General features: G+C 44.5%; 6 protein-coding genes across 9 annotated transcripts; 1 reads left to right on the top strand and 5 right to left on the bottom strand.

Moving 5' to 3' along the window:
• Window positions 1–4,951: 4,951 nt before the first annotated feature.
• Window positions 4,952–73,392, bottom strand: MSN (moesin). The gene is made up of 13 exons (XM_063141669.1): window positions 73,297–73,392; window positions 36,126–36,209; window positions 24,388–24,483; window positions 23,603–23,877; window positions 21,464–21,547; window positions 17,916–18,062; window positions 16,517–16,613; window positions 14,568–14,731; window positions 12,272–12,402; window positions 11,942–12,102; window positions 9,443–9,535; window positions 6,334–6,567; window positions 4,952–5,260 (listed from the first exon to the last, which is right to left on the bottom strand). Exons 1-13 carry the CDS (start codon window positions 73,306–73,308, stop codon window positions 5,096–5,098), a joined length of 1,743 nt encoding a protein of 580 aa, XP_062997739.1. The 5' UTR covers window positions 73,309–73,392; the 3' UTR covers window positions 4,952–5,095.
• A 39,663-nt stretch (window positions 73,393–113,055) lies between these two features.
• LOC134409078 (potassium voltage-gated channel subfamily C member 1-like) lies at window positions 113,056–124,384 on the bottom strand. Of its 2 annotated transcripts, none has more exons than XM_063141648.1 (3): window positions 124,317–124,384; window positions 118,899–119,423; window positions 113,056–115,249 (listed from the first exon to the last, which is right to left on the bottom strand). In XM_063141648.1, the coding sequence occupies exons 2-3, from the start codon at window positions 119,379–119,381 to the stop codon at window positions 114,455–114,457; spliced, it is 1,278 nt and encodes a 425-aa protein (XP_062997718.1). In that variant the 5' UTR covers window positions 119,382–119,423; window positions 124,317–124,384; the 3' UTR covers window positions 113,056–114,454. The 2 variants fall into 2 exon arrangements, with proteins under 2 accessions (XP_062997718.1, XP_062997717.1); XM_063141647.1 differs by lacking the exon at window positions 124,317–124,384 and adding an exon at window positions 123,732–123,773.
• A 6,226-nt stretch (window positions 124,385–130,610) lies between these two features.
• On the bottom strand, window positions 130,611–143,081 carry LOC134409224 (potassium voltage-gated channel subfamily C member 1-like). 2 transcript variants are annotated; one of them, XM_063141855.1, is made up of 4 exons: window positions 142,690–143,081; window positions 142,345–142,392; window positions 132,528–133,041; window positions 130,611–131,464 (listed from the first exon to the last, which is right to left on the bottom strand). In XM_063141855.1, the coding sequence occupies exons 3-4, from the start codon at window positions 133,017–133,019 to the stop codon at window positions 130,667–130,669; spliced, it is 1,290 nt and encodes a 429-aa protein (XP_062997925.1). In that variant the 5' UTR covers window positions 133,020–133,041; window positions 142,345–142,392; window positions 142,690–143,081; the 3' UTR covers window positions 130,611–130,666. The 2 variants fall into 2 exon arrangements, with proteins under 2 accessions (XP_062997925.1, XP_062997924.1); XM_063141854.1 differs by having other exon boundaries at window positions 132,528–133,056; window positions 142,359–142,392.
• A 6,532-nt stretch (window positions 143,082–149,613) lies between these two features.
• On the top strand, window positions 149,614–249,411 carry OPHN1 (oligophrenin 1). 2 transcript variants are annotated; one of them, XM_063141853.1, is made up of 24 exons: window positions 149,614–149,768; window positions 182,460–182,555; window positions 189,458–189,519; window positions 192,248–192,319; window positions 203,912–204,013; window positions 205,143–205,253; window positions 206,275–206,379; window positions 206,966–207,095; window positions 209,783–209,883; window positions 210,304–210,395; window positions 213,777–213,855; window positions 218,528–218,561; window positions 221,398–221,460; window positions 222,269–222,343; window positions 227,253–227,337; window positions 228,799–228,857; window positions 230,855–230,960; window positions 234,199–234,358; window positions 241,860–242,007; window positions 242,878–243,189; window positions 243,966–244,134; window positions 245,745–245,795; window positions 246,688–246,740; window positions 246,954–249,411. In XM_063141853.1, the coding sequence occupies exons 1-23, from the start codon at window positions 149,615–149,617 to the stop codon at window positions 246,728–246,730; spliced, it is 2,409 nt and encodes an 802-aa protein (XP_062997923.1). In that variant the 5' UTR covers window position 149,614; the 3' UTR covers window positions 246,731–246,740; window positions 246,954–249,411. The 2 variants fall into 2 exon arrangements, with proteins under 2 accessions (XP_062997923.1, XP_062997922.1); XM_063141852.1 differs by having other exon boundaries at window positions 242,875–243,189.
• A 13,921-nt stretch (window positions 249,412–263,332) lies between these two features.
• On the bottom strand, window positions 263,333–477,589 carry AR (androgen receptor). Its single transcript, XM_063142096.1, has 8 exons — window positions 476,192–477,589; window positions 385,229–385,380; window positions 330,123–330,239; window positions 302,161–302,448; window positions 282,532–282,676; window positions 275,544–275,674; window positions 275,142–275,299; window positions 263,333–269,341 (listed from the first exon to the last, which is right to left on the bottom strand). The coding sequence occupies exons 1-8, from the start codon at window positions 477,475–477,477 to the stop codon at window positions 269,186–269,188; spliced, it is 2,433 nt and encodes an 810-aa protein (XP_062998166.1). The 5' UTR covers window positions 477,478–477,589; the 3' UTR covers window positions 263,333–269,185.
• A 320-nt stretch (window positions 477,590–477,909) lies between these two features.
• On the bottom strand, window positions 477,910–550,852 carry LOC134409383 (putative uncharacterized protein ENSP00000383309). The gene is made up of 2 exons (XM_063142095.1): window positions 550,412–550,852; window positions 477,910–478,827 (listed from the first exon to the last, which is right to left on the bottom strand). Exons 1-2 carry the CDS (start codon window positions 550,850–550,852, stop codon window positions 477,910–477,912), a joined length of 1,359 nt encoding a protein of 452 aa, XP_062998165.1.
• Window positions 550,853–576,716: the final 25,864 nt, after the last annotated feature.

Genomic DNA, 576,716 nt, shown 5'->3' with positions numbered 1-576,716 from the left:
TGTACAACCTCTCCTGATTCAGATGTCACAGGGAGATAGAGCTGCGTGTCATCAGCATACTGGTGGCATTTGGCTCCAAATTCCCCAATGACTGTCCCAAAGGCTTCATATAGATATTAAATAACATTGGGGACAAGATGGTGCCCTGTGGTACCCCATAGGGACTGAGAAATGCCCAAGGGACTGAGAAATGGTCACCCAATGTTACTCTCTGAAATCGACCCTGCACATAGGACTGAAATCACCATAACACAGTGCCTCCTACACCCATCTCATAGTCTATCAAAGAGGATACCATGGTTGATGGTATCAAAAGCCGATGAGAGATTGAGCAGAATTATCAGGGTTGCACTCCCTATTCCTCTCTCTTGATAAAGGTCATCATCAGGATGACCAAGGCTGATTCAGTCCCATAACCAGGTCAAAAACCAGATTGAAATGGGTCTAGATAATCAGTGTCTTCCAAGAGTGCCTGCAGTTATTCCGCCACAACCCTCTCCAATATCTTCCCTAAGAAAGGGGCATTTGCAACTGGGCAATAGTTGTCTAACACCATTGGGTCCAGGGTGGGCTTCTTCAGGAGTGGTCATACTACCGCCTCTTTAAGGATGGCAGGGACCACCCCTTCTCATAGAGAAGCATTCACCACACCCTGGACTCACCCAGTCAAACCCTCTCGGCTAGCTTTTATTAGCCAGGACGGACAAGGATCCAGAGGGCACGTGGTCGGTCGCATTGCTGCAAGTACCTTGTCCACATTATCAGGCCGCAGCAGCTGAAACTGATCCCACAAAATTGGGCAGATGGTGGCATCAAACACTAATAATCTGGCTTCCTGTATCTTGAGGTCCTGGCCTTCCTCTGTGTGACAACTTTTCAAGTATTTGAAGAGTGCTATCATGTCTCCCCTCAGTCTTCTTCTCAAGGCTGAAGATGGCCAGTTCTTTCAGTCGCTCCTCATAGGGATTTCCAGTCCTCTGATCATCCTTGTTGCCCTCCTCTGAACCCCCTCCAGCTTAGCTGCATCCTTCTTGAAGTGTGGTGCCCAGAACTGGATGCAGAAAGCCGTGCAATATACAATTATCTTATAGGATTCACTGCCACATGATGCAACCATGGCCAACTGGCTCAGATGGCTGTTTTAAAAGGATCCGTTAGTGGAGGGAACGTCTATCATGAGTAGTAGGAATGGAAGACATTCATTCCAGAGCAGCAGGGTGGCTGAATGCACCCCTGAGGGGATCATATTGGCTAGCCCCACCCTCCTCACATGCACTCCAGCCATGTCTGGTCAGCCACATATTGGGCAGCCGTGTGGAGGTGCCCTATGTGTATACTGATATACAGATGTAGGGTTCCTCTATGCGGGGTGGGGTGGAGATCCCAAGGATCTGCTTCCTGAGAAGCCTTATGCACATACAGGGCTGGGGGCTTGCAAATTTTTGCAAGGGGGCACAACCCTCTCATGCTCCCTTTCAATGTGTGTGTTTTACGTCCTGTCCAACAGCATCTGACTGATGGGGCCAATGCCAAGGGATGGATTCCTTCATTGGTGCCCTAATCTATGGTAAAGTAAGTACATGTCTATGTTGGTGGTGTAACGCGCTTCATGGACAATCCCAATCTATGAAGACGAACACATTTCTATATGCTAATTACAGCTCTTGTCCAATGACCTAATCCCTTCTTGTAGTAGCAAATAGGTATTTTGCTGTTGCTCAGATTGTTATTCTGATCTAGTACAATTTCCTAAACTATAATACCATTCTGGCCAAGTATTTAGCAACAGGGTGTAATTTTTCAGTTCTAGGTTTGTTTGGAATTCTTCCCCCACCCCCCAGAGAAGTCTGGTGATTATTGTATACGAAGAGCTTCCAATCAATTTTGAAAGGTCAATGACTAAGAATAGTGTGTGCTTGTAGGAGGCTAGTTTGGAAAGGAAGATGCAGTAAATAATCGCTAGAGTAATGTAGAAACACATCACGGATTCAATTGGTCGAAACTTTATTGGCACTGAATGAAGAGAACAGGGCGTGGACTTAACAAAACACCTATGAACACAAGGTGTCTGAAGGGCAAGGATCTTGGTGGCAAAGCCACAAAGATACACATGTTACCTTGCAGCCCCCCTGGGAGGACTGGTGTTTTAATGTAACATGTACAAAGATTGGTCAAAAAAATGTAGACATAATTTACAGCAAAAATTCCAAAACACAAATATAAAGCTGGACAAAAATGCTTACTAGGATAACCCCCCTCCCCTAGAAGGATAGTATATATCCAAGTAAATAGCAGTAAACAAATGGGGGTGGGGTGAGGGGTGGAGAGGAGGAAAAACCTCCATGGATCCTAACAAATAATTAAAAACGTGTCTAGAAATCTCACTGTAATACTGAATGCTTCTTACATTAATTTCCTGCAAAATATCATCTCTTTACAATACAGTATACATTTTCCATGGAGAAGCAGGTAATTCCCCCTCTCCCGTAGCGCTTCCAAGATTAATATGTTCTAATTGTGCATAGCTAGAAAAGAGAATGAAATCATTATCATTAGATACCACTGAAATACATAATACTGGTAAGATCAGGGAAGAGCTGAACCAACTACATGAGGAGTCAGACACAATGGCACAGGTTGGTTTGTTCCTATTCTGGGAGGGACAGAAGAAGAGGAGGAGGAGGAGGAGGAGGAGGAGTGCCAGCTGGAAAGGGCAGCGGAGTTCTGTGTCCCAAGGACGACACGAGGGTGGCCCAACACTGATCTTTGTAGGCACTGTGCAGCCTCTCACAAGGGAAAAGTTATCACAAGGGAAAAGTTATTAAATAAAAGGAGGCCAGCAATGAGTACAGCCTGGGGGAGAACTGTCAAGAACAAGTTTAAGAACCAGGAGTTTTAATGGTGATTCAGTAACAAGGGAGGGAGAGAGGGCATTGCAAACTCATCAGTTAAGAGTCTGTAGATCAGTTCAGACAAGCTTTTTAAAGAAAAAGTCAAAGCAATGGGGTTGCATATTTTCAGGGGGCAGTAGGGCTGACAGTTCTCGTCCCCACACACCCCTCATTTTCCTAAAGGCACATTATATCTAAAGGAGTGTGGAAAAAGAAGCATGTAAAAATGCACATGCTCGACATTTAGACAGAGATCTTAGGAGATGTTGAGACAGCGGCCTTCTAACACATCTCTATGCAACCAGGACGGCTTATAGGTGCCAATATCAAGCTACTCAAAACAGAAAAGACTGTTTGGAGCAATGAGGGTTGGGTGTCCTAAAGAAACACTGCAGACTTTTCACTGCCCTTAGCCGAATTACCTCTTACAAGCTCCTTTCTACATTCTTCTCATAGCTGCAATACTTCTCTGCTTCATTTTATTCCTATTTACAGTAACACTTTTTGTATTAATACACTCTGCAAGTGTGCGTGTGCAGCTGAGAATCAGAAAAGGCCCCAGTGGAGCTGGAAAGACTGTCCAGATCCTGAAGTGGAGGAGCTTAAACATGCCAAGTACAGGGTCCCCGGAGGCTGATCTGCAGCCACTTCCCCCCAAGGAGGTTCTCACTTGTGCTCAGGTCACCGCATGGGCAGGAGGGAGTGGCAAACTCCATTGGAAAAGGTTGGCAGCAAAACAGCACCGAGGAGCTGCATCGGAAGGGGAATTGGTGGACCAGCCTTGCTGGTGGGTGGTGCCATGCTGGGTGGTGCCATGCTGGGAGGAGTTCTCGCTGGATATATCTGGGGAGCACCAGGCTGGGAAAGAGGCTGCGGCAGGTAGGCAGCTCCTAAAGCAAGGCTACATGTTCAGTGGGGGCTGGGGGGTCGGATATCAGTGGGGCAGTGAATCTGCTCTGGGTTTCAGTCAGAACTCCCATTGAGCTACCTTGGATAGCTCCTCTAGAGTTCTCACTGAAACCTGAGCGGATTCACCGCCTCCTGACGTTGGTTCCACCAGCCTGCACTGCAAAGATTATTTTCAAATGTAAAGAGCAAAAGGCATTCCAAGGCGACAGATCTGGAACAAGGACAGACAGACTGCCACCTTCCAACAACTAAGGCAACAGAAGATGCCCTCCCTTTTTAAAAAAAATAACCCAAAACTAAAAGGCCGGTGATGTGCAGAAATCCGTAGCCATAGCTAGGGTGTTTTTTGTTTGATGTCACAAGTAAAGAAGAGAACTCTGTGTAAAAACCTTACACCATTAGAAGAGGGAATGAAAGGGTCATAAGGCACCAGAAGGTATGAGGTGTCTGCTGAAGATCTACCCTGAAAGGCCTGGCTGCATATTTTTGTATCTTTCCCTCTGGGTTTCATAACTAAAACAAACCTATTTTAAACACTTGGTCTAACTATACTGGCAAGATGGGAGGCAACAGATACGTGGTCCAATGTTCCTCCGACTGGATATGGCAAAAGCTACTCTGTAGCAAGTTTTCTTAAGAGGAATAACCCAACCTTTTCAAAATGTCACGATTAAGGAATCCACTCCAGAATTTTGCAGCCTCTTAGCTAGTGGCACATGCAAAACACTAAAAAGATCAGAGAGGATGTGATTGGTCTGCTGAGCTCAGGGAATCACAAAAAACTTTGGTCTTTGGGAGAGGGCGGGGGAGAAGGCACATCTCGTATTCTACTTTCCACCCATTCTCCTCCATTACATTTCTACCCTGCCCTGAAAAGCAGAGATCCAAATAGTTCAGCAATGTTAGCCATCAGCACGACTCAAGGCTGAATCTCTTCAAACGGTGGCTAACAAGGCGAGGGATGGGCAGAGATGCTGTCAGTTGCTGGGGCAACAGCACAGCACCAAGGGACCAGAAGCAACCTGAAGCTGCGTGGAACGGGGAGCGCTCTTGAACCCGGGTTCAGGAAGAAGAGGTATCACCACCACGCCAGAAGTTTGCAATAAGGCACAGCTGACTTCCCCACCCCACCCCCTCCCTCCCTCCCTGATTGGTCCTACACTGAAGGGCAGCTTCTGTACAGCACTCTAAGACAAACCACGGTCGCTCGTCTGCAGTGGCTCCAGCATCACGCAGAGAAAAGGGGGGGACGGCGGGCAGAAGGGAGAGCGCGGGGACGGCAGGCACAGGCATGGCTACATGGACTCAAATTCATCGATACGCTGCTTGGTGTTGCCCTGCCGGATCTGGCGGAGGGTCTTGTACTTGTCGCGGCCCTGCCTCATGTTCTCGGCATGGATCATGTCATTAGCTGTCTTCTTGGTCTCATCTCGAGCGTTGGCCAGTTCCGACGTAAGAGCCTGCGGACAGAGAGGGGAACAAGCGTTGGCTATCAGTACAAAGAGGGGAATCTAAGATAATGATGGCAGAGGCTGCTGTGTGCGTGCACTGGACAAGAGACCCAAGACTGAGCTTGGATGGGCATCTCTGCCATTTCAATCACACATGCGAGGCCACAGACAGAACCTTCACCCTTCAAATGCAATGCTTCTCTGTACAGCCCATTCACTCATTCAGCTGCAGAGGATTCAGGCCCTGAAAACCACTGTTCCAAGGACCACTTGGAGATCTCTTCCTGGACAGATGCTCTCTCTCTCTCTCTCTCTCTGTGTGTGTCCCCCAGTTCACACAATCGAGAATCCATGGTGACTTATTTACATGCATGCTGGGGAGGGGGGATTTGCATAATGAACCTCAGCAGCATGACTTGTCATGTTGCACCTGGCCAGAGTGGCTTTTTGCTGTGGGTAACAAGCTACCCAGATTCCATGAGCTGTTGCACAGTTCTGAGTAACTCGTTGCCCAAGGCAAAACGTCACCCTGGCTAGGTTCACAAGACACGACAAGTCATAATTATGCAAATCCCCCCACATGTGACCAGCACACATCGGGGAGAGAGGGGAGGAGCCACAGTTGTCTACAGAATCGGACTCAAAGAGTGCTTATCAATGGTACCTTCCCAAACTGGGGGAAGTTTGGGAAGGTCTGAAAACAATAGAATGAAATTTAATAGAGAGAAATGTTTAAGTTCTACACCTAGGAAAAAGAAACCAGTTACAAGATGGGGGATACTTGGCTCAATCTTGGAATTGTTGTAGATCACAAGCTGAATATGAGCCAATAGTTTGATGTGGCTGCAAAAAAAGCAAATGCTATTTTGGGCTTCCAAATCACATGAGATCCTGGCATTGGCTGCTGCTCACAGGAGTGGGGAAACCAGTGCATGAGGAACATTTCCTACTTCCTACTTATAATGCGGAGCTGCCATCTTTGATAGTAGCAGCCATGCAACCCTTGAACTGTCTATGGCTGAATCTGGACTTGACTGCTCCCTCTTCCCCTGCCCATCAGATTCCTCAAAGCCCCTCATTACCTTCAAGTGTTTCTGGACCCGCTCGTTCTTCTCTGCCTCTGTGGTACGCTGTTCTTCACTGCGGTCTTTGGTGGAGGCGTGTGCCCTCAGCTCAGCACTGGCCTCTGCAGCATTCTCATCCTGCTCATCGTCATGTTCGTTCTCAGACTGCATGGGCTCAGGGACGTGTGGAGTGCTTGTGGCTGACTTCAGTTCCTCTTTAGTCTTTTCTAGGTCTTCTTGAACCATTTGGGCCTGGAGGAGAAATTGTCCCACTGGCAGGTTAGTGAGGAAGGAAGAACCCACCAAAAAAGCCAGCTTGCCAAATTCATCAGCCTAAAGTTTGATCATGCAGAACACACTTTTTCACACACATACACACAAAATGAGGCTCCAAAACTCCTCTACATGGTTTCTTACCAAAATCCAGGCTTCTAAATACCTAAGGGGCTACTTCCTTGCAGCAACTAAGAATTGCCCACAGGTAACGATGCAAGGAAACTTCCAAATAGGATGGAAGTTAGTTCTGGTTTTGTTGTTGTTGTTGTTGTTGTTGTTATTATTATTTACATCTATATCACATCTTTTTTCCTCCAAGAAACCCAAGGTGGCATACATAATCCTCCATGTTATCCTCACAACAACAACCCTGTGAGGTAGGTTGGGCTGAGAGTCTGTGACTGGCCCAAAGTCACCCAGTGGGTTTCCATGGCCAAGTGGGGACTAGAACCCAGATCTCCCGATTCCCAGTCCAACACCTTAGTCACTACACCACACTGGCTTTAGGTTGTAGATTCTGCTTCCTGACTCCAAGCAGAGCAGAAGCAGAGAAGAGCAGCCGGCCCAGCTGAACTAGAAGCTACAAAAGGAAGCCAGCTCCCAGAGAGTGAGAGAACTGGGGGAGCAAACAGGAGTTTGACAGGGGGGGGGGGGTAGGGGAAGAGGAGACCAAGGCAAGGGGGAGAGAGGCCTCAAGTTAATCCAGGAGGCTGCCAATTCAAAGAGACCGTGTGCTTGCCATGTGCTCCTGAGTGCTGAGACAAGGGGTGTGTGGTGAGAGTTGCTGCAGGGCCTGAAGGGCTGTGGCCTGATTGCTGATTGTTGTCAGCCGCCCAGTGAGCTCATTCTGCTTCCTGACTCCAAGCAGAGCAGAACCAGAGAAGAGCAGCTGGCCCAGCTGAACTAGAAGCTACAAAAGGAAGCCAGCTCCCAGAGAGAGAGCGAACAGGGGGAAAAAACAGGAGTTTGACAGGGGAGGTCTGAAGCATTAAAAAAAATATATATTTTTCTTCCTGTAAGACATACTCATATAGTTGTGCACCTTCAGAGATGACAGGACAAAGCACAGGCAATTTCAATATAATCAGAAAGGAAAAAACAAAACAGAAATAGACAATATGGACGGAAAGGAGTCTCTAGAGGTGGTGACCTGCAAAGTGTGTTTAATGTTCGTGTTCCTGCCTGAGATCGACCTGATGTACACCTGGAACAAGTGAAAGCTGGTGGCACTATTGGAGAGGACTTGAGCAGCGAGTGTCCACCCTCCAAGAAATAAGAGAAAGTGAGGAGTTCTTAGACAGAACAGTGGAACTGCAACAGCAGCAAGAAGGAAGGAAACTGAAGAATTTTGGGGGCCAGGTAGTCTTCTCTTCCATCCTCCCAGTTTTTGGAAGAAGATTAGAAAGGGAAAGAAAAATACTCCGGGTGAACGACTGGCTATGAAGGTGGTGCAGACGTGAGAGTTTTGGATCCTGGGACCATGGGCTATGCTACTTGCAAGATGGACTGCTGGCAAGGGATGGGTTGCACCTCACAAGGGCTGGAAAGAATGTGTTTGGCCACAGCATGAAGAACTTGATTAAGAGGGCTTTAAACTGAATCTTACAGAGGCGGGAGATGTAAACTTCAAGGCAACAATGGATGAAGGCCCATGCACCACAGTACAGAGAACAGCTCCAAGAGTGCCCCAAAATAGTGTCCACAACAATGTAGGGACAAAGCCAGACTATAAAACACATGGTCTTCGATGACTATATACTAATGCCCAAGGTATGGGAAACAAACAGAACGAACTTGAACTCTTATTACATGAAGGCAAATACAACTTGGTGGGATGACTCCCATGACTGAAATATAGCAATTGAAGGATATAACTTGTTCAAAAAGAACAGAAGAAATAGAAAGGGAGGCGGACTTCCACTATATGTTAAAAATACCTATCCCTGCACAGAAATACAGGCGGATCAGACTGGGAGCCCCGTTGAGAGCATCTGGATTAAAATAAATGGGGCAAGGAATAAAAAGAACATGATAATTGGAGTCTACTACCGACCACCCAATCAAGAAGACGAGGACGAAACTTTTGAGAAACAAATTGCCAGTGTTTCAAGGAAGTGTGATGTAGTAGTGATGGGGGACTTCAATTACCCTGATATCTATTGGGAGACCAATACTGCCAAAAGCGGCCCTTCCAAGAAATTCCTGACATGTGTTAATTCCTACTTTGCCTCAGTCTTCTCCCAAAAGTGGGTCCATGATCCCCCCACCGAAAGAGTGAAACAGAAGTTGAGGAGGCAGGATTGCAGTTTGAGATTGATAAACAAATGGTCAAAGAACACCTAATTTCCTTGAATGAGTTCAAATCTCCAGGGCCCGATGAACTGCATCCTACAGTAATGAAGGAGCTAGCGGAAGAACTCTCAGAACCTTTGTCTATTATCTTTGCAAAATCATGGAAGATGGGTGAGGTGCCGGATGACTGGAGGAGGGCTAACGTTGTCCTATCTTCAAAAAGGGCAAAAAGGGTTATCTGAAGCAATATACCACTGAAGAGCAGTCCGTGCCTGCATGATGGAGAAGACCACAGAAAATGCACATGCAACAGAGTTAAAAGCCAGCACTTGTGCAAATGGGCTGAACACCATTTGTACGCAGACCACGGCTACCCAATTCTCTGTTACTAAAGGATGTGTTCATTTTTATTTTAATGTAATACCACCATTTCACAGCTTTGGGCATTTCCAAGTGTGCCCCCGCCCCCTCCCCCAAGACGACCAGACATTTGGGCAACGTGTGCACCACAGAACAGAGCAAAGATCTGTTTCAGATCAGAACAAGGCACTCCACTCACTTTGTGCTGCCACTGCATGGCCTCACTCTCCTTCTTCTGCCGAGCCATTTCCAGCTGCGAGATCCTGGTCGTGAGTTCCATCATTTCGGCAGCCTGCACGAGTTGACAGAGCATGGTCAGCGCAGAAAGGACAAGCTTGAAATGTTAGATCACTTGCAATTTTAACCAGTTTGGATTTTGTTCAAACTGTTTGCATTCCTGTTGTAATCTTAGAGTACAGATACACTAGGATTTATTCTAAGCATTTTTTCAATTGCACAAGAACCCAATGCAGCCTCTATCTGCAAAGTGTGAGCACCTCCCCCAAATTTCCTAATTGGGAAAAAGAAAAAATCAAAACATGAAAGAGAGAAGAGTAAGTGAAGTTGATTAGTGAAATCAAGAGAGACAGGAAATATGGCAAAATTAAGTAGTCTTCTTCTTTGCCTTTGTACTGCTATGTGCATACCACACACACACACACACGCACACAAATTAATAAATGCTTTTAACTAGTCAGGCAGCTGGTCCCAATAATATATGATTACTATAAGGCTATGCAGATTGAAAGGAAATAGTGATCATCTTAATGTTCTTTATCTCATTTTTATATATATTTCTTTTAAGAAACAACCTTGTTCCTTATTAAAATCCATATCTCCAACCTACAGCCTATGCGGTTTGTAATAGTTTAATCATCATGGCTTGGCCCAAATTGGGAATTTTATCAGTGAGGGGCCTGCAAGAGGCCTCTAGCACTGACACCCCTTAAAAGACCCACAAGATTCCACAGAAAGCAAGAATCAGTATTAAAGAAGTGAATGACTGTATTGCAACAGTGGGGAAGGTGTGGTTGGACTATAACTCCCATCAGCCCTAGCCAGCATGGCCAATGGTTATTTATTTATTTATTTATTTATTACATTTTTATACTGCCCAATAGCCGAAGCTCTCTGGTTAGGCATGATGGGAGTACAACAACATCTGGAAAGCCATCCAACATCTGGAAAGTCATCCTGCTGAAGGGACTTGCAGAGTTTGAAGACTCACAAATGCCGGGGTTTGAGGTCTGCACTGCAGGATAACAGAGACAACACATTTACCAGACAATCCTTTGATGGTGTACAGCAGCCATTCCCAAGGGCAGAACCAAGTGGAGAGATCTGCTCCCATACAGGCATTTTGACACCTACTAGCAATGCCCGTATTCAATGGACACATCGATAACGTAACATGACAGTGTAGAGACGCATTCGTTCACTTACAGTTCTTACTCAATACCCAAACCATGGAGAGACTTTGTGTGCGATTCATTGTAATCCAAAAAGCAAAGCAAAGCCTCCACAACTTGCCAAGGGCCTTGACATAGACTACCTCGATATAGACTACCTCAATTTCTTATAAGAAGTCAGCTCAATGGGTGCATATCTCCACATTCGCGTCATGTCACGTGAGGAAGCCTGCGCCATAGATAAAGGCGGCGCCCAGGCTCAGTGATGGAGCACACACCTTGCTTCTGTTTAATCCGCAGTTCATCAACAGCTCAAGTGGGGGCGGGCAACATGTGCCCCCCCACCACCACCACCGCAAACCCTGCCACCCCACAAAAAAAATTAAAACAATTTTGTTTTTTTGAAAAAAATGTGTCTACAGTGATGATGAAGCACCCAAAGGGTCAAATTTAGCTTGTTTGTCAGCTCGGTTTAGCCCTTTTGGTGGCCCATAACACCTCTAGAGTGCTAAAAGAGTTAAAACGATCATGGAAGTAAGTTGCTTTTAAGCTGTGTGGCGGTTTTCTCTCTTTTTATTTATTTGATTGCACCCTGCCTTTCTACCAAAAAGAGCACTAAAGGTGGCTAAAAGGTGTGTACTGGGGGGGGGGGAGGGGGCACTTGGCAGGTTGCAGCCCCCCATGGAGGTGCGGGGGGGGGGGGTAATCCAGAGGCAAAGATGCCCCCCCCAGACCTCCCACACTTTAAGGTTCTCAAGCAGCAGGGCTGAGGAAGACCCCTTCTTGCAAGGATGGAGAGTCAGAGGCTTGGCCTTTCTCAGCTTGGCCACTCCCAGGTGGTCTAGACTTCAGCTCCCACCAGCCACATACAGAAGAGTTAATGGTGAGGAATGCAAAATGTAGGGCACCAGGTTGGGGAAGGCTAGTCTAGCTCAAAATAGAAAGGCAGCTGCCTATCATTTGGTAGTGGGGTCCGCCTTCCCATTTGAGCTTATACATGTACTACATGAGCCCATCTTCCCCATTCCTGAAGCCTTTGGCTTAGGCCCGAAGTCCTCACTGCCAAACGAAGGGTACCGAAGAAAGGCCTTTAGAGACCTCCCTCCCTGTGACGCAGGATCTCCCCATTTCCCTCCTCTCCCCCTCCACCAACCTTTAGATGGTTAGGCTCCTTGGGGCAGAGTCCTGCACCTTGCTTCTCTGACTCTAGAGTGTGACCCGATATGCTGCTGATGCTGCAAAAACAGCTGCCAAAAGATACAGGTTAACGAGGCAGAGCTCTGACTCACCAGTTGTTCCTGGGTCTTCTTCTGATCGTGTGATGCCTTCAGCAAGGCCTCTTTGGCCTCCTCTGCTTCCTGCCGCTCCTTCGCCAGCTTCTCCGCTTCTTCCTGAGATCGTTTCCTTTCCTGCTCCAACTCGAGCGCCCTGCGGGTCTGCTCTTCCAGTTCTAAAGCGAGAAGATTAACAGAGCAGGGGTAATAGCTTTCCTGACACTCCAAATCAGCAACCAGTACAAACCTCCCCACCCCCTCTAACACCAGTCTTGGGGTGTTTACATTCCACAAGGTCTCTGGAAGGTGCTCCAGCCAGAGTCACATGAATGATGCTTCGCCCACCTAGCTGAGCTTTCTTGGTTTGTTCTTCAATTTGCCTGAGCCGTTCCATGAGTTCCTCTTTCTCACGCTCAATCTTTTCTTTCTCCTTCTCTGCCAGCTCCCTCTTTTTCTTCTCATTCTCCAACAAAGCTCTGAAAGAGGAGGAAACAGGAAGGATAATATAAAGTTAAACCCAGGGCCGGTGCTACCACAGAGGCCACTCAGGCAGCCGCCTAGAGCGCCAAGCTAAGAGGGGCAACGGGCACAGCGCAACACTCACGCGCGTTGGCGCCAGCCCGGCCTGAGGATTCAGCTGGGCCTGGGCGGGCGAGATGGCGCCCCACGCCTGCCCAGCCAAAGCGAAGCCAGGGACGCTGGCGTGGGGGTGGGGCGGCTCCACTTTCGGACTTCCGGAACACACCCGGAAGAGAGAGGGAGAATGTATGGGTGCATGGGGTCTTTGAGTGAATGCATGTGTTCATGCGTGTGTTTGTTTGGAGTGACTGATGCTGAGTGTGTGTGTCCGCGCGTGTGTGAGTTGGGGGGGATGATTTGGAGGTGATATTCCTATTAAATAATGCATTTTAGACCCATAGACGTTCCTTTCCAATTTGTTTGCTATAATTGGCATGACATATTTCTTGCACTTTAAAATAAATTTAGCAGTTTCAAGTTTTGTGCTTCTTATTTTTTCCAGGAAACATATGTTCTTAAAAATCAAAGCTGGCATTTTTGGGGGTGGGTGGGGGTGAAAGTAGCTCACCTTGCCTAGGGTGCAAAATAGTCTGGCCCTGGCCCTGATTAAACCAGCTGGTTGACCAATTTCAGCGTCTCCTTTAAAACGAACCTTGGGTTGGGGTGGCGTTAGTAATTAGTAACTGTACTTTCCTTTTACACATTTTACACTTTCCTTTTACACATTGAATGTGCTGGAAGTAGAGATGGCAGAGAATTTCACTGGATCTACATTTTAAGTGATCAACCCAATGCATTTATTTATCTGAAACATTTATAGACCGTGCCTTTATGCAAAAAAGAATTTCAGGGTGGTGAACATAAAATGACCCCAAAGCAACACATTACAATTTGAAATCTAAAGATCAAAAACCTGAACGGCATAAAACTATTTCAACCAACTAGAAAGATAGAAACTTAAATCTAACGATATAACAAACCGAAAGATTGGTTTAAAATGCCACGGCAAACAAAAAGGGTTTCACCCAGTGCCAAAGAACATAGCGTTGAGGCAAATTTCCCATGGCAGAGAGCCTTCCAAAGCCAGAATGTCCCCACCGAAGAAGCCCTCTCTTTTGTGGACGTTAAATGTACTTCTCTTATAAAAGGACTCCTGCCTGGGGATCGGAATGCACAGGCAGGTTAATATGGGACAATCTGCACTTCCCACACAAATATGTGGATCATTGTTAGAATAGTGCACTTTCCCGAATTCTCTGGTGCAATTCTTGCCTCAAAAAGTGTGTATATTAGGGGAAATTGTATATGAAAATAAATGTGTGTTTTCATGATTGTTTTTTTTTAATGTGCAGGCTGACGTGGAAATTGGATAGAATGGACTTGGGACTGGATATATACAAAATTGATTGACTGGTAAAAGATTTATTCCACCATTCCTAATTGTAAAAGAAGGTGTTTCCCAAACTTTTAAGTAGTTATCTCTCTCTCCCAAATTTAGCTCTTCCTGCCAGTGATTAACCCTTAGGAGAGGCATTTCAACGTTTAAAATGAAGGAAAGACTGTGCAAAAGCAAGTTGGTAGAAAGGGTGAGTAGAACAGGGGCATGGCTGGGGGGCTGGATCGGGACTCCGGGCAGACCACATTTGGGCCATCATGAAAAAGCTGGTGTCACCTACAAATCCCTTCCTATACTCCATCCCAAACTTGACTTCATTGCCACAAGCTCCCACCCCAGGATGTATTCTAACAGTTAGTAACTAGATTCCTTGCAGGGACACTTTGAGAAGGAAGTGAGGGGTGGTGGGCCAATATCTCATTCCCCAGCTCTGAAAGCAAGTTTGCCAGCAAGGGACACCACTACTTTTCATGTTCATCCAGGCTGGCCACAGAGAGGCCAGATAAAGGCTCTAATTGCTAACCTCCGAATGCATCCCAGTAGCAGACTCTGCAGGGGGAAATAACACAATGCCCCAACCCATACACTGAATGGCAACCACGCCAGGAGATTTTCTAGAGCAGATGACTGTGGTTAAGCCAGTAGAAGCTACCAGCATTTGGCAACACTTCACCGCATTCTGCAGTCTGCTCCCTTTGAGGAAAGTTCACCTTCAGCAGTACACACCTCTCCATCTGTTTCTGATGTTTCTCCTCCCGAGCTTGGGCCTTCATCTGCTGCACCTCAATCGTGTCTGGCTTACGCCGACGCATGTAGAGCTCATGGTTCCCCATGCAGAGAGCTAGGATACGCTTGTTAATCCTTAGCCGAGGGGCATAGAATACAAAATCCTTTGCAAAAAAGGAAGGGACAGTACAGGATCAACCAAGAATGCAGGCACACCACGTCCCCTTCTTCTCCAGGTGTAGCCCCTGGCCTACAAAACCCCCTATTTCAGTAATCATGTTCCCCTGCTAAGTGTCCCTCTTGGAAATAGGAACCTAAAAAGGCTCTCCAACAATCCTTAGCTTAGATGAGCCAGGAAGACTGGAAAAATTGCAAGTTTGCCAGAAATTAAGCTCTCCCAAAAAACCTTCTCAGGTATTATTTAAGCATGTCTGAAAGACGGCATAGAAATATTAACACACATGATGATGATGATGATGATGATGATGATAATTTATTGCATTTACATCCCGCCTTTTTCCTCCAAGGAACCCAAGGCGTCGTACATAATCCTCCTCCTCTCCATTTTATCCTCACAACAACAAACCTGTGAGGTAGGTTGGGCTGAGAATCTGTGACTGGCCCAAAGTCACCCAGTGGGTTTCCATGGCCGAGTGGATCTCCTGACTCGCAATCCAACACTTTAGCCACTACACCACACTGGCTCACACATTATGAAAGTCCCTCACACATTAAAAAAGAAAAGATAGAGCAGCCAGATGAAATACCCAGGTCTAAAGAGCCGCCGCCAAGCATCTAATTAACCAGCAAGAACAGCTCTTAGAAGGCCAGGTTTTCACACCATCCCCCAAACCTACAATATAGGGACCAGTCAAGATTCCCTAGGCATGCCGTTCTGTAGTTTTGGTGCCACTATGGAGAAAGCCTAGCTCAGGACCTCACAGTCCTTCCCCATGAAAAAGAGGGGAACAGAGCGGGGCTTCCCCCACAGGAAGAAGCCATTGGGAATGTACCAGGAAGAATTGTTGAAGGACATCACCAGCAACTTAAAGCTGGGCTTGGAAGCAATCATCCACGGCGGCAGAGGTAGAACGGCTATGCGCTATGCTCCCAGGGACTTGCTTTGTCAGTAGGTGGGCTGTAACTTTCTCGAGCTCCAGAGCTACCTTCAAAATGTGGCCCCAAAGACTGTGTATTGCAGCAGCCCAAGATGAAGGTTTACGAACGCCTAGGGGATGGTGCCAAAAGCCTGGGGAAAGTGGTACAGCAAGCACAGACAGCCCCGCTATGGGACAGGGAGAGCCAAGACTCCCATCACAGGCTTCAGTCCCAAGGCCTTAACTGTCTGGACTCACAAGAGTTTCCAAAAACCTGACACCATACACCCATGTCGCTACTGACACATAGAGGCAGGGAAACTGTTTTGCAAGGGAGAGGACTTCCATTTTGCAGAACAACAAAGCAAATGCCTCGAAGCCAAGAGGGTGGCGCTCCTAGAAGCCATGTAAGCCCTGAAGCATTTCTGGTACCGACCAGAGCAGTCAGACGTGTGCTCTGCAAGTGAGGCAGGGCGGAACAGCACTGAAGTGGCAAGGTTCAGCTGTTCACTCACCCCCACAGTAATTTCTGGTTCACATCCGGAGTCTTTAACTTATCTTAGGGGGAGAAAACTCCACTTTACTACCACAATGGCCTTGTGTGGAAGCATCTAACAGATCCCAGTTGGGGACCCCGACACATGGCTGACTCTTTAAAATGCTCTTCAGATATTGGTCTCATCATCAACAAAATAAGTCTACACTTAATATGTAATGTTCTAATGTTTGGTTTCATTTGAGATCAACCAATCCCATTAAGGCTTCTTGAACTACTCTGAATTGCTGCTTTTCGATCACATATTTGGATCAATTAATATAATAAAGTATTTAATGCCATAAAAGGTGTCTTACTGGTGCTTTCTTGTCAATTGGCTTGATAACAAACTTCTTATCATTGAATGAAATATTTCTGATCTCACTCCACGGAAATCCAATTTTTGGTGTTAACCTGCAAAAAGTGAACAAGAAAGGGATTTACCATTTCAAAAGGTGAGCCAAAAGGTGCAGTCCAACATGTCTACATTTACAGGGTATTAGTTTCCAATTGATCATAGAATCATAGAATAGCAGAGTTGGAAGGGGCCTATAAGGCCATCGAGTCCAACCCCCTGCTCAATGCAGGAATCTACCCTAAAGCATCTTTGACAGATGGTTGTCCAGCTGCCTCTTGAAGGCCTCTAGTGTGGGAGAGGCCACAACCTCACCAGGCAACTGATTCCATTGTCGTGCTGCTCTAATTTGGTGTCATCTGCAAATTTGATAAGCGTTCCCTGCACCTCCTCGTCCAAATCATTAATAAAAATGTTGAAGAGCACTGGGCCCAGGACTGAGCCCTGCGGTACCCCACTCGTTGCCTCTCCCCAGTTTGAAAAGTTTCCATTGATAAGTACTCTTTGAGTCCGATTCTGTAGCCAACTGTGAATCCACCTAATAGTTGTTCCATCTAGCCCACTTTTAGCTAGTTTGTTAATCAGAATATCATGGGGCACTTTGTCAAAAGCTTTGCTGAAGTCAAGATATTTGACATCCACAGCATTCCCACAGTCCACAAGGGAGGTTACCCGATCAAAAAATGAGATCAAATTAGTCTGACAGGACTTGTTCCTGACAAATCCATGTTAGCTTCTAATCTCCAATGTGAATCTAAAAGGGGGGGAAATACTGCTGCTCAGAATTTACAAAAATCAGATAGACTGATAAATTTGCACTGAATTTAATACATGCAAAGTGGGTGTCTATGTTGAGAGAGGCAACCCATTCAAACTCTAGTCGCAGCCAGGCATAGATCTTGACTCAGGAGCAAAATGTCCCACTTGAAATGCAACACATGCCATGCAACACAGCACTAGTCAACATGACACCCATTTTGTTACCCTGGGATAGCCATTAGCCATGATAGCTAAATAGAACCTCCATGATCTTCTGAGGAAGAATATATATGAATGATGGAGGCTGGGGAGAAAAGTGAGAAAGCTGCCACTATTGTGCTCCACTGGAGCTTGCTACCTCTTCTCAGGCTCCTCTGATGCTGCAAGTGGCCCAGTTGCAGTGGGCACAGATGGTGATGGCTTAATTGGATAAATTGGAGGACCACCGCTCTTCTGTGGTCCATTCTGACATCTGTGTATAAGGTTCCTGGAATCATCTAGCTGGCCAGAATTGATAGACGGTCCCACAGACCTCCTATTTCTCTCCTGCCCTCCTTCTCCCTCCCACAACTCCACAGGAAGATCAGGGATAGTCTTGTTACCGGTCATTCTGCTCATAAATGTTGAGTCCAAGGGCATCCACTCCCAACCAGAGTTCTGAACCCTTCTTATTCTTAATACTGAAGTAGTTCACACCGTACATCTCCAGATCTTGTGCAATTTTCAAATATTCCAAGACAGCATCTTCTCTAAAAGTACATAAAAGAACAGAACAGACATTAAATTTCATACCTGAAATGAGCACTGGACAGAACTTAACCAGTGTGGCAAGGATATACAATTCTGATGTTCTCCACATCTAACTTGCAGGAGCAGGAGAACATTTAGTTGGTTCTCTCTGAGCCAACCTACTAGGAATACCATCTTCAGAAAACTTAGTTTGAACCACTTTGAACCATTATATTTTGACACACTTCACAAATAAAACAATGGGCTTATCCAACCAAGATTCCAAGCACATTTTTAACCACAATAAATTAAGAGTTCATCTGCATTTACCATATTGTGGGATTGAGGAAGGCAGATACACACAATTTGACTGCTGGAAAGACTTTGTAACACGTCTTTCCACTAAGGTATTTCAGATGATGTGTATGGGATTATCTCCTTTTGTTTTCACAGCCACTTTGAAAATGAGATCAATGAAACAAATAGGGATGTGCTCCGCTTCTCCTCGGAAGTGGATCGGGGGAGTGGATCGGGGGGAGTGGATCGGGGGGCTTCGCCTCCCCTTAAGGTGGAGGCGAAGAGGATTGGGGGAGCCGCGGAGCGTTGCGGAGCGGATTGAGGTGAAGGCGGATCCTTCGCCTCGATCCGGAGCTCCGCAAAAAAGGTAAGTGAAAATTGTTGGAGAGGTTGTGGGGTTAAAGGAACATATTTGCATATGTGGTGGGAATGTAACTATGTTCAGAAATTGTGGAAGATGGTGTTTTTGGAGATTGAAGAAATTGTGGAAATGAAGACAGAACGAACACCAAAAGTTGCATTGCTGTCACTATTTGAAGAAGATTTTAAATGTAAAAAGGAAATTAAGGAACTGATAACGAATTTGTTGACTGCAGCAAGATTGATTGTAGCTAGGAACTGGAAGATTCAAGGGGAATATTCTATTGAAGAATGGTATAAAGAAGTATGGGATATAGCTATTAATGATAAATTGACAAGTAATATTAAATGGAGAAGAGGTATAGCTAAATCAAATGATTTTGAAGGAATTTGGAAACAGTTCCTAATATTTGTGTTTTCTAAAGGAAGTGGGAAACCACCAGCAGAAGGAAGTATGAGATTCTGGAATCAGGAATGAGATCCCGAGGTGGGGGGTGCACTTGTATGTTAATCTTGATTATGTTATTAAGATATGTATTCAACATTTCAACATTATGTAGTATGTTGTTGTTGTTGTTTTTATGTGAAAATGTAAATGTGTATGTTTAAGTATTGTAGAAAAATAAAATATTTTTTTTTTAAAAAAAAAGGTAAGTGAGGTTTACTTGGCCCTGCCGCTGCCGCTGCCGACCATGCGGCGACGGCGGTAGGGCCAGGTAACCCTTGCCTGCGTCCGTCCGCGGTCCCACGGCTGCTTCAATTTGGGCACTATGTCCGCCATTGTTGCCATCAACTTTTGAGTGTCGAGCACTTGAAGAGCCTTTTGCCAGAGAATGGATTTTAGTCTATCGGTGCTATTCTTTCTTGCCTGTTTGGAGAAGGACATGCAGTGTTTGCAGGTCTCAACGATGTGCGACACCTCCAGGCACAGCAAGCATAAGGTGTGGCCGTCCGAAGGCGACAACTTACTGCCACATTGAATGTACTTGGTGAAAGGGGTCTTAAGGGCCATGCGCTCAAAGAGCGAAATAAAAGTTAAACTGGAGAAGAAATGAAGATTTTTATTTTTTTTTGAAAGAGAGGAAGAAAGGATATAATGAACAAACTTTGTCTCTATCTCAGCGGGCCTAACTGTAGACCGAGGAAGTCCCTGACAAAGCAACCTAGATGGCGGTTGAAGAGGAACTAAGGGATTAGGCAGGAACACGGTACATATATGTAAGATGGTGGGGGAGGAATTCCTGCCTAAAACGCTTCTCAGCTATTGGAAGTCCCGATCAAGACTCCACGCAGGCGCAAAGCCCCATTAAATGTGATGCACAGAGACCATGAAGAAGTACTAGAGGTTACCAGGAGGAGAAAGAAACTGGCAGTTATGTGGTGCTCAGATGATGCACTTCCATTGAATAGTGGAACTTTCCCTTTCCCATTCCACCCTGGGCTCTGCAAATAAACGGGACAACTTCTACAAACATGAATGCAAGCGGCAAAGAGTCTAACCCAACATACTATTTGAAAGCCACTAAGTTCCACATAGGAACATAGGAACCTGCCTTTTACCGAGTCAGACCCTGTGTCCATCTAGCCCAGTATTGTCAACATTGACCAGTAGCAGCAGTTCTCCAAGGTTTCAGGCAGAGTTTTTTTCAGCCCTACCTGGAGATGCTGCCAGGGGTGGAATCTGGGCCTTTCTGCATTGCAAAGCAGCTGCTCTACCACTGAGCTACGAACTTTCCCTGAGAACTGGGGCGCTACAGCGATTACAAATGTGGTAACCAGGAATACCTGGGTTTTCATAGAATCATAGAATAGTAGAGTTGGAAGGGGCCTATAAGGCCATATAGTCCAACCCCCTGCTCAATGCAGGAATCCACCCTAAAGCATCCCTGACAGATGCTTGTCCAGCTGCCTCTTGAAGGCCTCTAGTGTGGGAGAGCCCACAACCTCCCTAGGTAACTGATTCCATTGTCATACTGCTCTGTCAGGAAGTTTTTCCTGATGTCCAGCCAGAATCTGGCTTCCTGTGACTTGAGCCCGTTATTCCGTGTCCTGTACTCTGGGAGGATCGAGAAGAGATCCTGGCCCTCCTTTTCATGACTACCTTTTAGGTATTTGAAGAGTGTTATCATGTCTCCCCTCAATCTTCTCTTCTCCAGGACAAATATACCCAGTTCTTTCATTCTCTCCCCATAGGGCTTTGTTTCCAGACCCCTGATCATCCTTGTTGCTCTCTTCTGAAACCCCTCCAGCTTGTCTGCATCCTTCTTGAAGTGTGGTGCCCAGAACTGAACAAAATACTCTAAATGAGGCCTAACCAGGGCCGAATAGAGAGGAACCAGTAATGGAAGCTTTACTTCTATTAATGCAGCCCAAAATAGCATTTGCTTTTCTTGTGGCCATGTCACACTGTTGGCTCGTATTCAGCTTGTGATCTACAACAGTTCTGTGATCCTTCTCATTTGTAGTATTGCTGAGCCAAGTATCCCCATCTTGTAACTGTGCATTTTATTCTTGTCTCAGTCCAGGAGACTCATTAGGGGGCTTTAAATGAGCCACTGCCCATTTCTTCAGCCATAACCCTTCCTATCTGTAGTGTGGGAAGAATGCCAGGATGTTGGAATTGCTGAGGGGACTTACAGTATGTGAAGTTCTTGAAATATTTAAAAGACAGCTACATTGTTATAAACTTTAATTTCACCAACACAGAGCCACAGAAGACACTCTACACAACACAGGGCAAGTACTACCCCAGTAACAACTTTACCTGAGCATTCCCCGATGTTCTTCATGCCACACCTGGATCCTTTCTTCCCACTGATCCTTATTGAGTTTGTGTTGTTCCAAAACTCTAAGAAGCAAAGAGCAGCAGAATAAATCAGGAGACAAGCGGCATCTATACTAGCTGTAGCAAAATAAGTACTTGAGCCATCTTTTGTTCCAACATGGACACTTTTTTAACATCCCAACAGAGGATGTCTCCATGTGGCAAGAGTGTCATGCACAAGTGACCCTAAATTATGCTGCAATTGCTTCTAGTGCCCCAGGTTGTTGTAAGTGCTGCACAGTTTAAGATCTCAGCCCAACCTGGTAAAAAAGATTGCTGCATGATTGTGTAATGCCATGACACAACAGGCATCCTTAAGAAAAAGAATGCTTCCCCTTCATACATTTACACTTCATTACTTTTCCAATCACTTGTAGTTTTTACCTTCCATCTCTTAAGGCTATACCTTAAAGATGACTGCAGATTCTCGTGTAACACCTTATACTGAAGGAGTTTACCTTGAGTGTCAATTTTTGGTAGAAAGGTGGGATACAAATCAAGAAAGGAAGAAAAGAAGCACAAACTTAGTTGGCAACCTTTATTAGCACTGCTACTACACTGCTGCTACGTAGCAGGGGCTGTATTATGAACTGAGCAAGGAGCAAGAATATAAAAAGCAGCCCTGCATGGAACTCTCACAGCTAATAAACCTGTTGATAGACCAATACATTCCACATGGTGTGTCTAATCTCATGGCCACCACATCATATGGTGGTGAATTCCATAGAACAGCTATGCACTGTATAATGTTCTTCCTTCTGTTTGTCCTAAAACCATGCTGCCAACCAATTTCAGTGTGTGTGTGTGTGTGTGTGTGTGTGTGTGTGTGTGTGTGATAAGTTCAGCTGCTTTTTTAAAAAATATATTTTCCAGCTCTATGATACCTTTTTTGAGATGGACCAATCACAAGTGTATGCAGTATTCCAAAAAGAGCTGCCGCATAGATTTGTTCATAGGAGGGGGAGGGAAAGATGAATGGCAAGCAAAGCACATTCAAGCCGAGGGAGTCTTTAACTTCCTCTGCTCCGGCATGAACAACAACAGAGGCTTTGGGGGAACACTGCTCTACCATCCACCTCAGAAGTTCTGGACTGGACTGGATGCCTATCCCTGGATCCATCATAAACACACACCTGTAGTGGTGAAGGACATGTTAGCGCCCCCCAACTCCCTGAAGCACCTGGCCTGCCTCCAACAGCCCCACATGGAGCATACCTTTCAAATAGGTTCTGCACCAGTAGGCCCAGATCACGCTTGTCCCCAATTCTACCCATTACATGTGCCAATGTGTGCTGGACCTATTATTATTTCTGCCAAGGCACATTGGGCTTATTTGAATGTTATGCCCCACATGGGGGCACTGGAGGCAGGATAGGCACCCCGGTTGGTTAGGAGGAAAGGTGTGTTCCTCACCACACATATGGAACAGATCTGGAAGAGCTATCATCTGGTGCGGTCAACTTACAGAGCCTCACTTGCTTATCCCAGTGTAGGCTTAAAGAGCTGCCTGCCCATTTCTCAGCTTGCAGAAGAGAGGGCATTTGAGGTACATCACAAGTGTGGGGGGGGAGGGGGGAGACATTCTGAAAGTAGGAAGGCGTGAAGAATTCAGGCTTGATGAATTCCTATACAAAATGCCCTGATTTGCTCTGCTCAGACTAACATCCACAGCAGACTTTGTACTTCTCCAACTTTTTTAGTAGTTCTTGGCACTTAACATGTAGTCAAATCATAATTCTATTTTGAGAGGATTTTTTTTTTTAAAAAAAATCAGATTGAGGAAATTAAACACAATGGAACTATGAGTGAACAACTGTGAAACTGATACTGCCTGGAAACGGACAGATTGGCCTCCAGCTAAGGATGGCCCATGCAAGAAAACTCGGGGCGGGGGGCAGACTGGGCCAGCAGTGGCCTAGGCCAACGCGAAGATCAGTGGAAAGTCACTGATGCTCATCTAAACCTTTACCGATGCTTGGATTCCACAAAAGCATGAAGTGGCAAAAGACACAGTGAAGTAACACAGCGCAGGCACAGAACACTCTTTCAAAGCCAAGAGAGTTGTCGAGTTGGACATACCTTTGAGGAAGGAGTTTGTCACCAGCAAGGTAGCCCGGTTTATGCACCTCTTTATTGAAGTCGCCATATTTGGATTGGACAGCGTAAGAAGCCAGGAGGACGGCAGTCTCTGGGGGGCAGTAGATATCATCGTTCAAGATGCCCTCCTTCACTTGGAGGAAGAACAGGCGCTGCGTGATATCCTGAATCAGCTCCTCCGCCACATCCTCAGGGTAGAATTTGGCACGGAATTTGAAAAGCAGAGGGCTCTCCTTGCGCACATCCTGAGCTGTCACCTGCAGGGAATTGGCCGCAAGATCTAGCTCAGAGGGTTGCATCCACAGCCATTTGAAATTAGAACTTTTGTCACTTACTGGGAGAACAGAAATTGCAACTGGGCTGAATGACTGCACTATGGAGCACCTGAAATGAGAGGTTGGAGCAGGTGAAGGGCAGTGAGGAGGAAAGGGGGAGGGAAAGAACCCAGGGCATTTTTAAATGCAACTGGGGTTCAAAGGTATTTATCCTGAGACTGTAATCCCTATCAGTTTAAGACAGCATGGGGACAGGGAGCAGTTTCTCTAGGTGATACAAAAGGGTTTTCTCACAGGGGATCGCAGGGCGTTCAGAGAAATCCGAAGAGAAAACAAACACGCAGCATGTATTGCTCCGTCACTGCTTAAGAAAGAAAGGGACCATGTTTGGGGGGAAGGCAGCAGAGAACTCTCTCTCTCTCTCTCTCTCTCTCTCTCTCTCTCTCTCTCTCACACACACACACACACACACACACACACACACACTAATACCTTTTTGTTTAGTTTCAGCCATGTTGAGAAGCCCTTGGTATCCTGGTATTGAAGTCCAAAGAACCAAACTTCTCTCAGGCCTATTGTTTTTACAACCTATCCAGGAAAAACACAGAGAAAACAAGCTTGTTAGCAATAGTTCCAAGCGGCTGGTTACGGGCTCACAGTGACCTAGGAAGGGGGTTACCTCCCTTCAGGCATATCTGAAGACATAAAACAGGAATAGGCACGTTCAGCAGGACAGGAAGCAAAACAGTTTCCCAGCAAAACAATTCCTTGGATTGAGTAGGGAAGAGCTTACAAGCAACCCAAAATAGCAGCTTCAGGGGCATGATTTTCATCTGGAGCACCGTGCGGGAGGAAAGCGTTAACCCTCCCGCCCTGCATGCGATGGCCCCAATCCTGAAAGTGGCCTATAGCACTGATTTGTTTACAGATATGTGACGCCATCCCATGTAGTAGGACCCTTGGAACTAATTGTCAACTTCCCAAACAGCAGCTAAATTTATTATAGCTTGCAACTGGAAAAATCCCAAAGACTACACAATTTGATCTTTATTTTATTAAGCCACATTTCTAAGAGTACAGGAAGACTATTAGGAAACAAGCTGGTGAATCATATTAATTATTCTTTTCATTATTGTAAAGATCTATCTCAATCCTTATCTAAAACTTTTTTTTAAAAAAGACAAAACTTCTTCCTTCAGATGCTGGATGTCATTTTGGGTTTTGTTTTATATTCCTGACTGAAAGGTCAATTTGAAGAAAACATGGAAACAAAATGAACGCCTGTCATGACGTCAGCTTCTGGATGGGGCCATAAAGCCCGCAAGCAGCTCACCCTTCAAGTGCAATTATGTGGGGGGTGGCAAGAGGTTGGATCAAAGGGGCAAAACTGACACACTATTATTCTCAAGGCAGCATTACCATCTGAGGGGGAAGAGCCATGCCGCCAACCCTCCCAGCTGCTGGCTTCAGTTTCTTTTCCCAGTTTAAAGGCGAACGGCAGTTCAGGAAGGAGGCTGCTCTCTCCAGAACAAACCAGCCAGCAGCCCGGGAGGCTGCAGCACAAAAGGACTCTTATTCCACATGGCCAAGTCGGCACACTGAAGCTAGATACAGGCTTGCCTTGGAGGTAAGGTGAAGAGGAGGACAGATCTGCTGAGCCCTTAAGAGAAGCAAAGATAGTAGTCTGGACATAGTTATCCATGCTCTGGCAGCATCCAGGATTGACTATTCTAATGTATCGTATGTGGGCCTACCTTCAAAAATTGCAAGGAAATTTCAGTTTGTTGGCAATACAGCTTCCAGGTTACTAACTCAAACTGGGCATAGGGGTTAAGCCCTAGGCAGCATGGCCAATTACTGGGGATAATGGGAGTTGCAGTCCAAAACATGTGAAGGGCATCAGGTTTCCTATCCTAAGAACTACACTGGTTACAAATTCAAATTCTGTTTATTAAATTACAAGTGTGTGTTGTTGTTTGTGTGCATGCCCACACACGAGCACACAATCCCTAAATATAGCTGATCATAGAATCATAAAATAGTAGAGTTGGAAGGGGCTTCTAAGGCCATTGAGTCCAACCCCCTGCTCAGTGCAGGAATCCACCTTAAAGCATCTCTGAGAGATGGCTGTCCAGCTGCCTCTTGAAGGCCTCTAGTGTGGGAGAGCCCACAACCTCCCTAGGTCATTGGTTCCATTGTCATACTGCTCTAACAGTCAGGAAATTCTTCCAGATGTCCAGTCGGAATCTGGCTTCCTGTAACTTGTGGCTACTAGGAGGAGGGCTTTCTCCATTGTGGCAACACGGCTGTGGAATGAGTTTCTCAGAGAGATATGCCTGGGGCCTACACTGTACTCCTTTCGTCGCCAGCTGAAGACCTTTTTACTCTCTCAGTATTTTAACAACTAATTTTAACTTACACTTAAATACTGTTTTAATTCTGTATTTTAATTTTATATCAACTTCTGCTGTGTGGTTTTATCCTGGTTGAGCTTTTTATACTGTATTTTGTATTTGTGTTTTTAGTTTGTGGGTTGTTTTATTATGCTCTTCATGGTTTTAATTTTTGTGAACCGCCCAGAGAGCTTCGGCTATTGGGTGGTATAAAAATGTAATAAATAAATAAATAAAATAGTCCTTGTCCTGCACTCTGGGATTACCAAGAAGAGATCCTGTCCCTCCTGTGTGTGACAACCTTTCAAATATTTGAAGAGTGCTATCATTCCTCCCCTCAGCCTTCTCTTGGGGCAAGGAATAAAAAGAACATGATAATTGGAGTCTACTACCGACCACCCAATCAAGGAGAAGACGAGGACGAAACTTTTGAGAAACAAATTGCCAGTGTTTCAAGGAAGTGTGATGTAGTAGTGATGGGGGACTTCAATTACCCTGATATCTGTTGGGAGACCAATACTGCCAAAAGCATCCCTTCCAAGAAATTCCTGACATGTGTGGGTGATAACTTTCTCCTACAGAAAGTGGAGGAAGGAACTAGAGGATCGGCAATCCTTGACTTGATATTGACAAACAAGGATGACTTAGTTGATAAAGTGGCACTTACGGGAACTCTGGGGGAAAGTGACCACGTCATACTTGAATTCTTGATTATGAAGGAGACAAAAGTTGAGTGTAGCCATACACGTACTCTGGATTTTAATAAGTAAGGTCCCGTGGCAAGTAAGCCTAATGAGAAAAGGAGTGCAGGATGGGTGGGAGTATTTAAAAAAGGAAATTTGAAAGGCACAGTTACAAACAATTCCAACAAGGAGAAAAGATAGAAGACAACAGAGGAAACCAGTGTGGCTCCACAAAAAGCTTAGAGATGAACTGAAGACAAAAAAGGATACATATAGGAAGTGGAAGGAAGGCCAGGCTACAAAAGAAAAGAAAAGTACAGACAGGTGGCACGGAAGTGCCGAAATGGCGTCAGGAAGGCTAAAGCAGAGAATGAGCTGAGGTTAGCGAGGGATGCTAAAAGAAATAAAAAGGCTTTCTTCAGGTAGGTAGTAAATGACAGAGGAAAGAAATGGTGGTTCAACTGTTTAATGAGGATGGCAAATTGATAACAGATGACAAAGAAAAGGCTGAAGTGCTCAATTCCTACTTTGCCTCAGTCTTCTCCCAAAAGCGGGTCTATGACCCCCCTGGAGAAAGTGAAGCAGAAGTTGAGGGGGCAGGATTGCAATTTGAGATTGATAAACAAATGGTCAAAGAACACCTAATTTCCTTGAATGAGTTCAAATTATTATTATTTATTATTTATTATTATTATTTATTTATATAGCACCATCAATGAACTGCATCCTAGAGTAATGAAGGAGCTAGCGGAAGAACTCTCAGAACCTTTGTCTATTATCTTTGCAAAATCATGGAAGACGGGTGAGGTGCCGGACGACTGGAGGAGGGCTAACATTGTCCCTATCTTCAAAAAGGGTAAAAAGGAGGAACCTGGGAACTACAGACCAGTCAGTCTGACATCCATCCCTGGGAAAATTCTGGAGCAGATTATAAAGAAGTCAATCTGTAAAGACGTTGAAATTAATGCGGTGATCACTAGAAGCTAACATGGATTTGTCAGGAACAAGTCCTGTCAGACTAATTTGATCTCATTTTTTGGTAACCTCCCTTGTGGACTGTGGGAATGGTGTAGATGTTACATATCTTGACTTCAGCAAAGCTTTTGACAAAGTGCCCCATGATATTCTGATTAACAAACTAGCTAAAAGTGGGCTAGATGGAACAACTATTAGGTGGATTCACAGTTGGCTACAGAATCGGACTCAAAGAGTACTTATCAATGGAACCTTCTCAAACTGGAGAGAGGCAACGAGTGGGGTATCGCAGGGATCAGTCCTGGGCCCAGTGCTCTTCAACTTTTTTATTAATAATTTGGACGAGGAGGTGCAGGGAACACATCAAATTTGCAGATGACACCAAATTGGGTGGGATAACTAATACTCTGGAAAACAGAAACAAACTTCAAATTGATCTTGATAGGCTGGAGTGCTGGGCTGAAAACAACAGAATGAAATTTAATAGGGATAAATGCCAAGTTCTACATTTAGGAAATAAAAACAAAGGCACAGTTACAAGATGGGGGATACTTGGCTCAGCAATACTACAAACGAGAAGGATCTTGGAATTGTTGTAGATTGCAAGCTGAATATGAGCCAACAGTGCGATATGGCTGCAAGAAAGGCAAATGCTATTTTGGGCTGCATTAATAGAAGTATAGCTTCCAAATCACGTCAGGTACTGGTTCCTCTCTATTCGGCCCTGGTTAGGCCTCATCTAGAGTATTGCGTCCAGTTCTGGGCTCCACAGTTCAAAAAGGATGCAGACAAGCTGGAGCGTGTTCAGAGGAGGGCAACCAGGATGATCTGGGGTCTGGAAACAAAGCCCTATGAAGAGAGACTGAAACAACTGGGCATGTTTAGCCTGGAGAAGAGAAGATTGAGGGGAGACATGATAGCACTCTTCAAATACTTCAAAGGTTGTCCCACAGAGGAGGGCCAGGATCTCTTCTCGATCACCCCAGAGTGCAGGACACGGAATAACGGGCTCAAGTTAAAGGAAGCCAGATTCCAACTGGACATCAGGAAAAACTTCCTGACTATTAGAGCAGTATGACAATGGAATCAGTTGCCTGGTGAGGTTGTGGCCTCTCCCACACTAGAGGCCTTCAAGAGGCAGCTGGACAAGCATCTGTCAGGGATGCTTTAGGGTGGATTCCTGCATTGAGCAGGGGGTTGGACTCGATGGCCTTGTAGGCCCCTTCCAACTCTGCTATTATGGTTTATTATTCCTGTTTTCGCGAGAGCTTCGTCAGAACAAACACCGTGGTGACTCGGCTGTAAACCATTAGGTTATTGTGTGGTAGATATCTCCAAACACTTATAATGGGGTAAACACCTCCAGAATGAAAAGCAGCCGGACTGCCTGAAGCCTGGAAAAAATGCGAAAGGCAGCGGAGACCTGTCGTGTAAAGTTTTATAACGCATATAAAAACAAGAAAATAACAAATATAACCTTCTATTATAAAAATATATATTTAAAAAAGGTATTCATCTGATGTCATTATTAGCACCGTGTCATGTTAAATAATTGTGACTGTGATTTTGTATATTATATATGGAAATAATATTTATTGTAAAGTGACTACTATTTAGGAGCACCTTTCTTGCACAGTTTTGTTGGACAAATGGTAGTTGGCCATTAATGACCACGCAGCTGATATGTAAATATTGTAAATAAATAAGGTTATTTGTTACTATTCGTCACTGTATGTATATTGTGTAGTGTGTGCTTTGGGCACTTCGTATATATTGAATCATACACACTACTGCCTTCTTCTTCTTCTTGAATAGTCAAATTCAACCACTTGATGTGCAGAGTTGCAGAATTAAAAACAGGGCTAACAATGCTGTTAGCAGAGAAAAAGAGAGAGAGAGAGAGAGAGGGAGAAATGAGCCAAGTTAGCCAAGCTGTTTTTATTTTTCTTCAACTACAGGCCAGGCTGGGCAAGCTAGAATGTTCAGTCAGGCAGCGAAAATAAAGTATGGAACAATCGGTTTTATTTCCCATTGTGGCCAGAGCTGAATGGGCTGTTTCCTTTGCAAATCAACTTCCTTCTCTTGCAATTGTACAGAGACAGTTACCGAATTCCAGGACAGCATTAGAAAAAGAGCAGATTAGATTCTTTATTGAAACACTGGTACAGCAGCAGGCTTCCAGAATTCCTGACCCCTCCCACAGAAAGGCCGACTCACTCACTCATAGCAGCAGCCGTAAGTGAGACTTCAAACCCCAACAGCCTTCGCCCTGGAGAACCTATTCTAAACTGCCTTCCGCCCATGACCTCTCTTTTCACAATCACCCGTCCAGTCAAGTGTCAAGTCAAATCCTTTTCTGGAAACTGGAGAAGGCAACTCAGTGCTTTAAAGACATAGGCTTTGAAGTCTGAACAAAGAGGTCTTGGCTCAGATCTCCCGGTTACTACAAACAGACTCAAGGAACCTTGACCAGGGCCACCAAGAAATTTTAGGAATGGAGATTGAAGAGACACCTATAGTGGCATTGTTATCATTATATGGAGAACTGAATTGTACTAAAGAGACAAAAGAATTGATAACGAACTTGTTAACAGCAGCAAGATTAATGATATCTAGAAACTGGGAGGTTCAAGGGGATTATCATATAGAAGATTGGTATAAAGAAATATGGGATATTGCTATTAATGATAAATTAACATGTAATATAAAAGTTAGAAGAGGGATGATAAAAACGAATGATTTTGAGGGAATATGGAAACAGTTTCAAGAATTTGTTTTATCAAAGGGGAGAGGGAAAACACCTCCAGAGGAAGCAATGAGATTCTGGAAACAGGAATAAGATCCCGTGGGTGGGGGGAGCACTTTTATGTTAAGTATGATTATGTTAATAGAATTAAGCTAGAATATATCTTATCAAATGTTTATTTTATATTATTGTGTATTATGTAGTATTGTTTTATTGTATTGATGTATTGATTTGTATTGATGTTTAATAAAAAGTTAATAATAATAATAATAAAGATAGGGCCCAACCACCTGCACCCAAATTAACATACTGTAGTAGATTGTAACAGACACTAATGAATGATTGGTTAACCAATCATTGGACAACCCTCTATGCTATGAATGCTGCTGAGCCTCTGTTAGGGAGGAGGCAATATTGCTACAGCTATCTGTAAATAGACATTAAAGGATGGAAAAATTGAAACCTACATTTTGTGCACGAAGGCCCCATATACATTTTCACATGCAGATTTTATTCAGACAGTGGAGTCAAAATCTGGACAGACCCTGCCCATTGAGAGCAGCATAGAAGCAAGGTTGAGCTATGTATCCATCCGTTCAAATGCTCAGACCAGCTTCCCCTAACCTGGTGACCTCCAGGTGTGTTGGAATCCAGCTCCCATCAGATCTGAAGGGCATCAAGTTGAGGAAGGCTAGCTTAGTCTGTTTTTGTTTTTATTCCTGATCCAAACAGGAATTATTTATATTCCAATCAAGTCCCACAGGAAGCATCCTGCTCCTTGACGTTGTATTCAGGAGGAAGCCAGAGAAAGGAAGGGCCTTCTTTGTGGTGGCATCTTAACTGTGGCACTCCCTTGCCAGGGACACTCCAGTATGTTGCCTAGTCAAAACAATTATGTTTTCTCAGGCTTCTAGTAGTTAAAACCGCTAAAACAGCAGATAGGACTAAAAGGTTAATTATTATTTTTTAATTGTATCTATTGCTTTTGTTGTTATATTTTTTAAATTCTTCTGCCCCTCCCAACCCAGGTGGATTTGTTTTGAATTTTTAAATTGCATTTTAATTCGGCTGTTTTATCATTTGTTAGCCTCCTTGGAAGTCTTATTAAATATTTATATCCTGCCATGTAATAAGGTAGTGCTGTGTCAAAAATAGCTTTGTCAAAAATAGGTCATATGAAACAAATCTTGTCTCCTTGTTTGACAGGGTAACTACTCTAGAAGTGCCCTGATGCTGGATCAGACCAAGGGTCCATCTAGTCCAGCACTCTGTTCACACAGGGGCCAACCAGCTGTCGACCAAGGACCAACAAAGCAGGATATAGTGCAACAGCACCCTCCCACCCATGTTCCCCAGCAACTGGTGCACACAGGCTTACTGCCTTGGATACTGGAGGTAGCACATAACCATTAGGACTTTATTCAACCCCCTTTTAAAGCCATCCAAATAGGTGGCAATCACTACATCTTGTGGTAGTGAGTTCCATAATTTAACTATGCATTATATGAAGAAATACTTCCTTTTATTTGTCTTGAAGCTCCTACCAATCAGTATACATTAATGGATACCACAGGGAAGATGGTCAAGAACTATTTTCCGTTGTCACAGAAATTAGGATCTGAATGAGACATATACACGAACACCCACACGCCTAGTTTGGCCCACACAGAGATTTTAAAACATAACCTCACAACTATTTTTGTTTTCTGTTAGTTCACACATTTAGCCACCTGACTAAAACACAAGCTCCAGCTCTATGGTATAATACTGGCTGGCTTTGGCTACAACAATTAAAAACGTGACTAGAACTGAATGAGTATATGAATAGGTTAACCACAGTGAATTTATTCCCTTACAAACCAAACCAAAGTGTCTGTAATGAAATGAAAAGACCAGCTCTGAGGAGCCTTTTACCGCTTCTCTGTGAATCACACCCATTTTTATATCATGCAGGTAGAAGCCACCATGCCAGATATTTAATCAAGCAGGGGGAGTCACCATCACGCTAGGAACTACACGGCCTTCTGAGTTGTCCCCAGTGGTTTTAAGTCTGTCTTCCCCAAACTGGCGCCCTCCAGATGGACTAGAACTCCCACATCCCTGGCCATCAGCGCCATGCTGATATGAGAGATAGTCCAAAACATCTGGAGCACACCAGGATGGGCAAGTCTGGTTTAACCAATAATAAAGCCTTTCCGAGCACGGTGCCCTCCAAATGTTTTGACTACAACTGGGAACTGTAGTACAAAACAACTGGCAGACACCAAGGTTGGGGAAGGTCGCTTAAATATATCCTTCCTTCTCCTTTTCGAGTTCAATAGTTTTCCTCCCCTTTTCTTCTCATCTTCCAGGAGCTACAGTATCAGAAGCCAAATTTCCTCACTTTGTTGTCTGATCAAAGTTCTGCATAGCTGGATGGTGGCCTGAGCAGGCCTGTTGGGTTGCAGCAGAGATGGAAAAGTCTAGAGTGTTTCCACATCACTTTCAGCTCCACATTTGGGTTGCCCAACCGTCCATGCAGCGACAGGGAGGGAAAGAAGGAATCCCAATGCAGTGTCTGTAAAAGTACACACACAACATGCAACAGCCTAAATTCTACAAAAGCTTCTGAACTTTGTAGGAGAAATGGGTCAGAGAGGTGAAGAAGATACTATTCCCCACAATGTAAACGTTAATTTATGTCCTAGAAAGAGCAGGATTTTGACACTGGTCAGTTGGGCACCAGTTATTTGGTTATGATCAAATATTTGAGGAATCCCCTCGTACAAGTGGCAGCATCACTCCGCCCACTCCCACCCCCCGGCACTCTTTCAGTGCAAAAGAAAAACATCAGGTAGCAGTACTAGGAGCAAGGACCTGCTGCTCCCTTACTTACCCTGCAAGGAGGGAGAATGTTACACAGCCTTCACTCAGGTGCAGGCACCTCAAGCTCTACAACTGTGACCTCCCCCCCTCCCCCACCGGGCCCAGCTTCTGTCCTAGACTCATGTGTAAATATATGCATGCCTGGAACAGAAGGGTTCAGGAGGAAGCTTAAACCAGTGCAACACTCCTACCTCTAACAGCAGGATGGGTCACGAGTGCCCATGAATCAAGAGCATTGCCACATTCACTGCACTTGTTAAACAGAAGAAGACCCTTCCCATGACAAACACGATGCACTAAAACCTCTGCAAAAGATTCATGTCTTCTGCAGTAACTTGAATAATTCTCTGTTCCTGGTTACTGTTGTAATAAAGGTGTTCAACCAGTACTTCGACTTGGCAAGTTACTTAAAACGGGAGTTGGGGATTTCCCAGGTGAGCCATGCCCTCCCCCCTGCCCTCCCCCCCTTTCCTCAAAACCGCTTTGTGGCTTCGTAGCTTTTTCTGCAGTTTTCTCCCCATTCTGAATGGGGGAAAGGCCTCTCCAAAGCCTTCGTTACTTGGCAGTAAAGTGCAACATCTTGGCAGAATTTGTATTTTTGACCACCTTTGCCTTTGGCTCCATCCATCAGCCCAAGATTGAATCCAGCCCTTAAACTGAACTCAAGCTACCCCACCCATGGACAAAAGGTTGCTTCTTTTTGTTTTCTGGACTGGTCAAATGTCAACCTGAGGAGACTTGCTGGAGTACTGTTTAGCCTAGGAAGCAAAAGACATTGAGCACCTTCCCAGGGGGCACTGCAGCATTGAGGCAGCGGCACCTCAGAGGGGAGAAGGGAGCCCCTCTGCTGGAAACAAGCATGGTGTGCTTGGACTGGCCGCAAGCAAATGCCAACCAGCAAAAGTCACAACTGGGATGGCTCACATTTGTCCTGCCTGTAGAACAATTTGGACAAGGAGGTGGCTTCCCAACCCAGGCAAGCAGATGGCTTTGGTGGGAGGGCTGCTTGGAAGTGGATGGGCATTAGCCCATCATCCCCAAAGATGCCTGCTGGCCACAGATGCTGCTCCTTCTGTCTTTGCCTCTGTTTTGGCCTTTGAGGTGCTGAGGGGCACATCCTTTTGCGATGGACATTTGGCCCCAAGTGGTGCTGAAGTGCCATAACGCCGTGGTGGTTAGCGGGTCAGGCAGACCTGGACTCAAATCCCTCACCAGCCATGAAGTCTACTGGATGGGTCAGTCACCCTCTCTCAGCCTAACCAATCTACCTTGCAGGGTTATTTTGAGGATAAAATGAGCGGTGACAAGGAGACTTGTGTAAGGCCCCCTGCACATTTCGCGCCCCACTTTAGCCCAGACCAGCACTGCGGGATCCACTTTTAATTGCATCATCCTATGCATAGGGAGACAGAAAGCTCCTTCATGCTAGACCAAACTACGTGCCTGTCTACACCAGGATTGCCTGTTCTGACTGGCAGCCACTCCCCAGGGCCTCAGGCAGAGAAGGCTGTTCTTCCCTATCACCTGCCCCCTGATCCTTGTAGCTGGAGGCTGAACCCAGGGCCTTCTGCCTGCAACGCAGCTGCACCACCAGCGGGCCACAGTTCTTCCCCCTCTCTCACGGGAGGCCGGGCAAAGGGCACTGGTGCCTTCGAGGGTTGCCTGGGGGGCCGAGGGAGGTCATCACGAAGGAGTGCAGCTGGCGGTGCAGAACATCGTCCCATCCGAGGGCCAAATTCCCTTTTGGAGAAGCTTTCTGGGGGTTGGGCCGAAAGTAAAAGGGAAAGGGCTACGAATCAAAAGGAAATAGCAGCATGCTTTAGCTTCAAGCGCTTTTGCTGCTGGTGACTGAGCCTTAAGGGAGTCATTTCCACCTTTCGGAATGGGGGGAAATTGCACAAGAATTGGGAATCCACCAGACGATTGGTGTTTGGGGGAAGGGCGGGTGGCCTTCTGGGAATCCCTGGAGGGCTGGATCGGGACCCTGGAATTGAGGTTCTACACCAGCCCAAAGGCATTTCACGTTCGGTCACTCACTCCTGTCTTTTCCCCTTAAGGGGCTGGTGCCCAGTGCTCTGAAGTTGCAGCCCAACTAAGGTCAGGGCTACAATCCTTCAGTAGAAGGCTTAAAACGTATTCCATTTTAAGCCCCGAAATAAAGAATGGTCTAAGCCAAAATATATGAAAACACAGCTTTCACTTGTTCCTCAGAGTATCAAAATCATATTTCACCATCCTCCATTATTAAGAACATCAGAAGAGCCCTGAGGTTGGATCAGACCCAGGATCCCTCCAGTCCAGCATTCTGTTCACATAGTGGCCAACCAGCTCTCCACCAAGGACCCTTCCATTCATGTTCCTCAGCAACTTATTCAATGGTACCTTGCATCTCACTGTATAGCTGGCTGTCAAGTCTAACCACACAGTCGTAGCCATTGCTGAAGGATGAAATTTCGACATGAAAGGTGAGTCCACACATTCATTTTCCTCACTTAATGAAATTCTGACATCCAAGACCAATTCAACACACAATGTTTCAGTGGATACGTATATGGCCAGTCATCTCACCTGGTCAAACAGTTGCTTCCCTGTTGTGTTGGGCTGGATGGCAAATTCCAGCTCCGCATCCATGGTGGTAACTCGCACATTGATCTGGAATAAGGAAGAGGATGGAAATTAGTATTCCAGGACACTACACAAAATTCATAGCAGTACTAGCCAAGAGAGATCTGCTTGATTGAAAATGTGAACACCATCCTCTCAAGGGTCAATCAGATGATGTACAAGATGCAGTCTCCTCCGCATTCTCTGAACAACAGAGTAAGAGGCGGTGTCTACAATATGAAGATAAATACGCTCCTATCGAATACAGATCATGTTTAATGGGTTTTTAAGTTGCAACTCGTTGCTACATGACCAAGCAATAAGTTATTATTATTATTATTATTATTTATATATTTATTTATATAGCACCATCAATGTACATGGTGCTGTACAGAGTAAAACAATAAAATAGCAAAACCCTGCCACATAGGCTTACATTCTAATAAAATCATAATAAAACAATAAGAAGGGGAAGAGAATTTCTCCATGTTGCCCCTGTGCTTTTAATATATAGTAAAAAGGCAGAATATGCAAATATAGAAAGTGTTCTGAAGTTCCAGAACTATACCCATTTCCCTTCAAGTTCAGTTATCAACCCCCCACCAAGAACATCTTGATAAGTTATTCTTGCAAGTGGCAATGCTGTCCAATCCATTTCCCCACCACCACCTACATAACATTGGCTTTCTGCTAGCCAATTTATCTACATATTCCATAACATGATGGATTGGCAGATGCATTAAGAGGTCAACAGTGGGACTGTTCCCATTAAAATGTCAGACTACACCAACGGTTCATACTATTTAGAATCTACGTTTGTAGGGCATATATGTGCACATACACACATCTACACACCTGAGAGCCATTTTTGTGTTTCTGCACCTCCAAATTTGCCACAGCCATGGCATAAATTGCAGCAATTTTGCAGGGAAGCAGAGTGTGCGAGGCGCATGCACCTTGTTTGCAAGCACAATTGTGCTCCTAATTTGGCAATGGGGTACAGCCCCCCAGTGGACTCCAGAAACGTAACGCAACCTCGACTGCCAAAGATCACCCATGCCTGCCCTAAATATCCATGAAATCTAACCGGGGGTCATATGGCCCAGGTCTTTGTTGCCATTAGGAAGGGAAGTACTTGCACTCACTGACACAACCCTTGTGTTCCAGATCAACATAGAGCGGAGGCTGCCAGCGGAGCGCCCCCTGGGCAGAAGCCAGTGCATAAGCTCACAAATACTTTGAAGGCATTAGTGCAGGGAAGGGGGCCTCCGCCCCGGCAAACCACACAACAGGTTATCATTCAGTTCTTGGCTCAGCCTTGACAGTGTGTCTGGGGGAAGCTTTGGCCTCCTTGGGCAGCTGCCCAGGCCGCTCTCGGCAGACACGCCTTACACTTGACCCAGCAACTCCTTTGCAAGAAGCCAGCCCTGACACTTCCCGCATGATCCAACAGACCTCAGAAGTAGAGTAGACCCTGATGCCCAGAAGCCACAAGGAGCTTGTAGGTAAAATGTCAAATGGTCTCTGTTGGCTGGGAATGATTGCATTTGCAGCCCACTATGTCCGGAGGGCCCTGGGTTGGGGTAGGCATACAGGGTAAGCGGGCTGCTATGCCAGAGCAAAAAATGAAAAGCTCAAAAAGCTTGGGATCCAGGGTCAAAGCCGCTTTCTCCCTAAACACTGCAGCCACCTAAATGGCAATGGTGAGAGGAGATGCAGAGGTGTCAGTGGGCATTATCTGCACACTTTCAGTTGATCTAAGTTTGCAGGGGCCTGATGTAAGTTTGGCAGCTATTTCAACAAGAGGTGTCATGGCAGAAACATCCTGCCATTGAAAGCATCAAGAAATTGGTTCACACATAGCAAATGTTTTGGTGAGGATCCTGAGGCAAACGTGCGAAGTAATTCCTGCACCTCTTAAAGAGCACTGGTATAGCGCAATGGCCAAGACACTGAGCTACAAAAGGGGGAGTCCTCTGGTTTGGCTCTGGCTGAAGCAAAACTACTCCCAAAGCCCCCTTGCCTACCTCACATGGTTATAATAGAGCCTGAACACTATTATTATTATTATTATTGCCTGCCTGTGTTTAATCTAGATCAGTGGTCTTCAACTGGACCAGGTCCGAGACCCATCTTAGGCAACCAACCTGCAACATGGTACTCACTTTCACCATTTCAAAATTGCCCCGCAGGGCAGCAACAGCTTTGCCGCGACACATCTGGACTAATCTTGCGAGCCATTTGTGGGGCGAGACCCACTAGTTCAAGACTACTGATCTAGATCATTCTTTCCCAAACTGAATCATAGAATAGTACAGTTGGAAAGTGCCTACGAGGCCATCAAGTCCAACCCCCTGCTCAGTGCAGGAACTGGTGCCCTCCAGGCATTTTGGACTAGCCAGAATGACAAGTGGTCTATTGGGAGTGTTGTCATCAAAAACATCTGGAATGCAGCAGGTTAGGGAGGGCTGAACTAGTCCATGCTTAGAAACCACATTCACTTGCAAATGCAGCGCGGGTGGGGTGGGTGGGGCGCTCCAGTCCAGCTCCTTCCTCAAGCCCTGGCCCTTTTCCCTGTTCCAGCACTGAGAGAAGGGGGAGATTTATTTCTCATCTGCAACAGATCAAAGACAAGCCCTTCCCCTTCTCTCAGAGCTGGGGCACGGAAAATTCCACCCCCCACAGCTGATGGACTCCGGTAAGGGCCTGTGTGTGCAAGAGAATGGGGTGAGTGTGAAAATGTGTGTGCAAGCACAGGCCAACACATTGGGCAGTGGCTCTGCCCGCATCAGGCCTGCGGTCCCCAACTTCCCAGGTCCAGTTCAACTCTCAAGCTGGAAATGGCTCCACAGTCCTGCTCAGATGTATTTAATGATCATCATGTTAGAGGCTGCTGCCCACAGGTAGATCTGTGCTACCAGTACAGAGATCTTCTGAAATGCCCCGCTGCTTGCCATCTCCATGGAGTTGCCAGGTTGCTCCACGCTGGACTGCCACCTCTGCCGCATCAGCGCTTGCTGCTGCCCCACTCAGTGCCTCTGTCCTTTTGAAAATGTCAAGAGGTGCACCTTAGGTCTGCTAAAGCATTATCGTGTGCAACGAGAGAGCCCACCCCATGCATCAAGGGGATACAAGCATTCATCCGCTTGTTTACTGCTCTCATGAAGAACTTGCATAGCTCAGCACAGAAGCCTCTGAAGCACACGGTTTTATCCTTTGGCTTTTTAAGGCAAGCGTTTATCTCCAATGTTCTGCCCTACAAAGAGCTCCCCAAACAGTAGCAAACAGATACATTGTTAAAGAAACCACATTAAGATACATCCAAGTAAGGAGCAGGTATTTTATTCTGACAGCTTAACACATTTATAAATCACTTTACTGCAGAAAGATGTTTCTGCAATATTTTGACAACTGTATCTGCTGCCAGTTAATGAGACACACTTGAAATGAGACTCTACAGTGGAAAGAGCTCCCAAATGAGGGGGACCTCGGGCTCACAGGTAAGTCTGCCTGGGGCCGAATCCAGCTCCCTGAGGTTCCTCAGGTGGCCTCCATCCCTCACCAGCCAGCGATTGTTTGATGGCTTCCTGGCTTTGGTGAATTCCACACCCTGTTCTGAGATGAACTTTGGAAGGTGCTACTCCTCAAAGGGTAGAGACTAGATTGCTTAAGAGGCATTGCTTGGCCTCCCTCCCATGGTGTACGCGGAGCCTCTTTTGGTCTCCACCTTAAACAGGTTTATAACACCGACTGTTGGACAGAGGCAAAAATGGGTTAAGCAGAAATCCCTTTTTCAAGCCACCGTCAACTCCCAGGGTCAGGCGCGCAACATGCCACCAATTGCAGCCCCATTGGCTCCAGAGACACACCCAAAGGAAGGGAAACGAGAAATACTGTCCATCTAGTTTCATGACATCAGTTACAGGAAAGAGCAAGAGCCCAGATTCTTCCTATAGTCTGTCGGTGAGCAACTGCTGCTGTGTTCCTCTTGGCATGTGTGCAATTGCAAAAGCATTTGTGCCATTGCATATCCAGAACTTCCTGCTGCTGCCAAGGACAGCACTTTATTCAGAGGAGGAACTTCTGGAGAAAAGGCGGGATATAAATAAATATTATAATAATTCACAGCCTCTGAAGGCAGAACAGTTCCTGCCCCATGAGATGTATAATGGGATAGAAATGTTGTCCTGAGAGACTCCCATAATGGACAGCACAACAAACAATGGGCTAAGCCCTGCATGCCACTGCCTCCACAGATATATAATCTTATCCTTGCAGGAATATAATGGCCCATGCCTTCCAAATAAGCAGTTGCCATCCACTGGAATCTTAAAAGTTCTTTGAGGACTATTTTTAACTGTGGCAAAGTGATATTCCATAAATACTTTGAAATTTGGTTGTTGCTGTTATAGTGACAAACCACTGAGAGGAATTATTATTAATCAGCTCCCTATTCGTAAGTGTGTGGAAGTTAATAATCTGTTCTCCATCCAGATTGGAGCCAATGTAAAGCTACATACTTTATAACCCACCCACCCCAGCTTGATTGGAACACAACTCCCATATTTATTTATTTATTACATTTTATACCGCCCAATAGCTGAAGCTCTCTGGGTGGTTCACAAAAATTAAAACCATAATAAAACAACAAACAGGTTAAAAACACAAATACAAAATACAGTATAAAAAGCACAACCAGGATAAAACCACACAGCAAAATTGATATAAGATTAAAATACAGAGTTAGAACAGTAAAATTTAAATTTAAGTTAAAATTAACTGTTAAAATACGGAGAGAATAAAAGGGTCTTCAGCTGGTGACGAAAGCAGTACAGTGTAGGCGCCAGGTGGACCTCTCTGGGGAGCTCGTTCCACAACCGGGGTGCCACAGCGGAGAAAGCCCTCCTCCTAGTAGCCACCTGCCTCACTTCCTTTGGCAGGGGCTCACGGAGAAGGGCCCCTGTAGATGATCTTAAGGTCTGGGCAGGTACATATGGGAGGAGGCGTTCCTTCAAATAACCTTGCCCCAAGCTGTTTAGGGCTTTGTATGTTAGTACCAGCACTTTGAATCGGGCCCAGACCTGGACTGGCAACCAGTGAAGTTGTAGAAGGACTGGCGTAATGTGATCTCGCCAGCCAGTCCCTGTTAGTAAACGCGCTGCCCTGTTTTGTACAGCTGAAGCTTCAGGACCGTTTCAAAGGCAGCCCCACATAAAACGCATTGCAGTAATCCAAACGAGAGGTTATCAGAGCATGGATCACTGTAGCTAGGCTATCTCTGTCCAGATAAGGGCGTAGTTGGTATATCAGCCTAAGCTGATAAAAGGTGCTCTTTGCAACTGAGTTCACCTGTGCCTCAAACGACAGTTCTGGATCGAAGAGCACCCCCAAACTACGGACCCGATCCTTTAGGGAGAGTGCAACTCTGTCCAGGACAGGGCAAACATCACCTCGCTGAATAGATGAATCACCTGCTAAGAGTAGCTCCATCTTGTCTGGATTGAGTCTCAGTTTGTTAGCCCTCATCCAGTCCATTACTGTGCCCAGGCACTGGTTCAGAACAGCCACTGCCTCACCTGGGTTTCTGACAACTGCCTGTCCTGGCTGGGGATGATGGGCATTGCAGTTCAAACCATCTGGAGGCTGCCGGGTTGAGGAAGGGTCTCCACAGGGTCCCCAAGGACAATGCCAAGATTTTTCTTTCAAAAAACCATTCTGGAGCACTTCCAATCAGACTACTTTGCCTTCAGCCAAATTCTCACATTTTGACACATGCAAATATCCCTGCAAATATTGTCTCCCTTTTGGGATGAAAAAAGAACTGCAAAAACAGCTGGATAGTTCTTGATTCTATTAAGTTCAAAATGGGTTTTCCAATTGAGTCCCTCATTAAAATTTATGTTACATTCACTGCTCAGTGGAATATGAGAGACAGTTGCAAGGAGGAGGAAAAAGTGCTCCTTAAAATATAGCTTTGCAAAAATTTGTGTAAGGGATCATCCCCTGCCCCACATGCCCCTCCCTCACAGCTGCTCTAGCATTATCTAACTAGGGAGCGTGTGCTGTAGGGAGCCTGGTACCACTATCTGCTAAGCCTATTTGCAGCAGGGCCTTAAAAAAGATTTCTGTTCCCTGTATACTTTCCAAACTCACCTTCTGCACGTGCACACGCACAGCCCCCAGCTTCCAAGCAAACTCCAGGCCACAAACGGCCAAGACAAAATGATACATACATTCCCCACCCCCCACCCCCTTTATTGCTCTGCGGTTAACACAGCACAGACCCAGCCAAATCATGCGCTTCGATCACCCCTCCCAGGGCCCTCCGCAGGGCTGTGGAAGATATTGTTCCCTGCAAGTTCTGGCAGAAAGCAACTTGCCAAAGTGGGGAGGAAGAAGGGCAGTGGCAGGGCAGGGCCCACTAGCCTCTTGCCCAGAACGCCAGCGAATGATCCGTAGCTTAGCCTTGCAGGCACTCCGGGCAGGAGGTGAGTGGGACCTGGCCGGCCCACAACGCCCTCACCCACAGGGAACATTAATTTATTTATATTTATTTATTGCATTTCTATACTGCCCAATAGCCGAAGCTCTCTGGGCAGTTTACAAAGGTTTGAGTGTTTGTTTGCTCTGCACTGCATCTAAAGCTTAGAGGTTTAAAGAGATCCAGCCAGCCAGCCGAGCAGGGCACGTGACGCTGCAACCACTTGCCACCTGGTGACTTCGCATTACACAGGCATTTCCATGCCAGTGCCACACGTTCTCGGCAACTGACAAGACAAAAACAAACAACAACAACAACAACAACAACAACAACCTCAATGCTGAACAGCAACAGTTGCAACTAAAGGGATGCAGCATCTCTACCAGAAAAGGCTGGAGGGTTTTCAGGTTTTAAGTTAAACAAAATGGGTGGACATTGAAAGACAGCTTCTGAAATTGTGAACGGTTTGGAAAGATCAGCGCTGTTTCTTCTCTGATCTTAGGACTCAGTTCATCCCAAGAAATTGATGGGTAGGAAGTTTAGGACAGACTAAAGAGTGTCAGATGATGCAAAATTTATGGGATTTCCTGCCATATCAAGCTTAGGTTTTGTGTGGTTTAAAAGCCACAGAGGCTACAGGTCAATGGAGAACCGTTCGCGGTCATAAAAATTCCCATGTTCAGGGGCAACAGGCCCCTGAACATCACATACTTGAAAGAAGGGGTCAAATGTTGTTGCCTTCCTGCCTCTTGTGTGCTCCACCCAGAAGCATCTGGAAGGCCACTGCGGGGAGACTGGGCGCTGGGACAGATGGGCACCGTCCCCACCCTTTGATCCGTGGAGAGGGGGAGAGAGAGAGAGAGAGAGAGAGCGCCACATGGAGAGGGATGCTACTCACCACAGGAACTTAGCGCAGAGAGCCCATTTCAAATAGCCACACAAGTGTGAGGCCACTTGCTCTGTGGCTTAAAGTCCCAACCTTTACTAAACTGCATATCTAGGACTCATTTTTCAGCCACATCACATATTTGCACAAACTCTACGTACAGAATAATTCTGCTAGGTAGGAGTAGGGGCATTGGAGAAATCCGAACAGAATCCTGTGAGTTCAGATTTCTAGGAACGTGGTCTGTGGATTCTGCAGCTGACTGGCTTTTCCAGGGTTGCACCGATTCCGCAGACTTGCATTTGTTTGTGTGCTTTTAAGCTTTCTGGAATTTTATGCAAATAGCTATAAAATATGTAATTTATTCTTTTTTAAAGCATGAAAATGTGCATGGGAGTTGTGCATTTTGGCAAGTGCAACTTTGCACAAGTATGAATTTGCACAAATTCAGGAAAAGGTGGTGGAATGAAAGGCACCTGACAATCAGCGAAACACGGGCGCTGCCCTATACACGGGGGAAGCCCCAGGGTGGCTGTGGGACTGTGCTGCATCAGTTAGGTGACACAGGCTCAGCTTCACAGCCACTGCAGGGCTTTTGCATGAAGCCATGGTTTGGAAACGTTGGGGATTTACCCCAAGGTTTTTAAATGAAGCGATGGCGCTTCCACTGTCTGATGTCACTCCAGGGCCCATCTGGGGCGGTGCTTGGTGGAAGTGGCTGACGATTGGTTGCCTTCCACCAGGGAGAGGGTGCAGGCGGTCCCATGGATGGTTGCCCAGAAACCCTGAGCTGAACTACTCAACACCACCCCAGGAGAGGGACTGTGTGGAATTTCAGAGGGAGGTGGCACCAATCTGGCAGTCCCACAAATCTCTACCTCCCTGGGTAGGAGTCCCCCACCACAAAGGAAAAGGCTTGTTCATTACCAGGGCAACACAGCTTTGAAGAGCCCGTTAATGAACTCTGAGCTCAGAATTATTTTCTCGCATCCTTCTGACGGAGATCCAGGACACCTGCCAGAAGGCACTGAAGCTTCCACCAGGCAAAGGGTTGGCAACCTGGCGCCCTCCTGACGGCCTAGAGCTCCCGTAAGTCCCAGCCAGCATAGCCAATGGTCACGGATTGGGGGAGTCTTAGACCAAAACGTTGGAGGACACTAGATTGCCTTCTCCCCCCACCACTGCAAGCTCCCACAGGTATCCAAGGGGTGGAACTCCAGGAACCCTTACAAACATCTGTCCCCTTTCCCCATGAGAGCCCTTCTCCTTCTCCACAACCTTCCTTGTCATCTTGTGTGTCAAATGAGAAATCCCGGCCCTAGGTCATATGAGAGCACTTGCAATTCCTGAAGGATTACCATTTAATTAAACCAGACCTCCTCTGAAGGGGGGGGGGGCTTTTCATATTCTCAAGCTAATCATGAAACCAAACACCAACCCAAACGCATTCCCAAGGTACCCAAGCGCGACCCTGCTGCATCTGGCAGGAAATCTGCTGATTGCTGCACCTGGGAAGGGTCTCGAGGAGTCCCACTTAGACAGCCACCGTTTTCTCCAGCTCTGCTCCTCGGTGTGCCGAAGTGACAGCGAGCTCATGTGGGAAGGGTGCTGGACTTACTCCCTGCAACAGTTTGTCCACCTGTGATGCTTCTGTGTTCCTCTTCCCTCCTCTACACAATGAAGGAGCTTTGGAAGGAGGTAGCCTTTCCCCCTTCTGGTGCCTTTCCCACATCGGGCAATGGTCTGGGAGCTGTAGTCTAAACTTGGAGGGCACCCAGTTGGGGAAGGTGTGGAAGTCAAGCCCTTTCTTTTCGAAGAGGCACATTCCTGCAATTCTTTCGCCTCCTTCCCTTGAAAACAGGAAGAATTGCATCATGGGATAGGATTCAATAGCAGAACTGGAGAGAGAAGGGAACATTTCAGGAACCAGAGGACCTTTCAGAGCCTTCATGCCTGAGCTTTTTTCAAGCTTTGCTTTGGGACCTGAGAACCTCTTGGGAAAGGTTCCAGTATGATCCACTCACATCCAACAAGGCTGCAGTGTATCTGTTTGATTCCTCTGCTGCATGGAATCCAGACCCACTTTGTGTTCTAGAGAGGAAAACTCTGCACCATAGGGGCTGGTTGACTTCACTGTGAATCTGGAGGTTGCTGTTCAGATCTCACCTGAGCCTCAGGTTCACCCTGTTCCTTGCAAAGGCAGCACATGATTTAAGGACCTCAAGATGGGACTAATATTAAACCGCCTATATAGGGCTGCCTGTGAAAAATACCGAAACCTCAGTTACTGGAGAATGCCACAGCAAGTGGGCTAAGCAGGGCCAGGATTTGGGGATGAAGAACACTTGATTATAAAAGATGCTATTATCATTTAACCTTTCAAGGGCTTGGGACCAGAAACCTATAGGAATGCCTCCTCTTGCAGGAGTCTGCTCTGCCTCTGAAGCCATCCAGAGTGGCCCTCCAGCACGTCCTACCTTTATCTGAAATAGGCCTGGCGGAACAAGGGAGAGGACCTTCATTGTGGTGTCACCCAGGTCATGGACCTTGAATGATAGTAAGAGAGAGGTCCAAGTTGTCTTGATGCTGTTTTGAAGCTTCCTTTTGTTTAGGGGAGCATTTAAACTTGATTAGATGACTATTTTTGCTGAGGTTTTATCATTTCTCTGCTAATTTTTATTTTAAATGGCTTGTTTTGATTGAATGCACAATTTGTTTGACTTAAGTTGGTTTTAAGATCTTCTACAAACCACCTTGGAAGCTACATAGTGAATAGGTAGGATACAAGTTCCTCCATTAATAAAACTGAAAGTGTTAATCCACAAAGATGACATATTTTAATTAATTAATTAGTTTGTTTGTTGCATTAGCAGGGCCGGCCTGCTGAGGAAGAGGCCTATGAAAAGCTATTAGGAAGGCCTGGCCTGGTTTGGACAGCTGTAGCACTCCAGAGGGACCAGTGGAAGCAGGGGTGTCCCCTTTCATTAAAAAGGTGAAACACCCACCTTGTTCACTGCTGAAGTTTTAATGGGCGCTGCTTAGTGGATGCAAAGGGCACAAACGAAAGCACTTTTTTAAAAAAGTTGCTGTTGTTGCTTTTTCTTTTACAACAACCCAATTCTCCATATTTGTTCTGCATAAGACTGCCCAGTTGCTCTCTGCATTCTTGTAGAGCAATGTGGTTAAGGGGCAGACAAAGCCAGCCCAGTGAACAGGAAGCTAGGCACATCCTGTTCAGAGGTGGCCCCGGTAGAAGCACACACTTGCTACAAGAGTGAAACACTACATAGGTCTGATGCAGTAGCTGCATTTTCAGCATTTAATTCATGAGAACACCAGGAGCGTTCCATCCCAAAACAATAAAACATAGACGGTTCTGGTAGTGCCTCCTAAGAGGCAGTTTCATTGATTTGTTCAGGACCACCTTTCCCTCCCATTCAAGACCTCTTTTCCTTCTACCCCTTATGGCACATTGTCCCAAAACTCTCAGCCTCCAGGAGCCACCCATCCAAATGGTACTGGGCACAAAATCTGGTGAGTGGACCTTGTTCAATCACAAGCATAAATTTACGGTAGCCTCACATCCATATATGGATGTGAGAGAAGAGAAGAACAAAATTCTTCAGGTGTGGAGGAGAGGAATAAAGAACACCAATCAACCACGAGCAAAAGTCTGGGAAGAGAGCACTGGGCGGTGTGAGGACTGGAAAGAAAATTGTTGCCTGTATTTCATGCATTCCACAATGAATACCACACAATATACAATTTAATATCTGGTGCAGAGTTGATCAACTTGTAGTTGTGACGGAAGCTTCCAAAGCAATGCTGAACGGATGCACAGGATCAGGCACCTGGCAATGCCACTGGAGCAGATGACAGTCTCTCTCTCTCCAGTATTGCCTGCTCCCTGGTTGAGAAGACTAAGAGCCAAACCTACTACAAATGGTGTGGCAGGGCCAGCCGTGTGGGCTGCAAGGTGGGCTGGGGTGGGGTGGGGTAGGCACTCATGCAAAAAAAGATTGGCCACCAGTAAACGCCCACCTTTACAGGTCCCGTGCTTGAGAATCCCTCAACCCTCAGATTCACCAAGCATCACACATCCTGGGTGAGTTTACTTTTGTGCTGGTTCCATGGTGCCCAGAAGCGACACACATAGCCAGAGGCCACCGCATGGCCATCCCAGCAGGATACGAAATCTGTAAATTCGTAAAGTCGAGCGTCATGACTCTGTGGCACCTTAGTTCATATGTTTATGGCACTCTGTATTGCAACACTTCCTCATGAGTTTGTGAGGATCCAATTCCTCTATTTTTGCCATTTTGTTTCTCACGAATAGGCGCTTCAAGCAGCCTCCCGTTTGCTTTCTTGTAGCTGTATCAAAAGTTAACATTGCTGCTTGCAGACATTTTGGGCTTGGAGATACAATTAGAAGAATGGTTTGAAAAAGTCAACTTGAGTCATGTCAGCATTTCGGTAACATTCAGGGGTGGGAGGGAAAGAACAGAACAGCAGCTCTTGAGATTTACAAGGATCCTCTGACCTTTCTCCAAAGCATGCACTGGTAGCAAAATAAGAGGGGGCTCAAGAACTAATCATTTTTAGAACAGAGGGATCCGTTTAGAAGTAACTCCACCATGTTCAGTAGAGATGTATAAACAAGGTAGTCCAGAAACCACAACTGGTCCAAATTATTTGACAAGAACCATGTCATTTGAACACATTATGCCAGTCCTGTCTCATCTGCAATTTAAAATGCTTGCTTTCACAGCTTGGTACCTAATACAACCCCTTCTTCCATATGTGCCCTACGGTCATCTACAGAAGTCCTCTTCTGTGGGCGTCCTCTTTCTGAAATTTATCAGGTGGCCAATGGAGAGGCCTTCTTAGTGGTGGCCCATTTTTGCAACACTCTTCCCAGGAAAAATCACCAACATTATGTTCCTTTCACTGCCGGGTTAAGACCTTTAAAACCTGTTATTTTGCGTTGCCCTCTGTATAAAGAAATCAGGGAGCGTTTTCTAAAGGAACTATTGTTAGCAAGAGCGGGTTGGCACACTAGAGACATTATCTGCGATCTGCTGGCGGACCATAGCAAAGTAATCACAATCAAGGTAGCAAAGTTTGCGGCTGCAGCCCAAAAAATCAGAAATAACTTTCTAATCGAAGTCTGCGTAGATTGCAAGGGGGACCATTTGCTTTAATAGTTTTGTATAAACTATCATCAGAGATCCCACCTATCTGATAGTGTCAGATATTGAGTATTTTAGGTTATAATGTAATCACTGAAATTAACCTTTGGCATGTATGTCACCATCGTGATAGCAAAGGGTGGGTGCTACAGATAAATGGAGCACCCCTAGAGTGACCCACTGACTGACTCCTTGGTTGAGTAAGGATTGTACCTCAAATATTTTGAATATTTCAAATAATGTATGTTGCTATATGTGAGCAATTCTGTATTTTGGAATGGTCTTTGTGCTACAAACAAATAAACTATTCATTCATTCATTCATTCATTCATTCATAAACCTGTTATTTTTATCCTTACAACTTTTTGATAGATTTAGCTCCTATAAGAGGGTTTAGGTTTTCATTGGTATTGTTTACTGTCACGTTGGGTTTTGCTCTGCTTTTTATTGTGCTGGCTTTGCATTGTTTTTCTGCAGGTGTTATATTGATGTTAGCTGACTTTACCTCATCCTTCCCCAACCTGGTGCCCTTAAGATGTTATGAACTATAACTCCCATAATCCTTGATCACTGGTCATGCTGGTTGGGGCTGATGGCAGTTGAAGACACAGAATTCTAGAGTTGGAAGGAGCTATTTAGGCCATTGGATCCAACCCCTGCTCAGTATAGGAATCATCTGAAATCTAAGACATATTAGCAAGATTGCTTTAGATTGTTAGGTTTTTCTTTTTTCTTTTAAAGCTTGTGTAATGCCTGGAGAATGTATCTGACAGGAGTCTTTATTGGGGGCTTTGTAACAGCTGCATGTGGTATTAAAGGCAGCTGTAGGCAGTTGCTTCCCCAAGTGATGGGATGCCAGAATAGGCACACCCAACATGCACGGAGTTCAATTGTGCCAAGCAGCAGTTCGCGCCTCACCCAACCTGGTGCCCTCCAGATCTGTTGGTCTGCAACTCTCAGCATACGCCAGCCAGCATAGCCAATGGCACCAGGCTGGCTGGTATACAGACTAGGCAGCCAAACCTCAGTGACAGAAGATGCCTCCTCCATGCAGTGCTTCCTTTTCTACTGCTTCTGGCACTGTGTTACTGAAGAGGAAAAGCTGCCAATCCCAAGAGACCAGTAAGGCAAAACATGAGAAGCCATTTTTTTTATTATTATTATTATTCCTGATATGGGATAAGCATATCAACATTAAGCTAACCTGAAGTGCCAAGTAATCTTTGTTCTATTCCCAATACCCCAATTGCATCGTAGAGCATTAGGGAATTCTTTCAATCTGATGTCAGTATCATTGATAGCCTGCTGCCACACCAGATGTTACAGATGATAGAAAATTCTTAATGTGAAAGAAGGGGATGGGGAGGTTCTCATGGGTTTTCCTGCAGAGTAAACCATAAATAATTATCGCCACTAACCGAAAGATCAACCACCCCTCCTGAATCATTAAGGTGAGGTGTCAAACTGTCTTCCACCAGAGACATGTGCCTTCACCCGCAGACAAAAGACTTGCAATCTCTGAATATATCACCCAGTTCTATATGCAAAGGCCACAAGACCTGCCAGGACTCTGCGCATTTCTGATTCATTTTGGCAAAAACGCACTAAGTACATAGTCATATACAAGGTCAGACAGAGAAAGCCCTACAACTCCCAGCATTCCCTTTGGCTCTCCATGTCCCAGAGAAAGTTCTGCCTGTATATTGCAGGTGAAAGTGGTGTTAACATGGTTTGCAAATCAACTAGGAGACTCTCATACAGCCCACAGGTTCAGATCAGTGGGACTTAGGGCCTTCCTAGACGAGGGTTTAGCCCAGATGACGCACAGGGGATCCCGGGGTCAGGCTGGGCTAAACCCCCCCTTGACCCAGGATAACCGGATACACTTGTGGCCCGGTTTTTCCGCAGCCCCAGGCTGAGCCCGGGGCTGCGGAAAGTCTAGCTGGTTCCGTGGCTTTTCACGGCTGCTTGCTTACTCACGGGTAGCCAGGAGAAGCCACGCACTGGGCACAGCACTCCATAGGAGCACTGTGCCCATCAGGCTGGGAGCGAGGGAATAGCGGGGGGGGGAGAGAGATGGGGGCCAGGGGGGAAGAGCGGACCCAGCAGGAGAGATGGGGGGGAAAGAGTGGAGCCAGGGTGAGGAGATCATGGCCGGGGTGGTGGTGGAGGGGGCATCGGACATGGCGAGAGGGGGGCAAGCAAGCGGGCAAGGGAGGGGGCGAGCGGGGGGCATCAGACATTGTGGGGGGGAAATCGGGGGCAGGTGGGAGCAGGGAACCCTTTATTTTTTAAAAAACCAACTTACCTTTTTGTTGGTGCGGTCCTGCGCACATGGCCCCTTTAACTTTTAAAAAAAACTGGAGGACACCACAGGGCTTTCCTTTCCCCATCGCGTCTGACATGTGGAAAGGAGTGACAGCCTTCTAGCGCGGGCTGGCTGCTCCTCCCACACGGATTCTGAGGTAGGTCTAGCAAGGCCCTTAGTCATGAGATGCAATGGCCTAGAAAAAACCTGGAAAAATTGGGAATGGGGAATATTTTTTCTATTCCCCCCACTTTTGGTGTTATTTTGTTTGAAAAACTGGAAAAATTGAACAGCTTTAGATTAGAACTCAAGCCAAGACTTTTATAGAAAAACTAGAGATATAAAATGTCTGGAAATAATGAAGCCGGAGGAGGGGTTTAATCCTCTCTGTGAGATTGTCTGCATAGTTATTTCTTTCATTTCCTGTTAAAATTATTGATCTAATGTATCTTTTAGTGATAAGACATTTTGGGATGCTCCAAGTCATGCCCAGTTTCCAGCATGTGAATAGAGTCACCATATTATATAGTATGGAAGAAACCGTATACCCTTGACAGTTTCGGTTTTGTTCTACAGTGTCCTGTGTTTCTAGACTTGTCTTCATTTGCATCTAGTTCTTTCTGCTTCTTCTGGCTTCTAGGATGATTCAGATGTTTGCAGAAGCTCACTCTGTTCACATATAAACCAAGAATCCAAAATGTGTTATTTATAACTTGGTTTGCTCATAAACCCAATTATGTTTGGTATATTAAATTTTAAATGTTTTATTTATTAATTACATTTATATACTGCCTCATAGCCGAAGCTCTCTGGGCAGTTTACAAAAGTTAAAAACAGTAAACAGTAAAAAAGTATACAAAATTTAAAACCATCAAAAACATAAAAACAACAGTATAAAAACAACAGTATCCATTTAAAAAACAACAGTTCTGGGGTCCGTTAAAAAACAAACTTAACATTGTTAAATGCTGTTAAATGCCTGGGAAAAGAGAAAAGTCTTGACCTGGCACCTGAAAGATAACATTGTTGGTGTCAGGCGAGCCTCATTGGGGAGATCATTTCACAGTCGGGGGGCCACCACCAAAAAGGCCCTCTCCCTTGTTGCCATTCTCTGAGCTTCCCTCAGAGTAGGCACTCAGAGGAGGACCTTAGATGCTGAGCGCAGTGTACGGGTAGGTTCATGTCAGGAGAGGCGTTCCATCAGGTATTGTGGTCCCAAGCCATGTAGGGCTTTATAGGTTAAAACCAGCACCTTTAATTGGGCTCGGAAACATATAGGCAGCCAATGCAAGCGGGCCAGAAACAGTGTTATATGTTTGAACCTCCTTGTTCCAGTTATAAATCTGGCCACTGCATTTTGCACAAGCTGCAGCTTCCGAACCGTCTTCAAAGGCTGCCCCATGTAGAGGGCATTGCAGTAATCTAATTTGGAGGTTACCAGAGTATGGACAACTGAAGCTAGGTTATTCAGGCAATAATGGCAAATTTACTGAGTTCAGATTTAAGTTTTCAAATATAATGAACATTTTATGAGCAAACCATGTTATATGTAATATAATTTTAGGAATATAAAAGCTGCTTTACATTCCTAAACAGCCTTCCCCAACCTGGTCCCTCCAGATGTTTTGGACTACAATGGCTGGCATTCCTGACTGTTGGCTATCCCTGCCTAAGGCTGATAGGAGCTTAAGTCCCAAAGATCTGGAGGGCACCATGGTGGGGAAGGCCGTCCTAAAGCAACAAAGTGACTTTACATCAGTAAAGTGTATTTAAGCAATAAGTATTGCTTCTTTGTCATTTCCCCCCAAAATTGCTATCTTTTTTCTAGAAAAACAGGAAAAATGGGGGGGTTCATGCTTCAAAATTTCTAGAAATTCTACATCTATAAGTCATGAGTAGTTTTGCATAGTTGCATCTTTATAGTAAGGGCCTGTCAAACGTGGGATATTTAGACTCATTTGTTAAAAGAACATCTTTTGCTGCACTGAGCAGAGCATGCCCCTCACCAATGGCATTCATTTCAAATGTTCCCTTCTAGCTGTAAGCACAACTTTCTGGCCAACGTTACTGCATGAAGATCAAGATGGATGCAAAAACGCATGGGCCAGACCAACCATGGAGGCACAGACCAGTTTTTCCTCTTCCCTTCTCCCTCATCACAGAAATTGGATTTGGAGACATCCATAGAACTAGTCTGGAAAAACAACATCTCACATTTATCTTCACAAAGACCTGGTGTGCAGTTGGGCAAGAGGTTGTGCATACAGTTGAAGGTGGTGTAATGCTACACACACTGCCTATGGAAATAATGCCAGCTGTGCAAAAGTAATATATGTACATACATATACATACACTGGCTTTGGGTCTTAACAAGATGCCCACCCACAAAACAGAAATAATTGTTTGATAATGTGCCATACTTGATGGCATCTTATGATAAAATGTAAATTCACTTGTGAGTCGTCCCATGCACCTTAGTGAGTCTCAGTTGCACCATCTGGGCTTTGTGGAAATGCTTTCTGCGTAATTTTCAATCCCTCATATACATACAATATCTATCTACAACATATTCCAAAGGAGTGGCAGCCAGAAAGGAAACTGCTATAAATGGTTACAGTTACAGAGTTTTCTTAAATCTTCAAGAGGAGATTCCCCTTTCTCAGTAAACAGAGCTGTAACATAAGTCAGCAGTTGTTAATTTCCATTCTTTTAAATTGAAGATAAGTTAGCTTTTAAAGTAATTTGGTCAAACAGAGTTTTGAGCATGCAGATGCAGAAGTGAAAGAGTTCTCAGGACAGGGCTTAAAAATATCCCATATAAAAGACCGAGTCTGGGTGGGGCGCACCAAGTACTTGGACTACTCATTGCTTCTTCTGAGTAACTGCCCAGCAGCCAGATTGCTCGGAAATAACTCACCAGGCCTGCCCAGACTATGAGGTCTATCTCCAAATATATCCTTAGACAGAAATGGTTATAACAGGGAAGCCCATTTCCCAGACCATTTAACATGTTCATGTCCAAGTTTTTATTTTTAAAAAGGCAAAGGAGATTCACGTACAAACACCTAGCACAAAATTTGCTCTCAGCAACAGCCCTTGTATCTGGGAGTGGCAGCTGTCCAGAAAGAAGAAGTGTTCCACTAGGCTGCTTCTGCAATGAGGATCATTTAAGAGCAGCCATCACAGAAGAAATGTATCACGGAAGAGAGTGGCATGAGGTGGCAGAGGATGAAGTCCTGCCCTGAAGTCACTCCCCACCCCCTGTGTTGGCTGTTTAAGACATGTCGATGCCAGTACCACCCGCATCTGCCATGCAAGGGGCAATCAGAGCTGATCACCATGTACAAGCCTGGAGCTTACAAGCTCTGTGGGGGCAGTGAAGCAGCAGAACTCTCTCGGGCCTGAGTTTACTTTTATAGAACAGTTTTCTTTTCCTGATTTGTGAGGGTTTAATACAGTTGTCCACACAACAACTTAGGTGCAACATATTCTCAGTTCCTTATGAAACCCTGTATTTCAGGAGGTTAACAAAGTAATCTTTTACCCACAGTTTCTCAGGGGGGTGTCACACCCTCGGACACATCCCATGTGTGTGTGTTATAGAAACAACCTTGGAAAGGGACAGAGTGGACAAAAAATAAAAATAAATAAATTCATTTTTATTTTTAATAGCATTAAGTGGGCCCAAACTCCACTTAATGGAAAGCAACATATTATTTTTAACTCCACTTTAAAACAGGAGTTCAAGCACTTAAGTGTCAGTCTTTCAGAACTTGACCTAATATAGCTTTTCCCAACCTAGTGCTCTTCAGATATTCCAGACTGCAATTCTCAGCATTCTTGACCATGCTGGTTGGGTCTGATGGGAACTGAAGTTCAAAACCTGGCACATTGATCCAGCGCTGCTTTAGGACTGGAGTGGAGGAACACGTTTTCTATGAGGGGCTGCTGACCCACAGGAAAAGTGGATCGGTGGTGGACAAAGTCAGCGACATGGCAGAGCTCCCTGTGTGCCGCTCCACATGGAATTTGGCTCAAGGGCCACAATCTCCTCCCACCAGCTTTAGGGCCTTAAAAGTACACCCCAGCAAACTTTTAACAGACCCAGGCAGGATCAGGGAGATTCCACATTCGAGTAGACATGGATCTCCCACACAGGGGAATCTCTTCTCCCCTGCACACCATCCAAAAGGCCACACTACATATTCATATGGTGACTGGATCCATCTGCCATGGTTTTTGGTTCTTTAAAGCTGTGCATCTTTTACTTTAAAGCTGGGTGAAGAGCAAGCCCAGGGCACTCTGTCTTGCTCTCGTCAGTCCTGGGAAGGGCAGTAACAGAATCCACACATCAATCACTACATTTGCCTACATCACTACATTTGCCTACAAGTGGTTCTAGCAGAGAAAACAGTCTCAGGGTGCTTCCAAACAAAGGGCTCCTAGCACTACCACTCAGAAGGCACTGTGCAGCAATTCAATCCTTCTCCTTAGCAGATTTTCTGTGTAGGGAAAAGAGAGAAGGAACAGTGGGAAAACATCCAGAAAACCGCAGCACAGAGGGAGGACAAACAGTAGTGCAGGCCCTCCTTCCCCAGTCCTACAGTGCCATGGATCTTTTCTTCTTGTGCCACAAGATGGCTCACTCATACTTTAGCCATTACTACAGCACAGTAACTCCTTAGCACATGTTGCAAATGCACCAGATAAGAATATATCTACGTAAGCTCCTGGCATAGTTCAGGAACTTATTGCTTCTTAGAGGATGCTCCATGGGAATGCTTATTAGGGTCTCCTCCATAAAAAGATCCACAGTGCAAGCCCAGCGTCCCCAAAGAGCTTGCTCATCTGTAGCGATGACTCAGACTTCTCCTGCAACGTGGGAGGAAGCAGCATTCTGTGGGGGCAGAGAGTCCTAAAGCTACAGCTATAGTTGAATGACAAGTTTGGGACACAGTACCCAAATGAAAAGATCTCCATGCACAGTTATTCCTCCTCTGTGCACTCCTAGGAAGATTCAAGTCTCTATGCAGCTTGCAATCCTCTCTCTCTCTCTCTCTCTCTCTCTCTCTCTCTCTCTCTCTCTCTCACACACACACACACACACACACACACACACACACACACGACTCAAACCAAACCTTTTGTCCCCAATGTCTTGTGTGATTGCATTTAATGCCTGCGCACACCTAGTTTTTATTATTTTCCCCAATTAAGAGTGACCTGGAAGGGTTATGGATTGTTTGCATGCTTAACAAGTTAATGCCCTTCTGCAGTTTTTGAAGCTCCTGAATTCATTGCACAATGAGGTAGTTTAGGGAAACTGCAAGGCAAGGATATTAATAGCTATTGCAGGCCCCATACAGATTAGCCACCATGAGCAGTTTGACAGACAGTCAGATTATTCATTCCCTAACTAGCATTAGGGAATGAAGAATTTATTTGAAGAATAATGATGCCTATGTTTGCAAGACTTACACAGTCCTTTACCACCATTGAGGCAGGTTTTTCCATCACTGCTGTAATGCCTGGCTCTTTATTGAGGGATAATAGGATGAACTACATCATTTTTGAAAGCAGCCTTAAGGAAACCAAAACCAGCATGCCTTTGCCCTCTAAAACAGCACTTTACAGCAAAACAGAGAAATTCTTATCTCATCAGCATTAAGCATCCCATTGTAATCTTCAGAATCAGTTGCTCCATAACAACATGAAAAGGGAGTAGAGCCACCCAACTCCTTTTGCTACATTTCTGAAGAAAGTTAGAGGCAAGATAGCAAGTTGTTTTTGACAGATCACCAAATGCAGCCTAGTATTGTGATAGTGCCGGACGTCTCAACTGGGACACAGCAAAATTCCAAAGAGCTACAGATGCCAGCTCAGACACTCTATGACTCCAAAAAGTCAGTGAGGTGCCATCTTTGTTCAAACAACAGAGTTTAGCATGCTGCTCTTTTCCATGTTGCAATTATTACAGTCTAGCAGAAAAGCACAGCGAGGTTTCCCTCAGAGACCAGACAAAATGAAGCAGAGCTTACTTAACACACCCTTAGACACAAAGTAGCCCTGCCTCTCACCTGAGGCAAATGAGATTCCAGGTAACCAGGCAGGCAAGTGCAATAAGAAGTTGGTTTGCTTTTTCCTTTTCACTCACAAAAGTTCCAAAGAAAGGCACAGACAAGCAAAAAAGCATTGCCTACTAATAACGTATACTTGAGCTTTTCAAATTCTTCATTGAAACAGCACTTTGATTTTCATCTCATTAAGCCACAGGAAAGGAGAGGAGTTTGTTTTACTAAGAAGCAAGCACAAAATGACAAGTCAGTAAATTCAGGGGTGAGGATTTCCTGGCATTTGATACTTTCTACCAAGAATCTGATACTATCATTTTTTATTCTAAGTTATAATTTGTTTTGTTTTTTATAAGTCTTTTAATTCTGTATCTTACTTTTGTTGTTCTTTTTTATTATTCTGTGAGCTAGACAGAAAACATTGTTACAAGACAGAATACAAATAGCTGATAAATAAAGTTATTCTTGTAAACTCATCTTACCAAGACATCAAGACCAAATAGTTCAGGTTGGAAATTTGTAGAGTATATTAGTCATAGCCCTGTTCTCAACAAAGGATGCACCACTAAACAGCAACATCATAAGGAAGTGGTAGGATTGTACATTTCCCTTCTCCATGTCACACTGCAAAGCTGGGGCAGGAGGTGGGGTGGGTGGGCAGGCAGGCAGTGAACTTGCATTCCCGGACTTTGTAGAAGAATGCAAAGGAACAGCAAGTGCAGAGATGAGAGTTTATTTGATCCTACTTATGTATAGCATTGAGTTTGTACATTTAAATTTTAAAAGAGTACATTCATGGATAGCAAACCAAGCCTCATCTCTGCCAGAGAGCTGCTATAAAAAATATTTTTATCCTATCTTTCTGCTTGATAAAAGCCTCCAAAGTTAAAATACATAAACATAAAATTATTTTAAAAGGCAGTAGTGGCCTATGAAGCCTCTGGCAGGAAAGTTCTGAAAGATGTTCCTTTCCCAGACCACAGGCATCTGGTTGGCCATGGGATGAAACAGGATCCTGGCATAGATCAGCCCTTGGCCTGATCCGGAAGGGATCTTCTCATGTACTGAGTTCTGCTGCTCTTGGTAGCAGGGAGAATGGAGCCCAAACTGGAATAAATTTGTGGGAATCACAGAGCACTTCTTCAAGCAGGCCTTGCTGCTCTCGCCTTCAGGGTTATGATTCAGCTCTGATAACAGCAGCTTTATTGTGCAAATCCAGGGAGGGCCCTAACAGCTGAATGGGTAGAGCGCAAATCAGCCAAATAAGGCCTTTTTTGAGTTGTACCAAGCCAGGGAAGGATCCAGGAGCTGACGTCATTCAGAGGAAGCATTTAGTCACCAGTTTCCTCCATATTCTGGAGGAGGACCAGAGGGAGTCTCCAAGCTGCCCATCACCTTGCAGCAGGCAGGAGAGAGGCTCAGACCACAGGAGGGCTGGGATTAAAAAGGGAAGAGAAACCCTGAGGCCACAAACAGCCTGAATAAGCACTTCCAGCACTTCGAAATGAGCCATTTGGCTAAAAGAAATGCCACTTCCTAGTTGGCAGGCAAGCAGGCGAGGCAAGCTGCTGCAAGCTGTACAGCAGTGCAGCTCCACGCAACCCAGCCTAAGCAAAGAGTTTCCTCTTGAAGCAGCTGCCTCATTTCCTGCCAAGGGGTGGGGGAGAGGGGGGCAAGCTTGGCCATTGAGTGTAATGCATAGCTTGCTCCGTTAGCCTAGTTAACATTCATGTGTGTGCAAGAACGAGTTTTCAGAGAGATGGACAAGAATCTTATGGAAGAGAAATCAGCATGACTGGGCAGGAGAGGGCTACAGAGGAGGCACTGACAAACTTTAAAAACTCGGATAAAATAATACAATCCCAATTAGACGAATCCTAGCAGAGCTGCCTTGGGACATCGTTCGACCCAGCCAAAACTCAGCCGCCTTTCTGTGAAAAGAGCGTATTTAAAGGTATCCATTTGGGCAAACTCAGTTTTCCGGTAACATCATATTGTTCAGTGAAAAGTGAATTCTTAATACCCAGAAGTCAGCAAATGCCACACTTTAAAGCAGATGGCACCAAGCTGTTTGGTAAAGCCTTTCTAGATCTTGCAAAGCAGTGACCCTGGCTCCAGCCTGGCACCAGTAGCGCATCACCCTGCTCCCATGTAAGGGATGGGAAGGACAACCTCACTTACAGGTGTAGGGCTGTCTCTTATGGGGGTACTCACCCAATGAAGCTCAAATTGCTTCAGTCCTTAGTGGGATTTTTTGGAGTACATATGCATAAGAACAGACTCCAAAGCTTCACACAGTGCAACATACCTGTTGCTGCCCTAGCAGCAACCATCCAGAAGAACCACCACATGAACAATGGCTGCATTCAGTTCAATCTACTTGCACATAAGAGCACACAGTCAGTCTTTCCAGCCAACAAGACAGCCAACCTCAGTGAGGTCATGCAGGAGTATCCCTGTGTATGTTACTTGGCTATATTCCCCCACAATTCCTTGTAGTCTTAAGGTGCGCCAGAACATAGTTGCCTTTGCAGTTTTCCAAGGTGCCTCCTCTTTCTCCGTCACCAACAATTCTCTGGAAGCCTCAGAAGCAACTAACTATAGAATTGCTTCTTGGAGAAGAGACACCCAGCCAGGGGCACTCCAGAAAAATGAGACAAGAGGACTCCAGCCCAATATTTATTAACAAGCAGTTTAGATAGTTGCACAAGCTGCTACAAATGGTAAAAGATTATGGGAGTTGGAGTCCAAAACTTCCAGGTGGGGGCCACAATCTGTCCACCACTGCTCTAGGGTTCAAAGCATTTCGTTTGCTTGGAATGCTCTTTCAGAGCAACTACGTACCATGAGTTCCATTGTAGATTTTAAAACGCATTTGAAAACTCATTTGTTTTCAATAGCTTTTGGTATTTTAGCTTGATTTACTGTTCTTATTACTATGATTTTTCTCTTATTTCTGCTTTGTGAACCCCTTTCCCCCCTTCATATGTTTTAATGTGATTTTAGGTTGTAAGCCTCTAGGCAGGGTATCGCTGTTTTATTTGTATATTTTGTACAGCACCAAGTACATCATTGGTGCTATATATATAAATAAATAAATAAATAATAGTAAAGCAGAGTCTTTCACCTCATCTAGTAACTCAATGTGTAGCCAAAGGTGGGGGGAGTCTCCTTCTTGTCTTCTCCCCTCATGAGATTTCCCTCTCCCCCGTGAACACTCCTGGGACTATAATTTATTCATTTATTTATTTAGAATATTTATATGCCGCTCCCCAATGAAAAATTTTGGAGCAGTATACAAGATAAAATGAAAATAAAAACAGAATAAAACACTTAAAACAAATTTTAAAAGAAGCAAATACAGAGATTCAAGGCTGCATATTAAGGGAAGGCTTCCTGGAATAGAGATGTTTTCAGGAGGCGCCGAAGGAAGTACAAGGTTGGCACCTGCCTGATCTCCAGAGGCAGGGAATTCCACAGGAGAGAGGCCACCACACTGAAGGCTCTTCCCCTGGTGGATTCCAATCGGAGGATGGATCTATGTGGAACCACCAGGAGCAGGCCCTCGGATGACCTCAGTGACCAGGCAGATTGGTAGGGGAGAAGGCGCTCTCTCAGATATCCTGGTCCCAAGTTGTTTAGGGCTTTGTACACAAGTACAAGAACCTTAAACCTGGCTCGGTAGCAAATAGGCAGCCAGTGCAGTTCCCTCGTTACATGCTGGAAAGAGGCAGCTCCAGACAACAGCTGAGCTGCAGTATTCTGCACTAGCTCCAGCTTCTGGAGCAGCTTCAAGGGCAGCCTCACATAGCGCACATTGCAGTAATCCAATCTTGAGGTTACCAATGCCTGTACCACCGTGGCCGAGCCATCCCTGTCCAGGAAAGGCTGTAGTTGGTGAACCAACCGAAGCTGGTAAAAGGCACTCCGAGCCGTGGTGGCTACTTGAGCCTCCAATAACAGAAATGGGTCTAAGAGTACCCCCAAACTATGAACCTGATCTTTCAGAGGCAGTGCAACCCCATCCAGAACAGGCAATGAGCCTGTCTCCCGGACTCGGGAACCACTCACCCACAGGGCTTCCGTCTTGCCAGGATTCAGTCTCAGTTTACTGGCCCTCATCTAGCCCATTACTGAGTCTAGGCACTGGTCCAGGACCTGCACAGCCTCACCTGATTCAGTTGTCACAGGGAGAAAGAGCTGCGTGTCATCAGTGTATTGATGGCATTTAGCTCCAAATCCCCTAATGACCGCTCCCAATGGCTTCATATAGATGTTAAATAACATTGGGGACAAGATGGTGCCCTGCGGCACTCCATAGCTCAATTGCCAAGGGGCCGAGGACCGGTCACCCAATGCTGCTTTCTGAAAACAACCCCGTAGATAGGACCAGAGCCACTGTAACACAGTGCCACCGATGCCCATCCCACGGAGTCAATCCAGGCGGATACCATGGTCGATGGTATCAAAAGCTGGTATCAAAAGATGGTATCGTGCTCTTCGCTCCTCTGATGCCATGTTTCTCGCCTGCCCAAGGGCCTCTACTTCCCTTGCTCGGCTTCGTCCATTTTCGTCTGCTGCCCCTTACGCCTGGAACGCTCTTCCAGAACATTTGAGAACTACAAGTTCAACCACAGCTTTTAAAGCACAACTAAAAACTTTTCTTTTTCCTAAAGCTTTTAAAACTTGATGTTGTGCAGACTTCTACTGTTACTTTCTACTGTTAGTTTTTCCCTACCCAGTGCCAGCTTACCCTACCCTGTACCTGTTTGCATTCTCTTCCCCTCCTTATTGTTTTACTATGATTTTATTAGATTGTAAGCCTATGCGGCAGGGTCTTGCTATTTACTGTTTTACTCTGTACAGCACCATGTACATTGATGGTGCTATATAAATAAATAATAATAATAATAATAATAATAATAATAATAATAATAATAATAAAAGCTGATGAGAGATCGAGCAGGATTAACAGGGTTGCATTCCTCCTGTCCCTCTCTCGATAAAGGTCATCCATCAGGGTAACCAAGGCTGATTCAGTCCTGTAACCAGATCGGAACCCAGACTGGAATGGGTCTAGATAATCAGTATCCTCCAAGAGTGCCTGCAGTTGCTCCGCCACAACCCTCTCAAGTACCTTTCCTAAAAAAGCGGTGTTTGCGACTGGGCAGTAGTTGTCTAATACCATCGGGTCCAGGGTGGGCTTCTTCAGGAGTGGTCGCACGACTGCCTCCTTAAGGACAGCAGGGGCCACCCCTTCCCGGAGTGAGGCATTTATCACCCCCTGGACCCACCCAGTCAGACCCCCTCGGCTTGCTTTTATAAGCCAGGAGGGACAGGGATCGAGAGGGCAAGTGGTTGGTCGCATTGCTGCAAGCACCTTGCCCACATCATCAGGCCGCAATAACTGGAACTGATCCCACAAAATTGGGCAGATGGTGGCATAATGCCATTTTTTGTTGCGGCTCCCCCTTGTCATTCTCTGACAGTCTCATGTCTATCAGTAAAAGGAGAGTCACCAAAAAAGCTCAGTAACTTCCAGGACCTACGGAATGCCAAGAATTTCAGATTAGAGGGAGGGGCAGAGAAGATAAATTGTCCTGCTTGAGAGGTGGGAATAAGAATAAGGGTTGGGTGGATGCATGTCCTGAGGTCAGAGAATTCCTCTTCCCATGACTTTATGATCATTGTCAAGAGGCTGTAGCTCAGTTGTGCAGCATCTGCTTTGCATGCGGAAGGCCCCAAATTTGATCGGTCACAGCACTGGAAAAACTCCTGCCTGAAAACCTGGGGAAGCCGTTGCTGCCAGTCAGTGTCAACAATACTGGGTGGGATCGACCAAGGGTCTGACTCCATAGAAGGCAACTTCATATGTTCCTAAATTGCTTCTAAGTCACAAAGTCAAGTCACTCAATATAGGCAACCCAAGGTTGCAGGATCCACACCTTTAGCATTGCAAGTCTGACCCGCTCCATTCCTTCAATAGAGTGGGAGGGAGGAAGCTCCCTCCTTGCCTGAACAGGGAGAAAAGAGGCTGTGCTTGCATTTGAGGGGGAAGAAGCCTTCAACCCACACATTGCTGCCTATGGAAATAAAGCCATCGACAAAGGGTTCTCTCTCCCAGTGCAGCAGAGATTTTTTGGGAAAAGATGCTTGACCATATCCCTTGTTTCGAAGCATCCATTTGGTTAAAGATTCAACTATGCAAATGTGCACACAATTAGTCCTATTGACCTTAGTGAGTCTTACCTGCTCCATCTGGGCTGTGTCTCCTCTAATGATTTGAAAGCGTCCACAGAGAAGCATCTTACACCTGAAAGCAGCAGCTGGTTGCTGAAATGGCAGTAGAAATACACTGCACCACTTCAGCTAGCCAAAGGGTCAACTTGGAGGTGATCTTTTAGACTGTTGTTTTTATGTTTTTAAATTTTGTATACTTTTAACATTTACTGTTTTTAACTTTTGTAAACCACCCAGAGAGCTTCAGCTATGGGGCGGTATATAAATGTAACAAACAAACAAACAAATCTTTGCCACATCTTTGAACCCGTGACTGGAATTATCCTCTCATTGCTTTTTTTAAAAAATAGCAGCCATGGGAGGACAAAGAATCGAAATCAGGACTATGACGTTGGAGGGGAGGGTTGCTTGTTAACCCCTTCCCTGCTATCACACATGTAACTGGACACCATGATAGCTTCCAAATAGATCCTTAGTCATGCCAATTTTGAAGCAAATCAGATCATCCCCTGATTTTTAGGAAATTTGTAAAGTTTCCCCCATTTACAAAACTGCATTTGTCTCCGTCATTTTTCAAGATACACATATGTAACTGGACACCATGATAGCTTCCACATAGGACTTTATGTATTCCAACTTTGAACCAAATTGGATCATGCCCTGATTTTTAGAGATTTTTTAATAAAAGAGCATCTGAGGACAATATTAGCACTTGAAGTACTAATATTGACTTGAGATGCACTTTCATTATCTCCTTCCAATACACATTTTATTTCTGATGGATATTGTGGTTGAGGTTTAACTTTAGAAAATCGCTAAAAATCAGGGCTTGATCCAATTTGCTTCAAAGTCGGCATGCATAAGGTCCTATGGGGAAGCTATCATGGTGCCCAGTCACATGCCTTTAACTGTAAAAATGATGGAGATTAATGCAGTTTTGTAAATGGGGGAAATGCTGAAATCTTTAAAAATCCCCTAAAAATCAGGGGATGATCCAATTTGCTTCAATGTCAGGTTACATAAGGTCCTATGTGGAAGCTATCATGGTACCCAGTTACATGTGTGTATCTTGAAAAATGATGGAGATGAATGCATTTTTGTAAATCGGGGGATCATTGAGAGTTAAAGATTTCAAAATTCCCTAAACATCAGGGCTTGATCCAATTTGGTTCAAAGTTGGCATGCATAAGGTCCTATATAGAAGCTATCATGGTGCCCAGTTACATGTGTTTATCTTAAAAAATGACAGAGATAAACACAGTTTTGTAAATGGGGGGACTTTTAAAAATTCCTAAAAATCAGGGGATGATCTGATTTGCTTCAAAATTGGCAAGATGAAGGATCTATTTAGAATCTATCATGGTGCCTATTTTCATGTGTATATGTGCTTGGGAAAGGGTCCAAATCGATCCAAATCAGTCCAAAGCTATTCGGACCTCCCCTAACTGCTTCAGATCGATTCAGACCTCCCCCGACCTGCTTCAGATTCGGAGGTCTGAATCACCCCGATCTGCTTTGGATTTGGAATTCAGATCCGAAGCAGTGCACAGCCCTATTAGGAAGTTAGTTAAGTAGCTATCATACACAATTTGAAGACTTTTAATGCCAAAAAGCCCTTTGTGTTAAGTCAGAAGAAGAAACAAACACACAAGTTATGCTTTTGGCAACATCCTCTGAGGAGAGATCATGAGGAACAGCTAGTACTTAAGATCCATCAGAGTTATAGGGCCAGAGTGGAGGGGCCATTCAAATAATGCTCTTAATTGCTAGTGATCATTTATAAACAAAAATTTAAAGTGTTTTCTTTTCTTAGTAGGACAAAACACTAGGTTTTTCTTCATAAAAAGATCATTAGTTCTATTTGCAGATGAGTTTTCATATTGCATATGCAAGGAAATTCATAAATAAAATCTATTAAGGGGAAGATGGATGAAGAGAGCTATTTCGGTTCTCAAAGCTTTCATGGTTCTTAGCATTTCATGCTTTCAAATTGCTTCACATGCATTCTCAATAATCCCTATAACAACCCTGCAAATTAGGCTAGTATCCCCTCCCTAATTTATACCCAGCTTAATGATCTATATATTCCTGCAGTATCTAACATTAAAACTCAACTAAACAAGAGATGACTTAAAAGCTTATTACTTCTTTCTAAAAAGTTTAATGGACTGGCCTTGGCAGGTCTGCATACAGTACAGGGGGACGTGTTGCAAAAGATTGAGAGAAAAGTGGCTCGCTTTTCAATAGTTCATGGTTGAGGCCAAATTTAGAGCCCCAAGTTCACAGCTCACATGCTTAACTTTTACAAGCTCACCACACCAGCTCAATTTTGTAGTGTGCTGAACAGCATCTGTGTCCCCTAGGACTTATACTGAAGTGTCAGTGAGATTTTCGTTACCATTGTGTACATGGCACATTTCACTGAGATCTGTGTGCAGGCCACAATCAACCACAGATAGACATGTTTACATTTCAATGGACAGTCATGCTGAATTATGGCCCTAATACACACACTCACAGACCTATATTAAAGTTCCCAACATACATAGACACAGGATACATGTTGGCTCAGAATGGGGATGACCAGGGGTCTGGAAACAAAGCCCTATGAGTAGAGACTGAAAGAGGTCAGCATGTTTAGCTTTGAGAAGAGAAGGCTGAGGGGAGACATGACAGCCCTCTTCAAGTCCTTGAAAGGTTGCTACACAGAGGAGGGCCAGGATCTCTTCTCTATCATCCCAGAGTGCAGGACGTGGACTAATGGGCTCATGTTACAGGAAGCCAGATTCCAGCTGGACATCAGGAAAACTTCCTGACTGTTAGAGCAGTATGACAATGGAACCAATGACCTAGAGAGGTGGTGGGCTCTCCCACACTAGAGGCTTTCAAGAGGCAACTGGACAGCCATCTGTCAAAGATGCTTTAAGGTGGATTCCTGCAGTGAGCAAAGGGTTGAACTCGATAGCCTTAGAAGCCCCTTCTAACTCTTCTATTCTATGCTTCTATGCAGTTGGCCATACAGCCTGGGAACTATGGGTTTTGCAGCCCAACGCATCCTGAGGGCACCAGGTTGGGGAGGGCTGATATAATCAGTATGCACAAACAGCTTATCTCCAGGAGGCAGCCCATCTCTGGATATCAAATGCTGAAGCAAGGGCGAGTGTTTTCTTTACGCACTGCTTGCAAGCTTCACAGAAGGTCCTGACTTGTCACTATCGGAAGCAAAATGCTGAACTAAAGAGACCGTTTTTCTGATCCATCAGGACTGCACTTATTGGTTGTGGTTTTAATAGAAGATTCACATTTTATTTTTATTTTATTTATTGCATTTGTATACTGTCCAACAGCTGAAGCTCATGAGCATCTTCAACTCTGTGAACAGGACTCAAGCTCTGGATAAAATAAGGGCACAGAAGGACTTTCCATTTTATTGGCGATTTTAAATTTGATGCATTACAAGAGCCTTCTTCCCCCATAAAACTGGGCTTTAGTGAGCAATAAAGAACATTTTTCTGCCATGAGCAATATCAAAGTTGATTTAATGCAAAAGAAGATTGCTAGTTGTCAAACGTAATCCAAAGGACTAACCATGGCTTTTGGTGACAGGTCAGCCAATCAGGTTTTCAATTTCTTTTGACATTAGTGACTAAGAAGTTAGGTTTCCCCCATTCCAGCAAACTGAAAACCTCATGCCAGCAACTGTTTCCTGTACAATATCCCTGCCCTCATAACATTCCCTACTCTTTCTGCTAGTAACTGCCCATCCAAACACACACATTTGCTTTCTAAACCATGAAGAGGCCTCTTGAGTACACAAGCAACTTCATAAGCACCTGCATTTCTATGCTTGCAAATTCCAATGGGAATGGTCCATCACAGAAGAAAAATGCCCCACGAGCATCCAAAGAAGGCTAAAGTGTAGAGACATCAAGCAATGCACACACATGTGTAAGCCAACTCAAACAGCATGCACATTAACCATAAGCCAACAGTGTACTATGCAATTCCCATAATTCCTGACCATTGGCCATGCTGGTTTGGGATTATGATTTGGGGGAGGGTTCAACCCTTACAGGTGACCTAGAAATGATTTTAGATACATAGGAGTTCAACATCTGGAGGGCCACGGGTTTCTCACCCCTGGTGTAAACCATAGCCAGGGTACAGCACAGTCCACCTGGTTCCTGCTGCTTGCCAGAAGTCTTGATGATAACATTGTACTAGGTGAACCACCAATGCTGTTCTTGCATTCTTTAGCAAGAGTATACTCAGGATTCTCCTAAAACATAATAATCTCTCCTTAATTGTAAAGACACACAGAGTAGGCATTCTTATTTTGTAACTTTAACTGCAAATTGGTGGATCACAGGAAATATCGTAAAAACAAAAGCTGACTGATATCAGCCCAGCCTCCCCAGATGTAAACAATATCCATAGTCATTACATGTAATAGCAAGTTTGGGAAATAATGTCTATGTCCCAGCTGCCAGCATCAATTTCAAGTTCTCTGCACTCTGAGGACTTTGTCAAACCTTATCAAGCAACCCACTTTACTACAGCTACATGTTTGCTATATATATGGTTGGTCACCATGCCACATTATTATTATCTGAACACAAACTGAAGTGCAATGTCTTTAGGCAATCCCCACCTCCAGAAGGGGAAATCTAGGTAGCAAGTGACTATTTTTATTTATTTATTTATTTATTTATTTATTACATTTCTATACCGCCCAATAGCCGGAGCTCTCTGGGCGGTTCACAAAACTCAGCCCCAAAGATTGAATATATAAGGGTGCAAACTTATTTATTAAAAACATTTATATCTTATGCACATTTAGACAGAAAAAAAACCTGGGGAATGCTGGGAGTTGTAGGACTTTTCTTCTGTCTAAGTGTGCAATTTTATGTATCTATGAGGATCTGAATCCACCTCCAACTGATATTTACTTGATTTATGATCCATCTTTCTACTAAAAAAAGGCACTCAAGGTGGCTTACAAAAACAACTTAAAATAAATTTAAACAATAAAACACAATAAAATACAATAAAAATGTAACCTGGACAGAATAAAAACAGCAGCTACACCAAAAGATCCACTTACAGTCCAGAGGCCTTCTTGAATAAAGCCGTCTCTGCTTGCCAGCAGAAGGACAGGGGGGAGGGAGGTGAGCCTACCTTGGGAGGGAATTTCACAGCCTGGGAGTGGCCTCCAAAAAGGCAGATACTACAAAACTGCAAATAGCAATGGGCATATCTTTCAAGTCCATTTCCAGGGTGTTCCTCCTTTTCCCACCTCCAATCCATTCTGTGCCAGTTCCAAGTGGATGTGGGGTTTTTATTGTGGCAAAATACATATGCATATTTATGAAATGTGTGCATTTTGTGCATAATTTTCAATTTGTGCACAATTTTTGTAAGCACCCATTAATGTGTTCTTTACATACTTTTTAAATGTGTGTATTTTCCTGGTCTGCAGAACCTAATTCTGGGATGGGGGAGAAACAGATTTCTAGACACAAATTGTGTCCAGCCTGTGTCTGTTTCTCCAATCCATTTCCAGGTGTTGTGTATCGGAGAAATACACACACACAGAGAGAGAGAGAGAGAGAGAGAGAGAGAGAACAGAAATTCAACAGAACAGATTTCTCACACATCCCTGTATGCACATATACAAAATTATTTGCTAAGCTGCCACTACAATTGGTGGTCAAAGCAGATGACTGCAAGTACCAGGCTGGACAAAGGAGAGTTACAGTAAGATGTTCCTTTGAAGTGACCGGGAAAGACACCTCATTACAACACTGCTCTTCTTAGCTGCTGGATATCAAGAGAGTAGCCAAAGCACCAATAACTCCTGCAGTATGTTCCTAGCTACAAGTCATAACATTATTGAGCGCTAAGAAAGCATGTTGGAAAAATGACCCACTGTTGCAGAATGAAGTAGCCTTTTTCTTGCAAAAATGGCAAGAGTTTTACTTAAGGTGAGGGAAGGAATAGTTGTATGTCCACCTCATTTAAAAGGTTATCCCATTCAAGTATCAAATAGCAGCCCCTTTAAAGAACCCATTGTACAATCAAGGCAACAACAAATGAAAGAATCAAACAGATCTTTGCCAGCAGTCAGGTGGGACTAACAATAAACTCATTATTTTAAAGGGATTTGCATTGCAACCCCCCACCTCCACACTACTACTACTAAAAGAAAAGAATGTAGCATTCTGTAGCATTTTGCTATAAATGTAGCAAAACTAACTATATTATGATCTCGAACTCTAGTTTTCTAATTGGAAACTAAGGAGCAAAACTTCAAAGCCAAAGTGGTTTCTTTTTGCCTCCCTCCACCCTCTTTTTATAAAGAGGCCCTTCTCTCAGAAAAACTTCCTTTCTTTTTCAGAAGTCAGTCAAGTATAGACTTGACAAACTCAACCTTTTTAGCACATAAGCCTTCCTTAGCCAAGAAATACTTTTCGGCCAAGCTGAGACAAGGCTCTGTAGCAACTCAGAGCTGAACTATGAATTACAAGAAAATAAGCTCTGAGGGCACAACACAAGACTTTATCCGCAAAGCCTATTTTACTGCTTGTTACCAAGATACATCTTATGGCTCTCATTCAAGCTAATTTCATTTGTCGTCCCTGGAGAATTTCTGAAATTCCATTCAGAAGGACACACACATTATGCATGCAAGATACATCCTTTAAGGCCAGGCTTCTCCTATAATAGTGAAGTTGGTGCCTCGTGGGTGGAACTCCAGCAGCATGACCTCAGGCACCCAGCCCTCAGCCTCCTGGGCGTGGAGAAGGGCCGTTAAGCAGCAGGCTGCTTTCATCCCCTCAGCCTGAGGGCCTCATGGCTGCAGCCCCAAACAGGCGCAGTGGGGTAGTTGGCACTGCTGCAAGCCTGACACTGCTCCCGTTGTAGGACTCCAGCTACACCACATTAATGTCTGGGGATGGCAGGAAATCTAAACAGAAGTGTTTAAGTTCTAGCGCTCCTGTTTGGGGCTCAATGAAGTCTTGAAATAGAAAATACTTTGTTACAGGTCCCCAAAAAGCAATGCCTGTTACTTATGACAGCTGATTTTGGGGTGCAGCATGCCTCTGGGAAAAGGCCACCCGGTTTGTGTCCTCCTTTGAAGTTCCCTACTATTGGAAACAAGGTGCTGCGCTGCACGGGGCATGGTCTGGTCCAGCAAGGCAATTCTTTGTGTTTCAGGACAGAAGACGGCTCAGTGGCAGGAGGGTGGTCCCAAGCTCAATTCCAGACTTCTCTATTTTAACAAATAATCAGGTAGTAGGTGATGTTTAAGACCTCTGTCCATATGATACTGGACTCTGCACAAGGCAGATTCCCGTGTCTTTTATGTTTAATGAAGTCACGAAGAGCCAGAAACGACTGAACGAATAAACAACAACAAGAGAACTCAAGCAAGCCATTGCCAGGCACCATCAAGGGCCCCAGCAGAACCAGGCGCTTGCTGGCAGTTAAGAGAGGGAAGTTGCACAACTGCATCAGGCAGCCACCTCCACCATGAGCAGCCGGTTTCATTGGTTCACATCGACCAGTAAGCCAGAATTCCCCTTTCCTTTAGAGTAGCTGCCACCAGGGGAGGGGGATGGACCTGGATTCGGGTTACTCATGGGGGAAGTGGGATTAGCTATCCCCGGTGCTATTCTTCTGCTGAAAATCCCACACAAAGCTGGCATACCAGGGGGAATAGCAGAAAAACAGGAAAATGACATAGGAAAGGGTTAAAAAAAAACACCTCCCCACCATCACCATGCCATGGTCTTGATCTGGTGTGCGCAGCCCACTCACTCCTTCTTGGCTCCTCTCACTAGGTACTAAATTAGCCGGAAATAGAAAGTCTGTCGCAGGACTGGGGGATATGTGGCCCTCCAGATGTTGGTGGACTGCAACTTCCATCAGCCCGACATAGCATAACCAATAGTAAAGAATTATGGGAGCTGCAGTACAACAACATTTGGAGGACTACACATTTCCCATCCCTGGCTTATTGTGACATCTGAATCCAGGATCCTGTTTTCTTGTGCCTGTTAAATTGTCAACATTGGCTCATGAATCCTGGCTTATTTGGGAGCAACAGACCAGGATCCTGGGTTTGAGTGTCAAAGAAAGCTTTCTGTTTTGTTTCTATCCTAGGTCTATTGTGTTGTGCAAATGTGTCCATTATTTCCTCACCAGCAGCCCCCAGGAGGTTACAAGAGGAACCTACTACGAAGTGAGACCATCTACACCCAAGGAACGGTGGCTCCCTGGGGCTTCAGACTTCCTTATTCTACCTCAGCTGGAGATGCTGGTGTTGAGACTGGGGCCTTTGCCCTGTAAACCAGGTGGTCTACGACCGAGGTGCCACGTACTAACTGCAGTTCCCCGCATATGCCATTAATGTGAACGAATGCGCTCGGGTGCGTTTCCTGGATGCACACAAAGTGAGATGCACCCATCCTTTCAGTTTAACCTTGTCTCAAATTAAGGATTCCAACCTGGCTCCGGACTAACTGAGTGTTGCTCAATAACCAAAGGTATCTAGGCAGTTCACAAAACAAAGCTTAAAAGAGCCCAAAACAAAAACCTGGTAATTCATCATTTTAAAAAAAAAAGTTTTTAAAAGCAGGTGAATAGAGGCTAAGTAGTGCAAAGATCTCAAAAGCCCTAATACATGCTTTCAAAAATAATATTAACGAATGAATGAATCGTCCTGGAGCCCAATGCTGGGCCACAACGCCCTCCGCTTCCCTCCCCGCCCCAGCGGCACACTGCTTAGCCATTGCTAAGGCCGACGCGGGCGAAGGTTTGCCTAAGGCGGGGCGGCCCCGTCTCACGGCGACGCGGCGGCGGGAGCCTCTCCACGTGCGCGCAGGCAGAAGCGGAGTCCGAGGGCAAAACCCAACATTCAGCCTACGAACAGACGGAACTTAGGCCCCATTCATTTCAATGAGTCCATGCTAAATAGGCGTTACCCCTGGCATTTGGACACACTGCGGCCTGACCAACGGACGGACGGACGGGCCGGCCTCCGGGGACTCCCTCCCACCGGCCAAGTCAACGGCAGCCACTTATCCCTACGGGCGAGTCCGAGGGCCGCAGTTCGCGCGCCGTCCAGCCCCCGCCCGATGGCCACCGCTTGGCCCGCCTCCCCACAGCTGAGGGCCCCGCCGAGCCCTGGGGCAATGATAACAACCCCACTGCCTGCAGCAGCAGTCGCAGCCGGCGGGCGGGCGGGAGAACAGAAGCCATCCCAAGGCCCGACGAGGGGCGTGGGCGGAAGCTTCGGGCGCGTTGCCGGGGTTGGGGGAAGCTGTCTGGGGCGGAGGCCGCTCGCGGGCGTCGCTTTTCCGGACGGGGGTACGGCGGCTCCCTCCCTCCGTGCCTTGAAGCGCCGCTTGCTTCGCCCGCCTATCCGCCGACAGCCAAAGCGCTCAGCTGGACCCGGTCGCCTCTCGCCTCGCAGAGCCGCCTCGACCTCCCCGCTATGAATGTCGCCCATTCACGGGGAAGGAGGTGGACGCGGCGGCGGCGACGGCAGCAGGAGCTCCGGGCGCCTCTGGCAAGGCGAGCCGGCTGGCGAGGGCGTCTCCGAGACTCGCCAAGGCCAGAGAGACGAGCGAAGGGCCCGGGCTGCAGCCCGCCCCTGGCGCAGAAAGGCAGCCCCCGGCGGCGGCGGCGCCAGCCCGTCCTGCCCGCCTCCCACCATCGGCGCCCGGCAAGCTGGACCCTGGCAGGGAACGACCGGGTGGCGGCTCCAGCCTACGGAAACGCAGGGAGCGGGGGAATAAGCCCCCCCTCGCCGGCAAGAGAGCACCGGGGGGCGGGGGTTCCTCCGCAAGCGGCGGGAGCGTCCCCGACACCGGGCGACCGCAGCGCACAGGCAGGCAGCCGGGCGGGATGCGGCGTGGCCTGGGCAAAGGGCTCCGGCCTCCCGGCCCCACGTACCGTTTTCGGCATCTTGCAATCGGGCGGGCTTCCTCTGCGGCTCTCGTGGGGCAGCTGCTGTTCCTCCTGGGCGCCGCAAGTAACTAGTCCGCCTCCCCTGGTACGCAAAGCGCGCCGCCTTTATTCGGGGCAGGCGCTGCTGAGCCCCCGCCCTCCGTCCCCCCTCTCCACCTTCCTCGGTCCTCGGGTTGGGCCTTGTGGGCGGCCGCTCCCTGAACCCCCTCAGGGGCTTCCCCGACTCGGCCTCCGAAGAGGGGCCCTGCCCCCTAATCCCCCACCCCCACCGCTGCTCCCCGCGGTGGCTTATCTCGCCCCTCGCCCGCTCTGGCCTCCTCTCTTCTCGCCTCACTTCGCCCTCTATCGCCTCCGCCCCGCTCCCCCAGGAGAGACTAACGGGGCGCGGGGGGAGGCGAGAGGCGTTTCACTGCGCTCGCTGGAGTTTGGGGCCTTGGAGTGGGACCGATGGATAGGAAAGCAAAGGATCAATCTGCGGAACGCGCCGCCACAAGGGGCATTGGACCAATTCCTGGAAGTCAAGTGGCTGAATAGGTCAAATCGCTTGGTCAATGGATCCTCCTCCATGTTCAGAAACAATTTTATCAGTTTTTGCTGAGTAGGTGTGTCGTCGGCCCCCAGTAGATCTCCAGATGTTTTGGACTTCCAACTCCTAGCATTCCTGATGGTGGGCCATGTTAGCAGGGGCTCCTGGGATTTGAAGCCCAAAGCATCTGGCACTCTAGTCTGCTCATCTTTTCTGAAGGCAACCGGTGCTGGACCAAATGAACCCTCTGTCTGGCCAGGGGTACTTCTACCTTTGCCAATTACTGTGGAAACGCCTCCTTTTGTCCATGTTTTATGGGGTATCTACGTCAGCCTGGGTTGGACTACAACTCCCATAATTCCCCCAGGTTGGGGAAGGCTGTTCTACATGGTCTTGTCATCAAATCCTCTTCCTGAACTTTCCCTGTGATTTTTCAATCATTTTTCAAGCCACAAAAGATCCAACCTTTTGGTAAAAGATAGAACAGTATGTAGACATTACATTTATATCCCACTTGTCTTCCAGGGAATTTAAGGAGGCAGCTTTATATTCAACATAGGTGAGGCTGAGAGAGTAAATCTGGCCCATGATCACCCAGGGCTGAGTGGCGATTTGAACCTGGATCTTCCCAGTCTCAAGTCCAATATCCGGTTTACTGCTAGATATTGAGTGATATGGTTTTGACATGTGCTGTGGACACATCAGGCAAGTGTGCCCTATCACAGCCTCCCTCAGCTAGTGGCGCTCCACGTTATGGCCACACTGCTATGTTTCAGCTCACTTTTACCATTGCCATTCTGGATTGTGCCATTTTATCAGCATGTTCATTTTTGTTTCCATCAGTTCTTTCACTTGAATGACTTTTTTTTTTGCTTTATAAATGTAGCATTTTTTCTGCAATAGCCATTAAATGAAAAAAGAAAAGATTTTTTTTAGCATACATTTTTAAATGATTTTTTTAAATGTGCCATTCCAGTCAGCACTATTTCAGAAGTGTGGTTTTTTTAGGTCTTTTAGTTCTTTTCTTTTCTTTCTTTTTAACTGTAGCCTGTTTTTGGTTTAATTTTTTTAAATATTTGCACAATAGCACCTATATTGGAAAAGCACAAACTTAAAAAATATTTAATTGCAAGGGGCCTTTATGTTGTTCCTTTAGTTTCTGAATAATGGTGATTGGAGAGGAGACAAATCCTACAGCTCAAACAACAGAGATGTCCCTTTATTTACTGCAGTGTTGATGATTTTTGTTTTAAATTCAGTTCTCCCTCTCCATATGATCCCAGGTAGCAAAATCCAAGTCATGTACGGTACCTTAGGTTACAGCAGGATAGATTTGTAATTATTGTTTGAATAAAAGTAAGGGGGGCTATTTACATGGGAGAAGGTCCCATTGAACTCAATAGGACTTATGTTTGAGAAGACAAACGGTACAGTTTTATGTGCCAAGTTATATATAATGCATTGTACATTCTTAAAGTAGTAAAGCAAGATTAGAACCACTAAGAAAATAAAGTACGGCATATATTTAAATTTCCCCAATATTTCCATTTATTTCTGTGGGAGGTAGTACTAATTTTCCAGGGCTTCAGTAATTCCAGAAATTGTACTTCTTTAGTTGAGGCACTGAAACTTCAGGAGAGTGCCGGACAGGGGTGTGTGGTTGCTCCCCACAGCTTTCTGGCAATTCACCCAACCAAGCTCTTGAGTTTATCCTCTTTATTAAGATCAGGGCAGTATTCTTCTGTAGTATTCACTGATCCTTCAGCAATGATGCCATGAAGTCCTTTGCATATAATGGCATTATGTAATAATGTGAAACTGCAACAATTTTCATAACAGATCTGTAACATTTAGTAAAGCAAACTATATAAATTGGGGCCATCAGAGACTGAGGGCTTCTCCACATTTAGCAAAAAAACCACAGCTTCGCCTTTCAGAGGCTTCGCCGGTTTAATGATCGGCACATACACATGCTCCCCACCCTATTTTTGCCAGTTCCTTCCTATATGTTTCAATTATACCACCAGCAGATGGCTATTTATTTAATTTATTTATTTCATTTTTATACTGCCCAATAGCCGAAGCTCTCTGGGCGGTTCACATGTTTTGACAACATCATGTAAAGGACCTGCAAACTTCCATGAATCATGAGCATGCATAAATCATTCGTGTGGAGAAGCTCTGAGATTGATGCTCCCAGACAAGGATTTTATTGTGCCTCATTCCTGGAATGGTGTAACAGGTCCAGACAACGATGTCTTCAATTTTTAATCCTCCTGTATGCTTTCTCTCCTTAATGGTTTTTTTTTTGTTTGTTTGTTTTTGTGGTAAGAAAGACAAAAGAGTTGCACAATGTATTTTGATTGGTAGTGCTAGGAGCCATCCATTTGGAAGCATTCCTGAGTTTCCCCACCCTACCTGTGAATGTCATCACTGGGGATCACATATAAAATTGACCTGGTTCAGATGACATGACAGCCCACCATGGGTTAATTAACTGCTGAGGCATGTGCTGTCTGCCATTATGAATATGTAAAACCTGTCTGGGAGCTGATGTGGTTTGTTATGTCATCCAAACTGGGTGGTGGTAGTGGTGTTATTTGAGAGTTTGTTTATTTATTTATTTATTACATTTCTATACCGCCCAATAGCCAGAGCTCTCTGGGCGGTTCACAAAAAATAAAAACATTCAAAGTATAAAACAACAGTATAAAACCATAATATAAAATACAATATAAAAGCTCAACCAGATAAAAACAGCAGCAATGCAAAATTACAAATTTAAAACACAGAGTTAAAATTTATTTATAGACTGTTAAAATGCTGGGAAAATAAAAAGATCTTCACCTGGTGTCTGAAGGCATATAATGTAGGTGCCAAGCGAACCTCCTTAGGGAGCTCATTCCACAGCCGGGGTGCCACAGCAGAGAAGGCCCTCCTCCTGGTAGCCACCTGCCTCACTTCCTTTGGCAGGGGTTCGAGGAGAAGGACCCCTGAGGATGACCTTAGGGTACGGGCAGGTACATATGAGAGGAGGTGTTCCTTCAGATAGCCTGGCCCCAAGCTGTTTAGGGCTTTAAATGTTAATACCAGCACTTTGAATCGGGCCCGGACCTAGACTGGTAGCCAATGAAGCTGGAAAAGGACTGACATGATGTGGTCTCGTTGGCCAGTCCCTGTTAGTAAACGAGCTGCCCTGTTTTGTACCAGTTGAAGTTTTGGACTGTTTTCAAAGCAGCCCCACGTATAACGCATTGCAGTAATCCAAACGAGAGGTTATCAGAGCATGGATAACTGTAGCTAGGCTATCTCCGTCCAGATAAGGGTGCAGTTGGTATATCAGCCTAAGCTGATAAAAGATGGTCTTTGCCACTGAGTTCACCTGTGCCTCAAGTAACAGTTCTGGATCCAAGAGCACCCCCAGACTATGGACCCAATCTTTAGGGAGAATGCAACCCCATCCAGGACAGGGCAAACATCACCTCGCCGGACAGATGAACCACCCGCTAACAATACCTCCGTCTTGTCTGGATTGAGTCTCAGTTTGTTAGTTAAACAACCCTTGCATAACCCATGGTCTTTTTGGCAGCCTGGCCCACACAACAGCTTCTTGCATGTAAGTTAACCCATGATGGGCTGTCATGTTGTGTCAACTGTCCCATACTCTCTGCACTATGCAGCTTATGCAATGAGTTCTGATACAGCCTGGGGAATTATATGCCTGATGTGTGTGTGGGGAGGACAAATGTAATTTAGTTAGATATTAAATACTTCTATCCCCACCTTTCCATCCATAATGGAACCCTCAAAGCAACTAACCTCACCAGAAAACAGGCTTACTGCCTGAGATACTGGAAGTAGCACATAACCATAAGGGCTAGTAGCCACTAATAGCCTTTTCAGGAGTTTATCCACCTTCTTTTAAAGCCATCCATATTGGTGCCATCGCCAGTGGTAGTGAATTCCATAATTTAACTATGCACCCTGTGAAGACGTACTTCCTCTTATTTGTCCTGAATCTCCCACCAATCAGCTTCATGGTATCACTTCATGAGAAAGCGAGAAAAGAAAAAACACCTGAAGAAATTGTTAGCAGTAATTCTGAGGTATTGCTAACAAAATGAAAGCTGATTTGGATAAATGGTCAAGGGGAAATTTATCATGGTCGGATCATATTCTCACAGTAAAAAATAATGTTTTGGCTAATATCTAACCCCCCACCAAAAAAACAACAACAACCCTGTGTATTCTTTTAAGTATCCCAGCAAATACTATTAAAATTATTACCTCTGTCAAAAATTTCAAGAATTATATTTAAGGTTATCTAGAAAAAAAGTCTTAAGGATGAAAATGTGGCAGTTCCCAATATGAATATTGCCAAGCAGCTGCCCGAATTCCTTCATTGACCATGCTGGCGACCTCTTGAACTTGGTGCTACCTTTCCTAACCTGTGGAATACATTCTTGCTGAGCTTCTACTATTGTGGTTTTTAGTGACCTCCAAGCATTTTGGAGAGATGTAACCCACTTGACTTCCCTGTTAAACTCCCTTTTCACCAGTTCCCTCATTTTAGAGAAGTTTCCTCTTTTGAAGTCAAATGTGACTGTGTTGGACTTCCTGGGCAGTTTCCCACTTGCTTCAAACTGGTTTAATAACGTCTTGCACTAGGTCCTGGGTGGTACCATTTAGGATAAAATCCAGGGTCCCCTCCCCTCTGGGAAGTTCCATGACCAACTGTTCTAAGGCATAGACATTTAGAGAGTATCAAGAAATTTAACCTCTTTGTTGTGACTGGAACATGCATTTATCTAGTCAATGTGAGGGTATTTGAACCCACCCCTAATTACAACACTTCCTCATTTGGAGGCCTCCCATATTTCATTCTTTGTCTCAAGATCACCCTTAGCATTCTAGCCAGGCAAACGATAGCATGTCCCAAGTACCGAACTATTTTTTGGAGCCTGGTATTGTCACAGTGATTCTGTGAAACAGCCTATCCCTTTTAAGGTTTCTAGTTGCTTGACACTATGCCCTCCTTCATGTGCACACCCTTCCCTGTCCTTCGTATAGAGTTTACATCCAGAGATAGCTGCATCCAGCTGGTTCTCTCCATTCCATCAGGTTTCCATTATGCCCAGTATATATCTACATTCTCCCTTAAAACCAAACACTCAAATTCTCCTCTCTTGGTTTGGAGGCATCTTACCATAGAAACACCTGTACATGGCGTCCCTCTCTAGATGTCTCTGGCATGTGCATTTTCCACTATGGCCCTTAGGCTTCTATGACTGGTAATCATATTTCATTATATTCTCATGCCCTATGACCTCCCCTCCCCCATTGGAACAATTTGAAAACATTTTCACCTTCAAACGTTAGGGATGATTCAACCTGAACTGGATGCACTCCAGCTCCTGTCAGCTTCACTCCAGATTCAGTTTCAAAGCTGCCCAGCCACTTTTTAATTTATTTTTATTTTATTTAAAACATTTCTTGGACGCCTTTCAGGGCAAATGCTCTCACAAGGTGGCTTGCAACAATAAAATACATAAATGTATTTTGATGTTAAGTGCCAGTAATCTGGTGCCATTCTGGTTCAAGTGGATCTCATCCTTCTTATACAAGACCAGCTTGTCCCAAAATGTTCCCCAGTGCTGAACAAATCCAGATTTACTGTGTTATCTGTACAGCACCATGTACATTGATGGTGCTATATAAATAATAATAATAATAATAATAATAATAATAATAATAATAATAATAGATCCCTCCTCCCTACACCATCCATCTCATCCATGCATGTCTACAGTTCCCCATGTCACTGGTGCCAAGATCTCCTATGTCCACTGATTCTGGCCCAGTGCTATCTGCGAAGCTATCTAGATGGTGTATGACATCTGAAAACTTCACAGTGGGCAGGGAGGGTGTGTAAATCATGTGATCTATATGGCCAGCCATCACAACCCCAGCTGTTTACATCTGTAATGGAAATATCCACAGAATTAGGGTTCCATCCACCTGCACATATGCCATGCTCTGTCACCAATGCCCTTCTGCATTCTGCATAGGGGGAAAAGCCCATCTGTAGAGGAAATAATAAATGAACACAAATCAGACATCAGAAATGGCAACATTAAAAAAAAAACACAGCAGGGGTGGGGACCACATTTCAGCCTCCCACGTGCTCTATCACCAATGTTAAAGTGGCCATTGTGGAGTAAAAACAAAACTTAAAAGGGAGAGTAGAAGAAGATGCCACTGAATTGACATTCATCAAAAAGTTTGATTCTATCTCCTGTGGCTTGAATCAAAATAACATCGTTTTTAAAAAATCATGGTGCATGTGTTAATTAGTTTACCCAGTGCTCAGATTTTTGTGTTAACAGCAACAACAGTTTTCTGGATGGCCATTATTAGTAATCACTGTCTGTACTTACTGCATTTCATTTCCCTCTGACCTCACTGTCCCCAAACCACGTGGACATATACTTGCAGATCAGGTTAACACTCAGTGCCTCTGACGAAGTGGACTTTAATCTACAGAAGCTTTCCGCATAATACATGAATTAGCCTTTAAAATGCCACAAATCTCTGGGTTCTTCTAGATGAGGGGCTTTTATTGTACAATCACCATGCCTCAGACAGAGTATTTTACTAGGGGAGAGGGAGAGGGACCAGATTGCAAAATCTTCCACTTCTGCCTCCCCCCACCCCGTGTTTTCCAATCACTGCTTCCATCCTTTTTGTTACTCCTCAAAAAGAAAAGCCATCAGGAGGAAAAGGCAGGAGCTGTCTGCCAAGAAGCCCCCTTTGTTTCTGTCATCTGGAAGCAGAGGGATGATCATAATTGCCCACTGCTGGGAGCCTCCGACCCATGGAGGTATATCCTTGGCCCAGGCCACCAGCTTGCCTGCAAAGGAATAGGCCCCATTGTGATTCCCCTCCCTCCAGACTCTCATTGTCCCTGCCAGCAGAAAACCTGTTACTGGTCTGGGGGGACACCACTGTCAGGTCCCTGAAGCCCAGAGGGCACCCTCTCTGCCTATCTCAGCTTCTCTGGGTCAGCTCCCTTGGCCTCAAGGGACCAAATTTGCTCCTTGAGATCTAGTGGCTCATTGCACAGAGCATGCACATGCACACATATACATGCACACACAGAACAGGTGGGTGTACAAGTGACACTCTGTGCAATACACTGACTGCTGTCTTCCTGGCTTCATAACAGTTTTTGTTGTTGTTCTTGTTTATTTACTCAGAAAACTGGAATTTGTAAGATCAAAAACTGGGTAGATTGCCCTGGCCTCCTCAGCCCGTTGCTAAGCTCCTGTGGGTGCTTAACTTTCAGGAGCTGCTGCAGCCAGTTAGATTAGGAAGTTGTCCTTTAAAAATGAGGGTGTGTGAATCAATTGTGGGGCTGCACCAGATTCCAGTGAGTGGAAATTTAAAGGGGGATTTTGGTCAATTTATCCCCCCCCCCCCCGAAAAGTGATTTTCATCAAACGAGTGGACAATTAATGGTGATTAAAGGAAGGATGTGGGCAGTTCGAGCTCAAGTGGGGATGACAGCATTTGACTCACTAGACGCTGGTCTCAGCACTTTTCTAAACTTACAAGGTTTTAAAACCTGAAACAAAAATGGCACTTTTAAGATGAACTCTTACACTTTAGCTGATGAGCTGCTCTCCATGTATTTCATATTCATTTAACATTGGATACTGTAAAGGACAAGGGGTCTGACCTGGGTTTTGCTTTAATTCCATGTTGCTTTTTGTGTCTGCCAGAATGTGCACATTATTATGACCTGAGCTTTGCTGTCCCAGGCTCGGGTAGGAGGGAAGGAGCTGGGTGTACCTGCCAAGGTCATTTTTGCCTGGCATTTCCAACTCCCCCTGTATCACCTGGGGATTATCAGAAATGCTTAGAAGTCAACTCGCTTCAGCTGTGGGAAAGAATGTGGGCCTCGCTCCTGTTGGGAGGGATCGCCAGGAGCCCAGGAAGGGCATCGGTTGGTTGGTGTGGATCATGGGGCCAGGTGGCTGAAATAGGATAAAAGTGTTTAGTGACAGAAGGCCTCTATCTTCTTTGCTGGAGGACATGTGTGTCAAGAGAAGATCAGGTCCAAGCAGTCGGGGGGGACTGCATTAGACTTTTCTTATGTTTTAAGTGTTGGGGTATTGTGGACAAGGTCAGCTGCGGCTGGGTGGTGGAATGACTGATGGTTTTGTTGGGGTAATTGCTAGCTTTCTTCCCTCAGCTTCATTTCTCGCTCCTTTTTCCTCACTCCCTTCCCCAACCTTCCCTCTTCCCTTTTGCTTAGCTTTTACTGACCAAGGCCCTACATGTTAGTCTTAGTGGTGTTAGTAAATTTGCTTTGGTCCCTAATGTGTGTTTGTGCTTTATTCTTGGAACATCTGGCTCATCCTGGTTGTGGACAGGACTAGGGAGGTGGGTTGCCTGGGAGTCTAGGACGTTTGGTCCAGGAGCCTACCTTGGAGGGATGTCAGGTGGACCCTGACTTCCATTACAGATATAGGTTTAAAGTAATTGTCATTAGCATTTTGTTTGCTTTGATTTCCCTCCAGACTCACAGTTTATTACTTTTTTCTGCACACTCAAGTGTGTGTGCGTGTGTTTATGCAAACTGAGAATAACACTTTGTGCATCTAATCAAGTAGATTCTAATCCATAAAAGCTTCTCCCATAATAAATTTGTGCCACAAGATTGTTGTTTGAACCAGGGACTCCCAGTACAGGGGTGACTATCTTAGCAACTCTTCATTGTTTCTGCTATACTAGTGCCTGCCTATGTTCCTTTCGGTAATAGCCAAAAAGAGGGCAGTAGGCAATGAAATCCCACTACCTCCTGCTGCTGGATGCACAAGGAAGGAATTCCTCCAGGCCAGCTCTGTTTGCTGTGTTCCTTCTGTACATGTGAGATCAAGCACGTTGTAGGGTGGATTCCACAGGAGCTTGCAGACTGTGTGCTGCAGTTATCTGTAAACTGCAAAGCGAACCCTGAGCTTGCTTTTGGCTGGCTTGCTAAGGCCTCCTTTGAAAGACATGCCTGAGTACCCAAACAATTGACTTTAAAGTCTTTGAAAACAGATGCATTTATATTTTGTTAAGGATCTTCCAGAACTGATGGGAAATTGCAGCTCACCCTTAGCCATTAAATATAAAAAAGTTAAGCAGCTTAATTGTAGCTACCTTTGAAGGAGAGAAAAAATAGGTGAAAGGTTTGCAATGCGTTTCAATGCTGAAGTTAAAGAAGTTAGCCCAAGCCCTGCTGGGGAGAGGGGGGAATGGGGCAGAAGGAGTTCCAGGAAAAAAGGGGGGTAAATTAAATGGGCAATATTATAGCTAATAGTCACCTGTATTGTTCTTCCAGGTTTTCTTTTCTTGGTAATTAATTGCATGTGTGACAATACTCACCTTTCTGTCCCTTAGGTATGCCTGGCTTTATATGTCTAGCGAGTGCAGAATATTTGACTGAGTGGGCGTGGCTAGTGATGCTGTGAGAAAGGGGGAGGGAGGAGTATAAATAGGTTGGCTGAGGGGATTGTGAGGCCAGTCTAGTCTTATCTGAGTCTGATTATTATTCTTCTTATGGAGTGTCTGAGGCTTGTGCTTCTTGGGATTGTTGTTTTAAATGTAAAAATAAGCAGGTTTGAGCTGAATTAATCTGTTCAATTTCAATAAACTTTGCTTTGTGTTCTGTTACCACAAACCACGTGTCAGCTCAGATTTATTACCTGCTATTTTTACACAGTGTAAAAACATCTACCAATACACCTGCAGTTCAGTACCTCAACAGTAGAACCTATTTTTCAAAACCCATTACCTTGTTCCCTCACATAAAGGGGAAAGGTTGTGTTGTTTTTACCCTTTCCTCAGGCTTTTCAAGAGGCAGCGCTTGGCTTGAGAAGGGTGTGCCAGGCAAGGCCTTCTGTGTGAGGTCAGTGTCGTCACGTATTTGGTGGCAGCATGTGTGGGATTCGAAGTAGATTTCTGATCATTTGTTGTGACAGAAAAATCACTATTTTGAAAAGGGTTCTGTGGGAAGCATTTACTGTTAGGTGCTGTATTCTAGCTGTTGAAGCTACATTATATCTATGTCAGAAATTGATTTGATACAACTGTCTGACAAGTTTTTTTGTTCCTGTGGTGAAATAGAAATTGTTGCAATCTCAAACTTGAAACTCCTGAATACACTATAATAAATCCTGGTCTCAGTTCCCGTCCCCTCACATATATATATATATAGAACAATGGAGATTTTGGTGTTGAAAAAAGATGCCCTTACAGATAGATGCAAAACTTTGGGTTTGCCAGTTGAGGGCAAGTCTGTTGACGAATTGAAATGGTCTCTTATAGAGTTTTATCGGGTTAGTGGGGCTAGTGAATCTGAGGTAATTCCTGTAAGACCCTTACCTATGGAAATGTCTCCTCAGTATATTGAACTGGAGAGGGAAAGATTAAAAAACAGAGAGAACTTGAATTATAGAGATTAAAACAACAAGAGAAAATGAGAGAAGCTGATAGGGAGTGGAGGAGAGCTGAAATCCAGCAAAAAGAGAAAGACCGTGAGGTAGAATTACAACAGCTTGCTTTAGAAAAGAAGAAAATGGAGAGAGAAGACCAAGGGAGGACTGAGGAAAGAGCCAAAACCCTTAAGTTATCCCCTAGGGATTTTGCCCCTTATATGGAGGGAGAAGATCCTCAAATTTTCTTCAGTACTTTTGAAAAAGCCATAATGTGGGAAATAAATCCCCAAGACTATATGAAGTGTATCCCAAACTTGATAAAGGGAGACTTAGCAGACATTTATAATAGTTTTCCTGTGGAGGAAGCTCTTGATTTTGGAAAATTTAAAGCGGCAGTGTACCAAAGATTTTGTTATGGGCCTGAATATTTTAGGAAGAAATTCAGGAGTACTAATGCTGCCTCATCAAAATCTTTTGTGGAATTGAGACACAAGTTGGCTGGCTATTTTGGTAAATGGGTTAAGTGTGCTGAGGTAAAAACCCAACAGGATTTGGTTGATCTTATGATAAAAGATCAACTGATTTTCCAAATCCCTCAGGACATAAGATTGTCGGTTAGGGACTGAAACCCAAAAATTTATCAGGATGCAGCTTCGCTGGCTGATCAGTTTTCCTTAAACCAGGGCTATAATATGACAGGCAAGTCTATCAAAGAGACTAACATGAAGACTGTGTATAAGCCTGGAGGGTTCAAAAGAGAAGCTGAGGGAAACCAAAAGTCAGTTGCCAACGGAAAAGGTGGGAAACACTACCAAGCCTTTGTTTGGAAAAAACAGATCTTACTTGCCATCATTGTGGGCTTGTAGGGCATATACATCCTCAATGTCCTAGGCTTATGGACAAAACAGAGAAAAGTATCTCAGTCAGGAGGGTGTATATAAAGAAAGATACTGAAAATGCCAAGAGAACCCAGTGTTATCAGTTAAAGTGGGGTGACATGCAAGATTCAGACCAGTCCTTGTGGGAGGAGGTGACACTAAATGGAAGAAGACATATGGCTGTTCTTGATACAGGGTCAAATTTTACCTTACTCCGTGAAGATCTAGTAAACCCTGAGGAAATTATTCCTCACAGGAAAGTCATTATCAGACCTGTGAGAGGACCTACATTTGAAATTCCTGTTGCTGAAGTGGATGTTACATGGAGGGGTTTCAAAGGGAAATTTATTGTAGGCGTAAGTTCCTGTCAGGAAGAGCCTTTGATATTGGGGAAAGATCTCATGGAAGCAAATGGCAGGAAGGTATATATTGTAACTCGATCTCAGGCAGCTGCAGCAAATTGTGTCGAAGCAGAGGGAGCAGAGAGCTCACCTCCAGAGTTGCCTAGTGACCCAGCTAAGGAAGACTTTGTTACTCTGGAGTCTCCTCAGGCTGATGAAGAGTTTAAATTGGCTCCTGTAGAGGATCCAAGCCTGGCTGTTGTAAAATCACACGCAGAGGCTAGAGAGCTAACTAATTATGAACAGCCAAGGTAACACTTTTTCTGGGGAAACGGACTCCTGTACAGAAAGCGGTTGCCCTTGGGAAAACCAGGGAGTTTGGGGGTTGAAAAACAGTTGGTAGTACCCATACAATATCAGGATCAACTGTTGAAATTAGCCCATGATTACTTTTTGGCAGGCCACCTGAGTATAGGAAAGACCAGAAAACATTTAATAGCACAGTATTACTGGCCAAATATGGCCAGGGAAGTCACAGCTTTTTAAAAATCGTGTGAGAGATGTCAAAGGGTGGGGAAAAGTGGGGACAAAGTGAAAGCTTCCCTGAATCCCCTACCACTAATAAACAAACCCTTTCACCAGATTGGGTTGGATTTAGTGGGGGCCTTTCCTAGGCCTACACAGTCAGGAAAACAATTCCTGATAACAATTATAGACCTTGCCACCCGATATCCAGATGCTGAAGCCTTGAGGAATGTGGATACCCTGTCTGTAGCAGAGGCCTTAGTGAATACCTTTTGTAGGCTGGGATTTCTCTATGGAATCATCAGTGACAGGGGCACTGCATTCCTATCAGATGTCATGAGGTGTTTGTGGAGGTGCTGCGGAGTGAAGCATACAACTTCCACCGCTTTTCACCCCAAACAAATGGGCTGGTGGAAAAGTTCAATGGTACCCTCAAACAAATGATTAGAACGTATGTTGCCCTATTTCCTTTTTGTCTTTTATAAGGTGCCCCAGGATTCAATGGGGTTCTCACCTTTTGAGTTAATGCTGGGGAGGAATGTGAGGGGTCCCCTTAGCATATTGAGGAAAAGCTGGGAAGGGGAAGTAGTAGAAGAAAAGGAGTCAGTTATCAAATATGTACTCAACTTAAAAAATGATATGCATGAGTTTATGGAGCTGGCTCACACTAAACTAGCCAAAGCCCAACAAAAACAGAAGAGTTGATATGACTGCGTTGTTATGCAGGTTTGTATTAATGTTTGCATGCCCAAAACCCTGTGTCAACCACCCCAGTGCTGTACTCGGGTTTTAAAAGAAGGGGAAAATGTGTGGCGATACCCACCTTTCTGTCACTTAGGTATGTCTGCCTTTATATGTCTAGCAAGCATGGAATATTTGACTGAGTGGGTGTGGCTAGTGATGCTGTGAGAAAGGGAGAGGGAGGAGTATAAATAGTTTGGCTGAGGGGATTGTGAGGCTAGTCTAGTTTTGTCTTGTCTTATCTGAGTCTGATTATTATTCTTGTGGAGTGTCTGAGGCTTGTGCTTCTTGAGGGTGTTTGATGTGTGAGGAGTGAGAAGAGATAGGACTTGAAGGAACTTGAGATTGTTGTTTTAAATATAAAAATAAGCAGGTTTGATCTAAATTGAAATACCAAAGATCTGTTCACTTTCAATAAACATTACTTTGTGTTCTGTTACCACAAAGTGATCTTGATAGGCTGGAGTGCTGGGCTGAAAACAACAGCATGGAATTTAATAGGGATAAATGCCAAGTTCTACATCTAGGAAATAGAAACCAAATGCACAGTTACAAGTTGGGGGATACTTGGCTCAGCAATACTACAAATGAGAAGGATCTTGGAATTGTTGTAGATAACAAGCTGAATATGAGCCAACAGTGTGATGTGGCTGCAAGAAAGGCCAGTGCTATTTTGGGCTGCATTAATAGAAGTATAGCTTCCAAATCACGTGAGGTACTGGTTCCTCTCTATTCGGCCCTGGTTAGGCCTCATCTAGAGTATTGTGTCCAGTTTTGGGCTCCACAATTCAATAAGGACGCAGACAAGCTGGAGCGTGTTCAGAGGAGGGCAACCAGGATGATCAGGGGTCTGGAAACAAAGCCCTATGAAGAGAGATTGAAAGAACTGGGCATGTTTAGCCTGGAGAAGATAAGATTGAGAGGAGACATGATAGCACTCTTCAAATACTTAAAAGGTTGTCACACAGAGGAGGGCCAGGATCTCTTCTCGATCCTCCCAGAGTGCAGGACACGGAATAATGGGCTCAAGTTAAAGGAAGCCAGATTCCGGCTGGACATCAGGAAAAACTTCTTGACTGTTAGAGTAGTACGACAATGGAACCAGTTACCTAGGGAGGTTGTGGGCTCTCCCACACTAGAGGCCTTCAAGAGGCAGCTGGACAACCATCTGTCAAGTATGCTTTAGGGTGGATTCCTGCATTGAGCAGGGGGTTGGACTTGATGGCCTTATAGGCCCCTTCCAACTCTGCTATTCTATGAAACCACGTGTCAGCTCTGATATATTACCTCCTATTTTACACAGTATAAAAACATCTACCAATAAACCTGCAGTTCAGTACCTCAACAATAGAACCTATTTTTCAAAACCCTTTACCTTGTTCCCTCACATAAAGGGGAAAGGTTGTGTTGTTTTTACCCTTTCCTCAGGCTTTTCAAGAGGTGGTGCTTGGCTTAAGAAGGGTGTGCCAGGCAAGGCCTTCTGTGTGAGGTCAGTGTCGTCGCAACATGCTTACATCATTATTTTCTCCAAGAAATGTAGGACTGCATACATGATTCTCCTTTCCTAGCCACAAACCACAATCCAAGTCAAACATTCTAACCACAACATCACACTGCTTAAGGCTTTATTTTTAAAATATGTTTTCTGTTTCATATTTAGGTGAATCATTAGGAAAATCTTAATAATTATAAGAAGAGGCCAGCCATAGCTGAAGTTCCAAAGGAGCTTCAGCATGGTAGTGATCAGATGTGGGGTAATTTGACATTGCTGTAATTAATGACAACGTACAAATCTGCATCATCCTTCCTGCTTCTTTCCATTCAAACTTTGGCTCCGTTAATTTTGAGTCTATTTTTAGAAAGTTAAAAATAACTTGGGAGTTGCCGGTTAGTTTCAGTCAGAGGCAGAAAGAGACTTTTCGAGAACATGACGAAGCCACACTCAACAAACCAAACCCCATGTTGTGCAAATTTCAACAGGTTTCCAGTTGTCCAGAAAGTCACTCATTTAGCCAAGCTTAAGTGCATCTGCAGATGAAGGTCTGTATGAGGGAAACACAGCTCCAAGTGCTTTCCTATCTCATAACAGACCAGCTGGTGTTCCTTCCATCATTTGTCTATACCCAAGAGAGCAATTAATGGCACTTGCATTAGGTTATACATGTTGATCTCAGTCATTATCATCATTGTAAAGTAGATTCTAAATGAAAGGTTGCAGCCACCAATTCATTACTGTCAAGAAAGGGGATTGGGAATAACTCATTAATTCAGAGGATCCCAAACGGCACATTTGTTTTATGATGTACAATTTATAATAAAACTTTAATGGTGCACAGTGCTTTTATCATCTTTAATTCATTCATCTTCACAATACTTGAGAACACATTGTTGTTCTCATTTTACAAGTGGGAAATTGGGGCAATTTGTCCAATACTTGAGGTAGTTCATTGTTGTTCTCATTTTACAAGTGGGAAATTGGGAGGTGTCATTTGTATTATGGAGAACCTGGTGAAATTCCCTCTTCATCACAACAGTTAAAGCTGCAGGTGCCCTGCCCTCTTTTAAATCTGGTCACTCTAGTATAGCTCCTGCAGCTTTAACTGTTGGGATGAAGAGGGAATTTCACCAGGTTCTCTATATATACAAATGACACCTGCTGAAATTCCCTTTTCTATGCAACTGTTAAAGATACAGGAGCCCTGTCCTCCTTTTCTTATGGTCACCCTACATCAATTAAAGGGAGGCTCATGCCTGGGAACATCCTGTAGTTTGGAGATTTTCTTCTCCCCCCCCCCCCGCCCCCATCTGTTTGGCTGCAGTTGGGGAAAATCAACAGAGCAGGGAGCAGAAATCGCAGCCCATTATCCTTTGTTTGTTGACTCTCATTCAGTTCCAGCACCATACTTATTTGCTCTAGATTATGCCATAATCAGAGTGGATGATAATGTGGTAAGGACAATGCCCTTCCCTACAGCACTCTAAAATGAGATAAGAAACCTCCCTGATATCTGCCAAAAACCTGAAAAGAGACCACATACAGTGTTTGGCATTGATGAGAATGAGAAGTGAAGCCATTTGTTGTTGGGTATTTAATTTATTTGTTTTTTGTTATGTTTTAATTAAGGTTTTGTTTTTAATCTGTATTTTATTGTGAGCTGCCCAGAGCGCTATTTTTTTGGCAGAAAGGTGGGACAGAAAGAAAGAAAGAAAGAAAGAAAGAAAGAAAGAAAGAAAGAAAGAAAGAAAGAACAATATAGGGCAGCATGAGATGACATAAATGACCAGCCTTCCAGACAGGGCTTGATTCTGCGAAGCCCAGCCACCTTCCTCCAGTTGAGAGGCCTGTTCAATGTACAATGACCCTCTTGCATTAATTCTGCTTGCAGCAGAGAATGTGAGGATGTCTTGCACCACAGAAAAGGGATAACACCAGGCCACCAAGATGGCATTTTTTGCCTGAGAAACATAGCATCCAAACTGCTCTTCTGTGGGTGTGACCCGTCTGCACTAGAAAAGGTTGTGGGCGGCATTTCAATGAGTGCAAAATGCTCATACCCAAATAAGTAGTGTCAGTTTCTGTGCACAGAGCAGACAGGAAGTACTAAAAAAAAAACCAAAAAGCAGCAGCAGCATTGGGGCCCTGCTTCAAAAGTAACAGCGAAGACGTGTTCCTGCATGTCACCCATAGGCAAACTGCATCTTTTTTATAACATTGGAAGATCCCAAATAGATATTTACATCTTGCTTTCTGACATGCAAATGTTACAGAGAAAGATGTGGTCAATCTGTAACAGAAATATGAAAAAGTGCTATCTTAAACCAAAACCAAACCTGAAAACAAAGTAAGTTTAAGAAAACTGATACAAACAATATATCAACAATATATCAAATTTAGGTATAACTATGCTTATTACAATAAAATCATATTAGTAGAAAATATTTTTAATCTTAAAGTAAATAGACACATTTAAAATTTAAACAAAATAGTTCACATACATCAAACATTAAACAAAAGTCCTCAAACATGTTTCAACCATACAGGTCTTCATCAGTGGGAAAAGGATATGTGGATTTAAAAAAATAAATAAATTATACAAATATTAAAAAACAACTTTTTATGCCCCAGATATAGGGAGTTCCTATCGGACCCAAAGTTGGCTCTTGTAAATCTTCAAGACTGTAGCAAGCAAGCGGGGGGACTAGATACTCCCTCCTGTCTTCAAGAGGCTTGGCTCCCATGAGTGATGTCTTGAATGAACAGATATATGCAAAATATGCAAGATAAACTTGGGAAAACTGTGGGCAAGTTGCACAAACAGAATCCATTACACACCTGTGCCGACTTACACACCCATGCCCAGTCACCCTCACATAATTTCCTGGAGCTGCTGGAACAATTCCACACAGCCATGCTAAATCACAGGCTTTTAATGGGGGCTCAATGGCATGTCCTTTTATCTCTAGGCCATTGTTTTCCTTCGGGGTAATTTATCCTTTTGGATTCCAAGAACGACCTGCAAAGCTGGATTCTCTGGCTCCTGCTGTCAACAAAGCAGGAAAATAAAGGCCTGGAGGGTCGCTTTGAACAAATTATGGTGCAGCGTGGCCTAGTAAACTTTTGCACCAAGCGAGGCATGGCCCAGTGTGGCAAGCAGAGCTGTGGAAGCTTGCTCTTTGTGTGACTCAGAGAAAGCCAACTTCAGCCATTCAACAGCAGGCCACTATGCTGGAGGAAGAGGATTTTATACCACTTGAAGCGGCAACTTTATTCTCTGAGGGTGCATCCCCTCCAACTACTAGATAAAGCTACCCAATTTGGCTTCTATTGACTTTCTTTTCTTTTCTTTACAGCATCTAAAATTATCCACAGCTTTATAAAGATTGTCTAGTTTCTCTTTAGGTTTGTTTTTCATGGATCAAGAAACCTGTCTGGTTTGCCAAAGATGGGGACAGATCTGAGTAACATCAGAATTTTATCCCTTCAGAAATCAACCATTGGGAAGGGACTTGGTTGGAAACTGAAACACAAGAATTAGAAATGGAATTAGATAATATTTATTTTAATAAGATTACTAAGAAACTTCTACGAAGAATAGGGAATCCTTTACTAAAGAATATTATGGAAATTTGGGCTAAAAATAAAACAAAATTTAATACCTGCCATTTCCCCATTAACTCCAGTGGTAATGATGGAGAATTTTCCAGTAAATTTTAAAAAGGTGGTAGGGAAGGTATTAAAGGAACGGAATATAAACAGGTTGGAAAGGGTGGTTAAAATAGAGGAGTTAGATCAAACAAAAGAAATATTGATGGGGGAAAAGTTGTCATGGTTTAACTATATGCAGTTAGAACAATGGGTAAAGAAATGGATAAAAGAAAATAAACAACCTAGAGAGTATACGAGTTTTGAAAAAATGATAGTACAAAGACAAGAGAAAGAAGGGAATTTGATTACAAAGGGAATAATGAGTGAAATATATAGAATATTGATGGCAAGAGAGGATCAGGAAGATGGTTATAAATTGGTATGGGAAAATGATATTAAATTTCAAATAGGTAATCAGAGTTAGGATAAGATATGGAAAGCACGGAATTTGAAAACCTTATCAGTAAGGATAAAAGAATTTTTTTATAAATTGGTATGGCGGTGGTACCTAACACCAGTTAAACTAAATCAAATCGAGAAGAAATATTCAATGTTATGTTGGAGAGGATGTCAGGAGGTGGGCACTTATGTTCATATGTGGTGGGCATGTACATGTGTACAAAAATTCTGGCAATCGGTGTATAAAGAGATAAAAGAGATAACTGGAATAAGTTTAGAGTTATCCCCGAGCGTAGCACTGTTGTCAATATATGATGGGGTGAACTGCACACAACCTATTAAGGATTTGATTACGAACTTATTAACAGCAGCAAGATTAATAATAGCTAGGAAATGGAAGATACAAAGTGAATATCAGATTGAGGAATGGTATAAGGAAGTATGGGATATAGCTATCAATGATAAATTAACATGTAATTTAAAATAGAAAAAGGAAGGTGCAATTATAATGAATTTGAGATTATGTGGAAACCGTTTTTGGAATTTGTTTTGTTAAGAGGGAAAGGATGTACACCTGTACAAGAAATATTACAATTTTGGGGAAAGGGATGAAGGCGTAGTTGGTCCTGGTGATGGGAGCACTGTTGTTTTATTTAATGTAATGTAACCAATAAAATAATAATGTTTAAAATAAATAAATAATAATAAAAAAGAAATCAACCATTGCTTCATCCTTGTTCCCAGAGGTCTGATGGACTGTTCCAGGTGAATCCAACACTTGATGGAGCCCAATTTGAACGTCTGGAAACGCCCCCCCCCCCCAGTTCATCATCACTTCAACATCACGTCAGCCTTTCCCCGCTCCCATCCCCCAGTCCTGGCTCTGTGCCCGTTATTCTGTGTCCTGCACTCTGGGAGGATCGAGAAGAGATCCTGGCCCTCCTCTGTGTGACAAACTTTTAAGTATTTGAAGAGTGCTATCATGTCTCCCCTCCATCTTCTCTTCTCCAGGCGAAACATGCCCAGTTCTTTCAGTCTCTCTTCCTAGGGCTTTGTTTCCAGACCCCTGATCATCCTGGTTGCCCTCCTCTGAACACGCTCCAGCTTGTCTGCGTCCTTCTTGAATTGTGGAGCCCAGAACTGGATGCAATACTCTAGATGAGGCCTAATCAGGGCCGAATAGAGAGGAACCAGTACCTCACGTGATTGGGAAGCTATACTTCTATTAATGCAGCCCAAAATAGCATTGGCCTTTCTTGCAGCCATATCGCCCTGTTGGCTCATATTCAGCTTGCAATCTACAACAATTCCAAGATCCTTCTCGTTTGTAGTATTGCTGAGCCAAGTATCCCCCATCTTGTAACTGTGCCTTTGGTTTCTATTTCCTAAATGCAGAACTTGGCATTTATCCCTATTAAATTTCATACAGGCAGCCAGTGCAAGCGGACCAGAGCAGGTGTTATATGGTCGAACCTTCTGCTTCCTGAAATCAATCTGGCCACTGCATTTTGCACGAGCTGCAGCTTCCATGAATAGGGAATGATGAGTGCATAATAAATCTCTTGTGTAGAAAAGCCCTAAATGAAAATGGTGGTGGTGTTTACTCAACCCTAAATTCTAAGTTTAACTCAAAATGTTCTTGCAACAAGCCCAGAAGAGCAAAGAGAAGTGGAAATGTTTGGGGCGGGGAAGCCTTTATAAATATGAATACATCTTTAAGTCAGAAAGTTCTGAATAAACTCATCTACTTCATACATTAAAAAGCAGGAAGTAGTGAGAAACATTGAAGCAATGGATGGAGCAGGAGGCAGAAGGAATGTTTGATAACATCAGAAGAGTCAGTAACTACAGGTGGCGCACCAGCAATTTAGAGTCAGACCCATTGCTGTGCTTTGGCACACATTTAAGAAAGGGGCACATTTTCCCACCTTAATTTACCATTTACCATCACCTTTTCCATTTCTGCCTTTTGGACAGCTGCCTCAGCTTTGGGACTGCCACTATTGCTGGGAAGGTACCTACCACCATCAGAGCCTGAATGTGCAAAGAAGGCCAGGAAATGAAGTGCCTGAGCAGGCTTCTGAGTGCTGCCACTTCCCTTCTTTTCATGAATGTCTCACAACAAAGGGCTGTGGACACTGTGAGCCCCCTTTCCCATGTCATGTGGTTAGTGTGTGTGTGTGCGCGCACGTGAGAGAGAGAGAAAGAGAGAGAGAATAAATGCCAGGGGTTTAATTCCATTGGTTTGCCATGTGCATCTGTGTCCCCTGACCCCCTTTCCTCTTTCCTCCTCCAGCGTTGCCACCATGTAGTATTTTAATCAGAGGAAACAGATATACCAAGGAAGTGGAGCGGGAGGGTAGGGCCACATCACAGCCCCCGTCTGTCAGTGTAAACACTTGATGATTTCCTGTTATTGTAGCCCCAAATGTGCCATGACATCATTTCAGGGCCTCCTAGGAGGAGGGGGAAAAGGCAGCCTTCCCAGACCAGCCCTGGTGTTAAATGGGGGGAATTTTCGACCCTATAAGGCAGTGGAGCTCAGCAAATCCCAGCCACTGAGAAAAAGGCAGGATTTCTGGGGCTTTCTTTTTCTTGGCAGGGCTGACATTCCACAAACAGGAAGATCTGCTTTTACTTTTCCTAAAGGGAGACAGGGGTTAGCCGCATGAAATGTTGGCTGCTGGAACTGAACAGCTGGAACTGGAGCAGAAAGGAACCTTGGAAGGAGGATGAGCTGGAGGGAGGGGACCGAAAGGCTCGCCCCACCCACCTTCAGCTGTGCAGCCAAGCTCGGCTTCTCAGATTTCGGAGGTGTGGCAGAGGAAAGAAAACAAATCCAATCTACCATTGCAGCTCCTAGAATACAGCATGGAATCCAGGCCTTGCGATTTTTTTGATGCCCTGCACAGTGGCCTTCTGGATTAAATAACGGAGGCCACTGCCCTTTTACCCTCAAAAAAAGTGCACATCAATTTTCTCCATCTGCTTCCTCCTTGCAAGTGTGGAATCCAGGGTGCCGCTAGCATTGTCATCTTGCCCAGCCAGTTTGGGAATGTTCTCTGTGGGCAATAGTTTTACTGCTGGGATTTTTCCCAATCTCATTTGTTAGCTGTCAGCAGGGGCCCAGGAAGTCTGGGCCCCAAACGTATTTCTATTGCCCAGAGCATCCACTGGTGCCGGTGCAAGTCCCTCCCACTGTCCCCTTCCCGCCAGCTTAATTACCACGCAGGGGGCTGTTTTCAAAGGGCTTTGTAGCTGGGAAGGCTCAACTCTCCCCTCAGGCAGAAACATTTTCTCTCTCCCAGTCTCTCCCTGCAAGGCAACTGAGCTTTTCCCATTGGTTGGGATGATCAGAGGCAAGGTGCAAATTAATTGAAAAACGTATTTGGTTGCAAAATGAATTGCCTGGCTTTGCCTCTGGTGAAACTTAAATAAATCCTAGTAATTATTTCTTTATTTACATACATAGACATAAATCAACATAGTCACGTGGGGCGTGGGAGAGGGTGATCCAGTGATCCTCCACCTGACTGGACCCATGAAACTGTGCAATGCAGACAAGTTGTTGTTGTTGTTGTTGTTTAAAAAAAGTTAAGCAGGGTGCAGGCAGAGGAGAGGGGGGTGATCCAGCGAGCCTCTGTCCCGCTGCACCCGTGAGCCTGTGAAATACAAGAAAAATAGTTTTTTAAAAACACCCTAAAGTGAGGAGTGGGGGAGCCTGAGCTGAGCTGCAGTCCACGTTCACTCTTTCTCCAGTGTAAACCCCTGCTAATTCCTTTGCATGAGGGAAAGGAATACGCTATATCTAGCAGAAGTTTTAAAATGGTAGATTTTAAATAGACCTGGAACAAAGAGTAGTTTCATCCATTTTTTGCAAATTAAACTCACATATTTGCATAACATGAATTCATGAAATTAACTGAATTCCAGTTTTGCCCTGGGCCTTTGTCTGTCAGCCCTTACGTTAAATGAAAACTTGCATTTGCATCATGATCTGTGAACTAGAACTTGCCCGGACCTCTGCCTCTCCTGCAGCAGTCTGAATGTTTCCACTTTAGCAGCTGCAGTACAACCGGTGCTTGATGTGAGGATTCCTCCAGTCCATGCTTCCAAGAGTTCTGCAACACCTTGGGAGCATGAAACATTGCCAGATCAGATGTGCTGGTTCCAAGAACCTGCCTGGCTGTGCAAGCAGAACTGGGACTCCCCGCCTGACAGGCATCCTTGCACCCTCCACATAGAATCCCTCTCTGCCAGAGTTGAACTGCGCAACCAGCAGAACTGAATTATGCCGCTCCTGCTGAACTGTACCATTTCATGCTAACTGCTCTCCTGCACATATGTACTTAAATGGGATATATAAACCTCTCTGCACAAGAAGAGTGCTGCTGCTGCTCTGCCGCTGCCTGCTGCTGTGCCCACCTGTTGCTAGCTCCAAGGCTGGGCCTTTTTATGTTTAAAAACATAAAAAGAAAAAACACATAAAAACCCACCAAAAAATCATCTATTCATCTATTAAAAGGTTGTCACACAGAGGAGGGCCAGGATCTCTTTTCGATCCTCCCAGAGTGCAGGACACGGAATAAGGGGCTCAAGTTAAAGGAAGCCAGATTCCAGCTGGACATTAGGAAAAACTTCCTGACTGTTAGAGCAGTACGACAATGGAATCAGTTGCCTGGTGAGGTTGTGGGCTCTCCCACACTAGAGGCCTTCAAGAGGCAGCAGGACAACCATCTGTCAGGGATGCTTTAGGGTGGATTCCTGCATTGAGCAAGGGGTAGGACTCGATGGCCTTGTAGGCCCCTTCCAACTCTGCTATTCTATGATTCTATGATTCAGTCTCAGTTTATTGGCCCTCATCCAGGCCATTACTGAGTCTAGGCACTGGTCCAGGACCTGCACAGCCTCACCTGATTCAGTTGTCACAGGGAGATAGAGCTGTGTGTCATCAGTGTATTGATGGCATTTAGCTCCAAATCCCCTAGTGACCACTCCCAATGGCTTCATATAGATGTTAAAGAACATTGGCGACAAGATGGTGCCCTGCGGCACTCCATAGCTCAATTGCCCAGAGGCCGAGGACTGGTCACCCAATGCTAATCTCTGAAAATGACCCCGTAGGTAGGACCAGAACCACTGTAACACAGCACCTCCGATGCCCATCCCACAGAGTCGATCCAGGAGGATACCATGGTCGATGGTATCAAAAGCCGACGAGAGATCAAGCAGGATTAACAGGGTTGCATTCCCCCTGTCCCACTCTCGATAAAGGTCATCCATCAGGGCGACCAAGGCTGATTCAGTCCCATAACCAGATCTGAACCCAGACTGGAATGGGTCTAGATAATCAGCATCTTCCAAGAGTGCCTGCAGTTGCTCCGCCACAACCCTCTCAAGTACCTTTCCTAAAAAACTTATGTAGCAACCATGGTTAGGAAGTGTCTGCAACTTCCAGCGCTGCTGGATTCTATGGTTCCTGTCTCATAGCAATGGAGGGAGAAGCTGGCATGATGTGATTCACACATGTGTACACACACACACACTCACTCACTCACACACTCACACACAAATTTTTGAACCCAATCAGAAATTCAGGAATTTACAAACTTTCCCTAGAAAAAAAATGTGCTCTTGTTCATGTTCCGGATTGCAAGTGGGGCAAGTTTGAATGATTTGTGAACAGAAGAAAAATTCTTCTTCCTTGGGATCTCTTTTTTGCTGCCAGAATGCGCCCTCTGCAGGGAAAAGTGGTCATGATAAAGAAAGAAAGAAAGAAAGAAAGAAAGAAAGAAAGAAAGAAATCTTAGAATAGGAAAATTAAAAAACTCAGGCCTTAGCTAGACCTACGGATTATCCCAGGCAAATGGAGGCGTTGTCCCAGCCTGCTTCTGGGATTCCGTGTGTGTCATTTGAATACACAGGGATGATCCCGGGATATGGGCCTGATCTAGCCATGGCCTCAAACAAGCTGCTTTCAGAGGGGTGGCTCCTAGAGCTGATAAGGGTGCAATCTTATCAAGTACTACAACTCCCAGCATGCCCCAGTGGCTGAGGCATGCTGGGAGTTGTAGGGCTTTTTTTCTTTCTAAACATGCATGATTTTACATATGAGCATAGGCCCTTGTGGCAATGTGCTTAATTAACCTAATAACAAAAACATTTTAATATTATGTTTTATCTTTAATGAGGCTTTAGATCCTTTGCTGGATAGGAGTACACCTCCTCCTAAGACTCAAACAGCGGTGAGACTGGCACTTCAGGCTTACATGATGGAACATGGTTTAACTGATGCTTGGAGAATTTTACATCCTGTTGATAGACCGTACACTTTTATTTCATCAGTTCATCATAACTGCTTTATATTAGATCATTTTGGGGGGTTTCTACATCTTTGATAGATCAAATAAAATATTGTAAAACTGACACATTAGCAGTGTCAGACCATGCTCCAGTATGTCTGGAATTGGAATTATCTGATACTCCTAGGGCCCCTGGCCAGTGGTGCCTTAATGTTTCTCTTCTTAATGATGAGAAGTTCAAAACTCAGGTGCTAGCTGAATTGACAGAGTATTTCAAAATTAATGAGTGTACAGCTAGTTCATGTGCCATTGAGTGGGAGGCTAGCAAAGCTTTTATCCAGGATCAAATCATTGCCTATGCTGCTTATCAAAATAAAATTAAAAGAACTCAACAGATGTATCTAGGTAAGAAGCTGAAATCCCTTATAACACACTCTTCATTGCAGAACCTTACCAAGAACTACAGAGCGCTATGCATGAATTAAATATTATTCTTTCACAACAGGTGGAATTCACTTTGACTTGCTTAAGACAAGTATACTGGGAAAACGGTGATCGTCCTAGTAAAATCCTTGCAGCAATAACATCAAAGTATTATCTCATTGATTAAAGATGAGAACAATAAATGATATACTTCTCCTATCGAGATAAACTCACACTTTTTAAAATTCTAGACTGATCTTTACGGTAAGGGTACTGAGATATCAGAGCAAGACATGGACCACACACACACACCTCAAATATTAATCTTCCACACTTGGATTCATCACAACAACAGCTTCGTTTAGCTCTTTTGCATTTGGATGAAATTATGAATGCAATAATGAATATGAACACTAGGAAATCCCCTGGTCTGGATGGATTTCCAATTGAGTGGTATAAAACATACTCTTGTTTTCTAGCACCAAAGCTCTGTTGCCTTTATAATCATATTTTTGACTCAGGCTCTCTTTCTTCATTGTTAAATGATGCTTATTTTACTGTGATTCCTAAGCCTGATAAGGACTATACCTATTGTGCCAACTATCGACCTATAGCACTAACTAATGTGTGGATATCAAAATATTGACTGCAATATTGGCTGATAGATTGCAACAAGTTTTTGCAGCATTAGTTCAAGCAGACCAGGTGGGATTTATTAAAAATACACAGGGGGAATTCTCAGGTTAGTTGTCAATCTGGTCTCTTTAAATTCTGAAAGAACTGATCAGTCAGCCATTATCTCTTTAGACTCAGAAAAGGCCTTTGACAAAATTCTTTGGAAATTTAGTTATATTACTTTGATTTATTTTGGTTTCCCAAGTGAATTTTTGAAATGGGGCTGAGCAAGAGTAAGGACTAATGGATTATTTTCTGCCTTTTTTCTACTTGGTCGGGTTGCCAGACAGGGATGTCCACTTTTCCCATTGATATCTGATTTATGCTTGAAACCCCTGGCATGTGCCATTTGGCAAAGCAGCAGTATTCACAATTTTGTACTTAGAATTCAAAATTATTCTGTATGTGGATGATCTTCTATTGTTTATTTCAAAACTCCAGTCATCAGTTTCAGCCTTGATGAGACTGATTAATACTTTCAGTGATTTATCTGGTTATTCAATTAACTGGTCAAAGCTGGAAATAATGCTGATTGGAGATAAGATACATTCTAGTGTATTAGCTAACTGGCAATTTTGTCAGTGCCCTGATTCCATCACTTATTTGGGAATAATCATTCCCAGAGACATAGCTCAAATGATAGTTAAATCTAAATAATTCCCCCCCTTTTTATTATGGATATTAACAAAATAGAACAGAAAATACATTGTGAAAATGGGAAAAAAAACATACATTGTGTATATAGAATTATCACCAATTTCTTTCATGTGTACTATTCATTAAAAAGGGGGGAGTTATACAAAGGTTTCAAGAAAAGCAGACCAGATATCCATGTATTTATCCACTTGCAAGTTGCATCTATATGGGAGGTGTGGATTTGTCCTTCCAATGTCTTTTGGCATTCATAAGGGCTCTGAATATCCATCTGTACTCACCATGTGTTGACTTCCAAGAAGCCAGTAGGTAGTTTAGGAGTACATGAATATTGTTCTACTTTATAGATTGTTTCAGTACATCCTTATTTCATCCCCAAAAGGGACAACTATGGGGCTTGGCCAAAACATGAGTTAAAGAAGCATTAGATGCATTACATCTCCAACAATTGTGCAAGTTAGAAAAACCCTTATTAAAAAGGCATTGTGGAGTACAATAAAACTGAAACAATTAATTTTGGCTGAATAAGATGTAGCCTAAGATCCATGAGTATCAAATGTATTTATTTATAAATCTAAATAAGTTAATAAATGATATTTCATGAGATATTGATAGATGGGCATCCTTAAAGTTAAGTTTATAAGGCAAAGTTAATACACTTAAGATGAATACTATATCTCAAATTGTTTGTTATACGTGAAATTCTTCTACTTATAATTGGCAAATATTTTCAAAAAATTGATATTTTGTTTTGAAAATTCTTTTGGCGCTCCTCTCCACCAATTCTTTTGGGGTTCCTCTCCACAAACAGGGTAAAAGTGGGCTAGATGGAACAACTATCAGGTGGATACACAGTTGGCTACAGAATCAGACTCAAAGAGTGCTTATCAACAGTATCTTCTCAAACTGGGGGAGGTAACAAGTGGGGTACCACAGGGCTCATTCCTGGGCCCAGCGCTCTTCAACATTTGTATTAATGTTGGAATTGTTGTAGATCACAAGCTGAATATGAGCCAACAGTGTGATGTGGCTGCAAAAAAAGCAAATGCTATTTTGGGCTGCATTAATAGAAGTATAGCTTCCAAATCACGTGAGGTACTGGTTCCCCTCTATTCAGCACTGGTTAGGCTTCATCTTGAGTATTGCATCCAGTTCTGGGCACCACATTTCAAGAAGGATGCAGACAAGCTGGAGCGTGTTCAGAGGAGGGCAACCAGGATGATCAGGGGTCTGGAAACAAAGCCCTATGAAGAGAGACCAAAAGAACTGGGCATGTTTAGCTTAGAGAAGAGAAGATTGAGGGAAGACATGAGAGCACTCTTCAAATACTTAAAAGTTTGTCACACAGAGGAGGGCCAAGAACTCTTCTCAATCCTCCCAGAGTGCAGGACACAGACTAATGGGCTCAAGTTACAGGAAGCCAGATTCTGGCTGGACATCAGGAAAAACTTCCTGACTGTTAGAGCAGTATGACAATGGGACCAGTTACCTAGGGAGGTTGTGGGCTCTCCCACACTAGAGGCCTTCAAGAGGCAGCTGGACAACCACCTGCCAGGGATGCTTTAGGGTGGATTCCTGCATTGAGCAGGGGGTTGGACTCGATGGCCTTGTAGGCCCCTTGCAACTCTGCTATTCTACGATTCTATGATTCTATATACCATCATGCTTATTTGCTCACCTGCACCAAGTTTTGGTCCTTTCCACTTAGATTCGATTTTCCACCTTGGTCAGTTTTGGAATCATCCTGTCTGGAGCCTCTTTCCAAATATATGACATTAGGTTCTAGGCATATTAAGGTAGGAAGGACTCCTCCCATAATCTTAGCAGTTAAAGATGTGTGGCATATAATGTCATGCCAATTACAGTTTGATCCATTTTCTTATGCTAAACTTACTATATGGGGAAATCCAGATTTAAAAATGGGAAAGAAAATATTTTTGTGGCAGACTTGGACAGACAGTATGACTTTTACACTGAATCAATTATTGGATGATCAGTTTTGCATGATAAATTTAAATTACCTGCCACAGCTGAATGGTAGTATTTGCAACTGCAACACTTGTTAGAATCCAGATTTGGCCCTGCGGCTTTTACTGCTTCAGAATCTCCTCTGCTATTGGAAGCACTTATTGAGGCTGACCGGGTAAATCAGCCCATTTCATGTTTATAAATTCTTATTATCAGTGAATAAATACAGTATAAGAGGGCTTCAGCAGGAATGGACCTTTGTTTTGGCATTGGTATCAGAAAGCTCTGGCATGGGCTGGTCCATGAAGTCACGAAGAGTCGGAAACGACTGAACGAATAAACAACAAATCTGATATATCAGTGGATCTCCGGTTACATCTGATTCATCAAAAATTATTGTTTCAGGTATATTGGATGCGACAGCATCTCTTTAAGAAAGGTTTGTCCAAATTGAGTAATTGTCGGACGTGTCTCATAGCTAGTGCTTCTTTTGTTCATATGTTCTGTAAATGTCCAGTAGTTGCTGACTTTTAGGAGGAAATTATCACAGGCATAAATTTTGTATTAGAAAGCTCTTTAATATTTTTAGACATACATGTCATCTTAAATTTTCTTAGAAAATAACACGCAGTCAAGGTAATGGAGTTTTCGTGACTGCCAAAAGAATAATCCTACAGCATTGGAAAGATGAAACCACACTCCCTATAATGCAATGGATTGAAGAGATAACAACGTTAGCAACATTTTAAAGAGTGGCATGTAGGCATCACATATGAATGGACATACTCAGACATTTGGTCTGCCTTTATGGACATTTATGTGTTATAATGCTACTTTTCCTTCTTTTTCTCACTCTCTTCTTTATATAGAAATTGTGATATTTGAAACTGAGCCTTTTGAAGTATGTAGTTGTATATGTCTAATTTTTATTTTTACTTTTTATTTTCCTTTAGGATTTTTATTTTGTTTTAAAAATCACAATAAAATTGATTTTAAAAAAGCATTTTGAGCTAAACATTATGGCTTAGCATGACACGTAAACCAAGGCTTAGAGTGTCATGTGAACCATTCCTAACTATGATGGCTACATAACAATAGTTTAAATATAGTCACTAACCATTTGCTACAAAAGGGTTATCAGCCTAACCATGGCTTAGCATGTTCTGAACAGACCTATTGTCTTAATTATCTCACCATTATTAAAAAAATCATTTAAAATTAGAACACACAAATATTTTCAGGTTAGATACAATCAATTTTAAATTATACCTCTGAATTATACCTTATTTTTAAATGAGTTAATTTTAAAATTGCTATTTAAGCCTAAGGGCTCATTTACACCAAGCAGGATATTCTACTACGAAAGCAGTATGAAAGTGGTATATAAAAGGCAGGAACTGCACTACTGCTTTATAGCGGTATTGAAGTGTGCTGACAACTGGTGGGGCCCATGACACAACTACACCAAGCAGGATATAACACTATGAAAGTGGTATGACAGCAGTATATGGCATATGTCAATGGGCCCCAAGACTTCAATTGGCCTGGTTTTGGAACGGAAACTGCCTTGGTCGCCCTGTGGATGACCTCTGTTGGGAGAGAGACAGGGGGAGTGCGACCCTGTTGGTTCTCCTGGACCTCTCAGTGGCTTTCAATACCATCGACCATGGTATCCTTCTGGATAGGTTGTCTGAGCTGGGAGTTGGAGGTACTGTGTTGCAGTGGTTCTGCTCCTACTTGGATGGCCGATTCCAGAAGGTGGTGCTGGGGGATTATTGCTCTGTGCCATGGCTCCTAAGCCATGGGGTTCCACAGGGCTATTTCTTATCCCCTATGCTGTTTAACATATACATGAAGCCACTGGGGGAGGTTATCCGGAGATGTGGACTGAGGTGTCATCAATATGTGGATGATACCTTTCCTTTTCATCAAACCCAGGTGAGGCAGTGGCTGTTCTGAACCAATGCCTGGCACGGTAATGGACTGGATGAGGGCTAATAAACTGAGACTCAATCCAGACAAGACGGAGGTACTGTTAGCGAGTAGTTCATCTGTCCGGCGAGGTGATGTTTGCCCTGTCCTGGACAGAGTTGCACTCTCCCTAAAGGATTGGGTTCGTAGTTTGAGGGTGCTCTTGGATCCAGAACTGTCACTTGAGGCACAGGTGAACTCAGTGGCAAAGACCACCTTTTATCAGCTTAGGCTGATATACCAACTGCACCCTTATCTGGACAGAGATAGCCTAGCTACAGTTATCCATGCTCTGATAACCTCTCGTTTGGATTACTGCAATGCGTTATACGTGGGGCTGCGTTTGAAAACAGTCCAGAAACTTCAACTGGTACAAAACAGGGCAGCTCGTTTACTAACAGGGACTGGCCGACGAGACCACATCATGCCAGTCCTTTTCCAGCTTCATTGGCTGCCGGTCCAGGTCCGGCCCGATTCAAAGTGCTGGTATTAACATTTAAAGCCCTAAATGGCTTGGGGCCAGGCTATCTGAAGGAATGCCTCCTCCCGTATGTACCTGCCCGGACCCTAAGGTCATCCTCAGGGGTCCTTCTCCGCGAGCCCCTACCAAAGGAAGTGAGGCAGGTGGCTACCAGGAGGAGGGCCTTCTCTGCTGTGGCACCCCGGCTGTGGAATGAGCTCCCTGAGGAGGTTCGCTTGGCACCTACATTATATGCTTTAGATGCCAGGTGAAGATCTTTTTATTCTCCCAGCATTTTAATAGTCTATAAATAAATTTTAACTTGGTGTTTTAAATTTGTAATTTTGCATTGCTGCTGTTTTTATCTGGTTGAGCTTTATGTTGTATTTTATATTATGGTTTTATACTGTTGTTTTATAGTTTGAATGTTTTTCATTTTTGTGAACCACCCAGAGAGCTCCGGCTATTGGGCGGTATAGAAATAAAGCAGTAGTGTGGCTCCTGCCTTTTATATACCATTTTCATAGTGGCATATCTGCTTGGTGTAGATGAGCCCAGTGTCTATATATGTTTTCTAGACACCGACACATCAAGCTGTTTGCTGTGTATACCTTAGATACTTTTTTCACCTCAATAATTGTGCAAAACTGGGAACCCACAAGCGGGATATGGGTGCAACAATACCCTCTTGCACATGTTCCCTAGCAACTGATGTACATAGGGATATTGTAGTTGAACACCATGGCTGCCTGGGCGGTTTGGTCCCTGGGAAGACTTTTAGGGTACTGCTGTAAGTTTCATAGTGGACTCCTCCCACATTCAGAATTATCTTTCTTGTGGACGCCTCCATCTTTCAGTTGGACCAGTGATCCAGCTGGGTTCTCTTATGGACCTGAGAAAACCAGAGAGAGCAAACTGTCAAGCATAGGTGTGCGCAGCACATTTCATTAGGTGGTTCAGCCAGGGATTTTTTCTTTAAGGTAAACATTGATCGAATATACAGTAATAAAGACTTTTTTCATTCATCAAAGAAACAAAATAAATGAAAACTGAAGTAAACTGTATTTTTTTAATTAACAAATAATCTGTACTGCACTGTTGTAATTATTTGATTGGGACTGAAGTAGAGGAGCACTAATTTTACTGTACTTACTGTCTTTAAATATGGTTAAATATCCCACAGTTACCTTGCTATTCTATTTCTTCCATTCTTTTTCTCCTGTCTTTTCTTCATCCTCTCTTCATTTTCAGGCTGCATCCTATGCACATTTACCTCAGAGTAAGTTTGATTGATCTCAGTGGGGCTTACTTCTGAGTAGACATACACAGGATTGTGCTGCAGCTCTGTTTTAAAGTGACACAAGATACACACACACCATGTTTACCAAAAGAACGGCTTGTAAAAAGGGGGTTGGACACCCTAAAATAAGCAAGGGCAGATAGGAATTGTTTTAGCAAACATTCTGGAAAAGGTGCTGCTGAATGAACCCTCCTTAGCCAGGAGATCCTGGAGGGCATTGCAGTTCTCCCCCCTTCCCCCTTTCTTTTCTCTTGCTGGAGTCCAGACTGGGGTGGGCGGTGGGGCAGCAATGAGGAGAGAAGGCACGTAAACATACAGTTTCTCTCTCTCTCTTTCTCCCAAACATTACAGTACCTGCAGGGCTGATGACGAGAGGAGGGCAGCAGCTCCGAAGGAGGGAGGGCCCCAATCCGCAGCTCTGGGCAATCTTACTACTTACAGAAACAGTCCCCTCCTCGGCTCCACCACATGCTGCTTCCTAGCCCCAGCGTGGCTGCTGCTCCCACCTTGTTCAGCAACTGTCCCGAGAGGTCAGGCAGAGCAGCTGGGAGCAGGGAGCGGCTGAGTGAGTGAGTGAGTGAAAGAGCGAGCGAGCTGGGGGGGCAGCAGCTGCACCAGTGAAAAAAGCTTTTCGGAAAAGGAGCGGGCTGGGGAGCAGCTGAATTTGTCACTCTTTCCTACAGCTAGCACCGGCCCTGCTACTGCAACATGGCGGTGGTGGCGGATTAGGGTGTTCAACGGAACCCTTTGAACCTGTTATCCACACGCCAGTGCTGTCAAGGCAGTTCAGGGTCAAGGTTCAGCCATCCTCCTTACCATTTTGAATGCAACAATGGATCAGAGAACTTCCCATAGAGACACGCAGAAAACTTGCTGCTGGTCCTGAAATTTTCCTGTCTTGGTTAGATAATACCTGCATCTTTTCTGCTCATGTGGTGTGGTGGCACATCATGGTGAGAAACCATGTAAACAATGTGCCTTTGAAGACCTGTCTGGCTGAGAATCATTCATTCCATTAATACTTTCTTACATTTATATTGCAGTTTTTCTCCTCTTGCAAGGAATCCAAGACAACTCACATAGTCCTCCTCCAACTCCTCTCCGTTTTATCCCTACAACAACACTGTGAGGTAGGTTAGGCTGAATGTCTGTGACTGGCCCAAAGTCACCCAGTGAGCTTCCATCGCTGAGTGGGGACTAGAACCCAGGTCTCCCAAGTCCCAGTCCAACAGTCTAACCACTACAATAGTATGGCTGTTATGATATAGCTGCAACCTGCCAGGGCAGAAGTCTTTTGACACTCTCTTGCTGGCAACTACAGCAGCCACACCGTTAAGTGCACCAGTTCTATTCACATTTACTGAAAAGTAAGTCATAAGTTGGAGGCACACCTTTTGCAGGCCCTGCCTCTTGAATTTCACAGCCTTTAGACAATTTATTTCCCTGTCCCCAATCCTAATCCATCCCCCAACCCCGCCAGTGCACCCAATCCGATTCATGTTTACTGTAATGGAAGTGCTGAGAAAGTTCAGGGGATGATGTGCTTGTCTCTTTAAAGAAATCCTGGTCACATGGCCCAAAGGCTCAGTCTGTCACATGTCCCCTCCACTCCCGCAGTTCTTGCCTACCCAGAGTAGATAGGAAATCTCCCCCATCCCTCTTCACCTTCATCTGACTCCTTCAGTAACCACTCCTGAATTCCTGAATTCCATCAAATTAGACCTGCGACACTCAAAAGCTTTCACATGCTGAGCACGGAAGATGCGCTATCATGCTTCTTTTGCTTTGCAAAGCTCGAAAGGCTGCATAGATGCAAGGAATATATTTTTTTCTAATTGAAAAGTGTTTCCTATGCATAATTGCATTATTTCCTGTGCACACACTTCTCTGTGGGAAGAAGCAGGGAAATACGTGTGTGCTATGTTCCTATTTGAAAGCAACTTTTTCACACTTCCAAAGCAGTCCTAAGCATTTAGCAGTCTGCAAATGTTGCCTGTCATTTCAGTCAGGGTCTCTCATCCTTACTCCCACCCTGACTTAGTATCCTCTCATTGCACACTCCTTTTCTCATCTGCCTGCTAAAAGCCTCTTTGCTACACAACGCACAGCCCATGTGAAGAATCCAACAAAAAAGCACCAGTGCCAACGCTCCTTACCTTCACACTTCAGAGGCAGCTGTGGGTGGCCAGAGAGGGAGAAAGAGAAGAGGACGAAGACAACGAGGGGCAGAGCAAGTTAGTTGCATGAAAACAGGATGTTGGTGGCCCAGTTCCAAGTGTGGAGCTGCCTGATGCCAGGAAACAAAGCCAGCCAATCCAACAGAGAAGCCTATTGAGGACCGCCATTCCCGGTCACTTCTCTACCGACCTCCCTATCAGCAGTGACTTGCTGTTCTTCAGGGAAACATGTTTCAATGAGCCAGTAGGGCCCCTGTCAGTGGTGCGCCTCTCCCACCCACGGCTCCTCAAAGAGCACTGGTCTCTTGGAAATCCTCAGAGTTCAAAATGCCTTGGCTCAGTTCGAAACAGAATTGTTGTGCAACAAGGAAAAAAGAAACCAGAGCCAGAACAAATTGTTTCTTCCTCACTTTTTCTACTCAGCTTCTCCCTGGTATTTTTCTTCTATAAGCACAGCTGGGCAAATGAAGCCATTTCTGTACGGTTGTTGTTGTTTTCATTTTCCTCTCTTTTGAGCAACCCAAGTGGCTTACATAGAGCTCCATCACACCGGTGATTTATTGCACACTCACCATGCCTGGTATGCGGTTTCGCAGTCCGGTACTCAAATGACGTCATCCACATCCTGCACTCATTTCACCTCTTCCACTCCATGTTTTGTTTCTTTCTGGAGCAGGGAAAGTCTGCGTTATTTTCTTTCCCTGCAAAATAAATGCACTCCTCTCTCCCGTGTATTGCTGTCATTGCATTCTATCCAACCATCCTGTTCTTTGTTAGGGATGTGTGTATCTAAGGGCGGACTTGCTAACAAAAGAGGAGGGCAGGGTGGTTCTCCACTCATCTGTGAAGGGGGAGGGAGAGAGGTCCCATTTAACTCTATGTTCTTACTCCCGAGTAGGCATTTTTACCTTAAAAGAAATGCGGAAAAATGCACCCTCCTTGCCCGCAGCTCCCTCATTTTTAAAGAAAGAGATCAAAATTGGCACAGTGATATCTCATGATGTCATCCCTGTCTTGCATTCATTTTGCCTCTTCCCTTCCATTTTTCATTTCTTTTTGGAGTGAGAAAAGTCTGATTTTTTCCACTCCATGCAAAATAAATGCACTCCTCCCTCCCGTATATTGCTGTCTCTTGCATTCTATCAGACCATCCCATAAATGCTGATGCTTCCAGGAACTTTGAGTCTTTCTAGATTTACAAGCTATTACAGGTGTCAGAGCTTGGGGCAATGGTGAAAAGCAGATTTATTCTTTTGCGCAACAAAAGTAGCCAGCCGTCTGTTCTTTTGCTGCCAGCACAGGATGCAAAAACAACTGGTTGCTGAGCACTTGGTGAGTCATAAACTGTGCCGCCTTCCCTTGTGGGTTACCCTGAAGGGGCAAATATTGAAGGGACTTGAAGAGCTTACAGCAGGAAGAGGGAGAACTATTGTCTCGCTAAGGGCTTCTTCACACTAGCAAAATAAAGCATGGTCATGACTGGCCACTCCCGGAAATTCATGGGTCCTTTTGACAACATTGCCAGGATATCTCCCATGGCTCCTCCCCCCTTGTTCCATAATAAAATAGATCAAACAAAAGCTGGAATAAACCCTAATGGTGCAAAACCAGCAGTGTCTAGAGCTGGGGTTGTGTTATGAACTTGCGGAGGAAGGACTTTCCCGTGGGTCTCTTCAGATGGGGGGAAATCACATTTCCTTACCACTGCTCTGCTTCCTGATTCTCTTCTGTGTTTGAAATGAGCAGACTTACACAGAGAAGAGGACAGCAGCAACCACGTGGCCTGTATATTTCAATGGGACAGCACATCCTAGTGGGCATTTTATAGCATAACCCCAGAAGAGACAGGTTTTCTGAAGTTCATTTTGTGATGGTAAAACTGAAAAAAGGAGCAGGAGACACTCAGGAGGTTGACTGTATCATCAAAAGGACCTGCGAAAATCCGTGACAAGAGTGCTATAAATCACTCATTTAAAGAAGCTCCGTGTCTGCAATCAAGGGAAAAGAGGGTAATAAACCTCCCTACAACAAAGGGGGGCAGATCTGATTCTCAAGTTCAATGAAGCTTACTCCCTAGTAAATATGCCGAGGGTCTTATGTCTACTCAGAAGTAAGTCACATTGTGTTCAATGGCGCTTACTCCCAAGTAAGTGTGCTGAGAGTCTTATGCCTACTCAGAAGTAAGTCCTGGCTTTCTTGGGGGCTCTGGGGGCTGAAAGAAATAGTACAGCAGAATTCATAGAATCATAGAATAGTAGAGTTGGAAGGTGCCTATAAGGGAGTCCAACCCCTGCTCAATGCAGGAATCCACCTTAAAGCATGCCTGAAAGATGGCTGTCCAGCCGCCTCTTGAATACCTCTAGTGTGAGAGAGCCCACAACCTCCCTTGGTCGTTGGTTCCATTGTTGTACAGTTCTTACCACCAGGAAGATATCCAGCCGGAATCTGGCTTCCTGTAACTTGAGCCACTCATCTGTGTCCTGCACTCTGGGATGTTTGAGAAGAGATCCTGAACCTCCTCTGTGTAACAACCTTTCAAGTATTTGAAGAGTGCTATCATGTCTCCCCTCAGCCTACTCTTCTCCAGGATAAACATACTCAGTTCTTTCATTCTCTCCCCATAGGGCTTTGTTTCCAGACCCCTGAACATCCTTGTTGCTCTCTTCTGAACCCCCTCCAGCTTGTCTGCATCCTTCTTGAAGTGTGGTGCCCAGAATTGGGCACAATACTCAAGATGAGCCCTAACCAGTGCCAAATAGAGGGAAACAAGTACGTTGTGTGATTTGGAAGCTATACTTCTTTTCATGCATCCCAAAATAGCATTTACTTTTTTTGCAGCCACATCACACCGTTGGCTCCTGTTCAGCTTGTGCTCTACAAGAATTCCAAGATCCTTCTTGCTTGTGGTATTTCTGAGCCAAGTATTCCCCATTTTGTAACTGTGCATTTGGTTTTTATTTCCTAGGTGTAGAACTTGGCATTTATCCCTATTAAATTTCATTCTGTTGTTTTCAGCCCAGCACTCCAGCCCATCAAATTTGATAAGCATTCCCTGCACCTGCTCATCCAAGTCATTAATAAAAATGTTGAAGAGCACTGGGCCCAGGACTGAGCCCTGCAGTACCCCACTCATTACCTCCCCCCCAGTTTGAGAAGGTAACATTGATAAGCACTCTTTGAGTCTGATTCTGTAGCCAACTGTGAATCCATCTAATAGTTGTTCCATCTAGCCCACTTTTAGCTAGTTTGTTAATCAGAATATCATGGGGCACTTTGTCAAACGCTTTGCTGAAGTCAAGATATATTAAGTTCACAGCATTCCCACAGTCCATGAGAGAGGTTACCCGATCAAAATATGAGATCAGATTAGTCTGACAGGATTTGTTCCTGACAAATCCATGCTGGCTTCTAGTAATCACTGCATTGATTTCAAGGTGCTTACAGATTGCCTTCTTTATAGTCTGCTCCAAATTTTCCCTAAGTATGGATATCAGACTGTCTGTAGTTCCCAGGTTCCCCCTTTTGCCCTTTTTGAAGATACGGACAACATTAGCCCTCCTCCAGTCATCCAGCACTTCACCCGTCTTCCATGATTTCGCAAAGATAATAGACAGTGGTTCATAAAATTGTTCTGCTAGCTCCTTTATCACTCTAGGATGTAGTTCATCGGGCCCTGGAGATTTGAAATTGTTCAAAGAAATTAGGTGTTCCTTGACCATTTGTTTATCAATCTCAAATTGCAATCCTGCCCCTTCAGCTTGTACTTAACTTTTTCCAGGGGGGTTGTAGACCTGCTTTTGGGAGAAGACTGAGCCAAAGTAGGAATTGAGCACTTTGGCCTTTACTTTGTCATCTGTTATTAATTTGCCATCCCCATTAAGCAGTTGAACCACCATTTCTTTCCTCTGTCTTTTATTATTCACGTTTCTGAAGGAAGCATTTTTATTGCTTTTAGCGTCCCTCGCTAGTCTCATTTCATTCTCAGAACTAGCCTTCCTGACACCTCTTTTCCCTATATATCTCACTTCTTCCTATATCATGCCAGCCTAGCAGCTTCTGCAGACAACTGCATGAATGTTATAAAGCCCTGAGGAAGAACGCAACCGCGTTCGAAACACATAGGCACCTGGTACTTTATTAAAACTTTTATTTATTTATTTATTACATTTTTATACCGCCCAATACCCGAAGCTCTCTGGGCGGTTCACAAAAATTAATACCACAATAAAACAACCAACAGGTTAAAAGCACAATTACAAAATACAGTATAAAAAGCACAACCAGGATAAAACCATGCAGCAAAATTGATATAAGATTAAAATACAGAGTTAAAACAGTAAGATTTAAATTTAAGTTAAAAATAAGTGTTAAAATACTGAGAGAATAAAAAGGTCTTCAGCTGGCGACGAAAGCAGTACAGTGTAGGCGCCAGGTGGACCTCTCTGGGGAGCTCATTCCAGAACCGGGGTGCCACTGCGGAGAAAGCCCTCCTCCTAGTAGCCACCTGCCTCACTTCCTTTGGCAGGGGCTCACGGAGAAAGGCCCCTGTAGATGATCTTAAGGTCCAGGCAGGTACATATGGGAGGAGGCGTTCCTTCAAATAACCTGGCCCCAAACCGTTTAGGGCTTTAAATGTCAATACCAGCACTTTGAATCGGGCCCGGACCTGGACTGGCAGCCAATGAAGCTGGAAAAGGACTGGCGTAATGTGATTTCGCCGCCCAGTCCCTGTTAGTAAACGGGCTGCCCTGTTTTGTACCAGCTGAAGCTTCCGGACCATTTTCAAAGGCAGCCCCACGTATAACGCATTGCAGTAATCCAAGCGAGAGGTTATCAGAGCATGGATAACTGTAGCTAGGCGATCTCTGTCCAGATAAGGGTGTAGTTGGTATATCAACCTAAGCTGATAAAAGGTGCTCTTTGCCACTGAGTTCACCTGTGCCTCAAGTGACAGTTCTGGATCCAAGAGCACCCCCAAACCACAGACCCGATCCTTTAGGGAGAGTGCAACCCCGTCCAGGACAGGGCAAACATCACCTCGCCGGACAGATGAACCACCCACTAAGGGGGAATCCGCACGTCGTTCTGAGATCGCTTCTAAGCGACCCCAGTGCGGCATGAAAGCGAGCGTGTAACTTGCCTTTTGAAGAGCCGACGAAGAGACGTCCTTCCCGCCGCCCCCGCCACCCGCAGACCTCCTCGCCGACCAGCGAGGAGAGCTCGGCTGAAGAAGGCGGGGTTGAGAGCGGAAGATAAGAAAGAAATGGACTGGGGAAACTGCTGCACTATCCCCAAGCACCCCATGTGGCAAGTTGAAGGGATATATAGCACAATAGCCCATGTTGATCAAGGGAACCACAAGTCACCGAGCAGTTTGTGAAAGCTTAGACTGTGGAGTTGGATGTCTGGAGTGAGATTGTGCAGCAGCCCACAATGTCTGCAGAAAAAGTGGGCCCTGGAACAAAAGGTTCTGAAGGCAAGGAACGTTGTGAGCGCAAAGACCCCTGCCAGGATTGACTTCTGTGGATCTGCTTGCATGCAGACGAAGGGTCACCCAAGCATCCTCAGCGTAAAAATGCTGATATCTACAGGCATTCCCAACAGTGTCCATGCCTGAACCACCACTTTCTCCACTTCTTGGAATACAAGGTTGTGATCTCCACTATGGTGAAAGGGGCAGAAAGATCATGGGTGTGGGAAGCAGCTCCAATGGAAGCGCTCAACTCCAAATGGACACCCACATTTTGGAGAGATGTATGGGATCAGCAAATTCAAACCTGTGCAGCCAATGCCTGAAACAAAACATTTTCCAACCAAATCTTACCAGAATCCAGCAAGCAATTGACTTTCTGCTGTTAGTCAGCACCCTAAAATTGGGGTACAAAAGCAATAATGGAAGCAGACCATGGACATAGATGCTTGGACTGAGATTGTGTACCCTCCATAAGGCACTGGAGAAAAAGCATTGAAGGCAAGAAACATAATGATAATGAAGGGCCTTTTTGGGACTGGACTCTATGAATACTTCTGTGTGCAGATGAAGTTTTGCTCAATAAAAGCAGAGGCATTAGCTGCTCAAATGGGAAGGCACATCAAGCATGTTCAATGTTGGGTGAGCTATTTGGAAGTATGTTTTGTTTTCCCACAGTTGGAAATATGGCACTCTGCAGTTCTCAGGAGGGCAGTATTGCCATTTGTTTCTTCATCCTTTTCATCTTCTCCTTGATTACAGCAGCATCATAATAGCCCTTGAACTTGATGAAGAAGATTGGGATTGGGATGATAATGGTTAGCACGCCACACACTGCAGTGCAGGCTGCTATAATTCGGCTAAATGTAGCAAAGGGTATTATGTCACCATAACCTACAGTGGTCAAAGTGATCACCGCCCACCAAAAAGCAGAGGCAATGTCTTGAATGTATATATCCTGGTCACCTTGGATGAGCTCTGCATAATAACAGAGGGCACCAAAGAAAAGGATTTCAATGGCAAAAATCATCATGAAGATGAAGATCTCTTTCAGGATTGACCTGAATGTGTAGGGCAGGACTCTCAACATCACAGGAGTCTCCACCAGCTTGAGTATCTTAAGGAGTTTGACAATATATACTGCACGGAAGAAGCCCAGCCAACATATGAAGACCTGAATTTTGTGGGTATGTCCAGTTGAGAAGAGCTCAATGAAAACTGGGAACAGGGAGAGGAAATCAACAACATTCAGAGGGTTTCTAAGGAATTTCTTTTTGTCTGGGCAGAAGGTGAGTCGTACGAAAAATTCAACTGTGAGGCACAGGATGAAGAAAAGCTCCAAATGGAGGAGATAAGGGGCCATATAGCATGAAGGTGCCTCTAAAACGTGGTGCAGAAGGTAGTGTGTATCCATGTTGAATCTTGATTCTGGTTTTGTCCTCACACAAAGGATGATGATGTTTGCCACATTGAGCAGCAGGGAAATGATCATCAAACACTATAAAGAGAGAAGAGGGTCCACCATCAGTTGCTGTGAGCATCAAACAGTACCAAACTCCATAATCTACTCTACATTTCCTGAAGTCCACACAGCTGATTCTCCTCTATACTTATTTCACATCCCATCATTATCTCTGCTGAAGTTCTTTCTGATGAGAACCTCAAGCAAGCCTGTTCCAAAACTAGTTGGATGAAAAATGGGGGATACTCTAATTTCCTTAGGATGGGGCCCTAGTGTCAACTGCTCATTTCAGTGAAAATGTTGAGCAGGGAAGCATTAGAACTACATCCCACATATTCTACAATGATACTGGCAACCCCTAAATATTCCAACTGGGGAACATGAGAAATCTAATTCCCTGTGTCTTTCTGTTCAGTCCTGGGAGGGACTGAAAACAGCATTTCCTATGCTCCCCAAGTTTAATGAACATTCCATGTGGCTCTCTACCAGAGCTTAAAGAAGGGGGCTTTAAGACCATGGGGATTACTCCCCCACCCCCTTCACAACATAAAGATTTAAGAAAGGTGAGGCTGGCAATCAGGAGAGCCAGCCCTTTTCCTTCTAATGTAGCCACTACCTACAGCCCTTCACTCCAGGAGAACTTCTCATTGGAAAGAGCAGGAAGGGACAGAATCTGTACTCTTTCAAGCTGCTTTCGGTTTCCTGAAATGATCCTTATGGAGGTGGGTGAGCTTTAACATTCATAATGACTAGTTTGGGCATATATGAATGCTGGGTCAAACTAAATGGGAGGTTCAGTTGCATTATTCTTTCATTGGATGGGTTTTTCCTTAATCTGAATAAGCCTCAAAGATTAGTTTCGCATGACACCACAAGCCTCAGTGGTTTGTCAGCTTGGTTGTTTCAGGGTGGCTTGTCATGACATCTGAACCTGGCCTGGCTTCCTCAGTGTGGTTTCTTAACTGTGTAGGGTGACCATATGGAAAGGAGGACAGGGCTCCCATATTTTTTAACAGTTGTATAGAAAAGAGAATTTCAGCAGGTGTAATTTAAATGCTGGCAGCACCTAGTGAGATTCCCTCTTCATCACAACAGTTAAAGCAGCAAGAAGCCTGACCTCTTGACCTGATACAAAAGAGGGCAGACCTCCTACAGCTTTAACTGTTGTGCTGAAGAGGGCATTTCATCAGGTGCTGCATGCATACAAATGACACCTGCGGAAATTCTCTTTTCTATACAACTGTTAAAGATACAGGAGCCCTGTCCTGCTTTTCATAGGATCATCCTATTACTGTGCACAAGCCACACTGAGCACCCATGGCTCGTTGCTGGGTTGTTCAAGGTGGCTTATTTTCAGAGTGGCTTGTCATGATGTGCAGACTTGACAGAGTGGCTCACCGGAAAGGTCTACGCAGCCACGTGTGGCAGAAAACCCAGTGGCAACTTGTCATTTCACTAGTACCCCCTCCCCCCTCCCCATCCACACCTTCTCCGATACATCATTACTTCCCTATAGAGCAATACTGTTTTTCCCCATCTTTGGGAAGATTTGCACATATTTAACATCCCCCCCCCCCCCCGCTTTCAGAGAGATTTGCACAAATTGAATGTTTTTTTTTACCTTTAGCATTTTTTTAAAAAACAAATGTTTTTGAGAGATTTGCAACTATTGTGCTTATCTGCAGTAACTGTTTTACTTTACCAAAATTGCACAAATCTCACCAGAAATTAAAAAATGTTTAAAGATGTGCAAATGTACTTGAACGTGGAAAAAATCTACAAAATAAACTCTACTCTGCTAATGAGTGCATTTGTGCCTGTTAACAGAGTAGGCTGCTGCGATTGTGCTGCAAAGGCCTGTGGGATACAGGCTGGAAGCTCATGGGAGGACAAAGGGGGAAATAAGCCATAGCAAGCCGCAGAGTGCCTGATCATCTCTCAGGAACAGCATGGCTTAGCAAGTGAACAACTCACCCACCATGGGTTGGTTTCAGGATGGTTTATTGTGACGTGCAAACCAGCCCAGTGGTTAGAAACAAGAATGGGAAGAAGTGAGGACTTCCTACAGCTTGACCATTCAAAATCACATCCATGTTGGTCAATTGGTGGCTACAACTTCAAGCAATGACTTGTATGCCTGAATGGTCCATGAGAAATACAGCATCACAGACAGAACTTGCTTCTTACCTCAGACACAAAACTTTCCAATCGAGCCCGTCCAAGCATTGAGCTGCCTCCCTTTTGGCATGCATGTTCACCCTTGATTAACCTTCCTCAAAGACATGTCTATACCAAGCATGTGTGAATGGACCAGCATAGATAGCATAACACCTTCACACAGATAGAAGTTTCATATCACCCTATGAGACTACATCACTGATGGCTGTTCATGTACTCATGCGCCAGTCCCAAAACTTGCATAGAACAAACATGTGGAGCAAGAACAGAACCATACTTCTGGCCTACCCCTGATGCTGCCAAACACAGAGCACTGTTCCTCACATGGCTTGCCCAGAGCCTCCTTAGCTACTCTGCATCCCTCAGGTGCATGGGAAAATGCTTGCCCCATCACCAGTGCTGCTGCTGCTGCTGTCCAGCTGGCTTCTGTTTGTAGAAGGTGGGGGTAGGACATCATCTTGTCCTTCACCTCAGGCAGCAGAATGTCTTGGGCTGGCTGGTGCTCAGAGTACCTAGGCATGGACACCTGTATGAATATAAATGCCCATGTTCGGACCTTCATCTCTCTCTGCAATGATCTGGGGCCCCGGAGAAACCCAGAGCACAGAAGTAACCCCAGCAGCGTAATCACTCCACCTCTTTAAGGGTGGAGGCGGATGTCTGAAAAGACCCCCAAGTGTAGAGCAATCAAGAGTAGAGGAGCTATGAGATGCACATGCACGTTTGAAGTACCCAAGGTAAATTCACCATGCCAGGGAAGTGAGACCCTCCTGTCCTCTCCAGGCACTGCTGGAGACCCCTTCCCCCCCTTGAGGGGGAATCTTTTGCCAGAGAGCTTTGGCTATTGGGCAGTATAAAAATGAAATAAATAAAATAATAAAATAAAATCTAGGAGCTCTTCCGGTGCTCTTCTGACTAATCCTAAGGGATGCCCCATCTCAATTAGCCTGCCTCTTGAGCGGCTGGGGCTGCCATTATCCAAAAGCCTGCCTCCTAGCTGCTGGGTGTGTGTGTGTTCCCCTCCCCTCTGCCCTTTTCAACCTATAATGAAAAAGCCACGGTTTGGCTTCCAGGGCTGCCTTCTCCAAATCCAAAAGTGAGCGGGCAGCTGTGTCTGGAGGGAAGGCGGGCAGCGGCCAACTGCTGTCTAACTATTCTGCCTCCTGCCCAGTGCTCTCCTGCATTATGACGTCAACCAGCAAATGGGTGACCCCAGGTGTGCAGCATGAGAGCTTGGGGGCATTTCTGTCATATGGCAGAACCAGTGTGGTTCTGTGATAGTCCTCACTGGCTTGGCCTTGCCTGTCTCAGAGGGTTGTTGTGTGGATAAAATGTGAAGGGGAGAATGATGCAGCCATGCATGCTGCTGTTGGAGGAAGAAATCAGATGCACACCTGAAAGTGATGACAATGTTTGACTGGACTTCTAGATCCCTCTGACCCTGGCAGCCCTTCCCCACCTCCCAGAGCCCATCTCAGATGTGCAGAAGAGATGGCTTCATCATTACCATGGCCCATAGAGAAGAATAGGGCTCTTCAAAGAGAGTCCATATTTGGGGCTGCCAGCGAGCCCACCAATGGCTGCTCCTCCTTTCAGCCTCGCTCAGGAGTCCACCCTGGGGATTGTCTTGCTGAGCGTCATAATCCTCCTGTTGGCCATCTGCCTGGCTAAGCTTTGTCCAGCAACAGGGTGCCAGTGGGGTATCTGTAATTCCCCAGAAGGCCAGCTCCTCCTCAAAGACTGACCGACAGATGCCCGCAGGGCAATGGAGGTGCCTGGTCCTGTAATAGTTCAGCACCTGCCCAAACAGCCGGGTGCTTCGGTCAAAGAAGAACTCTTGGGTGCTCGGATTGTAGTCAAACGCTGTGGCAGCCTGGGCGTCTGTGAGGCTGCACAGCTTGGTCCCTGGGAAGACTCTCAGGGTGCTGCTGTAAGTTTCATAGCGGACCCCTCCCACATTCAGAATGATCTTTCCTGTGGATGCCTCCATCTTCCAGTTGGACCGATGATCCAGCGGGGTTCCCTTATGGACCTGGGAAAACCAGAGAGAACAAACTGTCAATGCAGTTCAGGGTCAAGGTTCAGCCATCCTCCTTACCATTTTGAATGCAACAGTGGATCAGAAAACTCTCTCCCACACACCGTTCTGCCAGGGTTGCAGCTGCTTCAGGGATTGCTTCTGCATTAGTTAAAGAACACTAAGTGTGCTGGCATTTCATGATGAGCAACCAGATAAGGATGCCCCTCGGTTTGGCTGCCACTGATGATCGAACAACAACGTGCCTAGCAAGAAGACTTTTGACATTCTCTTGCTGGCAACAACAGCCGCCGCACCATTTTATACCACCCAGAGAGCTTCGGCTATTGGGCGGTATAAAAATGTAATAAAATAAATAAATAAATAAATAAATAAATAAGTGCACCCAGTCCTATTCATGTTTACTGAAAAACAAGTCCTACATTGGAGCCATAGGTAGGATCTGATGTTGCCTGCAAGCTAGTGGGACCCAGCACAAGCCCACTGGGAAGCTAGAACTCTGTAAAGTAACCAGAAAGAGCTGAAGCACCTACTTCCATAATGGGGCAGGTGGCTGGAGCTTGCAGAAGGAGCTCTGCTGAACTTGTCCCGTGCTGGGAATGAGCATTTCCGCTCTTCTCCAGGGTTTTCACAGACCTGCCTCTTGCATTTCACAGCTTGTTGTTTTCTTCTGCCACCCCTCCCCCTGAACACCTGTGTGTATATAACATATTTCCTTTCGGTGGACAAAGATAATTCAAAAACCTAACCAGATGGGCTCTATGCCATGAAAGCTTATCCCACGACACATCATTGTGTAGAGCTAACAGGAAGAGCAAACAGGAGTTTGACAGGGGAAGAGTAGGGGAAGAGGAGACCAAGGCCAGGGGGAGAAGAGAAGCCTCAAGGAAATCCAGGAGGCTGCCAATTCAAAGAGGCCGTGTGCTTGCCATGTGCTCCTGAGTGCTGAGTGAAGAAGAGAAGGGGTGGGTGTGCAGAGTTGCTGCACGGCCTGAAGGGAGTGTGGCCTGATTGCTGTTGATTGTTGTTGGCCTCCCAGCAACCTCATTCTGATTCCTGACTTGGAGCTGAGCAGCAGCAGGGAAGATTTTTTGTAAATGGCCCAGAGAGTTTCGGCTATTGGGTGGTATAAAAATGTAATAAATAAATAAATAAATAAATAAATAAATAAGAGCAGCTGGCCCAGCTGAAGTAGAAGCTAGAAAAGTAAGCCAGCTCTCAGAGAGCAAGCTAACAGGAGTTTGACAGGGGGAGTTTGACAGGGGAGGTCAAGGGGGAGGCATCAAAGAAAAAAAAAGGGGGGACACACAAAGAAAAACATAAAAAGAAAAAACACACAAAACCCCACCAAAAAACCATCTTTTCTCTTAATTAATTAATTAAATTACATTTATATACCGCCCCACAGCCGAAGCTCTCTGGGCGGTTTACAACAATTACAAATAGTAAACAAAAATTTAAAAACATAAAAACAGTATAAAAACAACAGTATCCATTTAAAAACTTTCTCCTACAGAAAGTGGAGGAAGGAACTAGAGGATCAGCAATCATTGACTTGATATTGACCGATAGGGATGACTTAGTGGATAAAGTGGGAGTTACTGGAACTCTGGGGGAAAGTGACCACGTCATACTTGAATTCTTGATTATGAAGGAGACAAAAGTTGAGTGTAACCATACATGTACTCCGGATTTTAGGAAAGCTGATTTTAATAAGCTGATTTTAATAAACTCAGAACTATGATAAGTAAGGTCCCATGGCAAATGAGCCTAATGAGAAAAGGAGTGCAGCATAGGTGGGAGTATTTAAAAAAGGAAATTTTAAAGGCACAGTTACAAACAATTCCAACAAGGAGAAAAGATAGAAGACAACAGAGGAAACCAATGTGGCTCCACAAAAAGCTTAGGGATGACCTGAAAACAAAAAAGGATACATATAGGAAGTGGAAGGAAGGCCAGGCTACAAAAGAAGAGTACAGACAGGTGGCGCAGAAGTGCCGAAATGGCGTCAGGAAGGCTAAAGCTGAGAACGAGCTGAGATTAGTGAGGGATGCTAGAAGCAATAAAAAGGCTTTCTTCAGATACGTGAGTAGTAAAAGACAGAGAAAAAATGGTGGTTCAACTGCTTAATGAGGATGGCAAATTGATAACAGATGACAAAGAAAAGGCTGAAGTGCTCAATTCCTACTTTGCCTCAGTCTTCTCACAAAAGCGGGTCTATGACCCCCCTGGAGAAAGTGAAACAGAAGTTGAGGGGGCAGGATTGCAGTTTGAGATTGATAAACAAAGGGTCAAAGAACACCTAATTTCCTTGAATGAGTTCAAATCTCCAGGGCCCGATGAACTGCATCCTACAGTAATGAAGCAGCTAGCGGAAGAACTCTCAGAACCTTTGTCTATTATCTTTGCAAAATCATGGAAGACGGGTGAGGTGCCAGACGACTGGAGGAGGGCTAACGTTGTCCCTATCTTCAAAAAGGGCAAAAAGGAGGAACCTGGGAACTACAGACCAGTCAGTCTGACATCCATCCCTGGGAAAATTCTGGAACAGATTATAAAGAAGTCAATCTGTAAACACCTTGCAATCAATGCGGTGATCACTAGAAGCCAACATGGATTTGTCAAGAACAAGTCCTGTCAGACTAATTTGATCTTATTTTTTGATATGGTAACCTCCCTTGTGGACTGTGGGAATGCTGTGGATGTCATATATCTTGACTTCAGCAAAGCTTTTGACAAAGTACCACATGACATTCTGATTAACAAACTAGCTAAAAGTGGGCTAGATGGAACAACTATTAGGTGGATTCACGGTTGGCTACAAAATTGGACTCAAGGACTACTTATCAATGGAATCTTCTCAAACTGGGGAGAGGCAACGAGTGGGGTACCGCAGGGCTCAGTCCTGGGCCCAGTGCTCTTCAACATTTTTATTAATGATTTGGACGAGGAGGTGCAGGGAACGTTTATCAAATTTGCAGATGACACAAAATTGGGTGGGATAGGTAATACCCTGGAAGACAGAAACAAACTTCAAAGTGATCTTGATAGGCTGGAGTGCTGGACTGAAAACAACAGAATGAAATTTAATAGGGATAAATGCTAAGTTCTACATCTAGGAAATAGAAACCAAATGCACAGTTAAAAGATGGGGGATACTTGGCTAAGCGATACTACAAACGAGAAGGATCTTGGAATTATTGTAGATCGTAAGCTGAATATGAGCCAACAGTGCGATATAGCTGCAAGAAAGGCAAATGCTATTTTGGGCTGCATTAATAGAAGTATAGCTTCCAAATCACGTGAGGTACTGGTTCCTCTCTATTCAGCCCTGGTTAGGCCTCATCTAGAGTATTGCGTCCAGTTCTGGGCTCCACAATTCTAGAAAGACGCAGACAAGCTGGAGCGTGTTCAGAGGAGGGCAACCAGGATGATCAGGGGTCTGGAAACAAAGCCCTATGAGGAGGGACTGAAAGAACTGGGCACATTTAGCCTGGAGAAGAGAAGATTGAGGGGAGACATGATAGCACTCTTCAAATACTTAAAAGGTTGTCACACAGAGGAGGGCCAGGATCTCTTCTCGATCCTCCCAGAGTGCAGGGCATGAAATAACAGGCTCAAGTTAAAGGAAGCCAGATTCCAGCTGGACATCAGGAAAAACTTCCTGACTGTTAGAGCAGTACAACAATGGAATCAGTTGCCTGGTGAGGTTGTGGCCTCTCCCACACTAGAGGCCTTCAAGAGGCAGCTGGACAACCATCTGTCAGGGATGCTTTAGGATGGATTCCTGCATTGAGCAGGGGGTTGGACTCGATGGCCTTATAGGCCCCTTCCAACTCTGCTATTCTATGATTCTATGATTCTATGATTTAGATCCAACTTTCTTTTTCCTGCCTGAAGACTAGACCTGTAACATGTAAAAGCTTTCACATGCTCTGCAAGAAAGATGGTTTATCATGCTTCTTTTGCTTTTCAAACCTCTAAGGGCTGCATAGATGCAAGGATTTTTATTATTTTTATTTTTTGCTAATTGGACTATTTCCTATGTGGAGAATAATTTCAAAGCACACACATCTATGTGGGAAGAAGCAGGGACACTCAAGTTGCCTGAAGATTGTCATGGCGAACAATTGTACACATACCTTTTTCACTGTGAGTGCATGCACAGGGATGTCATACTATCAGCCTTGCTGCACATACATGTGGCAAAAGGGATGTGTGCACCTTCATCATATCTGATAAGCAACTTTTGATAGGGATGGGGGAGAAATGAGTTCAGTTTGCCTTTTCATGCGAGCTTACCTAATTTTGTGCCTTTGAATAAATACACAAACTGAAACTCAGTTAGCTTTTGAAATTCACACGTCTCCTAATTGTGCAATAGAGTCCTCCAATAAAAAAAATTTTTTTGCTGAAAGCTGCACACAAAACTGCACACAGTGGAAATAACATTAAAATGCTTCATATTAGGATAATTGCTTATAAAAATATATGTTTGGCAAATTGTATACAAATGGGCACATACTAGAAGTAGCACAGACAAAAATGCAGATGAATTTTCATGCAAACTTTTTAAAAAATCTCTGTGTTCAGAATGAATCAAACTGAAGATGGCAGAAACTGAGAAAGTGACAGAAATCAAAGCTGATTCACCCAGCGCTACTCTTTACATCCTTCCAAAGCACTCTTCAGTAGTCAGCAAATGCTGTCTCTGCAAATGTTGCCTGTCATTTCAGTCAGGGTCTCTCATCCTTACTCCCACCCTGACTTAGTATCCTCTCTTTGCACCCTCCTTTTCTCATCTGCCTGCTAACAGCCTCTTTGCTACACAACGCACAGCCCATGTGAAGAATCCAACAAAAAAGCACCAGTGCCAACGCTCCTTACCTTCACACTTCAGAGGCAGCTGTGGGTGGCCAGAGAGGGAGAATGAGAAGAGGACGAAGACAACGAGGGGCAGAGCAAGTTAGTTGCATGAAAACAGGATGTTGGTGGCCCAGTTCCAAGTGTGGAGCTGCCTGATGCCAGGAAACAAAGCCGGCCAATCCAACAGAGAAGCCTATTGAGGACCGCCATTCCCGGTCACTTCTCTACTGACCTCCCTATCAGCAGTGACTTGCTGTTCTTCAGGGAAACATGTTTCAATGAGCCAGTAGGGCCCCTGTCAGTGGTGCGCCTCTCCCACCCACGGCGCCTCGAAGAGCACTGGTCTCTTGGAAATCCTCAGAGTTCAAAATGCCTTGGCTCAGTTCGAAACAGAATTGTTGTGCAACAAGGAAAAAAGAAACCAGAGCCAGAACAAATTGTTTCTTCCTCACTTTTTTCTTCTCAGGCCTCTCCCTGGTATTTTTATTCTTTCATGTAAAGATTAGCAAATGTTGCTTTTCTACACATGCAGCTGTTAAACGTTTTCTGGAGTACCTCAAATTTCTAATGTGAATTGTAGCGCAAGAGACAGAAGAGCATTATTTACAACTTCCCTGATGAGGGCCATATGTAAGGGTCTAAAACATGTTGGATTGATATTAAAAAAAAAATGTGTTTAGCCCATTGTTTTTTCTCTTGGTGGCCTATTTTTGGGATCCCATTTTGTTAGATAACAAGAATGGAACCCTGCATTCACCAGGATGTTCATTTCCATTGCAAACGCCTCTCATTTTCACTTCCACATGAGCAGCATTCCAATATAAACAGAAATCATGACCCTGTTCAGATGACACGGTAAGTCAGGGTGGTTAATCATTCTGCTTCCTGACTTGGAGCTGAGCAGAAGCAGGGAAGAGCAGCTGGCCCAGCTGAAGTAGAAGCTAGAAAAGTAAGCCAGCTCCCAAAGAGCGAGCTAACAGGAGTTTGACAGGGGGAGTTTGACAGGGGAGATCAAGGGGGAGACCTTTAAGGGGAAAAAAGGGGGGGGACAAAGAAAAACATAAAAAGAAAAAACACATAAAAACCCACCAAAAAATCATCTATTCATCTATTAAAAGGTTGTCACACAGAGGAGGGCCAGGATCTCTTCTCGATCCTCTCAGAGTGCAGGACACGGAATAAGGGGCTCAAGTTAAAGGAAGCCAGATTCCAGCTGGACATCAGGAAAACCCTCCTGACTGTTAGAGCAGTACGACAATGGAATCAGTTACCTAGGGAGTTTGTGGCCTCTCCCACACTAGAGGCCTTTAAGAGGCAGCTGGACAACCATCTGTCAGGGATGCTTTAGGGTGGATTCCTGCATTGAGCAGAGGGTTGGACTCGATGGCCTTGTAGGCCCCTTCCAACTCTGCTATTCTATGATTCTAAGCTAAACAATGGGCCTGTTCAGAAGATACCTTAAACCCTGCTGGTTAAGCAGCAGGGTTTAAAGTGTCTTGTGCGATACATTTGCTAAACCCTGCTCATTCACATTAATACATTATTTCATACATCATCACAACTATCCAGTGTTTCTATTTCCAAATTATAGACATCATTAATTAAACAATTATAATTCATCCAAAGTCCATAGCTGAAATACAGCTTGACCTTCAGTTTCCTAGATTCAAATTCAATGCTCTTAGCCATTCAACCTCACAGGTTCTTGACAGAAAGTCATGCAGCTTTCTGATAACTAAGTTCTATACATTAATTTGCTGAAAACCACAAGGAAGGTGTGTTTTGTGTCCTTTTGTCAGTACAAATTATTATTATTATTATTATTATTATTATTATTATTATTTACATTTCTATACGACCCCATAGCCAAAGCTCTCTGGGTGGTTTACAAAGGTTGAAACATTAGAACATAAGAACGTAAGAAGTGCTATGCTGGATCCAAGGGTCCATCTAGTCCAGCATTCTGTTCACACAGTGGCCAACCAGCCATCAGCCAGGGATGAACAAGCAGGTGTACATTGATGGTGCTATATAAATAAATAAAATAATAATAATGATAAAGCAGGACATGTTGTAACAGCACCCCCCTGCCCATGTTCCCCAGCAACTGGGGCACACAGGCTTACTGCCTCAAATACTGGAGGTAGCACACAACCATCAGGGCTAGTAGCCATTGATAGCCTTTGCCTCCAGGAATTTATCCAACCCCCTTTTGAAGCCATCCAGATCGGTGGCCATCACTACATCTTGTGGTAGTGAGTTCCATAATTTAACTATGTGCTGTGTGAAGAAGTCCTTCCTTTTATTTGTCCTGGATCTCCCACCAATCAGTTTCTTGGGATGACCCCACTGGGTTCTAGTATTTTGAGAGAGGGAGAAAAATGTCTCCCTATCCACATTCTGCATACCATGCATAATTTTGTACACACACATTAAACATTAAAAATTAATATACAAAATTTAAAACCATAGAAACATTAAAAAAATATTTATTTATTAAAAGCATTTATATCAATAAGATCTCAGGGCGGAGTACAGATAAAAGCATACAGTATAAAACAGTAAATATACACAGCTAAAAACAAATTAAACCATAAACCAAGTTAAAACAATATATAATTTAAAAGCAGTAGAACTATTAAAACAGTTTAAACAATGTGTTTTAAACAGTTCAAACAAATAGTCAACATACAAAGATAATATACATTTGAAAACAACTTTAAACTCAACATATGCTGTTAAATGCCTGGGAGAAGAGAAAAGTCTTGACCTGGCACAGAAATGATAATAATGTTGGTGCTAGGTGAGCCTTGCCGGGGAGATCATTCCATAATTGGGGTGGGGCACCACTGAGAAGGCCCTCTCCCTTGTTGCCATCCTCTGAGATCCCCTCAGAGTAGGCACCCAGAGGAGGACCTTAAATGTTAAGCATAGTGTATGGATAGGTTCATATCAGGAGAGGTGTTCTGTCAGGTATTGTGGACCCAAGCCATGTAAAGACCATGAGGCTGAGCAATGTTCCCCAAGCACCACCTTCTGGAGTCAACCAGCGCCTTGAATCGGTCTCAGAAACATACAGGCAGCCAATGCAAGTAGGCCAGAATCGGTCTTATATGTTCAAACCTCCTGGTCCTCATTATTAATCTGGCTGCCACATTTTGCACAAGCTGCAGCTTCTGAACCATCTTCAAAGGCAGCCCCATGTAGAGTGCATTGCAGTAATCGAACTTGGGGGTTACTAGAGCATAGACAACTGAAACCAGGTTATTCCTGTCCAGACAGGGGCATAGCTGGGCCACCAACCAAAGTTGGTAGAAGGCACTCCGTGCCTCTGAGGCCACCTGAGCCTCAGGTGACAAGAGATGGTTCTAGGAGAACCCCTAAGCTATGAACCTGCTCCTTCAGGGGGAGTGCAACCCCACCCAGAACAGGTTGGACACCCATTAACCGGTCAGAGGAACCACCCACTAACTGCATCTCAATCTTGTCTGGATTGAGTTTCAGTTTATTAGCCCTCATCCAGTCCATTGTCGCAGCCAGGCACCTGTTCAGCACATCCAAAACTCCATTTTGGCTGTATTTCTGTTAAATAAATCATGACACGGTGTAATATGTCATGTATTGTTGTTCATCTGAGGTTGTATTTATCTAATTTTTAGACCTGCTAAGGAACAGATGATTGTTATTATGTCCTGATATGTAAAATTATACAATTCCAAGAGGGTGTACTTTCTTTTTCACACGACTGTAATATCCCCTGAACAACTCTGAAAAGCTCTGCTGGGCGGCAAATTGAAGATTTGATACTGGAAGCAAGGTATTGTTGTTTTGCTGCCCTCAATGCCTCTGAGTATACCTTACTATGGGCACTTACCAGTGTTTGATTGCATCCACTAGGAATTCTTCTCCATCTGCACTCAATCTGTCTCCTATTTTGTTTCATCGCTCTCAGCTCTGGGGTGTACCACCAAGCCATATGAGCTCTACACAGGAGAGGGCGCTCAGGGGGGTTAATTTAGGTTTAAACATCACACTAATAGCACAACCCTATACCTGTCAACTCAGAAGTAAGTCCATTGAAATGATTGGGACTTACTCCTAGGTAAGTGTGTATAAGATGTCAGATGTAAATATTTACAGTCCAATTCCACATAGTTTTACTCAAAAGTAAATCCTAATATGTTCTAGCAGAGATGCTTCCAAGCAACAACGAACAGACCTACAGCCTAACAATTCCTTTAAAGAGCTCCATTATTATTCCTTTAAGGAACTCGATGATGATGATGATGATGATGATGATGATACTGTTCAAACCTTTGAGACTCCAAACCTATGCAGATTTACTTTGGAGTAAATCCCATTCTTATGTATATACGCATGTACGCCATCTCTGTCTTCACAATAAACCCATAAGGTTGGTTAAAGTGAGAGTTTATTACTGTGGCCACTCAGTCTCTCACACTATCCTATCTAATAGGGTTGTTGTGAGGACAAAAGAGGTTGTTAATTGTAGGACAGACAACTGTGCTGGACAGGAAATGCTGTTCCTCGGTATTGTGATTTTACTTGCATTTATTGCATCTAGGATAATGTTCTTAAATTATTAGCTATTATTAGCCTTTATAATAACTGTTTTTCAATGCTTATATTGCTATACCAGCTGTGTTTTGTTTATATCATTAGGCACTACAAGAAAGAGATCTTGGGGTTGTGGTGGACAGCTCAGTGAAAATGTCAAGCCAGCATGCGGCTGCTTTTAAGAAGGAAAACTCCATGTTAGGCGTTTTTAGACAAGGAATTGAGCATCTCCCCTATGGGGAAGGTTACAACAGCTGGTATTGTTTAGCTTGGAAAAAAGGAGGTTAAGGGGAGACTTGATAGAGGTGTACAAAATTATGTGTGGTGTGGAGAATGTGGATAGGGAGATATTTTTCTCCCGCTCCCATAATACTAGAACCCAGTGGGGTCCTCCCATGAAGCTGACTGGTGGGAGATTCAAGACAGATAAAAGGAAGTACTTCTTCACATGGTACATAGTTAAACTATGGAATTCAGTACCACAAGATGTAGTGATGGCCACCAATTTGGATGGTTTTAGAGGCAGGTTAGATAAATTCCTGGAAGAGAAAGCTAACAATGGCTACTAGCCCCGAGGGCTATGTGCTACCTCCAGTATCAGAGGAAAAAAGCTGTGGAACATGGGTGGGATGGTGCTATTGCACCCATGTCCTGCTTGTGGGTTCTTGATCAACAGCTGCTTGGCCACTGTGTGAACAGCGTGCTGGATTAGATGTTCCCTTGGCCTGATCCAGGATTACTCTTCTTATGTTATCCTTGAACTCAGTAAGAACAATCATGCTTGGCACCTGGAATAATAATAGTAATGATTGCTACACATTGCTGCACAACGCAGTGTTGGTCCATTAGGAAAAACCCACAGTAAGACATTGGAACCACCTAAAATATTACACACACACACACACACACACACACACACACACACACACACACACACACACATACATCATATCCATGGCTCAGAGTTGTAAAGGAGACCGAAAGCACTCATTACAGCCTAGAAACCAGGGGCATCGAGTTTGGGAGTGAAGCTATCCACCAGCCTGGGAGGAGGCAAGAAAGTTTCAAAAGAATTCAAAAGGATTTGACAAGAAATGAGAAAAAAACTCCATGAATATCAAGGTCTCTTTCAGGCTGAGCCTGTCAGGGAGGAAAATTTATCTCCAGAAAGACAAGCCCTGGAAGAAAACTGGACTTGGCACAGAGTTTCACGCAGGTGTTGCTCATTAGTGATGGAACTGTAAAGGTCAAAGATAAGGGAAGACTTTCTCGCATCATCCGTTAATGGAATAATTGGATGATGAAACTGTGTCATCATACTGTGTATGGAATGTGTGTGTGTGTGTGTGTGTGTGTGTGTGTGTGTGTGTATGGAATGTTTTTCTTGCTGGTCGTTGATGGTTGTGGTGTGTTTGTCTCTTGTTGTCAAAGGAAGATTTTGTATGGGAACGTTAAGATTATATGCCTCAGTAAACTCTATTGCTGAAGAATCTACTTGTGTGAGTATTTCTTTCGAGGAAGGCACTCAGGAGCCGTGCAGGGAGCCGAACGCTGGAACGCTGCCACTTAAGCTCTGCTAAATACGCAACAGAGTCTCTGTTAATACATTTGCAGATGGGGAGTTGCTAAATAGAAAGACATGCCAAGGCATTTCCTGCTCAAATGGGAAAGGGCCATTAAGTAAGCTGAAGCCTTTGCAGCACGGGGTGAGCTATTTGGAAGTAGGCATCCTTTTCCCCAGAGAGAGTTGGAAGTGTGGTGCTCTGAAGCTCTCAAGATGGCAGTGTTGGCATTTATTTCTTCATCCTCTTCATCTCCTCCTTGATTACAGCAGCATCATAATAGCCCTTGAACTTGATGAAGAAGATTGGGATTGGGATGATAATGGTTAGCACGCCACACACTGCAGTGCAGGCTGCTATCACTTTGCTGAATGCAGAAATAGGGTACATGTCTCCATAGCCTACAGTGGTCAAGGTGACCACTGCCCACCAGAAGGAATAGGTAATATCATTGAAGTATGTCTCAGCATGCTCTCCAATGAACTCTGCATAATAACAGATGGTGCCAAAGAAAAGGATTTCAAAGGCAAAAACCATCAAGAGGATGACAATCTCCCTTAGGATGGACCTCAGTGTGTAGGACAGGACTCTGAACATTAGAGGGGTCTCCACCAATTTAAGTATCTTCAGGAGTTTGAGGAAATACAGCACCCGAAACAAACCCAGCCAGCATATGAGACTGTGATTTGCTTTGGGATGCCCAGTTGAGAAGAGCTCGATGTAAACTGGAAACAAGGAGATGAGATCGGCCACATTCAGAGGGTTTCTAAGGAATTTCTTTTTGTCTGGGCAGAACGTGAACCGTGAGGAAAACTCGAACATGAACCAGATGACGCAGAAAAGCTCCAGATGGAGGAGGTAAAGGAATCGTTTGTAAAATGAAAATTCAACTTCATGGTGGTAGGTAGTCTCATTGTAAAGTTCACTGGTGGAGTGGTGAACAGGAATGTAATGTATTTGTTCATGAGTCTTCGCTATAAAAAGGATGCTGATGCCGATATTGAAGAGCAGAGAAACAGCAGCCAGGCACTGTGGAGGGAGAGAGAGAAAGTTCTGCTGTATCACCACATTTATTCGTGAGTATTGTTTCTTCTTGGCCAGAATCCCACCTCTTTCCCCTTCCATGCCATAGGCTCCTGCCAAGGAGGAACTGCCCCATCTAATATCCTCACATAATAAGTCACTGAGCGAAATTATCTGAGTTAAGAAGTCTTCACAGGGCAACCACATGATTTGATTTCTAGCACAGAATTCAGCATGCTGAAATTCTGAGGGTGGTGTTCTTAGAACCCCCTGAAGCCAGATGGGGGCTGAATAAGACTTCTGGTAGTTGGTGTGTGAAAGAGTTTCAGTGTTGTGTCTTAAATAGTTTTCTTCCTTCTCCCACCTGGTAGCAGAATGAAAAGAAATTAAGTGAAAGAATGAACAACTGCCTGAAGTCCTCTAGACTGCCACCAGATCACCTGAATTTTCCATGTGTAATAATTTATATAGCACTTTTAATTGAGAAAACAAACAAACATCTCTTTGTATAGTTTATTTATCTTCACAACAACCCTGGAAGGTAGTTCATTATTGTGCCTGTTTTAGAAGCAGGGATCCTGAGAATAATGAGCTACCTTGTGCCAAAGTCTCCAGTGTGTGTGTGTGTGTGTGTGTGTGTGTGACTTATAGTGCCCCTCATTAAAGTTCCACTTTCTATAGCAGCTGAGAGGAGAGGATGAGTAAAGAGATTTGTTGCAAGCCTGCGTGACGCCTCTGCTCTTCCTGGCCTTACTAACCCTCCTGATCCCAGAATCTTTAAGTCCAGGAGTGCTGTTTCTGAAAGGCTTGCTAAATGGTCAGAAACGGCACAGCCTTCTTTTTCCTGGCAGAGCCCTTGTGCTTCTAACGATTGCATGACAGGCAGAAATTCAACAGGCAAATGTTTTTACCTATCACCACATCTCTTTTCCAGGAAAAGCAGAAGCTGTTGAACTTCTGCTTGTCCTGCAGGTTTTAAAACACATGCTGCTTGAGGTGCAGATTAATGGTTGCAGCCCCCAGCGTCCATCTCTTTCTGGCCTTGTTTTAAAGAAGCCCTCTTGGTTACCTTAGCATGCAAACTGGAACAAGGCTTTTCAAAGAGAGCCCAGATTTTGGGCTGCCACCGGGCCCTCCAGCTGTTACTGCTTGTTTCCCCTTGGGCCAGGAGGCCCTGATCTTCAGCGGATCTGTCCCCGTCCCAGATGTTGTACTCTTCGTGTTGACTCTCCAAATCATTCAGCTTCTGCCGACAACAGGGAGCCAAGGGTGCGTCAGAGATGTCCCAGAATGCCAGCTCCTCCTCAAGGACCGACTTACAGACTGCTTCGGGACAGTGGAGATGTTTGGTCCTGTAATAATTCAGCACCTCATCGAAGAGGCCGGCGTTTCTGTCAAAGAAGAATTCTTTGACATTGGGGTCATAGTCAAAGGTGGTGGAGGCCTGAGGCTCCGTCAAGTGGCACAGCTTGGTTCCGGGAAAGGCCCTGAGAGTACTGAGGTACGTCTCATATCGGATTCCCCCGATGTTCAAGGTGACCTTTTCTCTGGCAGAGTTCATCTTTCAGGTCTCTCGTTACAGCCTGGAAAAAAGGACAGTATCTGGCTCTCAGGACGGCGCATGTGACAAGGTACAGTCAGTTTTAAAAAGTATTTTTAGTGCTGTGCTGAAAATTTCTCCCACAAAATTTTTGACTTTTCTCATCCAATTTGATAAAAAAGAATTTGCTTTCAAAAAGAAATTCAAAGGAGAATAATTTTTGGAGAAATTCTCATGAGTTTGGCTCAGGGTTCTTTTGCTTAGCTTATTTATGAGATACCTGAGGAGTGTTCATAGTTGTTCTGTCTTTCATTGTACAGTCACCTCTCTGGCAGCCTGTAGCCTCCTTGGCTTCCTGCACTTCCCACCCAGAGAAAGACATTGTGAAATTTATTCCTCCCATAGGGCCCTTTCAGATCAGGAAGTGCAGGCAGCCTGGGAGACTGTAGAGCGATGGTGAGATGTGTAATAGAAAGTAAAATAGAGACAGTACCCTCAGCCACCTCGCAGTGATTAGATATGGTCAAAAACACCACCAACACACATTCAAACTAAATTATAAAATACCCTGAGAATGAGGCAGAAAAATGGAAGGAAACTTTCCAGATTTTGGCCCAGTTTTAGGAGCTGGATTCAACACTGCCCCCCCCCCCAACCACACATACACACACCTGCTACAGGAGCGGTGTTGCCAGAACTTGCATTAGAGACAAGATGTATCCACAATCACCCCTCGGAAATGGAAATGTAGGGAAGGTGCTGAACCCTGAAAATGACAACTACAGCTGAGCCAAAAATTCTCAAAATATAGATGTTTCTCAGAAAAGTCTTGAGTTTTTTTCTTTTCTTAACCCCTAGAAATAAAAGGACATTTTGCAGAATTTTCTCCAAATTTTCCTCACCAGTGTGTGTGTGTGTGTTGGCTGTGTTCCCTTCCCCATCCCCTGCCATGCCCTGGAGTGATGCGAGGTATATGGGGCATTGTGGAGGATGCACAATGGGGGCCAGGCTGTCAACACAGTTGACGCTGTTACCACTTGCAGTGGCAGAGCAAAAACAAACACACACCCACACCCCCCAAAAAAAACCTCAGGCAAAAAAGGAAGAAGCTGTTCTACAGGCCTTGCCAATGGTGATGCCGACCTATGAGAAATTGCTGGAGAATTTCTCTCCCACCCCTGGAGAGATTTGGTGAAGTTATGCCCCAAATTCCTCTGCTACAAATAGGGTGGAGAATTTCAAGAAGCCACTTGCGCGCGCAGCTCTAGTATGTTCATTATTGCTTATTCAGCCATTTGGATGAGGCAAGCTGTGTTACATTACTACAAGGACCTGGATGAGGCCAGGGAGAGGGGTGACCCAGAAGGGCTGGTTGGCCCAGGCAACAGAGCAAGGCTGTTGGTCCATGCATGCAGCCCCACACCCTGGGCAGGGAATGCCCTTTGCCTCCTGCCCCCACCCCCCACCCTGGCCATCACCTTAAAGCTTTTTTCCATTAGCCTTATGAGGAGAGACTGAACTGGGCATGTTTAGCCTTGGGAAAAGAAGGCTGAGGGGGAGACATGATAGCACTCTTCAAAGGCTGGACATCAAGAAAAACTTCCTGACTGTTAGAGCAGTACAACTATGGAACCAATGACCTAGGGAGGTGGTGGGCTCTCCAAAACTGGAGGCCTTCAAGAGGCAGCTGGACAGTGATCTGTCAGGGATGCTTTAAGGTGGATTCCTGCATTGAGCAGGGGGTTGGACCCGATGGCCTTATAGGCCTCTTTCCAACTCTACTATTTTATGATTATTATTTATAGTGCTTATAGCATTACAGTGCTTATAGGGCATGCTGACGTTGGTTCAAAGCAAACCTGTGTTCCCCTGATTTTTATTTGGAGCAAATGATATCACACTGGGAATTGAAAAAGGAGCATTCTGCAAAACTCATGGGTGGAGGAAGTTCCTGTTTAACTTCTCCCAAGGTTAAATACACTGACTGCTTCCCTTTGCCCTCATTCACCACAGTCCGTACACACGGCAGCAGCAAGCGCCCCTCAGCTGGGCCCCCAGGGTGATGGCTCCACTCGCCCATCCCTCAGGCCAGGCCATCCCGCAGTGCACTGCCCCCCGCCTTTCCTAAGTGTGCGGTTATTCCCTGGATTTGAACCTGGGGGCATGTCTTGCCATGCCTATATCCCGGGATCGTCCCTGTGCATCCAAATGACACACAGGGGATCCCAGGAGCAGGCAGGGACGATCCCTCCATTTGCCTGGGATAATCCTTAGGTGTAGAAAGGTCTCTCTGCATGCAAAAGATGAGCAACTCCTCTTCCTGCACTCCTGCACCTGGCTTTTGTGGCTGGGGGCTGGGGAAAGACAAAGGCCTGGTGATGTGTCTGGTTGAAGCAGGGTGGTCCAGTAGGACTTCAGGTGTTGGCAGTTTCCTCTTTTTTGGCCAGGCATGAAAAAGCTGAACAGGGACATGATCTGCCCTTCCACATGGTGGGGTTCAAACTCCCTCCAGTCCTGGCCTTTGGGGAGGGATGCTGAGCTGAGCCGAGGGGGTGCCAACTTCACACCTACCCTGGCCCCATAAGCGTTCTGGGTAGCCCTGCAAAAGTGACCGGGGGGGGGGGGTAGGAGGTGGGCAGGGGCACCAAAGGCACTCTGCACCCAGGTGCTGTGTCTCCTAAGGCTGGCCCTGACTCCCTCCTCCTTTTTCTGCACTTTTTCTCCCTTCCTGCCTCTGGGCTGCATGCCTAGAGCATCTTGCCTCCCTGGGTGGGCCTTGAACCCTTGTCCCAGGTCCCCCAGTGAGCGCTCGCTGCAGGCTTCCTGCCTCGGCAGCTGTGCAAGTGCTGTGGCATGTGGGCTCGCGCAATTTCCCTTCATTGGCTGTGCTCCAAAACGGTGCTTGTAGGCAGGATGACTGAGGAGATGCCTGTGGTTGGGAGTGCTGCTGCTGGCGAAGCCCTCAGGGCTCATGGGGTGGGGGAGTCCTGCTGTTGGCAGCCCTTTGCCTACCCCTCCCCTCCCGTCCAGTTTAACAGATTGGGAAACTGAGGGCAAGTGAGAACAGCCCAGAGAGCTTCGGCTATGGGGCGGTATTTAAATGTAATAAATAATATCTAGCTGTATCCAGCGTAACATACGCCGTTGTAGCATATCTTAAAGGTTATTAATTAAATATCATTGCATTTTATTTCTTTATTCATTCATCTATTTCATTGTAAACACAATTAACAATCTCGGTCTTCTCAGATACAACACTTAATGAGCTCAATGATCAAATTCTTGAGGGAGGAACAGAAGTAAAATTTCTTGAAATTTTGAAGCCATGGGGGAATTTTTTTGGGGTGGTGGTGGAAAAATATGCAATGTTTAGCTCTCTTTACAGATCTAAAGTCACTTTGTTGCTTTAGGACAGCTTTCCCCAACCCGATGTTTTCCACTTCAACTCCCATCAGCTCCATGCAGCTTGGCCAATGGTGAGGAATTCTGGGAGTTGTAATTTAAAGCAGTGGTTCCCAAACTTTTTCAGGTCACCGCCCCCTTGGTTCCACAAACTCACGCCCAGTGCCCCCTACCCTATAAAAAACATTATTCAGAATAGTGTTTTTCAACGACCCACTAAGGAAGATAATAACAATTTTGCATTGCTGCTCTTTTTATCTGGTTGAGCTTTCATATTGTATTTTATATTATGGTTTTATACTGTTGTTTTATACTTTGAATGTTTTTAATTTTTGTGAACTGCCCAGAGAGCTCCGGCTATTGGGCGGTATAGAAATGTAATAAATAAATAAATAAATAAATAAATTCAAAACAGTAACAGTTAATTGAATATTTATTCAAAATCCAATTACATTTTTTTAGTTTATTCAATTAAACTTGATCCAGTGGTATCATCTTTTCAAACTCTGATAGTCATTTAGCAAGAATATTAGATATCACATTTAGTAACTAGGGTAGAGTACCTCATTAAGAATGCCACATCCAGGGGAAGGGGTTAGAATCCAGATTTAATATTTTTTTTAAAAGTGTGTGTGTGTGGGGGGGTGGAATTCAGCCCCCTGAGGTACTTGTACTTCTTTATTGCGATCCATAGATCCATGAAAAAACAAGAATTAAACATGAAATCATACAGTTAGAGCTATTATCAACTTTAGTCTAATACACAGAGAGCTCTAATCCTGGCTGCCATTGTAAGAAATTTAGCAACAGCCAAAGTTATTCTTGAGGACTTATCTTCCAACAGAAACTTAACATAAAATTTGTCTGAACTTCTGGACAGTTTGCTCAACAATGGGGTGATCATAAGATGGCGGGCCTGATTATAAAAGCTACAGGACAGAAGGATATGCTCCACCGTCTCCACTTCCATATTCCTACAGGGGCACCATCGTTCCTGATAAGGGACACCAGCATATCTGCCCTGAAGTAATTCAATAGAATAAACATTGCATCTGGCCTTGGAGAAGGCAATACGATATTTAGCGACCGACAAGTTCTTTAGATAGCCAGCTGAAGAGGCCCAATGTAATGAACATGAAATGCACTGGGAGAGCAAGAAACATGAGAGCGAGTGCGTAAGTCGCAGAAGGCTATATCTCACAGTCTTTGTTTAAGAGGATTAAAAGCAAAATTCAAGCCCACATTAAGGAGGAGAGAAGAGGAGAGACCTATTGAAGCTGCCTTCCTGAGCCAGACATGGAAGCAGACCTGAGCCCCTCCCAAAAAGACTAACTTCCATCCAAAATTTTAAGGCAGACCACCAAGCCCTAAGCGAAAAAGAGCTTTCCCCGGTTTCCAACAAAAGTACAGAATTAGGGACACACTTTGGGAGTTGAAGAAGGGCCCTCAAAAACCTTGTCTGTAGCCTATCTATCTCAGATGTTAATCCCCCTATCCAGATATTGGAGGCATATAAAAGCTGGGCTGCAGACTTGGCATTAAACACTTTGATGGCAGACGGTATAAACATTCCTCCTTTAGTAAAGAAAAAGTGTGTTATTACGGCTGAACTGACTGAAGCTTTATTAAGGGTGGCTGATCTATGGGCACACCAGGACAGGGTATGATGGAATAACAGCCCCAGGTAAGAGAAAATTTCCACCTGTTCAAGGATATGCCCATCAAGGGACCACTGACGTTGAGAAAATCTATTTTCAAAGACCATGACTTTAGATTTCTCAAAATTAATTTTCAGATCATTGGTCAAACAAAAGTTGGAGAATTTCATTAAAAGATGTTTCAAACCAGGTCTAGAGCGGGAGAGAATAACAGCATCGTCTGCGTAAAGTAAAATAGGAATTTTCCTTGTGCCAAGTTTAGGCAAGTGTCCTTCGTGGTCAGACAGGGCCTCCTCAATATTGTTTATGTATAAGTTAAATAGCGTAGGTGCGAGGATACAGCTCTGTCTTACTCCTCTAGACATAAGAATTTCATCTGACAGCTGTCCCTGGCCGAGTCTACACAGAGTCTTCGGGGCGCCTGGAGTGCGCCTGCAGTGCGCCCCGAAATTGATGATGTAGACAGTACCTTAAGTGTTCCCATAAGAGGAGGAGGATGAGGAGGAAGCCCAGCATCGCCCCTCGTGGGGACGGGGTGAAGAGTTGCCAGGCCCGGCGGCTTCGCCGGGGAATCGGCTGCGTCCTTGGTGCCGCCCACCTGCCCGCCAGCCTCCTGTTGCTGGTGAAAGAGCCACCCGGGCCCACCCGGGTCGGAGAGCTCGGCGGAAGAAGCTGCCGCCGGCTTCTTCCGCCGAGCTTTATGATCCGGGTGGCTCTTTGGGTGGAGAACCAAAAGGTGTCACCGTATATCTTCGTCCCAACATCTGCCCCGGCTGTACATACTTTTGATCAACTGCTGACAAAGCCACCCCAGTGTCTCTCCACCCCTGGCAAGGTCGCTCATTAATGTAAATTGTCCGATGAAACTCTGCCGGGCTCCAATCCTCCTGTCCGGGCTGCACTAAGCCCATAGGCGGGGAACGAGCCACCCTTGAAGTCACCTGAGCCAATGCATCCGGCTGTTCAAACGAGCCGCCCAACTTCCTCTAATACGCTGGTTTCTTCCTAGCCCCCCCCCCAGGTCCTACTCCTCTCCCAGGGGCAGCTGGGTTCACTTGCCACGATGGCCATCGCTAGCCCCACTCTCGAGCGATCCCTCTCCCCACAACGCATCCTCATCTGCTCTGCCCAAACTGCTGCTTCATTCAACGTTTTCGGGCCCGAATTGGGCCTGAATTTTGAACCCGAATCACCAGCTCCGCCGGTAAGCCTTGGTAGAACTGTTCCAGATTGATCACCCCCACCAACTGGACATAAGTCTCGGCCACTGCCTCCTCCATCCACCGAGCTAGAGCTTTCTCCACTCGGGCCGCCATTCTCACCACGCTCTTGCCCAGCTCGACCTTAATGTCCTGATATCTCCGTCGGCACTCCTCCTCCGACAGAGCCGTTCACTGCTGCACCATCTGTTTAAACTTTCCATAGCCCTTCACATTAGGGCTCGCCACCCTTCCCAACAATTCTGCCAATTCTCCCTCTGACTGGACCCAGAGTCCCATCATCCACTGACTCACGGGCACGTCCTGATCCTCACAAACTCTCTCAAACAACTCCAGATAACTCCACACTTCCTGGTCCGCCTCGAAGGGGGGAAACTCTTGGCTCTTCCACATGAAGGAGCTCACCTCCATGGCCTGCAGCTGTAACTCCAAAGTTTTCAGCTGCTGTTGGTACAAGCATTCTTTTTGCTCTAGCCACCACCTTCTTTGCCAGCAGCACTTCTCTTCCGCCTTCACTTTCTCCAACCTTCGTCTTTCCTCTTGCTTCCAACTTTCCACATATCTTTCTAACTCTTGCAGCGTAGCGGGCTTTAGCACATCCACCTTGATGTCATACAAAATTGTGTCATCGGGATCAGGATTCTCATGCCCCAATTCCAACACTTGAAGGATGTGCACCACTTGACCCAGCTCCTCCTCCAGTAGTTGATTAATATCCAGGGCAAGCTGCAACTTACGCCTTTCTTCTTGTTTACAACTTTCCACATATCTTTCCAGCTCATGCAGTGTAGTGGACTTCAATGCATCAAAATCAATTTTGTAAAAAGCAACATCATCCAGGTCGGGGTCCTCATATCCCAGCTCCCACAGCTGAAGAATATGCACCACCTGGCCCAACTTTGCCTCCGGCAACTGACTAATGTCCAAAGTAAGCGGTTGCCTCTCCTCATAAGTCACTGGCTGACTTTCTTCCAACTCCTCTCCCTCCTGGGAGCTGCCCGACACTGTCACTATAATCTCTGCTACCCCCTCTGGTTCATTCCTCGAGGTAGCCACTTTGTTCCGTGTCATTTCTAGCACCTGCTTAGATGTCCTGGGAAAACCTATCCCCTTTTCCTGGGGCTCAGACTCAAATCCCAGTGCTTCCAACCATGTGAAAGAAGCCTGCCACCTGCTCCTCCTCCTGGTCTGAGTCTGGCACCCAGAAATAACAGTCACACCACATCAAAGGTCCGAATACTTTATTAATTACAACTAAAACTCTGGTGGAATTTCCACATCCCAGGGCTGGGACACACATAAGGGGAAAAGACACAGCACAAGAAACATTTAAGGCAGGAAGGACAACACAACATCCCCACAGTCACACACTCCCCCCTCCCCCCTGCTGAACAAGCAGCCATACTTTCCCCAAGACATCCAGCTCACACTAACTTTCCACGAACTCCACCTCTGCAGGCTAAAAGCCTCGCAGGCAAAGACAAGATTTCCCTCTCAGCCTAAGACGATCCAAACTGCTGCAAGGAACCAGATCACTGGTGCGGCCAAGATCCTTTATTGGCTTGGCTACACGTACAGCGTGACATCATCCCCCAGGTGCAGAGCTGAACGGTTTCGAGATAAACAGTGTCCAAGGTCTTTGGCTGACTGATCATATATCTTCCCAGAGACTACTTCTTAAGACCTTAACGCCCTCAGGCCCATCACACCACACACTTTGGAAACCACTGGGCTAGGGTGAGAGAGACAGTGACTGGTTTCCAGGCTCTCCCTGGTCCTAAAGCCACAACCAAAGTATGCACTGTGCTGTGTTGGATCATGGCCAGTGATTCCATGGGAGAGAGGAGATGTGACTCTAGATCTCCCAGAGTTCAGTGCTCTAGCCACAGGGCCACACTGCCTCCATGAATCCACTCTGTTTGATCTCCATTTGTTTTTGTTCTATTCATGACTGGGCTCAAAGAAAAATCTTAATTCCACAAAATTAATTCCAGCATTAGAAAGAAATGTTGACAATGGTAGGGAGGATGTTTAAATTTCAGTGTAATTTTGCAGGTTTGCCTGTTTCCCCTTAGAAGCCAGCCTTGGCAGATTTTAAATATTGAATTAAGCAACCAGTTGGACTTCTGTGCCACACACATGCATGTGCACACACACACACACACCCTACTGTGGAGCAAAGCGAACCTCTTCTCCTTTTTGAATCTTAGATATATATTTAGTTTTTAAACTCAATGGACCCTTGAGCCACAGCTGTCACAGGCTACGAGGCCGGGGGTGGGAAGCGAGGGGGTCCGTGGAGGAAGCCAAGTGGCTGCAGGGCGCTTAAGGTGTGGGCAAGGACCAGGCAATCCGATTTAGCTCTTCACTGTATTTGTTCCATTTCGATCCCCTCTTTCTCCCGTGTTGCACTCCTGGGCCATGTGCCTTTCCCTCCCCCTCCATTTTATCCTCACAGCAACCCAGTGGGATAAGTTAGGCTGACAAACAGTGCCCCAGCAAGAGTCATGGCTGAGGTGAGATTTGAACTCAGGCCTCCCCATCCTCACTTCAGTACCCTAGCAATTGTCCCATCTGGCTCTCCCAAACCCCAATTTTTCTACTCTCATTCAGAACTAGAAATATCCAAAAGAAAGGAGCTAACATAAAATTGAATATTGTACCAGGGTTTTCCTTCAAGCTGTCCATCCAGAAAACAACCAGTAATAATCTGGAAAATGACGCCATTTTAACTATTTTTAAAATTCTCCCTTAGTGCAGCCTCCCCCAACTTGGCACCCTTATGATAGAGGGACTGAGAAGCAGAATTATTATTAATTACTTTGTCCAAAGGCCACTGAAGTTGTTAAAGGAATATGCAAATAAATGACTAATGGAGTGATACAGAAAAAAGAAGCATTTGCACTAAAAATATAAAAACTGAGCAAAACAGATCCACAGTTCTCCATCACAAACTTAATTTTATAAGCAGCCAATGAAAAACTGCTGAGATTTGTGTAAGCTTTATCTCACACATACACGCACATGCACACTCCTATCTAATAGCCAAGATGAGACATTTCTTACCTGAGTATGAAAAGGTTATTGTTGAATGGGGAAGATACCCAGCTTGTTCTGCACAAACAAAAATGAGATTAATAATGGATCCTTTTATAACACCCCTCCAAAACGAGAGCAGCTTTGTTCTAGTTCATTGTCTACTAGAGCTGTTCTGCGCCTGTGTTCCTGAAACTCTTTGTGAACCCCCCACCATCCTCTGTGCCTGACACTGACGGCTTTTTATGGTCTTAAAATGTCACCTCTTTAAACTTTCATCTCCGCCTGCCCCTTTTAGAAACTGTCAGCTGTGTACAATACACACCGATCTAATACACTGTCATCTGCTTGGGAAGCAGCGGTTTTGATTCTTACCTTTAATTTTGTAAGGCAATTTTGTAGGACTCGTAGAAGAAATGGATGGCAAGAAGAGAGGCAAATAGAGGGGAAAAACAGGATGTTCTATGGCTTAAATCCAAGCTCATGGCTCATGGATGCCAGAAAACAAAGCTAGCCTATGAAACAGAAACACCACCGGAGCCCTCCCTTGGCCCGTCCCTCCTTGGCTGGTCCTATCAACAACCAATTTCCATTTTCTAGGGAAGAGCACTCTGGCATGGTGGTGAACAACAAACCAGATGGGCTTTGAACAGCATATTCTGTCCCTCTGCACGGCCACCCTTTGTTCCTGTTACATCCTCAAAGGCCAACGTGGCTTTGGGAATATGCAGGGTTCACATGTTCTTGGCAGAATTGAGAGCTAGAATGTTGTGCAACAGAAGGCAAAAGAAAAAAGTGGGGGAGAGTGGGGGTGGGGAGAGAAAGTTGAGTTTGTTTCCTCCTGACTATTTTCTTTCAGGCTAGTGTTAAAGAACACAAAGACCTCCCTGTGCTCTGCTCCTCTTCTTCTTTCCTGTCAGTTACAACCCAGCCCAGGAATAATCTGTTGCAATGGCAAGGTCTCATGTTTTGCTTCTGGTTATGGAAAGATGACTTCAGTCTGCATTTGGTAATCAAAGTAAAAGAAACATCATTACTGTATCCATGAAATGCTTTGAAAGATGGATAAACATGTAATAAAATGCTGGCTCTGTGGCCCATTCCAGATGGGCCAGTGTTTGCTATCGGTTGGTGCTGGCATCTCAGCGTTCCTGAGGTCAGTGGCTGGCCCTGCCTTTGGGCAGAGTGAGGCAGCCACCGCAGGCAGCAGATTATGGATGCCCTAAGGACCAACGAAAGGTTAGTTATTTGCTCTGTTATGACTGCACTTCTATTGCAAGGGATGGGGAGAGGCGCTTATGGGATCTTCTGCCTCATGTACCAAAATAACTTGGACTTGGGTAGGATGGTAGCAAATGTCTTGAGCTGACCCTGGCTGGTGCAATGACTAGAATATGTCTGCACAACTGGTGACCCAACAAGCCAAACGTAGCCCAGCAGCTCTGTCTGCTGGCCCATCAGAAGCTTCCCGCTTTTGCTTCCTGCCTGCCCTCAGACTGCTAGTCTGAGGGACCAGAGAGAGAGAAGGAGTATTTTATTTATTTATTTATTTATTTATTTATTTATTTAATTTATATACTGCCCCATAGCCAAAGCTCTCTGGGCGGTTTACAAAAGTTAAAAACAGTGAACATTAAAAAGTATACAAAATTTAAAATCATCAACCTGTATAAGTCTTCCTACATACATAGATGGGTCATCAGATGCTCAGGCTTGAGAAATGTCCTATTCAGGTGTTGAGAAAATATGGGTACAGAGAGAGAACGTAAGAAGTGCCATACTGGATCAGACCGAGGCTCCATCTGGTCCAGCACTCTGTTCACACAGTGGCCAACCAGCTGTCAACCAGGACATGATGCAACAGCACCCTCCCACCCATGTTCCCCAGCAACTGGTGCACACAGGCTTACTGCCTCGGATACTGGAAGTAGCACATAACCATCAGGGCTGGTAGCCATTGGTAGCCTTCACCTCCAGGAATTTATCCAACTCCCTTTAAAAGCCATCCAAATCGGTGGCCATCACTACATCTTGTGGTATGGAGTTCCATAATTTAACTATGCGTTGTGTGAAGAAGTCCTTCCTTTTATTTGTCCTGGATCTCCCACCAATCAGCTTTATGGGAGGACCCCATGTTCTAGTATTTTAAGAGAGGGAGAAAAATGTCTCCCTATCCGCACTCTCCATACCATGCACTATTTTGTACACCTCTATCATGTCTCCCCTTAGCCTCCTTTTTTCCAAGCTAAACAATCCCAGTTGATGTAACCTTCCCTCATAGGGGAGATGCTCCAGCCCCATCATCATTTTAGTTGCCCTTTTCTGCACTTTTTCCAGGTCTGTGATATCCCTTTTTAGGTGTGGTGACCAGAACTGTACACAGTATTCAAAGTGTGGTCACACCATAGATTTGTATAAGGGCAGTAGGATACTGGCTGTTTTATTCTCAGTTCCTTTTCTCATAATGCCTAACGTGGGGTTTGCCTTCTTTACAGCAGCCACACACTGGGTGGACATTTTCATCGAGCTGTCCACCACAATCCCAAGATCTCTTTCTTGTTCGGTCACCGCCATCTTTATGAGTTTGCAGTCTTTTTTTCACATCATATCTAATGACCTAGAAAGATTTGGATGAAGTTATAAAGAGCAAAATTAACCCTGCCCCCAATTTCTGAATATGCACACATACATGAGTTGTTTTGTCCACAATAATTTTCAGTTAATTGTTGCTTCTCCGCAGCAGTTGTTATGCAAACTATTATAGTGGAGGTATTATTGTTATTGCCCAGCAGAGAGTGCTCTACTACACAATGAGGACCAGCCTTGAAAATGAGACAGACGCTCCACGCTGCTAATTAGGAGTTGAGTTTGCAAAGCCTAAACAGCATGAGAAATGTGTGAACGGTAGCAATCATGAGGACAAATATGCCCCAGCAGAGGGGGAGTGGTAGGCGTGCAGTGGTTTGTCCAATAATCAGTAACCTGATCAATTAAAAGCTTTTGATTTGTAAAAAAAAAAAAAGCCTCAAATTCATCAGGCAGCAAAAAGTGTGTGTGTGTGTGTGTGTGTGTACTTATTAACGCCCCAAGTGATAGGCGTTGACTTAGAAGAAGCCCCCCCCCCTTTGGACTACCTTTTCTACAATGCCAATTTGGCCTAAAGGCCTAAAGAATCCATAACAGTATAATACTTTTATTAGGCCAAATATTATTATTATTATTATTATTATTATTATTATTATTTTATATAGCACCATCAATGTACATGGTGCTGTACAGAGTAAAACAGTAAATAGCAAGACCCTGCCGCATAGGCTTACATTCTAATAAAATCATAATAAAACAATAAGGAGGGGAAGAGAATGCACCAAACAGGCACAGGGTAGGGTAAAACTAGCAGTATAAAGTCTAAATATTAGGTCAAGCTACCCAATTTGCATTATTATTATTATTATTATTATTATTATTATTACATTCCTACAATTCCTAAACCCTTTCTGAGTTTGCACGAATGTGTTTCCCATCTTCCTCTTCATCCCCATCCAATCCATATGAGGTCTTGAACGTGGACATGTTTGTAAATCTAGCAGATACATAAATAAATAAATAAATAAATAAATAAATAAATAAGGACTACCCATCTAAGCTGTAAACTGCCCAGCGAGCTTCGGCTGTGGGGCAGTACTCCTCCACCACGCCATCTGAAAGTGCTGTCATTTTTCCAGGCTTCATAAAAGTTACAGAGATCCCCCCCCCCCACCTCCTGTATGGGGTGCTCCCAAAGGGGAGATATTTGTCCCAGCACTAGTGGAGGCCAGGGCCGTATAGGACCCGGCACATGGGGACTGGTCCTTAAAATTATAGGAAAAACAGTAACTGCCTTATTGATTGATTGATTGCATTTTTATACTGCCCAATAGCCAAAGCTCCCTTATAACAAGTCTGTCCTGTGGTTCTCCTCTATTTGACACTGGTTAGGCCTCATCTTAAGTATTGGAGTTAAAGGCTGGAGTTAAAATCGCAGGAAGAAACATTAACAATCTCAGATATGCAGATGACACCACATTGATGGCTGAAAGCAAGGAGGAGCTGAGGAGCCTTATGACGAAGGTGAAAGAAGAAAGTGCAAAAGCTGGGTTGCAGTTAAACCTCAAAAAAACCAAGATTATGGCAACCAGCTTGATTGATAACTGGCAAATAGAGGGAAAAAACGTGGAGGCAGTGACAGACTTTGTATTTCTGGGCGCAAAGATTACTGCAGATGCTGACTGCAGCCAGGAAATCAGAAGACGTTGACTTCTTGGGAGGAGAGCAGTGACAAATCTTGAAGAAATAGTTAAGAGCAGAGACACCACACTGACAACAAAGGTCCGTATAGTTAAAGCAATGGTATTCCCCGTAGTAACCTATGGCTGCGAGAGCTGGACCATAAGGAAGGCTGAGCGAAGGAAGATAGATGCTTTTGAACTGTGGTGTTGGAGGAAAGTTCTGAGAGTGCCTTGGACTGCAAGAAGATCAAACCAGTCCATACTCCAGGAAATAAAGCCAGACTGCTCATTTGAGGGAATGGTATGAAATGTACCTCTCAAAACTGTACTTTCAGCAAAACTGAAGTACTTTGGCCACATAATGAGAAGACAGGACACCCTGGAGAAGAAGCTGATGCTAGGGAAAGTGGAAGGCAAAAGGAAGAGAGGCCGACCAAGGGCAAGATGGATGGATGATATTCTGGAGGTGACAGACTTGACCTTGGGGGAGCTAGGGGTGGCGACGGCCGACAGAAAGCTCTGGCGTGGGCTGGTCCATGAAGTCACGAAGAGTCGGAAGTGACTGAACGAATAAACAACAAAAGAGTTGTAGGCAGCAGCCAAGTGCAGAAAGGGCTGTTGGGTGTGCCCGTGAGTATGAACACAAACACAGTCTCTAAAGATGGGGAGAGAAAAAGAGAAACCAAGGATGGATTTGAGTGAGCAGCCAGAACTAACCTACAGCAACACCCCCACTGTGTCGCCATCTTATCTCGAGTCAGTTGGTCAGAGGCAATTAGGGTCAGAGCAGATTTTAAAAAGACTCCTCCAGAGCACGGAATAAACCTCTGGGCAGTTGCTGCCTAGAAACAAGGCACGTGTTGGGGGACACACATGTTGGGGGAGTTTATGGGAAAGGGGGCAGCAGCTGTGTCACATGGCAGCTTTGTGACAGAGGAAGAGAGGTGCATTTCACACACTGAGAACGTCTGAATTTCCCTGCTGGGTCCGACTCAAGGCCTGCCTGGTCCTGCATTCTACTCCCACTGTGGCCAACCAGATCCCTGATGAGAAGGTCACGACTGGATCAGGGCTGCAACAGGATCCTCCCGTTCCTGGCGGGTGGGATTCGGGGGCATTACCCTCTGCGCCTCACAGCCAGCCTTCCTCACCTTGGTGCCCTCCAGATGTGCATGCTGCATTGCCCAACATTCCCAACCAGCACGGCCATGCTTGCTGAAATGTTGGTAGACGTTGGGACAGAGAAAAAGCAGGACTTCTTCACACAGCTCAGTTAAACTGTGGAACTCACTGCCACGCTCAAAAGCATGATGCTGGGAGGGGGGATATTATGCCCCTGTCCTCTGGTTGGCTGCTATGGGAGACAGGGTGCTGCATGACAGGGGCCTTTTGTCTGACCCAGTGCGGCTGTTCTCATGCTCTTATAAGAGATGGTGATGTCCGCCAGCTTAGATGGGTTTAAAGGAGGATCAGACAAATTCAAGGAGTGAGGGTGTTGCTATTATTATTATTTACATTTGTAAACCACCCCACAGCCAAGGCTCTCTGGATGGTTTACGTATGATAAAAACACTTAAAAATATACAAAAAATTTAAACCACAAAAACATACAATTTAAAACCAGAAAAACATACCCAGGCTAATTACATATTGCTAAATGCCTGGGAGAAGAATAAAGTCTTGACCTGGCACAGAAAAGATAACAATGTTGGCCCCAGGCTGGCCTTGTCACGGAGATTCTTCCACAATTTGGGGTGGGGGGCCGCCACAGAAAAGGCCCTCTCTCGGAGTAGGCACCCAGAGGAAGACCTTGGATGTTGAGCGCAGCGTACATGTGGGAAAAGGCATTCCATCGCGTATTGTGGTCCCAAGCCGTGTAAGGCTTTATGGGTTAAAACAGGCAGCCAATGTTCAACCCTCCTGGTCCCTGTCATCACTCTGATCATGATGCTACATGGAACCACCGTGTTTAAAGACAGTCTCCCTCCGAGTGTCAGTCGGCGCAGGGCCACATTATCACTATTGTTTCCCTCCAATTCAGTCTTTGACACCAGTCAAAAGAAAAAAGGAGAAAATTGTAGGTGCAATTATATGGAAAGGAGGGCAGGGCTCCTGTATCTTTAACAGTTGCATAGAAAAGGATATATGAAGAACCTGGTGAAATTCCCTCTTCATCACAACAGTTAAAGTGCAGGAGCTATACTAGAGTAACCAGATTTAAAAGAGGACAGGGCACCTGCAGCTTTAACTGTTGTGATGAAGAGGAAATTTTCACCAGGTTCTCCATATATACAAATGACACCTGCTGAAATTCCCTTTTCAATTCAGCTGTTAAAGATACAGGAGCCCGGTCCTCCTTTTCATATGGTCAGCCTAGCCACATAGGGAGAGGCGGTGCTGTGCTCGTGACTCCCGCGGCTGGAAACGGGGCTCCACCTGCTTCTAGCCTTCCGCAACCTGCTGGGCTGCAGCCCCGCTCGTTCGCCAGAGACCACCCGCAGCGCCCCGATCACGGGCTCCCCGGCCACGCAGCGGCCCAGCTTGCACGGCCAACTGCACCTCCCCTCCCGGCCAGCGTTGCGGGCCAAAGGCTTCCAGGCTTTGCTGGCTAGAGCCTCCCTCCACCCCCAGCCAGCGTGGCGGCGGGGCGGCGCGCACCTGGAGGGCGGGGAGGCGCGCACCTGGAGGGCCGCCCCCGCGGGCTTTCCCCCAATACGGGCTCCGCCAGCACCCTCTCCCGCCGCCGCCGCCGCCGCCGCCGCCCTCCTCCTCCTCCCCGCCCTTCCAAGGCAGCGGCCAGCAGGGCCTGGCGGGCGGCGCCTTTAAGGCCGCGGCGTCGGGAGCGGCTGCGAGGGAGGCGCCAGCCGCAGGAGGCGGAGGCCCGGCGGACAAAGCCCGGCCCGGGGGCGGGGACTGGAGCCGCGCGCCCTGACCGACGGGTGCCCTGCAGCCGATGCGCGGAGGCGGCGGCGGCCTCGCTCAGCCCGGCCTGGAGTCCTCGGGGGCCGCCGCGCCCCCCGCCCTGCGCAGCCATGGGGCACCCCCCGCTCGAGTTCAGCGACTGCTACCTGGACAGCCCGGACTTCCGCGAGAGGCTGAAATGCTACGAGCAAGAGCTGGAGAGGACCAACAAATTCATCAAGGATGTGATCAAGGATGGCAACGCCCTCATCAGCGCCCTCAAGAGTAAGTGCGGGGCGGAGCATGTCGATGGGTCTACCCGAAGTAGGGCTGGCATGGGGTACCACCCTAGGAGCGGTTTCTGTAGCACTGGGGCGTGGGCGTGCGGGTGGCGTGGCGGAGGATGTGGGGAAGCAGGGCCGGAGCCAGACTATTTTGCACTCTGGGCAAGGCAGCTACTTGCACCCCCCCCCCCCCATTACTATTTTTTGCCAACTTTGATTTTTAAGTACAGATGTTTTGTAGAAAAAATACAAAGCACAAAACTTGAAATTACTGTTTTTTCTTAAAACAGCTAATTTGTATAAAACTGTGGCCCTTAAAGGTCAGTACTGCGCCCCTCTGAGGTCCGCGCCCTCGTTGGCCTAATGGTAGCGCCGTCCCTGTGCGAAGCGCGTCCTCTGGGCTGCCTGGACGCCTCGCGCGCGCCGGCCTCCGCCGGGCTCCTCTGCGCAAGCCCTCGGGTGCCTTTGCATTTGTCTTCCTCCTGCAATGAATCATCGTCGTGTCGTGGCTGCACTGAATGGGCGCTGAGGGTCTGGTCTTCAGAGCTCCTGAAACAGGCCGCAGCTGGTGTCAAGGTAGCAGGGGGTGGCTTGCCTTGGGCTTGGGGCCGCCTGGCACCACAGTCCGAGCAAACCAGAACTGTGAACCAGAAGGGAGAGAATTTGTCCGGCCTGCTGTTGTGTGTGTTCTGCAGAAAACGGCTTTTTTAAAAAATAAAAGTTAAAAAATTAAACATGGCAACCTGTCACGGATTCATCAGATATGCTAAGTGTTAATGAACCCCAAGCTGTTTTGCGTGTGTGTGTGTGTGTGTGTGTGTGTGTGTTGTAAACAGTGCAGTGGGAGGGAACTGAAATGCAAAAAGTGCAGGCAGTGATCATTACCTTCAGGATTGCCAACATATTATAGGTGAGCTGATTAACACGTGCAGTGTGATCAGAACACACACCTTCGTCTGTGTTCGAACTTCAGTAAATAGAGTTGAATCTCTGGATGAATTGTTTTCCAACAATTCCACATTGCAATCTGAGGTTTCTTTGTTCGAGAGCAGCCATCATAAGGTCATTGACAGTGTGTCCTGGGTGGTTTAAGCTCCCCCCCACCCACTGGTTTTTAATATTGGTCTTCTGGTCAGATTTGTGTCCATTTATTCTTTTGCATAGAGACTGGCCTGTGTAGACAAATTACTAAAATAATAGATGTGAAGCATTTGGAACACTTGCAATGCATGCTCTAAATAGTAAGATTTGTTAGACACACAAGCAACTGGATTTATGCTGGCCCCTTTCCTGTAGCAGTCTAGTTGCATGCGCTGCTCTTTGGCTAAGTGCTGGTCGGAGGGCCAGCTGCAGAGGCGTTATGACTGTGCATGCATGGCCCATGAGAGCCGGCTCTCCGCTGGTAAGAAGCTCTCTCTCTTACAAAGAGATGCCTGCAGATCTTGTAGGTGTCTCATGGACACAACCTAAGTGGCTTCCAGTAATAAGACATGCCTTTCACTTAAGCAATTTTATGACATAAGCTGCTGACACAGGAAACTTTACCGAGTCAGACCCTTGGTCCATCTAGCCCAACATTACCAATACTCATTGGCAACAGCTCTCGCCCCTTGAAGTATTTTAGAAACCCTTTCTAGAGTGTGAATTCCACAAGGCAGAGCTGGTGACCAACCAAGGAGCCCCTGTTCCTTGTGGCTTCAGAAGGTGTCTGGTGGGGAGAGCTTTCTAGCCAGGGCTGCCTGTAGGATTGTAAAGTGCTGGTCCTTTCCCTGCATTAAAAGATAATTTGCACTCTGCCCATTGTACGTTAAGATGAGCTCTGTGCCAGGCTATGCATGCATATTTCGATGCAGTGAGAGGGGCATGAATGAAATGACCTTTGTGTAGAGGGAAATGTCTCGTCACAGGTTGTTTGGAATAGAGCTGTTCATGGTCTTGCCTGTGTTTCCTTTTTATCTGACGCAAGCAAAAGAGGAGCACAGGTGAACTTAATTCTGGTTGGACCTGACAAAATATGAGATGTGTCATAGAACACAGGTCATGCTGGTTCCCTATAAAGTGGGTGTGGGTGTGTAGGGTGGATTCCTGCATTGAGCAGGGGGTTGGACTCGATGGCCTTGTAGGCCCCTTCCAACTCTACTATTCTATAATTCTATGATAAGGCATAGTTGGGGGATGCCGGGGGTGGGGGGATGGAGACCTCCCTCCTGTTGCTTTTCTCTCCCTCCTGCTGCTCCTTTCCCCAGCAACTGCTTTGGGAGTGGGGATGGGTGGTTGTGCTGCTGTGTCTTGCTCAGCCCTCTTGAAACGATCTTTCAGTGACTCACAATGGTCAAGATGGCTGCTGTGCCGGTCCTTGTCAGGAATTCCCTGCTCAGAGGGAGTCCCCTGCCTTTATTGCGTTGCCTCAGGGAGACTCCAGGATTGGTTAGTGTGGTTTGGATGCTGATGTCTTCACTTCCTGAAGGTTTTTGACCCTGATCCATCTAGCCTGGCTGTCATTGAACGAAGACTGCAAATGAGACGCCAATGGGAAAATCCCTTTGCTCCTGTGCTTTCCAGGTGTGATTACTCAGCATTATGCTTTGCCCACACTCCTTCCCCCTCCCTGTCCCCCAGTTATATTAATTGTTTACAATTAAGCACAGTCCAAGTGGCCACATAAAGGAGCGAGTGGCGGCCGAGGGCAAGACCACCTTTATAGTGTTTCTTTGCTACTTTAAGCTAAGGCTGATGTCCTACACTGAGCTGTATGATGATGCTTCATCATGCCCTATTATTCAAGAACTTGGACTGGGGTCCTGTGCACAGTTGTTTAGGAATAAACCCCATTGATCATGGTAGGACTTGCTGTGTCGGTGCCACAACACTGACTCTGAACACCAGGCCTGGCCGCGGCTACTCCTTGCTCAAGCCAAGCACCACCGCTTGATATGCCTGAGGCAAACTATGTGGAGAAAGGGGTTAAATGGAGAAGAATTTCAATAATAAATTTATTTATTTATTTATTACATTTCTATACCACCCAATAGCCGGAGCTCTCTGGGAGGTTCACAAAAATTAAAACACTGAGTTATCTGTACTGAGGTGAATTATTGTCAGAGTGGGTGCTAAATGTATAAATTTCAGATGATAAATGCCAAACAGACACGTGGGATTTTTGTGGTACTTAAAACAAAATAATTAAAATTTATTTTAAAAGTTCACAAGCTTTGTTTCAAAATAAAACATCTAAAAACCTTTTTGAAACCTTTCATCCAATTCTTTCATTCACATACACACTTTCCTTTCTCTCACACAATCACTCTTGAACTTTATTACCCTATTTCTTCAATTCTAAGACACACTTTTTCCCCATATAAACATCTCTAAAAATGGGGTGCGTCTTAGAATCGTAGGTGTGTCTTAGAGTTTTTGTTGTTGTTGTTGTTGGTACTGAAATTAGTGTGCGTCTTACAATTGATGGCGTCTTACAATCGAAGAAATACGGGTATCAGTATTATTTATTATACACAAACTGTCTATCTCTACACCCCACTCTCAAAAGACACCACTCTCTACATTGAACCTCAAACTCTCCAGAACCCAAGTACTCTACACACAGAGAGCTCAAGCACTAAAGGCTAAAGACTCTAAGAGTACCTAAAAGTCTCCTCTCAATCCCTTCAGTCCTTCCCTTATATATCACTCCTCCCTATCCCCAGACATTCTAACTCCGCCCACTCAGGCCAACATTCTAAAAACCACAGACTTAACACCAGACATACATTTGGGAACTGACTTGTGGGGTGTAACACCACAGCTGGGTGTTCAGGCAGCTTCACAAACAGTGATTTTATACTTTAGTACAAGGTACATCCAAGCACACTTTCACAATTGAGGTGGCATATGGGTGGACCATCTGTTCCTTTTCAAATATACAAATGCTGTAGCTTAGTGATACAGCACATGCTTTGCGGCAAAACGTCCTGGTTCAATCTCTGGCATCTCCGGGAAAGATGAATTAGAAACGAGTCTTTCAACAGCCTGTTAAATCCAAGGAAAGGGATGTAGGGCTGCCTATGTGAATAAGGTCTGTGGTTTTGCTAGCATTTCGAAACCTGCCAGCGAGGTATGAATGGCAATGCAGAGTTGGAAGTGGGTGACTTCAGGCTCCCAGACTCTACTACTACTACTGTAATCCAAGCTGGAGGTAACTCCTCTGGATTTTTGGGTGAGAGTGCTGGATTTTAGATTGACACTGCAGCAATGGACACTCATCCCTCAGTGTATTTTGGGATGAGATAGGGCAACCCTCCCCAGCCTGGTGCCCTCCAGATGTTTTTGATGACAAGTCCCAGTGCTCCTCACTGTTGCCCGTGTTGTTTAGGACTTATGGAGTTGGTCATAGAATCATAGAACAGTAGAGTTGGAAGGGGCCTACAAGGCCATCGAGTCCAACCCCCTGCTCAATGCAGGAATCCACCCTAAAGCATCCCTGACAGATGGTTGTCCAACTGCCTCTTGAAGGCCTCTAGTGTGGGAGAGCTCACAACCTCCCTAGGTAACTGATTCCATTGTCGTACTGCTCTAACAGTCAAGAAGTTTTTCCTGATGTCCAGCTGGAATCTGGCTTCCTTTAACTTGAGCCTGTTATTCCGTGTCCTGCACTCTGGGAGGATTGAGAAGAGATCCTGGCCCTCTGTGTGAAAACCTTTTTAAGTATTTGAAGAGTGCTATCATGTCTCCCCTCCATCTTCTCTTCTCCAGGCTAAACATACCCAGTTCTTTTAGTCTCTCTTCATAGGGCTTTGTTTCTGGACCCCTGATAATCCTGGTTGCCCTCCTCTGAACACGCTCCAGCTTGTCTGCATCCTTCTTGAATTGTGGAGCCCAGAACTGGACACAATACTCTAGGTGAGGCCTAACCAGGTCCAAATAGAGAGGAACCAGTACCTCACGTGATTTGGAAGCTATACTTCTATTAATGCAGCCCAAAATAGCATTTGCCTTTCTTGCAGCCATATCGTACTGTTGGCTCATATTCAGCTTGTGATCTACAACAATTCCAAGATCCTTCTCGTTTGTAGTATCGCTGAGCCAAGTATCCCCCATCTTGTAACTGTGCATTTGGTTTCTATTTCCTAGATGTAGAACTTGGCATTTATCCCTATTAAATTTCATCCTGTTGTTTTCAGCTCAGCACTCCAGCCTATCAAGATCACTTTGAAGTTGTTTCTGTCTTCTAAGGTATTAGCTATCCCACCCAACTTTGTGTCATCTGCAAATTTGATAAGCGTTCAAATTTGCACCTCCTCGTCCAAATCATTAATAAAAATGTTGAAGAGCACTGGGCCCAGGACTGAGCCCTGCGGTACCCCACTCGTTGCCTCTCCCCAGTTTGAGAAGGTTCCATTGATAAGTACTCTTTGAGTCCGATTCTGTAGCCAACTGTGAATCCACCTAATAGTTGTTCCATCTAGCCCACTTTTAGCTAGTTTGTTAATCAGAATATCATGGGGCACTTTGTGAAAAGCTTTGCTGAAGTCAAGATATATGACATCCACAGCATTCCCACAGTCCACAAGAGAGGGTACCCAATCAAAAAACATCTAAACATCCTAAACATCTGGAGAGCACCAGGATTGGGAAAAGTGAGAGAAGTCAACGGACTTCACATCCGTTCCATCTGCTTAAGCCTCAAACTCATAGGTTTAATCGAAGCATCTCTGCACTTGCTGTGCACAGACATAGAAACATAGACAAAATTAGCGTGCATGTATGAGAAGGTACAGATTGCCACTTTTATTTGTTTGCGAATGGCCTAGTTGGCTAACAAGCAATAAAGATTCATTCATATGGGCAATATATTGCTACCTCTCTAGAATCAATATTCAGAGGTACAAATATACCTTTTCCTAATTGAGCAAAGCTGCCATACAGTATGAGAAGGTACAGATGACTCTTCGTCATCTGCAACTTGTCTTTAAAATTCAGTAGTTCTAAAACCATTTTGAGGGTCTGTTTGGTGGGGTGGGACAGTGGGGATCCATTCACAGATCTGCCATTGAAGAGTTCGTGTGTGCATATGTTTCTAGATTGCACAATTTGGGTGCAATTGTTGATTATCATTTATTTTTCAGTGACCTGAATGTTTCAGCCACAGATGCATTTCTGGTTAGTGGGGCCAAAATAAAGTATTAAGCATGCAATAAAATATAGGATGAGGCAATGTCAGTGGCACAGCCCACCCGTCCTCCTCCTCTGTTTGTTTATGCACAGAGAAGGTCTGATGAAAGCTTCATTACTAACGCCAACATAAACTGAACTGTACAGCTAGACTGCAAAATGGGGAAAACACTGCACATGTTTAGAATAGCTCCCACTCTTGATTTATGCTGCTTAAATGAAGTTTGCCTCCAGGCCATTCTTGATGGAAGATTAAATACTATGACTTTGTTTCATACAATTTTTTAAATTTTGTATACTTTTTAATGTTTACTGTTTAAACTTTTGTGAACCGCCCAGAGAGCTTAGGCAGTGGGGTGGTATATAAATGTAATAAATAAATAAATAAATAAATAAACACAATTGTCTTTAACAGGGAGTTCCTGAAAAGCCTTCAAGAGAGCTTATTGCTTTTTCAGGCTGCTCAAAATTGTGTGACTTCCATTTGCTAGGAATTCAGTTGGCAATATGCTGTCCAATTAGTAAGTGGACTCATCATGGCACTGGCAGTTGATTGACCTTCCAGGCATTTTTATTTCCTTCCTTCATTTACACAAAAGAATTTGAGACCGGTGTTGTATATAAAGATGGCTCTGGTGCTCATCCTCTAACTGTCCCAGGATACAGACAGATATTCCTGTGTGTGTGCGTGCTCATGCTTCTGAATGCTGACAAAAGGAATTTGAAGACAGACTCTTATTTCACACCATTACAAAACAAGAAAAAACAATTAACTGCAAAAGTTATGTCTTAATTATAGCTAGATGCCTTCAAGAATTAGAGTGTGCTTTTCTGCAAGGTATCTAGGATCTAGCAAACACTAGTCATTTACCATATACCTGTGGTTGTTTTACTCCATAATGAAAAGGAAAATGAATGCCTGTTTCTCCTGTTATTCCACACAGATATGCTGAGGTTGCGCACATTTAGGCTATGCACATGCATTTTTAAAAACACGCACACCACATATGCAATGCTCAAGTCAAAAGAGAGTTTGGACCCCAGACTAAGAGCCGAACAGGACATGGTGGGCAATTCTGCTATATACCAAAAGCAGCTAGGGGTGGGTGGGTGGCTTAAATTGGGAATGGAGACCTCCATAGGGTGGAGGGGCTACTTAAGGCCTGTGTGCTCTGAATGAAGGCAAAATCACAGGCTGGAGAGAGGCATTCAATGGGCCTGAGAGAACTATGTTTTTATTGATTTGGAGAAGGCTATCAATGGCTTCTAGTCTTGATGGCTATGTGCTACCTCCAATATCCAAGAGAGTAAGCCTATGTATACCAATTGCTGGGGAACATGGGCGGGAGGGTGCTGTTGCACTCATGTCCTGCTTGTAGGCGCTCCACAGGCAGCTGGTTGGCCAGAAAGCTGGACTAGAGGGACCTTGATCTGATCCATCATCAGAGCTCATCGTACGTTACAATGTCAAAAGAGAAATGGACTCTGAGGAAATAATTCATGACTTTGCAATGAAAACGGCTAAAAAAGTAACAACTTTAAAGTGAATCAGTCTATTTATAAAATGTTTTCAGTCACATTGATGCCCACTAACATAAAGTCAAAAATTAAAAGATCAACAAGATAATACCAACGCACTACAAAATACTCACCAAGCGTTGTTTACTTGAGGCTGGATGTTGTGTTAACCTAAAACAGTGCAACAATAAAAAGGGCTTTGTGTTTTGTGGCATGGTTGAAAAGCCCTCCTGTGGGCGAAGGTGTAATTTCAGAGCTGAAATAGACACTTTCCTTTCATGACTCATGAGATTATATGAATGGGATGGGATAGTGATATGAGAGGGGGGGTGTGTGTGTGTGGGTGGGTGTTGCATTTTGTACTGCCCCCCATCTCCCATAATGCCTGGGCTCACTGGAGAAGGCTGAAAATGCAAAGAAAAGCTTCTGAAGATGATTTTAGAATTTGGCCAGATTCATGTGTGACAAACGACTTGGGTCCCAAGGGTGGGGAGAGGGACAACCTGTGGCCCTCAGCCAGTGATCAGTCCCTTTCCTGGGAGCCCACTAGGTGGGAAGGAAGATGGTGAGAGAGTGAGCGAGCGAACCACATGCGGCTTCCCCCATTTTGGGCTTTATCACCGCCGAGCACCAAAAAGGTTCTGCACACCTCTCCTGAAGCTTTAATGGTTACAACCTTCACTTTGTGTTACACCCAGAAATGGAGCTAAGCTGGCGAGAGGTGTTCCGGTGAGCAGCCTTGCCACTGCATTCTGTACCTGTGTCTGTTTCTGGGAACTCTGCCCCTGCACCATAACAGGTGATTTGAACCATGTCTGCACCATTATTCTCCCTCCCCAATGCATAGACAGGCAAGGGAAAGATAGTAGATATCTCTTTAACTCTGCTCTCATCAGCAAAACTTTCTGTTGGTGTCTTTGGGAAATATATTGACCTGGTTTGTATGACTTGGCAGGATCATCGTAGGCTGTGGCATGTGTCCAGGTGATGATGGGCACCATTTAGAATATGCAATCCCTGATCAGGGTTTGTGGCATGTATGAACCCAGCCATTGTGGGTTATTTAACGGTTAACAACCCTCACATAACAACCAGGATGATCAGGGGTCTGGAAACAAAGCCCTGTGAAGAGAGACCGAAAGAACTGGGCATGTTTTGTAAACCGCCCAGAGAGCTTCGGCTATGGGGTGGTATACAAATGTAATAAATCAAATCAATCAAATCATGTCTAGCCTGGAGAAGAGAAGATTGAAGGGAGACATGATAGCACTCTTCAAATACTTAAAAGGTTGTCACACAGGATCTCTGGGCCAGGATCTCTTCTCGATCCTCCCAGAGTGCAGGACACGGAATAACGGGTTCAAGTTACAGGAAGCCACATTCTGGCTCGACATTAGGAAAAACTTCCTGACTGTTAGAGCAGTACGACAATGGAACCAGTTACCTAGGGAGGTTGTGGGCTCTCCCACACTGGAGGCCTTCAAGAGGCAGCTGGACAACCATCTGTCAGGGATGCTTTAGGGTGGATTCCTGCATTGAGCAGGGGGTTGGACTTGATGGCCTTGTGGACTCCTTCCAGCTCTACTGTTCTATGATTCTACTACCAGTTGTACCAACCCTACTACTACTAGTCATGCAAACTGGCCTAGTGAATCAAGGTGAAGAGGACAAGATTAGATCCTGGAAGAAGAGATTCTGTGCACCGCAACCATCTTCCTTCCTCCTTTTGTTGGTATTACACTCTTTAAAATGAGATTGGAAAACTGCCCTATGCATTTATTTTCAGTGCTCTTCTTCCTTTTTGTAATAAAAAGCAAGGTCCACTTTCTTCTCACTCTGCTTTTCCCATTTGCCTCTGGAAGAGAGACTCAGTCTGGAGCTTGCAGAGTCTGCTCTGTAAACGACTTCCCCCTGCTTTATAACCCAATTAAAGAAGCAGAGGTGATGAGTTTGAAATCCAGCCCTGAAGGTTGTGGGCTATCTTGGTAAATGTGGCAGGAGAGGCTGCTGTGTGCTTGGATATCCAGACTTTGTATCTCCTCCAGATGTTTTGGACTCCAATTCCCAACATTCCTGACCATTGGCATGTTTCTGGGGCTGATGGGAATTGAAGCCCAAACATCTGGGGGATTTGGGAAAGGCTGCTTTGCAGGTAAAACTTCAGGCCTGGAACCATATTTGACAGTGATCTTGCAACCCACCAACATAAGAGCTGTGAAGCAAACATTGGTTCTTGGAGACTAATATTTTGAATCTGCAGAGGACGCCCCAAATAAAGTCCAGAGTAAAGGTGAGCTCCATTCCCTCTCTCATCCCAGCCTATGCTTTGTGGGGGTTTGCCTCTAGCTGAATTAGGGTTGGCATGCCAGTCAATCGACAGGCCCAATATTTACATTCCAAGAATGCCATTGTGTTGATGCTCTCCCCCCCCCCCCCCCAATTTAAGTACAAATTGAATCTGGCACCTGTCACATGCTCAATGCTGTGCCTTTGAGCTATGGCTGCTCCCCCCAGTTCAAACAACATGGAGACCAATGTAGAGTAATGATTCATACTAAAGTAACAATGGCAGGTTGTTACTGGTGTTCTCTCTCTCTGAATGACATAGTGCCAGAGCTAAAGCAATGTGTAGTTTGACCTTTAGAGTTGGAAATAACTGAAAGGAGGTAAAGGCAGAGTGGGCAAGTGTGTTCTGGACCTCTCATCTTCATGTGAGGTTTGTGGGAGTGCGGCAGGTGTACCTTTTTGAAGAATTCATACAGGGGGAAAAACTTTTCCCCATAACCCTTATCTCTATTGGTCAGCTGCTAAGTCCATATCTAAATGGTTTTTCATGAAGGAAGAACAGCAGTGTGCTCCCACTAGACATGAAATGGGGGATGCGTATTTAAAGCAATGATGGCGGCAATCTCATGAGAGAACGGAACCACAGGCGTGTGGCTGACCTAAGATTAGGAGAACTGCAGATAATGTGTTGTTTTTGGAATACTTCCGGTGTGCTGTTGGCATGACTTCTGTTAGGGGCACACTGAAGCAACGTTTGTGGTCAGTTGTGGTGGGGGATACAAGTTCTTTGCACATCACTTTGGACAATTCCTGGATTGTTTAATCTAGGAATTGTGGGAGGACTGGAGTGTGTTGTGAGCCATTTATGATTTCAGTTAATATCCCAGGAGTGCTTCTAGGTTATTTTGTAATGTGTGAACCATTGTTAATGGTTAACCAACCCAGAGTCAACCCAACAATTACCCTTAGTTTATCGCTGGGTTAACTCTGTGTTGTTTAATCAATTAACTCTTAAACAACCCAGAATTTCTTGGTTCACTTGTCACAAAACAACCCAACAACAATCCTAGGCTGTTCGTTTTCCTCACAAAATCTGTACGATTTCGTCAAAACTTTATTTATACCACTACATAGTTCACTATTTTTAAAAATCCTAAGTGATTCATATTAAAATGTATGTATAGTATAGTGTAAAAACAATATAAAATACATAATTAAAAACTTTATAACATGGAGGACAATAAAACAGGTGCGTGACATAATCCATTACAGGTTAAGGAAAGCCTGCGTGAACAAATATGTTTTCAAGAGACATTTGAAACGTACCTGTTTCTGCCTCTCCAATCACAGGTGGGAGGGTGTTGCAGGGGGTGGATGCCACCACTGAGAAGTCTGGCTTCAGTGGCTGCTCACTCAGTGACTAGGTAGCCCATACAGGTGACCGGTCATGACAGCTTTTGAAACTCGAAGTATGAGGATATGAAAATAACGTGATGTATTTTTTATTTCACTCTACACTATGTAATTCTCCACAAACATTAGCCCGTTCTGCCCCAGTGATCTGATGGAATATGCCTTGCTCTTCAGAAGGAGACATAGTTCAGGGCCAGCCTACTGTGCACTAGTGAAGATGTTTGTTGAAATCCTCCTCCTGGGGGCTTCTGTCTTTTAGAAAGCCACTAGAATAAGTTCTCAGTATGTTCAAGTCATTTGGACTCCCAATAAATGCGCTCCACTGATTCCCCTGGCCAGGGAGTGTGAAGAGAGGGGGATTGTGCCCAATCACTTGGCAGCTCCTCCAAATGATCTGGCCCTTCTCTCTCTCCCTCCCTCCCTCCCTCCCTCCCCGAATAGCCCCTCTTGCTTGTGCGTATTTGAACAGCAACACATTTCTGATGGGGGCTGGTGACTGGCCTGCATTGTGGCTTGTAAGAGGAGACGGAAACCTTTATTATCTTCAGCTGACTTAATGGCAGGATGCATCTCTTAGTCCAAGAAGCAAAGCCTGCATAAACTGACTGATGAAGATATTGTGTGATCTCTCCCTGTTGATCTGGAAAGGCTTGTTTTCTTAGACTCTGCCCATTCCAGTCCAAGGGTGCCTGTGTGTGTGTGTGTGTGTGCGCGCACACACACACACATATGACTGCACTCGTTAAGAGTGCTTTGTGCATTTTGACCTGTGCTCAGCAGGGACGAGAGGCTGCTCAGCATAATCCAGCCTACGTCTTCGCTGTGAGCCGTTCCCTTTCTGGGTGGGGTAGGAAGTTCCGGGTTCTGTTTCTATGCAAAAAAAGTAGGAAAGGAATAACTTTTAGGGTGTCTTTTTAAAGGGATACTTATAACTGTACGTTTACTAATCAGGCAGAGCCACAGACAACAAAGGCTGGTGGCCCAACAATACAAATTGAATCAGGTTCTCCAGAAGCAGCAGTATGAACCCTTGCAAGGCAAAATCTCCCAATATCAGACTCTGTCCTGTAGGTTGAATGTCTGCTGGAGGAAACATCCTCAGTGATTAGATCCCACTAAGGAAATGTATCACCCAAAACTATAATCAAGTTGGACAAAATATGGTCATTCCGTGTTGGTTACATTATTAGCACTATTTCCAGAAGGGCAGGGAGTCCGTTGTAGGAAAAACAATGAGTCTTGTGGCACCTTAAAGGCGAACAAGTGTGTGATCACATGAGCTTTTGTGGACACATGTAAAGTGAACTCTGGCCCACAAAAGCTTATGTGACCACCCCCTAGTTAGCCTTTAAGGTGACACGGAACTCATTTATTTTTATTAGCACTAGTAATCTTAGGCGTTTTTCATGAAAGATGCTCTGTCAGTGATGGACAGAACTTCTTGGTTGCTTTGTCCTGCCACAGTGACTTCTAAACTGTGGGGTGTGGATCAAGAGTAATCCACAGGGTGTTTCCAGGTGCTCACCTTGAGACCATAGTGAAAATAATAAAGTTAAATGCTTAAAGGCCTTCTCCAAATCAAAGTGAGATGAATGCCTCAGTAAACCTTTATATATTTTCTCTCGTCTATTTTCATTGAACTTGTGGAACTAGGAAAGGGGAAGAACCATTGGAAGTATGTGGACATGCCAATGAAATATGTTGGCAATGTAGAACATGTGCAGGGCCTACTCTCATCCAGTACGCCACATTGACTGCAGCAATACTCATCTGATACAGCTGCACCAGAGTGTAGAAAGAATTGATTCAGACGTTTTCAGGTAGACATGTGCAATGACTTTCAGAGCTACTGACTATTGGGAATGCAGTAGAATTTGATTATCTGAAGCATTTTGACTCAAACAGAAATTGGACTTCATTTGCAAGGTGAGGAATGAGCTATGTGCTAAAAGGTCGCCTGTTCCGTGGCTGAAGTTTGCAAAAGGCTTATAGGCCCTTTGAGGTTGTGCCTTTCTGTAGATGACATGGTGGTTATCAGCTCTACAGCCGAAAGAGTGCTCGCTGGTCTTCAGTGCTGACAAGTCTTGGGGATGGTGTTTAAAAATAACAAACAACGCTTTCCAGTAAACATCCTGACTCTAGAATAAATGTGGTATTGCGGCATTAGTGTAATTGCTTGAGCCTATTTCTGTCCAAGCACAGTGTCCTGCTTTTTTGTATATATATATATAGAATCATAGAGTTGGAAGGGGCCTATAAGGCCCTCGAGTCCAACCCACTGCTCAATGCAGGAATCCACCTTGAAGCATCCCTGAGAGATGGCTGTCTAGCTGCCTCTTGAAGGCCTCTAGTGTGAGAGAGCCCATGACCTTCCTAAGTCAATGGTTCCATTGTTGTACTGCTCTAACAGTCAGGAAGTTTTTCCTGATGTCCAGCCGAAATGTGGCTTCCTGTAATGTGAGCCCGTTATTCTGTGTCCTGCACTCTGGGATTATCGAGAAGAGATCCTGGCCCTCCTCTGTGTGACAACATTTCAAGGACTTGAAGAGCACTATCATGTCTCCCCTCAGTCTTCTCTTTTTAGGCTAAACATGCCCAGTTCTTTCACTCTCTCCTCATAGGGTTTTGTTTCCAGACCCCTGATCATCCTCATGCCTGGGGTGCCTGAGCATTGACGTGAACATGGGGGTGTCTTAGATCTTGTGGTTGCTATGGGGCAGACAATTGCTGGCTGTTTATAAGGAATTGAACACTTTTCTGTGCAGTTGCTCATCACTTGATATTGGTGTTGATGGTGGCTCTTCACAATAATACAGAACATTCTTTTTGGATGTCTGTATTGGCCTGGAGACAGCTGCTGCCATGCAGCAGTCACCCATTGCATCCAATTGTCTGATCATGTTGAGGACATCAACCATAGGAAGTGACTTGGACCGGTTTCCTTGTGATCTCTTAGCATGCAGGCTATCCCTTCTTTCTCCCAATGTTAGATGCTCCTGAGCAGAAGCTTTAGGGTAGATTTAAGAGCTCGTGTCTTTCATGTTGGAATTTCTGCCATTTTGTATCACTGATTGTAATTTTATAAATCATATTTTTAAAGAATAATTCATGTTTTGCTCTCCCAGAAGACCTGATCGTCCTTTCAAATCTAAACCTGTTCAAGTCTGCTGAAATACCTTGGGTTCCAATCAAGAAATCCTGGGCATCTCCTAAAAAGAATTTACAGCACCCTCACAAAATTACAGTTCCTAGAATCCTTTGGGGGAAGCTGTGAGAGTGAACTGCTTTGAAACTGTCACAACACCTTTTGTAGCATTTTGATGTGCTTTAACATGTTAGACTGTGGATCTCTTTGTGGCTGTGAGAATGGTCTTTCCAATATGTGCTGGCAGTAGCCACCAGGAAGAGCTTGTCTGTGGGGGACTGGGTTGTCCTTTAGATCCAAATCCACTCCCATAACAAGGGTCACAAGACCCTTGACCACTCAAAAGTTCAGGGTCATTCGTATATAGCAAGATCTGCAAAGCCAAACTCACTGTCGGTAATTGGAATTTGCATCCTTTTCAGGGATATTCTTGGTAGAGAGGAAACCCCAAAGAATTTGCGAAACAAAGTAGTAGTAGTTGTTGTTGTTGTTGTTGTTATTATTATTATTTCTTATCCACCTCTCCATTTTGATCGAGGCGGGAAACAACAATAAACAATAAAATACATAAAAACTGAATTAAAACATAATATACATTGTTAAAAACATCCTAAAAAACATCCTAAAAACATCTTGCAATTCCACTGGATAGGCCTGCCAGAAGAGATCAGTCTTTATAGCTTTCTTGAATGCTAGTAGACTGTTAAGTTGACAAGTCTCCTCTGGCAGGCCTATCCAGTTTTTGAAAGTATTCGCATAAGTAAAGGGATTCCATGTATAACATCAACAATTCGAGGTATAGTAATCAGGTATAGAGCGTGTTCAGAGGAGGGCAACCAGGATGATCATGGGTCTGGAAACAAAGCCCTATGAAGACAGACTGAAACAACTCTTCAAATTCTTGAAAGGTTGTCACACAGAGGAGGGCCAGGATCTCTTCTCGATCATCCCAGAGTGCAGGACATGGAATAATGGGCTCAAGTTACAGGAAGCCAGATGAAGTTACAGGAAACTGGACATCAGGAAAAACTTCCTGACTGTTAGAGCAGTACAACAATGGAACCAGTTACCTAGGAAGGTCGTGGGCTCTCCCACACTAGAGGCATTCAAGAAGCAGCTGGGCAACCATCTGTCAGGTATGCTTTAGGGTGGATTCCTGCATTGAGTGGGGGGTTGGACTCGATGGCTCTATAGGCCCCTTCCAACTCTACTATTCTATGATCTTGAGTGTAGTAACCTTACCCCCTTGGCAATAGAGTCCTGGTTTTTTTAGATATGTATTTATTTATTTATCATATTTATACCCCGCTCCTCAGCCAAAAAAGGCTCTCGGAGCAGCTTACACTTAGCAAAAAAGACAGTCCCTGCCCTCAGGCTTACAGTCTAATAAAGACATGACACACAAGGAACAGGAGTCCAGGAGGGAGGGAGGGAGGGAGGGGAGAGAGAGAGAGAGAGAGAGTCCAAGAGGAGCAGGCCCCGATGTTACTTCTGCCTGCTCCTGTCCCCTCGGTCCTTCTTCTTCAATGTATGCATTGTTCAACTATGGAATTCTTTACCGCAAGATGTGACAGTGGTGACCATAAATTTGGATGGCTTTAAAAGGGCGGTTAGAAAAATTCCTCAAGGAGAAGGCTATCAAAGCCCGCAAGTCCCGAAAACTATGTGCTACTTCCAACATCAGAGGCAGCAAGCCTATGTACACTAGTTGCTGGGTGGGAGGGTGCTGTTGTACTCAAGTTCTGCTTGTGGGTTTCCCATGGACAGCTGGTTGGCCGCTGTGGGAACAGCATGCCAGACTAGATGGACCCTTGGTTTGCTCCAGCCCAGCTCTTCTTATGTCTAGTTTAGTTTTTTTGTCATACTTGCTAACCTTTTGGAGGGGTGTGGGATCTGGAATAAGTTTAAATACATGTAAACGTATTTGAAATAAGTTGCTGTAGCCTGTTCATCCCTGAGAAGTACTTGGATTCTGGCTAAACCTTTTCAGAACTCACTAGAGGAAGAAGCCAGCTGGCATAGCGCTGGCATATCCCTTGGGCAACCGGTCAGTGGGGAGGCGAGTTTGCTTTAGAAAGCTGTTAGGCATAGTTGCTCTGTGAGGCGGTCATAAAAAAATCTAAGCCGCCCAGGTTGTTGCTGATCTAAAACAGATGTTATGTTTGAAGCAATAATAACAGCAAGAGAATTGGCAGGGTTCAGATATAACAGAAAAGAGACAAGGAAGTGGTGACAACTGTAACCACTTGCTATTTATTGTTTTACTCTGTACAGCACCATGTACATTGATGGTGCTATATAAATAAATAAATAAATAATAATAATAACCTTCCAGATTCCCTTCTGAAATCTCGAAAGGACCCATCCGTCTGTCCTCCTGTCCAGCCAGCCTGCTTCTCACTTGCTCTGTAAAGCACGTGGAATTGGCGGCCCTCCCTCCGTCTGTGACCCATTGGGTAACGAACTAGGGCACTCTCTCCCAACCTGGTGTCCTCTAGATGGGTGGGACTGCAACTCCCCTTAGTGGAATGGTGGAGATTGCAGTCCAGCACATCCGGTGGGGCACCAGATTTGGAAAGGCTGAGTTAGGGGCCTGCATCCACAGGTACGCGTGTTGCTTGATCTCACAACATTGGATGTGTCACAGCTGTGTTTGTGGCTGGGTTCCATTTGGAAGTCCTGGGTTCAAGGCGATGTGAAACTTCTTAGCTGTGACAGATGGTTAACGTGCATCTTGTGAACTGAGTCTGAGGCTTGGATCAAGTCCTGATTCTGCCATAGACTCTCAGCACAGTTTTTGGTCTCAGCCAATCGTCTGTTCATATGCTGCTTTTCCGTGATAGACCATTCTCAAAGCATTTCACAATAACTGTTTTATCTATCTATCTATCTATCAATCAAAATGCAGTGTTCTATTTGAATATAATGACAAAGCATGTCAAATTCAAATAAAGCAAAAGCATCAATTGAATAAACATAGAATATAATTTTTTATAAACCGCCCAGAGAACTTCATCTATGGGGCGGTATATAAATGTAAATAATAATAATAATAATAATGATGTTACAATTTAAAATTACAATTCACTATTTATTTATTAACATTTATATACCACCATATCTGCTAAAAAGCCATCAAGGTGGTGTACAACAATTTAAGACAATAAAATCTCTCTGAAAGATCCAGTACAGAAGTAAGATAATAATGAAATGTGATCTGTTTTGTTCATAGAAGGTGCTTTCGTGACCCCGTGTCCAGCTCTTGGATGCTGTTCACACATCCTTCACTTGTTGTGGATGAATTCTCTGGGAACTAATGACTGATTAAGGCTTTACATATGCACCCAATCCATGCAGTGAAATAACATATTTTTGCAGTACAATTATAAATTTTGTCAACTTTAATATGACAGAGTTTTAAAAAAATGGGGCATTGTGTTTGGACATTATCAAAGGGCATTCTAACTTTTGTGATTCAATTTTGAGTTCATAGTGTCTCGCCCCTTATAACTAGGGCTGTTGGGGTTATGTTACATGCAGATGCATTCATCTGGTTATGTCCTTTAAGTAGGGAAGTTTCAAGGCAGGTCTTGGAGGTCATGGGTTCCTGCATAAATTGCATCCTACAGGAAGCCTGCTGACTTGGATATTGTTGAAAAGGATTTTCTCTATTATGTGCAAAAAGTTGGGAAATTGTCCGTTTACTGGGGGTTTCCAAATCAGTGGCTCTTGTGTAGAACTGCTGGAAATAGCTGGGTTGAAGCTTTATCCATTTACACCACTTCGTTGTTTATTCGTTCAGTCGCTTCCGACTCTTCGTGACTTCATGGATCAGCCCACGCCAGAGCTTTCTGTCGGCCGTCGCCACCCCTAGCTCCCCCAAGGTCCACTACTTCTGGCTAAAAACAACTCAAGGCCTCCCAGGACAATTTTGCAAACTTGTTTTGGTTTTCTTGCTGGAAAAGCATATTAACTCACTCTATAGGAAAATATGAGATTCTTGAACTTCCTTCTCTGAATATATTGGGGGCAGGGAATACATTCTTTCTTCCCCTCCCCCTTGAAAATGCAGATATGGGTGTGATAAAATTGATTGTCTTATGCTGCAACAATAACAAAAAGCGGTGACCAGTTTATCCCATGAAGAAGACTGGAAATTTTTGTGCCGCTGTGCTGGGGGGAAGCCCTGGGTGGGCAGAAACAGACCCCAGAGCTGAGTAACCAGAGTTTGCCTCAAATTATACATCTTTTCCTTTTTGCTTTACTGACTTTTCATCTATTTCCTTCTCAAAATCTATTTCCTCATCTGTTTCCTTTCTGTGTACTGCAAAACACATTTTCTATTTGTTTTTGTCTTTGCTTATTTTTGTCCACTTTTGTACTCAGTTTATGGACATGTAAAAATCAGTAATTCAGTGTATTTGGGATTTTGATCTAACATGAAAAAAGCTAAACCTTTTTGGAATCTGAAAGTTTATTTGATTTTGTTCTTGTTTTCCACAAGAATAAAATCTTGTGGAAACAAACAAAACCACCTTTGTTCAAAAATTATTTATGAAAAAGATGTTGGCTTTCTAGCTTCCTTTTTCCAACTAGGGATTTTATTTATTCATTTTTCTTAAAACAATATCAAGCTCCAAAGTGGCTTGCAAGTAGAATAAAACCACATGGAATTGCAACAAATAAAAGTCAGTACTTGATTAAAACCCTGACCTTCGGTATTTTCTGTACAAGTTAATGGTCACATAACTGAGCGCAGATTTGCTTCTGTGCATCCTGGTTTACAATTGTGATGTATCTCCAGCGCTTGTGCCCCATGCTTCTACTTTCGTGGCTTTTGGGGGCTAACATTCACACGCTCAGTTTCTGCATGTATCTACCTCGTTAACCCCCACATTCTATGTGCAGTCTACAACTGGGGAGGTGAATGAGTTAAGGAGCTCTGAAATGCATTCCCAAGTGGATCACTGCTGCAGAGAAGGACATCTAGGAGTCTCCCTGCGAGGAACCATAGTATGCAAATTGGCCTTTGGGTGCTGTTATAGAGAAACCGGAGCTGCCTGGAAGAGGAGAGGGTGCCTGCTTCATTATTCAAAACATTTCTCTGACTTCAGTGTTCTTTTTCAGGCTGAAAGTAGTGATTAGAGGAGCTGGTGAAATGATTCCAAAAGCAGCTCCTTTGCTCGTAAAACCGAGTAAAACAAACATGTGACGTAACGAAGCAACCAGGAGGGCAACCAGGATGATCAGGGGTCTGGAAACAAAGCCCTATGAACAGAGACTGAAAGAACTAGGCATTTTTAGCCTGGAGAAGAGAAGATGGAGGGGAGACATGATAGCGCTCTTTAAATACTTAAAAGGTTGTCACACAGAGGAGGGCCAGGATCTCTTCTTGATCCTTCCAGAGTGCAGGACATGGAATAACGGGCTCAAGTTAAAGGAAGCCAGATTCCAGCTGGACATCAGGAAAAACTTCCTCACTGTTAGAGCAGTATGACAATGGAACCAGTTACCTAGGGAGGTTGTGGGCATTCAAGAGGCAGCTGGACAACCATCTGTCAGGTATGCTTTAGGGTGGATTCCTGCACTGAGCAGGGAGTTGGACTTGATGGCCTTATAGGCCCCTTCCTACTCTACTATTCTATGATTCTATGAAGCGTTTTCTCCCTCCTGCGTGGGGCCAGGACATTTGGCATCATGACACCACCACGTCTTCTATGGCAAGACGTTACTAGGCGATGGGAGGGGGAAAGGGAAGTAAGAAAGCAGAGGGCGAGGAGGGCGTGTTGCTGTCCATGATTTCAGTAACGTCTAGTTCTTGTCTCAGTCACGTTCTCTGTTTTCGCCTTGACCTATCTTTAGGCAGGACCAAGGTACCCTAATTGTACATTTGTCTCTTCTTGCAGGATGTTATCAACCTGCCTCTGCAAATATTGCTAGAAGGGATTTGGTTTAATTCTGCCTACAAAGCGACACTAAGCTGAGTCTGGTTTTCCCCCCAGTGGCACACAGCTACTTCCAAGGAAAGGTGGGATAAAAGTGTAACCCAGGCATGGTGATTCCTGTGAATCTGGCTTGGCTCCAACATTCTCGTCTGTAAATGTGTAACCTAAAGAGGGATAAAACCACAATGTTCTGGTTCTTTGTCTTTTTTTTTGAAAGGCTCTTCATGGTCAAATACATGTGGAGTTCTCTGACGGCATCACAAAGTCCTGCAACTTTCTGTTTTTTACTGTGGGGTGTTCTGGGCAAGACAGGGACTGTACGGATTGTCCTCTGATGCCGCATTCTTGTTTTGATGAGCTCTGTCATGACCTTCTGTCCTTCGTAAGTTACATCTTGGCCTTCCAGAGCCGAGGCTGCTGCCCGCAGATTTTGAGCCTGGCTCCATGACTTCTAGCTGTTCCTGGCTGTGTGACAAGGCGTCACTATTGTCTATGGAGTGAACGGAGCAGTGGCTTGATAGACTAGCTGCCTTGGTGCTGCCTTTACAGCATTGTGTGGAACATGGGCGTGACAGAGCTGAGCCTTTGTCACACATGCCCTGCCCCCTCCTCGAAGGCACAGCTGGGTGTGCCTTTGAACACTTGCTCAACAGAGCTTTGCAAAGGGGCTGGCAGAGGTTGCGATTCTCCATTCAGGCCAGCAATTGTGCAAGTTCTGAAAATGTGGCTTCTGCTGAGACTACTTGGACAGCTTATGAGCTGCTTGTAAGAGTTCCCTGCTAGGCCTGTGTGACTCATCTGGCTTCCTGCCTGGGCTGTCCTGCCGAGCTCTCAAGGGGGGAAATTCTGAAATTAAGCAGCCTTCAGCAGTCTCTGAAGAGAAGCGGCTGCTAGTTGCATGGGTTGCAGAAGCGAAGAGGCAGGAATCCTGCAGGACCCCTTCTTAAAGTCCATGTTGCCCTTCTTTTCAGTGGTCGATCTTACTGGTCGACTGAAGTTTAGCTCGCCCGTTTGACATTCCGCCTGTTTGAAACTGGGTAGCATTAAGACATCTGAATGGAATTGTAATGTATTTGTTATGATTGATTGATTGATTGGCTGCGCCTACTATCAATTGCTCCTGTTCTGATGGTTTGGGGCTGCCAGCAAGCAGTTGCCAGGCAAGCCCCTTTCACCATTTTGTCAGTTGGGTTCCAAGCCTTTCCTAATAAAAGATGTATAGTTGAAGCTCCAAGCCTGACTCCTGGTCCTTATATAACAAATAAATAATAAGGACACAACAGGAATGTTGGTGTGCATATTCAGGGGCTCATTGTATGTTTCAGATCCAAACACTAGGCCCTGCGCCCATCTTTCAAAAGGAATCAACGTAATTTGCAGTGTGACATTTGAAGCAAGCCCTGTTTTGGAACTTGTTAAAGCCTAATAGAATTGCATGATGTTGGAGCTGTACAGATTTTCGTAATATGGGGATTTCGCTTCCCAAAGCAGTCCTTCAGTTGTTGGGCTGGGGGAGGGAGGGGGACTCCTAGTGAAATCCATTAGTCCCATCTCCTGATTCCCCCCAGCCCTCTTTAGCCAATCACACTCTCTTTGTAGCCTCCCAAAAACAGTATGTAAGGGGGCTATTGCAAATGGTAAGGGAGCTGTCCCCCCCTTCGGTCGTAAGCCCTGCAACAGGGTCTCCAGCCCAAAGAGAGAGATTGCAGACTTCTGCTGTGATGAAAGAATATTATGTGCTCCTGGATTCTCCCTGCCTCCCCCTCCCCACACCCCAGATTTTCCTCGGGTATTTAAAAGAGGAGCTAAAAACAGAAGATTTAGAACCAACACTTAATTTACTGGTAGCTAAAAGAATTTGCATAGCTCTCCATTGGAAAACGTCACAAACGCCACATCTTTCTGAATGGTTTAAAAATCTGGATTATTGCTTTGTTAACAACATTATTCTTTTTTCGTTTGTGGTTTTTATATATAATCTGTGGTCTTTACATAACACTGGGCTGGCTAAAGTGAAGTAATTGACAGCCTATATGTCTGACATGAATGGCATACGGCCTTATATGTTTTATATATGTGTTTTTATTAGATATAGTGTATTATATTGTTAGTTAAGTATGTGATGTTCTGTAATGTTTCTTTTTTCTTCTCTTTTTTTTGTTTGTAGAAAATAATAAAATTGTTAAAAACCAAAAATCTTTTTCCCCCCATAAAGTTTTTGTTTTGGGTCAAGTGGACAGTTTCATAGAGCCTTTGTTTCTGGAAAAATAAGTTCCAAGATAATATCCACCCCATTCATATTCCATATTTCCAAACCACATTCCCCATATTCCCCTTTTTGTCCCTCAGTGACCATTAACTGTTTCACTTGTACTCCTTCTCTTTCTTTTTTTGTCCTGTTGTTGCAAAAATATGCTGGTTTTCCTTTCAAATGCAACCTAATATCCAATTTTGGTACACTTGCAAAAGATCACAGACGAAGCGTTGGGCTAACAACTTTTATTCTCGAGAATAAGGTGACCTCCTGGCACTTACGCTGCTGAATCAGGGTCACCCCGAACCGGGGCAAGACAGTAGCTTATATACATCCAGATGTTACACGTCATTAGCCCCTCTCCTATTGGCCCGCATCACCCTTTACGTCACTCAAGCCTGGGCAGAGAAGTTAAAAGATTGGCTAGAAAAGATGAGAACTCGAGAAGAAATAAAGGAGAGATTAAAAGAGGGAAATTTAATGTGGTTAAATTATCTTTAATTAGAACAATGGACGAAGAAATGGCTAAAGGATAATGGAGAGTGTAGAGTGATTATGAAATTTGAGGAGCTGATCTTAAAAAAAGAAACAGAAAAGGGAAAACAAATTAATAAAAGGGTTAACGAGTGAAATATATAGAATATTAGTGGAAAAGGGGGAGATGGAAAGTGTAGGCAAGGAGGTTTGGAAAACTGATTTGAAGGAACAAATAGGGCAACAGAGTTGGGAAGGCATATGGAAACAAAGAGCGTTGAGAAATATGTCTGTGAGGATAAAAGAAAATTATTATAAGATTGTATGGAGGTGGTACCTAACCCCGGTAAGATTAAATAAAATAAATAAGATGAACTCAGCAAGCTGCTGGAGAGGTTGTCAAAAGAAAGCAACGTATTTACATATGTGGTGGGAATGAGAATTTGTACAAAAATTATGGAAAATGGTGTTTAATGAGATAAAAGAAATAAGGTTGTCACCCAGAGGAGGGCCAGGATCTCTTCTCGATCCTCCCAGAGTGCAGGACAAGGAATAATGGGCTCAAGTTAAAGGAAGCCAGATTCCAGCTGGACATCAGGAAAAACGTCCTGACTGTTAGAGCAGTACGACAATGGAATCAGTTACCTAGGGAGGTTGTGGGCTCTCTCCCACTAGAGGCCTTCAAGAGGCAGCTGGACAAGCATCTGTCGGGGATGCTTTAGGGTGGGTTCCTGCATTGAGCAAGGGGTTGGACTCGATGGCCTTGTAGGCCCCTTCCAGCTCTGCTATTCTATGATTCTATGATTCTGTGGTCATCTGTGCATTCACACAACCCACCCACCATCCCCTCTTAGTCTCGTTTGTTCAATACCGAGAGGTACACTGTGCTGTATATGTATTAATGACCGATACACTTCAGTTCCGAACCATCGTGGTCTCAAGGAACTGAAAGGTAAGGCAGGAACCCTGGACATGTGCAGTAGGATGGTGGGCGGGGTTCCCACCGAAAATAATTCCTCAGGTGCAGAAGCCCATGGTGTGAATGCACAGATGACCACTCGAAGAACTATGGTTACAGGTAAGCAACCTGCATATTTGGTGGCTGCTTGTTCTTGTTTTAGCAAGGGGGAGAGGGGACACTTTCTTAAAAAAAAAAAAGCTTGCCTGTTACTTGTACCTTCTGACCAGGAAACTCCTGTCCTTTCCCCCTACGTCTGTGGGACATGCTGCTTTGTTCCCACTTACCTACAAACTCTATTATTGCATTGCTGAGGCTTGCGAATGCTGAAAATATTTATGTTTGGGGGCTAATCCTGGCTCAAATTAAGCCATGCACATTTCTTTACAAAATAACTTTTACACCTGTAGTCAGTAAATGCCGCTGTACAAAGAAGTGAGATGAGGAATGTCCTTCAACTATTTTGGCATTCTTCTAGGGCAGAGGTAAAGGAACCCAAGGCATTCTAGAAGCAGAAATGCTCTGCGCTTTACCCTGCTGATTCTTTTCCAGTACTGTGAGACACTGCCAAATTCAGCCCTTTTGTCTTAACGCTGGGGATGGGGTGGGGGGCAACCAATAGAGGCCAGTTATGTTCATTGGCTTGTAGCCATCTTAGGAAGTCCCCATGAACTATGCCTGGAATTTAGGGAGCCTTTGTGCAATCCCTGATTTTCTTTTGCACAAAAAACTGTGTGCATGTACACTCTCATTCTCTCCACAGAACTCTCTGCAGTTCTGTAGCTACTTCTGAGATGTTCAGGTGGCTTTATATTTTAGCATTAGCATTTTACTGCATCTGTCAACAAATCTCCACTTCTCTAATCTTTGTATAGATTAATTCATGAATACAAATGCGACAGCTTGCCAGTCTTAAAAAGTGCTAAGCTGTTTCCTGGCTCCAAGTGCTTTCTAAAGAGTTAAGTCTAAAGGCAATGCAGCAGAACATAAGGCAATGTTGTTTTGCTAGATGGAACTGGATCAAATTCTGATCCTTGCGAGTAAAGGAGGGTGGAAGGGAAATAGATAATACTTGTTCTGTGCAATTATTTTGATGTCTTTTACATATTCATCTCTGGCAGTGGTTTTCAAATGTTCTGCCTTGAGGAAACCCTTCCGCTGTTGACTTGTCCATCAAGGAACCTTACATAGAATTCTGGTATGTGTGTATGAAAGGTGTATGGTCAAACAGACACATGGTTTATATGGGAAATGGCCAGTTGGGCTTCATGGTCATTCTGCGTGACTAAGCATGTTAATTAGAACCCAGCCAGGGCTCCCCTGAGGAAGTAGGTCACTGGGGAGATCAGGAGTGATGGGCCAGCTGTCTCTTTCAGGGATGTTTGCCTACTGTTCTTGACCTTCTTAGCAAGGAATTCATATCCAGCGTCTTGAAACTCCAAGGCTCCCTAGAACACAGCTTGGGAAACACTGACCGTAGACCATCCTTCCCTAATCCAGCACCCTCCGGATGTGTTAGGCTACTCTGTCTGGGGAGGATGATAGTTGTATTCCAACACATCTGAAGGGCACCAGATTGGGGAAGGATGTCTTAAGGTGTCCTAAGAATGCTTAAGGCCAAACCTGCTCCATGATAAGTTATTTCTTTTTAATGGTTTGGAATATGAGAATCTTTGTTTTTATGGTCTCAACGAAGATCACTACCCATGCTAGCATTTACTATTTGTGCCAATGGAGGTTTCCTTCCCAGTGCTGATAGCAGCATGAGAGGCGGGTGAGGACTTCGAATATCGAAGACGACTAATGTCACATGTAGTTTGGCAGCCTTGGCTTTTGTATTGGGGTGAAGTGAGAGTTGGGAAGGAAGGTTAGTTCAGGTGAACTGTTTCAGTTTTTCAATGTATCAGTGTTAAGATATGGTCTCCCTTGTCCCCTACAAAGCTTCTAAATATGAATTGACAAGAATATTTTCAGTTTTCCAAAAGAAGCAAAGATCATAGGATCATAGAATAGTAGAGTTGGAAGGGGTCTATAAGGCCATTGAGTCCAACCCCCTGCTCATAGCAGGAATCTACCCCACAGCATCCCTGACAGCTGTCCAGCTGCCTCTTGAAGGCCTCTAGTGCAGGAGAGCCCACGACCTCCCTGGGTCATTGGTTCCATTGTTGTACTGCTCTAACAGACAGTTTTTTTCTGATGTCCAGCCAGAATCTGGCTTCCTGTAACTTAAACCCATCAGTCTGTGTCCTGCACTCTGGGATGATGAAGAAGAGATCCTGGCCCTCCTCTGTGTGACAACCTTTCAAGTATTTGGAGAGTGCTATCATGTCTCCCCTCAATCTTCTCTTCTCCAGGCTAAAAATGCCCAGTTTTTTCAGTCTCTCCTCATAGGGCTTTGTTTCTAGGTATCCCTGATCATCCTTGTTGCCCTGACTCAAATGTTTAAAGAAATAATATTTATTCTGTGTCATGCTTTTTTATTCCCCTTCTATTTCATTCATGCCCTTAGGGAGGAAAGGAAAAGATGTTTGCCCTTTTAGAAGGCCAGCCACCTTCTAGGAGTGTTGTATTTGGATGCTGGGGATCTTCTGCCATCAGACTGATGGCTTCTGTATCTGGCTCAGTGTGAGAAAGCTGAAGCAGTGTGTTGGTCTTTTCGCTTTAGAGGAAAGGGCTCAGTATGCCTCCGTGACTTCAGCAGCCGAGGCCTTTTTTTGCCCAAAACGTTTTCTCTGAAATTTTTAAATGGCTTTGTGGTCTGAATGTTAAGACTGATTAAATACCTCTGAGGCCTTTCCCAAAAATATCTTGACTGTATGGCTGCTTCAATAGATAACCTTGAAAGAGAACCCTTTCTAAGGGCTTACAAACATTGAGACATAGGCACGGACAGGCAATGTCTGAAGTGTCCAGTGGCACATTTTGTGCCTGGAAAGAACTATAAAACTGGAGTTGACAGCATTGTCTAACTTTGTGTCTACTGGAGCTTGACCTCTTTTCTCATTGCTGTGTTGTAATCTGTTCCGAAAAAGTCATGCAGCGCAATAAGTGCAGCGTGGGGAATACAGTATCTATCCATATGAGGCTTAAAGAGAAGTAGAACGGGCCTTTTGTTGGCTCTTCCTACTCTAGAAACATTACAAGGAGCTTCTTTGTGAAAGAGACTGAATCACAGATGTTGCAGTCGATGGGAGACTGTCTTTCTTTCGTCCATCCCTATTGGCTTCTGTAGAAGTTGAGCACTTAAGTGGTTTAATGAGCAGCACTGGTTCCCCAGTGGATAGGGCCTTGCCTTGCAGTGCAAGTTGCCATAGCAGCAGCATCTTGGCTACCACTGACTGATTTCGGTAGCCGATCTATACTTGTGTACTAGTTTGATTGTGTGAAATGTTGGAGTGGACCAGATCTTTATGGGGAAGACATTCTTATTGCTCCAGTAGGGAGCCATCTTATCTAGTGCTGAGTCACAGCTCAAAGGCTATTGTCCTCAAATTGGCTGGAGATGAGTGAAAATCCAAAAATGTCTTGTCTGAGCAGAAAGTCCTAGTTTTACTGATATTAAATGTGCCAGAACCCTAGGGACATAGAAATCTCTCCTCCAGAAAAATTTGGCTAGTTATGAAACTCTCCCAGTGAGTAATCTAGGCAGAAGCCTCTATATACTGTACACCTTGCATTTTGCTTTAGGCAACTGTCAGAGAGGCTCTGATCAACACTCTATGGAATCCTTAACCATACATGGCTCCATGGCAAACAAATCTGTGGAAAGCTAGAAAACTTGAAAATCACTACCGTAGTTTATAACTGTGTAGGAAAATGGCCTGCTGGCCTTGTCACAGAACGCCTGATAACGTTCTATGGGCAGGTGACTTAAAACCTTCAGAATGTGTACAGGGTAGGCAAGACCAGTCCCCAGCTAGGGGACTTTAAAGTTGTTTGACCTTGTACAAGATCTCTCCTGGGGTTCTTCTTCCCTTATAAACGAAAGACCGTTGTGAGAGTGATCACAGCTCAGTCTCCTCAAAATGTAACACTGGAAGAAGAGATGCTATTAAGCCCCAGCAGCGGGTAACTTTCTCAATTGAGGCTAACTGGCATGTGATTTTGGCTGGTTGGCTGGAAAAACCCTTGTTAGATGGTGATTCCAATTCCTTTTCTTTATAACTCCCGAAATGCAGATGAATGACAGGCCTTCTGGCTAAAGACATGACATGGTTTGTTAACCTAAATCTGTTTACAAGCACTTCTAGGGTGCTGTGTTAAAGGTGCAACTTGTCTGGAGTCAAGGTGGAGTTCTTGAAGGTGGATCTGTGTGGGAAGGAAGGGGAAAGAGACTGGCTGGGTCTGGACTCTGCTTTCATCGGGGCAGGTTCCTCCATTCCTCACGTAATGAAATCACCGTGTTAAAATGTTCCAGGAAGGAATGGAGCACGTCTGTTGGAAGTCTCGGCTGTCTCCCTGCAGCCATGTTCTTAATCAGCTTAACAGCCTGCTCCTAAATCCCAAAAGACCAGACAGGTGGATGCTAGACTACACCTCTTTCCTGTTTTTCCACAGGTATTGCCAGCAACCCCATTCTGCCTTCTCCTTGCCCTCTGCAATCCCCACAACTCTGTGAGCCCAGATGGAAAGCAGGCAGGGTTTGTGCAAGAGACAATTGCCTAAACTGTGTATTGTGTGTGAGTGTGTGTGATTGGAGCATCCAGCTGTGCAGAAACAAAGGGATCAGCATGTGGGGTGATTATGCTTCTTCCCCACCTGGTGTGTGAAAAGCTTTTCCAAATCAATTACATCATTTTGGAGTAAAGCCTAAGTTTGTAAGTTGGTTTCTTTTCCTCTCTCTGATATAGGAAGACCAAATGCATGTTTCTGTCTAGGTTATTTGCTCTGGGTTTGAAAATTTGATAAACTCTATTGTTGTTAAAACAGTAACGCTAAACTAGTCTCTGATAGAATTATGATTGCAGTACAATTTCAAGGGAAAGGGACAAAATAGATTTTTGAACAAGCTGCTTTCATAAACGAATACTGCATACTCCAGGACTTGGTCAGTCATTTTTCCCCATTCTGAGTGCATAGGCTTGAATTTCAGTCCTCAGATATTCTTTCTGCCTTGGGTTGCATAACATGAATAGGAAATGCACTTTTAGCTCATACAGTATTTAGCATATTTAGCATTTATTTTTTTGTCTCTCCCAGCAGCAAAAACAGCAAGTGGGACCTTATATCTGTGATGCAGCCACAGCATTTTAAATATGCTGCATAGTTCTGGGCACTTCACCTTCTAAACAACAACAGATTCCCAGCAGTTGCCATGTTAATCTCTTGCAGCAGAAAGTATGAAAGATATTTCCCCCTCTTTCACATGACAGCTGGATTCAGATGTTGTGATAAACCATGGTTTATCATGACAGGAGTGAGCCCAGCACAGCCCCTCTCCCCTTTCCGCAAGGGCAGCGGAGATGAGGAGATGTGAACCATTTGCTTCCATTTTAGATTAATTACAATTCTTCTTCATGGTCTCTGTGCATCACACTTAATTGGGCTCCACGCCTGTGCGGAGTCTTGATCAGGACTTCCAATAGCTGAGAAGCGTTTTAGGTGGGAACTCCTTCCCCGCTGCTGTGTGTATATGTACCGTGTTCCCGTCTAATTCCTCAGTTCCTCTTTGACCGCCGTCTAGGTTGCCTCATCAGGGACTTCCTCAGTCTTCAGTTAGGCCTTCTGAGATAAAAGATAACGTTTGTTTGTTATTCTCTTCTTTCTTTCTCTAAAAAAAAAGTATTTAAAAATCTTCTTCCTTTCTCTAGTTAATCATTTCACACTACCCCCCCCCCCCCACTGTCCCCACTTAGGCGTCAATATTATATGTTGGTACCGATGTTTCGGCTAAGCCCTTAAGTTTGAGACCAAAACAGCAGTCTCGAGGAACTGAGGGATTAGGTGGGAACACAGCAGTGGGGAAGGAGTTCCCGCCTAAAACGCTTCTCAGCTATTGGAAGTCCCGATCGAGACTCCGCGCAGGCGCAGAGCCCCCCCATTAAGTGTGAATACACAGATGAGCACTCGAAGAACCACAGTTACAGGTAAGCAACTTGTTATTTTGCATGTTGTCTGAATCCTAAACTGTGGTTAATCTTAACCATGCTTATTTGAAACATGTCATCTTCGTAAACTATGATTTGAAGTTGGATTGTTTCAACTAATGATAGTTAAGGTTAAGCACAGTTTTCCAGTTTCAGTCAAGCTGTGATTACTCTAAAACAGAAGTAAAATCATCTGATCTTCTTGCAGAGCCACCATGGTGGAGTGCACAAGACCAAGTCTAAATGGAGCTTGTTCTCATACCTGCATTGCCTCTTTAGGCAATATATACATTCAATAAATAAATGAACTAACTAAATGAAGGCAGTGGCAGCAGTTGGAGGGGGAGGCCCTGGTTCCAATAATTGGGGTCATTGTTCCTCCCAACACTCAGGAGCTTTGAATAAAAGTGGGTCTTCACATGCTGTCTTTTGTCTTGTGTCACATGTTTGTCTTTGTGGGTTTGCCTTTCTTACATTTTAAGGGAAATGCATGGCCGTCTTCACAGCAATACATCTTGAGCCCTGCAAAAATTTCCATAATACCAGTTCCCAGATATTTTCAGACTGCAAAGCAGCTTCTGTTTAAGTTCAGCACAGCACTAAAACACAAAATCATTCTTCATCAATACCTTACTGTGGCTTTTGGGGGCCCCACATGATCCACCTTTAAAAAAACCCCAACAATTTTGCTATATATTTGCCATATGTGAGGAGGTGGTGTGGTGTAGTGGCTAGAGCAACCTTCACCAACCTGGTGCCCTACAAATAGTTTGGACTCCCAACAGGCCCAGTCAGCATGGCCAATGGTCAGAAATGCTGGGAGTTGTAGTCCCAAACTTCGGGAGAATGTCAAGTGGGGTTGGAGTGTCAGACTAGGGCAGGGAAGAAAAAGGTTCAGATACACTCAAAACTCACTCAGTGACATTGGGCCACTCATTGTCTGAGTCTTCACAGAGTTGGGGTGAAGATAAAGTGGTCGTAGTGGGAGGATGAAAAACATTTATGTATGATGCATTGAGCTCCCTGTAGGAATGGTGGGACAAAATTTAATAAACAATCTACTAGTATTCTTCCTGCTCCCAAGGGTGTGCTAAATCCCCTTTGTTCCTTAAGGGGACTCTACCTGCAACTATCTAATGTAGAGCTAGAGGTCCCTTGCCTTCTCCCCCCATTTGATCCCAAATGGTCAAAAGGATCTAAAGAGAGAGAAGTAAAATTCCACTAGACTGATTCTGATCCTGTGAGGTTCCATGTTCCTGTTTGTCTTTCAGGAAGGATCCTTCCTGCATGGAAATGTGTCTCTTAGGCCAAGCTCTTACTTTGTCTCAGTTGCTGGAGACTTTTGGACCCTGATCTGCTTCATTTATTTTTGAATCTCTCTTTGTTCTGAAGCCAAAGTAGAATACCTTATTCCTCCTCCAAGTCCGTAAGGAGGATCCAGATAAAATTTGGTATGTTCTGTGATACAGGGCCCAGTTTATCTGGAATGGCTCATTCCGATCGTCTCTTCCTTCATTTTGTGTTGAACTAATGGAAGATCAAAGAACATAAACTGCTTTTCTTAGATATTTATTTCATAAAACTGAGCTGACAAGCCAATCATGATGGAGAATTGGCTCCTCGGAGCAAAGTTGCGTAATGCTTCTGAGGCCCAGTGCGTGTGCTACCAGAGGAGGAAAGTGACTGTCAGTTCCACATAGCTGTATATCATCCGGTTCTCCCAATGTTGAATAAACCAACCTTGTGGGATGTTGACACATCACACAGCTGCTCCCAGGGGGCTGGTGATTTTGACAGTGGAGTATCCTGTGAGGTTTCATGGTTCTAGCAATGTCAGAATGGCATGGGAACAACTGCTTCCACTCTGCTAATTTATGGATCATCCTTTCCTCATGCCCTTTTGCAACACTGGTTAGTAATAAGACTGAATACGATATCTGCTACTAAAGGTGTGGCTTTGTGGAAGGCATTCTAGTGATTGATCAAGTAATTGAATGAAAACAAACACTTATTAGGACTAGATCACATGTGTAGAGTAAATATGTCCCCTGCAATGCATTTGGAGTGACTGGATTTGTTCTTTGCGGCTTCTGGCCTTGCATCTTGTAGGAATTTGTGTATGGTTGAATTCTATAGGGAAGGCAAAGCATATTTTGTTTGCACTTGCAGATTGCCAGTTCTATGTTCAGCAAAGCACCATTTTTCATCAGAAAACGTTCATAGCATCCGTATGAGCACAATGAGGCTCATATGGAGCCAGGACTTTTCCCAGCGTGTGCCTTAATACTGAAGCTTAGGAGTCCTCTCTTGTTATATGCATATTGTATCAGGGGAAAGCTTGACATAGAAAAATCATCATCTGTGTTCTCCTTTAAGGAGGATGGTACTATGAATTTAGGCGTCATTCCGGAGTCCTTATTTCTACATTCTTTATATCTTTTCTAGATTATTCCTTGGCGGTACAGAAATTCTCCCAGACCCTCCAGTCCTTTCAATTTGACTTTATTGGGGACACTCTGACAGATGATGAGATTAATATTGGTAAGTGTTTCTTTGTATGTGTTTTTCTTTCCACTGCTTGAAAATGTTGATCCCCCCACTAATTATGTAGTTTTCTGGGATGTCCCTCATTAATAACTATCTACGTTATTTATTTACTTATTATTTACAACACTTAGATACTGCTCTACATCTAAACAGATTCTAGAGTGATGAACAATAAAAAATAAGAAGATGAAAGAATGAAACTCCAAGTTAAAACTTGTTATTTTTTAAAATAGAATACCAATAAAGATCATGGCTGCTCAGTTAAGGAAGGTTTCCTGAAATAAGGATTTTTCTGGAGGCGCTGGAAACTACACAGTGTTGGTACCTGGCTAACCTCTAGAGGCAGGGAGTTCCATGGGAAGGAGGACACCACATTGAAGGCTGTTCCCCTTCAGTTGAGATATAGTTTTAGTGCACCTCAAGTTATCTTAGGGCAAAGTTTAATTATTATTATTATTATTATTATTATTATTATTATTATTATTCTTCAAACCCGCTTTGTAGAGAAGCAAATGTATAGGGCCACACTCCAGCTTACACGGGACTGCTTTTCTTTGAGAATAAGTGACTAGCTTAAGGATGCTTTTTAAAAAGTGTGTTTAATGTAACATGTAGCTTGGCCCTTTCTTAGCACCTGGCATGATGACTATCTTGTACATTAGTATTTGATGTAGCATCCTACACCTATAGAAATCCATATCAAATCTCTCATTGACTTCAGTATAAATAATTGCAAACAATTGTTTAATAAGAACTGTTACACCAGTTACTGGAGAACATGGGCGGGAGGGTGCTGTTGCACTCATGTCCTGCTTGCGGGTTTTCCCTCGACAGCTGGTCGGCCACTGGACCCTCGGTCTGATCCAACAGTGCTCTCCTTACATTCTTATGAATATTGCAAGCAATTTTTCTGTTTTTGCAGGAAGAGCCGCAGCCTTGTGTTCACCCACTATTGCAATGTTCATAGAAGCCATAGAAGCCATATGGCAGCACATCTTAATCACCCACATGTTTAGTTCTTTTAACGGTTTTTAATGCTTTATGTGTGTGTGTACTGTGTTTTAGAATTTTAAATTTTGTATACTCGTTTTTATCTCAATTTTAGAATTTCTGTAAACCGCCCAGAGAGCTCTGGCTATGGGGGCAGTATATAAGTGTAATAAACAAAATAGACCATTTGGGTGAGCATTTATTTCCAAGAGTGAGCTGACTCACAGAATCATAGAATAGTAGAGTTGGAAGGGGCCTATAAGGCCATTGAGTCCAATCCCCTGCTCATATGTTGTCTGAACATAAAAACCAAAGATAGCTGTGATGGTCCATGAGAAAAAATAAATTAAAATTTCATAGTTGGGCAATAGCGTAGCACCAACCAGAACACTATAAAAAAAATTGTGCAAGCTTTTAAGTTCTCCAGAACTTTACTTCTGGTGCGGACTTCAAAGAACTAGGATGGAGTAAGAATAGAAAAGTCCAAAAATTAAGCCAGAAAAGTTGGATTTCTTTTTCATGACTACAGCATCTGGCCTTTTTTTTTTTTTTTATGTTTCCAGCCTAATTTCTGGATTTTTCTGTTCTTCCTCCATCCTGCTTTTTTGTAAAGAGAAGCTGAAAGCTTGCACAATCTTTTGTGGTGTTTTGACTCTTGAATAACATATCCTGCTGCTTGGGGGACTCGTATTTTGAAAGCCATCCCATGAGTGCTGATAGATGTAGAAAAGGATCCTGTCCCAGGCGTTGCTTTGGTGAGGTGCCCGGCCCATTGATTCCATCCTACCTGTTCACAAAGCTTTCAGGTGAGTGGGAACATGGTCTACCTAGTCCAACATCCTGCTTCCCACAGCGATCAACCAGATGACTCTTGGGGAGCCGAGAAACAAGGAAACGAAGGCAGCCGCCTCTCCCATTGTTGCTCCCCAGCAACTGGTTTCCAGTGGCCCAGTTTGGGCAATGACTTCCATCTCCTTCATAAACGACAGTTTATGAAGCCAGGAGCAAGCATCTGTGCCTGGAGCTTGTCCTTGGCTTCCTCCTGTCGTGCACCAGTTTTTTGGATGTAGCAGGCAACGCTATGAAATGTTACACATGCTTCTACACAATTAATAACATTGAACATTGTAATTACCAAACATAACCCCACAGAACCCCCCCCCCAAAAAAAATCAAATTGCAACATACAATGTTATTGTGTAAAAGCATGTGTAACATTTCATAGGCCCGGGTGTTGTCTTTCATTGGTAATTATTGTGCATTTATCTTACTTGTAGTTCCTGAGGAAGGATTTTTATCCAAAATGTGTGGGACGTTTTGAAGAAAACATTTTTTTTACAAAAGATAAGATTTTTTACCCAATGCCGTTGCTTGTCTCACTTTTCATATCTGCATTGTGGGGTTTCGCCCCCTTCTTTCCTCTACTTGATATCATGACGAGTAGCCTTTGGTAGACAAAGTCTCCATAAATTTGTCCAACCCCATTTAGAAGCCATTTGAGCTTGTCCCCATCAATGTATCTTGTGGCAGCAAACTCCATAAATTCAGTGTCAGAGAGTCATTACCTTAGAACCCTCCCACTCCCCACCATGTTTTTATGGCTGAACCTTCAATTTGTAAGTGCCCTAAAATAAAAACCTCTGCGTAGTATCCAGGAGGGGCCATGCATCCACCTAGCCAGCCTTGATCTTGCGCCTCCAGTCCCACCAAAACACTGGCTGCCCTTCCAGAACCCAACGTTTTCCTTTGCCTTGGGGCTGGCCCCCAGCAGCGCTGTATCGCAGCCGTGTGGGGGAGGGGCCTCGTGCTGACCTGGGATGGCAGGGCAGGGCAGGGTGCACGTGGACCAGGACTGGCAGGGCTGACCGTGCGTGTGCGGCCCCTATTGGATGCTACCCTTAGCCTGCTGCATTTACACACGCTTGCCTTGGTTTCAGAAGTTTCCCGGTTTGCGCAGAGTGTCTGCATCTCTTACATTTTCCTAGCTCCAGGGCTTGTGGCTCTCTGGTTCAAACTGGCAGTAGTTCCAGCAGTAAAGAATTCATTGGACTGGCAAGGAAGTTGTACCAGTGGAAACTGAACCAGGAAACAAAACCCACCCTAGTTTGCTTCCTTAAAATGGCATTTGTGGAATTCATCTGCCTCTTGAATTAATGACCGTTGTTCAACCGATCACCACTTTGGGAGGCTGGAAACTGCTGTTGTGGTGACGTCAGAGGCTGAGGTTTTTGATTCAATGAGCTGGAAATTCTTGGCACTCCTGAAAACCTCCGGAAACAGGCAGTTAGTAATGGCCTCCTGACATGAGTCAGAGAGGGGATGAATAGGGTCACAGGCGTGATCCTGAAGAGTCACGATTATTCTGTGCTTTGTATCTTTGCTTCAGCCTTGTTACTTGCTGCAGACTGAAAGTGAGCGACAGAGCCTGAGGCTGCCTCCTGCTCCTCCTCCTTGGTCTTTTCCAATGGAGAGGCGGGGTGTGTGGGAGGAAGGGTCTTCCCGCCTGCCTTTCCCTGTCTCTGGCAGCAGAGTGGGGGGTGCGCAGTTTGGCCATGCTGTTCACCTTGGCCACCCAGTGGCTGACCATCTGCAGCCGTCCTCGTAACGCTGGAGCTGGGGAGGCAGAGTGGATGTATGGAAACCCACGTGAGGGGCTTGCAAGCCTCTTTGAATACAGCTGTTTACGTTGTCCGCAGGGATGGGCTTCTGCTCAAGAGCAAAGAAGCAGGCTCCCTTGCTCAGCACTGTGGGTCTCCTCAGGTTCTGGTTTGGAATAGGCAGTGCTCCTGGGGCAGAAGAGCTACCAACACCCTAGCGTGTGCAGTCTGGGCTACAGATGGTGGAAGCTGCTGGCTCCGATGTCATTGGGATGGTGAAAATGCCCCAACTTCAGTCAGAACCGGTCAGAGCTTTGAAGGAGCTCTCCAAGGTGTGAAGCTCCTCGGGTAGTTCCTTCTGACTGAAACCTGGAATGGTTTCACGGCCCCACCAGCCTCATGGGCCATAGATGTAGTTGGCATTACCTTGACATCTTGGCCCAAGAATCCATTCTGTCCCAGAACACAAAGCCTGGGAACGGCCAGGAACACTGCTGAAGTGAAGCCATAGACTCTGTGGCTTCCAGCTCAGTTCTCTAACCGCCATGTTGCAGATCACAAATGCTATGAGGTTCTGAGATTTCTTTGTGAAGCTCAAGTGTATGATTTAGCTTCTTCTGCTTGTGCCAGCATAATGCTTGTGCCAGGGAAATGGACAGTCTGAGGGTCAAACAACGTCTTCATTTGGGTTCACCTACCTCTGTACTTTTTTCTCACTCAGGTGCTTGTGTGTGTGTGTCTGTGTGTGTGTGTGTGTGTGGGGGTAATCCTTCCTTTCCCAGCCATGACCCTACTCCAAAACTTTCCCTCCCAGCATTGGAAATGAAAGATAGTGTTTGCTCTCCCTGACTGCTATGTGTGTGTGTAAGCGTTTGGGGGAGTCACAGCTGGGGAGCAAAGAACTGAGCACAGGCTAGTACACGGACATGCTACATATTAAAGGTGATATTGGGTTCACCCTAACTGGAGGCATTAATAAACTTAACACTTGCAAATGCTTCATGTCATTGACATGGTCCAGTGGGCAATTTATTGGATTTGGGAGTCTTGGGACTTAACCTTAATTTGACTAGAAACATTTTGATTGTCTTTGAAGAACCAAAACGTTCATGGCCGCAGCATAGTAATGATATACCTCACTGCTTAGCTATGATGACAAACAAAATTAAAGTGCACATTTTGAATATTAAAAGTGCTCTATAAAGTAGGAATGATGATGATAATTGAGGGATTGAATTCAGAACTCTCAGGGTGCTTTTATGACGCCACCACCCTACCTCAGAATGAGCTGAGATTAGCGAGGGATGCTAAAAGCAATAAAAAGGCTTTCTTTAGATATGTGAGTAGTAAAAGACAGAGGAAAGAAATGGTGGTTCAACTGCTTAATGAGGATGGCAAATTGATAACAGATGACAAAGAAAAGGCTGAAGTGCTCAATTCCTACTTTGCCTCAGTCTTCTCCCAAAAGCGGGTCTATGACCCCCCCTGGAAAAAGTGAAGCAGAAGTTGAGGGGGCAGGATTGCAGTTTGAGATTGATAAAGAAATGGTCAAAGAACACCTAATTTCCTTGAATGAGTTCAAATCTCCAGGGCCCGATGAACTGCATCCTAGAGTAATGAAGGAGCTAGCGGAAGAACTCTCAGAACCTTTGTCTATTATCTTTGCAAAATCATGGAAGACGGGTGAGGTGCCGGACGACTGGAGGAGGGCTAACATTGTCCCTATCTCCAAAAAGAGCAAAAAGGAGGAACCTGGGAACTACAGACCAGTCAGTCTGACATCCGTCCCTGGGAAAATTCTGGAGCAGATTATAAAGAAGTCAATCTGTAAACACCTTGAAATCAATGCAGTGATTACTAGAAGCCAACATGGATTTGTCAGGAACAAATCCTGTCAGACTAATTTGATCTTATTTTTGATAGGATAACCTCCCTTGTGGACTGTGGGAATGCTGTGGACATCATATATCTTGACTTCAGAAAAGCTTTTGACAAAGTACCACATGACATTCTGATTAGCTAAAAGTGGGCTAGCTAAATTAGCTAAAAGTGGGCTAGATGGAACAACTATTAGGTGGATTCACAGTTGGCTACAGAATCGGACTCAAAAAGTACTTATCAATGGAACCTTCTCAAACTGGCGAGAGGCAATGAGTCTCAGTCCTGGGCCCAGTGCTCATCAACATTTTTATTAATGATTTGGATGAGGAAGTGCAGGGAATGCTAATCAAATTTGCAGATGGCACAAAATTGGGTGGGATAGCTAATACCCTGGAAGACAGAAACAAACTTCAAAGTGATCTTGATAGGCTGGAGTGCTGGGCTGAAAACAACAGCATGAAGTTTAATAGGGATAAATGCCAAGTTCTACATCTAGGAAATAGAAACCAAATGCGCAGTTACAAGATGGGGGATACTTGGCTCAGCAATACTACAAACGAGAAGGATCTTGGAATTGTTGTAGATCACAAGTTGAATATGAGCCAACAGTGCGATATGGCTGCAAGAAAGGCCAATACTATTTTGGGCTGCATTAATAAAAGTATAGCTTCCAAATCCCGTGAGGTACTGGTTCCTGTCTATTCGGCCCTGGTTAGGCCCCATCTAGAGTATTGTGTCCAGTTCTGGGCTCCACAATTCAAGAAAGACGCAGACAAGCTGGAGCGTGTTCAGAGGAGGGCAACCAGGATGATCAGGAGTCTGGAAACAAAGCCCTGTGAAGAGAGACTGAAAGAACTGGGCATGTTTAGCCTGGAGAAGAGAAAATTGAGGGGAGACATGATAGCACTCTTCAAATACTTAAAAGATTGTCACACAGAGGAGGGCCAAGATCTCTTCTCGATCCTCCCAGAGTGCAGGACACGGAATAATGGGCTCAAGTTAAAGGAAGCCAGATTCCAGCTGGACATCAGGAAAAACTTCCTGACCGTTAGAGCAGTACGACAATGATCAGTTACCTTGGGAGGTTGTGGGCTCTCCCACACCAGAGGCATTCAAGAGGCAGCTGGACATGTTATGTATGCTTTAGGGTGGATTCCTGCATTGAGCAGGGGGTTGGACTCGATGTCCTTGTAGGCTCCTTCCAACTCTGCTATTCTATGATTCTATGTCATCTGCTGCTTTTGCCTCTCCTGTGTCTTCTTATTGTTTCTTCCATCTTTTCCCTTAATCCAGAAAATCCATTAAGGAGAAGGGGGGGGAGGCATAGTAGCTGCACGACACCTTCTTCTTGCTAGTGCTACGAGCCCTCCACCTGGAAGTATCCTTAGAGTGAACTCCAAGTAACTGTTCTCTCTTCTCTCCTTTTAGCTGAATCCTTTAAGGAGTTTGCCGAGCTGCTCCAGGAGGTGGAACTTGAAAGATCAATGATGGTAAGGCCACCTCCTTTCCTCACTTTTCATGGTGGTGTTGAGAACTGCAATTGAAGGATATTGGTTGCATTCTCACTTGATGCAAAACCATGGTGTAGTATTAAGGGTATGAGCCATGGGGCTGTGCTTTCCCCACCATCGCGGGATTCGCAGTACAACCCACAAAGTCTTTATTCAGTAAAAAACCCACCACATCTTCATACCTGAAGTGACTGTGAAGGCTAGGAGCTATCCTCTAAGCTTAATTAGATAAACAAAGGAAGGCAGTTGCTATCAACTACATGGACGGTTTCCTGCCTTGCTCGACAGGCTTTTACCAGATTCAACTTCTGATGTGCAGCTAGTCTGGCAGACCACCGCCCTCCTCCTCTCAACTCCACCTGCTTAACTGTGGCGGATTCTGGGATCTGTCAATTCCGATGCTCCCTCCCCCTCCAACAAAGACTGCGTTCCTGGGAGCAGAAAGGGGCAGACGATCCTGGGCCTCCTGTTCGACAAACTCCTAGGGCAATTCTTCCCTGACTCCTGGAGAGTCTTGGGAATTTCCTCCCCTGCTCCCTGCCTTAGCTGGGCGCCTTCTGGCTCAGCCTCCTGTCTTCTCAGCATCTGCAACCAAACCAGGAAGATTGGGCCCCACCACCACCAAGTTGAGCTTGTACAGAAGAGGGTTTCATGCCATTGGATAGCTAGTGGTCATAATGAGCAAACCCTCCTTAGGCTCATTTCCCATTCCTTTATTTGAATCTTGCAACAGTGTTCTTGCTGTGCCATCTGGAAGGTGGGGTGCTGGAGGCCACTCCAGCTAATATGCTGTCAGGACTTTGTGGCTGATTGGGCATGTGTGGCCCCCAAAAAAGTAGCCAAAAAAGGAGGGGAAGCAGGAGCAGATTGATGGGTGACAAGACAGGGACTTGGGTGAACATTGGGTGTTTCCGAACTTATCTGCGTGGGACTCTCATGCGGCTGACAGTGTGCTTGAACTGGAATGTGAGGACGTATGTATGAAGTAATTGCGCACCAACGAGATGGTGCCGGGAGCCATAGATCCCTGCAATGATGACGCTGCAAGCGACCTGTCAGCAATTTGCTTTCAGTGTGATACATCACCTCCAAAGCCAGACTCTGTTAGATAGCAGGTGGGATGCTGGAGGCCGGTTCACGTGTTTGATGACGGCAAGACTTGGCTTGTGATTTTCATGTGCAAGTGGGCTGTAGCACTCTTCAAATACTTAAAAGGTTGTCACTCAGAGGAGGGCCAGGATCTCTTCTCGATCCTCCCAGAGTGCAGGATACGGAATAATGGGCTCAAGTTAAAGGAAGCCAGATTCCAGCTGGACATCAGGAAAAACTTCCTGACTGTTAGAGCAGTACGACAATGGAATCAGTTTCCTGGTGAGGTTGTGGCCTCTCCAACACTAGAGGCCTTCAAGAGGCAGCTGGACAAGCATCTGTCAGGGATGCTTTAGGGTGGATTCCTGCATTGAGCAGGGGGTTGGACTTGATGGCCTTGTAGGTCCCTTCCAACTCTGCTATTCTATGATTCTATGATCAGTATACTAGTGACATTTTGCTCCAAATCCTCTAATGACCGCCCCAGAGGCTTCATATAGATGCTAAACAACATTGGGGATAAGAGGGTGCCCTGCAGTACCCCATAGCTCAATTGCCAAAGGGCTGAGAAATTGACCCTGCAGGTAGGACCGGAAGCACCATAACACTGTGCCTCCAACGCCCATCCCACAGAGTCGATCAAGGAGGATACCATGGTCGTGGGTATCAAAAGGTGATGAAAGATCGAGCAGAATTATCAGGGTTGCACTCCCTGTTCCTCTCTTTCAATAAAGGTCATCATCAGGGTGATTAAGGCTGATTCAGACCCATAACCAGGTCAAAACTGTTTTTCATTTTTGTGAACCGCCCAGAGAGCTCCAGCTATTGGGCAGTATAGAAATGTAATAAATAAATAAATAAATAAAAACCGAGATTGAGATGGGTCTAGATAATCAGTGTCCCCCAAGAGTGCCTGCAATTGTTCCACCACAAGCATCTCCAATAACTTCCCTAAGAGAGGGGCATTTGCAACTGGGCGATAGTTGTCTAACACCATTGGGTCCAGGGTGGGCTTCTTCAGGAGTGGTCGCGCTATCTTCTCTCTAAGGATGGCAGGGACCACCCCTTCCCATAGCGAAGCATTAACCACGCCCTGGACCCACCCAGTAAAACCCCCTCGGCTAGTTTTTATTAACCAGGACGGTCAAGGAGAGATACCATAGAGAGAGCTCCGGCTATTGGGCGGTATAGAAATGTAATAAATAAATAAATAAATAAATAAATAAATAAGGAATGAGAGGGCACTTGGTCGGTCGCGTTGCTGCCAGTCCTACATTTCAAAGTGTTCGAGGAAAAGTTTCCTGTGTTGTAGGGGTCTAGGGAGTTGAATTTTTGGACATCTCAGAAGTGCTTGACACGTATGAGGTTCCTAAAAGTACTTTTGCCACATCACACAGAACAGCCATGGTCTGTTCTCCCTTCAAGGGGTGAGGCCAGCTCGATTGGGGAAAAAGGCCTTCAGCACTGCCGTGGATCCCCAGTCTAAGATGAGTCAGTTCAGAAATACTCTGGAGCACCATAGTTCAAATTTGAAAAGATGCATGCAGGTTTTGCAATACATTCTCATTCTTTGCCTGAAATAATCTCTATTTTTTATTTTCTAAACTTTCCCCTTTAGGTGCAAAATGCTAGTGATTTGTTGATCAAGCCACTGGAAAAATTCCGTAAGGAGCAAATTGGATTCACCAAAGTAAGTGTTTTGTTTCCTCCTTGACTTGTAGTCAAAGCTTTATCTGTTCTATGTCAGTGAGGTGCTGGAATTTATTTTAAACACTTATATGCCAACCCTTAAAAAGGTTTCCCCAGAGTGGCTTCTCAGTTGCTGTCGTCGTCGTCATTGTCATCACCACCACCACCATTACCATTTCCTAGATACCTCTCTCAGAACTCAAAGGGTGAGTTCAGACAACACGCTAGTCAACGGAGGGTTAATAATCAACTCAACCATTGACTATCTAGGGCGTACTCCTCACACAACATGGGAATAATCAACCATGGTGTGGACTATGATCAGCATCGAGTTGGTTATTAGTCAGCACGCTGTGCTGACTCACTCATCCCCATCCCCCTCCTTCCTCTAGTATCCCATCAGCCATTGCTGCCGGAAATCAGTCCCGTCTGTCATTGCGCTGCCAAAGCATCATCACTATTCCACGATTGGTCCGTTTTCGGCCATGGGCATTCCTTTCTCGCTCTGCTCTCTGCCTGAATGTGCCTAGATGTACTGCATGGAATGGGATGTGTGTGTGTCTGGCACGGGTGCAGGGGGTGAGACCTTTGGCGTGGGAAATGTGTTGACGGGACGGGGTGAGCAAGGGGGTGAGGAGGAGGGGATGCTAGGGACTCAGGGGGAGAGCAGAAGTGGCCTTAATGGCTGCGGGAGGCTGACAGGATGCCAGCTCGGTCACTCACTGGGTGCCCTTTGGGGGTTATATCTCCACAAGGGAATTCTGGACCGTGCCCAAACTTTGTACGTAGCACCCCGCAGTCAGGGCTCACTTGTGCCCTGCTGGAAAGCAAATGGAGTAAATGGAAATCTGAGAACATAAAGGGGACATGAGAGGCTTCTGGGTTTGGGGTGGCGTGAGCATAGCCATCACTAAGGGGATCTGTTCCATGTGTTCTTACTTTTGTGGCAATCTTGTCAGAAGACGTCTGTTTTGCATATGGTGGACCAGCTGAGTCCCTTCTAATGTGATGCATGGCGACAGCAGTGGGCGAGCTGGTGCTGGCAAAGCCGCAGGGTGGTGAGGGTGTTTGGCAGTTGAGGAGCGATCCGTGGGCGGAGTTAGGGCGGACTCAGGCTAAGCCTACAGTCTGTTACTAGGCCGATCTGGGGATCGAATTCGGCCAGCTGGACTAGAGTGGCAGCTGCCGCTTTGGCCAATCTTGCCTTAGCGACTCTGTGGCCGTGAAACAACCAATGGTGCCCACCTCATGTCATGATAACCAACGGTGGTTCAAATAGCCAACTCTGCACAACGTTGGTTGTTTCGACCAAATAACCAACTGTTGGTTAAAAAACTCCTGCCAGATGACACAATAACCAACAGTGGTTTAAACATCCAACTATTGACTACTTAAACCACCATTGGTTATCATGTCATCCAAACCCAGTCAAGGAGTCTTGTAACAAAAGTTAAAAGATAAAAAATGTGAAACAATTTAAAACAACTGAAACATTTAACAATAAAAAACCCAGACTTTATTGTTAAAACCTGGTAAAAATAGCACCCTTCTTTTTCACCATGCTGTCATAATTCTGCCGTCCTTTTTCACAACACGAGTATGAAAGAGATGGGACTTGAGCTTCTCATTTCAGACTGCATTGAGAAATTTCCCTTCCTTCTTTCTTGTTTTTCATTCTCTCCATCTTTGCTGTCTTGAAACAAAAGGACCTGGAGGCTTAAATAAGTCTCAGAACTCTCTAACTTCATACGTCTAAGTTTTGAGTCTTATTTAAGAGAACTCCTCATGTGATGAAGCTCTTGCTGGGCGGTATCACTTGAAACTTCAAGCTGGGAATTGCAGCATTGAATACCTCCCCCTTCCCAACCCATGAAAAAGCAAAGCCCAGCATGTGGAAGATGAGCATTATCTGGGGTAAGATGCAGCTTGAATTCTTCTCTCTGAGATTTGGACCCAAACCATATAGTTTTTTGTCTTTTTTTTACCCCAGAGTAAGCACAGGGGCCCAAGTTGGATAGGGTCCCTAGTTTGCAGGGTAGGGTGTGTTAATTCTCTCTCCTGCTGCAGATCTGATCTAGATCATTAAAAAAAAAGCAGAAATGGGGGGAACTTTCTTTGTAAGCAGTACATGCTGCTTATAGATGGAAAAAATTATTCCTCCCTTGTTCAGTATCAAAAAGTCAAGGTTCCACATTAGTAAGCAGGCGTTTCTAAAGCCCCTGGCTCTGGACCAGCTTTGAAACGGAGACCTCTTGGCGAAAGCCTGTCTTTGGATCCAGCCCAGACCATCTGGATTGCTTGACGTTTAAGGAATACCACGTCGTAGACAATAACGCTCAACGTTCAGCCTCCCTCTCTGTTCCACACCCAGACATACACTTTTAAAACAAATGCCATCGTGCAAATGGTGTTAAGTCTATGCAGTGTTCTGGTCTAGTGTTCATGCTGGGATTTGAGGAGGCTTTCGTCCCCTTAAAAGATGGGAAATGTTCAGCAGTCTCCATCTGTGCACAAGCGTTGCCCTTTGTGTGTGTGTGTGTGTGTGAATCATTTGTGATAGTTTCGTTTTTCACAGTAGCAGTTTTTGCATCTCTCTTGTTCACTTTTTATGCTGCCTGTGTTCAGCCCTGTTAAAGAAATTCCCATAATATAATGGACCCTGGTGGGGGCCTCAGGCAAGCCCTCGGCTCTGTCACTTGGCTGTGCTGCAACATGATCAAGGACAAACTTGGAATGGGCTTTTATATGGGCTAGACTGTACACGTCATTGGTTAAAAAAAAGAGGAGCTCAAGGTGGTGCATATGGGCCATTGTCCCATTTGGCTATCATTAGCATGGGTGGGCAACCTCCAGCCTGCAGGCCAGGTGCTGCCCCAGACGTACCTTGACTGGCCGCAAGCTTCTTTTGCTGTTCTCTCTGATCAGTGATCACAGATAAGAGCATATTTAAGGGCAACTAACCTTTAAATAACTTGCAGTTCACTGAGTGAACTTGGTGGCTTAGCAAGAACCCAGACTCCGGTCTCCCTAATGAAACTCCCGTACCTCTAAGCAGCTCACACCATATGTGTTCTGCTTGGCGCTTGTTCTTTTTATTCATGGCAATTCTGTACCCCTTTTATAGGGGGCAGTCCTATAATTTTATCCCTTGGACTCCCCCTCCCACTGGCTTCAAACTGTATTGATGGCAAAACTATGTGCTGGCTAGGGACATCTGCCACCTGGTGACTGAAGAAGATACTGCAGGCTTCAAAAACATTTAAGGGTGTCATCCTGTGGGGATGGCCTTCTGCTCCTCATTTCAGCTAGACAGGCTTTTTGACCATCTAGTTGAGGTGTCAGGGAGGGGGAGGAGTCTGGGGAGTGTGTGTAGGATTTCCTGTAAGCCAGCCTACCCAGTCCCCTCCCCTCTCTGCCCATGGGAATGCCCCCGTGACCTTCCCTCCAGGGTCACTTTTGTGACCTCAGCACGTTCCTCTCTGTGCCAGCTGAGAGGGGCAGGAGGCGAGGAGCTCGGACCCCAATTTCGGATCCAAGAATCCGAACAACCCTATGGTCCGCCAGACACTGTCTAGGGGCCATAGGGTTGCTCTCTAAACTCATTCAAATTAACATGTTTTAAAAAACAGTCCTGAGATACACATCCTTAGAGTCCTGTTGGTGCTATGATGCTGACAGACATACCCTATTTTGTTACTATAAATTAACTTATTTTTCAAGAAGCTATTCTAGAAATCAAGTTAGTAGGGTTATTATCAGATTGTCTTTGTTCTTGCATTTTTGGAATAATTTTTGAATAAAGTATACTAATTTGTCTTCAGTCCTAAGTATTGATCCCATGTCCCATTTAATTCTGCCTTAGTACAATTTAAATCCAGTGAGGTTTGCATATTGTAATTGTGCTGACTCTCTTTCTGTTTTTTTTGTTATTTTTGGTGTTGTAAATGTGCTGGTTTAGATTTCATTTATTCTGGCCTTAAGTAGTTCACCTTCAGTACATTTTATGTGGAATACTTTTATCTGGATTTTTCTCCCTCCTGGATGGGGTTTCCAGAGCTCCCTAATTGATTTTGGAATGGTTAAATGAGTTCTTCGCTGCTCCCCCCTCCCCACTTGGCTCTTCAGTTCCCCACACCAAATCTTGGATCAGAGCCACTTTCGAGGGAGAGACCGTTTTCCGTTCCAAAATTTATCAGCAGCAGACGGTGCGCCAGGAACTGCCTGGAGAATGGTTTTATCTCAAGCTGCTGCAGCTGCCCAGACCACTCCTGTTGTGACCGCTAAGACTTGCTCCGGTGCTTCGATCTAAATAAGCTGGAATGAAGCTTAGGGTGGCTTTTCCCATGGCTTCCAGAGAGCATCCCTCTTGTATAGACTAGGGCTGTGCACTGCCTCGGATCCAAACCCCGAATCCGAAGCGGATTGGGGTGATTCGGACCCCTGAATCACGGATCCGAGGCGGTTTGGGCAAAGGCAGAGGCGGCAGAAGCCATAGCCAATTGGCTCTGAAGCTTTGTGCTCCAGGCATTAATAACGCTGGCATCTCCACTGGCTGTTTCCACATGGGAAAAATACGCAATTTGTGCTTTAGTAATGAGTGCAAGAAGGAAGCAATCAGCCCCTCCTGCAACAGGACGTCTTGGTTCTACTGATTTCCAGAGGGCCTCAGATGGCTTAAATCCAAGTATTTGCACTGCATTGGTTTGTGGATCAGGCTGAATAAAATCTATCTGACATGTTTCGAGCTGCCAATACATTATAACCACAGCTGTTCCAAGAGCCTTCTCAAGTCTAGAATGGGGGATGAATATACAGCTTGATTCTTTTTCTTAGCAAGCTGTTTTTATTTGTTAGAAAGAGGCCTGCTGCCTGAATATGCAGTGGAACAGATGTCTTCTTATGCTACTTATCTAGGGTGACCCTATGAAAAGGAGGACCGGGCTCCTGTATCTTTAACAGTTGCATAGAAAAGGGAATTTCAGCAGGTGTTATTTGTATATATGGAGAACCTGGTGAAATTCCCTCTTCATCACACCAGTTAAAGTTCAGGAGGTATACTAGAGTGACCAGATTTAAAAGAGGGCAGGGCACCTGCAGCTTTAATTGTTGGGATGAAGAGGAAATTTCACCAGGCTCTCCATATATACAAATGACACCTGCTGAAATTCCCTTTTCAACACAACTGTTAAAGATACAGGAGCCCTGTCCTCCTTTTCATATGGTCACCCTAAATCCTTATCCCTTTTCTTTGCAATTATATTTGATGAAAACCATTTGCCACAAAAGCAATTAGCTCTTGGATATGCCTAAATAATGCCTCATTCTTACAAGCAAAGCCTTTTTTTTTTTTTACAAAGTCCCCTGCAAAAGACTTCTGAGCAAAGACAGCAGTCATGGGATAAGAGGAGAGGTGATCTTGTGGATCAGTTACTGGTTAAAGACTGCATAAAATTATTGATGTTATAGTGCAAGTAGATAGGTCATACTAGAGCCAGGATCAACCCATTCAAGGCAGATAGAGGGAAGGACTTCTTCATACAGCACAGAGGTGAACTATGGAAGTCAGCACCACAAGATGTAGTGGTGGCCACTGACTTCAACGACTTTAAAATGGGACTAGACAATTAATGGAGGAGAATGGCTACTACTGTAGTAATGATGGCTGTATATTACTCCAGTATCAGAGGCAGTACACCTCTTAATACTAGTTGCTGTGGAACAGGAGAGAGATGCTGTTGCACTACCATCCTGGTTATGGGCTTCTCTGAGGCATCTGCCTGGCCACTGAGTGAGCAGATGAGCCTTTCGTCTGATCCAGCTTGGCTTTTCTTGTGTTCTTTCTTCTAAACAGCAGATGAGGAGTAAGGTGTTCCAGGACTGCACCATTTCAGAATATAGTTTTGTGAGAGGGTCATATAGTTAAATATTTCCCTAGTAGAAGATAACTGTGCACGTACGGAATGTAGCATGTCAGGCTGAAGGGGGGGGTGTTAACAGAACATGGGTAGCTTTCAGTTGTGCAGTTTCTAAGGGGTGCGCACTCCGCCCCGGGATTATATGGTAACCGCCAACATCTGCAGAACATTCGATCTTCCAGAATGGAGATTGGCCACTTCCAAACCCATCGATTAATATCAGAGCAGCTGGACAAGCATCTGTCAGGGATGCTTTAGGGTGGATTCCTGCATTGAGCAGGGGGTTGGACTCGATGGCCTTGTAGGCCCCTTCCAACTCTGCTATTCTATGAGAGCGGAGACACGCCCAAGCAGTGCTTCTCAAGTCTCCATAATTATTCGACTGTGTGTTTGTGTGTCTGAATTGAATATCTCCATATTTGGAAGACGCTGAATGGGGTGAGGGGTAGCTTTGATATTGACATCTGTGGCTAACCAGTCAGGAATTGCCACAGTTCTGTCCGTAACCGTGTTCTGTTCTCCTCCAATCGCAGTGTTTATTATTTATTTATTTAGCACCATCAGTGTACATGATTTATGTTTGCACAGACAGTGCAGAGTGAGATGGGGGCATTTGTTTGCAAATAGATTTAGAGGAGGAGAGAGATATCTACGAGATCTTGAGATGACTCTGTTTCTCTGCAGAGAGAGAAGGTGAGAGAGAGGGAACTGTTTCACCTGTTCCACCCCCAGTTTGTGTGCCTGTGCCTGCCTGTTCTGTTAAAGCTTTTTCCTTCAATGTGCCTGCCCATCCCGCCTTACAGGGCTGGGTTGCACGATGATGATGATGATGATAATGATGTCTTCCCAGAAGCACTTGGCTTCAAAGTTACAAGTGTCTTCTTCTGGTACTTATATGTTTGTGTGTTTTAGGGTTGTGCATTGCACACAAGTCGTACACAATTAATAAAGCACACTTTGATAGCATTCCATCATGAGGTGTGGAAAACATTGACTGCTGCTGTGCTGGTTCTGGCCACGGGGTGGGGGGGAGAGGGAGTACAGGGCTGGTTGATTGGTTGCACTTTTCTGCTTGGATTCATAGAAGTCAGGCACAGTGTGAAAGTGCTGTTGGACTGGCACCAGTGAGTATGCTTCTACGCCTGAGTCAGGCAGGGTCTCTAAACTATGACTCCTATTGGCTGGCTGGGCTTCCAGTGCAGCGATGCGGGGGGCTCCTCATCCTTGTCCTCCTCCTTAGAATCATAGAATAGTAGAGTTGGAAGGGGCCTACAAGGCCATCGAGTCCAACCCCCTGCTCAGTGCAGGAATCCACCCTAAAGCATCCCTGACAGATGGTTGTCTAGCTGCCTCTTGAATGCCTCTATTGTGGGAGAGCCCACAACCTCCCTAGGAAACTGATTCCATTGTTGTACTGCTCTTAACAGTCAGGAAGTTTTTCCTGATGTCCAGCTGGAATCTGGCTTCCTTTAACTTGAGCCCTTTATTCTGTGTCCTGCACTCTGGGATGATCGAGAAGAGATCCTGGCCCTCCTCTGTGTGACAACCTTTTAAGTATTTGAAGAGTGCTATCATGTCTCCCCTCAATCTTCTCTTCTCCAGGCTGTGTAGCCTAGTCTACAGGGAAGCTGTTGTTGTTACCTTGATTAGATTTTCTCCAATTTGCCCGACCCACAGTGGGGTAAGGGTGCCTCCTCGTTCTGCAAGCCTCCTGTCCTCTCTGAGGTTGGGGAGCTGTTTGCTGCTGCTGTGGCATTTATTAATATATTTACTTATTTATTATTGCACTAAGCACTTTCCCTCTCCCCCGCAAGATGTGCCTGAGAGAGGACATTTGAGTTCAGACTTTAAAAACTTCTCTATAAATCACTGAATACAGGGATTTGCTAAAGCCCTCTTTAAAAGGTGTCACAGTGCCAATTTCCATGTGTTTATCTTTAAAACAGAGGGGGCTGTAAGTATTTCTGTTAATACCGGTTACTCGAATACTGAACGGTTCATTGACGCGTAATTTGAGGAGACGGATAGAGGGACCCGGTCCGGAAATCAAGGCAAAGAAACACCTCTACGGAGCTCCAGATCAAATTACGAGGCAGAGAAGACCCACTTTGCACCACTTAGCAGTTTCTCCCACCTGTAAACCTTTTTCTGAAGGTTTCTTCAGATTTATACTAGTGATGTAGAGCGGAACCTACAGTGGACAGAGCCTTTGGGTGGGGAGGAAGGAAGGAGTCTGTGGGCTGGATACAAGGTCTTCATGGGCCAGAAGTTCCCCACTTCAGGTTTAGGGCATTTATGGAGGGACCTTCTGGAGAGGTGCAGCTCATTTTAAACATCTCTCTTTTTATTTGTGTGAACTAGGCCAAAGACATAACTGAGCATAATACAAACTGACCATGTGTTTCTAGCATATATGTATGGCTACCATTCTGGTTTGACCACGACTTTGTATGTTTTGCCTCTCCCCAGTTCAAATTCTGACACTAGGAAACCCAAGTTCAGCCATTAGGGTAAGACAGGCTTGTACAGCTCGTGGCCCACCAAGCCAAGCACAATCCGTGGCACTGGAGGGAGCCTCGCAGGCCAATTAGCTCAACCCCTTGCTCGACGTAGGAAAGCTGTTGCTAGAGCCCCTTCATGAGAGAGCTGCCCAGCCTCTGCTTGAAGGAATCCAGTTCTATCAGGGGTGGGCAACTTGTGGCCCTCCGGATGATTCCACCTCCAGCTCCCATGATCCCTCACTATTGGCTAGGTTTTTTTTATTATTGTGAATTTAACAAAACAGAACAGAAAACAAATGGTGTGTGCTGGGGGAACAATATACATTACATGCATAGGAATGTCATTTTTTTCATCAGATACACCATTCATAAAAAACGGAAGAGAGTTATGCATAGGTTTCAAGAAAAACAGACTAAATATCCATGTATTTAGCCACTCGCCAGTGGCATCAATATAGCGCTGGTTCAAATGTTGATTGCGTCGTTGTCCTCAGTTCATTGCATTATGGGAGGTGTACATTTATCCTTACAGTGTAATAATATAAGACTTTTAACAGTCATAAGGGCTTTTAAAATCCATTTGTGCTGACCAGGCATTAACTTCCAAGAAACTGATAGGCAATTTAGGAGGACATTCACTTCGTTCCATATTAAAGTCTGTTTCAATACAAAGTTTATCCTTGTTATGATCTCCTCCCAAAAGGCAGCAGCTATTGGGCATTGCCAAAACATATGAATAAAAGAAGCATTAGGTCTGTTATATCTCCAACTGTTATTCAGATTAGACAAACCCCTATTTAAGAGGCATTGTGGAGTCCAATAAACCCAAAACATTTTCCCCCCTGAATAAGGCCTAGCCTTATATCAGTGGAAACTTCAGATACAGACACTAAGATAACAATCCATAGATTGGGCAGAATTGGACACTCCAATTCGCCATTCCATTCCTGTCTTAGACCTTGGGAAACATATTTTTACTGTTACTAAGTACTTATATAGATGAATTGTAGGTCAACATGCCTGTTCAACTGCTTTAAGTGTTTGCAACAATAGTGGAGGCTCTGGAGCTGTAAAAGCAGCTGGACCAAACCTATTTTCCAGCAAGTGTTGGAAGTATTGCCATTCAGCCATACCGATTGTCCAGACCTATTAATTGATCCAATGTAAAAATGATCCTGTCTGTCCATGTCTTCCACAAGAACACTTTCTTTCCATTTCTTAGATCTGAATTTCCCCATAAAGTCAATTTTGCATGAGAGAATGGGTCAAACTGTAATTAACGTGATACTATATGCCATACCTCTCTAGCAGCAAAAATTGTAGGAGGGGGCTTGTTTATTCTGGTTTGTTGAGAACTGAGTGTCATCCATTTGGGAAGAGGGTCTAAACATAAGGATTCCAGAACTAACCATGGGAGAAAATCTAAACAAACTGGAAAAGACCAAAACAGAGCAAGCCAATAGGTAGGCCTGATGGTACAAAGCAAGATCTGGAAAACCAAACCTACCTTCTTTAATTGGAAGCTGCACCCACTTCTAAGGTGTTTGTGGTGGGGAAGAACCCCAGAAGAATTTACAAAACTGAGCATTAAGTTATTGAAAATATTTGCCAGGTATAAGTAAAGGAATCCCATGCATGACATACACAATTTGAGGTATAATATTAATCTTTAGTGTGTTGACTTTACCCCAAAGACTCAACTTTAACAATGTCCATTTTCAAACCTCTTTCAAAGTGTTATATCCTAAGCTCTGGCTTAGGGCTGATGGGGGTTGCAGGCCAAAACATCTGGAGGACCACAAGTTGCCCCCTCCCACTGCTGTAGAAAATAGGCTCCACTGTCAAACTGCTCTTACCATCAGTAGATTTCTCCAAACTTTGAACAAAAATCTACCTTCCTGTAACTTAAGGCTGTGAGATCTAGTCCTGCCTGGGACAGTAGCTGAAAACAATAGGTTCCCCTCTTCGGTCTTTGAAGAGTTGTAGCATGTCCCCGTCCCCCATTCAGCTTTCTCTTCTCTAGGCCAAACTTATCCAGTTCCATCAACCTTTCTTCACTGCCTTCCTCTGAACCTGTTTCAATTTATCTACCTTCTTAAAGTGGGGCACCCAGAACTTAGCACACTACTTTAGATGCATTGGTCTAGCGCAAAATAAAACGGGGCTATTACTTCCTATAACTTGGGAGAAACTATAATTAATGCACCTTTTTTTGCAGACACATTGCATGATTGACTCATGTTATAGATGTAGTGCTGCAGAGCACTGATGAATAGTAAGAGTGTATAATTCTTCTTTTAAAATATATATGGATATGTACTGTGTGCATTTGTATGTAATTTCTATAGATCTGTACACACACATGCACAGGTATTGCAGTGTAGCTTTTCCCACATGTGTGTTCTCCTTCCTTTGTGGTTTTGGGCTGCGGTTTGGCAACAGGCTCAATTTCCAAGGCTTTGTTTTGTTTGGGATTATTGTTCTGTGTCAGTTCTTCAGCTCAAAGTATGGCCATTTCCACTTCTCGCCCACTGAACTTCCTGTTTCTGGCTGATACTTGCTGACACAGGAAGTGTTGGGGTCCTGCATTTGCCGGGGGTGGGGGGAAGTTGTTTGCAGTGTGTACAGCTAATCTAAGCTCTCCAGGGCTTTACATGCACTTCTACCTAGAAAACCAGTGTTGCATATCCCAGTGTAATTCCCTAATTATTAAGGTATTCTGGGCCAAGTGCTGAAGAGGCACCAGCGTGGTGTACTGTGTAGAATGTTAAGCTGAGGCTTCTGACGTGGCTGTGAAGCTTGCTGGGCAAATCTTGGGGATGTTACTGTCCCCCAGTCCTCCCTGCAGGATGGTTGTGAAACCAAAACATTGTGGTTCTGAGCTTCTTGGGAGGATGGCTGAAGTCCAGACCTAACCAGGACTTGGCTCGGGGCTCGTTCTGGTAATCCAGGCTGAGGAGTTCTGGATAATGTGAAATGAAATCCATAATGACTCCTCTGAGTCAAGCCAGAGTACTTTTCCTTCACCACTAAGCATCCAAGGATTTGCAGGCCCAGTGCACTGCCAATTCGGCAGCCTTGAAGCCCAACAGCTCTTCTTAAAGAGCAAACAAACAAAAAACCAAAGTGTTATCTGCAGTTCACTACAAAATCCTGTTTCAATTTCTCCAACTCTAGGAACGGAAGAAGAAATTTGAGAAGGATGGTGAGAAGTTTTACTCCATGTTGGACCGCCATTTGAATTTGTCTTCAAAGAAGAAGGAATCTCAGTTGCAAGAGGTACATTCTGGGCCACCTGGTCAATTTGGCATGCTAACGCCTGTGAGCTGTGCGGACTGTTCATTGGAGGGATGTGGCCGGCTATGACCCAGTCTGTAAATTCACCCATTTAACTCAAAGTCATTTAACTCAGTGGTAGAGCAGCTGTTGACTTCCAATAGGTTCCAGGTAGGCAGTTTACTTCTCCTGCAGTATCACACTCACAACTCCAGATTCATTTCTCTGTAAATATACTGCAAACTTCCCCACAAAAGTAACTTCCCCTATGTACACTTTCCTGGGAGTAAGCACCATTGAACATAATTTGAGCTACTTCTAAGTAGAGATACGCAGGATTGCATAAGTGAGCAGTATTTATCTCCCCTCCACACACCCACACCCAAATTTAGCTTCTGTTTTTATTTAAGCTTTCTGTTCTTAGGAACAATGGAAGCTGCCTTATACTGACTCAGGCCTCTGGTCCACCTAGCCCAGTATTGTCCACATGGACTGGCAGCAGCGACTCTCCAGGGTTTGAGGCCAGATTTTTTCTTAGCTTTACCTGGAGATGCTGTATGCAGACCACACCCACCCTCCCCTCTTGAGAATTCCCCAAGATATGCTCTAGATAAAAGAAAAGAGAGAGAACGACTGAGGCAGAGGAGGAAAAGAAGAACAGTGGTTGGAAATGGAGGTGAGTCGAGAGAGAATCCCCCCAGGAGAGGTGGCTGCTTTCCAAAGGGTGTCAGTACTTCAGAGGAACTTAGAAAGGCGTGTGAGGGTTGCAAGTACTTAAGTTAACTTTATGAGGCGAAGCGGCTGAGGGCTTTTCCTCGCATTTTTAAAACATTAAAACTCATTTAAAGCTCCAGTACTTTCATACAGTATTGTTTCTTTTCAAGGAGCAGCGTTTCAGTTTGTATGTCATCATGGATACTCTGAGGTTAAAATAAGGTGCAAATAGGAAATCCGACTAATGTAGCTCATTCACTTAGATCTTTTGTGGGGGGTGGGGACGCAAAACGCAAGCTGAATTGTTTTTCCTCTTTTTAAAAACAACTATAAAAGCTCTCAACCGCTCCTGCATTTATGTCTTCCATAAATGTAATGTTAGTGTGCCACATAACATCCCTCTTCCTTTCTCATGCAGGCTGACTGGCAGGTGGATAAAGAGCGGCACATTTTCTTTGAATCTTCCCTGGAATATGTGTACCAGATCCAAGAAGTACAGGAGAGCAAGAAATTCAGTATTGTGGAGCCTGTAAGCATGTTGCTTTCTCCCATCCTCATCCTGAAACCACTCCCTCTCCCCACCCCAAGGTTGCACTTGGGTCCGGAAAGACCCTGCTTTTTCCTAAATCATACAATCATAGAATAGTAGAGTTGGAAGGGACCTATAAGACCATCAAGTCCAACCCCCAGCTCAGTGCAGGAATACACCCTAAAGCTTCTCTGACAGATGCTTTCCAAGGTTGATAGTACCCCAGAGTGCAAGACACAGAATTATGGGTTCAAGTTACAGGAAGTCAGACTCTGGCTGGGCATCAGGAAAAATTTCAAGTCAAGATATATTATGTCCACAGCATTCCCACAGTCCTCAATAGAGGATACCTGATCAAAAAATGAGATCAGATTAGTCTGACAGGATTTGTTCATACAAATTATCATAGAATCATAAAATAGTAGAGTTGGAAGGGGTCTATAGGGTGGACTCCATGCAGGAATCCACCCTAAAGCATCCCTGACAGATGGTTGACCAGCTGCCTCTTGAAGGCCTCTAGTGTGGGAGAGCCCACCACCTCCCTAGGTCACTGATTCCACTGTTGTACTGCTCTAACAGTCAGGAAGTTTTTCATAGACACAACCCCTGATTATGAACCACTGGGAGTGATGCGACATGGGCCCCCATCTTCCTTGCACTTCTTCATTTCGTCTGAAATCTGCAGACAGTCCACATTCTCCAGGTGCCAGAGGGAGATCTATGCATTTCAAAGCATTGGATAAGCCATGGAAGCCTGGCTAGGGGAGGTGTGAGGTGCTCATACTTCCACACCATGTCCAAAGCCACCTGGAATGTTTCCTGTGCTTTACACATGCCCAAAATGGAGGATCTGTTCAACGTAGTGATCAATCAATCCTATCTGACAAATGTCGAAATAAACTTTGATTTGTCATTGTGTGACTTGGCAGACCAGAAGTACCTGCCATGATTCTGGATGTCCAAATGGGCTTCTAATGCAGCAAATGTGACTTGATTCTCTCCCCTCCCTCGCCCTACACAGGTGCTGGCTTTCCTTCACAGCCTTTTCACCTGCAACAACTTGACGGTGGAATTGACACAGGATTTCCTTCCATATAAACAACAGCTTCAACTCAGCCTGCAGAACGTGAGTTTAGCTGCTAACGTTCCAGTCTTTCTTCTCTTCTGCAGAAATGTTTCTCGAGAAAGCAATCCCATAATTCTCACAGCCACTTTAATGGCTATTAATCTACATATTTACCCCAGGGTTTACATAAAGGGAATCTGCTGCCTCCCAGAAATGTATTTGCTTGGAATGGCTCTTCTGTGTTTTCTGCAGAACTATTGATTCCTGTCTTGGCAGTTCTTTACCTGACAGACCCATCCTCTTCCCCTTTCTTGGAGCAGTATTATCTGTCCATGCTTATTTCTGGCAATCAAGAGAATTGCAAATTTCTGCTGTTTGGTAACTGTTAGGATAAGTCAGGTGCTACTGAGAAACTGAATTAGCTCAGTGGAACCTCTCTCTTCAGAAGCAACCTACCTCCCGAATGCCTCTAGCGTTTCTTTCCTAGAGGCACCCAGTGAGCCTCGGTACAAAACAGAAAGCTGGATTAGGTGGATTTTTGGTTTGATCCAGCAAGGTGGTTCTTATGTGGTAGAGCGTAACTGAGGATGGGGTTTGCCTTCATGACTTCAAATCCAAATTCAGCCTTTTTGTCATTCCTCAACAGACCAGGAATCACTTCACCAGTACACGTGAAGAGTTGGAAGACCTCAAGAAAAGGATGAAAGAAGCTCCCCTGACTTGCAAGCTGCCTGGGAAGCCGACCATAGAGGGTTACCTATATTCACAAGAGAAATGTAAGTGACTTCCAAAATCCACCTCTTCCAGATTCAACCGTGAGTTCCACTCCACCAGAAATGTTTCCCAGGATGAAAACCGTTATCCTGGTGATATATTTCCCCTCCTTTCCAACCTGCAGCATTTCAGAAAGAGCCCCCCAAATCCCCATCCCACCCTCTTCCAATCAGCACAGGAGGACGCTCTTCCCAGGGTTCTGGCCAAGCTTGCAAACACGACTTGGCACCCAAAATTAAATTCATACATGTAGTTGGCTGAGAGCTCAGAAGCTGCCCTACTTAGTTATCTCTACTCTGTAACTTGCTTTCTTGTAGCCACGGGAGATAATATCAAAACCCACCTTATCTGTGAAGTGATTGGCTTAATCCTGCTGATACAAAGCCAAAAACTTCACAGATGTGTGTGGGTGAGTGGAAGGCTGTTCTCCTTGAGAACGAATCTGGACCCCTGACTGGCCCGAACAATCAGGAACACCCTTTGAATGATTGGGCAGCTCACAGTGGCTGATTTCCAAATATTGACCGTCCTGGAAACTCAGGTCACCCAGCTATATAAAGCAACTACTATTCAGGTATTGCATATGGGAGCTACTAACATTTCATCAGAGACCATTTTTATATAAGGTTCAGGTAAATCTTGTACTCCTCTGCATGAGTGCAATTCAAAAAAGGTTAAAGTTTTTCAACTACTCCTAATGAAAGAAGAACAAAACATCCTTGGAATATTTCAGTTGCTACTGTATTTATTTCTTCCACAAAAGGTGTGTGCGTGTTACCTGGAGAAAGTGGGTAAAGATGAAAACGCTTGTATGACATACTGTACACAACTGTAGTCTTGTCTTTTGTATTCTTCCAATGAAAAGGCAGCAAGTTAAATTGCAGTAGTGGTAGATCCCGGGTTTGAAAAACCCAACTATTTTCTAGAATTTATTCTCAACCAATGCGCAATTATTAGGAACTAAGAGTGCCATCCTATTCATGACTAATTAGAAATAAGTCCCATGGGTGTTTCTTCAGTGGGTAATCCAATGGGGTGGAGTAAGGGGAGGCGCTCCAAAATTGGGGCAGAGAGTTGCCTCAAAGGAGCTCTGGCTTGAATTTTGAGGCAGAGAAGACCCACTTTGCACACCCCTATTGTTTAATATGCATTTCTTGAATGAATGAAAAAACCTTTGAACTATTTTCTAGAATTTATTCTCAGTGCCATCCTATTCATGACTAATTAGAAATAAATCCCATTGAGTTCAATGGAACTTTCAGGTAAGTGTGTACAGGATTGCAGCTCAAGTTCCATTGAAATCGGTGTGACTTCCAGATAAACATGAATAAGATTAGACAGTGATACTTAGGTCAATAAATAGGTCAATAAATAGATACGTAATAGATAATAAGATGCCTGCTGGATTAGAACAAAGCTCCATGTAGTCCAGCATTCCCTCCCCCAGAGTAGCCACCTATATGCCCCTGGGAAGCTTGAAGGTAATAGGCCTGCCCTACTCTCAGCAGCTGGTGTTCAGTTGCATATTGGCTATAGCAAGCGTGGAGGTTCTATATTGGAGCCGAGTCTAATCGTCACTGATAGGACTTTCATTAAAAGTTCACACTTCCAAAGCCCACACTTATCCACAAGCCCATTGTCCCCCTGCCCCCCCACTCCCTTTCCATCTCTCCCCCCGCCCCAATCCTTGCCTGACACATCTGCTCTTTGCATGGCCTTTAATTTCCAGGACGATCCGTGCTTAATTGATTTCCTTCCTTAAAACCTGGTCTCAGCACTTTTCATTGCCTCTTTCCCATAATTTTTCTGGTATTTGACGTTTGTTTGTAAGACTTATCCTGCTAGCTCTAATTTGTAGCTTTTACATTAACTCTAACAGAAAGCCTGTTCCTAGCAAAGGCTATCTTTCTAAAGTGGATATTGTAAACCACTTTGGCATTGTAAAAAAGAAAAAAAGAGAAGCAGTATAAAAATAAATAAATATCTAGGAGGAACGGTGCTATCGGATAGCAACCTGTCAATCCAGATTCCCCTGGAAGGCCTGGGACCGCTTAATATTCTTGATCTCCTAACCAAGGGAGGGGGGAGATGAGGAGTAAGTCATGGCTCTCCCTCCCTCTCATCTTCCATGCCAGATCCCCCATTCCCGCTGCCATCAGTTCCTTTAATCACAGCAAAACATTACATCTGCCTGGTTAAATCTATTGCAAGTTGCCTTTGTAATCAGAACATGAAACCAAGGAACAGAACCTATCCTTCATGTACATTAGATCTTGCAGGCCTTCGAAATCCTGCAGCAACCAAGTGCAAGATCTCCTGAGCCAGATCAACACCAAGCAGGATATAACACTTTGAAAATACTTTGAAAACAGTATATGAAATGTGTCCTGGCCCTGAACAGTCAAAACGGTTATAAACTGTCATAAAGCAGTAGTGTAGATCCTGCCCTGGTTCCTGCATGATTTTCTTCCTACAGCTGGGGGTGGGGTGGGGATAGAGGATGGAGTGTGTGAACCTGAGGGGGGCTGCACTCCATCCCCTACCCCCCAGGTGGAATGTCCAGGCCCTGTCTGAATGGACCCTCCTCAAGGCTCTTTTATACCAGGTGTTGTACACAAATGTTGAGGGAAAAGCCCCATGCCTCTCAAGCAGTTTATATTAATTCTGTCCAACTTTTGACTTGATATAGGGGCACTGGGCATCTCGTGGGTCAAGTATTACTGCCAGTACGAGAAGGAGGCTAAGATGTTATGGATGACGCCCATGGAGCAGAAGCCGGGGGCAAAGCAAGTAAGTGGCTCCTGGTGAGGCTTTCGTCTGCGAGCATTCCCTCGTCACGGATGCGGCTGTGGGGCCCAGTGAAGCACACCATTTCTGAAGTACTTCACTGACTCTCTGCTTGTGGTTTCGGGCTTCCACTGCAGATTCTCTGTGCAACGTCCGGGATTTCTTGATCCTTTTTGTGTGTAATTTTCAATTATGTGGTTTGCTAATTTTAAGCTTCCCTGCAAGCAGGTACAAGAGACCTCCTATTGTTATCCTTGTTGCCATCTGGTTTAGCAAGACTGGCACTGAGAATAAATGAACACTCCTTTCCCCAATTGGCATTGATTGGTTGATTGGGTTTTATTCCTAGTCCAGGGCTTTGAAAATGCCACTATTCTTTTTTGTTTTGTTTTTAAGTTTGGTTTTGAAATCTCTTCTCTTCAGGGTACCTTACATTTCATGTTGAAGTCCTGTGTGAGGAGGAAGACAGACTCTATAGACAAAAGGTTTTGTTTTGACGTCGAGACAGTGGAAAGGTGAGCTGAAACATTTGGCAGCTTTAATTGGAAGAGGGGGATTGAAAATATCAAGGCAGCAGTTTTGCTTTTGGGTTGATTGCATTTTTTAAAAAAATTAACATTTGGTCCTAATCATCAGAAATTAGAATTGCAACCAAATTTCAGAGAGAGATTTCGTGATTTAAATGTTTTATTATTTTCTAATAAACAAACAAACATTACAGAACATAAAATCAAACATCAACATAGCAAACATAAAAAAGAAAAGAAAAAAACATACAAACATTAAGATGGACTTCCCTCCACAGCAAAAAATATGTAACAATATTTTCTCTTACTCTATAATTAAACAAAGAATTTTCTCTCTTTCTTTCATTTTAACATTTTCTTCTCATATATTGAATCCATAGATAAACATTATTATTTTTTCTAGACCCCACAAAAAAGTCTATGAAAGACCTCTCTCTGATTGTTGACGTGAGTTTTACCATCTCCACCATCACAATTTTAAACATTTTAGACAACTTGGAAAAAGAATTTTTCTTTAAGACAAGAACGTAAGAGTAAATTTTAAACCTCTTAACCACATATCTACCATTGGGCCATAAGTATATTATAACCAAAGTTTTGACCCCATTTTATCATATAATCCTTTAGTTGTTATTCTTCCATTTCAAACTTCAACAACAAATTATATATATTTACAATAACATACTCGTCACTTGTACATAATGCCCTTTCAAATTCAAATTTTATTTGTTCAAAACTCGTTTTTTAATCTAATTTAAATCTTTCTGAAATTTATAAATATAAAAAACCATTGACATATATGACCTTCATTTATCAACCTTTCTCTTGATTTTGTCTTTCTAATTCCAGTAGTCTTCTGTTTTTCACCAATACCCATTCTTTTATCCATATCAAGCCACAGGCAGAACATAATTTCAAATCCAATAAATCCAGGCCTCCTCTTTCTTTTGCCTCTTGCAATATTTTATATTTAATTCTGTTACTTACAAAATAAGTCTAAATATATCCTTCTGCCGCTACTTGAATGGTAAATCGAATATCACAAAAAGTATTGTCTAAAACAAAAACCAACATTCTTAGTAACACATTAATCCTAATCCACACATAAACAAAAAAAAATCCTCTTAGTCCCTGTAAAAAAGTCTGTGAAAGGTTTCCATTCAGTTGTAACCTAAAAGTTGAATTTCTCTAATTGTTAATGTAAATTTTGCCATCTCCAACATCTTCAACAGCCATTTGTCCGTAGTAGATAATATTAAGCCTTTCCATTTTTATGCATCCAGTAGTCTCACTGCCATGGTCATATGCAAAAACAGGGTCTGTTTAAACCTCTTAACCACATCCCACTTCCATTTTTGTGGAGTAAAGTTGGTGAACTTTCTGGTCTCTTGTTTTCTTCTTAACGAAGTACACCATCACATCACTCAACACAATTCTGTAAACCGTATCAATTTCAGCTTCTAATTTGTCCACCTCCGATTCCAGGAACATTGCCAAATTTTCAAACACTTCCCTTCTAGTATCCCCTCCAGTTTCTGGTATGGACATAACTCTAAAAAAAATATATCCATTTTTCTCACTCCCAAAATATGGATTGATTCCACTTCCAAGTTCCAAATTCATAACTGCTGTTTTTATCTCTGGGATTTCCACTTTCTGGGTCATATCTTTAGCCTCTGCAGCTGTTTGTTTTGTAGAATTAGCCAATTTTGTTTATTTCTTGTGCCATCTCTTGTTTTGTTCTGTCGGGCTTTTGATCCATTCTTTTTTGAAGAGATCCCATCTTATTTTCAAGATCATCCACCTTATTCCCTATCTGTTCCATTTCTCTATTTAGTTGATCCAAAATAGCCTGCAGGTCAGAGATCGCCCCCCTTGCTGGTTTCTTAGCATCTTTGTCAGCCATGGCTACAATCCAATCAGTTATTATAGTACATCCGCCGAAAACTTCCCAGACTGACTGCTATACTTGTCCCAAATGCAGTTTCGCCAAAAAGAGGGAAGGGGTTAAAAAGAAAGGGGGAAAAAAACTTTTCCACCAAATGCCACTAGAAAACCTTCTTTCTTTTAACAAATATATACTATTTTACCCCAAAATGCCAAATCTGTTATTCCTTCCAATCGCCTTCTTCTTTTTAACTATATTATCTATAATTCAAGAAAAGAGGTATCTCACCCAGTAAGAGGTATTTACTTTCACTTTTGCTATTATGGGAATTTCCTTCGGTTATAATTTATATAATCCAATAAGCTGTCGTCAGGAGTGAGGTTAGTCGAGCGTATATCTTGAAAAGTCTATCAAGTCTTCCAAAATTTTGTAACGGCTTTGAGCAAGTTGTAAATCCAAATGCTTAAGCTAAGCACCTACGCCGCCAAATTGACGGAGTTTGCACTTCAACAAATTAACTGCCCGATGCGGCTTCAAAGGAGTAAGGTTATCTCAAGATCTCCCCTTTAATTCTGGGTGAATTTTGCCTGGCAGGGAGGCCCGCCACCTGCTTAATTAGTTGTTCCATTTCTCCGCTGTTAGCAGAGCTATTAGCAGAGCATGAGCCCACCATTTCACCTCACCAGAAGTCCACATTTCAGAGAGATTTCCAGGCAAATTTTGAAATTCTTGCTCAGCATCAAAACATTTGAGGCATTTCAGCAGAAGCCAATTTAGTTTTGTTAAGTAGCAAAATTTCCCAGTTCAACACTTAGAAAATCTGAGTGTGGATTGCTGATCAAGCTGTGCTCTGGATAGCCTCTGCCTCTCCACCAGCACTGGATGGGAATTGAGAGTTGCTGGAGAAATTTGCCCCCATGGTGAGCAACATTGATGACCTGAAACTTGAGTTGCTACAGAATGAATTTTACACAAAAAAAGAAAAGAAATGGTGGGTTCATGCTCAGGAAAATTGTGTAAGGGATTTAGAGAGGTGTTTTTTAAAAAAAATATGATTGATGAAATTTCTCTTAGCACGTGTGCTTTGTACATCCCTAATTCCAAACTCACTTTCACTGTGTTTTGAGATGGCCTTGCTTGCAAAGCAAAATCCTTTAAGATGTTGTCTACACCTTATTTCCATCAGTCAGGATTTACACTGCATGTGTTCTTTTTATTGAGACTTACGTCTCCATTCAAGCTATTTCATCTAATAGAATGAGAAAAATCACATTGTGGCCTGAGCATCCGGCAGATGGAGCAACTTTACAAAAAGCCTACATAATATTCTTCGTGTCGGACGGCTTTCTTGGTGTCTTCCCTGTATTTGGAGGTTTTATTTTTGGTTTTGTAAGAATGATCAAAATGTATAATTCTAGGTTCAGTTTTGTCTCTTCAGGAAAAAGTTTCCTTTGTTTCTCCTCTTGTTGAATCTCATGCAGACCTGGGCCCATCACCTTGCAGGCTCCGTCGGAAGCAAATCGACGGCTCTGGATGGAGGCCATGGATGGGAAAGAGCCGGTACGTATTCATAGCCTGTATAAATAGATCTTTAAGTAGCAGGAACAGAGAAATTGTGTGATTATTGGTCATTCTTTGAAAGCTGATTTAGAATTCACAGAGTATCCGTGAGAAACATTTAAACTGTTTTTAAACAGGAAAATATGTTTGTTTACTAAGGGTGCGCACTCCGCCCCAGAATTATCTGGTAACCACGAACTTCTGCAGAGCATTTGATCTTCCAAAGCAGAGATTGGCTGCTTCCAAACCCATCGATTAATATCAGAGCAGAGATGTGCCCAATTGGAGCTTCTAAAGTCTCCAAAATTATCCTGCTCTGTGTGTGTGTGTGTGTGTGTGTGTGTGTGTGTGTGTGTGTGTATGTATGTATGTATGTATGTGTCTGAATTGAATATCTCCATATTTGGAAGATGCTGAGTGGGGTGAGGGGTAACTTTGATATTGACATCTGTGGTTAACCAATTAGGAATTACCACAGGGCTATCTGTGACCATGTTCTCCTCCAATCACAAGTGTTCGGGGAAGTGGGAAACACTAACTGGCTGCTGTTTCTGGCTGGGGTGGGAAGCATGTTTCCGCTTGGACTCATAGAACTCAATCATCCACATTTCCACAGTGTGAAAGTGCTGCTGGGCAGGCTGGCATGGTGAGTGAGAAAGCTTCTACACCTTAGTCTGGCACAGGCAGGCTCTTTATTTAAGTTAAACAATTACTCTTGTTGGCTTGCAGGGCTTCCAGTGCAGGGGGTAGTGTTCCCCCCAATCCAATAGATCTGGAGGGCACCAGGTTGGAGAAGGCCAGAGTAGAAATTTCCACCAGTAGCAGTGGAGCTCTGCATCAGCAAAGTAAAGGATAAAAGCTCCCTCCATAAGTGTACAGGGGTAGTTTAATGTGTGTATGTGTTTGTTTGTTTAAGGGGGATAATGGTTTGAGGGGGGAATTTTAGAATTCCTAAAAAAGCAAGGGATGAACTGATCTGACTCAAACTTGGCATGCCTAAAGCCCTCCTTAAGAGCTGTCACTGTGCCAATTTTGATATCTTTATCTTTAAAAATGAGTGAGTTGTAAGCATTCAATTTTAATTTCCATTGACGAGTGGTTATCCAAAAATGGGTGTTTCTTCAATGGGTAATCCAACGGGATGGAGTAAGGGGAGGCACTCCAAAATTGGGGCAGAGAGTTGCCTCAAAGGAGCTCTGGCTTGAATTTTGAGGCAGAGAAGACCCACTTTGCACACCCCTATTGTTTACTATGCATTTCCTGAATGAATGAAAAAACCTTTGAACTATTTTCTAGAATTTATTCTCAATCCCATGCGCAATTATTAGGAACTAACAGTGCCATCCTATTCATGACTAATTAGAAATAAATCCCATTGAGTTCAATGGAACTTTCAGGTAAGTGTGTACAGGATTGCAGCTCAAGTTCCGTTGAAATCGGTGTGACTTCCAGATAAACATGAATAAGATTAGACAGTGATACTTAGGTCAATAAACTAAATAGATACGTAATAGATAATAAGACGCCTGCTGGATTAGAACAAAGCTCCATGTAGTCCAGCATTCCCTCCCCCAGAGTAGCCACCTATATGCCCCTGGGAAGCTTGAAGGTAATAGGCCTGCCCTACTCTCAGCAGCTGGTGTTCAGTTGCATATTGGCTATAGCAAGCGTGGAGGTTCTATGTTGGAGCCGAGTCTAATCGTCACTGATAGGACTTTCATTAAAAGTTCACGCTTCCAAAGCCCACACTTATCCACAAGCCCATTGTCCCCCTGCCCCCCCCACTCCCTTTCCATCTCTCCCCCCGCCCCAATCCTTGCCTGATACATCTGCTCTTTGCATGGCCTTTAATTTCCAGGACGATCCGTGCTTAATTGATTTCCTTCCTTAAAATCTGGTCTCCGCACTTTTCATTGCCTCTTTCACAGAATTTATTGTTTATCAACAGCATGGAAGTATGGAAAATATTTATTAAGAGTCTCAACATCCAATTAAATTTCTATTAACTGCTATGTTTGGACTCGTGCCGGGAGCTTCAAATGCTGCAATAACATGGGGCAGGAAGGGCGTAAGCATCTGAAGACTCTGGGCATGAGACCAAACACAGCGCATGTCTAGATCTCTCAGCATTCCGGGAGGGAGGGGGGAGGATCTCACGATATTCTGCTTGCGAGATCCTCGTCCTCAGTCCACATGCAGCGCGCGACATCCAAGGAGGAAAAAGGATGTCGTGCCCGCCGTTCTTGTTTTTAAAGAACAGGAGATGGAGCGTACCTGCGCTCCAGTGAAAAAGTAAGTGAAAAACAAACAAACCCGACCTCGCTCCCCTCCCCAACTTCGATGGGCATGGAGCACTTGAAGAGCCCTGTGCCTGGTTCCTGGCTCCTCGTGTTTACTCACGAGGAGCCAGGACGAACCAGGATGGCTGCCCACACCTCCCACTGTCCCGGAACAATCCCGAGACCTCAGGAAAAGTCGGGATTGAAGCCATCCCGGTTATCCCAGGGAAATGGAGGGATCATCCCTCCCTGCCCCTGGGATCCTCTGTGCATCATGTGGCGATCCCGGGATAAGGTATGGTGTAGACATGCCCACAGACGCTGTAGGAATAACGGCCAACGCTTTGGGCATTGCTTCATTACACGGAAGGAAAAGATAACTTCCGCCTGGCCCTTGAGCCTGGAAAACAGGCTTTGCTCAACTTTTACACTTCCAATTCTGTGCCCATGAGGAAAGCTGTCCAGTCGAAATATGGCTGGCAATTTCATTTTTGCTCATTGTTTGTCCATAAAGGTGTGGTTCGTCACTCCTGCATTATCAGCAGAGCTGTTCTTGTCCTAGGGGCATGCAGTAATTTGTAATATGGTTTTCAATAGTATAGCGTACGGTTCTACATTTTAAAGGTTGTTTTTAATAGTACATTGTGTCTGTTGTACCAGTTCTGTGCAATTTTGTCCCCTAGTATAGAACATTTTGCAAGGATTTGTTTCCTGGAAACATTTCTTTTCCTTGTACGATGTGCAGAAAATAAATTCTTGAATTCCCCTGTGGAGATTATTCCTAGATTTGTTTAGTTTTTCTGAAACAGCCTGTCATGAGATCAGACATGAAATCCTGAACCCTGGTTAGCTGTAGGAAATTAAATTGGCTGGGAGAATTCGGTGTGTGACTGTATACAAGTGTCCGTGTCAGCAGCCAATGTGGGAACCCTGCAAATTATTATGTATTACGTATATCTTGCCTTTCAGGCAATTGGGTTCCTGAGGGCAAAACGGCACACTTTCATAAAACTAGGGCTGTGCAAATGCCTCAGCAAGGCTCAGTTCTTGAGGCAAGAATCCCTGTTTCAGAACTATTTGGGTCACTTCTGAATAGGAGGTGACTTGGTTCCAAAGCAGACCTGTCCCAAGGCCTTGGACCCCCTTGGAGGGGTGTATGTGGGTCCCAAATTGATATATTTTTGAACTTCTCAGGTCAGAAGGAAACATCCAAAAGAGAAGAGGGAAGGGATATAATTCTGGGACTGACAGCTCAAGCTTTGAATCAGGGACAATGGTGTGCCCCCAAACGACTGTGCAACCTCTGTAAAAAAAAATTTACACTCGGGTTGGGCATGTTGTGGAGCAGCGATCCAGAGAGGCGCACCCCCATTTTAATCATAGAATCATAGGTCATGTCTAAGTTTTTTGTGGAGCCACATTGGTTTCTTCTGCTGTCTTCTATCTTTTTTCCTTGTTGGAATTGTTTGTAATTGTGCCTTTAAAAATTCCTTTTTTAAATACTCCCACCCATCTTGCACTGGCATGCCCCCTGTCTGCAGACCTGTCTGCAGGACTGTCCACAGCATTCCCAGCCTTAACAGTAAACCGGTTTTGGGGTGGTGTTTTTATTTGTTCCTTTGCTTTTTTAAAAAAGGATCCATTGCCTGTCCCAGAGACCAGGACTCCTCTCCACTCCACTTCCCAGGCAGGGGAACAAAAATCTCAGTTGTAGCGAAAACAAACAAAAACACAACCCACCTCTGGCAGGCTTTATCACCTCAGAAAATGCTATTATATCTGCAGATGTCACCCAATTCAACCAAAAGATCTGTTAAAGCCAATGGGGAGGTCATTTGAGGCTTCAGAATTTGGATCTAGGGTGAGGCATGATGCCAGTTGAGCCAAAATAGCTCCCTATCAAAAACAAGGGGGCAGAATCCGAGGCAAATGCTTCCCCCCTATGTACAACCCCTAATAAACAAGCTTTTTAAAAAGTTTGTTTAAAATAGCCACGTTTATTTTGATGAAAAAGCAGCTGCACGCTTCCAATCCAGTGTAGCTGGGGACAGGGGGCATATGCCAGTTTCCAGCTGAAGAGCATCCCTGCAGCTGTTGGTTTGGTTTTAGCAAAAGCATTGGAGAGTGAGGGTTCCCAGCAATTCAGGGCACCAGTTTGGATTGGGGGCTCTTAGCTGCTTTTGCTTCAAAATAAAGCAGGCAATTCAAGCTCTTTGAAAAGTGCATTTATTGTAATGTATAGTCTGGCCCTAAAACAGTTTACAAAATTTAAACCAGTATAGTTTAAACTTTTCATTTGTTGTTCTTTCCTTGATTTTCCTGGTTTTTCATATCTGTTATTGTTTGTTATTTACCGTTTGGTTTTGCTTTGTCCCCTGCTTTTCTCCCTTTAGATCTACCACAGTCCCATCACAAAGCAGGAAGAAAGTGAGTAACTCTTATTTCTGTTCTGATATGTTTAACTACTTAATGTTATACTGTTGTTTCAAAGAGATGCCTGTTGCTGCTCTCTGCTGGTTATAATATATATTGCAACTGTGCAGACCTTACATTCAGTTACTTTAAAACAGGGGGAGGCAACCTGGTAGAATCAGAGTTCAAAGAGGCCTTTAAGGTCATTGCATCCAACCCTCTGCTCAATGCAGGAATCCACCCTAAAGGATCCCCAACAGATGGCTGTCCAGCTGCCTTTGAAAGCCTCTAGTGTGGGAGAGCCCACAACCTCCCTAGGTAACTGGTTCCATTGTTGTACTGCTCTAACATTCAGGAAGTTTTTCCTGATGTCCAGCCGGAATCTGACTTCCCGTAACTTGAGCCCATTATTCTGTGTCCTGCACTCTGGAAGGATCGAGAAAAGATCCTGGCCCTCCTCTGTGTGACAACCTTTCAAGGATTTGAAGAGTGCCATCATGTCTCCCCTCAATCTTCTCTTCTCCAAGCTAAATATACCCTCAAGATGTTTTGCCCTAAAACTCCCATCATCCCTTACTGTTGACTATGCTAGCTAGGCTGATGGGAGTTGCAGACCAAAACAATTATAACAAAACCAAAGTTATGGTGTTCTGTAGGTGATATGGGGCCCCAGATGGTATTTGGACAATTGAACAAGTCTGAGTTTTCCCATCATCAATGAGTGTGGTCAGCCCATCAGAAGCATTTGGTGGAAAAAGCAACTCAGTTTCTTTTACACAAAAGGTGGTAACCATACACCCTCAGGACTTGGTTTTTTAAGCTCAAGTTTAGGTGAATGCATGGTCTAACCCATTAAAGTTATTCAGCCTAAGTTTTTAAGACAAATTTTCTCTACTTCGCGCTGTGTCCCAAGGTCTGGGTCTGCTAGACCCAGACCTTGTGTTGAATCTAACACCTCCCAAGAAATTATGCTTGTCCAAGGGATCTCCTTGTTTTAAAGGAGCTTATTGGCAACTGTGCAGCAGAGAACCTCAGGATGTGTGTGTGCAGCAATGCCAATGTTGGCAGCTCCCTCCTAGCCTGAAGGTTTAAACCTGGGTTGGAACTCCTCCCTAACTCAGGAACTCTTTTGAGGCCAGCTTTCCCCCCTTTTTAATGTTCCTTATGCAGGACACTCCTCTGATTGCACATGCTTCTGTAGGCCACCCAACTGGGTCACACGAGGCTCACATATATGGCCTTTTTAAAGCATGATGTGAAACATTTTCTTTACATTGGAAGCAGTCTGTAGCCACTGCAGGCATCGTTTTGAAGGTCTAGCCGTGCATAGTGTTAGCTGTTTTAAGATCCAGAGCTTATCCTCCCCCTCCCTCCCTCCTGAACTCCTGTTCCTTGTGTGTCATGTCTTTATTAGACTGTAATGTACAAAAGAGAACCCTAAAGGCAGCCACCATAGAAACAAATTCAACACATTGAATTAAATAGTCATTCAAACAATTATTCTACTCCAAGTAATCTTTTACTAAAGTAACCACTTTACAGTACAATGCTACTACCACATGTGTAACATTTCATTACATATCCATGATATTCAACACCTGTGTAGCATTTCCTCATATAACATTTGCATTTAGTATCCAATCAGAAACAATTATTACAAAAAATCAGACCCATCAACGTTCAAACACATTTAACACTTGAATCTAAATAATTCATTATAACAAGACCAAAATTATTTGTTTCTTTAAAATATGATAAATAAATAAATAAATAAATAAATAAATATTAAGAGCACTTGGCACATCATAGGGCTTACCATCTACCTGTGTTTGAAAAGTTACTGAAGCAGCTTTCTCTTTACACTGTCTATGTTAACTTCTGAGCTAAAGCCCTTCCCTTATAGGGCAGTTTCTGCCTGTGTGGGATCACGTTGATATGAACCACAGGTGTGGTAAGACTTCAGGCTTGCAGGAGCCCTGTTTTTGTTTGTTTTCTAGAACACAGGAATCTACTAACTAGAGGACTGGAGCAAAATGGTGACTTGGGAGGATCTCTGCTGACTAAGAAGAAAGGAAGGGGCCTCCCCCTTCACTGGAGGTTTTTAATAGCAGCTCGATGGCTGCCTGCCAAACAGGCTGTAGCTGCCTTTTGCATGGCAGAGTCTACCTCAAGCAGATGATCTTCCAATTATGATTCTCTATGCTCAGCCTAGGAACTTGTGCTCAGCATGAGAACCAAGCTTACCATTTCTTTCACGAAAAAATCCACCCCTAGTTTTCCCAAGTGTTCTTTTCCAGCAACCTAATTTAGAATTAGGTCTCTTGAGTTGTTGCTGTCGTTAGTCAAGTAGGAGTCCAAAATCCTTGCTGATCTACTGCAGTTCACTCAGAGATCTACTAGTGGGTCCCAATTTACCTTCTGTTGACTCCTGATGTGCAAGGCTATTCCCACCTACCTAGGTGGGCAGTGTTTCCCTAGTACGCTCCCTAGGAATGTTGGCCCCCACTACATCATTGCTGCCAGCAATACAGGCTGTGCACATGTCGGGACCGGCAGTGCTGGTGGCCAGCAGTAGGATCCCATTGGATCCTACCCCCCCCCCCAGGAAACCTCAAAGAACCTGCATACATTTCCTTTTAAATATGTAGCCATACTTTGCTTTTGTCTAACTGCTCCAGTTTCAGCTAAGCCAACAGCTGTTTGCATGCAGGTGTGGGCATTTGCTGGTCCCATAAAAGAAGCATCACTCAGGCAAAGGGAAGAACCCAAGCTGCCCTCTTCTGCTCTCCCGACCTAAAGCTGCATGCAGATAATCTTTTCTTGCCCTTTTTATTATTTGTTTGTTTAATAGTGGAGCTGAACGAGATTGGCTTCAGATTTGTCAGGAAATGCATCAATGCGGTAGAAACGAAAGGTAAGTCTGTGCAGCATCTGGAAGCAGGTTCTATTGCGACATTCCGTTATGCTTCAGTTTCCACAGGCAGTAGCCATTTTTAAAAGCTGTTTAATAGCCTCAAAGCTTCTGCAGAAAGACAATAAGAAAGTGCAGTTTGTAGAATATTTTCAGGAGCAATGTACTACAGAAACTGAATTTTTTATGTGCAGTTTGAAGAGAAGCTGGAAACTTGTTAGAAAAGATGGCAATTTATGCAATTTTAGAAATATTCAGAATTAGGTACATTTCTGAATTGCTTCAGGAAAAATTCAAAGTGGCTGACGGTCTAAAATAACACTGTAAAAAAAGATAGGGTAGTGTGCGTGCATGCATGATCTCTGCAACACAACTGCTTGCTTGCAGGAAATTAAAAATGTAACATTTACAAAGTAAAATTATTCATAAAACCAACTTAAGGAATTGTGGTGTCATAGAATAGCAGAGTTGGAAGGGGCCTCTAAGGCCATCGAGTCCAACCCCCTGCTGAATGCAGGAATCTACCTTAAAGCATCCCTGACAGATGGCTGTCCAGCTGCCCCTTGAGGGCCTTGAGTAGTCCCTGGACTGTGTTCTTCCCTAAGTCATACTCCTGGGTTGTAGTATCGTCTCTCTTACTGTGTTGGCATTGCTGGGACCATTCAAAAAGTAACTTCTCGCTTTCCTTACCTTTTTTCTTTTATGGAAAGGCTGAAGGTGGCACTGTTGAGCTTTCTGAACGCCCAATAACAGTATTTGATCTGCTAGGAGTAATTGTTTGTTTGAGTTCTGTTTTTTCCTTCTTGTTCAGGAGTCACAACTGAAGGTGTGTATCGAACTGTTGGCAGCAACATCCAGGTTCAGAAGCTATTGAACGCCTTCTTTGGTAAGAAGCATTCATTGATAGCTGATTTTACTTCCTAAGGGAAATTGTACCAGGGAGGACTTGATAGGGAAGTAAGCCCTTCAAGGCAGCTCTGCAAATTAAAACATGTACAGTTAAAACAGATACAGTTATACAAAAAAATTAAAAATTATTAAACATACTACAATATTAAAACATTTAAACCCCAATAAAACCACTTGGAACTTCATATCCTCCATGACAACCATGGGGCTGTCTCAGTTTTCATCAGCCCAATACATAGAGCAGGGCATACTCTTGACTTGGTCTTTGCCTCAGGGTGTGAGGGGGCTGGGGTGGTGGTCTGGGTATTGGGGGGTGATGGAAATTACCCCATTGTCATTTTACCACTTCCTAGTAAAATTTGGTCTCACGGTGCCAGTCCCTCTGTGCAGAAGTGGGAGACCCATTATTATTATTATTATTATTATTATTATTACATCCCACATTTCCCCCCAATACTGGGACTCAAAGCGGCTTTACAAATTGAAACATGTACAGTTAAAACAGATAGAGATATACAAAAATTAAAAAATAAACATTCTACAATATTAAAACATTTAAAATACAAATAATTTAAATAAAAGTCTAATATATAAACAGCGCATAAACAGAGGTCCAGACTACTCACCAAAGGCCAGCTGAACAGAAAAGTTTTAGCCTGCCTGCGGAATATATCAGGGAGGGAGCCAATCTAGCTTCCTTGGGAAGGGAGTTCCAGAGCCCTGGGGCAGCCATAAGAAGGCCCTCTCCCGCGTTCATAGTGCCTGTGATGGTGGTGGGAACGAGAGGAGGGCCTCTCCTGAAGCTCTCAGAGGACAGGCAGGCTCGTAAGGGAGAACATGGCTAGAGTTCTGCGGTGGGAGTATGGTGCACCCCTAGCCCTGCCTTGTGAGTGGGGTGACAGGGTCAGCGGCAGGGATGAGATAAAAGCAGGTGGAGCGGTCAAGCGTGTGTTCCCCCTCACACCACTGGAATCATGTGAAGTGAGATGCATGAATAAGGCTGAAGGAAACCAAAATGCCAGATTAGACATCAGTCTGGCTGGGTAGAGGGCTCATGAGTGAAACATGGGGAGAACCGTGGCACGCTGATGGAAGGTCGCTGGGGCTGCCTACGTGGCCACCCTTGCCGTTAGAAGAAGGCTTTCAGGTGTTGGATGTTTTACTTGGAGAAATAAATTGATAAGCTCATGGGTTCTGAAGAAGAGCAAAGGAAACTCTGAAGCTGAAGTTGAAACATTTCACTTGCATGCCGTTTGGCTGAGCCCCAGAATCATAGTCTGTACAATTTAAACTGTTACCTGATAACATAACCAGAAAATTATATAAGGAAATTTGGAGTGTGCATTTTCAGTCTGAGTATGTGCAAAGGGATAATTTTAATTTTACAAGATTGGGAACAGAGAAGGAAAATATGAGTATATGGCCAGAAAGAAAGAGAGTTTGGTAAAGATTACTTTGTTGGAAAAGGGACAGTTGGTTTGACAACTGTATAAATTTGAAAAACTGCAGTTAACTGTTCACAACTGCTTTAAGCTTTGAGCAAAAGGACAGTTAAAGACTAAACAGAGTCAGATTTCTGAGACTGAAGCGCAGAGAGGGGGAGATTAAGAGAATGAAGTCAGGCCCCAGACCCTTGGTAAGAAAACTAAACCATAGAAACAGGAAAAATGCAAGTGCGCAAAAGGAAGAAAGATGAAAGCATTTTACCTCTGAGCAAAAAAAGAAGGGTAAAGAAAGGAACCAGTCATTAGAAAACCACAATAGAGGAGTGTCTGTTCAGTGAGTAGCAACTGCTTAAATTATAAAAATAATATGTTACGGATATTAAAACTTTTAAACATAAATGTCCTTGTAAGAGGAAAATATGTAGATAGAAGGGCTGGGTGAAAAATTAGTTTGATTCTCTTTTCAGAGCAAACAATAACACATTGACACTTCCTGAACGTAAACACAAACCACAATACAGTTTGCCATCAAAATCCATACATTTCTGATGTTTGCGTTGCGGTTTACCCAAAAACAAATATTTGAAAAAGTGGGCATGTAAACATGTTCACAAACGCTTTTACTCCGTGGAAAAATTGTTTGAAAAAAGCATGCATTTGAAAAAGTGTCCACAAAATTGAATACATTTGAAAAAAATGCATATAAAAATGTGTTTTTTAAAAAATGCACACAAAAATACATGGACTTTTTTGTGGACTAAAAATGTTGCAGTCTGCTAGAGAATTTGGAGAGAACAAACAGAGCATTGGAAAAATGAGAAACTGAGCAAAATTGAGCTTTGCCCATCCCTAGTAGACAATCAAGGTTTGCATTCCAGAACAGGATTGGCTTGCAATAAATTAGACGCTAATGCAATAAACTCATACTCACTCTCTCTCTCTCTCTCTTTCTCTCTCTCTCTCTCTCTCTCTCTCACACACACACACACCAGTTGGTAAATAACCACAAGCAATTAAAGCACACAAATTGTTCAGAGTTTGCACAGAAATCTTCCAATTCATGAGAACATATAGGGAAGTGTTTGCTTAGGGACATGGCTGCATTCAGTTCAAGTCGAGTCTTTAAAATATTAAGTAATCTAAAGTGGGAGGAGGGGAAAAATCTGGAGGGGGGATTTATAAATGTTTTGATATTAGATTAAAACTTCCCCAAACTATTTCGTCACAAAGAAAGTAAACATATGGACCATATATATTTAAAAGGTTTGGAAAATGTCTGTTCCACTGTCCAACAGCTCTTACTTGCTCACTGGTGCTTTAGAGCCTGCCTTTGGGCAGGAACTATTCCCGCCCTGCCAATGAACACACTTCATGGAAGCGAAGGGATGGGCCCCATTCAGAGTTGAGCGCATGGGCAGGTAAAAAGAAATATCCTGGCCCCAGTCTCTTCAGGAAGTGTTTAGGGATTTCTCAACAGGACTGGAGAGGCAAATTTGCAAGATCTCTTTACAGATGCATCATTGTGACAGGGCTAACACCAGGAAGTGTATAGTCATAGCCACACTTCCCAAGGAATGAACCGTGTGGCTTCCTGCCTCTCTCTGAGCAGACACCCTTTCTTGCTGAGCACTGCTAGAGAGGCTGCTTTTGCCCATAGTGGCACTGCTGATTTGCTGCTTTTTTGCTTTAAAACACTTGGCTACCACCCTCTTGTGCAGTTGTCATATTGGATTCCTGCTGTGTCTTGAGTTGTACAAGGTAGGGGTAGACTTCAATTATCTGGGACAAAGTGTGTTTGATGGCTGTTAATAGGTTTTCCCTCCCACTGTGTGTGTTCCATCTGAAGCCTGGCTGCTGTTCGTTAACTGCATGTTAGTTTGGTTGACCATTTTGCCCCTGTTCCTGGCACCATCCATCTCTCTTGGCAAGAAGAGAAAATTGAGCAGCAACTGTTAAGAAATTCTGGATGTGCCCAAAACATCTCTCCAGCAATGAGCAGCTCACACTTCTGAGTTCTCGCCTTGCCGGCTGCTCCAGTAGAAATCTGTGGATGCAGCTGGGAACCTCTGCCCCAAACCAGGGCAGGATCTACACTACTGCTTTATAATGGTTTATAATGGTACTGACAACTATTGGGGCCCAGGACACACCCCATATACCATTGTCAAACCGCTTTTAAAGTGTTATATACTGTTTGGTGTAGATCTGGCCCATCTCCTAGTCTTGTACTGGCACGAAAATGGTGTAGTCACCTGGGTCATTTAAACATGAAGGACACCCTTTGCTCTTCCCTTCGCTGGGGCTTAGCTTCCAAGCAAAGGAAGAAATCCTTCAGGGTGACATTTGAAATAATGTGACAAAAAGAAGAGGGATTTTTAAGTGGAACATCAGGAGATGACATCAGAGAAAACACTGAGGTTTTCTCAGAATGTTGAGTCCAAGATGGCTTCAGCAACAGGCTTTTCATTGCTTCCCTTTAGAGATTTGTTCCGAAAACCTCATAGAATCATAGAATAGTTGCGTTGGAAGGGGCCTAGAAGGCCATCGAGTCCAACCCCCTGCTCAATGCAGGAATTCACCTCTAAGCATACCAAACAGATGGCCTGCCTTTTGAATGCCTCTGGTGTGGGAGAGCCCATGATCTCCCTAGGTAACTGGTTCCTCAGCCAAGTACAATGTCTGGAACCATCTTTCATTGCTTGGAATAGACAGTGGTGCTTTTGCTGCTTTTGTGTGGCTTGGCTTCTCCTATTAGAAGCATCCAGAAGCATTGGCCATGGTTCCAGATTAGGACATTGACTGTAGTATTAAGTCCCATTGATTTCTTTGGGGCCTGCATGCAACTCACTTAGTGTGGGTCCAACTCTATGATTCTGCTGTAAGTTTACAATTTTCTATAAGCAAAATAAAGACAATTCCGTGCCCCGAGGAACTTCAAATCTAACATTGAGAAGCTGTTGTTGTCAATAGTTTATTGGGCTTTTCTGTTTTTTAATGCTATGCAATAAACCTCTTCCCCTCAATCCTTTTTTGCTCCACTCTGTGTTTTCCTGTCTCTCTCTTCATATAGTCTCATCCTTCGAAAGTAGTAATACTATGGATGTAAATAGGAGAGTTGAACAAAAGTTAAATATGTGAATAATTAACCATAAAGAAGGGGAAAGAAGAAAGAAAAAGGAACAAGGGAAGAGATAAGAAAATACTTTTTTCATCTCTTTCTCTTCCTCATTTCAGATGAGGACATTTGTTATACTCAGATTTATATAAAATGTAGAATGTTTTCTGCATAATGCGTAAAGAACTGTATTTTACCTATGCTGCTTTTGTTCATCACTTCAGGTGTTAACTACTTCAGAAATAAGCCTAATATTTTTTTTTACAAATAGTCATTTATTTATTTGTCTCTTCTCTTTCCTCCCCACCCCCCACTTCCTTCTCAAGACCCCAAGTGCCCAGGTGATGTCGATTTCCAAAACAGTGACTGGGACATCAAAACAATTACTAGCTCCTTGAAGTTCTACCTCAGGTAACTTTTCACTGCTTGCTCTGTTTGTAGTTTTCACTTTCTAAGGATGGTAAATCTAGCCTAAGCTTAATCTGAGGGGGAAATTCGGAACTGGTTAAAAATGAATGGACTATGTTTCTTCAGTAATACAGTCCTATCGCTGGTACGTCTGGCCCAATCCGGTCAGCTCCAAACGTGGAAATGTTTCTGAGCCCTGCTGTCTGATTCCTCTGGCTGGAGGTGCTGAGGAATGAGCCTTCAGCCTTCAAAATGGCCACTCTGGCCCTTTCTAGAAAACAAGGTTCCTCTAAGATGAGAACTCATATTGCCAGGTTTAAAGCCCAGAATAATAACCATTAAACCAACTGCACTTTCTACAGATGACTGGTCCATGATTTCTTTTTAGAGAAGCAATTAGAGCTACTGTTTTATGCCCATGGCTATGTGTACTCCAAAAACCCCACATCACTGTCAAGGTAATCCAAATTCCGATCAAGAAAAGATGGACACTGTTAAAAGCCCCACATTTCCTATAATTTATTCTTCTGCTTCTCACATTGAGGTTTCAGCTTCTGAGATTTTCATCAGTCATTGCCCAAACGCTTCCCAGCATATCTTCACAACAATATGGACTAGAGGCTCCCTTTAAGAAAAAATAAGTCTGGAATTCTGTGGAAACAACGCTGTGGGTACAGCAAATGTTTTTGACCAGGTTGCCAGCTCTAACCAGAAGGGGCTTCTGTTCATTTAGTAGTAATGTGGCCAGAGCAGGTATGTTGAAATCTGGTGGTAGTGCAGTGATGAGTGGCTTGCTATTACCAACAATACCGCCACGCACTCTCAAAAATCTCTACAGTTAGAAGATCATAGAATCATAGAATAGTAGAGTTGGAAGGGGCCTATAAAGCCATCGAGTCCAACCCCTTCTGTGAGCAGGCGCAAAGTGGAAATACTTTGTCTATAGATGTTCATGGCAAGATTGTCTGCAAAGCTACCAGGCTTCTGGAAAACCAGACTTGTAGCTTGTCAAAAGCTTGGTGGCACAGGAGTTCCGGACCATCAAACAGCCTAATTCCATCTGGGTCCGATTGCACAGTGACTGCAAAAGGAATGGAGGGCCTTGGAAACCCAGATCCACTTATGGCCTGCTAATAACTGTGCTGTCAGTGGGTGGAGAAGTGGTATGGATATGTAACAAGATCTGCTGATTCTCTCCAGCAACACTTTGTAGAAGGAGTGAGAGAAGCTTCTAACGCCTTTTTAAACAGGGTCTTGTTTAGAATAATGAAATGGAAACCTTTTCCAGACCTCATAGGAAACTTTGGCATCATCCACAGGGCTGGATATGGATGGATTACCAATCTTGGCAGAATTAATTGAGATTTTTTTACAAAGAAATGAACAAGCCCAGTTTTCCCAAACTAATTGAGAATAGGAACACAGTTGTGCTCACTTTAGCTAAGTTTTTGTCTCCCTTTGCAGGAACCTCTCTGAACCCGTCATGACGTATAAACTTCACAAAGAATTGGTCTTGGCTGCCAGTAAGTACCAGGCAGAAGCAGGGGGATGATGGGTGTTGGCAAGATTCCCTGAAGGACATGTTTCCTTGCCTGATGAGGGTGGCAAACGTGTCTCTGGAGTGGTAGATAGGTGTGGGAGGCCGTGGGCTGCTGCAAATGTAACACCAGCTGCCCTCCTAGATTTTGTGGAGAGGTGGAATCACATAGAAAACAGGCTTCTTCATTTTCTGTGACTCTTCCCCACAGCAGTCAATGGAGGTACAACTCCGGCTCCCCAGCTAACCCCCGTTACCAAATCAGGAGCAGTTCCTCCCTCTTTTGAGCGCTTCGTGGCGCCCCATGGAGGTGATGCCTGCTATTGCGGCTGACGTAAGCCATAGTGAAGACTGCAAAGGTTTTCCCTTATTCCAGGATCTGAAATGGTGATTCTCAGTGGGGTTCAGATCAACCTTTCACAATAGCAAGGCTTAACTGCTCAACCACAATTAAAAACAGCCATCTATAGCCAACGCCAGCATATTTACAAGTTAGCTTATGAACCAAAGGTGCATCAGAATAAGAGAGTCCCTTGAGACAGGGCGAATTACCATATTTCTTTGATTCTAAGACACCATTGATTGTAAGACGCACACTAATTTCAGTACCACCAACAGAAAAAAAGCTTTGGTTCTAAGAAATAATAAACACCCCCGCGATTCTAAGACGCACCCCGTTTTTAGAGATGTTTATATGGGGGGAAAAGCGCGTCTTAGAATTGAAGAAATACGGTAGTTGTAGAACCAGAAAGCGGCCACTGAGAAGGCCCTGAACCAAGAGGGGATTTCTCTGGGATGGTGATTACCAAACTATATGCCAGCTCTCATTCATGTTTCATGAGGGACTGAAGGGTTTCTGGACGAATGAATCCACCATGTTAGATGCATCTACCACGCTATGCCCCTTGCTGCATTGATCACCAAATAGATGATGAAATAGGTGTTCGTTTTAGGATGACCACAGTGAAGCTCCTTTGGAGATGCTGAGAGCTTTTCCTTTTTAATGGATTAATGGATTGTTTGGTGCATACTTGAAGCAGCACAGTTAATGCTGAAAATGCCATTGGTTTGACAGTTCTATTGCTTATTGTATTACTGGGTCGGAGCATCATCTAATGAAATTAGTGCGGTATCCAAGAACCTGGTCACTGTGGTTGAACTTCAGCCGGCTGTAATGAGCTCCCTGATACTTTCCGTTTCAGGAATTCTTTCAATTGCACCTACGCCATGCTTCGTTCCTTCAATACCTGTCTTCCACATCTGAGCTCCTTTTCCCATAGCGGGAAGTTTGGAAGTGTTCTGCCATGGAGGGGGCCTCTGTCTTGGGTTGTGAATGCTTGGGAGCCAGTTTGAAGCACACCTGTTCTTAAAGAGAGCAGCCCTTGTCGTCCATGTTTCCTGTCTCTGGACAGCAACATTGTATTGTGCTTCTTATTTTCAATACACCAAGACGTAAACTATTGGCATGACATTAATTGTGTACATCCAGTTTATGTGCATAGTCTTTAGCTGAATTCACATGACACATGCTAAATCACTCAGTGTGGGCTGTTGTTGAACCATGGCTTATTGTATTGTTTGAATGCAGTGCTTTTTCTGCAGTGTAGCTGCAGAAAAACAAGCCAGGAGTTCTCCAGGTGGCTTGTTCAAGAAAAATAAACCAAACTGCATGGTTAAGAAGTCACTGCAGAAAACGCACTCTGTTCAGACAACATGATAACCCATGGTGAGTTAGCATGCTGTGTGAATCCAGCCTTTTTTGTTATGTAAACAACAGACCTGTGGGGAACACCCAGCAGCACCTGGATCCTTAGGATGAGGAGGGAGATTTAACCATCGCCCCTTTCCCTGCTGTGGTCCAGACACAAATGCCTCCCTGCCTCCCTCAAGCTCTGCTATTTCCATTGGGAGGGATCCTCAGTGTGTCAAGTACATACTAAAACTTCTCTCTTTTTGGGTTCCCCCCCTCCCCTCCAACCTTAGAGTCTGAGAACCTGGATTATAGGTTGGGTGCCATTCATTCTCTGATCTATAAACTCCCTGACAAGAACCGAGAAATGTTGGAACTCCTCATCAGACACCTGGTCCAGTAAGTTGATGTTGATGTTATGTAAGATTGTGCCATGAACAGAATCCATATTGGGATTTATACTCATTGTGGGGGGTGGGGGAGGGAGGAAACACGCACTGTGTAGCAAAATGTGAGTTGGTGGGCGAATGTAGTCAACAGCAGTTCAGGGGATAAGTACAATTTATTTCGTTTAATGGGTTATCCTACCTTCCCCTGGAGAGAGAGGCTTTGGGTTGAAGAGAGGCTTTGGGTTGAAATGTTTTGGAATTCAGGCTGTGCTGAACAGTCTTCGGTTCTAATTTTTGGGCTCAAAATGGTGACGTCACTGAAACTAGTCATATGTTGAGAAAAAGGAGGTGACAGCCTGGTCCATTGTGCTTCTTTCCCATTGGTCCATCAGAATGGTGCATAGGGTGTGTGTCCGTGTGTGTGTCCCCCCCCCCCCCGTGTCCAGGCACAAATTTGCTTTGTTCCCCAGATGGAACAACCTCAGGTGTGTGGAAATCATTCCCTGGGCAGCCCACTGTGGTCGGCTGATGGCAGCCGTCCTGTGCTGCAATTAACTTTGTTTCAGAGATATAACTTTGTGGGTGTGAACTTCTTCCTTCCTTAATTTCACTTTCCTTTTGCAAATGTGGCCTGGGCAGGGCCCTTGAGATGGCTGAAGATAAAAACCTATTGAAATAAATAAATGAAAGCACTGGCATGACGGTTGTTATTATTATTATTTTTTGAAAAGCAAACCATCAAAACGCCCAACGTTCTCCCAATGTATCTAAAGTATGGAAGCTCTAGAGGCACCGAGATCCAGAAAAGAGACAACGTGGCCGGTCTGCCAGGCAGCTGCCTTGGCTGCCCTTCGGGAGGCCCCTGCCAGGCATCTGCCAGCTGTGGCGGCTCCTGCCCCTTTGTTCGATTCCTAAAACTCTCATGTGTCACCTTTTAGGGTATGTGACAGTAAAAAAGCCCACCCTGCCCAAGAGCCACCTGACGCTTTCCCAGCTCTGCTGCTCCCCCCGCCTTACAACATAAGAAGCTGCCTGAGACGGAGTCCGGCCATCTAGCTCACTACTGTCGACACTGACTGGCAGCAGCGGCTCTCCAGGGTTCCAGGCACGATTCCTTTCCTCAGCCTTACCTGGAGAAGCCGGGGATTGAACCCAGGACTTTCTGCATCACCCTGAGCTGTGCCCCCCTCCCACTACCGGTCCCATGCTCCACAAGCTTGTCTTGCAGAAGGGAGGCATGTGCAGAGGGAAGGAGAGGCCAAGGGGGGCACTCTGCATGTGCAAGTGTCAGACATTTCCTTCTGGGGAACATGGGATTTGAACCTGATGTGTGGCAGGAAATGATGGATAGTGTGCATCATTTGCAGTCTTGGAGAGGTCACCCTCCACATATCATGTCCTGTCAAGAATCATTGTGATGCCTCAGACACCCACTGGGAGTGTCATTTGCAGCTGAGGGGAGGCCTCATAGGGCCTCTCCCACTCCTCATTGTTCCATGCGCATGCACACATGCGCGCATGCACACAGGAAGGCATTTTTCCTTGGAAGGGGAACAGGAAGTGATGGAGTGGTGAGCGCCTCATTGCAAGCTGAGCCCTTCAAAGGAGTCTGGATTCAGTTCAAAATGGGGCAGGCCCATTTGAATGGGGGGAGTTTGCATTTCACCCTCCCCCCTGCCCCCTTTTGAATACTTGCTCTACCTCTGAACTCCCACAACTCAAATGTAACAGCTGGAATGTGCTACGATGTGATTGCCTCACTGCATTTGTAAATCAGATGATGGCTGGCAAACTGTAACACACATTTAGAATTTATGGGCAGCTCAAAAGGCAATGTCCCAGGCCTGGTCACCCACTGCTTAATTACCTTTTCAGAATTACTTAGGGTGCAATACTATGCATGTTTAGCCAGAAAAAAGTCCTACAGCTCCCAGCATGGTTGGCTGGGAGTTTTAGGATTGTGCCCTTAGAGAGCTTAAAATGATTTATTTGGTGTCACGTGTAGTTTGGCTCCTTGTGAAATAGATCAATTAAAAATAAAGTGTGCTTTTGTTGTTGTTTTTAAAGTACATGTAACACAAGAGTTCAGGACCCCAATTCTGCTGAAGAGGAGCTTGGAGTGCAAAGTCACTGGGGAGCAATAATGCAGCTCCCTTCTCCTGCCCAGGAGCAGCGTTTTCTGCAACGTGCGTGTGGCCGTCTGTCCTAAAAAGGACCGTTGGCCGTTGCAGAGAGAAACACATCCTGTTTCCACACAGGTGTATGGAAGAAATTAAACTGGCTCAGCTCATTACCTTCTGAGCGCCTTATTTGTTTATTTGTCTCTCTGTTTGAAGTCCTTTCCTGCAGCTCCTCCGGCAAAGTATCTCCCAGAGTGACTCATCTGTCATCCATTATGCAAGACAGCTCCTGCCCAGAGGCACACAAGGCACAGAAGGAAAAAGGAATGGGGGGCAGGGAGGGGGGACTAATCCTTTTCGTAGGGCTGGTGGAACTGCCCTCAGCAAAGCCTGCCGCCATGGCTTGTGCTGGTGACAGCTGAGTGGTCGTGAAGGACACGGAATGGCCTTAGGAGGCCCAGCGTCTGGTGTTGGCCGTTCTACTGAGAGCCATCCTTGGAGTGTCTGTTTTCCATCCCAGGGCCCTCTAGGTCAGCTGCAGGAGCTGGAGCCAGGGTGATCCTCAAGTGCAGCAGACAGAAGACACTGTCCAGTTCAGTGGTGCAACTAGGGCTGGAACTTGGGGCCCGTATCCAGGGGCCCCCAGACCAGCTCCCCCCGCCCACAATGACCTCCCTTGGAGTGGCAGTTGAATTATTTTATTTATTTGTTTAAAACATTTCTTAGCCTCCTTTCACAGCAGAAGCCAACTCCACTCTGTTCCTGCAGTGGTGATGGTGCTGTGGTTTAAGTGAGCTTAACATGCGAAACAACACCTGGTCAGAGTATTTTGCTTTCCTGGCAGCTGGATTGCTTCAAACAAAGTGCGGGGGTTGGGGGGGGGCTGTAGTTGCTTCCATCTTCTTTTCCTGTGAATGCTTCTGGGCTACATGTGGGGCTGAGAGACTTAGGCAATGAAGATGGCGGGTTCATCCGCAGCGTGCCCCTTTTGTGCCGTGCTCAGGGCCGTTTCTCACTGTTGCTGACCCCTGGACTAGGCCATGAGGTTGGAGGCCCTGGGAAGTTCCTCTTCTGCTCTCACCCTGGGTCTCATGCGCGTTTTCTCTCTTTTTCTCCTCTTCTTGGTAGTGTGTGTGAACACAGCCAGCAGAACCTGATGTCTCCATCTAACATGGGGGTGATCTTTGGCCCCACCCTCATGCGAGCTCAGGAGGACACGGTAGCAGCCATGATGAACATTAAGTTCCAGAACATTGTGGTGGAAATCCTCATCGAGCACTTTGACAAGGTACGGTAGCTCCAGAGAGACAATGGTGACCTTTTCCTCAGTCTCCTCTTCGGCAGAGTTTGCCAGGGTGAGCTAGAACGCAAATAAGATTAGGGGAAGGCCAATAAATCCTGGCTGGGTAAGCTCTCGTGAAATGGGTTCTGGAGCCAGAGGCAAGACCAGCTGCAGCCGGGCAGGGAAGAGGCCAGCAAACAGACAAAGGTGGAAAGGAATCCAGGTGAAGCAGTGGGTGCAAGGTGGGAGGGCAGAAGTGGTGCAGCACTGTTGAAAACCAAGACTCCGGAACTGGCAGGTTCTGGGAAACTGGGTATAGTGGGAGGCACTGGCTACTGATTTGGGGGAATTATTGGCCAGTTTTGCATGGGATTCTAGGGATGGTGTGTGAATACACACACACACGAAGCAGCTTCCTACTGAATTAGACTGTATCAGCCCCTTTAAACCAGCACTGTCTGCCCTGACAGGCAGCAACTGTCCAAGAACGCTGGCCTTTTCCTGCATTGCTTGAAGCAGAGGCCTCAGGTTCATTCCCAGCATGTGCAGGGCCACCAAGCTAGAAGCCCTAATTTGGCCAGCCAGATTAGTGCCATAATTTAACAGGGTTGGAGTCGTTTAAATCTAGTCAGTTTAAGGCTGCAATCCTCTCCTGTTTGCCTGGGAGTAACTCAGTGGGACGTACTGCTGAATAGATACAGGACTGCATATATCCAAGAAAAATAAAAGTTTGAAACATTGGTTTAAATCAACTTTTTTGTTTGTGGGTCATACAGCCCTCCTCTGCAACCCACAAACAAGTTATTTATTTATTTATTTATTTATTCATTACATTTCTATACCGGCCAATTGCCGAAGCACTGTCAGCAGTTTGCAAAAGAAGAGACATACGCTACGGTGGGATGTGGAAGAGGGCTTTCTCTGTGGTGGCTGTGGAATGCCTGCCCCGTGGAGGTCAGACTGGTGCTGGCGCTGACTTCATTTTGGCACCAAATTAAAACATGGCTCTTTATCAAAGCCATTGCAGACAAAATTCTTCATGGTTACACATAGTTTTTCTTGCTTTTCTTGCTTTTAAAAGTTTTCTACTGGTTTTAGTTTGGTAAAGATTTAATACGTTTTTAGCTGTGTAAATTATTTATCATAGAATCATAGAATAGCAGAGTTGGAAGGGGCCTACAAGGCCATCGAGTCCAACCCCCTGCTCAATGCAGGAATCCACCCTAAAGCATCCCTGACAGATGCTTGTCCAGCTGCCTCTTGAAGGCCTCGAGTGTGGGAGGCCTTATGTTTATATTGTTCTGATTTTATCTGTACACCACCCTGAGATCCCAATGATATGGGGCAGGACACAAATGTTTTAATAAAATAAATAAAGAAAGAAAATATTTCCTAAATAATGATACATATTAATTGGTTAACCTAACCACAAAAGGTTGTTAATTTACAATGAAATACAACATTTACTCTATCTACTTTGTGTGATTACTTTGTGTGATTTTTGCATGACTTTTTTAATATTAGAAAATATGTGATGATGTGCTTATCTGATGGATAATGTTGCTCCATATATATTATCTATAATATTTGTAGTTCTTAGTTCTCCCTAAATAATCAAACAAAGGGCCCTTAAACTTTCTGGCAGTGAAGGCAGGCATGGAGGGATTAATTTTTGTATGATGGAAAGAAAATGTCCTTGCTTGTTTATCGAGAGTAAAGTTTCATAATTTGAGAAGTGAGCAAATTGCAAAGATCAGGTAGTTAAATTCATACATTATTATATTAGATCTCCCAGGTGGGTACACAGACTGATTTGTCCCTGTGATATTCAGGGTGGCATTTCCTGGAGATGGGGTGAACCCAGGGGCTGCAATTGTTTGCCAGTTCCTGACTCCCAGGATCCAGGCAGCAAAACAATAAATCAAGCCAATTAAGTATCAAGCAAATGAAACAGTATGTGATATGTTGTGCCTTATTTATAATGCTTGATGGCAAAGCAATATTATTATTTTTTGCTAACATTCTGTATTGACATAGAAAAGAAGTCTTTAAATCAAAGGGTTGGATACAGACTTAATTATACTTTGAATAGGCCCATTGAAATCAATGGGATTTCAGTCAGTCCACCCCAAAGTGTTTGCTAGGAAGCCATTATTTTAAAGAGATTTTGGAGGTTGGATTAACATATTTCAGTGCAGATTTGACTTTAACAAGGCAGTTTTTAAATATTTTTTAAAACTAAAGATCTGGCTTAAAGGACTCCTAACTTTGATCCCAACTTTTAAAAAAGGCACTGGTTTTTATCCACCCTGAGAGTTGGCCTGTTAATATTTCCACCTCCTCCTCCTCACAGGGTGTGGCTCTGTCCCCTGCTTTTCTTGACAGGACACCATATCTGTCTCAGGGTGGGGCATTCAGCCATTCCTCTGAAAGCTGCTCAGCAACAGGACGTGAGACCAGAGGCCTAACCAGCCCCATCTGGTTCAGAGCAAGAGAGGTAACCCTTGCTCAGAAACGGGCAACCCCTTTAGCTCTGTGGGCAAAGCGGGAAGACAGGTGACCTTGGACTACCACGACTCGGACGACATCTGGGACTGGAATACCAGGGATAAGATGGGAACTTAGATTAGTTGATGTTGGGGGTACAAGTGCCATATGATTTGGGAAGAGATTATGGAGCCCTTTAAATAGGAGCTTTATAGTGCAATCCTGTGTGTTACTCACTCATAACTCCCATTGAGATCAATGCGACTTAGTCCTAGGTAAACACGCAAAGGATTGCAGGCTTATTTGGTTTTATGCTGCTCCTCATTCCAAAAGGCTCACATACAATCAATTGCAATCTAAAAAGACTCAACCCACAAAGAAACAGCCGTGGGGAAGGGAGCGGGGTGGGGTGAGGGGAGGGGAGGTCATGGAATGGCCCTGCTCTCCCTCTCATCTCAGCCGGCTGGAATGGCTGCCAGGGTTGACAGTGGAGGGAGGAGCAGCCTTCATGAGGGAGGCCGGCTGGTGGAGTGTCCCGAGGGCTCCGTCTCTCCTAAACACTGCTGGCAAGTGGCAGGCAGGGTAGAAGGAATGATTTTGCCTTCCAGTCCTCCTAAGCGCCACCCACCCACCCACCCAGCTAGACAGGCCTTTGCACCCCCTTAGCTGACTTGCTGGCGCGGAGGCCATGGGGTCCTGTGGGTGCCAGCCTCTCCCCTTTCCTCCCACCATCTCGACCCCTTTTCACCCTCTCCAAGCTCCTTGGAGGAACGGCCCCTGCGGTGCTTCCTGGACAGCTGCATGGGAGCAGAGGACTGGCCCAACATCAGTTCCCCACTTCCAAGACCCCAGGGGCAGGACTCTCGACCTGCCTTACAGTGCCTGAGACACTCTCCCAGGGACCATAGGATTGTTCTGTTGGAGACTGATTTAAAGTAACCAAGGTAGTGATATCCAGGTGCGTTGTGTTGAATTAAAATTTCTCCTAAGGAGCTTTAACAACTAGTCCCGTGAGTTGAAATGCGAGTGCCCCAAAGCATTGTCCTCACATACGGCTCCTCCATGCTCTCCATAAGTGTAGAGCTTGATGCAAGAGATTCTAGCCAGCAGGGGGAGGTGAAGATAACAGTATAACAAGCGATTTCTAATTTCCAGAATGAAGTATTTTAATTAAAAGTAAGACTATGTCTTCCTGGCCTTTAATTTCTGCAGTGATAAGGTTAAGCTAGTTACATTTTATTAGGTTTGGCACTTGTAAGTGTGGATTTGGAGTTGAAATTGTTTCAGCTCACACATAAGCAAACACTTCAAATGAGTTTCAAGCAGACATGATATATTATTTATGCCGTGAATTATGAAGACTCAAAGGACAGGGAAATTGTTCAATGACTTGGTGTGGCTAATTATTGCTTTGACAGCTTTAAACTTGAGCGCTACAGCTAAATTAAAAAGTTGATCCCCCTGGAAACAACTCTCAGCATTACACAAACTCTGCTCTGCAAAGTTGAGATTAGGTCAATATTGCTGCACTTACGAATAATTTAAATGTGACTTTTATTACACCATTACATGGTGCAAACCCCACGGAACCACGCCAGCATCTTGGAGAGGTCTGGATGGTGCTGTCTTTTTAATCTGGCTTTCAAAATAAAAATAAAACACCCTCTCCCAGTTATTTGAATTTATGACCTGTGCTGTCTTAATTCTCACTTGTATCTGTGGCTGCTTATTCTCTATATTAGACACATTATAATTCTTAACCTAGGCAATCCAAATTCTTCACTGAGTTTTCTGGTGTCCTAAATTATGTAAATCGAGCAAATTTGCTGTCTTTTGTCCTTGTTTTGCACAATTATTTCTGCAAGTTTTGCTATTTTGTGTAATATATTTTGGTTTGGCTCGATATTGTATGGAAACGTTTGAATTAGTTCCATGTATTTTATGGTGTTTTTATTTGTATTGTACCCCGCCTCGATCCAGAGGGAGAGGCGGGTAACAAATAAATATATTATTATTATTAAACAGAAACTGAAGCCCTGCCCAGTGTCTGAAAATCTTTTTAGCCCCATCTCTGGTTTTTCGGGTCTCAGCATGTATTGCTCATACGCTTCCCAGTGCTAACGGCTGAGCCGTTATGGCCAGACATTTAACGTTTTGAAAATGTAACCCTGAACGTTTTGAGGAAGCTGAACTCTTTGACCATGACTGAATTCTGCATTTCCTTTACTCCCGCAGAACCCCAGCAGACTAATGGACTTGATTTATATATAAGTGTTTGGGGGCTGACAAATGTTGACTGACTTGGTGGCCAACCAACCATCAGGTGGTGTTGCCAGTACTCCACACTCCTCCAAGCTGTAGGGTCGTTTCCTTGACCTCGCATTAAAACTCTGAAAAGCAGAGGAAGGAAATCCCCTGCTCCCCTTTTCAGCTCTAAGCTTGGAGCCGGAGAAGGGGATTTTTCCCAAGAAGTGGCGCAGTGGCTAAAGTGTCAGACTGGGAGTCGGGAGATCCAGGTTCTAGTCCCCACTTGGCTATGGAAGCTCACTGGGTGACTTTGGGCCAGTCACAGACTCTCAGCCCAACCCACCTCACAGGGTTGTTGTTGTGAGGATAAAATGGAGAGGAGGATTATGTGTGCCGCCTTGGGTTCCTTAGAGGAAAAAAGGCGAGATACAAATGCAATAATAAATAATAAAAAAGTGAACAGACCCCTGTCCTCCCTCTTGGCTCATTGCTGGAGGATGATTGGGTACTTGCTTTGGCTCTCAACTTGCCAGACGCAGCATGGCCCATCAGGCCCACCGATAAGCCCACGTGCTTCGATTCCCCCTCCTCTTCTCCCGCTCAGAGGAGGGTGGTGGTGTAGAGGGCGGAGGCCTTGTGCTTGTGGCTGGCAAGCTCAGAGCCAAAACAAATTCCAGGGTTCCAACAGGCATTGAGGCAGGGGAGGAGGTAGGGTTCATCTCCCTTCCTCTGCACTTCCAAGTTTGAGAGGTTTAGGTTAAATGGCTGCTTTATGCTGTGGGATTTGGATACAGAAAATCTAACAAACGAAAATTGGACACCTTTGTTATAAAGCTGTCCCTGCCCAGTTATTCTAAAAGCAAACTCCTGGGCATGTACGGCTGCCAGGCAGGGAGGATACTTTTATGTTGGCTGGAGAAACGGGTGGACACGGCAGACCCACCAGCTCTGCGCTGACAGCTTGTGCCTATCCATTGCAGTCTGGGAAGCAGTAAACGACAGTAAAAAAAGGGGAGACTCTGTTAGCACTCCATTAATCAGTGGCGCGAGGGCCACATTTCCTTTATGGTGCATATGGCGGTCTTCAGAATGAGTCCCCTGGGAGCAAGAGCCCAGCAATACTTGCAGTCTGCCATCATGTCTAAATATTCTGGCAGACCTTTGTGATCCTTTGAAAAAATGGATGGCATTATGGCAGGATGGCTGTGCTCCATGGTTTTTTCACTCACTCACACATGCACACACACCGCTGCCCTTAGTAATCACTCAAAAAATTAAGTGGGGAAATTTTATCTCTGATAAAAGCATCTCTGCGAACAGGACATTAACACAGCCTGCATAAAAGGAATAAATGCGAATTTGTGCTCAGTTTGCTTTGCATTCTGACTAAACATGGCATTTGCAATGCCTGCCTCTGGTAGAGTTGCCACCCTTCTTTCTGACCAGGGTACTTTGCCTTTAATGGCTGTTGCAGAAATTCAACACATGAAGCTCCTCTTTTCACTGCACCTCTGAATTGCAGGTGGATCCACACAAGCGGGTGGATCGTATACGCGATTGTATACACGATTGTATACATGCCTTGCTTGTGGACCTCTCATGGGCATCTGGTTGGCTTCTGTGGGGTCTAAATGCTGGAGTACCAGAGGCCCTTTGGGCTGATCCAGTGGGGCTCTGATTCTGTTCTTATGTACTACATTCCTGCCTTGTTTGCATGGGTCTCTAAAGCACAGGAGTTCAGCCAGGAAAAAAAGGGTTAGCTGTCCCTCTGCACACATTCCCAGGTCTAATGGTGTGGATTTTAATCATTCATAACACACAAATCCTAGTGTTGTGGCACAAAGTTGTGCCCTTTGCGCCTCCTCCAGTTCAACCCAGGGATGCTTTCAGGTGGATCCCTGCATTGAGCAGGGGTTTGGACTTGATGGCCTTATAGGCCCCTTCCAACTCTACCATTCTATGATTCTGTGAACCCAAGATTGGCACACGCGCCTAAACAAACAGGGCCTCCTGGATTCCCTATTAAGCATCAATTAGGCTTGTTGAATCCAGAGTAGAGCTTGTGCAGAAGCACATTTGCCCAGTGATGGCCAGTTTAATTCAGGGCAGTGGTTTTGGGTTGGGAGAAGCTGGCAGAGTGTGTCGGATTGGTGGGGCATTTCACTGCAACCCAATAAGGCCAGTGGGAGGGGGAGAGGCACGATAGGAATCTGCAAACGTGGGCCTCATGTGGAGCAAGTGGACAGAGGGGTTTCAGACCCTCTTGTGATTCTAGAACTTGGGGTCATCCATGAATCTAAACTGGCAGGAGATTTAGGGCAGGTCGGAGTGTTTCTTCACGCGCACAGAAATGCATGGAATTCTCCTGCCACAAGGTGTGGTGGTGGTGGCTCACTTAGGTGGCTTTAAAAGGAGATGGGACCCGTTCATGCGAGGGGAGAGGTCTGGTCACCACACACCCGTGAGCGCCACATGCTGGGGTACAACGGAGGGAGAAGGGGGGCTCCTGCCTCCCTGCCTTGCTTGTGGGCTCCCAGGGGGAATCACAGGCCCAGCAGGGCCCTTCTGAGGTCCTCATATCAGATCTCTTTGTGGCTTCTGAGCAGCTCTTCTCTTGGCTTCTAACCCCAATTGTGACCCGTTTGACGAATGAAACTTGTGGGAAACCCAGAAGCTACTGTTTCAACGTAATTAGTTGTTATTAGGGAACGTTATGACCTGCAGCGCCTGGGAAGAGGTTTACGTGAATTTCTTCACACTTTTCCTCCACCAGATATATTCCGGGGCCCCTGAGGACAGCGCTGCACCACCAATGCCCCCTCCGCGGGTGGCCGCTCGGAGGCACAAGCCCATCACCATCTCCAAGCGCCCGCTCAGGGAGAGGCCGGTCTTCTTTGGAGGCTCCGTGGAAGAAAGCGAAGGTTAGTTGAGCCGGTCCTGTGGGCGCCTCCTGGGTCTCGCCCATCTGGGCTGCGCCAGGGTTCTGTGAGATGTTGATGGAGGGGGGGAGCAGAAGGGTCGCCCAGACTGAAGCCTCTTCTTGGTGGCTGAGCAGTGCCGCCCCACTTTGACAGGAGCGTTGCTGGAAGGCCGAAGCCCCTGTCTGGCAAGTGGTCTGAAGAAGCCTACACCTCCTTTATTAAGCCGCTTCAAAGGCGAGGAGCCTTTGCTAGCGACGTCTGCTCTGCACTCCTGAAAAAACTCCCTGTTTGCTGCATAAGACACAGCCTACGATCCGTCGGTGCAGTGGTAGACCCTAAACTGGCGACCCACTGATGAGGCGTTTTGTGATGGTGCCCATGGCAGAGCCCCAAATTCCCAAATGTGCACATGATTCCAAAAGGGCCAGGGACCCGTGTGCTACAGCCTGCATCACAAACAGACGATGGCTTCATGCTTGCCGGACAGAGAATGAGCCTGTGCCCTGTGAGAGCCGTGGTGGGCAACCCAGAGAGCGAAGCGAGGAAAACATCCAGGGCAACGGAAGGAGCTGATGAACACCACGGAAAACCCCCACACTGAGGCTGGGGAACAACTTTGGATAAATAGGGGCTGAATTGGGAGTGTTGACCTCCCTTCCACCTGCATGGTCGAGATCAGGGCCATGCATGCTTTACCTGGAAGCAAAAGCAGGCATTTCACGTAGCATGTAGTTTAGGTCTCCCTTTCCAAGGTTAGTTGGGATCCGATCAGCTGTCTTTTGCAGAAAGGCAGCAGGCACAACTTGGAGCTGGCTTGTATGTATCCCAGAACTTTCAATGCATGGCTATTGTTTGGGTTCCCCTTAGCAGAGGACGGCCCCGGCCCCACTCCTAATGGCACAGTCATCCCCGTCTACACGGAAGCCCCCAAGCCGCTCCAGCGCAGCAGGCTGCCCCTGCAGAAGGTAGGAGAACTTGATCCCGGGAAGTCTGGCTCAGAAAACAAGCCGGAACAGCGTGCGGATGTGGATGTGGCGAGGCGGGTCTCCAGGCTCCAGGATGGTGGAATGAAACACTCCAGCAACGCTGCCAATGGCGTCGTGCCCGTTACGAGCTCTCTCAAGGCCTCCACTCTACAGTCCAAGAGACCTGCGCTGAGACCGGGAATTTCTTGCAAGGAGGGTGAGTCGGCCCTTACTTTGGGGTATGCATGTGTGTTTGTTGCAGACCCAGGTGTATTAAATTCGGAAGTCTTTGCTCCAGCAATGCAGTTGGCATTCAACTGAATTTTAGAAAGGTGTGAACCACACACAAAGTACGTTTCTCATTTCTGAATCCGTACAATTTCCGGGAGGAAAAGCAGGGGCCACCATGTTGGCTGCTAGCTGCTGAGCCTCAGACCGTCCATACTTACCTTTCCGTAAGGACAAGGTTCTTCTCTGGCCTGCCATTGCCTTGTTGCCTAAGATGGTTTCCAACTTCCCTTTGAACCAAACAATTGTCTTACCAGCGTTCTTCCCAACACCCACATCAGGACTGGAGACAACGCTGCAATACCCTCGGTCTGTGCAGGGCCCTTGCATTTTATAAGGGTTAAGGTCTGCTTCCTTTCAGAAGTCTCCCCGCTTGTTTCTGTGTTACTCTGGGCAATGCAAGGGGTGACCTGTGTCTCCCAACATCTAGCAACCTGGATCATAAAAACCATTGCGTTGACGCACATCAAGGATTGATTCATCTCAGTTCTGAGGCCATGATATCAGCCTCCAGGAACTGAAGAGAATGGGTGGGAACCCTGTTGGGCATGCGCGTTGCAGGGGGAGGGGTTCCTTCCCCAAATGCCTCCGCTCTAGAAGTTTCCCGGCGGTGCTCCGTGCAGGCACACAACCCATGTGTGAATGCACAGGTGACCACTCAAAGAACTCTAGTTACAGGCAAGCAACCTGTCTTTTCCAACTCAGGTGAATATGAAGGCTTCACTAAAGCGCGGTCACCTGGAGAGAAGCCAGTGATAACACGTCCCCCAGTGAGACCTCCGGATCCTCCGTGCAAGGCTCCCACACCCCAGAAGCCAGAGCCCAAGCCAGAGCTGATCATGGGAGGAGGAACGGGAGATGCTGCTGCCTCTGTGTGAGTACCAAAGCGGGAGACGTTGGCTCAGAGAGCTGTCCAATGGGATGCCATCTTGAGCCCCTGGAGGGGAGACCTGAGGAGGCTGCTCCAGGGGCTGAACTGGAATGTGTTTAGGAGAGCGTGAGAACACAGACCTTGGAATGCATCCTAAGAAATCGTTCGCCTATAAACGCCATTCGCCCTTTCCCCTGTGGGTTTTGTACCACAACACAGGCTCTTGACCACAGGCCTGTCCGCGGACACTCCCTGCTCAAGCCAAGTGCCACCACTTTATGAGCCTGAGGTGAGGGACAAACACCACCTTTCTACAAACTATGCGGAGAAAGGGATTAAACAGGAATAATTTCAGGAATAAAATAATGCACTGAGAATTATATGTGCTGATGGTGAATTAATGTCAGAACGGGTGTTATGTGTATATAACTGCAGATGATAAATGCCAAGGAGACACGTGGGATTTTTGTGGTAGTAAAACAAACTGAATAAAAAATTATTTCAATGTCCACAAACTTTGTTTCATAATAAAACTTTTCAGACCCTTGTTAAAACCTCTTATCCAATCCTTTCTCTCTTCTCATACAGGCTTTCCTTTCTCTCACACCTTCACTCTTGAACTTTCTTTGTTATCAGGATTGTTTAATATACACCAACTGACTATCTGCACACTACACTCAAATGACAACCCTTTTTACCCTGATCCTCTAATTCTCCCCTCGAACCAAAGTACTTTAAAAACACCCCCCCCCTTATCACCTGTCATTCCCTTATATATCCTCCTCCCCCCTCCTAAGATATTCAATTTCCACCCACTCAGGTCAACATTCTAAACACAATAGACTTACAAATTCTAGACATACATTAGGGAACTGACTTGTGGGGTGTAACGCCACAGGTTTGCCTTGAGTAAAATGAGTAGCACATGCAGTATGAATTGGGCTCCTGACCTGTATTCTTAGAATCACAGAATCATAGAATAGCAGAGTTGGAAGGGGCCTACAAGGCCATCGAGTCCAACCCCCTGCTCAATGCAGGAATCCACCCTAAAGCATACCTGACAGATGATTGTCCAGCTGCCTCTTGACTGCCTCTAGTGTGGGAGAATCCACAACCTCCCTAGGTAACTGGTTCCATTGTCGCACTGCTGTAACAGTCAGGAAGTTTTTCCTGATGTCCAGCCGGAATCTGGCTTCCTGTAACTTGAGCCCGTTATTCCGTGTCCTGCACTCTGGGAGGATCGAGAAGAGATCCTGGCCCTCCTCTGTGTGACAACCTTTCAAGTCTTTGAAGAGTGCTCTCATGTCTCTCCTCCATCTTCTCTTCTCCAGGCTAAACATGCCCAGTTCTTTCAGTCTCTCTTCATAGGGCTTTGTTTCCAGACCCCTGATCATCCTGGTTGCCCTCCTCTGAACACGCTCCAGCTTGTATGTATAGTGGAGGGGGGCATGTATGAAGAAGACACTGCCTTCTTTGGGGTAGCTTATAGGAGTGATGTTGGCCAACTAATTCTTCCCCCCACTCCAATCTGCTCCCCTGATTAGAGAGTTTCCCCAAAGAACCGCTTCATTGTCATATGAAATATGATTGACTTGTGCTGCTTCCTTTTTCAGAGTGGCCACCAGAACCAAGTTCTTTGAGACAGCTTCCTTCAGGAGAGGAAGGTAAGGAGGCGCCAAGGTGGAACTCCTCATTGCACCGTGCTTTTCTGGTGAGAAGACTGAGGCTTGGGAGAGGGTATTCCAAAATCATTCCTGTTCCCAAGGAGCTCAAGCCTTTTGCAGAGGCTCCCTGTGTGGATTAAGAGTTTGTTGATAACCATGAAGACTAGGAACTTGTTCTTAACACACAAGATGCATTTGTTCTTTATTGCAAATGTTTTTATCCTGCCTTTCCACTGAAAAGCAGCTTTCAGATCCTTGGCTGGTTTTGGGTTCTAAAGCAGCCAGATTCTGTATTATCGGGCACATCTGGGGAACTTTCAGACGAGGCTTTTATGCAAGGATGGCGTCATCCACAGAATTTTACATGTGTGGATGATCTCTTCTTCTACCTGTAACCCTCCCCCGATGTTTTCCCACTGCTTCTTCCACCTTTTTCCTTGCTGCAGAAAATCTGTGAAGGAGGGAAGAACAGAGTAGAGGCACACAGGGCCTTCTGAGTGATGGCACTAGGAGCCCCATGTCTCCCTAGACTTTGACTGCCTTGCAGACTCATAGATGGCCATGCTAAAAGTGGTAACAGACATCGTGGTTGTCCTGCCCCAGCTTTCTTTTAGCGTAAGGCACTGGCTTGCCTGCAGGGATGGGTGGATTGTCATTACTGCCCCAACTGCCTCCCTCTTCCTCCATTGCAGCTGTGGCGGTGTGGTGCTTACACTGTCTTGATGGCAGGACACTGTCTTTAGGCCATCATAACATCTCTGCGCCACCCTCATGTGGAGCTACACCACCACAAGGAATTTAGTTGCAACCCTGTCTTCATCTAGCTGGAATAATTCAAGGATAGGGTTCCATTGTGTGCTATTTATGATTATGCTCTCTCCATCTTTTGCAGCTCTTCGTCACCCCAAGGCAGACATCCAAGTGATGAGGGCTGAAGTGCGAAAGGTATGCTTTCATTTCATACAAAGCAGGCCATGGTTCCATGAGAACCTAACTGCTGCTGGCGTTTGTAGGGGGCAACACCCAATCCCCCCCCCCCCCGGGGATTTCTCCTCACCTGTATTCCAGAGCAGTACAGTGCCAGCAAGCCGGTATCACATGGCCTTTGGGGATCTGTTGGTAATGCTTCCAAAGATGTGTTTTCTCTTCTTTTTCCAGACTTCGATGTGGCTGATCCTGGCTGGTTCCAGGTCGATCTGCTACAGCTCCCCACATGGATTCTCCTGCTCCCTGGTATATGTGATGTGCTGAGCAGATCAGTTATTCTACAGGATATTGTCTTTTGAGCAAACCATTGTGAATAGCTTGCATTGCCACAAGAGAAGGGAATATTCCTGGGGGAAGAATATTTCCATCTTGTCACTGTCAAAAATCATCATCAGCCACCGCCTTTCGCTCCTTCTCTCTCCTCCTCTCTACAGCAAGGCTTCTACCATTGCCTGTGTCCAAAGGGCGCAACTGTTTTCCCTTGGAATGTTTGGTAGAGGCTGACTTCAAAGGGCTCAGCTGGCCAGGAAGGTATCAGGTGATGGCTCTTGGAGGTGTTGCACAGCAATTAATTAAAATCGAGCTGTTTCACATTCCTTTATTTGGCGAAGAGGTGTTGCCCAGAGATTTCCTGGGATTTAAGTACTGAGTCAACTTCAGCCTGTCCCACTCCATTCGCAAAGCTCTGCCTTTGGAGGTTTCTTGCTATTGATGTACTGGCTGTGTTAAGATGAATTGTTTTAAGTTGTGTGTATGTCCCTCCACTTTTTTAAAAAAAGAACTTAAGGGGGGAGTTGTGTGTGTTTGTGTTCAGTCTGCAGCAAGACTGCTGTCGATAAAATGCTCCTGCCCAGATGGATGGATTGGTCTCCAAGCTCTCTGTCCAGCCCAGATGGATGGATTGGTCTCCAAGCTCTCTGTCCATCCTCCCTGCTTCACCTGGTACACCCAGGTGGGAGGGGGTAATGTTGATTCGTTTTCAATTCTTCATAAGAATATGGAGCCTTTTAAAGCTGGGATTCTCCCTCATACCAAGAACGGTGCTAGAAGACATAGAAGATGCCCCTCTTTCCATTGGCATTTTCTCTAACGTCCAAAGCAGCTGTCAGTAACTGAGACAAGAGGAGCTGCAAATTGCTTTGCCTCGGTGCCCGGCGTTAGGCCTCATTCCACCCTTCCTTAGGCTGCTTTCTGCACAGGAGAGCTACGTTCAGCTGGCTCTGGAATGAGACGAGACTGTCTGTCATTTAGTGCTGCTTTTCTTCTGTTTGGATGCCAAGACCCTTTTACTGTACGTGTGTGTACATGCGTGACCCAATTCACAGATAGTAACCCAACCGCTGATGTGCCTCCCTACCAAAGGTGGACATGGCAGTGGAGCTTTTAAATGTCTCATCATAGCTGCTCACTTTCCTAGTGCCATTATGGGTCCTTGTGTAGCTTAGGGCAGCACCTTCTCTAGGAATCGTATCCCTAGGTGTCCCGCCCATGTTCTGCTTCCCAGGCCACAGCACTCCCTTGCATTCCACTGCATTGAAGAACCAGGTTGACATCGCAACACATACTGTTCCTGGGGACCAATGACAAAACATCAAAGTAGTTCATTCTCGCAGTACTTTGCGAGTTAACATGTTGCCTGCCTTTGTGCACAATCTTACTTTCTTTTTAGGGATAACGTTGGGTTTTGCAGCATGCTACGCTGGGAGACATAAAGCATTTTCTCCTTGCAATGTTGTCTTCATGTGTGCACATGCTTTGCTGTGGCAGAGAAAATAAAATGTGCACTGCATGGCTGTATTGATGATGTCTCTCTATGCTATGAATCTGACTACTCACTTGGACTCTCAAACATTGGTGTTCAAATAAGAGGGTGTCATCCGTTCCATGAGGTCCGGCTTTTTAACAGCAGGCATAAGTCAGAAAAAATGATGACAGATAGAATTAGAAAATAACTCACCTCCAATTCAGCGTTAAAAGGGTTGAGTGTTGTCAATGAAATCTAAAGGCTTAGATCAGCATTGCCAAACTTGGAGGCCTCCAGATGTGTTGAACTACATCCCCAGGCTGGCTGGGGATCCTGGAAGCTTAGTCCAACACACCTGGAGGCCTCTAGGTTGAGGGATGCTGCCTTAGATCAAAGCTCTCTTATTAGGTTGGGTTGGGTGTATCCTTGAGGTTGAAATGGCCAAACAAGGAAGTAAAGGAATCCAGCTAATTTCATAGTAGTCATTCCATTATTCCAAGTAATCAGTTAACGGATTATGCAAATACTGGCAGTCAATGCATGGAAAATGAGCAGGGGGCCAACCATTAAAATTCTGATCGACACCATATAACAGCAGTTGATATGTGAAAGGCCATTCTTCATTGCAGCCGTTGACGTCTAACTCTTGTGTCATTTTCTCCACAAAGATACATGATGGCTTTAATATGATACACTCATCAGATTGGTACACGTTCTCTCAGGCCTGCTTTTCATCATAAGCTAAAGATGTCCAACAATTCAGCTCTCTATTTTGTGAATTTCAAGGCACTTCAGATATTTTCCATCTGATGTATTTTGTTTGGTAAAATGATTACTTTAGTTGTAATAATGTTTATAAAGTTTCCATGGGTTAAGAAAAAAACACGCACCTCATAACCCTTGTCTGTGGTCTTTTTCAGTTGCGTGCATTATATTTTCAGAAATGTAAGGCCCTTGAGTAAGCTATGACATATGCTGTGGCAGGGTATTCTACAGAGAAGAGTAAACTCTCCCTGTGATGGTTGCAACAGTCACACTGCTGCCACGGTGGGAAAACATCTGGATCCCATCAGTTGCTGTTTCACTCTGATTCCCGAGAGGCTTCTCCCAGGGCCTGCGTCTCTTCATTCCGTTACATGAGTGCAGCTCAGCCCCTCCCTGACCTGGTGAAATCCAGATGTGTTGGACTGCAGCTGCCATCCTATCCAGCCAGCATGATCCTTGGCCATGCTGTCTACTGGTGATGGTAATTATAGTGCAACACTTCTGAAGGACGCCAGGGCAGGGAGGGCTGGTGTGGTCCATTGCTAGACAATCAGCTGTGCTTCACCACACCATTTACATGGGAGAAGCTAAAAGGGTGAGCACAGCAAGCGTGGGAGAGAGGGGCTGGGAATTAAGCCTGCACTTCATTCCACAGGTTTTATTTGATGCTGTGGAACTGATATCAGTCCATTACCTTTATTCCGTAGACCTTAGTGGGAGCCCTTGAGAACTCGGCTGAATCTATTTGCATAACCCATCATTTACATAGCTCCAAGTATGACAAAGGCAGGATCCAGAAGCTGGCTTTCAGATGCTGATCCCATTTCTTGTGGAGACCTGAGGGCTTCGTCCTTTAGCAACCCTTCTGAAGTAGACCTGTAGGAGCTTGGAACTAAGCATCATTAGCTTTGTTAACAGAATGGCACAACGGGAGTGGAAAAGCAAGAGACATTGGTGTATATGCCTCTCTTCAGACATTCCCTCCGCTGTTGTTAACTGTGTACATTGGACCTTAAAAGAGAACACACTGCAAAATGATCTTGAGATTGATCAGAAAACCATTTTAAATTACCGTGGGGGTTTTCCCCAGTGAAACATAAAATATACATGGAGTGCAAATATCACTTGAAGGATTTCTGAAGTTCTAGACCTTTGAGAATGAATATCTTTTAATCGTCTATTATGACAGTGTGGATTTCTTGTTCTAGATCCTTGGAATGGATCCAGTTCTAAGATGCGATACACATTTGGAAGCAAAGGGTGATTTTCCTGATAATTTAAATCTGCTTTTCACTTGGCACTCTCTCAGTTGTGAATATTTGGCATGTATTGCTTAGAGGTGTCACATGCTTAAAGACATTGTAGTTGATTGATTAAATCAGTTTTCATCAGATAATTGATTCAATTGGCATGCACATGAGTAAAACAATAGTTCTGAACAACTTTGTTGTTGTATGTGTATGCTGTAGCAACAAGTGCCATCTAACTAGAGTAGCCTTCGTATGTGGGGTGGGGTGGGGATGTTTTCACCAGGCAATCCCTAAGGTGCATTGCCTGATTCTTGCTTAATTTTCGGTGCTGGAATGCTATACAGGTGGATCATCCAGCAACGTTAATGCTCCAAGCCCCAGCGTGGTACCTTTCCTAACCTGTAATACATATTTTAGCTGAGATTCTGATATTGTGGTTTTATTTATTTATTTATTTATTTATTTATTGCATTTCTATACCACCCAATAGCCAAAGCTCTCTGGGCTGTTTACAAATTTAAGACAATTCAAAACAAAACAATAGTATAAAACCATAATATAAAATACAACATAAAAGCAAAAACAGCAGCAATGCAAAAATACAAATTTAAAATACAAATTTAAAATAGCAAAGTTAAAATTAATTTATAGCGTGTTAAAGTACTGGTAGACTAAAAAGGGAGTTTTGAGTAACTCCCATGCATTTTGAAGGGATTTAACCCACTTGACTCCCCGTTTTAACTTCCTTTTCACCAGTTCTGGCGCTGCAGTCATGCTGGCAGACACCGTCTGCTCAGGGGTATTATTATTATTATTATTATTTATTTATTTATTTATTTATTTATTTATATAGCACCATCAATGTACATGGTGCTGTACAGAGTAAAACAGTAAATAGCAAGACCCTGCCGCATAGGTTTACAATCTAATAAAATCATAGTAAAACAATAAGGAGGGGAAGAGAATGCAAACAGGTACAGGGTAGGATAAGCAGGCACAGGGTAGGGTAAAACTAACAGTAGAAAGTAACAGTAGAAGTCTGCACAACATCAAGTTTTAAAAGCTTTAGGAAAAAGAAAAGTTTTTAGTTGAGCTAGAGGGCAGCTCTGGGTGACCCCTTGCCTGCACTTATCCTCTAGGAAAGCTTATTTTTTTCTGTCTTACAGATCTTTTAGAACTCATTAAAGTTAGAAATCCATGAAATATTAAAATTGAATGATTTTCAGTGTGTCTTCACCAAAGGCTGGGAATGTGTTTGAAATTATCATGCTTTTGTTCCTATCCTGTTTAAACATATTGCACTTCTATTTTCTACTGTAAATCCAGAAAAGTTTTATTGTTTTCTGAAGCCTCCAAGCACTTGGGAAGGCATCCAAATATCCAAAAAGCCACAAACATGTTGGTGACACTCATGTCAACCAAAGCTGGGGCTCGACAGCCCCCAGCAGGGAACCATCCACAAGAGCCTTGAATGCACCGCTTGCTCCTCCCTGCCTCATTATGTTTCCTTCCTTCAAATGGCTTTTTAATAAGCTAAAGAGGCTGAGTTTCTGTATGCTTTAGTCTTCATGAAACGCACTCCATAGGCTACTGCTGTGTGGACATAGGCTGCAATAAGGCTGATAAATTGAAGCCTGTCACTCAGGAATCTCCATGGAAAGGTTACGTTGTACCTGAAAATGTGTACTTTTGATTAAGTCAGCAGCTTTGCAAATACATGCTGGCAGAGGCACAGTCGTGGCACTGGCGAGATCAAGGCTGCTGGTGGATTAAAGAGAGCAGAAATGGAAGGCAGTGAAATCAAAACGGGGTAGAGCAATGGCAGGCCATGTTCTCTTTGCAGTTCTGTAGCGTAGGTTTGGGTTCCCACAAAGAGCCAGTTCATGTGGGGCTGCTATGGGGTATTGATGGAGAGTGTGACTAGAGAGGTTCCCATTCAAATGTCTCCTTAGCTTAAGGGACCCACTAGGTGGCATTTGGCATGCTGCAGTCCTCTGCAATGTGGGGATAATAACATGGACCCACCTTGTGCTTACTGTCAAAGGCCCTAATCTGGGTTTGGAGGTGTGTCAACCGGTTCTGGATGGGGGCACCACCACCAAAAGACTGTGTTTGCAGCTTGAGGGTGTTTCTGGATCTGTCACTCCAAATGACAGCCCAGATAGATGCGATGGCCAGGAGTGCCTGATATCAGCTTCAGCTGATACGCCAGCTGCACCCCTTCCTAGAGTTGGAAGATGGTAGTGCATCTGCTGGTAACTTTGAGACTCAACTGCTGCAATGCACTGTACCTTTGTGCCTAGTCTGGAAACTTCAATCAGTTCAAAATATGGCAGCCAGATTGGTCATCAGTACACCTTGGGACCATATTACACCAACTCTAAAATCACTTCACTGACTGCCAAGTAGTTTCCAGGCAAAGTATAAAGCATTGGTCATTACCTTTAAAGCCCTACATGGTTTGGGTTCAGGTTACCTGCGGGATCGCCTTCTCCCATACAATCCACCTGGCACACTCAGGTCCTCTGGGAAGAATTTACTTCAGTGACTAACGGAATAATTCTGACCTTTTACTGTTGCCATAGTTCATTATCTTCCATGGCAAGTGGTGTATATTTTTCTCGCTTCTCCTCTTCCTTTTCTAAAACATTTTTGCCATTAGGTATTGCTATGTCAATGAGGTATGGGTCAATGAGGTATATTTCTACAACTACAGCTGTAGAAATCAAATGAAATTTACATCTGCTGCCCTGATGCTGAATATGTTTACCTCCAGATGAGCATTTTCTTGTATTACCATAAAATAGAGTTGTTTCCCTGTAATTCAATATTCCTTTCAGGTTTTCTATTGCTACAGGCCCTTTTCCTTTTGCTCTTCTTCGCTCCCCCACCCACCCTGTGCAAATCTAGCGAAGAAAGTCTAACCTAAATCTTTGACTCACACGGATCAGTTTGCTACAATCTTGCTTTATCGTAAAATGTGAGTCAGGTGATGAAAGAAATATGGGTTCCCAAAGAAAGCTGGATAGGATCCAGCCAAGTAAAGCACTTTTTAGAGGCCCACTGATTTCCCCAGCAGAGATGCCTCCATCTCCCATGGAAATCAGTGGGATATCAAATGTTTACATTTGGTTGGGCTATCCTATGTTTTGTATATATGCATATATGCTCTCTACCTATGTAGTGCATTTGGTAATGTAAGCTGTCCATATTTGCCCTTGATGATGATGATTTTAATGAGGCTTGTGCAAGACATTTTCCTGCCTTCATTGTGCCAAATGCTTTTCAAGGCCTTTCTGTTCCATCCTTAAGCTCTATGCCATAAATCCCCATCATACAGACAGTCAGAAGCTCTTATTTCTAGATGTTGTGTTCCAACTAGGAGCACTTGATTGGTGTCCTCCCAGAACATCCTTCGCAATGGCTGTAGTTTCAAATTCCAGGCTCTAATTACATTTTCCCTCTAAAGTTAAAGGCACCATTCTCTGCAAGTTTAGGCAGGAAACCACCCCCTACAATGCCAGGAATCCCCTAGCCAGCATGCTGAGAGTTGCATGACTTTTTTCTTTCCAAACATGCATAGGATTGCACCTTAAGAGAATTTAAAATGTGAACTTTGGCACATGAGTGGAATCTTTTTTTAAAAAACCCTCTCTAGCACCAGGAATGATTCAGTTGTGCAGTGTGGAAGGTATTCAGCCATTTGAAGTCAAGCAATGCATTTTAAGATCTAAAGGGGCTAAAGACTATTACATGTAGCATCTAAAATTGTTTAACAACACCATTGTAAGCTAGTGCCTAATTATACAGAGAGAGGAGCTCAGCCAATTTCTACACTTTGCCATTTTAGGCAAAGGGTAGGGTAGAAGCACTGGCTGTTTGCATGTTTAATGGCGTGCCAGAGCCCTTCTTTACCTGTTGTTTCTTTCAATCTCACCCAGGCCCCTTATCTGGGTCAGGGGGATGGAAGTGGTACTGGAACAAAAAGGGATGTGAGCAGCAGTGTTTGGGTTACAGGCAAGATAATATATGAGTGTGTAGTGTAGCTTGGCTTATTATTATTATTATTATTATTATTATCATATTATTATTATTATTATTATTATTATTTATTTATTTATTTATTTATTTATATAGCACCATCAATGTACATGGTGCTGTACAGAGGTTGCTAGCATGTGTCTGGATCTCCTAGACTCTGAAAGCACCTTTCTGGACTGCACCTGCTGGTTGCATGATCCACGAGGCCGGGCTGTGGTGTGTGCATAGGCCTCCTTGACAGCAGGGGTTTGCTCTTGCTAGAGAAAGGTGCACAGAGATGAAGAAGCAGAGGTACTCTTGTTCTTTTGTGTTTGAAATCTGTCTTGTGGTATCTGGGAGAATCACAAATTTATTGTAGCATAATAAGCTTTAGTCAACCAGCCTCTAGTGCTAAAATAACTTGACTGGCTTACACACCATGACATGAACTAGGGAAGGGGTGTGTGTGTGTGCATGCATCATTTGCTATTCTGCCTCAGGCAGCCAACACCTCATTATATTCATACTGTGTGACAGAGTGCCATCACACCAGCGTTTTATCGCACTCTTGACATGCCTGGTTTGCTAGTTTGCAGCACAGTACTCACATGACATCATGCCCCTTACTATACTACACCTAGTGGTACAGATGTAGTATATGGTCGCCCATGTCCTGCAGTCACCCCACCTCTTCCCCTCCATTTTTCGTGTTTTCCTACAGTAGGGTAAGTCTGGTTTATTTCCTCCATGTGGGATTAAAGCTCCCTTCCACCCCCGTGTATTGCCATCCTTGTGCTATGTCCTTTGTTGGGGAGGTGTGCTTTGAAGGGATGTCTTGCTGATGAAAAAGGAGGGCAGGGGAGTTCTCCTTCTCCAGCATGCTGTGTTGAATGAATGGGCTTGAGTCAGTTGAATGGATTTTCCCGGCTCCAAAATACTTACAGCTCCCTCATTTTTAAAGTTAAAGAGATGGAATTGGCATGATAGCTCTTAATTAGGGCTTTAGGCATGCCTAGTTTGAAGCAGATCCCTTCATCCATTGATTTTTTTAAAGGATTTTTTCAATTCCCCCCTTTAAACCATTTCGCCCCCATAAATACCCACCCACCTCTGATTCTGTGTTAATCTACCCTGTGCATTTATGGAGGGAACTTTTATCCTTTACTTTGCTGATGCATATCATGGGGGGAAAGTAGGTGTGATGGAGTTGATAATTGTTTCATTGAGACTTTGGCTGGGAAGAACAAACTGGCCTTGGATCAAGGGCAATTGGGAAGATGTGCCGAGATGCAGGAAAGAGAAAGAGATTCTTATTTATTTATTTATTTTATTACATTTATATACTGCCCCCCAGCCAAAGCTCTCTGGGCGGTTTACAACAATTCTTCTGCTGGGTCCAACAACTATGTTGTTAAGTGTTATTAATTGGGATTGGGAGAGAGGAGATAAAATGATTGAGGCGTGGAGCATAAAAACAGGCAATACGCTGAGATCATTAAACGCCGAAGAAGGGGATGGGGGCAGCCTTGGTGAAGCTTTTCCAACAAGGCATGGGGGAAAGTGTGTGAACGTTGGGAAACTAGCTTGACGTTAATCAAAGAGGTGGCAAAGAAAGTTACCCATGTGCTGTCAGGTGGACTCTGTGCTTGGCTTAAAGTCCTCCCTGCACCCCCACAAGCCTCCCAAACAGTTTGGCGACTTCTGCGACATATGGAAGTTCTGCTTGTGACTCCCCAAACTTTAACCATTGTGATCACTCCAATGTTAGGAACGCTCTGTATCTCTACCTATAAAGCCGAAAGTATGTGTGTGTGATGTATGTCCGGAAATATTTACCCACTTCCAGATCAGTTAGAAAATTGAAATTGGGCATGGTTGTACAATGTACCAGAAAAATCTAAAAACACAGAATTGGGAGTTTAATGTATTCTAAAAGAATTTAATAAAAACCAAGGCTTACACCTACAACCCCCAGTATGCCTTGGGCAGAACTCCCAGCATGCCTTGGGCGGGAGGCCAGACTTACTGGCCTTTGGTGGCCATTATGAGTGCATGGGCAGGTTGCTGCTGCCTGTCTTTCACACCCCCAACTCCTAAGGCTGGTCTTGAGCAGTCAACCCAATTCCACATAAAAGGAAACAACCCACATAGGCTGCATCCATTTGCGTTGCCTCCTCCCAAACTCTGTGTGGTTTTGAAATCATAACTAGACACAGCAGTGTGACTCTGAGGGGTCAAACATGCTCAAAGGCACTCCATCCTGATATCGCTGGTTTCTCAGAATCTAGGGGAAGCAAGTGTGCGGCCTTTGCCCTTAAGAGGGAGGGAGGAAGAGGAGGCACTCTGTGTCTACCCAGAAACAGACCCAACAAAGGGGGAAGTGCCCAGCCAGGCCCCAGCCCTTCAGTACAGGCTCCTGATGGAGCACTTGGTGGGTGAGAAGCGTAGGCTGAGGCAGTCCCAGCAGGATTGGCCAGAACTGGACACATCTACTGTCAGCCACTTACCTCCCATCCTTGGCGATGCTACTCCTTGATGCTCTATCAAGGAGCAGCATTGGCAACAAGAGGATAATAATAAAAAAGGATGTCTCAGAGGACACAGGCACCTGCGGGCTGCCAAAGGCATGCTGGGAGGTGTAGTACTGGCATGTAGAGTGGCTGATTTAAAATAAAGTATGAGTTAGCACACTAGGTCGCTCTCTCTCAGTCCTAAGTCAGCTCCCACTTTCCTGACCTCTTGCTAACTCTCTTTGTTCTCCTTCTGCCTGACTTCCTCCAACTGCCACTAACCCTGCCCACTGTTCCATTCTAGCCTCAGCTATCAGTCATTCCTCCATTCACTCTTCTGTTTCAATGGTAATAGTCAGGCTTTTACATCATATTCATAAACTTTATTCAGTAATTCCTGCATCCGTCTTGGAATGTTGTGGTTTAGGGAGCTGGGCTTGTACCTACAACTCCCAGCATGCCTTGGGCAGGAGGGAAGATTGTAGTTTAGCTATAACAGAAAAAATGCAGCATAAAAAATCTCATCAAGTCAAAAGGCTTTAGGGGGGCAGAAACACTTGGCACTGGAAAGCCATGAATGCAGTCACTAGGCAAGCCTGCCTGGGAAAAACAAATCCATAAGTAGGGTGCCACAACTAAGAAGGCCCACTCTCCAGTTGTCTCTCATCTCAGATGGGGTTCAAAGTTTAACATGTTATTCAGGGTCCTACAACTCCCAGCATACCTTGGGTATGGCTTATCAGGCTTTGGTGGCCATCATCTGGAAGCAGCTCCTCATCCTGAGCCTGAAGGGAGAGCACCTCAGGCCAGGTGCTGCAGTCGCTGGCCACCGTCGGGAGCTGGAGAGGAGGAGGGTGCAGCTCTGAACCCACTGGCAACAGCAACAAGCAAACTAACTGTCAGTCAGCCAGCTAGCCACCTCATGGCCTACGTATGGACACCGATGGCACAGTGCAATGTGGACTAGCTCAGACAGACGTCACTTCCCATGAGTCTCAGTGGCAAGGTTCCCATTGGGCAAGTTGGGCACCATGGCAAAAGGCATACTGGGAGTTGTAGTTTTCATTTTCTGTGGGGACAAGGAAAATTATGTCAGTAGCCATGTGTCGGGGGAGAGAGAGATAGAAAGAAAAGAAACATTCAAATCATTTTAAAGTTACCTTACAGGCCTTGCATCAGCCTACCTTGCAGGGTTGTCATGATGTGGGAGAGGAAAAAAATAAACAAATATAATTGTATTAAAAGTTACCTCATAGGCCTACATATATCTTAGTGGGGCTGAGCAATGCCGGGTGTCTCAGCTAGTAAATAAATGAATCAGGTCCCGAGTGGAGGTGTCCATGTCCATCACCGGACAGGAACCAATGAATTTGAGGAGGAAGGAGAAGGGGTGGGGTGGGGTGAGCGCATTAGCGGGAGAGCAAACAAGTGAGAAGAGAGTTCACTGGTATAGTGACGGTCGTGAAAGGGACCAACGTTTGCTCCGCTAATGAAATGGAGGTCAAAATCACGGGTGCATACCAGGAAAAAAAAAAGTAGGTGTGATGGAGCTCCCAGTCTCCCTCCTCCTTGTTTCTAAACCTTCTTGCAGTTCAGTTCTTGAATTGCCAGCCCACATCACTGGTGAACTACAGCTTTGCTGACGCTTCACAAAAATGCTCCTAAAGGGCTTCATCGATGCTCATGGATTTCAGGCAGTCAGGCCTGGGCTTTGGAACAGTTGTACCTGCTGACTTCACTGAATAGTGTGGCAGTTCAGTGGTATTTACGAACTCCACTTCCAGTTGCGATGGAAATTAAAGTTTGGAGCAGCTTTTCTTCCCACAAGTGGCCCACATGTCACCAAGCTGTGCAATTTGCTTTGTTCAGTCATGAGTGCATTGGGATTTTAACTCTCCCCCATCCCCGGCTTCTCTTAGTTGTGGAATTAAAATTTGATTATGTAACAAACAATGGTAGAAAAGTTGGCGGTTGTCTTTGTGGAGCTGTTTTTGTTTCCTGCTAGAAGCATCCTAGTCTAATTTAACACCCGTCTTCAAAAATACATCCAGTGCTTTGAACTAAAAATTTGTCTGCTAAATGCAATATTCTCTTTACTTGGAGATCAGAGGTCAGTCTTATAATTAAGCCAGAGCAGAAATGTGTTCATAAGACACCTAGAAAAAGAAATAAGTTTCAGGCAAATTGACCAGATAGAGGACCCAGCTGAGGGTGAGGGTACGAGAGGAAAGGCATCTTGTTATGACTGCAATGAGCTGCTACACTAATAGAACCAAAATCTATGCGTAGGAATTCTATAAAGGTTTGTGTGGACTATTTTCTCTCTCAGACTCGGGAACCACTCACCCACAGGGCTTCCGTCTTGCTAGGATTCAACTTCAGCTTATTGGCCCTTATCCATCCCATGACGGAGTCTAGGCGCTGATCTAAGACTTGCACAACCTCTCCTGATTCAGATATCACAGGGAGATAGAACTGCGTGTCATCAGCATACTGATGGCATTTTGATCCAGATCCCCTAATGACAGCACCCAATGGCTTCATGCAGATGGTAAACAACATTGGGGACAATGCAGTACCCCATAGCTCAATTGCCAAAGGGCTGAGGAATAGTCACCCAATGTTATTCTCTGAAATCGACCCTGCATGTAGGACTGGAACCACCATAACACTGAGCCTCCAACGCCCACCCCACGGAGTCGATCAAGGAGGATACCATGGTCATTGGTATCAAAAGGTGATGAGAGATCGAGCAGAATTATCAGGGTTGCACTCCCTGTTCCTCTCTTTCAATAAAGGTCATCATCAGGGTGACCAAGGTTGATTCAGTCCCATAACCAGGTCAAAACCCAGACTGAAATAGGTCTAGATAATCAGTGTCCTCCAAGAGTGCCTGCAATTGTTCCACCACAACCCTCTCCAATACCTTCCCTAAGAAAGGGACATTTGCAACTGGGTGATAATTGTCTAACACCATTGGGTCCAGGGTGGGCTTCTTCAGAAGTGGTCGTACTACTGCCTCTAAGGATGGCAGGGACCACCCCTTCCCATAGAGAAGCATTCACCACACCCTAGACCCACCCAGTCAAACCCTCTCGGCTAGCTTTTATTAGGCAGGATGGACAAGGATTGAGAGGGCATGTGGTCGGTCACATTGCTTCAAGTACCTTGTCCACATCATCAGGCCGCAGCAGCTGAAACTGATCCCACAAAATTGGGCGGATGGCGCTATCAGTCACTTCAACTGGAACTGCACTAATAATACCATCAAGTTTGCTGTGGAGACAAGCGATTTTGTCCTCAAAGTGAGATGCAAAAAGATCACAGTGGGCCCTTGAGGGAACCAGGGCCCCATTTGCTGTGGAGAGTGTTAACAACCCCCAGACCACTCAAAAGAGCTCCTCTGGACGGCTACTTGAGAATGTGATGGAGGCAGTAAAGAAAGTCTTCTTTGTTGCTCGCACCGCCTCGCAATAGGCACGATTATGCAACCCTCAGTCATCTTTGCTTCAAGACTTGCGCCATTTGGACTCTAGCCGTTGTCCAACCTGTTGCATTGTCCGTAGCTCCCCAGGATACCAGGGAGCAGAGTGGTCCAAGAGGGCACTCAGGTGCAATCAAGACGATGGCCCTCCACATCTCGCACACATAGCCTATGTGTGTACATGTGTGTACCAGTGTGGGTCTAAATGGGGCTTTAACCAGAGAAATGTTGTGCACACAACAGATTTATGCACTATAGTCAGAGCAAAGTGAGAAATCGCTAGTCTTGAAATGGAGAAATTAACTCAAATACACATTAAAAGTCCAAAAACATGGGGGTGTTTGGTTGCAGAATTTATACTCGAAACACACATCTGTACATGCATTATAGAAGAGGAAAATGACTCGGGCCTCATCTACACCAAACAGGATATTGCACTATGAAAGCTGTATGAAAGCAGTATATAAAAGGCAGGAGCCACACGACTGCTTTATAGTGGTAGGGCCCATTGACACAGACCATACACCGCTTTCAGACTGCTATATCCTGCTCGGTGTGGCTCCTGCCTTTTATATACCGCTTCCATAGTGCAATATCCTGCTTGGTGTAGACTGGGCCTCAGTTAGTATAGCCCTTTCTAATACACTAGTCCTAATGGTATGCTAGATGATGGAGAAGGATGGAAAACATTATTATAAGAAAGCACAGGCTGCATAACAATTCCCTTAATTATTGACTGACACATCGGAAGCTGCCTGATACCATCTAGCCCAGCATTGTCGGTACTGACTGGCAGAATTGCAGGCAGGATTCTTTCCTAGTCCTGCCTGAAGAAGCCAGGGGTTTGGCCCTGGGGGCTTCTGCATGCATGCAAAGCAAGTGCTCCACCACCGAGCTACGGCCCCTCTCCACTTGGAGGAGCAAGTTGGGAAGGAGCTTGGCTAGTGGTTGCAGGAGCATCTCCTTCAACGCGGGCCGAGTCAGGTGCCTCCTTTGGACATTGCACACACTCCCTGTTGGAGTGTGAGTCGCAATGAGAAGGGAAGGGACTCAACCGGAGCATGTAGCACTCTGCAATGGATTCCAAGGAATTCAGATTTCTAGGGATCTGACCTGCAGATCTTGCAGTGCAGGGGCTGCTTCTGAGCCACTTCGGGGGGGGGGGGGGAGGCAGGGCGGATTTGCACTAATTTGCATTATCACTAACGCACATTAGTTAATGCAAATTACTGCAAGTAGGATTAAATTTTGGTAAAAAAAAAGACTGAGAATAGTGAAAAATTCAACAGCCATCTTGAACCAAGGGGCTCTGCTGCCAACCCCCCCCCCCCCCATACACTCTGTAGTGTATGGTGGCGGCAGCACAGGCTTTCTAGTGGCCATTAGACTCACCAGGCCCTTCCCTCCCCCTCCCCCAGATTCTGGCAACCAATAGGAGGTTGCCTTCTGCCCAGAGCGGCACAAGTGAGGACAGACCAGCAGAAGAGCTGGGCCCGCCTTGCTCTGGCTGGAAAAATCAGGGTAAGTCCCCAACATTCAGCTGCACATCTTTGCCCCGGGGAAGGGAGCTTCAAACCTGTGGCTGCATCATCTAGCCAACACAGTGTGGATTTAGAACCACCATGAGGCAAAGACAAAGTCAAGAAGACAGACCCCAAAAAGGCAAATTCAAAATTTTAAAGATTTGCTGCTTCAATATCATTTGATCAACCAAACTTCCCATTGTGATTCAGTGATGCAGTGAGCAGATTTTCACCATTCATGATTTTCATATTTTTGAGACAAAAAAGGCCCAAATATTGGGGTGGGGGGAGAGAAACCATGTTAAAAGTATGACACAAAGAACAAGCATAGTGTGAAGCCAAGGAAGACTAGTAGATAAGTTACATGTCTGCCCTTTCCCCTCTGCTGTGGGGCAGCTCAGGAGGCTATAGGGGCTGTGCCTAGGGCATGACTCAGGTGGGGCAGGAACCATGTGTCCAAGTGTGACAGCTGTGTAAGTTTGCTTCTCTGTATCCACCTAAAGACAGGAGGGCCGGGGCTGGTGGTGGTGGAGTCGCCATAGTTCACAGAACCTCCGTCTCTATCACCAAGAAGCCACTCCACCTTGACGCAGGCCTCGCGGGGCTGCACCTGGTGATGGGTCATAGAGACAGATTGGGGATGCTACTGGTGTACCACCCACCCTGCTGCCCAGCATTCTCCCTGACCGAGCTGGTGGAGGTGATCTCGAGTGTGGTGTTGGAGGAACCAAGGAAGGTCCTCCACACCATGGCCATCTCTGGAGCTCTGGCTTGGGACTTCATGGCCTCCATGACAACCACGGGTCTGTCTCAGTTTTTCACAGGCCCAACACATGAACAGGGCATACCCTTGATTTGGTTTTTGCTCCAAGTGGTGGGTTGAGTAATCTGAAAATGGGGGGAGGGGGTAAGTAACCCCATTGTCATGGTTGGACCACATCCATGTGGGACTTGAAATCAGTGTTACTCCCATCCTGCAAGGGTGGGGGACCCATTTGGATGGTCTGTCCCAGGAGCCTGATGGGATCCAATGGCTCTCTGAATGCTCGTGGAGATTTTCCAGTGTAAAGAGCTGGTGATCTACATGCAACAGCTGTCATTTCCTGCTCTGTCTTAAAACGTCATTTATTAAGTTTCATCCCCGTTAGGTGCCATTGCAACTGCTTCACTCCCCCATGCCCTGTCAGTGGAACTCATTTTCCAAATGCCTGCAAGGAAAAAAGAAAAACAACCAACCAGATGCACACAAATATGTTCCAACGACCAAAGTTTTGCCTTTTTATTGTATTTGAAGCGACAATAGAATCCAAGATTACAAAAAGAAGAAAAAAGACAACTGAATTACAGCATGAAATTTGCCCTGGTGTCCAGTGATAGCTGAGACCTCTCCCTTGAAACCAGCCATGGACTAAGTCAGAAACAAAAGCTTTTACATCTGTCTTTAACTTTCTTCATATTAAACTGTTTAACTCTTCCTCCCCACTTGGTTTATCAGAAACCCTCTGAATTGGAGTTGGGTCGTCTTTGCAATTCTTTTTGTTTCTGAAGTGTACAATTCACTGAGGAACGTTTCTCATGCAATGCCACACACTATTTCAAGGACACCTGGTGAGTTGCACCCAACGTCTCCATCAATGTGTGTGATTCTGTGTTTTGTCTGTGGGTGTCTCATGCCAGCCCCTATAAAGTCAGCACCAAGTTCCCCCATTGCTTTCAGCAGAAAAAAACATTAGTTGTTGCTGTTTTGGCACAATTAGTTAAAGGCAACTGGCTGAAAGAAGGCACGGTCCTTCCTGTAGGGACACTCCAGGCCAGGACAAAGAGTGCCTAATGGAGCTGGCAGGAGACAGAGCAAAAGAAGCAGGCTTTTATTCACCTATAGTTTTTAAACACCCCTGTAGTGTCCCTCAAAGCTGAGAACAACCCCCCACCCCGCCCTCCTGCCATTTACTAAAGTGTTATACATTTCAGCTGTTCTGCTGGTTTTGATATTTTGTTACCGTCGCAAGCTTATTTGGCTACATTAAGACAATGGAAAACTCTACAATTCCATTTACCTTGTTTCACAACCCACCTACCTACTGTGGGCGTTGTTAGGTGATTTCCGCACCTAACATATAACAAAAACAAACCCAACAACAACAACAACAACAACAATGAAACAAAACCACATCCTTATGTATATGAAGACTTCGTTTTTTTAAAAAAGAAATACATAGATGGATTAACAATGCTCCGGGGGTGGGGGGTTGTCTAAAAATGTGCCACAATTTTTATGGAACCTCTCCAAAACTGATTGAAAATGCTCTGCAGGCTTCATGGTAGCACCTTCTGGCATGGTCTGTAACTAAAGCCCAAGATTGCTACTCTTTCAGCAAGACCAATAAGGCCAGTGGAATCTCCCTGCTACTGCCCCCCCCCAATCCATCCCAGACATCTTTTGTTTTGCTTCAAGGTGCAAGCGTTCCCACATGCAAATGAGAAGGTTGCAGAGCAAAGGGGGCAAACATTAGGTAAAGGCGCTCTCCCATCTCGATAGCCAGCAGCCCCTGAAGTTGGAGGCTGCCTAGTATGCAATGCAAGGTGGCCAGAACATGGAGGCGATCCTGGCCTCAGTGCTCTGGCCATCACCCTGCATTTTTGCCTGGATACATGATTACGCCTGTCTGCCAGGCAGCTTCCCACCCCCGGGACTTCTCCCTTTTCCATCTCTCCACACTCCTGTTCTGAGTGTGGAGATCTGCCCGGCATGATGAGAACCACATCAGCTACAACAGAGCAAGGAGAGTGGTTTCTGGGCTCCAAGGTCAGAGCCCTGGTTCTGAATTCAGAGCCAAGAAAATGAATGATTCTACGGCCGTATGATTGCGCTCTAAGTTGGTTATTAAAATAGCACATAATCTCCTGCCTTCCAGCTTTTGTATGCATCCCAAAATAAGGGTGTCCTGTAGAAACCAACACACTATATGGTAACAAAGGATTTCCCCCACACACACCCTACCTGTCACCTGGGTAGAGGTGCTTCAGTGCCATCAGATGGCAGCATAAACAGGACATTCTCTTTGTTACTCCCTAGTGCAAACTGTGTTCGTTTAAACCAAAGTTCAACCCCCTCTACAGTAGAGATCTTCTGGAGCTCTAGATATATCAAACTTAGCAACTGAATCCAACATGCCGGTGAACACCATCAGATTTCAAAAAACATACAAGAGCAGAAAAGGTAAAAATGAGCTTCCCCCTCCCTACTGATCACATTTTTCCCGGTGCTGTATTGTAGAGAAACAAGGCCTGAAATTTTTTTTTTCCCCCATTTTAAATGAACATTCTTTGGTAATAATACTACCAATGCATTCTTTGGGTAAAAACTGCTGCAAGTGAACAACACAAATAGCTTAACTCGTAGAAGGTGCTTCATACAAAAGGTAACTCCTGGGATAATTTTGGGCAGAATAATAGGAAAAGGAGGGACGGAAATAAATAACAAATAAGGCATCTTTTAGTGCAGAAAGTCCAGAATTTTAAAACACCCTCCCTCCAACAACTCTATGATAGAGGAATGTTGTCATCAAAGGTTGTACCCACAACTAGAAGCAAATATATGAGTCCTTTCTTTGTTTCTATCCAATTAGCAAAAATTCAATAGGAATTTTGTTCAAGTGTCTTCAAGCAACATTCTTATTCTGCTTTCACAAAACCGAAGCAGACTTTGGACAACGATCAGAAACAGAATAAAGTTAAGGGACAATTAACACTTTACACATTTTTTTTGCACACACTCGTACGTCCCAGTAAACACAATTAATTGTGAAGGAAGTGTGATGTGTGCCTCTAAAGATGTGGGCTTGTGCCTTGTTAAGAGTCACATGAAACAGATCATTTGGATGTGCTGGGGAGGGTGTGATGCATGGCCATGTTTACCATGAACTAACAAATACCGGCTACATTCTTCTTAATCAGGCATGCAACAGCATCAGGAAATGCTGAGTGTATTCCCTCACCCTGCCCTCCCCTCCCCGCACAGTCATTTTGTCAGAAGAAGAGTGGAGAAGAGGAGATAGTGGTCTGTTCGCAACCCTATGAGTTTAAGGGAAAACCAGAACAATGAAATGACTAAACTACCTGTGTTGTGTTAAGAAGGGCAACTTTCACATGGCAGAGCAGAATGTACTCAAGCGTAAGTACACTTTTTTTTTTAAAAGCATAATTATAATAATGCATAAAATGCATAATAAAAATAAGGATTGATGGCTACAACATTGTCAATGTTTTTGGCATTTCTCAAGCTGCTTCTCTTTACTGCACACTGTATATAAACCAAAGAAAGTAAATACTTAACCCACCACCACCACCACCACTCCCGCCACCCCTATATTTACATGTTATTCATTACAGGTGTTTTGAAATGACCTTTCAGACATTCTTCAAAACACAGTCATGATGCAAAGACCCTCATGGGCTGCAATAAGCAAAGGCTCCTCCACCGTATTGGCATGAAAAATAGTAAATCAAAATTAGATTTAAAGATGTGGGTACTTCAGAGTGGAAAGAAATTTTAAGTACTTCTGCTGAATGCAGAAAGGTCTGTTCCCACACCAAGTATCCAAAGTCAGGCATTACATTCATGGAAAAAGTGCTGCATTGTCACTTCCAAGTTATCTACCATCTCTTGAGGTAGCCTGAGCAAGGTTGGGACAAGGCAAACCCTTTCGCAGCATTCTCAACATTACAATATGAAAAAAAAGAAGACTTTGAGTCAACTCTCCTTCCAAAAGAAGTGCAGCTCCTAAACAGCTTCAATATTAAAAACAACCACCACCCTTCCAAACATAATTCAACAAAGAAATGGATGATATCACTGGGAAAAATCAGCCAAACCATATCACTACGGTGGGGTTGGGGTGCACTGGATTTTGGGGGCGATTTTAACATTGCATCTCTACAAAGCATAAATTTGAATCCTGAGGTACTTCTGCTGATACACAAGATCCTTCGAAGCCACAGAAATGGGTAATTTTCATTGAACAGGCCAAACTTTAAGCAAGCCATCTTCAAATATCAGTACCTGGAGATGGTGAGATGGCACATAACAATTCTTATCCAACTTTATAGAAATCAAATAGGCTAAACAATTGGCTGTTATACTCCAGAGATGGCAGGATGAGCTTAGAAGAGGGGACTCATGAGGTGGGGGTATGGGGAAGGGGACAAGGCAATTGCGGATGGCATTCTTCTGAAAACCAGTGGACCTTTCACACATTCAATTGAGAAGTCCAAAGCATGACCCAAATCATGTTTTTTCTCTCCTACAAAGCTACCCACATATATTTCTTTCTGAAATAATCCTGACTGTTCCAAGATGGCAGCTTAGAATTCTTGTGTCAACCTGTGAGATTCTAGGGTCAGTGGCTGCATGGATTCTAGCACAGCTTGATGAGAAAAAGGGATGGCTTTTCACAACAAAGTTTTGGGGGCTTGGTTCCATGATCCTTTTGGCAAATATCAGTCTCTACTACACTCTAACAAAAATCACAGGAAAGAGAAGGGCCCCTGTAAATGTTCTCTTTACAATGTACAATAATGCGCCAGGAATTAGATGTCATTAAAAAAACATTCCCCAATGGAATGTGCAGTTTCTCAGTAAGTCCAAAGGCCCAGATTTTCTGCTTTGCTTTGCTTCTGGGACCTTCATCTGCCACATTCAGAAAGAACAAGTCACACAAGAAGGTCTTTAGATGCCTCTGGTGAGCTACGTTAAGTGGGAGGCAGAGCTAAGAGGAGGCATCTGAGGCTGGCGGTGCAGGCGAGGAGCGCGCCAGATGGACCGTGGGACGGACAGCACCGAGAACCAAAGGGCTGCATTCTCAAGAGGAGAGCATCTTTCTCAACATGAAGAAGGAAATGCTCAAAACTGGAATGTGTTCACATTCATTGGGCAAGTTTTTTAGTTTTGGCTCATGGTCCACAGAAGGAGAAAAAACACCCTTGTAAAACAGCCCCCTGTAATCTCAGGGCATTGGGAAGGTGAGAAGAACCTCCAGCCCTTCTTAATGTTTGTGTCATTTTTATGAACACAAGAACCACCGTATGGATTGGGCACTTTGTGTTAAATAAAAGCTGCTGTAAGCACCTCCAAAGCAAGTGGAAATGCAAATCTACCAGCATAAACATCGAGGCAGGGTGCTACACAGCACTGCGGGTGTGTTTGAGCCAGTGGGCTGGCTGGGCTGATGCTCATGTCAACAGTCTGAGCAACAAGAACATGGCGGCTCTCCGTGCATAGTCAGAGCAAGAACAGGGAGAGGGCTTCTTGGCATGCAGAAATACTGCCCACTTTGCACAGGCGCACTCTTGGGGGATCTGAATCTGTGTGATGCCCGCAGCTATGGCAACATGCCTTCCTTCCTTCTTCTTTTTTGCAATCATATTTATTTTACATTTTTTTCTGTCTGTTTTGAGGTACAGAATTCACATCTCTCACTTTCTGCTTTGGACACACTACAGAATTTCTCCTGCATCTTGGAGAGATTGGCCCAGTTGAAAAACATAAAGGCAGAGCTGCTCAAAACAGTACAGGAAATCACCACATCCCAATATGAAGTTCTCCCCCAACCCCAGTATTTAAGTTTAACAACCTGCTTGTCATCCTGGGTTTGTTTTTTAAAAAGAGAATGAAATAAACAACAGCACGGACGACAACCAAAAGGAGGTGGACGTGTGTGTTTCAAAAACGAGCGGTTCCCGTGGTGGCGCCATGCCACAAAAGCCACTGTGGAAATGCACAAGCGCAAGAACGTAAACAAGTACCGCTTGGCACAGAGGCCACAACACCGAAAGAAAGAGGGGGGGGAGGGGGGCAGCCAGGATTCACACACGTAACGAGCTATTCAAAATAGGCAAACACCAGAGCAGACAACACGCCACTCGAATGGTAGCCCGGGAAAAAGGGAAAATCCAAACTGAAAGAAACCCCAGCAGGGAGTTATTTGTTATGACTGTATATCTTCATAGCATACAGTATTCCAAGGCACTGCAGTGCATAGTGCAGAGATACCAGGCAGGCGATGGCACCTGGGCCTTGGCCATGAGGCCTCCCTCCGCCTCTCTCCATCACTGTGTGTGGAAGTAGATGGGCTTCACTTTCCCAGAGAGGATCTTTGGGACTTGCACTGAGATGATCTCAGCCATCATTTCTGGATAGTCCACACTGACCATGTGCGACTTCACTAAGAGGTCAAATGTAAACTGATGCAGCTCTCTGGCGATCTAGGGAAGAGAAAAAGCAAAACGGAGGTTACGACCATTCATATTCAAAAGTGAATCCACTCTTGCCCGACAAACGTTCCTGTGGGCCATGGAAAACACACATGCAAGTGGCCTCCTGCTCTGGGGAACCGCTAGGTGGCAGTGAGGCATTGTGGGAGAATTGAGCAGATTTTCTAGGTGAATTTTATTTTCAAATGAAAGTAAATGCACAGTTGTTCCCCTGGATCCAGACCTCGTTCCTCCAGGCAGTGCTTCTGTTGTGGGGATATCTTCTTTTCCAGGCATCCAGGGTATAACATTTGCTGTTGGAAAACAGGGCTGCCACATTTTGAACAGCTGCATGGGAAGCAGAGCCCAACAAGGGGACCTGACCTCATCATTGCGCCTCCCCTGCTGATCTGGGACCAATATTAAAAAGATGGGGCTAAAAAGGAAAAAGAAGAAGATATTCCTTGCTTTTGTGGGCATGAGTCAACTTCCATGGCCTACTCCAGCTGCAATACCCCAATGGTGCTTCTCAGAAAAGGGCTTTTGCCCTGGAGGAGTGGCAAGGAGGGGGTTCTCAACCTGCCCCCTGCCAGCTACCTCATTCCCCTTGCAGCTGCATCCCTCCCTCCTGGGCTTCCAGAACGGTATTTATTGCTCTCCTGGCCCCTTCTGCAATGTAAATGACTTTCTCCCAAAGATGCTTTGCAAGGGGAGAAGTGGCCACAGGCCGATGATAAACGTGGCTGAGGCACAACCTCGTGTTTAGCCCCAAGTCCCACAAGCAGAATGGGATTTAACTTCATACGTTTCAATTTCTGTAACGCTGCCTTGAGGCCCATCATCACCACCACCACCATTTAACGAGGTGTTTTGTGTGTGGAATGCCCACGCCTTTTCATGCACACCACACTGCCTGTCACCTGCATCGAATCCTCCTGTGCCTTCCTCCCTGTGGTGCTTCTTTTTCCTTGCCACCTGAAGTCTAGCTTTTTTCTTCTTTTTTTGAGAAAGAGTGAAGCTTCGCAGCACATTTGAAAGGTGTAGAAGTCCCTGGCATGGATGTTCTGCTTTTTTCTTCTTCCCCCAGAGACATGGTTTTGACATGGCCAGTGAGCCGACCAGAGCCCAGGAGGTGCTCACTATAACCTTGTGGGCATATTTTATAATCATGTCCATTTTAAAAAGGTTTTAATCAGTGCTAAAATGCCCTTTTAGCTACATATTTAAAATATTAAACTATAAGTGAAACACTGCTTAAATGAAAGAATGTTACAGGACTATAACTCTAATTAATAAAAAGAAAACTTTTCTAGTCACCACTATTTTAACAATATGACTTTTTTGTTCCTAATTAAACACTTGCAATCCAAAACAAACATGTTTTCGCATTTCACAGGTAGTAATTGGCAGTCACACGTAAACGTGTACGATGACATACTTCATAAATAAATTGTGTGGGTTTTTCTTTTCTTTTTTTAAAGAATCATTGGGAATATTGATTTTTTTTTCTAAATGGCAGGTGTAGGTGAATTGGGCCTTTCCATAACACACCCACAACAGTTATGGCAACCCACTGGTGTGGATGGAACACAGCAGGATGAACATACAGAAAAAGTGCAATAGTGTGGCAAGTCAATTGCAATTCTGCTTGTAGCTTGCAGCAGATGAAAAAAGATTTATAAGCTCTAGGAGTTACTCATCTGGAAGCAGCCGTAGGCATGACAAAGAACCGTTCCATTGTTTTCAATGGGACAGACAGGTGGTCTACATGATAAAACTGTTCCTGGAGAGAGTGTCGGTTAGGAATCACATGACTGAATGTTCCCTCACATTGAAAAAAACACTCCCTGCATATATTAGTTTATTAGTCTTTTTGTTTAGCCTGCTACTAGATGCAAGTTTTCTGAGTGTAAGATTTATGCAGGAGTGGGGAGCAGTCAAATGTGAAAGGTCCCACCGTAGTGATGCAGCTGGGTACAATTTTATCTATTTATCTGCTATATCTATAACATGAGCTCCACTTTTGCAGTATTGCTCTGTGTATAATTTGGAGAATGGGCTTCTGAACCAATTGCTCCTGGCTTCTGTTCTGTCCAAACTATAACCAGCCTTTAGGAAAATATGTACTGAGTGAGGAGTAATTTTACTAAATTAAAACAGCAGCATTGCTTTCCTCTTACACACACAGAGTTTTCTGCTAGAGGTGATGTTGGATTGGGAAAGGGAGATTAACCCTTTTTATCCATTTTCCTGAGTGAAACAATCCCCTGGAGTTGGAGTTCCTGACTGAAACAACCCCCTCTCAAGGCCGTTGGTCCTTCTAGCCCAGTATTACTGATACTGACGGGCCGCCGCGGCTCTCCAGGATTCCAGGCAGGGATTGTTCCCAGCTCTGCCTGCCTGGAGAAGATGGGGATTGAAGCAGGGATCTTCCGCACGTCAGAAGCTTCAACAAACTGCGTAGTATGAATTTAAACAGTTATCAATTGAATTAAAGTTTACAGTTAGACTTCCTGAGGTTCAGTTGCTGCTCATGGTGATTAAGCTGCAAGGAGAAAGTGCCTAGCTGAACACCTATTATTATACTAGGGTGGAGCATGTGTGGAAGAATCACCGATGCTTGTATGCAAAGGAAGGTCGCTTTATATGGAACCAGGCCCTTGGTCCCTCCAGCTCACTGCTGACTGACAGTGGATCTTCAGGATTTCAGAGAGGGACGTTTCTCAGCCATGCCAGGAGATGCTGGGCATTCCCCAGGCAAAGCACCTGCTTTGCCACTGAGCTATGGCCTTTCTAAGAGTGACATCAGACGAGCATTTTATCACAGTTATGGATGTTCGTGGGTCCTTTTGACGTTGTGCGCTTCCTATGTGTCTTCCACTCCTTCTTGCCTTCTTTCCGTCACAAAAAACTCACAACCCTTTAAATTTGATTTGTTTTTTGAAACTGAATGTGCCGCCATTTCTTGTTGTGTGCAGGAAAAGCGACACAATAAAAACGGCCACTGAATGGGCCACGTGGTCTTTGTTTACTTCTTCTTTCTTCCCCTGTGTGAAGAAAGAGAAAGTATCGGTGGACAGAACCGGGGGGGGGGGGGGGAGCGTCAGTAAGGAAACATGATTTCCCCCCGTCTGATGACGCTCTGAATGACTGAAAACCGAGATCCGGCAGGAATTGCCTGCTCCAACTTGAACCTGCCCAGCCTTGAGATCAGCCTCAGAGGTTCTGCGTGTCACCCTATCATTACATTACATGAGATCATGTAATAAATGAATAATAAATCAGGTGGGATGGCTACAGGAGACTTGGAATGCCTACCAGTGCTGATTAGCCAGAGGGTCTCTTTGTCTTCACTTTGGGATGTGGCATCTGAAAACAACTTTTAAATTGCAACTAGCTCTTAATACTTGGTCTGTTATGGTCTGCTGATTTTAAATTGCCATTTAAAACTATTGTTTTTAATTCATATTTTATTTATTTATTCATTTATTTATTTACAATATTTATATACCATTCCATATCTAAAACAGATTCTGGAGCGGTGAACATAGGAATAAAACAGTAAAAAGAAAGAAGATTTAAAACAGCAAGTTAAAATTGTTCAATTTAAAAACAAAGGAACAAGAAAAACAGTGGCTAGTCAATTGAGGAAGGCTTCTTGAAACAGAGTTGTTTTCAGGAGGCGCCGGAAGTAGCCTAGCGTTGGTGCCTGCCTGACCTCCAGGGGCAGGGAGTTCCACAGAGAAAGGGCCACTATACTAAAGGCTCTTCTCCTGGTGGACTCCAATTGGGCCAAAGGTCCATGTGGAACCACCAGGAGCATGACCTCTGATGACCTCAGTGGCTGGGCAGGTTCGCGGGTATCCTGGTCAGATATCCTGGTCCCAAGTTGTTTAGGGCTTTGTACACTAGTACCAAAACCTTAAACCTGGCTCGGCAGCCAATAGGCAGCCAGTGCAGTTCCCTCAGCAAGGGAGTTACATGCTGGAAAGAGGCAGCTTCTGATAACAGCCGAGCTGCTGCGTCCAGCACTAGCCCCAGCTTCTGAAGCAGCCAGAATGTTGATGTTCTATTGCTGCAGTTTTCTATATTAATTTTAATTGAATTCCATTTTATATTTGATTGTATTTTTCTTTTCTTTTTTTTTGCAAGTCACTTAGCTAGCAAGTTGCTAACAAAAATGTGGAGCAATAGTAATATGAGCAATAACACAGCACCACTCCCTCCACAGGCTTGTGATTGGTATCTGTGGCTGGGTTTTAACCCCTTGCAATCTTCTCCCTAATTGCAGTGTTTATTTTTTCCCATAGGACTGAATGTGTGGGAGAAAGAAAAGGGGTGCAATCAGGGTGATGAAATCTCCCACAGCCCTGGGCCATGCCAGTCTTTGCTCCTTTTTCAGTGGCATCCCAAAGTGAAGCTAGCTTCCCGTGCCCTAGAGAACTGTGCCACCCCACACATTGGATCCTGGTTTAGTCCTACTTAGAGTAGTCCCATTGAAATCAACAGGATTTAAGTTAGATAAACTTAAGTTCAATTGAGTTCAATGGCCCTACTCCAAGTAGGGCTAAATTTGGATCCCTGTCTGCAGACTACACAGGTTAATCCTGCTCACTGCCAGCAGCGCTCACCACCTCTGCTGATGGATGTCTGCTGGAAATTCACGAAATACAGACGTACCTCCAAAGAGCTTGTACACATGGAATGCAGAGAGGAGTTCATGTGAAGACCTCTTCTCTCGTGTGCTGCTAGCATAGGACAGCATAGGACAGAATCCTGCAACTGTCTGTTTTATATGTCAAAGGGTTTTCTGACAGCCTAAATGGCGGGCAGCACAAAGGAATGGTCTCAGGTGTGGCGAAGCAGATGCAATGCTGCCTTGCCAAACTATGGTGGAATGAAAATGGAATGATCTGACACTGTGCAATTTTTTTAAAAAAAGGCCACAGTTGCAATGAGGTAACATTTCTCAGATTAACGTTGAGAGGAAAAATCAACACCAGAGGAGACTGGGACTCTTTCCTCAAAGTGAATCTGACTTGCTTGTGTCGATGAGCCGTTTACGCATCCACCTTCCCTGGCTTGTCCAGAGCTGGATGCCCATGAGAGGACTGAGCGCATGCTCTTTCAGTGAGACGAAGGCCCTGGCCAGCAGCAGCCCACTTTCTTGGAGGGCCTGTGGAGAATGGAGTTGAAATGACAGGGCAATGCACCCGTTCCGCAAACCTTCGAAGGAAAGGGAGCAAGGGGCCTGAACACACTCCCTACATCCGGGGGACAGTCTGGATAGTATGTTCAGGCTCCTCTGGCCCCGAAAGAGGAGAGTTTGGTCAAGTAGGCCACACGGCATCACTGGTGAGCTTCACGCAGTCACTCAGGGGAAGGGGGCAAAGAGCAGGTTGTTTGCTTTACATCTTCTCTCCTCAGTTTTTCTGCAGTGCATTGCACAGATCACTTACTTAAACCACCCAGGAGAGTTCCACTACATTTATTCCTAACTCTGACGTCCTGTAAGTTTCTTGCTGCCTTTTTTTAAAATTAAGTATCTGAATGGTAGGAAATAATTTGTCAAGCGTTTGGGGATATGCAGGTTGTTTGGAGCGGAAAGCCTTCAGATCTCCTAATGTGCCTTCGTTTCCTTGCAGGTACAATTCCACTCAGCAACTTTTCCAAAACGGACTCCAGCGCTTTTCACACCTTGGTCGCTATTTGTGCTTCCCTCCCCCCGTGCCCCATGTTTAAGAGAAATCTCAGCCTAAGCAGATTCTACAAGAGCTTTGCATCTGTGTGGCCATCCTTTTCTCCAACTTACCGGCTGCACAGAGTCAAGGAGCTTGGTGAGCTGGTAGAAACGTCGAGAGCAGGATGTGGGATTCTTCCTCTTGCAGGCAATGATACGATCGAGTTCCTTTATGTAGTTCATCCGAAGTTCATCGAAGAACTTCTGATTTTTCAGGCCGTCCACTGGAACTGGATCACAAAGAAGAACGAAACAACAATGTACAGAAGCAAAGAAGGGGGCGTCGTGAAGCGAGGACAGACATGTATGGGGCCCTCTCTCTTCAGTGGGAAGAAAAAGAAGAGAATTGACTTTGGAGCCTAGTTAGGTTAAGGCATAACTGTCAGTAGTGCAAAGAGATGATGATTCATATGAATGCAACTAACTGAAAGGGGGGAAGAGGGGGGGAACTCATATGAAAATGCTGCTGCTTACTAATACTGAAGAGGAGCAGAGCTTTCATGCAGAGAAATTCTTGGGGAGTGATTTGAAGCCATCCAAATTCTTGAGACAGATGTCGCATCCTCACACACTGGCTGTACATCCTTGATTTGTGCATCCGGTACCTAAGAGGAAGAGATGTCAACAGGGAAGGTAAAAGAAAACCAGCTAATCATAATGTAAAATCATAATGTATCTATGTTTCAGTCTAGATGGCAGTACAGCCTCAAAGCAAGGAAGGAGACCATTCCAGAATGTGAAATTCTAAGGTGTGCATGACCTCTTGCAAAAATATCACTCCCAACGATTTGCAACAGTTAAGCAAGACAACGAGACTGTCCGGTGCATGGAATCAGAAGTGGCCGCTTCAGGCCTATGACGATGTAATCTGTCAAACCCCTCCCTGGGGCTAATCTTTGACTACTCCTACAGCAGTAACCTTTGACTACTCCTACAGCAGTATCCCCTACTGAACCTTATTCCATGACTCCAGAAGACCCACCACCCTCCCCTCCCTCCAGGTTCACTGTTTGGTGAGCTAGTAATGAGAAGGATAATATTAGACAACTAATTCTTTTGATGCTACTCTGCTAACATTCCACGTTGGTAAATTAATATCAAAACAAGCAGTTTCTCTTCTTCAAGTTAAAATTTATCTCTGTTGGTTTTATTGTTCACTGAGCTGTGTGCATATTTTCTGCATAATTAACTCATCAGGTTAAGTAGAAAGTTGAGTGAGCAGGGAGGATCCCAAGCCTGTGGACAAGCATTTTCTGACAGACAAAGGATTTAGAGGGTTGAGTATGGAAAGGAAGTTGCTGAAGACAAAGAGAACTTTGTGAAAAAGGCAAGCTGCAGGGCTGGGAGGTGTAGAATTTCAACAGCAGTGGTGATGATGATGACCATGATGGAAGTGGCTTTGGATGTGCTTCTTATTCTTCATATTTCCTTGTAATGTCTGATGTTCAATATTTGCATTTCTATCTGTGATTGGATATGTGAGCTACCAATACCAGGATAGAAGAAGATGCAGAATTTGTTCTCTGGACATTGCAAGGATACACAAGGGTTGTGTGGTGACAGGCGGGCAGAGGCAAGCAGAGGACAACCTCACACCATTTTCCAGGATGTGGATAAAGTAAAGTTCAAAGAACAGATGGGCTTCTTCCTGCAAGAAAAGCACATCCAGAGCTGTGCATGCCCAGTGCTACAAAATCTAAGGAATTTTGCAACCCATAGAAATTAGGCAAATGAAACAACCTTGACTTTGCACAATCCATTCCATTTTTGCTAGATATAGAAAGCCACTCAAGCCCACCCCTTTGCCATTGGAAACACTGCTCAAGTAGGAGGGGAAAGGTTGGCATGTAGCACCCAAATTCTGCATTCAGTACCATTTTTTCATTTGCACAGTGTGAGCATGAAATACACAAGGTTTTGAGTCTATCTGATGCAATCCCAGATGTGGGTGGGCAAGAAGCCAGTGTAGAGCCAAAAGCAGTTAGATTGTATTCACCAGGGCAGCGCTTTGCAGAGGTTCCCCCTGCCTCCTTTTATAACTTTTAAAAAGTCAAGCTGTTGCTCTGGGCTGTAGCTTGACTAAGCTGTGGCTTGACTAGAGCCCAGCTGCCCTTTTAAAAATGGAGTAGAGAGGAAGTGAGAAGGGAACTACCACGTAGTTACTTCTCACTTCTTCTCTGCGCCATCTTCAAAATGACAGCCAGCCTGCCAATCCCACAGCCAAGTTCAAAAAAGAGGAGAAGCACACTTGCCACCACAGAAAATGATATGTAGTTACTTCTCCATTTAAAAGTAATTTCCCCCACCTGAAAGTCCATTATATTCTACTTTCCATCTGCAGAACAGATCAAAGTGAGAGGGAAGAGGCCTGGGAAAATAAAAATGTTCTTTGCCTGTTGTCAAAATTCCATCAGAGTGGGCATCAAGCCAGCCTTTCCAAGTAGAGATTTCCACCAATAGAGACCCACCACTGGGTGGGCCTCAGCTTACAGGGCTGGCCCTACCATTAGGCAGAGTTGCCTCGGATGGCAGATGCTGCAGGATGTTGGAGGAGGATGCTGTGTGTGCCACACAGCCTGCCCTACACTCCCCTAAGCAAGCCTCAGGGATGGTAGAAGGCAGTGTTGAAGTAATGTTGAGCTGGTACTCCAGCCAGCATCTTTAAGCGGAAGTCCTTTGCCTCAAGCGGAAAACTGTCTTGGGCCAGCCTTGTTGATGTAGACAAAGCTAGATGGTTGGTTGGGTTTTTGATTTATTTCTTTCACTGACTGGCTGTATTCAGGGATATATACATCACTTTTATGCTGTTTAAAAATGATAAAACAGAACTTAGCAAGAAAGGAATTCAAGTGCAGACACAGATTTCTTAAAACACACACACTGAGGAAATGATGCCCTAAGTTTTGTATATCTTGAACTTTGGGAATTTTTCTAATTTTAAATTCTGTTCTTATTGAACGTTGAAGTTTTATTTTCTATTTAAAAAGGCTGCATGAAATTTTGTATGCATTTTTGTACACATTTCTCCGAATACCTGCATTTTGTATGCAATATCCCCTAATATATACATACTTGCTTGGAATTTTCCTAGTATAATGCATTTTAATGGTGTGCATCTAACTTATGAATTTTGGTGTGGATCTTTTGATTGGAGAACTCTATTGCAAAATTTGGAGAAGTGCTAATTTTGAAGGATAACTGAATTTCATTGAACATATTTGTTCAAAAGTACAAAACCCCTGGGTCCAATCCATGGCACCCCAAAGTAGGGTTAGGGAAGAGTCATGTTTGAAAGTAGATGGCCCATGGCCTGACTCAGTTGAAGGCTGCTGTCTATGCTCCTTTGTCATGTGTAGTGCACCGCACGGATCCCTGGTGGGTGCAGTGTAGGTCTATGCTAGCATTCTGGGCACAGAAACCCTTTGCACCCTCTGTTAGGAAGCATTCCAAAATGTGGTGTTTTACTTCCCCCCACCCCCAAGAGAGTCAAAGAGCCACCCAGAGAGCTTTGTGAACCGCCCAGAGATCTTCGGCTATTGGGCGGTATAGAAATGCAATAAATAAATAAGAGCAAGAGCTCTTAGACACCCAGCTCTATCTCTCCTTCTCATCCAACTCAATATTTTCAATACCTCATTGTGTGTCCAATGCTGCTTTGAGGCTAGAGGCTGGTCTAATTCCCATTGAAGCCCGTACCAAATTGCATATGATAAATTATTGGTTGAAACTTACATTCTTACCAGTTGGGTTGGCTCCTTTGATATTGTTGGACTCCTTTCAATCGAAATGGAAAAAGTATTTGGGTAAGGAGTTATCTCTATTGGGATTTTCTCCCAACGCTTTAATAGCTTTAGGCTATTCAAATGCCAAAGCAACTGTCAAACAGAGAATCTGGGATATTGTACTGCAAGAGCATGTCAGCTCATTGTCTTATGCCAGTCCCTTAAGAAATAAGACCTTTGAGTCAAGTGCTTATCTGACTAATCTGACTTACCCAAATTATAGAAAAGCTTTTACTTCGGCCAGATTTGATGTTCTGCCCTCCAAGTTTGGAGGGGAGATTCCAGGGAATACCATTCCAAGACCGCCTATGCCCCTGTAATAACGGGGATGTTGAAATGGTGAGGCATGTACTTTTATACTGTTCTTTTTATCGGGATCTTAGGAATGATCTTATTCTACCTATTTTATATAAATACCCGGGTAGAACTGCAAAATTTTATATTTCCTTATTACTCTCTGATAAGATTCCCTATATTACCAATAAAGTAGCTAAATTTTGTGCAATTGCAATAACATGCCGTACCTTTTTAGCCCCTGAGTGTACTCTGTGATTTTAGATGGATTTGTTGATATAATTGTTTTGAACTCTGACTCTCTAGATGTTGGTAGTTTTAATGTGTTAACATATTTTGTATAGAGTGTTTGTTAAATGTACTGTTGGTATTGGTCAATGACCGTAATAAAATATATTCATTCATTCATTCATTCATTCATCCAACTCAAGGCTAGGCAACACGTTTGTGTGGGCTCTAGGCAGCCCTCAATGGAAGTAGCAGCAGCACAACTGCCAAATTTGGTTTGCTGCCAAATTTCGGTGATGCTTTAGACCTCCTGTTGTGTTACACCACCTAATTTTGGCAGCAAACTGCTGATTGCATTGTTGCCGCTCACTGTGCTGCCAAATTCTGGCGGTAGCAGAGGTGTGGTGCCCGGGCAGGTCCATAGATGGAAATTGGCTCTGGAATCCCTGGCAGTTGAACATCCCTGATCTAAATCCAAGGAAGCTGTTCAAGTTCTGAATTAGTGTCTTATGTGAGTAGTGGGCTAGAAGAGGCTGCATTGCCCTTGAACACTCAGGAGGAAAGATTCAACCTGAACCTGGGTGCTCATGTTTCGGCAGTGACCAAGAGTTAAGGACAGTGCGCCAACTGTGCCTATCCTTGGAAATGTTGGAACTCGCCATGGAGACACACTGCCTTAATTACATCTACTGTTTGGACTACAGCACACTCTACTTGGGGCTGCCTGGGAAGAGTGTTCAGAAACAGCAGTTAGTTCAGAATGCTGAAGCCAGTTACATGGAACACGTGACTCCCATGTTCAAAGCGTCTGACTGGCTGCTGGTCTGTATCTGGGAACAATTCAAAGTGCTCCTTGTGACATGCAAAGCCCGACATGACTTGGGAGCAGGCTATCTGAAAGACCGCTTTCTCCCACAACAGCCTGCCTGGCTCTTATGGGGGAGTCCTCAAGAGAGGCCCTTCTGTTCCACCGACATCTGATGCACTTTTGGTGGTAACCTGAGAGAAGGCCCTCTTGGTAGCAGCTCCCAGGTTTAGGAACGCCTTGCCAAGGAGATCCAGCTAGCCCCTTGCTGGTGACCTTCTATTGGGAAGCAAATACATTTGACTTTGCCCCATAAAATATGCTTTGGTTGAATTTTAGTAGTTTTTTAAAAGCTGCTTGTTTTCTTTTATGTTTTTTACTTTTTATTTGGCCATTTTACTGTATCTGATTACATTTTATTGTGTCTGCATTATTGTTGTTAGCTGCCTTAAGCTCTACTTAAGCTCTACTTAAGCTCTATTAAAATATAACATTTTAAAAATAAATAGAGTATGTACTGCTACTGGTGACTCCAACCTGAGAACTTAGATGTCTGCAGGCACCATGAAGAGGAATGGAGAATGTTGTATTTCAAAGAAGGAAACGGACGAAACCTCCTTCTGAGAAGACACCTGTATCTACCAATGCTTGGTGGATTCAGGATTTATGGCCTGCCAAATTAACCTCCAGAGCATTCCAAGAGTGCTGTTCATCCGGGATGGGTGCCAGAGTTGGCACACCATCAGATATGCTGCTTCTAAAGTGCGCCCCCTCCCTTTTACAAGAGGCTTTGCACAACTCCCACTCCAACTATGGACTCATGAGGAGCTTTGTGTACCATCCTAGGACTGCTCAAGGAATGAGAGACTCAGGCTGTGTCTGCTTGTGCAGCTGCTCGGAGATTTCACAATAGAATATTCTAAACATGCATATCTCGAGAAAAGGCAAAGAGAGCGGCAGGTGTGCGATAGAGATCAAGTTAGCAGAATTAACATCATGCTACAGATCGTTTTTCAGAGAAGCCCCTGGAGCTGCTGCCCCTCTCCCTAATGTGTCATAAAATGCTATTCTTAGTTTAGCCCATTAACACCTGAACAAAGTGAGAGTGATGGGTAAAGTCACAGCAGCAAGCAGAATGCAACGGGCCTCTTCTTTTATTTCAATATCTTTGTGTGTTTATTAGTTGTGGGCAAACAAGATCTAAGGGACATATTGACCCCTCTTCCACAAATAACAAACCCCCCTTAAGTTCTTCCTCCTTCCTTCTAGCCCTAATTTCTACAACCATTTTAGTGTGGGAAAAGCCTCATATGGAGAGATGTCCTGGTGGGGGTGGGTGGGTGGGTGGCAGAGCTACCTTGTAAATTACTAAGCCTTCCATATATATCCTGACAAGACGGACAGTTATCAGATCTTGGAAAGGCTTGCTTTTCAAATGGTGTCTCAGATAACATTTACTGCTTGCCAGGCCTAGAACTTTGCTTTCAGGTGAATCTTGGAAATGAATTCCAGCTCTCATTTCTGACATGGTTGCTGATTTGAATCCTTCTGGAAGCCCTGCTCAGGAGGTGGAAGGCTCTTCCTTTGGGCTGAGAGGGACCACAGCTCAATGATACAGGTACCTCATTGCATGCAGAAGGCCCCAGGTTGGCATCTCTAGTTAAAGCATGTCCGAAAGCAGTGCTGGGTTAGATGGATCAATAGTTAAACTATTTCACATAGACATGTTACTCACTCAAGGGCTGTAACATCCAGTGGTATGTGAAATCAGGAGAGCTTTCATCATATTGTGTCACACTACCCCTGATCTCCCATGAAAGCAGCTCAAGCACCAATAAGCTCTGAGTCATGAAGCTATAAATCAAGAAGTGGTGGGATGTACATCAAATGTCCATAGTTACATGTGTGAACTAGCCATTAGCCATGGTGGTGAAAGAACTGCATAGAATCACACAATTTTAGAGCTGGAAGGGTCCTAAGATGTCATCTAGTTCAATGCCTACCACACAATGCAAGACCTACAATATGTAATGCAATTACAGATGGCCATCCAGCCTCTGCTAACAGCCAATCAACACTCAAGGAAGTCTATTCCACTGTTAAAAAGGTCTTACCATTAGGAAGTTTCTCCTAATATTTAGCTGAAATCTGCTTCCCTGCAATTTCCACCCACTGGTTTTAGTCCTATTCTGCCCAGTTGCACATTATGCTGAGAAACAGGATCATGCCTCCCATCTAAATGAAAAGACTGAGAACACAAGCTTTCATTCAGTGTTCACTTAAAGCAAATTATCCAAACCATCTTTTTCAGCCTCAGTCCCATGTCACAGCTGTAACAAAAAACAGAACTTACTCATTGAAGACCAAGTCTGGAGCAAAGTAAAGCATCCGAGAGTTCACATTGGTGAATGATCTCCATCCCATTGCGAAAATCATGAGGCCCATCCAAGAGTACTGAATTATTGCCATTTGGTCATCCACATGCAGGTTACGGAACCCTAGGGGGAAACAGGCACACACAGAGAAGTTGAAACCAGGCTGGATACAAAGCATTTCATAGAATCACAGAATAGCAGAGTTGGAAGGGACCTACAAGGCCATCACTGTTTCTCTCAAACGAAAGTATCTGAGTGTTTTTGGCCTGGGATTCAGGCATCCCCAGCTGGGAGGAACCTGCAAATCAGACTGACCACTTGAATCCCAGCAACCCCTTTGTAAAAACTTTATACCCTGTATCACTTTTAATCTGGGAGCTGAGAGTGGGGCCATGGCTAGACCAGGCCTATATCCCGGGATCATCCCGAGATCATCCCTGTACATCCAAATGACACACAGGGGATCCCAGGAGCAGGCAGGGATGACCCCTCCATTTGCTTGGGATAATCCTTAGGTCTAGCTAAGGCCTGAGTGACACACAGACAGAAGTACAGACACAGAGAGAGACAGATGGAGAGGAAGAGAGAGAAGTGCAGTAAAGAGAATTCTTTGCTTCCACCAGAGAGGAAAACAGGTTGAACACAGTATGAAACACAGTTTTGTTAGCTAGATCTATTATAACTATTACACATGCTAATTTTCTATTTCTATTGCAGCACCCAGCAAGAAGCACAATTCACATCTCTAGCCTTGAACATACATTTGAATCTTACTCAGTATGAGGAGTTGATGGTCCTAAGTAGGCATGTGCTTAGAAGCGTAGAAGCAGGAGCGAATTGGCCTGCTCCGCCTTGCCCAGAGGCGGAGTAGAAGCGGACCGCAGACCCCTAGAAGCAAGGCGAAGAGAAGCGCCCATTTTCGGAGCGCTCCTCTTTCCGCGGTCCGGTCCGATCGCCATCTTGAAACATTTCGCCCATAGGATTGCATTGCGGAAAAGAAAGGGGGATAACTGTGTTGTTTTTGAAGCTATCTTTCTGAAAATTCTTGTGCTTAGAGAGTCGTGGATGGGGGTCATTTTGAGCCTACTCGCAGCTCTCTGTGTGGTGCGGTTCGCGTGCTAGAATTTTTTTAAAAGTAGGGTAAATGCGGGAAAAAGGTTACCTGTTTCGATTGCTGAGGGGCAGAGAACTCCCGGTCATGATCACATGATCCCAAAGTTGGAGGAGGGGATAGGCAAAACAGGTAACTTGGGATTCTGGGAACTTCTCTTTCTTAGTCTGAACGGACTTTTCCCAGTGTTTTTTAAAACAGTAGCCCCACCAAATGCACAAACACAACCTGAAATCATATACTAAGCCAATAATAAGAGAGCACTGCTACCCACCCTAACTTTGGGGAACAACTGAAAAGATGTGGTGCAAGGGGATGAGCTCCCCTAGGGCATGCCATGTGGACGTGCCCCCACTCTCTCCTGTACTTGGAGGGCTATCAGAGCCCTCCAAAGAGAGTAAAGCAATGCCTATCATGAGTTGAAGTGAGAGCTTTACTTCTTAGTAGAGCTCTCGTGGTGGAGCAATGGCTTTCATGAGTTGAACTGACAGCGTTGCTTCTTAAAAGGCTGGTCACTAGGACCAGTCAAATTGGCAGCTGCTTCCCCCTCCCCTGCGCACGTCCCCCTATTACTGGTAAAAGACAGATATAGCTTTTTAAAAAAGTTCTTCTTGTTGTTTATTCAGCAACACTGCTGCTTTTAATTCCACCCCTCCTTTGTTTATTTATTTATTTATTTATTCCATTTTATATGCATTACTGGCTTTCCTTGGCTCACTTCCTTATGCCCCCAGAAATGTCTGCTGCCTGCCTGCCTTCCCTCCCTCCTCCCCTGCCCGCCTCGCAGGGATGTTGTGTGTGTCTGGCTTTGACTCAGGGGAGAAGTCCTTCCTGCGCTCAATTAGACTTTTGGAAGTTCCAAATCCATTTTTCAAGTGTGGAAGAAGATTCATGGCATGTTGGGATTTCCTTTGAAATGGCCCCATTGAGCTGTCTGCAGGTTTAAGCCCCACCAAAAATCAGGGGATGATGGGACTGCCTTGAGTCTTGGCATGCATGTGTATCCCTGGATAAGCTGTCATGGTGGCGAGTTTGAGGTTTCTAACGTGCAAATTGACAGAGCTATCGAAAGGGGTGTGAATGGGGTGCCCGATTTTCATAAATTCCCCAAAAATCAGTTGATGATGGGATTGCCTTGAGTCTTGGCATGCGTGTGTATACCTCCATGAGGTGTCATGGTGCCAAACTTGAGGTTTCTAACTTTAACAGAAAAAAGTTGTATACTTTTTTAGCTTAATGCAAGCCTATGGGGGGGGAAACGGAGCTCCGATCTGGATCCGGAGCTCCGCAGCGGAGTGGAGCGGACATAGGCGGAGCGGGGGTGGAGCGAAGCGGCCCGATCCGCAAATCGTGGATCTGGAAGCGGAGTGGGGGGTCCGTGCACACCCCTAGTCCTAAGTTCAGAATCGCCTAGTAGGACCCTGTCTGAACAGGGAGTGACAAGGGGGAAGGAGAGGCAGAGGCTTTTGTCATTTCATGTTACCCAGCTTGAAGTACATCACAAGCAAGACACACACCTTCAGATTGCATCCGAAACCCAAACTATAAAACTGTTTTTGTAATCTCGCAGGTTACTCCCCTAGAAGCTGTAATCTCCTTCATTGAAGATTTTATCTTTCTCTTAACTGTTAAATGAGCTTTTAGCTAACATTAAAAAAATGATAAAAAGTATTTAGTTCATAATTATAGCTGCTCAATTTAAGCTTCTGTTTCTTGTCACAGAAGCTGTCAATTTTTCAAAGTGAGATCAAATCATGCGTTCTGTTGCCAACTGCTAGTACTTGCCCTAAGTGTCTTTTGCAATTGTCTTCTTAGCATTCGAGCTTTGCTGTATACTAAGTAAAGCTGAAATGACCACTGAAAACAGAAGTTTGCCGATTACCAAATGCCAAATCTCTGCTCACAAACTATCACGGTTCACTTTTGGAGAATCATTTTCTATCCTCAGCCCCTGAAAATACCCAGCAACTCAGTATTGGTTAGTAGGGAAACATGAGGCCCAGTATTGGGCAAAAAGTGGGAGACGACTACTACTACTACTACTAATAATAATATAGTTTAAGCTGTGGCTGCATGAAGAGTGTTTAAATTGGAAAAGAACCCAAATGCTATTTGGTACAAGGAAATGCATGTACAAAAGGCCTTTGTGATCCATCCAGTGAAGATGACGTGTTGAAGAATTCTGTCTATCATAGTTTAATCTCTTGAAAGGAGGAAGACACTGTTTCAGTTCATTTTAGAACTGGAGCAAATGTGTCTACACCAATTCAAAATACTCAAATGTATCAAATTCACAACTAACAAATGTAGAAGCAAAGCTTCCAAAGAACTGCAGTTTTAGGAGCTTCTGAATTGTCATTTTGAATTAGGATTTCCAGTGGGTGAGGTCAGTGTCCTTTAACACTGACCAAACATTCACATCAAATTTGTTTCTGAATTTCAGAATCTTATTGGGGTTTCTTGAATTTTTGCAACTAGAATGTATGAATTCTGATTAAATTGTTTCCCTGCCCCTTTTAACATATAAAAAGGAGTTAGTTATTGGGAGAAGTATGGAAATGTAAAAGTATTTACACTGAAGTTAGGTTCCCCTCCACTGCATTGCAAATATGATTAAATAGTCTCACTATTTTATTTGCTTGTGGAAGGAGTTCAGCTAGTAGTCATTTATCCCCATTTGTTAGAAGGTTTTTGCCCATTTGGGAACAAAACGCACAGAGTTCTTGAAAAGCACTTTTGATGAACTACACCGAGAAATTGCTTGTGAGCGCTAACAGAAGGAGAAATGTGTCTATCCCATATTCAGTTCTTCAAGCTAACTGCCTCTTCTCCTCTGTGTTCACGCCCCCACTCAGTGCTGTCAAAAGAAACTTGGAAGTTATATCCCACTTCATAAAGTTATTGTAAAGGTGGAGCTACTTCAGCTGCTGCTGGTAGAGCTTTGGGAAACATGCATTTTGATATAACATAGCATTCTAGATTTACTCTGTGAAGCAAGTTTGGAATCATGTCACTGCACCTGACATTTGGGAGCAACGATGGGGTTTCTTGGAAAATGACAATATGATTATTTGAGAAAGGGCTGCTGGTCAACTTGTAACTTCTATGTGCAGCCACATAGAAGGGGAAAGGTGGGTTCTCGCATGTGGCTTGATAACCTCCTAATGGCAAAGTTGTCTGAAGTTCAAAGCACAGCTCATTAGTTGCTTCACCTCCTTCATGGCCCCCCCAAAAGTAATCTCACTTTCTCCCTAGTTTCTACACAGGCAGGCACACGCATGAAGAAACCTGTGGCTGCACAAAGCAGCTTCAAAATATTCCAGATCAGGTTCTAGCTCCAGCATGATGCCAAGTTTGTATGTGCACGCACAAGCTTTTGCATTCTACAGGCTGGTGAGCAAGTAACATCTCCTTTGTCTGTCAGTCTCTCCAGTGGCAGCTTATCCCCACAGCCATAAATCTCCATGATGATTCTCATTTTGTTGTGAACTGTCCAGAGAACTTTGAATATTGGGTGGTATAGAAATCCAATAAATCAATCAATATCATGATCTTTGCTGTATGGAATGTCAAGGGTTTAAGTCATCACTGACACCAACCAGAAGCATTCCTTTCTGGCATCTGCAGCAAAGGTGACCACCTCTGAGGAAAAGTATGTTAGGAAAAGGCAGCCTTGTTTGCCTTGGATCAACTTATGTTTCTGGCCAGTCTGCCAGTAAATGAATTCTTCTGATGATAAAATAATACTTAGCATTTATATGGCACTTTTAGAGTGTTCAAAGTGCTTCACATATGCTACTGCGATGTAATCCTTGAAACAATTCTGTAAGGTTATTTCCCACAATGCAGGTGGGATGCTGAAACTGAGAGAAGTGCCCTGCTGAAAACTGGCTGGAGGACTTTTTTCTGTTGAAACTTGGGCCAGATCTACACCTTGTGTCAAATCATTATGATCCCATCATGGCAATAACATATCTCTCTTGCACATTTATACCTCGTAGGATGTGCAATGACATTTGTTGTGGAATTTTGGGTAAAGTGGAATAAAAAGCAGGAAATAACACTACAAAATCAATCCTGGTTTGGATCAGTTCTGAGCAAAAACAAACCCCAATGCACTTCCTCAGCTCCAATTCTCAGCAGCATTTTTTTTTATCACTTTCAATTCTGAGGCCGAAAATTGCTAATACTACAATCCTTAGCCAACTCACTTTGGAGTAAGCCCCACCATAATGTATTCCCCAGTAAAATTGCATAGAATCACATTCTAATTGGCACTTTAAAGTTGCACATCATTCCAATGGTGGAAAAAACAGTTAGCAGATATTTGGTACCTAAACGTACATTTTATTCATTTTCCCCACCAGTATCTCAAGTTATAATTAAATGTTTTATCTTCTCCCTAATCACAAAACCTTGTTGTTATCTTTCTTCAGTAGCTTTTAAATAATGCTCATTAACAATTATTTAGTTTCTGGCAAGTATTCAACTAGCATCACCTCTGTGATTAATATTTTCAGCACAATCTCAAAGTCTTGTACATTCCAGCCTTGAAGCTCACATGCACTATTTTTTAATGAATAGATATCCTAGACTGAGAGTATTACCATCACTGTTTCACCCCCACCCCTGGCAAGTCAGTATAATGCCTTAGCGCTTCATAGACTTTAGACAGGTTGATCCCATGTCTCAATGAAAATGTCAACCCAATGCATGATGGCTATGAAAAAGATACATTCTGATTTGGGGATCAGGATCAGAAAAACCTGCTAACTTCATGATGATTCCAGCACACCAAAAGTTATGACAAAAGAACTGACCATACACACAGCACATAGGCCTAATCTACATCAAGCAAGATATTGCACTATGAACGCAGTATGAAAGTGGGATATAAAAGGCAGGAGCCACACCAAGCAGGATATAGCAGTACGAAAGTGGCCTATGGTATGCGTCAATGGGCCCCAACAGTTGTCAGTGCACTTCAATACCCCTATAAGGCAGTCGCGTGGCTCCTGCCTTTTATATTCCACTTTCATACAGCTTTCATAGTGCAATATCCTGTTTGGCGTAGATGAGGCCATAGTTATGGAATTAGCTTCCACAAGAAGTAGTGATGGTTACCATCTTGGTCAGCTTTAAAATAAGATTGGACATATTTGTGGAGGATAAGGCTATCAATGGCTACTAGTCATGACAGCTATATGCTACCTCCAGTATCAGAAGCGGTATGCCTGTGTACACCAGTAGCTGGGGAACATGGGCAATAGGATGCTGTTGCACTCATGTCCTATAAGTCACAGCTGTTCCTCCTTGCTCTCCCCCACACGACAAAAAAACCTTCAAAATGCACCCCTTTTTGAACCTATCATAGGACCCTTTATTACCTGCTAGTTCCTGGGCTGAAGCACTGTTGTCTTTAAGGCAGAAAGTGACTCTTCAGCTGCATTCTCAAGGAAGTTGCTAATGCTGGAGTTAGAGCAAATTCCTGGTTGAACATTGATTCCAGGAGCCTGAACGCTACAGCTTTGCCTAAGACCAATACTGTTTGGTTCCCAGGCTATGGAGCCTCATGAGGGGCAAGACCAGGTCAGAGGCTGAAGCTATGAAGCAGGGTGTTTGAGCAGGTGGCCTGCCAGTCCTCCACCCATGGAGCAGCAGATTCAGCTGCAATGCCAGTTGCAGAGCAGCTGCCACTGTGGAACTCAAGAGAAAGCTTGGCATTCTCTGAGTGGTGGTCTCTGGCTGAGCCTCACTCTGGACATCTTGTTCTAGACTGCCTGCCATGCGAGCTCTGTCATGCAATAACCATAATCTGTTTCTGCTGTGCCTTGGGATAAAAGAAGAGTGGGTACAAGATCAGCTGTGGTTAGCCGCTAATAAAAAAGTGGAGAGACCCTTCCTCAACCTGGTGCCCTCCAGATGTTTTGAAGCATCTGGCATCAGCCCCAGCCAGTATGACTAATGGTCAAGAATGCTGAAAGTTGTAGTCTAAAGCCTCTGGAGGGTGCCAGGTTGGAGGATTCCTGAATGCTCTGGGGGATGTTCTGGCTGGTACGGCTGGTGATTCGGTCGAGGCCTCAGCCTCACTATGGAATGGTGAGATGGGAAAGGCCATCGATACAATTGCTCCCGAGTGCCCACTCCGGTGCTGTGGAGCCTGTAATTCACCTTGGTCTACAGAAGATCTACAGGCAATGAAACAGGCTGGAGGACAGCTAGAGTGAAGGTGGCGTAGGTCTCGGAGTGAGTACGATCGAAGATCAGCAAAGACTCTTCATTGTGCCTATTACACAGTAGTGAGGATGGCAAAAAAACACGGCTTGATACGCCTGAGGCAAGGGATAAAAACCACCTTCCTCCAAACTATGTGGAGAAAGGGGTTAAATGGGGAAGGATTTCAATATATAAAATAATATGCTGTGAGTTATATTTGCTGAGGGGAATTATTGACAGAGTTGGTGTTAAATGTGTAAACTTCAGATGATAAATGCCAAGCAGACACATGGGATTTTTGTGGTAGTTAAAACAAAATAATTAAAATTTATTTTTAAAAGTTCACAAGCTTTGTTTCAAATAAAACCTTTAAAACCTTTTTGAAACCTTTCATCCAATCCTTTCACCCATTCACATACGCGCTTTCCTTTTTCTCACACAGTCACTCTTGAACTTTCTTTGTTATCTGTATTGATTAATATACATCAACTACGTGCACACCACGCTCCAAAGACACCACTCTCTACCCTGAACCTCAAATTTCCCAGAGCTTAAGTACTCTAAACACAGAGAGCACTAAAGACTCTAAGAGGACCTCAAAAGTCCCCCTCGATCCCCTCCTCAGTCCTTCCCTTATATACGACTCCTCCCCCTCCCAAGACATTCTAACTCCGCCCACTCAGGCCAACATTCTAAACTCACCACAGATTTACAAACTGCAGACATACATTTGGGAACTGACTTGTGGGGTGTAAGGCCACAGATTGTTTTTTTTAATTCTGTCAATGAGTAGACAATGGAACAAAAGATGCTTGACAATTTGCAACACACACATGGAATGGATTAAAAGAATCCATACCCTCCGTAATTGTAATGCTGTTATACATAGATCTATGATGTGGCTGAATCTGGGATACTGTGGGATAATCTGCCATCACCCCATCTCTAAAGGGATACCATAAAGCTGGAAAAGAGGGCAAAAAGGGGCAGTTTAAATGATCCGGGGTCTGCAACACCTTCCTTGTGAGGAAAGGACCATTTTGCTTAGAAAAAAAGACGAATGAGGGCTGAACATGTTCTGTTAAATGTAGCTGGCTGTTGTGTGATTTCTTTCTGCCTGGAGGAGAGGCAGGATTGGGACTGTAGAGCAAGGGGAGAGGGCTGAGAATCATTCCCCCCAAATTGCACTGCCCTCAAAGTATACCCCCAAGCTGCTCCAATGGCAACTTCTCTCCCACGAGAAACAGCAACTTCGAGGCCCGGGGATTTTTATCAGGACTGGGTCATGGGAAAAGAGTTAACGCGGAGTGCTGATTGCCCCTCCCCCTGCAATCGTTATTTTGTGTTATTAATAGTTCCTTTCTGAGTTTTCAGGTTTGTTTAATTACATGTTTAATTTATCCTTCCCCTCTCATTAGAACTCTGAGATAACAGAAAAGAATCCATTGGCAGTAGATAAAGGAAAGGCCTTTGTCATACAAGGCATAATTAATGTATGGAACTCGCTCCACTAGATGTGGTGATGGCCTCTAGCTTGGATGGCTTTAAAAGGGGATTAGCCTACCTCATAAGAACATGCGATGAGCCTCACTGGATCAGACCAAGGGTCCATCTGATCCCACATTCTGTTCACACAGTGGCCAACCAGCTGCTTATGGGAAACCGACAAGGAGGACATAGGTGCGACAGCACCCTCCTACGCATTTCCCCCAGCAACTGGTGCACACAGGCTTACTGCCTCTGATACTGGAAGCAGCACACAGCAATCAGGACTAATAGCCACTGATAGCCTTCTCCACCAGGAATTTATTTAACCCCATTTTAAAGCCATCAAAATTGGTGACCATCACTACATCTTGTGGTAGTGAATTATTATTATTATTATTTCTTACCCACCTCTCCATTTTGATTGAGGTGGAGAACAACAGTAAATGTAAAATACATTGGCAAACTTGTCTGATTTTAATGGGGTTCTTTACCCAAAACCTAGATAGATAAATTTCTATGAAGGGGAAACAACAGATGTTACTGAATGAATTTTTTTAAAAAAAGAGGAATGAAGGCACGCTCCTTAGTGGATATATGCATAAATAGATATCTGCATGAAAAAGATGATACTTTTTACTCTGATGTAAATGATTGTTATTCAAGAATAGATTTTTTAAACTTCCCCTGAGTTAGTAAATAGAGTCGATAAGTTACTAATAATAGTTCTAGTTATGCATATCATGATCCTATTATATTAAAAATAAGGCTGAATGGGAAGAGTCAATAATAGAAGTTAAATGTTTTACTGCTGCAAGATGAGGACAGAAGAGTTGAAAGAATATTTACAGATTAATGATACGGGGGAATTTAATGATATCATAATAAGGGTATCAATAAAAGCTTATGTGCAAAGTTACTGAATTAATAAGGTATCATATCTTAAAAAGAAAAAAAGGAACAGTGTATTAAAGAAGACATTTTAAAGATAGAAAAGAATCTAAAGAAACATATGATACAGTATTATTAGAAGTATTGATTCAGTTTTAGATTTAGAAGGATATGCATAAACTGATTCACATTGATAGTTAAATATTCATAAAATGATAAACTTGATAGATTATATAAATTCGGGAAAAACCACTACAATAACATTTGTAGATGCAGATAAAGTTTTTGATAGGGTAGAGTGGCCCTACATATTTCAGACTTTACAATACTATGGATTTGGACTAAAATTTAAGAGTTGGTTTAATACGTAGTATTTATAGATGCCCACATACAATGTTATTAGTAATGATTTATTATCCCCACAATTTCAGTCATGAAGAGGAAGACAAGGATGCTTCTTACCCCCATATTTATTTAATTTATATTTCAAGCCATTTTTGACTGCATTACGGAACAACCCTGTTAGTTTACTGTTAGTTAGTTACTGTTAGTTTACTGTTAGTATACTGTTAGTTTTACCCTACCCTGTGCCTGCTTACCCTACCCTGTGCCTGTTGGCATTCTCTTCCCCTCCTTATTGTTTTACTATGATTTTATTAGATTGTAAGCCTATGCGGCAGGGCCTTGCTATTTACTGTTTTACTCTGTACAGCACCATGTACATTGATGGTGCTATATAAATAAATAAATAATAATAATAATAACCCACTGATAAAAGGGCAAAGTATGGGATATAAAGAAATTAAGATCTGTGCATATGCAGATGATATTGCCCTGAAATTAAAGAAACTGGAAATTCCTTTAATTAATTTTTTTAATGCTGTTTCACTACAAATGAATGTCTAGAAGTGTTAAAATATTACGTATTGGAAACTAAAGTAAATGATGAATTAGACTGATGGGAATATCTTAAATGATCTTTTCCAGGAAGAATAGCAGCAACATACTTCCTAAAATAAACTTCCTATTGAAAAAATATTACTATAGAATCATAGAATCATAGAATAGCAGAGTTGGAAGGGGCCTACAAGGCCATCGAGTCCAACCCCCTGCTCAATGCAGGAATCCACCCTAAAGCATCCCTGACAGAGGGTTGTCCAGCTGCCTCTTGAAGGCCTCTAGTGTGGGAGAGCCCACATCCTCACCAGGCAACTGATTCCATTGTCGTACTGCTCTAACAGTCAGGAAGTTTTTCCTGATGTCCAGCTGGAATCTGGCTTCCTTTAACTTGAGCTACAACAGAACCAAGAACAAACTCATGGCAATGTAAGATATCCTTCGATAGCTCCTTTAGAGTTCTGAATGGATCTGACTGAAACTTTGAGTGGATTCCCCACCTCACTGACATCGGAGCCACATCTTCATGCCAAATATTGGGAAAGAAAATAAATTCTTAGACTAAAGAAGTGGTATCTTAAAATATGGGATTTGGCAACATTAAACAAAATTGCATGGGTTCTCTGGGTTAAACAGGGAAAATACAGGGAAAATAAATTTGAACAGGAATAGAAGCCATTTTGGAGACTCTGGAATTATAAGCAAGGTATGGTACATGGTAATCCATTTCTTTTATTGTAAGTTTAAAGGTTATTTATGTCTATATGTTTGTTATAAGATATTTGATGTGTCTCATTGTTTTTAATATTTGTAATAGGTTTTAGTGTTTACAATGCCAAAAAAATAGTAGTCTTAGTGTTCTTTGTAATCTGTTTTAAAAAATAAATATATTGATAATAATATTTTTGTACTTTGTACTGTTCCTGTAGGCTGTAATCTTGTACACGGTTCGACTGAGAAATCTTGCTAAATTAATTCAACTAACTGCTTATCACTGTGGAACATCAACCTATTTGCCCCATATGGAGACTTGTTATTCGCTATATGTTAAACTTCCCGCACAATGCAATGCTGCTGCTAACCGTTTTATGTTTTGATAAAATTCCTCTTTAATATCATATGGTTCTTCTCTGAATGACTGTATTATTTTTGGTATGTTATATGTATGCGTGTATTCAATGTAAGCTATAGCTATTTGGTACTTGTATTCTTTTGCAAGAAATTATATATAAGGATTAGACAAACTCATGGCAAAGGAGGTCTGTTGACGGCTGAATCGAATCAGATCCAGAGGTGGCCTTCCTCTGAATGCTACTTGCTGGGTAACAGTGGTGAGAGATGCGCCACTGCCTTCCAGCCCTGCTTGTCGGTTTCTCAGTTGCTGGCCACTGCTGGAAACAGGATGCTGGGTTGGATGGACTCTCAGCATGACCAAGGGGCTTCTTCTTAGGTTCTTAATGTCTTGGCAAATCTCCAGAGGAAGAGAGTTCCACAGCTGTGAGGCAGACAAGCTGCTAAGGGCTTGGTTGGGCAAAACCTGCAACTCAGAAAACAAGACAAAGCATATGGGAAGCAACAGTGCAAGCCAATGGTACTGACAGCTCTGCTGCAGTTGGAAAAGTAGCTGGAGATTCAGAGGAGCAGGTGGACAGAATGCAGCACCGAGAAGGCACTGCAAGGGCTCTCATCGGCTATTGGAACCACTCCCTCTTTCAGTTACGGAATGGCTTCTCACCATCTGGAATCTTGTTCACAGGTTCAATGAAGCTAAAATGAACGATGTTCTATTCAAAATTAAAGGGACTTCAAAGAGGGCTGAATGAAAACAGGCTCTGTGCCCTTATAGCCTCATACTTTGAGGTGGAGAAAGCTGCTGAGTTGCATGGGACAGGGGAAATATCGTCCCTAGGCTATGGGTGGGTGCATCCCTTTCCTCCTGCCTAGGCAATGGGATAATGCATGCTCTTGTCCAACAAGAGTGAGCACTGACCTAGCTAACACTGGGGCACTTGCTGAGGTCCCAGCATGTCTAGTGGGGAAGCAATGCAGCTCTGGAAGCTTTGGAAGCATCCCGACGCTTGGGACAAAAAGATCCGTGCAGCTGTGAAAGCAGGGTGGGTAAGATTTTTCACAGGGGGCAGAATTTGGCAAAATTACACTGCATTTTCTCATGGGCAATATTCAGTGAAATATTAATTAAACATGCAGATTTTTTCTGGCTAGTACTCAGCCTTAGGACTTGAAATGGGTTTCTATTTCATTACCACTCTGCTCTTTGGGTCTGGTTGTGACATAAAGCTAATACCATTACAGGAGTGAGCCCGCATGAGCCTCAGGTGTGCACCCTCCCCTGCCCTCTCCTCCTTCATACATGTGAGGACAATGAAAACTTTTATTTTTGAACTAATCACAGTTTGCTGTGATGTCCAAACTCTGGGAACTGTGGTTTGTTCAAACTAAAGTTATTTATTTATTTATTTATTTATTTATTTATTTATTAAAACATTTGTATCCCGCCCTATATCACTAGGATCTCAGTGATATCATAGCATGGTTTGATCCTAGTTTGTTTTAATTATAGCTGGAACAAACAAGAGTACAACAAGTTTGGATGTCACAGGGAAGTGTGGGTTGATTCCAAATAGAAGCTTTTGCATTCCTTGCATGTGTGAAGGAGGAGAGGGAAGCACAGAAGTGCTGTATTGTTTCTGTAATGCTAAACGATGGTTTAGTAATGCATCAGGACTTCAATTTGGGCTGCATTAATGGAGCATCTAAAAGCATTTCCCTATCAGCGCAAAACTGGCGGTACAGATTTAAATCAAGACAATTTAAATCATCTGTTTAAATCATGATTTAAAGTACAAAGAAGACAGACCCATTTAAATCATTGATTTAAATTACAAAGAAGACAGACCCATTTAAATCTTTGATTTAAATCAAGTTTCTGATCTTTACATGTTTATGTTTTCTGGCAAGCATGCATTCTAAGTGGTTGCTCGTTCAATGAAGGTATTGGGTTGTAACAAATAGAGCCTTTATGTAATCAAAAGGCAAAATCCAGAACTTTTGGCCATGTACCCCACATGCCGTTTGTACTACAGAATTCTGTCTGCTTATAGGCAAAGTATGTACACAGGTATTAAGCAAGGCTAAGCCTTCAGTCTTAGGCACCTTTGTTCAGAAGCAAGCCCCACAGAACAAAGTAGAACTCACTTCCAAATAAACATGCATAAGATTGGACTTATCAAGAGTCCGCAACTTTCCAGAAGCAAAGGGGTGTTTGTTACTGGCCAAAAGTAAAATGGAAGGAGTAGTACAGCAAGGCTCTTCTTATTTTCTTATGAGACAACAACAGCAAAGTAAAAGCAGCAAGTGGTGGTTGAGCACAGGAGAAGTGGAAGCAACAGTAAACCTATGTCTCCTTGCAGGGAAATTTAACACAGTGCAATTTTTAATTTAACTTTCGGTTAGTAGTTTATATAATATGTATTAATTGATTTTTGTTTATATTGCTGTGTTTTGTATGTTTTGGTGAATTGGAATGCACTCTGCTATAGAGCAATATTATTATTATTATTATTATTATTATTATTATTTTATTTTCCTCAGGGGGGTGTTTGATGTTGTTCTTTTCATTAGTGAACCATATTCCCCCTCCTCATTTACTTGTGGGTTGGGAGAAGGACAGAGGAGAGCCTGGAGGGTTTCCATGGCAACCATAGGGCCTCTTCTTTCACCTAAGGCAAGCGCCCCCAACGCATAATTCACTGCCATTCTCCTGCCTTCTCCTTCTTCCTTATATCAAGAAACTTTTATCTCGTTAAATGACGGGGAGGGGAGGCCTTTTATCCACAAGCGCAGCATCTAGAGTGTTTGAGGGGAGGGTGGATAAATGTGGGCGCCATTTTTGTCTCTGGTGGAGGAGGGCTGTTCTTTCTTGAAGCGCTGGTGGCAGGTTCCATCACTTTTGCTTCTGGAAGGGATGGGCTTTTCCTTTTCAATGGGGGTGGGGTGGGGGGGAGGAGAGAGCTGCCATCTTTGTTTCTAGCCTAGAGGCTTTCTTGTTAATACAGCAACAGCAAGAAACACTATTTTTGCTCCTGGCAGAGAGGCTATTCTCTTCAAACATATTGTTTGGCTAGTAAAGCTCAAGCTTTGAACTTTTTCAAAGTTTCAAAATTTTCTGCAGGCTACACTGCTCAACCTTTGTTTTAAAACAAAAATGAGAAAAGTGGTCTGCTAGATCTTGAGTAATAAGCCTTACATTATACCGTATTCTTATATAAGATACTGCCCCATAGCCGTGCCCCATAGCTGAAACTCTCTGGGCCGTTCACATTGCTACTACTTGCTTGTTTGACAGGCAGATAACCAGTGAGCAAGTAAGCCGTGGTGTCTGCACCTGCGCCTCCTTCTCACAACCCCTATTGACTGGGCCAGAGCAAGAGGCAGGTGAAAGAGCGGGCTGCAGTGGGGAAGAGAGTCACTCCAGGAGCCTCTTGATAATGGGCCCCTGCTGGGATGTGAGCCTGCGGGTGCTATAACATGCCTAACGTTGACAATGGCCCTGTTACACATTTCCCTCTGGAGATCTAATGTGAGCTAGCAGATCTGTTGCCTGGCAGAAGTATGCATGATGCTTGGCTCCACTTACACACAACTTGTGCATTTGTAAATAAAGCAAATGTTACAAAAATGCCAAAGATCTCCTGAGATTTGCCCACGTATGACTGCTCCTGAAACTTCCCATTGCTCAGAAAAGTGAGGAGAACATGTCAACAGAAAGAGTGAATGCAATGAACATGTTTGTCAGGGAGCCTTGAATGCCTATAGCTCCCTGTTGAACTCAGTGTTAAACTTGGTGTTAAACTCAGGTTTGCCTCAATGCAATGTGTGAAATGGCCCTAATGGACTCCTGCTGACCACGTCCTCATTTTTCAGCAATCTATCCCTGAAAGCCTAGGAAACAGACAACTAAGTCCTCTGATTGGCACTTGCCATCCTTGTATGATCCACATTCTGACAGACTGGCGCAAGGATATGAGAATGAAAGATGGGATCCAACAGTTTGCTGCAGTGTAAACAACATACTTTCTACTTAAGATGGAGTAAATAACGACAAATAGCTGGGAATGCTTTGGAATCTAACTTGCAGGTGGAAAACACAGTAATTTCCCCACAAGCCACCCAGAAACCAGATCTCTGTGCTAGAGGCAGAGAACGGAAGCACAGCTGAGAATAGCCTGCAGACCAAATAGCACCAAATGGCTTAACCCATAAAGCACAGAGGAAGGCAAAACTCTTTCCACCCAATCCAGCCTGGGAGAGAATTTGTTCTTGACTCCTACTTGCAATGCTCATTTCTGCTCATTGACAGTGGGAAGGACTTCACTAGTAGGTTTCTACGGCCTTTTTCTCATGAGCAAAACAATCTGATCACAAAAATGCAAGTTGCTTACCTGTAACTGTAGTTCTTTGTGGTCATCTGTGCATTCACACACATGGGCTCTGCGCCTGGGCAAAGCCTCGGGTTGGAGAAGCTATCATAGCTGAGGAGCATGTTTTGGCGGCAACCCCTCCCACCCACCACACTATCTACTGTGCATGTTTGGGTGGGATTCCTGCTGGGTAGAGACCGTAGTACAGCCTTGAGGCTGAGGGAGACCATCACCTTGATATCGAAGAGGGAATCATCGACAATGGCATGGGGATGGTGGGTGGGTTGTGTGAATGCACAGATGACCACTTGAAAAACTACAGTTACAGGTAAGCAACCTATATTTCTTCTTCATGGTCTCTGTGATTCACACACATGGGTGGTTAATGAGCTGACTTACCGGAGGTGGGTAGGTGTTTCAGTGAAGTACCGAGGACAGCACTGCTCGTCTGAATGAGCAGTAAGAGTGTGCTCTGATATCGAGCTTGTAGTGCTTGACAAGGGTTGACAGGAGAGATGAAGTTGCTGCCCTGCAAACGTCTGCTAGTGGAACCCCCGTCGAACACAGTCAATGTGACGTCCCTCCAGTTGAATGGGCCTGAATTGGAGATGGAGTAGGGAGAGCTGAAGCTTGATATGCAAGCTTGACAGCTTGACTTTTCTTTGTTCATGCGGAGGCTGAGTGAATGTAGGAGATTGAGCATGACCATGATGTCTCAAAGTAGTTCCGATTTGGAGGTCCCAACTAGGTGGAAGTAAGGGTAGATCTTGATGTGTAGGGGTTGGAGGTAAGCGCATACAATGACCATACAGTTTGTGAATACCCTTGGAGCAGTGGTGAGATCAAAGGGAAAGACTTGGAATTGGAAGGTGTCCTGTCCGATGGCAAAGCAGAGGAACTTTTGGTCCATGTCATGGATCTTGATGTGGAAGTATGTCTCCTTGAGATCCACCGCCATAAACTAGACCCCGTGTTGGAGGAGTGGTAAGATGGTCTCCTGGGTGTGATGAATGCATTGAGATTTCTGAGGTCCTGGATAGGACAGAGTCCCCCATCCCTCTTGGGTACCGTGAAATATTTCATATAGAACCCGTCTGGAAAGAGGTTTGGGTGGATGCAACGGATTGCTCCCTTTCTGAGGAGGGAGGTGGTCTCCCATCTTAGGGCATCTGATGGAGGGGTTACTTTCACAGTACCTGAGTGGGGGGGTGTCAAATTCTATCCTGTAACTCTACTGGATGATCTGCAGGACCCAGGAGTCTGAGGTTATGGCTGACCAAGCTGGAAGGAAACGGCCAGTCGGGATCTGAAACTTGCTGGGTGGGGCAGTGGGGGAATGCCGCAGCTGCTGTAGTCAAAGGCAATGTTTTGAAACCGGTTTCCTCTTGGTTGGTCGAGAGTGAGAGGATGTGTACAAGTGCTTCTGTTGGGCAATGGGCTGTTGTTGCTGATGTGGTCGATCCTAGTGTTCTCTCTGCTGGTAGAATGGCTGCTGACGGAACCAATGGCGATGTGTATAACAGGGCTGCTGTTGACCAAGACCCATATTTTTTGCTGTGGTCTTAGCCTTTTGGACATTGTCCATCACATCGATACATGCACAGTAGACGGTGCGGTGGGTGGAGGGGTTCCCATCAAAACATGCTCCTCAGCTATGACAGTTCCTCTGATCTGAGGCTCTGTCCAGGCACAGAGCCCATGTGTGTGAATCACAGAGACCATGAGGAAGAATCCAGGATTGTAGGTAACATTCACAAACAAAACTAAAGAAAAACAAAAATCCCTTCACACATCTACAAACGACTTTTGTAGCAGCATTTTCCTATACAATTGATTTTTACAGGAAGATGTCACTACCAGTGGTTACTCAGTTCTGTCTTCATGTGTCTCATATGGTGAAACATGTGGAATTATTCAACTGAAAATAAATGTTAACTGTAGTGATTTTGATGGTTGCATCTCAGTTTCAGCAAGGTTTGGGGGGCTATGGGCATCATCAGACAAGCGTTTTGCCACATGCTCACTACTGACCACTTACCGATGTCCGTGTGTCCTTTAGACGCTGTCGTCTGACCCCTGCATGCCTCCCTCTCCTTCTGCTTGTTTTTCCATCATAAAATAGACCCCTTTTAATCCAACTTTTTTTAAAAATGGAATGTGCTGCGATCTCCTACTGTGTGCAGGAAAAATGGCATGATAAAAATGGCCCCTGAATGGGCCACATGGTCTTTGTTTACTTCCTCTTTCATCTCTGGGAAGAAAGAGGAAGTAACGAAGGACAAAAACAGGGACGGAGAAGTGACAGGAAGGAAATGCGATTTCCCCATGTGATGACACTCTTTATAACTAGGGAAGAATGGGAGGGGTTGTTCTTTTTGTGAATGAAACACTTCTATATAAAAGACAATCAGTTAATGCATACACACTGAAAACCCTGACATGGTGGGATAAATTCTTGGAGAAGATAGCTTTAACAAAAGAAATGAACCAGAATCACCAACACTTTATAAGCAGGACTGTATGTATTCCACACCAAGCCATTTTAAAAGTAGCAGTCTCCTTCTGCCAACCATCTAAGAGTATTTCGGGAGGCTGTACATTTTCATGTGGATTGATTTGAGAATTTTGAACACTTCTTCTGCCCTTTCTCCAAAAAGCTCAGAGTGCAAAAGGGCCCAGACACAACATTATCTTTACCATAACCCGATGAGATAGAACCAGAGCCCAGGAAAAGGTCATCCAAGTGAGCTTCATGGCTGAGAGGGGATCTGAACCTGCTGCTGTTCAGCAGTTCTTATGTTTATAACTTACAAGTGAATATAAGAGAAAAATGCTGCTCAGCAGGTTTGTTGGGATTTGAACAAGAGAAAAAATGATGTATGTCATCTGGAGCTTTTTGGCAGAAAAGTGGGATACAAATATCTTTGGTGAGGCTGCACCTTTGGGATTTTGCTTTATCCCTTAAGAAAAAGGTAATTTGGAATTGGTCCTATTGGAGTTGGCCATTCATGAAAAGGTTGAACTGCATTTTACTGATGCATTTCTGGATGGTTCTTAGATATTTTGAAATACTGGATTATTTCATTCTAATTGCTCTACATAATGAAAGAAGACATTATTTTAATTGCAAAGAATGGAGCAAAATAATGAAAGGAATGAACTGGGCACTTCACTTTTTTTACATAATAAATTGTAGCCAATTTATCATTGTTTTGGGATGGTACGGGTGGGTGTGTCACAAAAAATATCAGTCCCATTTATAAGTCTCAAATAAGATCTTGGCAGGAAGGACCTTGCAGCAAAGAAGTCAGGGAACCCTGAACTTCTCTGGCCAGGACAGACACACCAGTTGCTGGAAGCAGAGCCTAAGTGGAAGGAGCATGGAGCAACTATACGAATGAGCAATGGGCATCTTAGCATGCTTGTGGAAATCTAACTTAAATTTCCAAGTACAACTTCAGAAGAAAAAGTATTTATGGCATAATATGGAGAGAGACAGGTTTTGCGCTGTTGCGTGTTACCTTCAGGTAATTATTGGGAGGGAAAACACAAGAACTGCTCCTTACCTGGTAAGGCTTTCGCCCATTTCACCACATGCACCAGATGCCTCTCCCCAAGCTCGTTCAAGCTGGTCAGGAGGGCAGCAAAGGAGTCGGGCTGGTTGTTGTCGTGACCAGCACAAACCATGCCAGGCTCAATTGCTTCCAGGACATTGAGGAAGATCGGCTGGCATTCCAGGCCGTCCACATGGGCCATGGACACCTTTGGGCCTTGCTCCTCCGTGGGGCTTGATGGGTCAGCTGTCTCCCCTTCCTCTTGCAACTTCAGGTTACCCAGTTTCTTCAACTTGCGAGCTGAAGAGAAGAAGAAGAAGATTACTCAGAACATATCCCACTATGGGGCCTCCATCTGTATGACTGGCAGGCATGTGGTAGCTGGAGCAAACACTTTTCAAAAGCCCATGCAGGATGGCCAGCAGATCTTGTGAACCTGCAGCTATGCAATGAATCTAGCCCTTGGCTAGCTGCCACAGTGGCTTGAATAGCAACACAGGCAATGACACAATCATAGAATTATAGAATAGTAGAGTTGGAAGGCCATCAAGTTCACATTAAAGCATACCTATTTGTGAACATCTAGGTGGTGGGCTGCTGTTGCAAAGAGAACACAGGATTATATGGACCTTTAGTCTCATCCTGCGAGGCTCTTTCTATGTTCTAATGGAAATCACCTAAAACTGGATAGAGAAGGAAGTCTTGCCTGTTATTAGCTTTGGAGCCAATAAGCATGAAAAGGATTTGACTTGCTGCAAGCAAACAGTAACTGCAGAGATGATGATCACACGTTAGACTCCAATTAAATGTGGGGCTCACTGTGTCATGAGCTGCAAAACTCAATGTTGCATTAGGAAAAGAGGCTATTTAAATATGGAAATGTGATAGGTAAAATGCATGCAAGTGTGTTTAACTGGATGTTTGTGTACTGGAAATCTGCAAAGATGGCGTAGAATCTTTCAAGCATCTTTCTTGCCTGAGCGCTGCTAAAAATGAACAGGATCCAGACAAAAAGCCCTGCAGGAGCTGCGGAGCTTCACTTCAAGGGGGATTTAAGCAGACCCTGCTCCCAGCACACTGCAACCTTCATGCACAGACCTTGCATCATATTACCCAGACCATGAATGAAACACAAGGAAATCTGTGATTATGGCTTTCTAATTCTCTGTAATGGACTGCTGATTGCATTTATTTATTTATTTATTTTCACTTCTTGGTGTGTTGTACGTGGGTCTGCCCTTAAAGACAATTTGGACACTTCAGCTAGTGCACAACATAGTAATTTTTATTTAATAATGGGCATAAAGCCAGCAGAGCCAGATTTTGTTATTCTACATAATAAAAACTTTTATCTCTCCCCAACATCATTCCCTACGATCTGAACAGCCAGCTTGGAAAAAATAAAAATGAAAATCAAAAGCAGGGACAGGGTGGAGAAGAATCCTGATTGCTCGGCTTCAGCAAGAGAAAAATAAAATGAAATCTGTTGTCCTTGGGGTTCTGACTCCCTACATTAAATGATACTTATCTGAAACTTCCTTTGGCCATAATTAGAAAAATAAGCCTCCAAACGTAAAAATGTCAAATCAAAGAGCAGCTCTGTAAATCAATGCAAAAGCTGGTATTTAAACAATATGCTTTGGATGATCTACAGTAAGAGCAATTAAGGGAGGCTGCTCTGTAAAAATGGGAACATGGCAATAAAAACAAGAGTGAGTAAGCTTTGGAAAACAAGAGCAAAGTGCAGCGTGACATATCCTGGCATTATTTGTGCAGGTCAGAACCAAAGCAAGAGAGGGACGGGGAGGGGATGGAGGAGGGGAGAGGGCCGAGTGAAATCTTCTTGTCTCGGGCTCCCAGAAAGTTCTGATGACAGCCACATCACCGAGTTCCTACGAATTGTAGCTGGTTGCTTTACGTAACCTTGAGACAGTTTCCCCTCAAGCTCTATTGTCAGCAGAGAGCGGCTGATCTGAGCACCCAAAGGCAGAAACAGTCAGCTATGTTTTGGCTAAACGGAGAGAACTAGGAGGTAAGTGAAAAGTAAAGAAGCAAAGTTCATAAAGGGACAAGCATGGCAAGATAAACATGAGACTGTAGCACCTTTGTTGTCAGTGGCACTTAAACATTTGCAGAGAATCTTGCTTGTGAGGTTACCTTTTGAAGACCCAAGTCTGCCCATTGGCAAGGGAAGGGCAACATTTGCAGAAGTCAGCACATACACCCATTTCCCAGAGAGTTACACGTATAGAAAACGTACAGAAGTCAATGTGCAAAGTACAAACCTCAGATCAATGTTCCACAACCTGGTGCCCTCCAGATGTTTTGGACTTCAGCTCCCATCAGCCCCAGCCAGGAATGCTATGAGGCATAGTCTAAAAGAGAACTTCGGCTCTTGGGTGGTATAAAACGCAATAAATAAACAAATAAAACATTTGGAGGGCAGCTGGCTGGAGAAAGATTCCTTAGATAGAAACCAGTCATGCTTCATTGTTTATTTATTTTAAATATTTTTATACCACACTTTTTACATGAGACCAGTGCAGAACACAAAATGTAATTATAAGTTCTAATATGATATAGAATATGATAAACTATGCCAACTGTGGTAATGAAGATACATAAAATAGGGAGCTTTCATCAACCACCTTAGCAAACTGGTTTTAAATGCCTGGGCAAACAAATATGATTTGATTAGGTGCCGAAAAACCCTGCTGTCTGGACCAGTCTCATTTCCATGGGGAGGGTGTTCCACAATTGGGGCAGCATAAGAGAGAAGGTCCTCTCCTTGGTTGTCTTAATGTATCATGGCTACCTGGAGAAGAGTCTCTCAGGACAGTTTTAAAGCCTGGGCAGGCTGGTACAGGGAGAGGCACCCCCGCAGCTATTTGGGTCCCAAATTATTGAGGGTTTTAAAGGGAAGCACCAGCGCCTTGAATAGGCAGCCAGTACAACTCCTTTAGAACCAGTGTAGTATGGCTCTATCTAACTACAACTACCAGCTACAATCCTGGCCACCACATCCTGCACTAGTTGGAAGTTTCCAAATTGTCTTCAAGGGCAGCACCAAGTACAATACATTATAGTAATTCAACAAGCAGGAGGTTACCAAAGCACGAACCACTATGGCCAGGCATTGAGCAGGGGGTTGGACCCCCTTCCAACTCTACTATTCTATGACTCTATGATTTTATCCCATCCAGAAGTGGTCATAGCTTGCAAACCAGACAGAACTGGTAAAAGGTCCTCCTAGCTGAGGTCACCTGGTCTTCTAGTGGCAACAGTGGATCAAGCATTATCCTAAAGCTATGTACTTGCTCTTTCAGTGGGAATGGAATCCCACCTAGGGGTTCAGCAAAGCTTCTGACAAAGTGCCCCATGATATTCTGATTAACAAACTAGCTAAAAGTGGGCTAGATGGAACAACTATTAGGTGGATTCACAGTTGGCTACAGAATTGGACTCAAAGAGTACTTATCAATGGAACCTTCTCAAACTGGGGAGAGGCAATGAGTGGGGTACCGCAGGGCTCAGTCCTGGGCTCAGCGCTCATCAACATTTTTATTAATGATTTGGACGAGGAGGTGCAGGGAACGCTGATCAAATTTGCAGATGATACAAAATTGGGTGGGATAGCTAATACCCTGGAAGACAAAAACAAACTTCAAAGTGATCTTGATAGGCCGGAGTGCTGGGCTGAAAACAACAGCATGAAATTTAATAGGGATAAATGCCAAGTTCGACATTTAGGAAATAGAAACCAAAGGCACAGTTACAAGATGGGGGATACTTGGCTCAGCAATACTACAAACGAGAAGGATCTTGGAATTGTTGTAGATCGCAAGCTGAATAGGAGCCAACAGTGCGATATGGCTGCAAGAAAGGCCAATGCTATTTTGGGCTGCATTAAGAGAAGTATAGCTTCCAAATCACGTGAGGTACTGGTTCCTCTCTATTCAGCCCTGGTTAGGCCTCATCTAGAGTATTGCATCCAGTTCTGGGCTCCACAATTCAAGAAGGACGCAGACAAGCTGGAGCGTGTTCAGAGGTGGGCAACCAGGATGATCAGGGGTCTGGAAACAAAGCCCTATGAAGAGAGACTGAAAGAACTGGGCATGTTTAGCCTGGAGAAGAGAAGATTGAGGGGAGACATGATAGCACTCTTCAAATGCTTAAAAGGTTGTCACACAGAGGAGGGCCAAGATCTCTTCTCGATTCTCCCAGAGTGCAGGACACGGAATAAAGGGCTAAAGTTAAAGGAAGCCAGATTCCAGCTGGACATCAGGAAAAACTTCCTGACTGTTAGAGCAGTATGACAATGGAACCAGTTACCTAGGGAGGTTGTGGGCTCTCCCACACTAGAGGCCTTCAAGAGGCAGCAGGACAACCATCTGTCAGGGATGCTTTAGGGTGGATTCCTGTATTGAGCAGGGGGTTGGACTCGATGGCCTTGTAGGCCTCTTCCAACTCTGCTATTCTATGATTCTATGATTCTAAGAGCTGCACATCCATTTGCTGGACATGGGAACCGTCCACAGGCTCTCTGACTTGTCAACCTCAGTTTACTGGCCCTCATTCAGCCCATGACGAATCCATTTGTTGTCACCTTATGCTTCAGTTTCCCCACACACATCATTAGAAAAAACAGGGTTACATAAGCATTTGCAACAACAATGAGAGAGGAAGTAGTATTCTCATCCACAAAGACATTTTTGTTGTTTATTCGTTCAGTAGCTTCCGACTCTTCGTGACTTCATGGACCAGCCCACGCCAGAGCTTTCTGTCGGCTGTCGCCACCCCTAGCTCCCCCAAGGTCAAGTCTGTCACCTCCAGAATATCATCCATCCATCTTGCCCTTGGTCGGCCTCTCTTCCTTTTGCCTTCCACTTTCCCTAGCATCAGCCTCTTCTCCAGGGTATCCTGTCTTCTCATTATATGTCCAAAGTACTTCAGTTTTGCCTTTAATACCATTCCCTCAAGTGAGCAGTCTGGCTTTATTTCCTGGAGTATGGACTGGTTTGATCTTCTTGCAGTCCAAGGCACTCTCAGAATTTCCCTCCAACACCACAGTTCAAAAGCATCTATCTTCCTTCACTCAGCTTTCCTTATGGTCCAGCTCTCGCAGCTACAGGTTACTACGGGGAATGCCATTGCTTTAACTATGTGGACCTTTGTTTTCAATGTGGTGTCTCTGCTCTTAACTATTTTATCAAGATTTGTCATTGCTCTCCTTCCAAGAAGTAAACGTCTTCTGATTTCCTGGCTGCAGTCAGCGTCTGCAGTAATCTTTGCGCCCAGAAATGCAAAGTCTGTCACTGCCTCCACATTTTCTCCCTCTATTTGCCAGTTATCAATCAAGCTGGTTGTCATAATCTTGGTTTTTTGAGGTTTAACTGCAACCCAGCTTTTGCACTTTCTTCTTTCACCTTTGTCATAAGGCTCCTCAGCTCCTCCTCGCTTTCAGCCATCAAAGTGGTGTCATCTGCATATCTGAGATTGTTAATGTTTCTTCCTGCGATTTTAACTCCAGACTTGGATTCGTCAAGCCCAGCACGTCGCATGATGTGTTCTGCATACAAGTTGAATAGGTAAGGTGAGAGTATACAACCCTGCCGTACTCCTTTCCCAATCTTAAACCAGTCCGTTGTTCCGTGGTCTGTTCTTACCGTTGCTACTTGGTCGCTATACAGATTCCTCAGGAGGCAGACAAGATGACTTGGTATCCCCATACCACCAAGAACTTGCCACAGTTTGTTATGATCCACACAGTCAAAGGCTTTAGAATAGTCAATAAAACAGAAATAGATGTTTTTCTGGAACTCCCTGGCTTTCTCCATTATCCAGAGGATATTGGCAATTTGGTCTCTAGTTCCTCTGCCTTTTCTAAACCCAGCTTGTACATCTGGCAATTCTCGCTCCATGAATTGCTGGAGTCTAGCTTGCAGGATCTTGAGCATTACCTTGCTGGCATGTGAAATAAGTGCCACTGTCCGATAGTTTGAACATTAGAGAATATTTAAATGTGCAGGCAGTAACCCTTTCTTTGGAACTAAGGCTGGTTAAAGGTAGGCAGAAAACTTGCCAGCCTCTGAGAGCTCTTGGGAATAATATCCTTCCCGCTCAAAGCATCTGTTTTACATGACAAAATGGCTTCCCTTGGAGGAAATAATTTCCTCTAGAGAGGAAGCAAGAAGGATGCTAACCATTGATATCACTCCAAAGACAAACATGTGTCAACTGCCAGTTTCAGTCAGTCATTGATGCCCTTTTAAATATCTACATTGTTTTAGAACATAAAGTCTCTTCAGGCTCAAATAAGGAGCAAGGATTCAAACTAGAATTCACCAGCAAATCCTTAAGATAAACACACTAAGGAAAATGTGGCATTTACTGTGGCATTAACTATGCAAGCGTAAGGCCACGTGTCAGCCTAAGACTTTTGTGTGCAGAATTCTGTAGGGATGACAAGGGGCATAGCTCAGGAGCAGAGCTCACGCTTTGCTACCAGGCCACACATTCAGTTCCTGGCATCTCCAGTTTAACAGGTCTAGGGAAAGATCCTACTCTGCTCGAGAACATGCTAGTAGGGCAGATTAGAAGTACACCAGATGGACCACTCTGACCCAGCACAAAGCAGCTTCGTATGTTCAGGTTTTCTGGTAGAATTGCCAGTATTGTCGTATGGGTGCACAAATGTACCCATAAATCATCCAGCTCATTTATTTATTATATTTGTATCCCAACTTTTCTTCAAGGAAATTCACAGCAACCCTGAGAAGACGTTTGGCTGAGAGAGCAACTGGCACTCCAAATGGCTCCCAAAATGTACTGAAAAACATGGATTCCCCATGTGTGTGATTTTGGGGATGGGGGAGGACGAAGCCACATTCCATTTCTCTCCTCCCTCTCAGATAGGCTGTGACACATATTTATACATACAATTGACCAAGAAAGGAATGAGGGGCTAGAGTCCCAAGGTGCGAGAGTGGACTGTACCTCTTCAGGCTGCAGATGGTTGTGTGTGTGAAAGAAGACATTTTATATAGTCCCTTTGTTAAAGAAAAAAAATCCCAGTAAATACTTTGGCTAGAACATTTCACCCTGATGGGCTAAGCTTGCATGAAGTTTGTTATTCTTGTTTTACAAAGGGGAGAATTTTGATTCTGATACTCCATTCTGCTGCCTGTCCAACCAGGTCGCTATAACTTTCTCACAAGGGTTACAGAGTGAAAAGAAAACCTTTGGTAGGCCTCCTGATTGCACTAGCCTTTCCATATTCTGTCAGCAACTCAACTATGACCCAATATGGTCCCACAACCAGGGTGCCGTTTGTACAAGTAAGCAGACAACCACCATCTACAATGCCATATCATAAGGATCACTTTCATATTTCATAAGTTTATGGTACAAAGGGTTTATGGTACAAAGAGGTATGTTCTTTCTAGAGAACAAGGAGGCAGAGGTTTGATTTATTTCATGGCTCGAGGTGGGAAAAGCCCACCTACCCCAAAGCCTAAGCCATAGAATCATAGAATAGCTGAGTTGGAAGGGGCCTATGAGGCCACTGAGTCCAATCCCCTGCTCAATGCAGGAACCCACCTTAAAGCATCCCTGATAGATGACTCTCCAGCTTCCTCTTGAAGGCCTCTAGTGTGGGAGAGCCTACGACCTCCCTTGGTCATTGATTCCATTGTCATACTACTCTAACAGTCAGGATGTTTTTCCTGATGTCCAGCCAGAATCTGGTTTCCTGTACATTGAGCCGATTAGTCCATGTCCTGCACTCTAGGATGATAGAGAAGAGATCCTGGCCCTCCTCTGTGTGACAACCTTACAAGTATTTGAAGAGTGCTACAATGTCTCCCTCAGTCTACTATTCTCCAGGCTAAACATGCCCAGTTCGTTCAGTCTTTCTTTATAGGGCTTTGTTTCCAGACCCCTGATCATCCTGGTTTCCCTCCTCTGAACACGCTCCAGCTTGTCTGTGTCCTTCTTGAACTGTGGAGCCCAGAACTGGACGCAATACTCAAGATGAGGTCCAGTGCCGAATAAAGGGGAACTGGTAGCTCGTGTGATTTGGAACCTATAATGCAGCCCAAATAGTATTTGCTTTTTCTGCAACCATATCACACTATTGGCTATTCAGCTTGTGATCTACAACAATTCCAAGATCCTTCCCACTTGTAGTATTGCTGGCCAAATATCCCCCATCTTGTAACTGTGCAAGTCCCAGAATAGATGATTCAAAATTTTCTTGAAAGTACATTTAAAGATGTAACTGAACCTGTGCAACGTTGAACTATATTATTATTATTATTATTATTATTATTATTATTATTATTATTATTTTATTTATTTAGCACCATCAGTGTACATTGTTCTGTACAGAGTAAAACAATAAAATAGCAAAACCCTATAGTGGCTCTATAGGTCAGCAACATTGGCTTTTTTTAACTTTAAACACATGGGAGGGCATTTTAGTGGAGAGACAGACAAGGCATTCCAGTGCTTGGGCAAGGGCAGCACTGCTGGGGCCAGTCCTGTTTCCCCACTCTTTCTCTCTCCCACTTTGATTAGCACAGTTTTTTGTTTTGTTTTTACTGTTTATACCTATGTTCACCACTCTGGAATCTGTGTTAGATAATTGAGCAATATATAAATATTGTAAATCATCATCATCATCATCTGCTTTTCTATTATGTGTCCTGGATTCCTGCTGACAGTCGGCATTTTGATTATGGATGGGAAAAGATGAGGTCCTTCACGTGCACCCAAGAGGAGAATTTTGTTGCCCCTAATGTGACAAGAGCTTCTCAATACGTTGTGTAAGTATGTGTGTGTGAGTATAAGAGAGAGAAAGAGAGAGACGGGGAAATTTTTATTAACTGTCTTGGTCATCACTAGAAACAACAAGAGGGGGAAAGTGATCATCTCCATAATTCACACACTGGCCTTCCATCTGCTCACTGAAGTACAAAACCTGCCAGAGGCTGAAAAACAGCAGTAGCTTGATATGTTCACTTTAGCCTGCACTAAAGCCTGTCCAGCGCATAGTCTGATGCAGCTGAAAATCTGGTCACCAGACCCTTGGGCAGGGGGGTTATGACAGGTCAGGAAATAAGTGCACTTGTAAAAGCTCTACTTTGGCAACCCAAGACCAAATGGAAGAATGTTCTGCAAGATGAGACTGAAGCCTATTAAACAGGAGGGCACACCAGCTATAGAAATGGGGAGCTCTGTTTAGGACTGCTATTTCTGCCAGAAGAGAGAAGGCCTTTATTCATTTTGAATGGTTTTTAACTGAAAAAACAAAATGAGCAGGGATGATTTTTAGCCGACACCCTCTGTTATCAGTGGATTGATCCCTTGATAGAACTTGACATGCTGCTCTCTTTGGTAGTCATATTGTGAAAACAAGGCCATGTTTTCTGACTACCTACCTGCCATTGATGTGACTGAGACTCTAAGATGGAGGCATATCTTGGACAGATGTCATCACTCTATGGCTTGACTGGCAGAATTCAGCATATTAAGGCCCCTCATGGCTGGAGGAGGCTGCCCAAGGTTAAGACTAGTATCCAGTGAGCCAGTGTGGTGTAGTGGGTAGAGGGGTTGTAGTGGGAGTTGAGAGATCTAGGTTCTAGAATCTACTCGACCATGGAAGCTCACTGGGTGACTTTGTGCCAGTCACAGACTCTCAAACCAACCTACCTCACAGGGTTGTGGTTGTTGTGAGGACAGAAATGGAGAGGAGGAAGAGGATTATCTACACAGCTTTGAGTTTCTTGGAGGAAAAAAGCCGGATATAAATGCCATCAATCAATCAATCAATCCTTGAACCTACAGCAATGAGGAGCGCCAGTAATGCCAGGTCTGTTCCTGACAGAACTTCTGTCCTTTGAACAGCTGCATAATGAGGAGGAATAGCAATTATCCTACCTTCCACCCCAGACCACTTGCCTAGGATGGATATACTTCAAAAGGAGAAACACAGACCTGGGCAGTGGTGATGGGCATCAAGAAGAGGAGGAATTGATGTTCATCTTAATTGAAGTGGAACTGACCAAATGCATGTTGCCCACTGAACATTGGCTTAGCAGTGAAGTTGGCAGGCTGGTGCACCAACTGTGCCTACTTGGGGAAAAGGCAGACTAGGATACTGTCACACACAGTATTGTTCCATCTAGGATGCCTTCTTTGCACCAGCTGCATTGACAACCAATCCACTTTGGAGCACAATTTAAAGAGACAGAATGCAGGATCTGCAATGCAGGACACAACTACAGCATTCCTGGCACATAGGCCATAGCTAGATGGGGTGATATCCCTGGGAACATCCCTGTGTGCCCACATGATGCACAGGGGATCCCTGGAGCAGGGAGGAATGACCCCTCCCTTTCCCCGGGATATCACCCTACCCTTTAGGCATGGTTTTTCCACAGTCTCAGGATGATCTCGAGACAGTGGAAAGTATGGCCCACCATCACGGTTTGTCACAGCTCCTTGAGGTTACTCATGAGGAGCTGGGAACCACGCTCAGGGTGCAGAGCTCCTCAGGAGTTCTGCGCTCATCAGGTGTAGGGTGGACTGGGATTTCTTTTTTAAAAAAACCTTTCAGCGCACGAGCGCTCCCTCTGTTTGTTTGTTTTTTTAAAAAAACAAAATAGTGGGCATGACATCCTGTTCCTCTGAGGCTGTCGTGCACTGCGTGTAAACAGAGGGGGAGATCTCATGATAAAAATATCACGAGATCCTCACCCCTCCGTCACACTAGACCCGTAGGTCTAGCTGAGGCCATGGATACCGCAGCTCTGCTTAAATATCTCCAGCGAAAGAGATCCCACCACCTCCCGAAGGAGTCGGTCCACTGCTGTACAGCTCTCAGTGTTAGGAAGTTAAGGCTCATGTTCTGCTGAAATCTGCAGCTTCCACCCAGAAAACAAGTCTTCTTCATGGTAGTCGTTCAGATTTGAAAACTGGTTTCATATCTGCTCTTGGCCTTCTCTTCTCCAGGTTATACACACCCAGTTTTTTCCACCATTCCTCATAGGACTTGATTTCCAGGTTGCTTTCCCCTGGATGCACCACAGCTTGTCAACGTCCTTCTTAAAATGGGAAACTGAACACTAGACTTCAAATGAAGCCTGACTAATGCAGAATAGAGGGGAACTATTACTTCCCATGATCTGGATGCTATGCTTCTGTTAATGCAGCCCAAGATTGCATAAGTTTGTTAAACAGCCACAGCACGCTGCTGGCTCATATTCAGCTCATATTCACTACCTGCTAAGCAATTTGGGATCCGGATATTTAAAGCACTGCTTCCTCCCATATGAACTTGACTACTATATTCAGGAGAGAGGCCATCCTTGGTGTCCTACTACTATTGTTACAATTTTGTGCCAAAACACAGAATCCGTGAGATTCTCTTATTTCTCACCCACCAAATCTAGATTCTTTCTTGCTCAGCATAAGCAGGCTGATTTCTTCAGCTTTGCTCATCAAAGTGAGTGTTAATAACTAGTTAATAGTGAACTACCAACTACTGAAACATTCTATAGTTTGACTGGGGCATGGCTCTGTGACTATGCACCTGCTTTGCACGCAGCCCAAATCCAAACCCCAGCATCTCCAGGAAGAACTCCCGCCCGACACTCTGGAGGGCCAATAACAATATGGAGCTGAACAGGCCCAGGGTCTGACTCAGTTATAATGCAGAGTTCTATGTGCCTGTTCTTGAATGTGTTTTATCTTTCTGTGGGTTAGAGAGAGGGAGGAACTTGTGAAAGGATTACAAATGGGATAATATTGAGCACTAATTTACAGCACGTGTTTTCACAATTACTTTAAAGCTAACACTAAAAACAAAGAGAGAACAAGCCAGGCAGAAAAGATTAGCATGACCTGGAAAGGAGAACAAACATGCAAGTTAAGAGCATTCCTTTTTCCTGCTTGTCCCAAACAGAAACGTAACACCATGCAGTGGCTGCTGGGGCCCACTGGTGCTGGTGGGGTGGAACACAGGACACCTCACAGTGGGTGGAGCGCAGGGTCTCAGTAGGTGCAGCCAAGGCAGCAGCTCATTGCACAGAAAAAGGAAACTGAGGCAAATTAACTTTGTGTTTGTGTCATACTTGCAAAATGGAGGTTTGTGGGGAGGTCTACACATCTACACACAAAAGCAGCATTTTGCGTGTTCAGGATGGTAGCAATGGTCTCTTTGCAACCTTTCCTTGCAAAACTGACCCCCGGTAAGGCAAGGGTGGGCAACCTGTGGTCCTCTAGATGTTTTGGCCTACAACTCCCATCACCCTCTTTACCAGCTATGCTTTCTGGGGCTGATGGGAATTGTAGGCATAGCATTAGCTGCCCCATAACTCATATACAAATGGGTTTTCTTTTTTGTCTTCACCATCAGGATACATTACCAACCATTGAGTAGAATATGTATTTTCCCACCTCTTGGCATTTCAGCTAATGGGAGTCCAGGAACAATAATGTAATTCTTGTGTCTGATGGTGTGCACTACAGATTTACATTCCCCTTTCTGAGACACTGGCCCTGTTCTGAAGACACCTTAAACCACAGTGGTTAAGGCTGTTTTGTTAACAAAAAAGCCTTAACTACGGTGGTTAAAGCCTTAACCACCAAGGTTTATGGTGTTTTCTGAATGCAGCCATTGTTCCAGCACTTGGGTTTGTGAGCACTGGATAGGTGAAGTTTGTTACCCACTGCTCTCGATTTTGGAAATTATTTATTTATTAAAACATTTGTATCCTGCCCTACTGCATATCACAAGGATCTCAGGGCAGCTGCAGCCTTAACTGTTGTGATGAAGAGGGAATTTCACCAGGTGCTGCATCCATACAAATGACACCTGCTGAAATTCCCTTTTCTGCACAAGTGTTAAAGATACAGGAGCCCTGGTCTCCTTCTCATGGGGTCATCCTATTTCTTATGATAATAGCACAGGGTTGCACAAACACTTAACATGTCAGCTGGACTAGGGCACCAGTATCTGCAGAGAAATGATTGAGAACAACAGGGCCAGGGCCTTATGCAAGCACCTATGAAGAAGGCCAGGATGGGTGGGTTTACATGATAACAGGGGAGTGTGTCCATGTACAGGGGCTGCTGCTTGATAATTTAACTGAAGAGCCCCAATGGATAACCAACAGGATGAGCTCCACTCCTGCTCTCACCATGACCTAGGCTTTGTTTTAAAGCAGGTATGAGGGGTCTGGTCCTTCAAAAACAAAACAGACTCTAGTTGGACCTTAGGGCCAAAGAGCTTCTTGGGAGTTTCTTTAGCTTTTTCCCAGGAGAGTAACATTAGGATTGCAGGAAGTTTCTATCTCTGTGTTGTTGTGTTTGGCAGGGAAATGTTCATCTCTAGTCTATGCCACCCCTGTTGATAATATGAAAGTAACACAAATAGGATTTTTGGGTAGATATCAGTATGATTCAACCAGTCTCATGAATGCCCTGAAGCAACTCCAAACTACAAGCCATCATTAACATCCCGGAAAACGTTTCATAAGAAGCTAGAGTTGACATGCTGGATCAAAGATTCACTTACAGTGCACCTGTATACATATCTACTCAGAAGTAAATCTCACTTGGTTTAATGGGGCATACTTCTAGGGCAGTGGTTACAGGGTCAGTTTTGGAGTCAAGCCCCTGGGAAACAACCAAGTAGATATGTTGTTTGCCCACAGCATCTGCTAAACAGAGGAAGATGGATTTTGAACAGGGAAGCCCTGTTTAATTTTCATGGTGAATAGCTGCTATCTTGTGAAAGGGGATGAAAATTATGCAGAGCGTTTGTCCACTGAGCTTTTTGAGAAAGAGGGGGAGGAATAATGTCTCTTGTCCCCCTTACCACCCCATTTGTGGTTTATGAGCCTCTCTGTAGATTAGCAGGTGCCCTCATGGCCATTTCCCCAAAGTGAGCTGAACCCAGAGTTCCCATGGAACGTGCGCCAATCCAGCCCCACCAAAAAGGAGTGAAGGGAGTTTGGCTCACAGTATTGCCAAATGGGGCTGCTTAACAGGCCCTGGGAGAGGATGAAGCAGGGCTTTGAAATGCAGCCGAGCACTGCAGGCCAACGAACCGGCAAAGGATGCAACTGTGTTTCCCCTCGTGGATGAGGATGGAGGAATGGGCAGGCAGGCAGGCAAAGAGCGCACCACCACCACCACCACCACCACCACCATCACACCCCTGTTCCTGGTTCATCTGCAGGTTGCCCCTTCTATTGCTCCCCTCTCTCATGTTCAAAAGAATGAAATACTTCCCACATGTGGGAGGCTCTCTTGTTGGCTTCTTTCTGTACTTTTCTGTTCATTTGTTAAGTTTGCATTTTCATCCTGCTTTTCAGCCTCTTCTCTCCCCACACCAAGCCCTCCAAGGTTGTGACTGAGATGGTTGAATTCTATTAACGTTGTACAGGCTGCTTTAGGGCATGGTCAAAATGAGGGATACCAATCTAATTCATTAAATAAACCACCCTTCCAGTCTGGAAAGCCCAGTGTTGCATCACTGATGACTCCGAGTGTGGAGGAGTCCCTTTCTCCCTCTCCCTGTGCTCAATACCAGGCACTTGGGTTTATCTGGTTACCGGCCACTAATTCTTAAGGTTACTTATGTCTGGTAAATGCAGCCAGTGTGATTAAATACCTGACAGGGACATGAACAACATAGTCCCCAAATGCCCACCTTGCAGAGCTATTTACTTGCAAATTCAAAACAGCTGATGGTTCTTAACAGCCCATTAATTTGAACACCTGATGATGTATGTTTTCCACCTTAACCCCCTTGACATGTGAGGCTGGTAAGGGAGAACTACCTGCTGGAGTCTGGACGTCCCTCATCCAGGCTCACCTCCACCTGGCAGGCAGTGTAACTGAATAGCACGACAGACCTTGCAAGCTAATCCAGGAGTGGGTCGGAAAAAGCGAGTGCTTCCATTGCTCTAATTCTCCCCTCCCCCCTCCCTGTATTTCTCAAACCTGCTGCACAAAACAGGAGAGTTGCTTGTTTATAGCCATTCCCGCCATTGCTGGGCTGCATTATCACAGTTTTGCAAATGCATCACCAGCTGCTATAAAAGCAAGGCATTGGGCAGGGCAGAGGCTGCTCCCCCAGACACGGCTTGGACTGGGAGACCGGGAGGAGAGATTTGCTTAGAGGCTGGGGAGATAATAACTTTGCAAACCCCAGCAGGGCTCTCAGCTTGAGGGCCAACACAATGGAGCATTTCCCCAATGACTGTTTCCTTGTCAGAGAACCCCACAATCCTATAATACACTCAGCAACAAAGAACATTTGAATTAGCAAGTGTGTGTGTGTGTGTGTGTGTTTGTGCAAGCCTACCAGCTACTAATGAAGACTCCTGAAACTCATTGTGGGCTGTGTTTCACTGCTGCCAGTCTCTTTCATTGCCATTACACTGTCGTTAGCCTAACTGGCAACTCTCTTTCACCAGCTGTTAGATGCCATTCTCATTGTAGGCCAGTTTTGTCCACTTGGCTCTGGGTCATATTCTAATTCCCCACAGCCAAATCAAATGAAAATCCAGAACTGCCATAGATGATTCATCAGGCATTGATCTGAAAATAACAGCATTGAAAATATAAAGACCCTTTGATACAGAAATGAAGTAGAAAGCAAGTTGTCCTGGTGTGCTGCTCTGTTATTGTCTTTCTCATATGGAGTGTAGCCCATAAAAAATAGTTAAGTGGCTACATGGTGAAGGCAAACATGAGCCAAGATGCAGCTTCAAAAAGAACCCAAGAATGTGTAAGATTTTTTTGGAGGTAAAAATCTGTAAAACTTTGATGCCAAAGAGGCAGTAGGTTTAGCAGGAAAAAAGGAAAGGAACCTCTCGTGCAAGCACTGAGTCATTACTGACTCTTGGAGGGACGCCAGCTTTCGCTGACGTTTTCTTGGCAGGCCTTATAGCGGGGTGGTTTGCCGTTGCCTTCCCCGGCCGTTATTACCTTTCCCCCAGCTAACTGGATACTCCTTTTACCGACCTCGGGAGGATGTCCGGCACCAAAACTATTTTCAAGAAAGGATGATAGTGCTCGCTCAGCACATTCTTTCAATTGTTGAAAAAGAATATAAAGGAATTGTTTTTTCTATTAGGTGTTACTGGCTTATCAAGTGCTAAAATAAAAGAAAGGAATGTTTCTTGAAATACAAACCCACAAGTTATGAAATGTAAATCATATTTTAAAAAACAGTTCTTTGGTTCTATATGGTTTATGAAACTAAGCAATCTCAGAGTTCTACCAGCTGTCCTTGCTCTGATAGTCCTCAGATATTCAAGTTGATTTGACAATGTGCTTGGTGATGTAGGGAGGGAAGCCAGAGTCCATGAGGGCTGCCATTGCTAGAAGAGTGTTTCAAGCAGTGGCCAGAGCAAGTTGGAGACAACCACCATCTTGCTGTCAGCTGCCAGCATCTACTTCATTCTGCCTCTGAATTTGGTAACTCCACTTAGCTGTCATGGCAAAGAGCTAGTCTCCATGAATTTGTCTCCTCCCCTTTTAAAAGGTTTCCATGTGTTAAGAACGTGCTGTATGAAGTAGATCTTCACTGCAACACACCTCTATCTGCATAGGCTTCACCATTCATTGAAATGCTTTGTGTGCAACCTCCTCGCCCCCCTCCAATGAAAGTGACAGTATTTCAGTTGGGGAAGCTTTGGAGTTTCCAAACTCTTAAGGCAAAGTAGTTGGAATCCACCCTGTTCTTTAGCTAGTGCCTGCTAGTATTAAACAGAGAGAAATCACCGGCAGATTTGTGAATGAGACAGACAGACACCACCAGGCGCATATGTTTCAAATGCTAACCGTGAACTTAAGTCTACCGTATGAGCAAGATCGGAATGTATTAGTGCCTCCAAGAAGATTTACGTTCTCTTTTTATCAGGTTTCACTGCATCCCCTTTCCACGGCTATGACAGATGCTCCTGCAGTTCAAGGTTGCTGAACCTGGCCAAGCTGCAAACAAGAGCATTTTATAAGCTTCTCCATTAGGCATATTGACAGAGAAGCCCTTTTAAAGTGTGATTGTAAAAATGCCATTGAGCATCAAGCTGCAACCAAGGCAGTATAAATTATATACCACTAAATTATCCTGTAAATAACATATCCCAAATTATGTGCCTAGAAAAGCAGACCATATAAAATAGCAAAATAGTGTATATTTATTTTGAATAATTAATGGTCTTTGTTTGTCACTGAACTACAGAAGACGCTGTCCCCCTTTCCTGGCATTGCCCACATATTTCGAGCTATCATTGCAGCCATATGGGCTAGATTTCTGCATTCCATGCAAATTCTACAGTCATGGAATCCTGGCATACACACAACCGCTTACGATGAAGATCAAAAGAGCCAGTCAATTAGCAATCTTCATCGGCTGCCTTAGAAGCCGCGTGATTCTTGGGCTGGGCTGGGCTTGCCTTCCTAACTGGGTCAGGAAGCAGGAGAAGCCCTGCGTGCTGAGTCCCTCGCAGCTCTTTCTAGCCCTTCTGGCCTCCTCATCCTGACAGGAATCTCACATACCACATACATTCTGTCAGCTCAAGACTGTTTCCAAGTTAACCCCCACCACCAAATATACATACGATCCTCTTTCACCTTCTGGATTATTATGAGCCAGCAGAACATGCAAGTCAGCCCATTGCAAAGGCCAGGAGTGACCCTTTCTTCTAGGGGACACAATCAGATTTCCAGCCCAGTGGTTCATGGGACTCCTGAGCATGGCAGCCACTGGATAAAAGCTCCCTCCGTGGCTCCAATCAGAATCTGGGTTAGAACCACACCGGCTCTGTCTGTGAAGGAAGACTTTCCAGAAATGGCCCAGGACCTGCTGCTTTCCAAGCCCAAGGCTAAAGGGAGCATGCTTTCAGGGCAATCTGACTCCCCAATCCACTCCAGAGGTTGGTCAGAACCGCATAGATTAATTCCTGGCTCTACTAAAACTTTACAGAGTGCAACCAAGAGTCCCAGCAGACAATCCAATCCAGGAAGTTGCCCTTTGTCCTCGTGGGCTCCCAAAACTCGACTTAAGTGAGAGCTGCAATAGCAACTCCCTCGGGTGTGTTAACGTTCCTCCATTCCCGTCGCAAACGACAGCTGCATGTGAATTACAGGAGGGGCACGGTGACCTGGAAATAGCATAAACCCAGTTCAGCAGCTGCAGCAGAAACCCCTGTGGCTCTCTTCAGCCGTGTTGTCAACATTCTAACTCTGGCAAGCCTTGGGGCCACAACCTTACCTTTTTCTTTCACTTAAAACCACCTCGCATGTAATGTTCCAAATGGTGTTTGCGCTAGCCTTGTAGGAGCACACATTTTGGGTAATTTGGGTGCATTTATCTGTTAATTCCAGGCAATTATAGGAAAAGCTCTGCCTCTCACTCGCGTATTTGATGACATGGGCGACATTCTGCCCCACTCACTGTCCCTCTCTAAAGTGCTTGTGGGATGATGGAACAGGGACATTTTAAAAGGGATGCTGGGGCAGCTGGGGCAGAAGAGGACAAGATGGGTTAGGGAAGAATAGATGCAAAATCCATGCTCTCTAAAATGCTGACAGCCTGTTTCCAAGTTACCTCTCTGACCCATTTGTGGGAGCGATGTGCTCACAAGGGGAGTGGAACGCAGCAGCTGGTAGCTCATGAGTCTGTGCCACTGAGCCATCTGTGACTACAGAGCCTCTGAAATGTACCTTGGCAGTCACAGATGTTGTTGCAGATGGAAGGCTAAAAAAGAAGGGACAGAGCATGTCCATTGACCAGACTGGGCAAACTGGGGTACAGGAAGAGAAGCAACACCTGCCTTGCAGCATTAGTTCAGTGTACCCCTGAGATCTTTTGCACAGATGCCTGGGTGCAACAGGTGTGTGTGTGTGTGTGTGTGTGTGTGTTTCTAGCTAGGTAAGAAGGAGATGCCCATTTGGTTGGTGCTGTTCTAGGAAAAGAGGGAGCCAAAGCAGCCTCACTCTTTACTAAGGGGAAGAGTGTTTTACCTTAAGGAAGGCCCTCCCTATTGCTTGGATTTCTGTAAGTCCATGCTGCTCTCCTAAGAGAGGAAGACCCATCTCTCGTTGAAGAGGCTGCTCCTTGCCTCAGCTGAACCAGCCAGAAATGAACTATATTGGGACAGATATGTTAAGATGCAGCCTTTTGAAAAAACCACATGTCTTTCTCTTTTTGGACAGGTGTGAGCACAAACAAAATCCTTTGGTTAGCTTGGGTTCGAATATTTCTTTGGCTCCTAAATTTAAAGGACACAGTAGAACTGATTAATATATAGCAGCCATAGCCAGAACTTTTCATGTTTCTACAAGTTGCAAAACTATATTCAAGAGACCGACCAATCATGGTTGTAACAAATTCATTACAAATACAGAAGAGTCCCCATTTCTTCAAATCTGATTATACATATCCCACATTTTTAGGCTGTGAAGTATATATTCCCACCACAGCTCAGTCCCAGTGTTTACCCACACAGAGCTATGCTGATCTGTCAGAGGGCTGAAGTCCCCTGCATTCATTTTGCCACAATTAAAGGGGTCCAAGCACTGGGAAGGCCTAGATGGGGTTGTAATCTGATCCAGCATGTCAATTCTGATATTCAGTTCCTAATGAGGGGGATGAAAATGTGAGGAAAAGGCAACTGACTGCTGCAATTAAATGGACAAAATTTAGCTCTTACAGAGGCACAGCTATTCTGTGTGGAGCGAACTGGAGAAACGTGCAAGTGCTTATACCAACATAGCCTGGTGCCAATATATTGGGAGGCCAACCATGCCAACCTCCCCATTTTGTTCTGTACTTGATAGGAATCAAGTTATTTCCTCAGCACGATGTTGCAAGTCTTTGAGAGTCAACATTTATGCAATAGAACAATACTACAAGTAGGATTATCATTTCTTTGTGGGTGGAATTAGCTCACGCTGACTGTGTTCTAGAAAAGGAAGTCCATTGGAATCCAACCTAGTTACAGTGCAATCGTATGCACATCTACTCAGATAACTGCATTTAGGACTTCACATTGGCAACTGGGTGGCATAGAAATGCAATAAATAAATAAATAAATAATAAATTTAATATCTCAAATGAGAAAACAATTCCTTGATAACTGGAAGATGTTGCTCTAACAAAAGTGATTCAATCCCACCGAAGGTAGAAAAGGGCAAATATTTCAGTGAGTTGCTCATTTGCTATTCTGAGCAGATGCATAATTAAGAAACAGGTAAGCACACCTCAATTACATCTTACATTGGAAGCTCATATCCCTTTCTCTGATTTTTATTTACAGAAAGAAGAAAAGCCAAGGTGCACAGATTGTTGGGAGTGAGGTAAGAGGGTCACTAAAATTGGCTATGAAAGAGAGAGGGGAGAAAATAAGAAAAAGAGTGGTAAAGAAAACAAAGCCTTACATGGCTCTATGATGGCCCTCAAACATTGAGGGCAAGAAGCGTCTTAGAAAAAGGAGACCCATTTGAAGGGTCAGAGTCTGTCTCCAAAACCACCTTGTGGGCCTTCATTATGTTCAGTCCAGCTACTGGAACAGAAAAGGAAGGGTGTGTGTGTTGCTTTTTCTTCCTTCCACAATGGAAGCCAGCGAAAAGAAATGTTTTAAGGGCAAGGTCTTTGCAGCCAGTCGAAGGTAATCACTGAACAATTTCTTAACATGAAAGGACCCATGAAGAAGAGTAGGGCTGAACTACACCTTAGCTGACCACACTTGTGTTTGCTGAGTTACCGCACATGTGGACACAGAGGGAGCATTAGCAGGGACTGATCACCTGCAAAATAACCTGCTGCCTGGTTTGGGCTAAGACTGGCTTACTTCTGGTTTTGAAATCTGGTCAGGGTGGGGGAAAACCAAAATAATGTAAACATGGCTTGGTCACATTTGGGGGAAAGTAGTAGCTGATTGAGCACCCCACCACACCCAGCAATTCTCCCCTGCACACTGCCTCAAACCATCCTCTGTCTTTGTCATGCTAATCCAGGGCCTGAAGGGGCATTTCAGGAGACAATCAGCAAGTGGTGGAGAGCTAAAACTATTTGGGACCAGCAAGCTATATTTAGCAATTTATTACATAACCTCTATGGTTAAAGCAGCCAATCTGACGGGGTGCTCCCCTGGTTCACACCCAAGCACCTCAACGTTGTGTTCTTTTCCCATTAGCTGTGGCAGTTTGGAGCCCTAGGGCAGATGGCAAGGGGCAACGACCACCGCTCTAGAGCTGTACTGAACAGAGAAGGGCAATTCCTCAGACATTTCACTCACCTTGAAAATGGCGGTTTTGCTTTGTTTCACTGTATTTTGGGGGGTGAGGCAAAAATCTTTTAGGGGTGGGGGAGAGAACCAGCCAGTGAACCAGCCATCATTTTATCCCCCCGCACCCCGGAAAGCCTTGTTCTAAAGTGCTTTTTTGCATTTTGGGAAATTAAAAGCGGTTGCTGCCATAAAATATGGCTGCCCCCTTGAGCACTCATTACAGTGGACAGTGGCACGGTGTCTGTAAAACACCCTCTTTTACCGCGTGGGAAGAGAAGCAGCTCATTTTATTCGAAAAGTGGTGTTAAGTACCCCTCCAAAGAAAAGAAAATGCCTGAGGTAGTCTTGTTAAAAATATAAACTCACAGTATGCCATTACATGCGTACTTATTTTTAAACCTTAATTATCAAGAAAACCTTCTTTTACATAGCAATGCAATCCCATGCATGCCCAATCAGAAGTAACCCCCACTGTGTTCAGTGGGACTTACTCCTTAAGTAAACATGCTGAAGAATCAATTAAATGGTTAGGAAAAACAAAACAGGGGGAGAGGCCATTCCATGAAACCAGTTTTCCTTGAATTATTGGGTAAATGTCACACTTCTGGGGTCAAATCTTTACAAGGCATTCCCTTGTTTTCATGCCAGTCCCAACATGCTCATGCTTTTCTCACCCTTCCCGTCCAGTTTTTCTCAGGTGCAGTCATTTGGCTTCTATCATAATTTGTGGAACAGGGCAGTTGGCAAGGGGCACAGAGGGAAGGATTACTGCAGCTCCTTCAATTATTCTGCTGAATTGCGCAAGTAATTAATATTTGTTTAAAGGGCACCATTATGGATCTCTTCCCAGAGAGAGCAGGAACTGCCTGCTAGAAGTAAAACTATACCATGAAGGGTATCTCTATAGTGATTTTAATTAAAGACCATATTGTACTTTTGATCACTTGCCCGAACTATGAACTCCATCACACCAGTGTTTAACACATTCTTGCCACGTCTGGTATCTGATATTGCAGCACAGGACTCATATGACGTCGTCCCTGTCCTGTACTCTTTTCCTCCATTTTGCATATTATTTTGGTGTGGGGGATTTAATGTGCCCTTAAGCATCCATGTATTTCTGTCCTACCGCTTTTTCCTTTGCTGGCGGTGTGTCCTTTGAATGGTGTCTTGCTGACGAAAGGGGAGGATGGGGCAGTTCTCCTCCAGCACTCCGTGTCGAATGTTCAAATGAATGGACTTTTTACTGCTCCAACCCCACCCTCATTGCCCACAGAAACGGAGTCCAGCCAATGAAACATTAAATCAGTAAATCACTAGACAACAAAGCTGAAGGCAGGAGGAAGGAGCTGATGTCCGTCTTGGATGTAAATGCAGTTGAAATCAATGGGATTTACTCTTGAGTATGGGAACCAAGCCCGGACAATAAACCAGCTCCACTGAACACACACACACACACCCCTCCAATTTTGCCTTAATCCACCCCTGTGCAGAATCAGAGAGGTGTGTGTGTGTGTGTTAATAGGAAGGAATAACAGGAGGATTAAAAATCCCTATAAAATCCTGGGATTAACTGCTGATTCAAATTTAGCACGCCTAAAGCTCTAAAGTGCTGTCATGGTCCCAAGTTTCATCTCTTTATGTTTAAAAATGAGGGAACTCTAAGCATTTTGGTTAATTCCCATAGGAGCTCCAAGAAGCAAGGGAGGAAGGCTGCCACTTGATCACAATGTCCATCAACAAGAAGAACCAATGAACTGGAGGGGAAGGAAGAGAGGTGGGGTGGGATGGGCGCATTAGCAGCGGGAGAGCAAACAAGTGAAAAGAGAGTTCAATGGCATAGTGATGATTGTGAAAGGGAAGAACACTTGCTGCACTTATAAAACAGCGGTAAAAAGTGCAGAGGCAAACCAGGGGTGAAATATAGGTGTGATGGAGTTCTAAGTGGGTTCCAGTCAATTTCCAAATGGCCTATTTATTTTAGGCTTACACCATTCACTCTTGCACCAAATGAAAACGAGTCCACACAGTAGAAATTCACCATTTTTTAATGTGTCTACTATAAAACTGAGTAAGAGCTCCAAGGGTCAGGATTCCTGAAGCTAAAGGAAGCAGGACTGGCCTGGGCCTTTTTACTCGAGTCAAAGTGGATAAAGCCAAACTGGATACAGCACCTTTCACTATCTGCAATTGTGTGATTTTCTTCTTCTTCTTCTTTAAAGAGTAAGGAGCGTGTACAGGGCCCCAATCCAGACTGGGATCCTGGTGGCAGCATAGGAGATTTTAACCCAGTGATGGTTGGTGGCCAATCTGTCTGGTAGAGCCAAGGAGTCAGAAGAGGCTCCAACAGCCATCTACCCATACCACAGAAAAGGGAAACTGAGGGGCATGAACTTCAAGATCATGAGTGCAAAGGGTGAGGGGATTCACATAGCTACACCAAAGCACTCCTTTGGACCCACATTCTTCTATTCCAGGAACAATTCCCATTGGTCAGAGAATCAAGTGACAAACTCATGGCTGTAAAATCGTGAGGGTGAATCCACACAGCCACACAAAATTATAATGAGGATGATGATGATCCTCCTCAGAGCTCTATAGAAAAGCAGTCTTTGGAAAACTCTTTGCAAATATAAAATCTGCCTATCAAAGTCCTAAAATCCAAACTCAACTCTAAAAACATTTTCAAAGCCATCAACACCTACGCAATACCCATCCTCACATACTCATTCAGAAACATACACTGGTCACACACTGAACTCGAAGAAATAAACAGACTCAATTGCACCTATCTCACAAAACACCACATGCTCCATCACAATTTATGCATTGAAAGAATAACAATCAGCAGCAAAGAAGGAGGAAAAGGTCTGCTGGACATTGACACAATCCACGCTAAACGGATAAAATCACTCAGAGAATTCTTTCACACTAAAAACACCCCCATTAATAAAGTCATAGTAAAAGAAGATAAAAACTACACCCCACTCAGCCTAGCACTACAAAATGAAGACCACACATGACCACTCGCACTTGTAGAGAAAAAAGAAAAATGGGCACAAAAAGCACTACATGGAAGCGCTACAACATAATACAGAACCCACAAATAAACAAAGAACAATTGTACAAGTGATTCGGGAAGGGCGAGCTATTTCTTGAAACAGATGGATTCCTAATAGCCATACAGGATCAAGTTATAGCAACCAAGCACTACCAAAAATACATCATAAAAGATAACAGTGTAACAACAGATTCATGTAGGAAATGTCATCAATCCCAAGAAACAATAGACCATTTAACAGGAGGATATAAAATTCTGGCAAGAATGGACTATATGGACAGACATAATACAGCCTGCAAAAATAATTCACCAACAATTGGCCATCAAATTCAACCTCATCAAGCAACCTACACCATACTATACATACTCACCCAAAACAATCTTGGAAAATGAAGATCATAAAATATACTGGGACAGAACAATTCATACGGACAAGACAATACCTTACAACCAACAAGACATAACAGTTATAGACAAAAAAAGAAAAACACACATACCTCATTGACATAGCAATACCTAATGGCAAAGGTGTTTTAGAAAAGGAAGAGAAGAGAGAAAAATATACACCACTGGCAATGGAATATAAAGAACTATGGCAACAGGAAAAGGTAACAATTATTCCATTAGTCACCGGCATCACATACAAAAACTATACAGAAAACCTTCAGAAACTAGGCCTACCAAAAATACATCCACACCATAATCCAGAAAGCAGTCATACTTAAAACATGCTCAATTGTCAGGAAATGTCTGAACCAGTAAATGACAGCATGACCTGGCAAAGCCTGTCATGTCTTTCTAGAAAAACTGGCACGAGTGAGGAAAGGGACCATCATCATCATCATCATCATCCCAGAACCACATAGAAAAGCATAAAAATGCTTACCTAGCAAGTTCTGAGCATCCCAAAATACATGAGTGTTCCCCCCAAAAGCCCCTCTCCTCTCCATGTCTCTAAGAAATTAAGTGTATGCATGGAATAAGCAAGTTCTGAGCACCTAACATCCACCCCTTTCCACATCCACAGAGCATCCCAAAATGGAAGAAAAAAGTCTTAAGTAACCACAATTAAAAAACTGAGGGAAAGCCAGAGAGCAGTCCAAGGCCCTATACACACTTACTTGGGATTAAGTCCCACATAACTCAGTGGGGCTTATTTCTGAGTATACATGTATTGGTTTGAATGATAAGGTGGACAGAAGAAAGGAAAAATGCCCCCCCAAAGATGGAATTGTTACCAACCATTTAGATCTGGAAGAATACTGGATGGCTATTGCTGCTGTGCTCTCTCTCTCTCTTTCTCCCCCTCTTTTAAATATATGCACAACTCCCTCACTCAGACCCTCTCTCTCTCGCTCTCCCGCTCCTTCCTCATCGCCGCAAGAAAAATAAATAAATAAATGTATGTATGCTGTCCTGCTCTCTGGCCCTCCTGTGCTCTCCCTACATAGAGAATCCCTGCAGAGCTACGTGGCTTATTGTTGGAATTATGACTTGCTTGGGGTGCGCCCTCCCTTGCTGGCTGGGGCTGCCTTTGCCCACGGCAATGCTACATACTGACCTATACAATATTCTATTATGACAATATTACATCTACTTAAATTTGCTCTGTTATCTACTGCCAGCATTTGGGAGGGGTTTGCAGGGGGTGGGGGCAGACACAGCAGCGTGTTTCCTCCTGGGCCCTAGTTTACCACTCTGTGGCCCAAGCAGGGAAAGGCCTCCGGTGGACGCCTGGAGGGCCATTGCCAGTCAGAATACACATACTAGAGATGTCAAGGTCCGGTGGGAAAATAATTAAGGAAAGAGCCACCCCTCTCCCATCTCCCCACACACGCCTTCCCCCCCCCTCCAAAAAATGGGAGAAATTAAACAATTTGGGATTATGAAATATGTCCTTGAATAAATGTTTCAGACAAGGTGTCCATATACTGCTACCTGGTCTTTACACCCTGAAGATGATTTTGATAAACAATATAACTGGAAGGGGTTGGACTCGATGGCCTTATAAGCCCCTTCCAACTCTACTATTCTATGATTCTATGAAGATTTTGATGCAATGCTACAGATGTAAAAGTTCTGGAAATTTTGAAGCCACGGAGATTTTGTTTTAAATCCTTTCTATAACTATCCAGCATAGTTATTTCTTCAATTCCTTATTCCAATTATTGAACTAATGTAAGTTTTACTGAAAGACATTTAGGTTCATTTCCCAACAAATGACTAGAGCCAGCATCTCAAAATATGTGAAGACGATGTGCGTTCCTGAGAGTTTGGGTTTTGTTTGATAGAATTCTGCGTTTCTGGGCTTGTTCTGGTTAGATGCTGTAAAATGAATGTCATTTTAGAACACTCAAATGAGAGAACATCATAGGTCATTCCACCACTTTTACCACATGCAACAGAACAACATGTGGGTTGTCCCAGCTGTTTATTATTATTTTAAAACATTGAGGCTTGGGTCTATGGAATTCACTGCCATAGTTTTTTTAATAAAGTTCCCAGTTAGCTACAAAACCTTTAAGTGCTGCCACTAAAATGAACCTATCATACCTAAAAGAAATTCATAGAATCATAGAATAGCAAAGTTGGAAGGGGCCTACAAGTCCATCGAGTCCAACCCCCTGCTCAATGCAGGAATCCACCCTAAAGCATCCTTGACAGATGGTTGTCCAGCTGCCTCTTGAAGGCCTCTAGTGTGGGAGAGCCCACAACCTCGCTAGGTAACTGATTCCATTGTCGTACTGCTCTAACAGTTAGGAAGTTTTTCCTGATGTCCAGCTGGAATCTGGCTTCCTGTCACTTGAGCCCGTTATTCCGTGTCCTGCACTCTGGGAGGATCGAGAAGAGATCCTGGCCCTCCTCTGTGTGACAACCTTTTAAGTATTTGAAGAGTGCTATCATGTCTCCCCTCAATCTTCTCTTCTCCAGGCTAAACATGCCCAGTTCTTTCAGTCTCTCTTCATAGGGCTTTGTTTCCAGACCCTTGATCATCCTGGTTGCCCTCCTCTGAACACACTCCAGCTTGCCTGCGTCCTTCTTGAATTGTGGAGCCCACAATTCAAGTAGCTTAGTTCCTATGGCAGCATGGGAAAGACACCACCACTAGAGGCAACTTTTCAAAATGAACAAAAATGAAGATGTTTACTAAGGAGAATTATTTTAAAAAGGGAATAAAATGTCACTCTTCAAATAATTCTTAGTTAAAAAATTATATGTTAAATGTTCTTGATTATCATTCTTAATAGTAAGACAGTCTTCCCCAACTAAATAAGCTCTTAATTAGAGATGTAGGGATTTTGTTAGATCCATTCTGCATGGATTAAGCATCTTGTGATCCATTGTCTGCTCAAATTTTAGATTTTTTTCTTTTTGGTTGTACTTGCGTTAATTCACATTAACTAATGCAGAGTAGCACATTTGTGCAAGTGATAATTCTTGAGCGTAATCGGGTGACTTTAGATACCCTGATAAAGGGCATGATCACTACAACTGGGACCCTAACATATATCTATCTCTAGTTTCATTAAATATATGATACATCAATAGTAAAGCAAATATGCTGAAAAGCATCAAAGATTCCTAATCCAAGCCGACCTTACCCCCAAGAGTCATGCCTGCTTCATAGCATTTTCTCAGGCGGCAGGATGGGCAGTTTTTTCTTCGAAACTTATCAATGGTGCAGTCATTCCGGCTGGCACACAGGTACTTCTGTTTACCTAAAGAGATTAGAGACAAACTATGAGTGGAAACAGCAATTGCTTCATTGCCAGAGAACATCATTAGACTACAGATACAAGCTGGAGAAACATTTCATTGGAGCAAAGCCATCACCATCATCATCATCATCATCATCATCATCATCATCATCATCATCTCCAGGTAGGTAATCTGGATCTGCACCAATTAAAACAAAATTCTGTGACACTGCTCTTATGCAGAACAAGACAAGCATATGTCAATTTTGCACCCCCAACTTCTGCTAGTCACTAGCAGGGGCAAAGAAGTATATCCATCACCTAACTACACTGGCCACCCCTCCACATTCTAAAAGTTCACCAGGCATATCAAGAACGTTATCTTACTTTTGGGCCACAACATTTTTAAAAAATGAAAGCTAAGATTTTTGGGATGTTCAATTCTGTACCCAATGAACATGTGTGTGTGTGTGTGTGTGTGTGTGAGAGAGAGAGAGAGAGAGAGAGAGAGAGAGAGAGAGAGAGAGACTGAACAGTAGAAACTACAGCCCTGCATAAGGGTTGGTTTTTCTCACATTTAGCTCAATAGGCCTTGAGCTGACCATGTTATTGGTACCACTTGGGGGGATGGGTTCGAATATGATTTTTTGGCAAGGTATGGATGCCTAGAGATAGAAAATATGTGATAGCAAGACATAATTCTTTGGCTTTTGTGTGTCACCACTCCACTCCCAAAATACCTTGATGTAAATGGAATTTTTTGATAATGTTTAATATTGTGACTTTTATTATTAAACATAACAATTACAGTAATTCTAATTATATAAATAATAAATAATAATTATGATTATAATAATTACACCAATTAAAATATATAAATGTTTTAAGTATTGGTTTTTGTGTGTGTTCAGAGCCGGTGGTGAATGACCATGCAGCATCATCATGAAGAAGACTGAAACAAGCACATCCTGTCCCTCTGATCCCCAATGTATAATTCATTTATGGTCAAATGTCCAACCTGGAGATACGCTGACAAGCCCACAGGACTACTCATCATGGAAAACTCTGTTAGGGGCAGCTCAAGTAAGGAATCACATTCCATTGTTAGACATTGCAAGAAATGTGGAAAGCAAGGCCACAGCTAGACCTAAGGTTTATCCAGGGATCATCCAGGGTTCACCCCTGCCTGAGCCCTGGATCCCCTGTGTGTCACCTAGATGAACAGGTTTGACCCGTGGATGATCCAGGGATAAACCTTAGGTCTAGCTATGGCCCAACACGGTTCCCAAAGTATTTTACCACAGGAAGTGCAGGAGCCTGTTTACTATGAAGAGAGATGTACAGAGTATTAAGCGAAAAGCTGAAGCAAGTGTCAGTGATGCTGCTGGAACAAGCGAGTGCACAAGTAAACGCTTAAACAGAAGAACATCATTAAAGTCAAACGTGTATGCTGAAGAATGTATGTTTTGTGGAAAGATAAAATGCTACAAGGGAACATCAACGTGTGAGAAATTAATCAAGGCCACAGAGCTTAGAGTTGACAAAAGGCTTCGAGAGTGCGCAACCATTAATTGTGATTCAAAGATCTTAGCAGTTTGTAGTAGGAACATAGTGGCTGCAGAAGCCCATTATCATGCATCTTGTTATAAGAACTATACAAGGGTTAAAGCAAAGGAGGAAGATCATGCATCTAACATTCAAACCGATGATCACTACAAAAATATGAGAAATGAAGCATATGATGAACTATTTCAATACATTAGAACTGTGATTATTCCTAACAAAGAGGTAATACGTGTGACGACTCTCACTGAAACCCTTGAAACCCTCATGATACGCAGAGGAATACAGGGAATAGACGAATCAGCCAAGAAGCATATTAGAAGAAAATTGGAATCCGAGTTCGGTGACAGTCTCCATATATTCCCAGACAACCAAGGAAAATTATTGGCCCAACCTGATAGTGTCATGCTACAGGACGTTGTAAGAGAAAACCAGAGTTTGAAAAGAGAATTATCAGTTTTAAAGGTTAAGGCAACAGATATGAACAAGATCATTGATAAAACATCACTGCACATAAGAACAATCATTAAAGCAAACTTGACATCAACACCATGGCCATATCATCCTTCAGACGTTAATAAAGATTTATTTACAGTGCCTGATTATCTTAAACGGTTCCTATTAGGACTTCTGACTGGAGATCCAGAAATCACAAAGCCCTCCAAAAGGGTCACCTTACTTATGCAATTAGTCCTTTTCTAGCTTCATTGGCTGCCAATCCAGGTCTGGGCCCAATTCAAAGTGCTGGTATTAACATTTAAAGCCCTAAACGGCTTGGGGCCAGGCTATCTGAAGGAATGCCTCCTCCCATATGTACCTGCCCAGACCCTAAGGTCATCCTCAGGGGTCCTTCTCTGTGAGCCCCTGCCAAAGGAAGTGAGTCAGGTGGCTACCAGCAGGAGGGCCTTCTCTGCTGTGGCACCCCGGCTGTGGAATGAGTTCCCTAAGGAGGTTCGCTTGGCACCTACATTATATTTTTTTAAATGCCAGTTGAAGACCTTTCTATTCTCCCAGTATTTTAACAGTCTATAAATTAATTTGAACTTGCTGTTTTAAATTTGTATTTTAAATTTGTATTTTTGCACTGCTGCTGTTTTTATCTTGGTTGTGCTTTTATATTGTATTTTATATTATGGTTTTATACTGTTGTTTTAAACTTCAATTGTCTTAATTTTGTAAACTGCCCAGAGAGCTTTGGCTATAAATAAATAAATCAGTCAGTCAGTCAGTCAGGACATTATATATGCAGTGACAAATGGCCAGCAGAAACCCCCAAAGCAATTGTTGCTCTTATACTTCGTAAAAACGCTGACAGGCAATGTTGGAATAATTCGCACTCTAAACAGACTTGGTCATGGAATTTCATACTCACAACTGGAAGAAAATGATACCGCCTTATGTCTTCAGAAATTTGCTGCTACCTTAAATGAGCAAATTGTTCTTACAGCCGCCATTCAGCCCCATGTATTCACTAACTTAACATGGGATAACATTGATAGGCTGGAAGAGACTCTTAGTGGTAAGGGGACAACTCATCGAGTCAACGGTATAGCTGTGCAGCCCAAGTTGTTGGACCACAACCTTTTAAAGCTCCTCTCCCAAGCATTGAGAAACAAAAGCAAAGAACATTGGCCACCACAAATACTGAGGAATTGTTAATGTTTGTTTCTGGTGAACGAGTTGGGCCTCAGCCATTTTCTGAAATGTGGTATTAAAATATGTATGCGAGTCCTTGACATTGGGAAAATAGCTTCAACTCTTGGTGAAAATGTTTGTTGTGCTATGATAGGTCTCCATACGTTTACCGGATGTGACACAGTAAGCGCATTTGCAGGAAAAGGAAAGGTGCATTTAAAATCCTGTCTGCCAAAAGACATACACAGGAAACATTTTCACAGCTCGGAGATGAATGGGATCTCGCTGAAGAACTAATGGACAAATTGGAACAATCTCGTGCTTAGTGCATGCACCAAAATCTTTGGTACATCACGTGAATGACTTGAGATATCACCTATTTTGCGCAAAGAAGGGTGAGATAGACAGTCATCAACTTCCACCTTGCAGGGACTGTCTGAAGTAACATGCCGAACGTGCAAATTATCAAGCCGCTATAAGCAAGAGATGTCTTCTGGATGATCCACAGACACCTAGTCCAATTGGGAGAGGGTGGAAGTTGGAAAAACAAGATGGAGCAGAGCAACTGGTAGTGGACTGGATGGAGGGGCAGCCAGCACCGCAGGCTGTGTTAGATCTACTAGCTTGCAACTGCATTAGGAATTGCCAACTGCCAACATGTGTCTGCTGTCTAAATGACCTCAAGTGCACTGACATGTGCAGACTTCCTGGCTGTGAAAATCAAACAGACGCAGAGAGTGATGACGCCTATTCAGAAGAAGATGATTATGATGAATGTGAATGATAAAATTGTGTTTATGTTCAATCATAACATACATTGCCTATGTAAGATGTAACAACTACTACTATTAGAAATTGTCAGTGAAAATTATGCATATAATCTATATCAATATATAAAGAATACAATAATGTTCTATTATTATTATTATAAGGACTATGTTATTATTATTACAATTAATAATCATAATTATTTTAAATACTATTGAATTTAATCAATATGGTGGAATTAAATTTATTTTTCAAAATATTATGAGAAAATTTGTATGCTATTTATTAAAAATATGAAAAGCATTTTTTGCCTATAGTTGCTAATCCAATAATATCAGACAAAAGGTAAAGAGTTATGACTTGCTATCACATATTTTCCATCTCTAGGCATCCATACCTTGCAAAAAAATCATATTAGAACCCATCCCCCCAAGTGGTACCAATGGCCTAAATTTGAGGTCTTGGCTCATGGCCTACAACAGACAACCTAAAATCCATGATACAAGAAATCAACACTCAGAATACTGTACACTTTATATTCGTGAGGAGTCCTTCAGTGTAAAGAGAGTTGCCTCCTCTCCTGGGAACTGCAATTACACATTTGCTTTTATTACCTATACTGTATAGCACTTATGACGGTGAAGCTTCTAACAACAATTGGCTGAGATGATGCGGTATCATGGAACATTCACAAATATTCAGGCAGCTCAGGAAACAACATTTTTAACACCAGGATGTATGTGATACAGCATTGGCAAGGGAAAATAAAATGTATTTGTGATTAAAAACCTCACACAGACCCTAGTGAATGGAACTGCGTAGGGGCAGGTTGAGTGGGCAGAGGTCTTAGGAGATATGGAATTTGAAAGCAGAAAGACAGCTATCAGAGTGCATGAAAGAGAGGGATAAAATATTTAGCAGTCTGAAGAACTGGAAATGGAAGGTAACACAGCTAGAATAGACAATCAAGCAAGTAAAGCTTTTCCCCACTATCCATCTCCAGATGACCCCCAAAAAGATTCTGCCTCACCAAACTCTAAACCAGAAACCATGTTATGAATAGGAAGCACAAAATCCAGTTGAGATGCATTCTGTAAGCATATATAATCAGATTTATCCCTTTCTGAGGCATTGGTAGCCAGCCAAGGGAAGCCAGTCCTGGGGTGGGGGAATGCAACTCCTAAGGGCCATGGGGGGCTTTCCCCTTATGCCCTGTCTCTAGTCGTGCCAGTTGTATTGTTGCCACCCCTTCTCGGCTCTCCTAATCCTATGGAGCCGCTGTTCAGATGTGTGGGAAACAAGGTCACAAGGCGGCATTCAGACACCCTGGGACTGTTTCAGGAAGCTGAGTAGAGAATGACTGATGAAGAGCCCGGCTGAGTCAGGCCAAAGGGCTATATCTAGTCCAGCGTTCTGCTCACACAGGGGCCACACAGCTGCCTGTGGGAAGCCCACAAGCAGGGCATGGGTGCAACAGCTCCCTCCCGCCGGCTCTGCCTCGCTCCATCATTCATCACCAAACAAGTTCTAGCTTCCCTCACAGAAAGTTGGGCGAGGGATGCCAAGGAGAGGCAAGCGGCCAGCTGGCATTGCCTGCCAGCTATGAGGCACCCAAAGTATATGCTAAATATATTTATCTTGTATCTATCTTATAATCATTCCCGAAGTCTAAGGGCATGTCTACACCCTATGGTGTAGAGGAAGGGAGGTGGGACGATCCTGGACTTACCAGCTTCCGGGATCATCAGGAGCACTCCATCACAAAGGTGAGTTGTTGTTTTTAAAAAACCCTCTCGCTCCCCACCCCCCACCCCCGGAGGAGCTCTGTGCCCTGTGCCTGGTTCCCGGCTCCTCCTCATCCCGAGACCGCGGGAAAAGTTGGGGGAAATGTGTAGGGCCATATCCTGGGGAAAGGGAGGGATCATCCCTCCTTGCTCCCAGGATTCCCTGTGCATCATGCGGATGCACAGGGACGATCCTGGGACGATCCCTGGGATATCTCCCCATCAAGCCATGCCCTAAGTGTCTGTTGGGATGAAGTTTCCCTTTGCAACGATAGGTTGTTTATTGTTGTTGCTGCTACTACTGTGGTTGTTGATGATAATAAATAAATACATAAATTACTTCTAAGAGCATCTAAAAGACTTGGCGCATTACATAAAGCAAAAACAGGACATGGGATTTGTCTCTAGCCTTCCAATGTAAATGAGACAAGAAATGTGAGAGGAAAAATATCAAATATCCTTTAGAAAATGCCTGCACGGTGGGTTTAAATATATAATTGGAAGGAGCCAGACAGGAAGAAAAAAAAGGGTGCACTTTGAAAATAAGAGGTGCAAATAAGAGGTCCATTCTCTTTTTGCACCAGAGGTGCAAAAAAGAGAATGGAGAGGCATGGGCAGAGACCAAAACAGGTAGGTTATTGGAAGCAAGAGAAATGAATGGAAATGTACATAGAATATTAGAAGAGGAAGCCAGTGCAGAAAGGAGAATAGACGACTGAATAGCAATGAACAGGCGGTCTTGTACTCATAGTTGGCAGACACTTTAGAGGTCATCTAGTCCAAACTCCTGCTCATTGCAGGATCTGCAAAGGAGGATCCAGTTAAAGCATCCCTGACATGTGACCTTCCAGCCTTTGCTCTAGCAAAGGACAGCCCACGACTGCCTGAGGCCATCTATGCCACTGTAGAACAGCTCTTGCCATTAGGACTTCTCTGAAATGTCGACTTGTAAGTTCTAGTCCTGCCTTAAAAAGTCTGTTCCATCTTCTGTGCAACAGTCCTTCAGACCTTTGAAGAATGCTGTCATACCTGCTCTTTATCTTCTCTTCTCCAGACATATCAAACTCTTTCAACCATTCATCATAGGACTTGCCCCCACACTCCTTACCAGCTTGTGATCAACTAAGACACCTAAATTCTGTTCGTAGGTACTGCTACCAAGCCAGGCCTCTCCCATCACAAACTTGTTATTTTGTATATTTTGGGAGCTAAATGCAGAAGTTTACATTGTTCCAGCTTGTCAAGATTATTTCAAATCTTGAATCTGTCTTCTATAGTGTTAGCTATCCCTCTCAACATTGCGTCACCTGCAAATTTGGAAAGCATCCCCTCTAAGCTTTCAGCCAAGTTGTTTATAAAAATGCTATACGGTACATGCCATTCAAGACCTCCCTCCAAATTGACACAATGCCATTAATAAGCATTTGTTGTAGATTCACAAAACATTTGTGTTTTCCAGCCCAGATGTTACTATCTAGTCAAGAAGAAGATTATGGGAGACTTCGTTAAATGCTTTGTTGAAATCAAGATATACTATGTCCATGGAATTCTTATTAGAGATGTGCACTGGAATCAGACCACAATTTGGTGCTTCAGAAAATGGCCCGATTCCACTTGGACCAATGCGATATTGAACCTGAGTCAACGTTCGGAAATCTGAGGCTTCATGCTTTCTTCTCACTATTATGGAAAATCCAGAAATGGCTACAATTTCTTTCTCTTTGTCAGAATTGGATGATAGTTTCAGGTATAGTTGTCTCACATGAGGGAATTACACATACCAATGTAGAGTGATGTCAGAAATAGGTGTGGGGGAGGGGAGTTGTACTATGGGACTTCAAATCTGGACTTTTATTTTTTTAAAATAAAAGGAACTGCTGATAACCATTTCATTTCTTAGTGAAACTGGATGAACATCACAGGAATAGTCACCCCTTATAGAATCATAGAAACATAGAATAGCAGAGTTGGAAGAGACCTACAAGGCCATCGAGTGCAAACTCCTGCTCAATGCAGGAATCCACCCTGAAGCATCCCTGACAGATGGTTGTCCAGCTGCCTCTTGAAGGCCTCTAGTGTGGGAGAGCCCATAACCTCCCTAGGTAACTGATTCCATTGTCGTACTGCTCTAACAGTCAGGAAGTTTTTCCTGATGTCCAGCTGGAATCTGGCTTCCTTTAACTTGAGCCCATTATTCCGTGTCCTGCACTCTGGGAGGATCGAGAAGAGATCCTGGCCCTTCTCTGTGTGGCAACCTTTTAAGTATTTGAAGAGTGCTATCATGTCTCCCCTCAATCTTCTCTTCTCCAGGCTAAACAGTTCATTCAAGGAAATTAGGTGTTCTTTGACCATTTGTTTATCAATCTCAAACTGCAATCCTGCTCCCTCAACTTCTGCTTCACTTTTTCCAGGGGGGTCACAGACCCGCTTTTGGGAGAAGACTGAAGCAAAGTAGGAATTGAGCACTTCAGCCTTTTCTTTTTCATCTGTTATCAATTTGCCATCCTCATTAAGCAGTTGAACCACCATTTCTTTCCTCTGTCTTTTACTACTTACGTATCTGAAGAAAGCCTTCTTATTGCTTTTAGCATCCCTTGCTAATCTCAGCTCATTCTCAGCTTTAGCCTTCTTGGCGCCATTTCGGCACTTCTGCGCCACCTGTCTGTACTCTTCTTTTGTAGCCTGGCCTTCCTTCCACTTCCTATATGTATCCTTTTTTGTTTTCAGGTCATCTCTGAGCTTTTTGTGGAGCCACATTGCTTTCCTCTGTTGTCTTCTATCTTTTCTCCTTGTTGGAATTGTTTGTAACTGTGCCTTTAAAATTTCCTTTTTTAAATACTCCCACCCATCCTGCACTCCTTTTCTCATTAGCCTCACTTGCCATGGGACCTTACTTATCATAGTTCTGAGTTTATTAAAATCAGCTTTTCCAAAATCCAGAGTACGTGTATGGCTACACTCAAATTTTGTCTCCTTTATAATCAAGAATCCAAGTATGATGTGGTCACTTTCCCCCAGTTTCCGTAACTGCTATTTTATCCACTAAGTCATCCCTATTGGTCAATATCAAGTCAAGGTTTGCCGATCCTCTAGTTCCTTCCTCCACTTTCTGTAGGAGAAAGTTTTCACCAACACATGTCAGGAATTTCTTGGAAGGGCCGCTTTTGGCAGTATTGGTCTCCCAACAGATATCAGGGTAATTGAAGTCCCCCATCACTACTACATCATACTTCCTTGAAACACCGGCAATTTGTTTCTCAAAAGTTTTGTCCTCGTCTTCTCCTTGATTGGGTGGTCGGTAGTAGACTCTGATTATCATGTTCTTTTTATTCCTTGCCCCATTTATTTTAATCCAGATGCTCTTGATGGGGCTCCCAATCTGATCCGCCTATATTTCTGTGCAGGGATAGGTATTTTTAACATATAGTGCAACTCTGCCTCCCTTTCTATTTCTTCTGTTCTTTTTGAACAAGTTATATCCTTCAATTGCTATATTCCAGTCATAGGAGTCATCCCACCAAGTTTGAGTTATACCTATCAGGTTGTATTTGCCTTCATGTAATAAAAGTTCAAGTTCGTTCTGTTTGTTTCCCATACTCTGGGCATTAGTATATAGACATCGAACACCATGTGTTTTATAGTCTGGCTTTGTTCCTACATTGTTGCAGACACTATTTTAGGACACTATTGGAGCTGTTCTCTGTACTGTGGTGCATGGGCCTTCATCCATTGTTGCCTCGAAGTTTACGTCTCCCGCCCCCATAAGATTCAGTTTAAAGCCCTCCTGATCAAGTTCTTTATGTTGTGGCCGAACACATTCTTTCCAGCCCTTGTGAGGTGCAACCCATCCCTTGCCAGCAGTCCATGTTCCAAGTAGCGTAGCCCGTGGTCCCAGAATCCAAAACTCTCACGTCGGCATCACCTTCGTAGCCAGTCGTTCACCCGGAGTATTTTTCTTTCCCTTTCTAATCCTCTTCCAAGAACCGGGAGGATGGATGAGAAAACCACCTGGCCCCCAAAGTTCTTCCCAGAGCTTCAAAGTCTGAAATGATTTCTTCGTAGCTCCGCATGGTGACATAGAATCATAGAATCATAGAATAGCAGAGTTGGAAGGGGCATACAAGGCCATCGAGTCCAACTCCCTGCTCAATGCAGGAATCCACCCTAAAGCATTCCCGACAGATGCTTGTCCAGCTGCCTCTTGAAGGCCTCTAGTGTGGGAGAGCCCACAACCTCCCTAGGTAACTGATTCCATTGTCGCACTGCTCTAACAGTCAGGACGTTTTTCCTGATGTCCAGCTGGAATCTGGCTTCCTTTAACTTGAGTCCATTATTCCGTGTCCTGCACTCTGGGAGGATCGAGAAGAGATCCTGGCCCTCCTCTATGTGACAACCTTTCAAGTAATTGAAGAGTGCTATCATGTCTCCCCTCAATCTTCTCTTCTCCAGGCTAAACATGCCCAGTTCTTTCAGTCTCTCTTCATAGGGCTTTGTTTCCAGACCCCTGATCATCCTGGTTGCCCTCCTCTGAACACGCTCCAGCTTGTCTGCGTCCTTCTTGAATTGTGGAGCCCAGAACTGGACGCAATACTCTAGATTAGGCCTAACCAGATCCGAATAGAGAGGAACCAGTACCTCACGTGATTTGGAAGCTATACTTCTATTAATGCAGCCCAAAATAGCATTGGCCTTTCTTGCAGCCATATCGCACTGTTGGCTCATATTCTGCTTGCAATCTACAACAATTCCAAGATCCTTCTCGTTCATAGTATTGCTGAGCCAAGTATCCCCCATCTTGTAACTGTGCCTTTGGTTTCTATTTCCTAAATGTCGAACTTGGCATTTATCCCTATTAAATTTCATGCTGTTGTTTTCAGCCCAGCACTCCAGCCTATCAAGATCACTTTAAAGTTTGTTTTTGTCTTCCAGGGTATTAGCTATCCCACCCAATTTTGTGTCAAATGCAAATTTGATCAGCGTTCCCTGCACCTCCTTGTCCAAATCATCCATGTGGGAACATCATTTGTTCCCACATGGATGAGAAGAAAGGGGTATGTGTCCATGGGCTTTATGAGCTTCGGTAACCCTTCAGTCACATCTCTAATCTGTGCCCCAGGAAGACAGCATACCTGGCGAGTCCATGGGTCTTCACGACATACTTGGGTTTCAATCCCACACAGCAGGGAGTCTCTCACAACGGCTACTCTTCTCTTCTTGGTTGACTGACCTTCTGCCTCTTGTTCACTGTTGCACAGTGTCTCCTGTACTTCTTCCTCTGCAAACTGTCCTTCAGTCTCATCCTCATCCCCTCATCCTTGAGGGGATCAAGTCTGTCAAATTTCACAAGAACTGCAGGGGATTTTTTGCAAGTACAGCCTTGACATTTTGAGAGTTGCCATATCCCCCATAGTCCTTGTGGGCTATTAGTCTGAAAAACAACAGACATCTCAGAAGTGTCCATATGTAAGAAACTTACGAAGGTTCAGTAGGATAGTTGTAGCAGTTTATGTGTAAAGGGAGTCTTCAGATATATTGGGTTGTTGTTCTTCATGGTGACATTTTGGAATACCCAGCAGGACCTCCTCTGAGGATCATAACTGTGGTCCAGGTGCATATAAGGGAAGGCGATGTGCTAGGTATGCTGACTGCTTTATATCCTTCTCAAGTAAAATCATCAGTATACTCAAGGAAAACGTTTCAATTCCAGTCAAGCCTCAAGTGTTATACAGTATGCTACAGTTGAGGCTTGACTGGAATTGAAACGTTTTACTTGTGTATGCTTTTACTTGAGAAGGATATAAAGCAGTTAGCCTCGTTTAATAAAATTCTTATGTGCATACAAGCCTAGATCTTTGGCCACTGAAGACTTTCTGGTCAAAATGCTGGGAAAGAATTGCCTTCATGACCAGACCTACACACAATAGAAACTGACATGGCCATGTCAAGTAATTCCAGACAGGCTTTTATTGGGCAATTGCACTGCATTATTCACTCAGTTTTACAGGAGGTCCAGATGCTGTTATGGATGCGCAAATATTATGCTGCAATTGATGGTATGAATTTGGCCTTGGAAAAAAACTCTCTCATGGACTTACCTATCAGCTGTCCTCTTAAAGCAGTACTGAGGAGCCCTTTAGAGCCCAAGGGCTGAATTGCAGTCTGGGAAAGGCCTTGAGGGGCTAAATTCCATTGGTGGGTGAGGCCAAAGCAGGCAGGGCCAAATGTGATTATCACCATTTTTAAACTACTCAGGAGTAAGCAGGGCAGCGCATCTGCACGTCTGCTCAAAAGTAAGCAGGACTGAATCATGAAGCAGCACTTTCAAACAGCATCGCAAGTACCACACTTCTGCATGTCTACTCAGAATTAAGCAAAAGAAGCATACTGTGTAAGCAGGGCAAGCTTTGGAAGTAAGAAAGCCTAAAACACTCAGTAGTTTCCCCTCCACAATAGCATGACCATACGGAAAGGAAGACAGGGCTCCTGTATCTTTAAGAGTTGCATAGAAAAGGGAACTTCAGCAGGTGTCATTTGTATGCATGCCACACCTGGTGAAATTTCCTCTTCATCACAACTACTAAAGCTGCAGGAGCCCTGCGCTCTTTTATATCTGGCCACTCTAGTATAACTCCTGCAGCTTTAACTGGGGACCCAGATTCCATCCATCAATTGGTGAGCATGCTAACAGTGTTATAATACAAGAGAGCCTGAATCTTCATATTTGAAACCAAACTGTGCTTATAGATGAGGAAATTGTGCATACAGTTCGAGGATTCTAATAGGCTGCAGATGAAAATGGAGGGGGGGTCAAGCTAACACATCACATAAAAGGTTAGATTTGAACGAAGAGAGCAGACGGGGGTTGATGGGGGAGTGAGTTATTCATTTTAATTCTTGACAGTTGGTACCAAAATAACCACGAGTGCTGAAAAGGGCTGGAGCCATGTTGCAAGCTGTCTGTGGGTGCTTCTAGCCATTTCCCCAATGCCGTCTCCTCTGAAGGAGAGAACAAAGAGTAGATTGCAAGAAAGACTGCAAGGGCAAACCCAGCAAGCTGACTGCTCTAACAAAGAGCATATCTCTCTCTCTCTCTCTCTCTCTCTCTCTCTGTGTGTGTGTGTGTGGGACTGGGACTGGGACTGGGACTGGGACTGGCCAAGGCTACAAAGATTTCCCATCTCTCCACCCCCTCACCCACTTCCAAATTACGAAGCACCTTTCCGATTCACCTGAAAACTGCATCTTTCTCCCCAAACACCACAAGGTCAAAGCTTTCCAGGGCAGCAAGATCAACAACACCAACGCCAAAACACCTTTGTCCCAACCCTGTACTACTTGCTCCCGTCAATGTTTGGTTTTATTTTGCATTTGGGGGGAAAATGGAGATGTGATTTGTTGGTTTGCATTGATTAAAACAATTGCTAAAAGAACACATACTAGAGTGGGGATTTTTGAGCTCTCAAAGGCATGTACTTTTTGTGAGGTGGGGCACGGTATGGCATCGACTTTGGAAGAACGGACTAGTGAGGTACAGGTTCAAAACAACTCCCCTCTCCACAAAAAGCCATGATCTCTTCTAAATAATTGAACATTTCAGAGCCATAAAGGGCATACAAATCTATGTAATGGGTTCAGTTGCTCCTGACATTCATTACAATCACATCACTGAACTCAGTATATGATCATTCTCTGTTCTGGTCCCTAAACACACTACTTTGTACATCACATGCAAAATCATATTAATCTGACGATGGGCTTCTGACAATGAAAAGCTTTGGGGGAGGGTCGTTTTTACTCATGGTAAAATATTTGGAAGCACAGCAAACAACTTTCAAGAAAGTCATCATTTTGTGACACACTAATGCTGTGGCCCTGTACATGCTTACTTGGAAGTAAGCTTACTGGATTCATGAAAAACACGATGGGATCATGCTAGACCACATAAAATACAATTTCCTTCTCACAACACAAACCAAAATTCAGCCATCAACAACAAGGTAACAACCAGCAACAATCCCAAATCTCAGGCTTAAAGTTCAGTGCAAATATTAACACATTTCAGGCTCCATACAATTATTTCAAAAATAGTTTTGTTAAGTAAGGGAATCAAAGTACAGGTCACTCTTCTATTTAATTATAATATTTATACTCACTCTTAATCTGACTGATAGTCCTTAGTTTGGGGCTTGCTTGTGTGCAGGTATCCAGGCAAACTGCAAAAGCTTCTGGTCATGAGCTCATTGTTACATAAGGAGATGAGGCCGGTTTGGCTTCTACAAGTACAGTGCTAGAGTACAGAGGACGCTGCTAGTTCAAATGGGGAGATTATGGGACAAACACAAAGGAGGAGAGGCTTGACTTGGTATTAGATGAAAGGAGATTCCCCTCCTTCCACTTTCCTCCTTTGAGACCCGTAAATTAGCTGATCAATAATCTAATCTGTAGAAGCTAGAGCAGTAGTCAGCCTCTCATTTGATGCTTTGCCAACTGCAGCGGTTAGACTTTTCTCATTTACTGGATTTCTGCAGTTACAGATCTATCTACAGAGCCCATGTAGGGCTGGAATTCCCTAAAACACTGGCTGTACTGGGCCTGCCATTGCTGCTGCTGCTGGGCCAGGGGAGGTGGTGGTGGCAGCTGCAGAGGGGGTGGCAGGGTGGAGGCAACACAGTGGTGGTAGCTCAGCAAAAGGGAAGGCGGCAGCGTTGGCAGTAGCCACCATGAGGCTGGGGATGATGACCGGCTACGGCTGGGCCTGCGCAGGACAGAGGAGCTTGGAGGGCACATTTTTGGAAACGCGGAAATGCGCCCTCCAAGAACCCCCCACATCCATCCATCCACAGTGACGGCCAAGAAGAAGCCTGTATGGGCAATGGGAGGGGCTGGAGGCTATGTTTCTGGAAGTGCGAAATGCAGCCGCCCAGGTCCTCTTCACGCAGCAGTCTGGGCCTTTTCTTGGCTGGCGACATTGCACTGGCCAAGAGAAGGATTGGATGGGCAATGGGAGGGGCTGGAGGCTGCATTTCTGGAAACACAGAAATGACCTTCCAGGTCCCGCCTGCACACAATCCAGGCTTCTTCGTGGTTGGCGCTATGCTGTCGGCCAAGAAAAGGCTTGGATGGCCATGTAAGAGGGATTTGCGGCATGACTTTTATGGACAATAATAATTTTTTGGTATTTCCCCCTGGACCCTGGTTTGCCCCCCGTTTCCGGACCTTTCTGAGCAAAACCAGATAGTTTGGCATTGTAAGTCTGGCAAGCCTTGACGCACCTTGTGGGGCCACCTCTGATTCACAGACCAGTTTCTGAGAAGAGCTCCTTGCAGAGAGGCCTTTCCCGGTTGTATCCCAGGCAACTGTTGAGTCCACAGTAAGAACTCCCACCCACTTTTCTGCCTTCACCCTCCTTTGAGCCTCCTGGCATTACACAACCATGCTCTTTGTTTGACACTGTTGACCTCCATCCACAAAATCACATCAACAACCTGTAATCAAGGCCTTGTATAAAAGTCATTATGAGGCCTTTCTCTTATAATAATGCTCTCCCTCTCTCACAATGCATGGTGTGACGATAAGGCACAGGCCTGAAAAACAGCCATACATTTTAAAAAAAACAAACAAAAAAACCCAACCTTGTAATTGCCCTTATTAGAACCTGGTTATAACACCCAAGACCCTTGGCTGCTAAGAAAAGGAGCGTAATGGGCCTCGAGTGCATTAATGCGATATTTCAGCAAGTTCTTTTAACACAACCAGCTCTCAGCAGCTCTTCTCTTATCCCCCCACCCCAGTGACTTATCTCATTTTTCCCATTATCAGCTTTAAGATTACTTGTTTGATTAGGGGAGGGGAAGGGAAGGGAATAACGAACAGGAGGCCATGTGAAATCTCTTTGTACTTCAGCTATGGAGTGAGGATGGATGGATGGGTAAACACAGCAGTTTAACAGGGGCTCAATGGGTGATTCAGCACTGTGATATAAAGGTCAACATTTCCCAAACTTGTGCCCTACAGATCCCATCATCACCAGCCAGTTTGCCCATGGGGATGACACGCTGGGGTTATGGGAGTTGTCGTCCAACACATTGGGGGCAAGAGGTGCTGCTATAGGAATAGAATCACAGAATCATAGAATAGTAGAGTTGGAAGGGGCCTATAAGGCCATCGAGTCCAACCCCCTGATCAATGCAGGAATCCACCTTAAAGCATCCCTGACAGATGGTTGTCCAGCTGCCGCTTGAAGGCCTCTAGTGTGGGAGAGCCCACAACCTCCCTAGGTAATTGGTTCCACTGTCATACTGCTCTAACAGTCAGGAAGTTTTTTCTGATGTCCAGCCAGAATCTGGCTTCCTTTAACTTGAGCCCATTATTTCATGTCCTGCACTCTGGGGTGATTGAGAAGAGATCCTGGGATGCATTAATAGAAGTATAGCTTCCAAATCATGTGAGGTACTGGTTCTCCTTTATTCAGCACTAGTTAGGCTTCATCTTGAGTACTGCATTCAGTTCTGGGCACCACACTTCAAGAAGGAGGCAGACAAGCTAGAGGGGGTTCAGAGGAGGGCAACCAGGATGATCAGGGGGCTGGAAACAAAGCCCTATGAAGAGAGACTGAAAGAACTGGGCATGTTTAGCCTGGAGAAGAGAAGGCTGAGGGGAGACATGATAGCACTCTTCAAGTACTTGAAAGGTTGTCACACAGAGGAGGGCCAGGATCTTTTCTTGATCATCCCAGAGTGCAGGACACGGAATAAGGGGCTCAAGTTAAAGGAAGCCAGATTCCACCTGGACATCAAGAAAAACTTCCTGACTGTTAGAGCAGTACGACAATGGAATCAGTTACCTAGGGAGGTTGTGGGCTCTCCCACACTAGAGGCCTTCAAGAGGCAACTGGACAACCATCTGTCAGGGATACTTTAGGGTGGATTCCTGCATGGAGCAGGGGGTTGGACTCGATGGCCTTATAGGCTACTATTCTATGATACTATGGTTCTTAGTATCATGATCCAAGTTGTTTAGGGATTCTAGGAAAACCTTAAACCTAACTTTGGGGGAGTCTACACCAGCCGTTTATTGCAGGATTGTATCATAGTCATCATTAATGGGCCACATGAGACGTTCACCTGCTCCCATGGTGATCTCGGCTCCACCTCTGACTTTTATTGGAATGTCCCTGGCTGGTTCTCTCATTGTTTTTCCAGCTCTCTTGCTTCTATTGTGAGGAATGTTTGTGGTGTCCCCCCACTTACTTTGCGAGGTTGTTGCTATTTGGAAAGAGTTCTGGGCTCAGCAAACAACCAATTAGCTTTGAGGGGCGTGTGCGTGGGTATCAGCATGTTTTACCGCCGAGTGTATTATTTTTTAAAGTACAAACAGATCTCTGCGTAGGAGCGCATATTCAACTGAGTTCCTACCCCCCATGTGTTGCTGTGTGTCTGTGCTCCTGCGCATCCCTCACGAGTCAGTAAAAAATATATATCCTGTGCCCCATAGCCATCTGCCTAGCCGCACCCACTTACGCAAATACCGATACACATGTGGAACTGCAATAACGAGGCACACCTGCTCCTGCAATGGCACTCTTGAAATTGTGGGAAAGATCAGTCGCGTGTGCCCTGTGAGGGGCGATTGCGGAAGCAGGGAACCTTCAGGAGCAGGCTTGATCCTTTGTGAAAGGGCTACAGGTATAGATGAGCCCTTTGTAACAAATAGCAACCATTGCAGTTCCCTCAGCAAAGGAGTTATATGCTGAAAAAGGGCAGTTCCTGACAACAGCCGAGCTGCTGCATTCTACACTAGCCTTAAGGGCAGCCTCACATAGAGTGCACTGCAGTAATCCAGTCTTATTAGCACCTGTACCACCGTGGCCAAATTATCCTTGTCCAGGAGAGGCTGTAGCTGGCAAATCAGCTGAAGCTGGTAAAAGGGACTCTGAGTTGCCATGGCCACCTGACACTCCTGCAACAATGATGGATTTAGGAATATCCCCAGACTACGAACCTGATCTTTCACAGGGAGTGCAACCCCATCCCGAATAGGCAAAAAGCCTAATTTCAGGAACCAACCACCCACAGGGCTCCCACCTTGCCAGCATTCAGATTCTGTTTATTGGCTCTCAGCCAGGACAGTAAGTCTGGGCAGTGATCCAGGACTTGCACATTCTCATCTGATTCACAGGTCACAGGGAGCTTTGGCTATTGGGCAGCACAGAAATGTAATAAACAAACAAATAAATAAATCCATCAGCCTATTGATGTCAATTGGTTCCAATCCCCCTAATGACCCCTCCCAGCAGCTTCATATAGAACAGCATTGTAACAAGATGGTACCCTGTGGAACCCCTTAGCTGAATTGCCAAGGGGCCAAGGAAAGTGACTCTCTGAAATCAACTGCAGAGGTAAGACTGGAATCACTGTAACACAGGTCCTCCAATACCCAGTTCACAGTGTGGATCCAGGAGGAGAATATGGTTGATGGCATCAAAACCCAGTGAGAGATTGAGCAGAATTAACAGGGCTGCACTCCCTCTGTCCCTCTCCCAATAAAGGTCATCCATCAGGGAGACCAAGGCTGATTTGGTCCCATAACCAGTCCAAACCCCAAACTGAAATGGTCTAGATAATCCGTATCCTTGAAGAGTGCCTGCAGTTGCTCTGCCACAACTCTCTCAAGTACCTTCCCTAATTTGTGAATGGACACTAGCTGTCACAATACCACTGGGTCCAGAGTGGGTTTTTGGTCACACTCCTGCCTCATCAAGAGCTATTCCCTCACACAATGCTGTATTTACCATTTCCTGGACCCACCAGGCTCATACCCCTGCAGCTAGTTTTTATTATTAGATTGAGATGGCTTGTGGTTGGTTGCATTGCTGCAAGCACCTTGTCTTCGTCATCAGGGCCCAGCAACTGAAATTGATCCCATAAAATTGGGCAGATGGTGGAGTCACACACCTCAACTGGAGCTGTCCTAACAACAGTGTGAAGTTTGCTATGGAGACAAGCAATTTTGTCCACCAAGCATAAATGCAAAAAAGTGGGCCCTTTAAGGAACTAGGTGCCTACTCTGCTGTATTTTTGCTAGAATTTTCATCTATGATAAAAATTGCGTTTCACTGAAGCTATTTTTATCCTGCTGTTTATTCATTATTGTTTTGTTATTGGTTTTAATATTTGCTGTCATTTAAGGCTGTATTTTGTAACCCATCATTGAAAATGTTTTACATGAAAGGGAAATAAATAAATTGATAAAATAAAAATAAATAAATAAATAAATAGTGTTACTCTGTTGACCAACAAAAAGAAAGAAAACACATTTCTGGAACTTCTACCAGTGTTGGCCAAATTGCCTGTCAATTGCTGGGGAAGGTATTGTGCACCCTAATCAGATAGGACTCCATCATACCTAGTTTTCCCCCCTTGGTTTGCCTCCATGTTTTTTACTTCTGTTTCATAAGCGCATCAAGATAATGTTCCCTCTCATGTGAGTTTGTGGTACTGAATAGGGTGACCATATGGACAGGGCTCCTGTGTCTTTAACAGTTGTATCCTGGACAGGGCTCCAGTGCCTTTAACAGTTGTATTGAAAAGGGAATTTCTGCAGGTGTCATTTGTATATGTGAAGAACCGGTGAAATTTCCTCTTCATCACCACAGTTAAAGCTGCAGGTGCCCTGCCCTCTTTTAAAGCTGGTCACTCTAGTAAAGCTCTTGCAGCTTTAACTGTGGTGATGAAGAGGGAATTTCACCAGGTTCTCCATATATACAAATGACACCTGCTGAAATTCCCTTTTCTATGCAACTGTTAAAGATACAGGAGCTCTGTCCTCCTTTTCATATGGTCACCCTAGTACTGAACAGCACTGTGAAACCTCCCTTTCACTTGCTTGCTCTTCCACTCCACTCCACTCCAACCCATCCCTTCTCCTTCCACCTCCAGTTCATTGGTTGTGGTACTCTGATGGGTGTGGGCTCCTTTCCCCACCCCCTCGCTCTGGCTGTGTTGTCTAGTGATTTACTGATTTAATGTTTCATCGGCTGGGCTCCATTTCTACGGGCAATGAGGGTGGGGTTGGAGCACTAAAAAGTCCATTCAACCAAATAAGCACAAGTCCGTTCATTTGACATGATGTAATGGAGGAGAACTGCCCCGCCCTCCTCTTTCATCAGCAAGACATCCCTTCAAATCACATACCCTGAGCAAAGGACGTAGCAGGAGGGGGGCAATACACAGGAGTGGAAGGGTGCTTTAATCCCACATGGAGGAAATAAACTGGACTTTCCCCACTCTAGGAAAACACAGAAAATGGAGGGAAAGAGGTGGAGTGACTGCAGGACAGGCATGACAACATGTGAGTACCATGCTGCAGAACCAGATACTAGTCGTGGCGAGAGAGCGTTAAACTGCTGGTGTGATGGAGCTCATAAAGAAAGCTGTATTTCCATACCATACGTCTTTATTGCGATCCATAGATCCATGAAAAAACAAGAATCAAACATGAAACATCAGACAGTTAGAGCTATTGTCAACTTTTGTCTAATACACAGAGAGCTCTAATCCTGGCTGCCACTGTAAGAAATTTAGCAACAGCCAAAGTTACTTTTGAGGACTTATCTTCCAACAGAAACTTAACAAAGCTGCATTTCAAGAGGACTGTCAGGTCTGCCTTTCCATTATCTTTGGTAAATCCCAGATTTATACCACAGTTCAAGCTCTGGAGACTGTCACATACCAGCCAGAGTTTTCTCACTATCTTCACCAAGCTTCTGGTTTGGCCATCTCAGGGATGACCACATCTTCCCTGTTCTATTATTCATCAGTTGAAATAGGTGACTTTCTACAATGAATTAAAGAACAACAACACAAGACAACAGAGCCAGGGAAAGTCCCGAAGTCATCCGATCCACACTGGAAACAAGACCAGAAGTGGACATATTCAGATGAGAAGAATTTTGGGAGCATCCTGGGTTATCTGTGGTACTGTGGAGAAAATGTACCCGATTCCTTCAGTGAGCCACTGCACATGTGGCTATTTCCAAAGGGGAGCAGTCATGTTAGTTTGTTACAACAAAAACAACTTAAGACTAACACATTTATTTTGTGGATTAAAGTTTGCCATGTGGATAGAGCCACCACAGGGATCAATTAAGATGAACTTTATGTGGAAGCCATATAAGCTCATATGGGCTGTGGAGAAAAGTCTTGCCTTGGCATAATGACAACTGAGAGAAATCAAGGGAAGGCTTATATTTACGAAAAATAAAAATATTTCCCCATCACAAATCTTCTCTCAATATTACTTACTATTTTCAGGATGACTCATTCTAAGCACTTCAGAATAAATTGAGTACTCAACTAACCATCCTTTTAAATATACAGATCTGTTAAAAGCTTTTTATTTCATCTGGAGGGTCCTTTCCTGCCCTTCCTCTCATCTATTTGTTTGGAAAACCTCTCAATTGCTTGATGACTAGTTTTTTTTCTCTCTGAAGGATTTAGTCCATTTCCATTTGGCAAACAATTAATTATCACAGTCTTCTCCACATCGAGAGCCACAACAAGCACATAGCTCTTGATGCTGCTGCTACATCATTAAAGTTCTAAAAAGGGGGATATATTTGTTTTAATGGCTATTCTCAGAACATCTAGAAAAGGGTGTGTGTGTTGATGTATCGAGTATTATTGCAGAGGAGAAGCTAGCAGTCGATGGAGTTGCCTTATCTGAAGTCAAGCTACTGGTCTTTCCAGACCAGGGATGGGGAACCCTGGCCTGTGGACCAAATTTGTCCATCTGGCCTCAGCTGAGGACCCTCCTGGGAGCCCCTCCCCATGCAGGCTGGCAGGGAGGGGAAATACCCACTGTTCTCTCGGTTCAGTGATTGGGATAACAGTACTGATTCCCCTGTGTCCTTCTCCTGGTTCCAATTCGGAGTGCGAGTGGTGTACTAAGGAGAATCCCTGCTATCACCTCTGATAGGAATTGATAGCAAAGATTCCTCTCTCTGCTCAATCGTCCTTCATTGTAAAACTATGTTCCTCCTTCCCTTTCAAGACACTGTTTTATTGGGATGGGCATAGCTGTCTACTCCAATTCCAGAGTTTATTTATTTATTACGTTTATATCCCGCCTTTTTTCCTCCTTAAGGAGCCCAAGGTGATGTAAATAATCCTTCTCTCCATTTTATCTTCACAACAACAAACTTGTGAAGTAGGTTGGACTGAGAGCATCATCACAAAGGGAAAATTGTGTTTGCTTACCGTCGCTTCTCTGCCTGCATGTCTGTCCCTCATTACTTCCTCTTTTGAAAGAGGAAATAAACAACGTGCCTGTGGGCCATTCCGTGGGCCATTTTGATTGCGCTCCTTCTCCTGCACACAGCAGGAGATAGTGGCAATTTATTTATTTATTTACAATATTTATATACTGCTCCCTATTCAAAATTTCGGAGCAGTGTACAAGATAAAATAAAATAAAAACAGAATAAAAACACATTAAAATAGGTTTTTTTTAAAGCAAAATGCAAAATAAACTGTGGCTGGTCATCAAGGGAGGGCTTCCTGGAACAATTATGTTTTCAAGAGGTGACAAAAGGAATACAATGTTGGCACCAGCCTGACCTCCAGGAGCAGGGAGTTCCACAGAGAAGGGGCCACTATACTAAAGGCTATTCTCTTGGTGGACTCCAATCGGGCCATAGGACCATGTGGAACCACCAGGAGCATGACCTCCAATGCCCTCAGTGACTGGGCAGGTTGGTAGGGGAGAAGGCGCTCTCTCAGGTATCTTGGTCCCACGTTGTTTAGGGCTTTGTACACAAGTACAAGAACCTTCAACCTGGCCCGGTAGCGAATAGGCAGCCAGTGCAGTTCCCTCAGCAGAGGAGTTACATGCTGGGAAGGGGCAGCTACAGACAACAGCCGAGCTGCAGCATTCTGCACTAGCTCCAGTTTCCGGAGCAGCTTTAAGGGCAGCCCCAGACAGAGCGCATTGAAGTAATCCAATCTTGAGGTTACCAATGCCTGTACCACCATGACCACCCTGTCCAGGAGAGGCCGTAGCTGGCAAACCAACCAAAGCTGGTAAAAAGGCACTCCAAGCCGCCATGGCCACTGGAACCTCCAGCGACAGAGATGCATCTAAGAGTACCCTCGAACTGAGAACCTGATCTTTCAGATGGAGTGCAACCCCATCCAGAACAGGCAATAAGCCTATCTCCTGGACTCGGGATCCACTCACCCACAGGGCTTCCATCTTGCCAGGATTTAGTTTCAGTTTATTGGCCTTCATCCAGCCTGTCATGACACAGGCCTCACACACCAGGCCTTGTCGCACACAAACCCTCCTCAAGCCAAGCGCCACCACTTGAACAAGCTGAGGGTAGGGCAAAACACAACTTTTCCCTCATATGAGAGGGTAAAGGCTAGAATCAGAAAAGGTTTTACAGTGTATGTAATAAGCTGAAGGTTATGGATCCAGGAGGTTGTAAATGCCTCCTTGAGAGGGGGACTGGTGCCGGCCTCTTTTAGAGGCGGTAATTAGACCACTCCTGAAGAAGCCTAATCTGGATCCGGAGGATGTTAACAACTACAGGCCGGTGGCTAATATCCCTTTCCTGGGCAAGGTGCTTGAGCGGGTCACAATTATCTGGTCGTATTAATGGGGATGCCGTGAAATGTTTTTTGAGTCGTGAAGGGAACCTCCCTTCCTTGCAGAATCCACATGAAGATCCAAAAGCAGTCTTGCCTTTCCCAAGCAATTCTCATTTCATGATTTCGAAACATTCAGATGTAAAGGAAGGATCCTGAACTCAGTGCTGAAGTTAAGCCTTCAACTATATGTGCTCCAAGAGTCCCTATCCCTCCTAAATCATTGTCCTTATTTGACCTTTGTTCTGCTTGAGAAGGTACAGTACTTGTTTTGCAAGAACCATTGGAGGTTTGCCTCACTTTGCTGGTTGACTCCACTAATGTCACTCACAGTAAGATGAGTTAAGTCCTTCATTTGGATGTTATCTTGGCAGGGAACAAATCTATTGGAAGACCAATTTGACTCTCGGTCAAAGCAGTTCAGTTTTCTGTCCTGGTTTTTTATTTGTTTTGTGTTCTCAAAGAACTGCAGTAATCTTTGCAAATTAGAATATTATGAAGAAAAACCTTGAACCTGAACCTTGAACCCTACTTTGAAAGAAGCCAATACATTAAGAAACTAAGGCATGTATCCAGGGCTGGGATTCTGTTTCAAAGCTTGGATAGATACCAAGGCCCTGTCTTGACTTAGCCACACACAGTCTCCTGTCAAGTGGGAGTGTGATTCCAGTAAGGACATAATGCCAGAAGGGTCAACCTATTTGTCATACAGAGGGAGGGGAGGGAGAAACATCTTCTCCCTAGAACAGGCTAGAACTGAGGAGCTAATGGGAGCTGTCCACCTAGATTCAATTGCCGTTCAGCTGCAGCAAGAAATCTTGGGCAGCTTCGTCATCTGGAACACCCAAGAGTATTCCTAGAGGTCTCCTCACACACAGGTGGGGTATGGAAAATATATGGCTGATGTCACTGGGCCTATCCACAATAGAAACTTACCTTAGTTTTATATCAGTAACTAAAATGGCTTAACCCGTAGAATCCTGGGAAGTCAAGTTTTCCAAAGGAGCTGAGAAATCTCTCATTAGAGACCTCCCCTGAATGGAATGGGATTGCCTATCATTTCCCCTGCTAGGAGTAAGAAGAATTTTATTTTGTTGGCCCAGTGTTCCTGTTTCAAAACTATCAGCATGCACATAAAAGGTCTCTAGAAATGGGGGGCGGAGCGGAAAAAGCAATTTTATCCTTAGTATTTGCCACTTAACCCCACTTTGCCATATTGACGAGAGACAATAGCTCAGTGATGGGGCCCACACTTTGCATGCAGAAGGGAGGAGATTCAATCCCAGAGATCCCCACTGTGAAAGGTAATGGGAGGCAGGTAAAGGGAAAGACCTTGAGGAGTCAGCCTTCAGCACCATCTTCGTGCCAGTCAGAGGGGACAATACTGGGCTAAACTGACCAACCGTCTAAGCTTCCCAAATCCCTATAGCCTTTTTTGAAATCCACGCAATGAACCAACTGGTTCTGTATTTCCCTACTCTAATAAGCAATGTATGGAATAAGCAGTATGTGCAAGCCTTGCAAAACAGCAATGCTGCTTATGCAAAGTCAGGTGACCCATTTGGCACAAGCAGGGAGCAGCTGTGTGCAAACTCAAAAAAGGCCTCCCTGAGCATACATATGGGTGTGTGCAGGAGGTAGTGATGAGCAAGTAGTTGCATGTACAGAGCTGTCAAGAATGGCTCCATCAAACCGTGAAAGACTTGTTCACACTCCGCTGGCTATGGAATAAACCTACACTGCCTGCATCTTGGCTTGGCCACCACTATAACAAGGTCACCTGTAGCAGCTGGAGATATCCCCTGACTCTGGCATCCTCCGTAACCTTTGGTATGGGGAAATCTCTAGAATAGGAACTCCTGGGCTTCTTTGCCAGATATGACATGTTCCACTGGCTATTTTGTATTCAACTGACCATTAGGGAATCAAAGGGAAGCTTAAATGGAAACTGAGAGTAGGAGCTTATGTAATAGTATCCTAGATGTATATAGGAAGAAAGGTTAAGTTACAGTAGCAGTTACATTATACGGTCGGGCAGAACATAACTGTCTGTCAGATCAGGTACGACTTGAACTGAATCTGATGTCCCCCTTTTGGTGAAGGACACTGCCAGGTAGATGGAGGAGTAACTGGACCTGCTCAAGTGTTTTCCAGCACCTGCTGGCTTATTTACCATAACTGGAGTCACAAATTTTCATTGGACCGTAAAAAGGTCTCAGATTTTTGGGACCAAGTCTTTTTGGAAGTTTCAAACATAATAGGAACAACTATAACTAAATCTCCAGAATTGGCACTTCTAAACTTATTCCATGGCCAACATAAAGACCTATAGCATAAGGAACTGGTGGGATATATATTAATAGCAGCGTGAGTACTTCTTGCCAGATACTGGAAAGATTTACAAGGAATTTCAATATCTAAATGGTACAATAAGGTATGGGAAATAGCACTAATAGAAAAACTGACTCAAAAGTTACGTATAGCAAAAGGACAAAAAAAAGTCAGATACGTTTGCCGCTGAGTGTGTGTGTGTGTGTGTGTGTTATTACATATATTAATTAAGATAGTAATACACATCTAGTCCCAAAAGCCTTCAGAAATATTTGGTTCGCTTGAGATATAATCATAACTTTAAATACAGTCTCCATGTTTATATTGGCATGTGTAATATCCCCCTAAGATTTTTATTTTATCTTTCATGACCGTGTTCTGTACTAAATCTCCAGGGAGAGGGCCTTTTCAGCAGTGGCCCCTCAAGCGTGTTTAGAGGAGGGCAACCAGGATGATCAGGGGTCTGGAAACAAAGCCCTATGAAGAGAGACTGAAAGAACTGGGCATGTTTAGCCTGGAGAAGAGAAGATTGAGGGGAGACATGATAGCACTCTTCAAATACTCAAAAGGTTGTCACACAGAGGAGGGCCAGGATCTCTTCTCGATCCTCCCAGAGCGCAGGACACGGAATAACAGGCTCAAGTTAAAGGAAGCCAGATTCAGGCTGGACATCAGGAAAAACTTCCTGACTGTTAGAGCAGTATGATAATGGAATCAGTCACCTCGGGAGGTTGTGGGCTCTCCCACACTAGAGGCCTTCAAGAGGCAGCTGGACAACCATCTGTCAGGGATGCTTTAAGGTGGATTCCTGCATTGAGCTTGGGGATGGATTCAATGGCCTTGTAGGCACCTTCCAACTCTGCTATTCTATGATTCTATGATTATGGAATGATCTCCCTAATGAGGCTCGCCTGGTGCCAACGTTGTTATCCTTTCAGCGCCAGGTCAACACTTTTCTTTTCTCCCAGGCAATTAACAGCATATGCTGAATTTTTTTAACTGACCCCAGAATAGTTGTTTTTAAATGGATTTTGTCTGTTTTTCTTTTTCTTTTATGCCTTTATATTTTGTATATTTCTTTTATAAGAAATATAAGAACTACTTGTATAGTTCACTACTTTTAACTTTTGTAAACTGCCCAGAGAGCTTCGGCTATGGGGCAGTATATAAATGTAATAAATAATAATATGTTGTTTGAATTACTGTGGAATGTTGGGTTTTGTTTCTCTCTCCCCCCCCTTTTTTCTTTCTTTCTTTCTCTCCGCCCCTCCCCTTTTCCTCTTCTTTTCCTTTTGTCTCTCTATTTACGTGTGTATGTATTTCCTTGGCCATTTTCATTGTATTTCATGTATCTTGTTAATAAAATAAAATAAAATAATTAAAACAAAAGCAAATTCTCACTGGAGTTAGGCTGGACTGGTGAAGCATGGCCATCCCGAAAGCATAAACATCTCCATACGTGATCAACCGACAAGAGAACTTCTAGGCAAGGACTTCTGAAGACCCTGTCCCTTGTTCCTGAGCACTCTCAACACCCACTGTTAAGCTTGATTATGTTCACGGAGAGGCTCTAGGATGAGTGAGGCAACCAAATATTTGTTGGTGGCTAATATCCCCTTCCTGGGCAAGGTGCATGAGCGGGTGATTGCAGGATAGCTCCAGGCACTCTTGGATGAAATGGATTATCTAGATCCATTTCAATCGGGCTTCAGGCCTGGTTTTGGAACGGAAACTGCCTTGGTCACCCTGTGGGATGACCTTTGCCGGGAGACGGACAGGGGGAGTGTGACCCTGTTGATTCTCCTGGGCCTCTCAGCGGCTTTCGATACCATCAACCATGGTATCCTTCTGGATAGGTTGTCTGAGTTGGGAGGCACTGTGTTGCAGTGGATCTGCTCCTACTTGGATGCCCGATTCCAGAATGTGGTGCTGGGGGATTATTGCTCTGTGCCATGTCATTTAGGCCATGGGTGTCAGGTCTATGCTGTACTGAGTGCTTGCAGGACCCAGGTCTATGCTGGACTGAGTGCTTGCAGGACACAGGTGTTCAGTCGGGACCTGTCCTGCTGGGGTGTTTGCAAGCCTCAGGCCCCTGACTAACTACACACAGGGGGTATGATTGGAATCCAGCTGGGTGGGGCCAGGGTAAGAGCCATTTAAGTGCTGCACATCTCTCTCCACCCTTGCCACAGCAATACCGTTCCTGTGCTTCCTGGTTCTGCTTCCCGCAAACGTCTATGCCCGTTCCTGATCGTGTTGGTTCCTGACCCTTGGACTGCCTCTGGACTATGCCGTGGTTCTGCCTCTGTCTCGGCAGGCGGTGCTGGACCCTCGTTCTGGGATGTTGCTCCAGCTCGGCCCAGACTCAGGTTCAACTGTGCCTCTGAACTTTTGCATGCTACAGGAGGGGGGCTCTGGCTCTGGCCCTGGCACACACTAGTGACGATCAATAAAGCTGAACCCTTCTTGATCCCGCTTCAGTGTGGTGTTCTCTTCTGCCTCACTCCTCTGGGTCCCGGAAGCCCAGCCTAGCTCCCTGCTGCCCACGCCCTGGACGTAACAAGGGCTCTATTTTATCCCCTATGCAGTTTAACATTTACATGAAACTGCTGGGAGAGGTTATCCGGAGATGTGGGTTGAGGTGCCGTCAATATGCGGAAGACACCCAGCTCTACCTCTCCTTTTCATCAAACCCAGGTGAGGCAGTGGCTGTTGTGAATCAGTGCCTGAGCACGGTAATGGACTGGATGAGGGCTAATAAACTGAAACTCAATCCAGACAAGACGGAGGTACTGTTGGCGGGTGGGCCGCCTGTCCGGCGAGGTGATGTTCACCCTGTTCTGGATGGGGTTGCGCTTCCCCTAAAGGATTGGGTTTGTAGTTTGGGGGTGCTCTTAGATCCAGAGCTGTCACTTGAGGCACAGGTGAATTCAGTGGCAAAGAGCACCTTTTATCAGCTTAGGCTGATATACCAACTGCGCCCTTATCTGGACGGAGATAGCCTAGCTACAGTTATCCATGCTCTGATCTCTCGTTTGGATTACTGCAATGCGTTATACGTGGGGCTGCCTTTGAAAACGGTCCGGAAACTTCAACTGGTACAAAAAAGGGCAGCATGGTTACTAACAGGGACTAGCCGACAAGACCACATCATGCTAGTCCTCTTTCAGCTTCATTGGCTGCCAGTCCAGGTCCGGGCCCGATTCAAAGTGCTGGTATTACCATTTATATTTTTATATTTTGTGAACCGCCCAGAGAGCTCCGGCTATTGGGCGGTATAGAAATGTAATAAATAAATAAATAAATAAATAAATTTAAAGCCCTAAACGGCTTGGGGCCAGGCTATCTGAAGGAACGCCTCCTCCCATATGTACCTGCCCAGACCCTAAGGTCATCCTCAGAGGTCCTTCTCCGTGAGCCCCGGCCAAAGGAAGTGAGGCAGGTGGCTATCAGGAGGAGGGCCTTCTCTGCTGTGGCATCCTGGCTGTGGAATGAGCCTCCCTAAGGAGGTTTGCTTGGCACCTACATTATATTCTTTTAGATTCCAGGTGAAGACCTTTTTATTTTCCCAGTATTTTAACAGTCTATAAATTAATTTTAATTTTGCTGTTTTAAATTTGTATTTTAAATTTTAATTTTTGCATTGCTGCTGTTTTTATCTTGGTTGTGCTTTTATATTGTATTTTATATTATGGTTTTATACTCTTGTTTTATACTTCAAATTGTCTTAATTTTGTAAACTGCCCAGAGATCTTCGGCTATTGGGCAGTATAGAAATGCAATAAATAAATTGATCTGTTAGCATTGGATAGGACAGCTAGAGAGGAGATGTTATCGCTGCGGTGTGCATTATTGGTGTGCAGCCTGCAACAACAGAATATTGAAATGGCACACCGAGATAGTGTTACTTTGAGTCACAGGACATATTCCTGCCTTTATGTTTGTAAAAAGACACCCATTGGGTGTCAGGTGGAGAAAAGACTTCATGTTCAGAAGGATGTGGTAATTCTCTGAGCAGACACTTAAAAAGTAAAAGATTATGCCAGGCACTCAAAGCAAACGTATATAGAATTCAGCTCTAACTCTATTGATGGCCTGGAGGTCAGGAGTAAACCACACCTCTACAGACCCAAGTGAACTATCTCGTTGCCCTCAAGTGCTACTGAGAATGTGTCTGCACCATTCGCCTTTAATATGAGCTACTGCTATATGCTGTATAGCCGGCTTCGTCTGCACCCCTTCCATGATGCTACTGTTTGGGTTTCCCAAAAGGTTTTTTTGTTTGCACATGAACTTTGCCATCTTATTTAAATAAGTAGTGTTTTGTACAGCAGAAAGGGGCTGGTGGAAAGTGGCCCTCCTGGCCTCTAGTGTAGCCCCTGCTGCCTGCTCCTCCTCTCAGTACTTTTGGGTGGCAAAATGTGACAGAGGCTTAAAATTGATAATTTTAGCTTGAAAACAAGCTATATTTGTTCCTTTTTAGCCTTCTGAATTTTGCCACTGAATTTTGTTGGCAAATCAGCATTTGCTTTGGCCACACTGCTGAATTTTGGGAGAATAGCAGCAGCAGCTGGGGTGTGGCACACAGGAGGCTCTAGAATGGTGGTGGAAAGTGGTAAATAGACCCCGATTTTGCTCTATATTAGAATATTTGTAAAGTCCAAATGCAAAGAAAAGCCCTCTTTCCACACCCACATTCGATTCAGCTGCAGCTTGTGCTATTGACCCAGTTTCTTGAGAGTCAGAGAGTTGCTGGTTCATTGCTGCACACCTTTGCACTCTACGCAGCCACGGGAGAAAGCAAATCTAATTATCACTATTATTCCAAACATGGCTTATTACTTGGCAACACAATTAAACAAATGAAAGGGGTGTGAGTGCAAGCTCCAGTCTCCGCTGGCAAGAAAGGAAAACACCGAGAGATGCAGAGGGCAAACGCTGGGGATGACCCAACTGAGCCCGTCACCACAATTTATCAATGAATTCAACACAGCAACGTCCTTCACAAGGCAAATTGCTCTAACTGAAAGCTGTAGTAATATTACACTATCATGGCAGACTGGGATTTAGGATGGTTCTATGCCCCAAACCAAAATAATCCTATAGAATATGAGAAGAAACACAGCTCTGTCAACTGTAGGACTTGGCCACATGTAGACGGAGACTGAATCTAACCTAACCCCAACCCTAACCAAGGAGAAACCATGAAGTACCAGGGGGTCACTCCCCAGCCTCTCACACCAATGCTCTTCCTTCCTGCTGACAGGCAACATTTGCATTGACTTGGCTACCTCTTGTCCTCAGAGCTTGACATATAATTGCAAATTCCTAGAAGCCCAGTGTGAAATCCATGCAGGCAGCATCAATTCTGTAGGCACTAGCTGTGCTAAGGACTGGAAATACACCAGAATGCAGCTGAACGCAGACATTTTCTTTCTCTGGGCCCTTCTAAAAAGGCAAATTTTGTAGTTTTTTTCTGAACATTTCCCCCTCACAATGCCCCAGAACAGTGCTATGCCCAGGCCACAGTGAGAAAAATAAAATGGGCAGATGAGACACCAACACAAGAGTTCTGCTGTTGCCACTGTTGCATTTGGAGACAGCAAAACAAACAAAAAACCCTTGAGAAAAAGAAAGACCTGCCTCCACTCCTGCTAATGGTGCATCCCCGCCAAGAAACTGTTGGAGAATGTAAAGCCTCCCCGCACCCACCTGCAATTTCACTGCCCATGAATGAGGCGGCTTTTGCGAGGCTTTCATGCACATCTTTCCCCAAAGGCTGGATGTTTAGTGCAGCCTAGAGGGCTGCATCTTTCAAGGAGAATGTGTTGAAGAGTTGAAGTCAATTTGTTTACAAATGTAAGGTTGTGCACCTGCAGCAAGAACTCTGGGAATAGTCCTGAGATCCTCCCTCTCAAACTCCAGCCAGCCCTGACTACAGCATAAAGCTTCTCTCCCAGAAGTTTGAACTTTCTCAAACTTCTTGAGAAAGTTGTGAGTTAAATCAACCAAACACGTTCAACCAGCCCCATTGCTGAGGAGTATGTCTGCCAGGCAGCTTGGCACAAACAAAGCTAGCCATTTCATGTGGCTGAACGGCAGCTGTTACTCAGCATGGGATTGTTGCAAGATTTAAACGTTCATTCTGAACTACATGGCAAAAGGTCTATCAGATAACTATAATCTCTTTCAAACACAGGTATTGAGCACCCACATCTTAAGTACATCTTCAACTAGATGCCTGGGAGTTTTAACAGTTGTGATGAAGAGGAAATTTCACCAGGTTCTCCATATATACAAATGACACCTGCTGAAATTCCCTTTTCTATGCAACTGTTAAAGATACAGGAGCCCTGTCCTCCTTTTCATATGGTCACCCTATGCATTATGGTTACCTGTGGTAGACTAAGTTTTGGAATAGTTTGGCATCTCTGGGTACCAAACAGATAAAAAATGATGAGGAAATAAAAGATGCAATAGCATCAAAACAAGCTTGCAACCTTATGGGATGTGTGCAATCCCATGCCATCAAGGCAAGGTTATGGTATTCAAGGCAGGGCTTTTATGAGCAGCAGCTCTTCTTCATTCACAGAATTTTAAAGGGGTCCAGATGATACTATTTTACATACACACGCTGGATTTCAGGAAAACCAATTTTAATAAGCTCGGAACTACATTTGGGCTCCCATGTCAAGGAGCCCTAATGAGAAAAGGAGTCCAAGGCGGGTGGGAGTTTTTCAAAAAGGAAATTTTCAAGGCACAATTACAAACAATTCCATCAAGGAAAACAAATAGAAGACAACAGAAGAAACCAATGCGGCTCCACAAAAAGCTTACAGATGACCTGAAAAGAAAAGAAAAAAAGGACACATATAGGAAGTGGAACGAAGGCCAGGCTACAAAAGCAGAGTACAGACAGGTAGCATAGAAGTGCAGGAAAGGCATCAGGAAGGCTAAAGCTGAGAATGAGCTGAAACTAGCGAGGGAAGATAAAAGCAACAAAAAAGCTTTCTTCAGGTACGTGCATAGTAAAAGACAGAGAAAATAAATGGTGGTTCAACTACTCATGAGGATGGCAAATTGAAAACAGATGACAAAGAAAAGGCCCAAGTGCTCAATTCCTATCTTGGCTCAGTCTTCTTCCAAAATAGGGTCTATGATCCCCGCAACTGGAAAAAGTGAAGTACAAGCTGAAAGGGCAGGACCGCAGCTTGAGATTGATAAACAAATGGTCAAGGAACACCTAATTTCTTTGAACGAGTTCATATCTCCAGGGCCTGATGAACTGCATCCTAGAGTAATGAAGTAGCTAGTGGAAGAACTCCCAAAACCACTGTCTGATTGGGTAACCTCCCTTGTGGACTGTGGGAATGCTGTGGATATAATATATCTTGACTTCAGCAAAGCTTTTGACAAAATGCCCCATGACCTTCTGATTAACAAACTAGCTAAAAGTGGGCTAGATGGAACAACTATTAGGTAGATCCACAGTTGGTTAAAGAATCAAAGAGTGTTAATCAATGGTACCTTCTCAAACTGGAGAGAGGTGATGAGTGGGGTGCCGCAGGGCTCAGTCCTGGGCCCAGTGCTCTTCAACATTTACATTAATGATTTGGACAATTCTGCAGATGACTCAAAATTGGGTGGAATAGCTAATTCCATGGAAGACAGAAACAAACTTCAAAGTGATCGTGATGGGCTGGAGAATTGGGCTGAAAACAACAGAATGAAATTGTATAGGGATAAATGCCAAGTTCTACACCTAGGAAAAAGAAACCAAATGCAGAGTTACAAGATGGGGGGGATACGGCTCAGAAATACTACAAGCAAGAAGAATCTAGGAATTGTTGTACGTTACAAGCTGGACAGTGTGATGTGGCTGCAAAAAAAGAGCAAATGCTATTTTGGGCTGCATTAATAGAAGTATAGCTTCCAAATCACATGAAGTACTGGTTAGGCCTCATCTTGAGTACTGTGTCCAGTTCTGGACACCACACTTCAAGAAGGAGGCAGTCAACCTGGAGGAGGTTCAGAGGACGGCAACAAGGGTCTGGAAACAAAGCCCTATGAGGAGAGACTGAAAGAACTGGGCATGTTTAGCCTTGAGAAGAGAAGGCTGAGGGCAGACATGATAGCACACTTCAAGTACTTGAAAGGTGTCACACAGAAGAGGGCCAGGATCTCCTCTCAATTAGGGACATAGAATAATGGGCTCAAGTTACAGGAAACCCGATTCCAGATGGACATCAGGAAAAACTTCCTGACTGTTAGAGCAGTACGACAATGGAACCAATGATCTAGGGAGGTTGTGGGCTCTCCCACATTAGATACCTTCAAGCGGCAGCTGGACAACCATCTGTCAGGGATGCTTTAAGGTGGATTCCTGCATTGAGCAGGCGGGTTGGACTTGATGGCCTTATAGTCCCCCTCCAACTCTACTATTCTATGATTCTATGAACTCCTTTGCTGAGGGAATGGCATTGGCTGCCTCTTCACTAATGGGCCAGGTCTAAGGTTCTTGTACTAGTGGGCAAAGCCCTAAATAACTTGGACCAGGATAGCTGAAAGAGCACATTCTCTCCTATCAACCTGTCCATGCTTCTGGTGGTCCGACATGGACCAGTGTGATAGCACCCTTCCTATGGAATTCCTTGCCTCTGGAGGTCAGGCAGGCACTAACTATGTATTTCTTCTGGTGCATCCTGATAATGGTGTTGTTCCAGGAATCCCTCCCTTAATGACTTGCTGCCATTTTATTTGCACTTTGTTTTTTTTAAAAAAATGTATTTTAATGTCTTTTTATTGTATTTTTATTTTATTTGTTCTATTTGTCCACCACTCTGAAATTCTCGAATGGGGAGCAGTATATAAATGTTGTAACTAAATAAATTCTAAAATTCTTCTCCTCCAAGGGAGGCCAATTAATAGCCCAACGCACTATTTCAGGGTAAAGTGATCTGACAATTGATGTATGGGGTAGAAATTCAGGGTTGGAATGAGAAGGCTCTTGCCCAGGTGGAAATTGTTCAAAATAATTTCCAAGGAAAATCTTGCATCTCCGTCGGGGCATCCCTCCTGCCCTTTTAAGGATGGAGGCAGGGCTGCCCTCAATTTCTGTAAGAGTCCGTTTATCATTGTTAAAATATTTCAAGAAACTTGATAGTCTCCTGGAAGACCATTTTGTTAAATCCTGCTACTGGTACTACTGGGAGGGGAACTGGTGATCTCTGCCCTTGTTAGAGGACATTAAGTCCTGGGACACACAAAAAAAGCCCCTTTGTGACTGCCAGCTGAGATGTATCTACTAATGAACTGTATCTACTAATCCTGTTAGCCATTTTGCCAAATTGTAGGCTGGGATTAGTTTAAGTACCAGGATTATTATTATTAATACTTATTTATAAAGCACCATCAATTTCCATGGCGCTGTACAGAATAAAACGAAACAAGACAATCTGCCATATGGCTTACAATCTAAAATCACCATAACAGACAGGGGAGGGGGGGGAACCAATAGGGGTAGGGACATTAAAACTAAATATAGACTAGTATGACCACGCTACGGTTAAAAAGCTTTCGAGAAAAGATATGTTTTCAAGCGAGATTTAAAAACAGAAACCGACGTCGTGGTCCGCAAATGCACTGAAAGAGAATTCCAGGCATAGGGGGCAGCGAGCGAGAACGGGCGAAGCCGAGCGAGAGATGTGGAAACTCTTGGGCAGGTAAGAGACACGGTGTTATTGGAGTGGAGGGCATGAGCAGGGCGATGAAGTGAAATAAGGGACGAAAGGTAGGGAGGAGCCAGATCATGACAGGCTTTAAAAGTAAGAAGAAGAAGCTTGTATTGGATTCTATAAGGGATAGGAAGCCAGTGGAGGGATTTTAAAAGCGGGGTGACATGATCAAAACAACGAGCCAAGAAAATAATCCTAGCTGCCGAATGGTGAATGGAGACCAGTGGAGACAAATGAGAAGACGGAAGACCGGTTGCCTTTGTTATAGCCATAACCACACGTAGATATTTTGGATTTTATTATTTCACTATATTTTAGTAATTAAGTGTTGTTGGTTTTATGCATGGTGTATATATGTTTTCTTATTACTATGTGTATATTTGATTTACTGTGTTATGACCTGTGGTTACAAAAATAAACTACTACTACTATTTATGAGTAAACATGTATAAGATTGCACTATTAGCTCCTGGGATTTCCATACAACTGCAAGAAAACAAGGCACAGCAGACAAAGAAAAGAAATCTTCAAGTTTTACAGCTATAACAATAAATAAACTGTCACACGATGTGAAGAGTTGCAATTTAGAAAGAACCAAAGTCGTGTGAGTGGAAAAAGAATGAACCTCTCTTGCTCTTCAGATGGAAAAGCCATATATGTTCATTTACTTGTTTGTACAGAAAGAGTTTTAAAGACTTCAGCAGGCTGAGTATCATCTGATCCAGCAGTTGACAGTGAGTGCTCGGCGTGATTAAGGAGGCTGAGGCTGGGCTTGGACCGCGTGAAGGGAGACCCCCCCCCCCAATGGGCGATCCTTGAGCTGTGGCAGGATGACAGCAGCACCGAGTGCGACGCAGAAGACACACACAGCTGGTCAATTTTTGTGCAATATCTATCTATCACAAGGATTGCTGGTAGTTTGCAAAGCCCAGCAGGCCCAACTTCTGAGTACCTCCAGGACCTACCACAAGACCAGTCCCATTAAAGGGAAATTGGCACCTTACAAAATAGATATCAGTCTTAACCTTTGTATTCCATAGTGGTAATGAAAGAATGGTTTTGTAACAACAAGGCCGTTTTTGAATTCCTCTGTTCTCCGCGCTTATCTCACCCTGTAATTTTCCCTGGAATTTTTTGTTTTTTGTTTAATTTTGCAAACACTTGCTTATTTGTCAATCTTCACAAACAGAGATCTCAGCTGCCACCACCACCCCTGCCCTGATTTTGTACACCTTCACATATCAAGCAATTTACACAGGGAACGAGCACTCATGAGGTTCTGCATCAGCTCCTGTCCTCAGGGGCGTTTCAGATGGGGATATCACAGCAGGAAAGAGCAGCATTCAACCCTCTGAGGTCTGAGGTCCCTGTCTTGCAATCTCTCAATGGGACTCCTGTTTGTACTGTTATAAGTTGTAGATGGTCAAACATCTGCCACCACCCACCCATTTGAAGGCTATTTTGGCAATTTATTCAGGGTGTTTCCATTTGTGGCAGCAGCAAGGTTTGTCTTCCTTTAAAAATATGTTCTCAGCTTCTTTGTGGTCACCATTTCCCCCAGATGCCCTATAACAACTCGATACCTGAGGCAGATGCTGAAAGGCCTGCTGCTGTCTCTGATTGTGTGAAAAACTTTTTGAAGACAGTAAACAAAATCTGTGCCGCTATAACTGCAAATGGTCTCACAAACACAGACACACACACACACACACACACACACTGCTGAAATGAATCCTGATTCGCTCACTTGAATTCCCTTCCAATTTCAAGTTGGAAGTTCTCACCTGAAAATGTTTGACTGAGGCCTGATTACATACAAATCTGGGACATCCTGACTGAAGAAATTCCACATGGTAACTAAACATGGAAGAGCACCAGCTAGAAAAAGGAAACATTTCATAAGGTCAGCCACCTACAACACACCAAGGCCAAAGCATCTTTTACCCAGTCCACATATGCGAAGAAAAGACCCATTCTTTCACAAGAAAGAATGCGAACTGATCTGAAGCACAAAGCCAACTGGAAATTTTGAACAATTGTTTGGGGTCCTGTGCATGGTTGGCACCTAAAGATTTGATACAAGCACTCCGGGATGCTAAACGTTTTTTCTGACATTTTCATGTCATTTTGTTGTGAAGTTAGATCCAAAGGTGTATTCTGGAATGTTGAAAGTCACTTGTGGGAAGAATTATTGCACATCTGGTGGTAGAGTGTTCCACAGAAGTGAAACTGAATCAAAATATATTCTTCGCTTTGTGCAGGGAGAAACACAAGAGCTGCTATTGGACCTACTGCCATGACACAGACTCTGAACACCAGGCCTGGCCTCGGCTACTCCCTGCTCAAGCCAAGCACCACCAAACTATGTGGAGAAAGGGGTTAAATGGAGAAGGATTTCAATATATAAAATAATACACTGTGAGTTATATGTGCTGAGGTGAATTATTGTCAGAGTGGGTGCTAAATGTATAAACTTCAGATAATATATGCCAAACAGACACGTGGGATTTTTGTGGTAGTTAAAACAAAATAATTAAAATTTATTTTAAAAGTTCACAAGCGTTGTTTCAAAATCAAACATTTAAAAACCTTTTTGAAACTTTTCATCCAATCCTTTCACCCATTCACATACATGCTTTCCTTTCTCTCACACAATCACTCTTGAGCTTTCTTTATTATCAGTATTGTTTAATATACATCAACTATGTGCACACCACACTCCAAAGACACCACTCTCTACACTGAACCTCAAATTCTCCAGACCCAAGTACTCTAAACACCAAGAGCTAACGCACAGAGAGCACTAACAATCCCCTCAGTCATTCCCTTATATACCACTCCTCCCCTTCCCAAGACATTCTAACTCCACCCACTCAGGTCAACATTTTAAGCACCACAGACTTACCAATTGCAGACATGCATTTGGGAACTGACTTGTGGGGTGTAACACCACACCTACCTGTAAGAGCACTGTGCAAATTCTCGCCCAAGCATTTGCAGAATAACCTTAGGGGCTGTTCTCCTTCTGCTCATACTCCTGAGCTAGATGGACCCACTCTTCACTGTATAGTCTTCTAATTCACCCAAAGCTCCCAATTACAGATTTTGAAGTTGTTGTAAAAACATGCAGCAAAAATAGTAAATTCAGCTGTTGTTGATCTTACTTAAAATTCATCAACAAGGCTTGTGATTGATGTATGTTTTCAATTCAAAGAGGCAAAAGTTAAAAGTGTGTGGAATGTAAAAAGTAAAATTCACAACCTGAAATTCTGCCAGATTTTGAATACGTGAACATTCTGACTGGACACTGTTTCAAACTTTTGCACTCCGATGTGCAAGCGAACCCAGCTCCTGGGTCTCATTGCTTCACATAACTCTGTTGTTCCTGAATTCCCCCTTCAAATCCCATTCCATGCCATGAATTAGGCCTTAGGACAAAAGGAAACCTTTAATCCAATTTACAAAGTTATGGGAACTCCACTGGGGTGTTCATTTTTGTGAATCCCAAATTTTTGTGAAGACTTTTCAGTCACCTACTGAAACTCTTCAGAATCCCTGATCCAGGGGCTCTTGCCAGGTGAGGTGAGAGAGAGCTACAGGAGAGAGAGAGCATAGGAAAAGGCAGAAGAACTGCAGTTCCAAGGAGAGAGCCTGAAAACAATGTGCTTCTAATTATTTATGTTGGCAATTAGCACCAACCTGGCCCTGCGTTTTTTTTGGCAACTCAGTAGCCTTTGGCAAACTTGCATAAAGAGCAAAGGGAGGCTTGGTTCACTGTGGCGCAAGATGAAAGATTTGCCTGAGTCCATGCACAGTACCACAGGAGTGAGATGGCTGTGGAATTAGGGCTTGGGCTGGAAGTAATCAGACAGGAAGGGAAGGGGCCTGAAAAGATTTTGAGGACAATTGGATGGGGAATGTGCCTTTGGTAGTTGTGGGTTGGTTTATATTTTAAATCTTGTGGGTTGATTTATGTCCATTTCTCATCTATCGTCTACAAGACTGAAAGGTATCACAGTTCTAAAACCATAATAAACAATAAAATCCAAATCAAAGAATATTACAAGAAGTTGAGAAGGATAAAAATGTGTGCAAGGCTCAAAAGAACCGTGCAATGAAGCTGCCTGTTGACCTAAGAAAGTTAGTAATTCTTGTACCTTTCTCACTTTCAGTGCTACAAGGTTTCTCCAAAAGCAAATACCACCTAGCAACAGGATGCCTTTACCAGAAGGGCTCCTTTTATGATTATTAGAAAAGGTCTCAGAACTTGCCAAGGTGTGCCATTTCCTCTATATCAGCTGCCGAGGGTAGCAGCTCATTGACAATGACTAGTGGGGTGTAGTGGCTAAAGTGTTGGACTGGGAGTCAGGAGATCTGGGTTCTAGTCCCCACTTGGTCATGGAAGCTCACTGGGTGACTTTGGGCCAGTCACAGACTCTCAGCCCAGCCTACTTCACAGAGTTGTTGTTGGGAGGATAAAAATGGAGAGGAGGAGGATTATGTACACTGCATTGGGTTCCTTGAAAGAAAAAAGGTGTGATACAAATGCAGTAAATAAATAAATAAATAGCCAATACTCAAGGTGTGGGAGTATCCAGGGGGAATCTGGGGGATCAGAATTTTTAATTTTAATTTTTGTGAACCGCCCAGAGAGCTTCGGCTATTGGGTGGTATAAAAATGTAATAAATAAATAAATAAATAAATAAATAAATAAATCAGAACCTCAGAGCATGCTCATCCTATGCTTTGCCACCCTGTGATTTGAAGTTCTGATTGGACAAAGCTCTTTCATGTAATGGTTTAGCACTACAAGTAAACCAACCCAATATCTGCTGAGAAAATGGGTTGTTCTGCAAGTGCTGGTGGCCATGCATTTTAATGCCTCTTTCCAGCAAACATGACTGCAGAGAACCTGGGCAGCACTGGAAGGGAGACCCAGCGCAGGTATTCCGTCCTCATCCTCCCAAGTCCCAGCTGGTTGGTCTAGACAGCTCTGTCTTGAGATTGAACCTGGCATCTTATACAGGCCAGTCTACAACTTAGCAAAGCTCCCTCCCAAAGGTAACATGGTGCAAACTCAGCATTGCACAACGAGTGGCCCAGCAGCCACCACTGAGGAGGTACTTCACAATACACACACACACACACACACCATTCTGACAGTCCCAGGGACCCTGTGCCTTGGGTCCTGCTAGGCTGCCACCATGCTGGCCTGGGAGTGGGCTTCTGTGCCAGGGGCCACAAGCTGTGCTGGGCTGGCCTCTATCTTATTAGACAGGGAACTTGAAACTGGATGCCTCTTCCTCGCCCTCTTTCAAATTCTTTGGAAAAACTTCTGGAAGAAGCGCAAATTATGTAGAATGAGTCAAGTGACTGAATTTGCACAATTTATTCTGACCTCAAAACCTGGACCAGACACATCCCTGGCTATTATTATTAACAGTGTGAAAGTGCCTGTCAGGATGCAGAGACGGTGCCCTCTGGGGATTTCTCAGCAGCACCTTCAAGCAGGAGTGGGAAAGCAGGAAGGGCTGGGGAGGGCCTTAAAAGGCAGCCTGCCTGAATTCTCCACAGTGCAGAACTGGGCAGCAAAGGGAATTGCAAGGATGGAAATAAATAACATAAAATAAATCTTGGCCCACTCAGCTTTCGGGATGGAAATCTGTAGCAGGGCTGCAGAATCTGACTCCACAGGCTTTGGAGCCAGCCTGTATTTAACCTGGCCCTACGTGTGCCTTGGAACATGTATAAATCCCAAAGCTGCCTGGCTAGCATGGAAGCTAGAGATTTATGCACAGTTCACTGGAGTTCTCCAGTTCTCCAGTGAAATGAGCCATTCTGCGCAGAACCAGCTGACTTTTCTAGAAAATCAGAAAGCCAAACTCATGGCCAAGAGCAATCCTGAACTTTATAGGACAAAATGTCTACCAATGCAAAGAACTCAGCTCTCCAGAACTGCGGGATTGAAAAGCCCTCTGGGCGGGAAGATGTTAAGGAGTCCCCTTTCTATTCCATTTTTTCCTCCCACGTAACGATGGGCAGAGAGGAGGAGGAAAACCTTAGCTATGGGGGAAACCATGGTCTGCATTCTGCCTTTTAAAACATGCACTGGTGGTGCCTTTTCCCAGGGCTTAGCCTCCTTCTCCTTGCAGTTGTGAATACGCCAATATTTCACACAACGCTGCAGCTGACTGAACAATTAAGTAGGGTATAACTGCACAATGTATTTTTCTCTAGTGTATCTTTAACCCAAAGAGGAAAGCATTAACTTTGCTTTAGCTCGCGTGAACATACCAAGGGAGTATGTTGAGTATTTCTTGGTTGAGCAATTATAAAATGCTGGTGTGCTTCTTCCCTTCTCGTCCAGCCACAGATGAAGCATTCTATAAATATATTTTCAGGTAGTAAGTATTCATGTTGAATTGCAGTTATTCCATCATCATCATTATTATTATTATTGGTGTGTCCATGCTTGTGGTGATCAGGCAGTGAACCTTCATGTGAGAATAGCAAGCTGTTACAAGCATTCAAGAACTTCTCTATTTCAAATCTGTGAGATGTGAGGAATTATGAACAACCATGGGAGCTATGGTAAGACTCCCACATGTTTAAACTTCTTTTAAAAAAGTAAAATACATACTTGCACTCCTCTTTTTTTAAATTGAATTAGTCCTTTAGCCCAGGAAATGATTTAGGCAAAACCACTTTCCCCTCCTTTCAAAATGCAAATCTGTTAGGCTTCACAATCTTGCAGAAAACCATTCCATTTAGTGGCAACATGTTACACAAAGAATTAGAAGTTGGACAGAAACAAGAAAGGGCCTATTCTCTATGCTCATCACACTATTATGAAGTCTCATCTTTAACATGGTATGACTTTGTGAAGTCAGCAAATTTTCAAAAATTGGAATAACAGTAAGGTTCAGGGCAGCTTCAGATATTTAAAGGAAGAAGCTGGAAAAGAAAGTAGACCTTGTCTGGGCTCCACAATTCAAGAAGGATGCAGACAAGCTGGAGCGTGTTCAGAGGAGGGCAACCGGGATGATCAGGGGTCTGGAAACAAAGCCCTATGAAGAGAGACTGAAAGAACTGGGCATGTTTAGCCTGGAGAAGAGAAGGCTGAGGGGAGACATGATAGCACTCTTCGAATACTTAAACGGTTGTCACACAGAGGAGGGCCAGGATCTCTTCTCGATCCTCCCAGAGTGCAGGACACGGAAAAACGGGCTAAAGTTAAAGGAAGCTGGACATCAGGAAAAACTTCCTGACTGTTACAGCAGTATGACAATGGAACCAGTTACCTAGGGAGGTTGTGGCCTCTCTCACACTAGAGGCCTTCAAGAGGCAGCTGGACAACCATCTGTCAGGGATGCTTCAGGATGGATTCCTGCATTGAGCAGGGGGTTGGACTCGATTGGCTTGTAGGCCCCTTCCGACTCTGCTATTCTATGATTCTATGATAGTTCTGGCCTGATCAGTTTCTGCTAAAGATTTATAGTTGGGAAAGGGGAGACAGAAACAATGAGACACTATGAGTTGAGCCCAAACCCTGAAGTTTGAACTCAGCTCATAATGATTCACTCCACCAGACAGATCTCCTTATCGTTATACCCCTCTTGGCAAGGTGTCACTGGGGCGGGGGGCTGGGGAGGCAGCAGGGAAAGCTGGTGTGGAGAGCTTCTGCAGCTGCTAGGCCTCACCTGTAACAGCCCTGATCATTTCTGGATAACCCAGAGCATATTCAAAAGAGGCCATTGCTCTCAGGGACAATGGACAAGCTCAGGAGAATCTGTGGTAATGGGAGAGTAAGGGAAAGCTGTCCTTAACTTCTCAACTGTTAGAAAGCTTGGAAAGAGCCTGAACATCTTCTGAGAAAGTTTTGAGAAAACCTTGAGGTAAGTCTGGGTGAGCTCATTTGCCGCTAATGTCTGAATATAGAGTTTGCACATCACCGCTCAGATCATATGTGAGTTCCTGATTTGCATGTTAAACAAGAACTGTGTCAAGTGAAAGTGAGACTCACATGCTTCCTGTTTCATAATTTTTGAGGTAGTTAAATGAAAAAATATCTCATTTTAAGACAATTTTTAAATGTGCGGTCTCTGATTAGCAGATTTTAAAATGCAAACTAGGGCCGTTTCTACACCTGCCTTTTATCCAGGGATAGTCCCTGGATCATCCCTGTGCATGCAAATGACACGTAGGGAATCCCGGAAGCAGGCAGGGATGTTCCCTCCATTTGCCTGAGATAATCCTTAGAGGTAGAAAGGGCCTAGCAATGGATTTCAGGAGTGATTAGCAGGATTCCTAAATCATGAATCTATTAGGTTCCCTAAACCCTACCAACACTTTCCTACCAACACTTTGGTGATACAATCAGCAATCTCTAAACTAATCAAGTCTTTTTCCCACAATGTCACCTCAGGTTCCCAAATTCAACTCTCCACATGTAGTCTTGTGCTCAAACAGGCTTATGGTCTGCATTCTCCACTTGAGGCAGGTGTGGTGTGCTTGGCGGAGAAGGACAATGGAGAGAGATCATGTAGCCTGCCAATCAGAGAGGCAACGTCTGGGCATGCACATCCTTGATTGGCAGCTACTTTGCCAGTGGGCCGCACTACCGAAGTTAGGTGAGGAATCACAGCTCTCAAAGAAGTCCATATTCCTCCAGAGTCCAACCACCTTTCTCACCTCCATGCTGAAACATGAAACCGTTATGGGAAGAGAAAAGATAGCTGAGCGCCATTGAGGGAACAGCACTTTTCCGCTCACGTCTCTGGGCCACTTCATGCATTGGATTTTTCAAGGGCCTAGGAAAGCTGAAGGGCTGTGACCCCACCTGCACCAGAGCCCCCCCCCCCGTTAAAAGAACACAAAAGCTCTGTTCCATCCTGTTCCTTGGCAGTCTCTTTTTGCCGATCTCTCCAAATTCTCACTGACTGACCCATGGGCACTTGAGCGCTTGCTGGAAGGGAGGCACTTTGCTTTGCACAAGGCGCCATTCTCCTCTGCCGCAGAGTTGCTGAGCAGAAATGGGTGGGAAAGGAGACACCGCCAGCCAAGCATGTGTTTTACACATTTCCCAAACATGCCAAGTTGAGCAGGAAATCGTTCGCCATTTCCTCTCCCTCCTGCCTTAACAATTCAGAGCACATTTTGGAAGTCCACCAGTCCAGAGGAGAGGAGAGAGGGAGGGAGAGGAAGGGACGAGAGAGGGAGGGATGAGAGAGAGAGAGAGGCAGTGTGGCAAGAAGCAGGCGCCCAGGTCAAAAACCTAATCTTGATCCAAAAGGTGCATAGGGTTGCTTCCTATTTTTGGGTGGTGGTGGCTTTTTGTGTGTGTGTGTGGCAGGGCGTTTCTGACCCCCCCCCCCATTTTTTGTTTCTATTTTTAAAGCCAGGGATGACCACATACCACCCACAGGTTCCCCATCTAGCACCAGCTCATTCCCCAGGGAAATTGTTTTCAGTTGTAACAACGTCTGTTGGATATCACCAAATAATTTAGTTCCATGAATAGATTGCACAACTTGTGACCCACCGAGCTGAACACAGTCCACTAAAGGCTGGATAAAGCCCTGATAATGTCTTCCTGCCCAGGACTTGTGGGCTGCCTTCAGGTTGGGAGGTGACCAGTGGTACCAGCAAAACCGCTCAAGGAGCTTTGGCTGTTGGGCGGTATAAAAATGCAATAAATAAAAAAATAAATAATAAAAAAATAAAAATAAAAATGCAATAAATAAATAAAAATAAAAAACCCTGCTTTTCTACTCTCCTTAGTCCACTTGGACAGTCACAGACCTATGCGCCAGCATTCGCAAGAAGAGCAGTGACTGGCGCCAATGCGGCTCAACTCCTGGAATCCTATTCCTGGCTGAGCAGGAGATTTTGCTCAGTGCAACCAGGGATTGGTGGAGGTGGTTTCTGCAGCCCCTGTACTCATAGATCACTCTCTGCTGTCTGTATCTTACATTCCCAGCCCAACTGAGCTGATGTAGCAGCGTGACATGATCTATATTTTTGAATACAGTTACAATATAAATAATACCGAACTAAAAAGAATAAAACAACCAACTGCGATACATGAGTTCGAGGAGGTGGCGGCCACCCGAAAAGGCCTTGCTCCACTCCATGCTCTGTGGCTCCCATGACAGTGAAAACAAACACACCAAGCACAGCAGCCCAAGCCCCTGCGGAGCTTCCTAAGCAAGAACGTGGTTCTAGCGGTTTTATACAGTATAATTTAATTCTGTTTTAAGCCCCCTCAATTCTTCTCAGCGCACTGTGCACAGTGACAGAGAGAGGATTCACATCACAGCCAGGAATGACAGGGCTCAGACCAGGAGCCTTTGTGAGTGAGACACCGGTTCCCTACTCCTTGTGAGTGTGGCACTCTTATGAGTGAGACACCATTTCCCTCCTCCTCTTTTCGGCTATCTGCAGCACAAAGGACAAAACTGCAGGCACCACACCAGTACCGTCCGGGCCCTGGGTGTGATCAAGTGACCCCAGAAATCCAGGCTCCTGCCACGTCCTGCCTATAAAGCTCTCCCTTGGCGGAAGGAAGCCTATCTGACTTTAAGAGGTTTCACCATCTGCATTTAATTAAACCTAATCTTCAAAGTATCTGCCTGCTATTCATGCAGCAGCTTTTACTACCTGGATATCTCCTACTTTGAATGAGAAGGGACTGCAGCATAATTTCCAAAATGGATAAGAATCCAAGGCGACTTCCAGAAAGACTGGAGTTATATCCCCAGCCTCTAAATATAGAAATGCACCACTGGGTGCTAAAAATAGCATGTCCAAAAGGTCTTCAACTCCCACCCCCGATTCCACCGTCTGGTGATGCTTGGCTTCACGGTGACAACTCTTTCAAGGGAACAATAGAGATGGATCGCACACAAAACCTACTTGCCTGTGAAATGTTTTGGTGATCATAATGTGTGTATATGCACAAACGCCTCCAGAGTTTGCAACAGGCCCTTCATCTGATGCAGAGCAGCAGGGTTTTTTTTAGTGTGCAGTTGGACACAAAATGTGCAGTTGGGGAAAGAATGTGCAGTTAGAAATCTGATAATGTGCAGTTGGAAAAAATGGTGAAAAAAAATAAGACACATGTTATGTGTTTGTTAAGAACTTAACAATAGACAAAGTCAGGAATGGCATGGAACACAAATTATATAAGGATGCAGGTGAAAGGTGTTGGATCCTGTGACAGTGTTGTCAAAATAGATGTGGGGGCAGAGTCAGCACTTGGGTCTATTGCATGGTCTGGACCCTCTGTCTGTGTCTCTGTCCTGTGTACTGTTGCTGGTTAGCATCCGCTTCAGGTTGGGAGGTTGTCTATAGTCTCTCTTCATAGGACTTTGTTTCCAGACCCCTGATCATCCCAGTTGCCCTCCTCTGAACACGCTCCAGCTTGTCTGTGTCCTTCTTGAATTGTGGAGCCCAGAACTGGACGCAATACTCTAGATGAGGCCTAACCAGGGCCGAATAGAGAGGAATCAGTACCTCACGTGATTTGGAAGCTATACTTCTATTAATGCAGCCCAAAATAGCATTTGCCTTTCTTGCAGCCATATCGCACTGTTGGCTCATATTCAGCTTGCGATCTACAACAATTCCAAGATCCTTCTCGTTTGTAGTATTGCTGAACTAAGTATCCCCCATCTTGTAACTGTGCCTTTGGTTTCAATTTCCTAAATGCAGAACTTGGCATTTATCCCTATTAAATTTCATTCTGTTGTTTTCAGCCCAGCACTCCAGCCTATCAAGATCACTTTGAAGTTTGTTTCTGTCTTCCAGGGTATTAGCTATCCCACCCAATCTGGTGTCATCTGCAAAATTGATAAGCCTTCCCTGCACCTCCTCATCCAAATCATTAATAAAAATGTTGAAGACCACTGGGCCCAGGACTTATCCATGCGGTACCCCACTTGTTGCCTCTCCCCAGTTTGAGAAGGTCCAATTGATTCTGTAGGCAACTGTGAATCCACCGATTCTACCGATTCTGTAGGCAACTGTGAATCCACCTAATAGTTGTTCCATCTAGCCCAATTTTAGCTAGTTTGTTAATCAGAATATCATGGGGCACTCTGTCAAAAGCTTTGCTGAAATCAAGATATATGACATCCACAGCATTCCCACAGTCCACAAGGGAGGTTACCCGATCAAAAAATGAGATCAAATTAGTCTGACAGGACTTGTTCCTGACAAATCCATGTTGGCTTCTAGTGATCACCGCATTGATTTCAAGGTCTTTACAGATTGACTTCTTTATAATCTGCTCCAGAATTTTCCCAGGGATGGATGTCAGACTGACTGGTCTGTAGTTCCCAGGTTCCTCCTTTTTGCCCTTTTTGAAGATAGGGACAACGTTAGCCCTCCTCCAGTCGTCCGGCACCTCACCCATCTTCCATGATTTTGCAAAGATAATAGACAAAGGTTCTGAGAGTTCTTCCGCTAGCTCCTTCATTACTCTAGGATGCAGTTCATCGGGGCCTGGAGATTTGAACTCATTCAAGGAAATTAGGTGTTCTTTGACCATTTGTTTATCAATCTCACATTGCAATCCTGCCTCCTCAACTTCTGCTTCACTTTTTCCAGGGGGGTCATAGACCCGCTTTTGGGAGAAGACTGAGGCAAAGTAGGAATTGAGCACTTCAGCCTTTTCTTTGTCATCTGTTATCAATTTGCCATCCTCATTAAGCAGTTGAACCACCATTTCTTTCCTCTGTCTTTTACTACTCACGTATCTGAAGAAAGCCTTTTTATTGCTTTTAGCATCCCTTGCTAACCTCAGCTCATTCTCTGCTTTAGCCTTCCTGACGCCATTTCGGCACTTCTGCGCCACCTGTCTGTACTCTTCTTTTGTAGCCTGGCCTTCCTTCCACTTCCTATATGTATCCTTTTTTGTTTTCAGGTCATCTCTAAGCTTTTTGTGGAGCCACATTGTTTTCCTCTGTTGTCTTCTATCTTTTCTCCTTGTTGGAATTGTTTGTAACTGTGCCTTTAAAATTTCCTTTTTTAAATACTCCCACCCATCCTGCACTCCTTTTCTCATTAGGCTCACTTGCCATGGGACCTTACTTATTATAGTTCTGAGTTTATTAAAATCAGCTTTCCTAAAATCCAGAGTACGAGTATGGCTACACTCAACTTTTGTCTCCTTCATAATCAAGAATTCAAGTATGACGTGGTCACTTTCCCCCAGAGTTCCCGTAACTGCCACTTTATCCACTAAGTCATCCCTATTGGTCAATATCAAGTCAAGGATTGCCGATCCTCTAGTTCCTTCCTCCACTTTCTGTAGGAGAAAGTTATCACCCACACATGTCAGGAATTTCTTGGAAGGGACGCTTTTGGCAGTATTGGTCTCCCAACAGACATCAAGGTAATTGAAGTCCCCCATCACTACTACATCACACTTCCTTGAAACACTGGCAGTTTGTTTCTCAACAGTTTCGTCTGGGGCAGGGTTGAGGGGGGAGATGTCTGACAGGGCGTTTGTGGAGTTGCAAAATTTGCTTTAACCCCCCCCCCCCGCAAAGCAGTAATAAAAATACATCACGGGGGGAGGGGGAGGTGCTGCCAGGTTTGAGGGGGTCCAAGGAAAGCTGCCCACCAGAGACCGCACACCCGGCCCGGGCTGCAGTCCCCCCCCACTCTGCCCACTGCTGACGCGGCAGCTTCGCTTTCCCTCCCCAACCCCCTTGCTTGCCTCCCTGTCTACAGGCTTGCTTGCTCAGCAGCAGACATGCTTCCTGGGCTGTATGCAGCAGCGGCAGCCCAGGCAGGTGGGCACAATAACTGGTAAGGTAACTGTGCTATATAACCACATCACGCACACGTTACTTTCCTGCCATCTGCGAAGTGGGCGGCTCCTACCAGCCAGGTCCATTTCAGTAAAAACGCTGCTAGAAGCTACGCAGCTGGTTGTAAAGTCATTCCCCCCCTTTGCACTTTAAAATCCAAGTGTCAGTTTTGCTGAGGCGTCAGCAGTGGTACCGGCTCTGGGGTGACCCCCTAGATGTTATTTGCCCTCCCATCCCCTGAGCCCAGTGCAGAGGCTGATGGGCCTTAAGGTCCAGACCTAGCTGAGCCACTGTGTGTGGGGAAAAATCTTTTAAAAATCCCTGCAATTTTGCACTTAGTGGACAGGCACTGAATATAACATGATTGGCCAGACATCTCCAGGTGTGAATAACCCCGCTCTTGCTGTCACATTTCTTCCCTCCTTGCTTCTGCAGATCAACGACAGGACCTTCCATCTGACCCCCCCGCTTTCTCTTTGTTCCTGCACTTCTGGGATTCCTGCTCATGACATCTCTGGCAATGTATCTCCAAACTCAATTATGGATACCTGCTGCTATTTCACTTCTGAGTCCGACAAGTAAATCCAGTTGCGCAAATTGGATGGTGGTTTTGCAAACAAACAATGTTTGGGGGCTGACGTGAGCCAGGCCTCTGGCAGGATGTGTGCTTTATCACTTGCTGAAACGATGAAGAAGTGAAAAGAAGCGAAAAGAAGACTGAGAAGTGCTTCAAGAATCAGCCTGGTGAACTTTTTCCCACAGCAAATGCTGTGTATTGTGTCCTGCTGCCGCCGCCAGCACATTACAGGAAACTGGAAGAAGATCTGGAGACAGAAACTCTGTGGCATGGATAATGCCAGTGCCTATACTACTACTCGGGATCTCAGGCACTACAGTGCAGCTATTATGTGCCACGCCACGCACAGCTGAGCTGCAGGTGCCAGGTTACAAGCCAGAATGGTCTCCAGCATACCAGCTCTTACACCAGGGTCACAATTAAAGGTGCATTCCTAAGACGTTTTCTGGAGTGATGGGTACACTCCCTTAGGCTCAATTCAGAATTGGCTTTGGTGGTTAAGAATGCTCTCAGCAAGCACCAGAAAAATGCTTGTCTGTTTTACTGAGAGTTTTCCCCCTGGCTCATGTTGCAGCACATTCTTCTGCAGGCATGTACATGACCATGCTGCCTTCTATTAGGATTGTAGTTTGGTTCCACCTGTCCTGCTCCTAATCCTGCAGGACCAGCAATGGTGGAGAGCCATTCAGAAGTGCCTCTAAATAAACTAACACACCTGGAAACAAGAGAGAGGTTTGGATCAAGGCAACCATCACCTAAAATGTTTTCCAGCCACAATAAGGTGAATTGACCAAAACAGAGAATATATTCTCCAGATAACTGCCTGCTTCATCAGGTGGTCTGGTGATGTAGTTCACAGCAACCAATAAGGGTTTTGTCAAGTGTGTCATCCCGAGTAGCAGTGAGAAGTGGCTTCAGCTGTTGGGCAGTATAAACATGTAATAAATACATAAATAAACAAACCAGATCAAAGATCTCCAGACCAACACCACAAGGCATGGAGGTGCTAGACCATCCACAAGTCCTACCACTGAGCCTCTGAGCTGGAAGCCTCTGGAGCAAAAGACCATCAAAATGAATAAGCACCCTCTAGCCAAGGCTCCTTCAAGACTCCTACACCAACGGCCTCCATGCTAGCCACATCTACCAGCACAGGCAACAAGCAAGATGGCAGCTGATGTAGGGCTGAGTGCTAGGCTCCAGGCCCAAGTGCTACTGCTTTAAGACTCCCCACTTTTCATGTAGAGGGCAGAGCCAGGGAGGGATGGCCTGGCCCAAGAGTGATATTGATTTCAATCCAGGCCTACTTTGGGGCTGTCCAGCAGCTGCCATTACACCTGCTTGAGTAATGCCATGCTCAGATAGTCGCTTGCGCCCTCTGGGGTCCTACTCTGGTCAGGGCAAGGCAATAAGAGGTTATTTTATTTATTTTATTTATTTAGTTATTACATTTTTATACTGCCCAATAGCAGAAGCTCTCTGGGTGGTTCACAAAAATTAAAACCATAATAAAACAACCAACAGTCTAAAAACACAAAACACAAAATACAGTATAAAAAGCACAACCAGGATAAAACCACGCAGCAGAAATTGATATAAGATTAAAATACAGAGTTAGAACAGTAAAATTTAAATTTACGTTAAAATTAAGTATTAAAATACTGAGAGAATAAAAAGGTCTTCAGCTGGCAACGAAAGGAGTACAATGTAGGCGCCAGGCGGACCTCTCTGGGGAGCTCATTCCACAGCTGGGGTGCCACAGCGAAGAAAACCCTCCTCCTAGTAGCAACCCATTAAACAGAAATAATGTCTGTGCATGTGCCTACAAGTCTTTGAGCATATGGGTAGCTGAAGGCTACTGAGGGCTACTTCAAATTAGCATTCAAGGGTGGGCAAAACATTAAGGGGAAAGGGCACTCAATTTGTAACACACTCCAGCATTATCAGCTAGGCAAATTTGCATACCAGGCCAGACGACTGCACATTTCAGTGCTAGTATTCTTTTTAGGTGAACCCAAAATTGGCGTGTGTGTGCGTATGCATGCACAACATGCATCAGGGAGCTGGATTCCCCGTAGCCTGCTCTTTCGTGCATGCTCAGTGTGCCTCTGCATCTCAGGGCTACTTCACAGGTGGTTTTACTTTTTAGGTGTGCAGCTAAGATGTTTTAAGAGTTTACTAAAAGTGTAACGTTTAAATGCAAAAACACACACAGAAGTAGAACTTAGTTTTCCCACCAGATAATGTATGGCATGGCTCCCATTCAAATCACTCTATTGTCTCACAACCCTTTGGGTACTAAATCAAATGGCAGACAGAAAAACGAAGGGATGAAACGTGACTGAGTACTGTCCATATCCAACTCTTCATGAGAACATAATTATGAGAGTATCTCACTGCAGGGGAGGAGCCTGAAATTTTTTAGACTTTAGACAACTTCATCATACAACAGGAGAGCAGAGACTCTGTCTCTAGAGCTGCCCAGCAAAAAGTCCCCATGTCAGGCAGAATGAAGACAGGCATTCCCTGTTGTTGACCACCATGCATGAAGCTCTTCCTTCACTCCGCGTTGTCTTTGTTTGCCTTCCATTATGTCACCACATAGCCAAATCGAAGAAAGCATTAGCTCAGTGGTAGAGCCAGGATGAACTCACAATGACCGCATAGTTTGAAGCAGGGATTACTATAATACTTCTCCTACGGCAGGGGAAGTGAAGGAGGGCAGAGACTTTGGGAAAGATTAAGGGAAAGAAGGGCTGATTGGTGATAGTTGGAGGGATGGAAGTAGGTAGGTCATTGAGTACCGATCTGACAGAGCAGAAGAAGATAACATAAAGAAGAAAGCAGACCAACAGGACTAGGGATGTCTCAAGCGCCCAACTGAGTCTGGTAATCTGAGGGACTCCCTCACATCTGTGCCCCCAGACCCCGTTGGGCGGCAGTGGCATGGACCCATGCTAAGGTGCTAGCGAAACCCCAGCGAGCACTCGGCAGCTGTCTGCCCTGATGCCCAAATTGCTCACTTTCCCGCGCTTTGTCAACAGGGCCTCCGCTGTGTAGCTGGGGAACCCCAGGAATTGTAGAACTTTTCTCTCTCCAAACATGCATAGTATTGCACCCTAAATCTCTAAGTGGCATTCTATGCATTACAGAGGCGGTGGATGCGCTGAGATGATTGAATTCTGGACTGCGCCTCTTGAGACTGCTCAGTTATACTACTTCAGACTGGAAGTACGGGGAGGGCATATTTTTAATGCACCCCCAAGTAATAAACTACCTGCTTGTAATAAACTAGAAACATTGGAGAGGCAAAGTTAGTTTAGCCCACCTATTTCACTACATGCAGAAAGCTTTTTACACCAGGGGATATATCCACACACCATGCAATGTGAAGCGATACAGTCCAGAATTCTATCACCTCATTCTTAGCAACTTCAGTAGAATATATCCAGAAACATTCAGGTGACTGGCTGAGCTGTGGTTATAAATGTGGTGTTAAGTTAGAACATAGAATCACATAACTATAGAATAAAAAGGGGGCATTTAGGCCATCGACTCCAACCCCCCACCCCCCGCTTAGCGCAGGAATCAAGTTTAAAGCATCCAACAGCTCGCTGTGGAGTCTGGGCTTGAACGCCCCCAGCAACGGAGAGCCCCCCCACTGCCCTAAGCAGTTGGTTCCACGGCTATTGCCATCCCTATTAGGAAGTTGCAGTTCTCTTCTAGATGACAACCCTTCAGATACTTGAAAAGTGCTGTCTTAGCCCCACCCCGCCTTCTCTTCTCAAGGCAAACTTATCCAATTCCTTTCATCTTTCCTTGAAAAGCTTTATTTATAGTCCCCTGCTCATCTTTGCTGCCAGTTTTATTATTCTTAGCATCCCTCACCAAACTCAGCTCATTCTTGCCCATCCTGACACCAACGCTGCAATTCTAGACTCTCTGCCTTAGTGACCTGCCTCTCCGCTCGCTCCCTGCAGGTGACCTGTCAGTGGGGATGTGTGAATCAGCCAAATTCAAAGCTCATTCTGACTAGAGTCCATATCAGACCGTGAGCATCGTTTTTCCTTTTTGCATGAAAACCTGTGTGTATTTCTGTGCACATTTCCCCAAAAGTACGCATCAATTGTGCACATCTTTGAAATGTAGGCATTCCTCTTCCATCGATCAAAGCCTATTTGTGCACCTTTTTCACATGCATGCATACTGTGAAGCACAGTGTTTTTGCTCCCCAAATCACATTGCAAACTTGGAAATTTACGGACTGCATCCAAGTCCATGTTTGGTCCAGAAGAGGCAAACTGGGTAAATCCTGACCCAAATGAACTGCAATGAATTCCTCATACATCCCTACCTTGCAGTGTGCCATATGGTGCAATGTAGAAAAACCAGAGCACAGAATCCCTTTGTAATGACGGAGAGGGAAACACATCAGCGGGAACGACGCGTCTGGATCCCCAATGCTAGTGCATCGGCTGGTGGAGCAAAAAGTGCCTTTTTGCTAAATGATATCATAAAAATGGCAGATGACTTATTACTGCCAGAAGCCAGTGCCTTTAGCAGATGTTCGCGTTAACAGAAAAATTACGATTGGCATTGGTTGGCTGCCCTCTGAAAATCCCAGCCGTGCTTCTTTGATTTACAGCTGTGGTTATATTACCAAATATATGGGCTTTGAACCGTTGGACCTTTTAAAGCCCAGACCATTCAGCCTAATGAAATTTCCTATTTCCCTGTAATTTCTAAATGAGAAATGAAAATCACACCATGCCAGGGATTCATAGGAAACAACTGATCCCAGGCCTGAGAAGAGCCGCCTGGGCAGAAAAGCCATCTTTGGGGTTTGGGAGAAGGAAGGGAGGACGTTGCGTGCTGGTTTTCAGGTGGCGATCAGATCTTGCTAGAAGTGCCATTAGCATGTTTGCTGGGTGGGATGGGGGGGGAGAGAAGAGAAAGGAAGTTCCAGCCCTTCTCCCCCACCACTGCCCAGCCCACTCTCTTAATTCTCTCTTTAACCATTGCATTTCTCCCATGGGACTCTGTCTTGCTTTGAAGACATGATGGAACCTTGCTTCCCTGAGCAGATAAAAGAGAGTTAACAATGACACTGCGATCTACAAAAGTTCTTTTGTATTGTTCAAAACAAGGCAATTACCTTCAGCAGCTCTTTTGAAAAAGACTTTGCAGCTCCCACAGGTCAGAGCCCCATAGTGGCATCCAGAAGCTTCATCCCCACAGATCAAGCATGTCTTCTGTGGTGGGAAGTAATAGTCAATGGGCAGGACGTGGTCCCTTGCAGGATCCAACCTGTGGAGGCAAAAGAGAAAGAAGGACAAGCGTCAGCAGATGTAGGGCATCCATAACAACTACTGGACAGAGATCAGCATGCTGTCAGAGGTGAAGATTTAGCATAACGGAGGTGAAGATTTAGCATAACGTTCACAGAATCGGCAGTGATCACATTGGTTGGAGCTGCTGGACCAGGCCTGCCCAGCCCCTGCACCCCACAAGCTGAACACAGCCCAGCAGCCATGTATGGTAGCCCTCAAAGGAGCCAGGACCTGATCAAACCTCATGTCTGTGTTGCCCACCAATTAAATCCATTTACCCGTTTATTTTACGATAGTTTACATGATGTTTTGGAATCGTTAACAGTTCTCAAAGCCATTCACAGTAAAAAATCAGACTTATAGGCAAACCAAGTCACCTCCTCGATGACAGATCTGGAATACCAAGTACTGTTGTGGCTCTGGCACCAGGACCTGGCATGTTGGGGCAAGTGCCATGGCCTGCACAGGTCCCACAGCATCATTCCCTTTTCTCAGCGGAACAGTGTTGGGTGAACTGCCTGCAGCCACCACCGTCTTTATTACCTCAAAGATATTCTGTAGTCATGAAGATGGCACTGCAACCACTTTACTCAATGCTTCTCTTCTCAGCAGTGGGCTGAACATGGTGTTCAGTGGAACCCACACTGGAGGCTGTAGAACCCACGGCCTCCAGCCAGCAGCAACATCAGCCTGGCACTGAGAAGGGCTGAGCATAGTGGCCGCAGCCACTACCACCTCCTTGATTTCCTGAAGGACGGCAGCAGGGTGATGCCGGGGGGAGGGGGGGCGCAACTTTCCAGAGTTTTAGTTTGGGAGGCGTACTAAGAATTCTCAGATAGAAATCCCAAGCCCCCATCACAAAGTGTAGCATCTGGAGTTCCCTGAGGAACCAGAATGGTGGCAAAACCATCGTAGTGCAACCCTCTGCATCCACAGAAGGCCCACTGATTCTGCTTAAGTAGAAGCACACTTATTAAAAAGTACAATCCCTAAGTACTCAACAGTACTTATGGTGTACTATACATTTTTAGTTTAGATATAAACCCATTCAATTGTTAACTTGGGGGGGGGGAGAAGCCTATCTGTGATCAGTGATATTTCGTGGAAGTTCACCATTGCCTATTTTTCCATGTGATGGTTTCAAATGGCAAATGGGCCATTTGGGTCATCTACATATGAGAGAGCCTGTTACCCTCCTGAAAATGTCTTTGTTTGTAAACTAGACCAAAAGCTTCTTACTTAATTATTTGAGAGCTTTGCATTCTGCTTTTCCAGTTCATGAGTTGCGCGCGCGCTCACACACACACACACACACACACACACACACATACACACATTCTAAACAATGTATGAATATTGGCTATGGTTGTGTAGACGAGGAATCATCAACACAGCTTGACCCAAGCTTTTTTTATTGCAGAAGGGGCTAACAACAATGTTACATTTGTCTCATTTGTTTACATCCTGCAGTGATCAAGCTTTATCCCCTTCCCCTCCCTCAAACCCCCCCCCCCACACCATCCTCACCATGGCGTATTTGAGAAAGGACAGCATGGTGCCCTGTGGAGCAAATAAGCCAAGCCACCTGCAACACCAAAATGCAATTCTCTTCTCTCCCCTTGCCCCTGCCCCCAGCCTCAAGGGTTTTATAGCGAAGCATCTTGCATAAAAGGCACCATCTAAAAGACAGAAATCCTCCATTTTTACCTGTTGAGCTTCTGCCTATTAAGTGATTGTTAGACGGAATCAAAAGCTTTGGCACAGGAAATGAGAGGGAGACATATTACAAATACACCATAAGCTTTTAATGTTCTTTAACAGTGATATAGTCTATTTCAAGTATCTTTATTTGGAAGATTCATCTCAATGATGGAAGTAATTGTATATTTCCTAGTAATATATGCATGAAGGTCCTGGCGCCTGTTGCTGAATGGGACTTGGGGGTCTTAAAGAATGATACACAGCCAACTAGCCTGCAAGACCAGACCAGGAGGTGATATTGTGACATAAGACAAGTTATGGTCTTGTGTCACAATATCACATCAAAAGTTGTGGTTTTTAAAAGTATCACAAAAATACAAACATTACAAGACTACAGAGAGAAATTGCTTGGCATTAAAGGATTTGAAATAAAATGCTTCAAGAGCATTATTGTAGCATGAAAAAATATATTTTGAGACTTTGAGCTTTATCAAACCAGCCTTATAGTATGCTTTCACCTGAAATCAATTCAATGGGCTCAGATGACGTCATCCTTATAATCTGCTGTGGGGGCGAATTGCATTCAAGGTACTCGCATGATGGCGACCATGTCCTGCTGTGGTTGCGGTCCTTCCCCCACTCCAAATGACGTCTTTTGGTGCGCGGAAAGTCTGGTTCTTCCGGGCATGCGAAAGCACTCTGCTCAAACTGCAACATATATTTTCATCCCTTGTTTTGAATCTGTGTGTTTTCAAGGGGCGGTATTGCTGACGAAAGAGAGGGGGCGTGCCTTTTCTACAGCGGGTGTTTATAAATTCCTATTCAAATCCTTTCCACCTCTTGCTTCCTGGCTGCTGGGTCTATTGTACCTTGGATTCTCCACCTTTGCTTCATGACTTGCTTTGGGGTGGGGGTGGGGGTGGGGGTGGGGGAAGCAAGCAAGTGTGGAAGCATTGGTAACACCATAGAGGGGGGGCTGCTCCTTTCCCTTGTGATTGGAAGTGCCTGACAAGGGGAACACAATGCAACCTCCAGTAGCAGGTGATAGGAGTTTTAGTTGATTAATCAATTGAACTCTATGGGATTTTTAAAATGGAAATTAAACAAATGCTTACATATCTGTAAGTTTTAAAGCTAAAGAGATACAAATCAGCACAGTGGTATGTCTTAAGGAGTGCTTTCAGCATACCAAATTTGAATCAGATTGGGTCATCCGTTGATTTTTTATGATTTTTTAATGGAAATTAAACAAATGCTTATATCTGTGTAGGTTTTAAAGATAAAGAGATCAAAATAAACTTCTTCTGTTATGCCTCACCCTGGTCTGGAGTCAACGACTTAACTTTCTTGGCACCTCAACTTTCTTCATTTTTGAGAGGAAGAATGTGGAGTAGAGGTGGTTTGGCTCCTGTGTGTGCAATCCTGTGTATGTTTCAGGGTTGCAACTTGAGAGCCTTTTGCTTTTTAAGAATAAACTACCTGTTACAGAACAACGAAAGAGAGCAAGTTCCACCCACACCTATCTTTTTGCCCCTGCTTTCCTCCCAGCTTCATGACTTTAACACATCTTATTTAACTAACCAGACTAACACTGCTGTCAGCCACCTGCTACTGTTCATGAACAGCATCAATTGAGCAAAATGGGAGCATGGGAAGGACCCATTCCATGAAGACTCTTTGCAAGAGAGGGGGAGAGATTATGCACTCCATGGGGCGGAAGGAACACCAAAGGTGCAGCAGAAGCTCAGAGGATCTCAGGACACACCCAGGCAGTTATTATTCCCAATTGCATCTGTTCGACCCACCACATGCCTTCTTGACCCTTGCCCATCATGGCTTATTCGAGCCAGCCATAGGGGGCTGATGGATCAGGTGAGTGGTGAATGCATCTCTGTGGGATGGTGTGGTTCCTGCTGCCTTGAAGGAGGCAATGGTGCAATCACTCCTGAAAAACCTTCCCTTGACCCAGAGATTTATGGTAACTATTGCCTGGTCGCCAATACCCCATTTTTGAGCAAGGTGCTCGAGAGGGTGGTGGTGTCTCAACTGCAGGCCCTCTTGGATGAAACTGATTATCTGGACCCATTCCAGACTGGATCCAGGCCTGGTTTTGGAATGAAATTGGCCTTGGTCGCCCTAATGGATGACCTCCTTCGGGCAAGGAACAGGGTCAGTGAGACCCTGTTACTAATCCTTGATCACTCAGCGGCTTTTGATACTGTTGACCATGGTATCCTCCTGGAACACTTCCGTGAGTTGGGTGTTGGAGGCACTAATTTACAGTGGTTCAGCTCATACTTGTGGGGTTGGTTCCAGAAAATAGCATCGGGGGAATGTACTTCTGACCCAAGGCAGTTGAACCATGGGGTGCCACAGGCACCATCCTTTCCCCAATGTTATTTAATATCTATATGAAGTCATTGGGAGCAGTCATCAGGAGATTTGGGGCAAGGTGTCACCAGTATGCTGATGACACCCAGCTCTATTTCTCTGTAACATCTGAATCGGGGGAGGCTGTGCTTGGATGGCATGCAACACGCGCACGCGCACGCACACCGAGGAGTCCATGGCCTGAAGCTGGTGCTGCACATGGATTCGTGATAAGCCCAGCCCTTTTCTCCTAGGAGAAAATTTAGCCCCACACCAAATTCCTAACACCGCCATTCCGGGGACTTTTTCCACGCATACATTTCCTGAAGCATCCCTCCTCTCCCAGGAAAGCTGGCTAGCTTGAGTCTGCCGGCTGCAACAAGAATGAAGGAGGGAGGCTAAGGCCTCCTGCCTATTCTCTGCTCCAGCTGGTTTGTTGAAGACCTCTGCATTCCTCCTCTCAACAACTCAGTGCATTTTTCATTATTATCTTATTATTATTATTATTATTATTATTATTAATTTTGGGTTTTTTTATTTTAAACATCACCAACACAGACATCACATATAATACATATGAGCAAAAGTATACATAAAACAACAACACTTACAGTAAAAACATTTAAGGGTAAGGTTAAAGTATATTTTTGGCCCTCTTCATGCCAGAAATGCTAACTAATTTCTTAATTACCATTTATACGTCAATCAAATCCAGTTCTTTCTTATGACTAATCTGAATCTCATACACTGGATTCACAAAATCATACTTCATTTCTCTCTAATTCTTTAATTACAATTAATACTTCGACCACGTTTATTTCTTCTCTCTTCCCCATCTTAATACTAAAATCCACAAATACATCATTTTTCTCTGTCTCTTTCAGATGTTCTATCAAAGGTTTCCATTCCAGCATAAACCTAGTTGTTGACCTCATTTTTCATTATTATCTGATGAGGCATTAAGGCTGGGGCTGGGGATTTAGCCATGTCCACACAACAGGTCTGTGGCACAGGCAGGAATCTCCTAAGGTTCAAGAAGGCAGATCTCTCAGAATTCAGCGTGAGCAAGCTTTGTTTTGTTTTACTTTACATGAAAAAATCTACACCAATAGTTGCAGGCCTGGTACTGATTTGTGCCCTTGATTGCCAATTTCCAGAACTGGTTTATCGTGTGCAAATCCCAAGCCAGCAGAGGGAGAGAGCCCTGCCGAAATGGGAGATAGGCTGCCGGGGTTGGGGAGAGAGGGAGGGGGGGGAGAGAGGGGGAGAGAGAGAGAGGGGGGGGGAGGGAGAGGGAAGAAGAAGCCATGTGAATCAGGGTCAGTTCCCCACTCTCTGCTGATTTTTCCAGTGCAACTCCCGCACAAACGCACTTTTAAAAATGCAAGCCAAGTGTCACAGTAAAGCTTGGAAACCCAGAAAACTAAGATAAGGCAGAGTAAAGCAGACACAACTTGTGTAGGAATGACGTGGGCCCGAGATTCCACCCTGAGTTCATGACTGGAAAGTCAAGGTCGGGAGCCTTCGCATGGCTTTTGGAAGAGGAGTAAGAAACAAACGTTTGCTGTCTTTCTCCTTGATGCAAGATGGGAGCGCGTGATTAGAATGCTTCCCGCTGCTCTCTAGGGACATGAAAGCAGGTGGAAAATGTAGGCATTTTGCAAGTGCCCAAGCACCACTCTACCAGCCAGGTAATCATCATGTGTGTGTCAATAGTTCATTTCAGCAATCAGCCTGGCTTTCACTGCACACTCAATGGGCTGAGGGCAACCTTGAATGAGAAGCAATTTCAACCACTCCCTCCCTCCCTTCCTCCCTGCCCTTGCTTGTGCTAAAAAATCTCCATCCGAGCTATGAGAGAGAGAAACATCCTTTTCAAATGGAGCCAAGTCACAGAAATCTGTAATTCATTTATTCATGCACGGGTTTACAAAGCTCCAAAAAGCAGCTTTCTTTCTTGCATTTGGGATCCTCACAGTAAACCAGAGAGAGACAGAGAGACATGTTGCGTTACCCTCCTGCCACAGGACATTTCCAGTGAGATTTTTTGATGATACGGGCATATAATATACTCAATCATGCTAATTAGATACCACAAAATATAAATACAACAATTTCTCCACCATATTCTATTTGCACCGTAAACAACAAACCCCTTTTCCTTCTTGAATTTGGCATTGTCAGGAGTTCACATGCATCACTTAAGGTGACGAGGTATCCAGGAACGGGTTTTGCAACATTAGAAATCCAGGACACCATCTTGCTAAATACAACATAAGAAGAGCCCTGCTGGATCAGACCCAGGGTTCATCCAGTCCAGCACTCTGTTCACACAGAGGCCAACCAGCCGTCGACCAGGGATGAACAAGCAAGACCTGGTGCAACAGCACCCTCCCACCCATGTTCCCCAGCAACTGGTGCACACAGGCTTATTGCCTCGAATACTGGAGATAGCACACAACCATCAGGGCTAGTAGCCATTGATAGCCTTTGCCTCCAGGAATTTATCCAACCCTCTTATAAAGCCATCCAAATTGGTGGCCATCACTACATCTTGTGGTATGGAGTTCGATAATTTAACTCTGCGCTGTGTGAAGAAGTACTTCCTTTTATTTGTCCTGGATCTCCCACCAATCAGCTTCATGGGGTGCCCCTGGGTTCTAATATTTTGAGAGAGGGGAAAAAATGTCTTCCTATCCACATTCTCCATACCATGCATAATTTTGTACACCTCTATCATGTCTCCTCTTAGCCCCATTTTTTCCAAGCTAAACAATCCTAGTTGATGTAACCTTCCCTCATAGGGGAGATGCTCCAGACCATTAATCATTATAGTTGCCCTTTTCTGCACTTTCTCCAGCTCTATACTATCCTTTTTTAGGTGTGGTGACCAAAACTGTACACAGTTTTCTAAGTGTGGTCGCAGCATAGATTTGTATAAGGGCAGTATGATACTGGTCATTTTATTCTCAGTTCCTTTTCTTATAATGCCTAACATGGAGTTTGCCTTTTTTACAGCGGCCGCACACTTGGTGGACATTTTCATCGAGCTGTTCACCACAATCCCAAGATCTCTTCCTTTGTCAGTCACCACCAGCTCAGATCCCATTAGGTTATACTTGAAGTTGGATTCCCCCCCCCCCCCCCATGTGCATCACCTTACACTTGCTTACACTGAACCGCATCTGCCATTTGGAGGCCCACTCTCCCAGCTTGGAGAGATCCCTTTGGAGTCTTCACAATCCCTTTGTGTTTTAACAACCTTAAGTAATTTGGTGTTGTCAGTAAACTTGGCCACTTCACTGCTCACTCCTAATTCCAGATCATTTATGAACAGTCCCAATACTGATCCCTGTGGGACCCCACTATTTACTTCCCTCCATCGGAAGAACTGACCATTTATTCCTACTTTCTGCTTTCTGTTCTTTAATCAGTTACTGATCCATAAGAGGGCATGTGGTGTTGCTGTGCAGGCCTGTAGCAATTCAACCTCGCCCCAGCCAAGGCTACCAAACATCAGTCTAGATCAGGGATGCACAACCTGGTGCTCTCCAGATGTTTTGGACTGCAATTACCAAAATCTTTGATCAATGGCCTTGCTGGCAGGAGTTGTAGTCCAAAACAACCTCTCATACCGAAACAGCTAAAGAATACCCTACATCTTCATTTATTTATAATCTGCATACAGGAAATTATTTACAAGTTGAAAGAAATGGAAATATTATCGACTGCCTATATTCCAAAGCCACAAAGGTAATCATGTTTTAATGTTTGGTGTTTTAAAGTTTTGTAAACTGTCCAGAGAGCTTCAGCTATGGGGCGGTATATAAATGCAATAAATAAATAAATAAATAAATAAATACATAAATAAACAAACAAACAAAACAGTGGTTATTACTCTTAAAGACTTAAATTGCTTGGAACCTGGGTACCTGCAGAAGTATATTTTACCACAGAGGACCCCTTGCCATATGAAGTGATCATCAGGGCCTAGTTTAGGAAATGAACACCCCAGAGACGTTCATCCAGCAACAATGTTGATGTCATTCTGGAGCCGGGCAAAAAATCCCCCAGGCTTTTCAATATGCAGTGTAAGCTGGTTTTAACTGTTCTGCTAATTTTTACTGTTTGGCTTTATGATGAACCTGACTACGAGGGGTGGGTGGTGGTGGTGTTCAGTTTCTTCCACAAAATACAATTCCCAGTTACAGAGCCATTTTCTGGAGAATAAAGTGACTCTTTGCAAAGTTTAAGCAGTTGGCTATTCTTTTGCGGATGGTATAAGAACTGTCATTAAGTTCCCCATTGAACTTTCTGTGATGAATCCAATTCTCTGTCTAACCGTATGTATGAACCATACGCTGTACAGCACCATGTACATTGATGGTGCTACATTAATAATAATAATAATAATAATAATAATAATAATAATAATATGAAGTCCTGGTAGATCACAGCTGAAGATCCAATTGACAATGAGATTGTTAGTCTTTCATTCCTCTTCATCAGAACAAATATTTTTATTAACTACCCATTTCTCAGAAACTGACATTTTTACTGGGCAATAAATGCATAAAAATGATTCATTGGATGGCTTTGGCCAATGTTGTTCTATGGCAAATGCATCCATTGCCCTTGTTACGTTTTATATGCATCATTATACAACAGTGCATATAAAGCAGGGTTTTTTGCCTAACTGGAATCTTATTTCATTCTGTTTGCTTGAATTCACTTCTGTTCTGTTCTCTCCCCCTGCTCTTTCTTTACTAATGGAGCATCAACGCTGTATTATGTTGCATCTGGATTGCATGTTTATTTGACATCACAAGCTAACAAAACACATTGGATCTGAATTTAATGTATGACTTCTAGGCTGTCGGATCTGATGGAGCTTTTCTGACTGGCTCTCCAAGCCACAGCTTCTTCCCCTTCCTCCCCAGTCCTGTCACTAGTAAGTACTCCAACCGCCCAGAGGGCTTCGACTATGGGGCGGTCTATAAATGTAATAAAATAAATAAATAAATATATCAGCCACTGGAATTCCAGTCTAGCCCACTATCATCATCCATCAACACCAGGAGCACATTTCCTTACAGGCAGCAACAGTGGAAGGTTGGAGCTGCATTTCCTGTGGCCACTGGAAGAAACAAGTACGTGGGGAAGGAGGGACCCCAGAACAGCAAGCCAGAAGGCAGGCTGGCCCGATCAACACATGTGTGTATTCGTGATCTAAATCATGCTCAGAGAGAATACAGCTTGCTGTTTGGCATGGTTGCTGGTGCTTCCACAGTTGCTGCCAGGTTGGTCCAGGCAAGTCTGAAGATTTCTGCCAGTATCATTCAACTTCCTGTTGTGTTTATACACCATGCAAGAAACAGACCGTCCCCACCATAAGGAGCTAAGCATCACTTGTGTGGTTTGCAAGCATATTAGGCACATAGTTAGAAAAATTTGCTACATTGCCAATCCAGGTATATGAAAGGACGCCCCCCACCCACCCACACTGTGCTTTGGCTCTCTGACCCATTTACAGGTATAAGGTCAGACATCTGTGTGACTTGCAAATACACCACGAAGCTGAAGTACATAGAAGGGAGTCTTTATGGAGACCCAGACCAGCATGGGCAGAACAAATGGCAGAAGTTGTGGCAACCATAACCGAAAAGGTATGTTTAAAGAGGGTCTTAGAATTTGGTCAGTCACATGTGACAATGAACAGAACCATATGTTCTGTTTTGCTACACATTTCACCACACATCTGTGCCTGACACGTAGGGAAAAATCTATACTTCTTAGAAGGATGGTACAGACAACCAAGATACTCCAGGGTAAGTCACCGAGGACAAGCTGGTCATGTTTATGGGTACTATGTTTGACATCCTCTATACACATACACCTTTTCCCTCCCCTCCCTAAAGCAAGCTACATAGGAAGCTGCCCCAGATTGAGCCAGAGCCTTGGTCCATCTATCACAGTACTGTCAATGCTGGCTGGCAGTAATGGCTCTCCAGGGTTTCAGGAGCTTGTTCCATTCTATCTTAGGAGACAGTGGGGACTGAACCTGAGCCACAGGCCTTCCCTACCTAGATGGGCCGCTAGACCCATGACTTCATCATGGTGGGCCACAATACAAGCATGGGCACAGTCAAGAGAACACGTGCTCATCCATATGCCACTTCAATTTGTTCAGGTATGGAATGTTTGCAGCTCTGAAATGTCAGGTGGGGGAGAGGGTAACAATTGTCATTGTTTTAGGTAGGAAGAGGGCTGCTTTGATAGTAGAGGAGCAGTCTGCTCTCTTCCTGTTGTTGTTTTCTGCAAGGCTTCCTGTTCTTCCAACCACTGTGTGTGAAATCAGCGAACACACTGAATTTTGTTTCTCTTCTCTGAAACAGCCTTGAGTACATTTCCAAGCTGACCGTCCCTTGTTTGTGTCTATGACTGTAGAAGAAGTAGAAGACAGTGTCTCTAGGAGAGAGAAACTTTGCTGGGATCAACAGGAACATGGTAAACACATGGATAGAAATTGGGTCTCTCCATTTTGTCCCTGATAAATATTGGTACAGCTGCTAGTGATGTTTTAGCTAGTACTAATAAGAAATGGGATCAAACAGATTAAGAATAATCTGTTACAAAAGGAGCATTGTGCCAGGGAATATCACTGTAATTGTTAAAGTTTGTTTTCAACATCACTTCACCTGAAATTATTGCCCCTTTGCTTACTTAAGCCTTGCATTTGTTTACACCACCAAGAGGGTAATCCTGGACTTAAGTGACTTACACGGAAGGAAAGACTTCCTGCTGAATTAGCTGCTCTTTCTTTGACTTCATGATTATACGAACAATATAAAGTTGAGGGGTATTTCATATTCCACAGCAAAATATAGTTAACCGTGAATGATGCAGAATAGCAAACAAGGTGGCAGCAGACCTAAACTGCAATTATTAAAATAAGATAATAACAGTGCATTAATAATCTCTAAACAACTTGATGGGTATCTCGACTGGGTAAGCAGGCTCATAAGAAATCCAAGATTCTTCTCTCTAACCAGGCAAAATCTCTGTAGGAATACAATGCATTCCTCACCAGCTGTATATAGTTACTGTTTTCAGCTGTTGAGAAATGCTGGTAGCTCATAGGGCAGAATGAGTAGCCCTCAATTTATACCTTCTTGTATAGTTTGCACAAAATTATTTCTGGAAGTGTCTGAAAAGAAGCCTCAATTACATGAAACATTTTGAATAACTATTTTAAATAATCATAATAATATTTTAATTGAGTAACTCTTGGTTCCACAGACTTAGTGAGAGATATTACCTAAGCAATTTTGTAGCTTTAAATACAAGCTTTAATTGACAGTGTCCTTGACAGATTAACACTGCAATTTTTTACAAATCTACTGAAAAGTAAGTCCATTGAGATCAATGCAGATTAGTCCCAGGAAAATGCGCATGGAATTGTACCGTAAAATATGAATCATGCTTGCCTTGTCTTAGGGTGACCATATGAAAAGGAGGACAGGGTTCCGGTGTCTTTAACAGTTGAATAATAAAGCGAATTTCAGTATGTGTCATTTGTATGCATATTGCACCTGGTGAAATTCCCTCTCCGTCACAACAGTTAAAGCTGCAGGAGCCCTGCCCTCTTGACCAGATACAAAAGAGGGCACTGCTCCTATATCTTTAACTGTTGTGATGAAGAGAGAATTTCACCAGGTGCAGTATGCATACAAATGACACCTGCTGAAATTTGCTTTATTATTCAACTGTTAAAGATACAGGAACCCTGTCCTCCTTTTCATATGGTCACCCTACCTTGTCTACAAAGCATACTGGGGACTTGTGAACCAATTTGACTACCGGAAGCATTTTCCCCGCTATGTAGAGGTAGGTAACCAACAACCTCCACTACACCACCAATATTAAAAAATGTTAAAAGCAAATCCATAATTTTGTGCAATGGTTTACTAATATCAGACCCTGGTTCTGAATTATATAAGCTGCCTGAGAGCAAAGTAAGAAAAAAAAGGGTGGGGTGGGGAATGAACTGATGAGCAACCTTCACTGAGGCTGTTGTTATCCTAGTGACTGAAGAGCTACCTGGACTCTCCAAGGTGAGGGCCTTGGTGCGGCCGCTGTTGCTCTCAAAGCCCCAGCTAGTTCCCAAGGAAACAACTCGGCCTGTGTAATCTTTTCTAATTTCATTTAAGTTCAACTGCAGTCTTCCAATTCTATAAGCTCTATTCCCTGCTGGCAATGAAAAAGGAGTGTGGCTGTAAGAGAGATCACAAGTAACAAGATAGTTTTAATCCCAGCCTTCCATGCCCTGGAGAGGGCTTGCCAGAATGACAGAAGGGGCATTTGCGAAAGATCAGACAAAAACCATTAACAGGGTGTTATTTTATTTCGCATGCTGCAAAAAGGATAATGTTATTGCTTAACAGCATGCTATTCTTATGGGAGAGAACATTGTTACTCTCTGCCTATTAAATCATTAGGCCTGATAATATTTACTGAATGATCTTAGTAGAGGACAAAGAGCAGTCTGTGAGCAGCCACACAAAAAGACCTCATTTATGGAAGTGGCACATTGAGCAAATGGCTAGGCCTGCCCATGCCTTCAAAGCATCTCTTCACAACCAAAGGCTTCACTGCCTCCAAGAACGCTCCATTGCAGGCATGGACTTTGGAGAACTTCATCTCAAATACATGCACTTGTTTGGAAGCTGTTCCAGAAAGTAAACATGTGTTCTTTTCTTTTCTATTCTAGACAACCTGCGGGGCCTTGATTCAGATCTTAAAAGCTCTACTTCCTTTCATGGGTTCCAATTTGGTTCAGGGGCCATGCACCTACTCTAGAGAAAAAAAATCAACTGGCGGGGGGGGGGGGGGGAACCATAGCAGCTAGACCCAGATTTAAAGTTACATCTGTGTTGGCCCTATGTTGACATGTCTGCTGAGGAACCCTTGGATGTCCACCATGCATTGCAGAAAATTTGAGCACACATGCTCTATTTATGTGAGGTGCTGACCAGGAGGACCTGTCACCTTGCATAAACTGAGAGTGCCCCCACCACTCCCTTCTGGCAGTGTATTGCAGGGGAAGACTGGAAGCAGTACCTTTAGATTTAGGAGCCTCTAGCTTGCAGATCTAAACCACTATTTAGCCACCCGGCATCTCCTATCCAGAATATGAATGTGTTGGAAATAAGGAAAAGAAGAAGCAATGGGGAAATGTGAACTGCTTGGTGTTGACTTGAAGTCAATGCACTACATCTCCAAATGATCCGTATCTACCAGTTACATATAAGCACTGTACATTCCACACAACTGTTTCGTCAAACATGCTCTGCAAATATTCCTTACTTGTGGGTGACCTGTGCTGAAGATGACACCCACGTGCATGTGTACTAGTCAATTAAAGCATGTGTTGAAAGATGCACTCAGAGGTGGCTTCTGGAGATACTGTCATCCTGGATGCCATTTATCATCATCATCATCATCATCATCAGTTTCTGTTCTACAAAAGAATGGATGTCGTACAAAAGGCAAAATTTCATCCATACATTAGCTAAAAGTAATCAATTTTTCTCTGCGATAACCAAATACAGCTGTAACAAATGGATCAGTACAACCAGAGATATGTCGGTATACCATCGGAAGATGGGACCCCCAGATCGGAAGATGGTCAAAATGCTACTGGGGAGGAACAGAGGATAAGTTCAACTAGCCCCAGATGTGATGACGCAGCTAGCTCAAAGACGAAAGGACGGCTAGCGGCCGACAGTGCTGGTGGTGAACGACGAATCCGATGTTCTAAAGATCAACACACCATAGGAACCTGGAATGTAAGATCTATGAGCCAGGGCAAATTGGATGTGGTTATTGGTGAGATGTCAAGATTAAATATAGATATATTGGGTGTCAGTGAACTGAAATGGACTGGAATGGGCCACTTCACATCAGATCACCACCAGATCTACTACTCTGGACAAGAGGATCACAGAAGAAATGGAGTAGCCTTCATAATTAATAATAAAGTGGCTAAAGCAGTGCTTGGATACAATCCAAAAAATGATAGAATGATCTCAATTCGAATTCAAGGTAAGCCATTTAACATCACAGTGATCCAAATATATGCCCCAACCACAGATGCTGAAGAAGTAGAAGTAGATCAGTTCTATGAGGATCTGCAGCACCTACTGGATAATACACCAAAAAGAGATGTTATTTTCGTTACAGGAGACTGGAACGCTAAGGTGGGTAGTCAAATGACATCTGGAATTACAGGTAAGCATGGTCTAGGAGAACAAAATGAAGCGGGACATAGGCTGATAGAATTCTGCCAGGACAACTCACTGTGTATAACAAACACTCTCTTCCAACAACCGAAAAGATGGCTTTATACATGGACTTCACCAGATGGCCGATACCGAAACCAGATTGACTACATCCTTTGCAGCCAAAGGTGGCAGACATCTATACAGACGGTAAAAACAAGACCTGGAACTGACTGTAGTTCAGATCACGAACTTCTTATTGCACAATTTAGAATCAAACTAAAGAGAATAGGGAAGACCCACAGATCAGTTAGATATGAGCTCACTAATATTCCTAATGAATATGCAGTGGAAGTGAAGAATAGATTTAAGGGACTAGATTTAGTAGATAGGGTCCCAGAAGAACTATGGACAGAAGTTTGCAACATTGTCCAAGAGGTGGCAACAAAAAACATCCCAAAGAAAAAGAAAACCAAGAAGGCAAGATGGCTGTCTGCTGAGACACTGGAAGTAGCCCAAAAAAGAAGGAAAGCAAAAGGCAACAGTGATAGGGGGAGATATGCCCAATTAAATGCAAAATTCCAGAGGTTAGCCAGAAGAGATAAGGAATTATTTTTAAACAAGCAATGCGCGGAAGTGGAAGAAGACAATAGAATAGGAAGGACAAGAGACCTCTTCCAGAAAATTAGAAACATCGGAGGTAAATTCCAGGCAAAAATGGGTATGATCAAAAACAAAGATGGCAAGGACCTAACAGAAACAGAAGAGATCAAGAAAAGGTGGCAAGAATATACGGAAGATCTCTATAGGAAGGATAATAATATCGGGGATAGCTCAGACGGTGTGGTCAGTGAGTTAGCCAGACATCCTGAAGAGTGAGGTTGAATGGGCCTTAAGAAGCATTGCTAATAACAAGGCAGCAGGAGATGATGGTATCCCAGCTGAACTGTTTAAAATATTGCAAGATGATTCTGTCAAGGTGATGCATGCCATATGGCAGCAAATTTGGAAAACACAAGAATGGCCATCAGACTGGAAAAAATCAACTTGTAACCCCATACCAAAAAAGGGAAACACTAAAGAATGTTCCAACTATCGGACAGTGGCACTTATTTCACATGCCAGCAAGGTAATGCTCAAGATCCTGCAAGGTAGACTCCAGCAATTCAAGGAGCGAGAATTGCCAGAGGAACTGGAGACCAAATTGCCAATATCCGGTGGATAATGGAGAAAGCCAGGGAGTTCCAGAAAAACATCTATTTCTGTTTTATTGACTATTCTAAAGCCTTTGACTGTGTGGATCATAACAAACTGTGGCAAGTTCTTGGTGGTATGGGGATACCAAGTCATCTTGTCTGCCTCCTGAGGAATCTGTATAACGAACAAGTAGCAACGGTAAGAACAGACCACGGAACAACGGACTGGTTTAAGATTGGGAAAGGAGTACGGCAGGGTTGTATACTCTCACCTTACCTATTCAACTTGTATGCAGAACACATCATGCGACATGCTGGGCTTGACGAATCCAAGGCTGGAGTTAAAATCGCAGGAAGAAACATTAACAATCTCAGATATGCAGATGACACCACTTTGATGGCTGAAAGCGAGGTGGAGCTGAGGAGCCTTATGATGGTGAAAGAAGAAAGTGCAAAAGCTGGGTTGCAGTTAAACCTCAAAAAAACCAAGATTATGGCAACCAGCTTGATTGATAACTGGCAAATAGAGGGGGAAAATGTGGAGGCAGTGACAGACTTTGTATTTCTGGGCGCAAAGATTACTGCAGACGCTGACTGCAGCCAGGAAATCAGAAGACGTTTACTTCTTGGGAGGAGAGCAATGACAAATCTTGATAAAATAGTTAAGAGCAGAGACACCACACTGACAACAAAGGTCCGCATAGTTAAAGCAATGGTATTCCCTGTAGTAATCTATGGCTGCGAGAGCTGGACCATAAGGAAAGCTGAGCAAAGGAAGATAGATGCTTTTGAACTGTGGTGTTGGAGGAAAATTCTGAGAGTGCCTTGGACTGCAAGAAGATCAAACCAGTCCATACTCCAGGAAATCAAGCCAGACTGCTCACTTGAGGAAATGGTATTAAAGGCAAAACTGAAGTACTTTGGCCACATAATGAGAAGACAGGATACCCTGGAGAAGAGGCTGATGCTAGGGAAAGTGGAAGGCAAAAGGAAGAGGGGCTGACCAAGGGCAAGATGGATGGATGATATTCTGGAGGTGACAGACTTGACCTTGGGGGAGTTAGGGGTGGCGACAGCCGACAGAAAGCTCTGGCGTGGGCTGGTCCATGAAGTCACGAAGAGTCGGAAGCGACTGAACGAATAAACAACAACAACAAATCAATTTTTCTCTGCGATAACCATATACAGCTGTAACAACACCTAGAGATGTTGTGGGCTCTCCCACACTAGAGACATTCAACAGGCAGCTGGACAACCATCTGTTGGGTATGCTTTGAGGTGGATTCTTGCATTGAGCAGGGGGTTGGACTCGATGGCCTTATAGGACCCTTCCAACTCTACTGTTCGATGATTCTATGAAATGTGTTGAAGGGGCTTGACTTAAATATGAAGTACTTGCACCTTACATGTGGGCAGAATTTGTAAGCCAATGGATGTGAAATCAGCACATTGGACGAGATGTAGCATCACAAACGGAAAGCCAAGCCTAGATTCTTCCCATTGTACCACAGAATTGTAGGTTTGTGAGCCTGAATCAGTTTCATGAGTTGGTTAACCAACTAAAGCTTCTGTTGACTGGTGGGACCAATTTTAATCAGCTTGGCTCAGATTCAAGGGCACACTTGCTTGGTTTTACAGGCTGCTCATGTTACTGCTAAAGGGGTTTAAAAGTATTAAATATGGCCTTTTCGTCCAACAATGAGTGGCAGATTTTGTTTATCCACATACCCATTCCCTCTCTCTTTCTTCTACTAAAATGTGCCCTGCACCAAATTAAAAAAGAGGGACTACGAAGACCTTCAAAATGTTCACTCCATAATGGACATCAAAATGGGAAATGCAGTTCTATGTAAGCAAGTGTAAAGTGATGTACGTTGGGGCAAAAAAACCCAACTTTACTTATATGTGTGTGATTGGGGGCCCGTCTTGACGGCAGCGCTTTGGTGCCATGCGGCCCCCAGCTCCTGCACGGGCATTCCTTCCCGGCATCTGCACAGGAAGGAATGCAAGGACAAACTTTCCGCCATGGTGCTGAGCACCAGGAGGGGTCGGGGAGGAACAAGGCAGCCAAAGGAGGATGAGGAGAGGAACGCAGGGCGCCCAAACTATCTCTCCTCCGTCTGACTACCCATTCCTCCCCCCCCTTTTTTAAAAAAATGTTATCTATATCTGCGCAGCTTCACAGATAATAAAAATTTTAAAAATCAGTGCGGGGGAGGAACGGGCCCCATTCCTCTCCTACACAAACATTTTTTTTAATTTTTTTTTACCATAGGGCACAGGGCACTCCTGTGCTCCTGGAGGTCTGCCCCCTTCCCTGTCACAGCCAATGGCGACCAATCAGGGGGCACCATCGCCTCTGCTGAAAAAAAGTCAGGGTAAGTGCCTGACTTTTTTTTAGTGGAATTTCTGGGGTTTGCCCCTTGATGGCATCGCAATGGCAGTTGCGTCATGTAGATGACCTGCCGCTATTGCGAAGCCACCCCGGGGCAAACCCCGAGACAGAGATCTGGGGCTTTTGGTTGACAGCTTGATGACACCGTCAACCCAGTGTGCGCATGCCATGTACTCCAAGGCATAATTTGGAAAGGAATCGATTTGGCTGAAAGGAGTGGAAATGCTGCAAGGGACTGGGCAGTAACTTCACACTTCTCAGGGCAATTTCTGCAGATTCAATAAAAATGAATACTGCAAATTTCCCTGTTACATAGGATTCTTTGTGTAGCATAATCAGAACTTATACCATAGCATGCTAGTTATTTTTTATTTCATTTTTAAAAACAAGTTGTTTCAGTAAATGAAGTCAATTCCTGCCTGCAGGCTAACAATCTAAAAAAACACAATATGCGAGGAAAAAGGAATAAGGAGGGATGATGAAGGGAAAAATTAAGGATGCAAAATTCTAGGAAGCACATTTGGACAAAAAAAGTTGCACAGCTCCCAGCATTCCCCAGCCAGCCATTGCATCCTACATCTTTCCGTAGGAACTGTGCTGCTTCTCCCACAGCACAGCTTGGTTGGATGGAATTTATGCCACGTTTATGGGTAGAACTTACAAGGAGAGAATTTACAGGATGAATAAAACCCAATACAGAAGTATACAAATGGACTTAAAAAAAAAAGCAATCTGGACTTGGGACTGAAAGACCCAGGGAAGGTGTGGGTGCATGGACAGCAAGTTGTAAGCAAGCACAACTGGTGATGTTGCACAACTTCATGACTGATCACAGAGCACGTCAGATACGGCATCAGTTTTGGCTTCCAATTTCCTGGCGTTGCAGAGTTTGGACCAAAGTGAGAAAGCCTTATCTTTTGGTCTTTTAAATCGGCAGGTGTTTTTTTTATATATATATAATACATTTATTATAACAACAAGGGATATCTGTAAACCGCCCAGAGAGCCCTGGCTATGGGAGCGGTATATAAGTGCAATAAATAAATAAATAAATAAATAAATAAATAAATATCTCAAAAGTGCACTGGAGATATTGCTGAAGGTGCTTATGAAAGTCGCAAAAATTTTCCAGACTGCTTGACATCCCAACTGAGCCACCATGATATTGACATTCCCAGAGTCCTTAGCAGCTGGGATAGCGCTGTTTCAAAGTTCCCTGAACCAAAGAGAAGAAGGGAGGCCTTGCACAGCTGCTTTCTGGTTCCTGCTGGGTGAAGAGAAACCGAGTAGCAGGCAAAGCTCTGGGACTCATATGGAGGGTGGCATTCAGGCCTCCTGAATGGGAGCACTTTGGAGTTTCTGAACGTTTGGAATAGCGAGGGGGGAAATTATTTCCCAAAGAATAGCCCACATTAGCCTGTTCAAAAGCTCCATACAGGTAAAGAGAACTTAAAATATATGCAAATAAACAATATTAACATTTCAGGAGACAAAGCAGGCTCTTCTCAAAAAAATTACATTTCAAAAGATTCCAATCACTTTTGTCTTTTTATCCTCCTCCAGACTCCAAAGGGGCGGGTACTGATTCAGATGTGGATTATACCAGATGGCTTCATTAGGGGAAACAGTGTGTGATTAGGTATGGCTTAAAAGGTTCAAAACCTGACTAATCCAGCCCCCAAATGGAGAAATTGCAAATAAAACAAGAATTGGCTGCACACGTGAGAAGAGCATTTGCATGCTTAAAATCTGGAAAACATAAATAATACACACAGAGGACTTTCGGACAGGGGAAATCACATTTCTTTATCATCTCTCTGCTTCCTGTTTCTCTTCCACATTTGAAACAAGTAGAATTACATGGAGAAGAAAGCAGCAGCGTGCATTTCAAGGCCTGCATTTCAATGGGACAGCACCCTCTAGTGGGCATTTTATAGGGCAACCTTCCCTGCACATGGCAGGAAATCCTGACAAACCTGACATATCTCAGAAGAGTCAGGTTTTCTGAGGTTTACTTTGTGATGATAAAACTGCAAAAGGAGCAGGAAACTCACGCCATCATGAAAATTATCCGCAAGCACCCATGAGTGGCCAGTCATGAGAGTGCTATAAATCACTCATTTAACGAAGCCAATAATGGGGGAAATGCCCTTGCCAGGCAAATGCAATACTCTTAACGTATTTGGACTACTAAAAGCTTAATTAATTGCATCATTATTAACTTTTTTTATAGCACCAGCAGCAGGCTAAACACTTGCACAGTATTCAAAATCATAATTACTGTGTGTTAAAGAAACATAATTTGTTCAGTCATGTTCACATGGTTGAAATGTCAACCACTAAACAAGAACACTCTGCCACCATTTCAACATGCGGGGGGGGGGGGGGTGTGTGCTCAAAACTCAGACAGGATAAAGCAGCCTCACACCTTTCCAGAGCCTGAGCCACAGAGAACAGCTTCGGTGGCATGCCCTGGGAAGTCAATTATTGGCTGTTTCGTTAGAGGAACAGCTAGGACGTTTGCTGCATCCAGCTGTTTCCATCAGCCAATACCATAGCCTATTATTTTTAGTTCTGATCTTTGTTAACTTAAAATGCAGACTAACTATGGATAAATACAAACTATACTGATGCCAGTAAAAAAAATATCAGTCCAAATTCTAGGAACCCACATTTTCAAACATCATGGGTTTCTTTCATTGTTATACTACATTTTTCATCCTGTTTCAAACTGCAAGACTGTCAAGGTTGGGTCATGAGCACCCATGGAGACCAGTCTGAAGTGCAGAGAATCAGGTGGGGTATGTGTGTGTGCCTTTGTTTCAAGAACAACCTGCTGCACCATCACACCTCAAGCAGGTTGCTTCTGCTCTCCTATGTACAAATCAAACATCAACTCCCCAGCTGCCCCAATTCCCTAATTCTGGGTCAGCACCACCAGCAGCCTGGTGAGCTTCCTACAAGTCTCCCAAGACCAATGCCAACATCCTGACTCAACATTTTGAAAATGGCATTTAGCAGCTTCCAGTCCTTAAGACCAAATCCTAGCATTAAAGGCGTGTAGCTGACAAGAGACTTTCAATTTGCGTTTTACAAGTTGTATACACAACATTAACATTTCAGCCCTTTGGGGCAAAACACATTTTAAACAAACTGTGTTATCAATTATGGTGAGCATAGTACCTTTACCTGAGCCACAGCATAAGATTGCACCATAGCATTTCACCACTCAGTTGCACCATACTAAGTGGATCTTGAACTAAGCCACCATTAAACTAGATCATGTAACAACAAAGTTCCTACGCAAACACCACTTCAGTGCCAGAGCTTGCATCTTGTGGGAAATGCCCCAGTATTTGATTGTCCCAGCGTGAACTCTGATCATTGGCCCCGTTCAGACACAATAAGCTGGGGTCCTGGGAAAACTCTAGCTTATTGTTTATGAGCAGTATGCTCGCCTGATTGTTCCTACTGCAGTTAAACCTTTCACCTGTTTAGCATTATGTGCGAACCAGGAACTCTTCTTGTCTTTCTCCCAGCAAGCCAGAGTTCTAAGCTAAGAACAAGACATGGCTTATGGCTCTGGCTGCTCAGAGGAGGAGATAGAAGCCACAGTTCCTGCTTTGCACATAATGCTAAATAAGCCATGTTCAGTAGGTTCATGTTTTGTTAAGCTGCAGCAGGAGCCATTGAGCAGCATGCACAAAGATGCACTTTGCAAATACTTATCATTACATCCAGACCTGGCCATTGGATGCTTGGAATATGGTACAGCTGGTGTAATGTTTTTTGTTCCCTATAGTTTTTCACTTAGAATAGAGATATTATGAGAGGTGTACATAGATGGGAAGGGGTTGGTAGGAGCCTTTTAGTACGGTATAGGGAAGTGACAACTTATGGGGTGCAGGGGAGGTTAAGGGAAAGAGAAGGGCATATTCAAGAGGCCTTGTAGTACTTTGTAAGTTGGCAAGTAGGGGAACACAGAAGCATAAATCTAGGGCATTAGAAGCTTATTAGAGGCAATCCATATATTGATAAGACAAATTTAAATGATCTTTGAGTTGTTTGAGAGTAGCAGGCTTAGGGTTATAAAAAGACAAAGAAATGCAGACATTGTCATTTCAGATTCCCCGTCTCCAGCCATACTGACATTGTAATTTTAAATTCTCCTTGTTCAAAATTGTAATTGGTGCAAGTTTTGGATTCCTCATGTTCAGAATCACAAAGGTTGGAGCTCCACATCCCCTGTTGACTAGACATAGAAGGGGACTGCTGACTGGAAGAAAGCAGAACTTAGGCCAATTTTGAGTAAACAACCTACGTGACAGAGGCAGGAGATTTACTGGGAAAAGACAGCGAATTTTCCCTTACACTGGCTCACCCTGAACCACTCTTTGGTTTCTGTAAAGAATCCATGTGAAACACACAAATCCACCAGGAAATATGTCCCAGCACCAATAAGAGACAGCCTTAGCCAGAATTCAAGAATTCTATTATTTGAACAATTACCAGCCCATGGCTCATGTTTGGCTCACAAAGCAATTTTATTTGACATTCCATAAAGGATCAAAATTGTGTATATGAAATTGTTTAATTTCCTTAGTGATCTGAATACCTAAGTATTTTAAACTGCCAAATCTTAAAGTGACTTTTGAAATTCGTTTAATATTTTTCTGCTCAGCCAAAAGGATATTAACACAGAGCAAATCAGATTTGTTATCATTGACCTCCAGACCAGCAACTTCCTTGAAGGTATCCAGATGTGTGTGAAGAGCAACCTTAGATTCTGTTAACATAAGCAATATATCATCAGCAAAAAGATTGATGCAATGATGTCTCCTATTTATTCTAGGCCTCGATATAGCTGGGTCTGCCTGAATTGAAGTTGCTAGGGCTTCTGTTGCAATGGCAAAGATAAGTGGGGAGAATGGGCATGTGCCCCTAGTTATTTGAAACCTTTTTGATTCCCAAGAGTTAACACATACTGTTGCCTTAGCATCAGAGTATAATTGCTTCAATACTTTAAGACATTGATTACCAAACTCCATTTTATGAAATAAGTGGAAAATAAAAGGCCATTCCAGGCGGTCAAATGCCTTGAAAACATCAAGAGAAAACAGTGCCAAAGGAGACTTTTGGCTTTCGCTGTGGTGAATTAAGTTAAGTATCCTGCGCACTGAATCTGCTAAGTATCGACCTGGCATAAAACCTGTTTGATCTTCATCTACATATTCTGTTATAAACTGGTTCAGACGATGAGCAAGCAAGGATGTGAAGAGTTTAGCATCCTGATTAAGAAGTGCTATTGGGCGATAAGAGTTCACTAGGTGGGGATCTCGTCCTGGCTTAGGAATGGTTATCAAGCGCGTACGTTTCCAGGATTCTGGAATCTCCCCACCTTCTAAAATAAAATTAAATAATCTCACTAAATAGGGAGTAAGGGTGACTTTAAAAGCTTTATAAAATTCCCCCCCAAGACCATCTATGCCTGGTGATTTCCCATTTTTTAAACGTTTTATGGTCTCTTCTATGTCCTCAGCTCTTATGGGACTATTAAGAAGAGTTCTATGTTCTACTTTTAATTTAGGGATAATCAGCCTGTCTAAGAATGCGTCTATCTTGGTCACATCAGGGCTGTCTGTAGTATATAATTTTTGGTAGAAATTTTCAAATGCCTTACAAATTTTCTCATTCTTATGAAGAAGGTCCCCCTGAGGTGACTTGATATGTGAGACCCGAGATTTAACCATTTTTCTGCATAAGGCTTTAGCTAAAAGCCTAGAGCTTTTGTTGCCAAATTCATGAGAATAACAATTAAGAAATGCCAAGGATCGATGTACAGTATGTGTGTCTAAAGCAGTAAGTTCACCATGTTTATCCATCAGTTGTCTGTATGTCCTTTGACTGCCGGTGTGTTTATGAAGCGCTTCAAGATGAGAAATGTTGTACAGTAGCCTGGTGCTTTCTGCCTCTCTCTTCTTCTTTATCTGCGATGCACGATCCTCAAAAAACTGCTTTCATAGAATCCCATAAGATGTCAGTTGAGATTTCTGGCAGGTCATTGAATTGGAAATATTCAGAGAGATCTTTTCGCAGTTGTTCTCTAACCGATTGTTTAGTTAAAAGATGAGGGTCCAAGCGCCAGAAATAAGATCATCTGAAAGTGTCAACTCAATCCAAATTGGGGCATAATCTGACATTGTGATGTTGCCTATGTCAGCGGTAATCACTTTATCCTTTAAGGGCTCAGATAAGAGGAGGAGATCTATGCGGTAGGAGCGATGTCTTGCGGACGTGCTAGGGTGTCTGGGCATAAATCCTGATGAATCTGAAGATCTACGCCCTCATATTTGTTAGTACGGAGGTTGTGCAAAGCTTTGTATATTTGCTCTTTCTTTGTATACCATTCAAAGCATATAATAAGGTCCCTCAAGGAATTGCCATTGTTGTTTGCCCTTCCCAAGGATCGATGTGCCCTCTCTATGTCTTCTCCTGAAATCTGGGTTCCTAAGTTTAAGCCAGAAAACCAGGTTGTTATGAACTTTATCATGTCTCCCCCCCCTCTTTTTTTTCTGGGATCCCCCATACCCTAAAATTTTGACGTCTGCTGTGATCTTGTTGTTCCTCCAGCTGAATGTGCAAATCAGTTTTAACCTGTTGGGTGTTTTATTGTGGTTTTAATTTTGTGAACTGCCCAGAGAGCTTCGGCTATTGGGCGGTATAAAAATGTAATAAATAAATAAATAAATAAATAAATAAATCTCTCACTGCATCTGCCATTTTCTTAATTTGTGATTTTATCCCCATTTCCAGGGCTGTATTTGCAGATACGGCCGTTTCAGCTTGTTTGTTGGCTAATTCTTTTACTGTGTCTTCTAGTGTTTTTAAGGCTACAGTCCAGCTTTCTGTTAAATCATGTTTTAATTGCTTGATGTATTGAAGGAGATTGTGATTGTTAACAGTCTCCTCTGACTCCCTGTTGTTTTTTCCGGACTTAGGCTTTGTTGCCGCCATTGCGGCCTTCTCAGTTTTATCTGCACTGTCAAATAGGCTGTCAGTGTCAAGGCCTCTGAGACCTGTTTTTCTTGCAGCTTCCCTCCTTGGCAGCAGTCTCTGTTGCATCCCCTCACTATTCTCCCCACTTTAAGAAAAAAATAGTACTTAAAGCCAGTTTCCAAATGCTTATTGTGCCCACGGTTCAGAGCAGCAAGAGATTATCCCTTGCTCGGCTTCGTCCATTTTCTTCTGCTGCCCCTTATGCCTGGAACGCTCTTCCAGAACATTTGAGAACTACAAGTTCAACAAGTTCAAAAGCTCAGCTAAAAACTTTTCTTTTTCCTAAAGCTTTTAAAACTTGATTTTGTTCTGACTTTATACTGTTAGTTTTACCCTACCCAGTGCCTGTTTACCCTACCCTGTGCCTGTTTGCATTCTCTTCCCCTCCTTATTGTTTTATTATGATTTTATTAGAATGTAAGCCTATGCGGCAGGGTCTTGCTATTTACTGTTTTACTCTGTACAGCACCATGTACATTGATGGTGCTATATAAATAAATAAATAAATAATAATAATAATAATAATAATAATAATAATAATAATAATTAGGCCTCCATCTTGAGCACAGCCCTGTTGGTGGTGTTTTTGACCATATCTAATCACTGAGAGGTGGCTGAGGGCAGTGTCTGTATTATTCCTTCTATTACACATCTCACCATTGCTCTACAGTCTCCCAGGCTGCCTGCACTTCCTGATCTGAAAGGGCCCTATGGGAGGAATAAATTTCACAATGTCTTCTCCTGGGCAGGAAGTGTAGGAAGCCAAGGAGGCTACAGGCTGCCAGAGCGATGACTGTACAAGGAAAGACAGGACACACACACACACACACTCTCCTCAGCCATCTCAAAAGTAAGCTCAATACAAGAACCCTGAACCAAACTCATAATAATTTCTCTGAATTTTTTTCTCCTTCGACTATCTTTTCAAAGGCAATTTCATTTCTATCAAATGACAATGGTCAAAATTCTCATGGAAGAAATTTTTGGCAAAGCACTACAAAAAGTCATCCGAGGGCCATGTTGATTCTTCTTCAGCAGGACCTGCCCTTCTATTTGTTGTTTATTCGTTCAATCGCTTCCGACTCTTCGTGACTTCATGCACCAGCCACGCCAGAGCTTTCCGTCGGCCATCACCACCCCCAGCTCCCCCAAGGTCAAGTCTGTCACCTCCAGAATATCATCCATCCATCTTGCCCTTGGTCGGCCCCTCTTCCTTTTGCCTTCCGCTTTCCCTAGCATCAGCCTCTTCTCCAGGGTATCCTGTCTTCTCATTATGTGGCCAAAGTACTTCAGTTTTGCCTTTAATACCATTCCCTCAAGTAAGCAGTCTGGCTTTATTTCCTGGAGTATGGACTGGTTTGATCTTCTTGCAGTCCAAGGCACTCTCAGAATTTTCTTCCAACACCACAGTTCAAAAGCATCTATCTTCCTTCGCTCAGTTTTCCTTATGGTCCAGCTCTCGCAGCCATAGGTTACTACGGGGAATACCATTGCTTTAACTATGCGGACCTTTGTTGTCAGTGTGGTATGCTTACTAATTTTATCTTTAATAACGCTTTCAAGCAATTTACCTGGAACAGATGTCAAACTAACCGGCCTGTAATTTCCTGGATGCCCCCTGGATCCCTGTTTGAAAATTGGTGGCTTCAGACATCACTTTAAGCCATGGTGGTTTAATAAACTATGAGCAGTAGCTTCTTTTTGAAAGAGTCCATGATGCCCCTCCACACAAGCATGCTAATAAGCTACTGTTTTGTGGCCAAAGTACTTCAGTTTGTACTTCAAAGTACTTCAGACAACCCCCCTCCCCGCTACAGTCCTTCTGCCTGGGCACACTGCTATTCCATCTTCCTTTGCAGTGTTTATACCCATTTAAGCCTCCCCCACTGACATAGCCTATTCGATCTGTTCCCAATACTGCTGTTTCCCTCATCCGCTAAAGCACATTTCCCCCTCATAGACATTGCTGAAATAGACTTTGATGTGTTCCCAACTGTGCATTTCCCCCCATAGACACTACTGAAATAGCCCATGTAGGCGGATTCCATCACACAGAACATGTCTGTGAGGAGTAGAGACCAAAATAACCCACAGTGACTGCCTGAAGACACGATAACCCCACGATGGGTTAAATAATCCTTATTGCAGACTGTGGGTTATCAGAGTGAGCTATTTTGGCCAAATAAGCCATCGTGGATTTAAAAAGTTCCCAAAAGACAACACTACAACCCACAATGGGTTACATAACATTGTGGTTTAAATTTTAGCCAATCGTGGGAACCCAGTCAAAGTCTGCTGCTTTCCCTATGAGGGGTTTCCCTGCCCTTTCCCCTCAAGGAATAAAACTAGGCTGGCCATTATTGTTCTGGATGGGCTGCCATTATAGCTCCCTTTCATCCATAATTCTGCACAAGACTTTTTACAACATTTCACACCAACTCTCACACTGGTGTCTTCCAAAATTGAGAAAAGACATGGACACTTGTTAAAAATTAAATAAAACTATAAAAACAAAAATAGGCTTCACCTTTTTTAAATCCCGCACTATATCACAAGGATCTCTGGGTGGCGTACCAGACTGAAATGGGTCCAGATAATCTGTTTCCTCCAAGAACGTCTGAAGCTGCCCGGCCACCACACACTCAAGCACCTTGCCCAAAAAGGGGATATTTGTGATAGGGTGGTAGTTCTCACATACCACCCAGAGTTCTCCCTCTTGGTCCAGGGAGGTTCTCTTCAGGAGACAATGCACTACAGCCTCTTTCAAGGCAGCAGGCACCATCCCCTAACAGAGTGAGGCATTTACCACCCCCTGGACCCACCCAATCAATCCACCTCTGCTGGATCATATTAGCGAGGATGGGCAAGGGTCAAGCTTACATGTGGGGGGAGGACTGATCCAAGCATCTTGTCCACATTATCATATGAGTGCAAAAATCTTTGAAGTGTGACCACCAACTGCAAAGAATGATCTCACATGATTTTTACAGATGGATAAAAGATACTAAACTCCCATCTAGTGAGAAATCTGAGAAATCTCCCCCAATCCCAAGAAATATTGCTAGTCTTGAAGAAACCATTTTAGTTTTGCTTGAACTTGCTCCATTTGTCCCTGACCAAGAGCTTCATCACACCAGTGATTTATCACACACTCGCCATGCCTGGTATGTGGTTTTGCAGTCTGGTCCTCATATGACTTCACCCACGTCCTGCACTCATTTCGCCTCTTCCCCTCCATGTTTTGTTTCTTTTTGGAGTGGGGAAAGTCTGGATTATTTTCCCTCCCTGCAAAATAAATGCACTCCTCCCTCCCATGTATTTGTGTCGTTGCGTTCTATCCTACCATCCCGTTCTTTGTTGGGGGGGGGGGGGTGTCTAAGGGCGGTCTTGCTAACAAAAGAGGAAGGTGGGTGGTTCTCTGCTCAACCATGAAGGGGGAGGGAGAAAGGTCCTATTTAACTCTATGTTCTTACTCCTGAGTAGGCATTTTCACCTTAAAAGAAATGTGAAAAATGCAACCTCCTTGCCCACAGCTCCCTCATTTATAAAGATAAAGAGATCAAAATTGGCACAGTGATAGCTCTTAAGTAGAGCTTTAGGCAAGCCAAGTTTGAAGGAGCTTGGTTCATCCCTTGATTTTTTAGGATTTTTTTAATTCCACCCTTAAAGCCTTTTCCTCATAGTCCACCAGTGCAAAGGATCGCTTTTCCTTTCCTTTGATCATGCGAAGCTGTGCATCTCCAAGTTCATAAACTACAGATCTGCTGGTTCCTTTACTCAAGAGTAAATCCCACTGATTTCAGCTGCATTTACACCCAAGTCATACTAAAATCAGATGCATGCTTACCTTTGAGTAAGCCCCATTGAACAGAGAGAGACTTACTTCTGAGTCAACAGAAGTAAGACATCAGAAATAAGCATAGGGTTGCAGAGCACTTCTTTCCAGTTTGCTCTTTTAGACTTTTTTTTAAAAAAGCTTCTGAGTGACCACACTATTAAAAGTCAGTTCTATGTGTGTTTACTCAGAAGTAAACTAGTGCACCACCCAAAATTAATCTCAGATTTGCTAATATTAAAAACTGCTATTTTTCTTGTTACTTCTACTCTCTGGCTACAAAGGAGCCTGCGTATTTCAACTAAGATTGGAGATAAATCAGAATAACTCTTGGATTTCAATTTTTTCTAAATTGGGAGAAGTCAGTCATTACAACACCTAGCAGAGCCCAACCCATTTAAGAGCTCCATCACACTAGCGATTTATTGCACTCTCACCATGCCTGGTATGTGTTTTTGCAGCGCGGTAGTCACATGACGTCCTCCCTGTCCTGCGCTCATCTCTCCTCTTCCCCTCCTGTTTCCATCTTATTTTGGAGTGAGGAAAGTCTGTCCCCCGCCCCATGTTCAATAAAGCTGCTCCTCCGCCCCGTATATTGCTGTCCTTGCGCTATACCAGACCATCCTGCTTTTTGTTGGAGGGGGGTGTCGAAAGGCGGTCTCGCTGACAAAAGAGGTGGGTGGGGCGGTTCTTCACTCAACCATGAAGTGGAGAGAGGGCACCCGAACACACTGTGGAGAAGGTGAGCAAGGCCACTGCCGCCCATGCCTGGGACTTGGTCCCATTCAACTTGATGATTCTTACTCCTGAGTAGGCATGTCTAGGTTTCCTGACAAGAACAATGTCGGCTTCCCATTGCCATGCCAACATTGACCACAAAATTCTCCAAAAACTAATTGTAATACTTTCTCTTCACTTATATTGTTTAAAACGATCTTAGGGGAAAGCATAGTGTGTTGTTTAACCGTAATTGCGTAATTTCAGGCTGCCATACTATTGTATTTGAGTAGAAATAAAAAATATATATTATAAAATATATATAAAAAATAACTGCAGGGGGAAGGAGAACGTAGGGGGCAGGGTGGGAGATTTTACTAGCACAGGAGCGATACAGGTGAGAAGAGACATGAGCTGAAAGAGCTCAACAAGGCACAGAGACATGGAAGGGCCCCAGCCCTCGACTCCCTAAGGAAACGGAGGGGGAAACCATGGACTCAAAGTGTGTGTGTGTGTGTGTGTGTGTGTGTGGAGGGGGAAGTAGGTGTGATGGAGCTCTTAGTCTGCGACTCCTCCTCCATTCCATTTTAAGACCCTGACCATGCAAATTTCAATATTAAGTCTGCTTTTTCTTCTCATCTCTCCCCCTCCCCACTTCCTCACGCGCACACAACATGCACATACACACATGTCCTTTTGTAGCAGCTTGGCTGATTAACAGTTATGGAGATCTTGAAAGCTTGCCCACAATTTTGTGCATTCTTGGTTGGTCTCAATGAAGGTATTGTCTGACTGCAGATTTTGAATCCAACAGTGGATTCAAGGGAAGGCTACCGGGGCTTCTCCTCCGCCTTTGGGCCTACTGCTTCCCTGCCAGCTGTGCACCACACTTTGAGCAGGTTCAGGGGGCTGTGGGGGCAGTAAAATAAACTGTGGGCCAGCTCAGGTGTACAAACAGCTGCAAAGGAGGACGTGGTGGCTGCACTTCTCACAGCTGCTGCTGAATACGAAATCCAAGCTATGGGAGGCTCCTGTGATGCAGACAGTCTGGCCAGCTAAGCTCCAGCCATTAATTAAGAACAGCAGCAAAAAAGAGCTCAATTTTTTTTTAACAAAAAAGGGACATGGGACCTATTAATAATCAGGAGGCAAAATCACCTGTACTTTGCTTCCCTTCCTAATTGTTGTTGTCTGTGTTAAAAGGGAGCATCCCACCCCAGGTTATTTCATGGCTTGGTGACAGGTTATTTATGTTAATTGAAATGACTGGACGTGTGCACTCTCTGCTTCCACAACTGCTTGACTTTTGGTTGCTTGCTATACAGAGAGCTTCATAGCCTTCTTCTTTCAAAAGCTCAACACAAAGAAAAAAGAGGTGGGAGGAGGAAGTGATATTTTCTATGTTTTGGCTTTTTTAAAAAATAAGGCTGCAAAATAAAGAATGGCGCCGATAGTATTAAAAGAGGGGGAAGGAAACCAAATAAAGGAGTCCAAGAGACATACAGCTAAGGAAGGAATTGTCTGACGATCTTGAATTAGGCAGGAAATCAGGATGAATTAGCGTAACAGGCATGTGATCTGCCTGGAAGTGGCCTGGCCTTTCCTCTTCCTCCTCCTCCTCTTCTTCACGCAGGCTTTAGCTAGACCCAGGGTTTATCCCGGGGTCGTCCTGGCGTCATAGAATCATAGAATCATAGAATAGCAGAGTTGGAAGGGGCCTACAAGGCCATCGAGTCCAACCCCCTGCTCAATGCAGGAATCCACCCTAAAGCATCCCTGACAGATGCTTGTCCAGCTGCCTCTTGAAGGCCTCTAGTGTGGGAGAGCCCACAACCTCCCTAGGTAGCTGATTCCACCTGCCTGCTCCTGGGATATCCTGTGTGTCATTTACATGAACAGGGATGACCCCAGGACGATCCCGGGATAAACCTTAGGTCCAGCTAAGGGCCCAGTTGTGTTTCTGGGTACAGAATCCCATGGACAAACAGCTGTGGGAACCCCTAAAGTAAACAGCTGGAAAGGAAGAGAAAGCCTCTTCTGCCCAAGTGAAATCTGAGGTAAATGCATATGCTCTTTGGATCAACAGCCTGCAATGCTGAAGTCAACGCAACCCCTCAGTTACTGAGGCCACACATGCATGCAGGCCAAAAAAAGAAAAAGAGGGCTGTATAGTACTTTGCTGAAGAAAACCTTTAGTTACAATTAAATGCTCTTAACTCCATAATTACCTCTGAGTGGGAACTGGATGTCCTTCAGGCAAAAGGAACAAGAGGAGAATTTACAAATAGGTGAAAACTATTCAGCCCTTACTCATGAAAGTCAATCTCAAAACTAGGCTTGGTGAATGACAGCATATCATTATTTGCCCTTGATCATTTCTATGCCACCTTTTTAAAGCATGTGGTTTAAGGGTATGAGGCCAGGAGTCTCTACTTAAATGTCCGCTGGGAGTAGAAAATACCCCAGTGTGCAACCTGTCTAAGCAGTCAAGGCCATAGATGGTCCTGTGGTCCCATGCAGTGTAGGCAGCGTGTGGTAGCTCATAAGGCTTGTGCTGCTGCTGCTGCTGCTGTTGTTGAAAGTGGCGGGGTCCTGTGTGAGCACAATATTGGCTTTTTAAAAACATCATTTGTAAGATGCCTTGAGAATAATTTGATTGAAAGATGGGGGCATAAACCTTCAAAATAAACAAATAAAATCCTCAGAGAGCTCCAGACTTTTACCATTCTTATTTGCTGAGGGGTGGTAATTTAAGACAAGAATCCTTTTTTATTTGGGTGAAAGAAGCTTATTATTATTAATTATGCATTTAATAAGAACATTTATATCAACCTTTCTTGTTCAGAACTGAACTACTTAAGTTGATCAGCATTTTAAATCACAAAGCGCATAATACAAAATTAACAATGCAGACCTGCATTATCAAAGTAAAATCCACTAAGTTCAATAGGACGTATGCCCAGCATAGGATGAGCATAGGATGGCAGCCTAAAGCTAACAAATGAACATCACACATAGAGAGACAGAAAGAGATAGAAGGAAAATCAGCAATGTCACCATTGATCTCATATATGGATCTTAGAACACACAGGACATAGATTCATATAGCTGAATTTTACTTTGAATGTTGTGATTCCAAATGCATTATAAATAAGGCCCATTTTTTGCATTGTTATCACGCATATTTAACCTGACAAAATGATCACTAGGCTAATTCTGTGGTTAGATCTGGCCAAGACCACTCTTGTGACGATGGATGATGATACTTAGTTAGTAGACACTACAAAGGAGATGTGACTCCCGCCAAAAACTGCAGTTCTGATGCATTCCTTTCTCCCCCAACAATGTTCTTAATAAGTACCAGTATGCAACAAGCCGCCAACACGCCTACAATTTCCCTACCTACTTCTGGTTAGTTAGTAAAACTATTTTTACTCCTACCATGCTCATGGCAACTAACAGGAAAATAGAAAACTTAACACACAACTTAACAAAACCAATAAAATGTTTTAGTAGCATCTAGTTCCACTCTGTGTTTCATGGTTGAGCAGAGATGTAAATCTGGGTTCCTCACATCTGCAAATACAACTCTACTCAAAATGCTAAATTTTACTAAATGCCTATTATTACTTGGTTCCCAAATGTTACTAAACATGGGTAACTAATCTTAGGACTGGTACAGGGAAGTAACAAATTCATAGCGAATTTTTAACAAGCAACACTAATGGCCTCCCAAGGCAAACTGTTTCTTCCTCAACACATACATAATTTTTACCCACTTGCTTCACTCAGGCCTGGCAAATGTAAGAACGTCCCTGTATGCTGAGACCAAACACTACAGAGCGCTTTCCAATGATAGCCAGACAGATTTCTCCAAACATTTCATGAAGTGGACATGAGGGACAAAGGCACCCTCCCTTGCTGCTCTTCTCTAACATTTTTTAAGCAGAAGTGTACTGACACTGAGCTAAATATGGTTCCATTTTTAGTTGCAACAGCAGCTAGCAGTAGCTATTTCCATAAACTTTGTAAATTATTATTATTTTTAACGGCTATCACTAGGGGTTTGCATCAGATTTGGCTGAATCTGAATCTGGGCCATTTGGCCCATTTTTTATGCTCATAAGGCAAAGTGAGTGGAACTGAAGCTGGACCCTCCATGAGGCTTTGCTTCCAATTTGGCTTGAGAAAGGCTGATAGGGAGGGGAGAGCTGAGTACTTAGCACATCCACCTTCTCACCATAGGACGTATTTTACCAGGGACGCTCCAATCACTGTGCTTTTGGGAAAGGGCCAAAATGGGAACATGAGATGACCATTCTTCCAAGGCCACCAGGCTTTACTATGAAAAGCCTTAAACTGGTTTTCAAACTTCATTACTTCCTAGACCCTGAACCTATCTAGGCAGCTAACAAGGAAACAGAAAACACGCAACTCAACAAAACTAAAACCAACTATAGGCTCCTTGCTAACATCTTGTTCCTGGGCAAGGTGCCCAATCAAGCAGTTATCAGCCAATTTCAGGTACTGCTGAATGAAACTGATATTTTGGATCCATTTCAACTAAGGGTTGGAACAGAACTGCCTTGGTCGCCCTGTGGGATGACCTTTGTTGGGAGGGACAGGAGGAATGTCACCTTGCTGATTCTCTTGGACCCCTCCACAGCTTTTGATATCTACAACCATAGTAACCTTCTTGACAGACCACCTGGGCTAGTTACTATGCTGCAGTGGTTCCTCTTCTATTTGAACAGTCAGTTTCACAAAGTTGAGCTGGGGGATTATCGCTTTACTCCTTGGCAACTATACTCATAATAGAATCATAGGATAGCAGAGTTGAAAGGGGCCTACAAGGCCATCGAGTCCAACCCCCTGCTCAATGCAGGAATCCACCCTAAAGCATCCCTGCCAGATGGTTGCCCAGCTGCCTCTTGAAGGCCTCTAGTGTGGGAGAGTCTACAACCTCCCTAGGTAACTGGTTCCATTGTTGTACTATAGGGTTGCACAGGGTTTTATTTTACCCCCATCTACATTAATATCTTTATGAAATCTGCACAAAACAACTAGGAGAAGTTGTCCAGAGATGTAAACTGATGTATCACTAATACATAAATGACACCCAGTTCTCTCTCCTTTTCACTGAATTCTAGAGAGGCAATGTTTGTTCTGAGTTAATGCTTGGGCACAATAGTATGAAGGCCAATAAACTGAGACTCAATCCAGGCAAGGCAGAGCTGCAGTTATTAGATGGTTCATCTCCCCAAAAAGTTATAGTCTATTTTTGAGCAGTTTGCACTTCCCCTAAAGGAATAGGTTCACAATTTGGGGGTGTTTTTTGATCCAGCATGGCCACTGGAGTCTCATGGATTTGGTGGCTCAATCACCTTGTATCAGCTTAAGCGGATATATGATCTGCAACCTTGTTTGGCTAGAGATAGGCTTGCAAGTATTAACTTTGCCCTGGTAACCTCCTTTTTGAATTACTGCAATGCATTATGTGTGGGGCTGCCTTTAAAATGGTCTGAACGCTTCAGTTGGTTCAAAATAGGGGAGTAAGATTGTATTGGCCAATACAAGTTAACATTCACATTACGCAAGTACTTTGCCATCTGCACTGACGTCCATTCAATTTCTGTGTCCACTTCAAACTATTAACTATTAAAGCTTTAAATGGCCTGGATCCCAGTTCCTGAAGGGTCACCTCCTCTACCCACATAAACCTACTCAAGCCCTTCTCTGGCACTAACATTGACACTAACAAACGGGTAATTACTACAAACAATACCAATGTGCTTTGTGTAAATCATCAAGATGTCTTGGGACTGGCTCCGTGCTCACACAAAGAGGCAGACACTTGGATCCTACTCTACTCAAGTGATGATGTGCAGCAAGGGTATAATAAAGCCCTAATACACACTGTTGACACCGATGTTGTAGTTCTGGCCATAACATCGGCACAGCGCCTGCACATTAATGAACTATGAGTGGCATTTGGATTTGGGAAGAACTTGTGTTTCCTTGCTGCTCATGAGTTAGCAAGAGCTCTGGGTCCTGATCAACGTAACGCCTTGCCAATGTCCCACAGAATTACTGGGTCTGATACTGGGACCTTTTTTGAAGGCAGGGGCAAAAGGACTGCATGGGACACCTGGAATGCATATGGAGATGTCACCTCAGCTTTTTGTACCTTGGCTGATAGGACAAGATGGCAGGCAGTAGAAGGGTGGCTGAAGCCACTGGAGAGATTTGACCATACCAGCAGCAAAGAGCACTTAAATGATGAAAGGAAGCAGCTGTTCATGCAGAAAGGCAGAGCAAGTGGTGATCAACCTCCTACACAGGATGCGCTCATTCAGCATATCAAAAGGGCTGCCTACCAGGCTGGTCACTGCTGGGCCCAAATGATGATCTCAAAACACACAGCTTCCTTTGCTGAGTGATTGGGGGCAGAAGAAGAAGGATGGGGGTGGATGGGACATATGCTGGACAACCCTACCAGAGGCTACACAAGCTTGTAGAGAACTTATACAATGTAGCTGCAAGAAAGGCCGTAGAGGATGTTGCAAGTGTCACAAGGCTGCTCCACAATGTGCTGCTCATTGTCTTTGTGGCGCACTTTGTACTGACTGATAAGAAGGGCCGGGATGTCCAACGGGATCCAAGTGTATTTGAAAGAATAAATATAGTGTGGTAGGTCTGGTAATGACAAAATTGTATTTACATAAAATAAACAGCAATCATTCTGTTCTTATTTTAGTCCCCACCCCCATGCCTAGCTTTAAAAACAACATAGATCTATATTCTATTACAGAACCTAAAGGTGTTGTTTTTTTTAATTAACTCCCATTAGTCTTTTTGTACACTTCTAAAGTTATAATTCAAATAAATCAGGGCTCATCAACCCTAAAATAGGCATGATTCTCCAAACATGGAGGAATCGTAATGGCAAATGGTAGCCATATTTGAAAATGACTGCCAATTTTGTTACAGGGCAAATCTGAGAAAACATTCAACGTGGTCTCCAAGTACGCTGCATTTCATGCTTTTATCATCAAAGTCACAATTATTTCATTTATCTGCTGGACTAAACGCAGCAAAGTTTCTTCCACGGCCTTTGTGAAAAGTGACTGGAAAGCCTCAGAATACATTTCAGGCCTGTCTCCTTACTTGCTAATGCCTATATTCTTTGCAGAATGGTAATTCTGAAAAAGTTGGAGAAGCAACTTTTCTCCAGCAATTGTCATCTTTCCATATTTTTAACAACTACAACTGTAATGATAGTTTGACAGACCATAATTTCTTGGATTTCTTGAGCTCCCTTTTAAAAAATTGATATGGTTCCAAACCTTTTTAAGATATGTTCTTTTTGTGAATTTAAATATAATTGCTTTGAAATTATGAACTGGGGCAGGGAGTTCTTTGGCCACAGCTTTTATATCAGTCAGCCTTGAAACAACTCCTTGCCACACTACACTTCAACCTGGATATCGGGCACCAGAGAGATGGACCAAGAAATAAATATATTGTCATCATCATCCACCACTCTCTTCACACAGTGGCCGACCAGCTGTTGACCAGGAACTCACAAGCAGGACACAAATGCAACAGCACCCTCCCACCCATGTTCCCCAGCAACTGGTGCACACAGGTTTACTGCCTCAAATACTGGAGATAGCACATAACCATCAGGACTAGTAGCCATTGATAGCCTTCACCTCCAGGAATTTATCCAACCCCCCTTTTAAAGCCATCCAAATTGGTGGCCATCACTACATCTTGTGGTAGTGTGTTCCATAACTTAACTATGTGCTTTCTGTTCTTTGACCAGTTACTGAACCATAAGAGGACCTCTGGTGCGTGGGCTATTTTAAGCCATGCCTCAAGCAACTCACAGTTACACTTTGAAGATCAAACTGCTGTGCATCTTCCTTGAGTGGGCACATCTGGGTAATATTTAACACAAGAGGTCTGACCAGTTGCTTAAACAGCATTTTGCATTTTTCCCTGTTTAAGAAATGATAGGATCCTCCTCCAACCAATTCAAAAGTTAGTGACTGAATAACAGAGCTTTTATTTTGTTGGCTTCAAGTTATTTTTGTAGTTGTCCTTCTATTAAGAGGGAGAAAGAACACAGACAGGGTGCTTACCTTTTATTGTGGTTCTTTGACTCATCGTCTGTGAACTCACACATATGGGTTATGCACCTGTGAAGAACAGTCCTTTGGAACACCCAAACAGAGTTTTAGGTTGGAGCGCCACCCATGTCCTCTGTGCACACTCCAGGCATGGTAAAGCATTGAGATCACATTGCGTAGCCCTTCCTTCATCCCAAATGGCAGACGAATAAGTGAGCAGATTTTCTAACTGATGATGTTCTATGGACATATAACACAAGTGCTCTTTTGACATCTAGGGACTGAAGCTTGACCTCCACAGGGGAGGTAGGTTGAGGAATGAAAGTTGGTAGTAAAATATCCTGAGTTAGATGGAATTACTAGACAACTTTGGAAAAAAGGAGTGGTCCAGGCATTGCACCACCTTGTGGTCATGCTTTAAGGCACAAAGTTCACTTGCTCTGCATGCCAAAGTGATAGTGATGAGGAGAGCCACTTTCATTGTGAGGAGCCAACAACTGACCGGGGCCATAGGTTCAAAAGGACTGGCTGTTAATTGTGTCCAGATGAGGATCAGCAAGGGATGTGTATGTGTGCAGTGGATAAAGGCCCTACATGAGGAGTATCAGAAACATCCACCCATGTAGGGAATTGCTGGATCAAATCACGAAGACCAAATCTCACTGCCCAGAGATCCCAATGATATAGGATGGAATTCAAAGATTTTAATAACTAAATAAATAAAATAAGAAATGAGTAAAGGAGACAATGGCCTAATCTACACCAGCCATTTTTCCTGGGGTGGTCATGAGGTCGTCCCTGTGTGTCCAAATAACTCACAGCTGATCCTGTGGGTCAACCAGTTGTCTCGGGATGAATGGCACTGCACTTATCCTGATTTTTCCCACGGTCCTGGGACAACCCCAAGATCCGCAGGTGCTGTGTTGCTTGCTCCCAGGTCCTGCCTGCGAGTAGCAGGGCTGAGCAACTGGGTACGGAGCTGTGCAGGGAGACTCCAGGCCCATCGGGGATGAGGGAGGGGAACCTTTTCACCATCCTAGGGATGGCTGTCGCCATTTTCCAGAGCTGAGTTTTCTTTTTTTTAAAAAAAAAACCCTCACTGCACTTGATCGGGGGCCCACAATTGTGCGAACATCACCTCCTATATATATATATATATATACACACACACACACACACACACAAACACACACACTGCCCCAGAACATGTCTCTTCACTTCCAGGACAACACACTGCTGTATGGACCCAGGGGGACGTTCCTGACAGCAGTAAAGCCTAAGATGCTCCCCACCCAACCCCGAGTCCCAGAAGGCCTCAAGGTGTAGATGAGGCCAATGTCATGCCATTTATAAAAGCACACAATGCAGCTGTAACACGCAAAGAACTGCTGCACTCTCTGCCAGTTATAAAACTTCAGATAATGTTCAGCTAATGGAATGGAAACAGTTAGAAAGAACTCCCAGAGACAATAAAAACTAGGAGAAGTTTAAGAAGCAAAATATTTTCCCCATAGCACTGGTCTCCTAAGTTTCCTGTGAAAAGCTGAAGGTTTATAAAGTAAGTTGTTAAATGAAAAGAAGTTCTCTGTACAGGATTTTTTAGCCTGCTTATGCAAACAGCTATTATCCTGAAGGAGAGACAGAAAGCCCTCTTCCTAAAGCCTGCTATAGAGTCCTCCATAATTTTTAACCTGCTAATTTGACAAGGAGCTCAATATACCTTTTGCTGCCTGCCTGGGGTTGCAAAAACGCCCAGCAGCAACTGGCAGTCCACAATTCCTGGCTAGTGGACTTCCTTTGGCTTGGTAGGTCACACCTTATGCTAATGTTTAAAATACTTAAAATCCCAAACCTTGAGCTTGCAGCTCAGCATCACCAGCACTCCAGTGCAATGAACCACAGTGAGTAGTGGAGACAGACCCAGCCAAGGCGCTCCTGCTCCCACCAGGAAACAGGGTGTACCAAGACATCACAGGTCGGCTCATCTCTCGAGGGCTCATCTATATTCAGTCCCTACTCCAGGCCAGACAGTAACTAAGGAACAAGCCTGCAAGTCAGTGGCTACATGAGACTAGGAGGCAGAGACGGGAGATACGGAGGGCATCTCCCCTCAAGTTCTCAGCAGAGTGTTTCAGCAACCTCAGGGACATGCCAAGCATGGCAAGAGGGAAACCTGCAGGACTCCAGGGGAGATTATGGATGATCAATCTATGACAGCAAGACTCTACTTTTCACAGGAACCTTCACTAAGCAAGACAGGCATGGAATCTGCCAAAGCTTCAAGCCTCTTTTAGGGCTGTATAAGAAATTCATTTCAATTCATTTTTGGCCTGTATTTACCCAGTTGCAGACACAAAAGCAATCTATGGTCAAAGTCTCTACATTTCCAAGCTTGCAATGTGACCCAGGGAACAAAAAATCCCAAAGTGTTCAACAAAAGTGAATGTTTTAAAAATGTGCATAAAAGAAATATGCTTTACTCAAAGGAAGAAAAATGCATGAGATTCTAAAAATGCATGCAATTCACATATGCCTGGGGTTTGTAAAGCTGTACTATGGTTTTCCCTCCTTCCATCCAAGGCTCATTTTGTATGCTATTGGCCATCTGTACTTGTTTCTGTGGGGGCAGTTGAGCATTGCTCTCAATATCTCTCCTGAAAGTGATTCCAGAAATACACATTAAACTTCCCTATGTGCTGACTAGATAAATGAGGTTCTCCTAGGAGAGGAGCAAATGCAGTTTTTGTGTTTCAGTACATAGACATGCATGGCACATTTCATTAGGCTGTGACTCGGGAATTATTATTTTTTAAAGGCAATCATTTATTGAAAGCTGAGTCATAAAGGACATTATTTTTATTCATTTATTTATTAAACACTGATGCCCTACTCTGCATTTGGCTTCCTGGCCACGGGCGGGCCATTGCAGGGGTGGGGAATGAGGAGACGCTTTGTGGTGACACTGCCCGGAGGAGGGGCTTAGGAGGCGTTATTAGCCTTTGGGAGGGGGGGGTCCCTCCTCCTGGACTCTTTGAAGCGTGGCTCCTGGCAGAGTGATTCCAGGGGTGGCAGCAGTGAAGCAGTCAGAGGGAAGATGGAGGACCATTCCACGGGATCTGAATCCCTACTTAATGGCTCCCTCAATCTGGCACTTATTGCTTGGGATATTAGGGTGTGCCTGGGCACACCCAGCTAGAGATGTGAAGGGCCAGGGGGGAAATGGAAAAATTCGGGTGGGGTGGGGGGAACAGTTTTTCCTCATTTTTCCCAGAAGCCTTTTTGATTTTTTTCCGAAAAATTGAAAAAAAATGAAGAAAAAATGGATTATGGAAATGTAATAAATAAATAAATAAATAAAATGTTTAAGACAAGGTGTTCAAATGCTTACTTCTCCAAATGATTTCTAAAAACTATGTACAGTACCAGATTATCACAATTTCTGTGCACCAAGGACAAGCAAGTCCTAGGTTGCAAATTGAGACTACAACTCTCAAATGCAACAGCAAGATTCATTTCTGCCTCTAGGGGGCAGCACTGTCATTGAAGCAGAGACTGAAACTGATAGTGATGGTTATAGCTCAGAAAATGAGTCTGATTAAATTTCATGCATATACATTGAATCTTGGTCCAGCTCTTTTTATGGTAATGGGTGCTTTATATCTGCTTGACACTGTGGAGGACTAGTGGAGACATAAATAATTTTCTTTGTTACTAATGTTGATGGTTTCCTCTGTTGTTGTTTTTAATTGTTTTTTGCCTGCTCCTCATAAACTGGCAAAACCAGAGGTTCCTTAAAGTTCAGGTGTTCCTAACAGTTCAGGAACTTGTTTGTTACTAATCATCATCATCATCTAAATTTAATTTGTAATAATTGTTTGAATACACTGTACTTTTAATATACCAAATGTAATAATTTTATGTCAAACCAACTTGGACTTATTTACATTTTATGTTCCTAAAGTAACAAAGTGACTTTCAATCTGTAAAAAGTGCTAATTCTGCATTATTTCATTTTGTTTTTGCCCAAAAAAAACCTGGGAGGAAAACATTTTTTCCCCATAGCTTCAAAATTTCCAGAAATTTTACATCTCTACACCCAGCACATTCTTGCGCACATCTATGTCCAGTATTTATTAAACCTAGTGTTAGGTGTTTGGCTATTGTTAGCTTATGGCTATTCAGCAGCAGAGGTGTGTCATGTTTCACATGTTTAGGGACATGATGGCAGGCCCACTGATAACCTCTTGCTGAAGGAAACACAAATACCTGGAAAGTATATAGTTGCAAGTAAAGCTGCAGTTTAAGAAAATCACTTAGCAACTACTCATTTCCATTACTGGATTCATCTCTCATGGAAGAAATGTATATGTGTAAAATCTCTCTTTACACCAATTAGCAGGAACTAGACAGTGTAAGAATTCTCATCCCAGGACACTCATGTGACTGGTGCCCCTAGGGTGCAAAAGGAACAGCTGGCTATTACTTAGTGTTCATAATTAATATCTACCGGAGCCCTTTTCTCACCATATAAAAAGGCAATTAGGAGAATAATCTAATCAAAATTCAGTTTGCTTTTCTTTAATTTTCCTTGTAACCTAGCAAATCTGAGTAACATTCTGCACTGATTGCTGACATTATTATTAGAAGAAGAAACTTTTAAAGACAGAAATGGTAAACTGTCTTTTGCTAGTGGGAAGCCACCTGGCCAGTTCGCATCTCACACAGTTGCTGCGTCTGGGAGGTGGGGGGGGGGGGTGGAATGGAGAAAAACTATTATCAACAAAGGGATCTTCACACATCTACACAAATCTAAAAAAAACAAAACAAAGACATATTTTGAATTTGTGATTCAGATGATGCAGACCTTAAGTCAACCTTGCCCACTGCTGAAATTTAAACTAGCATAAAGCTGTTCAGTTGGTGTGCAGGGCGAAGCGGTACATTCATCACGACTACCATTTAGCCCAGCTAGCTGGCCCCTGTATGACCAGGATTGCTGGACCCTTGGTGTGATTCAGCCCAGCCCTTCTTATGTTCACAGCAGCCAGCAGTGTTGAGCCAGATTTCCCCAGAAAGCGCCCAAGCAGGGTACAATGGAGATGCCCTTTCTCTATTTATACTATTAGTGGGGATACCTTGTTAAAACAACTAGGCAGATTCTTGGAGAACTGATTTAGTAATGGCCACCAGCTATTAAGGATGGGGAATAATTTCATTTGGTTTGGACAAACAGGCTAGTCTATGAACAAAGAAGTAATGGGCACAAATGTTGTCACCAAAAAAGCACTTTAGCCTCCCCTAGCCCTAACCCATTCTTAAACAAAGGAATTCAGAGACAGATTTTGACATTAAAAAACCGGAACAACAATTTGTCAAGAGGTTCATGTCTCTCTCCTGTGGCTTGAATAAGGTCAACTTTTTTTTTTTTTTTTTGCAATAAAGATGTCTGTGCTATCATTCAACAAAGTTAAATAGACAGCGAATTCCAGGATAAGGGGTTTATAAAGCTGGTGTTATGACCAGCAAAAAAGATCAAGTCAACATACTGAAAAATCTCTCCTTGATGGTACTGAAAGATAACTATTTCCCTCATGCGTACTATTCCCTGATAGACACATCAGAATGGGGAAAGTGTATTTTATTATGAAAGGAGAATGGGAAGGAAGAGAATGGAAGCTTATGGATTAGACAGCTCTGTTATTAATTTTGTCACTGGCAGACCTGGGTGGGCCGATGTATTTCTTTGTTAGTTAGGTATGTCTTTGCAGCGCCCCACCTGTCATACTGTGACAGAATCGACCAAGCCTCACTTCTCTGAACATTTCTTCATTTCAATGGTACCAGCTCAAAAGCAGAGCTTGCATACGCCACAGACACTGAACAGCAGCGGAAACCATCTGGCCTGATGCAAAATGGCTGACAAGCCCTACCCGGGGTTCTAGACAGGCTCATGCTTGAACATCTGGAGAGTCTAAGAGACAGAGCTCATCCATATTCAGATGTTCATCCCTCAACATTAAGCCATTTCACCACATCACTCAGCCTTGCCAAATGTAGCGTGGCAATCTTACGGCACCTGAAGAGTTCCCTCAATAGCTACATGACACATCAGAACAGGTTTTGAATTTGTTTCCCAGATGTGCTGAGAGTTGGTTTTTTCCTGAAGGTACTGGGAACTCTCATTTAGCTTTCACCTTGCAAATCCTAAACAGCCACGTAGCAAACCCTTTTTGAAGCCCAAGGGAGTTTGAGAAGCAATTTCTGTCAATACAACAAAATGGGAGAGGGTGCCTTTCAACACTGGATGTGTGGAAGCCCACAATGTTTAAGAATAGATTAAGAAACATAAGAAGCAACCTGGGGTTCAAGCTGCCTACCATGAAGACAGGAGGAGGCATTGGAGGACTCTAGCCTGCCAGGTTTTGAGCAGGATGGGTCATCCTCCCTTTTCTCTCCATGGAAGATGACAGCATAGGCAGAAGGAAAGCAGACCCTCCTCAGACAACATGCTCCTGGTGCCCCACCACTGATGGCATGGTGGGTAGCTATGTGGTCTTCTCAATGGCGGCAACAAAACTATGGAACTCCTTCACAGGAAGGTGCACACCACTAGTTCCCTAATAGGAAGAAATCCACCGTAAACCAAGAAAGCATGGATTGAAGGGCCTCTGAAACATTCCAATCGTGGCATGCTCTAACTGCTGGTCCTTCTATAATGCTCTGCTGCCTGGCTTTGCTGTTCCTAATCCCTATAGGCTTTTTACTGCTGCAGCTTTGCTTCATTTGCTTTCTTTGTTCTATACTGTGAATTTTAATTGTTTCACAGCATCAATAGGCAATACAAATGCAGGTTGCTTACCTGTAACTGTAGTTCTTCGAGTGGTCATCTGTGCATTCACACTTAATGGGGCTCTGCGCCTGCACGGAGCCTCAGTTGGACTTCTAATAGCTGAGAACTTTTTGGGTGGGAACTCCTCCCCCACCGTCCTGGTATATATATATGGTGTTCCTGCCCACTCCCTCAGTTCCTCGAGACCGAAGTCGATCCCGGGCTTTGGGAGAACCCATTCCTTGGTACTGACAGATTTACTGACACTGAAGCGGGGACGGTGGGGGGGGGGGGGGTAGTGTGAATGCGCAGATGACCACTCAAAGAACTACAGTTACAGGTAAGCAACCTGCATTTCTTCTTCATGGTCTCTGTGCATCACACTTAATGGGGCGATTAGCAAGCTGACTTACCGGAGGTGGGTAAGGTGTCTCAATGTAATACAGATGAGAGCACAGCTTTTCCAAAGCGAGCAGTGGATCTTGCGTGTATATCCATCTTGTAGTGTTTAATGAATGTGGAATGCGACGACCAGGTAGCTGCTTTACACAGATCGGCGAGGGGAATCCCTCTGGCGAATGCTGTGGAGGTTGCTACTCCTCGCGTGGAGTGTGCTTTGACCTGGGTTGGAAGGTCTGGGTTGGAAGCGATTTGGCTGGATTGTCTGTCGGATCCAGGTAGCGATACGTTGTTTAGATACCGGTGTGCCTTTTTTAGGTTCCCTATAACAGACGAATAGTCTCTGTGTGGACCTAAAGGGTTTGATTCTAGCCTTGTAAAATGCTAGAGCTCTACGCACATCTAATGAATGTAATTGTCTTTCTAGGTCGGAAGTCGGATTGGGGAAGAAAGCTGGTAGAGATATCGTCTCATTGACGTGGAAATCGGATGCCACCTTTGGAAGGAGATGTCCGGGCGAAATGATGCTGTTTCTTTGTGAAACGTCAGGTAAGGAGGGTCAACCCTTAGAGCTGAAAGTTCACTGACTCGTCTGGCTGAGGTAATGGCACCTAGAAAGGCGACTTCCCAAGAGAGAAATTGGAGAGTGCAAGTTGCCATAGGTTCGAAGGGTTCAGCCGTAAGTATTTTTAGAACTAGGGGTAAGTCCCATGAAGGTGCTTGTGCTCTGAGAGGTGGTGCAAGATTGCTTAAGTCTCTGAGGAAGGATCTGACAAGTGGGTGGCAGAATAGTGTATAGCTGTCAATGGATGGACGAGAATCCGATATGGCCGCCAACTCTAATCGATGAGGGTTTAAGCCCTGTGTCGAAAAGGTTTGTCAGGAATTGGAGTATGTCTGTTACTGGACCATGGAACGGATTGAGTCCGTGGTTGGTTGCGAAGCATTGAAAAGCTGTCCATTTTGATGCGTATGAACGTCTCGTGGATGGCCACTTAGAAGCATCAAGTATTCTCTGGACTTGAGTGGGTATTAAGGTTGGTGGAGTACTCTCCATGCCGTGAGTTTTAGGGTTTTCAGGTCTGGATGGTGAACCCTGTGGTGGCTGTGAGATATGATCGTGTTGTGTTTGTTCTCTACGTTAAATGGCAAGAGACACTCTTCTGGGTGGTACAGGTGGAGGAAGTGTAGGACACCAGGGTCTTGGTAGACGTAGTGCAGGCTCGTAGTAGCGGTCATGGTATCGTGGGCTTGAGTGTTCTGGGTAGCCCCTCCAATAGTCATAAAAGTGATGACTTGGTGGGTGATAATGCTCGTAGAAGCGGTCCCAGTCTCGGTGTGGTGACCTGGAACGGGCACGGTATAGATCGTACTCCGGTTGTGGGTAAGATTGCCTTTCTCTATCCCTAGAATGGGGATGTGAAGGTGAACGGCTCAGTGGACGAGTTTGTCGAATGCGAGGTGGCGGCAGAGAACGCCGAGGTTGAGGCGAAGCAGTGTATGCAGCCTGGTTAGGTGGTACTGGTTGGTCCGGGGAAGTTTCTCGGGCCCTAGCGGTCGGGGTGGAGAGTCGGGCGCAGGGAGGAATTTCCACAATTTCCCCTTCTGAAGCTGTTGAGATAGGTTCGATGACCAGTGGAGGCAATGGAGACCGCACCAATACTCGAATTGGAGATTCGAGTAGAGGGGGAGGTGGTGGTGGTGTATTTGGCAGGCTAGGGTTCCTAGCCTTGTCTTTCTTCTTTTTAGGTCACGGTTCAGCTGATGTTTTAGGCCTTTTTGCCTTTTTAGTCAGCCTTTCCGCTGCTGCCGGCGCCGTGGAGCCCCCGGAGGTTGGAAGGCTCAAGGGCGGGTTTTTTGAGGCGGACGCGGTGGGTTCATCCATGGACGCCATGTTGGTTTGTCGGTTGGAATCGACTGCTTGGAGCGCCTTTAATCTATCTGCCCTATTTTTTCTAGCTTGCCTAGAAAAGGACATACAATGCCTGCAGGATTCAATGATGTGGGTTTCTCTGAGGCACAAAAGGCAGAGGGTGTGTCCGTCGGAGGGTGGCAATTTACTGCCACACTGGCTGCATTTAGTAAACGGGGCCTCTGAGGCCATGCGCCCGAGGACGCCATGCGTGACGCTAACCTTCTTCTTATTATTATTTATTATTTATTATTATTATTATTATGGGATAAAGAAGGAAAAAACGAGGAAGGAGAAAAAGGTAGAAGAAGAAGAGAGGATCTCAGCAAGGTGAGTATGAACACTCTAGTCCCGACGAGGCGAAGGCGACAGCGGTCGAAGATGAACTGAGGGAGTGGGCGGGAACTATACCATGACGGTGGGGGAGGAGTTCCTGCCCAAAAAGTTCTCAGCTATTAGAAGTCCGACTGAGACTCCGCGCAGGCGCAGAGCCCCATTAAGTGTGATGCACAGAGACCACGAAGAAGAATACATAAAGTTTTGGGGAGAGTTCAAAGCATGCCACAGAGGCAAGTTAACCTAACAACAACCCTGTAAGTCAATGGTATTATACCCGTTACAGATTTGGGGAGGGGGGAGCAGCATGCTAAACCCTAAAGGTCTGCCAGCGAGTTTATGAGATTTGAGCCTTGGGCACTCAAAGTAGCTGTTTTGCACACACGACTACATTCACAATTCTTCTGCATGTTTCCGGAGACTTCTGATTGGAATCAATTATTTTATTTTACTAATCATTTTATTTATCATTACATTTATATCCTGTCTTTCATCCTCCAAGGAACCCGAAGTGGCTTACAAGTTCCCCCTCCTATCCATGTTATCCTCACAACAACCCTGTGAAGTAGGTTAGGCTGAGAGTCAGTGACTGGTCCAAAGTCACTCAGTGAGCTTCAAGGCTGAATGAGGAATAGAACCCAGTCCAAACACTACACTGCAGTGGTGCTAAGCATGAACAAAACCATTGCTACATCCATGCAAGAGGAACAATTTCAGGGCCTCCCACCACTGGAAAGGGACATGAAAGACAAATGAATTCATCCTTCACTGGATTACTAATCCCTCCATGTTGGGATGTTACTAACCCAGCAAGGGGGTGGGGAGACTCCTAAGGCTGCAATCCACTTGGAAGAGCTCCTGCAGGAGTTCATGGGGAGAAATGGGAGCCTGCAAGGGCACCACTGCCAGCCATCCTGCACCACTGCCTCTCATTTCAATGCCACTTGCACAGGGGAGCATCACGCTGAACCCCCCCCCCCACTTTAGAAATGAAGAGTGTTAGGATCAGGCACATTTGAAGACAAGGCTGTCTAGCATACACTGAATGCAGGCAAGGGGTGGGGTGGGGACTCCTATCAAGAACTGCTTTTCATTTTGCCATGACAACCCCAAGAGATTCCTGCTACTCCAGTGGCCGTACTCATGTGACAACAAGAGCTAATAAAAGGCAATTAAATTCCATAGCGAGCTAGTAACTACTCATGCCAAAATAAACTACACACTTGACTTCTAAGCCTGATGCAATGAAATGTCTTTGAATAATTGTGGCAAAAAGGAAGAGAATAAAATAAAACAGTAACTCTCCTTCCCTACTGAGACTGTCCGGCATTAAATTATTTGTCCACATGTCATGGGAGGGAAAGGCTTTATGGGATATTAAATGTTTTTAAATGAATTACAAAGCACTTACACAAAGTTACATCGACCACAATGTTGAGCTCCACATGTGCTCCAGTGTCCCTATGGAGCTCCTGCATAAGCAGGGCGACCTATTCATTCTGATAGTGGGAGGGGGTGGAAATGAGAGCCCCAAGGACTGTGCAAATAGACTTGCTTCCATCAAAGTGGATGGTCTGAAGCTTCCAGTTAAAGGAGCTCCATGTGTGCAATGAAGTTCTAAAATGCTAAGAAATCCCCAGATTTGGATAAGCACAGTTAATTCTTAATTTAGGCAACCAACAGGTAATTCTGAAACACATTTCTCTGAATTAAACTGGGAGGCAGACCAAGGAACACAGGAAATCAGGTCACTGGCCCACCTAGCTCAGAACTGTCTGCAAAGGCTTATTATTATTATTATTATTTATTTATATAGCACCATCAATGTACATGGTGCTGTACAGAGTAAAACAGTAAATAGCAAGACTCTGCCGCATAGGCTTACAATCTAATAAAATCATAGTAAAACAATAAGGAGGGGAAGAGAGTGCAAACAGGCACAGGGTAGGGTAAGCAGGCACAGGGTAGGGTAAAACTAACAGTATAAAGTCTGCACAACATCAAGTTTTAAAAGCTTTAGGAAAAAGAAAAGTTTTTAGTTGAGCTTTAAAAGCTGCGATTGAACTTGTAGTTCTCAAATGTTCTGGAAGAGTGTTCCAGGCGTAAGGGGCTTGCTGCAGATCTCCATGGTCTCAAACAGCAGCCATTCCCAGCTTTTCCTGGAGCTGGCTGGGGTTGAACTGCAAAGTCTGTGCTCTGCTACTGAGCTATATAGCCCCTCCTCAAAAACTTAGCTGGAGATGCCAGGCAGCAAAGACGGGGCTCTCTTCATGCAGAGCACATGTTCTGCTCTCTGTAGCTGAGCTATGGCCTCTCCTCACTTCACTCTCCCACTCCCCTCCCCACAAAGAAGTGTCTCCTTTTTGAGTGCTAACATGATGTCACCACCGCTAAATGCGATCGAAACAATCCCTGCCCCAGCTGTGCCTCCTGACTGGAAGAAGGCAAGCAAACAGCAGCAGCATCTCTTGCAAAGAGGCGGCAGACAGTCTCCTCCACTGGCAGGGAATTTGGCTGCGCTTCTGCAGCAGGAGTAATTGACTGATCTGGAAGTGTCTGATGGAGAGACGTGGCAGAGTTGCCCTGACCTGGCAGAGCCGGACTAGGAGAGCAGAGCAGAGCAGAGCACCAAGCAGAGCTCCGGTGCGGAGCAGTCTGCTTTGCGGGCAACTATTTTGGACTGGCAAAAGCCTTTAACTAGTCAGGCCGTTCATTTCTTGAGGGCCACCAGCACTTCCATTGTGAGAACAAGTTTGGGAATTACTCATGAACACCAGCGATGTGGCATGGAGTGCTTTCCACAAAATATTTTTCACTGCTTCCAGTTCACTTTTTCTTAAAATCTAATGTATGGGAAGTGTATGACATTGAGCTTTGATACTTTAAAATATTTACAACCATCCCAATGAAAACAGTTTCTAAGTAAGGATTTATTTATTTATTTATTTTATTACATTTATATACCACCCCATAGCCAAAGCTCTCTGAGTGGTTTACTGAAGTTAAAAACATATTGCATTTAGCAATATGTAATTAGCCTGGGTTTGTTTCTGTATGTTTTTGTGGTTTTAAATTGTAAGTTTTTGTGTTTTAAAATTTTTGTATATTGTTTTTAAGTGTTTTTATCCTATGTAAACCACCCAGAAAGCCTCAGCTATGAGGCGGTATACAAATGTAGATGATGATGATGATGATGATGATGATAATAATAATAATAATAATAATAATAATAATAATAATAATAATAATAGAATGAAACCAATTATCAGAAACCACCAATGCAATTTCAGGCCTGTTTTTGGTACATCCTAATGGCTGACCTATGCTGGGAGAAAGAAAGGGGAAGCATGACTTCTTTTAATTCTCCTGGACTACTTAGCAACTTTTGATACCATTGGCCATGCTACTCTTCAGATGAGCTCTGGGGATTGGGAATTGATGCTGCCATGTTCTGGCAGTTTCTGTCCCACGTGGAGGGCCAATTCCAAAATGTGATGTTGAGGAACTATGTCTTGGCCCCATAGCTTTTATGCTCTGGGGTTCCACAGAACCTATCCTTCATCCCCAATGCTTTTTTTAAAGTTCTACATAAAACTGCTCATTTGGGGATTTCAGATGAGGTGCCATCAGTACACTCATGACATCCAGCTTGGTCTGTTTCTCATCACATTCAGGTGTGGAAGTGCTGAATCACTGCCTGGAATCAGTAACGGGGTGGTTGAGGGCCAATGAACTGAAATGCAACTCTGAAAGGATGGAGACTCAACGCCCAACAGGAAGAATGCTTGGTGGGTAAGTGATTTATCTATTCAGGAAGGTGATGATCAACTTTTACTGGATGGAGTTGCACTCTTCCTAAAGGGCCACGTTTGCAGCCTGGGGATGCTCCCAGATCCAAGTTTGTCACTAGAAACCCAGTTACCACTATATGTACACCAAAGGCAAAGGGTGTATTCACCTGACACAATAGCCCACCATGAATTAGTTAACCTTGCAATTCAAAATGCCAGCAACATGGGCTGTTTCACTCACCATGAGGCTGCAGTACTTGTGCAGCCGCCATTTTGAATACGCAACCCCGGCTTGGGCACCTTGGTCATTGTGGATTAAGTAACTCATAATGCGCTGTGGCATCTGAACCTGGTCAGAGCCTTCTCGGGGTGGGTGGCTTCCCATTTGTGGAATTCCTTCCCCAGGGAGGCCCACCTGGTGCCAACGCAGTTATTGTTTCAATGCCAGGGGAATTGGTGTTTTTATTGTTGCAGTCCTTAATATTGCATTTTGTACATGCCATCTATTATAGTTTACATTACATTGTATTTCTTTTTAGTAAACCACTACTGAAGCTTTGCTCAAGGGCAGTGTATTAATCTCCTAACTTAAAAAACTTTATATAGTGTTTTGAAGCACTTCAAAGGACTTTACATAACCTACCATGCTATGATCCTTACAAGAACCCTGCAATGTAAACCACTATTATTATCCTCTTATTGCAGAAGGAGGTCATAGTGAGGGTGAGAGGGATGGACTTGCCTCTGGCCACCCAGTGAGTTTGTGACACTGATGAGATTCAAACGTAGGACTTCTTGAATCACAGTGTAGCCACTGCTCAACAGCAACTCTCTAAGATAAGGCTCACAAGATTTCTCAGGGGGTCGAGCACATCCCGTAACGTTGCCCCAAATTTCACCAATAGCAACAGTCCAAAGTAAAATGAAAAGCATTGGGTAGAGCACTGGAGAAATGTGGGGGGAAACGTAAAAGAGCTGGCTGGACTAGCAAGATTTCTTAGAAGGTTTCATGCTGCCCTAAGTCATATGTCACACACATAGCACAGAAAGTCTCACACCCTTACACAACGAACCAAACAAATCGATGTAAAAAGAAAAGGACATTTTTCAATTTTTACACTTTAACAGTTCCATTTCTTACTTTACAACATTGGACTGTAAATTGTGCCAAGCTATATATATCAGGAGAAAGATCGTGGAGTCCAGAATGTTTAAGGAGGGCATAAATAAGGGTGACAATGGATCCTTAATGAATAAGCCATAAATTTCTGTATGGACAGAATTCAAAGGTTTCAACTTTGTTAACGCCTGTCCATTTCCCCATTAAACACAAACAAATTTCAATACCATCCACTCTGCTTCTGATCCTATTAATGTCAAGCCATTTTTGAAGACACATCTGGGAAACACTATAAGCCTGAACCAAGAGAGTAGCAACCAAAGATCAGGCTAAGAATGTTAAACTGACAGAAATGTGAAGGGAAAGGTACCCGTAGTCCGATGGCAAAGGAGGAGACAAACTCTGGTCCCCAGGACAGAAATACATTTATTAAGCTCTATGCGTTTCAGAGGGATTACCTCCTTTTTCAGGAGCTACAAAACAAACAAATTAACCGTAAGAGTAGTATCTTGTGGACAACACCTTCATTCTTCTAAACAAAGTTTTAAGGGGCTTTTCAACAAAAGAAAACTATATTTTCTTAGACAACTTTAAAAAGAATTTAATTTTCATCACCATCATGAATTCCCACTTTTTATATTGTTCCCATGTTTTTCCTTCTATCAAATTTCTTAACAGTAGTGAAAACATTTCCTTTTGTTTCACTTTCAACACGAATCATTATTCTCCCACTACCCACAGACATAAACCTAAGCCAATACCCTCCCAAGATCCCACAAACATAAGCATAAGTTGACCTGTTTTACGTTCTTTTTGAATTTCCTGGTCTCCAAGAACAATAATATTTCCTTTTTTTCCGAGTGCTGTAAACACTGTTTTTTGAGCTTTTATAACTCATAACAGAAAACAAACCTTTGGTGTGTCTTATGTACTGCAGATGGTTCCTAATTAGACTACACCCCATTTGAGCTCAGGTGCTGATCCTGCTGTTACTTACAATCAGCATTTCTTTTTCATGTTATCAATTGGTGTTCAAAATACATTGGAGCTCTGTTTTAGCCCAGAAAAATCTAAGTCTTCAGTAAGCCCATTTGGACACATACTTTTTAGAGAAATAATCCAAAATAATTCTCTTTTACTTAATACTATGTCATTCCCATACACCTTTTCAATCCCCCACAAAAGAAGTCATTGGGTTTCTGTTGTTTTTTGCTGAAGGGCTTGATCCATGGAGGCACACTTTAGCCACTTGGAGCTCCCACCCTTTGATGTCTTAGGTTGCGTAGGTGCTCCCCTATTCTGAGTTTTAGAGGTCTTGAAGTCTTGCCAATGTTGATTTTATTACAGGGGCATGAGATAGCATAAATTACTCCAGAGGAGTTACAATTTAGAAAATCAATAATTTGAATGTGATCTCCTGTGCTTGAGTTGACAAAGGATGTTTTCTTTTTTGTATATTTACAATATACAAATTGTACACCGCTTGCATTGGCTGCCTATATGTTTCCGAACCCAATTCAAGGTGCTGGTCTTAACCTATTAAGCCCTACATGGCTTGGGACCACAATACCTGATGGAACGCCTCTCCCGACATGAACCTACCCGTACACTGCGCTCAACATCTAAGGTCCTCCTCCGAGTGCCTACTCCGAGGATGGCAACAAGGGAGAGGGCCTTCTCAGTGGTTGCCCCCCGACTGTGGAATGATCTTCCCGATGAGGCTCGCCTGGCGCCAACGTTGTTATCTTTTCGGCGCCAGGTCAAGACTTTTCTCTTCTCCCAGGCATTTTAACAGCATTTAACAACGTTAAGTTTGTTTTTAATGGACCCCAGAATTGTTGTTTTTAAATGGATACTGTTGTTTTTATACTGTTTTTATGTTTTTTTAATTTTTGTATACTTTTAATGTTTACTATTTTTAATTGTTGTAAACCCCCCAGAGAGCTTCGGCTGTGGGGCGGTATATAAATGTAATTAAATAAATAAATAAATATGTGCAGTGGCCACATGCATGGTGTCCTTTTGGCTTTGATGTATTGAAAACTGTTGGTTGAGCACTATGTTTTTTATTCCATGTGTACCAACCAATCTTTGAGGTTTTTTGTTCTTTTAAATGTTATTCTGGGTCTTCTTGTTAAACCTGGTAAATCCTGGATGAGATGCCAGTTATGGAAGAACACATACTGTTGGTTGTTCATTAGTGTCTTTTCTTGCTGTTTTTGGGGGCCATACCAAATTGTGGCTGCTGCACATATTGTAAATATACAAAAAAGAAAACATCCTTTGTCATGAGGATTTGGAAAAAGGACAATTCATGACAAGAACAGCTGCTGCTGAGTAAGGCCAGGAGTGCTTGGCTACTGGCCGAGCCGGTAATAACCTAGTGGCCCCAGCAAGCAAGAGTTACCTCCAGAAGGGAAGCTTTAATTTAAAGGCAAAGAGGATTGGCTCTCTTCTTTTCAGGCTGCTTGGCCATGTGCTGCAGACAAGAGCAAGTGTGAGCGAGCAGGGAAGTCCCTGGTACAAATCTCGCCTCAGCCATGGGCTCCCTAGAGCAGAAGTAAAGTTGGCTCCTCACTAACTTACGATAGGAGTTAAAGACAGGAGATAGCTATGAGGACCTGCACTGCTTCCCTCCTCCACTACCACCCTTCTCCTTCCAGGAGCAAATCCCTCCCCTCCTGACTTAACTATGCTTAAGGAAAACATCAGCCTTGGCCTTAACTGTGGGTAATGTTACCCACGGTTTCTACTGAACCAGGATATGAAACTGATGGCTGAAACAGGTACATTGAATGTTTTCTGCTAGACTTCGGCTGGCTCGTGTTTTCTTAGCCAGGTTAAGAGGGAAGCAGTATTAAGCCTGAAACATCCCAAAGTTGCCTTAGGCATATCACAATTTCTTAACCCCAGTTCCTAACCTGCAATTAGCATTCCCTCTATTCCAAATATTCTAGCATGAGTGCAGTCACTTATGTGAGCAAAACACACCACCCACATACACAAGGTTTAGGGAAAACCCAGGAATTGCATAAGTAAAAATATATATTCAGAAACACACATCCTGAGGGTGGGGAGAAGGAACCCCCAAAATACAGCCCAATGAGGCTGTAGTTAGCATAGAAGTCGCATGCTTTTGTGTGTGTGAGAAATATTTGAGGCCTGGTTTGCCAAGTTACTATAAGTCTTCTAACCATGCCAAAGTAGAGCAGAACCGTGCCAGTAGTAGACAGCAAGTTCAAACGAGCCAAGTGGGATGGTGTGCAAGAAGCTGACAACAGACAGAGTGAAATGTGTCAGGCAGAGGGGGAGGTGCTGCTTCCCAAGACATACACACATATTCCTTTCATCCCAATTTGTCTTCTGGGCAAACTGATTCTCAGGGTTTGATGGTTTTTTTTAAAGCAATATGAATACCTGCCACATCTGTTTGACAAAGTAAGGCTCATGCCATAAACAGGAATCCCCTGTCAAGCTACTTTCAATTGTCTGGGGAGGGGCATGCATCCATTGAGAGAGGTTACTTCCTGGATACATTTATGGGTCCTTGAGTATTGGAAAGCACGCAGATTACGAACCTGCTAAATTGCCTTGGATTGGGTTGAAAGGAAGTGTAGCACTTTCCAACTATTCCGGCTGGGTTTCCTGGGATGCTTCCAGATGAGGCAGTTATTGTGCAATTGTGCAATCACCCTGCCCCACTGATGGAGTTTTCCAGGGCCCCAAAGGTCATCCACGTATAACCCATTCATGTTTTTCCTGCTGTATTTTTTTGTGGGGAGGGATCTTTTTTCTTTATATACACACACAGAGACACACCTGCTAAGGGGGGGGGGAGGGGAAAGATGGAACAGCTGCACAACTGGTAGTGCCAACTGTGGCTGGCAGTGCTAAGAGCCATCTGTCTGGAACACCCCTGGTCTTCTAGGGGGATTCACTGAATGGCTACTTCTTCCCATTTTCTTCCTTCTCTTCAACCAAAAAATTGTGTGGCGGTGGGGGAGGTAGTAAAGTAATAATGGAGGTCGATAATGGAATGGGTGAATGAGGAATGCAGTTGCTTTGCACATTTTTAAAGCATGATACTTGGACAGCCCCAATTTGGGTGGACAGAAGATAGATCAGGATCTCCTGGTGGGTCTCTGGGTTCTTTGCAGTAGATCAACAAGAATTTCTGACTCTCCATTGTTCAACAATAGCAGCAAGAAATTTACCCTACACACACACACACACACACACAAATTATGAAATGAAGAAAAGCTTTGAGAGGGGATAACCAGTGGTACTATTTTAAATGAAGGGACTATGATCTTCATTCAGTTCTGGTTGTCAAAACAAATTCATGGGCTCAGGATTATTTATTTCTAACTGTATGCCATCTGATGAGGGCTCCAGTTGGTGGATCTCAGGGTTCTAGTAAACAGCAAAGGAGATCCTGCCAGCCCAAAATCTTCCCATCTCTGGTCAAAATTAAACAAAAATGCCAATGTCAATGGGCGCTAGGCACACTTTAGCCACCCCCTAACATGCAATATAGTAGGTAATACCTTAGAGTGAGCAACCAGGTGACTCTCCAGATTTTTTATATACATCTTCCGTAATCTTCAGTTTTTGAACATGCTGGCTGGAACTGATGGAATTGTAAATCTAAAATATCTGAAGGGCACCAGGTTACCCTACAGGGTATTTGTAAAGATTAGAACAAGATGTTCCATATTTAAGGATTCACAGCCATGCATCCTTAAGTTAAGGTTCGACCGGGGGGGGGGGGGGGAGCATTCTACCATGATAAAGGGGTATTCAGGGGGCTGGTCATTCTAACATTCATAAAATCAAAAATGTTTCACCAAACTTCCTGGAATTTATAGGTGCCAGAAAGAAATGTTGGTTTTACATAGCCTCAAAATGTCAAGAAGATTGGTGAAAGATTGAGGGAAGGAGGACAGTTTAAAGTAGAAAAAAAGGCCTTCAGCCAAAATGTTGGTTAAAAAAGCCTTGGCGATTTTTTGTCTGCCCTTTGTGATCATATGAGGGCTTACCTAATTAAAATCCTGATAATTTCCTTTTCCTTTGATCTTATATTTGATGGAATAGCTTTTCTTTTTTAAAATTGCTAATAAAAGCCTATGGAAGCTCATAACATGGCACTCAGAATGTTGTGGGTGAGGAGGGAATAACTGCCATCTGGATTAAAAGCAGAAGCGTCAAGCAGCTATGAATTTCTGTGAACTGTCTGTGTCTGTGTCTGTGTGTGTTTTGTGTGTGTACATGGACAAGCAATCCCCTCAGTGTGACCAGACCCTACCACAAGGAAGCTATGGAATTGAATGGGAGTGAAATTTTAGTTCCTAAGCAGGCCTGGTTTTCCTTGAGGGCAGAGGGTTTTGCTGCCTAAAGTCTGAGAAGCACTTTCAGTCTAATTCTTGCCTCCCTTTTGAGAGAAGAAGAGTCCTCTTTTCTTTTTGAGACATGTTTTCCCTTAGCTTTAAGACTATTTTGGTCTATCTTTTCCCAAGGTCAGCTTCTCTGATCCAGGCACCCAGCTCGTGCCCTATTGGATTTTGCTTACTGGTGAAGGTTGGGTTTCACAGCACTTTTCATTTTTAAATATTTTCTCCACTCTCTACCTGGATTAATTTCCCCTACCTGGACTTTGCTGAGTTCAACACCCTTGATTCTAGGAGAGATCTCTTTCAACCTTCCTCTGGATCCATGATAACCTGGTCTTCAGATCTCTCCTTGGAATAAGTAGCTAGACATTCCATTTAATCCCCCCCCCCATACACATATACATTGTTCCCTTCCTTTTTTCTAAAAGTTTGGACCATAAAGCAATAAAGTTGAAAGCTTCACATACTTTATTTAACTAGTTTTAAGTACAACTTTGAAACCTTTCAAAGTACTTTGGGGCCTACAACATTGTTTTTAGCCTAGTCACACTGTTTTTCTCATCATTTCACTTCTGTATCTGATGTTCTTTTGCATTTGCTTTTCTTTATGAACCATTCATATCTTAAGACTTCTTGTGTGGCATGTTTTCATTGGTTTAACAAGTTAAAAGGGGTATTCACTGTTTTCCTGCTTATGTTTTAAATTATATTTTCAACAGGCCTAGTAACTTCAAGAGTTACAGAGTTGGGGGAAATCCTCAATCTATTTGCCATCAGAGGCACCGAGTAAGGTACCACTGGAGAGCATTTAGACTGACTCCAACCACATAACACTATTCCCCCTTCTGAAAAGGTCTGGACTACAGACTACTAGAGACAAACAAAGTGGCAGACCATAATAACAGTTCTCATGTGCCCATTTGCTTTATGAGGCAGGTGCTCCTGCAGGTTACCAAACAAAGAGACTAACAGGTCATGAAGTTGACTGGCTGGATCTCCTAGAAACCTGGCCTCACCACTCCTAGCAGGTCCATGTTCTACAGAAAACACTCTCAGCTGACACCCCTCAGTTTAATTTACTAACCTCCCCTGGCTGGGCTTTGCAGGGACCTATAGGGACAGACAGAACAGGCATACATAGCACACAGAGAGTGTTGAGACTGGCAAATCTAAAAGCAAGTATGTTGCTTTTCAAAATCCAAGGAAATTCAATGGGTCTTACTTATGAGTAAATATCTATGGATGGAAATGCAGCCTATGCAGGCTTGAAACTTGCCCACAAACTTGATCACAATCTGCTACTTTGAGAACCAAACAGGAAGAAAAAGCATGTAGCATAAAATGAGCTATAATAATTAACATAGTAAACTGTTACTAATATAGAATATTTTTCTGTATTATCTTGTGTGCTTCCAGAATTAATCAGAGATTTTTAATACCAGTAGAACAATTTTTCAAGTTGTCTCCAAATACAGACACAAAACATGAAATGTTTCCTTTTCATGAGGCAGTGATAAAAAAAACTTTTTATCTCTGGACACTGAGTACTGAAAAGTTCAAATGAGTATCATCACAGCATAACTTCTGGAGCTCATTTCTTAATTTGAAAAGTGGGTTCAACACATCACACTAGCTTTGATTTTACATTGGATGTAAACATGGTGTAACATCCTGGCTGACACTGGCTTGTTGTCAACAATATAATATCTAGTCATCCTTTACACAAAACCATGAAATACATTAAACAAAAAAACAACAGTTTACAAAACAAGGTTCTACAGCTTTCAACCAAGCTCCAAAAAGCAGAGAAATTGGGAGTTAAGGCTCACAAGCCTTAACTCCACATCCTCCCTAAGGAGGCAAGAAGTGCCAGTGAAATTCTCATTCTCCCAAAGCAGATAAGCCATGAGGACAAGATGGAGAATAGGATATGCAGAGCTGACTGTGGGGTTCGTGATAACAAACAATTTAGGGCCACCTACTTCTCTGTTGTTGTTGTTTAGAGCAGCCCTTCCCCCAACCTGGTGTCCTCCAAAGATGTTGGACTACAATTCCCATTATTGCAAGTCATTATGTCCAATGGTCAGGAATGCTGGGATTTGTAATCTCAAACATCTGGAGGGAAGCAGGTTGGGGGATGCTGTTTTATATTCTTACCAAATACAGGGTCTGCCCAAAACTTTTCTCTCACACACTTCTCCCATATAGCAGCACGACTGATGAAAAAGGGGCACTATTCATTACAGATCTAGAACCAGAGTATGTGCCAGGTGCTTTCAATTTTTGGTCAATATCCTGCCCTTCAAAGAGCCAAAGCTTTTTCTTAAAATGTGTTTATACAAATTTTACCATTCACTTCCTACAATCCCTCTATAACACATCATCTCATCAAAGTGATAGAGAAGCAGAGAAAATCTTTAGTTTGGCTGTCTTGAACTTCTTTCAGATTAAATTAGTTTGCAGTCCTATACCACTTGGGAGTAAACCTTAGTGAACTCAGTGGCACTGATTTCTGAGAAGACATGTGTAGGATTCAAGTGTAAAGAGACCTTCCCCAGCCTGGTGCTCTCCAACTCCCATGTTATGTGCTATAGGGAAGACAAAATCATCATTAATTCTAAAATAATCTTTATGCATCTAAGTATTAGGTGCTAGCTCTGCCTTTGATCTCACACTACTGAACATATAAGAAAAATCCTCTACGTTACTCTCCCAACACCATATATCTGATATTCAACAAACAGAAAACCTATTCCATGTGTTAAAAACTAATTTTAATGTCTGAAGAACTGTCTGGATTAGGTATTCAAATTGGTCACTTCATTTGGTTTAAGACAGTCTATTTAAAGTGATGCACCTCTTTTGGAGTTTCTTGATGGATTGCATATCTTAATGCTGGAAAACATCATACTTTAGAATAGATGTGGGCAGAAAATAGAACTATCCTGATGTTTTGGACATCAACTCCCAGCATTCCTGATCTGGAGATCTACATTCTGCCTGCCCTTGCTCTAGAACAGTGTTCCCCAACCTGGCACCCATCAGATGTGTTGGGTTGCAACTCTCAACATGAGGAGATGCTCTAAACAAAAAAGTGAAGTAGGTGGCCCTAAGTTGTTCGTTATCAGTTTTCCACAGCCCCACAATCACCTCTGCATATATTCTCCATCCTGTCCTCATGGTTTATCTGCTTTGGGAGAATGAGAATTTCACTTGCACTTCCTGCCTCCTTAGGGAGGATGTGGGGTTAAGGTTTGTGAGCCTTAACTCCCAATTTCCCTGCTTCTTGCTTGGCTGAAAGCTCTAGACCGAAGAAAAGGGGAGATGAACACTCTGGTGCTGAGAAGGTTTAAAATGTTTAATGGCAATTTCTTCAATAAAAAATATTACATAAATTTAAAAAAGACAGATTGACAAGTACACAAGCTTGAAGTTTCGGGCCCTTAAGTCCTTCATCAGGAGCTGTATCATCATCGAGGTGCATTTATATAACAAATACTGAATCTTTTTCACTTTATTGTCTTCAGGAGGACTGCTTAAGCTGAAAAAGATGCAAACTCTCCCACTTCCACTGAAAGCTCTAGAGCCTTGACGTTGTTTTGTAAACCGTAGGGTTTTTGTTTAATCAGTTAAGCATTCTGAATACTCAGAAGCACTAAATAAATGACAGCTGTTGTTCTTTTTATTAAAAGTTAGAAAGCAAGATCTCATGGCCACTGCTAGTGAAGAGAGAGCAACGTAAATGGCGAGCAATTTCTTCTTGAAATGCAAGAAACAACAGGAACCCAGTGCTACTGCTGCTACTACTACTTCAAAGAAACCTAAACTGAAGATTCCGCCTTCTACTTTAAATGCAGAACAAAAGTCCACAATTCTCCTCATCTCCTTTGAAGCAATTTTAATAAGAGGTAATCACTGTACTGTGCCAATATGAGTACAGCTAAAGGTGCAACTGAAACACACACAGACACACATACCAGGACTCACTTTCAATGGGAAACACAGGAATTGTCTTCAGCAACTGTTTTCATTGAATTATCAATAGCCAAAATATTGCTTTTGGTTATATCCCCAAAAGACCAGACTCCTTTAAGAAAATGAATATTTCCCTCTGCTTTGCTTCAGTGTGCTAGATAAAACAACTTTGTATCATATCACTCATGTACAAAGTTTATTCCCCAGTTACACTTCATACAAAGTTGGACATTTGTTTATAGTTCTGATGCAAACCTTCAAATACTTCACAATACCCTAGGGTTGTATGAGGGCAGGTTTATTATGTCATTTTTATATAACGGATTTTATTCTCTTTTATTTAACATTTACACTGTACACTTCTACTGACAATATTTCATGTGCCCAGACAAGCCACGGCAAGAGAACCTGTCTACCAGTCCCACTTTCCAGATAGGAAAGCAAGGGTATACCAGCACAGGGAGATTTATTGATGCATATTCTTCAACACCTGTACATTTCACACTTCAGCAGCTATAGAGTCTGCAATTAAACAAAAGCAGAAGTTAAGTTGCTCTAAAACTGCACTGAATACTCCATTTTCAAGAGATAAATTGGTTATTAGTAGAAACTGGGTTTTTTTATTGTTCACTTATTTGCCCTTTTTCCTATTCTGTCCAGTGGTAACTGCTACTCCATTTTTCCCTCATTAGAGATTTTTGCTCACATAGTGAACATGGTGACATTCCAATGTTGTGTGACCAACCAGATCTGGCTATGTTTCATTCTGCTTCCTGACTTGGAGCTGAGCAGAAGCAGGGAAGAGCAGCTGGCCCAGCTCAAGTAGAAGCTAGAAAAGTAAGCCAGTTCCCAGAGAGCGAGCGAACATAGAGCGAGCAAACAGGAAGAGAAAACAGGAGTTTGACAGGGGGAGTGTAGGGGAAGAGGAGACCAAGGTAAGGGGGAGAAGAGAAACCTCAAGGACATCCAGGAGGCTGCCAATTCAAAGAAGCCATGTGCTTGCCATGTGCTCCTGAGTGCCACGGCTAACGGCAATGTCACCTCAGACTGAGGGCAATGCCCTCTGGACAGGTGAATGCCTTTGTATCAATTACCCAAAAATAATTGAAGAGGGGGTGCTTTTGATGCTGCTGAAAATATTCATCAAAACACACACACAAAAGCCAAAAAACAATCCAATAAATATTTTTGACTCAGTCCTAGTTTAAATCCACAACTTCGAGCTACAATATTCTCTACAATGGAATATTTGGCTCCATTTTCCTCTGGATCTCATACAATCTGACATGCACCCTTTCCAGGAAGCTTTCTGAGACTTCTGCAGGACATGGCTGATGGGGCCAAATTAAGACACACAGAGCAGAATATATTCAGTATTCAGAAGAAAGATCCACTAAGAGTCCTACTAAGGATCTAAGGTGAACCTGCTACCAAAATGCCTCATCTCAAGGACATCTTTCCTAGATCCCCCAATACGCCTCTGACCATATCCCAAGTCACATCCTCGGTTCTCCCACTCCAGTGCCCAGAGTGGAAGTGGCAGCAGACCTGGTGTGAAGCCCAGAGTTGGTGTAAGAGCACACAATTAGCAGCTCTCTCTTCCTCAAGAGGAAGTACTGACTCAGGAGGGCGTCAGAGGAGATTCAACTGCAAGCAATAATCCAAGAAGAGGAGGCAATGGCTAGAACCCTCTCAAGGCCTTGCTAGACCTACCTTTGAATCCGGTTGGGAGGAGGGGCCAATAACCTGGGCTCAGCCCAAGACCGCGGGAAATACCGGGACACAACCAGTGCCAGTTATCCCGGCCCAAGGGAGGGTTATCCCTGCCTGAGCCCGGAATCCCCTGTGTATCATCTGGATGCACAGGGGCCAGCATAGGGCTTGCACCCGGCTACCCCAGGGTCTAGCAAGGTCCGTAGTCTCCCCTCTGGGCCCTTGCTGGGTTAACAGCTCTGCACTGAACTCCTTCTCTCCAACACCTTTTATTTATTTATTTATTACATTTTTATGCCGCCCAATAGCCGAAGCTCTCTGGGCGGTTCACAAAAATTAAAACCATAATAAAACAACCAACATGTTAAAAGCACAATTACAAAATATAGCATAAAAAGCACAACCAGGATAAAACCACGCAGCAAAATTGATATAAGATTAAAATACAGAGTTAGAACAGTAAAATTCTAACAGTAACCTTTGCTCATGCTCCAGTTCTAGCTCTGGCTTTTGCTCCCGCACTAGGAGCCTGCCTAGCAGGCTAAATTGTGCAACACCTTCAGCAACAGTGTGCCAGTCCCAGCTCACCCTCCTCCTTACTTCATGGGAAATGGCTGAGAAACCCAGTGTTACATTCAGAACATTTATCCAAAATGGCAACGACACAACAAAGGATTGTTGTAATCTACCTGGAGAATCAGATTAAAAATATAACAAGTGAACAAATTTGCTCCCCAAAACTAATTGGGGATGGCTACTTCACCGAACTTCCAGGGGTTGTGATTTAGTACCAAATTGAGCTCACGGGACAGGAATGGGTAGGTTTTGTTCAATAGCAGCAAAACAGGGCTTCCTGGCTATTTCCCCCACTTTTTAAAAACTTTTAAAAGCTACCATCCTTCCCTCCTGGAGTGTCTTTAGGAAGGATGTGGGCATATCTGTACTACTGTAATTCCCTGAGGTAATCTGGGAAAGAAGTTGGCAATGGCCAGAGCCCCCTGGCTGCTCTTGTCCCACTTCCAGATTTTTAAAAAAGCAGCCCCCTCTGCTCTTCACCAAAATGGGATAAGGTGATTAGTGGCAGCCCCCTTTTCTGCATGTTGGGCTTGGCCTGGATTCCTCCACCCACCCACCCCATCTACCCACGACTGGGCGAATCCTGAAATTGAAAGGAAAAAGTGCCAACCTTAGCTATACCCCATTACAAATAAATATTATTGATGTATTTAACTGATTAAATGTGTTTCCAAAATAATTTTCTGTAAACTTTGTAAAACTGATGAAAACCAAGTCACAATTACTGCTGAATCTTCTAGATAGATTTCTCTAGAAATTACTTAACAATATGTTTGTGACTCAGGAAAGGAGGGCAGAGCAAAATGGCTGTCCCCAGAGAGGCTTGCTTTTATCCCCTTCTAAAAACTCTCTTTAAAAATCCTTCAATTGCTTATAAAACTGGTCATTCAGCAGCAAGTGGGCCTCTCCCAGGTCCTCTTCTCCATTACATAGTTACAATGAGTGAAATACTGAAAGATGATTAGCCAAAGGTGCAGAGGGAGAAAAGGCACACCAGGATCTGTCAGGGAAGTGCATGGAGACAGCACGGCCGCCTCTTGTTACTGAAATGTTTACCGGACATAAATATCTCCATGAAATGAGAGACAGCCCAAGTGTCCTCCCGCTGTTGTAGCTCTAATATCTCCCCACTCCATTCAACAAATGTCTCGGCCCATAGGAAAACAGGCAGGAGGGATGCAATAAATCCATCAAGGCTGCACTCACTCACAACCAGCTCACTTGTCTGACGATAAAGGCAGGCCTATCAAACCTGGAAAGGAGATCATTTGGAACAGAAAATTACACTGTCGCTCATGGGAGGTTGGGTCAGCAGTTCAAATAGTGGTCAGGTCAATAGATGAACCAACGATTTCTACTTATCATTTATATGGCATATCTGACTTACAACATACTTGACAATCTTTTACCAAGTCTACTGGGACTGGGGGAAAGTATCTAACATCCCTAAAAGCCAGTACTACAAGAGCAGGCAGAGTCCCATACCTGCTGAAGGAATACTTCTGTCTCCAGGACACTTAATTCCTAGACTTCTGAGCAGCTCAGAAATTTTTCCATCCCTGCTGTAGCATTAACCTAACATCCATCCTGTGAGGTATGTCCTTTATCCCCATGATACAAGTAAGGGATGAGGTCAAATGGGTATGGTCTTTTACTAGAATCGCCAGGAGTCTGTGACAGAGGTAGCATTTGAACCCAGGCCCCATTTCCTCATACACTGAGTAGTGCAACTGTTTCCTGGCAACTGTAGATTATTTTGTGATAAAAAAAAAAAATAGGGAGCACAGTCCCACTTATTTTCCATATTGAAAAATCCCGGGAACAACCGGTCTTAACATATTTTAAAGCCGAACCACCCAGAGAGCCGCCCAGAGAGCTTCGGCTATTGGGTGGTATAAACATGTAATAAATAAATAAATAAACATGCAAGAGCAATTAGTTCTCTCCTTCCAACTCAGGCAGCCTCCTCCACTTCAGGGCTGTGACGGTCTACACAACAAGGGGTATGTGTAGCACAACCCTTAAAATGTCACATAAAAACGGGGCAGAGGCACTAAATTTTTTTAAAAAAATGCAATTAGAAATCCAGAAAACAAATACATATTAGAACATTTCACCCCAGAACTAGCTATTCTGATTTCATACATCCCAAAACACAATCTTCAGGAAAGGGAGTTTTATACTTCTATTTTGGAGAAAGTGTCATACATACCGCTTGCCTTGCACAGTTGCATCTATTACCAAATTTATTCCAGGTTGATAATGTCCAAAGGAGCCAACTCACCTAAACCTACCCACAGCTCAACCCATTCAGGTGGGCCACCCTGATGGACTGGGGTGGCCCATCAATGAGGCACCTAGTTGTAAGAGTACACAGAGATGCCTCTCGTGTTAACAAGGCCACGTTTTCAAAGCATGTCAATCATTATTCAGACATTTTCCTTAAAAAGTAAAGATATGGACAGGAAACCATTCCTAGTTAAGCTTATTTCCATTCTGACTGGAGGGACTGTGCATTTTTAAAATGAGATTACTACAAATAATCCAGCAAAGTTGAAACCAAAACAACTTTTCTTTTTAAAACATCATTTAACATTTCTTTAAGCTGACAAGCTAAAACTCCAGAACAACAATTCCCAGAGTTGTTTGTGCCTCCCTTGACAAAAGATTACTCCTCACCTCTTCCAATATGAATGTTTTTGGGGGGAAGGGGATTGAAGCTCATTTCCCCCTTTCACCACCCACTGAAAACTACAACTTCCAGACAGCTTTACCTCAGCCTGTTGTCGCTGGATGTGTCCGACTCATAGTGCAGCTTCAGTTTCTCCTCTGGATGCAGCTCATCCATGTCAACTGCTTTCTTGGGGGCCTTCCTCTCTCAGCCAGGATGGTGCGGAGCCAGAGTGGGCTTCAGCGGGACTGAGGAGGACATGCTGTTGCCAGCATGAGTCAGGGCAGCACACGGATGGGGCTCTTCTTCAGCTCCCCAGCCAAAGCCCCGTGTTGCCCCAGGCCGGCCTCAGCAGCAAGAGGGAAGCCTGGGAGAGCCTCAGCAGGGCCGCCATGTTGGCTAAAGGCAACAACCGCAACAGGAATACAAAGGATATCGTGAGATTTCCATTGCCACAGGAATACGAGACTGGCGCAGAGCCAAGAAAAATAGTGTTTTGCTATTAAAGCTCAAGCTTTGAACTTTTTCACAATTTCAAAATTTTCTGCATGTCTATACTGCTCAATCTTCCTTTTTTATTTTTTATTTTTTATTTTTTTACAAAAAAAGCAAAGTAAAATCCCTCTGGTACAGCTCTAGTAATAAGCCTTCCACTACTGTATTCCTATATAGATAGCTAGGCTTAACTACTTTTACTAATTAATTTGAATTTATGTACTTCTGCTAGATGCTGGGCAGTACTTTAATTTTTACTTTGTTATGGCTTATGTATTTTTATGTACCTGATACATGTATATCCCTTTCCCCCCCTCTAAGGAACCCAAGGCAGCTTACAAAGCCCTCTTCCTCTCCCTTTTATCCTGGTGAGGTAGGCTGGGCTGAGAATCAGTGTCCGGCCCAAAGTCACCCAGTGAGTTTCAGGGCTGAGTGGAGACTTGAACCCGGGTCCCACAGTCCCAGCCCAACCACAACATCACACAGGCTTTTCTGTATTATTTTAAGGTGTATCTCATTTAAATCTTTACTATCAATCTTTGGTGCATATTAATCTTGTGGTTTTTCTGAGTTATTTCCACCACAACAATGACAACAAGAACATACTGAGCAGGATTATATCCTAAGAATGGCTTCTGTCGTTTATCTATAAGCCCAAACTGGGCCAGGCAAGGCCATGGCCAGGTTAGCCACTGCAAAAGGAACTTGGTATTCTGGAAAAAAAAAAACCTTATAAAACACCTTCTATGCAGTAAAAACAAAAAACAAAGCCATCTCAAGGTGCTAATGAATTCTGATTTCCTTTTTCAAACACAAGATTCAGTGGTAAATGCAGAAAGCTTCAGCGTGTAATAGTAACACAGCCACACAAATCATATTAAACGTGTGAATTTCTACTCACTGTGCAGCTGGGTTTTATTTTTTGTTTTTAAATCAACTAAAGTTTTGAATCTTGCTACCGTAAACCATAAAACATACCTTTGGTGGGGTATTCACTATACTTAGTGTGATTTGACTTTTGAGCTCCATAATTCTAATTCTGAGAGCTGCATTTGTTTTACCCACATAAATAATCACCAATGATGATATACACCTTTCTGCTGCTTTTAAAGTTGGTGAATTTGGTTAACCACCAACTGGTTAACCAGCATGTAATAGTCTATGTCCATGATTTACAAACTTGGAATAACTCTTTTGACATGTACTAGTCCACCAAGGAATCCCTATAAATCACAAAGGTGCACACTCAGTTCAGGAAAAAAATCAGCCAGGGCAATTATTGGGCCACTTTGTTGCACTGTGTGAAATGAGAGGGGGCCATAAATGCACTCAGCACTTCTCTGTGGCTACATATTGCAAGGAACATCAGTGCCGATGGAGTATCTGTCTTGAACAGAACTGTGTCTACTATCACTGAACTTCTCATTCAGGAAACCTTGAAAAAATTTCAAAGGACCCTCAGGTTCCACAAAGCACAGTTGAAAACCAGTGGGATACATGTTGATTTGTTAGCTCAAGACATTTTATTGCCACATAGTAATTTCTCCACTGTTTGGAAAGGCAACGTGCATGTGGATCTCTCTGATCGCCTAACTGACCACTGGGAAGAGGGTTGCATATCGCGTGGAGCAGGTTTTCTTAAAAGCACTGGAGGTCGAAGAAGAGGAGCTTCTTTTCCCGATTTGTTGGTTCAAAAGACGATCTAAAGACCCTGTACTTAATGGGGCTGGAATTAGTTTGGCTAAATTTAGTGTTGCCCTCAATAAGCTTTGGTTAAACGGCCTAGAAGATTTTCCAAATTCAGGAGAGTTGCCGTATGTTTCTGGCCGAGGTGTGAGTGTTGTTGATTATATGTTGATCTCTAACAAACTGAAACCATATGTATTGGAATTCTGTGTTGGGGACAACACTGGAAGTGATCACCTCCCACTAATTCTGGTCCTGGACTGCCTTAGTCCTAATACAGATCCAGCCCCAAGAGGGGGATCTGGCTCGGAGTATGGTTATAAAATCCGCTGGGACAGCAGCTTTTTTGGAAAATTCCATCAATTAATTAAGCAACCCTGTTGTAAGGAACTGATTGATGGCATTCTCAGTGGAGAAAAGAATATAGATATAATAAGTGAGTATGAACTTTTGATTAATCAACTCCTTAAAGAACTAGGGCAGGAAATGAGACCATCAAGTAGTGGGGATATAGGAAATCCTGGTTCGACCAAGAGTGCAAGGATGCCAAGAAACAAATTAGGGAGATGTATAAGGACTTTAGAACTTCTAATGACCATAGCCTTCTACTGCAATACTCGGAATCAAAAAAAAGATCTAGGCAAGCTAATGATAGCCAAGCAACAAAGGTTCTATCAAGATCGATGGGGGAAATTATTACAAGCAGTATTAACAAAAAACAGCAGGTTATTTTGGAAAATAGTTACAGGATCATTAAGGTTACCGGGAGGAGATTCGGCAAAAATTGCCCCCAATGTTTGGGTAGAGTATTTTGAGAGGACTTTTTTGGATAGTAGTCTCGCCCAGGTTACTGACTTAGATCTGCCTACCTCCGGGATCCCTAAATGGCCCCCGGTGGACCCAGGGGAGATTTGCCAGTTAATTGGTTTATTAAAACCTGGGAAGGCTCCTGGGCCTGATGGAATACCTGCTGAGCTTCTTAAGTGTAATCAGGACTGGTGGGCTCAGCTTCTGGCGCCTCTCTTCACAAAGGTTAATAACTCTGGATATCTCCCTAAAGATTGGATTTCTGCAATAATTGTGCCTATATTTAAAAAGGGCGATCCTGATTTTCCAGTTAACTATCGCCCGATTAGTTTACTGTCAGTTATTGGCAAGATCTATGCAAGGTATCTAAATGATAAGTTGGAGACCTGGACAAATTCTCAATCTATTCTTGGTCCTGAACAGAAGGGTTTCCGGAAAGGGAAATCTACAATTGAAAACTGCCTGATCCTCTCCCATCTCATTCATAAACAGGTGAAGATAGCCAAGACTAGACTGTATGTTGCCTTCATTGATTTAAAAGGGGCTTTTGATTCAGTTAATAGAGAACTGTTGTGGGATAAACTTACCCAACAAGGAATTGACAGGAGACCTCTCCTACTGATAAAATCCCTTTACTCTAATACATCATGTAGGGTACGCTGTCCAGGATCAGGGGTACTATCTCAAAAATGCTCTATTAATCGAGGGGTTAAGCAGGGCTGTGTTTTGGCTCCCTTACTTTTTAATCTCTTTCTGAATGACCTACCACCGACTTTGGAGAACGTTAATAGCCACTGCCCAAAGCTTGGGAATAGCTGGGTGCCTCTTCTCTTATACACGGACGATATGGTCCTTATTTCACGTACCCGAGTTGGCCTCCAGAGGCTGCTAAACAGAACTATCGAATATTTAATAACCAATAAGCTGGAGATAAACTACAACAAGACCAAAATTATGGTTTTTGCTAATAGGTGGTCCCCTCATAAGTGGACCTGTAAGGGTAACAAGATCGAGCAAGTGTGGTGGTTTAAATATCTGGGAATTATGTTTCATTATAATCAGGCATGGTACTGCCACCGCCGTGCAGTGGAGAGTGTGGCTAAACTCTCAGCATCGGCAATTTCAAGGTTTTATTACTCCCAGGGTAACCGCTATGTACCAGCAGCCATTATGGTCTATAAAGCTAAGGTGGTTACTCAAGCCCTGTATGGTATTCCAGTATGGGCCAAGGCATTGGGCCCAGCCTTGGAACATGTTCAATCAGTCTTTCTACGGAAGATCCTAGGCATGCCGTATGCTGCTCTGTGCCTTGAAACTGGACTTGTAAGGCTAAACACACAGGCCTGGTTGAAGATTGCGAAATATTGGATTGGCATCCTCTATAAAGTGGTGGATAGTGGTAGCCTGATTTTTCAACTCCTCTCCGATTCAGTTATGTGTTCAGGGATGTTAGACTTCTATGCCAAATTAAACTTGCTTGGTCTAGACCTTTTAAATCTGGGTATGTTAAACCAAACTGAAGCTTTCAGGGTCATTAGAGAAAGAACTTTAGATGTTTAGTATCAGGAACTCAACAGTGTAGCAAATACCTCATGCTCCCCACCACATTTCCATCTGCCTGTTAAGCCTGGTAAAATGGCACCTTACTTACAGTTGCTGTATAATCCGCAATTGAGAAGAATGTTTATGTTAGCTAGGTGCAATGCCCTTCCCTCTGCATTACTAACGGGGCGGTTCAGAGGTATACCATATTCAGCCAGGTTATGTTTATGTAGTGGGGGTTGTATTGAGACCCATGAACATATATTTTTACACTGCCCTCTCCACATATCCCAACGGCAGAGATATCAGGGAAAAGATCTTATTAAATTGTCAAGGATCCGCGGGGTCTGACACTCTATGGACCCTATTATCTGCCGGGGGGGGGGGAATGCTTGAAAATGTTGCATTATTTGCCCATTATGTAATGACCTATCAAAGACCGGGAACTACACCCAGAGGCATGGTGGAATAGTCAGCAGGGAGATTAGTACTGTCTACTATACTAGCAGGCTGAATTGCACAATGTAAGAGTACTAGTTTGTCTGGAGGATGTCAAGATGTTTTTGTATGGTTTGTGGTTGTTTTATGCCAATAAAGGTACATTGATTGATTGATTGATTGATTGACATTAGGGCATCATGGGGTAGGTGCATACTTTCTAAATTACGCTGTCACAATGTAAGTATTTCAGGGCTGCTATCCCATGCATGCTCAATTAGAAGCAAGTCTCTTGAAAAGTAATGGGAATTATTTAACAACTAATGAGAATTACTTAACAACAACAATAGACACTTCTATGGTGTTTTTTTTAATTTAAGGGGTGTTACTTCACTTGTTTAGGACTGCAAAATAAATAACAGGTGAGAGAATATCAGGAAAAGCATGGCGATTCAGGGTACGATCCTGTGCCTGTTTAGACAGAAAAACATCTGACAACTACCACAGCTCTCCAGGCAACACTGCTGGCTGGAGAATGCTGGGAATTTTAGGACTTTTTCCTGTACAAACATGCACAGGGTTGCACCGTAAAAAGGTGGGCAGTATGAGCAGGACTATGTCTATGCTGGGTTCACAGTTTAATATGAGCTTACCTGAAGGAGCAGGTGCGTCGCTTGAGAGTACTCCTACACCCATCCTTGTCACTGGAGGCCCAGGAGGACTCTGTGGCTTGGAGTCCTTGGGGTCCACTTTGCCAACTATGGCCGTTCCTGGACAGGGATAACCTAGCCACTGGTAACTTCCCGATTAGACTACTACAATGCACTCTACGTGGGGCTGCCCTTGAAGATGACTCGGAAGTTGCAGTTAGTGCAAAATGCAGCAGCTAGACTGCTGACTGGAACATCTCATAGATACCATATAACACCAGTCTTAAAGGAATTGCACTGGCTGCCAATACATTTCCAGTTGGAATTCAAGGTGTTGCTAATGACGTTTAAAGCCCTAAACGGCTTGGGACCTCGATACTTGAGGGATCACCTCTCCCTAGATCTGCCTGCCTGAGACCTGAGATCTGTTGGAGGAGACCTTCTCCATGCCCCACCAACACAAGATATATGCTATGGTGGGACATGGGAGAGGGCTTTCTCTGTTATGGCACCCCGGCTGTGGAATGCCCTCCCCCTGGAAGCCCGACTGGCACCAGCACTGGCTTCATTTTGGCACCAGATTAAGAAATGGCTTATTAGCAAAGCCTTTGCTGGCTTAATCCACCAGCCTGCACACTGTCTTGTTTTAATTGGATTTTACTATTTTAAAATTTCAAATTAATGGTTTAATTTGTTTTAGAATTGTATATTTATTGTTCTATTTAAGATGTATGATTTTATCCATACGCCGCCCTGAGATCCTTGTGATATAGGGTGGGGTATGAATGTTTTAATAAATAAATAAATAAATAAACACCTTGCTACAGAAGAGGTGTTCTCTCCATTGATAAAATAGTTACATATTGCATTATCTTGAATTAAGTTTGGAAATAGCAACTTCCCTCGTCAGCTACACTTTATTAGATTGTAAGCCTATGCGGCAGGGTCTTGCTATTTACTGTGTTATCTGTACAGCACCATGTACATCGATGGTGCTATATAAATAAATAATAATAATAATAATAAAATAATAATAATAATTAACAATCATTCCCAGGAGAACAGGTGGTCTGGTTATAACTTCAGGTGGCTGATGTTAGCCACTAAATGACACATACACATGTGTGGACAGACAGGCTAGTAAACACTTTCGGGGGCTACTAACTTTTTCTTTCTTTCTTTCTTTAATTCATTCATTCATTTAAAGATTTATATCCCACCCTTCTAATACATTAGCATTACTTAGAGCAGCTGAGGGTTGAAATGCCACAATCAATAATAACACAAAACAAAAAAAATATGAAAAGGGATGACTAACAAGAAAACATAAAGAAATGACTATGTTTACAGGTAGAAAGCAACAAAGACTCACTGAATGCCATCCATTAGAAAAACCTGGGAGACCAAAGGCACGAAATTCCTGCCAGATTCCTAAATTCAGTCATTAGCCACCTACTAACATTTCCAAGTGGGCTGCAGACAAGACGCTGCACTGTGTGTATGCCATGCAAAAACACAGGTAAAGAGCAGGGTGTAGCAATATAGAAAAAACAGCTTCCTAGCTGCTGAAAGGTTGCTATCACCTGCTTGAAAGTGTGTGGGCACCACCTGACAGAAGCAGAGAAGCCAGAGGGAGGTGTGGGCTCCCTTCAAACTCCTGGCCCTTTTCTATGGCAGAAGTATGTAGACTCAATTATGCAACATATAAACATTCACTTTAAATAAAAGGAATTTAGTTTGCATAACATATACAGATTGCAGAATTCATCTTCTCCAATAAATAATTTGGCATATATTGCTTCAACTGTTCTGATCATTACAACAATGAGTTGTAGTAGAAACAAACAAATCAAACACATTACCAATGATGTTTAAGAACTCAATGAAATCCATAGAGTTAAGATATGCTTTTGCCTCAGATTTAAAGAAATATTCAGTGAATGATTTATAAGAGTATCACTATAATTCACCAGATTAACCTCAACAAACATTTACCTCAGCTTCTGAGCAAATATGACTTCTCTTTCTGTGATAACAAATTAATCTCCATAAAGACAGTACTTGAACTACAATCTATCATTAGCACTGGCCATTTCCCTCAATAAAAAAATATAGTTTTCAAATTTTCACTTCTTTTTTGTGTGTGTATAGCTCTTATATAAACTCAATTATATCATCCCCATAAGGCAACATTGATCATTTTGGTGTCAGAATGCTGACATTTTCCATGAAGCCGTTTGCACAGTGCCCCAGACCCTATGCTGTAACTCAGCCTAAATACCTGCACCCAACACAACTGCACACTCTTCCCCTGTTCACCTTTGCAGCCCCCCACCCCAGGCCAGTCCCTTTCCTCTCTTGTTTTCCCAAGGCTGGATTTCAGATTGTAAGCTCCCTGAGGCAGGAACCTCTCCTCATTTTGTACTCTGTAATGTGCCATGCACATCAGGTGTGTGCGTGCGCGTGTGCGAGAGAACAATACTAAAGGAGCCAGCATTTACAAATTCTGGGACTGCCACTGGCACTCCTGGGATGTATATGCCAAGGTGGCCTGAAAAAGAAAAATCCACTTAAAGCAAAACCTGGTAGCAACTTAAACCTTTGCAAACCATTCTGTGAGATGTCACTAGCCTTGTTGAACCCTTTTTGATTCCCTCAACATTTCTCCAAGCAGGAGCTTCAACATCTGCCTTGGAATGCTGCTTCAGGCAAAATCTGGTGGCAAGTTGAGTCACTGGAGGAGTCATTTCCTAAATACGAAGAGTGCTCCATGCGTTCACATGGCCAGTGGGGCAACACAACACTCCAAGCTAATCAAAACCATATTCCCTTGTACTGTAAGTCTCGGATGCTCTATCTGAGCCCTAAGCATGAGGGACCCTTATGCTGAGGGAGACAAAGAGCACTTCAAAACGTAGCAGGCATAGAAATGACCGTTCAAAGGGCATCACCACTGCCAGGCCTTGCCTTACTTGGTGGGCACCTGAATTAGCAATCATTAACAAATCTATGACATGCGAGAGACAAGCCTTTGCCACCATCACCTGCCAACACACATATTCAGAAGGCTTTTTTCTCAAACACCCCACCCCCACCCCACCCCAAGAGTTCACTGAATTCTTGGGACTGCCAAAATTGAGCATGGGAAACAGCACACTGGAAGAGACAAAAGCCTTGCATGAATTCAGAACGACCAGCAAGCCATGACTCAGCACTGTGAGCAAACATGGGCCTTGGACTCACGTACCTCCGCCTGCCCATTCCCCTTCCTCCACGCATAAGAGGAGATTAGATGCTCCTGATGCGACCTGCTTGATGTGACTAGAGTTTGGGGACTTGCAGTTTGGAACCTAGCTTCAAAGACAAATTATTGCCCTGTCTGGGCTCACCCTTATTTCATGAGTTGCACTCACTGCCCTCTCCTTCTGTCACATCCCAATCTTCTGGCTGCTGCACCACCTTCCACACATGGAGAGACCTGCATGATTTAGAAACCTCATTTCACAGGGTTCCAGGTTCTGTGGACAGCCTTCTGCACAGGGTGGGTTCCTTGTTTCAGACCTGCTGCATCCAACATGGGGAAGGTGGTGGGGCAGATGACGGGGCTGTGATGGAAGGGGGCAGGGTGAGCAAGCAGAACCTACTACCTCCTCAATATGATTCTAACCATAGGAGAAAAAGAACAACTTAATGCAGCTGGGTTCCGATATAACAGCAAATGATTTATTTATGCATTATTGCATTTACATCCCACCTTTTTTCCTGAAAGGAACCCAAGGCGGCGTACATAATCCTCATCCTCCTCTCCATTTTATCCTCACAACAACAACCCTGTGAGGTGGGTTGGACTGAGAGTCTGTGACTGGCCCAAAGTCACCCAGTGGGTTTCCATGGCTGAGTGGGGACTAGAACCCGGATCTCCCAACTCCCAGTCAGACACTCTAGGCACTACGCCACACTGGCTCTATGATGGTTTCTGCCACCTGATATTGGAAGGTTCTACTCCCTCCACGTAGAGATGGCGAAAACAGGAACATAGTACAAGAGCTTAAAGTTGCCTGTGCTCATAACAGAACACTAACGGTGGTGACATTTGGTCTGAATGCAGCTATAACCTGTTTGGGAGAGAAGCTTTCAGAAGCAGAGATAACATGCTGCACTCCCTCCCAGATTTCTGTGTTCATTACCCTTCAAAAACAATATTTGTAAGATTCAAATGCAGCTCTCAAGAGAGCAGGTGCATGTCTTTTTAGAAGCAAACATTCTAGGCAGGGTTTAAAGAAATCTGCAGGGACCACACCCAGCCCCGTTTCCATTAAGGTTATGGTGGCCTCTATGAAAAGTGCCAACTGCAAATCCAAACCGGTCCACATCAAACCAAGGCAGGATCTACACTACTGCTTTAAAGTGCTTTATAACAGTTTTGACAACTGTTGGGGCCCAGGACACACTCCATATACAGTTGTCAAAACTGTTATAAAGCACTTTAAAGCAGTAGTGTAGATCAGAGGCCCAAGAAGAATTTTGTCAATTTCCCCCGCTCTGCTTTTCTCTCCCCGCCGCTCTGTGCCTGTTGACTCAGATGTCCAGGTGTGGTGTCAGAGGAACATGGGATGCAAGGAAACCTGGCCAGAGCCTCCGAACAGTCAATGTGTCAACAAGAATCAGGCTTCATGGCCACAATATTACAAGGATGAACAAAGTGTTCAGCTAGCAGCAGATGGAACAGAGTTTGACAGCCCTCAAAACAAGGGATTCGAGGAGGAGGGGGCCCCTCTCTTGCCTCAGCCGTGAACTCGCCAAGGGGAGAACGGCGCGTTCTCAAGATTTGCTTTTGGGGGGTTTTGAGGGGCAGCTTTCCTTTATTACACCATGTAGCCACTGAGACTGAATTCGACAGGGAGACAGGCATGTGGGGAGAGGAGCTTCTTTGCCCATTCCCCTTGGGACAGTTTCCTCCTGAAAATCTCCCTGCTGCGGAAGGGAACCTCAGCGGCTGCATTTTGTAAAACAAAAGCAACTTAAAAAAAAAAAGTTCCAGAGAAGTGACTGTGTCAGCCTGCTGCAGCAAAAGCAAGGAAGAGTTTTGTGGCACCTTGAGGAGGAACATCAGATGCCTGAAGTGTTAACCTCAAATTGGCAGATGCACATGCTGGGGGCAGAGGTGGGGGAGAGAGGCAAACTGAATTGCCAGAGGCAATCGAAGTGCCAAGAAGGACTGGCAGCCACTTTTATGTTTACCAGTTGCTGTTTACAAAACATTGTTGAGTGGCAGCACAGGCGTCACTCTAATGGGGAGCTTATCAACATACATAGTGTGATTTTCTTTTTCTTTTCTTTTTAAATGTCCATTTTCTTTGTAAAAAGAACTTCAGACCCATATCTCCAATACAGGAATATGTAAGACTGCCTTTCCCTATAGGGTTGTTGTCAGGATTACCAAAGTGCTTCAGATGATTAGAAAACAATAACCCCTATATTATGATGTTATGATGATCCTTTCTATTCATGCATTTGTCTGACAGACTCCTTTGCCTTTTACAATATTTCACAGCTTTGTGACAAGTAGTTTTCAACCTGTGATTGTTTTTTCAGCATGGAGGAGAAATAAGAACGTAAGAACGTAAGAGGAGCCCTGATGCTGGATCATCTGTTCACACAGTGGCCAACCAGCTGCCAACCAGGAACCCACAAGCAGGACATGGGGCAACAACACCCTCCTGCCCATGTTCCCCAGCAACTGGTGCATACAGGCTTACTGCCTCTGGTACTAGAGGTAGCATGTAGCCATTAGGGCTAGTAGCCATCACTAGCCTACTCCTCCAGGAATTTATTCAATCCTCTTATTTAAAACCATCTAAATTAGTAGCCATCACTACATCTTGTTAGCGAATTCCATACTTTAATAATGCACTGTGTTATGAAGTCCTTCTACCATCAAGGGCACAGGAGCCACTTCAGAAAAAAACATGGCAATCAAGCCTCATCCCAACTTGAGGGGGGGCATCTGCACTCCTGTCCTGTGCCTCTCATTCTTTCCTTATTATTGTGGCATCTGTGCCTCCCTTTTGTCCCCTGGCTGTGGTCCACAAGACCACCAGGAACCTTGCCAAAGCATGCATTCTCCTTTATGGTGGACAGCACGAGGCTCCTCAATGTCTGAGGCCTGCCTCTCTCACAGAAGCTGAACAGCTGATCAGAGAAACACGAGCTCCTTCCCACTAGGCCAGGGTCCCCATCCTTTTTGGGTGAGTGGTCACAGCTGGAATTTTGAGAGGGTTGTGAGTGTGCTCACAAAATGGCTGCCATGGGGTGGGGCTTGCCAATTCATAAAATGGTGGGAGAAGGGGAAGGCAAACAGGTGAGAGTAAATGAAAAGCAAGGCAAAGGTGGGGTCTAATCTCCAAAACACAAAATCACTCTTTTCAACCCAAATAAAAAAAAGTTATAATTTTTAAAGTATCTTACAAATAGAGTAAAAATTAGAGGGGCAGGAAATCTGGTGGGTGTCAACCGAGATGCCTGCAGTCACCACTATGAATGAATGAATGAATACCTTTATTGAATAAGTCTTCTGACCATTTCAAAAAATCACATAATCATTAAGAACAAACAGACATTACTTAAAATTTATGATTTAAAATTTTCAAACAATATACAGTTGGTATATGATATATTATATATGACTAACAGTTAATACGACCCCTTGTATATTACAACATTTGATAAAAACTTATTAATTAATCCATTTTTTCTAATTCTTTTTTCCTTATGCTGGCTGCTTTAAGAGCGAAGAGAGCAACCCTCTGGGTCACAAAATAGTTAGAACCACGTAAGAGAAAGGACAATTTATCCTTGGCTGTCCAGTCTCTCATGCGTATTAAAAACATAGCTAGATAATGTTCTCTACATTTTGAATATAAACAACATTCAAGTAAATAGTGGGCTAAATCTTCGCTTTCAGGGTTGCCACATATACATAGTCTATCTTTCGATGGAATACCTTGGAATATACCCTGTAACATCATTGTGTCCACCAGCTCGAATCGAAGCCGGGTAAAGGCTACTCGATGGACCCATTTCATATCAAAGAACAAATATTTTTCTTCTTTAAAGTGGAATTTTGTTCTAGCTAGCCATTTCATGGCCCTTGATTTTGACACTGCAGCTATATCAGTCTGACTCCTAATGTCTGAAATCCTAAGTTTAACGGCATTTCTTATGTTGGTATTAGAAATGCTAATTACCTGCAAACTGAAACCATAACTTGGTAACATCTTTGTAAATTTATAAAGCCAGGAAGTTTTCAAAGGTTTGGCCATCTGCTCGAGAAGACACATCTTTAGAAGCCTGGCCTCATTCATCGAAACTAGCTTAAACCAATAATTAAATAGCCTGCAATGTATTTGATCTAAGACTGCCAAGATACCAAATTCCGATCTAAGCGCATATGCTGGACAGGCAAATGCAACCCCAATCACCACTAAGAGACCCCAGTTCTAGCCCAAAGCCACCAAGATTTCAACCTTCTCCCCTTTCAATAGATGGATGGGGGGGTACGTACACGTCAAGCCTCAGCCTTCCACTAACAGAGGGTAGGGTGCAAGATGCCAACGTGGAGCGTCATGACGACTGAGGTGAGGAGAACTCTGCAACGTATGATGGCTTTCAGAAGCAGGTCTCCAGCAGGACAACTGAACCTGAGTGGCGCGCTGGATGGACTTGCTTAATCCCAACACTTTTCTCTTTCCCCACTTCTTCAAGTCCAGGAATGATTTAAATAACCCCCTGAGCTGCGATCAGGCTGGGACAGCTCAGATCTTATAAGGAGGAGACAGGAAACGCAACCAGTTTGTGAAGCAAGCAAAAAGATTTGAGGGGAATTGGGGAACGGGCACAGCAATGAATAAAACAATACAAGCAAATGCGAGTATTTCATAGAGAACCTCACACCCCCTCTGGGCAGATAATTTAGTTACAAAACACTCACAGAGTTACACGAACTCTGTGAGGGCAGAAACGCTTTAGACTTGTGCAAGCCCAGCCAGTCTCTGGATCGCACCATTGTGGTCAATGGGCAAGGAGCAAGGCCGGAAAAACTCCTCTAACCCTCCTTTCGATCAGTAGCTCCCCTCTGAGTTGCACCAATCCAGTAAACTGAATCTTGACAGCACAGCTTCCTGGATCACCCCTTGCTTTCATTGGCCAGGAAAACCACCCTCCACACCCCTCAGTGGGTAGTGCAACTCATCAGGAGTTGTTTATTCTGTGCCTCTGTAGGCACCAAAAAAAGATGTGCTGATAGGTGGCCATATAAAATTAATAACAACAACATATTTTATTTCTTTTCCACATTTGTATGCCACAGCTACAACATAAAGTGAACCTTGGAAAGGTCTGTTTTGGCAAACAATTCATCATTTCTCAGGCATCTCAAACTGCAGTTGACAATATGGGAATATTAATTACTTTATGAGCTGGTTATTAAACATAGACTCTAAGCCTACAGTCTTCTACTGAAAGTGATCTAAAAAGAAAAACAAGACATTAATATCTGTGTTCCTATTATCTTACTTACTCCTTCCCTATTGTTGACCGTCCAAGCCAGTTTGGATAGAAATGTCTGGCACTACTTCTAGAAGAAGCAGAGGCTCAGGCATTTAGCAAGTCTGGGTGGGTGGGTAGGGAAATCCCAGATGTGTGGGGCCACCACCAAGAAAACCTCTCTTGCAGACCGGATGTGGCTCACAAGCATATGGATAAGCATATTCCCAGTAGACAGCATGCTGAACACGTGATATGGTCCATTAGGCATGCCAGACCTATACCTTGTAAGGCTTTAACAAGTCATCATCAGCCCCTTGAACTGAGCCTCCAATCAGGTCAATAGGGCACCCAAGCTGACACTGGAACCCCATTTTATAAGCTTCCAAACTGCCACCAAGGGCAGCCCTTCTTAAAACACATTGCAATACGCAATGTTTTCTAGCCTGCGGGAAAGTATGCATGAACGAATTAAGACAGATAATCTGTTTCCCAGCTCATTCACATATACAGCAGCCTACTGTATCAGACGCCAAAGTTCATGATTTTGAGACCTGTTTGGGGCAAGGAAGAAGGAAGGGCTAATTGTAGCTGGAGAGATAATGTCACCCAGACTCTGCTTTTTAACTTAGGCTAATAAAGATAAAGTTTAAACAAAGGTGAAGGAAGGAAGAGAGAGAGAGAGAGAGAGAGAGAGAGAGAGAGAGGAGTCACAGAAGAAAAGAACATGAATATTTCCTATAACAAAAGACAGGTTTTATCACAGCAATGATAAATTACCTAGAATTTATAGTACATAAAATTGGTTCTACTGACTATAGATTGCTGAGAGTATTTCAGAGAGCCAGCCAGAAGGGCAGGTTTCAGAAACAGCATTCCTCCACGCACGATTTGCCTTCAAAAGGAATATCTACATACTATTACCATTAAAGTGAAGCAGAAAGGTCAGAGGCACCCAACAGAAAACTGCGGCCCAATCCTAGCCTTAGAGATGCCGACATGAACATGGGTTGTTGGGTTTTTTTAAAAAAATCATCGCATTAACTTTGGTTTCCCTGAATTCCTACTTGCTGAGTTTCACTCTGCCCTGCCTTACACACTCACAAATGCACACCTCTACATGAAAATTAAAAGCTCTGAAAAGCAAGAATCCAAAACAGATTTTTAAAAACTTAATTTATCCAAGAATTCACAGAAATTATAGAACAAGCTAGAGTAAAATAATCCAAATTCCCAAAACTATTGTTTTTAAAAATAAAAATAAAAATAAAAGTAATTTAGTTGGACCACAAATGCAATTCTCAGTAACAGAATGTAAACACTGATGAAGCAAGCCTGATGAATCCTAACAGTAGATTGGGCCCAAATAAGACATTATTAAAGATGGCAAGGAAGGTGGGTCTACTTGTACAAATCTTGCAATGTGGCTACATATTAGAGAACCCTAAGGCCCCAATCCAGAAATAAACTTAGTCATGCTTAGCCCACTGAAATCAGTTAGTCACAAATATGTAACTGTCAAAGGAACTTAAACATGGATAAAGGCCTTAAACACCCCAGCCATGATCAGGCAATCTGGATTAAACTAAATGGCATGGTATTATCCCATAATCTGCAATCCACAAACCATCAGATCCCAGCAGGGAAACCCTGAAAGCCCGTAGCCATTCATACTGTGATTGGTGTTTGCTTTTTTTTGGGGGGGGGGGTTAACAGAGATCAACGCTACAAACAAATGGTCACTTCATTTATTATGGTTACTTCCTCTTATTTCTACTTGTTTATTATTATTATTATTATTATTATTATTATTATTATTATTATTATATTGTTATTAATATTATTTTACCAAGCACCAAAATCTATAAACATTTATTAAAATAAACTTATGAGCCATAAGTATTACAGTTACATGATCGAATCCAAAAATTATGATGTTGGTAAAATCACATAATGAGATGGCACCCATTCTAGAAAGATTACAATCTATTTTACAATGAAATAAGTCAAAGTATAATTAACAAATAAATGGAAGAGAACAGGAGCAGAGCAGGATAAAAGGGCTAGGAATGATATGATTGAAACGGAGTATAGCCACATGCGCCCACCTAGATATTTTCAGCTTCTCTCTCTCAACAAATTGAATCCACTTAGGGGTTCTCTCCCAAATTCACTTACATCTAGCAGCTGGCTCATTCTGTCATTTAAAAAAAACTTGTTTGAAGCAACTATGTCCAAATCCCCTATTTATTTGTTGATTGTCTGTCTATAAGATGGTCTCCTGCAAATCATTTTCAGTCCTGGATTTGAACATTTCTATTACTTAACATACAGAAGTGCTGTTGATAACATTCCAATGAAAGTACAGTAACATAACTGTGACAGATGCTACTAAATAAACAAAAACAAACTACAAGCTAGCATACTTCTGAAAAACGAATGTGCTGTATAACAAGCCTTAAAAGCAATCCAGATGCGCTCAGGTTTTCTCCCTTGCCCTCCTTCTCTACTTGCCTTTTGTTAAGGTAAGTGAAATTAGCAGGAAAGTTTAAGCCTTGCAAACAGAAACCTCCTTAAGCTCCTGATGGGAAACTAGGCAAATAGCACCAAGGTGTGCAAACCTGAAACTTTAAATAATGCATGGGGAAAATGCTCCTTTCTTGCCTCTCTATTTATTTATTTATTTATTTATTACATTTTTATACCGCCCAATAGCCAAAGCTCTCTGGGCGGTTCACAAAAATTAAAACCATCATAAAACAACCAACAGTTTAAAAACACAAATACAAAATACAGTATAAAAAGCACAACCAGGATAAAACCACGCAGCAAAATTGATATAAGGTTAAAATACAGAGTTAAAACAGTATAATTTAAATTTAAGTTAAAATTAGGTGTTAAAATACTGAGTGAATAAAAAGGTCTTCAGCTGGCGCCGAAAGGAGTACAGTGTAGGCGCCAGGCGGACCTCTCTGGGGAGCTCTAAACCTTCCCACTTTCAAAAATAAGGAACCGTTTAGCAGTGGTATCAGACTGTGAGGTGCTCCTTCGTAGTGCAGTAGAGGACGTTCCCATGACTGCTGCAGCCCTTGCTGGAAGCATGTTCTGCAGGCAGCACATACACCAAGTGACCGCGTCTTAACCATCTCTTCAGCCAGCCAGTCCTGTTGTCCTCAGGGGCACTAAACCTGGACTGACAACTTCTCTTTTGATAAACAAAGAAGCAGCTAAAACTAATCATGGTAGGAGACAAGGTGGGTTTGGGCAATGCAGTGCTCTCCAAAGAAGAGAGACAAAACAATTTCAGGATTGAAGGACATAGAGGAAGCAGTCATAACAAATATGGAAGGGGTGTATGTGTCCAGTTTTAATGTCCCAAACCAGAGCAGGGGTAACGACAAAGAAGGCACCCAAAGAAGGGGAACAGAGGGCAACTGAGGTGGTATCAGTTGGGGAGATGGCTTGTAAAAGGACAGACGGCATGGCTTTCAGGCACACTACCCCTTAGCCCCAGGACAGAAGCTAGAGGCTGTGAGGGAAAGGCACATGTGATGTGGCCCTATGGCAATAGCTGGATTAAAGTATTTCAAACTCATCAGTGGCATTACCAAAAAAAATAAAAAATTAGAACCTGCATCAAATATACAGGCACCATGTATAGCCCTACTGGGAGGAAGAAGGCCGGGAAAGACCAAAACATCCAGCATCGATTTCTTAAGATTCTGACATTGTAGGAGCCCTGTACTTACAATTTAACCAAGATGGACAAATCTGTCCATTTCTCCTGCATACTCTTTCTCCTGCATTTAATATTTTAAAATCTCAAGTTCTTACTTTGCAATATATGAAGACGTTTGTGTATTATTTTAATTCAAAATGAACTGAACTGAAATTCTCACCCATCTGCTGTACCAAATTCAAGAGGTACAGCTGTCCCAAGGCTGGATAGGCCCATGCTATTCCTGCCTGCCCCATAGCTGTTGAAGACAAGGAATGTCAGAAAAGAGGGGGCAACCCTAGTACAGCACCACAAATATGGTTGAATACAGAGGGATTCACAGCCTGGCGCCTAAGAGTTAAGCTCTCAAAGACGAGTCTGGATGGACAAGTCAGTCAGTTTCAGTTTCTCCCACATTCATTTTTTTAAAAAAATATTAAATTCTTTCTGTCCCATTTATGAAGAAATTTTGGTAAGAGTTTATATAAACAAGCTGAGTGAAATTCTCACCCATCCCTCAATTATCCTGCATGTTCTGGGGCTCAGCTCTGGCCTCCTCTCTGGCGAGCTCTTGGGAAAAGTGGAGGAAAGCGGTGACCTTGATGGCCTGCCCCACGTCTGCTTTAGCACTGTGTGCCTGGGCTTCCTTGTTCAGGTCTCGATCCATACCAAGCCTAAGAAGTTAGGGAAAGAAAGCTAAATACCAGCCAGGATCTAAGGCCAGTAGGTCCCACGGAATATTCCACACTAAAGAGTATCTTCTAGACCTGGACTAGACACATCAAAAGAGCGTCCTGCGACCACTGCCAAGGTTTCCCTACGAAGTCCCCCCACCCATTGCTACATGCAACGTCATGCAATAGATTGACCTAACTATTTTTTTAAAGAACTGCTCTTTGATCATACAAAATATTGTTAGTTTGGACTCACACACCAAATTATGGACTCACTCAACTGAAAACTTGGGAGGGGAGAAAAGAGGAGTACCAACGGAAAACTGACTCAAACACTGCAACTCTCTACTTTCACTCTAGTTCCTTGCTCAAAAGAGGCACCGTACATATAAATCAGAAATCCTTATCTCACCCCCAACCATTTATTCCTCACTATCTCATCAGGAGTAGATCAAAAGCCACTCACCAGGCAGCGAATGATAGTGTTACACAGCAACTAAGTTCCTAAGAGAATAAATAGCATCTAAGGAGATCAATCTGCATAACAGCAACAAGGAAAGAGATCACACACAATCTTCTCAGCACTTTACTTTAAAAGTTGGAGAGTAAAACAGTTAAATATGAAGCAGCCATTTATGTCACTCACTGTCTGACCAGTTTTTAAAATTTATTTATTTATTTATTACATTTATATACCGCCCCACAGCCGAAGCTCTCTGGGCGGTTTACAACAATTAAAAATAGTAAACATTAAAAGTATACAAAAATTTAAAAAACATAAAAACAGTACAAAAACAACAGTATTCATTTAAAAAAATTACACAGAATGAAGTTGCTTAAAGAGTAACTAAACTCATTGCTTTGCTATAACTACGCTCAGGCTGACTCCTGAAAGCATATGTGGACCAACAATGCTCACATTATCACCTTCAGGAACAAAAGCATACAGGGTAAGAAAGATGAAAGATCAGTAAGAGCAAACAACTATAAACTTTATTCAGAGAATGCACAAGTCTCACAGGCTCAATTTACTCCCAAGTGAATGTGCACAGAGCTACAGTCTAAACCAATTTGCCAGCAGCAGTCATGGCGGGGGAGCGAGACAGATCAAAGTCAGGTGCACTTTTAACTTTGCACAGTCTGCCCTGTGGACTCAGATGAACATGCTGCTACATAACATGCTGTGAGATCAAATATTCCAGTACAACGTACAATCCGGCACGTTGTGGGCTACAGTGTGGGACTATGTCTGGGGAGACACAAGTCCAAATCCTATGCAGTCACGAAGCTCACTCAGTGACCCTGGCCTTAGCTAGACCTAAGTTTCATCCCGGGATCGTCCCAGGGTCATCCCTGTTCATGTAAATGTCACACAGGGGATCCCGGGAGCAGGCAGGGACAACCCCAAGACAATCCCGGGATAAACCTTAGGTCTAGCTAAGGTCCCTGGGTCAATCCCTCTCTCTCAGCCTAATCTCCCTCTTAGGGCTGTTGTGAAAATAAAATCGGGTGGTGGTGGGGAGAGAGAGGACAATGTACAACTCCTTGACCTTCTTGGAAAAAGACAGGATATAAATGTAATAAATAAAGAAATTTCAGGTTCTTTGTTCAAGTTCTCTGTGTTTGTTTATGGTCATCAGCATTATATAATCCAGCCAACATTAATCACTTTTAAGTCACACTGGCTTTAATGAGAAACATTTAAGTATTTGCAGAATTCTCCCCTGAAATGAATGGGACTTAGAAGCGCTGGAACTTCCAGTGGATCACACCCTAACCTACGTCTATAGTCCTTTAAGGAAAAACAGGCAGGCAGTATTCTACCAATTTGCTCAGCAAGAAATAAACCTGCTCCTGATTTCCAGTATTGTGGAAAGGATGACTGATACATGTAAGAGCATCTGGCAACTAATCTTTATTGAAATTATCTAATAAATAACTTCGAACGTTGTAGGCTACTTGCATTTAGGTCTTTTGGTAGTTCGTACGGACATAGAATGCCACATGCACCACCAAAGTTCTGACTACAGGCCTCTGCTGGAGTAGCCAAGCCTCATCAGGATTACGATAGGGGAGACATTATAGACCATCTGGTAAAATGAAACTGTAATCCAGTTCCAGTGAAATCAAAAAGAGCTTTGCTATGAATCACAATGTGAGGTACACGCTGCACCGAAGGCAACCCATTAGACCACAGCACACGCAAGCCAGAGCTGCTGTTCCAGACCTACTGAAAACAACACATAATAAATAAAGGGTATTCAACAATTCAGAGCACCGTACTCTAAAACTGCAGCAGAACGTAAGGACATAAAATGGAAAGAGCGAACCCTGGTCCACTGATGTCAATGGGAGGTTTTCCATTAAATTCCATGGAGAACTGGATTAGACCCAAGATAAAGAAGAAAGGATAGGATAGTCAATCACTTACAATGTACCTTAAAAAACATTGGGTAGGCAATAGCTTGATTCTCGACAGTAGTTTATCAAATTTCTATGTGCCTAGCTCTCAGCAATGTAGGACACTTTCTATAGGGATTGTGAGATTAATATAATGCATCCAGATGTGACATTCCTCAGGCAATTTAAATACTTTAGGTATCTAGAAACCCACTCCATAAAAGCCCAATCTAAGTCAAACTGACTTCCTGGAAAGTGACTGAAAGACTTTAGTTCAAACATCATGCAGGTAATTCCCCTATTCTAATCTATGTTCACTTTGTATCTCATCTAGCACAGTATTGGTTCTTGCAATCAATATGTGTACGAGTTGGCTAACAAAATATATAAATCTTAAGATGCATTTAAATGTGCACTAAGCCGAGACCTCGGTTGCAATTCCCCCCCCCTTTTTTTTTTAGGAGACAATGACAACTCTCGTTTAGCCCCTAAGGTATTTTCCGTTGAAATTTGTTGGCACCAGACGAATACCACTTGCAATGGTTTAAGTATTGCAAATTGTGCCCTATTAGACAAATAGGGGCAGCAGGCCAAAGCATGGGCTACAAGATAAGGGGGAGGCTGGCAAGACTTCCTACGTTCATCACTGTGTTGCATTTAGGTAAAAGCCAGGAGAAAATGGCGCACAGCTCGAGCATTTGAACTGAGGACAGTCAGATATGAACTACACACACAGAGGTGCATACTGTTGGTTAATGTGTGTGTCAGCTATACATTTGGCTGCTAAAACATTGTGGATCCTCCAGTCGTCTTCAAGTGTAATAATCTCCCTGCTTCCAAACAAGGATTGTAAAGCTACAAAGAGGCAAAAAAGCAATGTCAGACTCAGCTGTAGGTGTCTGTACATCACTGGGATTTCTACCACATCTACTTTGCATAAACTTACCTGAGTTTGGTACACGCAGCGTGTACCATGTTATTATAATAATGAGATAGATTAGCAAGTTTTTGCATGGATTGATGAAGGTTCTACGTTTTAATGTCATCACTAAAACATATCTGTGCAATTTTTTGTTTCTAGGGTTTGGGACATTCCTACTCTTCATTTGGTATTGCCTCGGCTCAGTTTGGTTTATTTCTACAGCCTTTGCATCAGGTGACTTACCAATCTAATGAGTTTATTGTCAAACCAAATAAATGGTAAAGAAAGGGATATATACAGTAACCCAAATCACAGTCTGGTTAAGCTTAAAAACTTGTATTTTAAGTCATTTTAGAATATGATCCTAAGCACATACACTCTCTAGAAAAGTTCTAATGAAACTGGTGTGATTTCCTCCTATCTAGTATATTTTAGAATCCTAGTACCCAGTCAAACTCCAATCCATGGGAATACACTAACTCCTAATACTTCACCTTTAGTAGCTTGCAAAAACCAAAATGTATAATTCTATGTCTCAAAGAAGACGCAATCCTAAACTCGTTTCATTTTTTTTAATAAGCCATTTTAAATGAACAAATCCAAAATCGGGTAAGCCACCAATGTTTTAGACATACCTTGCTTTTAACTGTTGCTCGTCATACCTTGCAAATAAATAAATAAAATTAAGAAGTTGATAAGAGAATTTACTGCTAGTACAGAAGCTGTATTGCCTGAATAAATGAAGCCAGCTTTACTTCAGCAGAACAAGCATGGGATACTCAGTTAAGTGATAAACTCTTGAGTTCCTTACAAATCGTTCCTTGGAAGGGATTTATCCCCGTCTCCATTTTAACCCATGGACTTGCGGCAAAGAAAGTCAATGCAGGTGCCATTGGGCAACATGGAGACGATACACTGAGAATAACAACTAACCTGGAGGCCAATCTGAACTCTAGCACCAGTTGTTTATCGCCAGTTGTGTCAGCCTGCTGTGGGGGAAATCCACAAAATGAGTGGGTGGGAAGGATAAGAGCCGAGAGTTCGCCACCCATTAAGACAAATAGAAGAAACAGAAATTGCAATAGTAACACATTTATTAGAAAGCAAGCCTTATCCAATGCAGTGGGACTTACTTCTGAACAAACACACTCATGTTGCACATCAGTAATGCTGCATCAGCATAACTGTTATCTCATTTGGTCTCAGTAATTGCAAAAAAAAAAAAAAAAAAAGGCAACACGGGGGTTAAGTTGCGTGCACTAGCCACGTAAGTGTTTACATTAATGGTGCAATCCTATTCAGAAGTACTACTGAGTTCAATGGGATTTACTCCCTGGTAAGTCTGTATAAGATTGCTCATTTGTGTTTTTTTAAGCAATATATATATAGCTCCAATCTATGACTAGTTGTTAAATTTATCAGTGTAATTTTGGATCTTTTACCAAAATTACACTTAGAGAATGCTAAAATAATTGTAATAGTATATTATTTAATTCAATATGCAGTCTTAGTTCAGCATCTAACCATGAGTTAAAATTCAGGAGGGAGCCTGCATCCATATTTATTTATTTATGTACAGAAATCTACTCAGTTTGGCATCTCTGTCCTGTTGTAAGCAGTTCCAGAAACTCAAAAGCACCTAAAATAAGGACAACTTAGGACAAAACACTCTAGGTCATTATGAAGAAACTCTGATCTACACTCTGATATGCAAAAAAGAAAAGATGCAATGCTAGTTGAAATATGAATCATCCACATATCTCTAACGGTTTTTATCTTAAGTTTCAATATGGAAATTCTGGCGCAACTACCTTCCTTAATGAGTCATGAGAAGAATTTATTGTGTAGTTCACCAGAATCAAAAACCAAAACACACACACACACCAAAAAAAACCCACAACAACAAAAACCCAAACCACCCCCTAAAAAAACACACAAAAATCCCACAACCAAAATAAAAACTACTGCTCCATTTAGGCAGATGACTCAAACTGAAGTAGGAATTCAGAATCCTACCCCTATCAAATGAAAGCAGAAATTCCCAAAGACAAAAGTCCTCCAGTTTGGAGCCAGATGGAAGAAAAAATGCATAGGAAGTCAGGGCTGACTTGTAAACCATTTGCCAATAAATTGGGGTAAGGGGGATTTTGGTTTTTGTTTGGTTCAAGCAAAGATTTCGCAAGTTCCACAGGCAGGCTGCAATCTGACTAATTATTCAGTTGACGCTATCTTCCAATTAAAGGGTCGCAATGGGCTATGGATTTCTCGCTATTCGGACGCCGTAAAAGAGAAGCAACCACACCCAAGGGAGTTGGGGGAGAAAGGGCTCTCAAGAGGTCATCCAATTCACCCTCCAACCGTTGGCCCTAAGTAATGTCCACCCGGAAAGGCCTGCTACGGCTGCTTGTTACACCTCCCCCACCCCACCCCACCCCACCCGCTACATTACGCGAGCTACGAGATGCGAGCGTGCCGGCACGGGGGTTGTGGGGTGCGGAAGGCCTCGGCCCTTTACCTCATGTCTCCGTAGCCCCCCGCGTAGCCCTCCATCCAAGGGGTGAGCTCCGTCTTGATGCAGCCGGGGGCAGGGGCGAAGGGCATCCTGCCCACCACGCCTCCCGGGTACCACATCTCGGACGGCAGGTCACTTCCTTCCTGGCCGGCCGGCCCTTGGCTCCTGCCGTAGCCGAAGGAGGCTGAAGCGGCGCCCTCGGCGCACGGGCCGTAGATCTGCCCTTCCTCGGCGAAGAAGGGGTGCCAGCCCGGGCCGGGGGGGCCGCCGTAGTGGGACGCCAAGGCGGGCATTTCTCCGGCGCGCCGGCACGGCGCGCCCCACACGCCCCCCGCCGCCCCCGCCGCCGCCGCCGCGTACTCCAGCGGGCTCTCCAGCTTGATGCGGCCGTGCGAGGCGAGCGCCAGCTGGAAGTTGTAGTAGTCGCGGCTCTGGAAGGCGGCTGCCGCCGGCTCGTCCGCCTCGGCCGAGCCCTTGTAGAGGCTCAGGTGGCCGCCGGGCACGTCCATGGCCAGCGCGCCCTCGCCGCCGCCGCCGCCGCCGCCGCCCTCCTCCTCCTCGGCTTCGACGATCTTGCAGCCGCCCAGCGTCATGGCCCGAGCGTGCGCGCCGGGCAGGGCGAACATGCAGTCGCCGCGGGTCGCCGCCAGCTCGCTGCCGCCGGGGGCGTCGAGCGCTTCCACGGCCAGGCCCATGGAGGCAGACACGGCTTTGCAGAGCTCCTTGGCGCTCTCGCCCAAGTAGTCCTCCTTGGCCGGCCGGGCTTCAGCCGGCGCGGCGCCGGCGCGCGCTTCGCTCTCCGGCGCCTGCAGGAGGCTGCCCTCGCCCAGGATGTCCTTGAAGTCCCCGGGGCAGCTTTGGAAAGACGGGTCCAGCAGTGCCAGCGAAGACGAGGCGGCGGCGTTGGCGGCGGCGGCCGACGAGGAGGAGGAGGACGAGGCGGACGCCGCCGCCGCCGCGCGAGGCTCCCGCTCGTCGGGCCGCAGCCCTTTGCTCGCCTGCGACTGCTCGTCCAGGGGCAAGTAGGAGGGCGACCCGGGGGGCGGCGGCGGAGGCGGCTGGCGCCGCGGGCTGGACGCTCGCAAGCGGTCGCCGGGCTGAGCCTGGACGGAGGGCGAGGAGCCTGCTACAGCTGCCTGGTGGCTAGCCCCGGCCTCCTCTCGCGAGCCGCCGGCCGCGGGGCTCTGGAACGCCTCCCGCACGCTCTGGAAGAGGCTCTGGAACGCGCCTCGGAAAGTCTTGCCCGGCGGGCGGCCGTAGATCCTGCCGAGCCCAACGTGCACCTCCATGCCGTCGCCGGAGAGGTCGCGGGATGGGCCGGCGTCGGTCGTCCGAGCTGGCGCGGGGCAGCTCCTGCGCCCGGCTGTTCTCGCACAGCGGCCTTGGCAGGGAGCGGAGGGGACAGCGAAACGAGCGGGCGCCTTCAGCAGCGGCCGACGAGCCGGGCCATCCCTTCCGAGGGCGCGGGGCGAAGGGCCGTCGGGGCGCGTGCGAGGCACCGGCAAGCTGGAACAGGTGGCGGCCGGGCGAGCGGGGTGTGTGTTGGTCTGGCTAGATGTCGAGGCGGGTGATGCCGCGGCGGCCTGGGAAAAGCCAGCGAGAGTCACGGGAAGAAGAGGCGGGAGCAAGGAGCCGGCCCCACGCCGCCGCCACTGCTGCTGCTGCTGCTGCCGCTGCCGCCGCCGCCACCGGGCCTTTTGCAATGATTAACTCGGCAACTTTCACAGCAGAAAGAGAACGGAGGCGGCCGGCTGTTGCTGCCGCTGCTGCTGCGGCTGCTGACGTCTCCCTTTCAGACGGCCGCCGGGGTGAGCCAAGGTTACAGGCGAGCGCGGCCGGCCTGAGGAGCGCGCGCCGCGGAGCAGCTCCCGGCCCGGACTCCTCCTCACGCAGATCTCCTGCCGCCGCCGCCGCTGAAGCCGCGCGAGCCGGACACTTCGGAGGCCGCTGGGCCGACCCTCCCCTTTTGCCCTCGCACGAGGAAGGGAGCCAGAGGACGCTGGCTGGCCGGGGAGGAGCGCAGAGGGCGGCAGGCCAATCAGCGCCGCGGTGGGGCTGCCGTTCAGCGCCGGAGCGCGGAGATTCCCGGGATCCGGGGCGGAGAGAGCGGCAACAAGTGGTGGCAGGACGGCAGCGAAGAGCGCGCGGGGCACTCCGCCTCCCGACCCGGGTCGGAGGACGCGGCTCGCCCGCCTGCGAGTCCTGCTTTCGCCTTTCCCCCCGCTTCTTCCGCCCTGCTGGAATCTGGAGTCGTCGCTCTTCCGAATCCGCTTCGGGGCGGGGAGGGGTGGCTCTTCTCGCGCGCTGCGCCTCGCCTCGCCTCGGCAGGAAGCGGCTTCCCCTTTTCGATCCGGCCGCGATCCCAGCCCGACCTTCTTCACGCAGCTTGGCGGGCTCGGGAGGGTCCGCCAGGAGGGGGGCGGCAGGACGAGCCCGGCGGCGAGGCGCGTCTGTTCCGCGGCCCGAGCGCCCGGCGCGAGTCCACACAGCAGGCTTTTCCGAGTCGCGCAGAACCGGGAAAGGCTCCGGCTTATGTACGCGCTCTCTGCCAGCCCGCGCTGCTCCTCTGCATACGCACGCCCAACTACACGTGCCCGAAGGCAGTCTTGCAGGAGCGTGCCCACGAGGGAGCGCGGCCTCTGCAAACCCGCACGCAGTGGAGGAACAAAAGCGAGATACTTATCTCGGGATTGCGCTGCAGTCGTGCCTTGCCCAGGACACCGCTGCTGCTGGCGCTCAGCAACTGTGTGATCACAGTAGCAGCAGCAGGAGTAGCCCAGGCGGCGGCGGCGGCGGCGGTACCTTTCATTGCTCTACGCGCTCCGGGACTTCCCAGGCAATTGGTGTAACAATTGCCCTGATTGTTACTGATTCGTTACAACGGATACAGCCGGCCTTTTCGACAGAAACATGTTGCTAGAAAAGTGCCCCCCCCCCCGCCAGTCTAGCATGTGCTTGAACAAACAGTTGACCCAACTTCTTTCTCTGCTGACAGTGACACCACTTTCTACCATGTTTAAGGTTTTCTCTCTCTCTTTACAGCTGACTACGCTCCCGCAATGCCTCTGGGGCTCTTTTAGGAGTGGGCTGCTCATTGAGGTCTTCAAAGAAAAACATAAGGAACGTTTGTTTGTTTATTTATTGCATTTTAATACCGCGCATGGCCGAAGCTTCTCTTCCTTTCCAGAGGGACTCGGGCTATTTGATGCCTAAAACTCTTGTTTGCAAAGGACAGCAAGTTCACAAGCAGGACATTCTCCTAGATTTGCTCACTGGAAGCTTCATTCCAGGTACCTGCTTCCCTCGGATTATCCCCGTAGCGCTGTGCTTTTGCGGTTGTTGTTTTAGCTACCGGGCGACAGCGATCCTCTGCATACCAGGAAGTGAGTTTAAGCGAGGAAATGTAAAAAAACATAAAAAAATCAACGGATGACCCAATTCAATTCAAATTTGGTATGCTTAAAGCTCTCCCTAATATCTATTACTGTGCCAATTTTGGTGTCTTTATCCTTAAAGCTTATGCAGATGTAAGCATTTCTTTAAAATCCTGCTGCTGCTCGGAAGATACTCTCAAAATGGAGGGGCTAAATCTTTTTGCTTTATAGCACAATTAAGGCAGGATGCCTGGGAGTACTTCACAATCAAAGCAGATTATAAGGTGGAAAACTTCTGAGTCCTTTGCATGCAATTCGCAGTGACTGCACAGTATAACGCTGGTGTGATAAAGCTCTGGGAAGGACCCTGTGTAAGTGGAGAGGTCTTAGGACTTGGGACTGCACACAACAGGTAGCAGCTCTCTCTGTAGCCCCTGATCCAAATGAGAACAAATATGGGCTGCTGCTAATGGGATGGCTCCTAACTCCACCAGTAAAAAGACCTGCAGCTATTCTGGCTTTCTCTCCTTAATGGATTTTGTTGTTGTTGTTGTTGTAAGAAAAAAGACAGAAGAAATTATGGAAAATGTGGGAGGGCTACAAATAGAAGATGAGCCCACCCACACCAATATTCTTTGAATGAGGCAAGGTGTTTGGATAATAAAAGCTTTGCCTAGAAGTACCCCAGGTATGCATCAGCTGCAAGACACTAAGGCTGTGCACAGCACACCCACCCCCTGACTCACCAGCTGTTTTGGAGCCTCAGAAACAGCCCTGATTTGACTTGGGCCACTTTGTGGCTTGCCCACCTCGTTTCGTTTCGGTACTGAAGCAGGATTCCCCCCTCCCCAAAGTGGCTCAGCCTTTGCAGTGTTCTTGGGTGCTGGCTTCACAGTGGGCAAACCAGGAAAGCTGGGTGCAAAGCCAAATGCCCGCCCTCCTTGCCTGTCTGACTTCCCTGCCCCCCCCCCCAAACCCAGAGCTGCCGGGACTTACCTTTCCATGAGTCCTCTTCCCTGAGAGCCGAGCCATAAATAGCTCTATGGTCACAAATTAAAGGAATGGCCATAGTTTTCAGCCATAGAGCTATTAAAAAAAGAGACACCCACCCACCCCCCGAAATCTTACCTTTAAATTGCAGCTTGGCTCTCAGGGGAAAGGACCCATGGGAAAGGAAGTCCTGGTGGCGGCAGCAGAAGGAAGACAGGGAGGGAGGTGGAGGTGAATCCCATGAGTCCAATGGACTCACAGCTGGCCTTACGCTGGCTTGCGGTGGAACAGCCCAGCACTGCTCTAGATCGGCCCAAGGCACCCCAAGGCTTCAGTACCAATTGGCTTCAGCCTCGGGCCGACTCTAACTAAGTGCCACCAGAAGCACTGGGCTGGCTCTGGTCCAGCAACAAATTTAGACTACAGGGCTCTCCAATAGGGGAAAAGGAAAACCCAAACAGCCTCCCCCATTTCTATTGAAGGAGTTAGCAGCCCCTTGTCTCTTAAAACACTACCATGGAAGTTTGGTTTCCCCTGTCCCTAGTGAAGAACCCCAGTGGTCAAAACGTTTGGGGAATATTGAGACTTTTATTGTTTGGGTTAATAACTATCTTGGGCACTTGCTGGATTCCTCATTTGTCTCCATTTTGTGTTGCTGCCCTTTTTGGTGTGTACCCCTCCCGAAAGAAAATTAGGTCTGCAACCTTTGATGACTTTGAATCATTTTCATCAAACTGTTGCTGATTAATCAATGGAGGCTTGTTTTAGTTAGTAGCACATGTGTTGATTTTCATAGACTGTTTTGGTTCTGGTGTGTAAAAAGGAATAAAAAGGGAACCATTAAAGATGGGGTTTCCTTCTAACAAGGAGTGTTCACTCTTGTTTGTTAAATTATAAGTTCTCTTTTTGTCTGGGTTCGCATGTGGGACTCCCTAGCATGAATGTGTGATGCTGTCATAGATGGATCCAGAAGATGTGGGGTGGGAAATTTTCCAGAGCTTAATTTTTCCTCAGAAAATTTCCCATTTCATAAGTTCATTAGTAAAAATGAATGTTTGCTAACTGGAAATACAGTATTTAGGTAAGCATGGCAATTTCAAAGTTAAAATTAATGGTTTTCAGATTATTATACCTAGCAAATAGCTAGGTAGATCTGTGTCTCAGAATGAAATGGAACTAAGAAATAGTGACTGAAACTAAAGGTGCCTCAAGACAGAGCCTCCGTGGAAGAGAGTTGAACTTTGTTGAAATGTAGGAGTTGGTCATCAGACACAATTTGTTGGGTAGCTACTAACATTAACCAGTGCTGCCTACCCCAAGCTGGTATTCTCCAGGTATGTTGGAGAATGTTGGGAATTGTAATTCAAAATCTCTCAAGGGTACCAGGTTGGGGAAGGGTGAATTAATATTTCAACAGTTTTGAGTATCTATGTTTCTTTTTTAGTTCTAAACCAGTGGTTCCCAAACTTTTTCAGGTAACCGCCCCCTTGGTTCCACAAACTCATGCCCAGCCCTGCCCTACACTATAAAAATCATTATTCAGAATAGCAGTTTTCAATGACCCACTAAAGAAGATAATAACAATAAAATTCAAAACAGTAACAATTAATTGAATATTTATTCAAAATCCAATTACTTTTTTTTAGTTTATTCAATTAAACATAATTGATAAACTTGATCCAGTGATATCATCTTTTCAAAGTCTGATAGTCATTTAGCAAGAATATTAGATATCTAAAATGTGATTTAGATATCACATTAGGTATCACATTTAGTCAAAAGCACCAAAACGCTAATAAAGAGGCATTCCTGCTTGGTGTGCCCTGCCACGCTGGCTGCAAAGAGGCATTTGCTCTCTTTTCCCTTCCTCCCTTCCTTGGCAAGCCTGGGGCAGATGATTCCCATTTAAAGAGGCCGCACTCCTCTGGATCCTGCTGGTCTGGGCGTCCGGGCTGAGCAGCGGCGGTGGCGGCCGGCCGGAGGAGCTGAGAATGAAAAAGGGGCCATACTGCACGCGGCCCCTTTAAATGGGAAGCACCTGACACAGGCTTGCTGAGGGAGGGAGGGAAAAGAGAGCAAATGCCTCTGTTTGCAGCCAGCGTGGTGGGGCACACCAAGCAGGAATGCCTCTTTATTCCACAGCCAGGGTGCCACAACAGAGAAATTTCTCTCCCATGTCCCACCATAGCATATATGTCGTGTTGAGAAGGGCTCCTCTGACAGGTCTCAGGTAGGCAGATATTGGGAGAGGCGCTCCCTCAGGCACCGAGGTCCCTACCATTTAGGGCTTTAAATGTCATTACTAACTCCATGAATTCCGACCGGAAACATATTGGCAGCCAGTTCCTTTAAGATCACAGTATATGGTCTCTATGAGATGTTCCAGGCAGTAATCTAACGGCTGCATTTTACACTAGCTGCAACTTCTGAGTAGTTCAAGGGCAGATCCATGTAGAGTGCATTGCAGTAGTCTAATTGGGAATTTTCCAGTGCATGTATTACTGTGGCAAGGTCCAGGAAAGGTTCTAGCTGGTGGATCAGCCGAAGCTGACCCCAAGTACTCTGGGTCACAGAGTCCACCTGATGTAGGAGTACCGCCAACCTACACACCTGCTCCTTCAGAGGGAGTGCAACCCCATCCAGAACAGGTCACTTACCCAATTCCCAAACCCAGGAACCACCAATTAACACAGCATCCGTCTTATCAGGATTCAGCTTCAGTTTATTAGCTGTCATCCAGCCCATTACAGCCTCCAGGCACTGGTCCAGCACCTTCACAGCCCCGGCTGACTCTGATGACAAGGAGAAATAGAGCTGAGTATCATCAGCATACTGACGGCACCCAACCCCCAAGCCCCTAATGACCTCACCCAATGTCTTCATATAGTTGCATGGGGGGTAGAATAGAGCCCTGTGGCACCCCACAGCTCAATAGCCATGGGGTGGAACAGGAATTCCCCCACACCATTCTCTGGAATCAGCCCTGCAAGTAGGAGTGGAACCAATGCAACTCAGTGCCTCCTACTCCCATCTCGCAGAGCCGATCCAGTAAGATACCATGATCAATGGTAACAAAAGCCACCAAGCAAGCCAGGAAGATCAACAGGGTAGCACTCACCCTGTCTTTCACCTGAAGTAGGTGGTCAGTCATAGCAGCCAAGGCTGTTTCAATGCTGTGCCCTGGCATGAAACCAAACTGAAATGGGTCCAGATAATCCATTTCTTCCAAAAACATCTGAAGCTGGCCAGCCACCACACTCAAGCACCTTGCCCAAAAAGGGGATATTAGCGATGGGGCGGTAGTTCTCACATACCTCTGGGTCCAGGGAAGTCCTCTTCAGCCTCTTTCAAGTCAGCAGGCACCACCCCCTGGACTCACCCAATCAATCCACCTCTGCTGGATCGTATTAGCCAAGATGGGCAAGAGTCAAGCTTACAAGTGGTGGGACGGACTGATTCAAGTAAACTTAGGCAGTTGTCACAGCTGAATACATTGTGCCCACCCCACCTGAGTTAAAGCATGCCTGCTGACACCCCTAGGTATGGTCTCTGCCATTGTCCATCCCATAGCCCCCTTAGATGGAGCTGCCCCACAGCGGAGGGGAGGGGAGGGGAGGGGAGGGCCTGTAACTCAGCCTAAAATCTTTCTTGGCTTCAAACTGTGCTTGTTCTTTGTTTCATACTTTAACATGGTTGGGTTTTTGTTTTTGTTTCAATGCTTTGAGCTTTCTTTCTTATTAAAAAAGAAATGTCTGAAAAATATGTAAAGCATGAATGTTGTGTGGTTAAAATCTGCTTGCTGCAGTGCTGAATCATGATGCAAAATTTGGTTGAAATTTTCACTATGCTTAAACCCATCCCAGATAGAGGTAGAACAAATCATGAAATTTTGTTGAGAATTGGATGTATGGTTTTTGAGTCCTTTGAGGATGTACAGACAAACACTTCCATTTATGTATATAAGAGAGGAGGAGGAGGAGAGAAAGGCGGTGACAATCATCATCATCATCATCATCATCATCATCTTCAGTGTTTCCTCCAGGAATTGTACGGTGTTAGCCACTGTAAGTTTCATACCATCAGTGTAAAAAGCCAATTTGCTCTGCTTATCTCTTGCTCCCATTCCTTTGATCATGGTCTGAGAATCAGGGTGTATACAAAGACACAAAAGATCAAAGGTGTTTTCCATCTTTGACATGTTGGGCAGTCTGCAATATTAAAGGGCTCCTTGTTTTTTGTCTATGGACATTTCTCTTTTTCTCCTGAACAAGGTCCTTTTAGCTTTTCAAACAAGGCTTGCAAGAGTTTAGTTAGTAAAACAAAGCCTGTGTTTACTTGATAAAAATATAGAGATTCTATTCTTTTTCTTCATTCTGAGTTGAAGGTTTGCACTAGATTTTCTTCCAGGGATTTCTGTCTTGCAAGGGCAGATTCTTATGATAACCAATACATAAGAACCAAAGGCAGACAGGAAAAAGAAATTGTTTTGTCTGGGGGTAAGCGTATTTCACAATAAATTCAAGAATATTTTTTCCCTCCTGAATGCAAATGACATAGAAAATTAGCACATTTCCTTTGCCTTTTTACAGTCTTACCACAAACAGTAAACTTTATTGCACATAATCATACAAGTTGGAATTGCAAAGTCATTCCGATATGAAATTCTTCCCACATTTCATGAAAGTGGAGAGGCTCCAAGACGATTAATTTGTGTCTGCCTTTCCTGTGCGTGCCCATTGTAAACTTCATCAGTGTCGTCGTTATATGGACTAAACTGCTTTTTCCTCCAGAAAGAAAGAAAGAAAGATCATGTCAAGAATGTGACATTTAAAGTGCACTAAAAGCAGCCTCGCCACACCATAGCAGACGAAGATCTGTGTCAGCCCAAACCTGCTGATATCCAGGCATGCTGATTAAACCCTCACAAGCGATTTGGTCAGACTCCGCCTGCCGGCTCCTTCCCCATTTCATTCACCCTGTATGATCAGTACAGCCGCACTGGAGTTCAGAAGGAGTTCCGTTGTTCATCATCCTTTGCTCTAGGGAAGGCCTATGGCTATTTTTATTTCAATTTAAGTCTTTTCATCCCCATATTCTGAAGCCAGCTAGGCAGAACAATCCTGTGGGAGTGCAGAGAGGGAATCCGTGACAGAAGAACAGACAAATCCCAAGGCCTGTGGGTTCAGGCCAGCCCTCGCATCAGGCGTGTGGGGCATTTCTTTTCTTTTTGCCTTTTTGTTGTCTGTGGCTGTCCTTTTCGTTTCTCCTCCCACTGCATCTGAAACCAAATTAAAAGCCTATCAAAGGATAAAAGGATCACCACTCATTTCCACTGGGCCTGGGCCTCACATGACCGCAGTTACAGATGGATCAATGAAGCTGGGACAGTGTTTAGGGAAGCTATTCTGACGGAGATGAACCAAATCTGGTTCAGTTACAGTGCTTGAAATTGCCCAATCGAAAACTATCTCGCCTGTTTTGTCTCTCTCAGACAAATAAAGACAAGTTTCAGGTGTCGGGTTCATCCTCCATACATTCTTTTATAAATGAGATACATTAAACGGAGGTGGAGGTGGATACTTTTCAGAAGGTGGTGCTGGGGGATTTCTGTTTGATGCCATGGCCACTGACCAGTGTTGTTCCTCAGGGCTCCGTCTTATCTCCCAAGCTATTTAACACTGCTCCAAAATTCTTGAATGGGGAGCAGTATATAAATATTGCAAATAAATAAATATATGTGAAATCGCTCGGGGACATTTCCAGAGTTTGGGGGATCGGTGCCACTAATATGCTGATAGCACCCAACTCTATCTTTTCCAGCTGAATCCACAAGGAAGCTGTTCTGGTTCTAAACTGGTGTCTGGTGTCAGCAATGGATTGGATGAAGGGGGGGAATCCAAACTTAATCCACACAAGACAGAGGTGCTTCTTATTGGTCAGGGAACAGGGATTATTTATTTATTTATTTATTTATTTATTACATTTTTATACCGCCCAATAGCTGAAGCTCTCTGGGCGGCTCACAAAAATTAAAACCATAATAAAACAATCAATCTTGCTGGGTAGAGCTACACTCTGCCTGAAGCCTCAGGGTTGTAGTTTTGGTATTCTCATGAACCTGGATGCCCAGGTTTTGGCTGTGGCCAGGAGTGCATTTGTACAGCTGAGCCTAGTGCTCACACTGCAGCCATTCCTGCCTGATCTGGTCCCAGACACACATGCCTTAGGTACATCTAATTTAGACTACTGCCATGGGGCTGCCTTTGAAATCTGTTCAGAAATTTCAGCTGAAATTTCAACTCAATTACAGTGAGCAAGACGGACCTGAATGGCACCAAGACTCTTAGGATGTTAGGATTCATGAGGAATATTGGAAGTCCTGCTGCTTTCTGTGGGGTTGCTTGTATTAGCCCAGTGCGTTTTTGTGACCTTTCAGGAGGACATCTAAATATTATGGGCCACATGCAAGAGAGGCCATTGCTAGTGGCAGTAACCCTTTAAGTTATTCGTAGGTACTGTTTCATGAGGGATATTAAGACTCCTGCTTTTTCCTGTGCTATTTTTCCAATGTCATATGCAACTACAGGTAATTTGTAAGGGGGAGATTGCCAGGTGAGGGGGTGGGGTCATCTGTAAGAATAGAAATAATCCCAGGCAGCTTTAGTAACCCCCCTCCACCCCATTTAGACCACTTAAATATGGTGTTTATAGATTGTTATGTGAGCCTGCAGGTACCTCTTGTTCGTTGCATCCCAATAGCTTTGTCTGTTTCAAGATGATCCCTAGAAACTACTGTGTTAGAGGCCATAGGAGTTCTTCCCTAAAAGCACAATGTAAGGAAAGATTTTGATTTGGAGTTCTTTCTGTGAAAGAACAAATGTTTATCTCTTGCAGAAATTTTGATTTGAGTATGGCCCCTAAAATCTTCCAATGATTTCCTATGACCAGTACATTTCAATGGGCGTTTCATGTCCTTTTTAGTATGTAGCTGTATTACTTCAGTATTAAAGCCTACTATTCCAGGATTTATAACTGCCTCTACAGTCCTGAAATGCAAAGCTCTCACTGTCATGATTTGGGCTCTCAGCTGTGATTACTTTTTAAAAAATGTTTGCAAGAGCATCTTCTGAGACAATGGATTCTAAAAGTCATATTTCTCCCTGATTAACCCACAATTGTAAGTCCAGAAACCAAGATGTTTATTTATTTATCTCAAATTCTTGAGCTGGCTAATAATATATCTAAAATACAATAAAACAGAGAAGAGTTACTAGAGTGGTCCAAAGTAGTAGAGTAGAGTAGTAACACCCACACCCACACGTCCTGAACTGTCACACTGCCTCTGCGTCTCCGGGCCATGGCTGGTCTCTGAGGTTCTAGGAGATTTCAGCTGACATGCTGAGGCTGCCGTGCTGGGACTGGCTTGGCATGGCCTCCCTCGAGCTGCCCAAATTAGTTTCTGGCCCCACTCACTCAGCTGGGGGCCTGCTTGTACTGGCCTCTAGACTGTGCTGAGTGGAATGATTTTGATCTGAGCATTTGGGAACTTTCTTTGACTCTGCCCTACCTGTGTCTGGACTTACTGGGACTCTGAGCCACTGGAGGGGTGGGGAGTCAACTACAGTGGTCTGCCCTGGAGGCTGATGGATCCAAATAGTTTCCTGATGGCTCTTGAGGATTTCTCCCATCACCTTGGAAGGAGAAGCCCTGTTGATCCTGGAAAGGGGAAAAGACCCAGATGGCTGACACAATAGCTCCTGAGAGCAGAACCAAAGAGTCCCTTTGATTCTCAGGAGAACTGGTGGGGCACTTGGGCAACATGCTAATAAGTCATCCATGGAGTAGGCTATAAGGGCAGGGTTGGCTATTGCCCTGGCTTGGTTGACCATGGGGAAAACTACACCAAAGCATGGGAAGCCACATTTTCTTTGCCATGGTGATGGTGGCAAAGAAATACTACTACTCTGCCAACGTTGCATTTGCTCAGTGTCGTCCAGTGGAGCTCTTTCATGTGGTAAAAGGCCTCTTAGGTGGAGGCCTTGAAACACAACAACCTGAACCCTCAGAGGCCCACTGTGACCAATTTGCAAGACATTTTAGAGATAAAGTCGCTCCAACTTGGTTGCCATTGTTTTGCCAGAGTCTGATATGGACGGGGCTAGTGCACCATCTAGTCATGTTATTCAGCTTGTGCAACCTGAGGATGTGAACAGGTGTGTAGGCCTGACTCTGTGCCATAGCCAGCCTCACAGGCCTCTTGTTCCTGCCCAGGTATGCATCAGTAGGTTAAAACCAGGACTTTGAATTGTGCACAGAGACAAAGTAGGTGCTTTATTTCAGTTAAACTGTTATGCTTATTGGCTGGCTGGGCTTACAGAGTGGTGGTGGGGGCTCCTCATCGTTCTCCTCCTCCTCCTTCAGACAAGCCATCGTTGCCTTGTCTCGACTCGCTCCAAGTGGGGGTGGGGGTGGGGGTGGTGCCTCCTCCTCCTCCTCCTCCTGCAAACCTCCTGTCCTCTCTGAGGATGGACAAGCTGTGTGTTGCTGTTGTGGCATTTATTAATTTATATTTACTTATTAATTATAATTTATATTTATCCCGCTGCTTCATTTCCCTCTCCCTCGCCATACAGATCAAGCCACGAGAGGTGCTAGAGTTCAGGCTTTTTTGAGTTCAGGCTTTAAAAATGTCCTATAAAACACTGCATGCAGGGATCTTCTCCAAGCTTGGCATGCCTCTTTAGAAGCTGTCATGGTGCCAATTTTCATGTGTTTATCTTTAAAACTGAGGGGGCTGCAAGCTTTTCCATTAATTCCCATTGACAATAATGTAGCAGTTAACTGAAATCGGAACGGTTCTTCGACAGGTTCTTCAATGGGGCAGAGAGAGGGACCCGCCCTGGAAATCAGGGCAGAGAATTGCTTCAACTAAGCTCTGCCCTGAATTTCGGGGCATAGAATACCTGCTCTGCACACCCCTGTAATTTACCATTCTTGGGCAAGGTGTTGGAGCATGTGGTGGCTTCACAACTCCAAGCTATTTTGGATGAAACTGATTACCTAGAACTATTCCAACTAGGTTTCATGCCTGGTTATGGGGTGGAATAATGGTTAATGACTTACGCCAGGGAATGGATTGGGGGAGTGCAATCCTGTTGGTTTTCCTGGGCCTCTCAGCGGTTTTCGATATCATCAACCATGGTATCCTTCTGGATTGTTTATCTGGATTGGGCTTGGGAGGCACAGCTTTAAAGTGATTCTGGTCCTTTCTGGAGGAGCAGGCTGAGAAGGTGGTGCTGGGGGTCTCCTATTCCACCCCATGGCTGGTGGGGTGCTGCGAGGTCCTGTCTTGTCCCCCCTGCTTTTTAACAACATGAAACTGCTGGGGGAAGTCTTCAGGAGGTTTGGGCTGAAGAGTCACCAGTATGCAGATGATACTCGGCTCTATCTCTCTTTTCCATCTGCACATCCCAGGGAGGCTGTGGAACTCTTGAACCAATGCATTCAAGAGGCAGCTGGACAACCACCTGTCAGGTATGCTTTAAGGTGGATTCCTACGTTGAGCAGGGGGTTGGACTCGATGGCCTTGTAGGCCCCTTCCAACTCTACTATTCTATGATTCTATGAATGTCTGGAGGCTGTTTTTGGATGGATGAGGGTGAACAAGCTGAAACTTAATCCAGACAAGATGGAGGTTCTGTGGGTGGGGAAAACAACTACTTTGGATAGAGGTTTACAGCTGGTCTTAGATGGAGTTGCACTCCCCAGGAAAGACCAAGTACGCAGTTTAGGCTGGTACACCAGCTGCAGCCCTATCTGGAGAGGATGGAGCTGGCCTCAGTTTTCTGTGCATTATTATTATTATTATTATTATTATTATTATTATTATTATTATTATTATTATTACTATTATTATTATTACTAGTCACAGCCAGGTTGAACTACTATAATGCGCTGTATGTGGGGCTGCCTTTGAAGAGGGTTCAGAAACTTCAGCTGGTGTAGAATGTGGCCACCCGTGTATTGGTGGGGGTGAGGCAATCTGATCACATAACGCCTATACTGTGCCAGCTGTGCTGGGTACCTCTGTGTTTCCAAGCAAAATTCAAAGTGCTGGTTTTGATCTTCATAGCTCGAAATGGTTTGGGACCTAGTTATTTGAAGGACTGCCTCCCACCCCATATCAGCCTGCCCACATGTTAAGATAAAAAAGAGAGGCCCTTCTCATTTGCCCACCTGTGAGAGCAATCAGGTGGGTGTCCACACGGGAGAGGGCCTTCTCTTCGGTGGCCCCAAACCTCTGGAACAAACTTCCATCAGATGTCTGCCATGCACCATCCTTGCAGGCTTTCAGGAAGGCCTTAAAAACATTTTATTTTATCATGGTCTTCCCATGGTGTATACTCTTATTTCTGCTATTGTTGTTCCTGCTGGTTTTATTGTTTTAATTTCTATCTTATTGTGAACATATTTTTTACTGCTTTTAATATTTTATTGTTTTTAATGTTTTGCGTATTTTATTGTAGTAAGCCACCTCGTGAGGGCCTCTGCCCTGAAAGGAGGCCAAGAAATGTTTTAAATCAGTGGTTCCCAAACTTTTTCAGGTCACCGCCCCCTTGGTTCCACAAACTCATGCCCAGTGCCACCCTACCCTACACTATAAAAATCATTATTCAGAATAGTGGTTTTCAACGACCCACCAAGGAAGATAATAACAATAAAATTCAAAACAGTAACAATTAATTGAATACTTTATTCAAAATCCAATTGGTGTGCCCTGCCACGCTGGCTGCAAACAGAGGCGTTCGCTCTCGTTTCCCTCCCTCCCTCGGCAAGCCTGGGGCAGGTGCTTCCCATTTAGAGGGGATTCTAGGAGTTGAAGGATTTTTTTCTGTCTAAACATGCATAAAATTGTGCCTTTAACTTATCATGTCACACTAGCATGAATACAGGAATCAAATAGGATTTCCTTCTTCAGTGGAACACACTTACTTAGGAGTAAGCACCATTTTGTTATAGGAAAGGATAATGTATTTTAATTAAAATTTTAAAATAATTACCTTCCACCTGGTACAGAGTTTTCCTATGGAAAATCTGGCTGGGACTGAAGTAGAGGAGCACTAATTTTACTGTACTTATTGTCTTTAAATATGGTTAAATATCCCACAGTTACCTTGCTATTCTATTTCTACAGTTCATTTTCCCCTGTCTTTTCTTCACCCTCTCTTCATTTTCAGGCTGAATCCCATGCACATTTACCTCAGAGTAAGTTCTATTGACTATTGATCTCAGTGGGGCTTACTTCTGAGTAGACATACTTAGGATTGTGTCACAGCTCTGTTTTTATGGTGACACAAGATACACACATACCCTGTTTACTAAAATAATGCTTGAAAAAAGGGGGTTGGACACCCTGAAATAAGCAAGGGCAGATAGGAATGGTTTCAGCAAGCATTCTGGAAAAAGGTGCTGCTGAATCTTCTTTAGCCAGGAAGGACCTGGGGAATTGCAATTCTCTCTCCCGCCCCCTTTTCTTTTCTCTCCCAATCCTGTTGTAGTCCAGATTTTTTGGGGGGTGGGAGCACACACACAGACACACAGCATCTCTCTCTCTCGCCTTCCAACCCCCCTCCCCTCAAGCCTCAAAATAGCTGCCGGGCTGATTAGGACAGGAGGGCAGCAGCTCAGAGGGGAGATGGCCCCAATCTGCAACTCCTGACAGGGGAAGGGAGCCTGGTGATAACTTGCAGCAGCACAAGCAGTCCTGCTCCCCACCCAGCCTGCCGTCTGACTGCTGTTCTTGGCAGCTGCTCTGCCGCCCGCCATCCTCCACATTCTCCTTCCTCTCTGCCACACGGCTGCTGCTCCCGCCTTGTGCAGCAACTATCAGGAGAGGTCTACAGGGCAGCTTGGAGGAGGGAGCAGCTCTGGCCGAGGGAGGGAGGGAGCGAGTGGCGGTGGCTCCAGCAGGAAAGAAGCCCTGGGCACTCCTAGGCAGGAGAAGAGTGGGCAGAGCAGCTGAATTCGCCACTGTTTCCTGCTCTGCTGCCTCCTGTGGGTGTTTCTTCCACCCCCTACTTCTGGTGGGGCTGCTGAGGGCTTGAGAAAGGAGCAGAGAGCGGCTGCGTGAGTGAGAAAGTCCTTCCTGAGCAGGAGCAGCGTGGGGAGAGCAGCTGAATTTGCCGCTCTTTCCTGCTCGGTCCCTGGGTTTTAGGACCTTCTGGAGAGACCACCTCGAGTGCCCCCCTGCCATCCCTTTGTCTCTTAACGCCCCCCTATGCAATCCCACCGCCCCCAAGGGGGCAATACCGCCCACTTTGGGAACCACTGTTTTAAATAAATGAAACAGAGGACTGGCCTTGCCAAAAGGGTCAGCACGCTGTAGGTAGTACAGGGACAGGTATGTGATACAGAGCATGCAGGATGCACAAGGCTTCATGCAGAAGAGCAACACGGAAAAATCTGGCCACAGACCACCCCCCTGCCCTCGCGTCCCCCCCCCCCCGCCCGCTTTATTCAGAAGAAAAGGCGCAGTCAAAGTGAAAGTATCGTGTTCTTAAAATATCACCACACTGACTCTGGGATCCTGCTTGGAACGCCTCCTCCATCAAACCAACTACAGCCCTGTTACATAAAGTCACCAGTCTTTGCCTTAAACAGGGGAATCCGAAAGGGCTTGTAAATCAGAGACAGATGTTTCATTCATCTGAACATCATGAAACCAGAGGATTTGCCAGAGAGAAAGAAAAGCACTTTCCCATTTTGAAGCCAGTGGGATTTCTCACAGGCTGAAACTTAAGCATGTGCTTAAGAGCTTTGCTGGACTGATGCCTAACTGGATATTTTAAGGGAACAGATGGGACTATGGAGACAAGAGAAGAGTATCTATTTTTCTCGGCTAATTTCTTTCACTTGTGGATTATGATCCTTAGTCATGCCAGGTGTTGATTGTAACTGCAGCAGGTGCAAATGCTTTCAGATAAATGTGGCTTGAGGACATAAGAAGAACCTGGATCAGACCATGGGGGCAATGTTTCCAGCAGCGGCAGCTAAATGCCTCTGTGAAGCCCACAAGTGGGACATGGAGGCAAATTGCATGTCCCCTTGATGCCTTTGGGCATGGAGGCGCCATTTAGATGTCATGGCGAACAGTTAGTCACATCATCATCATCATCATTATTCTTATTATTGCTCCTCCTCCACATCACCATATATTTATCTAATGTTTTTCAAAAGCCATCTGTACTAGTGGTCATCACCACATTTTGGGGCAGTGAATTCCTTTGGACTGTTCTGAATGATTCACTGGGCAAGCTCAAATTCTTGTAATTTCTTTCTATCCACCTTCCCCTTACTCCCCCCACCCCCAGACTGTAAAGGCCTCAGCCTCTCATAACAGGAAAGGTGTTTCTTGAACTTGTTCTCTGATCTTTTTTGTACTGTTTCCAGAAAAGGTTATTTGAAATGGAGCAACCAGAACTACACAGTCAATTCTTAGTGTATCCAACTGATGGATTCACAGTTGGCTACAGAATCGGACTAAAAGGGTACTTATCAATGGAAACTTCTCAAGCTGGGGAGAGGCAACAAGTGGGGTACCGCAGGGCTCAGTCCTGGGCTCAGCGCTCATCAACATTTTTATTAATGATTTGGATGAGCAGGTGCAGGGAACACTTATCAAATTTGTAGATGACACCAAATTGGGTGGGATAGCTAATACCCTGGAAGACAGAAACAAACTTCAAAGTGATCTTGATAGGCTTGAGTGCTGGGCTGAAAACAACAGAATGAAATTGAATAGGAATACATGCCAAGTTCTACATTTAGGAAATAGAAACCAAACGCACAGTTATAAGATGGGGGACACTTGGCTCAGCAATACTACAATCTGGAAGGATCTTGGAATTGTTGTAGATCACAAGCTGAATATGAGTAGGGTGACCAACTGTCAGGATTTCCCCGGACTTGTCCTGGTTTTTGTTCTTTCCATGGTGTCAGGGGGGATTTTCTATAATTTTCAATAATGTCCTGGAATGACACACCTCCCCCTTTAAGGCTGCCATTAGCATGGCAGGAGGGAATGACCTGCTTTCTTGAGGCACATCATTCCCCCACCCCGAGCTCCAATTGAGGTCTTAAAGGGGAAAGTGGGTCATTCGTGGACATTATAGAAAAGGCCCCAATTGGAGTGGATGGTGGTGGTGCAGAATGAAATCCTTTCCCCCCTCCACTCCAATCGGGTTCTTTAAGGTGGTGGGGGAATAACGTACTTTTTGCAGGACTCAGAAAGCTGCTTCCCCACACACACACTAGGTGTCCTCTTTTTTGGTTTCCCAAATATGGTCACCCTAAATATGAGCCAACAGTGCGATGTGGCTGCAAGAAAAGCAAATGCTATTTTGGGCTGCACTAATAGAAGTATAGCTTCCAAATCGTGTGAGGTACTGGTTCCTCTCTATTCGGCCCTGGTTAGGCCTCATCTAGAGTATTGCATCCAGTTCTGGGCTCCACAATTCAAGAAGGATGCAGACAAGCTGGAGCGTGTTCAGAAGAGGGCAACCAGGATGATCAGGGTTCTGGAAACAAAGCCCTATGAAGAGAGACTGAAAGAACTGGGCATGTTTCACCTGGAGAAGAGAAGATTGAGGGGAGACATGATAGCACTCTTCAAATACTTAAAAGGTTGTCACACAGAGGAGGGCCAGGATCTCTTCTCGATCCTCCCAGAGTGCAGGACACGGAATAACGGGCTCAAGTTACAGGAAGTCAGATTCTGGCTGGACATCAGGAAAAACTTCCTGACTCTTAGGGCCTTACCAGTTAATGCGGAGAGGAGAAGGAGCGAGGCCGCGCTGCAGCTAGCACGGGCCGTCCCCCTTTTCTACACGTAAGACACGACGGGGAAAGGAAAGCCCCGCCGCGTCCTGCATTTCAAAAAAACCTTAAAGGGCCATGTGTGCAGGAGCGCACCAACGAAAAGGTAAGTCCTTGTTTTTTTAAAAAAAGGTTCCCCCCTGCCCCCGATTTCCCCCCCAATGTATGATGCCCCCCACTCGCCCCCCTCGCTCGCCCCCCTCGCTCGCCCGTCCTTCTGCTCACCCCCCCACTCACACCCTTGTCGCTTGCCCGCTTGCTCGCCCGCCCGCTCGCCATATCCACCCCCCTGCTCACCATGTCCACCCCTGCTTGCCCTGTCCACCCCTGCTTGCCCTGTCCACCCCTCCGCTCGCCATGTCCATCCCCCGCTCGCCATGTCCACCCCCCGCTCGCCCTGTCCACCCCCCCGCTTGCCATGTTCACCCCCGCTTGCCCTGTCCACCCCTCCGCTCGCCATGTCCACCCCGCTCGCCCTGTCCACCCCCCGCTCGCCCTGTCCACCCCCCGCTCGCCATGTCCACCCCCCTGCTTGCCATGTCCACCCCCTGCTTGCCATGTCCACCCCCGCTCACCTGTCCAACCCCCCCGCTCGCTCGCCCCACTCGCCATGTCCGATGCCACCTCTGCCCCCCCATCTGTGATCTCCCCCCGGCTACTCGCGAGTAAGCAAGCAGCCGGGAAAAGCCACAGAACTAACTGGATCTTCCGCAGCCCCGGGCTCAGCCGGGGATCTGGTTATCCCGGGCCAAGGGAGGGTTTAGCCCGGCTTGACCCTGGGATCCCCTGTGCGTTGTCTGCATGCACAGCAGGGAGCCTGGGCCTCGCACCGGGCTAAACCCTCATCTAGCAACGGCCTTGGAGCAGTATGACAATGGAACCATTTACCTAGGGAGGTTGTGGGCTCTCCCATCCTAGAGGCATTCAAGAGGCAGCTGGACAACCATCTGTCAGGGATGCTTTAGGGTGGATTCCTGCATTGAGCAGGGGGTTGGACTCGATGGCCTTTTAGGCCCCCTCCAACTCTACTATTCTATGATTCTATACCACAATTCCAAGATCATTCTTGCTTGTAGTATTGCTGAGCCAAGTATCCCCCATCTTGTAACTGTGCCTTTGGTTTCTTTTTCCTAGGTGTAGAACTTGGCATTTATCCCTATTAAATTTAATTCTGTTGTTTTTAGCCCAGTGCTCCAGCCTATCAAGATGACTTTGAAGTTTGTTTCTGTCTTCCGGGGTATTAGCTATCCCACCCAATTTTCTGTTGTCTGCAAATTTGATAAGTGTTCCCTGCACCTCCTCATCCAAATCATTAATAAAAATGTTGAAGAGCACTGTCTATTTTCTTTGTTGGAATTGTTTATAATTGTGCCTTTAAAATTTCCTTTTTGAAAAACTCTCACCCATCTTGGACTCCTTTTCTCATTAGGCTCACTTGCCATGGGACCTTACTTATCATAGTTCTGAGTTTATTAAAATCAGGTTTCCTAAAATCCAGAGTACATGTATGGCTACACTCAGTGACGTGTTTGCTTTCCCCCAGAGATCCCATAACTGCCACTTGATCCACTACGTCATCCCTATTGATTAGTATCAAGTCAAGGATAGCCAATCCTCTAGTTCTTTCCTCCACGTTCTGTGGGAGAAAGTTATCAGCTACACATGTCAGGAATTTCTTGGAAGGGCCCCACACAAACACAAACACACACACACACACACACACGAATTCCAGAAATGGGTGGCTGTGGCACATCTCATAGGAGTGAAGTGTTTTTGTTGCAGACGTGTCTCCTTCCCCTGTTTTGCTCAGCTCTAGTTCTGACCAATGAAACTATCACAGTATCCAGGACAGAAAAGTAGTTAACCTTTGTTCTTCCAGTCTTTGCCCCTGATTCAGTAGATTCTGCCCTGGTTCCATCCCAGACCATTTTGTTTCTCCTAGCCTAATGGCGTTTTGAAATCGAACATTGGCAAGGACTTTAGCTGGCCTCATCTGTGGGCCAAAAGTCCATAGCCATTTTAGGTTCCATCTGCAGGAGCCCTGATCATCTTTTAGCCTGGTGGTGGTGGTAGTGACATTTACTAAAGCAAGATTATGGCCACTTTTTACCACCGTTGTATATAATGCAGATGGGAAGCCTGGTAGGGGGGAAAGCTTTGGGATGTGAGTGTAGAGAAATATGCCTGGTCTCTTAGCAACCCCAAAGGATATATAGAAAACTACAGTGGGGAGGTGTGAGGGTGGGATCCACAGACCCTCATTATAGCCCTTAAGCCCCTTTAGAAGGACATTTTCTTACTGAACCAAATGTTCATCCTGCAGCTTAGTTAACACTAATCACAGCAGCTGTTCGATAAATTGTCCTGGTATCATTACAAAGTGCTCCATTTGTCTGGTCACTTAGGAAACTTTGAGTGCTGTCAGCTCCACACAAAAAATGTTCATTTTAAAATTAGAGCCCGATTTTCAGGTGCAAATAGCTCTCCCATACTGGCACAGCATAGCCTTTCTTGGGCACTTAAACACCCAATCCGTTTGTCAAAAGCATTTGACAACAGAGCCATTCAGATGGCTGCACTTATTTTGTATTAGTTTGGGGTGGGGTTATGGCAATAGGCTTTAAGGTATTCCAGTGGGAAAGGAGCACATTCCAGTCTCTCCTAGCATTTCCATCTTTTTATTTGAAAAAGTCTAAGATTCTTGCAGGCTCAGCCGCCCACCCACCCCAACACACACACTTGAGGGCATAATTTCTCTGGCTGAGAATTGGCTTGACCCACTCTGCACTTGTGCCCATAGTCATGCCCTGCCGCCCAGGAGGGTGCACTGTGAAATGGCACCAGCTATCTGCCATTCCCTTATAAAGGCTGAGCACCACATGATTCCTTTGTAACACATACTACCCAACTGCAAGAATCCAGGCACAGTGACAGTGAATGGAGTGCCTTAGTTCTTCTTTGAGGTCTCTGTGCATCACACATATGGGCTCTGCACATGCCTGAGTTGGTTCCCACCCATTCCCCTAGTTTCTCTTCGACTGCCTTTCTAGACATGTTGAGGAAGCTTCGCTCTACAACAAATATGAGTTAAACTCTTGAAATGCTTTATTTTTCTTACCTTCTTTTCTTTTCCTCTCACTTTTTCTTTTTGTTCTAAAAAAAATTCTTATTATTGCTATTCTTCCTTTTGGTTTCGTTTTCTTTGCCTTCGCTGCCTATGGCATTGAAGGCTCCATTCAGAAAATGTGTGAGATGTGGCAGTAAATTACTACCAGCAGATGGACATTCCCTTTGTCTTGTCTGTCTGGGTGAATCCCATGTTGTGGAGTCGTGCCATCACTGCATGAGCTTTTCCAAACAAACGAGATGCCATTTCTCTGATCGTTTGAAGGCACTTCTCTGGAAGAAAGCCCTCCTGGCAGTGGACAAACCAACATCATGAACATCGATGGATCCTACTATAAACCCTATGCAATCACCCGTCCCAACTCTGGGCCATTCTGATTTGATGACTCATGGGTATTCTTCTCTTGCTAGAGCTAAGAAACTAGCTAAAAGCTCTAAGAGCAAGACACCCTCTTCAGAGGTTCCAAACGAAAGAAGAGGAGCCTGTAAAGTTCGACATGAGTCGAAAAACACAAAAAAACTGGGAGTCGTACCACCACCACCTCCGCCTGCACCAATATTGCCCTTGTTACCGAGACCTTCACCCATACTGACAGCACTGGTATCGAGAGCCTCGACACCTAGACCATCGACACCAAGACATGAATGGGCAACACTGCCTCCCTCTCTGAGGGAGAAATAAGAGATCAGTCCCCACCCAGACCGATAATTGTAATAGATTTGCCCCCATCGCTAAGACAGTCTTGTCGACATTAGAGAGACCTGTCCCCAGCATCATCCAGGTCTGCTCTCTCTTACACCTCAAGGACTCGAGATCGAGATGGGACCAATACTCCGTTGCCTCGACTTCGACTCAACATAGAGGGTATGATAGCCGGCACCCTCATGATCGAGAAGACCCTGCCAATGAGCAGCGATACTTCACTACAACTACTAGAGCTCGTACTTCCCTGATGGCAACTCCGTCCAGGCCACATTTCAGATGCAGTTTATCATAATTTCCATCCTTGTTTATCAAAGCTAGCTTTACGTGATCCCATTCCTCAGTTGCTTGTGCTAACCCAGTGCTCATAAGCCAGAGGCATGCTATTCAGTACCTTCATACTATCTGACTTTCTTTTCCTTTGCTCCACATAGTGTACCTGCAACTCGCTTACACTATCCTCTTCAAACGTTACAGGAAAGGATGCTTTCCCCCAAGGGCTAGGCCCTGTGCTTTCACAAATATGTACCAATTTAGACTTCGCTGCTATTGGGAGACTCTTCTTGCTAACCAATAAATAATTCAGAGGAACTTTACATTCTTTCCCCATGTTCTCTACCTTCTTCTTCGCGTGAAACAACTTTTTAACGAAAGTTGGCATTGTGCCAAAAAAAGATTGCGTATCCAATTCAGTAAATATTCCAACAATTATATCTGTGGAGCTGCTCGGCTTTATCTGTCTGTCTTTGGAAATAGCATGGTTTCACAGCCAATGCACCAATGTAAATTTGGTCCCTTTTAACCTCAGAACCTATACCAAATGGGTCCGGAAGCAGTGCTAATCCAAATAGTCAAATAGTCAAATATCTAATCTCAACAGATAAACATTACCACAGAATCTATTTATTGTAGAAAATCACACAATTAAACAAGTGGAATGGTGGTTATACAAATGTACAATCTCTCTCTCTCTCTCTCTTTCTCTCTCTCTCTCTCTCTCTCTCTGTGGTTACAAAAAGAGAGAATACAATGTAAATACAAGATTAATTAAAAGAATTGCAGTTGCTAAAGCAGGGATTACAAATTTAGCTAATAAGATAACGCTTGAGCTTCTAACATCGTTATGACTCTTCCATAGCTGCTCCTGTTTACTACTTGCGGTTTAAAGCTAAACTAAAACAAATTAGACTAAACTAAAACATAGTAGTTAACCCTTCCTATGGTTCCTCCTGCACATTATTTGTTCCTACTGCATGTTACTTGAAACTAAAAGCTATACTAAACATTACTAAATTCCTCGAGACAGGTGAATAATTAAACATAGAAACAACAGCAAAAAACAACCTTAAACATCTAACTTTTATCTTCAGAGATAGCTTTCAGTCTTAAACTAAAGAAATATTCTAAGTCCCAAGTTCGGAAATAACTCCAAGTCTGACTGTCTGCTTTGGAACCTGATAGAACCTGAAGATGGAGAAGTCCTTGGGTATTTAGTATGTCTGAAGGTAAATGTTGAAACTGGGGTCTATAGAGACCCATGTTTTGTTGCCTTTCTCCCCCACATTTCCCCCTATCTTTTACTACAGGTACATAAGTATTTGATATAAGACAATTTGATTGTGGGGGCTTGTGTTTAGTCATGAAGTTCCAGAGACTGCAAAAGGATATATAGAAACTTGTGTGCTATGTTCTTTTGATTAATGTTTTTAACCCTGTGGGTCTTGAGCCTGAAGAGGAGGAGGAGGATCATACAATCACAGTTTTTAGGCCACCTGTCTTTTATGGACAACAAAAGTGCATTGTGAAGAGAGGTGAGCTTTCTTTTCCAACTCTTCTGATTGTTTTTTTCTTTTACTCCATCCACATAAAAACACAAGGGGGGGGGCATAAATCATTGCATGTCCAATGCCTGATTTGTTTTTGTTCATCTTTGTTTTTGATCATACCCATTTTTGCCTGGAATTTACCTCCGATGTTTCTAATTTTCTGGAAGAGGTCTCTTGTCCTTCCTATTCTATTGTCTTCTTCCACTTCCGTGCATTGCTTGTTTAAAAATAATTCCTTATCTCTTCTGGCTAACCTCTGGAATTTTGCATTTAATTGCGCATATCTCCCCCTATCACTGTTTCCTTTTGCTTTCCTTCTTTCTTGGGCTACTTCCAGTATCTCAGCAGACAGCCATCTTGCCTTCTTGGTTTTCTTTTTCTTTGGGACGTTTTTTGTTGCCACCTCTTGGACAATGTTGCGAACTTCTGTCCATAGTTCTTCCGGGACCCTATCTACTAAATCTAGTCCCTTAAATCTGTTCTTCACTTCCACTGCATATTCATTAGGAATATCAGTGAGCTCATATCTAACTGATCTGTGGGTCTTCCCTATTCTCTTTAGTTTGATTCTAAATTGTGCAATAAGAAGTTCGTGATCTGAACTACAGTCAGCTCCAGGTCTTGTTTTTACTGTCTGTATAGATGTCCACCACCTTTGGCTGCAAAGGATGTAGTCAATCTGATTTCGGTGTTGGCCATCTGGTGAAGTCCATGTATAAAGCCATCTTTTCGGTTGTTGGAAGAGAGTGTTTGTTATGCACAGTGAGTTGTCCTGGCAGAATTCTATCAGCCTATGTCCCACTTCATTTTGTTCTCCTAGACCATGCTTACCTGTAATTCCAGATGTCATTTGACTGCCCACCTTAGCGTTCCAGTCTCCTGGGACTGTATAGAATTATTATTATTATTATTTATTTATATAGCACCATCAATGTACATGGTGCTGTACATAGAAATGTAATAATAATCATAATCATAATAATAATACCACCACAAAGGGTTATACGGGCACAGGATACCCATGGACCTCAGCCAACCACCACTACTCAGGGTTAACCACCCTGTTGTTGTGAAAAAAAATGGTTCCAGAAACTGGGGTGGGGGAAGCCTTGAATGGGCAGCACCAAGACTCAGAATACTGCAAGAACCTAACAGTAGGCCAAAATGGAAATGAACAGACAATGAATAAGGAAAAGCACAACCACCCAAACTCCCCCAGACATGTTTTGCCTGTTCCACCGGCAACCACCAAGGCGGGACACCCAAGGCAATGCTTAGCTTGGTCAGATGAAATGAACATTATGCGTTGCTACTATAAAAGCACACAACTCAAAACAATAGCATCATAATACTAAACAGAACTTCATAGACTATTTCTGGAAATCTACCCCCTCCTAATGTACACTGTAGCAGAACAAAGACTAATAGATAAAAAAAAGAATTATAATCAACAACAAAAGGCTAACGGAACATGAAATACAAAATAAATGAATAAAGAAGAATACCAACATGAAACGCACAGATGCACCAACAACAAGCACATGAACACCCATAGAAGAAACAGCAACCCTAGACACAACAACCCCACTAGAGGATTCCCAGACAACAACCCAACCCAAAACACACAACAACACAAGAAACATGAACATAGAACAGCCTGACAAAAGAAATTGAGACAAATCTCACAAAATGGAGAGAAACCGACCCGACAAAAAGAAACCCACTACCTAGACTAAACTTTAACATCTCACCCAACATAACATACTTACAGAAGAACAAAAAGATGTAAAAAGAACAGCAGAGGATGCAAATAACAATTAATAATACATAGTGTCATCATGAAGCAAACAGAAAAACAGCAAAGAAACCTCCACACTATAGACTATAAAAAGACTTTCGATTCCGCCCCACACAACTGGCTGAAGAAAGTACTCAAAATATACAAAATACATCCCTTGGCCCAAAACTTTCTGACAAGAATCATGGAGACTTAGGGCTTTGCTAGACCTACCTTGGAATCTGTGCAGGAGGAGGGGCGAGCCCGTGCTACAAGTAGCGCGGGCTGTCACCCCTGTCTACACGTAAGATGCAACGGGCTGCAGGAAGGACCCGTCGTGTCCACCATTTTTTTGTTTTGTTTTAAAGGGCCATGTTTTAAAGGACCAACGATAAAGGTAAGGGTTTTTTTTTTAAAGGGTTCCTCGCTCCCCCTGGCTCCAATGTCCCCCCACTCTGGCTCCGATGTCCCCCCTCTCCCCATGGCTCTGTTTCCCCCATCTCCTCCTGGCTTCGTTTCTCCCCTGCCTGCAATCTCCATTCCCCCCCCCCCCCGCGATCTCCGTTTCACCCCCGAGATCTCCGTTTCCCCCGTCCGCGATCCCCCCCGCGATCTCCGATTCCCCCATCCCCCTGGCTCCGATTCCCCCCATCCCCCCTGGTTCCAATTCCTCCCCCATCTCCCCACCCTGCCCTGATGGCTGCAGCGCTGTGTGCCATCCGCCTCTTTTCCCGGCTACTTGCGAGTAAATGCAGTAGCCCGGAAAAGCGATGGAACGGGCTACATGCGGGAAATACTGGGTCACAAGTGGTACCGGTTACCCCGGGGCCAGGGAGGTTTGACCCCTGCCTGAGCCCGGGATCCCCTGTGCATCATCTGGATGCACAGGGACAAGCCCGGGCCTTGCACCGGGCTAACCCCTCATCTAGCAAAGGCCATAGAGGATGACAATACACCTAATAACAGACAAGGATCACAGACAGACAGAGAAAATAAATATCAAATGTTGCATATTTCAAGGTGCTCTATGGTTCTGCCTGTGTCTCAATCCACTATCTAACACCCTTAACAACACCACATACAGCATCAACATAAAACACCAAAAACAAGTAAAACACAGAATCATTCACCTCCTGTACATGGATGACATCAAAATCTTTGACATTGACATAGATAAAAGCCCTCCTGCGAATCACTGATGAACTGGCTGCAGACATGAAAATGGAATTTGGGATAGGAAAATGCAAGATGCTACACTTAGACAAAAATGGAAAGGAAAAAGGAATGGAAACAATACTAAATAACAAAATATTAGATAACATGGAAGAAAATGAAGCATACAAATACTTAGGATTTCAACAAAACACAAAAATCAATCACTCCACAGTAAAAACTCAACTAAGAATGCAATATAAAACTCACCTATCACAAGTTCTAAAATCCAAACTCAACTCTAAAAACATTTTCAAAGCCATCAATACTTATGCAATACCCATCCTCACATACTCATTCGGAATCATACACTGGTCACACACTGAACTTGAAGAAATAAACGGACTCAATCACACCGAACTCACAAAACACTGCATGCTCCACTCCAATTCATGCATTGAAAGAATAACAATAAGCAGGAACACAATCCATGCTAAAAAGATAAAATCACTCGGAGAATTCTTTCACACTAAAAACACCCCCATTCATAAAGCCATAGTAAAAGCAGATAAAAATTACACCCCACTGAACCTAGCACTACAAAATGAAGACTAAATACAACCACTCGCAGAGAAAAAAGAAAAATGGGCACAAAAAACACTACAAGGGAAGCATTACAACGTAATACAGAACCCACAAATAAACAAAGAACAATCGTACAAATGGTTCAGGAAGGGCGAGCTATTTCCTGAATCAGAAGGATTCCTAATAGCAAAAACTAGATTAACAACTGTTACCCAGAGGACCTTCTCTTCTGCTGCTTCCAGACTGTGGAATGGCCTGCTGGAGGAGATTTGTCAACTTAATAGTATTTTCATATTCGAGAAGGCTATAAAGACTGATCTCTTCCGGCAGGCCTACCCAGTCAAATTTTAAAATGTTTTAAAATGTTTTTAGAATGTTTTTAACACTGTATATTATGTTTTAATTGAGTATTATGTATTTTATCATTTATTGTTGTTCCCCGCCTCGATCAGAATGGAGAGGCGGATAAGAAATAATTTTCATTATCATTATTATTATTATTATTATTCAGGATCAAGTTATAGCAACCAAGAGCTACCAAAAATACATCATAAAAGATAATGGTGTAACAACGGATTTATGTAGGAAATGCCATCAATTCCAAGAAACAATAGACCATGTAATGGGAGGATGTAAAATTCTAGCAGGAATGGACTATATGACAGACACAATAAAGCTGCAAAAAACAATTCACCAACAACTGGCCATCAAATTCAACCTGATCAAACAACCTACACCACACTATACATACTCACTTGAAACAATCTTGGAAAATGCAGATCATTTGTAAGGCGTTTTCATTTTCACAAGAGTTTGGGGAGGGGGTGGTTTAAACTGGGTTGAGGGCTTTTAATGGATTGAGGATGAGGGTTTTTAATGGAATTGTCTTAATGTGGGTTGAGGGTTTTTAATGGAATTGTTTTATATGTGATTGTAAAGCACCACGATACCAGAAATGGTGAGGTGGCGCTATAAAAAATGCTTTAAATAAATAAAGTAAATAATAAAATCATAAAATATACTGGGACACAACAATTCTTACTGACATAATGGTCATAGACAAAAACAGTCTATTCATACTGACGTAACGGTCATAGACAAAAAAGAAACACACACATATTTCATCGACACTTATCTCATAGCAATACCCAATGACAAAAATGTTTTCGAAAAGGAAGAGGAAAAAAGAGGAAAATATACACCATTGGCTATGGAAGTCAAAGAACTATGGCAACAGGAAAATGTCACAATTATTCCATTAGTCACATAAGTCACTGACATCACATCAAAAAACTATACAGAAACCTTCAGAAATTGGGCCTACCAAAATACATCCATACCACCATCCAGAAAGCAGTCATAATTAAAACATGCTCAATTGTCAGGAAATTCCTGAATCTGTAAAAGACAGCATGACTTGGCAAAGCCCATCATGTCCATCTAGAAAAAAACATCATGAGTGAGAAAAGAGAGATAATAATATACATATTTTTCAACCACTCAAGTTTCTAAGGAGATTTTAGGATTTTGACTTTTTACAAAAAACAAACAACAATAAAGGAATAAAATAAAGATGATCTCTTCTGCTTTGCTTTATAAAGTCTGCTTCTTGGAATTGCAAGCTCTGGCTATTTCAGTGGGCCTGCTCAGAGGACAACTTAAGCCCTGCCGTTTAAGGCTTTTGGTTAAGCAGCAGGGTTTAAGGCGTCTTGTGCGATGCGTTTTGCTAAACCCTGCTCACTCATGGACCGTATGCAGCAGGGTTAGCAGCTCTAACCGTGGCTTAAAGTGTTGTGTGAGACAGCACAGCTTGTGATTAGTGCTCACCCCAAAGGACCACAGTTTTGCTAACCACAGAGCCTGAGTGTCATCTGAACAAGCCCAATAATAAATAAAGCTGAATTCATCTTGAGGTTATTAAAATCTGGGCTTCTGTGTGGCACTGTTTTTAACTTTTGTAAACCACCCAGAGAGCTTTGGGTATGGGGCGGTATATAAATTTAATAAATAATTAAAACAAAGGAACAACAGAATCAGCATTTTTGGCTCAGAGACTGGGGGAGTTCAGCAGGTAAAACTATCAGATGGTTTTTGATACCTTTGTTTTTCTTGTGTGTGCAGGAGAAGCAGCATGATCAAAACGGCCCACATGCACACTGTTTACTTCCTCTTTTGAAAGAGGAAGTAATGAGGGACAAACATGCAGGCAGAGAAGCGACGGTAAGCAAATGTGATTTCCCCCCCCCCCCCCCCATGTGATGACACTCTCATCAGTTTCCCAGTCACTTTTGGTCATGACTGGTACTGGGAACTACAATTCCCAGGGGGCAATATGAGATGGCACATGGAGCACCATCAATGCATAAGAAGTAAGATAAATCTGAGAAAACAGCTTATGTTTCCCCTGCGCCAGATCTACACCAAGCAGGATATAACACCATGAAAGCAGTTTGAAAATGGTACGGTATATGGAACGTGTCCTGGGGCCCCAACAGTTGTCAGTGGACTTCAATACTGTTATAAAGCAGTAGTGTAGATCCTGCCCAGATCTGGCCAAAAAGCTTGTAATTACTGAGCTGACTCTGAGTGGAACCAAAAGGAATTTGCCCAACACTAAAAATATGCTTGCTGTGGTTTGAGGATTACTTTAAGTGAGTGACCTGAAGATGTTATTTCCTCCCAAATCACCAATCTTGATTTCCCCCTAAGGCAACATGTATCTAAAGAGGAATGGAAAATGCGATCAGAAAGTCTGTGGGCACAAGAGCATAAGGGTTTAAGCACTGCAAGTTTCATGAGACACCAGCCCTGTAAGTCCGGGGTTGGCCAGAAAGAGAAGGAAATGCAGTACTAGAAACAGACAGACCGAAAACTGGCTGAATAAGAACGACATCTTCTAGAATGGACTGAGAGCTACTGGTTTCATGTTCCATTTTAGAACCTGCCTTATTCAAAAAGCTCTGATTGGTTCACTGGACAGAGTCACTTGCAGTGAATTGGTCCCCTGTACTTAGCTGGAACATGTAGAATTTCAAAGGAAGCCAAAGGAGTCCAACAACAAAATTACTGGAGAGGTGTGTGTGTGTGTGTGTGTGTGTATGGTGGTGGCGTGGGGTGTTCAGCACATCTCATGGTTCCTATTAGATTGTCATATAAAGTGAACACTGAAACCAGCTTGGAGGCTCTTTCTCAAGCAAAACAAACTGTCTTTTCACAGAGAAGGGTATAAACAGCCAACAAGGCCTGCCAGCCCACCCATGCAGCAGCAGGGGATGTGACCATACCAGGATGCACCAAGAAAGAGGGTGGTGGTAGATGAAGGTAGCAATTGGTGTCTGAATAATGCAGCAAGATTTTTATTGAAGTGTTGGCCCTGGGTGTTGGTACCATTTGGGCAGCAAAAAGTCTTGAGCCAGCACCAACAGCCAAATTGGCCAACATCTGCCTTTTGGGCCTTTCTTAATAACTTTGAGGAGGCTCATGGTGACAGTCTTTGAGATGCCCCTTCATTGATCTGAATTGACTAAACTTAAGGGTGCTTCACATGCTACCAGATTTTTATACAGAAGCAACTTTGCTGGGAAAATTAGCATGAAACCCTGCCGTAGTAATCAGACATAAGGTTTTTTTTTTGCACCATGTCCCTGTTCCATGAAGCTGCAGTTGCCTGTTTTCCAGAGTGTTTCTCCACAGCAATGCCCCTCCCCCCCACCCATGTGAAAAGTACATATTACTATCGAGATGTGGGTTTCATAGGGTCCTCTTCACATTTATCCAGAAAAAGTTGTGTATTTCCACAATACCATGGACTCTTAAAGAACTAAGACTCTTAAATACCATGGACTCTTAAAGAACATGGACTCTTAAAGAACTATCAGGAAGGACAAAGGCTATTGGATGTAAATGGGTCTTCACAATCAAATGTGGTGCAGAAGGGGAGATCCACAAAGCCCGGCTAGCAGCAAAAGGATGCTCCCAGAAATATGGTGAAGATTATGACAATACCTTCACATCTGTCATCAAGTTGAACTAGGGTGACCATATGAAAAGGAGGACAGGGCTCCTGTATCTTTAACAGTTGCATAGAAAAGGGAATTTCAGCAGGTGTCATTTGTATATATGAGGAACCTGGTGAAATTCCCTCTTCATCACAACAATTAAAGCTGCAGGTGCCCTGCCCTCTTTTAAATCTGGTCACTCTAGTATAGCTCCTGCAGCTTTAACTGTTGTGATGAAGAGGGAATTTCACCAGGTTTTCCATTTTTCCAGATTGAGAGGCGACATGATAGCACTCTTCAAATACTTGAAAGGTTGTCACACAGAGGAAGGCCAGGATCTCTTCTCAATCCTCCCAGAGTGCAGGACATGGAATAACGGGCTCAAGTTAAAGGAAGCCAGGATCTCTTCTCAATCCTCCCAGAGTGCAGGACACGGAATAACGGGCTCAAGTTAAAGGAAGCCAGATTCCGGCTGGACATCAGGAAAAACATCCTGACTGTTAGAGCAGTATGACAGTGGAACCAGTTACCTAGGGAGGTTGTGGGCTCTCCCACACTAGAGGCCTTCAAGAGGCAGCTGGACAACCACCTGTCAGGGATGCTTTAGGGTGGATTCCTGCATTGAGCAGGGGGTTGGACTCGATGGCTTTGTAGGCCCCTTCCAACTCTGCTATTCTATGGTTCTATGTATACAAATGACACCTGCTGAAATTCCCTTTTCTATGAAACTGTTAAAGATACAGGAGCTCTGTCCTCCTTTTCATATGGTCACCCTATCGTCAAGCATACTTCTGTAAGGACACTCCCAAGTATTGCTGCATCAAGAAAGGTGCATGTTCAACACCTGGAAGTAAAGACAACCTTCCTCTCTCTAGGCAGTAGCCACCGGGGTTTCAAGCACCTGGAAAGGAAGGACTGGTGTGCAAGCTTAAAAGGAGCAGAAGAAGCACTATACCCCTGGTTGCAGTCAAGGTGCAAATAAACTTGCCCTGTTCACTTCAGCAGGGATGTTGCAGGTCTGCCTTCTCCACTCATCTCAATGGGGAAGGGCTCTGAGGCTCTGCACAATTAGGAAACCTTTGGACAGGAGCATCTGCTTGCAAATGGTTCCACAGAGGGAGTGTGAAACATTACATTGCCCAGTAATTTCCTCCCTCTACTACATACCCTAAATTTGCCTCTCTGCACCTATCTTTTTCTGTGCACTCAGAAGCACAAAAGAACAATTGTTCCCCATCTGTGTTGTGTCAGGCTTTTAAATATTTGAAAGCAGGCCTTGTAACACATCGTTCCTCATTCTTCTTTTATGAAGGCAAAATATAGCTGGATTGTCCATTTCCTCACATTTCATATATTCCATACACTGACATCTGTCCCAATATAAACTTAGTAGTCAGTCTATGAGCACAGCTGCTTAGGAAATCCACCTCAACTGAGAAGTGCCCAGCCACATTGGAGCTGTTTTGGTCAGGTCCTGGTGGAATACTTTCCAAACATTTCCAGGGGGGAAATTAACTTTGAGGTGACCAAAGAAGGATTTGGTCACCCCAGCACCATTTTTTAAAATAAAATAAAATCGTGTTGTGCAATGGTGCATTTGAATTCATCTCAGGCATTGAGTGAGGCTCCCACTCAGAAATACTTGACGGGGTGCAAAGAGCAACTCAACAACTGAAGGTCCTCAGGGCAAGAGGGTCTTCAGCAGAGTGCGGCTTCCCCCACCCACCCCATCCTTTGCTGGCATCTTCTGGGAATAAAATTAAGTTAATTTTCTGCTTTTTAACAAAATGGCACATGCACAGAACTCTACCACCTATGTTCCAAAATCTTTATTTCCCACCAGAATTAACCTGTGCAAAATCAACCAGATGCCAGAATCATGGAACAATGACTGAATAGAACTGTTCTGGTCTGCTCATCCCCACCTTAAAGCTCAATCAGCTCCCCGCCCCCACTCCCAAATTGGTTTTCAGTGTTTGAAGAACTGAAATGACTGAAATGTCAGTGGGCAGAAAACTCCATCAAGAAACAGACAGGAATTGAGAAACAAGCCAAAGGGAGGCTAAGGTAGAGAGGCAGGAGGAAGGTGCAGGGTGGGTGGGTTCCACGTCAGGTCTTCTTCAGCACAGGCTGCCTAGGATGCCTGGCTGAGCCTAAGGATGGTGTGTGGGGGGGGGGAGAGAGGGGGGGATTCAATCAGTTCACATTTTAATACCAATTTACTTACGTTTGCACTTTCCAACCACTATGCAAACTGCAGCTCCATTACCCTTCAAAATTTGCATTTCTCAATTTTAACAAATCATACAAAATGCATATATTAGGAGAAATAATGTTTAAATGCATTATATTAGGGAAATTGCTTGCAGGAAATGTGTGTATTAGGCAAAATGGATACAAAATGCATGTATTAGGGACAATATGAATAAAAATGCATGAAATTTCATGCAAACATTAAAAAAGCATTCTCAAAGTTTGAGAGGAACCAAACTTAAGAGTATATCAACCAAACACTTGATGGTCATCAGGATCATGATGATGCACGAAATGGCCAATGCACCCCGGACCCTGCAACCCACTGATGATGCCTTTCCCTATAGCACAGTCATCCTCAAAAAAGGAAGCAATAATGACCGGTCAATAGCATCTTATGTCACCGTAAATAAGATGGTATAACAAAAATTAAAATATTATTTAAAACATATTATATTTAACTCTGAATTAAAATTTAAACCCTTGTATTATGTACTAACAATTTTCTATTTTTGTCAGTGTTGAGCTCTGAGATTGTTTGGCATCATGGTTTGTTGTTATTGTTTCAGTGAAGATCATTTAAACTAGGCCTCGGACCGAGACCTCGAACTCGAGCTGGTTCTGGTGAAGCCTGAGGCGGCCGGAAGCCGAAGCCAATTGGCTCCAAAGATTTGGGCCGCCTCAGCGCTTCAGAGCCAGCCCTCAGTGGGTCCCTTACCTGCTGCTAGCCGCCGTCCCTGCCGCCACCTTCTTGCTTCTGGCGGCTTCCGGTGCTGCCGACGCAAATGACAGGAATGCACAAGTAGGCTGGCCTACTTCCTGTCATTTGCGTTGGCAGCACCAGAAGCCGCCAGAAGCAAGAAGGCGGTGGCGAATGTGGACAGCAGAGGCTGCACATCAGGAGACTGGGGAAGCCTTTTCTGGGTTCCGGCTCCGTAGCCTGGCTGTGCGGATGGCACCCAGAAAAGTCCGAGTCGCCTCGGAGGCCCGAATCTCGCCTCGGCTTCGGCACCAAGGCGGGTCGGGAAACCCCCAAAGCATCCCCGGGCCAAACCAGGGCTGCTTCGGGGGCTCCGAGCCAGCGTCCGAGGCAGATCAGGGGGTTGGGTGCACAGCTCTAATTTAAACCTGTAAAGAAGAACAAGATAATTTACAGTTTGAAAGCAAAATCTGTACATTTTGTTTGTAGGTCTGAAAATTCTGCTTCTTATTAACTGTAATGAATTTGATAAAGCCACATAAAGTCTTTTTCCATTTCTGCGTCATTTGGATTGCATGCCAGTAATAATGGAAAACTGTGTGGCACAAAAATATCTCATTAAAAAGAAAGAAAAGAAAGAATACTGACACACAGTTTTGTTTCCAGGAAAGCCGGAGGGGGCTCCTGGTCTGTTGGGCTCCCCATGCCTGTCTTATAAACAATGAATAATCAATTCAAGTTGTCACACAGAGGAGGGCCAGGATCTCTTCTCAGTCCTCCCAGAGTGCAGGACACGGAATAATGTGCTCAAGTGACAGGAAGCCAGATTCCGGCTGGACATCAGGAAACATGTCCTGACTGTTAGAGCAGTACAGCAATGGAATCAGTTACCTAGGGAGGTTGTGGGCTCTCCCACACTAGAGGCCTTCAAGAGGCAGCTGGACAACCATCTGTCGAGTGTGCTTTGAGGTGGATTCCTCAATGGCCTTATAGGCCCCTTCCAACTCTACTATTCTATGACCCAGAGCGCTTCTATGCGACCCCAGTGCACCCCGAAAATGATTGTCTAACTTGCCTGTAAAAGAAACGAGAAAGAAGCGTCCTTGCTGGCGAGGAGAGCTCGGCGAAAGAAGGCGGGGTGGAGAGGAAAGGAAAGAAAAAGGAAAGCGCGCGCCGGCGAGAGAGCGAAGAGGGCACAGAAGAGCGGCTGATTTCCCGCTTGTTTCCCTTCCTCAAAGGACCAAAAGCTGCCAGTTCTCTTCCCCACCCCACCCCACCGCCGCCGTCCCCACCAAAGGCTGAGGGGGAAGGGATGACGACGGCGGCTCGGGTTAGAAAAGAGACGCGTCTCTCAAGGTGGAGACCCACACACCAACACACCGCTCGCCTCTCCCTTTCCTATTCCTTCTTCCTGTCTCCTGGAGCCGGCACCTTCCCCTCCGAAAGGGGCGCCGGAGCTGGCAGCGGAGTTGGGCCCCCTCCATCGAGCTCTCCTTGCCGGCTGGCGAGGAGGGAGGTGGGTGGTGCTGGCAGCGGCAGCATAGAAGCGCTCTGGGTACGACGTGCGGATCCCCCCCTGGAAGGGGCCTATAAGGCCATCGAGTCCAAACCCCTGTTCAATGCAGGAATCCACCTTAAAGCATCCCCGACAGGTGGTTGTCCAGCTGCCTCTTGAAGGCCTCGAGTGTGGGAGAGCCCACCACCTCCCTAGGACACTGGTTCCATTATTTGTTTGTGATAACTTTCAGAAATGCATTTGGCATGAGACAAATTGTCCTAGAAGGGTTTCACTTTGCAACCCTTGTCAGCCACTGCAGATGTTTGAAATGTGGGTAAGGCAAAGAGATGTAAGAGTCAGACCCTGGCAGTCTGGATTCGGAGCTGAAGCCACAGCATCAAATCATGCATCTGGCTGCAGTAACAGGACAGCTAAATGAGCACCACTTGGACTGGAAAGTAGCCCCTGCTGTTGGCTCGTATCAGGGAACCTGTTGTGAAGAACAAGGGCTGAATTACATGACATGGTTTTCAGAATCAATTGCTGGCTCCTGCTGGGATTGAGGGGACTTTTTGGCCATAGTTAGACCTAAGGTTTATCCCTGGATCGTCCAGGGGTCAAACCTGTTCATCTAGGTGACACACAGGGGATCCAGTGCTCGGGCAGGGGCGAACCCTGGATGATCCCAGGGTAAATCTTAGGTCTAGCTGTGGCCTTTGTTGTATCAGATTCAGGACTCCCAGACCTGTCTAACCCAAATGTACTCACCCAAGCATACTGATGCAGATTTTCACATTCACACAGGCACACCGTCTCTTCTCCTCCTTAATCCAGTTATTTACAGTCAGGCACAATGGTGCAGAATAGAAAGGCAAAGACTGTTCAGTTCACCTTGTACTTAAGTGCCCCTCTCTTTCATGATTATAGCTATACTGGTGAGCTATCTTTTCACTTGTTTGCTCACCCACAGCTATTGCACCTGCTCCACCTCGCCCTGCCACGCCCCTTTTCCTTCCCCCTCCAGTTCATTGGTTCTTGTTCTTGATGGACTTTGTGATTGAAGTGGCAGCCTTCCCCCCTCTTCATTGGAGCTCCTATGGGAATTAACCAAAATGCATACTTCTGTGTAATTTTTAAAGATAAAGGGATGAAACTTGGGACCTTGAGAGCTCTTACATAGAGCTTTCAGCATGCCAAGTTTGAATCAGATTGGTTCATCCCTTGTTTCTTTTAGGATTATTTTTAAAAACAACAACAACACCCTAAAACCATTTCCCCGCTATTCCACCAATGCAAAATTCCACCTGTTTGCATTTGTGAAGGATCTATTTTTCTTTACTTTGATAATGCAAAGTTGTGCATCTCCAGTTCATAAAACAGAGATCTGCTGGTTCCCTTACCCAAGAGTAAATCCCATTGATTTCAACTGCATTTACATCCAAGTCATACTAAATCCAATGCATGCTTATCGTTGAATAAGCCCCATTGAGCAGAGAGAGACTTACTTCTGAGTAAACAGAAGTAAGACCTCAGAAGTAAGGTTGGGGTTGCAGAGCACTTCTTTCCAGTTTGCTGTTTTAGACTTTTTTTTTTAAAGAAGCGTCTGAGTGACCACACTGTTAAAAGTCAGTTCTATACGTGTTTACTCAGAAGTAAGTCTCTCTCGGTTCAATGGGGTTTACTCAAAGGTAAGCATGCGTCAGATTTTAGTATGACTTGGATGTAAATGCAGTTGAAATCAATGAGATTTACTCTTGAGTAAGGGAACAGACGATCTCTATTTTAATAATATAATGCAATACAATAAGACAACACGTTTTTAAGTTTTTAATGCCAACGCAGATGCATAGGCCCCTGTGGTAATATGCTTAATTAACATATTTATGTTTTAATATTATGTGTTGTCTTATTGTATTCTATTGTATTATTAACATTGCAGCCCCCTGAGGAAGGCCTTAGATTAAAGGACAGGCCAAAACCCATTTGGCTTCCTGAAGATAAATGGTATTCAAAGACAGACTGCCTCTGTATAAGAAGGTTCTATTTGGCTGCTATGGTCAGTAGCCATTGGCAGGTCTATTCTCCATGAATTTGTCTCATTTTTTAAGAAAGTGGCATAAGCCACTTTTCCATAAAGCACACTGGCCATAAGAAATCCCCCCAAATCCATATTTGTGTAATACCTTTATTAGGCGAATTCAAAGATCACAACAAATGTGCAAACTTTTGAAATTTCCAGACCTCTTCATCAGGCAAGATGTCTTCATCAGGGGTGGGTAGGGAGATAGGAGAAGAAAAGAAAGGTAGAAAACTTGATGACTGCAGTCATGGACAGACAGACAGATGAATTCATCCTCCTCCTTGCGCTAACTTGAGTTGTAATGTTGATCATGTCCAAGAGTCTTGGAGATGAAACCAACAATTAATGCATTTATGCTGGAACATTTTGTTCATCTCTTGGAAATGGACACTCTTGAAGAAGTCCGGTAAGGCCGCTTTTGGCTATTATGTGTACTTTGCAGAAGAGCAGCATTAAATCACCCCATCATTATGCCAGAGAGATATCCCTCCTTTTAGTTTTGACAGTTCTTCTTCAGATGTGTCTTTGGCGTGCATGCGCCAGACCATCTGCAGTGTAACTATAAGGGGTTCATAGGGACGCTTGCTGTGGAAGCAATCTCAACAGGGGCACAAAGTGAGCGTCAAAGCCGTTGTGATCGTCTATGAAATAATGTCATGTTTTCTTTTTAGTGTGCAGGAATAAAGACAGTTTGAGAAACTTTTCTAGATCCCCCAACCATCTGAAGTTAAGAGGGCCAGGCCAATGAGAGGCTTTCTCAGCCATGGGACTTTATTTGGACATCCGTCCCCAGAGAAGATCAGTAGCCCCAGGAGAAGACTTTTTATTTGCCCGCACTGTGCAGTATGTGTCATAGGTGGTCAGTTGTGTTCTACATAGCTTGCTGGATTTTATTAATCTGCTGATTTGACTGGTTCTTGGCTGCTGCTTGTGAGATTTGTGTTGTGTTGTGCTGAGTTAAAAAATACTGGTTTAAATATCATTTTATTGTACAGTGTCCTGGAAGTCTTGAATGGAAGGGTGACCTATATATGTATGAAATCAATAAGTATAAGACCACCTACAAAATGGTCATAACTTTAATTAGGTGTTACCAGATCCTTGTCTAAAAAGATTCCATTTCCTAAAGGCTTGTGATTTATTATATTCATTTAAAATATTTCTAGATAGCCTTTTAGGGCAGAAGGCCTTCCAAGGCAGTAAGAAATGAGGAGGCCATGTTAGGTGTATTAGCAGATTTCACACATTGATCTGATCCTCAAACAGGCAGGACATCCTTTGATTATTTTGGTTGGTGAAAGGGCCTTCTAAGGAATGCAGGACTTGGGCTGCAGAGGCGCTTGAATGGCAAAGATTTGTGCGGAGACTGGACTCTGGTGGCCAGATGAATTAGCTGTTATGCGCATGTGCGCCACCTCGCGCAAACAGATGGACTTAGTCCTCATGAAATCCTGATGGGAAGACCTGTGATGCTTCCCTTCTCAGCACCTATAAAAGAACAATTTATTGACTTGCAGTTAACTGATGAAGCTGTTCTGAACTACTGCAAGGCACTAATGAAATATTTTAAAGTCTTCCATTCACAAGCTCTTCCCTCCACTCCAACAGTCCAGTGTCACAACCTCCAACCAGGCACCTGGGTGTCTTTATCCTGGGACCCAGGAAGTGATGCTGAAGCAGAAGCTGAAACAAAGTCAGGGATGCCTGGATCCTTTTCTTACAATGCAAGCATAACCAGAAGAAAATCAGCACCAGTTCAGAAATACAAATTTAAAACACAAATTTAAAACAGCAAAGTTAAAATTAAGTTTATAGACCGTTAAAATGCTGAGAGAATAAAAAGGTCTTCACCTGGCGTCTGAAAGAATATAGTGTAGGTGCCAGGCTGGATATAAATGTTTTAATAAATAAAATAATAAATATCTGGCATGTGTCAATGGGCCCCAACAGTTGTCAATGCACTTCAACACTGCTATAAAGCAGTAGTGTGGCTCCTGCCTTTTATAAACCGCTTTCATGGTGCAATATCCTGCTTGGTGTAGATTAGGCCTAGGTAGCTCTCTGCAAAGCAAAGCACGGAGAATCCTGACTTTCTGGCACCTTGTGGCTCAGGTCTCTATTTGGAGTGAATGATTAATGGGCTGACAGGGATTTGGCAACCTGACTAGTTTTTCGTTACTGGTGAAATTGACCTTTCAGAGTTTGGCGAAAGGGCTGTTTGTGTGTCAGCTGAAAATTGGTTTCATGTAGCCATCTCCTTTGACTAGTGACAGTGTCTTCCTTCCCTCACCCCCACCTCCACAAATAACTTTTCCTCCCCACAACTGGAACTTTGATTGAAGGCACAGGACATGTTTTTGTCAAATGAGATCCATGTAAATTCCAGGAAGCATTTTCATAATCATCTGATAAGCTCTGTGCACTAGAACAGATGACATTTGGAGAAAGACCAAGACCAGCATCACTGCCCTACAAACATATCTTAGGGAAGTTTGCCGTCTCTTTCAGTGTCAGTAGACAGGGAGAAAGGGAACTTAATGATCCATTTCAGTGGTGTTCAAATCATCCCACATACTACCTAATTAGGATCTTCAGAAAGCCCAAATTATTGAGTATGATTTCCTTGGGAGTAGCCAAGAAAAATAATAAATTGGTTCTGGTGTTAACTGCTCTCGCTCTTTACAGGGAATCCACACATGATGTCCAAGTATTGCCCTACTATATTTACTTCTGGCCTGATGTGTGCCCGTGTTTTGTTATTGCAGCACCAGAGTGTGCAGGCAAGATGCTATTGAAGTTTTTAAGATTTACCTTTGATTTTAAAAAAAGCAAACCTTCTTGTTTCCAAGTTCAGTTTGTTTGATTTCTTCCTGTTCAGTGTGGCCAGGGGATTAGTGATGAATTGCCCCTTAGTTATCTCAAATTAGTCAGCTTCAGTTACCTGAGAGAGTTAATTGTGTCTTGGCATGTTTTTGTTTTCTTTCTTTTATATTGAAATAGCGCTATTTCACCATAAAAGAAATATTTATTTATTTGTTAAAAAGGGGGGAGCCCCCATTAATACTGCCCCACAAACCAAGAACAAACTCTGAGTAATTAAGAGGCAATTTTAAGGCAATGTGCCTCTAATCTCCCAAAGCAACAAAAGGGACAACACCTACAAGTAAGAAAGTATTAAATTAACTTTATAGAAGGATCATGGCCATGAATAAACACACTGCTGGTTAATATAGCATTATAGTAAATGTTGTGTTTCATCTCCATTTTAATTCTTCCATTTAATTGTAGAAAATTAGTGCCTCAGCAGCTCTAGTGGTTTGAGTGTGGAAGAAACCCCAATTGTAGTAGGTTTATTAGTGGAACCAGCCATTTTGCTCTTTGTTACATAAAGAGCACATCCTGAATTATCTGTTGCCTCCAGTTCTTGTGGTGGTTTTTTTCCTTTTAAGATTCTTTTATTCCCTTGATATAACATTACAACAGTTTTCACAATTTGAAGTTCAGATTTTTTTTTTAAACAAAAGAAACTTTCTAGCCCTAAAAGACAAAAAGTTAATCATTAAAACATGTGAGTAATAATTGGTTAAATTCCAAAGATTGTGACATAAGGACTGACCTTATTGGGGCTACAGTAGGGATGTGGATCTTTTCACAGAAGCTACGATCAAGCCAGATTTCACCCAACCTATATTCTGTGCATTTCATTGTGCAGAACTTCAAATTTATGTCGGTTGAAGATCGCTTTGTTTAATTTTAGTCCACTTCTACATCCTATCAACATAATATTGAATCCTGTTTCTGTCTTCTAAGGGCATGTCTACACTGGTCAGGGAAGGGGGAAGGATTTTGCGATATGGTGATCGCAAGATCCTCCCCCTAAGTCCACATGCAGCGTGTGACTTCTTTGAAGGAAGGAGGACGTTGCGCCCACCATTTTGTTTTTATTAAAGATGAGCACATGAGCGCTCCAACAATAAAGGTAAAGGTAAAGGCACTCCCTCCCACCCCCGATGGGCATGGAGCTCCTGAAGAGCTCTGTGCCCCATGCCCAGTTCCTGGCTCCTCGCATTTGCTCGCTGGGAGCCACGATGAAACTGGGACAACCGCCCACACATACCACGGTCTTGGGATGATCCTGAGACTGCAAGAAAACCCGGGATTAAAGCCATCCCGGTTATCCTGGGATGGCGTTATACTCAAGATGAGGCCGAACCAGTTTCAAATAGAGGGAAACCAGTACCTTGTGCAATTTGGAAGCTATATTTCTATTAATGCAGCCCAAAATAGCATTTGCTTTTTTTTGAAGCCATATCACACTGTTGGCTCATATTCAGCTTGTGATCTACAACAATTCCAAGATCCTTCTTGTTTCTGGTATTGCTGAGCCAAGTATCCCCATCTTGTAACTATGCATTTGGTTTCTTTTTCCTAGGTGGACAACTTGACATTTATTATTCGGAATAGCAGTTTTCAACAACCCACTAAGGAAGATAATAGCAATGAAATTCAAAACAGTAACAATTAATTGAATATTTATTCAAAATCCAATTACAATTTTTAGTTTATTCAATTAGACATAATTGAACTTGATCCAGTGATATCATCTTTGCAAAGTCTGATAGTCATTTAGCAAGAATATTAGATACTACATTTAGTAACTAGGGTAGAGTACCTCACTATTCTGTAAATTCTTAATGTGATGGATGGGCTTGATGAAGTGATACCAGTTTCCCAATGTCAGGTTTAAAGTCACTTAACATGAGTCTTAAATCATCATGTTTAGTAATCTGGAGTCAAATTCTTTGCTTGGAGAGAAGTAGGCAGACTACACTAAAACCACATTCTACAAAATATGATTTTGGAAATGCAACTAGGAGCTTCTGAACCACTCTCTATAGTGCAGGATAGCGATCACAAATTTCCTTCTGTAACCAAAACTCCTGGTACGATTTCTTAAACTTTGGCTTCAGCTCAATGTCGTTTTGTAGCTCAATTAGTTCTTTCTCCACTACTCCAACTTCCTTTAAATGGGAAGCACCTGCTGCAGGCTTGCCGAGGGAGGAAGGGAAACGAGAGCGAATGCCTCTGTTTTGCAGCTGGCGTGGCGGGGCACACCAAGCAGGGTATGTCTCTTCATTAGCGTTTGGGGGCTTTTGAAACATTTCAATTCACCGTTAAAAGGACTCTTCTTAAACTGTATTAATACCCGTGTGGATTCTTCCCCTATATGGCTTGGGACCAAACTACCTTCTCCCATAAAAATGTCCCTGGGTTTTAAGACCTTCTGGAGAGGCGCTTCTCGGAAAAGACCACCTCGAGCGCCCCCTGCTGCCTCTTAGCGCCCCTCTGCTGCCCCCTTGCCTCTTAGCACCCCTCTGCTGCCCCCTTGCCTCTTAACGCCCCTATACAATCCCACCCACCCCAAGGGGGCAGTACCACCCACTTTGGGAACCACTGGCCTAGAGGAAAGTGCCTAGGCTTTAAACTCTCTTGAGGTGCAAAGAAATGTTTATTTGCTGAATAAAGCTTTGTGGATTACTCGGTAGACCTCTTTATTTTCTCGCACTTTGGCGGGAGGGCTTAGAAACATGAGAACAGATATGTGTCCATAGAGCTGCCAGCATATACTGACTCTTTGGGGGGCTGGCTCTGGGGCTGTCATGACGAGTGCCTGCACTTCCAAATTTACCACTACATCACCACACCTCACTTCCACCCCTTTCAAATTTCAGTGCCAGAACTGAATGCTCTTGTAGCACAGAGGCTGAGCTACGGACCAAGATGTCTTCCCTCTACCACAAACACAGACGTGTACCACTGGAAAGCTTTAAATCTTTAGCTTCAGCTAAAGGGGATAAGAATATCAACCTACTTGGACTGTTGTAAGGATGAATGAGATGAAGGTGATTATCCGGTGTTCCAGGTTGCGTGGAGTGATAGAGGAGGCTCTCCATTTCAGACAGTTGCCCTCCACGCATTCAGCATGATGAGAATGATGAAGGAGAAGGGCAGGGCTGGAGCGCTCCCCCTCATGTTTAAACAACACACCTCAAGAATGGTCAATAGCGCTGCAGAAATGCAGAAAACCTCTATATTGGAAAGCCTGTTCCCAACATCCAGCCACGCTCCAGCACAACCCATTGAAGGAGCATTCAGTGGAGCTATGCAGATTAAAGGACCGATAGGAGCTGGATGGCTGGGGCCCCTTGGGGCAGATCTGAGCCCAACGGGCTCTCTGGGAAGGGATCTACACTACTGCTTTAAAGCGCTTTATAACAGTTCTGACAACTGTTGGGGCCCAGGACACACTGCATATACAGGTTTCAAAACGTTTTCAAAGTGCTTTAAAGCGCTTTAAAAGCAGTAGTGTAGATCCCCCCCTAATTTATCTTTTCACTGCCTCCCATATAAGTGAATGGGAGAAAGGGAAGTGCCACCCCCCTGCTGCGTGAAGTTTAACTGCTCTGCTATCCTGATGCCCGGTGGCCCAGGCATCCCAGGCAGGACTCAAACGCATGCTCTCCGCCATGGAATCTACAAGTTTTCTCCACTCAGTGATCTGCCTGCTTTACTGCTGAACATTGAATCAGTTACAGAGCAGGTTTGCGTTTTGCCAGGGCCACGGGCAAAATGAGCATCACAGCTAGACAACTGTGACCAAGGGTGCAAATTCACAAAGAGAGAGACAGAGAGAGAACGAGAAAGAACAAAATAGGCTCCACTAGAGAAGGGAAGAGACGTAGGCTGATGGCCATGAAGAACAACAGAAAATGGAGTCTGCATTAGATATGTAGCTGGTGCAAAGCCTCTCTTTTATGAGGTACCTGATTTGTGGTGTGGACTGTAGTAACCAGGTATCTCAGCACCAGACCAGACTAAAACTGCAGTTGTGGACAGAAACTGTGCTCCTCGAATGCCAATATACAAACCATACAGGGAACGAGATGCATCTTTAATCAGAGGCAATTCATCAGTGATTTTTGCACATAGGGCTTAGCAGACTGATTGGGGATGGTGATAGTAGTAGAGGCGGAAGCGTTAATAGTAACTGACTGGAAGCTGGAGGAATGGTCTCAGTGTATATTTCCTTCTGTGCTTTGATATCAAGTTGCAGAGGGCAGCTTAGGTTACCTCACAGCGCTGCTCTAAATAGACATGTTCCTCCCCAGAGTCAACTGCCATCAGCTGAAGCTACCGTCTGCTCCCTGTGCCAAGCTACACAACCACTCATCTCTTTGGCTTGTTTCTGTTTCACTCTTTCATTAGCGCAAAGCTCACTGCACCTTTCTCAGCGGCCTGCATAAGACCTGGTTTTTTGTTGCCTTCCTTGTTTATCTGAGTTTAACTGAATTGGCGACATTCATCATTTTGCTACAGTCACAAACTGGCCCAATTGCATTCTTTCCCCTCCTTAATAAGCTAGTGGTGTGTACACATGCAGCAAAGTGAGATAGTGGGTTCCTGATGTGGTAGAAATGATATTAACACTTCTGTGTGTGTGTGTGTGTGTGTGTGTGTGTGTGTGTGTGTGTGTGTTGGGAGGGATGGATCACACTTCTGATTGCCCCCTAACTATGTTCTTCCAGAACATAGTTTTCCAGAAGAGGAACATCAAACCACTACCAACCCCCTTGATCCATTGCCTCCATCAGACTGGCCACAGTGAGTGAGCATTAAGATAGGTTTTATTGATAGGGCTGCCATAGTTGCATTCCATGGCAGTCCTTCTTAAAAGTACAACACAAAAGGGATTCGCTGTCCACAAAACGATCTCTGACATTCAAGGCAGGGGGTCTTCTCCTCTCTGGAAAACAGTCCTTGTACAACGCGTTAACTGAAGAAGCTTTGTGCCCTAAACCAAGCGCCGCACACTCCTTTTCAGACAATTCCCCTGGCTGCTTAGCTGCTAATGTACAATTCTGCATGTATTTCCCCCTTCTCCAATACCCAACCGTTGATTCACTAGGCCACTCAGTCCATCCTGCCACACAGGGGGGTTAATGACCGGAGGTTGAAAAGCCTCTCTTTTCCCCAAGGGAGCAGCATAGGCAGCAAGAGTTGTCTCAGACACCCGGCTCGCTTCCAGCGCCCTCCCCTTCTTGGCAGGCATAACTTTCCCTCGCCTTTCCCAAGGTCTTTCCTCTTTCAACCCCCTTTCTTGCCTTCCCTTCTCTCCCTCTGGGCTTGTTCGTGGTCCAACTCACTCTCCCTGGCAATGCCGCCCCCCTTCCTCTACTGTCTGCCTTTTATCCTCCCCGCGTCTCCCCCCCTCCCGGCTGCAGCCACCATCCCACTGCAAGTGATGCTCATTGGGGCTGATGGGGCCAGCTGCAGCCACCCAACAGCTGGCAATGCCCTCTGCTTGAACCCTCCCCGTCTATGACCCCTCTGTCCTTGCCCTCAAAGGCACTGTCATTGGAGCCTTGGCGTGTGTGTGTGTGGGGGGGAAGCCATGGTTTAGTAAGAGGTGGGGAACCCTGCTGATCCCTCACTATATAGCTACAGCTATATCTGGAGTAGGCCAGTGCTGGCCCTTTGAGTGAACTTTTAAATGGATTAAATTGCATGCTGGGAGTTGTAGGCGTAAGCCTAGGTCTCTGAATACTGTGTTAATCTTTGAACACCATCTGAGGTGTGGTGGGAGACAACTGGCCTTCCTAGCTGTGGCACCCTGCTTATGGATTTGTTTTTCTCAGGCAAGGTTGCGTAATGACTGCATTAATGGGTTTCCAGTGCCGGGTGAATTTTTATTTGTTTTTATTTTCCATTTTAAGCACAACGTTCCAAGACAGATGCAGGAATTACTGAATGAAGTTTATGAGTATGAAGTAAAAGCCTGACTATTACCATTGAAACAAAAGAGTGAATGGAGGAATGACTGATAGCTGAGGCTGGAATGGAACAGTGGGTGGGGTTAGTGGCAGTTGGAGAAAGTCAGGCAGAAGGAGAACAAAGAGAGTTAGCAAGAGGTCAGGAAAGTGGGAGCTGACTTAGGACTGAGAGAGAGTGACCCAGGCCATTGCTAGACGAGGGTTTAGCCCAGGCTGATACCCGGGCTCACCCCTGTGCATCCAGATGGGGATCCTGGGGTCAGCCCGGGCTAAACCCTCCCTTGGCCCAGGATAACCGGCACCTGTTGTGGCCCAGTATTTCCGCAGCCCTGGGCTGAGCCCAGGGCTGCGGAAGGTCTAGTTGGTTCCGCAGCTTTTCCCGGCTACGCGGCTTACTCATAAGTAGCCGGGAGAAGATGCACACTGGGCACAGCACTCACAGGAGCACTGTGCCCATTGGGCCAGGGGGGGGGGGAATCACGGGGGGAGGGAGATCGGGGCTGGGGGGAAATCGCCGGAGGGGGGGAGAGATGGGGGCCAGGGGGGGAAAGAGCAGACCCGGAGGGAGAGATGGGGGAAGAGCGGAGCCAGGGGACATCAGGGGGAATCGTGGCCCAGGGGCGGGAAATGGAGGCCAGGGGACTCGGCGGTGGAGGCCAACACAGGCCAGGGGACTCGGCGGTGGTGACGGGAACACTGTGGCCCATCCGCCGGTTTTCCTGGCTACTCGCGTGTAAATGCAGTAGCCAGGGAAAGTGGCGGAACGGTCCACACGCCCGCAATCCCAGCCTCAGCCCGACCTGAGGCCGGGACTGCAGGAAAAACCAGGCTAAAAGGGGTTTCAGTTACCCCGGGCCCAGGGAGGTTTCACCCCTGCCTGACCCTGGGATCCCCTGTGCGTCATCTGGACGCACAGGGGCGAGCCCAAGGCGAGCACCGGGCTAAACCTCTGTCTAGCAAGGCCCTTTGTGAACAGAATGCTGGACTAGATTGCCCTCAGTCTGATCCAGCATGGCACGTCTTACATTATGAGCTGACATGGTTCTTTGACTGGGTCATTTCCTCTTTCCAAGCAGAGATCAGGGCCTTGGTAAGAAATCCATCAGCTTCTGGGGGCAGCCCATGAAAGGTGGTCTATCAACCATATGTGATTTGATTTGGGGCCCCAAGAGGCGATGTTTGCCGAAACAGAATCGCAGCAGTCCCTTACTCTGTTCTCGAATGTGTCTTTGCCACTTCAAGCGCCTGTGTAATAGGAATATGGTTTACCTCTCTCCATGATTATGTGAGAAGCAGTCTTCAGGTTTTTAGTGGGCATTGTGATGCTAGCCAGGAGCTCATTGTACCTGCTGTGGATCTTGGCCTTGTTGAGCACATCACAGAGGAGTGCAAGAGATATGAAGTCTTCTGCCCATTCTCCCTCAGCAAGATAAAGGCCTGACCATTTTTGACATGGGCTTTTCTTTTGCAATTGTATATTGATTTGGTTTGTATGCTGCCATTCTACCAAAAGATGACATTCAAGGTGGCTCAGAGTAGAGCTGTGCAAGCTTCAGCGTTCTTAATCCATTTCATGATGAATCTGCCATTCAGTGCATATTGAGTGCACATTCCACAAGCGCCCAACAGCTGCCTGCTTCCCCAAGAGCTGCCCGCTTTGGGGAGCCCAGCCCTTACCTGCAGAAGCAGGTGGCTTTCAGGGGAAACGGGGCTGCGGGGCACTCATGGAACGTGCATGGCCTGGATCGTGTGGGCAGCAGCGAGGCCACGAGTGCCCGCTGTTCCTGGTAAAGCTGTCCCTCACTAGCAATGCATGCTGGGTGTTCTAAGCTCTTCCCCCACGAAGGCTGTAAAAATTTGTTCAACATCAGTCTTGCCAGTGCAGTTGTGCCATCAGTGATGTGGAAGGCGACTTTCCTTAGTGACAAGAGACTGAAATGTCCTTGTTTAATGTTGTATGCTGTGGAGACAGAGTGGGCATTTCTATTTGAACTAAAGAGACACTGTAATTTAATTATCGACCCTGTAAACAAAGAGTTTTAATGCACTGGAGGAAATTTACTTAGCCTACGCCACTGGTAGATTTATGGTTTCTAATGGAATGTTAGAAGGTTGTTGGCACTTGGGGAATCCTGGTTTGCTGTTTCATAATCACTTATTTATCGTTCCTGGAGTGGATTGTTCTCCTCTTGCAGTTCATTCTTTCAAGTCTATTAAGCTGTCAGTGTTTTTCTTCAATGCATTATGAACAAGAGGTCTCCCCATTGCCTTGCTTGTGTTGTCATTTCTGACCATGGCCTGCCCTTTTTGTCATCTTATAGATATCAGCATTACTCCCTTGGGGGGAAATTATATAGGGCACTTGTTCTGGCTTTTATTAGAACAAGGAAAGGGAATAGCTAAATTGTGAAAGACTCATTACTAGGGCTTAGTTAAAATGGCTCTTTCATTTTTCACAAACATTTTTGTGAAATGTTTGTGGGCCCCGCCGCCCACTGTCCTTCTGCAAGCCTCCCATCTGAGCAGTGGTGCTGCCTCATCAGTTCATTACATTACAGCAGGGACTAGTTGGGAGGCACCCAATTCACCTTCAAAACCTTGCACAATTACACCCAGAGGAGGGGAAATGAGGGAGGTACAAATAGACCCCTGGAGGTTTGCAGGGTTGGGACCAAAGTTCATAAGCAACCTCCCCTAGTCAGGAGACATTAACCAACAGTGCCCAACAAATGACACAGTAACCCAAGGTGAGTTAAATAACCTACTCTGCAGAACTGTGGGTTGTCAGAGTGAGTTACTTTGGGCAAATAACCCATCGTGGGTTAAAAAATTCTCAACAGTTGACACAAGAACCCATGATGGGTTATCCATCATGGCTTATTTAACCCATTGTGGGTTATCGTGTCTTCCGAAACCAACCATTGCCATACAATTTGTTCCAGCACTGAATAGAGCCCTTATATACTGGCGTAGGCCCTGGTGAGACTTCACTGTACAACCACCCTGCCTCATGCACAGATTTTTACAGGGGTCCAGATGACATTGCCTTCCATTTGTAAACCTTCTTCCAAAGAAGGAGTACAAGATGGAATAGCTGCACAATGTCTTTTGAGTGGTGACTCCAGGAGCCCTATGCCTGGAAGCTCCCTAAATCTATTTCTAACTTGCTGGACATGGCCATAATCTTTCATTTCAATCATCCTCACTGTTTGTTGACTTCATTGGCTTTCACTGACATAGCCAAATCTGAGCCGCTACTCAGAAATGTGACATCATCCTACTCACTATATGATTCCTAACTAGTTAGGAGAATACTCTTGTGAATACACCAGGAAGGAGGAAGAAACAGCAGCCATAAAGAGGTGCAGGGAGAATGAAATAACTGGTGTAGAACAAGATTGTAAAAAGATGAATATCTGCACAGCTAAAGAAGTGTTTACTGAATACTCAATCATAGAGGACATTATTTTTATTCATTTATTTATTAAACACTGTAGACACTGATGCCCTACTCAGCGTTTGGCTTATCTAACCGTGGGAGGGCCATTGCAGGTAAGGGGGGGAGTGAGGAGATGCAGCTCAAACCCCAGCATTGGTGGGGCTTTGTGGTGACACCGGTGGAAGAGGGGCTTACTAGGTGATATTAGCCCTCGGGGGGGGGCGACCTCTTTGAAGCATGGCTCCAGGCAGAGAAGCTCCCCGCAGACTGATTCCTTTTCACTCCTGCGGCTGATGGCGACTGCATGCTGTTGGGGGTAGCGGCAGGAGAGCAGCCTGGGGGGGGGGCGGGGGCGCGTTCCTGCCACATGGGCAACATTTCAGCATGGTATGCACCCAGTATAATTTACGCATGCCTCTGTTTGCCTGAAGTCAGTCAACACAGCCACTCCAGAAGAGGCCTAGTGGCTGAGACGGCACAGCTGCCAGCAGAGAGGCTCCCAGCAGAGCGATTCCTTTACACTCCTGATGCCGGTAGCAACAGTGCTCTCTCAGAGGCAGCGACTCTTTGATGCAGCAGAGGGCAGCTGGAGGGCTGTTCCCACTGCATCTGGATCCCCCTCTGCATCCCTACTTAATACCCCCCTCAATTCAGCACTTATTGCTTGAGACATTAGGGTGTGCCTGGGCACACCTGGTATACCCTTTGCACATGCCTATGAAGAGTCTGAATTTCCATGAAGATGTACAGATGGCCAAATTATACTAAATCTGTGCATTACACCAGCTTTACCTGCCAATCAGTATCTCCTCTTTTCTAGCTTATGCTTCCCCTTCTAAAATATTTTTAGTTAATTAACCAGGATGACCAGGGGTCTGGAAACAAAGCCCTATGAAGAGAGACTGAAAGAACTGGGCATGTTTAGCCTGGAGAAGAGAAGATTGAGGGGAAACATGACAGCACTCTTCAAATACTTAAAAAGTTGTCACACAGAGGAGGGCCAGGATCTCTTCTCGATCCTCCCAGAGTGCAGGACACGGAGTAACAGGCTCAAGTTAAAGGAAGCCAGATTCCAGCTGGACATCAGGAAAAACTTCCTGACTGTTAGAGCAGTATGACAATGGAATCAGTTACCCAGGGAGGTTGTGGGCTCTTCCACACTAGAGGCCTTCAAGAGGCAGCTGGACAACCATCTGTCAGGGATGCTTTAAGGTGAGTTCCTGCATTGATCAGGGGGTTGGACTCGATGGCCTTGTAGGGCCCTTCCAACTCTACTATTCTATGCTTCTATGTGTTTTCCATTGTCCTGCCTTCTTGTAATGTAAATGTCCTGAGCACTGACTGCATCTTACTATATAACCTGTCTCAACCTAACGTAGACTGGTACTCTCCAAATATTTTGGATGCAACTATCAGCATTCCTGACCATTGGCCACACTGTCTGTGGCTGATGGGAGTTGAAGTATAAAGCCTCTGGAAGGCACCAAGTTGGGAAAGGCTGGGCAAACCTACCCAACATAATTGTTCAGGGAATAAAATGGGGCAATATGCTACATCCGTGAGTTTCTTGGGCGAAGGGCAGACCACACATGCAAAAATGCATGAATGAACAAAATAAGCAAAGGCTGCCAATCATTACTTTCTCTTGCTCCCAGACTGTGGAATGGCCTGCCAGGAGAGATTCACCAACTCAACAGTCTTTCTGAATATAAAAAAGCTATAAAGACTGACCTCTTCCGGCAGGCTTACCCAGTCTGGCTGTTATTTTAACAATGTATTAGTCTTATATGTTTTAATCAGTTTTATGTATTTTATATTTTTTTTGTATTTTATGTTGTTCCCTGCCTCAATCCAGAGGGAGAGGTGGGTTGTTGTTATTATTATTGTTGTTGTTATTATTATTATTATTATTAGCCTTTTCCTTTTCCACCCCCACCCCCTTCATCCAGGCCTCTCCAGCCATTGCTTATAGGCCTTCCAGGCAATCTTCCTCAAACCTTTGCCCACAGACACACCATTCCTTTCTCAAGGCTCCCCATACATCTTATGGTGCTGCTTATAGTGCAGAAATGGCTGCTGCCTTCATCGTTATGCAATATTGTTTCTTAAACAAACTGTGTGAGCATCATCAAATGCTTGCCTGGAAATGCTCAATGCGCTGTCCTGAGATGATCTGTAGGAAAAATAAGTAATGCGTGAAAGAAACAGCCATTTCCCTGCCTTTATCCCAGCTCCTAAGACGCTCATGTTATTGCAGTTGTATAATTTATCGCCTCTCAGACTGTTTTCCCCTTTCAGCAGAAAGTAGTTCATATAATATTGAACATATTAAATCAAAATTGAATTTTTGTTTTGAGGGAAAGCACATGATAGGGCTGTGAATAAGTGCCTGTGTTTGAGTCACATTCAACATAATTAGCAGATCAAACTATGACCATACCATCAGAAGAAAAATCTTACTGATGTGTATCCAATAAAGGACAACCAGAGCAATAAACAACAGAGCCTTTCATGGTACACATATTTTCAACACATATGAGAGGCGAAAAAAACAGCTTTTGAAAATGTATTTTTCCCAGGTCACTTAAGGGTTGCAATTACTCATATTTATAGCAAACTTCAGACTCCCGGTTTGTCTGGGAGCCTGTCTTGATGAGGGAGTGGATTTGGAGTGGCAGCAGGTCGTCTATATGATGCAGCCACCATCCCAAAGCCATCCAGGAGCAAACCCCCTTGCCATCAGCTGGAGGGAGGCTGGTTCGGGCACTGCGTGTCCCTCTCTTCCTCCCCCTCCAGCTTTCCTGTTGCTTCCTCCCACCCCGATATTTATTTTGATTTTTTTTATTCTGTAGATACAAACCTTCGCATCTACAGATAAAAAAAAAAATGGGTGGGAAAGGAACAGGGCAGCCAGAGGGGGAGGAAGAGCGGGACGCACGGCACTCCAACCATCTCTCCTCCCTCTGACTGCCCCATTCCTCCCCCCCCCACATTTTTTTAATCTGTAGGTGCAAAGGCTCACATCTACAGATTAAAAAACCAAGAACGGCAGTGGGAGAGGAACAGGGCAGCCAAAGCGAGGCCAGAGGGAGGAGAGCTGGCTGCCCCAGTCCTTTCCCCTCCTTGGTGCTCAGCCAGTGCCGATGGCAACTCCGTATTGGCGCTCCTTCCTGTGCAGATGCTAGGAAGGAGCACCAATGTGGGAGCCTGAGGCCTCTCCCCCACCCCTGCTGCTGCCCTGCCATCAAGACAGGGCCTGGAATTTAATTGCTAGTTCAAAGCCTTGCAATTGATTGTTTTTCATCCAGGTTTTCTGTAGATCACAATGGTTCCTGTACATAAATCATATTTTTTTCAGATAGGAGTAAAGCAGAATCAGAGAGGAAAATATGGTATATTCTATATTCAGGCATAGTGCATTATTATTATTATTATTTATATACCATTGCAAACCGAAGCTCTCTGGGAGTTTTACAACAATTCAGTAGCTGTGCATTGCCTCCTTAAATACAGGACAATTTCCAGACTCCCTCCTCATCCTGTGAAGCAACCCCACTACAGGCCTGCCTTTAAGCTGTATCTAACAACCTGTTTGTGAACTCCTTTGGGGGAGGGCCACCTACCACCCTGTCATGATCTGGGGCATGGGCAGCAGGGTCCTTAGGTAGGAACACCGGGTCTGGGATGGACGGAGACAGAACCGGCTTGGGCGGTTGGAATACTGGTAGAGCAAGCTGGGAGTGAGGCACGGGTCTTGGGTGGAAGAGTCCAACAGAGGGCCAGAGGCAGGAGGTAGATCCAGGAATCAGGCACAAGGTCAAACACAGGTATAGAATCCAAGCAGAGGCCAGAGGCAGAAGAGAAGTTCAGTCAACAAGCAGGCAAGGTCCAGGCAGGGATCAAGGGAAGAGGCAGAGTCCAGGAGGAACAAAGTCCAAACAAGGGCCAGAGGCAAAAGTCAATGGTCAAAGGCAAAGCAAGGTTCAGGCACATACCAGGTAGCAAAGGGGCCAGAGGCAGAAGTGTGGTCAAGACGAGCAAGAGATCCAGCAAGGCAAGATATAAAGGAGCAGATTATCAGGAACCTGCTGCAGCTAGCACGAGATACCATGTTGCTGTGGCAAAGGCTGAAGGTGAAATGCAACTCTTATATAGGCCTTTCCTGGCAGTTCCCAGCTGTTCCGTATGAGTCCACCTGGGAGTGCCTGCTGGCCTGGGCCTGAACCCTGCAAGGCTTTACCAGCCAGGGCTCGCATCCTGCAAAACCCTGTGGCTGGTTATATGGAAAGCTGCTGCCAGATGGTGCTGCAGGATAGGACAGATCCTGGTACACCCACCCCAGTCCACCATCTCCATGGCACACAATGCATGGTCCAAACTTTTCATTAAATGTATTAGGTTTTTTACATACTGAACAGTTAACAGCACTCCAATGTATTCAGTCTTCATTCTAAGTATATTTCAGAAATGTTAATTTAAACTGTGGTGAAGACAACCATGGTCCTCTTAGAAAAGGGTGGGTGTGCAACTTCTGGGATTCATCCCCCCCCGAGCCCCCAAACCCACTGGCAACTTTCCCTTTGCCAACCACTGCTGCCAAAATGACTGCAGCAGTGGCAAATTTTGCTTGAAAACAAGGCCTTCAGTGTGGGGGCACCTTCTTTGGAAGGAAGCACAATTGTGATCCCAGAGGCTCTCCTTCCAAATAAGGCTTGCACTCCCTCCCCATATGCCTTGTTTTCAAGCAAAATCACTACCTTTTTTTCTTTTCTTCTGCTGCTCATATATTCAATGAGGAGCAATTCTATGATCATATTAGATGGGGGCCAGGAGTCCATTTCTGGATTATTTTGGTGAAGGTAGAGGTACTGCCTCTCCAGCTTCTTAGTCTAAAGACTCTTCAATTCATTTCAGATTTTATTGACTACTTTTGTGCCTGTCTTTTTGTTATTCTTTTACATTTACATTTTTATTCATTCATTTTGAATTTAACACATTGTTAATTATTATCATATACATGTATCTATGTAGCATTTGTTTGTTGTGCTCCTGCTTCAATTCCAAGTCCTTTCTGCCCAGATAAAGCTGTTGTGCCCTGCTGTCTGATGTCACAAGTCTCCAAATTCTCCTCTTCACATTGGCATGTAATGGCTGGATGAAGTCCTGTTTAGTCATTAGGCTCTTCTACATGCCTAGAATGGATGCATGGGTGGTAGGTGGCAGCTTAGGATGGGTGGGATTTTTGCTCAATCCTTTTTTATATATAAGAACTTACCCAAATTTGCAAATTTCTCCACAATCAGGACAAAAAGTACTTGAGATTATTATTATTATTATTATTATTAAAAAAACGAATGTGGTATAAAGTGAAACTGAGAGCTTCATTCATCTTATTTGAGCTGGAGATGCCAGGAATTGAAATGTCTACATACAGACAGAGCATGTCCTCTACTGCCCCTCCCAAAAGAGCACATAACTATTCTTGCAACTTTGCAAGGTACAGTATTGAGGTGGATCATACGGCCAGTATTGAGGTGGATCATACGGATGCTTGAAGGATAACACATTGGCTGCATCTTGACAAAAACGCTGTTGTGCTGTGAGCCCCCAACCCCCCGCATTTGTGCTCCTTTGCATTATCCACACACAAAGGAGTGAGCGCAGGGGTTGGCATGCCAGGGGGAGTGCCTCCTCACGCCCCTGTTGTTTGTTTTCCTCTACGTTGGAGGAGGCACCGTGCCTGTGCCTCCTCGCATCCCCATTTTTAAAACCTTTGGGGGGCTTCCCCATCTGCGCAGACGCACCTCCAAAGCCGCTCCGGAGCAAGGCGACAGACCACAGACGCCGTTGTCACCTCTTTCCAAGAGAAAAAAGTTTCAGGAGGTCCCCAGCGTCTTTAAACTGGAGCTTCGGGGGAATGTGGCATATAACTGACCTGCTTCCACTGTGGATCCACCCTGGGGCAAAGCCCTCATCAAGACAGGCCCATTGTTGGCAGCTTCACATTGGCCGCTATTGCAGATCTCGTGGTTGCAAAGTGCACACTGGAGCTTCTCAAGCCTCTACCGCATCGCTGCCTGTGCCAGAGCACTCGATTAACCATTGTGAGAAGCAGCCCCACTGCGCATGGGTGGGAAGGGGGCGTCTAGTGTGCCAGCAGCAAGAGATGCTGCAGCAGGAGCAGCTGTTGCAGCTTAAATTGATCCAGGAGGGCCAAAACAGACATTTCTTTAAATGTGTATTTAGCAGATTTATGTCTTTTTTTTCTTTTCATTTTTAGTCTGGAATCCATACAGGTCCCCAAACTGAGTCTTAAAAGCTCTCCTGTACCCTATGCCAGGCCTCACGATTATAGTGTAAATCTGGGTATTTTCTGACCTTAATCCACATGGATGTCCTAACTTTCAAAAGGATAAAACATGCTTATGTCAAGTAGCTGTTTAATGTTCATTGTGAATTGAATTGTTGATTTGTAAAGACTAGATTTTGAAAGCATTCTAAGTACTGTAAATAAAGATGCACATTTGGCAAGGAAGCAAGAATTTTGCCTTATAATTAATAATGTTACTTTGGGAGTCATATATTTATTTTTAATTGTTAGGAGAGTTGCCTCCGGGAATTTCTGTAGTTCAAAGACTTTGAAAAACCAATTTGTCAATTATCTGATGTTCCTTTTCCATTCCTCTTGACCAGCCACAGTCTATATTTGCCATATCTCCAGTTAGCAGTTTTGATAAATTGGTCTTCAGAAGTCAACATACTCTTTTTGAAATGACTGCTGGATTCCTTGGGTCAATGCTAATTTTGCTTGAGTTAGTTCCTTGAAAGTAGAAACACTCCTATCCACCATTCTATTCCTAGACAAAGTCTGTCTGGAACATGTTCGGAACTTTATTATGAACTCAGCTCTCATAAAATAGCAGGAGGACAGCATGAACTCCAGTTAACTTCATGCCCTTTGGACTGGGCTTTGAACTTGATTTAGCCTACAAGATGATGTACTGTAAAACACTGATTCTTTGGCTCTGGAGCTTTGCTGAGTGAGCGCAGTTCGCTGGAAGCAATGCCCGCTCTAGCTTATACAAGAAAATGCAGAAACTGAGAAGGCTGCTAAGCTTTTGTAAGCTGGCAGGTAGCATTTGTGATGGTCAACAGCAATGCTTTTGATGAACTTTCCATCAACTGAGAAGTCAGTGACCTGCTTCCTTCAAGCTTTAGGAAAGGGTTTTCATGAAGGATTTTCATGGGGAGAAGCTACCATGATTTCCTATCGATGTGCCCTCAGTATCTGGATATGTACATTTACAGTTTACAGTTGCTGAACTGACAGCAAAACAAAAAAGCCATGGGTGAGCAACTTGGTGCCCTCCAGATGGGATTGGGATTGAACTCCAGTTCCCATCAGCCACATCCAGCATGGCCAACGTACCATGTTGGGTACCTGGGACAGATCAATCTAATGCTTAATGAGATAGTGATGCTGTTAAGCCCAGTAACAGAGTCCCCCGAAAATGTAACTGGGCACAGCTGGCAGAAGGGCTTGTTCCAGGGTTGTTGGCTCCCATGTCAGTGTCTCAATGGCTGCTCTGTGCAGTGTCTGAACAGCTGTTTCATACTGAAGACATGACCGTAAGCAGGGACTGGCCACCTTGCCAAGTCCTTCACAAAGGATTTGTAATTTCCTGGATGAACTGTAATCATGTTGCTTTTTAAGTTTGAACTGGTTTAAAATCCTGTGTCTGAAAAGATCTTATCAAAATGAATAATGTGTATAGCCTTACACCCCTGAATGATTCCAGCAATGAGTTCAGCAACTGTAAATGAATTTTCTTGTTGCTCAGTGCTTACTTTCTAAGCCAAGAGGTCCAGGGACTCATGTTTGCCTCAAAGCCGGCCTACTGATCTGTGTGTTCTGACTTCTAGCCTGGGCTGTGAAGGAAACGTCAGACACTGGTTGCTTAGTGGTGTAAGCAATAGTGACTGGTGATTCAGCAAAACATGAGCTCATCAAGGTTCTCTGATTTCCATCTTGAAACGTGTTCTGACTCGTGTCCATATCAGATTGTGAGCTTTGTGGGGGGTTGTTGTTTTTTCACATGAAAAATTGTGATCATTTTTGAAGTGTACAGATTTTTCCTCCATTGATCAAAGCATGGTGGTCTGCATTTTTCAAGTGAACCCCCTTTTTGTCATGCAAATCACATTGCAAGTTCAGAAATGTATGAACTCCAGATCTCGATTTGTGAGTTCTGTTGCAAGAGGTGCAATTTTTTTAAAAAACGATCTGAAATTATTTTTCCACTCATCCCTAGGGAGAAAAGCATTCTGCTGCATATGCTTATATATGCCCCCCCCCCCCTTTTCATTCTTATTTTGCATGTTTCAGACATAGGTATCATTTAGGGATAGCTCCACACTGTGTTTCAGACCCCATGAGATTACCCTCTAGGAGCCCCTATATTTCTGCTCAGTATACCTGATTGGCACAATGAGTGACTGATGTTACAAACAATTAAATGTGACAGTGTGCTCGATGTGACTGATGGAGCTGAGCTTAAGGGTACCACAATTCTGCTCCTACTTTACAGAGAGTTTCTAAAAGTTAATACTTGTAGATCGTTATTCTTCTTTCTGGAAGCTCACCTTTGGGGTCCATACTGCCCCCCCCCCCCCCCGCTGCTTAACATCTACAGGAAACTGCTGGGTGGTGTCGTTCTGTGATATGGGTACGTTGTCATCAGTGCAATCAGGTCTACTTTTCCTTTCCATCTGAACCAAGTGTTGCAACCTCTCTGCTGGGTGCATGTTTGAAGCCAGTAAAGGATTGCGCAGAGCTGAATAAACTGAAACTCAATCCGAACTGCTCACAGTGGCAGTCCTAGCTTTGCTAGAATGATGAAACTACATTGGAGTTGTGTCCAGGACTCTTATTTAATTGCTTTCAGCTGATTTACCAGTTATGTTCCAACTTGGAAAAGAGAGACTTGAGAACTGTGGAGAATGCCCTGGTCACCTCTCAAATGGACTACTATGGCACTCCCTATGTGGGACTGCCCTTAAAGGCTGTTTGGAAGCTGTAACTAATTCAGAATTAATTTGTGACAAGAATAGTTAAACTAGTTAAACTGTCGTGAGGTGCCACCAGTATGCTGATAATACCCAGCATTATTTCTCCTTGTCATCCAAATCAGGTAAGGCTGTAGAGGAGTTGAACTAGTGCCTGGGTGGGGGGCAATAAATTGAGGTTGATTCCCACAAAGATTGAGACACTGAATGGGTGGATAGTACTCAGATGTGGATAATCGATGTTTCTCCTGTTTTGGACAGTGTTGTACTCCCCTGAAAGAGTAGGCTGGGGTATTTCTTTTTTATCACTATAAGCTCGACTTTTTCCAGTTTCAGCTGGTTCACAAGCTGCAACCATTTCTGCACAGGGATAGACTACTGCAATGATTTTCTCCACCACCATTGCATCTGCACAGAGTGCACCAATGGAGACTTAGGTAGCCAAAGGCCTATTACATTCAGGCTCACAAGCATCATATAATCATAGAATAGTAGCGTTGGAAAGGGCCTACAAGGCTAGGGTGACCATATTTTGGAAACCTAAAAGGAGGACAACATGGCCGCCCCAAGGGGGCATGCCCACCAACATGCCCAGCCACCAAAGGGGCGTGCCCACTAACATGCCCAGCCTCCAAGGGGGCGTGCCCACCCAAATATGGCCTTGGTCACATGTCTGATTTCACAGCACACAATTAAGACAAACCTGTTCTACATAACATCTTAATGTTAAAATTACTGGAATAAAGAACAAGTGAGACATTCAATGTATCTGAAATTAACTTCACTCATTCCTACTTTTGTATCTTTTGCTGTACTTTGAAGCTTTTGCTATACTCTGTGTAATATAGTTTCCTCTTCCCTCAAATATATTTTCTGACTGCAAATCCTTCACTGGAAGACCATAGTATAACCTTTCCTAACATTTAACAATCTTTCCCCATCACCTTTTTCATATTCATACTCACACATACAGCATACTGCTACCACTGAACAAATGAAGTAGTTGACAAGTACAGAAAAATCTTGTACAACAAACAAGCAACCAAGCATTCAGAAAGAGTATAAACTACTATTACCCTGCAAACATTAGCTATGGAACAAAATGGACTAAAGATTAGCACCTCTTAGCTTGTTTCAACTTCAACCAGACATAACAGTCAAAAACAATGAAGAAAAACACACCTACCTCATTGGCATAGCAATACCTACTGACAAAAATCTTGCAGAAAAGGAAGAGGACAAGAGAGAAAAATATACACCACTGGCTATGGAAGTTAAAGAACTATGGCAACAGGAAAAAGTTATAATTATTCTGTTAGTCACATCAGTCACCAGCATCACATCATTTTAAAAATATTTTTTACAGAAAACCTTCAGAAATTAGGCCTACCAAAATACATGCACGCCAACATCCAGAAAGCAGTCATACTTAAAACATGTTCAATAGTCAGGAAATTTCTGAATCAGTAAAAGACAGCATGACTTGGCAAAGCCCATCATGTCCATCTAGAAAAAACACCATGAACAAGAAAAGAGAGATAAACAATGCTGCTGCTTCTAATAATAATGGCAATCCTGTTATTTAAAAAAAAATATTTTTAAGAAGAATGAACAATAATCAGCATTTTTTACAAAACATACGTCATGCCAATTATATCAAACAAATTGGAGAGGAAGGTCTATGGGTTAAAATGCATTTTTAATAGGAATATCACCTCCAAATCATCCTAGTGAGGCAGGTGGCTACTAGGAGGAGGGCTTTCTCCACTGTGGCACCCCGGTTGTGGAACGAGCTCCCCAGAGAGGTCCGCCTGGCGCCTACACTGTACTGCTTTCGTCGCCAGCTGAAGACCTTTTTATTCACTCAGTATTTTAACACTTAATTTTAACTTAAATTTAAATTTTACTGTTTTAACTGTATTTTAATCTTATATCAACTTTGCTGTGTGGTTTTATCCTGGTTGCGCTTTTTATACTGTATTTCGTAATTGTGTTTTAACCTGTTGGGTGTTTTACTGTGGTTTTAATTTTTGTGAACCGCCCAGAGAGCTTCGGCTATTGGGCGGTATAAAAATGTAATAAATAAATAAATAAATAAATAAATCCTTCCCAACTCACACACAGAAAACTGCAGCCCTCCCCCCCACACACACTGCAAGCATGCACATGCATCCATTCACTCAAAGCAAGGCATCCCATTCAGACAACAATACACACACACACACACTCAGGATCACCCCCCCCCCACACGCATCCATTCACTCAAACAACCAGGCACCCTATTCACCCATACTCTCTCTCTCTCTCTCTCTCTCTCTCTCTCTCTCTCTCTCTCTCTCTCTCACACACACACACACACACACACACACACACACACACACTCAGGATCACCCCCCCACACATGCATCCATTCACTCAAACAACCAGGCACCCTATTCACCCATACTCTCTCTCTCTCTCTCTCTCTCTCTCTCTCTCTCTCTCTCACACACACACACACACACACACACATTAGTCTTACCTGATCCTTGCTCTTTTCCTTGCTCTTCCTCTTCTCATTCCTCTTCCTCTTCCCCTTCCTCTTCTTCCCTTTCCTCTTCTTCCTCCTGCTGCTGCATCCCCGCCCCCCCGGGCTGATTGCGCATCAGCCCGGGAGAAGGGGTCCGCCTATGCTTCCATCTGGGGCTCTTGTTGGTGGCCGCTGTGATGTCACAGTGGCAACCAATGAGAGCCCCATATGGAGGAGTTGGCAGGACTTAAACTGCGTATTTTCATGTTTCGGAAACATGTAGTTCAATGCCCTCCAGGCTTCCATCCAGGCCTTTTCAATGTCACCGCAGCAAAGGAGAGGGCCAGATGGAAGGCTGGAGGGCCTTAAACAGTTTAAAACAAAACAAAACAACACACCTTGGTTTTTCCTAGACAAAACGGGGAAAACGGGGATTTCTCCCTGGACACAATTTCCTCCCCCCACCGTGTCTGGACATGTAGCCGAAGACTGCAGGCATGTAGCCAAGTCCGCTGCTTTTCCTGGCTACCGCATTTACTCCTGAGTAGCCGGGAAAAGCGGCAGACAGGCGACATGGGGTGGGGGGCGGAATCACGGCTTAAGGAACATGGGGGGCAGGGATCGCAGCATAAGGGACATGGGGGTGGGAATCACAGCCTAAGGGACATGGGGGGGCAGGAATCGCAACCTATGGGATATCGGGGGCAGAAAACGGAGGGCTATGGGAGATCGGGGTGGGAAATGGAGGCCTTCGGGGGGCGGGAAACGGAGGGCTACAGGAGATCAGGGGTGGGAAATGGAGGCCTTCGGGGGCGGGAAACGGAGGGCTATGGGAGATCGGGGGCAGGAAACGGAGGCCAGGGGAGATCAGGGGGTTCAGAGGCCAGGGGAGATCATGCAGTTGCGGCCTAGTCTTCCTTTTTGAGTCCTCGGGCTCCGTTGAATCAGCCGCGGGACCGCAGACGGATGGAGGTAAGGGAGAGGAGGGAGGGCGGGTTACCTGGCCCTGCCGCCGCCGCCTGTCCAGTGACGGCGGCAGAGCCAGGTAAGGGGGAGGAGGAGCTTTACTTCCTGTTTGAGCCGTGGGCTCTAGTGAAGGTGGCGACGGGCCGTGATGGACGCAGGTAAGACCCCCCTCCTCCTTACCTGGCTCTGCCACTGTCGCTGCACGGGCGGCGGCGGCGGCAGGGCCAGGTAAACCCCCTCCCTCCTCTCCCTTACCTCCATCTGTCCGCGGACCCGCGGCTCCTTCAACGGAGCTCAAGGCCTCAACCAGGAAGACCAGGCCGCAGTTGCGTGCGGCGACAGTGGCAGAGCCAGGTAAGGAGGAGGGGGGTCTTACGTGCGTCTGTCGCCACTTTCACTAGAGCCCATGGCTCAACCAGGAAGTAAAGCTCCCCCTCCCCCTTGCCACCTTCACTAGAGCCCACGGCTCAAACAGGAAGTGTAGGCCGCAATCGGGGCCTACAGTTCCTGGCTGAGCCGCGGGCTGGGCTGGGCCGGGCCGGGACAGACACAGGTAAGGGGGAGGAGGGAGGGGGCCTTACCTGTCGCCACTCCCCGCCACTGCGGAGCTCTGATTTGGAGCCGGAGCTCCGCAGTGGAGCGGAGCGGCCCCTAGGCGGATCGAGGTGGGGCGGAGCGGGCCCGATCCACAATTTGCGGATCAGGCGTGAAGAGGATCGGGGGGATCCATGCACATCCCTAACCTTTATATGTGTGTACACAAGTGCACACACACACACACACTTCTCACCTCCTTACATCTCAGTATGGAGGGATATAACAAAAACCCTTCCTGCTTGCTGAGATCTGGCGATAGGATCATGCGGTGGGAGCAGCAGCTGTTAAAGCCATCCTGATCCAAATGTTCTCTTCCTTGCTTCCCAAGTGATGGGTAATCAGCTGGCCTGCAGGGGGAAATGGGTGGAGCTCCCCAGGGCACAAGCAGACAGCATGGAGAGTAGCCAAGGGGGCATAGACTGGCCCACCTGGCCATAGAGACTTACTTGGAGCCCATTTCCAAATCTTTCTAGCACCAGGGATAAATAGTTTTTGTTCACCCAGGATTTTTAACTTTGTGTATGTTTTCAAGAATTCAGGGTTGCACTATTACATTTTAAGTTGTGATTTAATGGATTATACACTGCTTTGGAATTTTAAACAGAATGAAGAGCTGTATAATCCCACACTTCCTCCAAGATGCGCAGATCAGCGTACAGTGTTTACCCCCATTTGTTTATTTATTGCATTTATACACCACCTGTCCACTAAAGCAATGAAATTCTAAATACAATTTGAAATGCTAAAACAATCAATTAATGAACAAGTGAAATAAGACAAAAACATGAAACGGCTGAATGGTCTCAGGCCCTTGGTGGTCTCTGCAGGAGCTGAGGGTGCGTGTGTCCTCGCCTCGTTTGTACTGATGCAATAATGAGGTAGATGAGGGCACAAGATCAGAGCAAAAATCTTAAAATGATTAACGGCACAGAGCCTATGAATTAAGAAGAAACTATTGGAATGACTGTCCACGCATTGATCTCAGACGTCATCCTGGGCAATGTTTTACTAACCACTTTCAGTCCCAGGCAATTTAGATGTTTTTCAGAGAAATTCCAATTTCAAGTTGACTGTGTTTGTTTAAGGACTTAACTGTTTCAGACATGGTCTCTTAGGCCACAGCTAGACCTAAGGTTTATCCTGGGATCATCCAGGGTTCGCCCCTGCCTGAGCACTGGATCCCCTGTGTGTCACCTAGATGAACAGGTTTGACCCCTGAACGATCCAGGAATAAACCTTAGGTCTAGCTATGGCCTTAGTTTCTCTCCCCCCCCCCCCCCGCCCCACTAAAATATACCTCAGAAAACCTCTTTCCCTTTCAAGCTCTCTTCCTTCTTGGTAGTATTGGTGGTGATATGTGAACTGATTGGTTTAATGTCAGAGAGAGGTTTTTTTCTTGCACTGAGTAATATCCCATAAAACGAAGAGCATTGTGTTTCAAGTATTTTTTATAGATTCAATTGCTGTGCAGCCATCTATGTTTTCCTCGTTTTAATACAAAGGTTGGTCCTGTGCTGTTTTCCAAGAAACCGTGGCTCGGTAAGTATGTAAGTCACTTTCCTTTCTACCATTAAGATCTCTCTCTTTACTTTGTGGGAGTGGAGAACATTTTACAAAGGGCCTCGGTGACTGTGCAGCTTCTTAATTTACAGGGACCAGAGAGACATTTTCTACCCAGAGGTTTCACCACTTAACAGGAAAGAGTTTCTTCAGAAATTCTGTCTGGCACTAAGTCTATATTCAATTAACAAAAAACCTACAGTTTACAAAACAACGTTAAGGATGTAGTTTTAACCAAGCACCAAAAAGCAGGGAAATTGGGAGTTAAGGCTCACAAGCCTTAACTCCACATCCTCCCTAAGGAGGCAGAAAGTACCAGTGAAATTCTCATTCTCCCAAAGCGGATAAACCATGAAGACAGGATGGAGAATAGGATATTCACATACTGACATACAAGTCAGTATGTCCCATGGTCATTCCTGACCATGGGACATACTGACTTGCAATGATGGGAGTTGTAGTCCAACACCTTTGGAGGGCACCAGGTTGGGGAAGGGCTGCTCTAAACAAAAAAAGAAGTAGGTGGCTCTAAGTTGTTCGTCGTCAGTTTTCCACAACCCCACAGTCACCTCTGCATATCCTATTCTCCGAAGCAGGTGTGCCTGGGCCATCCCAGTATATGCGTGTGTGCCTCCCCCTCCCCCACCCCCAGTGTGTTGGCACATGCTCCCTGGCAAAAGCAGATTGGCCCCAGGGCAGAGAAATGGGGGCCTTGCTAGACCTACTGGTGTTCTGTGCTTGAGGAGGGGTGAAAGAGGGTTTTCCTGCATAGGTTTGATGCCTCAGGGCCCACAAGTTGTGTGGGTTATTCCAGTATTGGAGGGGGGTTGTTGCGGGAGTTTGTTGCGGTTGTGGTGCTGTTGGGTCAAGCACGGGATGTGGAGCCACACCGGCCTGATTTTGGGGTGTGTGTGTGTTACGCCCACGGTGTGATTTGCGCAAGTGCGAAAGAGCGCAATCCGCGGTGGTTGGTGGCGGCGGTGGCGGCAGCTGAAGTGCCTCTGCTGCTTATGTTGGATTCTGCCCCCAGGACTGGGCACAAGGGAGCCAGTTGGCAGGTGGGGATGACCCACAGGGGGCGTGGGCAGCGGTGGCAGGAGGATGGGAAAGAGTGGCATTGTTGAGCGGCAACATTGACAAGGCAGAGATGCGGTCATTTGATTTCGGGGGTGACGAAGGTGCAAAGGAGAAGCATGGTCGACATTTATGCATGGGCAGAAGTCCTGTATGATTCACATCTGCAATAGGAGTGGGCGCCTGAACCTGCATATAGTAGTACGTCCACTTCAGACGTATTGTGATCTGAGGAGGGTCGTCGGCATGTGCACTCTGCGCCTACATCTCCCATGTGGCCTCTGCCGATTTCCGGCGATGACCGGCCCTGCGCCCCTCCCCCCATCCCACGGAGCCATCCCACATCTGGGCGTTGGCATGGCAGCAGCTCTGGACCAGCTGCACCAGCAGAAGCGCATTGCGCCCAAGGAGAGGCGGCCCTGTGTGTGTGTGTGTACATGTGTGTGGGGAGCGATAGCGAAGGGAGGGGAGCTATGGAACACCTCTGTGAGGGAGCCCTTGTCACCCTTCTCTTGGGAGCAGCCATGTACATTGGGGCTGTAGCGCAGTATCAGCAGTTCTGTGCAGTGGTGGCTGCCAGACGGCGGCAGTGGGAGGAAGAACTACTAGCCCTCAGCTGCTCTAGTATCTCCTGGTGCCGCCAAGTGATCCTCCTCCCCTGCGGAGCCATTCCCGATACCTACACACGGGCCAAGCAGAAAGAAGGGGGGAGGGGGGCTCGTCAGTTTCCGCACCAGCAGAGGTGTGGAACCAGCATCAGCAGACCGTCACTGCACCCCCCCTACCCACTCACCCAGAAAATGCAGACAGTAGGATGGTGTGTGTGTGTATTGACACAGTGCAAAGGGGCCCCAGGGCACGTGCCCACCCCCTCGGCTGATGCTTCCCTGACCTTCCGCCTGCCATCGCGCGGCCAATGGAAGATGGCCGCCCACCCTCACCTGTTGCCCCCTTACACCCAGCTGCTGTGTACCCACACCAATAGGCACACAGCCTGCCTATCTCTACTGTGCCCGTCATTCCCCCACTCGCCTTTACATCATCCGCGCAGCCTACACCACCGACATTAGGATGGTACCTGCGGCTGCCCACCACAACAATGGGGAGTGTACAGCCCACCAACTTCCCATTAAAGTTGGATGCCCCCCTTCCTGAAAAGTTTTCCACACAGGATAACAAGCTGCACATAACCCACACATCCACAACACCCCCCAACTCACCAGACAGTCTTCTGTTCGTCCGTTCGTGCGCAAAGCGGACCCGTTTATTAAAAAAAAACAACGCCATGCCACGCCACTGCCACAGCTGCACACGGGGTGCAAATGGAGGATGAGGTTTGGCCGAAACTGCTGGCTACTCCCCTTAGCACGCCTTCTTCCTGACCATTGCTGACCTCGCTGGAAACCGCGCTGACTTCATTTCATTCCACACCTCTGCCGCCCACATCCAAATTAACCCGCACCGACAGGAAATACCAGGCTTAAAGCCGTTTCGCAAAACATGGGGAAACAGAGGTTTCAACACAGGATGGACATGGATCCTGGTGAACATCTTGTGGACCTGTAAGGACGCCGCCGGTATGTAACCCGCGCTACAGCCCTGTCTAGCAATGGCCTGAGAAGGGCTCAACAGGCCATGGCCGGACTTTTACATCCCAGTCAGTTGAATACAGATGTTATTTGTTGTTCAAAACTTGTCCATTCGTAATGCTTGCCTTTCAGCCTGGATCGAGGGATTGCAAATTCACTATCACATTTGGATTTATTTATTTATTTAAAATATTTATATTCTGCCCTATATCACTAAGATCACAGGGCGCTGTACAGATAAAAACATACAGTATAAAACAATAAATATATACAGTTAAAAACAAATTAAACCGTGATCCAAGTTAAAACTATATATAATTTAAAAGCAATAGATGCAGTTAAAACAGTTAAAACAATGTGCCAGTGAGTTTAACCATCAAAGGCTTTGTTAAAAAGCCATGTTTTTACTTGGCGTCGAAATGAAATCAATGTTGGTGCCAATCGGGCCTCCAAGGGGGGGCATTCCACAGTCGTGGGCCACCACAGAGAACGCCCTCTCCCTTCTCCCATCATAACGTATATGTTGCATTGATGGGATGCGGAGAAGGGCTCCTCCAACAGATCTAAGATCTTGGGCAGGCATATATAAGGAGAGGCGCTCCCTCAAGTATCGAGGTCCCAAGCCGTTTAGGGCTTTAAACGTCATTACCAACACCTTGAATTACGACCGGAAGCGTATAGGCAGCCAGTGCAGTTCCTTTAAGACCGGCGTTATGTGGGCTCTATAAGATGTACCCGCCAGCAGTCTAGCTGCTGCATTTTGCACTAGCTGCAACTTCTGTGTCGTCTTCAAGGGCAGCCCCGCATAGAGTGCATTGCAGTAGTCTAATCAGGAAGTTACCAGTGCATGCACCACTGTGGCTAGGTTGTCCCTGTCCAGGAAAGGCCGTAGCTGGCGGATCAGTCGAAGCTGACCTCAAGTACTCCATGCCACAGAGTCCACCTGGGCCTCCAGTGACAATGATGGGTCTAGGAGTACTCCCAAGCTACGTACCTGCTCCTTCAGAAGGAGCGCCACCTCATCCAGAACAGGTCGCTTACCCAATTCCTGGACTCGGGAACCACCAATCCACAGAGCTTCTCTCTTATCAGGATTCAGCTTCTGTTTATTGGCCCTCATCCAGCCTATTACAGCCTCCAGGCACTGGTCCAACACCTCCACAGCCCCAGCTGACTCCGACGACAAGGAGAAATGCAGGTTGCTTACCTGTAACTGTAGTTCTTCGAGTGGTCATCTATGCATTCACACATATGGGCTTTGCGCCTGCGCAGAGACCAGACCGGAACCTACTATAGCTGAGTGGAACGTTTTTGGCGGGAACCCCTCCCCCCACGCTACCGCGCATGTCCATGGGGTTCCCGCCCTTACCTCAGTTTACAGGAGTCCGACATTGTGCCCCCATAAACATGAGTGTAATAAAATAAGTACATTCCACAATATAACAGTGTCATTTATAAGTCTCACACCACCAAGTGGGGATGGCGGGTGGGTTGTGTGAATGCATAGATGACCACTCGAAGAACTACAGTTACAGGTAAGCAACCTGCATTTCTTCTTCGTGGTCTCTATGCATCACACATATGGGCGAGTAGCAAGCTGACATACCTTTGGAGGTGGGTTGGTGCATCATCTGAAGATCTCCGAGAGCACTGTCCTCCCAAATGAGCAGTCCTGCCTCGCACGGGTGTCCAAACTGTAGTGCTTGACAAACGTGGATGGAGTGGACCACATTGCGGCTCTACAGACTTCTGCCAAGGGAACACCTCTGGTGAAGGCCACTGATGTTGAGACAGCCCTGGTGGAATGAGCTGTCACAGGTTTCACTAACTCTATTTTAGAAATAGAGTAGGCCAATTCAATTGTCTCCACTATCCAGCGTGACAGTCGTTGGCAGGAGATAGGGAGTCCCTTAGAAGGCTCACCATAACAAATAAACAATTGCTTTGTTTTCCTTAAAGTCTCTGTCCTGTCTTTGTAAAAAGCAAGAGCCCTTCTTACATCTAGAGTATGCAAAGAAGACTCAAGAGGTGTAGTTGGATTAGGAAAGAAAGCAGGTAAAGTAATATGCTGGGACAGATGAAAAGTTGACACTACCTTAGGTAGGAAGGCTGGGTCTGTGCGTAGCACAACCTTATCCTTATGAAAGATAGTGTATGGCACATCTATCCTAAGAGCTCTAAGCTCACTTGCACGTCTTGCCGATGTGATGGCTACTAAAAAGATTGTCTTTAAAGTTAGAAGCCTGAGGTCTGTCGAAGCCATGGGCTCGAAGGGTTTGCGCGTCAGTGCTTGCAGCACAACTGACAGGCTCCATGGCGGCACGATACTCTTCACAGTCGGTATCGTGTTCTTCAGACCTTTCAGAAATTTCTTAGTTGTTGGATGGGTAAACGGTGTAAAACCATTCACGCCCCGACGAAAAGATGTAATCGCAGCTAGGTGAACCCTGATGGATGCGAGCTTAAGTCCCTGCTGGAAGAGTGTCAATAAATAATTGAGGATGAAAGACAAGTGGCAAGATTCTGGTGTTTGGTCTTTTTTTGATGCAAAGCTTTGAAATCTTCGCCACTTTGCAGCATAAGCTTTCCTTGTGGAAGGCTTTAGCGCTGCCAATATGATGTGGTCCACAGTTAAAGCTCCGGTTCTAGCAGAGGAATGGTTGGTATTCTCCATGCAGTCATCTTGAGGGTCGACAGATCTGCGTGTCGAACCCTGCCCTGGTGTCGAGACAGTAGCCTCGGTATCGACGGGAGCCTGATGTAATTTCCCCTCGATAACCGAAGGGCGTGAGGGAACCACGTCTGTCGAGGCCACCACGGTGTGATCAGGATGCAATTGGAGTTGTCCATCTGGATCTTGGCTAACACCCTTGTCAATAGAGGAAAAGGTGGGAATATGTACAGGAGATTTCCTCTCCAAGTCCTGGTGAAAGCGTCTCCTAGAGAGCGCTTTCCTCTTCCTGCCCTGCTGCAATACTTGGCGCAAATTGCGTTGTCTTCGGTAGCAAAGACATCGACGGCAGGGCGGCCCCAGTATCGAAAAAGATTTTCTCGCACCTCGATGTCGAGCTCCCACTCGTGGTCGACATGGAAGGACCTGCTGAGAGAGTCCGCAAAGACGTTCTCCTTGCCGGCTACATGAATCGCAGTCAGGTAAGTCCTTCTCTTTATGCACCAGTTCCATATCCTGAGTGCTGAACGGTTCAGAGGGTGTGATCTTGTTCCACCTTGCCTGTTGATGTATGCCACCACAGTGGTATTGTCCGTCGCAATCAAGACATTTCGGCCCTCGATCATCTGTGCAAATGCTTTTACTGCATATTCTACTGCCAGGAGTTCGAGATGATTGATGTGCTGTTCTCTTTGGAATAGAGGCCAGTGACCTTGAGAGGTGAGGGAGTTGCAATGGGCTCCCCATCCTTCTAAAGATGCATCCGTTGTGATTGTTACCGAAGGCGCCTGTTGTTGGAACGGAACGCCTTCGAGAAGAGTCGACATCGAGAACCACCATTTCAGAGATGCCCTCACCTGCTTCGGTATCGAAAGGTAAGTTCGTCGAGCATTGCGCCTGAGATCGAAAGTCCTCAAAAACCAGGCCTGCAATACCCTCATTCTGAGTCTTGAAAATCTGATGACTGCCGTAGTAGCTGCCATCCGACCTAACAATCTTTGAACTGTCCATGCCGAAACTTTTCGGCGGCTCTCGGTATCGATGGCTAACTGCTGCAAGGTGTTCGCCCTGGTTGAAGGTAAGTATGCTCTCCCGTCCCGAGAGGATAGGGTTACCCCTATGAAGTCCAATCTCTGCTGTGGAGTCAAAATGGACTTTTCGTGGTTGACCCACAGTCCCAACGAGTCCAACAGGTTGAGGGTGGTTAGTATGTCCGACTGGAGTGCCTCTCTGTTGTTCGCTACGAGGAGCCAATCGTCCAGGTATGGGTAAACGTAAATGCCTTTCTGCCTTAGGTGGGCGCACACCACTGCCATGACCTTCGTGAAGACCCTCGGTGCCGTGGCCAACCCGAATGGAAGAACGGTGAATTGGTACTGGGATGTACCGATCGAAAACCGAAGGTAAGCTTGATGCGACTTCCTGATGGAGATATGGAAGTACGCATCCTTCAGATCCACCACTGCGAACCAAACTCCTTTCTGTAGAAGTTGCAGAATTGAAGTAACCGTTGTCATACGGAACTTCCTCGGGGTGATGAACTTGTTCAGATGTCTTAAGTCCATGATCGGTCGAAGACCTCCATCCTTCTTCGGGACCGTGAAGTAACGGGAGAAAAATCCCTGGTTGAATTCCTCTGCAGGTACGGGAGAGATAGCTCCCTTCGATAGTAAGGTCTGTACCTCGAGAAGCAGAGGAGGGGATGGAGCCGTTACTTTCACGCCGGAAAAGGGAGGAAGGGCATCGAGCTCGATGGCATAGCCCGAATTGATGATAGTGAGCACCCAGGAGTCTGTTGTTATTAACTCCCATTGATGGTAATGGGGTGCTAGGCGGTTCGCAAAAGGGAGTGGATCTGGGGCCGAAGAGTCAAACACGCTGCTTCTTGCTGAAGTCAGGTTGCCTCTTGTCTTGCTGGTATCTGCCCTGGTAAGGCCTCTTCCTCTGCAGCTGCTGTTGTTGCTGCCGGGGTTGAGGTTGGTATTGAGGCCGGTATTGCTGCTGTTGTTGCGTTTGCGGCCTCGTCCATCTCTTTGGTCTATACTGCACTGGAGGAGCAGTGAACCCCATCTTTTTAGCCGTTGTTCTCGCTTTGTAGATGGAGTCCAGCGTCTCGTCGGTGTTAGTATTAAAGAGTCCTTCGCCATCGAATGGCATACTCTCTATCCTCCACTTGGTTTCATGCGTCAAGTTAGCCGATCTGAGCCAAGCATGCCTTCTCAGAGATATTGCGCCCATCATCGACTTTGAATGGCAGTCCACTTGGTGTCGGGCCGTGGATAACTGCTGCCTGGCGATGGCTGAAGCCTCATTTTGAAACACTCTCGCCAGCTCCTTTTTGTCCTCCGGGAGGTGTTCACATAATGAACCCATCTTCTCCCAAAGGAAAAGCTGGTACCTCGCCATCGTCGCTTCGTATGCAGACGCTCTAATACCTAAAGAAGATGATGAATAAATCCTTCTACCAGTCTGGTCTAATTTCCTCCCCTCCCTATCCACGGGTGCCGAATGTGCCTTTTGTGATTGGCCTTGGGCCGACTCCACCACGATGGAATTAGTCTTTGGATGTTGTACTAAAAATTTGACGTCTTCCTCCTGAATTCGATAGAGAGTCTCTAATCTCTTAGATGTAGCCTGAGTCACAGCAGGTGTCTTCCAAGACAGTTGAGCTGTTTGCTTCAATGCATGCGGGATAGGAATAGCAAGTCTTTGATTAGTGGTAGATTGGAATACATCATATATCGGATCAACTACCGATTCGTCTGTTTGTTGGATATCTAATCCTAATGCCTGTGTCATTCTAAGCATATGGTCAGAAAACCTGACCATATCGTCCGAGGGAGAGGAAGGGTCGTTATCGTGGACCTCATCCTCCGGCGAAGGCATCGTTGGAGTCGCAGACACCCTCGATTCCGAATCTGAAGGGTAGTCTTGCTCAGGAGAAGACAGTGTAACCACTTGCAGTTGAAGTTGCTCCGTCGGTACCGTGGGAACTGCCCCGGTCGACCCCGATGGTTGAATACGTTGTTGAGGGGTCGACACCCTCGAAGTTTGATGGTCGGGAGATGAGGGTAATGGTAACCGGCACACTCTTGTCGTAGGTGGACGGTGCGCATAATAGTCTTCCTGGGGACACTGTCGATCCGGAAAGTACCGCTGAGGACGATATCGGTCCCATTCGTAATCCTCGAATCTTGGCTGAGGATCGGAGTATCTAGAAGCTCCGTCCCATTCACGGCGAGGTGTCATTCTCGGAGATGGCTGTAGTGGGATTAACCCTTGCAATGTTTGAGGCCTTGGAGGCTGCTGGAAAGAAGCCGCTGACGCGGAATCTCTTAGCTCGCCCTCCGAAAGGCTGGGCGGGCGTGTCGGTACCGAAGCCATCGGCACCGACTGAGATCTCGATGCCGAGGGGGGCCTCGACATCGAGGCGGTCGGTACAATGGGAGGCGTGGAATGACTCCTAACTGACTCCGCCGCTCGAGGTGACGCTAGGGAGAGTTTCTCAGCGTCCCTCTTTTTCTTCTTCTTCTTCTTTTCCAGCTCCGAAGAAGGTTTAGGAGTTCTGGCTTTCTTTGAAATCTTCTTAGCCATAGAACTCGTTAAAGACCAGCCAGGCGTGAGGGGTATCTGTGCCCTATGTGCTCTGGCTTGCACTTCAGTGCTGCGGTCTGCTGGTTTGTCGTTAACGGACTTACGGATTGCCGTTTTATCAGTAACGGGCTTACCAACTGCCGTTTTTTCCATAGTGGGAGCCTCCGTGGCCCTGAGAGCTTTTTCCCACAATATAGAACGAAGTCTGTCGGCTCTGTGCTTTCTAGTCTGTTTTGTGAACGACATACAGTGGTGGCAGGCCTCCACCATGTGTCCTTCGCCCAAGCAAACGAGACAAAGAGAGTGTCCGTCCGTCGGTGGAAGCTTCGCCCCACACCTGACACACTTCCTAAACGGGGCTTTTGCTGCCTTACGGGCCTCAGGCGACCGAAGTCGCTGAGGAGAACTATCTACAATAAAACTTTTTTTTTTTTATAGATAAAGAAAGAAGTAAGAAGAATTTAGAAAAAGATTGAAGAATGAAAAGATTTTAAAGAGAAGACTAAGTGAGTTAACAAGAAAAACGCTAGAGGTTCGGTTAAGCTGGTCTATGCACAATGGCGGACGACGAAGAACTGAGGTAAGGGCGGGAACCCCATGGACATGCGCGGTAGCGTGGGGGGAGGGGTTCCCGCCAAAAACGTTCCACTCAGCTATAGTAGGTTCCGGTCTGGTCTCTGCGCAGGCACAAAGCCCATATGTGTGATGCATAGAGACCACGAAGAAGAAGTAGAGCTGAGGATCATCAGCATACTGATGGCACCCAACCCCAAAACCCCTAATGACCTCATCCAACGGCTTCATATAGACGTTGAACAGCATGGGGGACAGAATAGAACCCTGTGGCACCCCACAGCTTGCCATGGGGTGGAACAGGAATCCCCCAATACTCTGGGATCAGCCCTGCAAGTAGGAGTGGAACCACTGTAACACAGTGCCTCCTACTCCCATCTTGTAGAGCTGACCCAGTAAGATACCATGATCAATGGTATCAAAAACGCTGAGAGATCCAGGAAGATCAACAGGGAAGCACTCCCCCTGTCTTTCACCCAGAGTAGGTCGTTAGTCAGAGCCACCAAGGCTGTTTCAGTGCCGTGCCCAGGCCTGAAACCAGATTGAAATAGGTCCAGATAATCCGTTTCTTCCAAGAACATCTGAAGTTGCCCAGCCACCACACGCTCAAGCACCTTGCCCAAAAAGGAAATATTAGCAATGGGGCGGTAGTTCTCACATACCTCTGGGTCCAGGGAGGGCCTCTTCAGGAGAGGGCGCAAAACAGCCCCTTTCAAGGCAGCAGGCACCACTCCCTGAAGAGGGAGGCATTTACCACTCCCTGGACCCACCCAGCCAATCCACCTCTGCTAGATCGAATTAGCCAGGATGGGCAAGGGTCAAGCTTACATGTAGTGGGACTGACTGATTCAAGCATCTTGTCCACATCATCAGGCTGCAACAACTGAAACTGATCCCAAAAAACATGATTAGATGGGGCACTGAACACCTCTGTGATAACTGTGGCATGCAAAGTGTGCATCTAAACAATGCCATTCCTGAGCATGCGCTGAGTTGCTTTAACCCTTGAATGATCCAGTGCATCCAAAACAGCTTCCATCCTCATCACCGCCACTGCTACTCCTGATCCATAAGGAGGAGGAGGACTCTGTGGGTCCATCTTTTTTCCTTCATATACAGGCCACAGAAAACAACCAATCATGAAAAGGGCACATAATATGGTGACGTGTGTTATCATGCTACGCTATGCAATTCCAAAGTACAGCTCCCAAGATGCACTTTGATATTGTACATCTGCAAAAACTCATTTACATTGAACTATCTCTTGTCTTAAGGGAGACTCATAGAATCATAGAAAAGTAGAGTTGGAAGGGGCTATAAGGCCATTGAGTCCAACCCCCTGCTCAGTGCAGGAATCCACCTTAAAACATCCCTGACAGATGGTTGTCCAGCTGCATCTTGAAGGCCTCTAGGGTGGGAGAGTCCACGACCTCCCTAAGTCACTGGTTCCATTGTTGTACTACTTTAAGTCAGGAAGTTTTTCCTGATGTCTAGCTAGAATCATGCTTCCTGTAACTGGAGCCCATTAGTCCATGTCCTGCACTCTGGGATGATCGAGAAGAGATCCTTGCCCTCCTCTGTGCGACAACCTTTCAAGTATTTGAAGAGTGCTATCAGTATCAAGTCAAGGATAGCTGATCCTCTAGTTCCTTCCTCCACTTTCTTTAGGAGAAAGTTAGCAGCTATACATGTCAGGAATTTCTTGGAAGGGCTACTTTTGGTAGAATTTGTCTCCCGACAGATATCAAGGTAATTGAAGTTCCCTATTACTACTACATCACACTTCCTTGAAACACTGTCAATTTGCTTTTCAAAAGTTTCATCCTCATCTTCTCCTTCATTGGGTGGTCGGTAGTAGACTCTGACTATCATGTTCCTTTTATTCCTTGCCCCATTGGATGAATTTGTTACTCTCTGGTAAATAACAAATTGACATGGGGTAAGTTCACCCATCACTAGCACAGGCAAGAGTGGATTTGCAGGCATGACAGATGTGAGGGAGGGCCGTTTCCTTTGAGGAATGATTTAATACTAGAGCACAACATTCTTTTCCAGCCCTGTGGGACATGAAAGGCAGCAATATAAAACTAGCATGCCTGGTCTACTTAACAAAGCATCACACGGAGCTCCTTTGTGGGCAGCGTCAGGCAAAATGCCAAGGGCCATCAAGGGGAAATAGACTACTTGGGCCAACAGCTCTACAACATGAATGTGGCTTGGTCCTCCACACACCAGAGCTTCATTTAAATCAGTAAAAACACATTGGAAGAATTGCAGTGACATTCCCACACCCCTCCTCGAAGCAGTTGTGGGCCTGCCTTAACATATAGGTTCAGTTGGCAGTTAGAGCAATGATTGATGGATTGCATTTATGAGTCATAATTCCTCTCACCAGGACTGCTCAAAGCAACACACACCAAAATAGAAGCACTAAAAACCTCCACAAAAAACATCAGAGCAGTAATAGCAATAATGCCAAAGCACCGCAGATCTTACCAAGATTACCAGGAATCAACCAAAGAAACACCCAACAGCTGGCACTGCAAGCTGTATCAAGAAGTTTCACCTGGATCTTCTTTAGTAGAGAGACTGGGTAATAGATTGGACTTTGTGATAGCAGGGATGGGCCACAGGCCAGCCCCCCTGCTCCTTCCCCCAAAATTCAGGGGAACCCCCTCAAAATGTAATTTCCCTCCAAACAAAATGGTGGCCGGAGCTTTGGTGCAGCATCAAAAGGGTCAACATTAACTTGTTTGCAAGCAAAGTTGACCCTTTCAGGATTCCATAGCAGCTCCACAGTGCCCAAAGGGTCAAATTTAGCTTTCAAATAAACTAATTTTGAATCTTTTGGTGCTCCACAGCAGCTCTGGATGTCATTTTGTTTGAAATCACTAGCCCCCCCCCCCATATGTATCCCCCTGAAAAAAATGAATTCGGAGCTGCTATGGAGCACCAAAAGGGTCTAAATTAGCTTGTTTGCAAGCTAAATTTGACCCTTTGGGCATTCCATAGCAGCTACAGATGCCATTTTAATTCCCCCCTCTCTTTGGCACAAATGGGGAGGTGGTAGGAGGTGAAAATATCTCCCAGATTTCCCAAAGTTGCCCACCCCTTTCCTATAGTATAATGCCATGGGGCAGTGCATCAGCCTCCTGCTTCTTCTAGCTGGTCAGACAGAAGTGGGACCATGGCGAAACAGTGCCTCCAAACTCCAGTTGTTCCACTGAGCTCAGAAAGGTTTGGTGGTCCACTGTTTCAAATGCTGCTAAAAAGGGTTTCCCCTTTATGTTCACAGTTTTACCAGCAAGGACAGAAAAGGAGAGATTTCCTCAGGTGGGAGACCTGGTACCTTTCTGGCAGTTGCATTCTGGAGTTATATTCTATTATATTCTCTGTAGAGATGAAGGAATACAGCTATTTTCAGTAGGGCTGTGCTCCACTTCTCTTCAGTTCTTAGAAGCGATAGCGGAGAAGGGTGCTTCGCCTCCATTAAAAGCGGAGGAGAAGCGAGTTGGGTGGCTAGCGAAGCATAGTGAAGAGTAGCGACCACAAGCGGATCGATCCGCCCACCATTTTGGATAATTTCTCCCATAGGATTACATTGCGGAAAAGATTAGCATATAACTTTTTTGTTCTGAAACACACATCCCTGAAACTCACTGTGCTTAGAGAGTGGTGGTTGGGGGTCATTTGTGGAGATGTTCAGACCTTTGCTTGCTATTAATTTGTTTAGAATGGCTAAAAGCGGGAGGGGTAACATTTTTTTTGAAGCGATGAGAGGCAGATTCAACTCCCAATCGTGATCACCTGATGAAGCATCCTCCAATCCCAATGTTGGAGTGGGGGAATAAGCAAAACGGGATACTTAGTAACTTGGGATACTGGGTAACTTTTCTTTCTTTGTCTGAACAGACTTTTTCCAGTGTTTTTTGAAACAATAGCCCCACCAAACGCACAAACACAACCTTAAATCATATGCTACTAAGTAAATAAATAACAGATAGGAAACACAGCACTGCTACCCATCCTAACATTGGTGAACAACTGAATAGATGTGGTGCAAGGGGATGATGTCCATAGGGCATGTGCACACTGCCTGCCTTGGGGGGGTCATCGGAACCCTCCAAAGGTTAGCCAGTGGAGGAAGCTATGCCTGTCACTAGTTGAAGTGTGCGGTAGCTTCTGAAAGACTGGTACCTAGACAGGACCAGTCAAATTGGCACAACAGTTCCCCTCCCCCTGGGCACATCCACTTTCCTCTTACTGGTAAAAGCAGACAAAGCCTTTAAAAAAAATCTTCTTGTTGTGATTCAGCAATACTGCTGCTTTTAATTCCACCCCTCCTGTGTTTATTTATTTAATTATTACATTTATATACCACCCCATAGCCCAAGCTCTCCTGGCTTTCCCTCTTTAGTGAAGTCAGGCAGGCTTTCATTGTAGTTCAACTTCTTATTGTTGTTGTGATTATTATTATTATTATTATTATTATTATTATTATTATTATTATAGTACTGCTATTATTAATGTTATTATTATTTTAATAAAATAATAATGGCTGTGATCACAGTGCAATCAACTCTGAAGCAAGGTTCACTAAGCTTTACTCTTATTCCCCTAGCCCCCTATTAGTTATGGGATGCAAAGAAAAGGCATCTCTCTGTGCTGTTCCTGCCTCACAGGAACAGTTTGAAGCAATCCTTGGCTTACTTACTTGTGCCCCCAGAAATGTGTGCTGCATGCCTGCCTTCCCACCACCGCCTGGGTGCTGTTGTTGTGGGGTATCTGCTGGGACTTACTTCCCCATAGATCTATTTATTTATTTATTTATTTATTTATTGCATTTCTGTACTGCCCAATAGCTGAAGCTCTCTGGGCGGTTTGCAAATCCATGGCATAGTCGTACATCTCTGCCTGCCACTCCGCCATCCTGGTGCCTGGGAGATGTACTAGATTATGGGCTTTGTTGTTCAACCCCACAAGCCTCTGACATGCTTGCTCCCAGTGCTACAGGGGCATGCTGCCTGTCCTCCTCTGTGCCCACCCCACAGGGATGGTTTGTGCATGTCTTGCTTTGATGCAGGATATCCTTCCTTGTGATAAAAGGCAGCTGCATTGTGTGCTCACCCTGTTTAAGATTTCTTGGTGTATGTGTGCATTTTTGAAGTGTTTCACCTGAGATGAAGATCCTTATTTAGAAAAAATATTTATTCCCCCAAATCATCTGTCCTATTGATTGCTATGGGCAAGCGCTTTGCAATGGATCCCTAAGGTTTCTCTATGGAGAATTCTGTGCTATTATTGATTGCTATGGATTTCCCCCCATAGCACTTTGCAATGGATCCTTATGGGCAGGTATGGAAAGATGTCGGAGCTATTAGCATTTCTGAAAATGGGGTGGGGGATTTTCATATATTCCCCCCAAATCAGTGGAGGCTTGGATTTCCTTCCAACTGGGCATGAATGTGGATACATGGATAAGCTCTCAGGCTGGCGATTTTGAGGTTTCTAATGTGAAAACTGACAGAGTTCTCGAAAGGGGTGTAAATGGGGTTAGGGGGTGATGCTTAAAACAAACAAACAAAAATTGCCAAAAATCAGGGCATGCTCATATTTGCATGAAACTTGTCATGATTGTGGATCTAGGTGGCATCTGTGAGGGTGCCCATTTGCAAGTTTGTATCTGTAAAAATGTCAGAGTAAATCCCATTTCTGAAAATGGGGTGTAGGATTTTCAAAAATTCCCCCAAAATCAGTGGAGGCTCAGATTTGCTTCCAACTGGGCATGAAGGTGGATACATGGATAAGCTCTCATGGTGCCAATTTTGAGGTTTGTAACATGAAAACTGATGGAGTTCTAGAAAGGGGTGTGAATTGGGGTTAGGGGTGATGCTTAAAATGAAAAAAAACTTGCAAAAAATCAAGGCATACTCAGATTTGCTTGGAGCTTGGCATGAATGTGGATACATGGATAAGCTCTCATGGTGCCAATTTTGAGGTTTGTAATGTTAACAGTAAAAAAGTTATAGGTGTTTGAATTTCAATGCAAGTCTATAGTGGCAAAACATGGAGCTTCGATCTGGATCCAGAGTTTCACAGCGGTGGATCAACGTGGGGTTGAGTGGACCTGATCTGGAAGTTGCGGATTGGGATCCAGAGCGGATCAGGGAGTCCGAGCACAGTCCTAATTTTCAGCATTGTTCAGATTGATTGTGATGCAGTGTCCCCATAAGGCTGAAGTGCAGAACTGTTTTGTAGGGGTGTGCTCTGCACACTGAAAATAGAGGAATTTTACAGACCTCTGACAGACCTCTGAACTCATGGTGCACTTAGGGGGCAGTTTTAAAACCGGCGGAAACTCACTGTGCAGTTAGAAGATCATTCAGACAGGCCCGGTGCCAGACTATTTTGCACCCTAGGCAAGGTGAGCTACTTTCACTCCCCCACCAAAAAAAATATGCCAACTTTGATTTTTAAGAACATATGTTTCCTGGGAAAAAAAGAAGAAGCACAAAACTTGCAACTGCTAACTTTATTTTAAAGTGCAAGAAATACGTCATGCTAATTATTGGAAAGGAAAGGAAATTGGAAAGGAAAGTCTATGGGTCTAAGATGCACTATTTAATAGGAATATCACCTCCAAATCATCCCCCCCAACTCATACATGTGTGCACACACACACTCAGCATCACTCACTCCAAACAAACACACTCATGAACACATGCATTCACTCAAAGACCACCTGAACCCCGTTCACTCATACATTCTCTCTCCTGAGCACTTTCTGGAAGTCCAAACGTGGAGCCGCCCAACCCCCACCCCAGCGTCCATGGCTTCGCTTCGGCTGGGCAGGCGCGGGGTGCCATCTCGCCCACCCAGGCCCAGCTGAATCCTTGGGCCGGGTCAGCTCAAAGCCAACGCATGTGAGTGCTGCGCTGTGCCTGGTGCCCCTCTTAGCTTGGCACTCTAGGCAGCCCCCTGAGTGGCCTCTACGGTAGCACTGGCCCTGCATTCAGAGCCCCAAATGGAACCATAGGTGCCCAAAGGTTTTTTAGGTGACATGAGGGCTCATTTCATGTTGATGGATGTCTAACTGAACAGTTCCATATTAGGAAGAGTAATGAAGGAGCTAGCGGAAGAACTCTCAGAACCTTTGTCTATTATCTTTGCAAAATCATGGAAGACGGGTGAGGTGCCGGACAACTGGAGGAGGGCTTACGTTGTCCCTATCTTCAAAAAGGGCAAAAAGGAGAATGTGGGTGTGCACAAGGGATCTACAAAGAGCAAAACAAATATATTATGGATAAGAAAGTACGAATGTCAACACTCAATGTGAAAGGTCTCGGGGTAGTTGTAAAGAGGAAGAGAATAGAACAATTGTTAAACAAAGATGGGGCTGATTTTATCTTTCTACAAGAAACTCATCAGGCTAAAGAGGATATAAATGAGTTACGCCTAAAGTGGTCAGTGCTGTATGAGAAGTCATTGGGGACTTTTTAAAAAATGGTGTGGCTATAATTATCTCGAAGAAATGTGGATTTAACGTATTAAAGAGTAAAAGGGATGGGAAAGGGAGATATGTTATGATACAGGGGCAAATGACAGGGGAGTATTATACTTTAGTTAATATTTATGCCCCTAACGAGAGACAAAGAGAATTCTATAGGGAAGTATTTAGAGAAATGGAGGAAATAAAAAAAGGGTATGTAATATTAGCTGGAGATTTCAATATGGTAATGGATAATAATTTAGATAAGTCAAACCCCACCGCCCATGAAAGGAGGAATAATATTACAATTTTAAATAAAATGATAAAGGAAAAGGACTTTACTGATGTTTGGCGAATGACAAGGGTGGGGGAGGTTGGCTACAAGAAGCTTGAAAGAGAGTATCTGCAAAGCAGAAATAAACAAATCCTGACAAAATTACAAGCAAAAAAGAAGGAATTAGAAAATAGAAATTTAGAAGAAGTACAGAAGAACTTGATTTATTTAAAAAGAGTATTTTGAGAATAGTAATAAGAACTCTAAGGTGTTGGCTGGCCACACAAATGAAAAAGACAAAGAACTCGATAGGGATAGTTAAAGATAAAATGGGGAAGCCATGTAATACTATGAAAGGAAAAATAAAGATTTTCCAAGAATTTTATCAGGAACTATATAAGGAAAGAGTCACACTGAAGACAAGGATGGGAAGCTATATAGAAAAACATATAAAGACAGGTCTGAAAAGGGAAGATAAAGATTTAATGGAAAGATATATTACTCAAAGAGAAATAGAAGAAGCTATAGATAAAATAAAAGGCGGAAAATCCCCCGGTATAGATGGATTGGGATCGGGGTATTATAAAACATTTTAAAAAATATTAGTGACAAAATTAATGAAATTGTATAATGGGATAATAGAAGGAGATAAGATACCACCATTGTGGGAACAATCAGTAATTATATTAATTCCAAAGCCGGATAAGGACTTAACTGTCCCAGATTCCTACAGACCTATCTCATTAACAAATCAAAATGCAAAATTTTTATCAGCTATAATGGCGAAGCGAATGAACACATTTATAGGTAATTATATTGGGAAGGATCAGTGTGGCTTTGTAGCGGGAAGACAAATGCATAATTTGGTGGGAAGAGTTCTAAATATAATACAGGAGATAAAGAAGAGAAAGATAAAAGCAGGAATAATAGCTCTAGACAGATTTAAAGCGTTTGATTGCGTGAGTTAGCCAGCACTAAAGATGATAATAGAAAAGATGGGATTTGGGGAAAGATTTAAAGGTCTAATAGAACAATTATATTCACAAAATTCAGCTTCAGTAGTTGTAAATGACGGAGTTACAGAAAAAATACAACCTGCCCGAGGAACAAGACAAGGATGCCCCGGTCTTGTTTGTACTGGTTATAGAACTATTGGCGAACGTGATAAGAGAGGACGATGCTATCAAGGGAGTAGGATGGAAAGAGGAAATAAAAATAAATATGTTTGCAGATGATACGATATTAACAATTAAAAATCCGTTGATAGAATAAAATTGATAGAATAAAACATCATCTGAGGGAGTTTGAGGAAGTGACAGGATTAAGAATAAATTGGACAAAGTCAGAGATGATGTTGTTTAATTACAGCAAAAAGGAGGATTGAGATTGGGAGAGTAAAGAGAAGAATATGGAAGTTAAAGAAATAATAAAATATTTGAGAATTAAGCTTACTAGGAATTTAGAAGATTTAGAAAAGGAAAATTTAAATAGTATGAAAAAAGAAGTTATGAGTAAACTAGAAAAATATAAAAGGCTAAATTTATCTTGGTTTGGAAGAATAGCCCTAATAAAACTGAGGATTTTACCAAAAGTAATTTTTTTATTTAGAATGATGCCAATAAGAATATCAGAAAAAGAATTAAAAATTTGGCAAAGTATAGTAAATAATTTTTGTAATGGTGATAGAAAGGCAAGATTAAATTTAAAAAGTTGGTATGTAACGCAAAAACGCTTACTCGTGTAAGTAGCCAGGATAAGTGGCAGAGCCCGGGGTGTTGGGGGTGAAGATCGGGGGAAGGGGGCTGGCGGGTCGGTGACGGAGCTGGCAGGGATGGGGGGGGGGAAACGAAGCCAGCGGGAGAGGGGGGGACTCATGGCCAGGGAGTGGGGAGTGGCGAGAAGGTTTTTTTTTTTTTTTTTAAGGGCCTTACTTAAGTGCAGGAGCGTTCCTCCATCTGGTCCCTTTAAAAAATAAAAAAAAATGGTGGACACGACGGGGCTTTGCTTTCCCCCGTCGCGTCCACGTCTAGCAGGGCGCGACAGCCCATGCTACTTGTAGCATGGGCTCGCCGTTCCTCCTGCCCAGATTAGGCAGTAGGTCTAGCAAAGCCCCCAGAAGTTTAAAAACAAATTAAGAAAAAAAGCCTTTATCTTGCCTTTATCTTTCTTTAAATGCCACTCTGTCTCTATCAGTTAGTGTGTTTGAATGCAAGTTGCTTCAAAGCATCTACCCCTGTGTGTGTGTGTGTGTGTGTGTTTTACTGTTACCCAGTCTGCTCCCTCCACCTAAAGTATATAAAAATAACAAAAAAACCCTCTTTATCTATTCCAATATCTTACAATTATCTTACATTTCAGCCCCCAGTGCCTGATATTAGTTATAGTGTGTGTGTGTCTCTGTGTGTGTCTAATCCTCCACTAAAAATATGTATTAAAAAGTACAGAAAAATAACAATCCATTGTGAGTTCTGCGTTGTGTTTTCTACAGTCTGTCTAGTTTGACTGTGTGTTGCAGCACACATTGTTTTCAAAAACTCGTCCACAAGCAGCACACATTTTTTCTCGATTGATAAAAGTTTATTATTCCATCACAAGGTGTGCAACGGGTGCTGCTGCTGGCTATGGCCATGTTGGGAGAGGGAGCAGAAGGAGAAGTAAAAATGGGGGGAGGGAACTGGATGCATGGGGCAGCGGCGGCCCCTCCTCCTGAATTTTAAAACATCCCTAAAAATCAAGGGATGAAGGGACCTGGTTTAAACTTGGCATGGCCAAAGCCCTACTAAAGAGCTACCAGGGTGCCAAGTTTTATCTCTTTATCTTTAAAAAATGACGGAGAAGTATGCATTTTTGTTAATTCCCTTTATTGATAATAGCACAGTTCTCCGAAAATGGAGCAGTTTTCCAATGAGTAATCTGGCAGTGCAGAGAGACGGACTGTCTGTGGAAATCAGAGCAGTGAATTCACTCAGTGGAGCTCCGCCCTGAATTTCAGGGCAGAGAAGAACCACTCTGCACACACTTACTGTTTTATGTGGGGGTGGGGGATATCATAGAATAGTAGCGTTGGAAGGGGTCTATAAGGCCATCGAGTCCAACCCCCTGCTCAAGGCATCTTGAATGCCTCTAGTGTGGGAGAGCCCACAACCTCCTTCGCTCATTGGTTTCATTGTCATACTGCTCTAACAGTCAGGAAGTTTTTTCCTGATGTCCAACTGGAATCTGGTTTCCTGTAACTTGAACCTATTATTGTGTGTCCTGCACTCTGGGAGGATCGAGAAGAGATCCTGGTCCTCCTCTGTGTGACAACCTTTCAAGTACTTGAGGAGTGCTATCATGTCTCCCCTCAGTCTTCTATTCTACAGGCCAAAAATGCCCAGTTCTTTCAGTCTCTCCTCAAAGGGCTTTGTTTCCAGACCCCTGATCATCCTGGTTGCCTTCCTCTGAGGTCCCTCCAGCTTGTCTGCATCCTTCTTGAAGTGTGGTGCCCAGAACTGGACACAATACTCAGGATGAGGCCTAACCAAAGCTGAATAGAGGGGAACCAGTACCTTCCTGCAATTTGGAGGTGGCTTGCCCGTCAGCAGGTCCTCGGCAGGCTGGATGAAGTCAGTGGCCTTGGCCAAGCATTGCTGACATCATGAGCCCTTCCCCATTTTGCCTTTCTCTGTATTCAATGCTGGTAGGAGCAGCCGCTCAGTGGAGACACCGTTGGACACCCTGCATCACCTTATAGAATGGCTGTGCCTCCCAGCCCCGTCTGAGTCCCCTGATGCCTGCACGTAGGGGAACCCTGCTTTTATCTGAGTCCCCTGATGCCTGCACGTAGGGGAACCCTGCTTTTATCTGAGTCCCCTGATGCCTGCACGTAGGGGAACCCTGCTTTTATCTGAGTCCCCTGATGCCTGCACGTAGGGGAACCCTGCTTTTATCTACAATCTCAGATTGGAGATAAAATAGGACTTACTCCAGGGGGAGGGGCTTGGATTGGTGGTTCTGTCTCTCTGCCATAAGCTGAAAGATGCTGGCAAGAAGTACTTCTGAAAGGTCGTGGTTGTCTACACAATGAATGTCATTCTGCCACCACAGATCAATACCACTGGGCTGCCCATGACTCAAGGCTCAGTGGGTGGCCTTCCATAGGGTGAGATTCAGATTGCAAATGAAGCCATGTCTGCAGTATATTTGATTCAGCAAGCGGGGAAAGTAAACATATCCATAAACCATTTGTCCTCTGGCTATTGTACCTAAAATCACATTGCGAAAAATGCTTTAAATGGACATTCACATGCTTCCTCCAACTAGATACCATCTTCGTACATTTGAAGAGGGTAGCATTTCTTTTTGTTCTTCAAAGTGGTTAAGAGAAGTAACTACCTGTAAGGTTGAATTTATATAGATAATCGTATTTTATACTGTCAAATGGAATCAAATTCTTAGGAAGGTCCTCCTCTGTAGCTGTGGCTCTAGAGATTCCACACATCCTACTCTCCAACTCCTTTCACCACACCAAGAATACGCTAGAGAAGTTTAATTTTCTCTTTAATATTTCTGTCAATGGTTTAGGAAAAATAATCTGAAAGTTAATGGATAACTGAGAACTCCACAGCCTTTTGCAAGCATGTAAAAATAAAATACCAGTTATTCCTGTCTACAAAAGGAGAAGAGAAGGACTCTTAACAATTTGAATTATTGTAACCAGCAACTTAGAGAGACAGGCACTACAAAAAGACTCCACTTATGTGCAGGCGTAAATCAAACTGTAAGAAGCAGATGAAAAATATCAGGACAATGAACTATAATCTCAGTAAGGTGTATAAAATGGTAGAAAAGAAACATAATGAAAAATCACAAGCTATTTGGGCCACACTCCATCACAGATAATGAAAGCTTTTCCAGTGCTTGAAGCTGAAATTTACTTTGATAGCACTGACTATCAGACAGAAAAATATAAAGGAAGTTTCTTTCTTTCCACCTACCTTCTCAGAGAAGAAAGTGGTCTGAGTCCTGTCATTGTAGGTCCTTCAAATGTTTCCTAGGCATTAATTAAATCTTATAAAAGCAGGAGTAAAGTATCCATTTCACAGATGGCAAAGCAGATATGTATATGCTTTAACCATCTGGTCCACAGTCCAGTTAAGCTCAATGGCTTCAGCATATGCAGGTCATGGTGTAAAACCAGCTGGAGGAATTCCATTTTGCAGTGACCATTCCTAATCTTGAGGAACAGATTTACATGAAAAATCTTGCTTCTAGTATAAACATCAGTGGATTATGGTTGTGCATCAGTTCATTCAATGTAATCTCATGTTTTTATGCAGGAGCTTTTTACTCATGATTGCACTGCATCATGGCTTTTGTGTTCTTAAGACTGTGGAAGCGACAATTGAGCATACACATTTCCCCCAATGCAGCATAGGTTTTGTAGTCTTAAGGCTACCATTTTCATTTATCTCTGTTTTGCTCACAAAATCTGAAGACAACAGGGTTAATGAGAATGCAGAAAGTTTCACCATCACCATTATCACTACCATAATCATATATTTATTTATTTGCTGCTTTTCCATACAATTTTGCCCAAAGTGGATCACAATGTAACAAATGAACAGCAGCAAATATAATTTACAACAGCAGTAGATATAACAATATTAAAAATACAATAGAAATAATTGCAAATAGCCTTGGCAGAAAAATGCATAATAGAAATGTCAATACATATAGTATGTATAATTTTTTTTAAAAAAATTTTGTATACTTTTTTAATGTTTATTGTTTTAACTTTTGTAAACCGCCCAGAGAGCTTCGGCTATGGGGCGGTATATAAATGTAATAATAAATAAATAAATAAATAAATAAATAACGCTAATCCAATCCAACAACTAAGCATGAAACAGTTTGGGGTGCAAATGTAGATATAGCAACATTTCATAATGCAAAAGTTGTGATAATACAAAATACTCATTGATTTAAACTGTAAATAGATTCATGACAAACTTGGTGGAGTTTGGAGTTGTTACCAGAAGTTCTGATTTATGGTGTCAAGTCGAATTTAAACTCAGGGCTTTGCTAGACCTGCCGGCTTATGCCGGCAGGGAGGCGGGGCGGCAGCGCGCTGTCGTTAGCGCGCGCCGCCGTAGCTTCCAGACGCTGGACACGCAGGGACGTTGGATCCCTGCAGCGTCCGACTTTTGTTTGTTTGTTTTAAAGGGGCTGCGTGCGGCCCGAAGACTCCAGTAAGGTAAGGGTTTTTTTAAAAAACGGGGGGGCAGGAAGGATGGCAGGGGGGGGTGGCAAGGGGGGAGGGTGGGTGACAGAGAGAGCGCCGCGCGCCGCCGCCCGAGGAAGCAGGCGAGCGGTGCTTGCCCGGGCAATGCCGCCCCATGCCAGGCACCCACCCTCTCCCCTTGCCACCTCCCCTGCCATCCTTCCTGCCCCTCTCTTCCCCCCCCCCCCCGGGCCGATGGGCACAGCGCTCGTATGATAAATCTTAGGTCTAGCTAAGGCCTTAGTTGGATCTAGCAAGGGTACTGTCAGGTTCCTTTTCAAGATCATAAAGGCTAACCTACCTCGCAGGGTTGTTGTGAGGATAAAATCAAGAGGAGAAGAAAAGGTGGGATATAAATGTCACAAATAAATGGAAAATAAAAATGAAGATGTCTCCAGGCAAGCCCCTCAGGGGCGGCTGATCCATAACCAGGATGCCAGTACTGAAGAGCCCCCCTCTGTCCCTCACTGTTACCTGCCAGAGAAGAACCTCGCTTGTTTTGGTGGGGGCATTTGGACCAGAGCTTCGGAAGACAAAGGTGAGGTTCAGGTATGCCCATACAGCAGCAAGCAGCCTTTCAGGTAACTTGATCTGAAGCCATTTAGGGATTTAAAGGTTAAAATGTTAAAACCAGCCCCATTGCTTAGCTCTGGGATATACAAAGCCCTTGGCTTAAAAGGCCTGTGGATAAAGCAGCTATTTCCTTGCCCTTAGCTCAGAGCACTGGCATGTAATATTTTATTCCAACCTTGGGTGGCCTTGTTGCTCTACCCGCCATTCCACATTTTATATTTCAGTATCACATATTTGCTACGGCATTTCATTTTATTATTCTCCTTCCCCCACAAAGGACTGTTTTTAATATTCAAAGGAAGAATCATCCCCACGAGGGCTTTCCCCCATGAATACAGAGAGCGGGTCCTGGGCTGCTGAAGGGGGTGGGGGAGAACAACAGCAATCTGCTCACGTACATCGAAAAAAAAGGTTCAAAAATCCTACAACTTCTGTGTTTCAAGAATAAATTGCTTCAACTGCAGTTTAAACCCTACCAAAAATCCTTTTAACTGCACAGAAGTGGTGAATGATCTATTAGTGCTTATGAAATGTTGAATAATGCTTTGTAGATTCCCCCCACCCCCAAAACACACATTTGCATTTTCTACTTGCATCCAGGTTGTAGACATTTCTGCCATAGGGGCTGTTCTCAGAAAGCACCAGGAGTTTTGAGATGTCTGTTGGTGAACCTTTCTATGAATCCGATCCGGGTATGGACCTTTGAATCACCTACTGGAACAGGATAAAAGGCATCAAGAACTCCTGTCACTGATTCCCTTCCTGCTGATTTGGTAGGGTGAGTGCAACAGCACCAGGGACTCAAGACATGTATGGTTCCAGTGGCCTTTTGAGTGCATAATATTCAAGCTAATGCTTTCTTAAGGTACCCGTTTCCATAGCTTGGAGCCATAGGTGCATTTTGACCAATGGAAATTGCATGTTGGGGAGTCCAAAAGCTAGAAGCCACTTTCTTAAGCTCTTACTCATTGTATCGCAGGGAACACTTTCTTCTCTCCAAAATGTGGTGGATTGACTGAGGAATATTAAAAGCCATTTTCATTACCCTCAGCAAAGACCACAGCGCTTTCAGCTCAAAAACAAAAACAGCCCAAGTAACCACAGTTGCAGAGGACAATGCAATCTTTCTCCAGACTAGAAAGTCATCTGCAAATAAACACACTGGGAGCCATATTTTCCCCTTGTAATATGCTTTGCTTTCCCTGCCATCCAGTTAGATTATCTCACTCATTTATTTCAACAAAACCATTCCTTGCTGTCCAGGCCTATAGCCTGGCTTTCTTGCATACACAGTTTGCCTGGAGACTGGATTTGTTGTGTCCAAGGTTCCCAAAAGCATTCTTACATTTTGACAAGACTTCTCACTCTCCACGTTCTCTGCTATGATGCATTTAAAAATGTATGTGTTCTTATTGCTACGCTTGTGAACATTAGACTAAAATGTTTGATGCTTTGTTAAGCCTTTGAAGTCAAGCCCACACAGTCACCCCTGTAACACAACTGCTAGCCTTCTATGTGCAGCTCATGGCAATAGTTAACCGAACAGCCCGTGTTGTCCTTAAATGTAATTCTGGCAATACAACAACCCTCTTCCATATTCCATTTACTGAGTTCCATATTTGGAATTATATTCCTAGAAAGAGCATTAAACCCCATGACTGCCTCTTATTTTATCAAGGAAGACACAGATTACCTCTTACTAGGGAGCCTGACCTGAATCCCTTTCTATTTCAAGACAGAAACTTCAAAATGGGCACCATCACAGTTTCCACATAGATCCACATTCATGCCCAGTTTGAAGCAAATCTGAGCATCCACTGTTTTTTGGCGAATATTTTTTTAAAAAAACCACCCCATTTTCAGAAATGCAAATATCTTTGTCATTTTTAAGATAGAAACTTGAAAATGAACACCATCACAGCTTCCACCTAGATCCACATTCATGTCAAGTTTGAAGCAAATCCGAGCATGCCCTGATGATTTTTGGGGAATATTTAAAAATAATATTCCCCCACCCCATTTTCAGAAATGCATCTATCTCAGGGATTTTGTAAGCTGCAGACAGTTAAACGGGCTTCGAAATAGATACTTATTCATGGACTTTTCAAAGGAAATCCCAACATGCCATGAATTGTGGAGAATATTTAAAGATAAACCTAAATAAGAATCTTCAACACTTCAAAAATTAACAAGGAACTTCAACAGGGTGAGCACAGCAGCAATGCAGCTGCCTTTTCATCACCAGGAAGGACTAATGCCCTGAGTCAAAGCAAGACACACAAAAACCCACCCTGTGTGGCGGGCACAGAAGAGGAGAGGCAGCAGCAGGTGGCGGCTATGCCCTGCCTGAAGCACTGGGAGCAAGCGTGCAAGAGTCTTGTGGGGTTGACCCACACAGCCCATCTACATCTCCCAGGCACCAGGAAGGCAGAGAGGCAGGCAGAGAGGTGCTACACACACACACACACACACACACACACACACACACACACACACACTGTGCCATAGATCTATGGGGAAGTAAGTCCCAGGCAGCAGATCCCAATACCCCACAAAGACAGCACCCAGGCAGAGGCGGGAAGGCAGGCATGCAGCAGACATTTTTCGGGGCACAAGTAAGTGAGCCAAGGAGTGTTTCCACTTTCCAGGCCATTCAAAGCCAGTAATGCAAACCAGCCCTGTAAGGGGGGAACAGCACAGAGTTCTGCATCCCATAACTAATAGGGGGCTAGGAGGATAAGAGTAAAGCTTTGTCTTCCTTGCTTCAGAGTTGATTAACTGCACTGTGATCACAGCCATTATTAAACAACAACAACAACAACAATAATAATAACAACGTTAATAATAGTAGTACTGATATTAATGATATAATCACAACAACAATAAGAACTTGAACCACAATGAAAGCCTGCCTGACTTCACTGAAGAGGGAAAGCCAGGAGAGCTTTGGCTATGGGGTGGTATATAAATTTAATAAATAAATAAATAAATAAATAAACACAGGATGGGTGGAATTAAAAGTAGCAGTGTCGTTGGATCTAGGAATAATCATAACAACAAGAATTTTTTTAAAAAAGGCTTTGTCTGACTTTATTACCAGTAAGGAAGGGGAAAGTGGGTGTGCCCAGCAAGGCAGGGGACTGTCACCAGTCATTTGGCCGGTCCTGTCTCGGTACGTGCCTTTGAGAAGCGAGGAGGGCCAGGATCTCTTCTCAATCATCCCAGAGTGCAGGACATGGAATAATGGGCTCCAGCTGCAGGAACCAGATTCTGGCTGGACATCAGGAACAACTTTCTGACTGTTAGAGCAGTATGACAATGGAACCAATTACCTAGGGAGGTTGTGGGCTCTCCCACACTAAAAGTATTCAAGAGGTAGAGCGACAGCCATCTGTCAGGGATGCTTTAAGGTGGGTTCCTGCACCTTAAAGTATCACAGACAGATGGTTGGATTCAATGGCCTTATAGGCTCCTGGCAACACTACCATTCTATGAATCCGATCTGGGTATGGACCTTTGAATCACCTACTGGAACAGGATAAAAGGCATCAAGAACTCCTGTCACTGATTCCCTTCCTGCTGATTTGGTAGGGTGAGTGCAACAGCACCAGGGACTCAAGAGGTGACAACTGGGACAAGCCTTGGCTGCATTGTCTCCCACTTCAGCAGGACATTCCAAGATCCATGTCCAGCTGGCCAGGTGGTGACCCAGGTTCCCTCACCTGAGAAGTTGCAATGGCTCAGTCAGCACAGCTCCCCACTGCACACAGCTGCACACAGCTGTGCTTTTGCCCACTGCTGCAAGGGTGTGCATCTCCAGCACTGGGGTGCCAGACTAATGGGTAGCTGATGGATCTTTGCTCGCCAACCCCTTTCATCTTTAATTCTGCATGTTGTGCTTGGTTCTATTACATGCATGAATAATATAATTAAAACGTGTGCTTGTGGCCTTTAGGCATCAGGTGCTTTTTTAAAAGTATCATCTTAAAGAAATTATGATGTTAATTATGAAAGTAATTATTATGATTTCCCCAACCCTGAAACAAACAAACAATCAGTAGCTAATGGTGCAACATGTTTTCACCAAGGCTTATGAATGCTGTATTGCCAGCCTATGATTGCCTCAGTCTGATGAAAAGGCTGCGGCTAATTGACAGCCATCAGCCAACGGAGGAAGAAGGAACCCGAAGAGCTGATGGAGTGGCCAACTTTCCTCCCTCCCTCTGCTGCAGCCTGGTGGAATGGCTTTGGCTGCCTGACAATGGAGGCAAAATACTCAGAAAAACAGGAATTAGCCATCAAACAACATCAAGAATAAAAACCCAGAGAAGAACCCAGAAAAGAGAATTCGGGGTCAACAAAGTCCTACAAACGAGAATGAATGCCATTATTTTAAATGGTGAACCACCTTGAAATCACTGACGCATCACCATTGTTCTCACTGTCTATGTTCCTGTTCCTTCCCTCTGGCTGACTTAGCAATGAGTAGGGCAGGATGTAGTCACATGGTGCACAAGCCCCGTGTGCCCCCATCTGGCTCCTTCCCACTAGAGCAACTGATCAACAAAGTAGGAAGGGTTTGCTTAGCATTTCATCTGAACCAAAGCTCCTGGCTTGTTGTTCCTTTGACAAGCCAGAATCTTAGATCAGGTTTTGTTCTTGGCTACCCAGGATAACATGCTAAACAACTTTCCTGGTTTCTTGACCGCTCACTCTAGTGGGAAGGAGCAAAGCAGGAGCAAACAGGCTGCATGCTCCAGGACACCGCTCATTCACATCAAGCCAGATTTTAGGAAAATTTGGCTTGACATTCCAGGGAAATGTGTCCAAGTTTAACTGAGCCATCCTACATTTTCAGGGAGGATGCTTGCTTGCCCACATTTTGATGGCTGATCAAACAGATGTATAATAGGGAGATGTATCAGATTCAGCAGAAGCCCAAGGCCTGGGCTGATTTTGGCTCCTTTGGACTGTTTCTAGCACTTCCCGAGGCAAAGTGGGTCTATCTCTAAAGTGACCGAAATCAAACCTTCATTTCCAATTCAGCTTGGGAAAGGCATATGGCATGTCTCCAAAAACAGTTTCATTTGCTTTCATTTCTCTAAATGCTGATGTGGGGGAAGAAGGAGGCAGTAGGTTGAGTTCATCTTCTAACCCTAAGGAACCTTTTACCAGGAACTCACAATCAGTGTGCTTTGGGTAAGGACAAGGATGGGACCATGAGACGGAGTTCTGCACATGCTTCCAGGCTTCACTGGGGATAATGGAGCCTTAAACTGGTTTTCAGTTATTATTATTATTATTATTATTATTATTATTATTATTATTATTATTTATATAGTACAATCTATGCCCAAGGAGTGGTTTCATGTGTTTTGGTGCTCAGGCTGTATATTTCCCTTGTAATGGGGAACTTGGTCAAGTTACTTGCCAATTCTCCCTGGCTTCACCTTCTGTTCTCTGCCCCACCAACCACATTGGGCAATAACTAGCCACACTGCCATATTCCCAATCTGACTGCAAAATTGATATTAATCTCAAACCAGAAAAGACGAACCTTCCTCTCTAAGCTCAGAGCTTCAGGCACAACATCTTACAACTTCTCTCTCACTGTCTGACACATTGGTAGAACTGTTGCTCCATGGGATGATCTTGAAAGCTGGGCTTCTGCCTTCCCATCATCAGTGAATTTCTTGCCCTCCTCCACAAACTCTGATGGAGAGAAAGATATTATTTGCACAATTGAATTGATAAATGACTTCCCTCCTGTTTTCAGCAAACGTTGTTCTTACTTAATCAGTTGATAAGAGGCAAAAGTCTTCTCACCTGGGAATGAATTTGATGCAGCCAAACTCTTTCAACAGAGCATTATATTTCTCAATGCCAACTTGCATGACACATTTCTTTCATGTGAGTAGTTGTGACCATTCCCAGGTATGCAATTTGCAAGATCTATTACAACATGGAACCAGGCATTCAAGCATATGATATGCAGCAAGTACCTTATAGTTGTGAAAGACAGGATTGCTGCAGCAATATCTATCATCAATAAGCTCACTCTTAATACTTAGTCATATGACATTTCTTTTAATCAGCGGTATATAAATATGATTAATTAATCACTATACAAGGCAGGATAGGAATGCTCAAAAAGGAGTAAACAGGATTGTGTGTAGTTCGTGTTTTTATAGTAGATTTGTCACCTCTTCCAGTTAAAAAAAATTGAAAGGTAAAAAAAAACAATTATCGAGCCATATGTGAATCCATTGTATGCATATCTATAATTGCCAATTTGGCATTGAGATTTAGGCCTTAGCTAGACCTAAGGTTTATCCCAGGATCGTCCCGGGGTCATCCCTGTTTATGTAAATGACACACAGGGGATACCAGGAGCAGGCAGGGACGACCCCGGGATGATCCCGGGATAAACTTTAGGTTAAGGCCTAAGATTGGCTGCCATCCTTACATGTTTCCTTAGAAATAAGTTTCATTGAGTTAAATGGGGCTTACTCTCAGTAAGAGCTCTATCACACCAGTGTTTTATCGCACTGTCGTCCTGCCTTGTTTACTGTTTTGCCACGCGACCCTCACATAATGTCGTTCCTCTCCTGCAAACATCTCACCTCTTCCCCTCCATGTTCTATGTTTTTCTAGGAGGAGCAGGAGTGTGGCATTTTTTCTCCACATGGGATAGAATTGCCGTTCCATCCCTGTGTATTGCTGTCCTCGGGCTATGTTGCAGAATGTCCTTTCTTGGGGGCATGTGTGTTGAAGGGCGGTCTTGCTGATGAAAGAGGAGGGGTGGTGGTTCTCTTCCAGCACACTGAGTTAGTCAAATGGATGTTCGCTATTCCAACCCCATTCTCATTGCTCTATCACCCACCCATTTCAACTTCCCTCCATTTTTTTGCCAGCTCTACAAGGTGCCCAGATGATAAAGCTCTAAACCGTGAAACTTTAGACAACAAAACCAGAGAGAGGGGGAAGGCACCCACGTCCATTAGAATGTCCATCAACCACAAGAACCAATGAACTGGAGGAGGAAGGAGAAGGAGCGGCAATACCCAGAAGCGTGAAAGTGACCGGCACGTGACGTACTAATGAAGTGAAGGTGGAAATCCCAGATGCATATCAGGGGGAAAAACTAGGTGTGATGAAACTCTAAAAGTATATAGGAAGGATTCCAGTCTGAATCATTAAAATGTGAGGAATGAAGTCTTTGGGATTTGTCTCTTTCTGAGCAATGTTGCACATTCTTCCAACCTCCTTTCTAATTTGCGTTACACTTGTATACATTCAAAGTGGATTGTGAAACATCAATTGATTGTGTGAAATTTTACAAGCCAGACATGTTAGATGTTTATAGACTCTGTGAAGCTGGGGGAAAGGCAGAATTTGGATTTGCCGTACATTGGAACTCTTTTAGCAGAAGCTGTATTTGAAAACGATAGAAGCTTTTGGGGAAAGGTGGTGGGAAAAGGATGCAGAAAGCTACTAAAGTAGCAAGGAATTGAGGAAGTGGCTGCCTCTCCCATGTCCATGTTCTGGAAGAAGAAGGGTATGGGTACACCCTCTTATGCACTGGTCTGGGGAAGAATGGCGCTCTTCAGTGCTACCCACACAAGGCAATCAACTGAGTGATAATTGCATACACTCCATTAGAGCTGTGCTCTGCTCCGTTTTGGGTCATAGAAGTGGTAGCAGAGCAGCCTGCTTCGCCTCCATTAATGGCAGAGGTGAAGCAAGTCGGGGGTAGGGCAAAACGTCACAAAGTGGACCGCTCATTTGCGTGTTCAGATGATGATCAGGGGTCTGGAAACAAAGCCCTATGAAGACAGACTGAAACCCCACTCGTTACCTCCCCCCAGTTTGAGAATGTACCATGATAAGCACTCTTGGAGTCCGATTCCGTAGCCAACTATGAATCCACCTAATAGTGGCTCCATCTAGCCTACTTTTAGCTAGTTTGTTAATCAGAACAACAATGGATGGGTTTTACTGGGGCTTGGGGGACACAGAGAAGGGGCAACACAATGCATCAGTCTTCAATTCATACACATTCTAGGCAAAGTGCCCTATCTCTTCTCCCCATCCCCCAGAAACTTCCAGTCACCTGCAACTAGGGGAGGAACATGGAGGAATAGAAAACATGCAGACAAGGCACAATTCCTTAGGAAGAGAGACTAAAATAGTTGAGGAGGTGTTGCTGATGGTGGTGGTGGTGGGGATGCTGGTGCCATGGATAGGGCAGCAGCCAGTGGTGCCAGGGGCATCAGTGAGATGATTGCCTTAGATAGCCTTCATCTCTCACAGAGGGATGCAAGTGCCTAATGCAGTTGGCCTCCCCCAGGTACATGCTACCTGCATGCAGCATGTTTAGCAACCAGCCAGGGAGAAAGAGCAGCTGGCCAGAGCAAAGGAACATTTGGTGCACCTTGCAATACATATCTAGAGCTTCCAGCATTGCAGGGGGGGCCTACCGGTCTCTGGCTGCTCCAAGTGATAAGCAGAGAAGACCCCAAGGCAGGCAGCTGGCATTGGCAAGAGTACAGAGACACAGGCAGGGTACACGTGGACCCTACCCTATGCCCAGCTCCTCTGTCAATCATCTGCCAACACATTCAGGCCATTAGCCTCATGCTGGAAGGATAGCTAGGTGTCGAAAGAGCGATCTGCAAGGATTTCAGATTGACTGAAGCTGGCAGCAACATGACACAGGTCGTGGGGGGTGATGACTTTCTGGGCATTTGCTGCATTCACCTTGTAGCCAGGGATTCCCCAGGCTTTGGGGCAGTGGTGGGAGCAGCAGTGAGCTTTGTGAGCTGCTTGAAATGGGCAGGAAACTGCAACTGCAGTGGGAAAGACAGTCAACTGCTGAGTGGGAGGGGCCAGGTCAGCAGCACCCCCAAGCTGTGATCACAGTCTTTCAGGGGGAGTGTAGCCCCATCCAGAACTGGTCGACACACCTCCAAACCCAGGTTGGGGCCTTTGACACTAAGCACCTCTGTTTTGTCTGGATTCTGCTTGAGTTTGTTTTTCCTCATCCAGCCCATTACTGCCTCCAAGCATTCATTCAGAAGAGACACACTCTCCTTAGCTGTCGCTGTTGTCGAAGGCATAGAGAAATATATCTGGGTGTCATCAGCATACTGATAGCACCTTGCCCCATGCTTCTGGATGATCTCTCCCAGCAGTTTCATGTAGATGGTAAACAACATTGGGGATAGGATGGCGCCTTGTGGTACGCCATACAACAGCTCCTTCTTTGAGGAGCAGCTATCCCCAAGCATCAGTGCCCTCAATCCCCTCAGGCATTCCAGAAGGATACCATGGTCGATGGTATCGAAAGCTGCTGAGAGGTCCAAAAGTACCAGCAGAGACACACTCGCCCTGTCAATACCCAAGCATAGATCATCCACTAATGTGACCATAGTGGTCTCAACTCCATATCCTGCCTTGAAGCCAGTTTGAAGTGGGTCTAGAAAATCTGTATCAACCAAAACTGCTTGGAGTTGGAAGGCAACTGCCCACTCAATCACCTTGCCACAAAATGGAACATTTGATACTGGTCTGTAATTATTAAGGTCCAGGGGGTCTAGGGAGGGCTTTTTTAGAAGCAGCCATACAACCGCTTCCTTTAAACGTGATGGGAAACTCCCCTCCCTGAAAGATACATTAATAATATGCTGTAGTTGTTGTCTAACTGCATCTCCTCCCTGGATGACCAGCCAAGAAGGGCAGGGATTGAGAGGGCAAGTTGTCCTCCTCATTCATCCAATCAGTTTGTCCACGTCCTTGGTACTCACCAACTGAAACTGATCCAGTGTAATCCTACTCATGGAGTTGCTGGACACTTCATCGTCAGCTTCTGTTATAATGATGGCATCTAAATTGGCTCTTATCTGAGAGATTTTATCTGTGAAATGATTGTTAAATGCATCACAGTGAACTATCAAAGGCTCTAAAACTGGGTTTAGGGGGGAAGGTGTCTGAGGTAGACCCCTCACCACCCTGAGCAGTTCTGCTGGATGCAAACTCACAGACGCAATGCGTGCAGAGAAGAAAGCTTTCTTTGCTGCACATATTGCCATCCCATAGGGGCTGCCTTTGAAAACGGTCCGGAAACTTCAACTGGTGCAAAACAGGGCAGCAAGGTTATTAACAGGGACTGGCCGGCGAGATCACATTACGCCAGTCCTTTTACAACTTCATTGGCTGCCAGTCCAGGTCCGGGCCCAATTCAAAGTGCTGGTATTAACATTTAAAGCCCTAAACGGTTTGGGGCCAGGTTATCTGAAGGAACGCCTCTTCCCATATGTACCTACCCGGACCTTAAGATCATCTACAGGGGGCCTTCTCCGTGAGCCCCTGCCAAAGGAAGTGAGGCAGGTGGCTACTAGGAGGAGGGCTTTCTCCGCTGTGGCACCCCGGTTGTGGAACGAGCTCCCCAGAGAGGTCCGCTTGGCGCCTACACTGTACTGCTTTCGTCGCCAGCTGAAGACCTTTTTATTCACTCAGTATTTTA

This window comes from Elgaria multicarinata, chromosome 15 (assembly GCF_023053635.1).
Source record: "Elgaria multicarinata webbii isolate HBS135686 ecotype San Diego chromosome 15, rElgMul1.1.pri, whole genome shotgun sequence".
In the NCBI taxonomy this organism is placed as follows: domain Eukaryota; kingdom Metazoa; phylum Chordata; class Lepidosauria; order Squamata; family Anguidae; genus Elgaria; species Elgaria multicarinata.
This window is presented reverse-complemented; position numbering and strand designations above follow the sequence as displayed.

Excerpts from the sequence above, each read along its gene's own strand:
- MSN (XM_063141669.1), bottom strand. Across the intron at positions 24,484-36,125 it reads GGAAGCAACTGTTTGACCAG|GTTGTAAAAACAATAGGCCT; the intron begins GTGAGATGACTG and ends TTTCCTGGATAG. Across the intron at positions 21,548-23,602 it reads GACAAACTCCTTCCTCAAAG|AGTTTTGGAACAACACAAAC; the intron begins GTATGTCCAACT and ends TTTGCTTCTTAG.
- LOC134409078 (XM_063141648.1), bottom strand. The coding sequence starts at position 119,381 with ATGGAGGCATCCACAGGAAAGATCATTCTGAATGTGGGAGGGGTCCGC. Across the intron at positions 115,250-118,898 it reads ATTCTTCTCTATGGGCCATG|TGTTTGATGATCATTTCCCT; the intron begins GTAATGATGAAG and ends CTCTCTTTATAG.
- LOC134409224 (XM_063141855.1), bottom strand. The coding sequence starts at position 133,019 with ATGAACTCTGCCAGAGAAAAGGTCACCTTGAACATCGGGGGAATCCGA. Across the intron at positions 131,465-132,527 it reads GTTCCAGTTTGCATGCTAAG|TGCCTGGCTGCTGTTTCTCT; the intron begins GTAACCAAGAGG and ends CTCCCTCCACAG.
- OPHN1 (XM_063141852.1), top strand. The coding sequence starts at position 149,615 with ATGGGGCACCCCCCGCTCGAGTTCAGCGACTGCTACCTGGACAGCCCG. Across the intron at positions 228,858-230,854 it reads AGAATTGGTCTTGGCTGCCA|AGTCTGAGAACCTGGATTAT; the intron begins GTAAGTACCAGG and ends CTCCAACCTTAG. Across the intron at positions 242,008-242,874 it reads CTCCGTGGAAGAAAGCGAAG|CAGAGGACGGCCCCGGCCCC; the intron begins GTTAGTTGAGCC and ends GGTTCCCCTTAG.
- AR (XM_063142096.1), bottom strand. The coding sequence starts at position 477,477 with ATGGAGGTGCACGTTGGGCTCGGCAGGATCTACGGCCGCCCGCCGGGC. Across the intron at positions 385,381-476,191 it reads GGGGGCTACGGAGACATGAG|GTTGGATCCTGCAAGGGACC; the intron begins GTAAAGGGCCGA and ends TTGCCTCCACAG. Across the intron at positions 330,240-385,228 it reads TTTCAAAAGAGCTGCTGAAG|GTAAACAGAAGTACCTGTGT; the intron begins GTAATTGCCTTG and ends TAATCTCTTTAG.
- LOC134409383 (XM_063142095.1), bottom strand. The coding sequence starts at position 550,852 with ATGTCGAGGCCCCCCTCGGCATCGAGATCTCAGTCGGTGCCGATGGCT. Across the intron at positions 478,828-550,411 it reads CGACCGGGGCAGTTCCCACG|AGGCCGCGCTCCCTCGTGGG; the intron begins GTACCGACGGAG and ends GCGGGTTTGCAG.